This window comes from Jaculus jaculus, chromosome 22 (assembly GCF_020740685.1).
Source record: "Jaculus jaculus isolate mJacJac1 chromosome 22, mJacJac1.mat.Y.cur, whole genome shotgun sequence".
Classification (NCBI taxonomy): domain Eukaryota; kingdom Metazoa; phylum Chordata; class Mammalia; order Rodentia; family Dipodidae; genus Jaculus; species Jaculus jaculus.
This window is the reverse complement of record NC_059123.1, coordinates 73,586-566,686: the sequence shown is the minus strand read 5'-3', so window position 1 is coordinate 566,686 and position 493,101 is coordinate 73,586. Positions and strand designations below refer to the sequence as shown.

Below are 493,101 nucleotides of genomic sequence, written 5' to 3'. Positions count from 1 at the left end.
CATGTGTTTGATGTGGCTACAGGCCCTGGTGTCTCTCTCTCACTCTCTCTCTCTTTCTGTCTACCTATCTGTCATCATCTATCATCTTTATCTCCATCTGCCCATCTCTCTCTTTCTCTCTCTCTCAAGTAAATAAATAAGCAGAAAAGTATTGAGCCGGTTGTGGTGGTGCATGCCTTTAATACCAGCACTTGGCAAGCAGATATAAGAGGACAGCCATGAGTTCAAGGCTACCCTGAGACTACAGAGTGAATTCTAGATTAGCCTGGGCTAGAGAATATGAGTCCATACCTTGAAAAAACAAATTAAAAAAAGAGGATGAAGAAGAAAGAAAAGTATCATTGATTCAGGCTTGATGGCACAAACCTTTCATCCCAGCATTCGGGATGCTGAAGTAGGATTCCTGAGAATTTGAGGTCAGCCTGAGACTACATAGTGAGTTCCAAGTCAGCCTGGGCTAAGACAAGGCCCTATCTCAAAAAACCAAAAACGAAAAAAGAGACAAAAGAAAGTATCATTGAATAATTTGGGGCTGAAGAAATGGCTCAGCAGTTAAAGACCCTTACTTGCAAAGCTTGAAGGCCCAGGTTCAATACCCCAACGCCCACATAAAGCCAGATTCACCAAGTGTGCATGCATCTGGAGTTTGTTTGCAATGGTGCGCCCATTTCTCTCCCTTTCTCTTTCTCTCTCTCTGCCTCTTTCAAATAAATAAAGAAAAAAAGAAAATTGATTTTCCAGGCAGGGTGTGGCAGTGCACCTTTAATCACTGAACTAGGGAGGCCAAGGTATTTGAGGCAGAATATGGGCATATCAGGACGTCCTGCCACTGCAAATGAACTCCAGATGAATGTGCCACTTTGTACACCTGGCTTTGTGTGGGTACTGGGAAATTGAACCTGGGCCATCAAGGTTTGCAAGCAAGGTCTTCTAACTGCTGAGCCAACTCTCTAGCCCCTAAAAACATTAAAAAAGAAAAAGAAAGAAAAAGTTAATTAATTAATTAATTAATTCAAGCCAGGCATGGTGGTGCACACCTTTAATGGGAGGCAGAGGTAGGAGGATCTCCATCAGTTCGAGGTCACCTTGAGACTACATAGTGAATTCCAGGTCAGCCTGAGCTAGAGCGAGACCTTACCTCAGAAAACGAACAACAACAACAAAAAAAGTAGGCAAAAAGATGTCTGGAGAAAAGCCAAATTAATTGTACAATCCCAAATAACTATTCTTATTTCCTGCTTGCCCATTGTGATTTTTTAAAGGAGAAAACTTAATATCAGACATCAGCAATCTTCAAACAAGTAAAAATTGTAATCTGGTGGGTGCCTATTTAAAGTAACAGAATCCAAGGCAACATAAGAGGCTTAGATTTGGGTACGCATGTTATTAACTAAGAGCGGAAGAGAGCAAGGTCCAGCAGTACAGTCAAGAGCATAATTCAACCATCTTAAAGCCAGGCGTGGGGGTGCACGCCTTTAATCCCAGCACTCAGGAGGCAGAGGTAGAAGGATCGCTGTGAGTTTGAGACCACCTTTAGACTACTACATAGTAATTTCCAGGTCAGCCTGGACTAGAGTGAGACCCTACCTTGAAAATCCCCCCCAAAAAAAAACAAAAATCAAAAAAATTGCACATAAATCAACCATCTTAGAGTTACACTACTAAATCTTTAAGTTTTCAAACAGATAAAATGACTTCATCTCCCTGTATTTAGTTTTTCTGTACTTAAATTGTAAGCACACTTTTTGTTTTGAGGTGGGGTTTTTGTTTATTTTGTTGTGTTTTTGAGTCAGGATCTTGCTATGTAATCTAGGCTGTCCTCAAATTTATTATGTAGCTAAGGATGATCTTGAACTCCTCACCCTTCTGCCTCTACTTCTTAAGTGCTCAAATCACAGGCATGTGAAGAAAGCTATGCACATTTTATACATTCCTGTCTAATTTCCTTAGCTTTAATAAATATCATCAAATATTTGGCTTTCTGTGATTAAATTCTTATAAACCCCAAGCTTATGTAGCTCAGTGGTACAGTGCTTGCCTGCCATTCACAGGACCCTGGGTTCAATATCCAGTGCCAAACAGAAAAAAATAAATACTTTAAACCCATATGATGTCTGTAATCTCAGTACTTGAGAGCTAGAAGAAGCAGGAGGATCAAAAGTTCAAGGTCACCCTGAACTACATAGCTAGTTCAAATGCTACATGAAACCCTGTCTCAAGAAACCAAAACATAAAAGTAATAAAATAAAAAGAAACCAAAAAGATAAAAACATGCCGGGAGTGGTGATACACACCTTTAATTCTAGCATGTGGTTGGGAGGCAGAGGTAGGAGGATCACAATGAGTTCAAGGCCACCCTGAGACTACATAATGAATTCCAGGTCAGCCTGGGCTAGAGCAAGACCCTATCTGGATAAAAAGAAGAAGAAGAAGAAGAAGGAAAACCTCTGCTTTGTAATGTATTTTAAATTATTATTAGTGGCTACAAGCAGGCAGTAGCTACACAAAAGGAACAATTAATGTGACAGCAGTTGAGTACTGAGGCCAAATTAGGGAAATTATTTACTCTTGTTGCTATACTTGGGAGCATGTAGAAAGCTCCCAGAATCCAGATAGAAGGTTAAATACACACTGCTTTTTATACTCGTCTTGAAATGTACAATTTGACAAAATACTTTCAAAAAAAATCACCTCAAAACTAGTGAAATAGGAGAAATATATAATCTTCATATCTATTCTCAAACATTATAGGCTGCAAACATTCTCTAAATATTGGATGCTTTTAAGTTATAGACATTTCCAAACATACACAGAATAATAAATTCCCATGTGTCTGTTCTGCAGATATAGTGTTTTATCAACATTGACCAATCGATGTCATTTATGCTCCAGGTACCACCCCCACTCCATTCCAGATTATCTAAAATCAATTGTTAGGGTGGCCAGGGAGATGATTTAGCAGGTAAGAGCAATGATGCACAAGCACGAGAACCTGGGTTCAATCCCCACCACCCACGTTACAAAGTATAGCATGGCCACATGTGCCATGCCGGTAACCCTAATGCTGCGTGGGAGAGAGACGGGAGGGGCTTGCTGGTCAGCCAGTGTGACTGGAAAATGGTAAGCTCCTGCGTTAGTAAGAGATTCCCTCTCAAGGAAATACCTAACATTGTCCTCTATCCTCTACGTGCGTGCACATCATTGCAACACACACGTGTGTGCACACACACAGCATATACAAACACCACATTTAAAAATCAGGTCTGGGGGCTGTAGAGGTGGCTTAGAGGTTAAGCACTTGCCTATGAAGCCTAAGGACCCCGATTTGAGGCTCGATTCCCTAGGACCCATGTTAGCCTAAAAAAAAAAGGAAAGATTCAGGCCAGTCAAAAATAGGAGTGTCAGGTAGAGGTGCGTGTCTCATGTTAATGATTACAAATTCCATTAACTGTGTTCTTTCATCACCTAAATAAAAATTCAACAAGATTCGTCTCTTAAAAAAAAAAATCAGGTTTGGGGGTTGGAGATATGGCTTAGCAGTTAAGATGCTTGCCTGGGAAGCCTAAGGACCCATATTCAACTCTCCAGGTCCCATATAAACTAGGTGCACAAAGTGATGCAAGTGTGCAAGATGGCACATGCACACACAAAGTGGTGCACGCATCTGGAGTTTGATTGCAGTGGCTGGAGGCCCTGATGCTCCAATTCTCTCTCTCTCATTAAAAAAATTAAAAAATTAAAATAAAAAAATAAAAACGCCGAGAGTGGTGGTGCACACCTTTAATCCCAGCACTCAGGGGGCAGAAGTGGGAGGATCGCTGAGAGTTTGAGGCCACCCTGAGACTACATAGTGAATTCCAGGTCAGCCTGGGCTAGAGTGAGACCCTACCTAAAATATGTGTGTGTGTATAATATATATATTTTTTTGTTGTTGTTGTTTTGTTTGTTTTTTTGTTTTTTTGAGGTAGGGTCTTACTCCAGCTTAGACTGACCTGGAATTCACTATGGAGTCTCAGGGTGGCTTCGAACTCACGGCAATCCTCCTACCTCTGCCTCCTGAGTGCTGGGATTAAAGGTGTGCGCCACCATGCCCAGCTTTCAAATAAATTTAAAAAAAAATTTTTTTTGCATTATAGCCTTTACATTTTTTTCCTATTAATAAAAATATTTTTTAAAAGTGAAGTTGGAATATCACTGTGAGTCTGCGACCAGCCAGGCAACTACACAGTGAGTTCTAGGTCAGCCTGAGCTAGAGACCCTACCTGGAAAAAAATTAATAAAAAAAAATAAATGAAAGCCACAAGCTTGAGGCTTGAGAGGTGGCTCAGTGGTTAAAGGCACTTGGGAAAAAAGCCTGATGGACCTGATTCAATTTCCTAATACCCATGTAAAGCCAAATGTAAAAAGTGGTGTATGTGTCTGGAGTTAGTTTGCAGTGGCTGGAGACCCTGGCATGCCTTTTAATACACTCTTATTCCCTCTCTCTCTCTCTCAAATAAATACATAAAAATATTAAGAAAAGCCGGGTGTGGTGGCACACACCTTTAATCCCAGCACTCAAGAGGCAGAGGTAGGAAGATTGCTGTGAGTTCAAGACCACCCTGGAATTACATAGTGAATTCCACATCAGCCTGGGCTATGTAGACCCTACCTTGAAAAAACAAATTAACAAGAGGGCTGGAGGGGTGGCTTAGTGGTTAAGGCACATAAGCCAGATGCACAAGGTAGCACATGTGTCCGGAGTTTGTTTGCATCAGCTGGAGGTCCTGGTATGCTCCTTCTCTTCCCCCCGCCTCAAATGAATAAATAAAATTAAAAAGTGAAAAACATATTAACATGAAAAAAAGAAAACTGCAAGCTCTGGGTTTAGAGAGAGACTCTGTCTCAAGACATGAGGGAAGGTGGTGGAAGGTTGTTATGTTCATGGCACATTGTGTGTATGTATGAAGGTTGTCAACAAAAGTTTGAAAGGCTGGGCTTGGGGCTGGGCAGATGTCTCAACTGTTAAGTGAGCTTGCTTGCAAAGCCTGATGGCCTGGGTCCAACTCCCCAGTACCCATGAAAAGCCAGATGTGCTAGTGACGTATGTGTCTGGAGTGCCAATACTCTCTTTGTCTACCTCTTTCTCTTTGTCTTCTAAATAAATAGACTTTTTTAAAAAAGAAAAAAAAAAGCTGGAATTGGTGGCATTCACCTTTAATCCTATTTTGGGAGGCTAAGGTATGAGGATAGTCTTGAGTTCGAGGCCAGCCTAGGGCTACAGCATAATTTTTAGGTCAGTCTGGCTTAAAGTGAAAAAAAAATTGGGGCTGGAGGACTGGCTCAGTGGTTAAGGTACCTGCCTGCAAAACCTACTGGCCCCAATTCAGTTCCCCAGTACCCATTTATAGCCAGATGCACAAAGTGGCGCATATGTCTGGAGTTGTTTGCAGTGTCTGGAGGCCCTGGCATATTTATTCTGTCCCCCTCTCTCTCTCCTTGCAAATAAATAAAAATAATTTAAATTTTTTTTAATTTTTATTTTGTGTGTTTGTGTTTGAGGTAGAGTCTCACTCTAGCTCAGACTGACCTGAAATTCACTATGTAGTCTCAGGGTGGTCTCGAACTCACGGCAATCCTCCTACCTCTGCCTCCTAAATGCTGGGATTAAAGGGTGCACCGCCATGCCTGGCTCTGCCTCTTTTTGTTTTTTCTCTCTCTCTCTCCCAAATAAATAAATAAAAACATTTTACGATATTTTTATTTAAGCCTGGCGTGATGGAGCACACCTTTAATCCTACTCTACCATCTTGACCAGAAGTCCTTCCTAGTTACTTTTTTCATGGCTCTGATGAAATACCAGAAAGGAAAAAAATACCTGAAAGAGCCTACTTAAGCTGGGCATGGTGAGGCCCACCTTTGATCCCAGCACCAGGGAGGCAGAGGTAGGAGGATGGCTGTGAGTTGGACGCAAGCCTGAGGCTACGTAGTGAATTCCAGGTCAGCCTGAGCCAGAGCAAGACCCTACCTCAAAAAAACTGAAAGTGGAAAAAAAAAGAAAAGGGTGGGGCGTCAGAGAGTGCCACATGGAAAGCCAGTGAGACCTGAGGAGATAACCGTCCCTTGCGTTTCAGCACAGGCCCAGGTGAAACCAGAGGAGCTGGGAGAGGAGCAAGAATGCAGTGCTGCTTCCATGGTGAACCTGACAAGCAGCGCCAGGGTGAAGGAGGCAGACGCTGAGGACACTCAACCCCCACCGAGCTTCTCTAACCAAAAGTGAGAGTAGCATTAATATATGGGCATGAGCCGGGAGTGGTGGTGCACGCCTTTAACACCAGCACTTGGGAGGCAGAGGTAGGAAGATTGCCATGAGTTCGAGGCTATCCTGAGACTACATAGTTAATTCTCGGTCATCCTAGGCTACAGTGAGACCCTACCTCGAAAATCAAACAAAAAAAAAAGAAGAGAAAAAGCAGGCTTCATTAATGAGTTCGCCATTCAAAATGGTTATTGGATCCGAGAACAATGGTGCATTGCACTGCTCTAACCCAGCACTCAGAAGGCTGAGTTTGGAGAATCTCCATGAATTCTAGAGCAGCCTGGGCTGAAGAATGAGTTCAGGTCAGCCTGAACTAGAGTGAGACTTCTGCTTCAAAACCAAATGCAAGCCGGGCATGGTGGCGCACGCCTTTCATCCCAGCACTCGGGAGGCAGATGTAGGAGGATTGCCATGAGTTCAAGGCCACCCTGAGACTACATAGTGAATTCCAGGTCAGCAGTGAGACTCTACCTCAAAAAAAAAAAAAAAAAAAGCAAAATGCAATGTGGATGTTGGGTCCAAATAGATACAATGGATGTTAATACAAGTAGACACTGGCTTTAAATCAGCTCTATTTTTTGTTCATTGGTCCTCAGACTTTTTATTCCTTTTTTTTTTTTTTTTTTTTTTGTCTCAGTATCATTTTACATTTTCCTGTGTGTGTATGTTTGAGGTAAGGTCTCACTATAGGCCCAGGCTGGCCATAAACTCACAGCAATTCCGCTACCGGAGAGATGGCTTAGCGGTTAAGGTGCTTGCCTGTGAAGCTTTAAGAATGCATGTAAGCCATCTACACCTGGTGGCGCATGCATCTGCAGTTTGTTTGCACTGGCTAGAGGCCCTGGCACACCCGCTCTCTCTCTCTCTTTTTCTCATTATATATATAAGCATGTACCACCATACTCGGCTTCATTTTACATCTTTTTGCTTTGTTTTGTTTTTCAAGGTAGGGTCTCACTCTAGTCCAGGCTGACCTAGAACTCACTCTAGTCCCAACCTAGCTTGGAAATCATGTGATCCTCCTACCTCTGCCTCTTGAGTACTGGCTTAAAGGCATGGGACGCCGTACCCGTCTTGCTACCAATCTCTTTAATGCCTAGCTTAAAAACAAAACAATTGGACTTTTTGTTTTGTTTTCTGAAGCATTGCCTTGCTCTGTCTCTCAAGTACTGCTGAGATTACAGGTGTGTGCCAGCACCCCTAGCTGTGAATAAAATTAGTTCTTAAAAATGTTTTAGGGGGCTGGAGAGATGACTTAGCAGATAAGGTGCTTCCCTGCAAACCTAAGGACCCAGGTTCAATTTGCTAGGCCACATACCCACGGTGGCATATGTATCTGGAGTTCATTTGTAGTGGCTAGAGACCTTGTGCACCCATTCTTTATATATGCTTCTATCTCTCTCTCTCTCTCTCTCAAATAAATAAGTAAATAAAATAAAAATAACAAAGATATGTTAAACCAGGCATGGTGGTGCACACCTTTAATTCAAGCATTCAGGAGGCAAAGGTAGGAAGATCACTGTGATTTCAAGGCCACACTGAGACTACATAGTGAATTTCAGGTCATCCTGGTCTAGAGTGAGACCCTACCTTGAAAAAAAAAAACAAAAAAGAAGAAGGAAAAGTAGGAGGAGAAATAGTTAAGATTGAAAAAATTGGCCAGGCATGGTGGTGCACACCTTTAATCCTAGCATTCAGGAGACAGAGGTAGGAGGATTGCTGAGAGTTCAAGGCCAGCCTGAGAATTCAGAGTGAATTCCAGGTCAGTCTGAGCTAGAGTGAGACTCTACATTGAAAACACACACACACATACACACAAAAAGATTTTTAAAAATTTTTTATCTTGGGGGCTGGAGAGATTGCTCAATGGTTAAGGTGCTTGCCTGCAAAACCTAAAGATCAAGCTTTGATTCACCCCAGGACCTATGTAATGCCAGATCCCAAAGTGGCACATGCATCTAGAGATTATTGGTAGCAGCTGGAAGCCCTGGCATGCCTGATCTGTCTGCCTCTCTTCTCTGTATCTCTCTCTGCTTGCAAATAAATAAATAAAAATATTTTTAAAAAATTTGGTGGGGGGCTGGAGAGATGGCTTAGCAGTTAAGTGCTTGCCTGTGAAGCCTAAGGACCCTGGTTCAAGGCTTGATTCCCCAGGACCCATGTTAGCCAGATACATATGGGGGCGCATGCATCTGGAGTGAGTTTGCAGTGGCTGGAGGCCCTGGTGTGCCTATTCTCTGTCTCTCTCTCTCTCTTACTCTGTCGCTCTCAAATAAATAAATAAAAATGAACAAAAAATTATTTAAAAATTTTTTTTAGCAGAACATGGTGCCCCACACCTTTAATCCCAGCACTTTAGAGGCAGAGGTAGGAGGACTGCCAAGAGTTCAAGACCACCCTGAGACTACATGAATTCCATGTCAGCCTGGGCTAGAGTGAGACCCTACCTCATAAAGTAAAAAAAAAAAAAAAAAGAAGAAGAAGAAGTGGGGGGGAGGGTGCTGGAGAAATGGCTTAGCAGTTAGATGCTTGCCTGCAAAGCCAAAGACCCAGGTTAATTCCCTGTACCCATGTAAAGCCAGATGCACATAGTGGTGCATGCCTCTGGAGTTTATTTGCAGTGGCAAGAGGCCCTGGAGCACCCTTTCTCTCCCTCTTTCTCTCTGTCATTCTTTCTCTCTGCCTCTTTCTCTGTGTTTCTCTCAAATTAATTTTTTTAAAAATGGGCTGGAGAGTTGGCTCAGCAGTTAAGGCACTTGCCTGTGAAGCCGAAGGACTCATGTTCTACTCTCCAGCTCCCATGTAAGCCAGCTGCACAGTGACGCAAGTGCCCCAGGTTGCACATGTGCACAAGGGGGCACACCCTTTCTGGAGTTCAACTGCAGTGGCTGGAGACCCTGTTGTGCCAATTTACTCTTTCTCTCTTACTCTCACATATCTAAGAGGTGTAGAAATAAGTCATATGGAAACCTACTTTTTTGGACAATGAAACACTCAGGAGCCATAGATAGTAGAAAATTTTCAGTGCCAGGGATGGGATACCTTCCAGTGAGTTGTTGGTCAGGGACGTCCCTGATGCCCCCAAAACATTATAGGCCATTGCCAAGGCCCTTGGTTTCCCACAAGGAATAGATGGTAAGACCCTATTGATGAAGACTCCACATACTTGGGCTGCAAGGTCACTGAGAAATCCTGCTGGAACTGAGCTGATAACCTCTTCCATGTAGATCAGCTGACAGAAAGCTGGAAGAAGCCATGCTGCATGCAGGTCAATGGGAGAGAGAGAAATCACCAGTGAAGATACTCAACAGTGGATACTGCAAGCCTTATATTTGGCCAGCCAGGCCAAATGAGCCAGTGGGTGCAATAGTGGCATGTCTGTTATGGGGGAACCAGCTGCCCTTTAATTTGACTGGAGGCTCACTCCATGGGAGGTAATACATCCCTGATACTGAAAACCTACAACAGGGATAGTCATGAGCCCTAGGGGTGTAACGTCTGCTGTTGTCTGGCTAAATGTATATACTATGCTTATCAAACTGCCCAGTAAGCACTTCTCTTAATGTTTATACCCATATATTAATGCTACTCTCACTTTGGCAAGAGAACCTTCTCTTTTCAGATGGCAGTGACCTTGGGATGACTCAGAAGGCACCATGGTGCTGAGAAGTGACAGAGGAGTGCTCAGCACTGAAATATCTCTTATCACACTTTCCAAGGCTCAGGGTCCATTGTGGAAGAGGTGGCAGAAAGAATGTAAGAGCCAAAGAAAGGGTAGGACTCCTTACAATGTAGTCCTCCAGACACAAAATGGCCTAGATATCCATGACCTCATAGTGCCTGACACTACCTACACAAGACCATCATAATAGGAGGAAAAGATGATGACATTAAAATAAAAGAGAGACTGATTGAGAGAGGGAAGGGATATGATGGAGAATGGAGTTTCAAAGGGGAAAGTGTGGGGGGGAGGGTATTACCATGGGATTTTTTTTTAAAAAATATTTTTTGTTCAATTTTTATTTATTTTTTTGAGAGCAACAGACACAGAGAGAAAGACAGATAGAGGGAGAGAGAGAGAATGGGCACGCCAGGGCTTCCAGCCACTGCAAACAAACTCCAGATGCGTGCGCCCCCTTGTGCATCTGGCTAAAGTGGGACCTGGGGAACCGAGCCTTGAACCGGGGTCCATAGGCTTCACAGGCGAGCGCTTAACCACTAAGCCATCTCTCCAGCCCTACCATGGGATATTTTTATAATCATGGAAAATGTTAATAAAAATTGTGAAAAGATTAAAAAAAATTTTTTTGAAAGAAAAAATATATATTAATTTTTTATTTGGGCCAGGCATAGTGGCACATACCTTCAATCTAGCACTGGGGAAGCAGAGGTGGATCTCTGTCAATTTGAGGCTACTCTGAGACTATATAGTGAATTCTAGGTCAGCCTGGGCTAGAGCAAGACCCTTCGTTAAAAAACCCAAAATAGAGCCAGGTGTAGTGGCACACCTTTGATCCCAGCAGAGGTAAGAGGATTGCTGTAAGTTTGAGGCCACCCTGAGACTACATAGTGAATTCCAGGTCAGCCTGGGCTAGAGTGAGACACTACATGAAAAAAAAAAAAGTGACCTAAATCAGTCTCCTATCTAGGCTTTCCCCAGTTATTAACTAACAAACATAACTAGTGTCATGCCAACTAATCAGATATGCATTTAAAATAGGTTCTTGCAGGCAGGGTGTGGTTCATACCTTTAATCCCAGCACTTGGGAAACAAAGGTAGAAGGATCACTGTTTGAGGCCAGCCTGAGACTACATAGTGAATTCCAGGTCAGCCTGGGCTAGATTGAGACCTTATCTGGAAAAAAAATGTTCTTGCCTGGTGTGGGGGTGCACGCCTTTAATCTCACCACTTGGGAGGCAGAGGTAGGAGGATCACCCACCATGAGTTTGAGGCCACTGTGAGACTACATAGTGAATTCCAGGTCAGCATGGACTACAGTGGAACCCTACCTTGAAAAACACACACACACACACACACACACACACACACACACACAAGTTCTTATAATTATTTAGTCAAATTTCTTGAGACTGATTTTCATGCACTTTTACCTTCCATAAGAACTCCTAAAAAAAAAAAAAAAGAAAGAAAGAAAAAAGAAACAGGGCTAGAGATATGGCTTAGTGGTTAAGGCTCTTGCCTGTGAAGCCAAAGGACCCAGGTTCGATTCCCCAGGACCCACATAAGCCAATGCACAAGGGGCACATGCATCCAGAGTTAGTTTGTAGTGGCTGGAGGCCCTGGTGTACCTATTCTATCTCTGTCTGTCTCTCTTCTCTCTCTCTCTACTTGAAAATAAAAAAAAAAAAAGAAAGAAAAAAAGTCTTCAAAAGCAATGTCTAAGTTGGAGAAATGGCTTAGTGGTTAAGGTATTTGCCCGTGAAGCCTAAGGGCCCAGGTTTGATTCCCTAGTACCTGGATAAGCCAAGTGCACAAGGTGGTGCATGCATCTGGAGTTCATTTGCAGTGGTTGGAGGTCTTGGTGCACCCATTCTCTCTCTAACTGCCTCTTTTTCTAATAAATAAATAATTTAAAAATATTAAAAAATAAAAAGCAGCCAGGCATAGTGGTGCACACCTTTAATCCTAGCACTCAGGAGGCAGAGGTAGGAGGATTGCCATCAAGGTCACCCTGAGACTGCATAGTGAATTTCCAGTCAGCCTGAGTTAGAGTGAGACCCTACCTTGAAAAATCAAAAAAAAAAAAAAAAAAAATCAATGTCTGAGTCAGGTGTGGTGGTGTATGCCTTTAATCCCAGCACTCGGGAAGTAGGAGAATCACTGTGTGAGTTTGAGGCCACCCTGAGCCTACATAGTGAATAGGGAATTCCAGGTCAGCCTGGAGTTAGAGTGAAACCCTACCTCAAAAAAAAAAAAAAAAAAAAAAGCAATGTCGCAATGTCTGTCCAAAGGTTGAATTTGATTGTGGGGAGTTGAAGTCACCCACAGGGGTATGTAGGCAACAGCCAGTTAGGATGGGTAAATTCAGGGCCACCAGGTATTTCATTTTCCACTTGGGTTAGCTCAGAGTGTTCTGAACTCTATGACATATTTGTCTATAAAACACCGAGTCCCAAGGCAAACAGACAGTTGGACCTAATCTATAGCTAATCTAGTTGTTATCCAACTATTGTAAGATAAATTCCTAGGCCAAATTGCTAATGACGAGTTTAAGGCCTAGGACTCTAAATAGGATGAATTCATTGTGATAAAGTTTAAAATGTCACCTAATGCTTCCATCAGAGTAACTTTTATTTTTTGTTTGAGGCTGACCTTAAACTCACAATGATCCTCCTACCTCTGCCTCCTGAGTGCTGGGATTAAAGCAAGCAAGCACCCTTAATGGATGAGCCATCTCTCCAGCACTTTTATTTGTTTTTCTGTTTTCAAAGTAGGGTTTTGCTCTAGTCTAGGCTTATCTAGAATTCACTATGTAGTTTCAGGGTGGCCTTGAACTCACCGCAATCTTCCTACCTCTGCCTCCCAAATGCTGGGATTAAAGATGTACTCCACCATGCCCGCTGGGGTTTTTTTGTTTGTTTGTTTGTTTGTTTTTTTAGGCAGGGTCTCACTCCAACTCAGGCTGACCTGGAACTCTCTATGTATCCTAAACTGGCTGCAAACTCATAGCAATCCTCTCCAGTACTGACATTAAAGACATAAGCCATCATGCCTTGTTTATGTAGCCCCCCTCGCCCCACTGCTGAGGTGGGATCTCATTGTAGCCCAGGCAGAACTGGAACTCACTACATAGTTCCAGGCTGGCCTTGAACTCATGGCAATCCTCCTACCTCTACCTCCAGAGTTCTGGGACTAATGGCATATACCACCATGCCCAGCATAAAATGACTTTAAACTCCTGATCATCCTGCCTACACCTCTCAAGTTTAGGCACTCAACATCTGGCCTGGCTTTGTTTATTTGTTTCTATGATATAGTTTGCTGTCTAGCCTGAAATGGCTTTGAAGTCTAGATCCTCCTGCCTCAACCTCTAGGATTACAGTTGTGCTGGGATTGCAGGCGTGCACCAGAGTGTGGTTTTACAACACACACAGTCTTAGAAATATAGCATGACAATCACAGTGATTATTGTTTCATGATTATCAGCATTCCAAGAATGAATAATAAATATATTTATCTATTTGCATGTATGTGTGTATGGGCTTGCCAGGGCCTCTTGCCACTGTAAATGCAAACAAAAGAAAATAAAACCTGTTGCAAAATCCTACCCAATTGCTGACTGGGATCCACACTAACTAAGGTCCATAGCAACAAAATGGTTAAAAACAGGGATCTAGGCTGGAGCTGGAGAGATGGCTTAGTGGTTTAGGTGTTTGTCTGCAAAGCCTAAGGAACCAGTGCTTGATTATCCAGGACCCAAGGAATCCAGATGCACAAGGGGGCGCATGCATCTGGAGTTCATTTGCAGTGGTTGGATTCTCTGGTGCACCTATTCTCTCTCTCTGTTTCTTTCTTTCTTTATTTTTATTTGAGAGTGACAGAGAGGAGGAGAGAGAGAGAGTGAGAGAGAGAATGGGCACACCAGGGCCTCCAGCCACATGTGCCCCCTTGTGCATTTGACTAACGTGGGTCCTGGGGAATCGAGCCTCGAACCAGGGTTCTTAGGCTTCACAGGCAAGTACTTAACCATCAAGCCATCTCTCCAGCCCTCTCTCTGCCTTTCTTGCTTAAATAAATAAATAAAAGCAGGGACCTGGGCTGGAAAGATTGCTCAGAGGTTACAGGTGCTTTCTTGCAACTGCCCACATAAACCAGGTAGACACACACAAAGTGGTACATGTGTCTGGATTTTGTTAACAGTGGCAGGAGGCCCTGTTGTGCCCATATCATTCTCTGTCTCAAGTAAATATATATTTCTTTCTCTGTTTTTTCCAAGGTAGGGTTTCACTCTAGCCCAATCTGACCTGGAATTCACTACGTAGTCTCAGGGTGGTCTCGAGCTCATGGCGATCTTCCTACCTCTGCCTCCTGAGTGCTGGGATTAAAGGCATGTGCCACCACACCCGGCTATTTCTTTTATAAAGCAGGGATCCTTGAAAGAAGTCTCCAGTGCCCCACCTTGGGACTATGGACAATAACCTAACAGCCTGGCGTGATGACTCAGACCTGGAGTCCCAGTGTTCTGTAGTTTGAAGTTTGAAGCTAGCCTGGCTGACCAGATGGAACTCTAGGATGCACTCCACATCGACCAGCAAGCAGTGTGTTACTTTGCAGAACAGTCCCTGTCCATAAGGAGTGCGTGACGTGGTTGGTGGTTCTGTCTAACACAGCCTAGCTATATTACTATTCCTGCTCCTGCTTGTGAATTCTCTGCAGACATGAACATGTTGAGACTTATATCTCACAGTCTTGTTTGTCCAAATCCTCTGTCCATACCAGCTCTCCTCCAGGAGTCTTATCTTTATTTTCACAGTTCACGTTGCTTCAAATTAAATGTACTGAATGTTTCTGAGTGTTCCATTGCTTCCATTGAGTTAGCACCTACTAGTAGAGGCTGCCAGCACTCGGGAGGCAGAGGTAGGAGGCTCTCTGAGAGTTCAAGGCTAGCCTGAGACTACCTAGTGAATTCCAAGTGAGCCTGGGCTAGAGTGAGACCCTATACTGAAAAACCAATATAAAAAAATGGAGGTTGGGGTTGGAGAGATGGTTTAGCCATTAAGGTGTTTGCCTGCAAAGCCAAAGGACCTCGATTTGACTTCCCAGGACCCATGTAAGCCAGATGCACAAGGGGACGTATGCGTCTGCAGTTCATTTGCAGTGGCTGGAGGCCCTGGTGGTGCATACATCTGGCATTCATTTGCAGTAGCTAGAGGCCCTGATGTGTCCATTCTGTCTTTCTTTGCCTGCCTCTTTCTCTTATAAACAAATAAATATGTTATTTATTTATTTACTTATTTTTGTTTTTAAGGTAAGGTCTCACTTTGGTCCAGGCTGACCTGGAATTCACTATGTATTCTCAGAATTATTTTAAATTTTATTTTATTTTATTTTTATTTGTCAGAGAGAACCAGACAGACATACAGAGAGAGAGAGAGAATGGGCATGCCAGGGTCTTTCAGCCACTGCAAATGAACTCCTGATGTGTGTGCTCCTTTATGCATCTGGCTCCTGGGGAATTGAATCTGGGTCCTTTGGCTTTGCAGGCAAACACCTTAACCGCTAAGCCATCTCTCCAGCCCTTTAAAAGAGAGAGAGAGGAGAGAGAGAGAGAGAGAGAGAGAGAGAGAGAGAGAGAGAGAGAGGGAGAGCTGGCAGTACTGTGATATCTCTGTCACACCTTCCAAGGCTCAGGGTCTAATGTGGAAGAGGTGGCGGAAAGAATGTAAGAGCCAAAGGAAAGGTAGGACTCCTTACAACGTGCTCCCTCCAGAAACAAAATGGCCTGGGTATCCATGACCTCACAGTGCCTGACACTACCTACATAAAACCATCATAAGAGGAGGAAAAGATCATGACATCAAAATAAAAGAGACTGATTGAGATGGGGAGGAGATATGATGGAGAATGGAGTTTCAAAGGGGAAAGTGGGGGGAGGGAGGTATTACCATGGGATATTTTTATAATCATGGAAGTTGTTAATAAGAATTTGAAAAAAAGGGCTGGAGAGATGGCTTAGCAGTTAAGTGCTTGCTTGTGAAGCCTGAGGACCCCCGTTCGAGGCTCGTTTCCCCAGGACCCATGTTAGCCAGATGCACAAGGGGGCGCAGGCGTCTGGAGGTTGTTTGCAGTGGCTAGAGGCCCTGGCATGCCCATTCTATCTATTTCTCTCTATCTGCCTCTTTCTCTGTCATTGTCAAATAAATAAATAAAAACAAAAACAAAAAAATTTTTTTTTTGAAAAAAAAAAGTATAAAAGAAAAAAATAAATAAAAAGAGAGAGCTGGGCATGGTGGTGCACACCTTTAGTCCCAGCACTCTGGAGGCAAAGGTAGGAGGATCACCATGAGCTCAAGGTCACCCTGAGACTATACAGTGAATTCCAGGCCAGTTTGAGGGCCTAGAATGAAAAAACCTACCCCAAAAAGCCAAAATAATTAAATAGGGCTGGAGAGCTGGTTAGTGGTTAAGGTGTTTGCCTGTGAAACCAAAGGACCCAGGTTTGATTCTCCAGGACACACGCAAGTCATATGTACAAGGGGCGCATGTGTGTGGAGTTCATTTGCAGTGGGTACAGGCCCTGGTGTGCCTATTCTGTCTGTCTGTCTCTCTTCTCTCTGTATCTTTCTCTCTCTCTGCTTGCAAATAAATAAATAAAAATTAAAATTTTTAATTAATTAAAAAATTTCTTTAATTAAATTAAGAAAAGAAGTGGGGGGGGGAGGGAGAATGGCTCACACCTTTGATCCCAGCATTGGGAGGCAGAGGTAGGAGGATCATGGTGAATTCAAGGTCACTCCAAGAGTACCTGGTAAACTCCAGATCAGCCTGGGCTACCATGAGACCCTGCCTTGAAAAACCAAAAAAAAAAAAAAGCTAGATTTAGATCAATTGTGGATGACAAGTTTTTACAAAATGAGGGAGTTGAAGGAGAGTTAATTTGGTAAAGCTCTAGTTATCTTGCAGGATTCTATGATTCACATCCTTGGTTTCAAAACAGGGGTTTTGTTTGCTTTTCATAAGCAGAGAGTGGTCAGGTGTGGTGGTGCACGCCTTTAATCCTAGCACTGGGGAGGCAGAGGTTGGAGGATCGCCATGAGTTCAAGGCCACCCTGAAATTACAGAGTGAATTCCAGGTCAGCCTGCACTATAGTAAGACCCTGCCTCTAAAATCCAGACAAAACAAAGGCATGGGGGAGAAGGCACTGATCCTGAGTGCCAGGGAGGAGAAAGCAAGAGGAGGAAAAGGAAGGGGTGGCTGACAGAACTGTAACGTGCAACACAGATGTCATCTAATGCCCTTTCAGCTGTCGGGCAGCACGTCTCACTCACTGCTTGGACTTTGAGCGTTGTCACAAATTCTCACAGTTAGTTCAGATCCTCACTTTGTTCTTAAACAGCTTTATTCCCTTGCCACTTGGAGGGGAGGTTAAATCAAAGCCTGACTGCATAGAGCCTGGCTGAAGATGTTCTCCCAGGGGTGGGGCTGGCTTGAGGATTTCTATCACATCCCTCCACTCTACATCCAGTCTGGCTTCCAGGAGCAGAAGCATGCTGGAGGAGAGATCAGCCAGCTCCACTGCAGAAGGAGTTGGTGACCCTGGTGCTCACTGCTGCACAAAAGGTCAAGGAGGATCTGGGCAGATGTGTGGCTCAGTGGGAAAGCACTTGCCTAGCAAGTGGGAGGCTCTGGATTTCATCCTCAGCACAAACAAAACAAAACAAGGTTGAAGAGATTGCTTAGTAGTTAAAGGTGCTTGCTTGCAGTCTTCTGGCTTGGGTTCAATGCCCCATTACCCATGTAAAGTCAAATTAACAATGTGGTGCATGCATCTAGAGTTTGTTCAAAGTGAAAAGAGGCTCTTAATGCATTCATTCTCCTTTGACTCTCTCCTTTTTTTAAAATTAATTAATTAATTTATTTGAGAGCGACAGACACAGAGAGAAAGACAGATAGAGGGAGAGGGAGAGAATGGGCGCGCCAGGGCTTCCAGCCTCTGCAAACGAACTCCAGACGCGTGCGCCCCCTTGTGCATCTGGCTAACGTGGGACCTGGGGAACCGAGCCTCGAACTGGGGTCCTTAGGCTTCACAGGCAAGCGGTTAACCGCTAAGCGATCTCTCCAGCCCTCTCTCCTTTTTTTAAAGGTTTAATTTTATTATTATTATATTTTATTAACAACTTCCATGATTGTAAACAATATCCTATGGTAATGCCCTCCCTCCCCCCACTTTCCCCTTTGAAACTCCATTCTCCATCATATCCCCAGCCCCTCTCAATCAGTCTCTCTTTTATTTTTATTTTTATGTTTTTGTTGTTTTGTTTTTGGTTTTTAGAGGTAGGGTCTCACTCCAGTCCAGGCTGACCTGGAATTAACTATGTCATCTCAGGGTGGCCTTGAACTCATGGCAATCCTCCTACCTCTGCCTCCCGAGTGCTGGGTTTAAAGGTGTGTGCCACTATGCCCAGCTTATAGTTTGTTTATTTTTTAAAAATATTTTATTTATTTGAGAGAGGGAAAGAGTCAGAGAGAGAGAGAGAGAGAGAGAGAGAGAATGGAGGTGCCAGGGCTTCCAGCCACTGCAAACGAACTCCAGATGCATGCCTCACCTTGTGCATCTGGCTTATGTGGGTAATGGAGAATTGAACTGAGGTCCTTTGGCTTTGCAGGAAAGTGCCTTAACTGCTAAGCCATCTCTCCAGCCTCTCTCTCTCTCTTTTTCAAAAAAATTTTTTATTAACTACTTCCATGATTATAAAAAAAACTCCATGATAATACCTTCCCTCCTCCCACTTTCCCCTTTAAAACTCCATTCTCCCCATCTCAATCAGTCTCTCTTTTATTTTGATGTCATCATCTTTTCTTCCTTTTATGATGGTCTTGTGTAGGTAGTGTCAGGCACTATGAGGTCATGGATATCCAGGCCATTTTGTGTCTGGGGGGAGCACGTTGTAAGGAGTCCTACCCTTCCTTTGGCTCTTACATCCTTTCTGCCACCTCTTCTGCAATAGATCCTGAGACGAAGGTGTGATAGAGATATTGCAGTGCTGAGCACTCCTATTACTTCTTAGCACCATGGTGCCTCCTGAGTCATCCCAAGGTCACTGCCATCTGAAAAGAGAAGGTTCTCTACCAAAATTGAGAGTAGCATTAATATAAGGGTATGAACATTACCAGAAGTGCTTACTGGGCAGTTTGATAAGCATAGTATATACATTCAGACAGACAGCAGCAGACATTATACCCCAAGGGCTCATGACTACCTCTGTTTTAAGTTTTCAGTATCAGGGGTGTATTCCCTACCACGGAGCGGGCCTCCAGTCCAATTAGAGGGTAGTTTGTTTCCACCATGACAGACGTGCCACTATTGCACCCGTTGGCTCATTTGGCCTGGCTGGCCAAATATAAGGCTTGCAGTATCCACTGTTGAATATATTGACTGGTAGTTTCTCTCTCTCCCATTGAACTGCAAGCAGAATTGCTTCTTCCACTTTCTGTCAGCTGGCCTACATGGAGGAGGTTATCAGCTCAACTCCAGCAGGATTTCTCAGTGGCCTTGCAGCCCAAGTATGTGGAGTCTTCAGCAATAGGGCTTTACCATCTATTCCTGGTGGGAAACCAAGGGCCTTGGCAATGGCCTATAATGTTTTGGGGGCATTAGGGACCTTCCTGGCCAATAACTCACTGGAAGGTATCACATTCCTGGCAATGAAAATTTTCTAGCAACAATCTACAGCTCCTGAATGTTCCATATTGTCCAAAAAAATAGGTTTCCATATATTTATATCTTCTTAGATTTTGATTAGCCCTCCCTCCACCTTTCCTTTACTCAATCTCTTCCCCTGACCTCACTTGGACCTTTTCACCCACATTAATCCATTCTTCTACTTACATATATACAATACCAACCTATTAAGTACCCCCTCCCTTCCTTCCTCTTTGCTTTATATCTCTTTTCTAGCTTACTGGCCTCTGCTGAATTTTCTTCTATTCACACAGAAGTCCAATCATCTGTAGCTAGGATCCACATATGAGCTTCTCTTTTATCTTGATGTCATCATCTTTTCCTGCTATTATGATGGTCTTGTGTAGGTAGTGTCAGGCACTGTGAGGTCATGGATATCCAGGCCATTTTGGGTCTGAAGGACCATGTTGTAAGGAGCCTACCCTTCCTTTGGCTCTTACATTCTTTCCGCCACCTCTTCTGCAATGAACCCTGAGCCTTGGAAGGTGTGATAGATATATTGCAGTGCTGAGCACTCCTGTCACTTCTTCCCAGTACCATGATGCCTTAAGATTTATTATTTATTTATTAGAGACAGAGAGAGTGAAGGGAGGAATGGGGTGTGCCAGGGCCACTGCAAATGAACTCCAAATGAATGAGCCACAATGTACATCTGGCTTATGTGGGACTTGGAGAATCAAACTGGGTCCTGAGGTTTCAGAGGCATGTGCCTTAACTGCTAAGCCATCTCTCCAGCCCTCTTTATTTATATTTATTTTGGATTTTCGAGGTAAGCGTTCCCTCTAGTCCAGGCTGACTGGGAATTCACTACGTAGTCTCAGACTGGGCTTGAACTCCCAGCGATCCTCCTACCCCTGCCTCCCCAGTGCTGGGATTAAAGTGTGCGCCACCACACCTGGTGTTCTGAATGTCATCTATCGTGCCTGTCCCTGTCACTCCACCGAGGACATCCTAGTCATTGTGGACAGCTTCATACAACTCTGTAAATCCCAAAATTCCTAAGTACCCTGCTCCGGCCCAGCGGATCTGTGCTCAGAACTGCTCCTCGCCCGCCGCCTGGAATGGAGGACTCCGTGAGCGTAGTACTTAGCCCCATCTCCACACCGTGTATTTCCTGGAAAAGGCGAGGGCCGGCCGGTCTCACCGCTGCTGGCCCAGGTGGTCTGGTTTGCTTTCCGAAATGCCCTGCCTCTGGGGCGGCTCGTGGTCGCACAGAGCGCGCGCAGTGATGGGCGAGTCGTAAGCTCCTCGGTGTGGATGGGCGCCCACCAGCTCCTTGCCCAGCACCCCCGTGCCTCCCTATGACCAAAAAGAGGGTGTTGGTGGAACCTTTTGGGCCGATTGGTTTCCAGCCAGGGACGTTCAGGAAGTTTCTAGCTCTGTATTTGCGTGGCACCTGTGAAGGCGACAGTGCCTGTGCCAGGGAGGGGCGTCTCTCCAATCACTTGGCCTGGTGGACTTTGTGGAACTAGAGTTCTTGTGTTGTCCTGGGGTAAAAAAGAAAAGAAAGAACAATAGCCTGGCGTGGCGGCGCACGCCTTTAATCCCAGCATTAGGGAGGCAGAGGTAGAAGGATCACAAGTGAGTTCGAGGCCAGCCTGAGACTACATAGTGAATTCCAGATCAGCCGGGGCTACAGCGAGACTACCCTGAAAACAAAAACAAAAAAGAAAAAGAAAAAAGAAAACTTGACTTTAGTGGTGCACACTTTTAATCCGAGCACGGGGGTGGGGGTGGGGGTGGGGGTGGGGGAATGGCAGGAGGATTTCCATGAGCTAGCGGCCACCCTGGGGCTACATAGTGAATTCTAGGTCAGCCGGGCTGCAGTGAGACTCTCCAAACAAGACCTGCATTCATCCAATATCTGAAATAGAGCAGTAATACAGGAAATGTAAAAATCATAACCTATCAAGAGTGAATCTTATCTGAACCCTGTGATTCTAGGAAGCAGATTAAGAAATTCTTCCACACTCCCTATTTTGGGAAATGGTTTACTGCAAAGACCCTCTCTTCCTATAGGACTTCAGAAGGTCTCCTGGATGTCTCCTTTGTTTGCCTGAGGATGAGGACTGGCCCCCCAAAATTCTCTTTCTTTCTTTTTTTTTTCTTTCAAGGTAGGGTCTCAATCTAGTCCAGGCTGACCTGGAATTCATTCTGCAGTCTCAGGATGGCCTTGAACTCACAGTGTTCCTCCTACCTCTGCCTCCTGAGTGCTGGGATTAAAGGCATGCACCACCACACCTGACATCTTTTTTTTTTTTTTTTTTTGTCTAATTTAAAAAATTTTTGGGTTTTCAAGGTAGGGTCTCACTCTAGTCCAGGCTGATCTGGAATTCACTATGTAGTCTCAGGGTGGCCTGAAATTCAGAATTCACAGTGATCCTCCTACCTGTGCCTTCTGAGTGCTGGGGTCAAAGGTGTGCACCACCATGCCACCATGCATGGCTCTCTTCCTTGGCAAATGATCAGCTCTACTGCTTATCCCCATGGTCACAGGGAGGTTTGAACATTATTAGGAATTTTAGAAAATCTTCTTATAAATTCAGTATTGAGTACTTCTAAATTTAAATATAAATCTTGAGACCGCTGTCTGTTAAGAGTTCCTTAGAAGCACAGAAAGATAAAATAAATGTAAAACAGTTATAAATTCCTTATAAGAAGTTCCCATAGCGACTTGGTGTTTGTTCATCACCATGCTGGGGCCAGGATTCTGAGATTCCCTGCGCTTGCAGTTCCCTGGCTCTGCAAGGCAGGGAAGCTAAGAAAGAGCCTTTCCTCCGCTACATTCCAGGGAGAGTTCCCTCAGGGCTATAGGCTGCTTTCTGATCCTGTCATTTCAATTTTTTTTATTTATTTTATTTACAGAGAGAGAGAAAGAGGCAGAGAGAGAGAGAGGGAGGGAGGGAGGGAGAGAGAATGGATTTTTAACTTTTTTAATTTATTATATTTACAGAGCCGATCCTGTCATTTTTCAACTCTTTTTTTTTTAAATTTTATTTATTTATTTGAGCGTGACAGACAGAGAATGAGGCTGATATATAGAGAGAGACCGATGTGGGGGGGCAAATGGGCGCACCAGGGCCTCCAGCCACTGCAAACGAACTCCAGACGTGTGTGCCCCCTTGTACATCTGGCTAACATGGGTCCTGGGGAATTGAGCCTAAAACCGGGCCCCTTAGGCTTCACAGGCAAGCGCTTAACCGCTAAGCCATCTCTCCAGCCCATTTTTACAACACTTTAAGAGTAGGAGAATCTTGCTTTTTTTTTTTGTTGTTGTTGTTGTCTATGATCTTAAAATTACTTTTAGTGTTCCTTCTGGGGGACACTCACAGTAAAAATTGCCTGTGCTGTCTTGTACAGTGGGCTTGGTGGAAAACATCCCCACAATGAAATGGCAGTGCTCAGTATAAAGTTCAGGAGTGACCAAGGACCACAGAAACCACTCTGAGGCAAAGATGGAAGTTTTTTTTGGGAAAAACATGAGCTTCCAGGACTGACTCTCGAGAGCGGAGCAGTCAGCTTGGGGTCACAGATAGTGGCTTTATAGGCTCTTCAGTTGAGCGAAGGTGAGGAAGGGAAGGAATTTCTTTGTTCTTTACATTAGCCATAGGGGAGACCAGAAGTGACCTGGTGAGAGATAGCGGGTTAGTAAGTCTAGAGCTGGAGCTTTGTTAGGCAGGGGAGGGATAATGGCTGGGCAATTTCTTGAGGCATGTGGATGACTCCTCTGTCGCCCTCCTGCTGACACTCAGATCGACATCATCCTGAAGCCTTAGGGCTGTGAGCCCCATACACACTCAGTGCACTTTTCCTACAGACTCTAGACAACCATGTCCCCCACACGTGTTTGCTCATTCATTCATTTATTCAGAAATTAGGTATTTTCATTTTAAATTTCTATTTTATTTACAACTCCGGAGATTAAAATCAAACCTTGTTACCAGGCAGGGCGTCAGGAGAGGCTGAGGGAGCTGGAGGAGCTGTTGGGGTCAGGTCCTCTACAGAGTCCTGGTCAAAAGCAGAGGGTGAGGACGGGTGTGGGGGAGGGGCTGGGAGGACCTGGTAAGAAAAGCAGGTAGGGCAGAGAAAAGGGTGCGCATGCAGAGTGAGAAATAGGGTATTTTGGACCATTTGCCCATACATTGGCAGAAAAATTTTAAATCAGCAAGAATTTGGAAATCAAAAGTATCATTCTCAGGCCATGTGGACCCATTGTCCAGATGATGGATGTGGCAAAGCAGAGTTGCAGAGAAAAGATAAGATGTCGTCCAAGAGTGGTAGAGGCTTTAAGTTCTTAAGGAGACAGGGAAAGTGCAAAACAAGGGTGAGAGAAAAATCAACCAGAGCTTAAGCTGGGTTTATACAAAACACCAATATGACCCCTGGCCCTAGGGTAAACGGGGCCTGTGCCTCGCACGTGGGCAGAGGCCACACAGGTCGCAACTGTCGGCGGTTTTGTTGGTGGGCGAGGAGGGCAGCTGTGCTCCCAATGGCGAGAGCAGTTGGCAGTGGAAGATGAGTGCTCAGGAGGGAAAGGGAAGGGGAAGGGGGAGAGGGGGTGTCCCGAGATGGTGCAACAGAACCCAAAGGCGCCCCTTAGGGTGCGGTAGACCAGAGAGAGAGACCCAGGGTGTTCAGAGTGCATCTTTCTGGAGATCTGGGGTCGGGGCCTAGCAGCCGAGGGGTGTAGCCTGGAGTGCCGCCCGGCTTCCACGAGGAGGGGTGAACCCCGAGACAGACCAACCTGAGAGAGGGGCACACTTACCGAGAAAGGAGGAGACGGAAGAACAGTGAGGCCGGATCATGGGGTATGAGAGCCTATATCAGGCAGAGATGGTCCGATGGCAGGTCGGTGGTCCAGTCAGGGAAAAAGGAGGTCTGGCCACCCAAGAGGGCAATCAGAAGCCTTCCTATCCATGTCAGGCACCACATGTAAGGTTCCAGGGTGAGCAAGACCATAGGGACCACTCTGAGGCAAAGATGGAAGCTTTCATTCTGGAAAAACACAAGCTGCCAGGACTGACTCTCAGGAGTGGGGCAGTCAGCTTGGGGTCACAGATAAGGGGCCTCATAGAACTTCAGTTGGGGGAAGGTGAGGAAGGGGGACCTAAAAAAACGGTTTCTTTAGGGGAGATCTAAGATAGCCAGGGTGTGACACCAGACCAGTAACCAGGTGTCCTGAGAGATAACGGGGCAGGACACCAAGACTGGGGCATTGTTAGGCGGGGAAGGGATGATGGCTGGGTGGTTCCTTGAGGAATGTGGACGGATGGCCCACTCCCTGGTGTCTGTCACCCTCCTGCTGTCCTCAGTGACTCCATTTTGTCCTGACCTTTCCTTCCAAGCCAAAGAACCCTGAGCGAGCAAGTATCCTCTCTGAAGACAGCTGGCCTCAGAGTCAAACGCCCTCAGATCTGCTTCCCCACATCCCAGGTATTCCTGTCATCCAAGCTTTGTTCACTGTTCTCTGTCACAGGAAGACTGTTCACAACTTAGGGTCATGTTGTGAGTGCTGATGAAATAGCTCCCCTCTCCTATTACAAGAACCTGCCTGCCCCCTCTCCTTTTTTTTTTTAATTGGTTTTTGAGGTAGGAGCTCACTCTACCCTAGGCTGACCTGGAATTCACTCTGTAGTCTCACGGTGACCTTGAACTCATGGCAATCCTCCTACCTCTGCCTCCCAGTGCTGGGATTAAAGGTATGTGCCACCATGCCCAAATGAGCCTGCCCCTTTTCAATAATACTTTTGGAGAAAAATCTCATTTTGCTAAAAGTGAATTTATTTACTTATTCATTTTTACATTTATTTATTTATGCATTTGTAAGCAGAGAGACAGAGAGAAAAGAGAGGCAGAAGAGAGAATGGGTACACCAAGACCCCCTGCCGCTATAAGGAAACTCCAGATAAATGCATCATTTTATGCATCTGGCTTTATGTGGATACTGGGGAATTGAACCTGGGTTGTTAGGCTTTGCAAGCAAGCACCTTAACCACTGAACAATCTATCCAAGCCTGAATTTATTTCATCATTATTATTATTTTTGAAATGCAATCCCCCTCCACTTTATACATACATATATATATTTCAAATTTTTATTAACAACTTCCATGATTATAAAAAATATTCCATGGTAATACCCTGCCCCCCACTTTCCCCTTTGAAACTCCATTCTCCATCATATCCCCTCCCCATCTCAATCAGTCTCTCTTTTATTTTGATGTCATGATCTTTTCCTCCTCTTATGATGGTCTTGTGTAGGTAGTGTCAGGCACTGTGAGGTCATGGATATCCAGACCATTTTGTGTCTGCAGGGAGAACTTTATATATATTTTTAATTTGAAGAACCAGAAATGGAAGACAATCCCTCATGAGCTTTGTTGAGCTCTGTCTAGCAGGTTTTATACTATGTGATTTTTCAGCCCCTGGATGGGTTTGCAGTGGTTTGCAGAGAGAAAATGACCTTTAACAAATGATAAGAGTAGATAGTCTAAGTTACATGTTTATCGTTTGCTATTGGGATGTTTCAATGGGTTTATATGTTATCATTTTTACTTTTTTTTTTTTCCAAGGTAGGGTGTCACTCTAGCTGACCTGGAATTCACTATGCAATCTTAGGGTGGCCTCGAACTCAAGGCAGTCTTCCTACCTCTGCCTCCAAGTGCTGGGATTAAAGGTGTGTGCCACCACACCAGACTATTATCATTTTTAATTCCCCTAATTTCCACAAAAGGTAAGTATTGTTTTTCAGTTGTTTTACAAAGGCCTGGAGCAGTTCCAAAAATTACTTATAGCTAGGTGTGGTGACTCATGCTTTTGATCTCAGCACTTGGGAGGTAGGGGTAGGAGGGTCACTGTAAATTCAAGGCCATCCTGAGACTACAGAGTGATTTCCATGTCAGCATGGGCTAGGGTGAGACCTTGAAAGAAAAAAAAGACCTGTCAAAAATCACAACTGGGCTGGAGAGATGGCTTAGCAGTTAAGTGCTTGCCTGCAAAGCCAAAGGACCCAGGTCCGATTCCCCAGGACCCATGTAGGCCAGATGCACAAGGTGATGCATGTGTCTGGAATTCATTTGCTGCACCTGGAGTTGGTGCGTTCATCCTCTCTCTCTCTTTCTCTCTCTCTCTCAAATAAATTAAAACAAAACAAAACTAAACACAATACTGTCACAGGTATAGAAATTGTCAAGCCATATACATCTTTTTAAAAATTGTTTTGTTTATTTTTATTTATTTATTTAAGAGTGACAGAGAGAAAGAGGCAGAGAGAGAGAGAGGGAGGGAATTGGCACACCAGGGCCCCCAGCCACTGCAAACGAACTCCAGATGCATGCGACTCCTTGTGCATCTGGCTAATGTGGGTCCTGGGTAATCAAGCCTTGAACTGGGGTCCTTAGGCTTCATAGGCAAGTGCTTAACCACTAAATCATCTCTCCAGCCCTGCCATATACATCTTTATCTGACTCCTTGATCTCTGAGTTTAAAGAACCAGTTCTCCCCAACAAAAATACATCTACTTTTTTTTTTTAATTTTTTAAATTTCTTTATTTGAGAGTGACAGATACAGAGAGAAAGACAGAGGGAGAGAAAGAGAATGGGCGCACCAGGGCTTCCAGCCTCTGCAAACGAACTCCAGACGCATGCGCCCCCTTGTGCATCTGGCTAACGTGGGACCTAGGGAACCGAGCCTCGAACCGGGGTCCTTAGGCTTCACAGGCAAGCCCTTAACCGCTACGCCATCTCTCCAGCCCTACATCTACTTTTTGATCAAAATCTATCCTAATATGTTCTTCTCACCAGAGATATATTGTCTGCAAATTGGAGATTTTGTTCCTGTAAGCAGTTCTGAAGGCAATTAAAAAAGTATCCCTCTAGCCCTGTTTTGGGTTTTTCGAGGTAGGGTTTCACTCTAACCCAGGCTGACCTGTAATTCACTATGTTACTATGTAGTCTTAGGGTGGTCTCGAACTCATAGTAATCCTCCTACCTTTGCCCTCACAAGTGCTGGGGTTAAAGAAGTGCGCCACCACACCCAGCTAATTTTTTTTTTTTTTTTTCTTGAATGCAGCTTTAAGTTGCTCTGAAACTGTGGCAGTCAGTTTGTCCCTGTGGGACCAGCCTATGGGCAAAAGCCAGCACACTAAGATTGAGAACACAAAGGCAGAGAGAAAACAGTGAATCCTGCTGAGTTCTAGGCTCTGTAATGTAGGGCATTACATTTGTCTGCAGTGGTTAGAGACCTTGGTGCACCCATTCTGTCTATCTGTGCCCACCCCCCTCCCTACCTTGTGTCAAATAAATTAATTAATTTAAAAAAAAGGAGCAGGGTGTGGTGGCGCACGCCTTTAATCCCAGCACTCAGGAAGCCAGGCATTCCCATGCAGACCTCTTGTACCCTGAATTCACTCTGTATTCTCAGGGTAGCCTCGAACTCTTGGCAATCACCACAGCTTGTGTGATTTTTACAGTCCCAAACTATTGAATGAGGCAGCTCCAACTCTTGTCTTGCCGTGGTGGCTTCTGGGATGCCACACTTACACTGTCCCTCACTTCCCCTGAGTGTCCTGATATATACTATGGGCTCCACATCTTTAAGTCTTGCTCATATTTTCCTAGAGTTGTCTCTTTTTTTAATCTGCTTCCCAAATTTTGAATTTTATTAGTATCAGTCTCTTTTGCCACTTTTGAATTTTTTAAGTTTTTTTTCTCAATTTTTATTAACATTTTCCATAATTATAAAAATATCCCATGGTAATGCCCTCCCCACCCCCTTTCCCCTTTAAAATTCCATTCTCCATCATTGAGGGATCCTCCTCTCAATCAGACTCTCTTTTATTTTGATGTCACAATCTTCTCCTCCTATTATGATGGTCTTGTGTAAGTAGTGTCAGACACTGTGAGGTCATGGATACCCAGGCCATTTTGTGTCTGGAGGAGCATGTTGTAAGCAGTCCTACCCTTCCTTTGGCTCTTACATTCTTTCTGCCACCTCTTTTGCCATGGACCCTGATGCATGTGCCACCTCGTGCATCTGACCTTCATGGGACCTGGGAAATCAAACTGGTCTTCTGGCTTTGCAGGCAAGTGCCTTAACTGCTAACCCATTTCTCCAGAACCTGCTTGGGTCTTCTTAAGAGAACACTTTTGTATGGACAAAATGTTAACTCTAGTTAACCCAGGCTTCAGTTTCTTTCTTTTTAAAATTTTTTTGTTTATTTATTTATTTGAGAGCGACAGACAGAGAGAGAAAGAGGGAGAGAGAAAGAGAGAGATATTGAGAGAGAGAGAGAGAAGCTTCAGTTTCTTAAATGAAATATGTTCCTGCATTTAGGTAACTTCCTAGTTTTATTTTGTACTATAACTTATTTTATTGCTGATATTTGCCCTGGAAAACCAGACATGGCAGCAAGTCTCTCCATGACTTTCAATTATGAATGACAGATTTCATCACTATTGAACGTGTATCAGTGTTGTACACAAGCACTTGTATTTTTTTTTTTTTTTTTGATTTTTCGAGGTAGGGTCTCACTCTAGCCCAGGCTGACCTGGAATTCACTATGGAGTCTCAGGGTGGCCTCGAACTCATGGCGATCCTCCTACCTCTGCCTCCTGAGTGCTGGGATTAAAGGCGTGCGCCACCATGCCCGGCAGAAGCACTTGTATTTTAATGATCATTTGGATGAGGTTTAAAAAGAATTACAGCTAAGTGGTCAAACAGCCCCCTCTTCTGGCTTTTATGAGTATTGCCGCTTCTTCATCAGTGAAGGCCACCAACTAGATAAAAATCAGATATACAGCCCTGAGCGCTGGTCAGGTCCTGTATGCCCAGCACTCAGGAGGCTGAGGCAAGGGGATTGGGTTGCAGCTTGAGGTCTAGGTTACAGAGAAAGACCCTGTCTTGAGGCCGGGAATGGCGGCGCACATTTTTAATCCCAGATTTCAGGAAGCAGAGGTAGGAGCATTGCCAAGAGTTCGAGGCTACCCTGAGAATACAGAGTGAATTCAGGGTACGAGAGGTCTGCATAGGAATGCCTGGCCTCCTGAGTGCTGGGATTAAAGGCGTGCGCCACCACACCCTGCTCCTTTTTTTTTTAAATTAATTAATTTATTTGACACAAGGTAGGGAGGGGGGTGGGCACAGATAGACAGAATGGGTGCACCAAGGTCTCTAACCACTGCAGACAAAACTCCAGATGCATGTGCCACCTTGTGTATCTGGCTTACGTGGGGACCAGGAAATCAAACCTAGGTCCTTAGGATTGGAAGGCAAATGTCTAACTGCTAAGCCATCTCTCCATCCCCAAGAACTACTTTCTTATTATTAAGGGACCGATGTGCCTGGGTGAGTTAATAATGACCAGTCCTGAGGTAGCAATGGCCCTCTCTTAATTTTGTGCTGCTAACCCCTTTCATCCTTCACTGAAAACCCAGTCAGGAGACCTCAATATCTGCCCTTCTTTCTGCAGCAAGTTATGTACGTACCTAAAAAACTTGCTTTAGTTTTTTTTGTTGTTGTTGTGTTTTTTTTACAAAAATAAACATTTATTATCAGAAGAATATAAAGCTAAATAGCTGGGCATGGTGGCACATGCCTTTAATCCCAGCACTCGGGAGGCAGAGGTAGGAGGATCGCCGTGAGTTCGAGGCCACCCTGAGACTCCGTAGTGACTTCCAGGTCAGCCTGGGCTAGAGTGAGACCCTACCTTGAAAAACCAAAAAATAAAAAAAATTAAAAAAAAAACACAAAGGGGGCTGGAGGGATGGCTTAGTGGTTAAGCACTTGCCTATGAAGCCTAAGGACTCCTGTTTGAGGCTCAATTCCTCAGGACCCACGTTAGTCAGATGCACAAGGGGGCGCACGCATCTGAAGTTCGTTTGTGTAAAACCCTATGGAAAAATACCAGGAGCCAAAAACAGCCCCCAGATGCAGACAGGCAAACAATCTTGTGACCATAGCATGACCATTGACCCCGCCTAATGTACTATAGATAACACAGACAGGATGTTTCCTAGAAGAAGAAAAAAAAAATCCCCACCGACCCCAAGTCTATTAATAAGTAACCAGTGCTGGGACTGTAACCATGCTTCTGCTTCTGTAAACCTGCTTCTGCTCTCCCTAACCGTATAAAAAGAGACCCTTCCCCTTGCCCGGCATGCTCAGTCTCTCGAAGGACTGGAGTGCCCGCAGGCGCCTGCGTGAACAATAAAGCTGCCTTTTGCCTTTGCATCCAGTGGCTCGGTCTTGGTTCTTGGGCGCGGGTCTCCCACCACGGAAGATTCCCCCCCCCCCCCGGGAATCTTACAACTGGGGGCTCGTCCAGGATAGAGAGACACCTGCCCAACCCAACAACTGCCCACCGGAAGGTAAGCGATTGATTTGGTGCACCATTCTGTCTGTCTACGTCTGGTTTCGTTTTTGCCTGTCCGCGCCACGTTAGAAAATCGACTTGGGATCCGATGTCGTTCCATATCTGGGCGGCCTGAGAAGGAGCTGATGGGCTCGGACTTCTCCCCCGCCACCCTGGAGGACGCTCCAGGGATATCAGGAGCCCGATTTTTCGGGGCTCCACAAGTATCTGAAGGATACGTCAGTCTGTTGGGTGGGCGAACTGTCCCCCCGTCTGAATCTGCATTTTCTGCATTTTCGGTTTGTTACCGAAGCCGTGCTGCGCGTCCTTGTGCCGGCTGTCTCTTTGTGGTGTCAGTCCTTTGTCTGTGTATAATATTGTCTCTTGACAAGATGGGTCAGACAGTTGTAACCCCCTTAAGTTTAACCTTGGATCATTGGAAAGAAGTTCGAAGCATCGCTTCAAACCACTCAGTGGATGTCAAGAAGGGAAAATGGCAAACTTTCTGTTCTGCGGAATGGCCCACCTTTAATGTGGGCTGGCCAAGGGATGGGACCTTTAACCTCTCTACTATTTTACAGGTGAAAGCAAAGGTGTTCGATCGCAGTCCACATGGACAACCGGACCAAGTCCCCTATATAGTCACCTGGGAGAGTCTAGCGGTTGACCCACCGCTATGGGTCACCCCTTTTATCCCCCCCCAACCTGCCCCACCGCTGCCTCTCCCTGCCCCTACTTCCTCCTCTTGTTCGGTTGATACCAAGAAGCAGCCCCTGAAACCAGTACTTCCCCCAGACCCCAATACCCCCCTTATAGATCTCCTCTCGGAAGGACCCCCTCCCTATGGATCCCAAACCCAGGCACCAGCCGCGCCGCTGCGCCTTCCACCCGCGCAGGCGCAGAGCGCCCCCCTTAAGCCAACCGCCCCTTTGCCCCCCCTTGCACCCCCTTCCCCAGTGGCTGGACACCTACAGAGCCACCGAGAGCAGCCACCACAGGGGGAGACTTCACAAGCCTTTCCCTTGAGGCAAGGGCCAGGGGACCAGATTCAATACTGGCCTTTCTCTGCTTCAGATTTATATAATTGGTGGACCCACAACCCGCCTTTCTCTAAGGACCCTACCGCATTAACTAACCTGATTGAGTCTATTTTAGTTACCCATCAACCCACTTGGGATGACTGCCAACAGCTCCTACAGGCTCTTCTCACGTCAGAAGAAAAGCAGAGGGTCTTCCTGGAAGCCCGAAAGAATGTACCGGGTGACGATGGGAGACCTACCCAAATACTAGATGAGATCAACTATGCTTTCCCTTTGACTCGCCCTAAATGGGATCACGCCTCAGCAGACGGTAGGGGGCACCTACGCCTTTATCACCAGTTGCTCATAGCGGGCCTCCGTGGCGCTGGGCGCCACCCTACTAATTTGGCCAAGGTAAAGCAAGTTTTGCAAAAACCAGATGAGTCTCCTGCTGCCTTTCTAGAGAGAACTAAAGAAGCCTATCGCATGTACACCCCCTATGATCCGGAAGATCCAGATCAGGGGTAAATGTATCCATGACTTTTATTTGGCAGTCCGCCCCAGATATTAGAAATAAGCTCCAGAGATTAGACAATTTACAGGGACAGACTCTCCAGGATTTATTAAAGGAAGCAGAGAGGATTTTTAATAAACGGGAGACAGCAGAAGAGAGAGAGGACCGCCTACACAGGGAGGCAGAGGATAGAAAAGACAAGCTTAGAAAAAAAGCAGAAGAAAGGGAAAATGCTAGGGAACGCAAGAGAAGCAGAGAATTGAGCCGCCTCTTGGCCACTGTAGTACAGAACAATGATAGGACTAATAGGTTGGGAGACCAAGGGAGACCCAGACCCAGAGTGGACCGGGACCAATGTGCATACTGCAAAGAAAAAGGACACTGGGTAAAGGACTGCCCTAAAAGACCCAGGAAACCAACGGATTCCACCCCGAAATCCAACCTGTTTGCCCTAGATGAAGACTAGGGCAGTCAGGGCCAGGAGACCCCCCCTGAGCCTAGGTTAACTCTTACTGTTGGGCGGGGGGCACCCTGTCACTTTCCTAGTGGACACCGGCGCCCAGCATTCGGTCCTCACCTAATGCCCTGGACCCCTGAGTGGCCGGACTGCCTGGGTACAAGGTGCCACAGGAGGAAAACAATACCACTGGACCACCGAACGGAAGGTACGTTTAGCCACCGGTAAGGTCACACATTCTTTTCTACAGGTACCGAATTGCCCCTACCCATTGTTAGGGAGGGACCTTTTAACAAAATTAAAAGCCCAAATTCATTTTGAAGGAACTGGGGCCAAAGTATCTGGCCCTAAGGGAGTTCCCCTACATGTATTGACTCTTAATCTGGAAGATAAATATCGGCTCCATGACAACTCCCCAAGTGAACCTAAAGATATAGATTATTGGCTAAAGGCCTACCCGCTGGCCTGGGCAGGAACTGGAGGGATGGGATTGGCCAGACAACAGGCCCCCCTTATTATAACCTTAAGGACATCGACATGCCCAATATCAGTTAAACAATATCCAATGTCTAATGAGGCCTACCTGGGAATTAGGCCTCACATAAGAAGGCTCTTGGACCAGGGAATTCTGACCACCTGTAGATCCCCATGGAATACTCCACTATTACCTGTCAAGAAGCCTGGTACCGGGGACTATCGCCCAGTCCAAGACCTTAGGGAAGTTAACAAAAGGGTGGAAGATATCCACCCCACTGTGCCTAATCCTTATAACCTGCTGAGTTCTTTACCTCCCTCTCATCAGTGGTATTCAATCTTGGATTTAAAGGATGCCTTTTTCTGCCTGAGACTGGCTCCCCAGAGTCAGCCACTGTTTGCATTCGAATGGAAGGACCCTGACTTCGGAATCTCAGGGCAATTAACATGGACAAGACTTCCCCAGGGATTTAAAAACAGTCCCACCCTCTTTGATGAGGCCTTACACCGGGACCTGGCTGACTGGGACCTGGCTGACTTTCGAGTCCAGCACCCATCTTTAATTCTGCTCCAGTGTGTGGATGACCTCCTGCTCGCGGCCTCCTCACATCAGGACTGTCATACAGGTACCGGGGCCCTGCTTGAGACTCTGGGATGCTTGGGCTATAGAGCTTCTGCTAAGAAGGCCCAAATCTGTCAACAAGAGGTCACCTACTTGGGGTACAAATTAAGAAATGGCCAACACTGGTTAACACCGGCCCCCATAGACACTGTAGCTCGCATTCCTGTCCCCCAGAACTATAGACAACTCAGAGAGTTCTTGGGGACCGCCGGGTTCTGTCTCCTATGGATACCAGAGTTTGCTGAAATGGCAGCCCCCCTTTACCCCTTGACTAAACAAGGAACCCCCTTCAATCGGACTAAACCACAGCAAGAGGCTTTTGACAAAATTAAACACTCTCTCCTCTCTCCTCTGGCTTTGGGCTTGCCTGACATCACCAAGCCCTTCGAGCTATTCATAGATGAAAGACAGGGGTTTGCGAAGGGGGTGCTAACTCAGAGGCTTGGACCATGGAGGCGCCCGGTTGCATATCTCTCAAAAAAGTTAGACCCAGTGGCCTCAGGCTGGCCACCATGCCTAAGGATGATCGCTGCAGTTGCAGTCTTAACCAAGGATGCAAGTAAACTAACCCTGGGGCAACCTCTGACTGTGCTAACGCCACATGCCATTGAGTCTATCATGAGACAGACCCCAGATCGCTGGCTGTCTAATACACATATGACTCATTACCAATCCTTGCTTCTTGACAAAGACCGTGTGCAATTTGGTCCAATAGTGGCCCTAAACCCGACCACCCTGTTGCCCCTCCCTGAGGGGCCAGAGACTCATAATTGCCAGCAGATTCTTGCAGAGGTACACGGAACCAGGAAGGATCTCACTGACCAGCTGCTGCAGGATGCAGATTTCACCTGGTACACAGATGGTAGCAGCTTCCTACTGAATGGTGAGAGGCGGGCCGGGGCCGCAGTGACCACCAGAGACCAAGTAGTCTGGGCTAGCGCCCTGCCTGGAGGGACCTCGGCACAAAAAGTGGAACTCATTGCCTTGACTCAAGCCCTCCAGCAGGCTAAAGGTAAAAGACTCAATGTGTACACTGATAGCCGGTATGCATTCGCCACCGCCCACATACATGGGGAAATTTACAAAAGAAGGGGCCTGCTGACTTCAGAGGGAAAAGAAATCAAAAATAAGACTGAGATATTGGCCCTCCTCAAGGCTCTGTACTTACCCCAGAAGCTCAGCATTATACACTGTCCAGGCCACCAGAAAGGAAACAGCCCCGAGGCCATAGGGAACAGGTTCGCTGATAAAGCCGCCCGTGAGGCAGGTCTGGGACCCCAACTCTTGATTTTGATGGCCACTGAGGAGGGGACTCCTAAAGCAGCATCTCCAACTCCGGGATGGGAATACACGAATGAGGACTTGGACTTAATTCAGAAACTGGGGGCATCATATGATGCTGCCCACGCAAATGGACTTACCTAGAAAAGACTATTGTACCTCAAAAGATTACAGCCCTCCTCATTAAGCAACTTCACAGGTTAACCCACATGAGCGCTCAGAAGATGAATACTCTACTAGAACAAAAGGAAACAGGACATCTTTTTCTAAACAAAGGTTCAATCCTAAAAGAAATTGCAAACACTTGCAAAGTATGTGCTCAGGTAAATGCTGGACGAGCCCAGATGGCCCTTGGGTCCCGCCTGAGGGGACACCAACCCGGGGCTTGCTGGGAGCTCGACTTCACTGAGGTAAAACTGGGTATGTATGGTTACAAATATCTCCTAGTTTTTGTAGACACTTTTTCAGGATGGGTAGAAGCATTTCCCACCAAGCATGAAACTGCCAGGATGGTAACCAAGAAATTACTAGATGATATCTTTCCTCGGTATGGAATGCCACAGGCACTCGGGTCAGATAATGGGCCTGCCTTTGTCTCCCAGGTAAGTCAGTCAGTGGCCAAGGCACTGGGGATCAATTGGAAGTTACATTGTGCATACAGACCCCAAAGTTCAGGTCAGGTAGAAAGGATAAATAGAACAATTAAAGAGGCTTTATCTAAATTAACACTTGCAACTGGCTCAAAGGATTGGGTACAACTCCTACCCCTGGCCCTCTACAAGGCCCGAAACACCCCAGGCCCTCATGGCCTAACCCCCTTTGAAATCCTCTATGGCAGTCCCCCACCAGCTGTCACTTTCATGCTTACAGAAATTTCTAATTTTACTGATACCCCCACCTTACAGGCTCACTTGAAGGCCCTACAGTTGGTACACCAGGAAGTTTGGAAACCTCTAGCAGCTGCCTATAAAGAGGCGACTAATAAACCGCTAATCCCCCATTCATTCCAGATAGGGGACTCTGTTTGGGTCCGTCGACATCAGACCAAGAATCTGGAACCTCGCTGGAAAGGACCTTACACCGTGCTCCTGACAACTCCCACGGCCTTAAAGGTAGACAGAATCGCCACTTGGATCCACGCCTCCCACGTCAAAGCTGCCCTGACAGAATACCCAGACAGCACACCACCAAACCCCGCATCATGGAAAGCACATCGCACTCCAAATCCCCTAAAGATAAGACTCTCTCAATCTTAACATGCCTCTTCTTAACTTTCAGTTTTGTGAGTAACGTCTCTGCTAGTCCTCACCTTCCCTTATCCTTGACCTAGCTAGTCATTTCTGAGGAAGGACAAGTTATTTGGTCTACTACCTCCCCTGCCCCATTATGGACATGGTGGCCCTCCTTAACCCCCAATCTGTGCGCCTTGACCGCCCATAGAAAACCTTTTGAAGAGACTCTAAAAAGGGCCCATTGGAGGAGACACAACCCTCCTGTTAGCCCAGGATGTTACTCCAAACCTGCCAAGCAGTTGTTAAACTCCACTCTATATGTTTGCCCCCAACATGCCCAGGCATCAGACTGTGGGACTAGATTGGACTATTATTGTAAAAACTGGGGATGTGAAACCACTGGAAATGTATACTGGCAACCCAAATCCTCCTGGGATTTTATTACTGTAACTCGCCTAAATCAGGGTAACAAGATGCTTCTAAACATTACTTTCACCTCTCCCGGCAAGGCAGATAGGACATGGCTCACAGGCCATACATGGGGAGTCCATCTTTATGCGGATGGGCCAGATCCTGGTTTCCTGTTCACAATTAAACTTCAACTTTCCACTTTAACCCGCCCTATAGGCCCTAACCCCGTATTACCAGACCAAAAGCCTATTCCCCGGCCCCCTTCACCATTAGTCAATATTCTAAAGCCCACTAACATCGTAATTGCCTCATCCCCTCCTGCTACCTCACCCCCTAGGCCCTCATCCCTACACCAAGGGATGGGTGACTGTCTGTTCAACCTGATAAAAGGAGCTTACTCCTCCTTAAATGCCTCAGACAGTGACTATGCCAAGGACTGTTGGCTCTGTTTAACCTCCAACCCCCCTTATTATAAAGGTATAGCTCTCCCTGGAGACTTTTCCAACTCTACTTCCCTCGCTCCCAGATGCCTAACATCCTTATCACACAGACTAACCCTTGCTGAAGTAACTGAACAGGGCTCCTGCATTGGAGCTATTCCTGAATCCCATCGGGACCTATGTAATGATACCACCCCCATCTCCACCGGGTCTTATTACCTAGAGGCACCCAGTGGTACCTACTGGGCTTGCAACACTGGGATAACTCCATGTATTTCAGCCCTTGTCTTAAATGAAACCTCAGATTTTTGTGTCCTTGGCCAACTATGGCCGCGCGTAATCTATCACAAATCAGAAACCATTTTTCAGCTTTTTGAAGGAAGACCTAAGCGGGAACCCATATCCCTGACCATAGCCCTACTGCTCAGGGCAGGAGGAATAATAACAGGAATAGGAACCAGAACGGCGGCCTTAGTTCAGGCCGAACAAACCAAAGTCTTACAAGAGGCAATAACCACTGACCTACAGGCCATAGAAAAATCCATCACGGCATTAGAAAAGTCCCTCACCTCCTTATCGGAGGTAGTCTTGCAAAATAGAAGAGGCCTAGACCTATTGTTTTTAAAGGAGGGAGGTCTCTGCGCGGCCCTAAAAGAAGAATGTTGTTTTTATGCTGACCAGACGGGGGTGGTCCGAGAATCTATGGAAATACTTAGAGAAAGACTGGCCCAAAGAAAAAGACAACTAGAGTCACAACAGGGCTGGTTTGAGGGCTGGTTTCAAAAATCCCCCTGGTTCACCACTCTTTTATCCACCCTCCTAGGTCCCCTACTCATTCTTGCACTCTTACTAACCTTTGGCCCATGCATTTTCAACAGACTAGTGCAGTTTATGCGGGACAGACTCTCAGTCATCCAAACCTTGGTCCTTACTAATCAATATCAGTATCAAACATTACGCCAAAATGACACCAAGTTGTAAGTAAAAGATTTTACTCAGTCCCAAGAGAAATGGGGGAATGTAAAACCCTATGGAAAAATACCAGGAGCCAAAAACAGCCCCCAGATGCAGACAGGCAAACAATCTTGTGACCATAGCATGACCATTGACCCCGCCTAATGTACTATAGATAACCCTGACAGGATGTTTCCGAGAAGAAAACAAAAAAATCCCCACCGACCCCAAGTCTATTAATAAGTAACCAGTGCTGGGACTGTAACCATGCTTCTGCTTCTGTAAACCCGCTTCTGCTCTCCCTAACCCTATAAAGAGACCCTTCCCCTTGCCCGGCACGCTCAGTCTCTCGAAGGACTGGAGTGCCCGCAGGCGCCTGCGTGAACAATAAAGCTGCCTCTTGCCTTTGCATCCAGTGGCTCGGTCTTGGTTCTTGGGCGCGGGTCTCCCACCACGGAAGATCCCCCACCCCTCGGGAATCTTACAGTTTGCAGTGGCTGGAGGCCCTGGTGCGTCCATTCTGTCTCCTCTCTCTCTGCCTCTTTCTCTCTGTGTTGCACTCAAATAAGAATAAACGACAAAAAAAGTTTTTGTTTTTTTTTTTCAGTTCATATAATTTATTGCAGTTAGCACACAGTTAAAAATTCACCAACACACCAATAGTACAAAACTAAACAGCATTATAAGTTATTCCCCCCTCAGGAAAATAAAACATACTATGATTGTCAAAGCTAGATGTCAGTCTAAATTTTAGAACAAAAGAAGAATGTAAAACTAAGAAAAGGAAAAAGCAATCACTCACAATGACCGCAAAAAGAAAATCCAAAAGAAAGTCCGTTTTCTCACAGACATTGTCTCTTCTAAGTTAATAAAAATTATTTTAACATAAACTGTATTAAAACAAAGACAAACTAGAAACTCTTCAAGTAACTAAAGATAATGCTCCAAGGCCATTTTCACAGCTTTTTTTGTTTGTTTGCTTTAGATGCCATTACAGCCAAATTAACACACATTTGACCAAATATTTCCAAAACAGTCCAGCAACACACAATGGAATTTTCCATTCAGTATCTAAGCACAAAAATAGGCTATGTTTACAGTAGTTAAGGTGATCAAATTTTAAACAAAAGCAATTTTTTAAAAAAGGGAAGAACAGCAAATGTTTTTCATGCTACTCCCATAGACCTTATTTGTAAGTGCAAGACAGGAAAACAAACACTGTGCAAAGTGCTTTGCCACTGTGCAGCTCACTCAAACCACACAGTGGGCCGCAGCCTCTGCGGATACACACAGTCTACTAACCCCTCCCCATGTCAGTCAAGGCAGGCCAGTCCTTTCAGCCTGGGGCTTTTTCAGTCCATAGAATCTTTTTATGAGCTGGGGGGTGGGGGGAGAGCGAGGGGAAGGAAATTAGGGAGAAAAAGAAAAGAGGAGCAGAGAGAGAGAGAGAGAAAATGACCTATTGTCAATTTGTGCAGTAGTTACTCTAAAATTGCTCAACTGAGTAAATGTGTACACCTAAACTTTGAGCTGGATGGGTTCTGTGCAATTAGAAGTTTGTTATAAATGCACACTGCACATGCAAATCTTTAAGCCGTTTGTAAACATTTGTATGTTCCTTGTTATGTAGCGAAGTTATCAATTTGCAGCTTAGGTTTTTATTCAGCTTAACAGTTTCAACTTAAAGACAGTGGGAAAGTCAATTTAAATTATATAAAATAAAAACAAAAACAGTGCATTTACGTTCTTCATAACACCATTTTTTTTTCCCAAATGGTGCTATTTTTCTAAGGAAATTAAATAATTTTAAACTCACTCGTTAAAGTTATACAATGCAAACAAAGACAAAAAATATATTGAAACTCATGCATTACTGTAGCGTTAATATTTACTTTTCAAGACTCAACTAAGAGCATCAACACAACCTGTCAAGTTCTTTGACACACACCCCCCAGCCCGTGTAATCAATTACAGTATACAAGAACAGTAATTCACATTTTAAAACACACAGTTCAACACTGCTGAAGCTGCAATATCCTTTTCATCTCAAGCAAACCTTCACGACGACAGTGTCCCAGTGATCCCAGTGTACTTTCAGAATTTCCCTCACTGGAAACCGTCAAAAAAACAGAAGTTGCCACAGACAGTTTTAAGTCAACTGCTTGTTTAAAAATAGATAACCCAGCATTTCAAAAATTTTCCATTTGGGTCTAAAAGCATTCAGGTTTTCAATAGTCAGAAAAGATTCATGCAATTTGAGACAGAGAAAGTGGCTAATAAAACTGGAGGGAATTTCTACTTTAAAAAACAAAAAAACAAAACAAAACATTGTGGGCACAAGAAAAGAGCTCATGACAATGCAGTGTCTCCAGAATGAAGCCATATGAAAGCATTCTGTGATAGGGCAATTTGTTGAGAAGGTTCTTTTTGGCCTAGCCCTCAAAGGAAAGACACCTCTCTATTCGGACTTGCTCTAAAGTTTCTTTTATCAGAATGCTAAATTAGTGAGATTCTCATGCTATTATTCTAAAGTGCAAAAACAAGTTAAGATCCCAACTTTTTAGTTCCAGGAAACAAGACTGCTTTTAGACTGTACCACAACTATATAGAGTATATAGAGATCTATGTATATCTATATCTATATATCTCTATCTCTATCTCTATCTCTATCTCTATCTCTATCTCTATCTCTATCTATATCTCTATCTCTATCTATATCTATATCTATCTATGTATCTATATAATTATTTCCAAAGTTCTTGAGAGCTATCTTCTGAGGTCCGGTCTCTGACAGTTGACAAGCTCAGTGCTCTGCTTTTGACCGACAAGGAGTTCACCAACTCACAGTGGAACTTGCGGATGTGTCTGCACAGGTCTCCCAACTGCGTGAACCTGCGCTCACACCACCTGCAGGCATGGGGCTTCTCGCGGGTGTGCACCACGGCGTGACGGCTCAGGGCGTGCGAGTCCTGAAGCTCTTGCCACACTGGGTACACGTGTAGGGCTTCTCCCCTGAGTGAGTCCTCTTGTGGCGCTTGAGCGTGTACATGCAGGAGAAAGTCTTCCCACACAGCGAGCACGTGGGCACGCTGACATCTGCGGATGCCGTCCTGCTCACGGCAGTGTGTGCTCGGGTGGCTCTGCAGGATGTGGGGGCTGGGGAGGACTTTGTTGCACAGAGGGCACATGAAGATCTGGCCCGCGGAGCTCAAGATGTTGGAGACATAGGGGAGCAGACTGCTCTCCATGCCCCCTTCCACCTGGACACGCTCACTGTCTGGGGCCATCATTTCATCATCGCTGGCTTTGTCCTCCGGGTCAAGACCGAGTCCCCCCTCAGTGGCGCCAGGCGGGCTGGCTCACACTGTACCCGTTGTCAGGGCTCACCCCTCCGTCACAGTGCTGTGCTCCACGTCATAGTCATTAGTGCCAGCACCACCCTCATCACAGGATGCCTCTTTCTGCACCTTCACCTGCACCAGGTTGCTTCTCAGCACATCCTCAGGGACAAGTAAACAACAAAAAAAGGTTTGGTTTTTTTTTTTTTTTAAAAAAAAAAAAAAGAAAGCAAACAGTTCTCTTCAACTCCGTCATAGTCACTCCTGTCAACTTCAGGGCTCTTGGAGTCACCTAGGAGACACCCTGTAGGTGTGTCTGTGAGGGCATTTTCAGTGATGTTTAACTGAGGAGGGAGTGGCACCATTCCATACCTTGGTTCCCAATCTGAGTGAAAGGAAAGAGGAGAAAGCTGGCCGAGTCCTGGGATTCTCATTTCCCGCTTCATTATCCACCCAGATGTGAGCAAGCAGCTTCACATTTCTTGTGTTTGATTTTTGAGGTATGGCCTTACTCAAGCTCAGGCTGACCTGGAGCTCATTTTGTAGCCCTAGAGTGGCTTGGACTTACAGTCGTCCTCTTGCCCCACCTTCCAAATGCTGGGGTTCAAGGCCTGTGCCCCCCACCCACCCACCATGACAGCTCCGCTTGCCATCCTGCCTTGATGGACATGGACGGCCCTGTCCAGCTGGGAGCCAGAGCAAGCCTTCCTCTTCCACGTTCACTCCCGGCTGGCATCTGGTCACAGAAATGAAGTGATGGACTCCTGAAGCCCCCACCCCAAATCTTACTGTTTCCTTATCTCAGCTGCTTAGTTGTATCTTTCATTTCTTGGTTGCATAGTTTTGCCTTCTTAGGTAAGATTTTTGTGGTATTTCCCAAAATACAGCTCCCAGCCTAAAAGAATCCCAGGGGCTGTTGTTCAGAATCAACATGTCCATAAAGATCCAGAAGTCTCCCTCCCTCATAAGCTCAGGCTTAGGGCACAAGGCTAATGGCCAAGCACCAAGTGCCTAGACTGACCCTAAAGAGCCCTTCAGCTGTCTTGCTTTAGCCTGTAATGTCACTCACCCAGAGCTGCCTCTCCTGTAGATAAAAAGGCAGGATTTTCTCTTCTCTGAGGCTCACTGACATCATATGTAGACCTTAGATAGACTTAGCTTCTGAATTTCATTTTGTTTTGTATTCAAACTATCTTCCTACTCCTCCCCCAACATCACACTGGTCTCATGCTTAATTCTGCTTTTTTAAAAAATATTTTTAGCCAGGCGTGGTGGCGCATGCCTTTAATCCCAGCACTTGGGAGGCAGAGGTAGGAGGATTGCCGTGAGTTTGAGGCCACCCTTAAACTACATGGTGAATTCCAGGTCAGCCTGAGCTAGAGCGAGACCCTATCACAAATAACAAACAAATTACTTACTTGAGAGAGAGGGAGAGAATGGGTGCTCCAGGACTTCTAGCTGCTATTTACATGGGTCCTGGGGAATCGAACCTGGGCCCTTTGGCTTTGCAGGCAAGTGCCTTAACCATTTAGCCATCTCTCTAACCTTTTTTTTTTTTTTTTTTTTTAAGGTAGTGTCTCTCTCTAGCCCACGATGACCTGGAATTCACTATGTAGTCTAAGGCTAGCCTTGGAGTCATGGCAATCCTACCTCAGTGCTTGGATTAAGGACACCCAGCCATTAATTCTGCATTTTTAAACCCACCCTTCTCTGTGTTTGTTTGTTTTTTTTTTCCTGAGGTAGGGTCTCACTCTAGCTCAGGCTGACCCAGAATTCACTAGTCTCAGGGTGGCCTCGAACTCACAGCGACTCTCCTACCTCTGCCTCCCGAGTGCCACCACACCTGGCTTTCTGTTTCTTCCTTCCTTCCTTCCTTCCTTCCTTCCTTCCTTCCTTCCTTCCTTCCTTCCTTCCTTCCTTCCTTTCTCTCTCTCTCTCTCTCTCTCTCTCTCTCTTTCTTTCTTTCTTTCTTTCTTTCTTTCTTTCTTCCTTTCTTCCTTTCTTCCTTTCTTTCTTTTTTTCCATATAGCTACATGTCGGAGGCTGCCAGCTGAAAGGGTTTGAGCCTGATGGGGAGTGAGGATTTAAGAAAGACAGGAGAAAGAATGAAAGCAAGGAATCCAGTCCAGGACTGAAGCAAGGACTGAAGCACTGTTTATTTCTCAGCAGTCCTTTTTATATCTTCTAAACAGCAAGTTTCTATCAAGACAACTCCTTTCCGTTACAGAGTTTTTGCACTTCAATTACTTCTCCGTACAAAAGATTATCCCAAGGTGGGAAACAAATCCTTTGATCCCAGCAATACGGCATAAATCTTAAGGAATGGCCAGCTCTTATCAGTAACATTGAATATACATAATCTTGCTTATATGTAGGTGCTAATGTCTTGTTGCCAAACGTCCCAGAGATATGGCTTCAAGGCCAGCCAAATGGGTCCTGACAGCAGAGTCTGAAGCAAAGGCAAATTTTCACTTGTCCCATCTGGGTGTCATCATCAGGAATATGTCCACCTCCTCCTTGAGGCAAGATATCTCAGTGGCCTGGAGCTCAGCAATTAGGTTAGACTAGCTGGCCGGGGATCTGCCAGTCTCACTCTGTAGTCTCAGGTGGCCTTGAACTCACAGTGATCAATTCTGCCTCTGCCTCCTGAGTGCTGGGATTAAAGGCATGTGCCACCATGTCAGGCATTGATCTTTTTTCTTCTTTTGGAGACATTTTCTCCTTCTCTAATGTAGGTATCTCTTGGACAACCCTGACAGTGTTAGAGGAAAATCTGTCTTAGATCTTGGCAGTGGATGTGCAGCTATTGAGATTGCTGCCAAGATGAGTGGAGTGTAAGTATCTTGGCCAACGACATAACCCAGTAAGAAACTTGTATCAAAAGCACTGGAAGATCTTTTTTGCTTTCAGGATAATTATGTACAGATACTCATCTTGGTAGTTTATTGCTGTGTGGGTTTTCTAATCTGATATTATGAGTATTGCAGTCAGGTTCATGTTGCTGGTTGAAATCACCCAACCAAGAGCAGTTTGTGGGAAAAAGAGGTTTATTTTGGCTTTTAGGCTTGAGGGGAAGCTCCACGATGGCAGGGGAAATGGCATGAGCAGAGGGTGAACATCACCCCCTGGGCAACATCAGGTGGACAATACCAACAGGAGAGTGTGCCAAACACTGGCATGGGGAAACTGACTATAACACCCATAAGCCTGTCCCCAACAATACACTGCCTCTTGGAGGTGTTAATTCCCAAATCGCATCTGCTGGGAACCTAGCATTCAGAATACCTAAATTTATGGGATACGTCTGAATCAAACCGCCACATGTTCGGTGGGACATTACCTGAGGCCTGAACTGACAGTGTATTGTACCAAGAGGATTTGATTTGTGCCTGCCAGACATCCCAGAGGGAAGTATATATGGTAGCTTCTGGGTTAGGAATAATCTGAATGTGAAAGCAATATTTGTTTGACTCAGAATCTAAATGGGGGTAAGCTTGTATCTTTACAGAAGAGTCTTGTTCTGTCAGGACCTAGGTAAGTTTTAGTTGTTTTTCTTGCCTGCCTTTTCACTGAGGGAATAACCCTGGAGACTCAGTTTTAACTTGTTGCCTCAATCAAGCCCATGCTCATTTACCTGCTTACAGATCCTTTAAAAAAAAAAAAAAGACTTTCTTTTTATTTATTTATTAGAGACAGAGAGGGAGAGAGAGAGAGAATGGGCCTCTAGCCACTGCAAACAAACTCTAGATGCATGTGCCACCATGTGCATCTGATTTACGTGGGGCCTGGAGAATCGAACCTGGATCCTTAGGCTTCACAGGCATGTGCCTTAACTGCTAAGCCATCTCTCCAGCCCCAGATCCTTTTTTCTTTGTTTGTTTTCCAAGGTAGGGTCTCACTCTAGCCCAGGCAGACCCTTGTTATTAAGATCAACAAATTTTCCTAAAGTCAGATCATTTCTAGGTTTTATTTTAATTTTGTTTCCCCAAGATGGTCTCACTCTAGCCCAAGCTGGCCTCACACTCTTCTTCTTCCTCAGCCTCCAAGTATTTGGATTAAAAGCATGTACCACCATGCCCAGTCTTATTTCTATGCTTTTGCATTGCAGTATGTAAGTGTTTTCCTTTCCTTTCCTTTCCTTTCCTTTCCTTTCCTTTCCTTTCCTTTCCTTTCCTTTCCTTTCCTTTCCTTTCCTTTCCTTTCCTTTCCTTTCCTTTCCTTTCCTTTCCTTTCCTCTCCTCTCCTCTCCTCTCCTCTCCTCTCCTCTCCTCTCCTCTCCTCTCCTCTCCTCTCCTCTCTTCTTCTTTTCTTTTGTTTTTTGGTTTATCAGGAGCCATTGGGCTGGCCTTGAATCTGTAGTGTTGGGTTGTGTGGCAGTCAGATTTTTTGCACCTGCAAGCAAGAAGATTGTGTAAATTCAGTATTTCTGGCAAGAGCTGACCGATCCCTTAACTCGTGTGCTTGTATGAGGAAGTTATTGCTAGGAACAGAGTGTCTGTCTGTCTCCCAACCTTTGAATAACTTTTGCACTGAGAAGTGGTCGAGGTGTGTGACTCTGTAATAGGAAGAAGTTGTTTTGATAGAAACTTGTGTAAAGGTCATGAAATATTTTTGTACATTGGCTTATTGTTTGCAAGAGCTTATAAAAGGGACTGCTGAGAAATAAACAGGGCTTCAGCCTTTGTCTGGAGTCCTTGCTTGTACTCTTGTCTTTCTTTTTTTAAAAATATTTTTATTTTTATTTATTTATTTGAGAGAGAGAAAGGCAGATAAATGAGGGAGGGAGAGAAAGAGAGAGAGAGAGAATGGGCGCACCAGGGCCTCCAGCCACTGCAAACAAACTCCAGATGTGTGCACCCACTTGTGCATCTGGCTTATGTGGGTCCTGGGGAATCGAACTTTGATCCTTTGCAGGGGAGCATCTTAACTGTTAAGCCATCTCTCCAGCCCCATTGTCTCTTGTCTTTCTTTAATCCTCACTCCCATTCAGGCTTGAACCATTGTAGCTGGTGGGTTCCAGCATTGGTTTTTTTTTAGATAGGGTCTCTCTCTCTCTCTCTCCCTCTTTCTCTCTCTTGCCCATGCTGACCTTGAATTAACTATGTAGTCTCAGGCTGCCCTCAAACTCAGTGATCTGCAAGACCCTCAAGCCTCATTGGAAAGGGCTAAGGCTAGACAACAAAATCAAAATTGGTGACAATCTTGCTTTCAGCCCTGGCTGGACCCCTGGTTTTATTATTATTATTATTAACCTTAGGACCCTGCATAATCAATAAATTAATCTCCTTTGTCAGGGAGCAAATCAACACAGTGCAACTCATGGTGCTTAGGACACAGTACCATCTCTTGCTACCTCTCCCCTAATAAGGACCCAAGATTGGGTTCTCTTAAGTTACAAGCAGAGGGGGCAATGAAGAGCCCAAACCAAAGTAACGCCACGACAGACTTTAAAGATATTAATAGGCCTAAGTTTCTTTTGCCCTGCAGGGCCCAAGTTACTGACACACACTTTGCAGTTACTGGGAAAAACAACCACAAACTGCTCAGTACTCAAAATAATCCCTGTAATGGGCCAATCAAAAAGGACCAAGTAGATGGTATACACTCCTGTGGCTCTTGTGACTATAGATAAGTTTGCTTAACGGTCCTCAGCTACTATGTAACCAATCAGCTTGCAACATATATACTCTTTTTTTGTTGTTTGTTTGTTTTTTGGTTTTTCGAGGTAGGGTCTCACTTTAGCCCAGGCTGACCTGGAATTCACTATGGAGTCTCAGGGTGGCCTCGAACTCACGGCAATCCTCCTACCTCTGCCTCCCGAGTGCTGGGATTAAAGGCGTGAGCCACCACACCTGGCTGCAACATATATACTCTTGCTAAATGTCAACCAATCATGTAACTGCTAAGTTATAAATTCCCCTTTTCTTTGTTTGAACATAATAAAAGCTCCTCCCGGACGCTATTCGGGGCCCTTGGGTGGACCCATTGCATTGGTAAAGTCTGGAGTCTGAGCTTCAGCCCCAAATAAAGCTCTTTGCTCTTGTGTATGTGTCCAAGTTTCCTGGTGGTCTGAGGGGACTCCGTGATCTGGGCATAACAACGCACAGCTCTGGCCCAGACTGAACTGGACATCACTCTGTAGTGCCAGGCTGTGCCCTGGCCAGCGGGGGTTGAACACATAACGAGGGGGAAATGAACCTGAATGAAAAAAGGCAAACAGGGGCTGGAGAGATGGCTTAGCGGTTAAGCGCTTGCCTGTGAAGCCTCAGGACCTCGGTTCGAGGCTCAATTCCCCAGGACCCATGTTAGCCATGTGCATAAGGGGGCTCACGTGTCTGGAGTTCGTCTGCAGTGGCTGGAGGCCCTGGTGCGCCCATTCTCTCTCTCTATCTGCCTCTTTCTCTCTGTCGCTCTCAAATAAATAAATAAACAAAAATTTAAAAAATATATATATATATAAAGGCAAACAGACACAAGAAGGAGACCATGCTAGATGTTTGTCAAGGCCTCAGAGTCGTTATTTTTTACACAGTGGTTATATAGGGGAAGAAAAGTGGGGGAACAAACTGGCTGACGTGATTTAGGGCTTTGTAATTGTCAGGAAACCTAGAGGGGATGTAATTAGGTGTTCATCTAATCTTGCCTCAATGGTTTAACATCCTGACTGCACCAGGCTTCACATCCTGACCATAAACTGGCCTTTTGCAAAAGACAAGATTCTGTAGGCAGTCTGCTGACCGGCGTTGCAGAAGTACCTAACAGAAAGCTGGATGGACCAGCTTTCTGAGCAATGAGTCAGCTTATGAGCAGGCCCAGGCAAAATGGAGAGGCTTTAGCTCTATGGCTCCCGACAAGGTTGGCCTCACACTCACTCCAATCCTCCTACCTTACCTCTGCCTCCTGAGTGTTGGGATTAAAGGTGTACACTACCATACCCAGAGATATTTTGTTCTTGTTATTTTTTGATTTTTTTTTTTTCAAGGTAGGATCTCACTCTAGCTCAGGCTGACCTGGAATTCACTATGTAGTCTCAGGCTGGCCTCAAACTCACAGTGATCCTCCTACTTCTGCCTCCTGAGTGCTGGGATTAAAGGTATGCACCATCATGCCTGATGCAGAGATTTTTTTTTTCTTTTTTCTTTTTAATGTTCTATGTTTTCTTTTTCTTAAATTTTAGTTATTTATTATTAGAGAGAATGGGCACCCCAGGGCCATGAACCACTATAAGTGAACTCCAGATGCATGCGTCACCTTGTGCCTCTGGCTTACGTGGGTACTAGGGAATTGAGCCTGGGTACTTTGGCTTTGCAGGCAAGTGCTAAGCTATCTAACTGCTAAGCTATCTCTCCTGCCCAGAGGTTGTTATTTATTTATTTATTTATTTTGGTGTTTCAAGGTAGGGTTTCAGTGTAGCTCAGGCTAACCTGGAATTCACTATGTAGTCTCAGGATAGCCTCAAACTCACTGCGATCCTCCTACCTATGCCTCTTGAGTGCTGGGATTAGAGGTGTATGCCACCATGCCTGGCTGTTTTTTTAAAATTTATTTTTATTTTTATTTATTTGAGAGTGATAGATAGAGGCAGAGAGAGAGAGAGAGAAAGAGAGGGAGAGAATGGGCCCGCTAGGGCCTCCAGCCACTGCAAAGGAACTCCAGACGCCTGCGGCCCCTTGTGCATTTGGCTAATGTAGGTCCTGGGGAATCGAGCCTTGAACTGGGATCCTTCACAGTCAAGTGCTTAACCACTAAGCCATCTTTCCAGCCCCTGGCTGTTGTTATTTATTTATTTTTTTTTTTGAGGTATGCTCTTGCTTTTGCCCAGGCTGACCTGAAATTCACTATGTAGTGTAAGCTTGGCCTTAAATTCACAGTAATCCTCCTGCCTCTGCCTCAAGAGTGCTGAGATTAAAGGCATGTGCCACCATGCCCTCCCAGAGGTTTTTTGTTTTTCTGAGGCAGCGTCTCGCTCTAGCCCAGGCTGACCTGGAATTCACTATGTAGTGTCAGGGTGGCCTCCAACTCACAGCGATCCTCCTCCCTTTGCCTCCCAAGTGCTGGGATTAAAGGTGTGAGCCACCACGCCTGGCTAGAGGTTGTTTTCTAAAAGAAGTTTTTGTCTATAATTATGACAAAGTCATGACTATAAGAGGTCTCATAGGTGGATGTGGTGGCTCACACCTATAATCCTAGCACTTAGAAGGCTGAGGTAGGTGGATCACAGTGAATTTGAGGCTAGTCTGGGCTAGAATGAGATCCTGTCTCAAAAAAAGAAAAAGTTCTTGTAGTCTATCAACAGAGCAGCATGTCATTCAGAATAACCTGAATTTGTGTTCTTGGGTCTTGGTCACTTATCTTTGTTTATTTTTATTTATTTATTTGAGAGAGACAGACACAGACAGAAAGAGGCAGATGGAGAGAGAATGGGTACGCCAGGGCCTCCAGCCACTGCAAAGGAACTCCAGATGCGTGTGCCACCTTATGCATGTGGCTTAAGTGGGTCCTGGGGAATCAAGTCTCCAACTGGAGTCCTTAGGCTCCACAGGCAAGCACTTAACCACTAAGCCATCTCTTCTGCCCTTGGTCACTTATTTTTGGCTTAGAATAAACTATCACTTAATTTCTTTAAAAAGCATTTTTTTTTTCAAATAAGACTGTAGTAGAAGAAATTTAACAAAAGAACCAGACCCAGATGGTACTCGAAAACACACGTTTCTGCTGCACAAGCCTTGACAGCATGACCCAAATCTCCTCCTGTCGATGAGCTGCACCTGCCTGTGTGTTACCTGGCTAGCAGCCATAGGCACAGGTGACTCTGAGCTTTCTGTGGTACATTCGTACTTTCTTTTTAAAGCTTTTTATTTGTTTGTTTTTTGAGGTAGGGTCTCACTCTAGCTGAGGCTCACCTGGAATTCACTATGTAGTCTCTGGGTGGCCTTGAATTCATGGTGATCCTTTTACCTCTGCTTCCCCAGTGTGGGGTTAAGGCATGAGCCACCATATCCAGCTTAAAGCATTAAAAAAACTCACTTATTTATTTGAAACACAGAAAGAAGGAGAGAGAGAGAGAGAGAGAGAGAGAGAGAATGAATGAATGAGAATGTGCACACTAGGGCCTCTTGTCACTGCATCTGGCTTTACATGGGTACCGGGGAATCAAACCGAGGTCCTTTGGCTTTGCCAGCAAGCGCCTTATTTGGTTAAAGAGAGGCAGAGAGAGTGAACATGAGCATGCCACAGCCTTCTGCCACTGTAAACAAACTCCAGATACATGTGCCACTTTGTGCATTTGGCTTTACATGTGTGCTGGGGAATCAAACCTGGATCATCAGGGTTTCCAAGCAAGTACCTTTAACCACTGAGCCATTTCTCCAGCCCCTGTCTATTATTTTCTGTCTGATTTTACAGCTTTGTGAACATGACTACAGAAGGCAATCCTCAATGAAGGCAACATGCAATTAAAGCAGTCCAGAAATGGGTTGGTTAGATGGCTCAGGGGCTACAGGTACTTGCTCGTAAAGCCTGATGGCTGAGGTTTGATTCCCCAGTGCCCATGTAAAGCCAGATGCACGAAGCAGAACATGCATCTGAAGTCCATTTGCAGTGGCAAGAGGCTCTGGAATGCCATACTTTCTCAAATAAATAAAAGTCAAACTGGCTATATTGGACAAGCCTTTAATCCCAGCACTCAGAAGGCTGAAACAGAGGTACCATGAAGCACTTAAACCATCTCTGAAGTCCAAATTCTCTCTCTTTTTTTCTGTCTCGGGCTGGTCTTCAATGCACAACGATCCTCCTACCTCTACCTCACAAGTGCTGGGATCAAAGGCGTGCACCACCACTCTGGCTTCTTTATATTGTTTTCCAAGGTATGGTCTCATTCCAGCCTAGGCTGACTTGGAATTCATTCTGTAGTTCCAGGCTGGCCACAGATTCACAACAATTCCCTTACCTCTCCCTCCCTAGTGATGGAATTAGTGATGTGCCATCACACCTGGCTCTTTTTTCTTTCTTCTGTTTCTTTGATACAGTATTTCATTTAGTCTAGGCTAGCCTTGAGCTTGGTGTGGGTACACCATGAGTTCAGTTGCCCTGATGCCAGCCTGGGCTACAAAGTGAGTTCCACAGCATAGGCTAGAGATAGAATCTGCCTTTTAAAAAGGGGGTGTGGGGCTGGAGGGATGGCTTCGCAGTTAAGGTATTTGCCTGCAAAGCCGAAGGACCCAGGTTTGATTCCCCAGGACCCACGTTAGCCAGCTGCACAAGGGGGCACACATGACTGGAGTTCATTTGCAGTGGCTGGAGGCCCTGGCATGCCCATTCTCTCTCTCTCTCTTCCCCCTCTTTCTCTGTCAAATAAACAAGTAATAAAATATTTTTTAAAATTATTTTTATCTTATTTGAGAGTGACAGAGAAAGAAAGAGGTAGAGAGAGAGAGAGAGAGAATGGGTACGCCAGGGCCTCCAGCCACTGTAAATGAACTCCAGATGCGTGTGCCCCCTTGTGCAGCTGGCTATAAAGTGGGTCCTTGAGAGTCGAGCCTCAAATTGGGGTTCTTAGGCTTCACAGGCAAGTGCTTAACCACTAAGCCATCTCTCCATCCCTAAAATATTTTTAAAAAATAAAAAGGGAGTGTGGGGAATGGAGAAATTGTCCAGTGGTTAGGGTATTTGCTTGCAAAGCCTAATGGCCTGGGTTTGATTCCCTAGTACCCACATAATGTTAGATGCACAAAGTGGGACATGTGTTTGGTGTTCATTTGCAGTAGCAGAAGGTCCTGGTATGCTCATTTTTTCTTGCTGTTCTTGCAAATAAATAATAAATAAAAGTTGTGGGGTTTTTTTTTGGTTTTTCAAGGTAGAGTCTCACTCTAGCTCAGGCTGACCTGGAATTAACTATGTAGTCTCAGGGTGGCCTCAAACTCATGGCGATCCTCCTACCTCTGCCTCCCGAGTGCTGGGATTAAAGGCATGGGCCACCACACCCAGCAATAAAAGTATTTTTAAGGGCTGGAGAGATGGCTTAGCGGTTAAGTGCTTGCCTGTGAAGCCTAAGGACCCTGGTTTGAGGCTCGATTCCCCATGACCCACGTTAGCCAGATGCACAAGGGGGCGCATGTATCTGGAGTTTGTTTGCCATGGCTGGAGGCCCTGGTGCACCCATTCTCTCTTTCTCTCTGCCTTCTTTCTCTGTCTGTTGCTCTCAAATAAATAAAAATAAACAATAAAAATTTTAAAAAATATTTTAGAAAGCTTGGCATGGGGCTGGAGAAATGGCTTAGTGGTTAAAGTGCTTGCTTGCAAAGCCTAAAATCTCAGGTTCAATTCTCCAGTACCCAAGTAAAGACAGATGCACCAAGAGGTGCATGCATCTAGAGTTTGTTTGCAGTGGCTAGAGGCCCTGGTGCACCCATTCTCTGTGTTTCTTCTCTCTGCTTGCAAATAAATAGAAAAATAAAATAGGGGCTGGAAGCCAGGTATGGTGACACATGCCTTTAATCCCAGCACTCGAGAGGCAGAGATTGAAGGATTGCCGTGAGCTCAAAGCCACCTTGAGACTACATAGTGAATTCCCAAGTCAGCCTGAGCTAGAGTAAGTAAGACCCTACCTCGAAAAAACAAAAACAAACAAACAAAAGGGCGGGGGGTGGGCATCTGGAGAGATGACTTAGTGGTTAAGGCATTTGCCTGCAAAACCAAAGAATCCAGATTTGATTGCCCAGGAGCCATGTAATGCCAGATTCACAAAATGGTGCATGCATCTGGAGTTTGTTTGCAATCTTCTTACCTCTGCCTTCCAAGTACTTGGATTAAAGTCATGTTCTACCACACCTGACTTTTTTTTTTTTTTTTTTTTTGAGTTTGGGTCTCACTCTAACGTACTGTGGTGGTTTGATTCAGGTGTACCCCATTAACTTAGGTGTTCCGAATGCTAGGTTCCCAGCTGATGGAGATTTGGGGATTAACGCTTCCTGGAGGAAGTGTATTGTTGGGGGCAGGCTTAAGGGTGTTATAGCCAGTTTTCCCCTGCCAGTGTTTGGCATACACTCCTGTTGCTGTTGCCCACCTTATGATGGCCAGGGTGTGATGTCCACCCTCTGCTCATGTCATCATTTTTCCTGCCATCATGGAGCTTCCCCTTGAGCCTGTAATCCAAAATCTCCCCCCCCCCCGCCACAATCTGCTCTTAGTTGGGTGATTTCTACCAGCAATGTGAACCTGACTGCAACAGCAAAGTGGTACTGAGGAGTGGGATTGCTGCTAGACACCTGATTGTGTGGCTTTGGTCTTTTGGAGCTGATTTTCAAGAGGAATGAGGAAGGATTTGAAACCTTGGCCTAAGAGACATCTTGCAGTGCTGTAAGTACAGCTTGATGGACTATTCTGTTGAGAGTTGAAAGACCTGAATGCAGTAAGAACTGTGGACTGTGAGATTTGGCTTATAACGGTGAGAAAGAGCTTTGCTTGGACTGGGCTAGAGGTAATTTGTGTGAAAAGCTTGGAGTTATGCCCATGTCCTGAGACGTTATGCAGGGTTGCTTTGAATAGAAATGAACTGGTGTGGGGCTGGAGAGATGGCTTAGCGGTTAAGCGCTTGCCTGTGAAGCCTAAGGACCCCGGTTCGAGGCTCGGTTCCCCAGGTCCCACGTTAGCCAGATGCACAAGGGGGCGCACACGTCTGGAGTTCGTCTGCAGAGGCTGGAAGCCCTGGCGCGCCCATTCTCTCTCTCCCTCTATCTGTCTTTCTCTCTCTGTCTGTCGCTCTCAAATAAATAAATAAAAATTAAAAAAAAAAAAAAGAAATGAACTGGTGTGAGCAGAGGGATATGACACAGAAAAAAAAAATCTTTGAACTGCTGCCCGTTCAGCTGCAATTGAGATTACAACCTTTGAGATTGGGCCAGCTGACCTGTGTTGGGGCAACAGGAAGAATATAGACTCTTTTGAAGGGGGCTGAGTGCTCAAGGAGTGTCCTGTTCTTCAAAGTCTGCTTTATTCCCCCCTGGATTAACAAATTGGCACCCTACCTGGTATTGTGGAGTATAAGAAATGCAGGAAAGAGAGGGTCATTGAGTTTGCAATACAGTCTTGAGTTTTGGAAATGGCCATGGGCAGTGTGAAGCAGGTTTGCTGGATGTCTGCATGGAGACTCCATGGAGCCATGAGGATGAACTGTGGCTTGCAGTGGAGATGCCGGGACCACGAGATGGCTGCTAAGGAAAGCTGCCGGCCTGATGAAGTTTTCCAGGACTGTGAGTAGCCTAGCTGGAGAGGCGGAATTGGAATGCCAGAGACTTGTTGCTGGTTAGAATTATTGGACTTGGAGATTTGTCATTGACTAGAGTTGTTGAACTAGAAGCTACAGAGTTTGATGTTTGCCCGGGTTGTTTTAAATCTTGTATTGGTTGAATATTTCTTTGCTATGCCCAATGCCATCTTTTGCAGTGTGAATGTTTATTCTGTGTCATTATGGTTTTTTTTTTTTAGGTTATTTTTTGGTATTATGGCTCAGTTAAAAGATCTTAGACTATGGGGATGTGTGAACATCATTAGAAGTGATTAAAAAACTATGGGGATTTTATATCACATATGGTTATCAGTTTATGGGGGCCAGGGGTGGAATGTGGTGGTTTGATTCAGGTGTCCCCCATTAATTTAGGTGTTCTGAATGCTAGGTTCCCAGCTGATGGAGACTTGGGAATTAACGTCTCCTGGAAGGAGTGTATTGTTGGGGGTGGGCTTATGGGAGTTATAGCCAGTTTCCCCTGCTGGTGTTTGGCACACTCTCCCGTTGCTGTGGTATACCTTATGTTGGCCAGGGGGCGATGTCCACCCTCTGCTCATGTCATCGTTTTCCCTGCCATCATGGAGCTTCCCCTTGAGCCTGTAATCCAGAATAAACCTTTTTTCCCCCCCACAACCTGCTCTTAGTTGGGTGATTTCTACCAGCAATGCGAACCTGACTGCAGCACCTATGTTGACCTGGAATTCACTATGTAGTCGTTTCAAGGTGGCCTCAAACTCATGGTGATCCTCCTACCTATGCCTCCCAAGTGCTGGGATTGAAGGCGTGCACCATCATGCCTAGCCAGGTTTTTGGTTTTTTTTTTTTGTTTGTTTTGTTTTGTTTTTGAGACAAAGAAGCAGATGGAGAGAGAATAGGTGTGCCAGGGCCTCTAGCCACTGCAAACCAATTCTAGATGCAAGCGCATATGCCACCTTGCACATCTGACATAGGTGGATTCTGGGGAATTGAACCTGGGTCCTTAGGCTTTGCATGCAAGAGCCTTAATCACTAAGTCCTCTGTAGTGGTTTGATTCAGGTGTCCCCCATAAACTGTGTTCTGAATTCCAGGTCCTCAGCTGGTGGCAATTTGGAAATTGGATCCTTCTGAAGGCAATGTATTGTTGGGGGCCGGCTTATGGGTGTTATAGCCAACTTTCCCTTGCCAATGTTTGGCACACTCTATTGTTGTCCATCTGATGTTGGCCAGGTGATGTCCACTCTGTTTATGCCATCATGTCCCCTGCCATCATGGAGCTTCCTCTCAAGTCTTTCCAGCCCTAAGAACATTTTGTTTTTCTAAAGTTTATTCCTGACAATATCTCTTAGAATAGTTGGAATACCACAGAATGAATTACCAAAGGAAACTGAATCATTTGAAACTTTTATTCTTTAAAAACAAACCAGCCTCTCCACTAACAAGTACAAATCAGGACTACCATTTCAGAAATAATGGCTCATGCACCTCCAGACTCCCTCCCCTGGCTGGGGAACCTCTCTGAACCCACCAGGGATGTCCACTGTGTTGACCACTTCTTGAATGGGAACTGGCTGTGCATGTGGCTCCCACTGTAGCAGGGGATGGCTAAGAGAATTTCCCCAAAACCTTAAGGTGGGGGTGTCTCCCCCTTCCTCTTTTTTTGGCTTTTACTTTTAAACTTAAAAAAAAATTTTTTTTTGAGGTAGGGTCTCACTGTAGCCCAGGCTGTGCTGGAATTCACTATGTAGTGTTAGGCTGGCCTTGAACTCACAGTGATCCTCCTACCTCTGCCTCCCAAGTGCTAGGACTAAAGGTGTGTGCTACCACGTCCAGCTCTAAATTTTTATTTCCATTTATTTTTATGCTGAATTTACTCCTGTCCCATAAGTTTTTGCCTTTTCAGCCTTTTCTGGGCTTTTTCTTTTGTGCAACCTCCTCTTCTGGCTTAGGAACAATGTGTTCCTTTTCAGTGAGGGTCATCTCAGTGTGGCAGGGAGAGCTCACGTAAGGCTCAATCCAACTGTGAGCTCTGTAAATACGGTGGCGCATCTTGGGTGCTTAGTTCACCTGGCTATGCTCACTGACCAGAGAACCCAGTCTATACCCTGACATTCTGCATTACTGCCTGCACTCTTCAGCACATGCAACAGACACTCAGCACTCTCTTTAGGCCACCAACCCTGTGTTCAGCCCCACTGGTTAGCCTGGGCGCAGCTGCCACCTCCACCATTGTATCGTCGGAATGGCACACACTGCTTCTCTGAAGTAACACTTTTCTGAGACTTGGTGGCTTTTTGGATACGTGTACCCTTGATGCCTGGGAAGTTTCGTGGGTGTTCTTAAAGTTAACATGAAGATTTGAACCCCTTGATTTGCTTGATATTTTTTGTGGGTTTTTTTGGGTCAAGAGAGTAGTGAGCCATTTTCACAGGTCACCTCAGACTGCTAACAGGAAGAGGAAGGTACTTTTAAACTTTTAAGTAAATTTTAAATAACTGTTAGCCATAGGCATGACAGGCAATGAGTATATGACAAACCAGGGAGCAAATGTTCCGACCTCCTGTGCGTGCTAACACTTCCGCACGTACCTTTGTGGTCCACAGAGCGCAGCTGGGGAAGCAGCGGTGAGACGCTGTGTCAACTACTGCAGCCTTAGATCAAAGCTGGCGTCTCTTCGGACTTAAAATTGTTCCTATGCAGCTTATTTTAATTTTTGTTTAATCAAATAAACAAGAGGGGTTTTCCATGGGGGGCGGGGAAACAATGGCTCATCAAACAAATATACAACAGCAGTATTAACATGTTGAATCTGACCAACTTCAAAGTATAAACATGTATATACTAAGGTTGAGATGATTTTAAGAGTTATGGTTTAAGTAATAATAAATTAATGAAATGCAAATATTTATACATCATTTCTTGGAAAAGTTGTTTGACCATCAATAAACAGACCATGTCACTTGCTTCAGTTTTCTTGATCCTTCTAATTGTGCCAAGACTTCTCGTGAATGATCTATAGAAGAAAACAATGACACTATATTACTTCTCAATAATCAGACATTTAATATTTTTCCATATGTAAATTGAGGGTAAGATAGGTGTGGAGGTGCAAACCTATAATCCAGCATTTGTGAGGTGGAAGGAAGAGGATCAGGAGTTAAGGGCAGAGAGGCCAGTTTGGTTATATGAGCCCCTTTCTCAAAACAAGCAGCTTTTAAAAGCCAGTTTTGGTGGCGCATGTTGGTAGGAAACTGTTGAAGAGGTAGAGGCAGGAGGATCAGGAGATTGAGGGCAGCCTGGGCTACACAAAAACAGCAGCAGCAGCAACAACAACAAAACGAAGGGATAAAAACCAAACAAAATGAATCCAGCCAGGTGTGGTGGTGCACACCTTTAATCCCAGCACTAGGGTAGCAGAAGTAGGAGGATCGCTGTGAGCTTGAGAGCACCCTGAGATGACATAGTGAACTGCAGGTCAGCCTGGGTTAGAGAAAGACCCTTCCTCAAAAAAAAAAATTATTTATTTGCGGGGCGGGGGGATGAGAATGGGTGCACCAGGGCCTCCAGCTGCTGTGAACAAACTCCAGTTGCATGCACCTCTTGTGCACCTGGCTTTAGATAGGTACTGGGAAATTGAACCCAGGTGATGAGGCTTTACAGGCAAGTATCTTTACCACTGAGCCATCTCTCCAGCCCTGTTTGGTTTTTTTTAATATTTTATCTATGAGAGAGAGAGAGACAGACAGACAGAGAATAGGGGCATGCCAGAGCCTCCAGCCACTACAAATGAACTCTAGATGTGTGTGCCATCTGGTTTATGTAGGTACTATGGAATTGAACCAGGGTCCTTAGGCTTTGCAGGCAAGTGACTTAACTGCTAAGTTATCTCTCCAGCCCAGGCTGACCTGGAACTCACTCTGTAGTCCCAGGCTGGTTTCAAACTCACAGTGATCCTCCTACCTCTGCCTCCTGAGTACTAGGATTAAAGGCGTGTGCCACCATGCCTGGCCATTTTACGATTTTTTAAAAATGTGTATGTGGAGCCGGGCGTGGTGGCACACGCCTTTAATCCCAGCACTCGGGAGGCAGAGGTAGGAGGATTGCCATAAGTTCAAGGCCACCCTGAGATGACAGAGTTAATTCCAGGTCAGCCTGGACCAGAGTGAGACCCTACCTCGAAAAACCAAAAAAAAAAGTGTGTGTGTGTGTGTGCGCGCGCGCGCGCATGTGTTGATACGTGTATCAGGGTGCAAAGTGCATGCATTCCATAGCCAGTGTGTGGAGGTTAGCCAATAACTTTTGGGTCAGTCCTCGCCTTTTCACCCCACTGAAAGCAGGATTTCTGTCTGGATCTTGCTCTGCTGTCCTTTGCTGTACTCCCTATGAGCTTCCGGGAGATTTTCCCAGGTCTGCATTTCATCTCACCACCTGGGCAATGGGACTCACAGGAACTGCCACAGCTTTTTTTTTTTTAATTAATTATTTATTTATTTGAGAGCGACAGACACAGAGAGAAAGACAGATAGAGGGGTGAGAGAGAATGGGCACGCCAGGGCTTCCAGCCTCTGCAAACGAACTCCAGATGCGTGCGCCCCCTTGTGCATCTGGCTAACGTGGGACCTGGGGAACCGAGCCTCGAACCAGGGTCCTTAGGCTTCACAGGCAAGTGCTTAACCGCTAAGCCATCTCTCCAGTCCCTGCCACAGCTTTTTACACTGGGTGGGACTGAAGTTGAGTACTCAGGCTTGACTGCTCGGTGCTTTATCCACTGAACCATCTCCCAGCGCCTTGTTGGTGATGGGCTGAAAAGGATTGCTCAGTGGTTAAAGTGCTTGCCTGCAAAGCCAAAGGACCCAGGTTTCTCAAAATCCCACATAAGCCAGTTGTATAAGGTGGCACCTGCATCTGGAGCTCATTTGCAGTGCCTGGAGGCCCTGGTATGCTCATTCTCTCTCTCTCTGTCAAATAACTAAATAAAAACAAAATATTTAAAAAAATATTGAGCCAGGTGTGGTGGCACATGCCTTTAATCTCAACACTTCAGAGCAAGGGGTAGGAGGATCACCATGAGTTTGAAGCCAGCCTTGGACTATAGAGTGAGTGCCAGGTCTGTCTGTGCTAGAGTGAGATCCCACCTTTGGAAAAAATAACATTTTTTTTTTGAGGTAGGGTTTCACTCTAGTCCAAGCTGACCTGGAACTTGCTATATACTCTGAGTGGCCTTGAATTCATGGTTATCCTCCTACCTCTGCCTCCCGAGTGCTAGGATTAAAGGTGTGCACCACCACACCTGGCATCTTAAGACTTTTACCTTTAACTCCATCTGCAAATAGGTGGTAGGCATTAGAACACTAGGGTATGGTTGGGAACGAGCATTACTCTGCCTAATAATATACCATATTAATATAATAAAGGACCACAGCAAGATTCTCTTTATAAAAACAGGAAAAAAAATCTGGCAAAACTGAAAACTCAGCTGGGCATGGTGGCGCATACCTTTAATCCCAGCACTTGGGAGGCAGGGGTAGGAGGATTGCTGTGAGTTTGAGGCCACCCTGTGACTACATAGTGAATTCCAGCTCAGCCTGGGCTAGAGTGAGACCATACCTTGAAAAAACAAAACAAAAACAACAACAACAACAAAAAAAAGTAAAGAGAAAAATACTAAAGAGAAGCCTTTAAACATAAAGAGGGCTGGGCTGGAGATATGGCTTAGTGGTCAAGGTGCTTGCCTGCCAATCCTAAGGACCCAGGTTTGATTCCCCAGTACCCATGTAAAGCCAGGTGCACAAGGTGGTACATACGTCTGGAATTTGTTCACGGCAGCTGGAGGCCTTGGTACACCCATTCTCTCTCTCATCATGTCATGTTGCCCTCTTTATCCTTTGGTAGGTAACGCTGGCTGAGTCATGCTACCGCCTGCACCGTGACTAGCATCTGGTGTAGGACAGGCATACTAGTACCATCATATAAGCAATGAAAACAAGCCTATGTTAAGAATAAGCACATCATGGCCCCCATTTCAGATAAGAAAACTGGATAGTGGAACTGAATGATAATGAACTTTTTCCATGATACAAGATGAAGTCAAAATTTAAATATAAGCAATCTATCAAACTGACCTGTTATCAGGGGGCATCCATGGAAGAGAAATATACATATTTGAGGACAGGAAGTCAGGACAGCTTTTACAGCCTTATCAGTGAGATTTACACAATATCCCATATGAATCTCCTATTTGACAAAAGGGGAAAGAAAATAAGAAAAAAATATATTTACAGTAGTGGTATGAAAAGTTTGGAAAGCATTTATACAAAAAACAAAGAGGGCAGGAAAGATGGCTTAGCGGTTAAGCGCTTGCCTGTGAAGCCTAAGGACCCCGGTTCGAGGCTCGGTTCCCCAGGTCCCACGTTAGCCAGATGCACAAGGGGGCGCACGCGTCTGGAGTTCGTTTGCAGAGGCTGGAAGCCCTGGCGCGCCCATTCTCTCTCTCTCCCTCTATCTGTCTTTCTCTCTGTGTCTGTCGCTCTCAAATAAATAAATAAATAATTTAAAAAAACCAAAAAAACAAAGAAAGAACACCTGCAAGAAGTCTACCTAGAAAGGATAGCTGGGAGGCTAAAGGAGGAGGATCATTTTTATTTTTACTTTATTTATTTATTTATTTGAGAGCAACAGGCAGACAGACGGAGTGAGTATGGGCACACCAGGGCCTCCAGCCACCGCAAATGAACTCCAGATGTAAGCACCACCTTCTGCATCTGGCTTACATGGGTCCTGGGGAATCAAGCTTCGAACTGGGGTCCTTTGGCTTCACAGGTAAGCACTTAGCCACTAAGCCATCTCTCCAGCCCCAGGAGGATCATTTTGAGTTAAAGGTACAGAGTGAGTTACAGCTCAGCCTGGGCTAGAGTGATACTCTACTTCAAAAACACTAAAAAGAGCCAGGCATGGTGGTGCACAACTTTGATTATAGCACTTAGGAGGCAGAGGTAGGAGGATCGCTGTGAGTTCAAGACCACCCTGAGACTACATAGTGAATTCCTGGTCAGCCTGAGCTAGAAGAAGACCCTACCTCGAAAAACAAAACAAAACAAAAATAATAATGAATGAGAAATGAAGGAGGAAAGACCAGTCTTAAGTAATTTCATAAAGCAATTGGGCAATGTCTATTGAAACCGAAGTCTCTATCCTATAACACAGCAAGTACAATTGTAGATATCTGTCATATCTATTATAAACTCATTAGTGTGAGGAATATTAAGATGAGTCATAAACTCGACTTTAAAAAGACACCGTATTACAGGAAGCTTCTCCTGAGTCAATTCCTTGAAATTGAAAGGGTAAGACACATCTTGAGACTAAAACAATCCTGGAAAGGAAAACTTGGATTCTGCAGCACCTGGCAAGAGGTTTCTAAGTCCTCCCTTCCTCTAGTTTTCCCTCTGATAATCATGCTGCTCGCATATCTAACCTAGCCATGTAATAACTGCGGCCGAGCTCTTACCAATCAAGTGAGGCACACGACCCTCACTTTGCTTTACGGAATAAAAGTACATTTCTGTTGGTGTGCTCATCTGCCTGAAATTTTTCTGGCTGCACAGTCTTCTGAAGAGCTAAAATTTTAACTGGCTGAAATATTTAGAATTGTGTGATCTTTCTCATGACCCCAGACTCATTTCTACCACAAGGAAATAATTTATACATATGCCAATTGCAGACTAGGCTGAGAACATAGTGGTAGAGCCCTTGCCCAATACACACGAAGCTGTGGGATAGACCTCATCACTGCCAACAGCAATAAAATGAACTGGGGATTAAATATGCCAACTGCAATTACTTGTTGTAGTAAAGAAGTAGAGAATGGGTAAATTATAAGGGAATAAGATAATACAGTTAAAGTATAAAGTGTTAGGTCAAAATAGGCTTCCCAAAAGGGAGTCCCTAAAAGAAAACAGGATGGCTACAGAGAAATATAAAGAAATGGATCATCCACATTCCTCAAGAAATTACCCAACCATTAACGATGCCCCAGGAACAGAGATTTACCCCTCCTTATCTCTCACCAGGTCACTTCTGGTCTCACCCTGAGATCAGAGATTTACTGCCCCCTTCTCTCTCACCTGGTCACTCCTGGTCTTTCCATATGGCTAATGTAAAGAACAGATTTACAGATTTACTGTCCTAACAAGAAAATTCCTTCCCTTCCTCACCTTCCCCCAGCTGAAGAGCCTATAAAGCCACTATCTGTACCCCCAGGCTGACTGCTCTACTCCCGACAGTCAGTCCTGGCAGCTGTGCCCCCCCCCCCACAATAAAACTTCTATCTTCGCCTCAGAGTGCTCCATGTGGTCCTTGGTCACTCCTGAACCTTACATAAAGTACCTACTTGGGACCAGAGGAATGGCTCAACAGTTAAGGCACTTGTCTGAAAAGCCTAAGGACCCAGGTTTGATTCCCTAGTACACACATAAAGCCAGATGATGCACTAGGTGGCACATGCATCTGGAGTTGTTTGCTGTGTCTAGAGGCTCTGGTGTACCCATTCACTCTCTCAAATAAATAAATTTAAATTGTAACACTCAAACATGTTCATACTTTTTAGAAAACTATATGGTTGTATCTTCTTTTTGTTGTTTTTCTTTTTTTAACATTACTTTTTTATTTATTTGAGAGCAACAGACAGAGAAAGAGGCAGATGGAGAGAGAGAGAATGGGTGTGCCAGGGCCTCCAGCCACTGCAAATGAACTCCAGATGCATGCGCCCCCTTGGGCATCTGGCTAACGTGGGTTCTGGGGAATGGAGCCTCAAACGGGGGTCTTAGGTTTCACAGGCAAGTGCTTAGCCATCTTTCCAGCCCCTGTATCTTTTTTTGTTGTTTGTTTTTTGTTTTTTGAAGCAGGGTCCTCTAGCCCAGGCTGACCTGGAATTTGCTATGTAGTCTTAGTCCTTGAACTGTGGTGACCCTACCTCTGCCTTCCAAATGCTGGGATTAAAGGCATGTGCCACCATGCCCAACATACGGCATTTTTGTCTTTTAAGTCTAAAGAGGATTTTCTGAGGATATAAAATTCAGTTACCATCATTTTTACAGACTTTTTAAAGTTACCTCTATTTTTTTGGCACATGGTCCGCTAAGAAGTGCAAACACACCACTGTCAGATACCTAAACAAAGAAAAAAAAAAGCTTATTGTGGAGAGGAGAATTTTCTAAAATGCATTAGTCTTATTGCTATAATTTAATTACCTCTCATTCAGCAAACATTGGTCACACATACCTCTTGCTTTGTTACATAAAGTAATTAAGGCAAAGCCGGGTGTGGTGGCACATGCCTTTAATCCCAGCACTAGAGGGAGGCAGAGGTAGGAGGATTGTGAGACCCTACCTCGAGGGAAAAATAAAAAGGAATTAAGGCAAAATGTAAATTATATTAAAATTATTGATGACCAAAGCATAAAATGATTAACATTTTCAGTGTTTGCTTTTTTTTTTTTTTCCAAGGTAGGGTTTCAAATGCTCTGGCCCAGGCTGACCTGGAATTCACTGTGGAGTGTCAGGGTGGTCTCCGGCTCATGGCGATCCTCCTCTGCCTCCCAAGTGCTAGGATTAAAGGCCTGTGCCGCCATGCTTGGCCCTTTGGACTTTTTTTGGTTCTTAATTCACAAAGATCCTCCTACCTCAGTCCAGGACAAAAGGCATGTACCACCACACTTGGCTTTATTCTTGACTATGTGTGGTAGTAACTGGGACAACACGTAATCTGTATGTGTCAAATTTATATTTCATTTACCTGAGTTGCCGAAAAGTCAACACATTGCAAAAATGGGCAGTTTTTTCCTAGTGCTTGTAAGGACAAATCAGTAATACTTGAGCAGCCACCTAAGTCAACGATCCTTAGCAGTCGGCAGTTGAGTGCAAGAGCAAGGACTCCTTCGTCAGTGACACAGCCACAGCCCTTCAAAGAGAGCTCGCACAGCTCCGAACAGAACGAAGCCACCGCTTTTATTCCTAGGGGAAAGCACATTACTGCTAGTGAGCCAGGTGTGTGTCCAAGTGTGTGCATTACAAAAGCAAACTTTCCCTAAGAGAACTATGAGGGTAGAATTTCCTTGGGTAAGCATCAGATAGAGAAGAGACAACGTCTTCACCCCACCAGGAGACGCCATACACAGACAGGCTTACTGGACCCCTGCAGGAACAGCCACTAGGAGGCTTCTTTATGTGTTCATTTAAAATTTTTGTTTTGTTTTGTTCAGTTTTAATTTTTTTTAGAGAGAGACTTGGCACACCAGGGCCTCTAGCCAATCCAGATTCATGCAGCATCCTGTGCACATGTGTGACCTTATGTCACCTTGTGTGTCTGGCTTCCATGGGATCTAAAGAGTCAAACCTGGGTCTTCAGACTTCGCAGGCAAGTGCCTTAACCACCGAGCCACCTCTCTAGCCCTAGGAGGCTACTTCATAATGACTGCTTCAGTTCTTAAGGAAGCAGCCCTTACTCCTGACTTCTGTGTCTGACCTAAGAGTTTCACTCTTAGGTGACCTCTAGGGATATATGAAGGAAACATACAACTTGACAAAGAGCAGACCTAGTGTGGTGGTTTGAATGGATGTCCCCAATAGACTGAGGAGTCTTTTTGGTTTTTTTTTTCCCTAGATTGAGGAATTTTATTAAAGCTTCTTGGATTTCCAGTTACCAGGTTAGAGGTGGATTTGCATTCCAACCTAAAATATGCCAAGTACTTGAGTTCTGCCTGTGGTTTGGCTGCTGCTTTTGATCTGAGTAAGACATATTAAATGGATACTCTAACACTGCCAAGAGTGGGTAATGAAAAAGAAGAAAAACATTAACTTACTGAATTATAAAAATATTTTTCTAAAAGCCAGGTGTGGTGACACATGCCTTTAATCTCAGCACTAAGCAGGCAGAGGTGAGAGGATTGTGCACCACCACACCCAGTTAAAAATAGTTTTCTTGGGCTGGAGAGTAGGCTTAGTGGTTAAGGTATTTGCTTGCAAAATCAAAGGATCCTGGTTTGATTCCCTAGGACCGATGTGAGCCAGATGCTCAAGGGGGTACATGCATCTGGAGTTCATTTGCAGTGGCTGGCGGCCCTGATGCACCCATTCTTTCCCTTCCTCTTTCTCTCTCTCTCTCTCAAATAAATAAATAATTAAAAAATATTTTTCTTGAAAAAAAAAAGGGCTGGAGGAATTGCTTAGTGGTTAAGGTGTTTGCCTACAAAGCCAAAGGACCCAGGTTCAATTCCCCAGGACCCACTTAAGCCAGATGCACAAAGGGGCCACATGTGTCTGGAGTTCATTTGCAGTAGCTGGAGGCCCGGGCATGCCCATTCTCTCTCTCTTAAAAAAATATTTTTTGGGGGCTGGAGAGATGACTTAGTGGTTAAGGTGCTTGCCTGGAAAGCCAAAGAAACCAGGTTCAATTCCCCAGTACCCACATAAAGGCAAATAACAAGGTGATGCATGCAGCAGGAGTTCATCTGCAGCAGTTAGAGGGCTAGAGGCCCTGGTGCACTCATTTTCTCTTTGCCTGGTGTGATGGTGCACATCCTTAATTCCAACATGCAGGATTAAAGTTTGAGGCCAGCCTGGACTACAATTGCAGGTTAGCCTGGGCTAAAGCAGACCTACATTGAAAAACCAAAACAAAGAATTTTTTTAAAGGACATACTTTGCAAATTAAGCCTTAGTTATTTCTAGAACTAAAGACTAAGTGGGAAGACTGCAGAGGCCATCAGATGATCTGGATTCTGTGGCCCGAGACAAAGATTTGGAACTGAGCGTCTTTCAGCGCTGGGCTGAAGCTGCTCAGGGTGCTCCTTTGTGGAGACCTCCTGCTGTGGGAGCCAGAATGCCTCCGCTGTTGGGCTCTGCCACTTTACAGCGCATGGGTTTTTGGTTCCCAGAAGTGACCCAGGCTACCTGTCTCAGTTGCAAATGAATTACCATTTCCCAAATCATACGTCTGATCATTTTTTTTTTAATTTATTTATTTATTTATTTGAGAGCGACAGACACAGAGAGAAAGACAAACAGAGGGAAAGAGAGAATGGGCGCGCCAGGGCTTCCAGCCTCTGCAAACGAACTCCAGACGCGTGCGCCCCCTTGTGCATCTGGCTAACGTGGGACCTGGGGAACCAAGCCTCGAACCGGGGTCCTTAGGCTTCACAGGCAAGTGCTTAACCGCTAAGCCATCTCTCCAGCCCGTCTGATCATTTTTGTGAAGTAGCCCAGGCCCTCAAAGCAAGGTGGAATGCCCTGGAACAAGAACTACAGCGATCCCACTGCCCCAATTAAAAAAAAAACAAAAACAACAACAACAACAAAAAAAACAGTGCACACCTTTAATCCCAGCTCTCTGGAGCAGAGGTAGGACGATCACTATGAGCTTGAGGCCACACTGAGACTATGTTCCAGGTCAGCCTGGGCTAGAGTGAGACCCTACCTTGAAAAACCAAACAAAGAAAAAAAAATCCTAGGGGATGGAGAGATAGCTTAGCGTTTACGGAGCATGCCTGAGAAGCCTAAAGACCCAGGTTTGATTCTCCAGTTCCCACATAAGCCAGATATGCAAGGTGGCACATGCATCTGGAGTTCATTTGCAGTGGCTAGAGGCCCTGGCATGCCCATTCTCTCTCCCCCCCTCCCTCTCTCTGTCTCTAATAAATAAATGAAAATCTTAAAAAAAAAATCCTGGTCTGTAAAGGAAGCTGTTCTCCACTTGTCTGGTCAGAGTCCTACTCAGGCTTTGCCCAGTAAAATCCATCTCTACTGCTAAGCTGAATCTTTTCCTCTTGTTATTGGCCTTTTTTCCCTTGTGTTTTGTTTTCTTAAATTCCTTTTTTTGGGCTGGAGAGGCTCAGTGAATAAGGTGCTTGCCTGTAAAGGCTAAGGACCCAGGTTCCAGTCACCATGTCCCACGTAAACCAGATGTACATGGTGGCCATGGAGTTAGTTTGCAGTGGCTAGAGACTCTGGTGTGTCCATTCTCACTTCCCCCTCCCCGCTGCAACCCATCTCTCTGTCTCTAATAAATAAGTAAAATAAATCTTTAAAAAATTCCTTTTGTTGTTTTTTGAGGTAGGGTCTCTCTCTAACCCAGGCTAACCTAGAATTCACTATGTGGTCTCAGGATGGCCTCAAACTCATGGCAATCCTCCTACCTCTGCCTCCTGAGTGCTGGGATTGAAGGTGTGTGCCACCATGCCTGGCTGCCTATTTTAGGACAGATGTCAGAGGAAAATAAAGTTCAATTCCCAAGCCACCCACAATAAACTGGACACAAAAAGTGGCACAAGCATCTGCTGCACCCTCCCCACATGCAAAGAAATAAAATTAAAGAGAAACATCTTTTCAGCAAAAACAAGAGAGGGGGAAAAGGACAAATGGTAGAGAGAGCTAGGTACAACTCTGAGGAGCAGCCCACCAGTAACTCAGGCAGACCAAAGCCTGGCATCGCTGCCCTTGTTTCCGTCTCCTTTCCTCTGTCTGAAGGCACAAAGGTAAGTCATCGTCCAAAACCTGCAGACACTTTCAATTCCAGGAAGACCAAAACCTCACAGGACAACCACCACCTCCCCCAGAAGGGGGCAAGTACTCATGGAAGAGAAGGAAGCAGTTTATAGGCATCAGATTAGATCTCCCACTTTGAAAGGGGCTGCTCAATTATGCATAGCTCCTCTCCTGAGTCAGTCCTTTTCCTACTTAAACCTAAAGCCTGTGGCCATACTTCAAAGACAAACAGGTCATTACATCCTTTCATCTGGCTCTCTTCCAAATATGTACTGATTAAATCTCTCTTCTCTGCATTCATCGTTCTTCAGTTTTCCTTTTTCTTTCTTTCTCTCTTATTTTATTTTTTGTGCTAAGGTCTTACTCTAGCCCAGGCTGACCTGGAATTCACTATGTAGTCTCAGGGTGGCCTCAAACTCAGAGATTCTCCTATCGCTGCCTCTACACCTGGCTTGCTTGCTGGCAGGGTCTCACTCTATCCCTGATTTACCAGGCACTCTATAGTCCCAGGCTGGCCTTGAATTCACAGCAATCCTTCTATCTCTGCCTCCCTGCTACAGAAAACCTGGGCTCTAGTCATCAAGAAATCCAAAAATCACTGGAGAGGTAGAAAATTCATTTATTCACACTGGTGGGCTACAATAAGCTTCATGCTCTAAAACATCTTCTGCTTCCAATTATGCTAAGTCTGTGTCTTTCACAGGTTGTCTGGTAGGCAGTTCGATATGATGGTGGGTCTTTTGCATTATTGGTGTATATGGTTTGGGAGTGACCAAGACCATGTAAACCACTCTGAGGCAAAAATGAAAATTTTTATTCCAGGGCCCTCAAGGGAGAAGCACAGCCAACCTGAGTTTCCAGACAGTGGACTTTATAGGGCTTCTTCAGTTGGGGGAAGGTGAGGAAGGAAAAATAACTCATTTGTAAAGTTGAATAGAAAATTTCCTTTACAGGAGATCATTATTTTAGCCATTTAAAATAGCTAGGGTGTGGGCTGGAGAGATGCCTTAGCAGTTAAGTGCTTGCCTGTGAAGCCTAAGGACCCCGGTTCGAGGCTTGATTCCCCAGGACCCACATTAGCCATATGCATGGGGGGCGCATGTGTCTGGAGCTCGTTTGCAGTGGCTGGAAGCCTTGGCGTGCCCGTTCTCTCTCTTTCTCTCTCTCTCTGCCTCCTTCTTTCTGTTGCTGTCAAGTAAATTAATAAAAATAATAACAAAAAAATATTAAAAATAGCTAGGGTGTGACCCCAGCACAGTGACCAGGTGACAAGAGATAAAGGGGCAGGAAACCATGACCTGGAGGCATTGTTAGGCAAGGGATAATGGTTGGGTGGTTTCTTGAGAAATGTGTATAATCCACTTCCTTATGCCTCTGTGCCACTCTGGTGTCCCTGGTGACTCCATCTTGGGAGCCTGTCCCACCTAACATGGTGGGCTACAAGTTCCTAAGGCAATATGTTTCAGGGACATAGTCATGAAGTTCTTTAGTGATAAGCAGGTCACAAAACAGTAAGATGTTTGCTTAAAGGGTGAGTTAGGATTGTCTCTGATTATTAAAAATTTAAGCCAGGCATGGTGACACATACCTTTAATCCCAGCACTTGGGAGGCAGAGGTAGGAAGATCGCTGTGAGTTCAAGGCTACCGTGAGACTACAAAGTGAATTACAGGTCAGCCTGGGCTAGAGTGAAACCCTACTTTGAAAAGTCAAAAAAAGGAAAAAAAAAAAAAAAGTTTAACTAGCCATGTGTGGTGATGCACGCCTTTAATCCCAGCATTTGCAAGGCAGAGGTAGAAGGACCACTATGAGTTCCAGGCAAGCCTGAGACTATAGAGTGGATTCCAAGGCAACCTGGGCTAGAGGGAGACCCTATCTCAAAATAAAATAAAATAAAATAAAATAAAATAAAATAAAATAAAATAAAAGTTTAGGGCTGGAAGGATGGGTCAGCAGTTAAGGCACTTGCCTGCAGGGCCTAATGACCCAGGTTCAGTGGCCCCAGTGCCCACCTAAAGCTGGCTGCACAAGGTAATATGTGCATCTGGAGTTCTTTTGCACTAGTGTGCCCATTTTTTCCTCTCTGTCTCTTCCCCTCCTTGCAAATTAATAAATAAACATTTAAAAAATAAACAGTAAATCGGGCATGGTGGCGCATGCCTTTAATCCCAGAACTCAGGAGGCAGAGGTAGGAGGATCGTTGTGAGTTTGAGGCCACCCTGAGACTACAGAGTGACTTCTAGGTCAGCCTGGGCTAGCTGACCTACATACCTCAAAAAATAAAATAAAATAATAAAATAAAATAAGCAATAATTTAAAATCAGTTTGTGAGCTAGTCAGATGTTCTTGGGTGACGGCTATAATTCCATGATGGATAAGGGAATGTGATGGATAAGGAAATGTTATAAAGAAATGTTACCTGTAGTACGCAGGATATGGTCCCTTGCAAATGCTATCTTTATTCTGCAGAATACCAGGCCATCTGCTTGAATGAGATAACCACTATTGTTTTTTCTTTTCCATTGTAACTAGGCTTGTGACTGTTGTTACTTAGACTCCTTTAGCAATTTGTCCTTGTAAACCTTGACCAGACTAACTGGGGGCCGCCACCCACCTTTCTCCACCTGTCTAGCCAGAGCCCTACTCAGGGTTTCCCCAGTAAAGCCCATCTCTGCTTCTAAGTTGGGTCTCTTCTTCTTGTTACTGGCTTTTTTTTCCTTTTATTTCCTTTTCTTAAATTCTTTTTTAAAAATATAATTAACATATAGAATGAACTTCATTATAACATGTCCATAATATACATCACTTTCCCTTGTTCATATTCACGTCCTTTCTGCCTCTCTCCCCTCTGTCCTCCTATCTCACAAGCACCCTCATTCTCTTCTGACATATTTTCTCCTCTGCTCCAAATTATATTAGGCACTAGGCAAAAACTAGCCCAATTACTCAGTGATAACAAATATACCTTCTGAAGTTATGCAATCTCTGTTTTCTCTTGAGGATCTTAACTTTAATACCTTCAGTTTTCGGCAATTACACAGGTGCTGCAGAGCAGTATCTGAGATGTCACAGCTCTGTAGATAGAGTCTTTGGACTTCAGAATGTAAAATCTGTAACAAATACATAACTTTGAGAGACAACATTTTCTATACACATTTATTCCAGTCTTTGGACTTCAGAATGTAAAATCTGTAACAAATACATAACTTTGAGAGACAACATTTTCTATACATATTTATTCCAGTCAGTGCTTTGATGGCCACACAGGTAAATAACTGATGGGAAATCAAGCGAGGAATGCAGTTTCAACCATGAGGAGATGGACAGAGTGGGGGAACCAAATGGGCTTCGAGCCCGAGCTGCAGTGTGCAGTGCCCCAAGTCCTGACTGCTGAGCCGCCGCGCAGACTTAGGGCTCGCACGTCTGAGGAGTATGGCCACGGTACAAATGGCTATCTTCTGGCAGTTCTGACTGTCATGAGACCGGGCTGGTGTGGCTCTCTGATCAGCAGGTGTTTTTTCCAAGGATAAATCCTCATCCAGTGAAATGCCCTCAGCCAGCTCCAGGATCCACTGAGAAGTCAGGCTGTCCCTGCAAACCTCATGCCTTCAGAATGATCCATTTCCTTTGCTGTAACTAATATCTTCACTAGTTCTTAGCTGACTGAAAAAAATCACTCATGTTGCAAGTCAGACAGATGAGCAATATTGCTTTCTCACTAACCCTGAGGCAGATTCATGTCTCCCATGTAAGTTATGATAATAATTGCCTAAATTAAAGTTCAGGGATTTCATTGCCTTTGCTAGCCTGTTAAGTCTGATGGATGAGTGGAATGCAATGTTTTCCTATTGTGTCTGTCTCCATTGCTACCTTAACCTTTGAGTCAGATTGTACTCAGCTCTGTATATAGAGATGTTCCAAATCTGAGAATATTTAATCCAAAATTATAGTGCAGGTTTAACTTGACCTAGATTTGCCGATTTTTCTCCCCATACCCCTTTTGAGGCTAAAGAAGCCTACCAGCCATGATTACCAGGAACCCCGGATTATGAAAGGAATGAAGATGTGGCACCTGAGTTCTGGGAAAACATTTACCTTTTCCCAGAAAAGATGTGGACACTGCTCCCCTTATTAGCACTTCTCTCTTCCTCCCACATTATTCCTGTACCATATGTACAATCATTCCTCCTGCAGGAGAGAACCTCGTTTATCAACAAGTTTCCCTCCTCTTGACTCATCAGCCACTAAATAAAGCCTTTCCTTGTGGGGTGGAGCTATGGCTCAGCAGTTAAAGGTATTTGCTTACAAAGCCTAACTGCAAGTTTGATTCCCCAGTACCTACTTGTAAAGCCAGATGCACAGTGGCACATGCATCTGAAGTTCATTTGCAATGACAAGAGGCCTTGGTGTGTACATTTTCTCCCTCTTACTTCCCCTCTCTCTCTCCTTGAAAATAAATCAAAGTAAAAAATTTTAAGCCAGTGTGGTGGTGCACACCTTTAATCTCAGTACTTGGGAGGTAGAGGTATAAGGACTGCCATGAGTTCAAGGCCAGCCTGAGACCAAATTGTGAATTCCAGATCAGTCTGGGTTACAGCAACACCCTACCTTGAAAAACCAAAAATAAATAAGTAAAATTTTAAAAGAACTTTAAAGAAATTTAAAAGAATTTGAAAAGAAGCTGGGTTTGGTGTGTTATGGGGTCTGGTATCACACAAGTAAGCTCATCGACTCATAGAATGCGAGGCAAAGTTTTATTGGGTAAGAAAGAAAGGGAGAAAAAAAAAAAAAAGATAGTCGGTTATATCAGGTCTGCACCCCAGAGGGCATCTGAGGAGGACAGCAGCCGTGAATTGTTCAGAGTGTCAGCTTTTATTGGAAATAACCACACGATGTTAGAAAAAAAAAAAAACAGGATGGTATCACCAGTGAAGATACTCAACAGTGGACACTGCAAGCCTTATATTTGTCTAGCCAGGCCAAATGAGCCAACGGGTGCAACAGTGGCACATATATAAAGGTGGAAACCAACTGCCCTCTAATTGGACTGGAGGCCTGCTCCATGGGGGGAAATACATCCCTGATACTGAAAACTTAAAACAGGGGTAGTCATGAGCCCTAGGGGTGTAACGTCTGCTGCTGTCTGGCTAAATGTATATACTATGCTTATCAAACTGCCCATAAGCACTTATCTTAATGTTCATACCCTTATATTAATGCTACTCTCACTTTTGGTAGAGAATCTTCTCTTTTCAGATGACAGTGACTTTGGGACGACTTAGAAATTATCACGGTGCTACAAAGAAGTGACCACTGTGCTCAGTACTGTAATACCTTGAACACATCTTCCAAGGCTCAGGGTCTAATGTGGAAAAGGTGGTGGAAAGAATGTAAGAGCCAAAGGAAGGGTAGGACTCCTTACAACGTGCTCCTCCAAGACACAAAATGGCCTGGATATCCATGACCTCACAATGCCTGACACTACCTACGCAAGACCAATATGAGGAAAAGATCATGACATCAAAATAAAAAAGAGACTGACTGAGATGGAGAGGGGATATGATGGAGAATGGAGATTCAAAGGGGAAAGTGGGAGGAGGGAGGTTATTACCATGGGATATTTTTTATAATCATGGAAGTTGTTAATAAAAATTTTGAAAAAGAAAAAAAAAAAGAAATTGCCCAGCCATTATACCTTCCCTGCCTAGCAAATGCCCCAGGTCTAGATTTACTACTGCCCCCTCTCACCTGGTCACTTCTGGTCTCACCCTATGGCTAATGTAAAGAACAAGGGAATTCCTTCCCTTCCTTATCTTCCCCAATGGAAGAATCCACAAAGCCCACTATCTGTGACCCCAAGCTGACTGCTCCACTCCTTAGTTAGTCCTGGCAGCCTGTGTTTTTCCCAAATAAAAACTTTCATCTTTGCCTCAGAGTGGTCTCCATGGTCTTGGACACTCCTGAACCTTACACATTTCTCTCTCAGACATTGGTTATTATAAGTAAGATACTTCATTTTAGGATTTTAATATTACTTCCTCATTATAATTATCATCACTTTTACCTTACTTAGTATAATCCTTTCCAAATCCATCCATCTTCCTGCAAATTTCATAACTTCATTTTTCTTTACCTAAGAGTAAAACTCCATTGTATAAACGTCCCATACCTTCATTATTCACTCATCAGTTGAGGGACATCTAGGCTGGTTCCATTTCCCAGCTATTGTGAATTGAGTGGCAATAAATATGGTTGTGCAAGTATCTCTGAGATAATGAGTACTTAGGATATATGCCTAGGAATGCTATAGCTGGGTCATTTGGTAGATCTATTTTTAGCTGACTTAAGAACCTCCACACTGATTTCCACAATAGCTGGACCAGATTGCATTCCCACCAACAGTGTAGAAGGGTTCCTCTTTTTCCACATCCTTGCCAGCATTTATGGACATTTGTTTTCATGATGGTAGCCAATCTGACAAGAGTGAGATGGAATCTCAACATAGTTTTAATTTGCATTTCCCTGATGACTAGGGATGTAGAATATTTTTTTAGATGCTTATATGCCATCTGTATTTCTTCCTTTGAGAACTCTTTATTTAAGTTCCATAGCCCATTTTTTAATTGGCTTGTTTGATTTATTATTATTTATTTTTTGAGTTCTTTGTATATCCTAGATATTAATCCTCTATCAGATGTATAGCTGGCAAAGATTTTTTCCCATTCTGTAGGTTGCCTCTTTGCTTTATTCAGTGTCCATGTCCTTTGCTGTACAAAATCTTTGTAATTTCATGAGGTCTCAGTGGTTAATCTGTGGTTTTATTACCTGAGCAACTGGGGTTATATTCAGAAAGTCTTTGCCAAGACCAATATGTTGAAGGGTTTCCCCTACTTTTTCCTCTAGCAGTTAGTTTCAGGTCTGATAATTATCATCACTTTTAAAATATGTTTAGTTGAGCATATATATATTCATATTCACATACACATATGCATCAGGGCCTCCTGCCACTGCAAATGAACTACAGAGGCATGTGCCACTTTGTGCATTTGGTTTTATGTAGGTACTAAAGAATTGAACTCAGAGCATCATCCATTTTAAAATGATTTTTAAAATTTTTATGTATTACAGAGAGAGAGGAGGAGGAAAAGAGAGAGAATGGGCACACAAGGGCCTCTACTGACTCCAGATGCACGTGCCACCATGTACATCTGGCTTACATGGGTTTTGGGGAGCTGAACCTGGGTCCTTAGGCTTCGTAGGCAAGTATGTCAACCCCTAAGCCATCTCTCCAGCCCTGTTTTCTTTTCCTCCTCTCCTCCTTTTTCCTTTCCTTTCTTTTTCCTCCTTTCCTTCTTTCGTCTTTTTTTTTTTTTTTTTAGTAGGGTCTTGTTTTAGCCCAGAATGACCAGGAATTCACTATGTAGTCTCATGGTGGCCTCAATCTCACAGTAATGCTTCCACCTCTGCCTCCTGAGTGCTGGGATTAAAGCATGTACCATCATGCCTGGTGAAGATCTTAGAAAATTGTTTGTTTGTTTTAGTAGGGTCTCACTCTAACCTGGGCTAACTTGGAACTAACTCTGTAGTCCCAGGCTGGCCTGGAACTCACAGCAACCCTCCCACCTCTGCCTCCCAAGTGCTGGGATTAAAGGAGTGTGCCACCATGCCAGGCAAGATCACTTTAAATTTGAGGACAGCCTGGGCTACAGAGTGAGTTCCAGGCCAGCCTGGGCTAAAATGAAATCCTACTTCAAAAAAAAAATGGCCAGGCATGGTGGCATAGGCCTTTAATTCCAGCACTTGGGAGGTAGAGATAAGAGGATGATTGCTGTGAGTTCAAGGCCAGTCTGGAACTACAGAGTAAGTTTCAAGTCAGCCAGGGCTAGAATGACACTCTCATAAGAAAGGAAAAAATTCAGTTAAGTTGACTGGAAGGATTAGAGAGATGGTATAGTGGTTAAGGCGCTTGCCTGAAAAGCCTAAGGGCCCAGGTCTGGTTCCCCAGAACTCCCGTAACCAGATGTTCATTGTGGGGCATGAGTCTGGAGTTTGTTAGCGGTGGTTAGAAGCCCTGGCACTCTCATTCTCTCTTCCTCATAAATAAAAATACATACATACATACATACATACATACATATGTATTAAAAACAACCACTTCCAGGTCAGCCTGGACTAGAGTGAAACCCTACCTCGAAAAACAAAACAAAACGATGACAACCAAAACATGGCCTCAAGAGATGGCTTAATGGCTCAAGCACTTTCCTGTGAGGACCAAGAACCCAGGTTCAATTCCCCAGAACCCACATAAGCCAGATGCACATAGTGGCACATGTGTCTTGAGTTTGTCTGCAGTGGCTGGTAGCTCTGGCATGCCCATTTTTTCTTCTCTCTCTGTCTCTCATAACTAATAAAAATAAAATATTACCATGGAAAGCAAGATGCACAAAATGGTGCATATATCTGGAGCTCATTTGCAGTTGTACGTGTTCTGGTGTGCCTGTTCTCTCTGTCTCTCTTTCTACCTGATATAAATACTTTTTAAATTAAATATTTAAAAAAGCATACATATGACACTTCTGTACTTGTTTTAAAGTTACATATACTCACCTCACTTATATTTGAGTCTGTTATTTGGCCCCGCATGCTCATTATTTTAATGAGTCTATCTTTGATGTTGGGAGGCAAAGGCTTAATTTCTGAAATGTATCTGGAAATATTAACTTCAAGGCACCGAAGACATCTGGAATACAGACAGAGTATAGTAAATTACACTGCACTTATGCTGGGTACTAACAGTAGTCAAGGTTACTTGTTAGCACTTAGCCCCTGTATGTACGTATGTATGTATTTATGTATTTGAGAGACAGAGAGGGAAGAAGGGAAGGAGATGTGTATACCAGAGCCTCCAGGTACCTCAAAGGAACACCAAATGCATGCACCACCTTGTGCATCTGGCTTACATGGGTACTGGGGAATCAAGGTACTATGAAAAACCAAAAAGGAAAAAAAGAAAAAAGAAATTATGAAGCTGGTCTTGAGGTTACAATTTTTTTTTTTTTTCTGAGGTAGGGTCTTGCTCTAGCCCAGGCTGACCTGGAATTTACTATGTAGTCTCAGGGTAGCCTCAAACTCATGGTGATCCTCCTACCTTAGACTGATGAATGCTGGGAATAAAGGTATGTACCAACACACCTGGCTTCCTTTCCTATTTGTAACCCTTACCTCTCTCCTTAACCGCTAAATCATTCATCCAACCCCAAAGGTTTCTATTTTGTTTTCTTTTCAAAAATATTTTGTTTATTTATTTATTTTATTTGAGAGGGGGAAAAATAGAGAATGAGAGAATGGGTGCACCATGGCCTCCAGCTGCTGTAAAACAAACTTTAGACGCATGTACCACTTTGTGTATCTGGTTTATGTAGGTCCTGGGGAATTGAACTGTCGTCCTTTGGCTTTGCAGGCAAGCTCCTTAACTGCTAAGCCAGCTCTCTCCAGCCATATTTTATTATTTTTTGTGTTTTTAAAAAAATTTTTGGGGCTGGAGAGATGGCTTAGCAGTTAAGCGCTTGCCTGTGAAGCCTAAGGATCCCAGTTCGAGGCTCGGTTCCCCAGGTCCCACGTTAGCCAGATGCACAAGGGGGCGCACGCATCTGGAGTTCGTTTGGGGTGGCTGGAAGCCCTGGCTCGCCCATTCTCTCTCTCTCCCTCTATCTGTCTTTCTCTCTGTCTGTCACTCTCAAATAAATAAATAAAAAATGAACAAAAAATATTAAAAAAAATTTTTTTTGGTTTATATTTATTTATTTGAGAGCAACAGAGAAAGAGGCACATAGAGAGAAAATGGGCACACCAGGGCCTCCAGCCACTGCAAATGAACTCCAGACGCGTGTACTCCCTTGTGCATCTGGCTAATATGGGTCCCAGGGAATCGAGCCTTGAACCAGGGGCCTTAGGCTTTACTTAAGCAAGCACTTAAACCTTAAGCCATCTCTCCAGCACTATTTTTTGTTTTTTTGAGGTAGAGTCTCACTGTACCCAGGCTGACCTAGAACTCAGTAATCCTATCTCTGCCTCCTGAGTGGTTAATTTTTAAAAACAGACACTTAGAGCTATAAGTTTCCCTTTTACCTTTATTGTACACCAAAGTTTTTGGTACATTGTGTTTTCATTATCATTTAATTAATTTAATTATCATTTATCATTTTTTGATTTCTTCAGTGACCAGTTATTCATTATTCAGTAATTTAAAAAAATATTTTATTTTTCTTTATTTGAGAAAGAGAGAGAGAGGGAGACAGAGAGAAAGAATGGGCACACCAGGGCTTCCAGTCACTGCAAATGAACTCCAGATGCATGTACCACCTTAAACATCTGGCTTACATGGGTTCTGGGGAATCGAACTGAGGTCCTTTGGCTTTGCAGGCAAGTACCTTAACCACTAAGCCATCTCGCCAGCCCCGTGTGCTTAATTTCCTTGAGTTTGTGTATGTTCTATGGTCTTTCCTGCTGGTGATCTGTAGTTTTGTTCCATTATGATCAGTTAGGAGTAGAAGGAGGGAAGGAGGGATGGCTCAGAGGTTAGGGCACTTGGCTGCAAAGTCGAGGGACCCAGATTTGCTTCCCAGGACCCACGTAAGCCAGATGCACAAGGAGGCGCACACATCTGAAGTTTGTTTGCGGTGGCTAGAGGCCTTGGTGCACCTACCCATTCTCTCTCTCTCTCTCTCTCTCTCTATATATATATATATATACACACACACACACATATAAATGTATGTAGGTAGGGTCTCACTCTAGCCCAGGCTGACCTGGAATTCACTATGTAGTCTCAGGCTGGCCTCGAACTCACAGCAATCCTCCTGCCTCTGCTTCCTGAATGCTGAGATTAAAGAGGTGTGCCACTGTGTCTGGTGGAGGTGTGTTTTTGACCTACCTGGTCACAGTCCTTCTCAGGATGCCATGAATAAAGTCTGCTGTTAAGCTGGATTTTCCTTCTTGTTTCTTTCTTTAATATTTTATTTTTATTTATTTGAGAGAAAGAGAGAGAGAGAGAGAATGGGCATGCCAGGGCCTCCAGCCACTGCAAATGAACTCCAGACGCATGTGCCCCCTTGTGCATCTGGCTTATGTGGGTCCTGGGGAATTGAACCAAGGTTCTTTTGCTTTGCAGGCAAATGTCTTAACCACTAAGCCATCTCTTCAGCCCCTCCCTTTGTTTCATTCCCCACTTCTCCTAGCAGATGGTGCTGAAACTTGGCAGGTACTAGGAGTGAAGGCTCTCTTGCAACCCAGAGAACAACAGGCAGCGGCAGTTTGCCCCAGGCTCCCCTGGGTCCCGATGGGCCCTTGACCTCCACCCCATTCTCTCTACCATGGCAAACTGTGTGAAAATTGCAACTCCCTTGGGCAGGACTGTGGGTCCTCAAAACTTGCAGGCGGCTGGAGCAAATCTCCAACAGCCCAGTAGGGTAATTCACCTGCCCCTCTGCCCCTTTTCACTCTAGCCATGGAAAGGCCATTCACAGTATCCACTGGACCATCCAGCACCAGACCATGCTTAGCCCAAGGAAATGGTGAGTCAGCCTCATTCATCTCTCTTCCTAAAACACCTGGGAGAGAGAGACCGGGCTTGCTTGTCTTGTCCTCCGAAGACAGCTCTGGGAGCCCCAGGCCAGAAACAACTGCTCAGGGACGCCTGACCCTGCATTTCCACCCTCCCTGGGTTCTCCAGTTTCCAAAACTTCACTGGCCTTCAGGCTGTGCTGTCTCTGTGGCCAGTCCTAATAAAATCTTAGATCCCCAAAGCTATCTCAGCTGGTGTGGTGGCGCAGGCCTTTAATCCCAGCACTCGGGAGGCAGAGGTAGGAGAATCACCAGTTTGAGGCCACCCTGAGACTACACAATGAATTCCAGGTCAGCCTGAGCTACAGGAAGATCCTACCTTGAAAAACCAAAAATAAATAAAACAAAAGCTATCTGTTTTGGTTCTCCATTGTAAAACTAAGGATGGAGGTAACCCCAAACGGAGCAACCTTCCTGAGCTTTCCCCTCCTCCCCTTTCTCTTCCTTCCCTGTCTTTTCTGGAGTTTTTCTTACTGGCAATGCCAACTCCATTCTCTGATAAATCTGGGACTAGGTCCCTCTGGGTGGGATCTGGGACCCCACTGCTTTCTTCCTGATGTCCAGAACTTAGAATCTACCACATTCCTCCCCAGACATTTCCGTCACACCTTCTTCACTGGGCAGAGGTCCAGGACCTCCTTGCCCCAATCCTACTCCAAACCCTTGGCCCAAAAGGAGACACAGAGTCCAAATGTCTCTTTTTTTATTACAATACAGTCTGGCCACAATCTAAATGACAATAGTTCCCACTGGTCTGAAAATGGCACATTCAGTTTCCTTACCCTGACATTCTCTTACCTCCAATTTCTTCCCTCACTCAGTCCTGCTGTCCTGCCTAGGTGCTCCTCCTGGAAAAACAACCCTTACTTCACTCCATTAAAACTCATTTCTCCCTCTGTCTGTATAATCTCCAACATAAGAGGTCAGTACTGGCCATTTATAAAATACCCAAATCCGGCCCCAAATTTCAATTCATCACCCCAACCCAAGGAGTATTAGATAAGGCATCCGTTTCCCAGAACACAGCTGTGTGGCTGAGACTTTGATTTTTGTTAACCCTGAGGGGGTACTTGTCTTTATCTCTGGGGGAGAGTCACATCTCCAAACAGTCTTAAGCCAGGAGGTGTCTTTCTCAGTTTTTTAGGGGTATGCTTGAAAAAAATCCCAGAAAACTAACTAACTTTCTTTCTTTTGTTTTTTTGAGGCAGGGTTTCACTCCAGTCCAGGCTGACCTGGAACTCAATATATAGTCTCAGGGTGGCCTCAATCTCACAGTGATTCTCCCCAGCACAGAGATCAAAGGCGTGCACCACCACGCCCAGCTCCAGAGCACTTTGAGGACAAGCTTTGTCTTGAAGACAAAGTTAGTCCTGTCCAGTTCCATCTGCTGGCTGCAGGAGATTCACATACTTTGTCTTGAGACAAAAACTCTGAAATGGGTAATAATCAGCCCATTCCACACGATAAGTCACTGGCCTGCCTCATTTAAAAAAAAAAATAATAAAAAAAGTCAGGTAACAAATCCCTGACCCCTCCAGCCATTTCTTCTCTTCTGCTTTCTCCTCTTCTCCACAGTTGCTGCAGCTACTAACACAGAGACCATGGCCATCCCCGACCCCCAGCCTGAGCTCATAGGGACCTCCTCAAGCCACCACTCTCACGTCTGTGACAGCCTTTTCTGCTAACATTTGCTGCCACATGGTAAGATAGTGACTCTACTATCCCCTGTGTGAGTCTTCATTTACCAGTCATAAACAGTGGCCACATAAATTGTTCCTGACACCAGATAAAGTTAACAGAACCTGCCCATCAACTTCATGCCTTCCCTGAGGGCACACAGGCCATGCCCACAGGTAAGAAAGAATCTTCCCAAGGAAAAAGGAAAAAAAAAGTGCGTTGGTTCAAACTGTAAATAGCTATTGCCCTGTCTTTAAGACTCCCCGGGCTGGGGAAATGGCTTTGATGTTAAGGCGTTTGCCTGCGAAGCCCAAGGACCCCGGTTCAGTACCCCAGGACCCACATAAGCCAGATGCACAAGGGGGCACATACATCTGGAGTTTGTTTGGCTGGAGTCCCTGGGACACCCATTCTCTCTTACTCTCTGCCTCTCAAATAAATAAATAAATTAACTTAAAGACTCCTCACCTCCACCTTACCTAAATCAAATCTTATATCTAGAAGTTTCACTTTCATATTTCATTACATATTCCTATTAAACTATACCATGCTTATGTCCTCCAATGTAAAACACATTCTCATTTTCTAGGCCTCCCTCACACCTTACTGTGATTTTCTCTTTGCAATACCATAATGTCATGAGTCAATCTTTTATTTATTCATTCATTTACTTTGTTTTCTTGAGGTAGGGTCTTGCTGTACCCCAGGCTGACCTGGAATTTACTATGTAGTCTCAGGGTGGCCTTGAACACACAGCAATCCTCCTACCTCTGTCCCACAAGTACTGGGATTAAAGGTGTGCGTCACCACACCCAGCCATGAGTCAATCTTATTTGCCTGCTTACAAAGTTTGTTTCAGCAGCTCCAGTTCCAAATGGTTCCGGAAGTGGTACTTGGGATCCGAGGCTGCCTTCCACTTAGAATGAGACCAAATCTGCGTTCCTGCTGCAGTTCCACCAGGCCACACATCCACCTTCATCTCCGCAGTCAGAACCATGAGGCGGGAAGCAGCACCTGTAACAGTCCTACCTGGCTTTCTGTATGACAGCTGGGAAGGTTAGAACCAGAAAGACCCCAGCTTTGCACTCGGACTGCCTCATTGTAACCCAAAGTGACTCAACCATCCCTCCCAATTATCACATTCCTGGAATGAGCAGCGCCATCCACCCCTGTTTATCGGTTTCCTAGAACGGCCCAAACCACCTGTCTGATTGTCACTTCTCTGAAGTGGCCCAAGCCCTGAAGCAAAGCAAAGGATTCCAACCCCTGCCCCCATAAATATCAATCTCTCCAGTCTGTATAAGAGGTGGGTTTTTTTTTGTTCATTTTATTTATTTATTTATTTTAGAACAACAGAGAAAGAGGCAGATAGAGAGGATAGAGAGAGAGAGAGAAAATGGGCACGCCAGGGCCTCCAGCCACTGCAAACTAACTCCAGATGTGTGCGCCCCCTTGTGCATCTGGCTAACGTGGGTCCTGGGGAACTGAGCCTCGAACAGGGGTTCTTAGGCTTCATAGGCAAGCGCTTAACCACTAAACCATCTTTCCAGCCCGGGAGGCTTTTTTTTTTTTTTTTGGTTTTTCAAGGTAGGGTTTCATTCTAACCCAGGCTGACCTGGAATTCACTATGTAGTCCCAGGGTGGCCTTGAATGCATCATGATCCTCCAATTTCTGCCTCCCGAGTGCTGGGATTAAAGGTGTGCGCCACCATGCCCAGCAGGAGATGGTTTTTAAAATTTTTTATTTATTTTTATTTATTTATTAAAGACAGAGAAAGGGAAGGAGGGGGAGAGAGAGAGAGAATAGGCACACCAGTGCCTCTACCCACTGCAAATAAACTCCAGACGCATGTACTCCCTTGTATATTTGGCTATTGTGGGACCAGGAGAATCAAACCGGGGTCCTTAGGCTTCATAGGCATGTGCTTTAACTGCTAAACCAGCTCTCCAGCCCGGGAGGTGGGTTTTTGACCTGCCTGGTCAGTGCCCTTCTCAGGATGCCCCAATAAAGTCTGCTGTTGAGCCGGATCTTCCTTCGTTTCTTTTTGCACTTTCTTTCTTTTTGGTGTTTGTGGTAAGGTTTCACTCCAGTCCATGCTGGCCTGGAATTCACTATGTATTCTCAAGCTATCCTTCTACCTTTGCTTCCCCAGTGCTGGGATTGAGGGCGTGTGCCACCACACCTGGCCTTTTCCTGCTTTCTCTAACACTCAGCACTCGAAGGTCCCTTAGTCAAGCAGGACTAGAACTAGACCTTACCTAAAATAAGAAGTAAGCTGGGCCTGCGGGGGGGGGGGGGGGGGGGGCACGCCTACTCCCAGCAGACGCAGGACCTCCCTAAGCTGAAGGCCAGCCTGAAACTACACAATGCACGTCAGGTCAGCCTGGGCTGCAGTAAGACCCTACCTCAAAACACCAAAGGAAATAGAAAAACCAGAGTCGGGTGTGGTGGCACACACTATTAATCCTAGCACTTGGGAGACATAGGTGAGAGGACGGCTGTGAGTTTGAGGCCACTCAGAGACTACATAATGAGGTCCAGGTCAGCCTGAGCCACAGTGAGACTCCACCTTAAAACAAACAAACAAACAGAAAATAAAAACACCCACACAAAAGAAATAGAAAAAACAAAAAATAAATGAAAATTACAAAGGGATCCTGTAAGTGGTAAAGGGAAGGAGAAAGGAAAGGGGGCAGAAAAATTAGTAGGGTTGGCTGATACAATCAAAGCACAGAATATGCATACATGGGAATGTCAGTGGTATTCAATAAATTGTACAACTAGTATTTTAATAATCATAATGTTCAGCACATTTATTTTGAGAGAGAGCAAGAAGCAGCAGATAGAGAATGGGTGTGGCAGGGTCTTTAGCCACTGCAAATGAACTCCAGACACATGTGCCACTTTGTACATCTGGTGTTACGTGGGTACTGGGGAATTGAACTCAGGTCCTTAGGTTTTGCAGGCAAGCACCTTAACCATTGAGCCATCTCTCTAGCCCATGTTCAACATATTGCAAAGAGGGTGCAGTTATCCTGACCCTAGTGTGCGGAGTCCTGTGCGGCAGGGTGTCAAAGAACCCTAAAAGAGGAGTGGTGCAGCACAAAACATGATACAACACAATTTCAGAATTGAAGAGAGGGTTGGGCTGAAAGACCCCCTGAGGGAGACCCTCACTCAAGTCTCAGGAGAGCACACACCCAAAGACACACAGGAGACCACGCTTGCTGCAAAAGCAAGCTATGTAGGAAGGCCAGAGCTCTGGGGTCGATACTTATCTCATGCAGGAGACAGCCCCTTTGGAGGTTTCTTTTTATAGGATTTCTATAGCAAGAGCAGGTAGGGGGAGGTTTTACAAGGATGCTTACAAAGCAGGAATTGTTAACTTTTGTTGCAACTTTACTGGTAGTTATGTCAAAACATCTTTACTCAACCAGGGTTCAAGCCTCGGGTTAGGCTATCTTGGGAGACCATTTCCTCATTTCTGTTTTTCTTAAAACTTGTCCACTCAATCTATATCTTGTCTATTTTTAACTTTACTCTTCCTGGGGCACAAAGTTTAGGTTCCCCTTTAGCTGTTTTGCAGCCACCATTTGTTTCTTTACAAAGTTTATCTTGAATTTTTCTATCCTATCTTTCAGGGCGTGGTGGCGCACGCCTTTGATCCCAGCACTCAGGAGATGGAGGTGGGAGGATCACCATGAGTTCGAGGCCAGCCTGGGAATACAGAGTAAATTCCAGGTCAGTTGGGGCCAGTGTGAAACCCTGGGAGGGGGGATTTAAGAGTGGGGGACTGGGGCTGGAGAGATGGCTTAGTGGTTAAGCGCTTGCCTATGAAGCCTAAGGACCCTGGTTCAAGGGTCTATTCCCCAGGACCCACGTTAGCCAGATGCACAAGGGGGCGCACACGTCTGGAGTTCCTTTGCAGTGGCTGGAAGCCCTGGCGCGCCCATTCTCTGTCTCTATCTGCCTCTTCCTCTGTCACTCTCAAATAAATTAAAAAAAAAAAAAAAAGAGTGGGGGACCAAGAAGCACTGTCTCACAGGAAAAGCGGCTCAGAGTCTAGTCCACTGTGTGTTAACTGTCCAGTACGCACAAGCTCATTAAACATTGACAGCTGGCATAGCATACATTGTCTTGGGGGCACTTTCCCTGTGTTACTTTAAGACAAACCAAGTGTTTACAAGAAGGGAAGTACGTGGGCCAGCAGGGCATTGTGACCTGTAGCTGCTTAGGAGAAAAGCAATGCATTCCTTAACCTCCAGTGGCACAAATGTTTACCTAGCTTTGCCATTACAAAGATTCTTGACTTTGCTCTGGGGCCAAGCCTGCTTTCAGCAGAGTTCAGGCAGTATCTCTAATAGTAGAGGAACTCTGCATTTATATAAAAACAAGGACTTGGGGTACACTTCATTAGCTACTCCCATCACCTGAAGCAAAGCCACTGCCACCCTGGGGCCTTTACTCAATGGGTTTCTCCTCGTCTTGGTCTGGGTTTCTGATGGGTTGGTTCAGTTAAGAAGCTGGTAGTTAGGCAGAGGTAAAAGGATAGCTATGAGTTTGAGGCCAGCCTGGGACTGCAGAGTGAGTTCCAGGTCAGCCTGAGCTAGAGACCCTACCTTAAAAAGCAAAGAAAGAAAGAACTAAAACTAAAAGAAGGTGGGGCGTGGGGTGTGTTGGCTCACACTTTTAATTCTTGGTACTCAGGAGGCAGAGCGAGGGAAGATCTGAAGTTTGAGGCCACCCTGAGAATACATACATAGTGAATTCCAGGTCAGCCTGAGCCAGAGTAAAACCCAACCTCAAAAAAAAAAAAAAAAAAAAAAAAAATCCAAAAAACAGAAACAAAACAAACAACAACAAACAGGTGCTAGGTTGGCCTGAGCGGGTACTGTGAGCAGGTAGTCCCTGACTCAGAAGGCTGAGGTAGGAGTACTGCTGTGAGGTTGAGGCTGGACTGGAGTAAGAGTTCCAGGTCAGTGTTGGGTGGGGTAGAGTGAGATCCTGCCTTGAAAAAACAAAACAAAACAAAACACAAGACAGCTGATGATGTTTACTGGGTATGACTTACTGTACCAAGGTCTAACTTTGGAAGACAGTCTGCAGCATGGGCGGGCTGGGCGGCAGGTGAATATGCTATCTGTGTCTTGGACCCGGGGTTGGGAAATGGCCTCTGAGTAAATTCTGACCTGTTGCCTGCTTTACAAAGTTTTCACGGGACATAGTAATGCCCAATCATCTATGTATTGTCTGTGTGTTTTCACTATGTAATGGTAAACCTGAGTGGTAACTGAGAGAGACTGTCCAGAGAGAGGCAGACAGAGCAAGAGAATGGGAGCACCAGGGCCCCAGCCACTGCAAACAAACTCCAGACGATGTGCCACCTTGTGCATCTGGCATACGTGGGTACTAGGGAACTGAACCTGGGTTATTTGGCTTTGCAGGCAAGCACCTTAACCGCTAAACCACCTCGCCAGCCCTACTATTTTAATCTTTACAAAACTTGTCTTTGGCAATAGACAACACTCCTGATGTCAATACACTATACATTTTATATATATTCTTGACTCTTGGACTGTTACAGGGGATTTGCTCACCTAGTTTACCACTTGATTTTTTTTTTTTTTTTCTTTTTCTGAGGCAGGATTTCACTCTAGCTCAGGCTGACCTGGAATTCAGTATGAAGTCTCAGAGTAGAACTCAAGGCAATCTTCCTACCTCTGCCTTCCAAGTGCTGGGATTAAAGGTGTGAGCCAGCAAGTGCAGTTAGTTTATCACTTGGAAGAACAGACTAGAAGACTATGGTACCCCCCACCTTTTATGGTTTCCTCAGCATGTCCATTATCTCACTCTAATAAATAAGATATATTTAAAAAAAAAAAAAAGTCTAGCAGAGCTGGTGGCACACACATTTAATCCCAACTCTCAGGAGGCAGAGGTAGGAGGATCACTGAGTTTGAGGCCACTCTGAAACTACACAGTGAACTGCAGGTTAGCATGGGCTAAAGCAAGCTGCTACTTTGAAAAATACACACACAAAAAAGGGACTTTATTTATACATTTGAGAGAGAAAGAATGAATATGGGCAGTCAGGTGTTCTGCTGTTGGAAAAGAAGCTTAGATACATGTACTGCCTTGCACATCTGGCTTTACATGAGCACTAGGGAATCAAACCAGGTCTGACAGGCTTTGCAAGCAAGTGTCTAACTGCTGATACACCTCTCCAGTCCATTTTTGTTTGTTTGTTTGAAGGATCTCTCTCTAGCCCACGCTAACCTGGAACTCACACTACCCAGGCTGGCCTGTAACTCACAGCAATCCTCTTATCCCAGTTCAAGATATTTTTGTATGGGACTCTTCACAAATCTGGATCTAAACATGGGAGAACCAACTGATTTACACACCTTGAGGACCACTAAGCCATCTTCCTAGCCTCCTAACTCATTTTTTTTCTCTTCAAAAAGTTTTTTATTAACAACTTCCATGATTATAAACAATATCCCATGATAATGCCCTCCCCCTTCCCCCACTTTCTCCTTTCAAACTCCATTCTCTATCATATCCCCTCCCCCTCTCAATCAGTCTCTATTTTGATGTCATCATCTTTTCCTCCTCTTATGATGGTCTTGTGTAGGTGGTGTCAGGCACTGGGTCCCCTAACTGATTTTTATGAAAAGTGACTGTGAAGCTGGACCTGACAGCTCACGCCTGTAATCCCAACATTTGAAACGCTGAGTTTGAGGACAGTGTGGGCTACAGAGATCCAGATCAGCCTGGGCTAGAGTGAGAGAGGTCCTACCTTAAAACAACACACACACACACACACACACACACACACACACACACACACACGGGGGGGGGAGAGACTGTGGACTCTAGTCAATCCCTTTAATGGTATAATGTTTTAAGTCCTTAGCATTAAGCTGTCATTTAAAATAAAACATTATTTTATTTCATATTTATTTGCAAGTAGAGGGAGAGAGAGAATGGTCATGTCAGGGCCTCTAGCAACTGCAGACAGAACTACAGATGCAGGCACCACTTTGCGCATCTGGTTTTACCTCGGTGGTTAGGCTTTTCAGGCAAGCACCTTAACTGCTAAGCAATCACTCCAACTTCCCCGCTTTTAATTTATTTTTACTTATTTATTTGCAAGCACAGAGATATAGAGAATGCACGTGCTACTTTGTGCATCTAGCTTTACACAGGTACTAAGGAACTGAACCCATGTCCTTAGGGTTTGCAGGCAACCACCTTAACCATTAAGCCATGTCTTCCTCTTTTTACAGAACAGTATTAATGGTCAAAAACCTCTTGGAAAGATTAACTGTCATGGTAATTTCTGTCTAATATCTGAGGATTCCTAAGGGTTACAGACATGTTAAGTTTATGCCTCATGAAAATTATAAATACAATTAACTATGAAAAATTTAAAATATGTGACAGTTTCCCGACAGGCCTTGAACTCTTGGCCATCCCTCTGCCTGACCCGACGGGCAGCCAGGATTTCAGGCCTTAATCACTATGCTCGGAGGCGGTTACTGCCCATGATCCCAAAAACAAGAGACCCAGCACCTGTATGGAGGACCCTTATATTGGCCAATTTGCTGCATATATTGCTTTAGAGTTGATTTGTTGGTATTTGGAAGGGGCTTTATTGGAGGCTTTATTTTATTTTTATTTTTTGTTTTTTCGAGGTAGGGTCTCACAGTCTAATCCAGGCTGACCTGGACTTCACTCCGTAGTCTCAGGGTGGCCTCGAACTAAGTGATCCTCGTACCTCTGCCTCCCAGTGCTGGGACTGGAGGAAGCCTGGGGCCCAGGCTGGCCTGGAAGTGGCGGCAGCCCTCGGGCCGCAGGCTCCGCGGTGCAGGGCGGGCCGGGGCGGGGACGGGGACCGGGCCGGGGCGGCGCGCGGAGGGGCGCACTCACAGTTCTAGGAGCTGCCGGACTCGCCCGGGGGACGACATCGCGGCCGCCCGGGCCTGCGCCGCAACGCCCGGCTGCGAACCCCGCGGGCGGCCGGGGCGGGCTGGCGGCCGGGGCGGGGCCTAAGGCTCCGGTCCTTCCGGTCGCGGCCCTTCCGGTCGCGGCCCTTCCGGTCGCGGCCCTTCCGGTCGCGGCCCTTCCTGTCGGCCCGGACGCCGAGCGCCGCGCCCCGTCCGAGGCCAGCCGCGGGCCTGCGCGTTTCTCTGCCGAGTCGGGGCTGTTCGGTTGCATTTGTTGATTTCCATTGTATTTCCTTACCGGGCGGCGCGCCGGGGCCTCCGCCGTGTCAGCGAGCTCCAGACGCGCCTCCGGCCGGCGCGGCTCCGGGGAATCGACCCCGCGTCCCCTGGCTTTGTAGGCAAGCGCCTTAACCGCTCAGCCGTCTCTCCAGCCGGAGTCTTATTTATTTACTCTTTTTTTTTTTTTTCCAGGTAGGGTCTCACTAGCCCAGGCTGACCTGAGCTTCACTGTAGTCTCGGGCTGGCCTCGGATTTACGGTGGTCCTCCTGCCTCTGCCTCCCAAGTGCTGGCATTAAAGATGTGTGACACCCGGCAAGCCTTAACTTTTCAGGTGAAGACACTGTGGCAACGCATGAACTTAGTAAGAATTTCGTCATGGATCGTTTAATCCCAGCACTCGAGGCAAAGGTAGTGTTGGGACCCCTCCTCACGGAGGGACTCCAAATCTCGGGAATCCAGCGAAACCCCAAAGACTGACACTGACGCTTCTTGATGCAATGCAGCAAGAGGTGTTTATTGAAGTACCCGTGCACCGGGGCTCAACACAGAGTCCTCACGCAGGAGGGGTGAAGAGCCCCAAATAGCAACTTTACAGGGTTTATATAGGGAAAAACCACAGAGTTAGGGAGGGGGGTCTTGCTCAGGGGACTTTCCATATAGACTGGATTCTGATCGGTGGAGTCCACCTGGCGTTGCTTGGCTAGGCAGGCAGGGTGGTGGTTTCCTGGGTTCCAGGCAACAGAGACAGGGTTCGGGAACTAGGCAATGGAGCAAGGTTCAAGAACAACAACAAGTCGGTTAGATTCTCAGGGCAGGGGCTAACCAGAGATTATCATCTCAAAATGGTTGTTCTTTAGTTAATTTGAGGCAAGCAAGCAACGTTACAAAAGCTAAGAAGGCAGGTTAGCATTTTTTTTAACCGTACAGTAGGAGGATTGCTGTGAGTTTGGGGCCAGCCTGAAATTACATAGTGCATTCCACGTCAGCTTGGGCTAGAGCAAAACTCTACTTCAAGAAAAAAGAAAGAGCAGGGCGTGCACTTGAGAGGCAGAGGCAGGAGGATCACAGAGCTTTCGTGGCCACCCTGAGACCAATTCTGGGTCAGCCTGGGCTAAAGTGAGACCCCCTACCTCCATTAAGAACAACAACAAAAAAAGAATTGACCTGGCCAGTTTCTTTTTACAGGCCTGGGGACATGACTCAGTGGTTAAAAGTACTTGATTGCAAAGCCTGCTGGCCCAGGTTCAAGTCCCCAGCCACCCACATAAAACTGAACACAATAAGGGAGGCAAACATCTGACATTCCTTTGCAGTACCAAGAACCCTTGGTGTACACATGCACTGACTATACAGAAGTGAGAAAGAACAGTGCAAGAAAAACACTGGATGATCTCAGACGGAGACTGTTCATTGAAGCACATTGAGGGCCTGCAGCCTTCCCACTGGATGGAGGCAGACACCCTGAGCTAGCCTAGGATTCAGGCTTATACAGAGACACTGGGGAAAACAGACAGGACCTAGTGCAGTTTCCTAGGGGAAGTTGATAAGGAACTGTAGCTTTGCACTTTATGCATACAGCAGGCTATTATCCCACATGGTTTGTATAAACAGGCAAGAAGACAGTTCTTCAGGAGAGTGATACTTATTGGAGCCATGAGGAAAGAAACTCCTAATCATGTTAAATCTATTAGCCATTATGATCTGGTTATTATCTATGTGTGAATTTTCTTATAGGTGACACAAATATTATAAAGTTGAAAAACAGTATAGATAGATGATAGATAGGGAAGAAGGCATTGTTAACTTGGATGGGGAGTTAATTGGAATTTTTTTTTCAAGGTAGGGTCTTGCTCTAGCCCAGGCTGACCTGAAATTCACTATGTAGTCTCAGGGTGGCCCTGAATACATGGTGATCCTACCTCTGTCTCCCAAGTGCTGGGATTAAAGGCATGTGCCCCCACGCCCGGCTGGAGTTTTTGGAAATAAAAAGATTTGGCTTAGGTAAGGTAGGATATATGAGAGGTTAGTATGGAGGCAATATTTGAAATATCTTAAATTATTTTAAATTTAAACCTGGTAGAGATTAATAAATTAACTAAGAGCTGGAGTACGGCTTAGCAGTTAAGATGCTTGTCTCTAATGCCAAAGGACTCAAGTTTGATTCCCATGTAAGCCAGATGCACAAGGTGGTGGGTGTGTCTGGAGCTTGCTTGTGAAGGGCTGTGCAGAGGACAGTGACTCGTTTTGTTCATGTACTCTTGTTGGCCTCCAGTTCCAGGAGCAACCACAGGTATTTTCCTGTAACTAAGCCAGCCAGTAAGAAGTCAGAGCCCCTCTCAGAATACCCTCTGTTCTTGCCAACATCCTGAAACCAAAACAACTAGTTCCTTACCCACAGTTAATATAGTTACAATGTACCTCTCCACCTGGAACTCACCAATCCTCTTAAAGGTCACCCAACTCCGCCTTTGGCTGTACTTTGTTTGCCTAGCACCTGGTTGTGTTTTCTTTTTCTTTAAGAAGCCTGTGAGCCACTCCATCTGGGTCTCAGTTCCCGCTCCCAAGTCTGGCTGCGTCCCTGATCAGCTTTGTCTTGCCTTGGCTGTAATAAATTCTTTCTGGTTTTGGTTGAGCTCGACCAGTCTCTGCCTCATTATTTGCAGGATCCTGACCCAGCATGTTGGAAGTCCCACTGAGATTGTGTAACTTGAGGCACGGGACCCCTCGTTCCAGGCCAGTCGGTAAGTTTATTTTGATTTTCTGGTTTCTGGTGTCTGGACAATCTGGGGTTCAAAGGAGAACAGGCGGACGTGCTATTGGTTTCAGAGCCAGAAGGGACCGAGGGACGCCTTGACCCTTCCACTGGCCACCGGGTTGTCCACTTGCAACCCTTTGGATCTGGTTTAGGATCACCAATTATTGGTGACCCCTGTGCAGCGCTTTCCCTTATGTTGTGTCCGGCTTGCTGCCTTGTTACTTTCATTTTGTCCTTGTCATCGTCCTTTGTGCTTCTCTCTCCCTCAACCTTATTTTAACAATGGGACATGCTTCCTCTCAGCCCTCAACCCCCCTTGATCTTGCTCTCTCCCACTTTAAGGGTTTACAGGAAGCTGCAGCAGTCTTGGCAGCCAAAGTGAAACCTGGAAAACTCCGGACCTTCTGCTCCCTTGAGTGGCCTGCCTTCCAGGTTGGCTGGCCACCACAGGGAACTTTTGACTTGAACCTGATTCTTAAAACCCAGACGGTCATTTTTGGCTACCCTGGCCACCCGGACCAAGGACCCCATATTGTGGCTTGGCACTACCTCCTCTTTGACCCCCCTTCCTGGTTAAAACCTCTGGTTCCTCCTACTAACAGGTCCACCATCCTCTCACTCCTACCCAGGGGGAATGAGAGGAAGACTCAGCCTCCAGAAGTACTCCCTCCATCAGGCTCGCCTGAGGAAGATCTCCCTTCTCCCTATAATCCATGGCAAGGCCCCCTCTAGGACTGAGCCTAGCCTGTCTCCCCAGCCCTCATCTTCCGTTCCTATGGCCCTGGCTCCCACGGGGGATCCCTCTTCTAGTCCCCTCCATACCAGTTCAGAGAGACCCCATCACCCGACCATGGTGGCCCTTCCTCTGTGAGCTACTGGGCCACCTGATGATGATGGGAGTCAGTACCTCACTTATTTCAAAATACCCTTTTCCATCAGTGACCTGTATAACTGGAAATTTCAAAACTCTTCTTTTACAGAGAAAACTCAGGCTGTCGTAGACCTCCGTGACACTCCTCTTAACTCACCAGTCCACCTGGGGGGACTGCCAACAGCTCCTCCAGATTTTGTTTACCACAGAGGAAAGGGACCGTATTCGGAGAGAGTGCCAGAAACTGGTCCCAGGGCAGGTGGACGTCTGACCACTGATGAAGCCCACAGTAATGCTGCTTTTCCGACCACTTGCTGGGACCCGAGAAAATGGGATCCCAACTCACCTAAAAGGTAGGGAGCGGCTAAAAGTCTGCCACTAGATTCTAATGGGTGGTCTCTGGGCGGCTTCTAAGCAGCCCAAAAATTTATCAAAGGTTAGTCAGGTGATCCAGGGGAAGGATGAGTCTCCTGGTGCCTTCCTGGAAAGATTAGAGGCTTACAGAGCTACACTCCTCTGGATCTGGAGGCACCAGAAAAATCAGATGGCCTTCAATATGGCCTTTGTTAGCCAGGCTGTCCCGGATAGTAAAAGAAAACTCCAGTTTCTAGGTGGATTTGAAGGTAAAAACCTCTCTGAATTAGTTGCAGTGTCTACTAAGATTTAAAAAGGCTCAAATTTGTGCCTCAGTGGTTACCTAGCTGGGTTACATATTAAAGGAAGGTAAACGGTGGCTGTTCCCAGCTTGCAAGCAGACCATCCTTGGGATCCCGACCCCAAGGACATGAAGACAGTTACGGGAGTTTCTAGGTTCAGCCGGCTTCTATACACCTTGTATATCTGGTATATCAGAAACGGCCCAACCTCTTTTTGAAACCACTCAGGGTGATGAGAGCTCTTTTGCTTGGGATAAGGCTCAAGATCAGGCTTTTCAGGCTATTAAAAAGGCTCTCCTTGAGGTACCTGCCCTTGCCCTTCTAGATGTCCACAGACCCTTCCAGCTCTTTGTGGATGAGCGGGCGGGAGTGGCTAAAGGGGCACTGACTCAACAACTTGGCCCCTGAAAATGACTTGTGGCTTATCTGTCTAAGAGACTGGACTCAGTGGCCACTAGCTGGCGGGGTTGCTTATGCCTCATTGCTGCCACTGCCCGTTTGGTAAAGGACGCAGATAAGCTAACTCTGGGACAGCCACTGACCATCATCAGCACCCCACTCTGTCGAAGGGGTTCTCAACCCTCCCCCCGACAGGTGGATGACAAATGCCAGACTAACTCACTACCAAGCCTTGTTACTCCATCCCCTGAGGATAACTTTCCAGCCTTGGTCCGCCCTTAACCCGACTCCCTTGCTGCCCAACCCTGACTTGGAGAAGCCACAGGACTGCACAGAAGTACCCCAACATGTCCAGGGAACTAGACCAGGCCTGACAGCTGTCCCCTAGAAAGACCCGAACGTGGTTTTCTTGACAGATGAAAGTGAAGGGCAGGATGGAAAATTTTAAGATGAACTTTGTAAAGAAACAGATGGCTGCTACAAAACAGCTAGGGGGAACCTCAACTTTATGTCTCAGGAAGAGTAAAACAAAAATAGGCAGCAGTGAGACCCTACCTCGAAAAACCAAAATAAATAAATAAATAAATAAAAAATAGGCAGCAGATGGCCCAAGATATGGATTGGGTCAACAAGTTTCGAGAAAAACAAGAATGAGGAAACAGTCTCCCGAGATAGCCTAACCGGGGCTTGAACTCTGGTTGTGCAAAGATAAGTAAGATATGTTGACATAACTGTACCAGTAAAGTGGCAACAAAGGTTAACACTTCCTGCTTTGCAAACATCCTTGTAAAACCTTCCCTTCCTGACCTTGCTAAAGAAACCCTATAAAAAGAAACATCCAAAAAGGCTCAGGGTCGATTCCTCTGTCTCCTGTGTGAGATGAGTGTCGACCCCAGAGCTCTGGTCTTCCCGAATAAAGCCTTATGCTTTTGCAGCAAGCTCGGTCTCCTGTGTGTCTTTGGGTGCATGTTCTCCTAAGACTTGAGTGAGGGTCTCCCTCCGGGGGTCTTTCAAAAGCAGCTTTGTTCAGGATGGAACAAGGTGTGCTTGGGCAGCTGGGGTGACTCTAGATGAGACTGGGCTACTGCTTTGCCCCTGAGAACTTCAGCTCAAAGGGCTGAAATTGTGGCTCTAACAGAGGTGCTCAAATTGAATGATAGGTGGCCAACATATATACTGACAGCAGGTGCCTTTGCAACGGCACGTGTTCTTGGTGCCATTTACTGTGAATGGGGCCTGACACCGCAGAAGAAAAGACTGTCAAAAATAAAAATGAAATCCTTAACTTGTTATCTACCCTCTGCCTACCAAAGAGATTGGCTACAATTCATTGCCCTGGCCACCAGAAAGAAGATACTCTGGAGGCACGAGGAGATAGGCTGGCTGACCAGGCTGCTAAAAAGGCAGCGAAGGGACACTCACACCTGTTGGTCATGCTGCCACCACCGGCCCTGCCAGATGTACCAAAGTATACCGCCCAAGATGACCAGGACTTTGGTACCCTGCGACATTCCTACATCAAAAAAGGATGGAGATATAACAAAGAGGGACATTTGGTTTTCCCTGAAGAAATGGCAAAGGACCTAATCCATCAGATCCTTAAAGGCACCGTCTAGGCAGACGTAAAATTAGAGAATTTCTGGCCTCTTCTCGCTTAAAAATTTTCAGGCTCAGCCAAATTATAGAAGACTTGTGTCTCTAAATGTTTACCTTGCCAAGTCACAAATCCAAGTACTAACAACCAGACCCCCAACAAGAGGAAAAGGGGATTGGCGCCGGAGTATACTGGAAAGTTGATTTTAGTGTGAGGAAAGGCCAGGTAAATAGGGTTGTAAAAACCTTCTAGTTTTTGTAGATACTTTTTCAGGATGGGTGGAGGCTTTTCCTACAAAGACAGAAACAGCCAACATGGTGACTAAGAAAATTTTGGAAGAACTCATCCCTAGATATGGCCTCCCCACCATTATAGGCTTAGACAGTGGACCTGCCTTTGTCTCTCAGATAACATAAGGGTTAATACAAATTTTAGGGGGGCTGGAGGGATGGTTTAGCAGTTAAGGCACTTGCCTGCAAAGCCAAAGGACCCAGGTTCAATTCCCTAGACCCATGTTAGTCAGATGCACCAGGAGGCGCGTGCATCTGGAGTTCATGCCAGAGGCCCTGGCATGCCCATTCTCTCTTTTTCTCTCCCTCTTTCTCTGTCAAATAAAAAAGTAAAAATAAAATACTAAAATAAAATTAGGGACTAATTGGAAACTTCACTATGCTTATCACCCCAAAGCTCAGGACAGATAAATAGAAAGAAAGAATGAATGAGCCAGGTGTGGTGGCACATGCCTTTAATCGCAGCACTTGGGAGGCAGAGGTAGGAGGATTACCGTGAGTTCAAAGCCACCCTGAGGCTCCATAGTAAATTCCAGGTCAACCTGGGCTAGAGTGAGACTCTACCTCAAAAAACCAAAAAAATTAAAATAAAATAAAGGAAGAATGAATCGGACTTAAAGGAGACCTTAACTAAATTAACCCTTGAAACTGGTGAGGACTGGATGGCCCTCCTACCTTTTACCCTGTTCCACACCCGGAACACTCCCTACACCTATGGCTTGACTCCCCATGAGATCATGTTTGGGAGGCCACCTCCCCTACTTCCCAAACTCCAAACAGAATTGCTAGCTGAGATACCTGAATTTAATTTTCTCAAATATGTCCCGGTGCTGCAGATAGCCCAGGATAATATCTTCCTGGTCCTGAGGCAAGTCTACAGGATGCCACCTGCAAAGCCACATGGTTGGTTACACACCCGGAGATTTGGTCAAGGTCAAGAGGCATCGCAAGGCAGATCTTGGCCCCTGTGGGAAGGCCCTCATGCCACCATATTCAGCACCCCTAGACAAACCGGGCTTGTTACACCCTGTGGGAAGTCCTGTCCCCACTAGAACTCAAGCCCCAGCGCCACCCAGAGAACATCCCCCACAGTTCCCAGCTCAAATCAAGCTCAGTTTCAGCAGGATTTCTCAGTGACCTTGCAGCCCAAGTATGTGGAGTCTTCAGCCATAGGGTCTTACCATCTATTCCTGGTGGAAAATCAAGGGCCTTGGCAATGGCCTATAATGTTTTGGGGGCATCAGGGACCTCCCTGGCCAACAATTCACTCGAAGGTATCCCATCCCTGGTACTGAAAGTTTTTCAATAACAATCTACAGCTCTTGAGTGTTCCATTCTCCAAAACCAGAGGATTCCATATAATTTATTTGTATCCTCTTAGATTTTGATTAGCCCTCCCTCCACCTTTCCTTTACTCAGTCTCTCCCCTGACCTCACTTTGGGCCTTTTCAACCCCCCCCCAATCTATTCTTCTACTTACATATATACAATATCATCCTATTAAGTATGTCGGTAGCCATTTTGGCTGGACTTGTATCCATAGCTCTGGGCTTCTGGCAGCAAGACATTAGCAAAACTATAGCAGCCTTCCTGTAAGCAAGATTATGTATCTTTAGTGTTAGGAAGCCATCTGGCAGCAAGACATTAGCAAAACTATAGCAGCCTACCTGTAAGCAAGATTATGTATATTCAGCCATTTGGCTGGTCTTTTGTACTGAGAAGTGATTGAAATGCAAAAACTCTGTGACAGGAAGGGTTTTTTGATAGAAACTTGTGAAGCTCATAAAATAAAATCTTTGTCCATAGAAAAACTGTTTGTAAAAAGATATAAAAAGGAATGCTGTGAAATAAACTGTGTCTTCAGTCCTGGCTTGAGGCCTTGTTTCAGCCTTGGACTGGGGTCCATGCTTTCAGTGTTTCTTCTGTCTTTCCTTAATCCTCACTCCCCATCAGGCTCGAACCCGTTCAGCTGGCAGGCTCTAGAATAAGTACCTCCCTCTCTCCTTTCTCTTCCCTTTATATCTCTTTTTTAGCTTACTGGCCTCTGCTACTGAGTTTTTTCCTTCTCACACATAAGGCCAATCATCTGTAGCTAGGATTCACATATGAGAGAGAACATGCGGCACTTGGCTTTCTGGGCCTGGGTTACCTCACTTAGTATAATCCTTTCCATTTTCCTGCTAATTTCATAACTTCATTTTTCTTTACTGCTGAGTAGAATTGTATAAATGTGCCATATCTTCATTATCCACTAATGAATTGAGGGACATCTAGGCTGGTTCCATTTCCCAGCTATTGTGAATTGAGCGGCCATAAACATGGTTGAGCATGTATTTCTAAGGTAATGAGGTGAGTCCTTAGGATATATACCTAGTAGTGCTATAGCTGGGTCATATGGTAGATCAATTTTTAGCTGTCTTAGGAACCTCCGCACTGATTTCCACAATGGCTGGACCAGATTGCATTCCCACCAACAGTGTAGAAGGGTTCCTCTTTTTCCATATCCCGCCAGCATTTGCGATTATTTGTTGTCATGATGGAAACTAATCTGACAGGAGCTATGTAGTTTTGATTTTTATGGCACACCGAAAGTTTAAATAAATAAAAAAAACAACTTGGGCTGAGCAGGGCATGGTTGGCGCTACCTTGAAAAAAAGAAAAAACTTGGTCTGGCTTAGCAATTAAGGTGTTAAGGTGCCTGTGAAACCTAAGTACCCAGATTTGAGTCCCCAGATCCCACATGAGCACAAAGCAATGTATGCACAAGGTGGTACAAGCAACTGGAGGCCTTGGTGTGCCCATTCTCTCTCTCTCCCTCCTCTCTATCTCTTAAATAAATAATTTAAAATGTGAATAGAAAAAGCTAGTTAAAATAATTTGATTTTGTTAGCTTTGATATTGATATGGAAAATGAAGGCTCACAGAACCAGCACCAGAGATGTCGTGGAGAATCAGTCTATTTTCATGTCAGTGTGATCCCAGAGGAATCAAAAGCCTGGACCCTGATCCTTGGTGGTTCAGAGCTTATATACTTTATCATGGACTAGTCTTATTATTATTAAGTTTCAGAGCTCAAAGCTCTGGCCTAGTGCTAGAGCCCTTAAGTATGAAATAGGAAAGTTTTGCAAAATATATATAATAATAATAATAATAATAACAACAATAATAATAATATTATTATTATTATTAGGAATTAAGGTGTTAAGGTGCCTGTGAAACCTAAGTACCCAGATTTGAGTCGTCTGATCCCACATGGGCACAAAGCAATGTATGCAGAAGGTGCACAAGTTAGTAATAATAATAATATAAATAAAAATGGTTAATCAGCAGAAAGATACCTCTAGCTGTGTTATGAAGTTAAGAGAAACATAAGATGACTTTTAGTACAGGTTTAAAGATGTAATGCCCCCGACCCACGGGACCAATCTAACATGGGGTGGTCGAGGAGGGCTGCAACCTGAAAGAACGGGCGGGAAAGAAGAAGGAGACCAAGCAGAGGATTTGTCAAGGTCTCGTTTAATGTTGGGTTTTTTAGCTCTTTTATAATCAACCAGCAAGCAGGGGGGTCAAGCAGGGGGGCACAAGGAAAGGAGATAAGGCCACCTGGCCATAATCTTCTGAAACATCCTGTGGCTTCTCTCGGAATGTAACATGTAACATCTCGTAACATTTCTCAGAGCAGTCGTTTGTTCTCGGGGGAGGAGCCGCACAAGGGCTGCTTTTCTTTTGTCCCAGGGCAGCCAGGTCATGGTCTCTGACATTTCCTCCCTCTTTGTATAACTGAAATGGGCGAAGTACCCTGTCTTAGGCTATATGGCATGCTTCCAATCCCAGCACCAGTTACTGAGGATGGCCCGCCTGTCTTAAACTATGAGGGCTGCTTCCACTCCTGGATCCACAATAATCCCGTCATTGGCCGCGATCACAGCTCATGGAAGGTGATCCGCCTGTCTTAGGCTATGTGGATGGCCTCCAGGGAATGGGCTGTACAATATTCTCGTCTCTGGCTGCGGCCATAGCTTAGCGGTGTGCCCCTGGGCTTGGTACCATAATAATCCCGTCATTGGGAGCCTCGCAGCCATTTAGGGAATTGAAACCATGACCTGTTGTCAGCCAAGGGAGAAAAATCAAGTCGGGCTGAAGGGGAGCTGAGGGGTGTCTCATCTGTTTGGCCCTCTTCTTCTTGTAGCTGCAATCTGTGGTAAAGGACAGACACCAAATTTCTGGTGGCAGAATCAACCTGTTCTTTGACAAAAGAAGTTAGTCGTTTAAATGCCCAAGGTCCAAAGGAAAGAAGAAGGAAGAGTCCTACGAAGGGACCAAGAATAGAGGGGAGTAATGTGGAAAACAGAGAAGTGGAGAACTAGTTTTGGTACCATGACTCCTGCTTTTCTCGGTTACGCTTTCGTTCCTCCAAACTGGAATGGACCTTGTCAATACTATTTTGAACTAGGCCAGTTTTGTCCGCATAAAAACAACATTCTGGGCTGGAGAGATGGCTTAGCGGTTAAGCGCTTGCCTATGAAGCCTAAGGACCCCGGTTCGAGGCTTAGTTCCCCAGGACCCACGTTAGCCAGATGCACAAGGGGGCGCACGCGTCTGGAGTTCGTTTGCAGAGGCTGGAAGCCCTGGCGCGCCCATTCTCTCTCTCTCCCTCTATCTGTCTTTCTCTCTGTGTCTGTCGCTCTCAAATAAATAAATAAAAATTTAAAAAAAAAAAAAGTTTAAAAAAAAAAAAACATTCTTCCTTAAGTGCAGCACAGAGTCCCCCTCTTGTAGAAAGACTAGGTCTAGTCCACGTCTGTTTTGGAGGACTACTTCAGACAAAGATACCATAGAGTTCTTTAAGTCTTGAAGACCCTTTTGTAATTCCTGTAAGTCCTTATCCACTGCCAAAGAGAGTTGACTAAATTGTTGTTGGGAAGTGACTAATGAAGCGATGCCTTTGCCTGCTCTGGCGGCACCCAACCTCAGGATAACAACAAGAGTGATGGCAGTGATAGGCTCCCGTTTGGCACGTGACGGAGATGTTCCTCCCTCCCAAAAATGGAGGAACTCATCTTTGGAATGTATTGTTAGCTTGGGGAGGAGTTGTATAAGGACACAATAATCTTTGTGAGCTAAGAAGGTGGAAGTTACAACATAAGGAGTGAGACCAGTAGAGCATGCAAAGTAAGTGCCAGCAGGGGCAACAATATAGAGAAAGCTAGAGTTAACAACATGAGTGAGATTGCAGGTTGTTTGAAGCTCTATAGGGGGAAGCATGGACGGACCCAGGAGGCACATCCTGCACCCAGATACCTGGGCGACCGTGAGGCCAACCCCATCTTGCCGTTGCCACCGTAAAGCCATGGTGTCATTGGTCACAGTTAGTTCTGCATATAAGGCTATCCCTTCATAAAAAGGGGGTGGGGTGAATAACATACCCAGCATTCCTGAAATTCAGATACATTGGTCTGATGTATGGCCTCTATAGAGGCATTAACCATGGTCAGAATAAGGTCTGCCGATGAAGGCAACCTTAGTGGTAAGGTAGGTTGGAACAGGGTGATGCCGGTGACAGCTTGTGGGGTTGGGGGAGAAGGAGGGATTTTTTTCTTTGCTTGGTTGGGAGGGGGTTGATGAAGAACGGGATTTGGTGCTTGGTTGGGAGGGGGTTGACGAAGAACGGGATTTGGTCCTATTGCAACCTTAGGGAACTGAGGGGGTGTTTTAAGAAGTTTAATTTTAAAAGTAAGGCCGAGGTCTGTCCCTGAGACATATAACCTAAGGCCCCACTCAAAGCCTCTGTTGGTCCAATCCTGTCTTTTGCCTTCTGGTGTGAAGCTGATATTGAGTGGATTACACCACTCTTTTCTAGAAGAATCATGTCCGCGTTCTGAATTTAGCGGTTTTGGATCAGAGACAGTATAAGACTTTTTTGGGGGAGGTTTCCTCTCTTGACAGTTATGTAATCCCATGTGGAGGATGGTTTCCAGCATGTGTCTCCTGTTGTCTCACATCCCCAGGATCCGCAATAGAAATCTGAGGAAGCCCATCCACATTTGTAATTTAGGTTTTTAGGTCTATGTCCCCCAGGGCAGACATAGAGTCCATCCCGCTGTAAAGCTAGTATTGCATGTTGTGTATCACTTCCACATCCAGGCCCGGTCCTTGTTGTATGTTGTTTAGGGGCCCGGTCTTGCAGGGCAATTATATCTGGGACTCCCCAGGTGGGAGGCCCCCCTAAAGCTAACTTGCATAGGTCCGGATGAAGTGAAACCCAGGGAATGTGTGGGGAAACCTGTGAATAGCTCCAGACGGTGTCCCCAGCCTCATTGACGACGATCCAGGTGTAATTAAAAGTCTGGTATATGGGAGTGCTAGACCCCAGGGAGCAGGCAGTCAGCAGGAACATGGCAAGGGTCATCCTTCTCCTAGAATTAAGCACAATTACAGTCTTTCTCAGGGTGGACCCTGGGTGAGTTATATAGCCTTATGAGTCTTTCAGGTAGCCACCTGGCATTGTTAGTTTGTGTGTCATAGATACATGCGTGTCCTTTGCCCCAAATAAGCACAGGGTCGGGTCCCTGCCATTTGAGTGTCAGGGGGTCCTTCCAAAGGGCTTGTGCATAGTTATCAATAGTGGAGGGGTGCCACAGACGGTCTGCAGCAGATCGTCCTTCTTGATCTAATGTAAGAAAATTTATTACAAATAGTGCATGATTGAGCAGATTTTTATAGTTTCCTTTGAGTGGGTATAGTATTCCCCCACTCGACTGTAGTTTGGTAATGGTATTTTTGAGAGTTTGATGAGCTCTTTTAACAACTCCTTGTCCTTGTGGATTATAGGAAATGCCTGTGATATGCCTGATACCGAGCTGTGAGCAAAATTGTTTAAAGACATTACTGGCATACCCAGGCCCATTATCTGTTTTTATCTTTTTTGGCTGAGGGAGAACCGCCAAACAGGTCAGGACATGATTAATAACATTTTTTGTGGCCTCTCCAGATTGGAGGGAAGCAAAGATAAATCCACTATATGTATCAATGATGACATGGATAAACTTTAGTTTGCCAAAGGCTGGCATGTGGGTAACATCCATTTGCCAAAGTTCCCCAGGAATAAGCCCGTGGGGATTTATGCCCAAATGTGCCTCAGGTAAGAAGGTTAAACATCCTTTGCATTGACGGACTATTTGTCTGGCTTGTTCTCTAGTGATGTGGAATTTTTGCCTAAGTGTTCGAGAATTGAGATGGTGTAAATTATGGGCAGCCTGTGCCTGTTGTAAGGGGTCTGGTGACTTAAGGTCAGGACTCTGCGTGAGGCCTATAAGTTGTGTAGCTTGGTTCACCTGTCTATTGCCCTGAGTTAGGGGTCCTGGCAACCCAGTGTGGGCCCTTATGTGTCCTATGAAAAAGGGGTGGACACGGTTATGAATGAGAGACTGGAGAGTGGAAAACAGGGGGGCGGCGTTGGTTGTGGGCTTAATATAGGGGGCTGTTTCTAAGAGGGGAACAGAGTAGGCTATGAGTTGTCAGTGTACAGATTAAAAGGTGAATGTGCTAGGACCCTAAAGACTTCAATAATGGCTTGTAACTTGACTAATTGAGCTGAGGAATATGGTGTAGTTAGTGGAGTTATTTTACCATTAATAGAATAAGCGGCTCTGCCATTGGAAGAGCCATCGGTAAAGACCAGATCAGCACCCGGGATGGGGAGATGTTTTGTAATATTCGGAAAAATAATAGGTGTTTTATGTAGAAATTGGATCAATTTGTCTGGTGGGTAATGATTATCCATTCTCCCCTGGAAGGACACACAACTTATTGCCCATTGATCATCATTCTGAAGTAACCAGGATACTTGGGATGTATTGTATGGGGTTATTATGACTTCTGGATCCTTCCCAAATAGTTTTCAAGATTGTTCTCTCCCCAAGCAAATCATCTGGCTAACGTGGGTCCTGGGGAATTGAACCTGGGTCCTTTGGTTTTGCAGGCAAATGCCTTAACCGCTAAGCCATCCCTCCAGCATGAGCCCAATATTTAAAAAAAAAAAAAAAAATTAGGCAAGCCCAACAGACTGGCCTTTTTTTAAAATGTGAGAGAGTGCATGAGAGAAGGGCCTCCAGCCATTGTCATCAAACTCCAGATGTGTGCACCATCTTGTGCGTATATGTGACCTTGCTCACTTGTGTCACTTTGTGCATCTGGATTATGTGGGATCTGAAGAGTTGAACATGGGTTCTTAGGCTTCATGGGCACCTTAACTGCTAAGCCATCTCTCCAGCCCGAAAATAATATTTTTATCAACAAATGTAAATCAATTACTTTAACTTAGAAATTGTCAGAAAAAGACAGGTAAGACAACATAAAGTCTTGGCAGCTGTATTTGAAAATGTCTTTTATTACTTTAGATACCTGTGTACATACCAATTGCCCAGGGAAAGTTGGAAACAGAATTGCAGAGCTTGAAATCATGTATTTGAGATGAAGACCATTGCTAAAGCACAGGGCTGTACCCTGAGGTAGGAGTGTGTCTTGAGGGTTAATTTACCTATGAGCTGTGAACTTGAGATGCCAGAATGAGACATTTATTTAAGTATTTGATGGTACATAAAAGAGCAGAATCTGGTCATTGTTGAACTAAAGCAAATGAGCTCTAATAGACTCTTTGGTAAATCTGTTTTGAAAGACAAAACACTGTTGGATAAGCAATGTTTTTTGTTTCAATGTAAGCCAGATAGTGATAGTGAAGACTTAATCTTAACAGGGCAACAGCCAGTGGTTTGAATTTAAAGTTGATGCTTTTTTTTTTTTTTTTTTTTGGTAGCCATTAGCCATATGTAAGGGGGCTGGAGCCACAGGGCCTCTCTTGGTGTTTGTCTTCATTTATTTATTTATTTACTTCTTTTTTAAACTTTTTTTTGTTCATTTTTTATTTATTTGAGAGTAATAGAGAGAGAAAGGCAGACAGAAAGAGAGAGAATGGGTGTGCCAGGGCCTCCAGCCACTGCAAATGAACTCCAGACATGTACGCCCCCTTGTGCATCTGGCTAATGTGGGTCCTGGGGAATCGAGCCTCGAACCGGAGTCCTTAGGGCTCATAGGTAAGCGCTTAACCACTAAGCCATTTCTCCAGCCCTTTGCTCCTTTTTTAAATTTATTTTTATGTATTTATTTCTTTGAGAGCAACAGACAGACAGAGAGAGAAAGAGGCAGATAGATAGAGAATGGGTGTGCCAGGGCCTCCAGCCACTGCAAACGAACTCCAGACGCATGTGCCCCCTTGTGCATCTGGCTAACGTGGGTCCTGGGGAATCGAGCCTTGAACTGGGGTCCTTAGGCTTCACAGGCAAGCACTTAACTGCTAAGTCATCTCTCCAGCCCATGTCTTTGTTTTTATCTAGCTCTGTGACAGGCACTGGATTTTCTAGTTATTTAAGTGTTAAGTTTCTGTGTACTGTGCTTGCCCCACCTCCGTTGTCAGTTTCTTTTCTTTTTTTTTTTTTTTTGGTTTTTCCAGGTAGGGTCTCACTCTGGCCCAGGGTGACCTGGAATTCACTATGTAGTCTCAGGGTGGCCTCGAACTCACAGTGATCCTCCTACCTCTGCCTCCCGAGTGCTAGGATTAAAGGCGTGTGCCACCACGCCTGGCATTGTTGTCAGTTTCTTTTTGGAGGCTTGTAATGAAAAGAAGGGAAAAAGAGAAAAGAAAGAAACAAAAACTCTAGAGACTACATAGTGATTTTAACTTTTAGCAAGTAGAGCACAATGAGACATCAATATGTACAAAGAGTTAAAGAGGCCCAGTAAAGACAGGAGTTTCTTTTTAGAGGAGGATTTGTGTTTGATTTACTGAGATGGCTCAAATTTGGTGTAAGAGGGAGAGACCCTGGCAAGTAATGACCTGTGTGTGTGAGATAGAGTTTTAGGGATGGACAGGAGCATAGCATGAGATAGAGTTTTAGGGATGGACAGGAGCATAGCATGAGATAGAGTTTTAGGGATGGACAGGAGCATAGTAGGGAATCTGGGACCATTTGCTGTGTAGTCGGAGAAAGTTATCAAGATCAGTGAGAATGATGAAATTGAAAGTACCAAGCTCTGGCCAGTGGTGGCCATTATCTAGAGAAGAATGTGGCCAAATTTAAGTCAAGTTTGAGTCAGAGTAATTTGGTGGGTAGGAGCTCAGATGAGCCAAGTTCCGTTGCATTGGCCCTAAGGCATGCCAAAGGGGTGCCTTTTGGAACAGATAATTTGGAACCCATTTTGTGGGACAAGGACTAAGTGCAGTGGCTGATCCCGCCACCAGGCATATCTCTGCGGTTCAGGGCGGGCTGTGAAGAGTGACCCAAGAATTAAGAGGGAGCATCTCCACACTCATAATTCTTGGGTTGCCTGGAACAATATTTTCGACGGTTTCCAGAGCCTCCAATTGTCAATGGACAGAGGAAAGAGTGAGATATGCCTAGTTTCTAGGGCCAGAGATGGGCACCTCCACCACAGACCAGGAGTGTATACCTTGGCCTGAAGGCTGGAATTTGTTGAGGATGTGGATGGAAGTTGCTCAGATGGTGAATGGCCTCTCATAGAAATGCAAGTGTGACCTGCTGGATTACCCAAAGGGTTGTCTGGGACTCAGCTGAGCTCAGAGAGGGATTTTGGATATTCACCAGAGTGTAGCCCTGACCAGATTCCTCACTCTTCACAAATGAGCCACTGAGCCAGGGTGAGAAGGAGAGAAGAAGCCTCCAGGGATCAAGCTGGGCTTACACAGAACACCAATAAACCGCCCTGAACCATGAGGGCAAATGGAACTCGCACCACTCACGGGGACAAAGGCCACAAAAGACTGGAGGTCTCAGCTCACAACTGGTGGCTGTTTCGTTCAGAATAGTGAACATGGCAAGACTCTGTGTACCCAAGGGAGTGAAACACTGGTGGAGAGGGAGGGATGTGAACTCCAAAGGCTCTTCAGGTATCCCAGTCATGGCACCAGAAATGTAAGGCAAGTGAGAAAGAAAACTGCAAGAAAAACACTGGACTTGGTCTCAAACATCTGAAACACAGTGAAGGGCTGTGACCTTCCTCAGGGATGGAGGCTGAAGCTGTGAGCTAGGCTAGGGTTCAAACTTACAAGGAGGACCTTGTGGAAAATAGGACTAGGTGAGTTTTCTAGGGGAAGTTGATATCAAATTGTAACCCTAACCTATGAAAACAGCCGGGCGTGGTGGTGCAAGGCTTTAATCCCTGCACTTGGGAAGCATAGATAGGAGGATTGCCATGAGTTCAATGCCACCCTGAGATTACATAGTGAATTCCAGGTCAGCCAGGGCTAGAGTGAAACCCTACCTCAAAACAATTTTTTTATCTTATTTTGTTTATTTTAACTTTTTGTTTATTTTTATTTATTTATTGGAGAGCGACAGACAGAAAGAGAAGAGGCAGAGAGAAAGAGAGAAAGAATGGGCGCTCCAGGGCCCTCAGCCACTGCAAACGAACTCCAGACATGTGCAGCCCCTTGTGCATCTGGCTTACGTGGGTCCTGGGGAAATCAAGCTTCGAACTGGGGTACTTAGGCTTTACAGTGTTGGGAGCTATGAACCAAACCTTGGCCATGTTAACAGAAACTGCCATATAGCAAGTTAAATTTCTACTTCCTCACCTAATGCTCAACTACCAGAAACAAAGGCTGCCATGTAGCAAGTTAAGTTTCTACTTCCTCACCTAATATTCAACCACCAGAAACAAAGGGATCATATGCTTGGCTGATTACTCCCCCATGTTGCTGGTAGCTAATGAAGAAACAAAGGCATTGCGGCTTAACTAGTAACTCTGTGATCTTTGGCCTAATTGCGTCCCCTTCCCCCTACAACCTTATATAAACCTACTTGTAAAAATAAAATTTCGAGGCCTCAACGAACACCTAGCATGGTCTCCTTCTTGTGTCTGTTTCCCTTCTCCCATTCAGGTTAACTTCCCCTCGGGTCCTTGTTCAACTCCCCGCTGGCCGGGGCACACAGGCAAGTGCTTAGCTGCTAAGCCATCTCTCCAGCCCTGTTATTTAATTTATTTATTAGAGCAGGGAGAAGCAGGTAGAGAGAATGGGTGCTCCAGAACCTCTAGCCACTGCAGACCAACTCCAGATGCATGTGCCACTTTGTGCATCTGGCTTATGTGTGTGTTGGGGAACTGAACCTGAGTCCTTAGGCTTTGTAGTAAACACTAATCCTTCTCCTTATTTTTTCTCTCTCCTCTACTCATTCTAGTTTTATGCCCATATTCCTATTGCTTTCTACCGTTTGCACTTATCTGCAGTTGAACCCTTTTAGGAACCACAGATGAGAGTGTCCATGTGGAGTTTGTCTTTCTGTGCCTACATGACCTCACTTAGAATCATTTTTTTTCCAACTCCATTTTTATGCAAATTTAATTATTTCCTTTTTCCATACCACTGAGTAGAATTCCATTGTGTACATGTATCACATCTTCATTATCTATCCATTCATAAGTTGGTGGACATCTGGGCTGGCTCCAGTTTCTAGCTATTGTGAATAAACAAGCTACAAAGTTGAGGAAGTATCTTTGCAGAAAAAAGATGAGTTTTTAGGGTATATGCCCAGGAATGGTATAGCTGGATCAAATGGTAGATCTAGTTTGATATTTTTCAGGAGTCTCTATACTGATTTCCATAGTGGTTGTACCATGGTAAGGGTTCCTCTTTCCCTACAACCTCACCAGCATTTGTTGTCATTCAATTTTTTGATGAAAGCCATCCTGACTGGGGTGGGGTGAGATGACATCTCAGAGATTTTGTTTGTTTTGTTTTGCTTTGTTTTTCAAGGTAGAGTTTCACTGTAACTCAGGCTGACCTGGAATCCACTATGTAGTCTCAGGATGCTCTCCAAATCACGTCGATCCTCCTACCTCTGCCTCCAAAGTGCTGGGATTAAAGGCATATGCCGTGCTGGAGGAATGGCTTCGTGGTTAAGGCATTTGCCTGCAAAGCCAAAAGACCCAGGTTTGATTTCCCAGGACCCACGTTAGCCAGATGTACAAGGGGGCGCACATGTCTGGAGCTTGTTTGCAGTGGCTGGAGGCCCTGGTACACCCATTCTTTCCTTCTCTCTCTCCCTCTTTCTCTGTCAAATAAATAAATGAATAAATAAATAAATAAATAAAAATAAAATATTTAAAGGCATGTGTCAACATACCTGGCTCAAAATTGTTTTAATGTGCATTTCTTTGATGACTAAAGATGTTGGACATCTCTTTAAATGTGTAATAGCCATTTGTATTTCTTCCTTTGAGAATTATCTATTCATGTCTCTACCCCAGTTTTTGAATGTGTTTGATTTTTTTCAATTGTTGAATTTCTTGAAGATTTTAGACATTAGACCTTTGCTGGAGGTATAGCTGGTGAATGTTTTCTTCCATTCTCTGGGTTGTCTGTTGGCACTGCTGATGGTTCGTTTGTCTGTACAATAGTTTTTTACTTTCCTGCGGTCCCAGCGGTCCAAGTGAAGGCTTGTGAAACCATGCTCAGCTTCTTGTCTGTTTTTGTTGTCTTGAGGCAATGGTTTCTTGTGTAATAAATGTCTCAATTAGGCTTTGGTCAAGGTAGATATTTACAGCACAAAGGAATTTCTTGTTTCAAGGTCTTCACTGAGGTCAGCATGTCCTATGTGGTATTAACCCTTCACAGACAACTTTATTTTTTCTTAAGGTCGGGTCTCACCCTAGCCCAGGCTGACCTTGAATTCACTATGTAGTCTCAGGGTGACCTCAAACTCATGGTGATACACGTATGTCTGCCTTCTGAGTGCTGGGATTAAAGGCATGTGCCATCATGCCTGGCCAGTCGTTTACTATTATTATTACTAATTTATTTATTTGCAATGAGAGAGAGATAAAGAGAATAGAGACAGAGAAATTGGGCATGCCCTGGCCTCCAGCCATTGCAAATGCACTCCAGATGCATGCACAATTCTGTGTAGTTGGCTTATATGGGCACTAGGGATTCAAACCCAGGTCATTATGCTTTTCAGGCAAGTGCCTTAGATGATGAAGGATCTCTTGAGCCCCTAGATGTTTTTGTTTATTTTTTTGAGGTAGGTTCTCACTGTATTGATTAATCTTAAATAAAAGCTGCAAGTACAGTCATTATGGTGTTCTCTATCCAGAGAACTCTCTGACTCTCCTTTAAATCATATTTTGCATGTTGTATGCTCATCCAAACACCACTAGATGGTGATTACAATGTGCGCTTTGAAGCCCAGTGTGGTGGTGGTGTGCTCAAAAGGGTACAGAGACCATCAGAGACAGTCAAGGTCAAATTATGAGTCTTTATTAGCTGGTCAGTGACTGCACCAAGGGCAGAAGGGCTCCTGAGTGCAGCAGATCCGACCATTGGGCATTACAGCAAGTTAAAGGCAGAAACCACATCCTGGTTGGCATAGTGACATGCAATTTTCTGCGAAGCTAGTTTACAGAAGCCAAACTATGCAAAGGTGAGAACATTCAGCCCATTTGAAGCTGTAAGTTCCAGGAACTGTTTAACATCTGCAAATTCACTAAGTCAGGCTGTTTGGTCTGGAAATCCCCTGGTTTGTAAGATGGAGCGGAGTGTACAAAATGGAGTCGCTCTGGTTTTCAGTCCATCATTCCCCACTTGATTTTGGCACGTGGAGTGGCTGCTGGGGGTCATCATCAGGCAGGAGGGTAGTGGGGTTCAAAGCTATTTTTTTCTGGAACTTTAGACAGGGTTGATCTAATAGCAAAGTCTGGTATTGAGCAAGCCTTGTGTTGGAGAGCCATCTCTCTGGAGCTCCCCTTGGAAGAGTTTCTACAGCACGGGGAGGGGCTGTAAGATACACATCTTGTCCCATAGTTAGTTTGTCACCCTCGTTGACCAGTGTAGCTGTGGCCACTATTGACTTTAGGAAGGCTGGCCATCCAGCCACCACGGGGGCCAGTCTTTTGGAGAGCTAAGTCACTGGGCATTTCCAAGGGCCCAGAGTTTGTGTCAGGACCCCATTTGCACCTTTTCTCATGCATGTATAGATGGAACGGTATGATAATGTTGGGGAGAGCCAGTATTGGTGTATATGCCAGGGCTGATTTTAATGATTCCAAAGCTTTCTGTTTCACTTCTGTCCAGCTTAATAGAGCATTTCCCCCTGCAGTACTTGTATATAAACGTTTTGCCATCTTTGCAAACCTAGGCACCCAAAGCCGGCCACATCCAACTGCTCCCAAGAACTCTTACCTGCTTCTTGGTAGAGGGGCTGGGTATCTGCAGGATGGCAATGATGCATAAAGAAGATAGGCTACGCTACCCCTTTCCAGGTTATATGCCGGATAAGTGGCTTTTGGGGTGCAGAATTGGGCTTTTCTGCATGATACACAGTAACCCCTGTTTTTCCAGTTTCTCCAGGAGCCCCTCTGTTGCAATCTGGCTGCTGACTCATCAGAAGCAGCATTCAGGAGGGCAGCTGTGCATTCTAGGAGAGTCACTTGGGGGTAGGCTGGCCTGAAGGGCTGTAGGTCCACTCTTAGGGTTTCATCAAACAGGGTGGGGGAGTTCTTGAGTCCCTAGGGGAGTCTAGTCCACGTCAGTTGCCCCTGTAATCTACTTTCAGGACCTGACCACTTGAAAGCAAAGATGGGCTGACTGATTTTTGCAAGGGGGATGCTGAAAAAAAGCATCCTTAGGTCCAAAACTGAGTGTGTTTGCTGATCAGGAGGCAGGAGGCTCAACAAGCTCTATGGGTTTCAGACTGTTGAATTGAACTCCTGCAAATCTTGCACCAGCCAATAGTCCCTTAGTGCCCACTTTCTGAACAGGTAATCACGGAATATTCCGGGAGGATTGACAGGGAACCAGGATCCCTTCATCCCCTAACATGTTACTATGTTTTGTAATTCCAGTTCTTGCTTCCTGGCTCATATGGTGCTGTTTGTTTGACTCTGACCCGAGAGGCTTGGCTATTCAGTTGGACCACTATGGGGGCTTGGTGTCTTTCAGGCCTGGAACATTCGTTCCTGCCCAGACACCTGGATGTTTATATTATCTCTCACACACAGTTCTGTCATATGGCCATGGTTTGCCAGGGTGTCTCTCTCTCACACCAAATTTGAGCCATCCCACTAAATCAAATACAAAGCCTGCCTCCAAAAAGAACCTCCGGGCTTTACCGGTGCTCTTTAACCTCTACTACATATGAATTATCTAATTTTTCTCTTCTGGCTAAAATTTAAAATTACTATACAATGAGAATTTTAAAACACTCAAGTGAGAAATTGCAGAAGTCACAAGGAAATGGAAAGACATCACACGTTCTTGGATTGGAAGAATCAATATTGTGAAAATGTGAATCTTACCAAAGCAATCTACACATTTAATGTAATCCCCATTAAAATTCCAATGGCATTCTTTGCAGGAATAGAAAAAACAATCCCAAAATTCATTGGGAAGCACAAAAAAACCTCAAATAACCAAAAAAATTTTGAGCAAAAAAAATAAGGCTGGTGGTATCACCATACCGGATTATAAGCTGTATTACAAAGCAGACATGTAGATCAATGGAACAGAATAGGGGACCCAGTTGTTAATCCAGGCAACTATAGCCATCTGACTTTTGACAAAAATGCAAAAAATATTTATTGGAGAAAAGACAGCCTCTTCAACAAGTGGTGCTGGGAAAATTGGATATCTATATGTAGAAAGATGAACATAGATCCTTGTCTTTCCCCATGCACAAGAATCAAATCCAAGTGGATCAGGGACCTTAATATCAGAACTGAAGCTCTGAAGTTGCTAAAGGAAAAGGTAGGGGAAACCGTTCAACATATTGGCATAGGTAATGACTTTCTGAATATAACCCTATTTGCTCAGAAAATAAAACCACTAATCAACTACTGGGATCCCATGAAATTACAAAGCTTTTGTACAGCATAGGACACTGAATAGAGCAAAGAGACAACCTACAGAATGGGAGAAAATCTTTGCAGCTACACATCTGATAGAGAATTACTATCCAGAATATACAAAGAATTAAAAAGAACAATAAGAAATAAAAAATCCTAGTCTCTTCCCCTGACCTCACTAATTGGACTGGAAGCCTGCTCCAAGGGATGGAATACATCCCTGATACTGAATACCTACAAGAGGTAGTCATGAGCCCTAGGGGTATAACATCTGCTGCTGTCTGGCTAAATGTATATACTATGCTCATCAAACTGCCCAGTAAGCACGTCTCTTAATGTTCACACCCATATATTCTACTCTCACTTTAGATTAGAGAAGCTTCTCTTTTCAGATGGCAGTGACCTTGGGATGACTCAGAAGGCATCGTGGTGCTGAGAAGAAGTGACAGAGAAATGCTCAGTGCTGAAATATCTCTATCACACCTTCCAAGGCTCAAAGTCCATTGCTGAAGAGGTGACAAAAAGAATATAAGAGCCAAAGGAAGGGTAGGACTCCTTACAATGTGCTCCTCCAGACACAAAATGGCCTGGATACCCACGACTTTACAGTGCCTGACACAGCCTACACAAGACCATCACAATAGGAGGAAAAGATGATGACATCAAAATAAAAAAGAAACTGATTTCTGAGAGGGAGAGGGGATATGATGGATAGTGGAGTTTCAAAGGGGGAAGGGGGGGAGGGAGCAAATTACCATGGGATATTGTTTATATCATGGAAGTTATTAATTATAAAAAAATTTTAAAAATAAATAAAAAGAAAGAAACAACCCAATCAAAAAATGGGCTATGGAACTAAATATAGAGTTCTCAAAAGAAGAAATACAGATAGCATATAAACATCTAAAAAAGTGTTCTACATCCTTAGTCATCAGGGAAATGCAAAGTAAAACTACCTTGAGATTCCATCTCTCTCCCATCAGAATGGCTACCATCAAGAAAACAAATGACAATAAATGTTGGTGAGGATGTGGTAAAAGGGGAACTCTTCTACACTGTTGGTGGGAATGTAATCTGGTACAGTCATTGTGGAAATCAGTGTGGAGGTTCTTGAGACAGCTAAAAATAGATTTGCCATATGATCCAGCTATAGCACTTCTAGGCATATATCCTAATGACTGTTCTCACTACCTTAGAGATACTTGCACAACCATGTTTATTGCTGCTCTATTCATAATAGCTAGGCAATGGAACCAGCCTACATGTCCATCCACAGATGAATGGATAATAAAGATGTGGTACATCTACACAATGGAGTTCTATTCAGTGGTAAAGAAAAATGAAATTATGAAGTTTGCAGGGAAATGGATGTATCTGGAAAGGATTATACTAAGTGAGGTAACCCAGGCCCAGAAAGCCAAACATCACATGTTCTCTCTCATATGTGGATCCTAGCTACAAATGTATAGACTTGTGTATGATCTGGAACCAAGTCAGTAGCAGAGGCCCATAAGGTAAAAAACGGCTACTGGTGGGTGGAGGAGGAAGAGGGAAGGTCTTAAGGGGATGGTGTTGCATATATGTAAGTAGAAGAACAGATTACAGTGAGGGGATAGGCCTAAGTGAGGTCAGGGGAAGAGATTATATAAAAGAAAGGTGGGGGAGAGGGTCAATCAAAATTCAAGATATTCTGAATAAGACATATGAAAATATACTTTCTTGAATAATGGCACATCCAGAAGCCATATATTGTTACTAGGAAATTTTCAGTGCCTGGGATGGGATACCTTCCAGTGAGTTGTTGGCCAGGGAGGTCCCTGTTGCCTTCAGAACATTATAGGCTATTGCCAAGGCCTTCGGTTTCCCATGAGAAAGAAATAGTAAGACCCTATTGCTGAAGACTTCACATGTGGAAAAGTCACTAAGAAATTAAGCTGGTGCTGAGCAGAAAACCTTTGCCCTATAGCCTAGCCTACTGAAAGCTGGAAAAAGCTGCACTGCATGCAGCCTTATGGGAGACAGGAGTCATCAGCAGTAAAAACAATGGACCCCAGATACCTCAAGTTTGGCCAGACAGGCCAAATGACTGAATGAGTGCAATAGTGGCATGTCTGCTCTGGGGGAAACCAACTGCTCTCTAATTGAAATGAAGGCCCATGCTATGGGAGGGAATACATGCCTGGTACTGAAAACCTAATCAAAAGCCTATGGCAGGGGAGGTCATAAGCCTTATGGGTATAAAGCCTACTCTTGTCTGAATAAATGCATATATTACTCTCACCAAATTGCCCTGAAAGCAATACACTTAATGTTCATACTCATATATTCATGCTACTCTTACTTCTGGTTAGAGAAACTTCTCTTTTCAGTTGGTGATCACCACTGGGATGACCCAAAAGGCAACATAGTTCTGAGAAGAAGAGATGAAGGAGTGTCCTGCACTGAAACATCTCACACTCTCCAAGGCTCAGGGTCTAGTGTGGGAGAGGTGGCAGAAAGAATGTAAGAACCAAAGGAAGGGTACCACTCCCTACATACAACTGTCCAGAGAGAATTTGGCCTTGATATCCAAGACCTTGCACTGCTTAGCAATACCTATACAAGACCCTCATAATAGGAGAAAAAGATGATGACATAAAAGAGACTAATGGAGAGAGGGAGGGGATATGACAGAGAGCAGAGTTATGAAGGAGAAAGTGGGGGAGGGGAGGGAACTAGCGTGGTTTGTTGTCTGTAAGTGTAGAAGATGTCAATAATATATATATTATGTATTATATATTATAATATATTATATATAATATTATATACATATATATAAATACTATAAATAAATGTTCTAACATACAGGAAGAAGGAGTTGAGGTCTTAGAGGAACCCACAATGGAGTTAAGGTAGACTGGTGAGATTCCCACTGGAGGGGTTGAAGTAAGAGTGGCAGCAGAGCAGGATCACTACTAGGGAGTGAAGACAGAAAGAAACGGCGAGAGAAGCATGCTCGCAGAGTGCCCAGGTGCTGGAGGGCCACCGTAATAAGACCAATGTTTAGGAGGAAGATGATTAGGATTCCACCTATTAAAACCAGTGGGAGGCAAAACATTTTCTCCTGCAGGAAGGAAAATCACTATAATGGCCAGATAGAAACATGTACAAATGAAAGAAGCGTGGCACAAAAGGACAACCAGAAAACAGACAGGGCACTAGATAAAAATCAGACCGGTTCTGAGGAGCTGAGGTGACATCTTGTGTCAGCTCCTGGGGAAGGGAGTTTTTGCCATGTCCAACCTCTCAAACACCCCAACAGAAGTCTGCAGACCACAAACTTAACTCTGGCAGATTTTTAGACAGGTGATTCTGAATTTGGTTGAAGTTGGTCAGTCTCCATGGGCACGTGCAGGGGGACTAGGAGTGTCCTCTAAGGGGCAGTCCTGATCTCCCTAGGAACCCTGGAGGGGGCCAAGTTCTACGTGGGGGTCTCCACAAATCCTGGACAAGCCCCCAAAGTGTTACACTGACAAGTACACAGAGACCATTCAAGAAAGTCAAGGTCTGTGTTAAGAGTCTTTATTAGCTGGCCAGTGACTGCACCAACCACAGAATGGCTCCTGAATGCAGCCCTGACCATTGAGCTTTACATCAATTTAAAGGCAGAAACCATATCCTTGTTGGCATAGTGACATACATTTTTCTGAGAAGCTACTTTAGAAAAACTAAAATTTGCAAAGGTGAGAACATTCAGCCCATTTGTGGTTGTAAGTTCTTGGAACCATTTAACATCTGCAAGTTCCGCTAAGTTAAGCTGTTTGGTCTGGTAATCCCCTGGTTTGTAAGATGGAGTTAATTTACAAAAGGGAGTCACTCTAGTTTTCAGTCCATCAGTGGCACATGCCTTTAATCCCAGCTCCTGAGAGGTAGAGGCGCTGCGATTAAAAAGAAGCTGACATTTCATGGAAAATGTTAATAAAAATTAAAAAAAAACAAAAGAAGCTGACATTTCATGGAAAATGTTAATAAAAATTTAAAAAAAAAAAAAAAGAAGAAGAAGCTGACATTGCCGAGGCCCTTGGTTTCCCACCAGGAGAAGATGGTAAGACCCTATTGCTGTAGACTCCACGTGCTTGGGCTGCAAGTCACTAAGAAATCCTGCTGGAGCTAAGCTGAAAACCTTCTCCATGTAGATCAGCTGAAGCTGGAAAAAGCTACACTGCATGCAGTTCTATGGGAGAAAGAGAAGTCATCAGTGGAGATAAACAACAGTGGACACTGCAAGCCTTAAATTGGGCTAGCTAGGCCAAATGAGCCAATAGGTGCAATAGTGGTACGTCTGTTTTGGGGAAAACTAATTGCTCTCTAATTGGACTGAGGCCCATTCCACGGGAGGGAATACAGGCCTGATACTGAAAACCTCTTCAAAAACCTATGACGAGGGAGGTCATGACTCTTAGGAGTGTAATACCTGCTGATGTCTGGCTAAATGCTTGTATTATGCTCATCAAACTTTCTGGAAAGCACTCTTCTTAATGTTCATACCCATGTATTAATGCTACTCTCACTTTTGGATAGCATCTGGCTTATGTGGGTCCTGGGGAATCGAACCTGAGTTCCTTTGGCTTTGCAGGCAAGCACTTTAACTGCTAAGCCAACTCTCCAGCCCTTGGATTGAGAAGCTTCTCTTTTCAGATGGTGGTGACCTCTGGGATGACTCAAAAGGTACCATACTGCTGAGATGAAATGATAGAGGAGTGCTCAGCACTGAAACATCTCTATCACACCTTCCAAGGCTCACAGTCCATTGCAGAAGAGGTGGTGGAAAGAATGTAAGAGCCAAAAGAAGAGTAGGATTCCTTACAATTCACTCTTCCTGACACAAAATGGCCTGGATATCCATGACCTTGCAGTGCCTGAAACTACCTACACAAGACCATCATAGTAGGAGGAAAAGATGATCAAATCAAAATAAAGGAGAGACTGATTGAGAGGGGGAGGGGATATGATGGGAAGTGGAGTTGTGAAGGGGAAAGTGAGGAAGGAGGAAATTATCATGATTCATTGTCTATAATTATGAATTTATCAATAATGTAAAGATTTAACATGACTGTATACACTGTACATAACCAATAAAAAAAGAAAAAAAGAAAAAATTTAAAAAGAGGACTTATTTTGATTTTCTTTTGGTTTTGGTACTGGGGCTCAAACCAAGGGCAGCTAAACACATGTTTTATTGTTTAGCTGCCACTTTAAAGGACTTTATGCATTTACTTAATAACAAATTATTAATTTTTTAATAAAAGAAAAGAAGCTGAAAGTTGAGTTACTGTAAGAGTTAACTGCTGAGGAACTGAACTTATCTTTGTTAGCAGATGGAAGAATCCTAGAGTGGGAACTGTCCAGGAAGGGCCCAGAATGGAGATAAGAGGGAAGGACAGTGTAGACTAAAATAGTGCTCATGGTAAACGTGACCTGACTACAGGAATGATTGTTATGTATGTTGGTTTTTTTTTTTTTCCAAGGTAGGGTCTCACTTTAGCCAAGGCTGACCTGATAGTCACTAAGTAGTCTCAGGGTGGCCTTGAACTCATGGCAATCCTCCTACCTCTGTGCTGCAGTCAGGTTCACATTGCTGGTAAAAATCACCAAACCAAGAGCAGCTTGTGGGGGAAAAAAGAGGTTTATTTTGGCTTACAGACTTGAGGGGAAGCTCCAAGATGGCAGGAGAAAATGATGGACATCACCCCCTGGCCAACCTATGGTAGACAATAGCAACAGGAGAGTGTGTCAAACACTGGCAAGGGGAAACTGGCTATAACACCCATAAGTTCATGCCCAACAATACTACATCAAGGAGACATTAGTTCCCAAATATCTATCAGCTGGGGACCTACCATTCAGGACACCTAACTTTATGGGGGATACCTGAATCAAATCACCACATTCTACCCCTGGCCCCCATAACATACATGATGTAAAATACAATGCATCTGGAGTTCGTTTTCAGAGGCTGGAAGCCCTGGCACGCCCATTCTCTCTCTCTCCCTCTATCTGTCTTTCTCTCTGTGTCTGCCGCTCTCAAATAAATAAATAAATAAATAAATTTTTAAAAATTATCATTATGAGATTCATAGTGATAAAGGAACAAGAAGAATAGATTAGTAGCAAATCATTAAGCCTTAGAAATCTTAATCTTTTACTTTTATTCTCAAGGTAGGGTCTCTGTAGCTCAGGCTGACCTGGAATTCACTATGTCATCTCAGGGTGGTTTCAAACTCGTGGTGATCCTCCTACTGCTGCCTCTCAAGTGCTGTGATTAAAGGTGTGCATCACCATGCCTAGCTCGCATGCTCCTGTTTATCCTTCCCTACCCCTGTCTATCCCAAGACCACTGTCTCCTCCCTCCCCTCAGCCTTTCCTGCAATCATCCCACTAAACTACTTCTGCTCCCCTGCTCTTAAAGTTGCTAGTGTTATTGCTTGGATCCATCACTCACACCTTGAAAAGGCATCCAAAAAACCCATAAGAGAAACACCCAGCTGCTGGAGATAGAAAGTGACTGAACATGGCCCTTTTAAGATTTCTAGGGCTGGAGGGATGGCTTAGTGGTTAAGGCACTTGCCTGCAAAGCCAAAGGACTCAGCCTCGATTCCCCTAGGACCCTCGTGGCCAGATGCACAAGTGGCACATGCATGAGGACTTTCTTTGATCCTCAGTTGGGAGCCCCTGAAGGGTTTTCCTTCTCACAATCAGGGCTTGGCTGCCCTGACCATTCTGTACCATACAAACCTTCATCCACGAGGGTGGATTGACTGTTGCCTCTGCCCAAGGTAGAACATACCCTATCTGGTCTGGGCAGCCGGGACTGCCAAGGGTGATGTTGGCTATGGCCCATGCCACCAGGGAATCAAAAGTGCCCTCAGGGGGCAGTTGACCCCAAAGGTAGGCTATTCTATCTCACTGAAGGTCCGGAGTCAACTCTTGGTGATAGGATAGTCATAATCCTGCTTAATTAAAGGAGGGTAAAGTTTGTCAAAGGTTCTTAAAACACAGCTTCAAGGAGTGTCAGACTTACTTGTCCTATTACCCATTCTATCTATCTATTCAGTCGCCCCAAAGTGTGAACCAGGAAAGACAACAAAAGAACAGACAAGACAAACAAAACACAGAAGAAGACACAGGGCACCAAAAACCAGGCGCCAAAGAGCCCAGAGGGCAATGTGATGTCTTGCTAGTGTCCTGGACAGGAGGCCACATGCCTTGTCAGGCACCTCATTGTCCCCAGAAGGGATTCTACCAGAATCAATACCAGATATCACAGAAGGAGATGCCTTACTATGACTTACCCTCAGAGGCCTTCTTAAACAGGTGTTTGTTAATTCCTTTTAGTGTGGCAGTTCACTCTGACAATCCACCAAACTGAAGGCACACCCTGGAGCCTTGGAACATCTCAAGGTACACACCTCCTGAGGCAGCATTCCGGTCCTGGTGTCCTGGAGTGAAGGTCTGGCTTCAGAATTTGGGTGTGTGGTCTAATCTCACTGGGGCCTCCAGATGTTAAAGCCATGACACAAAGAATAGAACACTGACTCAAATGTTTGGCCAAATTGAAGCAAGCTGTATTGTGCACTCAGGAGGAGCTGACTAGCAATGGTCTCACACAAAGACAGGTTTAAGAGAGCAGCCTTTGGCTGGAGAGATGGCTTAGCAGTTAAGGTGTGTGCTGGTTTGATTCAGGTGTCCCCCACAAACTTAGGTGTTCTGAATGCTAGGTTCCCAGCTGATGGAGATTTGGGAATTAACATCTCCTGAAGGGAGTGTATTTCTGGGAATAGGCTTATGGGTGTTATAGCCAGTGTCCCCTTGCCAGTGTTTGTCACACTATCCTATTCCTGTTGTCTTCCTTACGTTGGCCATGGGGTGATGTCCACCCTCTGCTCATGCCATTGTTTTCCCCTGCCATAGTGCAGCTTCCCCTTGAGTCTGTAAAACAAAATAAACCTCTTTTTTCAAAAAACTGCTCTTGGTTGGGTGGTTTCTACCAGCAATGCGAACCTGACTACAACAAGGTGCATGCTTGCGATGCCTAAGGATCCAGGTTTGCTTCTCCACGTCCCACGTAAGCCAGATGTGTGTGGTGGTGCATGTGTCTGGAGTTCATTTGCAGTGACTGGAGGCTCTGGCACACCCATTCTCACTCTCTCTGACTCTAATAATAAATAAATAAGTAAATAAATATTTTTTTAAAAAGAGAGAGCAGCCCTGAACACAAGACAAGAGAGGTTTTTATAATTCACAAGCTGCAAGGTTCAGAGATTTTCAACAGGGAACTTAGCAAGCAAAATACAGAATCAAATAATAGTTTACAATTACTTGGCATAACATCTTGGGAGGGTATGAGTCAAGGGATTGTCAGAGTCAGGAGCTTTTCAGGTTCCGGGAAGGGCCAGGTGGGGAATTCTGGGCAGGTAGTTAAAGTGCAGTCAGGCCTAACAGAAACTTAGGTTTTACAGTAAACAGAAATAAGACTATTTTGACTCAGCAGCAAAATGCCTCCTAAGTCTAAGATGGAGTCAGACTATTTCATTAGGGCCATCAAAGAGGGGTCACCCAGAAGCACTGGGGAATCAGACAGCACACCAAGAAGTCATAGAAGCTCTAAAACCGGTGGGGGCCCTTGAAGTTCCTATGGGTACCCCTCCTCTTGAGCTGCCCAAGCAGCCTGACTACATGGAAGGAGACATGAAATTGGGAGACACACTCCCAATCAAAAAAGCACCCTCTGGATGGAAGAAGTTGTTCGGATGGAGGGATCCTATTCCCATGGGTATTAGGACATACACTGCTCAAGTGTCATCACGAGAGTACCCATTTGTGCCCCACCAAATTGACTGAATTGCTTAGACGATGCTTCTGCAACACTGACCTTGGTCCAATAACCGAAGACCTAGTTGCCAGATGCACCACCTGCCAACAAGTCAACCAGCATGGACCTCCACTGGTGGGACCTGGGGTGAGAGGACTTTCCCTGGTGAGCATTGGGAAATTGAGTTTACAGAAGTTAAGCTTGGTCTTTATGGATATAAGTATCTACTGGTAATGGTGGCTGGTTTCTCAGAAACATTTCCTACAAAGATTGAGACGGTTCAGACAACTATGAAGAAGCTGTTACAGGACACAGTCCCCAGATCTGGTCTTCCCCTAGCCCTGGGGTCCGAAAATGGCCTGACTCTCACAGCCTTGTCACTCAATAAGAATAGCCTTAGAAATAAAGTGGCACCTTCATTGTGCCTATAGGCCAGAGAGCTCAGGGAAAGTGTAAAGGATGAATAGAAATCCCTTTGAACTTCTCATGGTAGACCTTCCCTTATGCTCTCTAAGCTGGGGGAAGAATCACTAGTCATGCTGGGTATGGTGGCATATGCCTTTAATTCCAGCACTTGGGAGAACAAGGTAGGAGGATCACAGTGAGTTCGAGCTCACTTTGAGACTACATAGTAAATTCCAGGTCAGCCTGGGCTAGAGTGAGACCCTACCTTGAGGCAAAAAAAACAAACAAGATATTACTAATCATAACCTTCTCCAGTCCCTTCTGTCTCTCCAGCAGATTCATCCTCTGGTCCAGGAAACCCATAAGAGACTTGACTTAGACCTGCCACCATCTTTATTTGAGCCCGGAGAACTGGTCTGGGTGAAGAGGCACAGTCCTGGCAACCTTGAGCTTCCTTGGCAAGGACCCTTCACTGTAGTCTTGACAATTCCCACTGTGGTAAACATAGCTGGGAAGAGGTCATAGATACACCACACCCAACTTAATAGAGTTGTTGCTGGGGATCCAGATGACCACTGGACCATCCACAAACCCAAGGCCCACCAAGATCCTCTTAAGATAAGACTGTTCAGTGTACTGTGTGAATGAAATACTGTCTTTTGTCTCCTTTTGCTTTTACTATGCTTATGTTGATGTTCCTGTGTTTAGTTTCCTTGGTTTTACCTGATAACTAAAATATTAGTCCTCATCAACCCCACAATTTCACTTGGGAGCTAAGAGACACTACCACTGGGAGAATTATCCAACAGTTGCTGACTACTGGTCACATCTGCGACCTTCTTGGAAAATACTGGAACGTACATGTGGTTAGTAAGAGGGGAGGAGGAACAGGAGTCCCTGGTTATGGCTGTGGTGGCCTAGCAGTTGAGGAAGGCATACAGGCTTCTCAACTTTATATCTGCCCAGCAAATGGGGGACTAAGCTGCCAGCTAGATGGCCAATGCATTTTGCTGCATGGGGTTGTGAGACTGAGGCATACTGGACATATTGAATGAATACCATATATTTAATGTTCCTAGTTTACATTAGTTTAGATGGAATATAATCAATGTATCTATAAGAAACGTAAATGCACCTAGGACTTCCAGTGAAGCAATAATGTTCCATTCCCCTCCTCTGAAACTGCAGTGGGGGAGATTCCTCTGATGGTAAGAATTCTAAGCCTGACCCCTTTGGACAGTATTTTAACTACCTTATCTTAGGAGACAGCTTCCTCAACTAAATCTTATTTGACAGAACCCTACACTTATGGATGTAAATCTCTCCCCTCTTTTAAGTATGGCAAAATTCAGACAAAGGACTGTAAAAGGTATATAAACTCAGCACAGTCTGAGTTCAGGGCCTCTGTCAGGATTGTGGCATTAGCCAGCAGAGGTCCACACATGAGTAAAGGCTCTCTCCCTCCCTCTAAAGAGGATTTTGCCTGATTATTCTCATTAACTGATTATAACAGACACATCATGACCCCTTTATTACAGTTGAGAGACCTAGGTCCTCAAATAAACGTGGAGAGGGTGCCTGTGATCCTTTAAAGATTTTTCTAAAATCCCGGCAGCCTACAACAGTAGGGCCTGGGAGGCCGGATGTGGGGCTTTAGACTGTACGTGACAGGAGGAGATCCAGGTACAGAAGTCAACATATAAGAAATGAGAGACATTAAGACCCCTATCTCCATTGGACCTAATGCTCCTCTCTTGAGAATTCTCCCAATCATCCAAATACTCACCAAAAACCAGGGGAACCTCCTGTTTCCACCATTCTGCCTATTTGGAGCCACCGAACTCTGAGAGCCCCTACCTAAAGTTTTTCACAACCTTGGATATGCTCTTTAGGGTAGTTAATAGTATTAATCCTATTATCACCCAGGACTGCTGGCTATGTTTAGACCCTGAGCCACCATATTATATGATATTGGAATAAACACTTTTGGAGAAACTATGTCCATTGTCTGCAACCTGACCCAACCACAGTTTGAATAGACAGGCCTCTACCAATGGGGGATGAAGCCTAAGCTTACCTTAGGGGACTTTTAAGGGCAAAGGTTATGTGTAAAAACAAATAATTATAACAGAGCAATCTCCTTATTGGAATTCATGTTCTCAGCCCTTACTCTTTTTTCTTTCATTTGTTTTTTATTATTTATTTGAGAGAGAGAGAGAGGGAGAGAGTGAGCATGCCAGGGCCTCCAGCCACTGCAACCAAACTCCAGATGCATGCATACCCTTGTGCATCTGGCTTACATGGGTCTTGGAGAATTGAACCAGGATTATTTGGCTTTGCAGGCAAATGCTTTAACTGCTAAGCCACCTTTCCAGCCCCTCAGGTCTTTCCTCTTAAAACGACTGTGAATAGATGGGCTAGAGATGGCTTAGCAGTTAAGCGCTTGCCTATGAAGCCTAAGGACCCCTGTTCGAGGCTTGATTCCCCAGGACCCACGTTAGCCAGATGCAGAATGGGGCACATGCATATGGAGTTCGTTTGCAGTGGCTGGAGGCCCTGGCGCGCCCATTCTCTCTCTCTTCCTCTGACACTTTCTCTCTCTGTCTGTTGCTCTCAAATAAATAAATAAAAATAAACAAAAAAAAATTTTAAAAAGCCAACTGTGAATGGAGATAGTTATTTCTTAGTACCAGCCCCTGCCTCTTGGTTTGTGTGTTTCTGGAATCATCCTCTGGTTCGCCTCCCTCCTTGTGCTGATGAGGGATGGGAAGAGCTTTGTGTATCAGTCCACGTAGTTCCCCAAGTTCATTTATATGATAGGGATGTAGGCAGAAAACATTTCATGATTCTTTCCCTCTCCTTTAATTATAACAGAAGAGAGGAGCCCCCATTTTAGTACCCTTACTAATAGGATTAGGAATAGCAAGATCGGCAGCCACAGAAACCTCTGCTTTAGTTGTTGGAGATAAAAATTTTAAAACCTTAAGCCAATAGGTTGATGCTGATTTGAAAGAATTAGAATCCTTTGTTAGTCACCTGGGGACCACCCCAGATTCTCTTGAAGAAATGGCATTACAATTCCATCCTGTAAGAGTCCTGCAAGGTGTCCATTATTACCTTTCATTTGCCAAAGATGCTAAGTTTTGTGTTTAATGTCACTTGGCCTATTTAATTCTGAAACCAAGTTCTTTCCACTGTAGTACAACTCACTCTGTAATCCCAGGCTGGTCTTGAACTCACAACAATCCTTTTACCTCAGCCTCTCAAGTGCTTGGATTAAAGTTATGTGTCACCACAAAAAAAAAAAAGAAAGAAAGAAAGAAAGAAAAGAAAAGAAATGGCATTACAAAATAGGCAAGGGTTAGACCTACTGTTCCTAAAACAAGGAGGACTTTGTACGGCACTAGGAGAGACCTGTTGTTTCTATACAAACTACTCTGGAGTGATCTGAGAGAGCATGTCCAGAGATAGAAAACATTTGAAAGACAGAGAGGAATTCTGTAAAAACTCAGATTATTAAAGGTAGGCATGGTAGCTTGATTTCTGGTCTGGAACATACTATATAATACTCTCTTTGTTTAACCTTCATTGGGGTGGTCTCTGGTCATTTTGGGACTTGCAACATAATCAGAGAATGGATTGCATTCAGAAGAGGGGTCAGGTGGTTTCTAAGATAAGCTTGGTGAAATGTGAAACATTGGCTACAGGGAAACCATTTTGAAAGAAAAACCCTTCAGCACCCTGCCTCATCTTGAGAAAAATGTGTTTGCCCATTCTCATGAGATAACACCAGCCCCTCCCTGATTCCAGGAAACACCCCTAGTGCCTTGTTCCTGATATCAAGGCCACCTTGGGGCCATGAGCTAATCACCAAGTTCCACTTTTTTACACATCTGCTTGCTTGCATTAACTGTTTGGGAAACTCCTCGCTCAACCCCAGGCTGCTGCTTTTGTGGTTTTCAGCTTTAAAAACAAGCTTAATGGAAAGAATGTAAGAACCAAAGGAAGGGTAGGACTCCTTACTGTGCTCCCCCCAGACACAAAATGATGTGGATATCTATGACCTCACAGTGCCTGACAAGACCATAAAATAGGAGGAGAAGATCATGACATCAAAATAAGAGAGAGACTGATTGAGAGGGGGAGGAAATATGGTGGAAAATGGAGTCTCAGAGGGGAAAGTGGGGGGAGGGAGGGCATTACCATGGGATATTTTTTATAATCATGGAAGTTTTTGATAAAAAATAATTTGGAAAAGAAACAAAACAAAAAATAAAGTTAAAAAATTATTTAAAAAAATATAATGAGCCTAAGAGAGAAGTCGGGGCTGCAGTTAGAAATGCTGACCTCAAGGGTGCAGTCCTGATGCCCAGTAAAACTTTGCCATGGGCCAGAGGGATGGCTTAATGGTTAAAACGTTTGCCTACAAAGCCAAAGGACCTAGGTTCGATTCCCCAGAACCCACGTTAGCCAGGTGCACAAGGGGGCACACGTGTCTGGAGTTTGTTTGCAGTGGCTGGAGGCCCTAGCATGCCCATTCTCTCTCTCTCCCTTTCTCTGCCTAATAAAAAAATTTTAATAAAATAAACTTTGCCTTGTACTCTGTGAGTCAGTGATCTTACTTGTATGACACCAGATCCCATAATGTGGAGGAACCTTGACAGATAAAAGGAGAAGTTTCAGAAGTCATTACCACAGACCCTAATGTAAAATGCACGCACTTCCTGTTACCTACACCAGATGGAATGTCCCTAACAAAACGTACCATAATCCCTCTGTTTAAAGATTACCCTTGTGACCTCACCCTGGCCCTGCGTACCTGAGGACTACTATGCAGTGTTCCTTGCCTGCGTCCTGCTCACTCGACTCATGAAATGAAGACCTTGTGACTTTTTGTGATGACCCCCTTGTTTAACAGTAATTTTGTGTTACTCCCATTCTGTTTTCACAATGGACATCTTGTGGTTTTCTACAATAAAAGCTCTCTCCCCAAGTAGCCCAGGACTGCACTCATAGATCCTGGCCTCTAGGGTATGTATAGTCATGACACATCTGCCCTTACTCATCATTCTGTGAGTTGTCAGTCTTAGTTGTGTGACACTGGACCCCATAACAATAACATTCGGCAGGAAACAGTGGCAATGTAAACTTCTTAGTTATTTTCTGAGTTGCATCCATTAAGCTGTCACCTTCTTTCATCCTAGCTCCATTTTGGGACTTTTGTTCTACCTAACACTGGGGCCTCTCTCCTCTTATGAGATGTGTCTTTCCTGCTGCCACTATGAAAGCTCACTTTCATTTCTGTCTTCATCTGGAGTGTAAAGGGACACAATAGAGCTGGTTAAACATCCTCCTGTGCAGCCCTTGCCTTTAGGCACACATAATGGAGGTTACTACCCAAGTTGATCTTCTTTATAGATGAAGGAGAAGTTTCAGAAATCAATTGCCTTGAGCCTTATTGCAAAATGCAGGTGTTTCCTGTTATCTACACTATAAGGAATGGAATGACCCCTCTGTGCAATGTACCGTAACCCCTCTGTTTCTAAATATCTTTGTGATTATATGGTATAGAATGTTTCTTGCCCCAGTTCTGCCTACAGTGACCTATGTAAGAATACCCTGTGATTTTTTTTGTAACTCCCCTTGTTTAACAGTAATTTTGTGATTTAACTCCCATTCTATTTTCACAGTGAACATCTTGTGTTTTTCTCCGATAAAAGCTGACTCCCAGTAGTTCCAGGGTGCACTCAGAGATCCCCACCTCTAGGGTGTAGCCATGCATTGGCTCTTACCCAACATTCTGTGAGTCTGTGTTCTTGCTTTGTGACACCAGACCCCACAAAATATTGGGGGCTCATCCGGGATCCACATTCCAAGACCTCCCTCCTGACTCTGGGGCGACTGGACTGGGGAAAGACCCTAATCTTGGTCTGAGAGCCAGATATTTGCCCATCAGCATGTTCTTGGTTTTGGCGCTGGTAACAAGCAGGCAATGGGGAGCTCTCACCCAGGCTGGCCAGCCCCTTCCTGTGCTGGGTAAGAAACTTCTAGAGGGGCTTTTACAATTTTTTCTTCTTCTCATTTTTCTCTGATTTCCTGATTTTGCACACTTTTCTAGGTCCAAGAGGGATGCTGGATGCAGCATTTATTCCCCTGGATGAGGGATCGAGGGGCCACCCTCAACCCTCTCTGGCTTGGTTCAGAGATTTTGAATGGAGGTCTGTTGTTGGTTAAGTTTCAGTTTAGCCATACGGCAGTGTCAGGAGAGACGTTATTACTAGCATATTTGTGTTTGGTGCTATGTTCATGTGTCTTGTCCTTGTCTTCAAAGGTATGGGTCAAGCTGGGCGTGGTGGTGTACGCCTTTAATCCCAGCACTTGGGAGGCAGAGGTAGGAGGATTGCCATAAGTTCGAGGCCACCCTGAGACTCCATAGTGAATTCCAGGTCAGCCTGGGCTAGAGTGAGACCCTACCTCAAAAAATCAAAAAAAAAAAAAAAAAAAAAAAAAGATACGAGTCAAAATCAGTTTGTTGAAAAATCTACTTTAGAACTGGTTAGGAAATTTAGAAAAAGGCATTAGAATCAGGTGACCAAGTCTTTCCTAGAAAATGAAATATTTATTGTTCAATTGATTGGCCAGCATTTAACATAGGATGGCCATCAGAGGGCACCTTTCACTTATCTTTAGTTTTCTCTATACAAAAAAAGATTTTTTCCCCTCTCCAGGTCACCCAGACCAGGTTCCTTATCTTGTGGAGGAACTCCCTTTTTGGCTAAAGTAAATGCTCCCTCCCTCGAATAGCATCCCCCATTCTTATCACTAAACCTAAGTCTGAGATAAAGCAGGTTCTCTCTCAAAACAAAGAACAAATCCCTCTACCTTAAAGGTCCCCAATGCAACAGCCATCTTACAACTTGTATCACCCCTACCCACCTCACAGAACCCCCTTCTCAGCCCTCCCCATACTTTTGGTGGTTTTCAAAACCAACTCCTCTCTCAGCCTACCCTCTGTGACCCTCCTGAAATACTGGGGTCCTCTGTCCCTATCCTGCTACTCAGACAGGCTCCCCGATGGCAAATCCACCACCTGGTGTGGCCCCCCACACGTTTATGATTTATACCCCTTCTTCTGCTAGCAATTTGTATAACTGGAAGAATAAGAATATCTCTTTTTCAGAAAAAACTCAGAATCTGATATCCCTTCTCAAGACAGTCTTTTATACCCATCAGCCCACATAGGAGGACTGTCAGCAACTCCTGCAGACCCTCTTCACCACAGAGGAGCATGAAAGAATCAGAATGGAAGCCAGGAAACTAGTGTTGGGAACCTACAGTCATTCTACAGAGAACCCTAATGCTACTGGTGAGGTTTTCCCTTCCACACGATCAGGCTGGGATCCCAGCACCACTGAAGGCAGGGCATCCCTTAACCTCTTTCACTGAACTCTGATGGTGGTCTTCGGGCAGCCACTCGGTACCCTACAAATTTGTCTAAGATGAGTGAAGTGACCCAAGAGTCCACAGAATCCCCTGCTGCTTTCCTGGAAAGGCTGCAGGAAGCATATAGGACATACTCCCCTGTAGATCCTGAGGCCCCTGAGAATAGGTGAGCTGTTAACACTGCTTTTGTAACTCAGTCTGCACCAGATATTAGAAGATTCAGAAAATAGAAGGCTTTGAGGGTAAGTTTCTTTGAGAGTTAGTAGAGATTGCTGCCAGGGTATATAATAATAGAGATGCTCTGGAAGATAGACAGGGTAAGAAAATGGCTAAGATTATGGTGCCTTTCAGAAGGCAAAAGGTCCCATGAGACAGCCCTTTCAAAACCAGAAAGGAAATGCTGGGGGACCCTGGCAAGGCAAGACAAAAGCCTCCCTTAAGAAGGATCAATGTTGGGGCTGGAGAGATGTCTTAGCAGTTAAGGCGCTTGCCTGCAAAGCCAAAGGATCCTGGTTTGATTCTCCAGGACCCACATAGATGCACAAGGGGACACATGCATCTGGATTATATTTGCAGTGGCTGGAGGCCCTGGCATTCCCATTCTCTCTCTCTCTCTCCCTCCCTCTTTCTCTCTCAAATAAATCATAGATAGATAGATAGATAGATGTGCTATTGTAAAGAAATGGGCCATTGGAAAAATTAATGTCCCAAATGAGGTCAAAAGACTACACCCATCTTGGAATTAACAGATTGAGGCAGTCAGGGCTTGAAGCCTCCCCAAGCCCAGGCTAACCTTACAAGTTGGGGGAAAACCTGTTAGGTTCCTGGTTGATACTGAGGCACATTTTTTGGTCCTTCAAAAAGCTACTGATTCCCTCTTGGCAGAGCAGACTCTGGTCCAAGGTGCAACTGGATCAAAATTCTACCCCTGGAGCATCAGAAGACAAGTGGACCTTGGACAAGGTACTGTGACACATTCCTTCCTTGTTATCCCCAAGTGCCCATATCCACTGTTGGGGAGATATTTATTACATAAACTGAAAGCAAAAATTCAACTTTGGAGCTGGGACATGTGTGTTTATTTTATTTATTTATTTTGAGGATTTGTCAAGGTCTCGTTTAATGTTGGATTTTTTAGCTGTTTTATAATCAACCAGCAAGCAGGGGGGTCAAGCAGGGGGGCACAAGGAAAGGAGGAGATAAGGCCACCTGGCCGTAATCTTCTGGAGCATCCTGTGGCTTCTCTCGGAATGTAACATCTTGTAACAGTTCTCGGAGCAGTCGTTTGTTCTCGGGGGAGGAGCCGCATGAGAGCTGCTTTTCTTTTGCCCCAGGGCAGCCACATCATGGTCTCTGACATTAGCCATTATGGACCTTTCCATACAAAGCTAAAGGACCCAAGTTCGATTCCCCAGTACCCAAGCAATCCAGATGCACAAGGTGGTACATGCATCTGGAGTTAATTTGCAGTGTCTAGAGGTCCTGGTACAGCCATTCTCTCTCTCTCTTCCTTAAATAATAAATAAATAAATAAGTAAATAAAGTTTAAAAAGTTATATTTTCAGCCTATGTTACCAAAGCAATCTGCACAATGGAAGGCTCTAAAAAACACATTCAAGAAAAACACTTTATTTGGGATTATTTCAGTCTAATGACTAGGATTATGCTAATGACAATTTGACTAAAAGAAATGTAGTATCATTCCTGGTGTTGCAGTCAGGTTTGCATTGCTGGCAGAAACCCAACGAATAGCAGCTTTGGGGGGAAAAAGGGATTTATTTTGACTTACAGACTCAAGGGGAAGCTCCATGATGGCAGGGGAAATGATGGCATGAGCAGAAGGTGGACATCACCTCCTCATCAACATGAGGAGGACAATAGCAGCAGGAGAGTGTGCCAAACACTGGCAAGGAGAAACTGGCTATAATACCCATAAGCCCGCCCCCAACAATACACTGCCTCCAGGAGGCATTAATTCCCAAATCTCCATCAGCTGAGGCCTAGCATTCAGAACACCTAAGTTTATGGAGGACACCTGAATCAAACCACCACAGTGGCGTGGTGGTGCACACCTTTAAATCCCAACACTTGAAGGCAAAGATAGGAGGATTACCATGAGTTTGAGGTCCCCTTGAGACTATATAGTGAATTCCAGGTCAGCCTGGGCTGGAGCAAGACTCTACAGCGAAAAAATAATTTAAAAGGGCGGGGGAGTAGTGTCAGGATCTAAGGGCACAGAAGTGTTTAAATTCTAGACGCTTTTGCAGGTAGCAATTTATGAGATGCTCTGAAACCATGAAGATTGTGCTATTTTGGTGTTACATACCAATTTCATACTTGTTTTTGAGATAAGGCTCACGTTGTTTTCCCCAGGGTGTCCTTGAACTCCTGGATTAAGGTGTTCCTTCTGCCTTTGCCTCTCCAGTGGCTGAGGCCGCTGGTGCAGGCCCGCTCCTGCACAGTGTTTCTGTTGAAGCTTCCGGGGAAGCGCAGGAAGCCAGTCATGTCATCAAGTGCAGCGAATGCCTATGACGTGCAGCTGCTGTGCTAAAACCATAGGGACATTCAAGATCTCAGAGTTTAAATATTTACATATGGTTTCGACAGGCTTGCACTTGTGGCCAGAATGGCACCACAGTGACCGAGGTTCAATGCTCTTAGAATGCTGTGGTGTAACTGAGAGAGGAGGACCCATGTGGAGCGTGTGTCCCAGCAGACCATGGTAACTTGAATTTCCATGGTGAGTGTGGCAAGGAGAAAGCCGAGCAGAGTTCCACAGATCTTTAGGAAGCCCTCTCATGTCTTCAGCTAAGTTGGGCTACGTGCATTAGTGTGGTGAACCTACTCACGGCTGGAGACGCAAGGCCCGGGTCGGAGCAGAGAGAGTCTTCCTTGTGCCAAGAATGCTGTTATTCACGGGACATCACAAGGCTTTGGGAGGGTGGGGAAAAAATTAACTCTAGAATGAAGTCTATTCCCATCCTGCTTAACAACACTTTTAAAACAGCCCTCAAAATGTAGATCTGTTGACATGTGTGTTTATTGACAAACCAGAAACTTTAGTGACTGTTCCACTGGGAGGAGAATACCTTTTATTAGAGCACCCCATCACAGAGAAAAATCAGGGCCTCCTGATTGTTTTGCAAGACAAGTTTCCAAAAGTAGCAGCTGAAAACAAAATCCCTGGAGTGGCAGTCCACCAGGTACCAGTCATTGTTGAATTAAAATGTATAGCAACTCCAGTATGAGTCAAACAACATCCTATGCCTCTAGAAGCAAAATGGGGCATAGCTAGATTACTGGAAGCTGGCATTCTAGTACCTTGCTGGTCACCCTGGAACACACCCCCCCCAATCAGTGAAAAAGCTAGGAACAGGAGAGTACTAGCCAGTTCATGTGAGAGAAGTTAATAAATGGGTACAAGATATACATCCCATTGTGCCCAATCCTTGTACTTTGCTCAGTATGATTCCACCAGAAAGGCAAATTTATACTGTGCTGGACTTAAAAAGATGCCTTTAGTATCCAGTTGGCAAAGGGACATCAACCCACTTTTGCCTTTGAGTGGACAGATTTGGAGTAAGGCACCAGCACACAATTAACCTGGACTGGGCTCTTTGATGAGGTTCTCCATAAGGATTTGCAGGATTTTCGCAATGAGACACCTGAGGCAATTCTCCTGCAGTACATGGATGACCTCTTCCTAGTCTCAGAAACAGAGGAGGAATGCCTCTGTGCCAAAGAGCATCTCCTGGATACCTTATAGCATCTGGGCTATCGTGTGTCAGCCAGGAAGTCTCAGCTGTGCATGCATAAGGCAACCTACTTGCGATATGAACTCCAAGAAGGTAAGAGAATGCTGTCAGCCTCTAGGATTCAGGCTATCACCCAGATCTCCATGCCTCAGACTAAGAGACAAATTCAAGAATTCCTCAGAGCTGTGGAGTATTGCAGAATTTGGATCCTAAGGTTTTCTGAATTAGCCGAGCCTCTATATGAGGTCACGAGAGGGCAAGAAAAAGATTTTAATTGGTGCTGTGAGCTTCCTGACCAGCAGGATAAGAACGACCAGCAAACAAAGATCCTTCTCGATCACACTTTATTGGAGAGCCTCTTGGTTAACAGAAAAGTTGATGGCGAGGGGCCGGGGCACAGGCGTGTAGCTGCTTTTATAGGGTGTAATACTACAAGACACCTACGGATTGGCCGCCACCTGCTCCCCCATCACCCAGGGCCACGGGATAGGCCCAGGATGCATTACATCATGTGCACGCGCAGCGTCAAGCAAGACTGTCGCCAGGATATGACCAAGTAGGGGGTTGTTCGTCACCACTCTCAGCAGGAAGTCAGCGCCATCTTGTAATGGCGTCTGTAGCCGCTCCCTGCAGCTCCTCCTTTTTTGTTTAATAAAATGGCCAAGCGTAAATAGAAAACATGCCTTCCCAATCAGGTCTGCACCTCATGATGTGTTGACCGATCAAGGGAAGAAGTCCAACCTCCCCTTCCTCAGTGCAATGGGACAGGTCCCCTGAGAGTGCAAAGGCGGCGGTCAAACGAAAGCTACCATATTCCTGCCCATCCTCGTGCAGTGGGTACTCTGAGACCCCGAGGGTGCAAGGGCCAGGGAAGCTATTTGTCTTTTAAAGCTGCCAGCCAGATTTGGGGAGAGGAGCCACATTCTAAGGCAGCGAGCGCTTGTGAAATGACCATTTTATCTCTCCTAGTTTGGGTTCGCAGGCGACAGACCAACCATAGGCAAAGCACACACCCTCCTAAGCAGCATACCAGAAACATTCCAGTTCCTACCCATTCCTTGAAATAGGAGAATGCAGATGATATCCAAGAAGTAAAGCCTTCTGCCAAGCTAAGATCCACTCGTGTGGAATTAATATGTACTATAGCTTGTCTTAATTCCTCCAATTCCCTATCAAATTCCTTAGACCAATTTTGCGAGAGGGCTAGCAACAAACTATGAGACAGATTAGCAGCTCTGGTGAAGTTTTCATAAGGGACACTAGTAACACACAATGCATTATACTTCCATTCACATCCCAGCTGAGCTAGCTGCCAAAGGACATCAACCTGTTCTTGGACTAAATCTATTCTTTGGTTTAAAATTTGGATACCACCCTTTAAGTGAGAATTTAAAGCTGTCTCAGTGTCTAAGGCCTCTGAGGTAGAAGTAGCCAAGTTATTCAAAGTTTCAGCCGTCTGTACTGAGGAAGCTATGGCCACACCCGCCGCAGTAGCAGCAGCGGCTATCGCAGCCACGGCTGCTATAACTGCTGCTGTGATGCCAAAATCCCTTTTTTTTTCTAAATAAAGTCAGCGTGCTGGGAGCTTCCACAGGCACAGGGACCCAACGAGGGACCCTAAGGACCATAGCATTTTTAAACTTTGGAGCATCCCAGCATTGGGACAAGAGGCAGGAGGTATTGGAGCAGCTACTAAAGGAGGAATTACTGAGGACAAACATAAACGGTGGGTGAACGCAAACTGGTGCCGGGGAGAAAGTAGCATTTCTTGCGTTAGTTTGGCACCCATGGCCAATGCTCATAATTCCCCCTGTGGTGTTGATAGTTTTGTATAAAGCATCCCAGTTCTCATCAGCTTCCTCCACCATTTGCTCCTTCTCACTAAAGATTGCAGTCACATTATTACAAGCAACTTGTCCTCCCTGTAATAACACAAAAGGTGTGAAATCAGTACAGCTTCCATTTGTTCCACACAAAATCCACTTTGAAAATGGATTATACCTTCTATCTTGTCTGAAAAATCCCCCAGTCCATAAGGCCGGATAGGGATGGGGACCCCTCATGTCCAGGGAGAAATTAAAGAGTTTTCCCTTACTCGTCCAGCCAGCACCGGTAGAATGACAGTCAGACCACGGCCAGGTTTCCCCTTCATCACTTCCCCAACAATGAGGAGCAAGTCATGGTTGGTATGCTTTGTCTGATATGTTTACATCAACCAGAAATGTTCCATTAAGCCAGATTGCCAATTCAGTATAGGTATAGTTACCAAATTTATATTGGGAAGTCTTATTCTCTGGACCATACCAATCATTACGTCTCTGTTGGTCATTTCTTTCCCAAATCATGTCCCTGTGGAACCAAGCAAAGGCTTGTTTCTTTAAGACCATACAGTCCTCATAAGTCGGATCAAGCGTAAAGCACAATGTCCCCGATGCCTGGAAACTCCGCTGTTCTCCGATAGAAACAGAAGAGGTGTCTTTCCTCACCATGGGAAGACCCAGTTCCTTCTCTGTTGTAAAGAAACGGGGAAAAACCACAGCAGAGTGGTATACTGGCATGGGTTTGGGAAATGCAGACATAATGCCCCAACGCTGTTCTCCCCTACATTCCAGGCACAGGATGAGGATCATCAATAAGGCTCTCCTTTTCTCCATCTTTCTCTCCATCCTGGTAGGCATCTCCGTCTCCAGGAACCTCCTGTTGGGGTCGGATAATTGTTTTCACCAAGCGAGCTGGAACCCAATGCGGAGAATCTTGGTCCTGTGGAAAAACACAAACAGCTCCCCTGGATCTTAATATCACAAGATCCGGTCCTTTCCATTTATTATCTAAGACGTCTTTCCACATCACCATTTCTTTCGGCACAGAAGTTAGAGATTTTCCATGTCTATCAGCTGCGCTGTCACCATGGAAATCCAAAATTAAAAAATTGAGTGTAAAAAGAGCTAAAGATATTCTTTCCTTGGGAGTAGCGTCCTCGGCTATCCCTCTTTTTTGTTTAAATAAAAGAGCTTTTAAGGTCTTATTAGCTCTTTCTACTATTCCCTGGCCCTGTGGGTTATAAGGAAGGCCAGTGGTGTGGGTTACCTGCATTTGAGCACAAAAGGCTCGAAAACCAGCAGATGTGTATGCTGGGCCATTATCAGTTTTTAAATGGCGTGGCTTTCCCCAAGCAGCCCAGGCCTCTAGGCAGTGAGTCTTTACATGAGAGGCCTTTTCGCCTGCCAATGGTGAGGCGAAAATAATACCGGAGCATGTGTCCACTGAAACATGTAGGTATTTTAATCTTCCAAACTCTGGAAGATGTGTTATATCCATTTGCCAAAGGTCTCCAGGGCGCAGGCCCCGAGGGTTGACGCCCACATGTGGGGAAGGCAAAAAGGTAACACAAGATTGACAAGACTTTACAATGTTTCGAGCCTCGTTTCTGGAAATGAGAAATTTGAGTCTTAAAGTATTTGTAGGCACATGATATAATCTATGAAATTCTATAGCTGAAGCCTTAGGATCTCCTAAGGAAACCATGGCCAGCCTGGTAGCCCGATCTACCAGGTCATTAGCCTGTGACAGGGGTCCAGGCAGCAATGAATGGGCTCGGATATGAGAAACATAAAATGGGCAAGTTCGCTGCAGAATTAAAGATTGAAGTTGTAATAGAATATTAGACACTAAACTAGAGGAGCGAACTAAAGCTGCAATCTCTAAATTAGCCACTGCATTGGCCCCATACAAGGAATCTGTAAACAAATTAAAGGAAGTGGGGAATGTCTGAAATACCTCCAAGACTATTAAGCATTCAACAATCTGAGGAGAGTCAGGTCTGAACATTCTTACTATAGGCTCCGATCCCTGTACCAGGTAGGCCCCACGACCAGACTTTGAGCCATCAGTAAAGATGGCAGGGGCTGATGTAATAGGCTCCTGAACAGTGATTTTAGGAAAGTAAACCAAATTGTTTTCAACAAAAGACAAAATAGGGCTCTTTGGTAATGATTATCTATGACATTTGGAAAGGCGCACATAAGAATGCTCCAATCATCCACTGTGCCACACAAAATTTGGACTTGTTCCTTAGTATAGGGAATGATAAGTTTATCAGGCAGCTTTGCAAAATGTATTAAACAATATTTAAGCCCCAAAAAAGCCTGTCGAGCTACCAGTTGTGGAAAGTACTGAAGAGTGCGGGCTCTCTTTTTTTTTTTTTTTTTTTTGAAGCCATAATAGAAGCCCCTCCTAGCGGAGGCCAGCCGCGACCAGGTTTTTGTTTTAATGAAGCGGCATGTGTCCCCAGGGGAGTTATAGGGTGGGGGTGCGGAAGGCTCGGAAGGCTCTATCGACTGTAAAGGACCACACCCTTGGCCTTGAGGCCCCTTTGTCCGCTCCCTTTTATAACAGGCGGTGGCCTCCTTTAGTCCTTCTTTTTCCCCTTTAAATAATTCTTCTTCTTCCTCCTCTGCAGAATCGGAGTTAGCCTCCTTATCTGTGTCAAGTACATTTACATGTGTAAGCTCCCCAATGGGAGGATAGAGCCTGTTAAAGGCTCCTCTTTTCCCCTGGGGGGGGGCAATTAAAGCAGTATGTGTCTCTAGCAGAGTTATAGGGGGGAGGTGTAGACGGCTCTTTCAAATGCAGAGGACCATCTCCCTGGGCCTGTTTTCCTTTTGTTAGTAGGGGGCGCCTAGGCAGAGATGAATAGTGCCTTTTTGTGACTTCCTTGATTCCTTCCCCCCCCTTTTTTAATGGTTCTTCCTCCTCCTCCTCCTCTAGTTCTGAGTTGGAGGTGATTTCCTCATCTGTCTCAAAAACATTTAAACGTACAAGCTCTTCAATAGGGGGATACAGCCTGGTAAAGGCCCCTTTAGTCCCTTTCTCAGGCAAGTGATGACTTATTTCCCCCATCTCTTCAAGCTCCTCCTGCAGGCTTTTATCTTTATCTTGTATATGTTTCTCCTTTATATCTCCTTTTTTCTTAGGCCTAACTTTTGACTCCCCTGAATCAGACTCAGAAAGACTATCCTGATGTCTTGCTAGAGCTTCTCGTCCCCTTTTAATGATTTCTATGTGGTTTCCTTTACTTAAACAAGAATGGATAAGGCGCCAGAACGGCATCGTGCCTTTTCCTATTCTATCCTCCTCCTTTGCCCGTTCTAAATCGCGACCTAGCTTCTCCCACGTAAGGAGGGAAAGATCACCCGACACCGCGAACCATGGCGCTATCTCATCTAGGTTTCTGACTATTTTCTTAATGGTCGCAGATGAGATCTTAATGTCCCTCTGCTTAAGCAATTCTTTTATGGGTTGGACAAAATTATCGGGTGCAAAGTTTGTACTCTGAGAATTGCCCATGGCGCACACTGTTATCTACCAGCGATTTATCCGCCTAACAAAAGAAGCAATACAGTGAGTGACAGATCGAAAAACCTTGTTATCTACCAAGGTCTTTTATGTTCGATTCCGTGCTGCAAGGTTAGTCCTCACCTAAGCAGTGACACTCTCCTTGGGTTCACAGCAACAGCAACACAAAACAAGAAGGAGAAACCACACAAGAAGCCAAATGGCAAGAATAAAATACGGGTCCGTCAATAGATCTAGCATGACTGGGGTAACTTACCGCGGTCTTCCTCTCCGTGTGTCAAGTTCTGGATCCTCTTCGGCCCCTCGCCCGATGCCCTTCTGGCACCCGGCGTCCCGGGCTTCTCGGCACCACTTTGCTGTGAGCTTCCTGACCAGCAGGATAAGAACGACCAGCAAACAAAGATCCTTCTCGATCACACTTTATTGGAGAGCCTCTTGGTTAACAGAAAAGTTGATGGCGAGGGGCCGGGGCGCAGGAGTGTAGCTGCTTTTATAGGGTGTAATACCACAAGACACCTACAGATTGGCCGCCACCTGCTCCCCCATCACCCAGGGCCACGGGATAGGCCCAGGATGCATTACATCATGTGCACACGCAACATCAAGCAAGACTGTCGCCAGGATATGACCAAGTAGGGGGTTGTTCGTCACCACTCTCAGCAGGAAGTCAGCGCCATCTTGTAATGGCGTCTGTAGCCGCTCCCCGCAAATTGGACTAAAAATGAGGAACAAGCATTCTAAGAATTAAAGTCAGCTCTGACATCAGCCCCTGCCCTGGCACTCCCAGACTTATCCAAACCCTTCCACTTGAACATGGATGAAAAGAAGGGGACAGCCAGGGGTGTCCTAACCCAAAGACTGGGGCCATGGTATCACCCAGTGGTCTATTTGCCTAAGAATTGGGACCCAATAGCCACTGGTTGGTCACCTTGTCTATGGTCTATTGCAGCTGCTGCTATTCTGACAAAGGACACTGACAAATTAACTTTGGGACAGACTTTATCAATTATAGCCCCACATGCAATAGAGACTCTTCTAACCCCCCCCCCCCCCACACACACACACACACTGATGGCTCTCCAACTCTTGCATAACCCACTATCAGGCCTTGGTCTTAGATCAACCAAGTATACAATTTTGCCAGACCAGGGTTTTGAACCCAGCCACTCTGCTGGCAGAAGCTGATGAGGTGTCAACCCGTCTGCATGAATGCCTAGAGATCATCTCTGCCTTCCATGGACTCCACCCGGACCTGATTGATGTGGCCTGGCTGTACCCTGATCTGGTGATGTATCCTGATGGCAGCAGCTTTATCCTGGATGGAGTCAGGTCTGCAGGAGTGGCTGTGGTGACTGTGGAAGAAACTCTGTGGGCTGAGGCCCTGTCTAGGGATACATCAGAAAGCTGAACTGATAGCATGGACCAAGGCTCTGATATTGGGAAAAGATAAGAGAAATGAATATCTGCACAGGCAGCTGTTATGCCTTTGCCATGGCACATGTCCATAGGGCCATCTACCAGGAATGAGGGCTATTAACAGCAGAAGGTAAGGACACTAAAAATAAAAATGAAATTCTGGACTTATTGGCTGCCATTAGCTTGCCATTGGCTTGCTGAAGTGGCTATAATCCATTGTCTGTCATCAAAAGGGGGAGACCACAGAAGTGAGAGGGAACAGACTGGCAGACCTCATAGCAAAGAGAGCTGCCTTTCAGCATCTGTCAGATTGTCTGGTTACAATTCTGACACCCACTCTTTCTGAGTGACCCGCATACACGGAACAGGACCTACAGTTCACTTCTCATCTGACAAAGAAACAGACCCCATAAGGATGGTGTCAACAAGAGAATGGCTGCCCCAAGCCCTATAACGAAGGCTGGTTAAGCAATGGGGGACCATCCAATGAGGGAGAAGATCAATATCACTGTGGAAGTTGGGGATGTCAGACCATAGCATCTTGAACAGACCAAGATCCATTCATATCCCTTAAGATAGACTATAAGGATGATTGCAAAGGCCCCAGACACTGTAATACAATCACTATCAGCCTCTGCCATTGGGACCGCCTTGCCCTGACTGGACAATGGGACACAGGGAGAACATGGGGACTGCAGAAATATCAACAGGAAAGAGACCCAGGAGCTAAGTTCACCATTCAAAGAGTAAAGGTTGTTCGCCAGGTACAGCCTATAGGACCCAACAGAGATATTCTTTCTTTCTTTCTTTCTTTCTTTCTTTCTTCCTTTCTTTTTTTTTTTTTTGTTGTTGTTTTTCGAGGTAAGGTTTCACTCTAGCTCAGGCTGACCTGTAATTCACTATGTAGTCTCAGGGTGGCCTCAACTTTATGGTGATCCTCTTACCTCTGCCTCCCAATTGCTGGGGTTAAAGGTGTGTGCCATAAGCTAGAGATATACTCTTAACCACCACTCCCCAAGTCAAGCCTGCTCCTCCGGAGGCGAAAAGACTGAGTCCAGTTGGTAATAAAAGCAATCCAACTTCTGTCCCTGCCCCAAGAATACGGACAGATCCTATTCTATGTTAGACACGGTGAACTCCCTTGTCAATGCAACTAACTCAAGTCTGACTAATGGATGTTGGTTCTGTTTAAACCCATAGCCTCCCTATTATGTAGGAATAAGTGCCAACAGTACAATAGGGGAAGGACAACTACAGATAAGGAAAATTAATTACACCAGGGCAGAGAAAAAGAATGCCCTTAACGTAAGGGTCTGAGAATTGCTAAAGAAAGACCCCGGGCTCAAATAGTATGTAAAAGCAAAGAGTGTTTATTCTGCAGAATCAGCCAGCATGTGGGGTCAACCATTCATACAAAATGGCGACCCTGAGAGGAGCTCCTAGGACCCTCTTAAGCACAGTGTGTGGGGGGGGAATATTAGGAGGGTTAGGTCATCTTCGAATGTGATTGGCTAATCAAGCAGCAGTTACATTTGTACACCTTTAATTGGCCGTGGCCCAGATTTTACCATCCTTGGACATGTTTAGACATGTTTTAGAGACTTTGCAAGAATTGACTCAGACCTTGAGTCTGCTATCTCAGGCAAGTTCTTTTTTGGTCATAGTCCAGAGGTACTGCAGGAACTGACTCAGGCCCTTGGAAGGCTATCTTCCCCAGGCACATGTCTGGGTCACTGTTGATTAATAGCCCTTTGTGGTTTTTCCCAGAAGTCTTGCCTGCCTCTCCAGGACACTGAAACTTAGGCCTGGCTATAAACTGGAGCAAATTTGGTTCTCTCATTAGGAAGGACCTAAGCCAGGAATAACTCAGCCTACCCTCTACAATCCTCCCCTTTTCAACAAAATTGTGACATGACCCTGGAAATAAAGCCAGAAGAAAATGAATGGGCTCTTCTTAAAAGTCCACCCACTACTACCTGGTTTGCCTGCACAGTTAGCCTCACACCTTGTGTAAGTCTAGAATTTTTTAAAGACCAGAAAGAATTATGTATACTAACTCATGTTATTCCCCAGGTCTACTAAAATGATGGAACATCAGGCAGGGAATGTAAGGTTGAGGAGTGACCAAGGACCACAAAGACCACTCTGAGACAAAGATGAAAGTTTTATTTATCTGTTTATTTATTTTTGTTTATTTGACAGAGAAAGAGGGATTGAGAGAGAGAGAGAGAAAGGGCCTCCAGCCATTGCAAACAAACTCCAGATGCATGTGCCCCCTTGTGCATCTGGCTAACATGCGCCTTGGGGAATTGAACCTGGGTCCTTTGGCTTTGCAGGCAAACACCTTAACCACTAAGCCATCCCTCCAGCCCCAAAGATGGAATTTTTTTTGTTTTGTTTTTTGAGGTAGGGTCTCACTCTAGCCCAGGCTGACCTGGAATTCACTATGGAGTCTCAGGGTGGCCTCGAACTCATGGCAATCCTCCTACCTCTGCCTCCTGAGTGCTGGGATTAAAGGCATGTGCCACCACACCCAGCTAGATGGAAGTTTTATTCAGGGGGAAAAAATGAGCTGCCAGGACTGACTCTCAAGAGTAGAGCAGTCATCTTGGGGTTACAGATAGTGGGGCTTTATAGGCTCTTCATTTGGGGGTAGGTGAGAAAGGGAAGGAATTTTCTCTTTGGGTCAGTAAATCTCTGTTCTTTACATTAGCCAGATGTTGAGACCAGAAGTGACCAAATGAGAGATAAGGGGGCAGTAAATCTAGACCTGGAGCCGTGTTAGGCAGGGGAGGGGTGATGGCTGGGCGATTTCTCGAGTAATGTGGGTGATTCACTTCGCCCTCCTGCTGAAACTCTATTTTGTTGTGACCTAACAGGGAACACATGGGAATGTTTAGTACTCTGCCAAAAAGGATCAAAAGGGGTGCTCCAATCCTAGTGCCCTGACTGGTAGGGACTGGAATTGCAGGGTACATTGCATTAGGCACTGCCTCTCTAGTGGTAGAGGACAAAAATCTTAGACTGCTTAGTGAACAAACAGCCCGGGGCTTAGGACACCTAGAAAGTTCTATTAGCCTCTGGGAGCAAGTTGATTCTGTAGCAGAAGAAGTGCTGTGACCTAGGAGGGGATTAGAGTTACTGTTTATGAAACAAGGGCTATGGGTAGCCTTAGGTGAGACTGACTGCTTTTACGCCAATCGCTCAGGGATAAGTTGAAATACGCTGGCTTTTGTCAGGGAAAATCTCAAGGAAAGAGAACTTCAGAGACAAGCCACTAATAATTGGTTTTGATATATGTTTAGTTGGTCTCCAGGACTAATCACCCTTGTCTCTTCTATTGCTGGCCCCCGATACTACTGCTCTTCGACCTTACCATAGGTTCCTGCATTGTTAGTGCAGACACTGTTCTTCACCAGTCACGGATTTGACTTAGTGTCATATCAGAGGGGACATGAAATGTAAAAGGACACAATAGAGCTGGTTAAACATCCTCCTGTGCAGCCCTTGCCTTTAGGCACACATAATGGAGGTCACTACCCAAGTTGATCTTCTTTATAGATAAAGGAGAAGTTTCAGAAATCATTGCCTTGAGCCTTATTGCAAAATGCAAGTGTTTCCTGTTATCTACACTATAAGGAATGGAATGACCCCTCTGTGCAATGTACCATGAGCCCTCTGTTTCCAAATATCTTTATGATTACATGGCATAGAATGTTTCTTGCTCCAGTTCTGCCTACAGTGACCTATGTAATGAATACCTGGTGATTTTGTTATTTTGTAACACCCCCTTGTTTAACAGTAACTTTATGATTTAACCCCCATCCTGTTTTTGCAATGAACGTCTTGTTTTTCTCCAAGTAAAGCTGACTCCCAGTAGTTCCAGGATGCACTTAGAGATCCCCTCCTCTAGGGTGTAGCCTCCATGCTTTGGCTCTTACCCAACATTCTGTGAGTCTGTGTTCTTGCTTGTGTGACACTGGACCCCACAAAACATCTTCTCTCTGTTTATTATTATTATTTTTTTCATGGTAGGGTCTCACTGTGTAAAGGTCTGAGAATCACTGAAGAAAGACCCCGGACTCAAATAGTATGTAAAAGCAAAGAGCGTTTATTCTGCAGAATCAGCCAGCATGTGGGGGGTCAACCATTCATACAAAATGGCAATCCTGAGAGCAGCACACAGGCCCTTTTTAAGCACAGCTAAGGGAATTTTAAGAGGGACATCTTCTAATGCGATTAGCTAAGCAAGCAGTAGGTACATTTGTACACCTTTGATTGGCTGTGGCCCAGATTTTACCATTCTTGGACACATTTTAGAGGCGTTGTAGGAACTGACTCAGCTCTGGAGTCTGCTATCTCAGGCAAGTCCTTTCGTTTGGTCCTAGTCCAGAGGTATTGCAGGAAGTGACTCAGGCCCCTGGGTGGCTATTTCCCCTGGCCACATGTCAGGGTTGCTGTTGATTAACAGCCCTTTGTTCATGTTTTTTTTTTCCCCCAGAAGTCTTGCCTGCCTCTTCAGGAAACTGAAACTGAAGGACTCAGGAACCAGAGGGATGGTATGACAGACTTCAGAGTCACCAGTAGGCCTAAGTTTCTGTTTCCCCACAAGGTTTAAGTAAGAGTTTAACAGTTACTGGAAAAACCACAAACTGCTTATGCCATACATTTCTGTGGTCATAAGACAAATTGCTTAAGTTCCTCAAACATACATAGCCAATCACAATAAAGGTTACCTAATCTACCTGGCATTCCCCTAGCCCCTGCCTGCCAATTTTGCCCGCCAATATCCTAAGCCAATCAGAAGACCCCAAGTGCAGTTACTGTTTAAAACAACCAATCATGTAACCATCCCCTACTTCTATGTTCAAATCCCTATAAAAACCCTGCTCTCCTGCCAGGGGCTCTTGTACCGATCCACTGGAGTCCGATCTTAAGCCCGAAATAAAGCTCTTTGCCTTTTCATAGTGTCTGGTTCTCCTTGGTGGTCGCTGGGGATGCTGAGAACTGGGCATAACAGACTCAGCTCTGGAGCCCGCTATCTCTGGCAAGTCCTTTCTTTTGGTCATAGTCCAGTGGTATTTCAGGAACTGACTCAGGCCCCAGCCGGCTATCTTCCTTGGCCACATGTCAGGGTCGCTGTTGATTAATAGCCCTTTGTTGGTGGCTTTTCCCAGAAGTCTTGCGTGCCTCTTTGGGAAACTGAAACTTAGGCCTAGCTATAAACTGGAGCAAATCTGATCCTCTCATCTGTAGCCCAGGCTGACCTGGAGCTTACTCTGTAGTCACAGGCTGGCCTCGAACTCACAGCGCTCCTGTCTCTGCCTCCTGACTGCTGGGATCAAAGCTGTGCACTTTAATCTAGAAAGAGTGTAAGATCTAAGAAATGAACATGCTGCCTTTAGCTTCTGTAACCCTGCTTGCCAGCCCTCCAGCTTGACATTGGTACTGCCTTGTTAAAACAGGTAGCCATTGTAGTCTGTATGCTCAGCTTAAGTTCCCAGAAACCCCCTCCCCTGCAGATACTGGGAACTGGGAGGTGGGGGGGGGGACATTTTACCACAAAAAGCCCCAGCCCAACTTGGTGGTTAGATCTGTAAAACACCAGACAGCCTACACCCAAGCAGTCTGGCCATAAGCAGAAAGTCCCAAACCATGGGGCCCCACATACCCAATCAATGCAAAGGTGGTGTTGTTATGCAGAATTGTGGTTTTTGCCTTTATAACCCCTGACACCCCCCCTAACCCCCCCCCCCCTCCCGGTCCGTCTTTCACACCCACTGCGTGGTCTGTGTGTGGAGACTGGGCCCAGGCCTTGGCTTGCACTACAATAAAGGAAACTTGCTGCTAATTGCATTGGAGTGACTATCTCAGCTCTTTGCGGCGGATCTCTGGGTGACATCCTTGAGGGTCTTGACCCCGGGTAGGGGGGTCTTGGCACTTCAGGATCAAAGGTGTGCACTTTAATCTAGAAAGAGAAGAAGTTAAACGCTGGGTATATACTTTGCTGCACAGTCCGGTACAAAGCGCTGGCCACTCCTCCGCCCAACCCCGTCCCCGGGAGTCACAGAACTGCAACTAGTCAGAAACGCACGTTTCGGCTCCCCTCTCCCCTCCCTCGCCCGCCCCGGAAGGCGGCGCGCAGCGCCCGGGGGCCGCCCCGCCAATTCCGGCTGGAGGCGCGGCCTGCGCCCGCGGGCCCGCATCGGCGCGGCACTAGGACCGGGCGGCCGCGGCGCCGGGCGGGGCGCGAGGACGCCGCCCGCCCCGCACGCTCGCCGGCTCGCGGCGGCCGGAGGCCCTGGGCTCGGCGGCGCGGCGCGCGGGTTGCGCGGGCTTTTGTTCCGCGCGTCGGCCGGCCGCTCGGGTGCCGGGTCCTGCGCCGGCCCGGTTGCGTCGCGGGCGGCGTCCGCCCGCGCCCCGCGCCCGCCCCGCGCATCTTTGTTTCGCTTCCCGCCCGCCAGGCCTCGGCGCCCGCCCGCCGCCGCCCCGAGAGGTGAGACCCGGGCCGAGCCCGCGGACCGGCCCCGGGCCGTCCCGGAGCCGTCTCAAGTTTGTTGCTGGCGTGCATCCGCGTACCTAGGGTCGGGCCGGCTGCTACCGGCGCAATAAGGAAAATTGTCAACCAAGTATTTTTGTCGCGGAACGAGGGTGCTGAGGATTGGGCTTGAACTGCTCGTGAATTCCAGCCGAAGAGGGTAGTTTAATTTTCTTAATTTTCTGTTTTTATCAGCACACTTATTTCAGCAACCCTAGTACGCTTTCTGCGGAACTTCAAGGCTTAAGAAAGACGATTTTTGAGCAGCTATGCGCTTTTATTCACCTTACGTGTTTCTTGCCCTTCTAGGACCAAAGAAGTAAACAACACACCCTTTGTGGAAGTGACTGACATGTTTGGAGGGATATGTACAATAGTTAAAAAGTAAAATCGTGTTTAAAGGTAAGTCGGTCACGTTGATTCTACCAGGTGACTTCACTGTGGTGTAGGTTGGATTAAGGTTAATCAAATGGGTAAATCTAAAGAATTTTTTGGACATAATACACTTGATGGCAAACTTGAGAAGAGGTTATATTGTTGCAGTGCTGAGAACGTTCACAGTAGCAAAAGTTTGTTGTTGCTGTCTGCCTTGCCTCTGAACATTCTTCACCAGGAAGAGAGTGACTTACAGAAAATAAGGTGGCGGGTTGAACCGTACCGGCGTCTGTAATGTTCTCTCAAAGCAAGCACTTGCTTCTTTTCACTTACTTGTGGCATCTGGGGTGGAGTGTAGAGCCCAGAGAACCATTACCATGCAAACTGAGTGATTTGGCTCACTGGGGTTCCATCCCGTAACCCCAGGAGTTGTTAGGAATCCTCATCTAATGAGAAGAATGTGGTCTCTGCAGTCACACTGTGTGTTAAATCTTGTTGAACCACCACTGAGCTCCGCCACTCAAGGCAAATCTTGGGAGAATTAATATCTAGGATTCAGTTTCCTCACCTGTGAAGTGAATACTATCTGCCTTACGGATTGTAATAAATCACATACCTCATAACTAGAATGCATTTAAAAATAAGTAGCTCCTAGCACATTATGGTAACTGATTAATAGATTTTAGATGTTGTCATGTTCAATGAAATATATTGTATGGCCTTAGACATTTAAAAATGTCTTTAACACCCCTCCAAAAAAAAATCCTAATTTTTTTGTAGGAAATTCAGTTTCTTCATTTAAATTAAAATAATGAGCTTTGTGTTTTTAAAAAATATTTTTATTTGTCTATTTGAGAAAGAGAATGAATGAATGGGTGTGTCAGGGCCTCCAGCCACTGCAAACAAACTCTAGATGCTTGTGCATCTGGTTTAGGTGGGGAATCGAACCTTGGTTCTTTGGCTTTTCAGGCAAATGCCTTAACTGCTAAGCCATCTCTCCAGCTCTTTTTGTTCTTTTTAAAAAATATTTATTTATTTGACAGAAAAAGAGGAAGAGAGAAAGAGAGAGGATGGGTGCACTGGGGCCTCCAGCCACTGCAAACTAACTCCAGATGCATGTGCCCCCTTGTGCATCTGGCTAACATGGGTCCTGGGGAATCAATCCTGGGTCCTTTAGCTTTTCAGGCAAACGCTTTCACTGCTAAGCCATCCCTTCGGCCCCCTTTTTGTTCTTTAAGATATATTTATGTCCCTTTTTTTTTCCCCCTCTGTAGTAGGGTCTTGCTCTAACCGAGGCTGAAGTGCAATTCATCCAGTGAGACCCTACGTTGAAAAAACCAAAAGACAAAAAAAAAAGGATGTTTTTATTTTAAATTGGGATTCGTGTAATCTAGGCTGGTTTTAAACTTTCTGTGTAGCCAAGGGTGATCTTAAACTCCTGTCTAGCTTCCTGAATGCTGGGTCTCCAGGGCTTTCACTACCTACTACTGGCTTTAGCTCTAGACTTATTTGAAGTTCACAAAAGTGCCTTCACTCCTTGGCCTGCGAAGTGCTGCCTCCGCTCTGTTCTGCCATATTCCCTATCTGGTTAGCTTGTCTTCCTGGCTTGTTAGTTTCTTGGACTTGGTAGGAACTCTGGTTTTTCGAGGTAGGGTTTCACTGTAGCCCAGACTGACCTGGAATTCACTGTGTAGTCTCAGGGTGGCCTCGAACTCATGGCGATCCTCCTACCCTTGCTTCCTGACAGGGAGTAGGTAGGGCTTCACTCTATCTAGCCCAGGCTGACCTGGAATTCACTATGTAGTCTTGGGGTGGCCTGGAATTCAGAGTGATCCTCCTACCTCTACAATGCTGAGACCAATAATGTGTGCTACAACACCAGGCTAGGAACTCTTTTTTAAAAAAATATATTTTATTTACTTATTTGAGAGACAGAGAATGAGCACCAGGGCCACCAGCCACAGGTGCATGCGCCCCCCTGTGCATCTGGCTAATGTGGGTCCTGAGAGTCGAACTGGGATCCTTTGGCTTTGCAGGCAGATGCCTTAACTGCTAAGCCATCTCTCCATTCCTAGGAACTGTTAATTTTTTTTTTTTTCCCTGAGGTAGGATCTTGCTCTAACCCAGGCTGACCTGGGATTCACTAAGTAGTCTCGGATGGCTTTGAACTCACAGTGATCCTGATACCTGTGCCTCGCAAGTGCTGGGATCAAAGGCATGCTCCACCAAGCCTGGCCAGGAACTCTTAATTTTAAGGAATGTAAATTTTTTTTTTTCTCCAAGGTAGGGTCTCACTCTGGCCCAGGCTGACCTGGACTTCACTAAGTATTCTCAAAATGGCCTTGAACTCACGGTGTGATCCTCCTACCTCTGCCTCCCAGGTGCTGGGATTAAAGGCATGTGCCACCACGCCATGCAAGGAATGTAGCTTTATTGAAACACTGTTAAAGGTGAATTTTGAGAATCTGCCTAAGTTGCCCTCACCCACTTTCTTTGCTGCTCCACTATGTGAAACATAAGTGGAAAGCATTTAGTTTGAGGTAAATCTAGGGCAAAGAAACTGTTTAACAAAAGAAGTAATCTCTTAAACCTTGCAGGCTTTTTTGTATTTTTGTTGTTGTTGTTTTTGTTTTTTGTGGTAGGGTCTCATTCTAGTCCAGGCTGACCTGGAATTTACTATGTAGTCTCAGGCTGGCCTTGAACTCACAGTGATCCTCCTACCTATGTCTCCTAAGTGCTGGGATTAAAGGCGTGCACCACCACACCTAGCTTGTATGTATATTTTTGAGACCAGCTTTCACTCTGGCCTTGTGAGCCTAAGTTTCCTATGATGAGCTTCCAAGCCAGACTGAAACCTTGAAGAATTCTGTTCTGTGAAGCAGAATAGATTTTTGTTTTTTCTTTTCTCTTTATTTATTTTCCAAGTAAATTCTCACTGTAGCCCACCCAGGCTGACCAGGAACTCACTCTGTAGCTCCAGGCTGACCTCAATTCTTGTTGATCTTCCTACCTCTGCTTCCTTAGTGCTGAGATTAAAGGCATGCACTGCCACACCCAGCTAGGGTTTTTTTTTTTTTTATTTATAATTTAATTTACTTGAGAGAGAGAGAAAGCCTTGGAGGGTGTGATAGAAGTGTCCCGGTGCAGAACACTCCTCCATCTCTTCTCAGCACCATAGTAACATTTTAAAAATATTTAATAGTTTAATGTTAATAATATTTAAAATAGATAAATTATTTAAGAGAGAGAGAGAGAGAGAGAGAGAGAATGGGTACACCAGGGCCTCCAGCCACTGCAGATAAACTCCAGGCACATGTGGCACCTTGTGCATCTGGCTTATGTGGATACTGGGGTTCTCAGGCAGGTCCTTAACCACTCCAGCCCACATATTTTTTTAATGGTGACATAATTTTTTTCGAGGTAGGGCCTCACTCTGGCTCAGGCTGACCTGGAATTCACTATGTAGTCTCAAGGTGGCCTCGAACTCTTGGCGATCCTCCTACCTCTGCCTGCTGAGTGCTGGGATTAAAGGCGGGCATGTGCACCACCATGCCCGGCTTGACTAGGTTTTTTTAAAAAAAATCTTTATTTATTTGACTGTGACATCGGCAGATTTTATGTAGATATATGGGGTGTGCAAGGGCACGTCAGGGTCTCCCCCCCACTGCAAGTGAACTCCCAGCGCATGCACCACTTTGTGCATCTGGCTTTACGATGGTCCTGGGCATGCATTGCAGGCAGGTGCCTTAACCGCCGAGTCATGTCTCCAGCTCAGTGACAGGTTTTCACTGCTTTCCTTCCTCCCATGGAGCAGGCTTCCAGTTCAGTCACAAAGCAGTTGGTTTCCCCTGAAATAAACAGGCCACCATTGCACCAGTTTACACATTTGGCCTTGCTGGCCAGCCACAAGGCTTGCAGGGTCCACTGCTGTTTAACATGGCTAATAACTTTTCTCTGCCAAAAGGCTGTGTGCTGTGTAGCACTTTCCAGCATCCTGACAGCTAGTTGCTGGAAGGAGGCTCCCAGCAGCCAAGCTTGTGGATCTCTACCAATAAGGTTTTACCATCTAAAGATACATGTTTTTCTGCTCATAAGAATGGAAATAGTGCAAGGTTTTAATGACAATAACAGGATTCTCTTGGGATGTATCACGTTACAAAGCTTCATTTATAAATAAAGTCTCCTGGTTAAAATTGTGGTGTGATTAAGATTTTAATGTGCTAAAACTTAATTGGAAGCCAGATGTGGTGTTACTTGATGATCTCAACACTCAGGAGACTAAAGCAAGTGGTTGGTTTTACTTCATTTCCAATCAGGAATTTTTTTTTTTTTCCAAGTAGGGTTTCACTGTAGCCCAGGCTTACCTGGAAGTCACTATGTAGTACCAGGCTGGCCTCAAACTCCTGGCAATCCTCCTACCTCTACCTTCCCAGTGCTTGGATTAAAGGCATGTGCCACCCTGCCTGGGTGGAGCTAGAAGTGGGACGTACTGGGTGTGTGTCCTGAAGGGTCATGTCTTGTCATAGCCCCTTCTCGTATTCCTTTCTTAACTTCCTGACTGACCAAAGGAAAGCAAATCGTCAGTCAGTGTAGATTAGATTTGCATCCTTCCTTAGTGTGGTCTTAGACAGTGGCACCAACCAACCAAACATAGGCTGAAAGCTCAGGTCAAGACTAACATTTCCAGGCTGGAGAGATGGCTTAGCGGGTAAGGCACTTGACTGCCAAGCCAAAGGCTCTAGATTCAATTCCCCAGGACCTATGTAAGCCAGATGTGCATGTGTCTGGAGTTTGTTTGCAGAGGCTGGAGGCCTTGGCATGCCCATTCTCTCTGCCCCTCTCTCTCTCTGCCTGCCCCTCTCTCTCTCTCTCTCTCTCTCTCTCTCTCTCTCCCCCCTCTGCTTTCTCTCAAATAAATAAATAATATAAACATATATTTTAAAAAGATAAGCATTTCTTTTTCAAGGTAGGGTCTCACTTTAGCCCAGGCTGACCTGATACTCACTGTCTAGTCCCATGCTGGCCTCGAACTCAGCAATCTTCCTAACCCTAACCCTCCCTAGTGCTGAGATCCAAAGTGTGCACCACCACATCTGGCCTGTCTCTCCCTTTCTCTTCTCTCTCCAACAAATAAATCTATCTTTCCTTCTTTCTTTCTTTGTTTTCTTTTCTTCTTTCTTTCTTCCTTTCTTCCTTTTTCTTTCTTTCTGGTTTTTTGAGGTAGGATCTCACTCTACCCCAGGCTGACCTGGAATTCACTGTGTAATCTCACGGTGGCCTCGAACTCATGGTGATCACCTACCTGTGCCTCCCAATGGCTGGGATTAAAGGTGTATGCTACCACGCCTGTTTTTTTTTTTTGTTTTTTTTTTTTGAGATAGGGTTTCATTTTATTCCAAGATGATCTGGAACTAACTCTGTAGACCCAGGCTAGCTTGAACTCTTACGGGCTGGAGAGATGGCTTAGTGGTTAAGGCACTTGCCTGCGAAGCCTACGTGCACAGGTTTGATTCTCCAGATCCCACGTAAGTTTAGACATACAAGATGGCACATGCGCCTGGAGTTTGCAGTGGCTAGAGGCCCTGGTGCACCCATTCTCTGTCATTCTGTCCTTCTAAATTTAAAAAATATTTATTTAAGAGGAGGGAGAAAATGGGAGCACTAAGTCCTTTCCCTGCTTCAGATGAACTCCAGATGCATGGGCCACTTTGCATTTTCTTTGTGTGGGTATTGGGGGGTTGAACTTGGCTGTTATGCTTTGCAGGTAAGCACCATAACCACTGAACAATCTCTGCTGTCCACTTTGTGGGTTTTCTTCTTAGTTGCATATTACACAATGATAGTTGGTAGTCCCTTGGTGTTCCTCTTGGTGGTTGCTAAACATCCTAGTAATGGAGGAAAACATCTAAATTCAGTTATTAGTCATGGTTCCCACCATCTCCTTGTTCTAAGAAAGCAAGAGTATGACTTGTTGATAGAGCTGTGACTCCTGTAAACAGATGGTGGGATCTGTCACCTGACCTGCTGACAAGATAGATTCTGGCTAAGCCCCATTCCATCATTACTCCAATTACAAACCTTCATTTTTTTTTTTTTTAAAGAAAAAAAGAGGGATGGTTTATTCTGGAGCCAAATACAAGTGAACATGGCTCGGAACACAGATTTAGGTGACCCCAAATTGCACATTTCAACATGTTAACATTTCATGAAGGTTTTATAGTTAACAAGAGTCATAAATCAAGGCACTTTTCAAATAGGCTGGCCATCAGGTGGGCAGGTTATAGCAAAACATGTAAATCCTAAATTAAGGTTTTTAAACATGGAACTTTTTAATGTGGGGACCTTTCTCTCCCTCCCTCCCTTCCTCTCTCTTTGTTTCAAATAACAGTATTTTTTTTTTTTTTAATTGGGCTGGAGAGATGGCTCAGGGGATAAAGGCACTTGCAAAGCCTGATGGTCTATCCGCATAAAGGCAGATGCTGGACACGACATATACACTGGAGTTCATTTGCAGTCCATATTCACGCCAGCCCCACTCCCCAAATAAAATTTTGTTTTCCTTTCCCTCACCCCTCTTCCATCCCTGCCCCCACCCATCATAACTTTTTTCAACTTCCTTCCTTCTTTCCTCCTTCCGTCCTCCCTTTTTGAGGTAGGCTCTGGCTACAGCCCAGCCTGACCTGGAATTCACTCTGTAGTGTCAGGGTGGCCTCGAACTCATGGCGATCCTCCTACCTCTTGTCTCCAAAGTGTTGGGATTAAAGGTGTACACTATCATGCCTAGCTTAAAGGAAGTTTTTTCTTTTTTTTTTTAAGTGTTTTTAAAATTTGGTTTTGTTTAGTTAAGAGAAGGGAGGGAAGGAAGGAGCGCTAAAACCTTCATTTTTTAAAGTGTTTTTACCCAGGCTCACAAAATACCTCTGTCGAAGTTCTTGTAAGCCTGGGTGGCTGGAGTAGACTGGAGTGTGGCCTGCTATAGAGAACAGGGAAGGCAGTTTCATCTGATTTCAGATGCAGTTGGGCCACTTCATGGGCTGTCCAGTTCCACTTGAGGTATGTCTTGTCCATCGCAAAAGGTATGGAATGGTTCGCTTCTCCTGAGAAGTACTGCCACTGCAAAGGAGCGCCAGATACGTGTACCACTTTGCATCCAGCTTCATGTGGGTGCTGAGGAATTGACCTTGGGCCAGCAGTCTTTGCAAACAAGTTCCGTGACTGCCCCTACTTTTATGCTTTCTTCTTCTTTTATGTTTTGTTTTTTTGAGATAGGCTCCCACTCGAGCCCAGGCTGACCTGGAATTCAGTATGTAGTCTCAGGGTGGCCTCGAACTCATGAGAACCTCTGCCTCCTGGGTGCTGAGATTAAAGGAGTGTACCACCATGCCCAGCTACTTTTATACATTTTTTTTTTTTCTCAAGGTAGGGTTTCACTCTAGCCCAGGCTGACCTGGAATTCACTTTGTAGTCCCAGGGTGGCCTCAAACTCATGGTGATCCTCCTACCTCTGCCTCCCCAGTGCTGGGATTAAAGGTGTGCACCATCATGCCCGGCCCTTTTTTTTCTTTTTCTTTTTGTTGAGAAAGGGTCTCATATAGCCTAGGTTGGTCCCGAACTCAATTTAAGGCAAGAATGATCTTAAACTCATGATTTTCCTGCCTTCACCTTCCAAATAGTGAAATTACTGGTGGTGGACCTGACAAGGCTGTTGTACCTTGTGTGTTGTACACTTTGCCACACATTAGCTTGTAGAGAACGCTTGAAGGCTGTTGTCAAACTCACAACTTCACTGGATTTGGTGCCGTGTGCCTGTAAGCAGTCCTGCTGCTCCCGGGAGCACTGCAGTCGGTTTGAGGCCAGGCTTCCACACTGTTCTAGTGGAACAAGTTCCTTGGGATGTTACCCACTCAAGACACCGGGCAAAATTCTGAGGAATAGCTGACTTCCTCTCTGTGTGTGTCCCCCTCTGTAATGTTTAGTTGCAATAATCGGAAACAAACCATGGCTGGTGTGATTCTGAGGGTAACTCTTCAGGATTGCCTGTTGCGTATGCAGGCTGTTGTTAACTGAAATATGTTGTCTATGACTGTACAATTAATTATGGTACCTGATTGGGTAGCCCATGCTTCTGAATGGAATTTGTACCTGGACACATAAGAAAATGAGAGGGTAGAGTTGTGGAACAGAGTTAATATAACATGTGGTGATTGGCTGTTATCTGAAGAGTCCAAACCAAAGTAATACCATGACAGGCTTTAAAGATATTAATAGGCCTAGGTTTCTGTTTCCCTGCAAGGCCCAAGTTACTGACACAGCACTTTATAGTTACTGGAGGAAAAAATAACCACAAACTTCCCAGAACCGAAATAACCCCTGTACCAGGCCAATCAAAAAGGACCAAATAGATGTTATACATTCCTGTGGCTCTTGTGGCTATAGATAAGTTTACTTAACATCCCTCAGCTACTATGTAACCAATCAGCTTGTAACATGTATACTCTTGCTAAATCTCAGCCAATCATGTAACTGCGACATTAGAAATTCCCCTTTTCTTTGTTTGAACCTAATAAAAGCTCCCCCTGGACGCCATTCGGGGCTCTTGGATGGACCCACTGTGTTGGTAAAATGTGGAGCCTGAGCTTAAGCCCAAAATAAAGCTCTTTGCTGTTGCATACATGTCTGACTCTCTTGGTGGTCTTTGGGGACTCCATGATCTGGGCATAACATTATCCAAGCAAAGCTTAATTACATCTGACCTGACTTTGGGGGGACACTGGGCTCTCCTAGACCCAGAGGTAGAAAAGACCATGTGCTAAGTGTTGGCTTATATTAGGTGCTCATTGTTGCCAGACCCATCCTCTTCTTGCTCACTAGAGTGAAAGTGCTAGACAAAGGTACCTGCCTCCCTCACTCCCAAGCAGTCAGGAGGAGGAAGCAGCTAAGACAAAATAGATGTTCCCTTCCCATACCACATAGCTGACTGCCGTGGAACCGCATAGCTGCCACCTCTGCTTGTGCAAAGCCCCTGCTTGTTTGCTCTCCCTACCCTGCTGCTGTGCAGTCCACGTTGCTGCTAGAGAGATAAAACTGCAGGTTACTATTATGATCACATAGGCCCTGCCTCCCCTCCCCAAAAGGTACCAAGAGCCAAGATTGTGGGACGAAAAAATGAAAGCCCAAGGGAGGAGTCAGGTCACTACTCCCCCAGTTGGTTAAAAGCCCACTGCTGAATAGCAGATCTCCCCCTCTTTATTATAAAAAGAAGGGAGGAGATGTTGGAAGCCCCAGCTGTTCTTTTGACCTTGAGAGCTAAGGGTGTTCTCTTATCTCTTAAAAAGGAGATCTTGTGATCTGCAGCTGCTCTTTGACCTTGGGAGCTAAGGGTGATCTCTAATCTCCTGATCCTAACCATTGTTTAGTATACAGCCTAGATGGAGTAAGCACCTGATCCTAACCATTGTTTAGTATACAGCCTAGATAGAGTAAGCACCTGATCTTAACCATTGTTTAGTATACAGCCTAGATAGAGTAAGCACCTGATCCTAACCATTGTTTAGTGTACAGCCTAGATAGGGTAAGCACCTGATCCTAACCATTGTTTAGTATACAGCCTAGATAGAGTAAGAGTAAGCACCTGATCCTAACCATTGTTTAGTATACAGCCTAGATAGGGTAAGCACCTGATCCTAACCATGGTTTAGTATACAACCTAGATAGAGTAAGCACCTGATCCTAAGCATTGTAAAAAAAAAAAAACTGCAGGTTGAGCGATCCCATCTTTGGTCCCCAGGTAATCAGTACTGATTCCAAAGAAATTCTCCTACAAACCTTGTGAGTAATCAGCCTTGGAGAGAACCATAGGCTATTTCTCTTATGCCTTTTTGTTCCCCTTGGGACCTTGGTTTCCAGCTTGACAGTGCGTGTTCTCACTGACGTCATCCTGTAGGACTAGGGCGTCTGAGCTTTATCCTCTTCTGGACCCGGGTGGAAGCTAGGGCATGTTAGTACTCTAGCACTGAGAATCATCCCCAGCCTGGTTCCAAGATCCTTTTGAGGTACCAAAAGTGAGAATGCTCAAATCTGTGTGTTTAAACTATGCATGGCTTCCTGTGTACTTTGAGGCATTTTAATAGAAATGTGATGTAAACAGTTATGCTGCAGTGTCTAGGGAATAATGACAAGAAACACTTGTACACAATCAGTGCAGACATGATTTCTATATATATTGTTTTTGTTTTTTTTTCAAGGTAAAGTCTCTAACTCTGGCTGTTCTGCAACTGGCCTCAAACTCAGAGATCCTCCTGCCTCTGCCTTCTGAGTGCTGAGACCAAAGGTGTGCACAACCACACACCGAGTTCTCTAATATTTCTGGTCCTCAGTTTAATCGGCAGTTTGTTGAATCTTTAGATACGATTTTACACATTTGGTCTCCATGTTTTTTTTTGTTTTTGTGGTAAGGTCTTGCTCTAGCCCAGGTTGACCTGGGGCTCATGGTCTCAGGCCTTGAACTCAAGGCCATTCTCTTATCTCTGCCTGGAATTAAAGGCATGTGCCACAAGGCCTGGCTCTCCATCTTTTTAAATTATTTATTTACTTATTTTTCCTTCATCTTTAAAAAAAATACATTTAGGCACTGGAGAGATGGCTTAGTGGTTAAGGCTAAGTCAAAGGACACAGGTTCCATTCCCTAGGACCTGAGCCAAATGGATAAGGTGGTGCATGCATCTGGAGTTTGTTTGTCCTGGCAGTAGGTCCTGGTGTGCCCCTTGCCTTATCTCAAATAAATAAATAAATAATGAATTTTAAAAGAAGACATTTAGGCCTGGAGAGATGGTCAGTGGTTAAGACACCTGTCTGCAAAGTCTAACAGCTTGGGTTTGATTCCCTAGTACTCATGTGTGCTGGTTTGATTCAGGTGTTCCCCATAAATTTAGGTGTTCTGAATGCTAGGTTTCCAGCTCATGGAGGTTTAGGAATTAATGCCACCTGGAGGTGGTATATTTTTGGGGACGGGTTTATGGGTATTATAGCCAGTTTCCTTTTGCCAGTGTTGGACACACTCTCCTGTTCCTGTTGTACACCTGATGTTGGCCAGCAGGTGATGGTCTACCCTCTGCTCATGCCATTGTTTTCCCTGCCATAGGAGGAGCTTCCCCTCGAGTCTGTTAGCCAAAATAAACCTCCCCCCCCCCACAAGCTGCTCTTGGTTGGGTGATTTCTGCCAGCAATGCGAATCTGACTGAAACAGTAATGTTGGTACCAAGAGTGGTGTTGCTGCTAGGCACCTGACTGTGTGGCTTTGGCCTTTTGAAGCTGATTTTCAAGAGGAATGTGGAAGGATTTGAAACCTTGGCCTAAGAGACACCTTGCCATGCTGCAAGTACAGCTTGATGGACTACTCTGGTCAGAGTTTACAGACCTGAATGCAGTAAGAACTATGGACTGTGAGGTTTGGCTTGTGAAGGCGAGAAAGAGCTTTGTGTGGACTGGGCTTGAAGCAGTTTGTGTGAGAAGCTTGCTGTTATGCCCATGTCCTGAGAAGTTGTGCACGGTTGCTCTGTGTAGAAATGGACTGGTGTATGCAGAGGGATTTGGTACCAAGAGAAATTTTTGGGCCAAAATTGTCTGGTCAGCTACAATTTTATAAAAGATTACTACCATTGAAATTGGGCCAGCTGATCTTCCTTATGACAACAGAAAGAATGCAGTCTTGAAGGGGCCTGAGTGTTGAAGGAGTGTCCTGTTCTTCAAAATGTGCTTTATTCCCTTCTGGATTAACAAATTGGCATGCTACCTGGTATTATGGAGTATAAGAAGTTCAGGAAAGAGAGGGTCATTGAATTTGCAACACGGTTTTTGTGTTTTGGAAACGGCTGTGGGCAGTGTGAAGCAGGTTTGCTGGATGCCTGATGGAGCCCTGAGGATGAACCGTGGGTTGCAGTGGAGACCCAGTGGAGATGCCAGGACCATGAGATGGCTGCTAAGGAAAGCTGCCAGCCCAGATGTTTCCTGGACTCTGAGTAGCCTAGATGGAGGGGCAGAATTGGAACCCCAGAGAATTGTTACTGGTTAGAATTATCAGAGTTGGAGGTTTGTCACTGACTAGAGTTGTTGGTCTTGGAGCTACAGAGTTTGATGTTTGCCCTGGTTGTTTTAAATCTTGTATTGGTTAATATTTCTTTGCTATGCCCAATGCCATTTTTTGCAGTGTGAATGTTTGTTCTGTGCCATTTGGGATTTGGGGGATTTTTTATTTATTTATTTATTATTTTTTTATTTTTCGAGGTAGGGTTTCACTCTAGTTTAGGCTGACCTGGAGTTCGCTATGTAGTCTCAGGATGTCCTCAGACTCACAGTGATCCTCCTACCTCTGTCTCCCGAGCGCTGAGATTAAAGGCATGTGCCACCACACCTGGCTGAGATTTTATTTTTATTTATTTATTTATTGGAGAGGGAAAGAATGAGAATGGGTGCTCCAGGGCCTCTAGCCACTACAAATGAACTGTAGACACATATGCAATCATGTGTATCTGGCTTACATGGGACCTGTAGAATCAAACTGGGGTTCTTAGGTTTTGCAGGCATGTGCCTTAACTGCTAAGCTATTTATTTCTCCAGCCTCCGATTTTGAACATCACTAGGATTGATCAAATCTATGAGGACTCTTAAAGTCATAATGAATGAATTGTATTTTACATCTGTATGGATATCAGCTTATGGGGCTAGGTGTGGAATGTGGTGGTTTGATTTAGGTGTCCCCCATAAACTTAGGTGTTCTATGCTAGGTTCCCAGCTGATGGAGATTTGGGAACTAACACCTACTGGAAGGAGTGTATTGTTGGGGGCAGGCTTGTGGGTGTTATAGCCAGTTTCCCCATGTTATTGTTTAGCACACTCACCTGTTGTCCACCTTATGTTGGCCAGGAGGTTGGTGTCCAACAGACATATTAGATGTTTTCCAAAAGTAATATATAATAGTTTTTTTTTTTTTTAAGACTAATCACAGCATTCAGGCTATTTAAGGTGAAAGCTTCAGTCAGTTTTGACCATACATTTATTTATCTATTGGTTTTTCAAGGTAGGGTCTTGCTCTAGCTCTGGCTGACCTGCAATTCACTATGTTGCCTGGGGGTGGCCTTTAACTCACAGCAGTCCTCCTACCTCTGCCTCCAAGTGCTGGGATTAAAGTCATGCACCACCATGCCTGGCCCTTTTAAGGTTCGGGAGTGACTAAGACCATGGAGACCACTCTGAGAGAAAGATGGAAGCTTTTATTCGGGAAAAACATGAGCTGTCAGGACTGACTCTCAAGAGCAGAGCACAGCCAACTTTGAGATTCCAGATAGTGGGCTGTATTGAGCTCTTCAGGTGGGGGAAGGTTAGGGAGGAAAAAGGACTCCTTTGTTCTTTATTTTAGCCATTTCACATAGCTAGAGTGGGAGACCAGAACAGTAACTAGATGGGAGATAAGGGGCAGGAAACCAGGACCTGGGGCGTTGTTAGGCAAGGAAGGGATGGATAATGGCTGGGCTGTTTTTTGAGGAATGTGGATGACCCACTTCCTTATGTCTCTTGTCACCCTCCAGCTGTCTTTAGTGACTCCCTTTTGGGAAGCCCATGTTGACCTAACATTCCAGCATTTTGTTAATGACAAGGGACTATGGTCTTCTATTCTGTAGCGACCTCATGCTGACCATAGGGGGAGACGAACTCTGATTTTGTATGCACCTCTGAAGGAAGGAGGCCAGAGCAAGTAGTAATAGTAGTCCTGAAACAGGCCCTAGGAGTGGCAAAAGCCAGGGCCAAGCTGTACCAAAGATGTTCCATGACCCAGAGGGGTTAGTGTTCCTACCTGAAGCTGGTCAGCCAGGTTTTTTAGTTTTTTTTTTTTATTTTTTAATTTTTTGAGGTAGGGTCTCACTCTAGCCCAGGCTGACCTGGAATTCACTATGTAGTTTCAGGGTGGCCTCGAACTCACAGCGATCTGCCTACCTCTGCCTCCCAAGTGCTGGGATTAAAGGCATGCGCCACCACGCCCAGCGGTTTTTTAGTTTTTAATTTTGACCTCTACCTTGCCTGATCAATTGAGATAGTAACAGCATTCCTCATTCAGAAAAAGGCAGGTCCCTCCTTTGTCGCTGTCAAGAGGTCTAGGGCTTGGTGATTCTGCAGCACAGCTGAGGCCAGGGAAGTAAGTTGCTCTTGCAGCAGTCGCAGGGCCTCAGTGGCTCCTTGGACTGCGATGCTCAGTTCTGTAGAAAGCCTTTCATAGGAGATTAGGCTGTGGCTCAGGCCTCCTGCAGCCAGTCCTGTGGTAGCTATAAAGGCTGCCAGGCTCACCCCTACCATCACAGGCAAGTGAACAGCTCTTTTGTAATGCTGAGCCCGCTTAGGAGGAAGGTCTGCCAGCTCTCTGTTTGTGAGGCTAGGTACCAGAGTGACTGGGGTGCAAGGGCCCGAGTGCGCTCTCGGGGAGATGCCAGTATACAGCATGGAGTCACACCAAAAATAAATTCCCTTAGGTAAGGTGAGGTTTGTCACAATTGAGTTATTGAAAGCTCCCGACAAGCACTGAGAGTTGTCCTTATGCCAGCGGTTTGGAAGAGCGTGGGATAGGAGGCTTGCGGGGAGGACGCCAGAAGCAGGAAGTGTCTGAAGCACAGGTGACATTGAGCAGGGGGACTGCAGAAGGGGCGCTCGAGGGAAGCACACAGAAAGCAGGCAGTGTGACTGGTAAGATTGAGTTAATTGAGGAGGGAGAGAGAAGAATTAAGGATGGACATCCAGGGGCGTAGTGGAGGTTAGATCATGCAGCTCCTCCTGGAGCTTGCCATGAGCCTGTTTGATGTCCATAATTGTCTGGATATGGGCATTTTGGGCAGTCTTAGGGGCATTTTGAATGGATCTAAATATTTCTCTTCTGCCTCCACAGTGAAAGCCCAAAGTGTATTGGGTTGCCACCCCTGCCATCCTATCTGCCCACTTTTGGGTCTGTGACGGAAAAAAATGTGAGCACCCCTGAGATTTGAGCTGTGATGGTTGTTTGCTATAGGACTTAGGTGAAAGTAGTGGAACTGACAGGATGGGCAGATCGATAGTGAGCACCCCCCAACATCGTGTGTAGCATGCTGTTGTAACTTGGTCCTTAGTGAAGTGGAGACTTGTCTCATACCATCCCATCCCTGTACTGAGCTGGCTTCAGGGTAGTCGTTGGCAATGCCTTTTACAAAGAAGGTGAGGGAGACGGGGTCCGCACTTTCCTTGAGGGGATGGATGGAGGAATTAAGGAGCTTGCTATCCCTGTCAACAGCTATGATATCAAAACACAAGGCACAAGGAGGGGATGAGCATTCAGAGGTGAGGGATAGAGGGCTTGGGGCAAGAGAGAGAAAGAAGGCAGAGAGGCATTAGTGTCTAGAGGAACATTCTGGGATCGGAGGAAGAGTGGGAACAGGAGAGTTTAAGAGGGCCCATTGGGGTGGCGGTGTACTTAGCCCTGGATGAGGTAGGATAGGACAGAGGTGGCTTGACTCTTTAGTCGCAGTAGATGAATCCAAGTGGGGATGCCCTGAAGCTTTGTGGCTGTTGGGGGTGGTTAGGATCACCAGATGAGGTCCAGTCCATAGCCGTTTGAGACCCTGTGGACAAGACTGCTCAAAGTAGACTTGACCTCCAGGGTCAAGTGTGAGAGTTGTGGCTCCCTCTTGTGGCTGGGGAAGAAGGTGGTGAGCATGTTCCTGGAGAAGGTTCCGGATAAAGGTGAAAGTTGGTAAGTACCCTTGGAGAGGGGTTTCTGGTAGAGGGGGGAGGTTAACAGGTAGAGGCACCCATACTTGAGTTCAAAAGGGCTAAGGAAGGAGGGGGCCTGAGGAGTAGCTGTGATTCCAGCTAAGGCAAGTGGGAGGAGCCAGGGCCAGGACAGGTGGAGTTCAGAAGTCAGTTTAGACAGGTGAGTTTTGAGAATGGCATTTGCTCTTTCTACTTTGCCTGAGGTCTATATGGAACATGGAGTTTCCAATTTATCCCTAGGGCTCTGGCTACTTCCTGGGTTATCTTGGAAATCAAGGCTGGTCCATTGTCTGATTGAATGGGTTAGGCAAAGGCCAAGGCAGGGCAGAATAGACTCCAGAATGTGAGAGGGAACTGTGTTTGCATTTCTCCTGTCCTAGGAAAAGCTTCAGCCCACCCCCAGAATGTATCCACCATAGCGAGAAGGCATTTAGTCTTTTTGTGAGGAGGCATGTGGGTAAAATCTCTGCCAGTCTACCCGGGGGAAGTGAGCCCCTGTGTTGGTAGGGTTTGAAAGAGGGAGGGGCCAGACGCCCCTTGTGGGGAAGCGTTGGCACAGAGTGAGCAAGCCTGTGTCACGGAGATTAGAGGAGAGGAAAGGGTGGAAAAGGAGCGGGTCAGGAGTCTTTGTAGAGGGAGGGCTCCCACATGAAACAGGTTATGTAGTTGGGTCAGGATGGTAGTAGCTTGGAGATCAGGCAAGCAGTAGAGATCCCCCAGGAGCAGCCAGCCTTTTGGTCCTGGGTGGCTCCAAGTTTCCTTAGAGTTTGGTACTGTTTTGGGGTGTACGGAGGAGTGAAGGAGGTAGGGGCAAGGAAGAGGGCTGAAGGTGAGTGCGTGCCCTGGAGGCGGGATTCCCTGGCAACCTTGTCCGCGAAGGAGTTTCCCTTGGCCACAGTTGAGGTTGGAGCCTGGTGTCCCCTACAATGAATGATAGCCACTTTTGTAGGAAGATAGGAGGCATGTAGCAGTTTAAGGATAAGGGGTCTATTAGTAATGGGGGTTCCTCTAGCGGATAGGAAGCCTCTCTCCTTCCAGATAGCAGCATGGTGTTGTATAATATGTAGAATTATTTAGAGTCAGTATAGACGTTAACTGTCTTGCCTTGTGCAAGGTTAGGGCTCTAGTGAGAGCTACAGCCCTGTTTTTGTTTTTTGAGGTAGGGTCTCACTAGCCCCGACTGACCTGAAATTCACTGTAGTCTCAGGATGGCCTCGAATTCACGGCGATCCACCTACCTCTGCCTCCGAAGTGCTGGGATTAAAGGTGTGCACCACCATGCCCAGTTTCTATTTTTGGTTTTTTAAGGTAGGATCTCACTCTAGCCCAGGCTGACCTGGAACTCACTATGAAATATCAGGCTGGCTTTGAACTCATAGCTAACCATGTATATCTGCCTCATCAGTGCTGGGAATACAGGTGCATTTCATCACATCAAGTTTGAAGGGCTTATTATAATCATCCCTCTTGGGCTGGAGAGACGGCATAGTGGTTAAGTGCTTGCCTGTGAAGCCTAAGAACCCCCGGTTTGAGGCTCGATTCCCCAGGACCCACGTTAGCCAGATGCACAAGGGGGCGCACACGTCTGGAATTCATTTGTAGTGGCTGGAGGCCCTGGCGTGCTTGCTCTCTCTCTCTCTGCCTCTTTCTCTCTCTGTCTGTTGCTCTCAAATAAATAAATATAAACAATTTTTTAAAAAAATAATAATCATCTCCCTTGGTGATTAAAAAATCACAGATAAAATGAAAAGGTTGCAAAATAGGTCAAATTTTACAAATAGTTTTAAATCTTTGTAATTTAATAGAGATGCTCTAGAAAGGAACATGTTTTGCCATGGATTTCTTCCTAACTAATGCTATCATTTCCTGGCAAGGAAAGATGTAATTCTAATGAAAAACTTAATAAAGTATTTCTAAAACATGGAATCACTGCTGGGCAGTGGCGCATGCCTCTAATCCCAGCACTCAGGAGGCAGAGGTAGGAGGATCGCCGTGAGTTTGAGGCCACCGTGAGACTATAGAGTGAATTTCAGGTCAGCCTGAGCTAGAGTGAGACCCTACCTCAAAAAACCGAAATAAATAAATAAATAAAAATGTAATCATTTTCTGACATATGTTCAACGTAAGTGTAAAGCATAATTATGTTTGCTCTTTTTCTTCAATGTCTGTTATGAGCATGTAAGGACCAGCATATGGTCCAGGGCCAGTTTAGATAAATTGTTTTTTTTTTTGTGAGAGTAAAAATGCAAAGTCAAACCTTGTAAGCAAAAACTAAGACTAAGCTGTGTGTGGTGACATAGTGGAGATTAGCAGGTGTGTGTGGAACTCTAGATAAGTAGTGGAAAGTATAAAAACCCCAGCTGCTCAGCAACCGTTGTCTCAGTCTTCCCGACACTATGACTGACTGAAAGGTTGCTTATTTATCTAAACTGGCCCTGGACCATATGCTGGTCCTTACATGCTCATAACAAATGTCAGATTAGAATTTTTAATTATTTTGTGGATAAAGTAGTGCCACCACATATTCTAACTGTGTTGTATTCTATACTTAGCATAGTTTCATTACTAATTGTGAATGTTCCGTATTGATAAATAGCTTGCTCTTGTGGTCTTTCACACTTGCATCCACTGTCGTCGTGAAGGCTTATTCTCAAGAGCCTCCGTGTGGGGACACTACCCCTCAGGATACACTTCCCGACCCTGAGACTCTTTCATTCTTTCTGCCCAGTTTTCTCTGGGCTTATAAGGAAGAAGGAATGCCGATATTTGTATATGGGTTTAAGTTGCTCATATTCTGTCCTTTCAGAAGTTAGAAGTCTCTCCATTGTCTACTGCCTCACCAGGAGGGTGGTCCCGAGGCAGGAAGGGAGCTCAGCACTCACACAATGTCTCACGTCCTCTGTGAGGCCTGTGGGTCCCCGGCAGATGTGACCAGATGACTCACAGGCTTGCCAGTGAAAGACCCCCAGAGGGAGACCCTCACTCAAGTCTCAGGATAGCACGCACCCAAAGACACACGGGAGACCAAACTTGCTGCAAAAGCATGAGGCTTTATTCGGGAAGACCAGAGCTCTGGGGCCGACACCTATCTCACACAGGAGACAGAGGAGTCGACTCCGAGCCTTATTGGGTGTTTCTTTTTATAGGCTTTTTAGCAAGGGCGGGAAAGGGGGTTCCACAAGGTTATTTGCAAAGCTTGCAACTTACAGTTATGTCAACATACCTTATTTTTGCATAACCAGAGTCTAAGTCCTTGGTCAGGTTATCTTGGGAAACTATTCCCTCGTTTTGGTTTTTCTCGAAACTGTATTTTTGTTTCTCTTCTTCCCAGGACATAACTTATATTTTGGGCCACCCGCAGCCTATCTTTGTTTTACTTCTTCCTGGAATATACAGTTCAGGCTGACCCCTAGCTGTTTTGTAGCGACCAGCTGTTTCTTCACAAAGTTTACTTTCAATTTTTCCATCCTGCCTTTCACCAGGTGCCTCATTTTTCTACCACAAAGAGATTCCCTGGATCTTGCTGACATTTGCTTTCGCCTGGAAGTTACAGATGCTGTCACCCTAGGTTAGAGAATCTGCTCTTTCCAGATAAGTTTCAGATTCATCAACTCAAAATAGACTGCTGAATCAGTGTCCATGTGCTAGACGGAATCTTTTTTTTTTTTTTTTTTGGAAATTGAGCAATATCTTAAACATCATCTAATCATTTAGAAGTTTCAAGCCTACTGTAAGGGGATGTCTGAAAAGAGTGAACAGGACACAAAGGGTGTGTTTTGATATTTGCCCTGGTTGTTTCAAATCTTGTATTGGTCGAATTTCTTTGCTATGCCCAGTGCCATCTTTTGCAGTGTGAGTGTTTATTCTGTGCCATTATGGTCTTTGTGGTTTATTTATTTTTTTGATATTATGGCTCAGTTAAAAGACCTTGGATTATGGGAATGTTTGAACATGATTAGGATTGATAGAAAAAATATAGGGGTCCGGAGAGATGGCTTAGCAGTTAAGCGCTTGCCTGTGAAGCCTAAGGACCCTGGTTTGAGGCTCAATTCCCCAAGGAGCGCACACATCTGGAGTTTGTTTGCAGTGGCTGGAGGCCCTGCCACACCCATTCTCTCTCTCTCTGTCTCTCCATTCTCTGTTGCTCTCAAATAAATAAACAAAAATAAATAAAAATATGGGGACTTTTAAAGTTGGACTGAATGCATTGTATTTTACATCATGGATGGTTTTCAGTTTATGGGGGTCAGGGGTGAAATGTGGTGGTTTGATTCAGGTGTTTCCCGCAAACTTAGGTGTTCTGAATGCTAGGTTCCCAGCTTATGGAGATTTGGGGAATTAACGCCTCCTAGAGGCAGTGTATTCTTGGTTGGGCTAATGGGTATTATAGCTAATTTCTCCTTTCCAATGTTTGGCACACTCTCCTGTTGCTATTGTCCACGTGATGTTGGCCAGGGGTTGATGTCCACCCTCTGCTCATGCCATCATTTTCCCTGCCATCATGGAGCTTCCCCACGAGTCTGTAAGCCAAAATAAACCTTTTTTTTTTCTTTCCCACAAGCTGCTTTTGGTTGAGTGATTTCTGCCAGCAATGCGAAGCTGACTGCAACACCATGTAAAGCCAAATGTACAGGGTGACACATGCATCTGGAGTTTGTTTTTAGTGGCTAGAGGCCCTGGGATGCTCATTCTCTCTTTTTTCTGTCTTTTTTTCTCTTTTTCTATAGTGGCTTGATTCAGGTGTCCTCTTAAACAGTGTGTTCCGAATGCTTAGGTCTTCAGCTGGTGGTAGTTGGACATTGAAGCCTCCTGGAGGCAGTCTATTGTTGGGGGGTGGGCTTATGAGTGTTATAGCCAGTTTCCCCTTGCCAGTGTTTGGCACACTCCCCTGTTGCTGTTTTCCATCTGGTGTTGGGCAGGAGGTGACGTCCACTCTCTGCTCATGTCATTATTTTCCCTTTCCATCAGGTAGCTCCCCTTGCGTCCGTAAACCAAAATAAACACTTTTCTCTCACAAGCTGCTCTTGGTTGGGTGTTTTCTGCCAGCAGTGCGAACCTGTGTGCAAATAAATAAATAAATAAGTGAATGTATGTATTTAGGTATGTGTATTAGAGAGAGAGAGATTGAGAATGGACATACCAGGGCCTCCAGCCACTGCAAATGAACTCCAGACACATGTGCCCCATTGTGCATCTGGCTAACGTGGGTCCTGGGGAATCGAACCTTGAACCAGGGTTCTTAGGCTTCACAGAGCGAGGGAGAGAGATGAATGCACCAGGGCATCCAAGAAATCTTTGGGCCAAAACTGTCCAGCTACAATTGTATGAAAGATTACTACCATTGAAATTGGGCCAGCTGATCTGCCTTTGGTTTGGGCTTCATCCTGGGACAGGGGCATAGGAGTGCTGAAGGACCCAGACAAGGTGTGGCAAAGAAATCTCTTGACAATTCGAATACCAACCGTGTATTAAAACATTGGTTTACTGGGGCAGGAAGCTAAGAACCTTGATGTTCTGCCTTTAAATAGAGCCACGAGCTGGGGGGAGTGGTGCATGCTTTAAATCCCAGCACTTGGGAGGCAGAGGTAGCAGATCACTGTGAGTTTGGTCAGCCTTGGGCAGCACGGTGAATTCCAGGTCAGCTTGGACTAGAGTGAGACCCTACATAATTTAAAAAAAAAAAAAAAGAGCTGCATTTTAGATCTTTATCCTGATTGCAGACACCCACCCCCCCAGGGTCTTTATTTAGCTCAGGCTGACCTGAATTCACTATGCAGTTGGCGGTGGCCTCAAACACACAGTGATGCTCCTACCTGTGCCTCCCAAGTGTTGGGATTAAAAGTGTGCATGCCAGGCACATGGTGCATGCCACCATGCCAGGCAGAACCTTTTTAAAGATTTATTATTTTTATTTATTCATTAGAGACAGAGGGACGGAGGGAGAGAGAGATAGTGAGAATGGGCACACCAGGGCCTCTAGCCACTGCAAACGAACTCCAGATGCATGTGCCACCATGTGCATCTGGCTTACATGGGACCTGGAGAATCAAACCAGGGTCCTTAGGCTTCACAGGAATGTACCTTAACCGCTAAGCCGTCTCTCCAATCCACCTTCTCTTTAAAAAAAATATATATATATGTGTGTGTGTGTGTGTGTGTGTGTGTGTGTATAAAAATATAGCCGGGCGTGGTGGCGCATGCCTTTAATCCCAGCACTCGGGAGGCAGAGGTAGGAGGATCGCCGTGAGTTCGAGGCCACCCTGAGACTACATAGTGAATTCCAGGTCAGCCTGAGCCAGAGTGAGACCATACCTTGAAAAACCAAAACAAAACAAATATATATATAAATATATATATATAAAGTTTGCAAGCAGAGAGAGAGAGAGTGAGGGAGGGAGAGAGAGAGACATACAGACACACACCCATGGCCTCTAGCCACTGCAAACAAATTCCAGGTGCATGTGCCACTTTTTGTATCTGGCTTTACATGGTTACTTGGGGAATTGAACCTCGGTGATTATGCTTTGCAGGCAAGCGACTTAACCACTGAGCATCTCTCCAGCCTCCGTAACCTTATCTTGAAGTGTCACAGGTCCCCTGTAACCACCTTTCTGCTTCTGAAGCCTGCTTGTTGCTAAAGCTTCCTGCTCATGATCACATAAACAGGGAAGTTTAAGCTCTCTGATGATAGGAAAAGGCAGAAATGCGGCTGAACTGAATGTTCCAAATGACTGTGGTTAGGGGCTTAGGTTTTGCAATTTATTACCCGGACTCTGTGTTGGCATGAATAAATCTTTTGATTCTTCACTTTGCCACCTCTGGTGCCTGTTTTCTGATTGTTTCCTTGTAATCCTCTTGGGTCAGGCCCCAAACTGCATCACCTTTGCCTGCCAAGTCCTTCAATTGAAGGAGGAAGAAGAGCCTCAAACCCAAGTGTCTCTCTGCCTCACTGTCTGTCTCCCACCCTTTCTCTCGGCACCACCCATCTCCCCAGCAATTAATGAAATTAATGAAAGCTAGAACTCCTTCCCAAAGAGGGCGTGGTGGTTTGATTCAGGTGTGTCCCACGTGAACTTAGGTGTTCTGGATGCTAGGTTCTCCAGCTGATGGCAATTGGAAATAAAGCCTCCTGGAGGCAGTGTATTGTTGGAAGCGGGCTGATGGGTGTTACAGCCAATTTCCCCTTGCCAGTTTTTGGCGTACTGTTCTGTTGCTATGGTCTACCTTACGTTGGCCAGGAGGTGATGTCCACCCTCTGCTCATGCCATTGTTTTCCTTGTCATCATGGAGCTTCCCCCTTGAGCCTGTAAGCCAAAATAAACCTTTTTTTCCTCACAAGCTGCTCTTGGTTGGGTGATTTCTACCAGCAATGCGAACCTGATTGCAATTTATAAAGGGAGAGGGATTGCTGTTAGACAACTGACTGTGTGGTTTTGGCCTTTTGGAGCTTATTTTTAAGAGGAATGTGGAACCTGAGGATTTGGCCTAAGATGCCTTGCAGTGTTGTAAGTACAGTTTGATGGACTATTCTGGTCAGAGTTGAAAGACTGAGGTTTGGCTTATGAGGGTGAGAAAGAACTTTGCCTGGACTGGGCTAGCCGTTTGTCTGAGAAGCTTGCTGGTATGGCTGTGTCCTGAGATGCTGTGCAGGGTTGCATTGCATAGAAATGAACTGGTGTGAGCAGAGGGATATGGCACAGAAAAAATAATCTTTGAGTGAACTGCTGCCCATTCAGTGCCAATTGAGAGATTACTACCTTTGAGATTGGGCCAGCTGAACTGCACTGGGGCAACAGGAAGAATATAGACTCTTTTGAAGGGGGCTGAGTGCTCAAGGAGTGTCCTGTTCTTCAAAGTCTGCTTTATTCCCCCCTGGCTTAACAAATTGGCACCTGGTATTGTGGAGTATAAGAAAAGTAGGAAAGAGGGCTTAGCGGTTAAGCGCTTGCCTGTGAAGCCTAAGGACCCCAGTTCGAGGCTCGGTTCCCCAGATCCCACGTTAGCCAGATGCACAAGGGGGCACACGCGTCTGGAGTTCGTTTGCAGAGGCTGGAAGCCCTGGCGCGCCCATTCTCTCTCTCTCCCTCTATCTGTCTTTCTCTCTGTGTCTGTCGCTCTCAAATAAATAAATAAATAACAACAAAAAAAGTGTTAAAAAAAATGTAGGAAAGAGAGGGTCATTGAGTTTGCAATACAGTCTTGAGTTTTGGAAATGGCCATGGGCAGTGTGAAGCAGGTTTGCTGGATGCCTGCATGGAGACTCCATGGGGCCATGAGTATGAACTAACTGTGGATTGCAGTGGACACCCAGTAGAGATGATGGGACCATGAGATGACTGCCAAGGAGCTGCCAGTCCTGGATGAAGTTTCCCAGGACTGAGTAGCCTAGCTAGAGGGGCGAAATTGGAATTCCAGAGATTTGTCACTGGCTAGAGTTCTTGGACTTGGAGCTACAGAGTTTGGTGCTTGCCCTGTTTAAATCTTGTGTTGGTTGATCATTTCTTTGCTATGCCCAATGCCATTTTTTGCAATGTGAATGTTTATTCTGTGCCATTAAGGGTTTTTTGGTACTATGGCTCAGTCAGAAGATCGTGGACTGTGGGGATGTATGAACATCATTGGGACTGATTAAAAACTCTGGGGACTTTTAAAGTTGGATAAATGCATTGTATTTTACGTCAGGTATGGATTATCAGTTTATAGGGGCTAGGGGCAGAATGTGGTGGTTTGATTCAGGTGTCCCCCATAAATTTAGGTGTTCTGAATGCTAGGTTCCCCAGCTGATGGCAATTGGAAATTAAAGCCTCTTGGAGTTGGTGTATTGAGGGTGGGCTTATAGGTGTTATAGCCAGTTTCCCCTTGCCAGTGTTTGGCACACTCTCCTGTTGCTGTCCTTCCAGCCCTAATCAGTGTTTTATGTGGCAAATGCCGGGTGTGGTGGTACACACCTTTAATTCCAGCAGAGGTAAGAGATTGCCGAGAGTTCGAGGCCACCCTGAGATTATATAGTGAATTCTAGGACAGCCTGGGCTAGAATGAGACCCTACCTTGAAAAACAAAACAAAAAAAGCCCCTTTGATTAAATTAAACCTTGGGGCTGGTGAGGTGCCTCAGTGGTTAAAGGCACTTAGTCACAAAATCTGCAGGTGTGAGTTTGATTTCTTCAGTACTCATGTAAAGCCAGATGCACAAAGTGGTAATGCATGCATCTGGAGTTTACTTGGGCTGGCATTCCCATACTCTTACTCTCAAATAAATAAATACAAAGTAAAAAAATAGTTACCCTTCCAAAACTTTTTATTTTGCATGTGTGTATATGTGTACAGTGCAGATTATTGTGAAGTGTGATCTATGCATGTGTGTGCAAATGTGTGTGTCCATTTGCCTATGTATTTCCTTGAAACATGGTCTCTTACTCAGTCTGCAGCTGCTGCCTATCAGCCAGCCCTGGCAGTTCTGGGGTTATGGGCGTGCTGCCATGCTCAGCTTTTTTTTGCTTTTTTGTTTTCCTCTTTGAGCTGTGTCTCACTGTCATCCAGGCTGCTGTGGAACTCAGCGTGTCCTCCCACTTCTGCCTCCAGAGTGCTGGCATTAAAGGTGTGTACACTGTGCCCAACTATGCCCAGCTTTTTTGTTATTGTTTAATATTTTATTTATTTATTTGAGAGAGAGAGAATGGATGTACCCAGGCTTCTAGGTACTGCAAATGAAGTCCAGATGCATGTTCCACCTTGTGCATCTGGCTTACATGGGTTCTGGGGAACCGAATCTGGATCCATAGGGTTTGCAGGCAAATGCCTTAACCATTAAGCCATCTCTCCAGTGCACCTCAACCCCCCCTCTCCGCCCACCTCCCATGGTTTACGTGGGTTCTCAGGAGTTGAACTTTGCAGTCTGTGCACTGCAAGACCCTCATGCTTAGGTGTCAGTAAAAAAGGGGGAAGGGCTAGAGATATGGTCAGTGGTTCAGATGCTTGCCTACCAAAGCCTAATAATTGGAGTTCAATCCCCCAGTACCCATGTAAGCCAGATGTACAGAGCAGCACATGCATCTGGAGTCTGTCGTGGCTGAAGACCCCGAGTGCCCATTCTCCTGCCCTGTATCTCTCTGCGTGCAAATAAACAGATAGAAGTGAGCCGGGCATGGTGGCGCACACCTTTAATAATCCCGGCACTGGGAAGGCAGAGGTAGGAGGATGGCTGTGTGTTCGAGGCCACCCTGAGACTCCATAGTGAATTCCAGGTCAGCCTGGGCTAGAGTGAGAGTCTACCTTGAAAAACCAGAAGAAAAAAAAAAAAATTAAAAAGGGGAGAGGAGGAGAGAGGTCTTCTCTTTAGCTTAGTTGTAGTGGTTTGAATAAAATGTCCCCAATAGGCTCAGTATTTTGAATACTTTGGTCCTTAGCTAATGGCAGCTTGGGAGTTTGGGGCCTTGCAAGGTGGAGCCTCACTGGGGGAGTCTTGCTGAGTGGGATTTGGGCTAAGACAACTCGGCTGCAAGCCTAGCAGGTAGTTGACTTCCACACAGGCATGTGTCGATGTGAGCCAACTCCTCCTGATGTCTTGTACCTGCCACGCTTTCCCTGCCATGAGGAAATTTGTCTTTGAAACTGAGCTGCATAATCCCTTTCCTCCCATCAGCTGCTTTTGTTCAGAAATTTCTGACTAAATTCACTCAGTAAGCATATTGAAGCGTGCTGAGCAGTATTGAAATGTGTAGGTTGGGTTCCCTTGAGCTGATCCTTTATTCCTGTTGGCTGTTAATAACACTTTAGTAAGATCTTTTTAAAATTTTTTTTCTCAATTTTTTTTTTTGTTTTGTTTTTTTTTTTTGTTTTTCAAGGTAGGGTCTCACTCTAGCCCAGGCTGACCTGGAATTCACTATGGAGTCTCAGGGTGGCCTCGAACTCACGGCGATCCTCCTACCTCTGCCTCCCAAGTGCTGGGATTAAAGGCGTGCGCCACCACGCCCGGCTTTTTTCTCAATTTTTATTAACATTTTCCATGATTACAAAAAGTATCCCATGGTAATACCCTCCTTCCCCTCCCATTTTCCCCTTTGAAATGCCATTCTCCATCATATCCCCTTCCCATCTCAATCAGTCTCTTTTTATTTTGATGTCATGATCTTTTCCTCCTTTTATGATGGTCTTGTGTATGTAGTGTCAGGCACTATGAGGTCGTGGATATCCAGGCCATTTTATCTCTGGAGGAGCATGTTGTAAGGAGTCCTACCCTTCTTTTGGCTCTTACATTCTTTCTGCCACCTCTTCCTCATTAGATCCTGAGCCTTGGAAGGTGTGGTCGAGATGTTACTCAGTACTCTAATCACTTCTTTCCAGTATTATGATACCTTCTGAGTCATCCCAAGGTCACTGCCATCTGAAAAGAGAAGATTCTCTACCCAAAGTGAGAGTAGCATTAATGTAAGGGTATACATATGAAGAGAAGTGCTTAGTGGGCAGTTTGATAAGCATAGTATATACATTTTTCCAGATATCAGCAGATGTTACACCCCTAGGGCTCATGACTACCCCTGTTTTTAAGTTTTTAGTATCAGGGATGTATTTTCCCCCATGGAGTGGGCCACCAGTCCAATTGGAGGGCAGTTGGTTTCCACCATGACCGACCTGCCACTATTGCACCCGTTGGCTCATTTGACCTGACTGGCCAATTATAAGGCTTGCAGTGTCCACTGCTGAGTATCTTCACTGGTGGTATCTCTTTCTCCCATTGAACTGCATGTAGAATGGCTTCTTCCAGCTTTCTGTCAGCTGGTCTACATGGAGGAGGTTATCAGCTTAGTTCCAGCAGGATTTCTCAGTGGCCTTGCAGCTCAAGTATGTGGAGTCTTCAGCAATAGGGTCTTACCATCAACTCCTGGTGGGAAACCAATGGCCTTGACAATGGCTTATAATGTTTTGGGGGCATCAGGCTTTTAAAATTTTTAGTGTGAAGTTTCTTCTTCTTTTTTTTTTTTTTTTTAGTTAGGGTCTCTCTTTAGATCAGGCTGATCTGAAACTCACTCAGTAGCCCCAGGCTATCTTCAGGCTGTTGGCAATCCTCTTGCCTCATATTCTGATGTCCTGGAATTAAAGGTGTATGCCACCATATCTGGCTTAAGTTAGTTTTTCTTTCCTTTGTTTTTTTCCCCCAGGTAGGGTTTCATTCTAGCTCAGGTTGGCTGAGAACTCACATCCATCCTCCTGCCTCTGCTTCCTGAGTGCTGGTTTCAAAGGGTGCACTACGGTGCCCAGGCTTCAACTCAGGCTGCTCTTCACAGCTTCCCCGCACGCTGGATTTCTGTTGACTGGCAACTTCCCAGATTTCTCACAGGAAGTAGTACCAGTTCAAAAGTAAAACTTAGCCTTTGAGCCTTACATTTGGCTGTCTCCTCTCCCAGAAACAACTTGTTTGCATAGTTGTAGTTTGAGTCAAGTGTTTCCCATCAACTTAGTGTTCTGAGTGTTAGGTCCCAAGCTGGCAGCAGTTTGGGAAGTGGAGCCTCCTGGAGGTGATGTATTTTGGGGAGTGGGTTTATGGGTGGCCAGGCTTTCTTGTTTGTTTGTTTGAGGTAGGGTCTTTAGACCTTGAACTTGTGGTAATCCTCCTACCTTTGCCTCCTGAGTGCTGGCATTGTTTTTTTTTTTTTTTTTTTTTTTTTGTGAGGTAGGCTGTCCCTTTAGCCCAGGCTGACCTAGAATTCACTCTGTAGTCTCAAGGTAACCTCGAACTTGTGGCAATTCTGCCTCTGCATTGTAGCACGCACCTTTAATCCCAGCACTTGGGAGGCAGAGGTAGGAAGATCACCGTGAGTTTGAGGCCACCTGGAGACTACAGAGTGAATTCCAGGTCAGCTTGGGCTAGAGTGAGACCCTACCTAGAAAACAAACAAACAATCAAACAAAAATGCAGGAAAGAGAGGGTTGCTATGTCCACGGCGACCTCGCCTGTGTAGCAAAGATGCCTCTACACTGGAAGAGAGCTGAGGACGGAGGGCCAGCGCTCCTCGGAGGGATGCCCCCGGTGACCCCTTGGCAGTCAGCTACTGTCATGGTTCCTGCTGCCTATAAGAAGTCACGACGACCTAATTGCTGGCGCCAGTGGGCTATTTTCTGTGCTTTATTTCTTTTCTGCTTTCTTCTGGTTGTTTGTCAAAGAACAGCTAGTTCTACGCTACGCTTACTGGTAATCATGCACACAATCAAAGTACAAGGAACAATTTGAGGATTGAATGTGCCCCTCCTATGATTAGGGCAATGGAGGAAATGTATAACTCTATTAGGAATAAAAAATTAACTCTAGGACAGTTTTTAGATGGTGTAGAGTAGAAACAGCTTATGATGACTGAAGACAATACTGATCCTGAGAAAGTGAAAGTAGAATGTTAATCGGTAATGTTCATAAGAAGCATGACAGTTCTGCAGAAAAGGAGTTGCAAAACTTAGGCATTCCCACCAGGAAACTTCCTGGGGGATATGTTCAGTACTTGATCAAGGGCAGATGGTGGACTCCTAGAGCTGGAAACTACTTAGTTCCACTCCCCTATGAGGGAGGATATGATGAATTCGGTAATAGATGGGTGAATTATGAAGGAAAAAGGAGGCTATGGCATTCTCTTCCATTTATGGAACGCTTAGCAAGGACACATAAGCCTTGGTGCTTATACTCTAGATAAGAAAGAAAAGAATTCCTGGAAAGCATTAAACCAGCCTTAAAATATTGGTGGTCTTTTGGATAGAAACACTTTTATAATGAATATGAGGATTATATAAATAATCTAATAAGTGGAAAGAGATGGCTCTCTGCTTGGTTATAAGAAATAAATAACCTATTGTTCACCTTATACCTCTTGCCCCAAGCTTCTATTCATGTAAAGCTGTGGTCAGTGGTGCAAGACGTCCTCCTTAAAAAAAAAAATGGGTACATTTCCTGCCTGATAAATATTGCATGGGTGCTTAGAATAGAACAATACTTAAGATTGTTTAGATTAATGATTTCTGAGATCACTTGTTAGCTTGCTAAGTTTCCTTGTTCAATCTGTATAAAACCTTCATGAAACCTTCAGTAAATTGCAGCAGCATATTCAACTTAGAGTGTGTCTGTCTGTCATTTCCTCACCAAATCCCGAGTTCTCCTTGAGCCTTCGCCCTTGTTCTCCCTCGGTCCTGATCTCCCCGAGAGTCAGTCCGCGGCAGAGGGTCATTGAATTTGCAACACAGTTTTGTTAATTCAGAAATGGCCAGCAAACTGATTGAGATGGGGAGGGGATATGATGGAGAATGGAATTTCAAAGGGGAAAGTGGCAGGGGCGGCAGGGTATTACCATGGGATACTTTTTATAATCATGGAAAATGTTACTGAAAATTAAAGAAAAGAAATAGAAAGAAATGGCCAGCAACATTAATCTAAATTGTTAATTTAGAAAAGGCCATGGGCAGTGTGAAACTGGCTTGTTCAATTCCCATGTGGAGGCCCAGTGGAGATGTCAGGACTGTGGGATGACTGCCAACGAGAGCTGTAGGCACCAGATGGAGTGCACCTGGGACTATCTGGAGGGGTGGAATTGGAACTCTAGAGATGTCAGGCTTGGAGCTATAGAGTTTGATATTTGCCCTGTTAGTTATATATATGTAATACATATATATCAAATTTAATATATTTAATACTAAATATTAAATATATTTAAATTTTATTTATTTGAGAGATAAAATGAATGAGCACACCAGGGCCTCCAGCCACTGCAAACGAGCTCCAAACGCATGTGCCACCTTATGCATCTGGCTTACGTGTGTCCTGGGGAGTTGCACTGAGGTCCTTTGGCTTTGTAGGCAAATGCCTTAACCACTAAGCCATCTCTCCAGCCCCTGCCATGTTAGTTTTTTTAAAATTTTTTTAAATTTTTAAATTTTTATTAGCATTTTCCATGATTATAAAAAAGTCCCGTGTTTGGGCTGGAGAGATGGCTTAGCGGTTAAGCGCTCGCCTGTGAAGCCTAAGGACCCCGGTTCAAGGCTCGGTTCCCCAGGTCCCACGTTAGCTAGATGCACGAGGGGGCGCATGCGTCTGGAGTTCGTTTGCAGAGGCTGGAAGCCCTGGCGCGCCCATTCTCTCTCTCTTCCTCTATCTGTCTTTCTCTCTGTGTCTGTCACTCTCAAATAAATAAATAAAATAAATTTAAAAAAATATTAAAAAAAAATCCCGTGTTAATTCCCTCCCCCCCACTTTCTCCTTTGAAATTCCATTCTCCATCATATTACCTCCCCATAACAATCATTGTACTTACATATATACAATATCAACCTATTAAGTACCCTCCTCCCTTCCTTTCCCCTGTTAGTTTTAAATCTTGTGTTGACTCAATATTTCTTTTCTATTTATTGTAAAGTGAGCAAAATGTTATTTCTGTACATTTCTTTATACCTGGCTTAGAAAAGACTAGACGTCACCTTGTAGGAGCTCACAAAAGAATGGAATGAAACACTGGTTGAAGCCAATGGGGATGGTAGATAAACAGGAGGCTCTGCTGGTCTGAATAGCATTGCTTGGGCCTGCATTGTTGAGCAAAATCCTTAAGGGTAGAGAAACTGGCTTTGGGAGACTCCTGGTTGCAGGCCTATGTCACACCCCCCAGGCACTTACTATAACTGACTTATGGTGTAACTCCCATTGTGGGTTGTCTTTTTTTTTTCCTATAAACATCATATGGTTATTTCCAATAAAAACTGACACTCCAAACAGTTTGGGGTGCTGAACTCTGGGATGCAGACCTGGTACAACCAGCTTTCTTCTTTTTCTTTTTACCCAATAAAACTTTGCCTCACATTTTGTGAGTCGATGGTCTTCCTGTGGGACACTGGAACCCATAACACTATGTCCAGCGCCAACTTTTTCACTGTGAATGTTCTGTGCCATTATTTTTTTTATTTTATTAACATATTTTATTTTTTATTATAGAGGAGTGAGAGTGAGGAAGAGACATACAGGAGGGAGAATGGGCATGCCAGTTTATAGGGAAATTCCCTATAATATCTGGTACTTTATAAGGAATCAACCAGGATGTGCATAAATAAGGAAAATCTGCTATGTAACACTGGTCTGTTTTTTAGTCACAATAAAATCCTATCATTTTCATCAACACAGGTGGAACTGAGTGAGGTCATTGCCCTAAGTGAAATCAGCCTTTTTTTTTTTTTTTTGCTTTTTAAGGTAGGGTCTCACTGTAGCTTAGGTTGACCTGGAATTCACTATGTAGTCTTGGGGTGGCCTTGAATTCATGGTGATCCTGCTATCTCTACAGTGCTGGGATCAATGGTATGTGCTACCACACCAAGCTAGGAACCCAGGCTGACCTGGAATTCTATGTCGTCTCAGGATGGCCTCAAACTCTCGGCCGGCTTAGTGGTTAAGGCACTGGCCTGTGAAGCCTAAGAACCTAGGTTTGATTTCCCGGGACCTGCATAAGATGCACATGGTGGCATGTGGGTCTAGAGTTCATTTGCCATTGACTAGAGGCCCTACCATTCTCTCTATCTGACTCCTCATCTGTGTCTTACAAATGAAATTTAAAAAATATTTTGAGGTATTTAGAGGAGGTCCTTTGAGAGGTAATGAAGATTGAGAGGGCCGAGCTAGCCTGCGTCGTCTGTCCCGTCGTGCTTTGCAGCTCCTCAGAGCCCACACCATCGAGAAGGTCCTCCTTTGATGCTTCTGTCGGATCCCAAACTTCCTAGCCTTCACAACTGTCAGCCTTTTATCATTGTGTGTGTGTGTGTGTGCTTGCATGCGTGCGTGAGAGGACACATGTGTGCTTGTGTTTGTGCGCATGTGCGTGAGAGCACACGCATGTTTACTGCTTGCGTGTGGACAACTTCTGGTGTCAGTCCCTGCCTTCCGCTGTGCTTGAGGCAGGTGTCATATTCAGCTCGACACCACAGGTCCGGCTGACCCTTCAGCTTCTAGAGACCTAAACTCACACCCTCACACTTGTTTGGCAAGTAGTTTAACCCACTAAACCATCTTTATTATACACCTTTTTATATTCTTAATTGTTTTTGGTTTTTCAAGGTAGGGTCTCACTCTAGTTCAGGCTGACCTAGAATTCACTGTGTAATCTCAGGGTGGCCTGGAACTAACAGCAATCCTCCTACCTCTGCTTCCTGAATGCTGGGATTCTAAGGCATGCACCGCTAAGCCCAGCCTATTTATTTATTTGAGAGAGAAACAGGCAGATAGAGCGAATGGGGACCCCATGGCCTCCTGCTACTGCAAATGAACACCAGACACATGTACCACTTTGGCTTTACATGGGTATTGGGGTATTAGAACCTAGGATATCAGGCTTTACAAGAAAGTGCCTTTAACTGCTGAATCATCTCTTCAGCCCCTGTTTTTGTGCTTTTTTTTTTTTTTCCTCAAGGTAGGGTCTCACTCTAGCCCAGGCTGACCTGACTTCATTATGTTATCTCAGGGTGTCCTCAAACTCATGGCAATTCTCCTACCTCTGTCTCCCAAGTGCTGGGATTGAAGGCTTGTGCCACAATACCTGACCAATTTCTTTAAAAAAAAAACAAAAAACATATATATATATATATATATATATATATATATATATATATATACACACACACACACACACACACACACACACACACACACATACATACATGTATACATACATACACACATACATGCATACAATATTGTATATATATATAGTATTCATGTAATGCTAATACATACATATGTATTTGCAAGCAGAGAGGGATTGAACTTGGTTTGTTAGGCTTTGCAGGCAAGTGCTTCAGCCACTGAGCTATCGTTCCAGCCTGGGATTTTTATTTATTTATTTTTTTATAAATTCTATATTTTTCTTTCTTTTTTATTTTTATTTACTTATTTGAGAGCAACAGACAGAGAAAGAGGCAGAGAGAGAGAGAGAGACAGACAGACATAATGTGCATGCCAGGGTCTCTAGATATTGCAAACGAACTCCAGATGTGTGCAATCTCTTGTGCATCTGGCCAACGTGGGTCCTGGGAAATCGAGCCTCGAACCAGGGTCCTTGGGCTTCACAGACAAGTACTTAACTACTAAGCCATCTCTCCAGCCTGGATTTTTAAGACAGGGTCTCGCTCTATAACCCTAACTTGGAACTTCGCAATCATCTTGCCTTGCCTCTCAAGTGCTGGCGTCATGTTCAGCTATGCCTTGTACCTTTTAATTCCTTTTCAAAATTTATATATTTTTTATTTGTGTTTGTTGTGTGTGTTTGTGTGTGCATACTCACTGGAAATGAATGCCAGGTGCATGCGCCACTTTTTGTACCCAGCTTGTCCAGTTTTACATGAGTGGCCAGGGAGTTGAACCCTGCCCTGCTTCAGGCTTTCCAAGCAAGCACCTTCAGCTACTGAGATACCCTTAGCCATGAACAAGTTGAACGCTTAGGAGCAAAAGGTCAGGAAAGTTTTGACTTTTTTTTTTTTTCTTTTGTTTTTGTTTTTCGAGGTATGGTCTCACTCTAGCCCAGGCTGACCTGGAATTTACTCTGTAGTCTCAGGGTGCCCTCAACACCCCTCTTACTTCGGCCTCCCAAATGCTGAGATTAAAGGTGTGTGCCACCATGCCTAGTGGGAAAATCTTTCAAACATTTATTAAAGGAGATCTAGGGTTGGCCTGTTGGACTCTGATAGCCCAGCACGTGCACACACACACTTCAAATATAATCCCTCTAAACCCACCCATCGTCTTCATCAGAGCTGTGGCACCTCTGTGGGGAATTCATTACTGCGTTGTCTTCAACACTGCGATCAGCACTTGATAGCATGTGTGTGCCACCATGCCCAGCAAAACATGCATCGATTTTTGTATTTTGATTTATTTACAAGCAGAGAGAGATGGGATAGGAGGGGGAAGGGAGAAAATGGCCGCTCAAGTGTCTGCATCCACTGCAGTCACACTCCAGATGCATGTGTCACTTTGTGCATCTGGCTTTACATGGGTACTGGGGAATCAAACTTGGGTTGTTAGGTTTTGCAGGCAAGTGCCTTAACTGCTGAGCCATTTATCCAGCCATAAAACAGGAATTCTTGAATCTTCACATACAGCAAGAGCCTAAGCCTCTGACAGATGTAAGAATGAGGTATAAGAACAAACTGTGCTGGGTGTGGTGGTTCACACCTTTAATCCCAGCACTTGGGGGCAGAGGTAGGAGGATAGCTATGAGTTTGAGGTCAGCCTGGGATTACATAATAAAGACCCTAACTGTGGTGGTGGGGTGTTTTAAACTGAAAGTGTTTGCCCACATTTGGAATCTCAGCGCTTGAGTGGCAGAGGCAGGGAGATCACCAAAATTTAAGATGAGCCAAGGAAGGTACAGGAGGATTACTACAAATTTTGAGGACAGCCTGTTCACATAGGGAATTTAGGGGAGATCTAGACTAGCCAGGGTTATAGAGTAAGAAACTATCTAGAGAGATAAGAAACAGAGAGAAAGAAAGAAAAAATAATAATAATAGATCTTTATTTCTTGCAGATTCCTGACTTTTAAAACATCAGTCTTTAACTGCACTGCTAAGACAATCAGGTCAACTATGAATTGGAATGCAAAACCAGAGAGTACTACTTTACCTCCACCATATCCTAAAAGCCAGGCATCTATTTTGCAGCAGTATTTAATACACCAACCTCCCACGGCATCGCAAAGTTCTATCATCTATCCTGCAAATAACCAAGAAGCATGCATGTATTCCAGTAATCCAAATTCAGTTTCACAACCACTTCCAAATATCAGAAATTATAAAACTCCTCAAATCCCTGTTTCTAATATGCATAATAGGACAGTTGTGACCTCACAGACTAAAGTTGAAAGAATTACATATGGAAATGTTAAAGGACCTCAACAACCAACTCATAATTTGCAGGTATCTTCAGGAATAATGCAAAATGTATGGTTGAACTCACCAATAAGGAATTCTATGTCTTCTCATACAGAGGCCATTGTATCTCATCAGACTGATTTTGGAGCTAATATGCTTTATGTGCATGTGCCACAGAACCAGCTTTTGACATCAGATACCTATTCTATGCAACTACAAATGACTCCTTCAAATTCTGTCAGAGATCCTGTAACTTGTCAAGGAAATCAGGGGCTTAACCATTCAGTACCAGATCAATTGGTTGACTGGGCACAACAGTACACATCCAACGAACTGACATACCCAGATTGTAGAGCACATCCAAAGCAGTATTCTTACTCACCACAAGGCTTTTTGCAAGATCCCACTGTTCAGAAACAAAACATTATGCCATCTACATCATTACAAGTTAAAAATAATCAACTTTCAACTTCTGCACAGACTTTACAGGCAAAGCATTTAGTCCCTGTGTCCTTTCAATATGCCATGGACACCAATAGAAGACCCCCTCCTCCCTCTTACAACTGTAGATTCGGGAGCCAGCCTGGACAAGCTCCTCAGCCTGCTGTCAAACACTTGTCTGTAGAAATCCCTCAGAGCTCGGAAGTGCACTCATCTGAGCAAAGGAAAGATCTTTGTAAACGCTTTCAACAGCAGTGGCAGAACGCTAATGAAAATAGTGGTACCATTGGAAATGTTTGTGAGTTTAATGTCAAACAACCATATAATGAGCCGGTTAGATCCTCTGTAGAGGGTGCTCAGACGCCTACTCAAAATAATCAAGAGAAAAAATTGTATTCATGCAATACTAATGCAAATCTGGTACTGGACACAAATATCACAAAAGAAAAGTTAGTGAGAGATATTAAATCATTAGTAGAAATTAAGAAAAAGTTTTCAGAGCTTGCAAGGAAAATTAAAATCAATAAAGATCTTTTGATGGCTGCTGGTTGCAGTAAAGCAGCGAACAGCTCTTATGGCGAGCCAGCCCAACACTGTGAGTTCTCAACAAAAGGAATGCCCGCTAAGAGCGACAGTCACTGCTCCATGGAATTGCTTGCAACATGTCTTTCTCTGTGGAAAAACCAGCCTCCAAAACCCACAGGGGAAAAAGCCTTAAAATCCTCAGAGGAAGAGCGTTGTAGCAAGTCAGGAGCCAACATAGCAACAGACAGAAGTGCAAAGCCTGTGGAAGTTAAGAGCCTTTGCTCTGCTGAGGGAAATTCTCAGAAAACGGTGAACCCATCACAAACAGTTTTGTCAGTGGTAACACAGAGTTATGAGTCTTCCGGTGGTACTGTTGCAAAAGGGACAGAGCTCCAGATTGCTGTGGTATCTCCCTTAATCCTTTCCAGTGTCAAAGCCTTACCTGAGAAAGGGGTAGGCTCTGTTGGCCCACTATATCCAGTTGTTAAGGAAGGGAGCGTTTGTACTTTACAAAACCAGCTGGCAGAAGATACAACATTAGCTGCTGCTTTGAACTTCGATGTTAAGGTACCAGCAGCACATGGTCCATTGGCTGAAGGGTCGCTGCCAGCTCAGAAGGAGAAGGGTTATGAGTCACTACAGGAATACCCACAGGTCACAAGGGATGCCAGCCCAGGGAAGCTCCTTGCACTTGACGATCAGCAGGCCTTGCCCAAACCAAGTGACAGCACTGTTGCAAGTGGGCACACGTTGCAGATTGAAAGTATTTGTTCTCTTGCTGAAGGTGATGTATCCTATAATTCCCAGATAGCAGAGATATTCAATTCCTTCCCTTTGAAAAATGATGTGCTCCAGAAACCTCTTTCACCTGGTCAGCAGTTAGTTAGCAGCCAACAAAAGGAACAAGTAGGTCACACCACTTCAAACAATGTCTTTGGTTTCCGGGAAGATAAGAGTGTGCAGTGTACAGGTAACCCTCATGAGGTGATGGGGCGGCCAGCATTCCTGCAGTCTCTGCAGCCATCCACATTGGAGCACGCTGAGGCAGACAGAGAGACTGTGGAGGAAAGCAATTTGGAGCTAACCACTAAGACCGAGAGCACAGCTAAGCATGCATGTGGTCCACCAGCTGCTCCTCAGCAAGATCCTTGCCCTCCGGAAGAGGAGGTTTGCCCCAGTCATTTTGCCCAAGATCCCATAGTAGATGAGATGTGTGATGAAAAAGAGCCTGTTCTATGCCTGCATGACCAGCTGTCAGAACTCTTGAAGGAGTTTCCCTATGGTATTGAAGCTGTGAGCAGACGTGAAGGTTGTGTGGGCCAACAAAAGGCTGATCAAATCTTGGAAAATCAAACACGTGACAAAACTGGTTGTGTCTCTGAGGACAACACAGACCAAATACAAATTACAATATTAAGCTCAGAACAAATCAAGGAATTGTTTCCTGAAGAAGACAGTCAACCCTGTGACATAGGCAGATTGGCAGAACCTGAGAAAGAAACAGCTGTCGCAGAAGTGGGGAGCTTGTGTGACCCACAAGCCCTTAGTGGAGAGAGTTGTGATCCTATTATGTTGGATTCTGAGAAAGACAAAATCCACTGTTGCGCATTGGGCTGGCTCTCAAAGGTCTACGAGGGCGTACCCCAGTGTCGGTGCGGTTCCAGCAAGAGCGCAGGCTCGGAGGGGGAGGGAGAGAACGAGAACAAGAACGGCCAGGGTTCTCCTTTGGAAACCAACAGTTGCAGACAAATAGATGGAGATGTTGCTGTTGTTGAAGTTAATAGTGTTAAAAATAACCTAAACACTCCTTTGACCTTAGCAGAGGAAGGTCATCCTGAAACACATGGCAATAATTTAAAAACGTCTAAGAAAACACAGAACAACAGTTCACTAAGGACCGAACCAGAAGTGATTAGTCAACTTTCACTTAAGTGTGAAAGCAAGGATCGAAAAGATACATCTAAGATAAACCAGGGCAGTTCACTAAAAATAGGACAAAAAATGACTAGTCAGTTTCCATCTAAATGTGACAAACCAGATCCCTTAAACAGTCATTCAAGAAAGAAAGCCCTAAAATTTTTTGATGTAAGTTTCAATTCCTGTAATAACAGGCCTACATTTTCTGAACAAGTACCTCAGGAAAGCTTGCAGAAGAAACACAGTCCTCAAAACTCAGGTCTGCTAAAAGCACAAGGACATCTTTTGCCAAAGAAAGATCTGTGTAGGAGGAATGGCTCACTGGTTCTATCAGCATCACCAGAAAAGAAAAAATTGAAATTCAAAGCAGGTGGCTCCAAACTAAAATACTTTGAAAAAAGAAAGACAGACCATGGGATCATATCAGATTTGGAAATAAAAAAGAAAAAATACGAAAAACAAGATCAACCCAAGAATGTGGGAGGCACAGTCAGCCTGTGCAGTACACCAACAAGCCCAGATGAGCAATCCGGTGTTAAAGAAAAGATGGTATCAAATTCTGAACCCTCAGACCTGAAAAGTCGGTCCTCCAAGACTCCTAGAGTGATAACAGTGAAAGAATATTTGCAGAGGCAGAAAAACAAAGACATAATAAGGAACAATGCTTCCAAAAGCTGTGTGAGAAATGTGCCATGTGGCTCTGAGCAGGAACCCAGTCAGCTGCTCGCACCAGCGGGCTGGGAGAAGGGAGCGGGGAAAGATAGCAACAGTGCAGAGAGCTTGAGAGAACTGGGCCCCGCGCCGACAAGCAGCGGCAAGAACAAAGCCGAGGACCCTAAGACATGTGATGTATCGAAGAGAGTCCAAGGAAAAGTTGATGGGAAGCCACCTGACAAAGCGTGGTTTGATAAGACCGATTCCGAGAAAAGACTGGCCAACGTGAGCAATGAAGCTGAGTCTGGCCAGCTGCTTCGCCAGGCAAAGGAACAAAGGAAACTGTATCTGAACAGAGTTGCATTTAAGTGCACTGAAAAAGAAAGCATTTGTCTCACCAGATTGGACAGTGCATCCCAGAAGGTTAGTAAAGACAGGAAGAGCCATGAAAACACACCTAAGACAGATGATGTGAAAAAACCTAGCCTGCTGGAATTTAAATTATGCCCAGACACGCTATTGAAGACTACAAACTCTGTTGACAAGCCGGACAACCCAACTTCTGGGAAGGATCCAGCATCCTTGCAAGGTCCAGTATGATTTCTACTTTTGGCTTTTTAAGGCAGGGTCTCATGTAGTCCAGGAGGCTAGTCTCAAACTTGCTATGTAGGCTGAGGCTGGCCTTGAACTCGTGGTCCTCCTGCTTCTAACTCCCAAGTGCTGGGATGACAGCATGCACTACAGTGCCTGGCCCATGTGACTTCCTTGATGTGCATGACACTGCAAAGATGTAGGACTGTGGTTCGTGTGGCACTCAGTAAATCAGTGTTGTATTTGGCAATATTTGTTGTGATTTTACAGTAAAATTGCAGTTATATAACACTGGTGTGTGCCGCCATGCCCTGCAGAACTAAAAACATTTCCTGTAAGTTTGAAAGCTATTGAGTGTACAGTTTCAAGAGATGTGTTTTTGTTTTGTGGTTTTGGTCAAACCCAGGGCCTCGCTGTGGAAGTTAAGCTCCCCACCACCGAGCTACAGCCCTGGGAGAGTCCTAGTTGGCTAACTTCCTCCTTTGTGTTTGTAATTTCAAAGCAGCCCTATGACTTAAACTTTTTTCCAAATATTAGAACATAGATAATAGGTAATAGTAAAATCCTTTATCCAAGTGAAAATGGGTCAGTTCGTTATCTTTTTTTTTTCTTTTCAGTTTTTTTATTAATAACTTCTATGATTATAAAATGTATTCCATGAGCCACCTTGTGCATCTGGCTTACGTGGGCCCTGGGGAATCAAACCAAGGCCCTTTGGCTTTGCAGGCAAGCACCTTAACTGCTAAGCTATCTCTCCAGCCCAAGTTAAAAAAAAAAATGCTGGGTTCTTTTTTTTTTGTTTTTTTTCCAAAGTAGGGTCTCGAGCTCAGGCTGACCTGGAATTCACTCTATAGTCCCAGTGTGGCCTTGAACTCATGGCGATCCTCCTACCTCTGCCTCCCGAGTGCTGTGATTAAAGGCATGTGCCACCATGCCTGGCTCTAGTTTGTTTTTTTGACATTGGGTCTCATTCTAGCCTAAGGTGACCAGGAATTCACTATGTAGTCTCAGGGTGGCCTTGAATGCTCAGTGATCCTCCTATCTCTGCCTTCAGAGTGCTGGGATTAAAGGTGTGTGCCACCAAAAAAATAAAATAAAATGTATTCCATGGTAATGCCCACCCTCCCCCCACTTTCCCCTTTGAAACTCCATTCTCCATCATATCCCCTTCCCCTATCAATCACTCTCTTTTATTTTGATGTCATGGTCTTTTCCTCCTATTATGATGGTCTTGTGTAGGTAGTGTCAGGCACTGTGAGGACATGGATATCCAGGCCATTTTGTGTCTGGAGGAGCACGTTGTAAAGAGTCCTACCCTTCCTTTGGCTCTTACATTCTTTCCGCCACCTCTTCCGCAATGGACCCTGAGCCTTGGAAGATGTGATAGAGATGTTTCAGTGCTGAGCACTCCTTTGTCACTTCCAGCACCATGATGCCTCTGAGTCATCCCAAGGTCACTGCCATCTGAAAAGAGAAGATTCTCTACCCAAAGTGAGAGTAGCATTAATATATGGGTATGAACATTAAGAGAAGTGCTTACTGGGCAGTTTGATAAGCATAGTATATACATTTAGCCAGACAGCAGCAGACGTTACACCCCTAGGGCTCATGACTACCCCTATTTTAAATTTTCAGTATCAGCGATGTATTCTCTCCCACGGAGCGGGCCTCCAGTCCAATCAAAGGACAGTTGGTTTCCACTATGACAGACGTGCCACTCTTGCACCCCCATTGGCTCATTTGGCCTGGCTGGCCAAATATAAGGCTTGCAGTGTCCACTATGGAGTATCTTCAGTGGTGATTTCTCTCTCTCCCATTGAACTGCGTGCAGAATTGCTTCCAACTTTCTGTCAGCTGGTCTACATGGAGGAGGTTATCAGCTCAGTTCCAGCAGGATCTTTCAGTGGCCTTGAAGCCCACATATGTGGAGTCTGTAGTAATAGGGTCTTACCATCTCTTCCTGGTGGGAAACCAAGAGCCTTTACAATGGCCTGTAATGTTTTGGGTGCATCAGGGACCTCCTAGCCAACAACTCATTGGAAGGTATCCCATCCCTGGCACTGAAATTTTCTAGCAACAATCTATGGCTCCTGAGTGTTCCATTGTCCAAAAAAGTAGGTTTCCATATGATTTATTTAGATTTTGGTTAGCCCTCCCTCCACCTTTTCTTTACTCAATCTCTTCCCCTGATCTCACTTTGGGCCTTTTCACCCCCATTAATCTATTCTTCTACTTACATATATAAAATAACATCCTATTAAGTACCCCCTCCCTACCTTTCTCTTCCCTTTATATCAGTTTTCTAGCATACTGGCCTTTGCTACTGAGTTTTCTTCCTAATTACACAGAAGTCCAATCATTTGTAGCTAGGATCCACACATGAGAGAGAACATGCGATGCTTGGCTTTCTGGGCCTGGGTTACCTCACTTAGTATTTGAGAGAGACGAGGAGAGAGAAAGAGCACACCAGGGCTTCCTGCTTCTGCAAAGGAATTCCAAATACATGTGCAACTTTGTGCATCTGGCTTTATGTGGATACTGGGAAATTGAACCTGGCTTGTCAGGTTTTGCAAGCAAGCTCCTTTTAACTACTGAGCCATTTCCCCAACCCAATCCCCCTTTTTCAACTTTCTTTTTTTTGGGGGGGGGGTTTCAAGGTAGGATCTCACTCTAGCTCAGGCTGACCTGGAATTCACTGTGTAGTCTCAGGGTGGCCTCCAACTCATGGTAATCCTCCTACCTCTGCCTCCCGAGTGCTGGGATTAAAGGCGTGCGCCATCACGCCTGTTTTTTTAAACTTTTTGTTGACAACCTCCATGCATACAGACATGATACCATGGTTACAATCCCCTCCCACCTCCCTCTCTTTTTCTCTTCTTCTAACCTTCCTCCATTGAATCCCTTCTTTCCAGCTAGTCCCTTTTCTATGATGATGTCATCATTTTCTATATCCTATTATGCAAGTCTTGTGCACCTAGTGTCAGCCACTGTGAGGTCATGGATACCGGGGACACCTTGTGTCTGGAAGACTGTTGCAAAGCACTCCTGTCCTTCCTTTAGCTCTTAAATTCTTCCTACCACTTCAGCAATTGCCCCAGAGTCTTGGAGGATGTGATAGAGATGTAGCGGTCATCTTTGAAATTGTTGAGGAAGGTTTTCATCCACAAAGCTTGTGGGTTTTCATGGTAGGGTCACACTTTAGTCCAGGCTGACCTGGAATTCACTGTGTGGTCTCAGGGTGACCTGAACTCACAATGATCCTCCTCCCTCTGCCTCCCAAGTGCTGGGATCAAAGGTGTGCACCACCACACCCAGCTCCACAAAACATTTTATTTGGGAAAGAGATAAAGAGGCCAACAGAATGGGTGCACTAGGGCTTCTAGAAACTCTAGGTGAATTCCAGAAGCATGTGCCACTTTGTACATCTGACTTTACATGGGTGCTGGGGAATCAAACCTGAGTCCTTAGGCTTTGTAGGCAAGTACCTTAAGTGCTGAGCAATCTCTCCAGCCCCCACAAAACTTTTTTTTTTTAAATGTTTTTATTAGCATTTTCCATGATTATTAAAAAAAACCCATGGTAATTCCCTCCCTCCCCACCCCCCCACACTTTCCGCTTTGAAATTCCATTCTCCATCATATTACCTCCCCATCACAATCATTGTACTTACATATATACAATATCAACCTATTAAGTACCCTCCTCCCTTCCTTTCTCTTCCCTTTATGTCTCCTTCTTAACTTACTGGCCTTTGCTATTAAGTATTTTCATTCTCACGCAGAAGCCCAATCATCTGTAGCTAGGATCCACATATGAGAGAGAACATGTGGCGCTTGGCTTTCTGGGCCTGGGTTACCTCACTTAGTATAATACTTTCCAGGTCCATCCATTTTTCTGCCAATTTCCTAACTTCATTTTTCTTTACTGCTGAGTAGAACTCCATTGTATAAATGTGCCACATCTTCATTATCCACTCATCTGTTGAGGGACATCTAGGCTGGTTCCATTTCCCAGCTATTATAAATTGAGCAGCAATAAACATGGTTGAGCACGTACTTCTAAGGAAATGAGATGAGTCCTTTGGATATATGCCTAGGAGTGCTATAGCTGGGTCATATGGTAGATCAATCTCTAGCTGTTTTAGGAACCTCCACACTGTTTTCCACAATGGCTGGACCAGATTGCATTCTCACCAGCAGTGTAGAAGGGTTCCTTTTTTTCCACATCCCTGCCAACATTTATGATCATTTGTTTTCATGATGGTGGCCAATCTGACAGGAGTGAGATGGAATCTCAATGTAGTTTTAATCTGCATTTCCCTGATGACTAGTGACGTAGAACATTTTTTTAGGTGCTTATATGCCATTCGTATTTCTTCCTTTGAGAACTCTCTATTTAGCTCCATAGCCCATTTTTTGATTGGCTTGTTTGATTCCTTATTAGTTAACTTTTTGAGTTCTTTGTATATCCTAGATATTAATCCTCTATCAGATATATAGCTGGCGAAGATTTTTTCCCATTCTGTAGGTTGCCTCTTTGCTTTTTTCACTGTGTCCTTTGTGGTGCAAAATCTTTGTAATTTCATTAGGTCCCAGTGGTTAATCTGTGGTTTTATTGCCTGAGCAATTGGGGTTGTATTCAGAAAGTTTTTGCCAAGACCAATATGTTGAAGGGTTTCCCCTACTTTTTCCTCTAGCAGTTTCAGAGTTTCCGGTCTGATGTTAAGGTCTTTAATCCATTTGGACTTAATTCTTGTGCATGGCGAGAGAGAAGAATCTATTTTCATCCTTCTGCAGATATATATCCAGTTTTCCCAACACCATTTGCTGAAGAGGCTGTCTCTTCTCCATTGAGTATTTTTGGCATTTTTATCGAATATCAGGCTATAGCTACTTGGGCTTACATCTGGGTCCTCTATTCTGTTCCACTGATCTACATGTCTGTTTTTGTGCCCACAAAACTTTTTTTTTTTTTTTTAATTTTATTTATTTATTTGAGAGCGACAGACACGGAGAGAAAGACAGATAGAGGTAGAGAGAGAATGGGCACGCCAGGGCTTCCAGCCTCTGCAAACGAACTCCAGACGCGTGCGCCCCCTTGTGCATCTGGCTAACGTGGGACCTGGGGAACCGAGCCTCGAACCGGGTTTCTTAGGCTTCACAGGCAAGCGCTTAACCGCTAAGCCATCTATCCAGCCCCACAAAACTTTTTAATGTGAGTTCGAGGCCATCCTAAGACTTGGTTAACCTGAGCTAGAGCAAGGCACTACCTCCAAAAACCAAAAATAAAATAAAAGGTCATATTTGTCTACCACCAATCAGAGTGTACCCTAAAATGTTTTGTTATATCCAGATAAAGTATATTTTAAGGCCCTCTGAGATCCATTTCAGATTTACACTGGCTTTCCTTCACTATAATACTAGAAGAGATGAAGAGCAATATCTAGAGATCTGAAAATGAATATTTCAACAGTTTCAGGAATAAAAAGTACAAAAGAAGACTGGTTAAAATGTGGACCTACAAGGACAAAGGCATCTGAAACCAGCCAAGAAATAGGTAAATTCACTCTACTTTTATTTACTTTTTTACTTTACCTACACGTCATACATAACTTGGGTTATAATTAGTATGTAATATATTGTCTGTCTGGGGGAGGGATCTCGCTATAGCCAGGCTGACCTGGGACTCGCCTTGTAGCTGCAGGCTGGCGTGAGGATTCTTCTGCCTCAGCCTCTGGAGACTTGGGGAACAAGGTGTGTGCTGCTAAACATATATCCTTATTATTATTTTGAGGTAGGGTCTCACTCTGGCCCAGGCTCCCCTGAAATTAAATATGTAGTCCCGGATGGAGTTTCAAAGGAGAAAGTGGGGGTAGGGAGGGAATTACCATAGGATATTGCTTATAATCATGGAAGTTGGTAATGAAAAAATATATATATGTAGTCTCAGGGTGGCCTCAAACTCACTGCAATTCTACCTCTGCTTCCCCAGTGCTGGGATTAAAGGCATGCGCCACCACGCCCAGCTTATAATTTTTAGTTATTTTATTGCATGAATTTCTTTGGGATGATTACTACAACACCAGTGAGAGTGGAAAAGAGGAGTTTATTTACTTGGGGAATGAAGTTGGGATCGCTCCCAAAGAAACTCTGGCCTTGAGCTCACTCTGCACTTGTGTTTTATGCGCCAGCAGCATGGTGGCTTCTGTGGCAGTGGGGTGGGGCCAGCAGGAGCCTCACAAAAGCACAGGTGGCAGTCAGCTGTGTGATGAGGTTGCCAAGGACAGTCTCTGGTCTTAACCATTTCCTCTGCTGACCTCTCTAGGGGAGGAAGGGCTTTGTCCAGGACTTTTTGCTCTTTTGACAAGAAGTTGGGCTCTGGCAACAGTCAGCATTTAGCAAGTGGCCTTTTCTACCTCAACTTGGTTGTTTGTGTTTATGATAAGTAGGATGTCATTCTATCTTCTGTGTCATGCAGTGGGTCAGAAAGCTGATGTCTGTATCCTCTTAGAAAAATTTAATTAACTAGTTAATTATTATCATTATTTTCCAAGATAGGCTTTCACTATAGCCGAAGCTGACCTGGAACTCACTGTGTAGTCTCAGGGTGGCCTTGAACTCATGGCGATCCTCCTATCTCTGCCTCCCAAGTCCTGTTATTAAAGGTTTGCACCACCATGCTCAGCATTAAAAAAATATTTTATTTTATTTATTTATTTATTTTATTTTTTTTTTTTGGATTTTCGAGGTAGGGTCTCACTATAGCCCAGGCTGACCTGGAATTCACTATGGAGTCTCAGGGTGGCCTCGAACTTACGGCAATCCTCCTACCTCTGCCTCCTGAGTGCTGGGATTAAAGGCGTGCACCACCATGCCCGGCTAAATATTTTATTTTTATTTATTTATTTGAGAGAGAGACGGAGGCAGATAGAGAATGGGCATGCCGGGACCTCCAGCTACTGCGAATAAACTCTAGATACATGCTCCACCTTGTGCATCTGGCTTACGTGGGTCCTGGGGAATCAAACCTAGGTCCTTTGGCTGTGCAGGCAAGCACCTTAACTACTAAGCCATCTCTTCAGCCCTATATCATTTAAAAAAATTCCTCTAAAAGAAAAAATATACCACATTAAATTGTGTTTGGTGAGAGGTTGACATCCTTCTGCATAGAACCAGTTTTCTAGGCCTCTGACCTGATATATCATGAGAAGGGGGCAGTGACAGGTAAATAAGTTAGCATAGGTGGAACAGTTGTGATTTAGTACGCAGGTCATGTCTGCCAACTCCTCGTTTTGCAGACTCATTCATTTAATCCCCAACCACGTAGGTGAGGACATTTCCTTTTATCCTGTGACTTGGTTCAGTGCTAGTTAAGAACTTGATTCTTGGGCTGGAGAGATGCTTAGTCGTTAAGGCACTTGCCTGCAAAGCCTAATGACCCGGGTTTTTGATTCCCTAGTACCCATGCAGTGATGTATGCTTATGGAGTTCATTTGCAGTAGCTGGAAGCCCTGGCATGCCCATTATCTCTCTCTGTACAAATAAATATATTATTTTTAAAAAATAACTTGAGCTGGATATGGAGGCACACATCTTTAATCCCAGCACTCAGGAGGCAGAGGTAGGAGGATCGCCATGAGTTTGAGGCCACCCTGAGACTACAGAGTGAATTCCAGATCAGCCTGAGCTAGAGTGAGACCCTATCTCAAAAAACAAAACAAAACAAACAAAAAATGACTTGAAGGCCGGAGAGATGGCTTAGTAGTTAAGGCATTTGCCTGCAAAGCCAAAGGACCCAGGTTCAACTTCCCAGGACTCGTGTAAGCCATATGCACAAGGGGGCGCATGCTTGTGGAGTATGTGTGCTGTGGTACAGGCCTGAGCATGCTCATTCTCTCCCTACCTATTTCTCTCTCTCTTAAATAAATGAAATTAAAAAAAAACTTGGGCTGGAGAGATGGCTTAGTAATTAAGGTGCTTGCCTGCAAAGCCAAAGAACCTAGGTTTAGTTCCCAAGGACCCACATAAGCCAGATGCACAAGGTGGTGCATGTATCTGGGGTTTGTTTGCAGTGGCTAGAAGCCCTGGCCCGCCCATTCTCTCCCTCCCTCTCCCTGTCTCTCTCCTCCTTTTCCCTCTGTCAAATAAATAAAAATAAAATATTTTTAAAAAATAACTTGAGCCAGGCGTGGTGGCGCACACCTTTAATCCCAGCACTCAGGAGGCAGAAGTAGGAGAATCGCCGTGAGTTCGAGGCCACCCTGAGACTACAGAGTGAATTACAGGTCAGCCTAGGCTATGGTAAGACCCTACCCTGAAACCCGTCCCCCCCCAAAAAAAAAAAAATTTGAGGGCTGGAGAGATGGTTTAGCAGTTAAGGTGTTTGCCTGGAAAGCCCAAGGACCCAAGTTTAGTTCCCCAGATCCCACATAAGCCAAATGCACATGGTGCATCTAGAGTTCATCTGCAGTGGCTAGAGGCCCTGGTGTGCCCCTTCTCTCTGTCTCTCTCTCTTTCAAATAAATAAATAAAAATAAAATATTAACCTTGGGCTGGAGAGATGGCTTAGTGGTTAAGGCACTTGCCTACAAAGCCTATAACTGATGTTTGATTTTCCAGGTCCCACATAAGATGCACAAGTGACACAAGCACACAAGGTTGCACATGGGCACAAGGTGGCACGCGTGTCTGGAGTTAGGTTTCAATGGCTGGAAGCCCTGGCACACCAATATTCTCTCTGTGTCTCTTGCTTACTCATTCGCTCCCCCCCCCCTTGCATAGAAAAACCCGGCCATTTGCTGGGCATGGTGGCGCACGCCTTTAATCCCAGCACACAGGAGGCAGGGGTAGGAGGGTTGTCATGAGTTTGAGGCCACCCTGAGACTCCACAGTGAATATCCAGATCAGCCTGAGCACATGGTAAGCTGAAGCAGGAGGATTGCTGTGAGCTGGAGGTCAGCTGAAGCTAGGTGCTATAAAGAAGCAGCAAATAATTGGATGTAGAGTGGGTGTGGTGGCACATGCCGTTAATGCCAGCACTAGGGAGGCAGAGGTAGGAGGATCACTGAGTTTGAGGCCAGTCTGAGAGAGTACATTTTGGATTCTAGGTCAGCTTGGACTAGAGTAAAACCCTATCTCAAAAAAGCCCAAAATGGGGCTGGAGAGATGGCTTAGCAGTTTAGGCACTTGCCTGTGAAGCCTAAGGACCCAGATTGGATTCCCAGGTCCTGTGTAAGCCAGATGTACAAGGTGGTGCATGCGTGTAGTTTGTTTGCAGTGACTAGAGGTCCTAACACGCACATCCTATCTGCCCCTTTCTGTCCAATAAATAAATACGATAAAAATCTTTTTTTTTTTTTTTTTTGGTTTTTCGAAGTAGGGTCTCACTCTGGTCCAGGCTGACCTGGAATTAACTCTGTCATCTCAGGGTGGCCTTGAACTCATGGCAATCCTCCTACCTCTGCCTCCCAAGTGCTGGGATTAAAGGTGTGCGCCACCCCACCCGGCTGATAAAAATCTTTAAAACAAAACAAACAAACAAACAAAAAAAGAATGCAGGCTAGATAGATGGCTCAGTGGTTAAGATACTTGCCTATAAAACTTAATAATCCAGTTTTGATTTCCCAGGGCCCACATAAACAGCATACACAAAGTGATGCATGTGTCTGGAGTCTGCTTGAAGCAGCTAGAGGCCCTGGCATACCCATCACCCTACTTGCAAATAAACAATAAAAAGAATGTTATTAAAAATAATTTGACCACTAGAGAGGTGGTTTAGCAGTCAAGGCACTTGCCTGTGAAGCCTAAGGATTCAGTTTCCATTCCCCAGGACTCAGGTAAGCCAGATGTAGACAGTGGCGCAGTCTTTTGGAGTTCGTTCACAGTGGCTGGGGCCCTTGGAGTTTTGCTGTGAGGCCCTTGCTGGCTTTGAACTGAAGATCCTCCTGCTTCCTGGGTGCTGGATTACAGCGGTGAACCACCCAGCTACCTTGTCCTAATTTATACATACATACATACATGTAGCTCACAGCAATCCTCCTGCTTCAGCTTACCATGTGCTCAGGCTGATCTGGATATTCACTGTGGAGTCTCAGGGTGGCCTCAAACTCATGACAACCCTCCTACCTCTGCCTTCTGTGTACTGGGAATAAAGGCATGCACCACCATACATACTTTCTCAATTTTGGTTGGTTCCGTATTTGATAGACTGAATCTTGTCCTTTCTGCTTTCTTAGATAATGCAAATTCAAGAGTCTCCAAGAGAAGCTTCAGTGCCGATGGATTTGAGACTGTACAAAACCCAGTAAAAGACTCAAATACCATGTTCCGGACCTATAAGCAGATGTACCTGGACAAGAGAAACAGAAGTCAGAGCCTTGAAAGCAGTTCTGTGAAGTAATCGCAGGACCTGAGGGTTTTGTAGTTGCTGCCAGGAAACCCCTGGTCTTTTCTTTTCAGGATCCTTTGCTGGAAATAATAACTCAGGATTGTTACAATAAGGCTTTTTCATTGATGCTGCATAATTAAAACAATTTGATACCTGTCTGTAAGCAGACTAAAAATAAATGGCATGTGATATTCTGCCTTGTTGAACCATACTTGTTGGCGTTTTAAGAAAGCTTATCTGGTGAGATGATGGACATCTGTAATCCTGTTACTGGGGAGGCGGAGGTAGGAGGATTAGGAGTTCATCTCACAGCTACTTCCTGAGTTCTGGGCCAGCCTGGGCTACATGGGACCCTGTATCCAAAAACAAACAAGGGGGTTGTAGCCAAAGTCTTGTTTTGAAATGCTAACTCCTGAAGTAACTCTATTGGTTGAAGACATGGTTATTTTGACTGGCACTGTAAATATAATTTTGTTTCTAAGCTACATTAGCACAACTTTCAGAAATGCCCACTGTGAATGTCAAAGTATATTTTACGTATTTTGTACTTAATTGTAGTTTTTTTTTTTTCTTCAGAAGTCTTGTTTTATACTTGTTAAATTGAACACAAATTTTGGATGTCTGGACATTACTTTTCATACTTGAAATAAACATTTATTTTTTAAAGAACTACATTTGAAGTCTTAATGATCCCATTTCTTTTAAACTGTGCATTTGGTGGGGATGGGCACACCAGATCCTCCTGCCACAGCACTGGAACCCCAGACACATGCACCGCTTTGCATCTGGCTTTAGGTAGGTGCTGTGGAAATGAACCCAGGCCATCAGGCTTAAATCTTTCTTTAGGAAATTTTGTAGAGCTGGAGAGATGGCTCAGCAGTTAAGGCACTTGCCTGCAAAGCCTAAGGACCTAAGTTCAATTCCCCAGGACCCACGTAAGTAAGGCAAATGCACAAGGTGGCGCAAGTGTGGACTTTGCAGTGGCTAGCGGCTGTGCTTCCTTGTGTCTTCTAGAGTTGTAGTGATAGGAATCAGGAGCAAGTCAGCCCCAGCCTTGTGTCAGGGTCAGAGACTCTGCTAGAAAAGCTGAATGTTGAATTGATCCACTGGCTTGCTGTAAGAGTTAACTGCTGAGGAGCTGAACTTGAGAACTTTCCAGGAAGGGCCTGGGGGTGGGGGCAGTAAAAGGGAAGGACAGTTTACACTAAAGTAGAGTTCATGGTCAGGGCGACAAGCTCAGGAATGGTTGATGTGCATGTTTGAAAATGGTTTTCGAACCACATAAACCGCCCATGCTAATCCCCTGCTACTTGCTCATTTACCCTGCCCCATGGCTATGACAACCATGAAATAAAAGTAAAAATTTCAGCTCAAGGATGGAGTTTTTTGGGGAGCTATCCTAGCTGTTTGGCCCCCAGGAATAAACTTCTCTACTTTCACTCACCGATGGAATGTATCTTTACAGAAAATTTCGGCATCTCAGGCCCCAGTGAGATCCTCCTTCACCGTGACCCCCGTTGACCAGAAGGGGCTGCTGTACCTGGCCTCCCAGCTCACCGAAGATCCCCGGAACAGGGAGGTGTGCTCGCTGATGTGATTCTGGGGTCCTCTTTCAGTTGGCCCAAGGGGACTGAGACCCAGGATTGGAGTTCCCAAGTGGAATGAGACGACACTGGGCCAGACATCTGGACCTGATAAGGATTCCTCGGGGAACTGGAACTAGTCAGAGCTGATGTGGGTTTCATCACCCACAGGAGGTTCCATCCAAAGCCTAGAAGTGATTCTGAGATGGCTGGCACTGGTCTCCTTTGGTCCTCGATGATTCTGAGGACCCTCAACATGATTGAGGTGAATTTGGCATGTGTGTGATACCAAGGAAGCCTTGATGTTCCATAGTGACCCTGGTCGTTGATCTCCAGAGTTATAGATAGGATGGGAATTTAAAATGAGGATGCCTAACTTCTGAGGGAGTGGTTATGTGAGTGACTGTAATGGTCCCACAGCTCTGTGGCCACTGGATCTGATAGGGTGCTAACCTGCAGTTCTGCTGGAAGCCGTTTTACCTTAGTGGCACTCGTCCCTCCATCATAGAGGGCTGTGACTGAGCACAGTGTCTATACATGTTGCCCGATGGCAAAGTCTCCATTAATGGGGTGGCCAGTTGAGCTGGAGGAAGAAGCTAGTCATTTCTGCTCCTCCCTGTGCACCACATGGGGACAGGCACATATAAAATTCTCCATACCAGGCCGGGTGTGGTGGCGCACGCCTTTAATCCCAGCACTTGGGAGGCAGAGGTAGGAGGATCTCTGAGACTTCGAGGCCACCCTGAGACTACATAGTGAATTCCAGGTCAGCCTGAGCCAGAGTGAGACCCTACCTCGAAAAACCAAAAAAAAAAAAAAAAAAGTCTCCATACCCTCAATTAGGGAACTCTAGGAAACTAACATTATGGGTACTGTGCAGTCCAGTGTGAGACCCAAACAGTCTTGCAAACAATGCTTGATAACTTCAAACAGATTCACCACTGACTGTAGAATGAAGATGAAGAGCATCTGAATTAAGAACTCTGAAGGTAGCTGGGCGTGGTGGCTCACGCCTTTAATCCCAGCACTTGGGAGGCACAGGTAGGAGAATTGCCATGAGTTCGAGGCCACCCTGAGACTCCATAGTGAATTCCAGGTCAGCCTGGGCTAAAGTGAGACTACCTCGCAAAAAAAAAAAAAAAGGAACTCTCAAGGTGATTGGCTGTCCTTTAATGTCAGCTGGCCATCTGAAGGGACTCTAGATCTGGCTTTGAATGTTGAGGGTTGAGAAGTCTGCATGGGAATGCCTGGCCACCCACAACAGTTCCCATATATTGACTTGGTACATGCTGGCCCAGAACCCTCTTGGATGGCTTCACTCCCAGATACCTGGAGCCTTGTATCCCTGCTGGGTGCATTATCTTGCAGTATGTTAGTGGTTTGCTGCTAGCCGCCCTCACAAGGGAAGTCTGCAAGAAGGGCACTGAAGAGCTGTTGAATTTCTTTAAAAAGTAGGATATGGGCTGGAGGGATGGCTTAGAGGTTAAGGTACTTGCCTGCAAAGCCAAAGGACCCAGGTTCAATTCCCCAGGACCCACGTAAGCCAGATGCACAAGGTGGTGGCACATGCGTCTGGAGTTCTTTGCAATGGCTGGAGGACCTGGCATGCCCATTCTCCCTCTCTTTCTCTCTCAAAAAAAAAAAAAAGAGGGCCGGACGTGGTGGCGCACGCTTTTAATCCCAGCACTTGGGAGGCAAAGGTAGGAGGATTGCCGTGAGTTCAAGGCTACCCTGAGAGAGACTCCATAGTGAATTCCAGGTCAGCCTGGGCTAGAGTGAAACCCTACTTTGAAAAACCAAAAGAAAAAAAAAGAGGTAGGATATAAGGTCTCTAAAAAGCAGGCTCAAATATGTCCAGAGGCAGTCACTATCCCTCAGCCAGGGACAGTGTAAGACATCAGGGGAAGAATGGAAATGAGTGATCACCCGGTGCCTATTCCAGGACTAAGAAACAACTCAGCAACTCAGGGAATTCATGTGGGCAGCTGGGTTCTGCCAACTCTGGATGCCAGAATTTTCTGCCATCACTAAGCTTCTCTACGGTGCCCTCTAAGGGCCTGCTGCAGACCCACTGAAATGGGAGGAGAAGAAAGAGGATGCGTTTGGCCAATTTAAGAAAAGACTAAATTCAGCTCCTGCATTGGCACTCCCAGATGTCACCAGCCCTTTTGACCTTTACTACATGAGAAAGGGGGAAATGGACTAGAAGTCTTAACCCAGCAGCTGGGCCCGTGGAAAAGACCAGTGGCCTACCTGTTCAAAAGGCTGGGCCCAAAGGGGTTATAAGGGAAGGAGAGGGGAGGACTTAGGAGATGGCATTGTATATATATAAGCAGAACACATTACTGAGGATGGAAAGGCCTAAGTGAGGCCAAGGGAAGAGACTGAGTGAAGGAAGGGTGGGGGGAGGATTAATCAAAATCTAAGAGGGTATGAATAAGTCACACGGAAACCTACCTTTTTGAACAATGGCACACCCAGAAGCCATAGATTGTTACTAGAAAATTTTCAGTGCCAGGGATGGGATCCAGTGAGTTGTTGGCCAGGGAGGTCCCTGATGCCTCCAAAATATTACAGGCCCTTGCCAAGGCTCTTGGTTTACCACCAGGAATAGATGGTAATACCCTATTGCTGAAGACTCCACATGCTTGGGCTGTGAGGTCACTAAGAAATCTTGCTGGAGCTGAGCTGAAAACCTCCTCCCTGTAAACAAGCTGAGAAAAAGCTGGAAAAAGCTATGCTGCATGTACTCCGTGGGAGAGAGAGAAATCATCAGTGGAGATAAACAACAGTGGACATTGCAAGACTTATGTTTGAATAGCCAGGCCAAGTGAGCCAATAGGTGCAATAGTGGCATGTCTCTTATGTGGGAAACCAACCACTCTCTAATTGGACTGGAGGCCCACTCCACAGGAGGGAATACATCCCTGATACTGAATACCTATGATGGGGAAGTCATGAGACCTAGGGGTGTAAGCCCTTCTCTTAATGTTCATACCCATATAATAATGCTACTCTCACTTTTGGTTAGGGAAGCTTCTCTTCAGATGGCAGTGACCTTAGGATGACTCAGAAGGCATCATGGTGCTAAGAAGTGACAGAGGAGTGCTGAGCACTGAAACATCTCTATCACACTTTTGCAGGCTTAGGGTCCATTATGGAAGAGGTGGTGAGAAGAATGTAAGAACCAAAGGAAGGGTAGGACTCCTTACAATGTGCTCCTCCAGACATAAAATGGCCTGGATATCCTTGACCTCACAGTGCCTGACACTACCTACACAAGACCATCATAATAGGAGGAAAAGATGATGACATCAACATTAAAGACTGATTGAGGGTCTCCTGGGGAAGAAGGCCTTACAAGTCCTATAGCAGAGCTACCTGCTAGTCCCAAAATTGGCAACATTAACCCAGCAAGTCACCAGAGCCTGCCTATGACATGCATAAAATAACCCCAAGCAGGGGCCTTGGATCTATTGTTACTACAGAAACAGGAACCCTAGCTATTTATTTATTTAGTTTTGGTTTTTCGAGGTAGGGTCTCACTCTAGTTCAGGCTGACCTGGAACTCACTATGTTGTCTCAGGGTGGCCTCAAACTCATAGCGATCCACCTATCTCTGCCTCCCCAGTGTTGGGATTAAAGGTATGCGCTACCATGCCTAGTCTAAACATTAAAAATATATATTTTATTAGTTTATTTATTTATTCGAGAGAGAGAGAGAGAGAGAGAATGGGCATGCTAGGGCCTCCAGCCTACAAACAAACTCTAGATGCCTGCACCCCTTTGTGCATCTGGCTTACGTGGGTCCTGGGGAATTTAATCTGGGTCCTTTAGCTTTGCAGGCAAGTGCCTTAACCACTAAGCCATCTTTCCAGCCCCTAAACATTTTTTTTATTAAATTTTCTTTTATTTTTATTTGTTTATTTGAGAGAGAGAGGCAAATGGAGAGAGAGAGGATGGGTGTGTCAGGACCTCGGACCATTGCAAACAAACTCCTGACACATGTGCCACCTTGTGCATCTGGCTTACATGGGTCCTGGGGAATTGAACCTGGGTCCTTAGGCTTCAAAGGCAAGCACCTTAACCATTAGGCAATCTCTCCAGCCCATCCCCTAAACATTTTTTAAATATTTATTTTTATTTGAGAGAGAGAAAGAGGCAAATAGAGAAAGAATTGGCATGTCAGGGCCTTGATCCTACCCACTTAAACATCGAGAAGCAGATTTTATGGACATCCAGCCTAGCAGAGGTTACTGGTACTTACTGGTCATAATCTGTACCTTTTGGGAATGGGTAGAGGCTTTCCCCACCCACACAGAAAAGGTCCAAGTGGCATCCTGTGTTCTTGCTAGGGAAATCATTCCATGTTTGGGGGTCCCAATAAGCACTGGGTCAGACAATGGCCCAGCTTTCATCACCAAACTCATTCAGCAAGTGTCCAGAGAAGCGGTACTTACGTGGGACTTACCCACACAGTACCCCTCAAGCATTACCAGGAAACAGGCCTCCTACAGCCTGGGATGCTGCCATGTGTACTGTTTAGGTGTGTTTCACGCCCTGAAAATGTGGATACTCTACTTTTGAGATTGTGGGTGACCGACTCCATTGCTCCTAAGTTTGGACACATCTGCTGTCAACAATTCATAAAGGACTTGGCTAACTCTGCTCAGAGAATTACCAAGCAATTAAATTTGCCCTGGCGTCCGAGGGTTCTGGGCCCTGTACATCCTTGGAACCCAGGGGACTGTGTTTGGATAAAGGTCAGTCAGGGGAAACTTAGACCCAAGATGGGAGGAGCCTTATCTGGTTATCCTCACTACTCTCTCAGCTCTCAAAGTTGCAGGCGTCAGGCCATGGATTCATCATTCCCACATGAAGGTGACATCCTCTCTAGACCAGATCTGGGCATCAGCAACAGATCCTGAGAATCCATTGAGGCTCAATCTCCAAGGAAAAGCTGGTCGCCACTCAAGAAGTACTCTGATGACATTTTCATTTTCACAGTTTCATCAGTTCCTGACCAATCTACCGGCGGACCTCTGGTTGGTGCCTCGACCAATCAGCGTGTTTGATGACCTTGTGGGATCCACAGAACTTTGGCCCCAAGGAACTTGTATATTTTTCACCCCTGAGCAGATATAGTTCTTTGCTCTTGCCTTGTATTTATCCTTTTCCTTCCTAAGGAACATGTTTTTTGTTTGTTTGTTTTTTTGAGGAATGTGGTGCCATTCCCTCCAACTGCAGGAGTGACTTGTGCTCTCCTCCTCGAATTAGGATTAGTCACCGTCACTCCCACTGACTGGTCTTGTACAGAGAAGACCCTCCTAGCTCTCTTCCTTTTATTTTATTTTATTGTCATAATTATTTTGTGTTGCCATCCTTTTTTTTTTTTTTTTTTTTTTTTGGTTTTTCGAGGTAGGGTCTCAATCTGGCTCAGGCTGACCTGGAATTCACTATGTAGTCTCAGGGTGGCCTCGAGCTCACGGCAATCCTCCTACCTCTGCCTCCCGAGTGCTGGGATTAAAGGCGTGCGCCACCACGCCCGGCTGCCATCCATATTTTTGAGGACAGTAACCATGAATCAGTTCATGCTCCCAAGAGTTGTAATGTTGGATTTAACCGTAACGATGTCATTGTTCCCAACGGCAACTGATATGTGCTTGGCTCTAAAGGTTATGCTCACTCAAGTTCTGGAGGGAACGGTTGGCAGGACTTATTGAGACATCTCCATGACTTTTGTGGAGAGTTTAAAAGATTCACTGTCACTTTTAGATAGTGTATGGATTATGACTCTTCCATTACAATGCGCTCAGATCAATGGTGCAGAAAAGGAGATAAAATCTGGAAGGGGGTGTTGGAGAGGTGGCTTAGTGGTGAAGGCACTTTCCTGCAAAGCCTAAAGGAGTCTGGTTCGATTCCTTGGTCCCCACATAAGCTGGATTCACAAAATGATTCATAGATCTGGAGTTTGTTTGCAGTGGCTGGAGGCCCTGTCATACCCATTCTCTCTATCTGCCTCTTTCTTGCCCCTAAGTAAATAAGTTAATTAATTAAATGCTCAAAAATAATTAGGGCTGGAGGGATGGCTTAAGTTTAAGGCATTTGCCTGCAAAGCCAAAGGACAGAGGTTCGATTCCCCAGGATCTATGTTAACCAGATGTACAAGGGGGCACACTTGTCTGGAGTTTGTATTCAGTGGCTGGTAGCCCTGGCGTGCCCATTCTCTTTCTCTCTGTCTCTCCCTCTTTCTCTGTCAAATAAATAGTATAATTTTTTAATCTGGGAGGAATATTATGGGCACTCAACTTTTGCCATCTATGGGCGAATAGCCCATCAAGGAGATAGTTGTTGGGGGAGGGGGCTCTGGGCCATCTAAGGCTTTGGTCCTGTGTTGCAAGCAGCCCTCAGCCATGACCCTCCAGCTTCCAGTTATCCATCAGGAAGTTATCCTTCCCAGAAGCAAAGTAAATCCTTGGACAACACCTGGGCTCCTTAGATGGCCCCTGTGGTGGTTTGATTCAGGTGTCCCCATAAACTCAGGTGTTCTGAATGCTAGGTTCCCAGCTGATGGATATTTGGGAATTAATGCCTCCTGGAGGGAGTGTATTGTTGGGGGCGGGCTTATGGGCTTTATAGCCAGTTTCCCCACGCCAGTGTTTGGCACACCCTCCTGTTGCTGTGGTCCATCTTATGTTGGCCAGGGGGTGATGTCCACCCTCTGCTCATACCATCGCTTTCCCCTGCCATCGTGGAGCTTCCCCTCGAGCCTGTAAGCCAAAATAAATCTCTTTTTCCCAGAAGCTGCTCTTGGTTGGGTGATTTCTAACAGCAATGAGAACCGGACTGCAACAGTAAAGTGGTACTGAGGAGTGGGATTGCTGCTAGACACCTGACTATGTGGCTTCAGCCTTTTGTAGCTGATTTTCAAGAGGAATGTGGAAGAATTAAAACCTTGGCCTAAGAGATGCCTTGCAGTACTGTAAGTACAGCTTGATGGACTATTCTGGTCTGAGCTACAAGACCTGAAGGCAGTAAGAACTATGGACTGTGAGGTTTGGCTTATGAGGTTGAGAAAGAGCTTTGCTTGGACTGGGCTAGCAGTTTGTGTGAGAAGCTTGCTCTTATGCCTGTGTTCTGAGAAGTTGTTCAGGGTTGCTTTGTATAGAAATGAACTGGTATGTGCAGAGGGATATGGCACAGAAAGAAAAAAATATTTGGGTGAACTGTTGCCCATTCAGCTGCAACTGAGAGATTACAACTTTTGAGACTGGGCTAGCTGACCTGTGTTGGGGCAACAAGAAGAATGTAGACTCTTTAGAAGGGGCCTGAGTGCTCAAGGAGTCCTGTTCTTCAAAGTCTGCTTTAATCCCCCCTGGATTAACAAATTGGCACCCTACCTGGTATTGTGGAATATAAGAAATGCAGGAAAGAGGGTCATTGAGTTTGCAATACGGTCTTGTGTTTTGGAAATGGCCATGGGCAGTGTGAAGCAGGTTTGCTGGTTGCCTGCATAGAGACCCCATGGGGCCATGAGGATGAACCGTGGCTTGCAGTGGAGACCCAGTGGAGATGCCAGGACCATGAGATGGCTGCCGAGGAGCTGCTGGCCCCGATGAAGTTTCCCAGGACTGTGAGTAGCCTAGCTGGAGGGGTGGAATTGGAATGCCAGAGACTTGTTGCTGGTTAGAATTATCAGACTTGGAGATTTGTCACTGGCTAGAGTTGTTGGACTTGAAGCTACATATGTTTGCCCTGGTTGTTTTAAATCTTGTATTGGTTGAATGTTTCTTTGCTATGCCCAGTGCCATCTTTTGTAGTGTTAATATTTATTCTGTGCCATTATGGGTTTTTTTGAGGTTATTTTTTGGTATTATGGCTCAGTTAAAATATCTTGGACTATGGGGATATATGAACATCTTTGGGATTGATAAAAACTATGGGGACTTTTAAAATAAGATGAAAGCATTGCATTTTACATCATGTATGGATATCAGTTTATGGGGGCCAGGGGCGGAATGTGGTGGTTTGATTCAGGTGTCCCCCATAAACTCAGGTGTTCTGAATGCTAGGTTCCCAGCTGATGGATATTTGGGAATTAATGCCTCCTGAAGGGAGTGTATTGCTGGGGGCAGGCTTATGGGCTTTATAGCCAGTTTCCCCACGCCAGTGTTTGGCACACCCTCCTGTTGCTGTGGTCCATCTTATGTTGGCCATGGGGTGATGTTCACCCTCTGCTCATGCCATTGTTTTCCCCTGCCATCGTGGAGCTTCCCCTCGAGCCTGTAAGCCAAAATAAATCTCTTTTTCCCAGAAGCTGCTCTTGGTTGGGTGATTTCTAACAGCAATGAGAATCGGACTGCAACAGTAAAGTGCTACCGAGGAGTGGGATTGCTGCTAGGCACCTGACTGTGTGGCTTCAGCCTTTTGTAGCTGATTTTCAAGAGGAATGTAAGCCAGATGCACAAGGTGGCACATGCATCTGGAGTTTGTTTGCAGTGGCTGGAGGCCCTGGTGTGCTCATTCTCTTTCTCTCTCTGCCTCTTTCTCTCTCTGTCTGTCGCTCTCAAATAAATAAACAAAATTTTTTAAAATCATTAAAATATATGAAAGGGACAGGTGTGGAGGCTCATGCCTTTAATCCCAGCATTAAGGAGGCTGAGGTAGGAGCCTCACTGTGAGTTTGAGGTCATCCTGAGACAACACAGTGAATTTTAGGTCAGCCTAAGCTAGATTGAAATCCTACCTTGAAAGAAAAACCATAAATAAGTATAAAAATGTAGGGCTGGAGAGATGACTTAGCAGTTAAGGTGCTTGCCTGCAAAGCCAAAAAACCCAGGTTCAATTCCCCAGGATCCATGTAAGCCAGATGCACAGGGTGGCTCATGTGTCTGGAGTTTATTTCAGTGGCTGGAGGCCCTGGTGAGCCCATTCTCTCTCTCACTCACTCAAATAAATAAATAAAAACTAAGAAAATTAAAATATAAAAAATTTAAATATGTTATTGTCCACTTTACCCTTCAGAGTATCACACACTATTCTATAGCAAACTCTAATCTGCATTGCGCTCTGCATTTCATCTGAGTTATTCCATAGAGATCACAATTACCAATGAGAGGCCAGAGTGAGATTTCAGTGACATAGCTACTGGCCATATATGACTATTGAGGATCTGAACTCTAATTTGCCCCGGCCAGCAGGGAGTTGAGCAAGCTAACCTGGGTGAAAGGAAGCAAACAGAGACCATGCTAGGTGTTTGTCATGGCCTCGAGAGTTTATTCTTACATGTAGGTTTATACAGAGTTGTAGGGGGAAGGGGACATGGTCAGGGCAAGGAGTTGTAGGGGGGAGGGGACATAGTTAGGGCAAAGATCACAGAGTTATTGGTTAAACAGCAATGCCTTTGTGTCTTCATCAGCTACCGGCAGAATGGGGGAGTGTTGAGCCAGGTGTACAATCCCATTGTTTCTGGTAGTTGAATATTAGGTGAGGAAGTAGAAAGTTAATTTGCTATATGGCAGTCTTTGTTTCTGGTAGTTGAGTATTAGGTGAGGAAGTAAAAACTTAACTTGCTATATGGCAGTCTCTGTTAACATGGCCGTGGTTTGGTTCATAGCTCCCAACATTAATTTTATTGTTTGTCTGTTTGTTTTTTGAGGTATGGTCTCACTCTGGCCCAGGCTAACCTAGAATTCATTATGTAGTCTCAGGGTGGCCTTGAACTCACAGCGATCCTCCTACCTCTGCCTCCCGAGTGCTGGGATTAAAGGCGTGTGCCACTATGCCCCAGCTAAACTCTAATTTTAAATGATTTAAATGTAAATATCTATCTGAGGCTATTTGAAAGTCCCTTATCAGATTAGAGACCCTGATAGAATGGGTGAGATATTTCCACTCCTACGTTTCAGTCTTGGGGTCACCATAGGCTTTTGCCCACCCAGGACAGTTACTTTGTCATCAGGACATTGTAAAGTGTGGCTGAGGGACTGGAGAGATGGCTTAGCGGTTAAGCGCTTGCCTGTGAAGCCTGAGGACCCCGGTTTGAGGCTTGATTCCCCAGGACCCACGTTAGCCAGATGCACAAGGGGGCGCACGCGTCTGGAGTTCGTTTGCAGTGGCTGGAGGCCCTGGTGCGCCCATTCTCTCTCTCTCTGTCTATTTGCCCCCCCCCCCTCTCTCTGTCACTGTCAAATAAATAAATAAAAAAGAACAAAAAAAAATTTAAAAAAAAAAGTGTGGCTGAGGCCTTGTCTAGAATCCACTGTGGGTCCACTGCACTAGGCTGTGGTTCAGCTTCCTAATTGTAATCCTTACAAGTTCTAGAACATTCACTAAAAAGCAACTAGTGTATCTTAATGTTTTCTATTGCTGTTATTTTGTTTCCTGTTTTTTGTTTTTTGTTTTTTTTCCCCAGTGCTGGCAATCAAACCCAGGGCATTATGCCTGTGAGGCAGGTGCCCGACTGCAGGCAATCAGCATAGAGTGGATCTCAGGCAGGTTTGATGGCATGTGGTCTGGGTCAAGCTAAGGTCCCAAGAAGTCTATTTTAGACCAGGAAGGTGGAATTCTATGTTCTGTGCTGAGCTTTGAACTGTGCGGCTTTCCCATCCTGCTTGTGATCAAAGCCCCTTGGGTTACTTCCTTGTTTTCCACTTCCTGATACTGGTGGAGTTATGACTGTCTGTCTGCAGTTGTTCTCCTGATGTTGCAAAGACAGAGTAGTTCCTCTTCTCTTCTGAGAAGCGTAAAACTCTGAAACTCTGCAAGTCAACTCGTCTCAGCCTTGCTGGGACCCTCCAACCTGAGCCTGCTTCCTTCCCAGAGACTACTGTCAGGAGACCTGCTGGCTGGAAAGTGCTGGTTGCTTACACCCCACCACTGAGCTACACCCCGCGCCCCACCCTGTTTGTGGTTAGTTTGAGCTCATACATCTGCCAGAAAGCATTCTGCTTTCTGTTGAGTGAAATTTGTCATTGTGATATCCCAGAGAACACTGGTCCATTTTGTTGATGGTATTATGTTAAGAGTAACAACCCTGCAAGACTTAATAAAACACATGCACACCAGGGAATAAGAAACAAATCTTATCACAGGTCAAGGACTGACCACATTTGTGATGCTTTCATGGTCTGAATGGGAAGATCTGGCTTATCTTGCAATGCCTACCATAAGGGTTTAATGAGGTTCTGTGGAGTTTCGTGTCAACATAGCCATGTGTGGACATGCTGCCCTAAGCAATTTATCATGGAACTCTCAAGACTTCAAGTTTAAGCAAAGCTGAGGCCACAAGTCAGATAAAGACCCAGAAGAATGGCAGAATGTTCAGCACTAAGTGAGACATCTCTATCACACCCTCCAAAGCTCAGGGGCCATTGTGGAAGAGGTGAGGTTAAAAGAATGTAAAAGCCAGGCTGGAGAGATGGCTTAGCAGTTAAGAGCTTGCCTGTGAAGCCTAAGGACCCCAGTTCAAAGCTCGATTCCCCAGGACCCACATTAGCCAGATGCACAAGGGGGCGCAGGCATCTGGAGTTCGTTTGCAGTGGCTGGAAGCCCTGGCGCGCCATTCTCTCTTTCTCTCTGCCTGTTTCTCTCTGTGTCTGTCGCTCTCAAATAAATAAGAATAAACAAAAAAAATCTTAAAAGAATGTAAAAGCCAAAAGAATGAGAGAACTGCTTACAATGCTGTCTTCCAGACACAAAGCAGTCTTGATATTCATGACCTCATGGGGGCTGGCACTACCTACCCAAGACCTGCATAATAGGAGAGAAAAATATGATGCCATCAAAATAAAGGAGAGACTAAATAGAGAGGAAGGATTCAGTGGTGGGAATATTAGGGGGTAGTGGGAGGGGATTATGATCATGGCATATTGTTTATACTTATAGAAGTTGTTAACAGAAAAGTTTAAAAATCTGGGCGTGGTGGCGCACGCCTATAATCCCAGCACTCGGGAGGCAGAGGTAGGAGGATCACTGTGGGTTTGAGGCCACCCAAAGACTCTTTAGTGAATTCCAGGTCAGCCTGGGCCAGAGCAAGACCTTACCTCAAAAAAAAAAGTTTTAAAAAAATAGGGTGTTGGCTGGAAGGATTGCTTAGTGGTTAAGGTGTTTTCCTGCAAAGCCAAAGGACCCAGGTTTGACTCCCCAGGACCCACATAAGCCAGATGCACAAGGTGGCATATGATGCATCTGGAGCTCATTTGCAGCAGCTGGAAGGCCCTGGCGTGCCTATTCTTTCTCTTTCACTCACTCACACACACACACACACACACACACACACACACACACACACATATACTGCCTTTTTCTCTGTATCAAATAAACAAATAAAAATAAAATATTGTTTAAAAAAGCAGAGTGTGGGTTGGAGATATGGCTTAGTGGTTAAGGCACTTGCCTGAGAAGCCTAAGAATCCAGGTTGAATTCCCCAGAACCCATCTAAGCCAGATGCACATGCATCTGGAGTTCGTTTGCAGTGATGTGACCATTTTTTTCCTCTCTCTCTCTCTTAAATAAAAATAAAATTCTAGCCTGGCACGGTGGTGCATGACTTTAATCCCAGAATTTGGGAGGCAGAGGTAGGAGGATCACTGTGAGTTCAAGGCCACCTTGAAACTACATAGTGAATTCCAGGTCAGCCTGGGCTAGAGTGAGATCCTACCTCACAAAAACAAAAACAAAAAAACCTTTAAAATCCCAGCCCGCAGGAGGCAGAGGTACGAGACTTCTGTGAGTTCAAAGCTAGCCTGGGACTACAAAGTGAATTCCAGGTCAGCCTGGCTAGAGTGAACCCCTACCTTGAAAAACAGATGACAAAACAAAACAAAAGGCCTAGCAGGCAGGCTACAAAGAGATCCTTTATTGTGTGAAGCTTCCTCAAAACTGCTGGTGGTGGGGTGGTGGAGAGATGGCTCAGCAGTTAAGGCATTTGCCTAAAAAGCCAAAGGATCCAGGTTCAATTCCTCAGCACCCACATAAGCCACATGCATAAGGTGGTGCATGTGTCCGTAGTTTGTTTACAGTGGCTGAAGGCCCTGGCACGCCCATTCTCACTTTCTAGCTGCTTCTTTTTCTCTCTCAAATAAATAAAATAAATAAATATTTAATAAAAAACTGCTTTGGGGAGAATCAGGAAAATTCTCACCCTCTTTTTCTGATAAGCTTTCTTTTTTTTTTCAAGTTAGGTTATCACTGTGGTCCAGGCTGACCTGGAATTCACTATGTAGTCTCAAGGTGGCCTTGAACTCATGGTGATCCTCCTACTTCTGCCTCCTGAGTGCTGGGAGAACCAGTATACCCAGGTTTGGACCCTATTCTTTTTTTTTTGGTTTTTCGAGGCAGGGTCTCACTCTAGCCCAGGCTGACCTGGAATTCACTATGGGTTCTCAGGGTGGCCTCGAACTCACAGTGATCTTCCTACCTCTGCCTCCCGAGTGCTGGGATTAAAGGCCTGTGCCACCATACCCGGCTGGACCCTATTCTTATACACAAATTGTGCCACCTGATCTGTTCATCCTATAGGGAGTGTTTCCTCATTCACGAGACTGTACAGTACCTGCTGAGAGTGTGGGTCAGTGGCAGAGTGCTTGCCTAGCAAACACAAGGTCCTAAGTTAAATTAGCATTTGGGACTGAGGCAGGTTAACTGTGAATTTGAGGCCAGCCTTGGCTACTTCTGGTGATCCTGCCTGAAAGCCTCACAGAATAGACTGTGTAGCATCCATTAGATGTGAAATAGCTAAGGTAATGCCATCGTGTTCTGATTAGGTCTTGGCTCCATCTTGTGCCTGCTTGGGTGCTTTCCAACCAGTAACTCCCTCAGACAGCCTCATCCACATTGGCAGCACATTCAGGGCTTTCCATGACCCTGACCATGGCTTAGAGTTATAACCAAGACAACTCCACGATGTATAACCAAAATAACTGTGGATGCATAATAAAAATACCGGCTATTACAAGGTTACCCTAACCTACATTTGGCATTAATGTCATGGTTTTTGTCTTTATAAAGGCTGTATCTCTGAGCTTTGGGGCCCAGAGCTCTTTTTGGCATTAGCCTGTCTCGATTGTTGGCTTAATAAAAAGGACTCTCAGTTGGATTAAGAAGTGTGATGGTCTATAATTCTCTCAAGTACAAGATGATATAAATGAAAATAGTTCCCAGAGGTATAACCTGATTGTGTCTTCATGGTAGGATTAAAACAAGTAGGGGCTGATGGTGGCAGTGCACACCTTTAATCCCAGCACTCAGGAGGCAGAGGTAGGAGGATCACTGTTAGTTCAAGGCCACCCTGAGACTACATAGTTAATTCCAGGTCAGCGTGGGCCAGAGTGAGACTCTACCTTGAAAAACAAAACAAAACAAAACAAAAAAGACACCTAGCTTGGCATAACCAAGCCAATATAGCTATTTGGTTATAACTGTATTTTGCCTGCCAGGTGACCCTGGCATCCATTCCAGATTGTATAGAATAAACCATCAAGACAGCTAAGCATCCATATTAATGCTACTCTCACTTTTGGTTAAAGAAGCTTCTCTTCTCAGGTGTCAGTGACCTTGGGATGACTCAGAAGGCACCACGGTGCCAAGAAGTGACAGAGGAGTGCTCAGCACTGAAATATCTCTATAACACCTTCCAAGGCTCAGGGTCCATTGCAGAAGAGGTGGTAGAAAGAATTTTTATTTTTATTTTTATTTTTTATTTTTTTAATTTTTTTTTATTTATTTGAGAGTGACAGACACAGAGAGAAGGACAGATAGAGGGAGAGAGAGAGAATGGGCGTGCCAGGGCTTCCAGCCTCTGCAAACGAACTCCAGACGCGTGCGCCCCCTTGTGCATCTGGCTAACGTGGGACCTGGGGAACCGAGCCTCAAACCGGGGTCCTTAGGCTTCACAGGCAAGCGCTTAACCACTAAGCCATCTCTCCAGCCCGGTAGAAAGAATTTAAGAGCCAAAGGAGGGGTAGAACTCATTACAACATGCTCCTCCAGACACAAAATTGCCTGGATATCCATGACCTCACAGTGCCTGTCACTATCTACACAAGACCATCATAATAGGGGGAAGATGATGACATCAAAATTTTAAAAAAGAGACTGACTGAGACAGGGAGGGGATGTGATGGAGAGTGGAGTTTCAAAGGGGAAAGTGGGGAGAGGGAGCGAATTACAATGGGATATTGTTTACACTTATGGAAGTTGTCAATAAAAAAATAAAATTAATGGGCTGGAGAGATGGCTTAGCAGTTAAGTGCTTGCCTATGAAGACTAAGGACCCCAGTTCGAGGCTCAATTCCCCAGAATCCACGTAGGCCAGATGCACAAGGGGGTGCACGCATCTGGAGTTTGTTTGCAGTGGCTGGAGGCCCTGGCGCACCCAGAATTCTGTCTCTCTCTATCTGCCTCTTTCTCTGTCTGTCACTCTCAAATAAATAAATACATAAATAATTTTTTAAAATGAAATTAAAACAAAGACAGCTAAGTGGAATGTTGTAATCCCAATACCACATGAGATTCTGACCCTCTCAAAAAACCAAAACAAAGCAAAGCAACAAATGGCTTGAGAGATGACACAGCAGTTAAGGCTTGCCTGCAAAGCTTAATGACCCATGTAAAGCCAGCTGCACAAAGTGTCAAAAGCATCTGGAGTCCCTTTGTAGCAGGTAGAGGCTCTGACATGCCTTTCTGTAGCTGGACTTGGTGGCGCATGTCTTTAATCCCAGTACTAGGAGGGCAGAGGTAGGAAGGAGGATTGCTGTGAGTTTGGGGACAGCCTGAGCCTACATAGTGAGATCCAAGTCAGCCTGGACTATAGTGAGACCCTGTCCCCCCAAAAAGGGGGTGGCTCACACACAAGGGAAGCCAAGCCAGCAGATCCCTCACCGAGGCGGACAGAGAGGGTTAAGAGATAGTAAGAACTCAAAGTTTAAAGAGAGATCACAAATGTTGCAAAATAGGAAAGCACGAAAAACAAAACGTATGTGAAAAGCAAACGGGAAAACAGCAGGCAAAGAGAAATCCTCCTCCTTCCCAGTCGGGAAAAATACAGACCAGGAGAGTCAGGGGTCAGGCCCGTTTATGGATCGAACACCCGGGTAGGAGCCTCATCATCACACTCAGGCGTGTAAGGGAGAAGCCCGAGTTGTTGCTTGAAGCCATCTTGAATGAGCCTGGGTCAGACATGGGGTCTACTCCCGCCAGGGTAGGCAAGGTGGAATATCCTTTGTAAGATCTAAGAAATGAAATGAACATGTTGCCTTTAGCTTCTGTAACCCTGCTTGCCAGCCCTCCAGCTTGACATTGGTACTGCCGTGTTAAAACAGGTAGCCATTGTAGTCAGTAGGCTCAGCTTAAGTTCCGAGAAACCCCCTCCCCTGCAGATACTGGGAACTGGCGGGGGGGGGGGGGGGGGGGGGGGGGGTCGGGGGGGAGCATTTTACCACAAAAAGCCCTGGTCCAACTTGGTGGTTAGATCTGTAAAACACCAGACAGCCTAAGTAAAAAATCCCTAACCATGGGACCCCAGACACCCAACCAGTCTGGCCATGAGCAGAAAGTCCCTAACCATGGGACCCCCAAATACCCAATTAATGCAAAGGTCATGTTGTTATGCAGATTTGTGGTTTTTGCCTTTATAACCCCTGACCCTCCCCCGAGTCAGGGCTCCCTCTCTCATACCCACTGCTTAGTTTGTGTGGAGACTGGGCCCAGGCCTTGGCTTGCACTACAATAAAGGAAACTTGCTGCTAATTGCATCGGAGTGACTATCTCGGTTCTTTGGGCAGATCTCTGGGTGACATCCTGAAGGTCTTGACCCCGGGTAGGGGGTCTTGGCACTTCACCTTGAGCCTCTGCTTCTGGCTGACTGTCTGTTAAAAATAAATATATAAATAAATAAAGACTATCTTGGGCCAGGTGTGGTGGTACATTCCTTTAATCCCAACACTCAGGCTGAGGTAGGAGAATTACTGTTGGTTTGAGGTCAGCTTGAGACTACATTGTGAATTCCAGGTCAGCCTGGGCTAAAGACCCTACCTCAAAAAAATGAAAACAAAGCCAGGCGTAGTGGCGCACGCCTTTAATCCCAGCACTTGGGAGGCAGAGGTAGGAGGATCATTATGCGTTCAAGGCCACCCTGAGACCACATAGTGAAGTCCAGGTCAGCCTGAGCTAGAGCGAGAGCCTACCTCGGAAAACCAAATAAATAAATAAAAACAGGGCTGGTCATGGTGGCACATGCCTTTAATCCTAGCACTCAGGAGGCAGAGGTAGGAGGATCACCATGAGTTCGAGACCACCCTGAGACTACATAGTAAATTCCAGGTCAGTCTGAGCTAGATTGAGACCCTACCTTAAAAAAACAAAAACATGGGTTGGAGGGATGGCTTAACAGTTAAGGCACTTGCCTGCAAAGCCAAAGGACACAGATTTGATTCCCCAGGACCCATGTAAGCCAGATGCGCAAGGGGCACAGTGGCTGGAGGCCTTGCTAATTAATTAATTAAAATATGAAGGGATATGTGAATATGCCTAAGACTTAGAGTAAAGCAATCTGAATCTTGTACTTCCCTCTTCTGAAATTGTAGCCAGAGAAATTCTTTTAAGCAGTTTATTGGAAAGTCAATATGCTAACAGATAATAAGAATTCTGTGACAATGCAGCTGATGTTAGACAGGAACTGACTCAGGGGCCTGACCCCTTTACACCAAACAACAATATACTTAACCACTTTATTTTGGGATGATAGCAACCAGCAGTTGATCTTATCCGGCAGAAAGGAATGTCTTGACACTGTACTCACAGATTGTAAGTCTCTCCCCTCAGCAGCGTAGGGAATTTTAAACTAAGGGATTGTAAGGATATAAAATTCCAATACAATCTGTCTGTTCTGGCACTGGCCAACAGAGGGTCCCAAGAGAAAGGCTTCAATAAAGCTCTCTCTGCAGTGGATGTGCCCAGTTACTCTTGCTGTCTCCACTTCCTCTAGCAATGTGGTCCAGCTAACTGTATCACTCCTGAGCATATGACCAAAGGGCTCAATATTCTACCACAGAGACACTTGCACAACCATGTTCATTGCTGCTCTAGTCACAAGAGCTAGGAAATGGAACCAGTGAAGATATCATCAACAGATGATTGGATAATGAAAATGTGGTACATATGCACAATGGAATTTTATTCAGCTGTGATGAATTTTTTTTTCAAAATTTTTTTATTAACAACTTCCATGATTATAAAAAATTTCCCATGGTAATGCCCTCCCTCCCCCACTTTCCCCTTTGAAACTCCATTCTCCATCATATCCCCTCCCCTTCTCAATCAGTCTCTTTTATTTTGATGTCATGATCTTTTCCTCCTATTATGATGGTCTTGTGTAGGTAGTGTCAGGCACTATGAGGTCATGGATATCCAGGCCATTTTGTGTCTGGGGGAAGCACGTTGTAAGGAGTCCTACCTTTCCTTTGGCTCTTACATTCTTTCTGCTACCTCTTCTGCAATAGAGCCTGAGCCTTGGAAGGTGAGATATTTCAGTGCTGAGTACTCCTGTCACTTCTTTCTAGCACCATGATGCCTTCTGAGTCATCCCAAGGTCACTGCCATCTGAAAAGAGAAGGTTCTCTACCAAAAGTGAGAGTAGCATTAATATGTGGGTATGAACGTTCAGAGAAGTGCTTACTGGGCAGTTTGATGAGCATAGTATATACATTTAGACAGACAGCAGCAGACATTATACCCCTAGGGCTCATGACTACCCCTGCTGTAGGTTTTCAGTATCAGGGATATATTCCCTCCCATGGAGCGGGCCTCTAGTCAAACTAGAGGGCAGTTGGTTTCCACCACTACAGACATGCCACTGTAATGCAATTTTCAAGAAACTGGACAGAGCTGGAAAAGATCATATTAAGAGAGGGAGCCTAGACCACAAAGATGTCAACTACATCTTCTCACATGTGGATCTTAACTTTGAATATGCATGTATATGCAAATAAAAGGAAGCAAGGAAGGGTGCAATGAAGCTAGATAGGAGGAGAAGAGGTGTGGAGGAAGTGGGAAAGGGAAAGGACAAAAGGTTATATGTGACATGGAAGTGGAAAAGAAACTATGGTGGAGGGAGAGTACAAGAGGGAGAAGAGATTGGTGTAGGTAAACAAAAAAAAATTTAATGCCATGAAAGAGCCAACCTTATGATCTATATATTTATATGCTTAAAAAAAATGTATGTATGTGTGTGTGTATGTTTCTGAGGTAGGGTCTCACTCTAGCCCAGACTGACCTGGAGACTATGTAGTCTCAGGGTAGCCTTAAACTCATGATGATCCTCCTACTTCTGCCTCCCAAATGCTGGGATTAAGGACATGTGCCACTATGCCCAGCTAAAAATGTTTAAATTTTTTTTTTTTTTTTTTTGGTTTTTCGAGGTAGGGTCTCACTCTAGCCCAGGCTGACCTGGAATTCACTATGGAGTCTCAGGGTGGCCTCGAACTCACAGCAATCCCCCTACCTCTGCCTCCCGAGTGCTGGGATTAAAGGCGTACACCACCACACCCGGCAAAAATGTTTAAATTTTTTAAAAAATACAAAAAAAGAAAGAAAAAGAAAAAGAAAGGGTTGGAGAGAGATTGCTTAGTGGTTAAGGTACTTGCCTGTGAAGACTAAGGACCCAGGTTTGACTCCCCAAAATCCATATATAAGCACATGGTGGTGTATGTGTCTAGAGGTTGTTTTCAGTGACTAGAGGCCCTAGTGCTTTCTCTCTCTCTTTCTAATAAATAAAAACTAAAAAAAAAAAAAAAAAAAAAAAAAAGCCAGCTGGGCATGGTGGTGCATGCCTTTAATCCCAGCACTTGGGAGGTGGAGGTAGAAGGGTCACTGTTTGAGGCCACCCTGAGACTACATAGTGAATTCCAGGACAGCCTGGGCTAGAGTGAGACCCTACCTCAAAAAAAAAAAAAAATAAATAAAATAAAATAAAAGCCAGGCACTGTGGCCTATTATCCTAGCATTTGGGGGGCTGAGGCACAAGACGTACTGAGTTTGAAGCCAGCCTGGGCTTCAGTGAGACCTGCCTCAAAATAAAACAAATTTAAATATTTTATTTATTTATTTAATGTGTGTATGAGAGAGAATGGGTGCTCCAGGGCCTCCAGCCACTACAAATGAATTTCACACGCATGTGCCACTATGGGCATCTGACTTACATGGGTCCTGAAGAATCAAACTTGTGTCCTTAGGCTTTGCAGGCAACTGCCTTTTAATCACTAAGCCGTCTCTCCAGCCCAAATTGCTTTTCTTTATGTTATAAAGAACTCAGCTGAACATATAACAACAGAAAATGGGTTAATAAACTGGCCTACTTGAAATGAGTGAGGCTGCTTTCTAGGATGTGGGAAACTAGAGGAGAGTGGGGACACTACAAGTTTTAGGTTTCAAATGGCAAATTTGGGACAGGTGAGAACTGCCCGGATGATTGGGAATAATGGCTAGATGAATTGAGAATAGGAATAGTTCAGAAAGCCTACTCTACAGATACTTAAATTTAGTATTTATTGGACTTCTTACTCATTCCTCTTCAAGTAACTGTTACTTCCTTGGATACTTCACAAGGAAATGTATCTTACACATAACCCAAAACACATTTACATATGCGTACATATGTGCATGGCTGAGATAATACTTAGCCTTATACCACTTAACCTTGTACTTAAAAAATTACTGATTTTTTTAATTTGAGAGAGAGAGAGAAAGAGCCACCTTGAACAAACACCAGGCACATGTGCCACCTTGTGCATCTACATGTGCATTTACATGGGTACTGGGAAATCGAACCTGGGTCCTTAGGCTTCTCAGTCAAGTGCTTTAACTGCTAAACCATCTCTCCAGCCCTTAACACTACTTTTCACCTCTTATCCTCCCTCCTTCCCTTCCTTCCATCTTTCCCTCCTCCCCTTCTCCTTCTTTTCCTTTCATATTTTGTTGTTTTGTTGGAATGTAGGGGTGGGCATGGAAAGCTTCAATCAAAATAGCTTCTCTAAGATTCTCTTCCTAAAGTGCTGAGCAGTCAGGGGAAACAGAGGTTCAACAGCAAGGAAGATTAAAGATTTAATCCCCTTGCTCCTGGGAACTATAGGGTTAATTATAGATGACAAGACAGAGTTCCTGGTGGAACAGACAGGCTGGAGTCACCAGGACAAAGGACCATAAACTAGAGATATATATATATATATTTTTTTTTTTGGGTTTTCGAGGTAGGGTCTCACTCTGGCTCAGGCTGACCTGGAATTCACTATGTAGTCTCAGGGTGGCCTCGAACTCTCGGCGATCCTCCTACCTCTGCCTCCCGAGTGCTGGGATTAAAGGCGTGCGCCACCACGCCTGGTTTAGAGATAAATTTGAATTACAGCAGTCACCCCAAGGACTGGCCAACCTTTTTAATCACACTTTTAAATAGTCAGGGACAATCCCAAATCCCCTTTTACGTTGTCTTAGAAAGGTGTAGCCCACCAATAATGTAAAAGACCCAAGATGATGCCAAATTGCCTGCAAACAGCCCATAAAAAACACCATTTTATCCTAATTCTGGGCTGAAGACATTTGAGAGCTCAGAGCTCATTTCAGCCCACTGGTGTAAAGAAATGAATTCTCTACCTCTCCCAGTGATGCTTATTTCTCACTGACTTGAATTCAGATTTTCTGAAACAGAGACAGGGTCTTGTCTTGTCTTGTCTGGAACCCATTTATATAGTGAAGTCTGGCCTCAGTCTCCTTAATGCTGGGGTTATAGTAGTATACTACTAGGCCTGGCTTGTGTTCAACTTTGATATTTTGTTTGTGATATCTGCCTTTCAGTTGCAGTTTAAAAAGCTGTCTTTTGAGCTGGGCATGGTGGCACATGCCTTTAATCCCAGCACTCCAGAGGCAGAGGTAGGAAGATTGCCATGAGTTCAAGGCCACCCTGAGATGACAGAGTTAATTCCAGGTCAGCCTGGATCAGAGTGAGACCCTACCATGAACCACCCCCCCCCCGAAAAAAAAGCTGTCTTTGGGAGCAAGGAGTACAGCTTGCAGCTGTCTATTTCTTATACTGGGGTTCTAGATTTTAAGACCAGATGTTTGCTTTTACCCGTAAGCTTCCCACATCATCTGTCAGTTGTGTTGTCCTGATATTGCTCATTTAACTGATGGCTTAGCAGCCCTGGATCCTGGTGAATTTGAGAGTAGAAGGAACTATGCATTTAACATGCCTTAAGAAAACATATGAGGGCTGGAGAACTGGCTTAGCAGTTAAGGCACATGCCTGCGAAGACTAAGGACCCAGGTTCGATTCTCCAGGTCCCATGTAAGCCAGATGCACATGGTGGCATATGCATCTGGAGTTCATTTGCAGTGGCTAGAGGTCCTGGCCTACCCATTCTCACTCTTTCTCTCTCTCTCTCCCCCATCCCTCTCTCTGTGTCTAATAAATAAATAAAAAAAAATAAATCTTAAAAAAAAAAAAGAAAACATATGAGACAGAAAGAGAAAGAGTGAGAGAGATGGGCATGCCCAGGCCTCCAGCCATTGCAAACGAACTCCAGAAGCATGGCCCACCATTTGTACCTGGCTTATGTGGGTTCTGGGGAGTCAAACCTGGATTCTTAGGTTTCTCAGGCAAGTGCCTTAACCACGAAGCCATCTCTCCAACCCTAAGGTGCCTTTTTAAAAATAAATTTTTTTGCTTTATTTTTTATTTTTTTTAGGCAGTGTCTCCCTCTAGCCCAGACTGAACTGGAATTCCCTATGTCGTCTTAGGGTGGCCTTGAACTCACAGTGATCCTCCTACCTCTGCCTCCTGAGTGCTGGGATTAAAGGCATGCATCACCATGCCAGGCTTTGACATGACTTTTTTGAGACTGGTGATTATTTGATTTGTAGAATGCATGCTTAGCAAGGGCAAGGCCCTAGATTCTACTCCAGTTCTCCCCAAACAAGCAAATATACAGCCCTCAAATGTATGCCTTTTCCTAGGACTCAGAGTGAATAGGGATAGCTGTGGTAGCTCAGTTGATAGTTTGTCTAACATGCACAAAGCTCTGGGTTCAACTCCCAGCACCTCATAAAACCAGGGGCAGTAGAACACACCTGTCATCCCAGTGTTTGTGAAATGGAGGCAGGAGGATCAGGAGATCAAGGTTATCTCTACTACAAAATGAGTTTGAGGTCAGTTTGGAATACATGAGACCCTGTGTCAAACAAAACAAAACAAAAAGTCTGAATAATGGCTGGAGAGATGGCTTAGTGGTTAAGGTGCTTGACTGTGAAGCCTAAGGACTCGGGTTCGATTCCCCAGTACCCACGTAAAGCCAGATACACAAGGTGGTGCATGTGTCTGGAGTTCATTTGCAGTGGCAAGAGGTCCTAGTGTACCCATTCTCTCTCTCTTCTGCCTTTCTCTCAACCAAATAAATAAATAAAAACATATATTTTCGCCAGGTATGGTGGCGCACGCCTTGAATCCCAACTCTAAGGAGGCAGAAGTAGGAGGATTGCCATGGATTCGAGGCCACCCTGAGACTCCATAGTGAATTCCAGGTCAGCCTGGGCTAGAGTGAGACCCTACCTTGAAAAACCAAAATATATATATATATTTTTTTTTTCAAATAAAAATTTTTAAAAAATTCTAGGATGGGCCGGGTGTGGTGGAGCATGCCTTTAATCCCAGCACTCAGGAGGCAGAGATAGTAGGATCACCATGAGTTCAAGGCCACCCTGAGACTACAGAGTGAATTTGAGGTCAGCCTGAGCTAGTATGAGACCCTATCCTGAAAAAAAAAAAAAAAAAACAAAAACAACAACAAAATAAATTCTAGGATGAGCCAGGCATAGTGGTGCACACCTTTAATCCCAGCCCTGGGGAGGCAGAGATAGTAGGATCACTGTGAGTTCAAGGCCACCCTGAGTCTACATAGTGAGTTCCAGGTCAGCCTGAGCTAGAGTGAGACCCCACCTCAAAAAACCAAACAAACAAGCAAACAACAACAACAACAGCAACAAAAATTTCTAGGATGGGGCTGGAGAGGTTGCTCAGTGGTTAAAGGTGCTTGCTTGCAAAATCTGATGGCTCTGGTTCAATTCCCCAGTGCCCATGTAAAGCCATATGCACAAAGTGGTGCATATATTTATAGTTCATTTGCAGTGGTAGGAAGCTTGGTGTCGGGAGCCATAGAGCAAAAGCCTCTCCATTTTGCCTGGGCCTGTTTTAAGTTGACTCATTCAGAAAGCTGGTCCATCCAGCTCTCTGTTAGGTACTTCTGGAATGTTGGTCAGCAGACTGCTTATAGAATCTTATCTTTTGCAAAAAGCTAGTTTATGGTCAGGCTGTGAAGCCTGGTGCAGTCAGGATGTTAAGCCATTGAGGCAAGATTAGATAAACACCTGATTACATCCCCTCTAGGTTTCCTGACAATTCCAAGGCCCTAAATCAGCCCGCTTATTCCCCCCTTTACTTCCGTTATATAACCACTGTGTAGAAAATAAAGCTTCAAAGAACTTGATCGGAGTATAGACTTGATCTCCTTCTTTGTGTCTCTTGTCTCTCATCCAGGTTAATTTCCCCTTGGGTCCTTGTTTAACTCCCTGCTGGCCGGGGCACCTTGGTGTGCCCATATTCTCTTGCTGTCTCTTTCTCCCCACCCTCTTTGTGTCTGACTTTTTTTTTTCTTTCTCTCTCAAGTAAATAAATAAATAAAAATTCTAGGATGAAATGGATATTTATTGAATCACTTTGTCGTATTTGTTTTTTGGGGGTAGTCTCACTCTAGCCTGACCCGGAATTCACTATGTAGTCTCAGGGTGTCCTTGAACTTACAGTGAGCCTCTATGCCTGGCTTGCTTTTTTTTTTTTTTTTTTTTTGAGGTAGGGTCTCTGGCCCAGGCTGACCTGGAATTAACTATGTAGTCTCAGGGTGGCCTCGAACTCATGGCGATCCTCCTACCTCTGCCTCCCAAGTGCTGGGATTAAAGGCGTGTGCCACCACGCCCAGCTGCTTGCTTTTTTTTTATGTTCTAGTTTTTAAATTTTTTCTTAATTTTTATTTATTTATTATCTGAGAGAGAGAGAGAAAGAAAGAGGCAGATAGCGAGAGAGAATGGGTGACCCAAGGCCACTAGCCACTGCAAGTGAACTCCAGACACATGTGCCACCTTGTGTGTCTGGTTTTATGTGAGAACAGGGGAATCAAGCCTGGGTCCTTTGGTTTTGCAGGCAAGCACCTTAACTTAACAAGCCCAGAGTTTTGTGTTTTTTTTTTTTTTTTTTTTTAAAGAAGTTTGTGTCCATGATTATGACAAAATCATGACTATAAAAGGTCTCATAGCTGGATGTGGTGGCTCACACCTATTATCCTAGCACTTAGAAGGTTTAGGTAGGAGGATCACAGTGAATTTGAGGCTAGTCTGGCCTAGAGTGAGACCCTGGGTGTGGTGGCATGTGCCTTTAATACCAGCACTTGGGAAGCAGAGGTACAGGATCACCATAAGTTGGAGGCCACCCTGAGACTACATAGCGAATTCCAGATCAGCCTGCACTAGAGTGAGATCCTACCTCCTCCCCACCCTCCAAAATAGGAAAAAATTCCTGTAATCTATCAACAGAGTAACATGTCATTTAGAATAACCTGCATCTGTGTTCTTAGGTCTTGGTTACTTATTTTTGGTTCAGAATAAACTATCACTTATTTTCTTTAAAAAACATTTTTTTTTCCAAGTTAGATTGTGGTAGAACAAATTTAACAAAGAAACTAGACCCAGTGACAATCTAAAACGCAAGTTTCTACTGCATAAGCCTTTACCAGGGAGACAGCATGACCTGGAGTCTCCTCCCTATCGAGGCTGCACCGTGCTTGTGTGTTATCTGGTCAGTGCAGCCATAGGCACAAATGACCCTGAACAAACATCTTTCTGTTCTACGTTTGTAGTTTTGTTTTAAAGCATTTTTTTGTTTGTTTGTTTGCTTTTGAGGTAGGGTCTCACTCTAGCTCAGGCTGACCTGAAATTCACTATGTGGTCTCAGGGTGGCCTTTGAATTCATGGCAAACCTCTTACCTCAGCCTCTCCAGTGCTGGTACCACACCCTGCTTAAAACATTAAAAAAAATATTTATTTGAAATAGGGAAAGAGAGAGAATGGGCACACAAGGGCCTCTAGCCACTAAGCCATTGTAGTGGGGTCCAGTGTTGCACAAGCAAGACCACTGACTCACAAGGTGCTGGGAGTGAACTGACATGCCAGGGCTGCACATCACAGCGCGGATTCTCTGAGAGCAGCCCTGAACTGCTTGGAGTGTCAGCTTTTATTGAAGAAAACCCTACAAAATGTTTATTGCAAAAACAGGATGGGAGTTAAACCATAAATCACAATTCAGATGTGACAGTTACAGCCATAAATATATATATATTTTTAATTTTATTTATTTATTTGAGAGCGACAGACACAGAGAGAAAGACAGTTAGAGGGAGAGAGAGAGAGCGCGCTAGGGCTTCCAGCCTCTGCAAACGAACTCCAGATGCATGCGCCCCCTTGTGCAATTGGCTAACGTGGGACCTGTGGAACCAAGCCTCGAACCGGGGTCCTTAGGCTTCACAGGCAAGCGCTTAACTGCTAAGCCATCTCTCCAGCCCCATAAAAATAATTTTAAACATGGTGATTGTGAAAGGCCCAAGAATTCAGAAGCCCAGAAATACTATCACGCTCCAAAGGGAGCTTAAGCGGGCCCCTGCATATCTCAAATTCCCGGCTTTACTCTCTGTTGAAAGCAAGTAAAGAATCCCTCTCCTCATTATATCAGAGCCCGCTCCTAATATAAAACTAGGTAAAAATGGCATGAGATAGCCCTCAAGGATGGGAAATGAGTAATAAAGTAAAGCACTCATTTGGTTTCTGTAAATAGCCTGCACCATAAGCCTTAATAGCCCACACTGTAAGCCTTAGTAGCCTGCACCATAAGCTGTAGCAGCCTGCCTCAGACCACCAAGGTCATAGGAGACTGATACCACACTCTGCTACCCCCACCCAAGGACCTGTGCAAATGCTGACCACCAAGGTCATAAGAGACTGATTGGTCCACGAGGGACTTGGACAAATTAAACTAATTGGCTTAGAAACTATGGAGTGGCACAAACTGACTGGCTCGCACCCCGCGGGCTCCTGATATTAAAAAAATGATTGGTCTAATGCACAGGCTTTGTTAGAAGCCCTATAAAACCTGTCCCGTTCCTGCATTCGGGGCTCTGCAGTCCTCTACCCCTGCCTGTGCGGTGTATGACTGTGGGCCCCAGCGCGCTTGGAATAAAATCCTCTTGCAGTTTGCATCAAGACTGCTTCTCATGAGTGATTTGGGGTGTCGCCATATCCGGGCAGAGCGTGGGGTCCTTGTTTTGGGGGTCTTACAATTGTTAGGTTGAAATGGGCTCCCCAAAAGGGAGTCACCAAAAGAAAATAGGGTAGCTACAGGGAGATACAAGGAAATGGATCATCCACATTCCTCAAGAAGGATGCCCCAAGAATAGGATTTACCACCCCTCCTTATCTCTCACCAGGTCACTTCTGGTCTTCCCTATGGCTAATGTAAATAACAAAGAAATTCCTGCCCTTTCTCACCTTCTGCCAACTTAAGAGCCTACAAAGCCCACTATCTGTAACCCCAAGCTGACTGCTCCGCTCCTGAGAGTCAGTTCTGGCAGCTTGTGCTTTTCTCTCTGAGTAAAAACTTCCATCTTTGCCTCAGAGTGGTCTCCATGGTCTTGCTCACTCCTGAACCTTACATGTGGTGCTGTGACTTGGAGGAGGCACCCAGTTGCCCTCTTGGGTGGCCAGACCTCCTTTTCTCTGACCACTGAGCTGCCATTCGAGCCTCTGAAGGCCTTGGACCATCTCTGCCTGATACAGGCTCTCACCCCCCCTCCATGATCCAGCCTCACTGTTCTTCCTGTCTCCTCCCTTCTTGGTAAGTGTCCCCCTCTCTTGGGTTGGCCTGTCTCAGGGTTCACTGCTCCTTGTGGAAGCCCTGACTGATGCTGACTTACAATATTAAGCTCAAACATTAACTCATGCCTTCTGCCTCTGCCTGTCCCTGATTAACTTCACCTACCCTGACCCTAGCTCCTCCCACTTGCCTTAGCTAGAATCAGAGCTTTTCCTTGGACACCCTCCTTCCAGGGATAAGTACACTGCTATCCCAATGGGAACTCTCAAACTTCAACTCTCTTGTGTTCCTACTCTTCCCCTGACTTCCAAATGCCCTTCTGCCTTCTCTCTCTTGCCCCAAGCCCTCTATCCCTTGACTCTGAATGCTTTACCTCCCTTTACACCTGGCATTTTGTTGTCATAGCTATTGACAAAAATAATAAGCTCCTTAATTCTCCCTTCTGTCTTCTCACAAGGTGCACAGAGCCCATCTCCCTTACCTTCTCTATAACAGATGTCTGCCAGCAACTGTCCTGAAATCAGCTCAATACTGCATGGTATGAGAAAAGACTTTGCTTCACTCAGGACCAAGTCATAACAACATGCTACACTGGTACTATTGATCTCACCACTCTGCCACTTCTAGCCACCATGAAACTGCCTCCTCACCTGCCCAGAAGGGACACCCATCAACCATATTATCCCCCCCCCCCCAGTACTCATTGCCCTACAGTCAACATGAATAAATTAGCCTTTGTCTCTTATCATTAACATAAGGATGGAATGTTAGCTCAGGACAAAATGGAGTTACATCAGGAGGGCAACAGAGATAAGGAAGTGGGTCATCCACATTCCTCAAGAAACTGCCCAGCCATTATCCCTTCCTTGCCTCACAATGCCCCAGGTCTAGGTTTCTAGGCCCCCTTATCTCCCACTTGGTCACTTCTGGTCTCACCCTATGGCTAATGGAAAGAACAAGGACACATTCCTTCCCTTCCTCACCTTCCCCTAACTGAAGAACCTATAAAGCCCACTATCTGTAGCCCCCAAATTGACTGCTCTGCTCCTGAGAGTCAGTCCTGGCAGCTCATGTTTTTCCCCAAATAAAAACTTCCATCTTTGCCTCAGAGTTGTCTCTGTGGTCCTTGGTCACTCCTGAACCTTACAAACAGGATAAGGAATAGTTAGAGGGCTTGAGACATAGTCCTTTTCCCCTAATGTCTCCTACTGTGAACATTGGCTTAGGTCCCCCTTTCCCCTCCCCCATGGGCATTCTTTCTCTGTCCTGGTATAGTTGAGCTTTCTTATTTGTAGTTCTCTGTCCTTGGTTAGACTCACATCAGTTGCATTGACAAAATGATACATTGTGTTTGAGATGATAGTATTGGGTGGTACTCCTGGGTAGGAGGGACAGAGGTGGGGTCATTTTTATTGATGACTGGAAGGGGAGAGGTTAGAGCATCCTTTGCTTTAGGAGAAGTAGGCCTGATTTCAGCAGGATCTGGGATATATCCTGGTTGGGTCCTATAGGCTGTATTGGGGGGAACTAATTTCATCTTTTGGATAGTAAATTTGGTGCCTGGGTCTCTCCCCTGTTGACACTTCTGGATTCCCCAGGTCCTTCCTGTGTTGCATTGTCTGGTCAAGGAAAAAGGGTCCCAGCTATGAAGGGTAATAGTAACTGAATTACAATGCCCAATGGCGTCACAGCTGTCACTGGTCTCTATCTTAAGGGATATGAAGGGGTCCTTATCTATCCAGGATGCTATGGTTTCACATTCCCAACTTGCACAGTGATTTTGGTCTTCCCCCCAACAGGATGGTCTCCCATTTGCAGGGCAGGCATAGTATTGGGCTCCCCTTATGGACTTTTCAAAGGGGAGATAACCACATCCATTTCAAAGTGTTAAGTGGCTTCCAGTCCTACCAATTGCCCCATAAGGGATTCCTATTGCCCCTGAGCTTGCATAGGCCCCACGTTTTGGCCAAAGTTTACAGATATCTAGTCTAAATACTGGAGGAACAGTAAGGGTCCTTTCTGCTGACTTGGCCCTTATCTCCACTGTCGTGGTATCTTTTAATCCCTATCTCCAAACCCTAGGAGTGTACACATTGTCTTGTGTGGTAAATTTTGGAGGGTTTAGTAACAACAAGTTCATGAGCAAAAGAGTTGTTGGGAGCTATGAGCCTAACCTCGGCCGTGTTGACAGAAATCACCATGTTGTGAGTTAAGTTTCTATTTCCTCATCTAATGAAATGAAATGAAGAAACCCTAACCCTAACCCTAACCCTAACCCTAACCCTAACCCTAACCTTCCCCAAAATATACCAAGGGCCAAAATTGTGGGACGAAAAAATGACAGCCCACGGGAGGACTTAGGCCCATACTCCCCCAGTTGATTAACGCCCACTGCTGCTTAGCAGGGCCTCCCCCTCTTTTTGTATAGAAGAAGGGAGGAGATGTTGGGAGCTATGAGCCTAACCTCAGCCATGTTGACAGAAACTGCCATGTTGCCAGTTAGGCTTCTATTTCCTCATCTAATGATCTATTACCAGAAATGAAAAAACCATTATGCCTGGGTGATAGCCTCCCCCAGTGTTGCCAGTAATTGATGAAGAAACAAAGAAATTGCATTTAGCCAGTAACCCTGTGATCTCTGGCCTGAATATGACTCCTTCCCCCTACAATCCTATATAAACCTATGTGTAAATATAAAATTTTGAGACCTTGACAAACACCTAGCTTGATCTCCTTCTTGTGTCTGTTTGCCTTTCCCATTCAGGTTTACTTCCCCTGGGGTCTCTGTTGTTCCCCCGCTGGCCGGGGCAAAGAGTCGTATCTTTAGTGGATCCTTTGGATGTTTTAGAACTTGCCATCTCTTGTTTTCTTCTTGATTTTCTGGGACGCCCTCAAGTAGTGTTGTCTTTTTAAGTTGAGAGCGGTGGATTCAGGTATGAATTCCATCCACTTTCACAGCTGCTGTTGTGGTCAGGATGACTTGATGAGGACCTTTCTAATGAGGACCCAATGCTGCAGAATGATGTCTTTGGATCCAGACTCTGTCTCCAGGCTGAAAAGGATGGGGGCAAACAGGAGATGACTGAAAAGAAGCCCTGGACTCCTGTATCTTTTGTAAAGCTTGTACACAGTGGAGGAGTTTTTCATTATTAAAGCCAGTCACTTGTTTAAGTCCATCCTAGGCAGGATGGGAGGAGGTTTTCCATACACAATTTCAAATGGAGTGATTCCCTTTACATATGGAGTACATCTAGCCCTTAGTAGGGTAAAGGGAAGGAGTCCCAAACAACCTTTGCTGTTTTCTAAGGTTAATTTAGTTAAGGTCTCCTTTAAAGTCTGATTTGTCGGGCTGGAGAGATGGCTTAGCGGTTAAGCGCTTGCCTGTGAAGCCTAAGGACCCCGGTTCGAGGCTCGGTTCCCCAGGTCCCACGTTAGCCAGATGCACAAGGGGGCGCACGCGTCTGGAGTTCGTTTGCAGAGGCTGGAAGCCCTGGCGCGCCCATTCTCTCTCTCTTCCTCTATCTGTCTTTCTCTCTGTGTCTGTCGCTCTCAAATAAATAAATAAAAATTAAAAAAAAATAAAATAAAGTCTGATTTGTCTTCTCTACCTGTCCTGAACTCTGGGAATAGTAAACACAATGTAATTTCCAATTAATCTCCAATTAATCTCCAATGATTTAGTTAATTTTTTAAATAACTTTGGATACAAAGGTAGGTCCATTGTCTGATCTTATCATGAGGTGCAATTCATATTGGGGAATTATTATATCTAGTAATTTCTTTGCTACTACCTGGGCTGTCTCAGACTTGGTTGGAAATGCCTCCATCCATCCTGAGAAAGGATCAACATAAACAAGCAGATACTTAAACCCATATTGGCTTGGCTTTACCTCAGTAAAATCAACTCCCCAGTATTTTCTTGGCTCTGTCCCTCTTTCTCTTGACCTCATTGGTGGCACCTTACCAGAGTAGGCATTAGTCTGTTGGCAGGCATGACAGTGGGTGGTGATGTCCTTAACGACTGAGTACATACCTGGAAAGAAAATCTCCTCCTCATTAGTTTGGATAGCGTGTTGCTGCCTAAGTGGATTCCTTATGTAGTTGCCTAGCCAGACTGTATCCTAGGGCTTGGGGCAGCAACAGCCGTCCATCCTTCAGTTGGTACCATCCTTGTGGGGTCTGCTCCTTCATCAGATGAGAGGAGAGCTGCAGGTCCTGTTCTGTGTATGCTGGTCTCTCAGGAAGAGTGGGTGCTGGGAGGGTGACCAGACAAGCTGACAGATGCTGAGAGGCAGCACTCTTTTTTTTTTTTTTTTTTTTTTTGAGGTAGGGTCTTACTCCAGCCCAGGCTGACCTGGAATTCACTATGGAGTCTCAGGGTGGCCTCAAACTCACAGCAATCCTCCTACCTCTGCCTCCCAAGTGCTGGGATTAAAGACGTGTGCTACCACACCCGGCTCAAGCACTCTTTGCTGCTAGCTCTGCCAGTCTGTTCCCTCTTGCTTCTGTGGTCTCCCCTTTCTGATGGCCCAGACAATGAATTACAGCCACTTTAGCAGGTGCCCAAATGGCAGCCAATAAGTTCTTTATCTTTTATCTTTATTGTTGATGTCTTTAGCTTCTGCTGTTAAGAGCCCTCACTCCCAATAGATGGTCCCATGTACATGTGCAAAGGCATAAGCACTGTCTGCGTAGATACTCACTATCTTGTCTTTTCTCAGTATCAGAGCCTTGGCCAGTGCTATCAGTTCAGCTTTCTGAGCCAGCAGGGCCTCAGCACACAGAGTTTTTTTCCCCAAAGTTACCACAGCTGCCCTTGCATACCTGATTCCATCCATGACAAAGCTGCTGCTATCCGAATATGTCACCAGGTCAGGGTCTGGCAAAGCCACATCTGTCAGGTCTGGGTGGAGTCCATGGAAGGTGGAGGGGATCTCTAGGCAGTCATGCAGAATAGTTGATGCCTCAGCAGTTTCCGGCAGCAGGGAAGCTGGATTCAAAGCTGCAGTTTGGGGAAACTGTATCCTTGGTTCATCTAAGAGCAAAGCCTGATAGTGGGTTGTCCCGTCCCGTGGAACCTAGTTATTCATGGGGGCGAGGAGGACCCTAACCTGAAATAAGATGGGCGAGAGAGAGAAAGAGACTCAAGCAAATGTACACTTGTCAAGAGTCCAAATTTATTGAGCTGGAGCAGTCTTTTAAAGGGTTAGGGTTAGGGTTAGGGTTTTGGGTGGGGTGGGGGGCTGGAGGAGGCAGGTGGTGGAAAGTTACAGAATCTTCTTGGCCTTTGGCCTAGGAGGGGTGGGACCAAAATTTCCACCCCAGGAAATATATAGATATATAGGGTGGATCTTTGCAGGGAGGTAAAGTCTAAGGGTCGAGATGGGGGGTTGTCTTGTTCTTTTGGTGGGTCAGCGGCAGATGTTTCTTCTGTGGCGAGGTGATGGTGATGGACTTCCACCGGCTTGATTGTAGAATCCACCTGACTCTTAATAAAACTTGTTAATCGTTTAAAGGTCCAGGGGCCAAAAGAGAGAAGTAAAAGGATACCTACAAAAGGTCCTAGCAGACTGGGAAGCAGAGTGGTTAGCATGGAGATGTGGAAAACCAATTTTTATACCAAGATTCTTGTTGTTCTCGAGTCCTTTTTCTCTCCTCTAGATTTCTTTTAACTTTATCAAGGCTATTTTGTACTAGCCCAGTCTTATCTGAGCAGAAACAGCATTCTTCTTTGAGGGCTACACAGAGTCCCCCTTCTTTAAGGAAGACTAAATCTAATCCTCTCCGATTTTGAAGAACTACCTCACAAAGGGAGGCTAATGAATCCTTAAGATCTTGTATTCCCTCCTGTATGAGGCTGAGATCTCTATCCACTAAGGCACTGAGATGTGAAAAATGTTGTTGGGAGGTCACCATTGAGGCAATACCTGTCCTGGCCCCTGCAGCACTAAGCCCCAGGAGCACAGTCAGAGTAATGGTGGTCAGGGGTTCTCTTTTCTGCCTAACAGACATACCTCTGTCTAATGTAGTTAGAAAACTCTCTGGATCATGGACAAAGAACCATGGTAGCACAGTGACTACAACACAATAATCCTTGTTATTAACAAAGTCCACATTGGTTATAAAAGGAGTTAGACCCGAAGAGCAGGCGAAGTAGGTGTTATTGGGAGCCTTAGTATAAGTGGATGTTCTATTGATAACAATAGTCTGATTACAGACCGATATGAGTGAATGGGGGGGCAACATTTTAGGGCCAATAAGACAGAGTCCAATACCTGAAATGGAACTAAGAGTAAGGCCTCCATCTGGGGCAGCATGCCAAGGCAGGCCATCTGTGTCATTAGTAAATATTGGGGTCATAAGCATCGCAACATCCTCATAAAAGGGAGGTGTAGGAGAGAAGCAGACCCAGCATTCTTGATAATTGGGATTGCTAGTATTATGAATAGCTTCTAGGGAGGCGTTTACTAAAGAAACAATGAGATCAGCCGAACTTGGGGGTCCCTCAGGGATGGTGGGTTGGAACAAGGTATATTTTTGAGATAACTGAGTAACAATAGGGGGTGTGGTAGACCTTGAGACAACAGTTAATTTGGGTCTGGCTGGTTTGAGTAAGACAGGGTTTGGTCCCATGGCTGCAGAATTTTTATTGGGAATAGCTTTGAGTAATCTGATTTTAAAAGTGAGCCCAAAGTCTTTTTTTTCTCTATAGATTTGGAGTCCCCATTCAAATCCTCGGCCAGTCCAATCGTGTTGTCTGGCTCGGGAATTGAATTGGATTAATAGGGGACTACACCAGCCACCTGTAGGGGACTGGTTGGGATCACAGAGTCTTACTAAGTCCCGAGGGGAGTGGTTGGGTGTTGCTTTAGGGTGTACCCATTTTCTTTTTACCGAGATATAATCCCAGGAGGAGGAGGGCTTCCAATAGGTGTCCCCAGTAGTTTCGCAACCCCAGGAGGCACAAAAATAATCACCAGCCCATCCACACTTGTAATTAAGGGACTTATCTCAGTGGGCTCCTGGACAGACATAAACACCTTCTGCTGCACCATGAAGGTGGCTTCTTTCGCCAGTGTTTCTACAGCCAGGGGAATCAAGGCTGCGTCTGGCCAATTCAGGTGCCTTGTTGTTGGGCTGAGGCCATAGTTCCTGTGCCGTGCCCCAATCAGGGTCTGCTCCAAGGGCAAGGGTGCAGAGATCCACTTCTAGATCCGGCCATTGGGGCTGGGATCCGACCGAAGAGCTAGAGTTAACAATATCTCCGGCCTGATTTTCAATGATCCAAGTGTAGTTATAAATTTGATAAGGGGAAGGGGCACTTACCATTAGCCGGGTTACAAGTAGAAATGAGAGATGGCAAGGCTGAGCATCTTTCTGTAATTAAGCACAATTAAAATCTTTCTCAGGGGGCTGGAGAGATGGCTTAGTGGTTAAGCGCTTGCCTGTGAAGCCTAAGGACCCTGGTTCAAGGCTCAGTTCCCCAGGTCCCACGTTAGCCAGATGCACAAGGGGGCGCACGCGTCTGGAGTTCGTTTGCAGAGGCTGGAAGCCTTGGCGTGCCCATTCTCTCTCTTCCTCTATCTGTCTTTCTCTCTGTGTCTGTCACTGTCAAATAAATAAATAAATAAATAATTAAAAAAAAAATCTTTCTCAGGGGTTTCCCTGGGAGAAGTAATCAATTTTATTAGCCTCTCTGGGAGCCATCTAGCATTTTGTTCTTTAGAATCATATATGCAAGCATGTCCTTTCCCCCAGATTAACACAGGATCTGGGCCAGACCACTTATGAGTTAATGGATCCTTCCATAATGCTTGAGCATAATTATTTGATGTAGAAGGGTGCCAAAATCTATCAGCCGCGGATTTACCATCCTTATCAAGGGTCAGGAAATTTAAAACAAAAAAGGATGGTTTAATAATGTTTTGGGATTTGTTGCCTGGGGTTATAATATTCCCCCTGAGTGTTGTAGCTTGGAAAGCATATTTTTAAGGGTTTGATGTGCTCTTTCTATTATACCTTGTCCCTGTGGATTATAGGGAATACCAGTAAGATGTTTAATTTTTAATTGAGCACAGAATTGTTTAAAGCTAGTGCTGGTATACCCAGGGCCATTGTCTGTTTTGATGACTTTTGGCAATGGCATAAAGGCGCTGTCAGTATAGAGGTTAAATTGGTGATTGGAGAGAGTCTCAAAGACCTGTATAACAGCAACCAATTCCACAAGCTGTGCCGAAGAAAGTTTAGTTTGGACTTTGGAGATTTTTCCATTGATATTAAAGGCTGCAATTCCAAATGAAGAACCATCAGTAAAAACTAACATGGCTCCAGGAATGGGAGAGCTTTTAGTCTGTTTTGGGAAAACAATGGACTGTCTATAAAGGAATTGAATTAGTCTGTCTGAAGGATAATGATTATCTATTTTGCCTTGGAAGGAAATACAATCAACAGCCCATTCATTAGAGGACTGTACTAGCCATTGAACCTGGGAGGCACTATAAGGCACACTAATGGTGTCTGGGTCTTTTCCAAAAAGTTTAAGGGAACTTTCTCTCCCAAGTTTTAAAACCTGGGTAACCAGGGAGGGGTAGGTGGGCAGAATTTGGGGGGGATAGCAGGTAAATGGATCCAATATAAAGGCTTAGTTTGCCATAAAAGACCGGTGGGTGTAAAGGTTGTAGGGAGAATAAGTAACCATAACGGGGAGGTGGGAGAGAAGTATCCAATCTTTTGTGTCTGAATGGCCTTTTCAACAATTTGTAAGGAACTTTTAGCCTTTGTAGTAAGCTCTCGAGCCGAGGAAGGGTCAGAATCCCCTCGCAAAATATCAAACAAGGGTTTAAGTTCTCCAGTAGTTAATTTTAAATAGGGTCGTAACCAATTAATGTCCCCCAAAAGCCATTGGAAATCATTAAGTGTTTTTAAAGAATCTTTTCTTAACTGGATTTTTTGAGATAGGATTTTATTGGAGTGTAATTCAAATCCAAGGAAAAGGTGGGGAGGATGGATTTGAACCTTCTCTGGGGCTATTTGTAGTCCAAATTTTTGGAGTATAAGGATTAATTCTTGTCCCACCTCATATAATTTTGTTGTCTCTGGTCCTGCTAATAATATATCATCCATATAATGAATGATATATAAATTAGGATATTTAAGCCGAAAGGAATCTATTGTTTGGGCGACAAATTTTTGACAGAGGGTAGGGCTATTGGCCATCCCTTGTGGCAAAACTTTCCATTGGAAGCAGGGCGATGGACCAATACAATTAACAATAGGGAGGCTGAAGGCAAAATGTTTGCAATCCTCTGGGTGGAGGGGAATGCAAAAGAAGCAATCTTTAAGGTCAACGACTAATTTAGACTAATTTAGCGTAACCCTGCGGGATGGCTACCGGTGACGGGAGACCAGGCTGAAGGGCCCCCATCAGAACCATGGTCTTGTTAATTTCTCTTAGATCTTGGAGTAATCTCCATTTCTCCTCTTTTTTTGTATAAAAAAGATGGGTGTATTCCAGGGGGAGGTGGAGGGTTCAATATGATTAGCCACTAATTGTTCCTGCACCAATTGTATGGCTGCTGTTAACTTATGTTGAGGAAGGGGCCATTGATCTACCCAGACAGGGGAATTATTTTTCCAGGTTATTTTATCTGCCTGGTGTGCAGGAGGAGCAATGGCCCTTAGGAAAAATGTGAGTCATAGCCAAGACCTGTCCGTGTTGTTTTTGGAGTAACCGAGACAGGGTCTGGTATTCCTTGGTTGTTTTTTCCAAGGCCTCTGCCTGGGATAAAACCCTGGTTAAGCATTTGTTGAATAACTGCCTCAGAAGGGCTGAACATGAGGACTCCCATCTGGGATAAGATGTCTCTTCCCCAGAGGTTGACCGGAAGGCCAGGGACTACGAATGGCCGAACATGTCCAGTATTTCCCTCAGGGTCCTCCCAAGTCAGGAGCTGGGAGCTCTGAAGGGTGTTAGTAGATTGGCCAATACCTTGAAGATGAGTCAATGAGGGCTGGAGGGCCCAGGAAGGGGGCCAAGCATTTTGTGAAATTACGGTGGAATTCGCCCCTGAGTCTAAGATGCCCTCAAAAATTTTACCATTGATTTTAAGTTTTAGGCTAGGACGTTCTTGGGTCATTTTTTGAATCCAATAAACGTCTGAAGACCCAGACCTGGAGGCTCCTCTATGGGGACCTATCAAAGGAGCCGTTGAATCCAAGGGCAGGGGGAGGGCCTGTGCTAAATGTTGTCCTTGTATAATAGGAAGAGGCCCTTGTATACTGGTAGCCAAAATTTTTATTTCTCCTGTATAGTCATTATCAACTATTGATGGAAAAATGGTGATGCCCTTTAAAGTACTAGATGCCCTTCCCAGAATTAGATAATAGGTTTGTGGCGGGGGTGGGCCAAAAACTCCTGTAGGAATTATTTGGACTCCTTCTTCAGGTTTTAATATTGAGTTGGTGGAGGCACACAGGTCCACCCCTGCACTTCCGGGAGTGGCCCTGGGGAGGCAGGCAGTTGATTGGGGGTCTGGCTGTTGTCTGTCTGGCTGTTCCCCGAGGCCGGCAGGAAGGCTATCGGTTGAGGGGCCCGGGGCTGGCCCCTCATTCCGTTTCCCGGTAGGGGAAGGAGAGGATTGCCAGAGATGTCTGTTTTAGACCGGCAAGTATTAGCCCAATGTTTACCATGACGGCAGCGAGGGCAGACTGTGGTAGGTGGGGGGCAAGCCCCTCCAAATTGACCAGGAAGCTGTGGCTGACCAATGGATTGTCCCACAGTTCCTTGGGGGCATTGCCGTGCAAAATGACCTGTTTGTCCTCATTTGAAGCAAGCATGTTTAGAACCGTTGGGTTGAACAACCTCTCCAACGGCCAGATTGATTGCCTGAGAAACCTTATGGGTAAATAGATCTACGTCTTGGCATATGCGGATCATGTCATGAAGATCCTTGTCTCTATATTTATTGTGTAGGGCGGCTCTGCAGGCCAAATTGGCGTTTTCATAGGCAAGTTGTTTAAGAAGTTTATTTTCATTTTGACCAGGTCCCAGAGACCTTTCGGAAGCCTCTAAGAGGCGACTGACAAAGTCACTATATTCTTCATGATTGCCCTGGATGATTTTTGTCAAGGGCGAGAGAACAGATCCCTTAGAGGGAATTGCACGCCAAGCTGCCATAGTGGCATTAGCAATTTGTGCCAACAGGCCTAGAGGAAAGTTTTGTTGTCGTTGGTCAGAGGAATATTTTCCTTGACCTGTAAGTTTCTCAAGTGTCCAGCCAGCAGAGGGAGCTCTAGGTCTTTTAGCACTATTATTAGCCAGAGTCCTATAGGGATCGACCCAATAAGCCTGCCATGAAAGGAATTGTCCTCTAGTTAAGACTGACTGTACAACAGTGAGCCACTCATTAGGAGTCAGATAACCTCCCCTGCCAAGGCTTTCCAATAAGGAAAGGGTAAAAGGGGCATTAGGTCCATAGTCCTTGACTGCTGGGTTAAGTTTTTCTAGGTTTTTAAAGCGGAGTCGGTGATAAACAGTCTCCTCACCTTGACTATCTTGGCCTGTGGTGGGCATATTGTGGCGTGGTATACTCTGACTTTCTTCCTCCTCATTTTTTTTTTTAATTTTTATGTTTATTTATTTATTTGAAAGTGACAGGCAGAGAAAGAGGCAGAGAGAGAGAGAGAGAGAAAGAGAGAGAGAGAGGGAGAGAGAATGGGCGCGCCAGGGCCTCCAGCCACTGCAAACGAACTCCAGATGTGTGCGCCCCCTTGTGCATCTGGCTAACGTGGGACCTGGGGAACTGAGCCTCGAACCGGGGTCCTTGGGCTTCACAGGCAAGCGCTTAACCACTAAGCCATCTCTCCAGCCCTCTTCCTCCTCATTTTTATTTTCACTTTGAGAATCATCCTCATCAGAGGAAGGCAGGGGAACAGAGACTGTGGGGAGATGGCGTGAAGAGGATGGGGCATCGCGATTAAGGACAGAGGAGGAAGACCCGAGGGGGTCGGATCCATGTCCCCGATCTGCAGCGTGTCTAGTTTGTGAGTGGGTAACGGGAAAAGCCAAACAAGGAGAAGACGAGGGGTGAAGGGGCTGGGGTAGGGGAGGGGGGTGTCTGGGGGAAAAGCGAGCAGAGAGACGAGAAAGTTGATTTTGAAGTTGGAGAATTTCAGTGAGATCTTGAACTTGAGAGGAGAAGCGAAGCTTGGTCTCAGAAAGGGAATTAGGCGGAACAATCGGAAAAGAAGGCAAGGTCAAAAGAGGAGCAGAGGGGAGAATTTGGGGGGAAAGAGTTGGGGCAGCGGGGGCGAGGGGTGGCCAATCAGGATTGTGAAAACGGGCAGCCTCACCTTCTAAGGTGGTTGCATCGCCAGGATCGAGAGGGTCATCTGGAGGGGAGATAGAAGATGAGGGACCAGTAGGAGGAGGCTGAGGTTTAGTGGTAGGTTGCTTCTTTAGAACAGGATTGATTAGGTGAGGCGATTGGTTATGGGGGGGGGTTAGATATGTCAATTGGGGGTAGTGGAGGGTAAAGTTGGGGAAGATTCGAAGGGTCAGAAGTATGAGAGTCAGAAACATCAACGAGAGAAGAGGAGTCTGAAGCTCGAGAGGGGGGGACGCAAAGGGCAGCGGGAGCCAGGCTGTGAAGATGAGAGACAATGTTCAGCCACAGAGAGAAGGTGGCGTTTACCAGAGTCATTATTTGCTTCCTCGACAATGTCTCAAATTAAGCCCCAGAAAGAGAAAATAGTTGGGGATACTGCGTCATTGCCTTCCTCAGTGAGTTTCTGATTAATTCTCTACCTACTCTTTGCCACTTTTTGGGATGAATATTAGGTCCATCAATCATAAACCATGGACATGTCTTATCAACAAAAATAAAAAACTGTATAAGATCCTTTTTCTTTACCCGTATTCCTCGCTCTCTGAGAGAGGCTTTTAAATCCTTTATGAAAGAAGCCTCTTTAGACAATGAATGGCCCATCTTGATGGGACGGAATGAAGAGGGAAAACTTACCAGGTCTTGCCGTCTTCCTGGGCGGAGAAGCGGTGACTACTTAACAAATCCTCCGGAGGTCGCTGAATTAGGGGTCTCCATCTGGTGAGGTCTGTGCCTCGAGCCCCGTGTTGGGCACCACGTGTCCCGTCCCACGGGACCTAGTTATTCATGGGGGCGAGGAGGACCCTAACCTGAAATAAGATGGGCGAGAGAGAGAAAGAGACTCAAGCAAATGTACACTTGTCAAGAGTCCAATTTTATTGAGCCAGAGCGGTCTTTTAAAGGGTTAGGGTTAGGGTTAGGGTTTTGGGTGGGGGGGGTGGAGGAGGCAGGTGGTGGAAAGTTACAGAATCTTCTTGGCCTTTGTCCTAGGACAGTTTGCGGTTATTCTGAGAATTCACCATTCACTGTACAGTTCTCACATCTCTGCAGTTGCCAGGCAGGGTGTTAATTAGTTAGGTGTGGTGGGGTGGGGGGATGAGGAAAGGTCAGAAGTTGCTCAGGGCAGAAGTTGCTCAGGGCTTGTCTCTAACAGTGGGTTATGTGGGAGTTGGAGAGCCATTGTCAGGAGGGTTTTTTAGAAGAGTCTCTTGCATTCGAGGCTGTAATTGATAAAGTCTGCCCCAAGGTTAGTTTGCCTGCATCCTTTGTCAGAATAGCAGCACCTGCAATTGCCTGGAGGCAAGGAGGCCAACCAGAGGCTATTGGGTCTAATTTCTTAGGTAAGTAGGCCACTGGGTGATGCCAAGGCCCCTCTCTGGGTTAGGACATTCCTGGTAGTCCCCTTTTTCTTGTCCATATACAAGAGAGCTGGGGAATTTTTAAATCCCTGTGGAAGTCTAGTCCAGGTCAATTGTCCACTGGTGCCTCGTTCCACATCTGTCCATTTAAATGCAAATATGTGTTGACTTCCCTTCACCAATGGTATGCTAAAGAAAGCATCCTTTAAGTCCAGCACTGTATAAATTTGTCTTTCTGGTGGAATCATACTGAGAAATGTATAGGGATTGGGCACAGTGGGATGTATATCTTGTATTCATTTATTTACTTCTCTTAGATCTTGGATTGGCCAATACTCTCCTGTTCCTGGCTTTTTTACTGGCAAGAGGGAGGTGTTCCAGGACGACTGGCAAGTACCAAAATGCCAGCTTCTAGTAGTCTATGTGTTTCTTTATGTCCCATTTTGTTTCTAGTGGCATAGGATATTGTTTGACTTGTATTGGAGTTGCCATACCTTTTAATTCTACGATGATTGGTACCTGGTGGGTTATACAAATTGTTGGTGGAGAAGAGAGTATAAACCATAAACATATGAGGTGTCACACCAAGTTGTGGGTTTGCTGTTGGTGGAGCCTGCCTGTATGGTGAAAGGCCCAAGAATCCAGAAGCCCAGAAATACTATCACGCTCCAAAAGGAGCTTAAGCGGGCCCCTGCATACCTCAAATTCCAGGCTCTACTCTCTGTTGGAAGTAAGTAAAGAATCCCTCTTCTCATTATATCAGAGCCCCCTCCTAATATAAAACTAGGTAAAAAGGGCGTGAGATAGCCCTCAAGGATGGGAAATGAGTAATGGAGTAAACCGCTTATTTGGTTTCTGTAAATAGCCTGCACCATAAGCCTTAATAGCCCACACTGTAAGCCTTAGTAGCCTGCCTTAGACCACACTTTGCTACCCCCACCCAAGGACCTGCGCAAATGATGACCACCGGGGTCATAGGAAACTGATTGGTCCACGGGGGGCTTGAGTAATTTAAACTAATTGGCTTAGAAACTATGGAGTGGCATAAACTGACTGGCTCGCACCACGCGGGCTCCTGATGTTAAGAAATGATTGGTCTAATGTACAGGCTTTGTTAGAAATCCTATAAAAACTGTCCCGTTCCTGCATTCGGGGCTCTGCAGTCCTCTACCCCTGCGTGGTGTACGACTGTGGGCTCCAGCGTGCTTGGAATAAAAATCCTCTTGCAGTTTGCATCAAGACCACTTCTTGTGAGTGATTTGGGGTGTCGCTATATCCGGGCAGAGCGTGGGGTCCCCGTTTTGGGGGTCCTACAATGGCAGGATTGGAGCTGAGGCTCCTGGAGTTTTGGCCAGGTCAGAGGAAACAGGATGAGAGGAAGCCTGAGATTGTGATCCACTGAAGGTATGAGGAGGACTGAAAGGGGAAGCCTGTGGTGTACACAGGAGAGGAGGAAGGTAGGAATGTTGGGGCTGGGGAGAGGTATGGTGGAGAAGTCTCTTCTTCATCTTCAGAGAGAACCTGTTTGCGTTTAGGCTTACTTACAAGAATAGAGGTGTGGCCAGAGGGAGGGAGTAATTTCTTTAACCAGGAAGGGGGCTCCTTTATGAGGTTTCTCGAGGCAGTGATGTAGGGGTCCTGGTCTGGATGTCCTAGGGAGGAAAAGATTTTATTTTGAACAGAATAAATTATAGATAGATTAAAGGTGCCCTCTGGTGGCCACTCTGTGTTAAATGATGGCCATTCAACTGCACAATAAGTATCTGATTTACCAGGAAAGGTCTGGTCACCTGATTCTGCAACCTTCTTTTGAAAATCTTTAAAGTGTTTCTTAACCAATTCCAAAGGAGGTTTTTTTTTTGTTTTTGTTTTTGTTTTTGTTTTTGTTTTTTTGAGGTAGGGTCTCAGTCTAGCTAGTCCAGGCTGACCTGGAATAATTCATTATGTAGTTTCAGGGTGGCCTTGAACTCATGGTGATCCTCCTACTTTTGCTTCCCAAGTGCTGGGATTAAAGGTGTGCGCTACCACACCCAGCTCTAACCAAAGGATTTTTTTCAATGGGCTGATTCTAACCCATATCTCTGAAGACAAGGACAAGACACAGGAACACAGCATGAAACACAAAAATGCTAGCAATTCCCTGACAATGCCATGTGGCTTACAAACAAAAACTGCATCAGGAACAGACCTCAGTTCGAAATCTCCAAATGGAGCCAGAGAGGGTCAAGGGCAGTCCCTCTAGCCCTAGTCCAGGGGGATTAACACTGTGGCCAGCTTCCTTCCCTCTTGGACCCAGAAAAGCGTGCAAAACCAGGAAACCAGAAACCAAAGAAAAAAGCAAAACAAAAATAAAAAAGATATATGAAAAAAGGGCACCTCCAGAGGTTTCTTACCCAGCAAAGAAAGAGACCAGTCTTCCTAGGAGAAAGATCCCATTACAGGCTTGCTACCAGCGCAACTCCAAGAACATGCAGGCAAGTGGAGATCCGGTTCTTGGGCCAAGATTAGGGCACTTCCGGGTGTGGTGGTGCATGCCTTTAATCCCAGCACTTGGGAGGCAGAGGCAGTAGGATCACCATGAGTATGAGGCCACTCTGGGACTACATAGTGAGTTCCAGGTCGGCCTGGGCTTGAGTGAGACCCTACCTCAAAAAACTGAAAAAAAAAAAAAAAAAAAGATTAGGGCACTTCCCCAGTCTGAGTCAGGTGTGGGGGGGTCTTGAAATGTGGATCCTGGGAGAGCCCCCAAGAATGTAGTGGGGTCCGGTGTCAGCTTTTATTGAAAAAACTACAAAATGTTTATTGCAAAATAGGATGGGATTTAAACCATAAATCACAATTCATATGTGACAGTTACAGCCATAAAAGTAATTTTAAGCATGGTGGGGAATTTGGTGTATCTTAGAAGATGATAGGGAAGAAAGTAAAAGGGACTTGTAAGCAGTTGTCAGTTAGAGGAGGCACCTGAGGGGCGTGAGGTAGGTCTGTTACCAGGAGTCTCCCAATATCCAGTTTATCTGCCCTTAATGAGTTTGCATAACAATGCAGGCTCCAGATAATGCTATTCAGAGGAGCAGAGCATCCTGTTTACCTGCCATTTGCTTCCTATAAGGAAGTAATTTCTATTTTTCTCTAGGTTAGGTATAAATAAATGTAGAGAAATATAACATTTTGCTCTTTTTACACCATCTCTCCAGCCCTACATTGATATTTTCTTATCACTGACTTATTGCTAAGGGATATTCTATTTGTGCTCTCAAATCTTGTAACCTTAAAAACTTGTAACCTACCAATGGTATAAAGAACGTAAGATGATGTCAGAGTGCCTGCCATACTGAGCCATCAGAGCTTGGTACTCAGGATTTGGAAGTTATCCCCTGAGTGCATGTTGACATGAATAAATTATCTGATTCTCTACTCTATCTGTGGTGCCATCTCTGTTTGACTTAGTTTCCCATAACACTGAGAAGTGACAGTGGAATGTTCAGTACTAAGACAACCCCCCTCCCCCCAGGCACCTTGTGCATCTGACTTAGATGTGTACTGGGGAATCCAACCTTAGGTCCTTAGGCTTTGTAGGCAAGCACCTTAACTGCTAAGCCATCTCTCCAGCCCATCATTCTGATCTTTAGTTATTCTTAGTGTGGGTTTTTTTTTCAAAGATAACTTCACAATTGTGGGATTCTGCTGCCATCAGGTGGTGTTGCCATCTTAATGACTTTGGACCTGAAGAAAATCTTGGTAGATTCCAGAGGGCTCAGTGCCATACAGGGCATGCACACACATTGGGAGTAAAGAAGAGGACACCAGAATTTTGACTTCATTGTATTTTTATCAAAAAAGTAAAACTTGAGCTGGGTGTGGTGGCACACACCTTTAATCCCAGCGCTCAGGAGGCAGAGGTAGGAGGATTGCTGAGAGTTCGAGGCCACCCTGAAGAATACATAGTGAATTCCAGGTCAGCCTGAGCTAGAGTGAGACCCTACCTTAGAAAACCAAAAAAACCAAAAAAAAAAAAAAAAACCCAAAAAACAAAAATGTAAAACTTTATCCGGGCATGGTGGGTGCATACCTTTATTCCCAGCACTTGGGAGGCTGAGGTAGGAGGATTGCTATGAGTTGGAGGCCACCCTGAGAGTATGGAGTGAATCTAAGTCAGCTTGTGGCAGAGTGAGATTCTGCCTCAAAAAACCAACCAACCAACCAACCAACCAACCAAATAAACAAACAAAACCAGAAAAACTTTAAACCTTGCTTACTGAAAGACCCAGAAACTAAATTAACACCATGAAGGGATTCAGTAAGGTGCTGCCCTGGCTGGGCCTAACTTTCAGGTTTTCCGTTTAGGCAGAAGGCAACCGCCCTGACATATGGTTAGGGAAGGTGCCCACCCAAAGGCCAGAGTAACCCCTAGCCTAGACATGCCTGAGGTCTGTCCTCTCTGCTCTTTCTGCCTCAGCCAATCACAATGAAGACTCCTCATCTGCCTGGGGTTTCCCTAGCTCCCACCTCTATCCTGCCCCCAACCTTGCCCGCCAAAATCTTCCTGCCTCCGTCCTGCCCCCAATTTTCTCGCTGAAATCCCAAGTCAATCAGAAAAATACTGTTTAAATCAACCAATCATGTACCCATCCCCTTCTTCTATGTTCAAATCCTTATAAAAACCCTACCTTGCTTTACTTGGGGCTCTTGCATGGACCCACTGCATTGGTGAAGTCGAGGGACCAAGCTTAAGCCTGAATTAAAAGCTCCTTGCCCTTGCATACGTGTTTAGTTCTCCTTGGCGGTCACTGGGGGTGCTGAGAACTGGGCATAACATTTGGGGGCTCGGCCGGGATTGATCTCAGAGACTGCTGAGGACCACCAACACGTGGAGCTCGAGTCACTGACTGGCAAGTGTGCTTCTGTGTTTTGTCTTTCCTGAAAACTTGTCCTTCATTCTTCTGTTCATTAGAAAATTGTGGTTGAGGCAGATGCGCCCCTGGAGGCCACTCTGTTCAGAAGGCAGGTCCTGGGTACCCCAGGCCTGTCGGGAGGGCTTTCATCCTCCATTTGTAGAGACAATGTGGGTCGCTACCACAGACCGGTGAGATGCTGTGGTCTCATTTGGTTTTGTAGTTGCTAGCCAGCTGAACTCTTACTCTTTTGCTGTCTCTTTGTTCTGTTCTTTGTTGGAATTACTGTTTGTGTGATTGGACTGATGGGACAGACACAGACTACCCCACTTTCTTTAGTGATGAACCATTTTCAGGATGTTAACTTTAGAGCTCATAGCTTTACCATAAAGATAAAGAAAAATAAACTCATTGTTCTCTGCAGGAATGAATGGCCCACCTTTAATGTGGGTTGGCAACTAGAGGACACCTTCCACCTACCGACTATACAGCAAGTCCAGAAAAACATCTTCTAAGAACCTCATGGCCATCCAGACCATATCCCTTTTATCCTGGTTTGGCAGGCTCTGGTGGAAGAACCCCCCTCTTAGGTTAAACCTTTTCTTCCCCCTCCACAGGAGACCACTACTGTTCTGATGGTGAAGAAAAAAAATGAATATGACTCCCCTTCCTCTCCTCCCTCTGCTCCCTTACATCCTGTGCTTCCAAATCCCAGGGAGGAGAGTTAATCTTTCCTCCTCCTTACCCTCCTCCACCTATAAACCCGCCTCTGCCTACAGATCCTCAATCTCAGGACCCACCACCAACAGCCCAACCCCCAACTGTACCTAGCCCTCCCCACACCTGTAGTAGTGCCCCCTGGAGTCTACCCCCAGACCCAGAGGTCACAATGCTTCCCCTCCAGGTTATGGGACCCCCAGACCAGGATGGTACCAGCAGCATCACTACTGGCCATTCGCCACCAGTGATATATATAACTGGAAAATGCAGACTCCTAAATTCTCCAAGAAACCACAGGGGCTTATTGATCTTCTGGATTCCATTATCTTTACCCACCTACCAACTTGGGATGATTGTCAGCAATTGTTACAGATTCCTTTTTTTGTTGTTCTTTTTTTTTTTTTTAATTTATTTGAGAATGACAGAGAGAGAGAGAGAAAGAGGCAGATAAGAGAGAGAGAGAATGGGCATGCCAGGGCTTCCAGCCACTGCAAACGAACTCCAGATGCATGCACCCCAATCAGAAGAGTACAAGTGCAGTTGCTGTTTAAATCAATCATGTACCCATCCCCTTCTTCTTTGTTCAAATCCCTATAAAAACCCTACCCTCCTGCTATCCAGGGCTCTTGTATGGATCCACAGTGCTGGTGAAGTCAAGAGTCCGAGCTTAAGCCCAAAATAAAGCTCCTTGCCTTTGCATACCTATTTGTTTGTCTTTGGTGGTCACTGGGGGTGCGGAGAACTGGGCATAACAGCTCTACTATAATCTCTCTTTAAAAGCCTCAGTTTCTGTCTTTCTCTGTTTTTTATTTTATTTTTGGAGAAAGAGGGAGAGACAGAGAGAGACAGAGAGAGTGTGAGAGAGAATTGGCTGGCCAGGGCCTCAGCCACTGCAATTAAATTCCAGATGCTTGTGCCATCTAGTGAGTATGTGCAACCTTGCACTTGCCTTACCTTTGTGTGTCTGGTTTACATGGGATCTGGAGAGTTTAACATGGGTCCTTAGGCTTTGCATGCAAGTGCCTTAAGTGCTAAGCCATCTCTCCATCCTTTTTTTTTTTTTTTAAACAAGAAGTTTATTTAAACAGTAAGATGTTTGACTTGAAGGGAAAACTATCTAGGCTTCATTTTTTAGAGTAATTTATCTCTTCTTAAAGATGGATTGCTCTACATGTTGAGAGACCAAATATAACCATTTTAAGTAAAAAAGGCCCAGGTCTGACTTATATAGAGAACTAGCTGGCTAATGTGCTGACTTTTGCTTCTGTAAACTTTGCTTGCTTGCTCAACTGCTGCCTTTCCCCCTAACGTTTCTGAGGCATCTCCGCTTCAAGGACATTGCAGAAACACTACACTGTGGGCGCCTCTGGCCTCCAACCACCTGCTTAGATAAGAAACCTATCATCTCAAAAGTTGTAATGTACCACTGCTTGCTTAGCCAATCACAATGGAGATTACCTCATCTTCCTGGAGTGCCCCTAGCTCCTGCCCCCAACTCTAGCTCCTGCCCCAACTTTGCCCGACGAAACTCCAAGCCAATCAGAACTGTTTAAATCACCTAATCATGTATCTATCCCCTACTTCTTTGTTCGAATTCCTATATGAGCCCCTTCCCCCTAAAGAAAGGGGCTCTCTCCCTCACTACCACTGTGCCGGACTGTGTGGACAGAGCCCAGGCCTAGGCCTGCAATAAAGAAACCTGTTGCTTTTACATTCAAGTGTCTCGGCTTCTTTGGCGGTTCTCTGGGTGACTCTTGGGTGACCGGGGGTCTTGGCTCCTGGTCAGGGGTCTTGGCACAACAATGTAACAGCTACATACAAAAAAGTTATAAAATTGTCCTTGGTTTTACAATGATAAATGTAAAACACTAAAATTCTCCAATCAAACAAGGTATGGAAGGGTTTTTTTTTTTTTTATGTTGTTAGTTTAGTTGTTGTTAAAAAAAAGAGGCACCAGGTTTGCACCAAAGGAACACAGGAGCAGCACACGGAGTGGGAGGAGGTGGCAGTGCTGGATGAGGGTAGCTCCCTAGCCCCCTCATTTTTTTCTGTTTTTCAAGGTAGGGTCTCACTCTCGCCCAGGCTGACTTGGGAATTCACTCTGAGGTCTCAGCCTGGCCTTGAACTCACAGTGATCCTCCTACCTTTGCCTCCCAAGTGCTGGAATTAAAGATATGGGCCACCATACCTGGCTAACAGCCTTGGTTTATCTTAAATCCACGTGCTTACAGCTTTACTTTAATAAGCCTCAGTTCCTCTTAAATCCCAATCCCTTAAATAAACCCCATAATTTGTGATTTCCCCCTAAATAAACTTGATAATTCATAATTTTTTTTGAGGGTCTTGCTCTAGCCCATGCTGACCTGGAATTCACTATGTAGTCTCGTCTCAGGTTGGCCTTGAACTCACGGTAATCCTCCTACCTCAGCCTCCCAAGTGCTGGGATTAAAGGCGTGCACCACCATGCCTGGATTATAATTTGTATTTCATCTTTCTTTTTAAAGATTTTTATTTATTTATTAAGAGACAGAGAGAGGGAGAGAGAGAGACAATGGGCATGCCAGAACCTCCAGCCACTGGAAAGGAACTCCAGATGCATGTGCCACCTTGTGCATCTGGCTTATGCGAGATCTGAAGAATCGAACCTGGGTCCTTCAGCTTTGAAGGCATGCGCCTTAACTGCTAAGCCATCTCTCCAGCCCTATTTCATCTTTCTTTATTAAAGGTAGTTGAGAACCCAACACTTGAGGCTCATAAATTCTGGGGGATCCCTCACAAACCCCCAAATCCTACATCAGGGATGTTCATTGCTGGGTTCTTTGGCAGTAGGGGGTTTAAGCCAACAGAAACCAGAGAGATACACATGTCTGGAATCTTTTTTTCTTTTTTTTTAATGTCTAATCTTCATAGGTAGCCTCTTCTAGGACTGGTTTAGTTGGTGCTAAACTGGGCAAATCCTATTAGTTTGCCATGATCAGGAATATCTCAGCCTTCAACACCAGATGGCATTGTGAAAGTGACAGATTTGACTGAGGCCTTCAACAACTTTCTGTAAATTAGCTGCCAGTATTACTAAATCCCATTCATTGACCAGGCCAGCAGAAATGAGCTCCTGAGAGATCCCTTTCTCTGTATTTCACCCAGGAGTAAATTAAAATTGAATATCATTTAATTATTTTTTGGAGTTCCTTAAACTTAGTAGGACTATACTGAGTGGAATGTTAGTATCTTGGGACGCTGTTCCTTATGATAGAGCCTGAGCTGTTTTTGTTGACTCTGATAGAGGTGAGAGAGAAGTTTGAATTGGCTGTGTAGGCCTTTGCCCAGCTGGCTGAGGTAGATGTGCAGAAATCTGAACTTGGAGTGAAGTACCCATGGGATCAGTTGTTGAAGGGTCTTAACTTGAGAATGATTCTTTCATTTGGGGAGACCTGAGTTATGAAATTGCTATTTGCCTTTCTTTAATTCTTTCATGAAATTCATTAACACTCCACTCCTAGCCTCCATCCTCTGGCTTTTGGAGATGATCACTTGAATCTGGCACTGTTTAAACCTTTTTAGCTCTTTTAGAAATGCTAGGTGCTCTTTGTAATTTTTTTTTTTTTGTCTTCGAGGTTGGGTCTCACTGTAGCTCCGGCTTGACCTGGAATTCACCATGTAGTCTCAGGGTGGCCTCAAACTCATGGTGATCCTCCTGCCTCTGCCTCCTGAGTGCTGGGACTAAAAGCGTGCACCAACATGCGTGGCACACTCAGCTATTTCTTTATTTTGAGCACCAGCTTCCAAAGAAGGAAGATCGTTCTGGAGTTTCAGCATTAAAATTTTCACTGGTAGATATTTATGTTAAGTAGCTGCCCATGTGGCCAGTTCAATCACTATGATTTCAAAACTCCAGATATAAGCTTTAAAGTTATAATCTCACCAAGTGTGGTGGTGCAGCACAGCACTCCTGGGGCAGAGTACATGGTAAATTCCAGGGTAGCCTGGGCTAGGGTGAGAACCTGCCTGGAGAAAACAACATCAATAAAATATAACCTCGAGATTTGTTTTATAATTTCTGGCACCTTCCAGCAAAGGTCCCAACAAAGGTCCTTCTCACTTAACTTCCAGTAATATAACTACTGGTTGCTAAAATAGTACTAACACCAAAATCTGCAATCTGTGCAGAACCTTTTCTTTCTTCTTCTTTTTCTTTCCTTTGCCACATAAAATGCAGTATAAAGTACCTCCATAAAAATGGCTACAAATCTGCCATTTTCATGCAGGTACTATGATCCTTCTATTGGAGTCTTGTAGCAATGGTAGCTATGTTTAGAATTCTACTTTTGTGTGCCCTGCCTTGCCACAATATACTTAATAAATCCAGAACAGACCCTTCACTTAATTTCGTGACTAGCCACCATGCATCTTTCATCACAAAAGACACATTGTTTGGATGATGGCATTGACTCATTGTTTGAATTTCTTTCACAAGTTCACCTATTCTAGCTTGGCATTTCTCAAGGTTTATCTGTTTGCCACTTTCTCTCTCTCTCCCTCTTTTTAATGTTATACTGTTTATTCAACTTCAAAAACATCTCAGCATTCTAAAATACAAAAAAAAAAAAAAACCCCAAAAACCCCAGAATATTGCAAACTGTGTTGAAGTACAGAGGGCCCTTGAACTTCAATGATTCAGTAATTCTTTTGCTTTGCTGACAAAGACAAGTTCTAGTTTAGAAATGAAGTTTGAAAATCTACTGCACTGAACTAAAGGAATAACTCCAAACACTTCTTCTCATGCCAGCTGACCCCACCCCCTTTCCCACAACGCAGAATTTCAGCAGAATGCTATGTCACTATATACAAAACAAGACAGCCTGAAGCTATACGGATGCTCACTGCAGTTTCAACAGGTCCAGCCTCACAGTGCACGCCCTGAGCTACAAGCCCCTCAAAAAGGCTTCTCCCCCATGCTCCACGCCACACAAGGAGCATCAAGAGTTTGTCTCAGCTTTTTGTTCTCTTTACAAACTATAGATATGTACAGTTGACAACTCAGGATTTTTAGCCTATAACCATAGAGCTAACAGCACCTTACAAGTTGAAAACAAAATGCCAGAAACATCTCCAAATGCCTTGTCATACCAACAGCAAAGTGTACAGAGTGAGGAGAACATGAGAGTGCCTTTTCATCTTAAAAATGCTTGGAAGCATGGACAACTTTGATACAGTTTCTGGGTGCTCCAAACACCCATGGCCTCTTCATGCAAACCACTGACACTTTGAGAGACTACCGTATGATCGTGATCAAGTTTTGTGATTAAACCGAATGAGGACAATAGACACGAATGAGGACAATAGACACGGCTCCCAGGAGAGATGTGTCAGGCACAGCACTCCCTGCTCTAAGGCATTCACAAAGGGACAGATAAGCAGTTTATTCATCCTCCTCCTCCTCCTCTTCATCTTCCTCTTCCACCTTTCCCCAGGCAACTTTGGCACCATCAAACTTCCCTTTGGACTTATAGCCTGCAACATCCTTGTTGTATGTGTCCTTCAGCCTGGCTGCCTTGCTGACCTGCTGCTGCTTCTTGCTGTCACTCAAGTTATTCCACATCTCGCTCCGCTTCTTGGCCACATCTCTAGTAGAGATGCCAGGGTTTGTGGATTTGATCTTGGGACGGAATTCCAAACAGAATATGAAAACTGATGGTGGCCTTTTGGGGACATTGGGGTCCTTTTTCTTTTTGCTTCCTTTAGCTGGTCCGTAATATTTCATTTATCGATCATAGCGCACTTTATCTGCCTTCACCATTTTATCAACCTTGGATTTCCCCTTGCTGGACATCATCTTCCACTTCTCAGAACACTTCTTGGAAAACTGCAAAATTGGCAGGGACCCCTGGGTTTTTCTTCTTATGTTCTTCTCTGCAAGTCTGCACAAAGAAGGCACAGGCAGACATTTTGCCCTTTGGCTTCTTGGGGTCACCTTTAGCCATCCTGACTGTATTGTACGCTCATCTTGCCACTTTCTCCTTTTAAGGGGCACAATAAACTGCTTGGAACTCAGCAATTGCTCCATTCCAGATCACCTTCTGCAGCCCACAGTCGTCCTTGTTGAAGGACAAGGCTAGGGCAGTCTTCGGACATGACTGAGGCAGTGGCTATCGGCCTTCCTCAGACTCCTGAGCTTCTTGGATCTACTCACCACTCACATCCCCACCCCACCACCGCTGCCTCCACCACCACCAATCCCTCAGAAACAGCTTCAGGTCTGACAGCACCGTGTGCTTTTCCCTGCTTACCAGTCAAGATCCAATTCTCAGAAGATTTTTTTCTTGCTCCTGCCTTCTCTGTCTCTTAAGAATTGGTTGCCCACTGATGTCTATCTTTTTATTTTTATTTTTTGCTTATTTTTCTTTACTTGAGAGTGACAGAGAGGAGGACAGAGAGAGAGAGTGAGGGAGAGAGAGAGAGAGAGAGAGAGAGAGAGAGAGAGAGAGAGAGAGAGGATGGGCACGCCAGGGCTTCCAGCCACTGCAAATGAACTCCACATGCATGCACCCCCTTGTTTGTGCATCTGGCTAACGTGGGTCCTGGGGAATCGAGCCTCGAACTGGGGTCCTTAGGCTTCACAGGCAAGCGCTTAACTGCTAAGCCATCTCTCCTGCCCTGATCTCTATCTTTTATAGATTAACTGCACACCAACCTTAGCTACAAAGGCACAAATCCTCTGTGAGCAATCCCTAGTTCCAAGTTACCAGAATGTTGTGCCTGAAGGGATTTTTGCCATAACTGCTGATCATAACAAAACACAGATGTAAGCAACTTTAATTAACACAGAAACTCTGGTCATTTATGTCTTCTTTATATCCACTGGAGTGCAGCTCTCTGCTGTATGTGAAGTGATAAGATGAACACATCCCATACTCTAGAGGAGGCTACTTTAAAAAACACTGGACAGTATAGGCACCTTCTTAGGCAGGTTCACAAATGGTACCTTAAGAAAAAAAAATCATAGAAATGCCCAGGTGTGATGACACGTGCCTTTAATCCCAGCACTCAGGAGGAGCGCTGTGAGTTTGAGGCCACCCTGAGACTACATAGTAAATTCCAGGTTAGCGTGGGCTAGAGTGAGACCTTACTTCGAGAAAACAACAACAAAAATCATAGAAAGAGCTGGAGAGATGGCTCATTTGTCAAGTGCCCTTCCTGTACAATTGTGCATGAGAGCCTGAGGGGGCCTGAGACTACCAGTCTGACTCTCTGGAACCCCCGTGAAAAGATGGCTTTCCACATCTATAAGCCCAGCCCATGGGAACCGAGTGGGAGAACCACTGGGACTACTGACTGACGGCAGTTCCAGGGAGATGGAGAGAGACCTGTCTGAAGGAAATATGCAGATGAGTGATAAGAGAAAGACACCCTTCATTCTCCTCTGGCCTCTGCAAGCACATGCAAGTGTCGTATGCATCAGCACACACGTGTGTATATACCACACATTACACCATATGCTTACTTTACCCCTCCACATACAAAGAACATAAGCTTCCGGACCATGAAGGGGGCCACCCAATGTTCTCTTCTGGCCTCCGTGAATGTACATACATCATAAATGCCACGTGCACACCACACATACGTACACACAGAAGAAAACCATATGACTCTGAGGGTCAGGGATAAGATGGTCCTTGGTGAAAGTCTGCCATCTTGTTGCTAATAAAACTCTTCCTCTGTCACCCTGCCTCTGGATCCATCGACTACATAAGGTTGGCAGGAGTAAAGATGAAGGCAACATAACGATCCAGTGTAGGGCTCTGGAGTTATAAATCAAATTTTGTCTTCACAGTTTAAAACTTATCTGACTGGGCAAATCATTCAACCTCCCTGTGGCCTTCTTTTCACATCTATGAGATGAGGTAGTGGTGCTGATATCAAAAAGTTGCTGGGATTGGAAAGGATGCATGTAACAGACTCAGAAGAGTGTGTGCAACACTGTCTCAAGAACTCTTTTATACACAGAATATATTTTTAGAAGGGCATGTTCGATACTTTATAAAGAGAATTAAGCCGGGCACAGTGGTGCATGCCTTTAATCCCAGCACTCAGGAAGCAGAGGTAGGAGGATTGCAGTGAGTTCGAGGCCATCCTGAGACTACATAGTGAATTCCAGGTCTGCTTGGACTAGAGTAGTGAGACCCTACCTGGAAAAACAAAAAACAAAGAAACAAACAAAAAAACCCAGCACCTAGACACTTACTGGGCCTGCACACGTTCTTGTAATAGTCTAAAAATCTTTTTTAAAAATTTCATTAAAAGATATGTATTTTTATAATTAACAACTTCCCATGATTGTAAACAATATCCCACAGGGCCTTAAGCCCCTGCAAGAGGACTCCAGATACATGCATTACCTTGTGTAGCTGGCTTATGTGGGTCCTGGGACATGGAACCTAGGTCTCTTGGCTTTGCAGGCAAGCACCTTAACCCCCCAAGCCATGTCTGTGGTCCATGTTACGGCAATATTTTTCTGAGCAGACAATTCTTTGATTAGGTTAATACAGAGAAAGTTGGATGAGGGTGAGCAATGCCCAGTGAAGCTTGTCTAGAAAGGACAGTAAGGTTCTTGGGTAGAATGTCAGTAGGAGGCCAGGCGGGGCGCAGGGCCGTCTGAGGGGCACTAACAGGCCTCGGAAAAGCAGCGTCGCTGCAGGCGTGGAAGACTCAGAGAGGCGCTGGAGCCCCGGAACGAAGAAGGCTGTGCCTCGTCGGGCGCCGTTCCCCGCGGCGAGCGGGCCGGGCAGCCAGTCCCTGCCCTCAGCGCGCGCCGGCCCGGCCCTCAGCGCGCGCCCCGCGGGCGTCTCTCCGCGGCCGCCGCCCCCCGCACGCCCCGCCCCTCCCCAGCACCGGCGGGGCGGCGCCGCGGGCGTCCGGGGCGCTCCGCCCTCTCCCTCTCCCCGCCCCTGCGCCGGGCCTCGGGATCGCTGGGCGCCGCGTCGCTCTGCGCCGGCTGCCGCAGGGCCCAGCGAGCCGGGCGCGGGCGGGCGGCCGAGAGGCGGCGGGCGGCATGGCGGACCTCGGAGGACGCGCGGGACGGGCCGTGCCGCTGGGCTGCTGATCCCCGGGCCGGCGCCCCTCGCCGCGGTCCCCCGCGGTCTCCGCGCCGCCGCCTCGGCAGTGTGGCCGCCGCCGGGGGATTGCGCTGCCTGTCCGTTCATCCAGGCAGGGCGTCCCCTCCCCCGTTTTTGCCCTTCCAACGCCACTCGCTTTCCCTTCCTCCGCCCGCTTTGCACCCCGCCCCGCCCCCGCCAGCCGGGGCTATGGCCGCAGAGGAGGGACCGAGGGCGGTGGATCACTACCGGAGCGAGATCGAGAGGCTGAGCAAGGAGCTCACCGAGACGACCCACGAGAAGATCCAGGCCGCGGAGTACGGGCTGGTGGTGCTGGAGGAGAAGCTGACCCTCAAGCAGCAGTACGACGAGCTGGAGGCCGAGTGCGACGGCCTCCGGCGGGAGCTGGAGCAGCTGAAAGAGGTGAGCCGCCCGCGCCCGCCGGCACCCGCTCCGCACCCGGGCCGCAGGTAGCGCGGTGGCCCGAACGACCTCGTCTTAGAGCCCTTTGTTGACTGGAGAATTCTGAAGGAGTCCATTGTTGCACCCCGGTAGAGAGATGAATGAGCCTGGAATTCGAAGATTGTGTAGCGTGCGTGGGGTGGGAGAGTCTCTGAGCCCCGGTCCTCGCGGTTAGGGTGGCGAGCTGGAGTGCGATATGCAAATCAAACTTCACGAACTGCTGTTGTTTTTCAAACCCAGGTGCCAGTGACGATCCCATAATCCACCCATTTCATGAGAAGGTTTGCGCCTGAGGACCCACAATTGCAGGACGGTAGAACCTGGTACCTCTGCTAAGATTGTCAGGAGAGCTCACCAATCCCGTTTGACTAAGGCTGGTCCAGGTCCATGCTGCTGGGCTTTAGTTATTCTTGTCGTGCGGGGTGTTGTAAAAGCAAAAAAGGAGCTTGCTGGGTGATCTCAGTGCCTTCATTTCACCCTAGGCCAGGGTGGGCCAGGCTTTTAAGTCTTACGAGGTCACCCTGGCCAGGAGAATTAAAGTCACCTCCAAATGGTCTGAAAGGATGCTACATGTCTAATATGTGGGTAGCCCTGCTTTTCAAATGAGACCCTTCAGGTTGAAATGTCTGTGCTTTTTAAAAAACCAGAATGTCATTAGTGGCCGTGAATAACATTTGCCACCCTAAATCTTTTTATTTATTTATTTGAGACAGAGAGAGACGGGGGCGGGGGAGCAGGCAGGCGTCAGGACCTCTAGACACTGCCAATGCATTCACCACCTTGAGCATCTATCTGGCTGTACATGGGTTCTGGGGAATCGAACCTGGGACCTTTGGCTTTCCTGGCAAGTGCTTTTTAAGAGGATCTCCTCACTCTAGCCCAAGCTGACTTGGAACTCACTTTGTAGCCCAGCCTGGCCACAAACTCACTTGGTTTCCCTTACCTCCCAGAGTGCTGGAATTAAAGATGTGCTCCACCATACCCAGCTCTTCTTTAGTCTTGATATTTACCTTCTTTTAAAGACTAATATGTGGGAAGAGAAGAAGGAATGTGCTTTAAGTTCCTATCAAACACTCATAAAGATACACATATTATTTAAGATACCCAATCTATTTTACCTGGCTTTTCAGGCACTATGAACAACAAGCAATCAAACATAAATTTCAGTGTATATAAACGCTACTTTTCACCTACCCACAGTGCTTTACCAAAGTAGAGAAATACAAACTGTATTAGACAATTAACTTTTTAAGAAAAGGTGGGCTTATTAAAGACCTGAAGTATAACTATTAACATACTTTCCTGCTTAATTTAAACTCCTTCTAGGGATATATCTATGCTGTTGCACTTATCCAGCATAATACACCTTAATGCAATTGTCTTTTTCCTTAGTAGGCCGTGAATTTTTTTTTTTTTTTTTTTTTTTTTTACCAAGAGGAAAGGGTTTATTTTGGCTTGAGTGGGGGGCCGTGAATTTTTAAGGCAGAGTATCATTCATTCATGTATGTATGTATGTATGTATGTGTGTATGTATGTATGTATGTATGAATGAAGTTGATAAAATTGTTTGTAGAGCTGGATGTGGTGGCCCATGCCTTTAATCCCTGCACTTGAGAGGCAGAGGTAGGAGGATCACCATGAGTTTGAGGCCTCATCCTGAGACTACATAGTGAATTTCAAGTCAGCCTGGGCTACACTGAAACCCTACCTCAAAAGAAAAAAAAAATTTGTATTTTCATGGACAATATGTTTTGAATTATTTTTATACATGTACATTGTGAATGGTTGAAGCTAGCCAGTTAACAAAGGTATTACTTCACAGTTAACTTTTTTTTTTGGGGGGGGGGTTTCAAGGTAGGGTTTCACTCTAGCCAATGCTGACCTGGACTTCACTATGGCGTCTCAGGGTGGCCTCAAACTCACAAAAGTCCTCCTACCTCTGACTGTCCAGTGCTGGGATTAAAGGTGTGCGCCACCACACCCAGCCACAATTAACATTTTTGTTGTAATAATTAACATCTACTCTGTACAATACAGAGCTGGAGGGATAGCTTAGCGGTTAAGGCACTTGCCTGTAAAGCCCAAGGACCCAGGTTTGATTCCCCAGGATCCATGTAAGCCAGATGCACAAGGGGGCGCACACATCTGGATTTCATTTGCAGCAGCTGGAGGCCCTGGTATACCCATTCTCTCTCCCTTTCTCTACCTGCCTATTTCTCTCAAATAAATAAATAAAAATAAAATTAAAAAAAGAATACAATGTAGTCATTATAGTCACCATGTTATAGAATAAAATTTAAAGAATTTATTCTTTTTCTCTAACTGTAGTAATGTATCTTTTAACAAACATCTTCCCTTCAAGCAATCAATTTCCCGGGTAACTACCATTCTTTTTCTCTATTTGCAAGAGACTAATTTTTTTTTTTTTTTGGTTCTTTGTATGATGCAATCATGAGATATTTGTCTTTCTGTGCTTGGCTTATTCCACTTAATAAAATGAACCAAAGTCTTTAACATAAATCTTAGCATATAGGTGGTATGCAATAAATATTTTATGAAAGAATCAATTTGTACTGGAAGTTACACTTTTATTAAGTATTCAGTAGTAAATATTGCTTACTGTCAGAGAAAAAGTAATAAAATTAGGAAGTGAAGAAATGATCATCTATTTTAAGTTTCACTGCTAGTAATGAGAAAAATAACATATGTTTTGTAGGAATATTATAATGGTTTCCTAATATAGAATAATACAAATATCACTAGTACTTTATTATTATTAGTTTTTTCAAGGTAGGGTGTCACTCTAGTCTAGGCTGACCTGGAACTCATTCTGTAGTTTCAGGCTGTCTTCTAACTCAGTGATCCTCCTACCTCTGCCTCCCAAGTGCTAGGATTAAAGGTGTGCACTACCATGTCCAGCTCCAGCTGTATTTTTTAAATAAAAATTTAAAGCAGTTTTAAAGCAGGAGATTAACAAAAATTTATCAAGATTATTTTTGCCAAATGATACTTTTTTTGTTTGTTTGGTTTTTGAGGTAGGGTCTTGCTTGAGCCCAAGCTGACCTGGAATTCACTATGTAGTCTCAGGGTAGCCTCAAATTCACAGTGATCCTCCTACCTCTGCCTCCTGAGTGCTGGGATTAAAGGCATGAGCCACCACGCCCAGCCTGATACTGTTTTAAAATATGTATTTTAAGTTACTTTTAGCATAAAGAAAGTTCCAAATCAAAACTCCTAATAATACCCTCTCACCCCCCAAAAAGCCAAGGAGCCGGGCGTGGATCCTTAGGAGCACTTGGGAGGCAGAGGTAGGAGGATCACCAAGAGTTTGAGGCCACCTTGAGACTACATAGTGAATTCCAGGCCAGCCTGGGATACAGTAAACCTTACCTTGAAAAACACAACAACAACAACAAAATCCTAATTAAACTGGCGTATACAGGTATATAAAAATGTATGTTAGGATAATAAAATTATTATATTTTATTATTTGATACTGAGATCTGTTATTTTTTTTCCAAGGTGGGGTTTTCATTTATTTATTTTTATTCTTTTTTGGGTGGGGTAGGTTTCAAGGTAGGGCTTCACTTTAGCCCAAGCTGACTTGGAATTCATTATGTAGTCTCAGGCTGGTGATCTGCCTACTTCTGCCTCCTAAGTGCTGGGATTAAAGGTGTGTACCACCATGCCCATTTATTTTTGTTCTTTTTTTTTTTCTCCCAATTTTTTGGTTTATTTTTATTTATTTATTTGAGTGACAGAGCAGACAGAGAAAGAAGCAGATAGATAGAGAGAGAATGGACACGCCAGGGCCTCTAGCTACTGCAAATGAACTCCAGGCACATGCGCCACCTTGTGCATCTGGCTTATGTGAGTCCTGGAGAATGGAGCCTTGGACCAGGGTTCTTAGGTTTCACAGGCAAGTGCTTAACTACTAAGCCATCTCTCCAGCCCCCCACCCCCCACCCCGCTTTTTTTTTTTTTTTCCAGGTAAGGTCTCTGGCTCTAGCCCAGGCTGATTTGGAATTCACTATGTAGTCTCAGAGTGGCCCCAAACTCATGGTGATCTTCCTACCTCTGCCTCCTGATTGCAGGCATTAAAGGCGTGCACCATCATGCCTGGCTCTATTTTTGTTCTTCAATCATGAATATAGTATATTTTAGTTGAGGTTATTACTTAAATGAACAGAATCACTTTCAAGTAAACACAAAATAAGTGTGCAAACTGAGGTATTCCAATTATGTTGTTATATAGAAGTCTTTTTGTAAAACTTTTTTGTGGGGGGAAGGGAAGAATCTATAAAAGTAAAGTTTAATTTTAAAAATTATATATATAAAACAACTTCAGATGCATGATAAGCAATCCCACTTGGTCTTTTACATGTCAAGTTCCACTGGATTCCAGACAAGCTGAAGATGCACCCACAGTGGGCAGAGTCATTCCTCCTTTACAGGTTAACATCAGCTTCTGTCCAGACTTGGACAGTGTGACGAGCACAGCTGGCATGCCCCGAGGTTCAGAAGGCCAGTTTCTTCATCAGCATGTGAAACATTTTTTTTTTTAATTTTTATTAACATTTTCCATGATTATAAAATATATCCCATGGTAATTCCCTCCCTCCCCACCCCCACACTTTCCCGTTTGAAATTCCATTCTCAATCATATTACCTCCCCATTACAAACATTGTAATTACATATATACAATATCAACCTATTAAGTATCCTCCTCCCTTCCTTTCTCCACCCTTTATGTCTCCTTTTCAACTTACTGGCCTCTGCTACTAAGTATTTTCATTCTCACGCAGAAGCCCAGTCATCTGTAGCTAGGATCCCCATATGAGAGAGAACATGTGGCGCTTGGCTTTTTGGGCCTGGGTTACCTGACTTAGTATAATACTTTCCAGGTCCATCCATTTTTCTGCAAATTTCATAACTTCATTTTTCTTTACCGCTGAGTAGAACTCCATTGTATAAATGTACCACATCTTCATTATCCACTCATCTGTTGAGGGACATCTAGGCTGGTTCCATTTCCCAGCTATTATAAATTGAGCAGCAATAAACATGGTTGAGCATGTACTTCTAAGGAAATGAGATGAGTCCTTTGGATATATGCCTAGGAGTGCTATAGCTGGGTCATATGGTAGATCAATCTCTAGCTGCTTTAGGAACCTCCACACTGTTTTCCACAATGGCTGGACCAGATTGCATTCCCACCAGCAGTGCAGAAGGGTTCCTTTTTTTCCACATCCCCGCCAACATTTATGATCATTTGTTTTCATGATGGTGGCCAATCTGACAGGAGTGAGATGGAATCTCAATGTAGTTTTAATCTGCATTTCCCTGATGACTAGTGACGTAGAACATTTTTTTAGGTGCTTATATGCCATTCGTATTTCTTCCTTTGAGAACTCTCTATTTAGCTCCTTAGCCCATTTTTTGATTGGCTTGTTTGATTCCTTATTAGTTAACTTTTTGAGTTCTTTGTATATCCTAGATATTAATCCTCTATCAGATACATAGCTGGCGAAGATTTTTTCCCATTCTGTAGGTTGCCTCTTTGCTTTTTTCACTGTGTCCTTTGCGGTGCAAAATCTTTGTAATTTCATTAGGTCCCAGTGGTTAATCTGTGGTTTTATTGCCTGAGCAATTGGGGTTGTATTCAGAAAGTCTTTGCCAAGACCAATATGTTGAAGGGTTTCCCCTACTTTTTCCTCTAGCAGGTGAAACATTTTTTAATGCCCTGAGTTTTCAAAAAGTTTTGTTCATTATCAGGAAAATATAAAATTATACATTATAGAAACATAGAAAATAATATTAATGCATTATAACTATAAAAGCTACTAAAGATATATTTGGGCTATTTCTAGGTTCTTTGAACAAATATGGTTCCTTAAAATATCTAGAGTGGGGATTTGTACAGAAAATCATGGCATTAAGTTCAAGTGAGGCATTGGTTTTTAATTTAGTAGCAGAGCTAGGTGCTAGTATGATAGTAATGCAGGAGAGCAGTTTTGCCTGGAGATGTGCAAAATCAATGAGTTTAATAATTTTTTTTCTCAATATTTCTTCCCTTAAGCCGGGCGTGGTGGCGCACGCCTTTAATCCCAGCACTTGGGAGGCAGAGGTAGGAGGATCACCATGAGTTCGAGGCCACCCTGAGACTACAGAGTTAATTCCAGGTCAGCCTGGACCAGAGTGAGACCCTACCTTGAAAAACCAAAAAAAAAAAAAAAAAAAAAAAAAAAATTTCTTCCCTTAGCCCAGTTGCTTTTTGGACTTGCCCAGTATTGTTGAGGGCTTTGCTATAAGTGTGTTCACAAAGAAACACACTTGAAATCATAAAGGATCTGAAAAAACTAACTTCTGATGTAATGGTAATATTCTCTTCACTATACTGTGGACAGCTAGGCAAAGCATCATGTACACTCAAATGCCTGACCATGGCTTTATGGTTTCACAAATAATGCTCACTCTTCAGTGGCTGAAATGCACACCTGCCCACTTACGCTCAGGGCCTGGCTGTATGCTTCTGTGTGCAAATCAACACTGTGGGTCTTTTTTGGGGGGCAGAGGCAGGCATGGTCTCACTGTAGCCCAGGCTGACCATTCACTATGTAGTCTCATGGTGACCTCAAACTCACAGCAATCTATCTTTGCTTCACAATTGCTGGGATTAAAGGCGCGTGCCACCATACTATGTGTCTTTTATCCACATCCAAATGGCATTTTGAAGAATTCATGGCTCTAAAATTATCTGAAAACTAAAAATAGGGCTAGAGAGATGGCTTAGGAGTTAAGGTGCTTACCTGCGAAGCCTTAGAACCCAGGTTTGATTCTCCAGAGCCCATGTAAGCTGGATGCACATGGTGGTGCATGTATCTGGGGTTCATTTGCAGTGGTTGGAGCCCCTGGTACACCTAATCTCCCTAGCGCTCTCATAAATAAATACATAAACTAAAAATATACATCCTTAGGAATATACTGTTTTAAATCTAAAAGTTTTATTTTACTTAAAAGTGGCTGAACCCAGCACTTGGGAGGCAAAGTTAGGAGGATTGAATGACTTTGAGGCCACCCTGAGGCTACATTGTGACTTCTAGGCTAGCCTGGGCTCAAACGAGGCCCTACTTTGAAAAAAAATAAGAGAAGAAAAATAAATGACTGAAATTGGGGGCTGGAGCAATGGCTTATCAGTTAAAGGTGCTAGCCTGCAAAACCTGATGGTCTGGGTTCCGTTCCCCGGTATCCACTGAAAGCCAGATGCACAAAGTGGCACATACATATGGAGTTAGTTTGTAGCCTCAGGAGGCACTGGGGTGTCCATCCAGTCCCTGTCTCTTTCTCTCTTAAACAAATAAGTAAAATTATTGAAATTTAAAACACTCAGTTTAAAAAATCATTTTGAGAGGAATGATTCAGCACTACTGTATTTTAGAAAACACATCCTGTGACAGCCTCTTAAGGTTTTTGCAGCTAGGTTACCCTAGATAGTGCACTAAGAGTCTTTAACTCATTTTCTGGTTCATTTGCTCAAGTCTGACACCAAGAATAGCCACCATCTGCTAAAGAATGACATTCTGGGCACTAACTTTTCTTCTTGGAACAACTTTTATACTTTTTCAGGTCTGTCATTACATCATTACACAAGTAAACATTTAAGTAAACATTTAGGACCTGATTAGAGTAATTAAATTACCTGGATTTTTTTTTGTTAAATTTAGAAAGACTGCCAGGCATGGTGGTACACACCTTTAATCCCAGCACTTGGGAGGCAGAGGTAGGAGGATGGTAGTGAGTTTGAGGCCACCCTGAGACTACATAGTGAATCCCAGGTCAGCCTGAGCTAGAGTGAGACCCTACGTCAAAAAACAAAGCAAAACAAACAAACAAAATTTAGAAAGACTTAGGTTCTTATCTACAAATTCTAAGTCACAAAATCATATGAAAAATTCCCAGATTTCTGTTTTGAAGAGAGATTTAAGACTTAATTCAGTATCCTATGTTATTACTTTAACTTTCCTCATTTAAAAGAAGAAATGCTTAAATTAATTATGACCTTTTCTATCAAATTAATTTAAACATCTAAGATATGGCATGATACCTTGGAAACTATTTACTAGCAAAGCAACCTCAACAATCACTTTTTTTTTTTTTTTTGGTTTTTCGAGGTAGGGTCTTACTCTAACCCAGCCTGACCTGGAATTTTCTGTGGTCTCAGGGTGGCCTCAAACTCATGATCTTCTTACCTCAGCCTCTCAGAGAGACGGGAAAATACAGAGAGAAGGGCACATTAGGGCCTTTGGTGCTGCAAGTGAACTTTGGACTCATGTGCCACCTTGTTCATCTGGCTTGCATGGGCCCTAAGGAATCGAGTCTGGGTTCTTTGGCTTTGCAGGCACATGCCTTAAACGGTAAGCCATCTATCTCTCCATTTCAAGAATTTCTTTTTCTCTTTTTGAATATGGAGCACTTCACAAATTTGCATGTCATCCTTGTGCAGGGGCCATGCTAATCTCTGTATCGTTCCAATTTTAGTATATGTGCTGCTGAAGTGAGCACAAGAATTTCTTGAGTATGAGTGTTATGTCTGATCATTCCCTAAATAAGTACTTGGTGCATCCTAAATTTGAAAATTTATTGTTATTTGCATGTTGAAATATGTGATAATCTCATAAAATAATAGCTTTGAAGGGGAGAAGTCATGAAAGGATGGAAAGTCTTTAGTATTAAATAGTTTATTTATTATATTAAAAGAGAAGATATGTGAAGTCAAGTGCAAGAGATGAAATTGGGAAAGGGTAGTGGCCACAACTTATCTTGGGGATGAGGAATTACTGAAAGGAAAGGAAGTAGTAAATGAGCTTGCTGTGTTACATCTTATTTAATCTTCAGAATAATTAGAAGCATATTGCTCATTTTTACAAGAAAACAATAAAGCATTGGATTTTATGCAAGGCTCCATTTAAGATTGGATGCTTTGCATAATTGTCTCAATACTTATAGGATCCAAGGCAACTACTACTCACATTGAGTCTTACATAGGTTAAAGACCCTTCTTAGGTCTACAAAACTATTTTCAAAAGAAGCCCATGTTCTTTTCTGAATCATTCTGTCTGAGAGGATGAAATCTCTTGGCCAGAACCACATGTGTAATTAGAAGATTATGGTAGTGGTCACAGAGAGTGGTTTGGGGCAGTACAGTGGGAAGGGAGTGTCTGCAAGGATGGCAAAGAGGTATATATTTAAGGAGGAACATATAAGGAGGCATATATTCAGGAGGAACAAAACATTGATGGGAATGAGTACAGCAAGGAAATAGAGAATCTTCTCAGGTTGATGGAAGGTGGTTCCATTTACAAAGGAAGGCTCTGTGAGGAGGAGACGTTCTATAGGGTAAACTTGATACCCAAGTTTTATTTATGTTTTCTTTGGAGAAGGGCCTTAGTTGTATGAACAATTCAGTTACTCAACCTGTAATAATTTATGCAATTTGTTATCATTTTATTCAAACCGAATTTCTTATCTTTTTTTGCTTGTGTGTTTATTTGTTTATTTGTGTTTTTTTTTTTTTTTTTTTTTTTTTGTTTTTCAAGGTAGGGTTTCACTCTGGCCCAGACTGACCTGGAATTCACTATGGAGTCTCAGGGTGGCCTCCAACTCATGGCGATCCTCCTACCTCTGCCTCCCGATTGTTGGGATTAAAGGCGTGCGCCACCACGCCCGGCTGTGTGTTTGTTTTTTGAGGTAGGGTCTTGCTCTAGCCCAGGCTGACCTGGAATTCAGTATGTAGTCTCAGGTGGCCTCGAATTCACTGCATTTCTCCTACCTTTGCCTTCCAAGTGCTGGGATTAAATGAGTGTGCCACCACACCCAGCTTGTTTCATATATATATAAAACAAGTCCAATGGACTGGCCTTTTTTTTTTTTTTTTTTTTTTTTAATGAGAGAGAACAAGAATGAGAGCAAGACGAGAACTGGCATGACAGGGCCCCCAGCCACTGTAACAGAACTCTAGATTCATGTGACATCTTTTTTTATAAAAAATTTTTTTAAATTAACTTTATTTCAGAAAGTGGGGGGAGGGAGAGAATGGACACACCAGGGCCTTCAGCTACTGCAAACGAACTCCAAATGCATGTACCACCTTATGCTTCTGGCCTATGTGGGTCCTGGGGAATTGAAACTGGGTCCTTTGGCTTCACAGGCAAATGCCTTAACCACTAAACCATGTTTCCAGCCCTCATGCGACATCTTGTGCTCATATGTGACCTTGTACACTTGCATCACCTTGTGCATCTGGCTTACACATGGGACCTGGAGAGTTGAACGTGGGTTCTTAGGCTTCGTAGGCAAGCACCTTAGTCACTATCCCATCTCTCTGGTCCTTTTTAATGTATTTATTTACTTTTTGAAATAGAGTCTTGCTCTAGACTTGGAATTCATTCTGTAGACTCAGAGTGGCCTTGAACTCATGCCGATCCTCCTACCTTTTCCTCCCAAGTGCTAGGATTATAGAATATGGGACATATTAACAGTTTAGTAGTATTTTCACCAATTAGTTAGGTTGTATTTTTTTTTTTTATTTTTGTTTTTGTTTTTCGAGGTAGGTTGTCACTGTAGCTCAGGCTTACCTAGAATTCACTCTCTGTTCTCAAGATGGCCTCAAACTCAGCAATCCTCCTATCTCTGCCTCCCAAGTGCTGGGATTAAAGGTGTGCGCCACCACGCCCAGCTTCTTTAATACTTTTAATTTAAGGAGTTTTCCTCTTTGTAAGAGTTTGATTGCTCTTTAAGAGTTATAATTGCAAGTCTTTAGATAAAAGCATATTCAATTTAGTAACTTGACTTTTGTAGATCTTCTGCTTCTATTGTTGATACTTTGGTAAGTAGTCTGTTTCACTTTTAAAATGTGTGTGTGTTGGGGGTAGGATCGGGGGGCTGCTGGAGAGATGGCTTAATGGTTAAGGGGTATGCCTGTGAAGCCTAAGGACCCAGGTTTGACTACCCAGAATCCATTAAGTCAGGTGCACAAGGTAACATGTGCATAAGTTCATGCATCTGGAGTTCGATTGCAGTGGCTAGAGGCCCTGGTGTGCCAATTCTCTCTCATATTTAAAAAAAAAATGTGTGTGTATTCTGTATGCTAGTGCACATGTGTACACTTGAGTGTAGAGGCCAGAGGACAACCATAAGTGGAACACTGCCCACTTTAATTAATTCAGTTAATTTCTGTATTAAGAAAAACAGGGTCATAACATTATGCTGCAACCTGGCAATTTGTTTAATAACTATTCACTTTTAAAATGCATTTGTGACAGGTGTACATTTTAAAGGCAGTGATATCTCAAGTGCGAAGAAAATGGGGCTGACTAGAAAAGACTGATTGAGTGGCTCAGGCCTTGATACCTTAGGAATTAAGTGAAAAGGAAAAAGTGCAGATGGGTATGGAAGAAACTGATGGAATTTTTTTGGCCCTACAGCACACCTGTGTGGTGATACCAAGGGATGGATGATTTTGTAGGTGAATTAGCAGTGATTTTACCTCCTTGTCTTGTTGGCTAATGATGGAAATCTGTGCATCAGCATAATGCCTGGCTGTTTTCCACAGCTAAGCAGGAGCCATTTCTGCAGTGTGACCACATCCTGTCCATTTTGGGTCTTGGTGAGAAGCCAGAATGATGCAGGCTATTGGGCATGCTACATTACCCCATGTTTGCCCTCTGACAGCTGAATTTTGAGGTGCTCAATAAGGATAATACAAGCACCTCAGGTCTTGTAAAGTATCTCACAGGGCATGGGAAGAAGAGAGTAGAAAGCAGGAAGTGTCAGCAAAAGTGTTTTACCCATTACAATGGAATCTAATTACTTGGTCTATAAAATCCAAGTGATATTCACCAGCATTAAACTTTTGAGCTACTGGGTTTTAAAGCTACCTCACTTGCTTATTTATCTGACTTTTACTTTTCAAATCCATTCTGTCTTTTCTAAAATACAAAATAATCTTGCTTAATTGGAGTAATTTTCACTTGGCCTTCCTGGATCTTCCCTCAGCTCTTGTTTTATTATTTTCTTTTTGTCCATTTTAGTTCTGGTCGTTTGGTTCTAGCCATTACAGCCCACATTCTTTCCCTGTACAGGTTTGTTTTTTTCCATACCAGTACACAGTCCTGTGAACACCTGCCCCATGCACATTTCCCTCTAGGTTTAGTTTCCTTTTCAATCTTTCCTGTTTTGTTATAGAATTGATTCACTGAGTTCTTTTCATTGACATATCTGTACTTGGCTTGACAGAACAGGATAGAGCTCTTTGGGTCAATGGGGGTAACATTTTAGATCAAAATAAAGAGGAAGTGTCTTTGAGGAGTACTGATTTCCCTATCACCAGAGAAATGCTGGGAATAATGTCTGGTGGAGTCATGTTTGAAAAGGGTTTATATATGTTGTTCTCTAAGGTTTCCTGTCTACTATGGATTTCTTTAATTTTTTACTTATTTATTTGTAAGCAGAGAGAGAGAAGAGAGACAGAAAGAATGGGCACTCCAAGGCCTCCAGCCACTGCAAATGAATTCCAAATACATCCTCCACTTTGTGCATCTGGCACATGGGTGCTGGGGAATTGAACCCGGGTCATTAGACTTTGCCAGGCAAGCACCTTAATTGCTGAACCATCTCTCCAGCCCAAGTTTCTTTGATTTTTATCATTCTGGATGTTCTAGTAATTTCATAAGTTTTTAAAAATGTATTTGATTTCGAGGCAGGGTCTTACTTTAGTGGAACTCACTCTGTAGCCCAGGCTGGCCTCAAACTCACAGTGACTCACCTACTTTAGCCTTTAGGTGTGATCATTAGACCCAGTTTTTTTTTTTTTTTTTTTTTTTTTTTTAGGCTAATAACTCTCAGTCCTCTTTCCTCTACCACCAGAATTCTGGAATTTTAGGTGTGTCCACCACACTCAGTTAAGTTTTTGTTGTTATTTTATTTTGTTTTTTAAACTCTTTTTTTTTTTTTTTTTTTAAATTTTGAGGTAGGATCTCACTCTGGTCCAGGCTGACCTGGAATTCACTATGTAGTCTCAGAGTGGCCTCGAACTCTTGGAGATCCTCCTACCTCTGCCTCCCAAGTGCTAGGATTAAAGGCGTGTGCCACGATGCCCGGCTGTTTTTTAAACTTAAAAAAAAAAGTTTTATTTTCCTTTACTTACTTGAGAGAGAAATAGGCAGGGAAAGAGAGAGAGAGAGAGAATGGGTGCGCCAGGGCCTCCAGCCACTGCAAACAAACTCCAGATGGGAATTGCACCTGGGTCCTTTGGCTTTGCAGGCAAGCTTCTTAAACACTAAGCCATTTCTTCAGCCCTTAAAACTTTTTTTTTTTTTTTTTTTTGAGATAGGGTCTCACTCTAGCCCAGGCTGACTTGGAATTCACTGTGTTGGCTCAGGCTGGCCTCAAACTCACAGTGCTCACCAAAGCCAAAGGACCCAGGTTTGATTCCCCAGGACCCACATAAGCCAGATGTACAAGGGGGCCCATGCATCTGGAGTTAATTTGCAGTGGCTGGAGGCCTGGTGTGAACGTTCTATCTCCTTTCTCTCTCTCTCTGCTTGCAAATAAATAAATAAACAAATAAAAGTTTTTTAAAAACAGAGAGATTGGAATCAAACCACTTGTTAAAAAAAAAAAAAAGAGCCGGGTGTGGTGGCGCACGCCTTTAATCCCAGCACTCGGGAGGCAGAGGTAGGAGGATTGCCATGAGTTCAAGGTCACCCTAAGATGACAGAGTTAATTCCAGGTCAGCCTGGACCAGAGTGAGACCCTACCTCGAAAAACCAAAAAAAAAAAAAAAGCCATTAGTCTGACTAGATTAAACCAAGCGACACTGTGCTCATTTGTCTGTTTCTTTGTACCCAGACTGGCACAGGAGAGGGAACAGGTTTGTTAGGGCCTTTTGCTGCTGCAAACAAACTCCAGATACATGCACTACTTTGTGCATCAGGGTTTTCAAGCAAGTGCCTTTAACTGCTGAACCATCTCTCCAGTCCCTGTGTCTTTAAAATTTTTTTTTTAAATATTTTATTTTTATTATACTTGAGAGAGACATAGGTAGAGAGAGGGAGAGAGAGAGAGAGAGCCTTAAGCCACTGCAAGCTCCAGACGCATGTGCCTTCTTGTGCATCATTTGGCATATGTGGGTCCTGGGGAATCGAACCTGGGTTCTTTAGTTTTGCAGGCAACTGCTTTAATTGCAAAGCCATCCCTACAGGCCCCTGTGTCTTTCTTATTCTGGATAATATGAGCTATCCAAGAGAGCCTATTTGAGGGTGGTAGAGAGATAGTTTTAACATTTATTATTGATTCTGTTTTATAGTTAATGTTCTAGAATACTGGAATCCATGCATTTGTATATGTAGTATTTTGAGCTCTATGTTAAGCATTTTCCTGTGCATAAAAAATGAGCTCTTTAAAGTTACTGTTGAAGGCAGCAGAGAGAAATAAATGTGACTAAAGACATTTAAAAAATTAACACAGCCAGGCATGGTGGTGCATTCCCAGCATTCAAGAGGGTGAGGTAGGAGTGTCACCTGAGTCCAAGGCCAGCCTGGGACTACAGAGTGAGTTTCAGATCAGTCTGGGTGAGAGAGAGAGAGAGAGAGAGAGAGAGAGAGAGGGAGGGAGGGAGGGAGGGAGGGAGGGAGGGAGGGGGAGAGACACAGACAGATAGACTGACACACACACACACACACACAGACACAATGCATTAAAAAAAAATAGGGCTGGGGGGATGGCATAACAGTTAAGGTGCTTGCCTGCAAAGCCAAAGGACCCAGGTTCACTTCCCCAGGACCCACATTAGCCAGATGCACAAGGTGGCGCATGTGTCTGGAGTTTGTTTGCAGTGGCTGGAGGCCTTGGTGTGCCCATTCTCTCTCCCTCTTTCTCTGTCAAATAAATAAATAAGTAAAAACAAATTAAAATAAGAAAGTTGTGTGTGTGTGTATACGTGCTCTAGCACTCCTGTAGAGGTTAGAGGACAGCTTTAAGTGTCTGGGCTCCACCTTCTTTGAGACAGGGTCTTTTGCTGATGTAGACTGCAAATGAGTGTCACACTAGCTGGCCAGAATGCTCTGCTCCTCCTGGCTGCACCTCCATGGCTGTAAGCATGTTTGGGATCACAGTGCATATGCCACTTTGCACCTGGCTTTACACGGGTGTTGGGTAATTGATCCTGGGTCAGCAGACTTTGCAAGTATGCATCATTAACTACTGAGCCATTTTTTTCCAGCTAATAATGACATTTTTACTGTGGAAAGATCATGAAGCTTTTGTATTTCAGCAAGTTCTATTTGAATTCCTTTAGTAACTGTTTGATCTTGGGCTAATATTTCAATCTCTGTTAATCTATACCATCCATAAATGGAGGAAGATAATAACTACAGGCGGTATTTAAACAAAAAGCATCCATGTAAAGTTTTTAATACAGTGCATCCTGACTTGTATGCACCCATAAATGAAGAATGTAATGGTAAAAATAATGATCAAGTAATAAAAATAACTGTTTGATGGGATACTAAAGTGGAGGGACTCAAGCCTACTTAAAGAAAGCTGAGAAAACTTCCTTTGAAGTAGCTTTGCAGAGTGAGCAAGGATTTTCTAGGGAGAGGAGAGGAGCAGAGTCATTCAGGAATAGAAAATAGCCTGCAAAGGAAGGGAGTCTAGGGAGCTTGCTGCTTGTCAGCATCTGCTGCTGCAATAAGCTGAGGATGAAATGGGGTAAGGTGGGAGGTGAGCCAGGAGAGATGGGTGGGGCCCAATGGCAGAGGCCTGGTCAGCCAGTCCCTGCCAGCTAAGGCCTCACATGATAGCTGGCTATGGCTAAGTTGGCCACACCATGTCTCTGTCAGTGACAGCCAGGCCTGGTGACACTGTGGGAGGACCTCTAACAAGTTGCTACTCTATTCCCCTTAGCCTCAGGAGCTCAAAGTGAGCTAGAAAGTGGAAGCCTCAGCTCACTCTGGAAGTTTATCTTTGTGCCTTTTTTTTCTTTTCCCAAGGTGGAGTCTCGCCCTAGCCCAGGGTGACCTGGAATTCACTGTGTATTCTCAGGCTTGTCTCGAACTCATAGCGATCCTCATATCTCTGCCTCCGGAGGGCTGGAATTAAAGGTGTGCGCCACAATGCCAAGCCCCTTTTTCTTTTTTTTATTTATTTTTTTATTTATTTATTTGAGAGCGACAGACACAGAGAGAAAGACAGAGGGAGAGTGAGAGAATGGGCGCGCCAGGGCTTCCAGCCTCTGCAAACGAACTCCAGACGTGTGCGCCCCCTTGTGCATCTGGCTAACGTGGGACCTGGGGAACCGAGCCTCCAACCGGGGTCCTTAGGCTTCACAGGCAAGCGCTTAACCGCTAAGCCATCTCTTCAGCCCCCCTTTTTCTTTTTGATGTGTGTGTTGTAGTCAGGTTTGCATTGTTTGTAGAAATCACCCAACCAAGAGCAGCTTCTGGGAAAGAGAGGCTTATTTTGGCTTACAGGCTCAAGGGGAAGCTCCACAATGGCAGGGGAAAATGATGGCATGAGCAGAGGGTGGACACCACCCCATGGCCAACAAGGGGGAACTGGCTATAACATCCCCAACAATACACCGCCTCTAGGAGGCTTTAATTTCCAATTGTCATCAGCTGGGGAACCTAGCATTCAGAATACCTAAGTTTATGGGGGACACCTGAATCAAACCACCACATTCCGCCCATGGTCCCTATAAACTGATAGCCATACATGATGTAAAATACAATGCATTCAGTCCAACTTTAAAAGTCCTCATCGTGTTTATCAATTCTGATGATGTTCAAACATCCCAATAGTCCAAGATCTTTTAACTGAACCATAATAAAACAAAACAAAACAAAACAAAACAAACCCCCCCCCCCGCCCAAAAACCCATAATGGCACAGAATAAACATTCACACTGCAAAAGATGGCATTGGGCTTAGCAAAGAAACAGTCAGCCAATACAAGATTTAAAACAACCAGGGCAGACATCAAACTCTGTACCTTCAAGTCCAACAACTAACCGGTGACAAATCTCCAAGTCTGGTAGTTCTAACCAGCAACAAGTCTCTGGAGTTCCAATTCCACCCCTCCAGCTAAGGCTACTCATGGTCATGGAAAACTTCATCTGGGGCCAGAAGCTTTCCTTGGCAGCCATCTCGTGGTCCCAGCATCTCCACTGGGTCTCCACTGCAATCCACGGTTCATCCTCACGGCCCCATAGGTTCTCCATGCAGGCATCCAGCAAACCTGCTTCACACTGCCCATGGCCATTTCCAAAACACAAAACTGCATTGCAAACTCAATGACCCTCTTTTTCCTGCATGTCTTATACTTCACAATACCAGGTAGGGTGACAGTTTGCTAATCCAGAGGGGAATAAAGCAGACTGAAGAACAGGACACTCCTTGAACACTTAGGCCCCTTCAAAAGAGTACATTCTTCAGCTGACCCAATCTCAATGGTTGTAATCTCTCAATTTTCAGATGAGTGGGCAGCAGTTTAGGCCCACATATTTCATTTTTTCTGTGCCATATCCCTCTGCTCATACCAGTTCATTTCTACACAAAGCAACCCTGCACAGCTTCTCAGCACCCAGGAATAACTGCAAGCTTCCCACACAAACTGCCTCTAGTCCAGTCCAGGCAAAGCTGTTTCTCATCCTCATAAGCCAAATCTCATAGTCCATAGTTCTTACTGCATTCAGGTCTTTCGATGCTGAACAGAATAGTCCATCAAGCTTTGTTTACAGCACTGCAAGGCATTTCTTAGACCAAGGTTTTAAATCCTTCCACATTCCTCTTGAAAATTAGCTCCAAAAGGCCAAAGCCACACAGTCAGGTGTCTAGCAGCAATCCCACTCCTTGGTACCACTTTACTGTTGCAGTCGGATTCCAATTGCTGTAGAAATCACCCAACCAAGAGCAGCTTGTGGGGAAAAGAGATTTATTTTGGTTTACAGACTCAAGGGGAAGCTCCATGATGGCAGGGGAAAACGATGGCATGAGCAGAGGGTGGACATCACCCCTTGGCCAACATAAGGTGGACAATAGCAACAGGAACATGTGCTAAACGCTGGCAAGGGGAAACTGGCTATAACACCCATAAGCCCACACCCAACAATACACTGCCTCCAGGAGGTGTTAATTCCCAAATCTCCATCAGCTGGGAACCTAGCATTCAGAACACCTCAGTTTATGGGGGGCACCTGAATCAAACCAGCACAGTGTGTGTTTATGTATTTGAGTGCAGGCGTGTGCATGGTACAGCAGGTCAGCCTGAGCTAGTGTGAAACCTACCTTAAAAAAAAAACAAAATGACAAGAAAAAAAAAATGGGGTGGATACATGCACAAAGCGGTACATGTGTCTGGAGATCATTTGCAGTGGCTGGAGGCCCTGGTGTGCCCATTTTCTCTCTCTCTCAAATAAGTAAGTGAAGTATTTTTTTTGTTTATTTTATTTATTTATTTGAGAGTGACAGACAGAAAGAGAAAGAGGCAGAGAGAGAATAGGTGCATCAGGGTCTCTAGCCAGTACAAACGAACTCCAGATGCATGCACCACCTTGTTCATCTAGCTTACATGGTTACTGGGGAATCAAGCCTCGAACCTGGGTCCTTAGGCTTCACAAGCAAGTGCTTAACTGCTAAGCCATCTCTGCAGCCCCAAATGAAATATTTTTTTTAATTTTTATTTTATTTTTTATTTGAGAGCGACAGACACAGAGAGAAAGACAGATAGAGGGAGAGAGAGAGAAAGGGCGCGCCAGGGCTTCCAGCCACTGCAAACGAACTCCAGATGCGTGCGCCCCCTTGTGCATCTGGCTAACGTGGGACCTGGGGAACCGAGCCTTGAACCGGGGTCCTTAGGCTTCACAGGCAAGTGCTTAACCGCTAAGCCATCTCTCCAGCCCTGAAATATGTTTTTTTTTAAATGGACTGGAGAATAGCTCAGTAGAACACTTCCCTAATATGTGAGAGGCTCTGGGTTTGGTCCCCAGTATGAGAAAAAAAAAGTTATGTTGCATTAATTTTTAGTTTTTCTTGGTCTTGAAAATATGTTGGTGAGCATACTTGACAAACTCTCTATTTGGGTGGCTTTAGGAGTTCTTTTGAAAGTGAATTGGCTACCTTGTTTGTACCTTTCATGTCTTTAGAGGTATGACCACATGAACCAAGAAATTTCACCTTTACTGAAATTGATTAAAGACTGTGCTATCAAAAAAGGTCTTTCAGGGCCCGGCCATGGTGGTGCACACCTTTAATCCCCGCACTCAGGTTGCAGAGGTAGGACAATAGCCACCCTGAGATTACATAGTGAATTCCAGGTCAGCCTGTGCTAGAGCAAGACCCTCCCTTGGAACCCTTCAGAAAAAAAAAAAAAAAAAATTCCTTCTGGAGAATGACTTAGTCATTAAGGTGGTTGCCTGCCAAGCCTAAGGATCCAGGTTCGATTTCCCAGTACCCACGTAAGTCAGATGCATAAGGTGGTACATCCATCTGGAGTTCGTTTGCTGCAGCTAGAGGCCTCTTTCTCTCAAATAAATAAATAGAATATTTTTAAAAAGCTCTTTCAAATGTTTAAAAAGAATTGTATGGTGACTTAGGACAGTTTGAATTTAGCATTACTCCTCTGTGCTAGGTAAAAGTTATGTAACGTAAAACCAACTCCTGTGGCTGGGAGTGTAGCTCAGTGGCACAGCGCTTGCCTAGACTATTATGAAGCTCTGGGTTCTATTCTTAACATGGCAAAACTCAAATCAAATTGGAACAAAACAAAGAAAACCAAAACAGCTCCAGTGTAAATGGAAACTTGGCATAGGAAAGAGCAACCAGAGAGGATGGTGAAACGACACTGACATTAAGGAATAAAAAAAAAAAATTCCCAATGTTAAGACAAAAATTATTGTATTTGTTCATTTCACATACTATTACTGAACACTGTATCCTAGGCGTTTTTGAATGCTGTAAGTACAAATTTCCTGCCCTTGGGAATTGACATATTACTGAGGAGAAAAGTAACAAAAAAATAAGCAAATTCATAATTTTGCACAGGATTTGGTAAAAAGAAAACAAAGCATGGCTAGGGAATACTAAGCCTAGGCAGAGAGTTGATGAAAGGAGTGATACTATAAATGAGGGTCAGGCATGACCTTTCTGAGGAGATGACATTTAAGATGACATGTTGTAGACATTCCCTTTCTTTCCCGGGGTGAGGGAGGCAGAACCAAGAACCTCAAAAGACACCCGTGCAGCTGCCGTGCAGGGGCAGATGTGGGAGAAGACCATAGTGAAGTGGATAGCAACTATGGCCTTGAGCCCTGGTAAGAAATCTGGGTGTTAAGAACAGAAAAAAAAAAAAATCTGGGTTTTTGTAATAGTCACCAGAGTGATGTAATTTGATAAATGTTCTAAAAAGGTGACTTTGGCAGCTGGGTGTGGTGCCACATGCCTTTAATCCCAAGGTTGGAGGGTCACTGTGAATTTGAGGCTCTACTGAGACTACAGAGTGAATTCCAGGTCAGCCTGAGCTACAGTGCGACCCTACCTCAAAAAACCATAAAACAAAACAAAATATACCAAAACACAAAATAAAAGAACAACAACAGCCGGGCGTGGTGGCGCATGCCTTTAATCCCAGCACTTGGGAGGCAGAGGTAGGAGGATCGCCAAGAGTTCGAGGCCACCCTGAGACTACATAGTGAATTCCAGGTCAGCCTGAGCCAGAGTGAGACCCTACCTCGAAAAACCAAAAAAAAAAAAAAAAAAAAAAAAAAGAACAACAACAGAATAGTAAAAGGAAAGACTACTTTAGTGAGTCTTGGAGATCATGGAAGTGAGCCAAAGTGGGAGGCTTTTGAAATAGTTCAGGTAAGAGATGATAGTAGCTTGGACAGGGGGATAATGTCCTTCAGTGTAAAAATGGTCTGTTTCAGGTTGGTTGGAGAATATGCAAAACAGAAATCTTTTTTTTTTTTTTTTTTCGGTTTGCGACATGTTGACTTCTTTTTTTTTCTCAATTTTTTTAAACATTTTCCATGATTATAAAATGTATCCCATGGTAATACCCTCCCCCCACTTTCCCCTTTGAAATTCCATTCTCCATCATATCCCCTCCCCAATTCAATCAGTCTCTCTTTATTTTGATGTCGTGGTCTTTTCCTCCTCTTATGATGGTCTTGTGTAGGTAGTGTCAGGCACTATGAGGTTGTGGATATCCAGGTCATTTTATGTCTGGAGGGAGCACGTTGTACAGAGTCCTACCCTTCCTTCGGCTCTTACATTCTTTCTGCCACCTGTTCTGCATTAGACCCTGAGCCTTGGAAGGTGTGATCGAGATGTTACTCAGTACTCCAGCCACTTCTTTCCAGCACTATGATGCCTTCTGAGTCATCCCAAAGTCACTGCCATCTGAAAAGAGACAGAAATCTTATATAGAAATCTGGGTTTCTATATAAAGCACTAAGAAAAAAGAATTCAAATGGTAAAGAGATATAGAGGTGAAGGAATAAAATTATACTTCACAATTCAATTTTGATAATTTTTTTATTTGAAAATGTTTATGGACACCAATTTTGATATTTTGTTTCAAAAAATGAATTTTCTAAAGGCAAATTTGCCAAAACACATCATTTGGAAAACCATTCATCATTTTGATAGAAAAGCAGGCATCATCCTATGGTCATAATGCTCTCTGATGTAATTTACTGGATGTAAGTTGGCTATATGTCATGGTACACGTTGTACACATTGAGTGTGCAGCAATATTTCTTTGTTTTTCATCACAAAGCTCAATACTGAATTAATTTTCTTCCTATAAAGTTGTTGTACTTACCTTCTTGTTGCTGGCACAAAGCAGTTTGTGGGAGGAAAGTGTTTAGTTTGGTTTGCAGACTAGAGAGTAAGCTCCATGATGGCAGGGGAAAACATGGCTTGGAGGCTGGATGTCACCTACTGTAGCAGGTGGACAAAGGCAGTGAGAGTGAGTCAGACACTGTCAAGGGGAAGTTGGCTATAACACCCATAAACTTGTTCCCAACAACACACTCCTTCAAGATTTCAGTTCCCAAATTGTCATTAGCTGGGGATCAAACATTCAGAACACATTAGTTTATGGGGGACACTAATTCAAACCACTGCAAAAGTCAAAAGAACTGGCCAGGCATACTCTTTGGAAGTACTGTGAAAATAGTCCCCATCCTGGTACTAAAATAGATATCAGGATTTTAAAAAGAAAATTATTTGAGAGCAACAGAGAGAGAGAGAATAGGGAGATAGAGAGAGAATGGGCATGCTAGGGCCTCCAGCCACTGCAAATGAATTCCAGATGCGTGGGCCCCCTTGTGCATCTGGCTAACACAAGTCCTGGGGAGTCAAGCCTTGGACCCGGGTCCTTGGGCTTCACAGGCAAGCACTTAACCGCTAAGCCATCTCTCCAGCCCAGATATCAGGATTTTTTTTAAAAAAGTATTTATTTATTTTTTTGAGAGAGAGAGAGAGAGAGACAGAGAGAATGTGTATGTCAGGGCCTCCAGCCACTGCAAACAAACTCCAGACACTTGTGCCACCTTTGCATCTGGTTTACATCGGTCCTGGGGAATCAAACCTGGGTCCTTTAGCAGGCAAACACCTTAGCCACTAAGTCATTCCTCCAGCCCAGATGTCAGGAATTTTTAAGCAAGAGAGATTATTCTTTATAGGAAGCAATGTATATACTATAGATCAGGAATATGGGAACTGGGACAAAAATATATTCTGAAACTGGAATTAAAGGGAGAAATGTGCAGAAAAGCTTACTCTCCTCTGCAGTGGAATTTGGTAAGCCTTAGTTGCATTTCTATCAAAATGATGAATTTGTTCCTATATCATGTAGCCTCTGGGGTCCTTCCAGGCAAGTGTGATAGGCTGGGCAAAAACCTAATGTGATCTGTCTCATTTCTTTCTTTGTTAAATTTTATTTTTATTTATTTGAGAGCAACAGACAGAGAAAGAGGCAGAGATGGGGGGGGGGGGAGGTTAATGGGTGTACCAGGGCTCCAGCCACTGCAAATGAACTCCAGATGCATGCGCCCCCTTGTGCATCTGGCTTATGTGGGTCCTGGGGAATCAAGCCTCAAACCAGGGTTCTTAGGCTTCATAGGCAAGTGCTTAACCACTAAGCCATCTCCCCAGCTCTCTTTCTCTCTCTCTCTTTCTTTCTTTTTCTTGATAGGGCTCACTTTAGCCCAGGCTGATCTGGAACACTTTCTATAGTCCCAGGCTGGCCTTGAATCCCTACTTCTGCCTCCTGAGTGCTGGGATTAAAGGTGTGGGCAGCCAGTCCCAGAGTGATCTCTGTTTCTTTTAGCAGAAACATTATCCAGAATGTGATGATAAATCACATTGGCTTGTTACTTCTGGAATATTATTTGTAGGTGTCATGATCCAGGGACCAATGTGGCAGATAGAAGGTACAAGACTAAATATGTAGAGGCCTTGCATAAAGATTAAGAGAAGAGTGAGTTAGAAACCACTTGATGAGACTGTCCTGCTGGCCCATGGGAGAATTAAAGCAGAAGCCAAAAAAACTACTTGATAGAGCTCTTTTTGGCTGTGCATCTCTCCTTAGGTCTGAACCCTCAGGTCCCTGCTCTGATAAGCCCCTGTCACCCTAGGCTGTGATGGTAGGGGGAGGGAACCCTACTCCCACATGGGCTCTCTATCCCCTCTATCCCCTCCTGTGTTCCACATGGCAGGAGCATTCTGCACTTTTCTTCTGTTAAATAATGTCTCTCTAAATCTTAGAAACAAAACAGCTGGGCCTGGTGGCACACGCCTTTAATCCCAGCACTCAGAAGGCAGAGGTAGGAGGATCACTGTGAGTTTGAGGCCACCCTGAGACTACATAGTGAAATCCAGGTCAGCCTGGGCTAAGGTGAGATCCTACCTCAAAAAACAAAAACAAAAAACAAAAGAAACAAACCAAAAACCCTACTTGGTAAAGATGTCAAGGAAGTGAGTCAGAAAGTTGATGAATTTTGGAATGGATGATGTCTAAAATTTTTTTAAAGTATTTTATTTATTTATTTGACAGAGAGAAAGAGAGAGAGGGAGGGAGAGAATGGATGTACCAGGGCCTCTAGCCACTGAAAACAAATTTCAGATGCATGTGCCTCCTTGTGCATCTGGCTTATGTGGGTCCTAGAGAATTAAACTGGATCCTTTGGCTTTGGAGGCAAATGCCTTAACTGCTAAGCTATCTCTTCAGGCCCCCACCCACTTTAAAAAAATATTTATTTATTTGGGAGAGAGAGAGGCAGAGAAAGGTGGGGGGAGGAGAGAATGGGTGCACCAGGGCATCCAGCTGCTGTAAACTCCAGACACATGTGCCACCTTGTGCATCTGGCTTACATGGGTCCTGGAGAATTGAATCTAGGTCTTTTGGCTTTGTAGGCTTAACTGCTGAGCCATCTCTCTAGCCCTTAAAAAAAATTTTTTTTTTATTGACAACTTCCATAATTGTAGACAATATCCCATGGTAATTCCCTCCCTTCCCCCACTTTCCCCTTTGAAACAACACTCTCCATCATATCCCTCCCCCTCTCAATTAGTCTGTCTTTTTTTTTTAAATTTTTATTTATTTATTTATTTGAGAGCGACAGACACAGAGAGAAAGACAGAGGGAGAGAGAGAGAATGGGTGTGCCAGGGCTTCCGGCCTCTGCAAACGAACTCCAGACGCGTGCGCCCCCTTGTGCATCTGGCTAACGTGGGACCTGGGGAACAGAGCCTCGAACCGGGGTCCTTAGGCATCACAGGCAAGCGCTTAACCACTAAGCCATCTCTCCAGCCCCTGTCTTTTATTTTGATGTCATTATCTTGTCATCCTATTATGATGGTCTTGTGTAGGTAGTGTCAGGCACTGTGAGGTCATGGATATCCAGGTTCTAAATTGTTTTTAGCACTGTGACTGTTAAGTCTGTCTTCTTTATATGTCATAATCAGGAAAAGGTTCTGATAATAGCACACAGACCAATCCTGTGGTTTCCTTTTTAGTGATTATTTGATTGTTAAATTTCATGATTGAAATTCCATAGTGATGGAGAGATACACCAGCAAGCTTCAGAGTAGACCACTATTCCTGAGCCAGAAATCTAGCTTTATAGTTGAGAAACTTTTGAAAATCTCCCTCAAAAGCAAGATTTTATAAATCATTGGGCTCACATTGCTGCATGGAACCAGAGGACTGGGACTGAGTGAGTTTTCTTTTAGAAAGGGTGTGAATCTCCAACTCACACAGTTCCTTTCATCTCATCTCATCCACACTGTCTTGTCATCTGTCTTACCTCGTTACATTATCTCCTGTGTTGTTTTTCTGAAATGTGAGATTGAACCTAGGGGCTCATGTACGCTAAGCAAGTGATCTAGTACTGAGCTATGTCCCCAGCAGAGATTTTGAATTTTTATTTTTACATGTGCATACGTTTGCGTTGCACGCATGTGTGTGTGCACAAATGCAGTGCCCCATGCATGTTGGGTGTTCTCATCTATTATTGCTCATCGGCATATTTCCTTGAGACAGTTTTTCCCTCAACCGAGAGCTGCTGTTTTGTCAGCAAGCCCCACTCTCCTGCCTTCACAGGACTAGGGTTGTAGACCTGCATGGCCACACGCAGCTTGGTGAGAATGTTGGGGAATCAAACTCAGGTAGTTTCAGGCCTTCATGGTTAAGCTACAAGCACTCTTACCCACTGAGCCATCTTCACAGCACTATTTTAAAAAAAAATTGTTTATTTATTTCAAGCAGAGATGGGGTGGGGTGGGCCAGAGTGGGGAGAGAATGAATGTGCTAAGGCCTTTTGCCACTGAAAATGAACTCTGGCATCTGGCTTTACATGGTATATTAGGCAGGGTTCTCTAGAGGAACAGAACTGCTAGAATGAACTATATTAAAAAGGGAATTTATTGGATTAGCTTACAGTAGTGCAATCGCAGTTGAAGGCCTGAGAATCAAGAAACCCAGTAGTCGCCCAGTCCACGTGGCCAGATGCCTCAGCAGTCCTAAAATGGCACTGAAAGCCTGGAGGTTTCCTGAGGACCCACTGGTCTTCAACCCACACAGGTCATCAGTTGATGCTAGTTTTCAGTTCCTGCACAGCCCTATTTTCAAGTCTTTTAAATTGTGTGTGTTATATGTAGTATGTGTGGTACATGCACATGTATGTATAGTGCATGTGCCCATGCACACTTGGGTGGAGGCTGTTGAGTGTCTTTCTCTGTCATTCTTCCACCTCATTTTCTTTAGACAGTCTCATGCTGTTTTCTGGCTGGATTCCAGGTCAGCATGGAGTAGTGCAAGACCCTACCTACATTGGAAAAAAGAAAAGAAATAGCACACAGAACTGGTGCTTATTTTGAATGAGAGAATATGTATGGTTTTGCCCAAAGTCTATACTCAGTACTAGTTAGGAAGTGCTTCTACTTTTCTCCGTGTTATGGAAAAATACCTGACAAAAGCAACCTAAGGAAAGAAAGGTTTATTTGGCTGGTGATTTGAGGGGATATAGTCCATCTTGGTGGGGAAAGCATGATGGGAGAGTGTGCGGAAACTAATCACACTGTTTCTGTAATCAGGAAGCAGGGATGGATGCTGGTGCTCAGCTCACTTTCTCTTTTTTTCCCTTTTTAGTCACTTTGTGACTCCACCCCATGGGATGGTGCTACCCAGATTCAGAGTGGGTTTTCCATCCTCAGTTAAGTCTCCTTGGAAACACACACATGCTTAAAGAGTTATGTCTCCTAGGTGATTCAAAATTCAGTCAAATCTAACAATAAAGGTTAACCTTGGGTGTGGTGTCACATTCCTTTAATCCTAACAGTTGGGAGGCAGAGTTGGAGGGTCAATGCAAGTTTGGGGCTAGCCTAGGGCTTCAGAGTGAGTTCCAGGTTGGTCTGAGCTAGAGTGAGACCCTACCTTACACCCCCAGCCAGAAAAAAAAAATATTGATCATCATAGAAGGTGATGGACCCTCTGTGGTCTCCTGGGAACCCATGGGAACTAAATGCTCCACTGTTCTGTGAGTGCTGATTTTCATGTCTGTTTTCTTGTCCAGACTTGTCCAGACTTGTCGTGTCTTATTCAGCTTTACATTATGAAATGTCAGTCTGATATTCAATGAATTAGTAGGGGATGAGAGAAAAGGGAGATATTTAGACATATTTTGCTTTCTTTTCAGTTTTTCAGTCTCCTAGTCTGATCTTTCTAGAAGGACATCCATGCATATTCTCCTGGATCCCTTTGTGCCAGGTCTGACCATTTTCAAGAAATGAGGAGGTGGTTTTTTTGCTACACATAACTCATTTATTTTAGGAGCTTTCAATGAGTTTTGCAAATGGCTTCAGAAATAGCTAATTTGGATTAGCATGAATCTGGTTTTCACTGAATATATTTTAAATTTAGTTTTATTAATAAATTTTTTTGCTTTTCATAAACCAAAGTGATGCTCTTAGATATTTCCTTTAGTAATTCACTACTCAGAACATAGTTTTTCAAAAAGTGTCAACATGTGCAGCCCATAGCACTTATTTTTTTATATTTTTATTTTATTTTAAAAATTTTTTATTAACAACTTCCATGATTGTAAACAATATCCCATGGTAATGCCTTCCATCCCCCCACTTTCCCCTTTGAAACTCCATTCTCCATCATATCCCCTCCTCCTCTCCATCACTGTCTCTTTTATTTAGATGTCATCATCTTTTCCTCCTATTATGATGGTCTTGTGTAGATAGTGTCAGGCACTGTGAGGTCATGGATATCCAGGCCATTTTGTGTCTGGAGGAGCACATTATAAGGAGTCCTACCCTTCCTTTGGCTCTTACATTCTTTCCAACACCTCTTTTGCAATGGACCCTGAGCCTTGGAAGGTGTGATAGAAATATTGCAGTGCTGAGCACTTCTTTCACTTCTTCTCAGCACCACGGTGCCTTCTGAGTCATCCCAAGGTCACTGCCATCTGAAAAGAGAAGCGTCTCTGACCTAAAGTGAGAGTAGCATTAATATGTAGGTATGAACATTAAGAGAAGTGCTTACTGGGCAGTTTGGTGGGCATAATATATACATTTAGCCAGACAGCAGCAGACGTTACACCCCTAGGGCTCATGACTACCCCTGTTTTAAGTTTTTAGCTTTTTTTTTTTTTTTGTTCATTTTTTATTTATTTGAGAGCGACAGACATAGAGAGAAAGACAGATAGAGGGAGAGAGAGAGAATGGGCACGCCAGGGCTTCCAGCCACTGCAGACGAACTCCAGACGCATGCGCCCCCTTGTGCATCTGGCTAACGTGGGACCTGGGGAACTGAGCCTCGAACCAGGTTCCTTAGGCTTCACAGGCAAGCACTTAACCACTAAGCCATCTCTCCAGCCCAGTTTTCAGCTTTTATTGATGTAGATCAATGGAGTTCCAGCTCCAGCTTTTATTGACAAATTCTATACTTAAAAACAATAAACCATGATAATTCTCTCCCCTCCCCTACTTTCCCCTTCACAACTCTTTTCTTTGTCATATCCCCTCCCTCTTTCCATTAGTCTCTCTCCTTATTTTGATGGCATCATCTTTTCCTCCTATTATGAGGGTCCTGTGAAGGTATTGCTAGACATTGCGAGGTCGTGGATATTGAGGCTAATTTCTAGCTGGACAGTTGCGTTGTAAGGAGTCATACCCATCCTTTGGCTCTTACATTCTTTCTGCCAATAAAGTAGGCTTTCATATGTCTTTCAGAATATCTTGAATTTTGATTGACCCTCCTCCCCCACCCTTCTTTTACTCAGTCTCTTCCCCGGCCTTGATTCGGCCATTCCCCTCCCTATAATCTGTTCTTCTACTTACATATATATGATACCAGCACCTAAAGTCCTTCCCTCTCCTCCCTCCCTTATAGCCTTTTTCTAGCTTTGTGGCCTCTGCTACTGATTTTTGGTTCCAGCTCACACTCAAGTCTAAACATTTGTAGCTAGGATCCACATATGAGAGAGAACATGTGATGTTTAGCTTTCTGGGCCTAGGTTACCTCACTTAGTATAATCCTTTCCAAATCCATCTATTTCCCTGTAAATTTCATTTTTCTTTTCCATTGAATAGAACTCCATTGATCTATGTCTGTCTTTGTGGCAGTACCATGCTGTTTTCGTTGCCCAAAATTGTTTTGGAAATTCAAAGTTTTTGTGCTTCCAAATGAGTTTTAGGATTGTTTTTCTATTTTTGTGATTAATACCATTGGAATTTTAATGGGGATTACATTAAATGTATAAATTGCTTTTGGTAAGATTGACGTTTTCACAATATTGATTCTTCCAATCCAGGAACATGGGCTGTCTTTCCATTTTCTAGTGTCTATGCAATTTCTCTCTTGAGTGTTTTAAAGTTTTCATTGTAGAGATCCTTCACTTCCTTGGTTAGGTTTATTCCAAGGTACTTTTTTTTTTTTGAGGCAATTGTGAATGGGAGAGATTCCTTGATTTCATCCTCCACATGTTTGTGGGATCTCTTTCCTGTGTATTTTTAAAATTTTTTTTGTTTATTTTTACTTATTGGAGAGCGATAGAGAGAGAAAGAGTGAGAGAGAGAGAGGAAGAGAATGGGCTCACCAGGGCTTCCAGCCACTGCAAACGAACTCCAGATGCGTGCGCCCCCTTGTGCATCTGGCTAATGTGGGTCCTGGAGAATCAAGCCTTCAACTGGGGTCCTTAGGCTTCACAGGCGAGTGCTTAACTGCTAAGCCATCTCTCCAGCCCTCCTGTGTATTTTATTTTATATCCTGCTACATTGCTAAAAGTGTTTATCAGCTCTAACAGTTTGCTGGTAGAGTTTTTAGGGTCCTTTATGTGTAGAACCATATCATCTGCAAATAGTGATAATTTGATCTCTCTCTTTCCTGCTTGTATCCCTTTTATGAGTGTTTCTTGCCTGATTGCTATAGCTAAGACTTCCAGTACTATAGTAAATAAAAGTGGGGATAGTAGGCACCCTTGTTCCTGAATTTAGTGGAAAAGCTTCAGGTTTTTCCCCATTTAGTATTATGTGGCTGTAGGTTTGTCATAAGTAGCCTTTATTATGTTGAGATATGTTCCTTCTATTCCCAGTTTCTGTAGGCCTGTTATCATGAAGGGATGTTGGATTTTTTTTATTTTTATTTAATTATTTTTTTATTTATTTGAGAGCGATAGACACAGAGAGAAAGACAGATAGAGGGAGAGAGAATGGGTGCGCCAGGGCTTCCAGCCTCTGCAAATGAACTCCAGACGCATGCACCCCTTTGTGCATCTGGCTATCGTGGGACCTGGGGAACCGAGCCTCGAACCGGGGTCCTTAGGCTTCACAGGCAAGCGCTTAACTGCTATGCCATCTCTCCAGCCCGGATGTTGGATTTTGACAAGAGCCTTTTCTGCATCTATTGAGATGACCATGTGATTTTTATCTTTCAGTCCATTTATGTAGTATATTACATTTGTTGACTTGTGTATGTTGAACCATTCCTGCATCTCTGGGATGAAGCCTACTTGGTCGGGCTGAATAATCTTTCTGATATATTCTTGTATTCTGTTTGTCAATATTTTGTTCAGAATTTTTGCATCTATGTTCATGAGGGAGATAGGTGTATAATTTTCTTTTTTTGTCCTGTCTTTGTCTGTCTGTGGTATCAGGGTGGTACTGGCTTCATAGAAGGAGTTCGATAGTATTTCTCTTCCTTTTCTATTTTATGGAAAATTTGAGAAGCATTGGTGTTAGTTTTTCCATGTAGGCTTGGTAAAATTCACTAGTGAATCCATCTGGGGCTGGACTTGTTTAAGTAGGAAGATATATATATATATATATATATATATATATATATATATATATATGTATATATGTGTGTGTGTGTGTGTGTGTGTGTGTGTGTGTGTGTGTATGTATATGTATATGTATATGTATATATATAACTGTCTGGATCTTTGTACTTGTTATAGGTCTATTTAAATGGTGTTAGTAGGTCATATAAATCTAGGAAAACATCCTTTTCTTTCAGATTTTCAAACTTAGAAGAGTATATGTTCTTTTTTTAAAAAATTGTTTTATTTATTCAATAGAACAGAGGGATAGAGAGAGAGAGAGAATGAGCGTGCCAGGGCCTCTAGCCACTGCAAATGAACTCCAGATGCATGTGCCACAATATGCATCTGGCTAACGTAGGACCTGGAGAATCGAACCTGGGTTCTTAGGCTTTGTAGGCAAGCACTTTAACCACTAAACTGTCTCTTTAGCCTGAGTATTTGTTCTTAAAGTATGTCCATATGCAATGGAAAACTCAGAAGCCATAGATTGTTACTAGAAAATTACTAGAAAATTCAGAGCCAGGGATGGGATACCTTGCAGTGAGTTGTTGGCTAGGGAGGATACTCCCAAAATATTACAGGCCATTGCCAAGGCCCTTGGTTTCCCACCAGGACTAGATGGTAAGACCCTATTGCTAAAGACTCCACATTCTTGGGCTGTAAGGTCACTGAGAAATCCTGCTGGAGCTGAGCTGAAAACCTCCTCCATGTAGATAAGCTCGCAGAAAGTTGGAAAATGCTATGCTGCATGCAGTTCAATGGGAGAGAGAAATCACCAGTGAAGATAGTCAACAGTGGACACTGCAAGCCTTAAATTTGGCCAGACAAGCCAAATAAGCCAACAGGTGCAAGAGTGGCATGTACATAGTGGGGAACCAACCACTCTGTAATTGTAGTAGAGGCCTGCTCCATGGAAGGAAATACATCCCTGAAAACCTATAATAGGGGGAGTAATGAGCCCTAGGGGTTTAACGTCTGAGGTGATCTGGCTAAATGTATATACTATGCCCACCAAACTGCCCAGTAAGCACTTCTCTTAATGTTCATACCTACATATTAATGCTACTCTCACTTTAGGTTAGAGAAGCTTCTCTTTTCAGATGGCAGTGACCTTGGGATGACTCAGAAGGCACCATGGTGCTGAGAAGAAATGACAGAGGAGTGCTCAGCATTGAAATATCTCTATCATACCTTCCAAGGCTCAGGGTCCATTGTGGAAGAGGTGGTGGAAAGAATGTAAGAGCCAAAGAAAGGGTAGGACTTCTTACAGTGTGCTCTTCCAGACACAAAATGGCCTGGATATCCATGACCTCACAGTGCCTGACACTACCTACACAAGACCATCATAATAAATAGGAGGAAAAGATGATGACATCAAAATAAAAGAGAGACTGATTGAGAGGGGGAGGGGATATGATGGAGAGTGGGAAGGGGGCAGGGAGAAGGGAATTGCCTTGGGATATTGTTTACAATCATGGAAGTTGTCAATAAACAAGATGTATGTCCTTATGATTTTCTTAATCTCTTTGATATCTTTAGTAATGGTGCCTTTTTCATCTCTAATTTTATTAATTTGTGTCTCTTCTCTTTTGGTCAGATTTGCTAAGGGTTTATCAATCTTGTTTACCTATTCAAAGAACCAGCTCTTTGTTTCATTGATTCTTTCTTTTCTTTCTTTTTGGTTTTTTGAGGTAGGGTCTCACTATAGCCCAGGCTAACCTGGAATTCACTATGTAGTCTCAGGGTGTCCTTGAACTCATGGTGATCCTCCTACTTCTGCCTCCCAAGTGCTGGGATTAAAGGCATGTGCCACCACACTCGGCTTTCATTGATTCTTGTCTTTTTTTGTCACTTCTATTTCATTAATTTCTGCCCTAATATTTATTATTTCTTCCCGTTTATCTTATTTTTTTGAGGTAGGGGGATGCTGGGATTAAAGGCATATGCCACCACGCCTGGCTGTACTTTTTTGTTGTTGTTGTTATTGTTTTGTTTTTTTGAGGTAGGGTCTCAGTTTAGCCCAGGCTGACCTGGAATTCACTATGTAGTCTCAGGGTGGCTTCAAACTTACAGTGTTCCTCCTACCTCTGCCTCCTGAGTGCTGGGATTAAAGGTGTGTGCCACCACATCTGCCTTTTTTTTTTTTTTTAAGACAAGGTCTTCCTATGTTCAGGTTGGCGTCATACATGTGGTCCCTCTCCTCAGCTACTCAAGACTGCTAATAGAAAGTACTCTAAGCTTTTTATGAAATGTGGGTTTGAATTGAATTTCTCCATTTACTGGGTAGGAGACCAAGCCAAGCATTGCAATTGAAAAATAGATAATACACACTAGGTACTGTGCTATCTGCTTAGTGCCTTGAGTCATTGCCCTCAGCAGCATATGAAAGTAGGTGTTACTTTTATTATTTCCTTTATTATGGATGAGAAAATTGAAGCCCAGGTACATTAGATTATTTGTCTAGTGAGCCAAGCAGCGTGACCTCAAAGTTTGTGTTTTCAACAATAACAACATACTGTCATGGAGCAGTAATAGCTTGTATTGTGTAGTCTTGGTTATGTGTCAAGCAGTTCTCTAAGAGGTTGAGCATGTAAACTCATTCCACTCATTCACAGAGTTGTTAGTGCTAAATATTAATAGGGATGTATGTGTTTACATATGTACATCCATATTTATATACATTCTGTGGAGATTGTGAATTAACTCTAAATGACATGTGTGGTATATAGTATATGTGCATGTAGTCAGGTTGGCCTTGAACTCAACAGTGATCCTTTTACCTTGGCTTCCCTGAAGGAATTAAAAGCGTGTGCTAACACACCTGGCAACTGGGCTTTTTTTTGGTTTTTCAAGGTAGGGTCTCACTCTAGTTCAGGCTGAGCTGGAATTCACTATGTAGTCATGTAGACTCAGGGTGGCCTTGAACTCAATGGTGATCCTCCTACCTCTACCTCCCAAGTGCTGGGATTAAAGGAATGCACAACAGTACTCCATCACCTCTTCCCAGCACTATGATACTTTCTGAGTCACCCCAAAGTCACTACCATCTGAAAAGAGAAGATTCTCTACCCAAAGTGAGAGTACTGTTAATATAAGGGTATAAATATTAAGAGAAGTGCTTACTGGGCAGTTTGATAAGCATAGTATATACATTTATCCAGACATCAGCAGATGTTACACCCCTAGGGCTCATGACTACCCCTGTTTTAAGTTTTCAGTATCAGGGATGTGTTTCCCCCCATGGAGTGGGCCTCCAGTCCAATTGGAGGGCAGTTGGTTTCCACCATGACAGACGTGCTACTATTGCACCCATTGGCTCATTTGGGCTGGCTGGCCAATTATAAGGCTTGCAGTGTCCATTGTTGAGTATCTTCACTGGTGGTATCTCTTTCTCCCATTGAACTGGTTCTTTAAAAACAATTTTTAAAAAAAATTAAAAAAAATTCTTTTTAAACATATTTATTTATTTGAGGCGAGAGAGAGAAAGAGGGGGAGCATGTTAGGACTTCTTGTTATTGCAGATTCCAAATGCAGATGCAACTTTGTACATCTGTCCTTTTGTTGGCACTGGGGGATTAAACCTAGGTAAGTAGGCTTTTGCAAGCAAGTGCCATTAACTGCTGAGCCATCTCACTAGCTCCTGGTTCTTCTTTAATAAATTTATAGTTAAATTCTCATTGTGTTTAAGTTGTTTTGCAAGATCAAATTTCCCCAGTGCTACTACTTGGCAACTGTATCACCACTTCATAATTTGGGTGCCTAATTGTCTGTATTGTGGTCCATGTGGTTGCTATGGCCACTGCTTTGAAGTGTCCCAGTCATCTTTGTTTTCTGCTGCATTAGATTTCAATGTACCATCCCTGTATCCAAGGCCAGGTTTCTTACTAGATTTGTGCTGTTTCTGTAAATATTATTTGTTACTGCCTGCATTTTCAAGGCAGTGGTTTTATGGCTGCTCCTTTACTACCTTTGAGTGTGCATATGGTGGGGAAAAAAACCCAAAAGCCCTTAAATTAAATCAGTGTAATCCTTGTTCCTAAACTATAGGAGAAGCTACTATAGACCTTTCCCTTGTCTCTTGCATAGTTAAAGCTTAATAAATACTAGGTGAACGACTGTAAGGATAACTTTTACAGTAGTATATGGTAGACACAGAGTTTCTTAAAAACACTAGTACCATAAAACTTGTTGGCATGTATCCATTTTTAGTTTTCTGCAGGGTTTTATGCCACATGAGAAGCTGTGGAGCCATCTGTGTCTATATTTAGGATGACTGTCAGCAGCTGTCCTCTCAGTGGCTCTGCTTTTATAGTCAGTTCTCTTGCTGAGCTGTAATTAAATCGGTTACAGGAAACCCTGTATTGAAGTGGCCTCTGCCTGCTGGATACTACTGCTGTCTTTGTGTTACGTGCCATGTTATTGTGGGTTGATTAATTATTTTTATTTTTATTTTACTTCTGGGTCTTGAATTAACAGTGTGTGTGTGTGTGGGGGGGGGTCTTCTGGCATCTTCCAAGAAGTACTGTATTTCCTTGAAAATAAATGGACAAATTCTTTTTGAGATTGCAAAAAATTCTTAGATAAACCCCTTTCCTTTTCTTGTATTCCAAACAGTGTTAATGCTTATTCTTACACCTCAGTGGATGCCTCCTTTATTGACTTCCTTTGTCTGCATTTTGTTTCCGTAGAAGAAATTATGCAAAAAGACAGTATTTTATTTGTTTTTTATTATTTTGAGGCAAGCCCAACAGACTGGTCCCCCCCCCCCCTTGGCACCATTTTATTGGGACTATGCCAGTGTTGCTGGTGGCAGGGAGAGGCATTCCTCATATTGGTTCTGGATTTTCTCTAGGAGAACAGGAGCAAATCTTGCCTTTGTAAAGTGGAGAGCTAGTGTATAATTAGCTGTAACTTTCATGTGGGATTGAAGTACAATCAAACCATCTGCTGTCATCATTACAAAGGAGCCATACAGTATCAGTTCATTTCAACTAAGCCCAGAAGAATCCAAGCTTCCACAAATAGAAGACACAAGAGGCAGAGAGGGGTGAAACAATGTCTCCTTAGGCAGGCTTTGGTGGCAACATGCATAGAGAAGGGTTCTGGCTAGGAGATAAACCCTACCAGCCCAGGCCCAGTTCAGCAGCCTTCACCTCATGTTTATGAAGCACCACATGCAGCCCTCATTCCTGTTGTTTTTATTCATGAAGGCTGCAACTGGGTCATTTTCTCCATTCATGAAGACTGCTACCTGGTCATCTCCCTCCATTCATGAAGACTGCTGCTTGGTCATCTCCCTCTAGGTGGAAGGCTGAGCTCGATGGGTAGATTGAAATAGTTTGTTGGGAACACTGGGATTTCAGACAGGACTTGAAAGAAAGCCTTGAGGAATGAAGGAAAAGAGGAATAGAAAACAGAAAGCAATGGAGAGAGGCAGACTCCACATGGAACTGCCCTCTCTGTTTTTCTTTTCTTTTTTCTCAATTTTTATTAACATTTTCCATGATTATAAAAAATATTCCATGGTAATACCCTCTCTCCTCCAACTTTCCCCTTTGAAATTCCATTCTCCATCATATCCCCTCCCTATCTCAATCAGTCTCTCTTTTGTTTTGATGTCATGATCTTTTCCTCCTCTTATGATGGTCTTTTGTAGGTAGTGTCAGGCACTATGAGGTCATGGATATCCAGGCCATTTTATGTTTGGAGGGAGCACGTTGTAAGGAGTCCTACCCTTCCTTTAGTTCTTACCTTCTTTCTTCCACCTCTTCCGCATTAGACCCTGAGCATTGGAAGGTGTGATTGAGATGTTACTCAGTACTCCAGTCACTTCTTTTTTTTTTTTGGTTTTTTTGAGGTAGGGTCTCACTCTGGTCCAGGCTGACCTGGAATTAACTCTGTAATCTCAGGGTGGCCTTGAACTCACGGTGATCCTCCTACCTCTGCCTCCCGAGTGCTGGGATTAAAGGTGTGCGCCACCACGCCCGGCTCCAGTCACTTCTTTTCAGCACTATAATATATTCTGAGTCATCCCAAGGTCCCTGCCATCTGAAAAGAAAAGATTCTCTACCAAAAGTGAGAGTAGCGTTAATATAAGGGTATAAATATTAAGAGAAGTGCTTACTGGAAGTTAAAAAGGAGATGAGCCGGGCGTGGTGGCACACGCCTTTAATCCCAGCACTCGGGAGGCAGAGGTAGGAGGATCGCCGAGAGTTTGAGGCCACCCTGAGACTACAGAGTTAATTCCAGGTCAGCCTGGACCTGAGTGAGACCCTACCTCGAAAAACCAAAAAAAAAAAAAAAAAAAAAAAAAGGAGACATAAAGGGAAGAGAAAGGGAGGAGGGTACTTAATAGGTTGATATTGATATATATGTAAGTACAATGATTGTGATGGGGAGGTAATATGATGGAGAATGGAATTTCAAAGGAGAAAGTGTGGGGGGGGAGGGAATTAACATGGGATTTTTTTTATAATCATGGAAAATGTTAATAAAAATTTAAAAAAAGAAAAAAAAAAGAAGTGCTTACTGGGCAGTTTGATAAGTATAGTATATTCATTTTTCCAGACATCAGCAGATGTTACACCCCTAGGGCTCATGACTAGCCCTGTTTTAAGTTTTCAGTATCAGGGATGTATTTCCCCCCCCCCCATGGAGCAGACCTCCAGTCCAATTGGAGGACAGTTGGTTTCCACCATGACAGACGTGCCACTATTGCACCTGTTGGCTCATTTGGCCTGGCTGGCCGATTATAAGGCTTGTAGTGTCCACTGTTGAGTATCTTCACTGGTGGTATCTCTTTATCCCATTGAACTGCATGTAGAATGGCTTCTTTTAGCTTTCTGTCAGCTGGTCTACATGGAGGAGGTTGTCAGCTCAGTTCAGCAGGAGTTCTCAGTGGCCTTGCAGCCCAAGTATGTGGAGTCTTCAGCAATAGGGTCTTACCATCTATTCCTGGTGGGAAACCAAGGGCCTTGGCAATGGTCTATATATATGGTCTCTCTATATATTTTTTTCTTATGAGAGAGTGAGAGATAGATGGATTGAGAGAGAAAGAGGGAGAATTGGTGAGCCAGGGCTTCCATCCACTGTGGTCGAACTCTAGATGCATGTGCCACCTTGTGTGTATATGCGACCTTGTGGACTTGTGTCATGTGCATCTGGCTTACATGGGACCCAGAGAGTTGGACATGGGTTATTAGGCTTCACAGGCAAGCATCTTAACTGTTAAGCTATCTCTCCAGCCTCCCCCCTTTTTATTAAATTTTTTGTTTATTATTTATTTATTTGAGAGTGACAGAGAAAGAGGGAGGAAGGGAGAGAGAGAGGGAGAATGGACACACCAGGGCTTCTAGCCACTGCAAACAAACTCCAGATGAGTGCGCCCCTTATGCATCTGGCTAACGTGGGTCCTGGGGAATCGAGCCTCGAACCAGGGTCCTTAGGCTTCACAGGCAAGCACTTAACTGCTAAGTCATCTCTGTAGCGCCCCCCCTTTTTTTTGAGGGAGGGCCTTACTCTAGTCCAGGCTGACCAGGAACTCACTTGATATTCTCATGGTAGTCTCAAACTTCTGGCAATTCTCTTACCTCTGACTCCTGAATGTTGGAATTAAAGGTGTGTGCCGCTATTACCACCATAAAAAGACAATATTTTAGAATGTGTTTGTGCTTGCTTGAACAGTGCCTATACTACAGTTGGAATGATAGAGATTGGTGTGGTCAGTATGTAAGGAGGCCAAAAATTCATGAACATCTACTTTTTTCTTTTTTGGTTTTAGTTTTTCAAGATAGGGTTTCCCTATAGCCTAGACTGACCTGGAATTCACTATGTAGTCTCAGGGTGGCTTCAAACTCATGAGGATCCTCCTGACTCTGTAAAGTTTTTTTGTATTTATTTATTTAAATCAAAAGGTAGGGCTGGTGAGAGGGCCCAGCTGTTAAAGCATTTGCCTGCAGAGCCTAATGACCTGGGTTTGATTCCCTAATACCTACAAAAAGCCAAATGCACAAAGTGGCACATGCATCTGGACTTGGTTTGCAGTGGCTAGAGGCTCTGGCATGCCCATTCTCTCTCTATGTCTTCTTGCAAATAGATAAATATAAATATTAAAAAAAAAGGTAAAAAGTTTCAGATAGGAGGAACACACTTTTGAGATCTCTGTATACTGTGGTGATTGTAGTTAATAATAGGTTAATGCATATCAAGATGGAAAGCAAGTGCTGGGTGTGGCAACACATTCCTACAATCCCAGTACTCTGGAGGCTGAGTCAGGAGAATTGATATTTCAAGGCCAGCATGGGTCCATATCTAAGTTTGGTCCATACTCAGTCTAGGTGATACATTGAAAACTTGTCTCAGTATTTTTAAATTGCTTTCAATGAATATAATTAAGCCTATTACTTTGCACACTAATTTTAAAAATAGTAAAAATAGCTGGGCATGGTGGCACACACCTTTAGTCCCAGAACTCTGGAGGTCGAGGTAAGGAGGATCACTGAGTTCAAGGCCTCCCTGAGACTACATAGTGAATTTCAGGTCAGCTTCACCTAGAGTGAGACCCTACCTTGAAAAAGTAAAAAAAAAAAAAAAAAAAAAAAAAAAGTAAAAGTTGGTCAGAGGGTAGATTTTTAAGGTTTTTATCCTGCCAAAAGAAATATTTGTGAGGTACAATGTGCATTGTTCATCAGCTTGATTTAGTCATTTCATAATAATTTATCAAAATATATTTATTTCATAAATATATGTAGCTATATGCCAATTAACAATAAGATAATAAACTGGGTATAGTGGTACACACTTTTAATCCCAGCACTTGGGAGGCAGAGGTAGGAGGATTGCTGAGAATTTGAGGCTACCCTGAGATTACATAGTGAATTCCAGGTCAGCCTGAGCTAGAGTGAGACCCTACCTTGCAACACCAAAAAAAAAAAATATTTACTTATCTCTGAGAGAGAGAGAGAGAGAGAGAGAGAGAGAGAAAGAAAGTATGGATTTCATGTACCACTTTGTACATCTGCATTTATGTGGGTATTGAGAAATCAAACCTTGGGCCAGCAGGTTTTGTAAGCAAGTGCGTTCAACCACTGTGCTCTCTAGCCCTTATTCTGTGTTGTTTATTTATTTATTGTTTTTTTGAGGTAGGGTCTTGCTCTCACCCAGGCTGATTTGGAATTAGTTTCAGACTGGCCTGAACTCACAGGGATACTCCTACCTCAGCCTCCTGAGTAGCAGGATTAAAGGTGTGTGCCACCACCACCCTGTATTCTATGTTCTAAAAAATTAAACATTTTTTCTCTTTTTTTTGTTTTTGAGGTTGGGATGGAGTCTCAGATAGCCCAAACTGGCCTTGAATTCACTGTGTAACTCAGGATGACTTTGAACTTCTAATCCTTCTGCCTCTACTTTTTGTGTGTTATTCTGACATGCATGTATCACCACACAAGTTTTATATGGTATTGGAGATGAACTTAGGGCTTTGTGCGTGCTGGGCAAGCACTTTATCAATTGGGCCATATCCCTAGCTGTTGTGTGTTTGATTTGTGGTCTCCAAACCATGTTTGAATTTTCTTTTTTTGGTTTTTTTGAGGTAGGGTCTCACTCTATCTCAGGCTGACCTGGAATTCACTATGTAATCTCAGGCTGGCCTTTGAACTCACAGCAATCCTTCTTACCTCAGCCTCCTGGGTGCTGGGATTAAAGGTGTGCACCATCACATATGGCCATTATTTCTTTTTCATTGCCTCTACTTTACCTGTACTTTTGGTTAGCATCATTGCTGTCAGTCTATTTTGAGTAAATAATTCAGTGAGAAAGAATAGGAAAGAGCTAAGAGGAAAATCACAAGTGAGTGTAACTGCTTTTACTATATGATGATTTCACTTTATGGCAATTATAATTACATTCATATGCTTTTGATTTTAACTCCCTGGCTGAGTACAAAACAGCTGTAAGAACATAAGATTTGACTCTTGGAATTTAGAATAAGAATAATATTAGCCACTTGGTAAAATGTACAATTTTATCATGAACTGCCAATAAATGAAGCCATTACCAAGAAGCATTTCATGACTCTTTTCTTGCTGTAAATCTTCTTATGCATAATCCTGAAGTCTGTTATTACTTTAAGGATGTATAAAAAGCAACCTAGAATTAGAAATGTAAAATGTAAACTGGGAAAGATGTTAGAATTTACTTGTAGTCTTTAGAATTCATAGCAAATCAAAATCTATTTTCTCATTAAACATCTTTCTTGTTGAATTGGTGAAACTTGGTATACCATTTAAACTTAAAGAAATTTATTTAAATTAATTAGTTAATTATTTATTTATCAGCAGGCAGGGGGGAGAGAGAGAGAGAGAATGGGCTAAGGCTGCTGCAAATGAGCTCCAGATGCATGTGCCACTTTGTACATCTGGCTTTACATGGGTACTGGGAAATCAAACTTCTGTTGTTAGGCTTTTCAGGCAAGTACCTTAACCACGGAGCCATCTCTTCAGCCCCCCCCCCCCATTTAAACATTTTATTAATAAGATTTTTAAAATGTCCTTTCACATTGTATAGCCATTTGTGGATTGTATGTGTGGTTATGCACACATTTGTGTGAGTTCACATGTGTATGTCGGGTGGCGAATGCCAGAAATTGAAGTCAAATGACTTCTTCCATTACTCACCACCGCACTTATGAGACAGGGTCTTACATTGGACCCAGAATTCACTTATTCAGCTAACCTAGCCAGCTTGCCCCTGGGTATTCCCAGTCTCTGCTTCTCAAGGTCTGGGATTATAGGTGGGACACCTTGCCTACCAGCATTTATGTGGGTGCCTTACATTTCCCCAGGCCCTAAAATTATTCTTCTGTTGATTAATGCTGGATTGTTCCTCCTATGCCTTTATATCAGACTGCATGTCATTGATTCCATTGAAAGAAGTGCTGGGCTAGTGGTACAGTGTTTGCCTTGCAAGTGCAAGGTCCTAGGTTCAATCCCCAGTTCTTGGAGAAAAGAAATGTATTGTAGTATGAGAGGATTTTTTTTGTTTGTTCTCTAAGCAAACCTAATTAAGTGTATATGAGAATGAGTATATCTGCAAACCAAGAACAAAATTCTGGGCTGTAGTTTTTTTGAGTGAATAAGATATTATATATATTTCCCCACTCTGACAGTGTTCATGTTACATATTTAAATCTGCATGTTTGGGTATTGATGGAAGCATAATTAACAAAAAGGACATTAATAACTGCACCAACAACATGCCACATACCAGAGGAAATATATTGCCTCAAAGTCTGATTGGAAGCTTAGTTTTTCAGTGTAATTGAAATCTTCCTCAGAACTTCCATGTTTCCTTCAGCCAGGAGGTAAAGTACATTGGGGAATATTACACTGAATACTTTCTAATGTTTTAGAAGTCTCTCATATTTGGCCATATATTAACCTTCTGAGGGGACAGTAATGAAGAACCCCTTTACATGTGCTGAGTTTCTCTTCTTTGTTTCTTCGTTTCCTTGTTTCTTTCTTTCTTTCTTTCTTTCTTTTTTTTTTTTTTTTTTGAGGTAGGGTCTCACTGTAGCCCAGGCTGACCTGGAATTCACTCTGTAGTTTTAGGGTGGCCTTGAACTCACAGCAGTACTCCTACCCCTGCCTCCCAAGTGCTGGGATTAAAGGTATGAGCCACCATCCTGGTTTAGTGGCTATCTTTTCTAAGCACTTGGCTTTCCTCCTGTGAACATAAGGTACTCCATCTGCCAACTGAACATGGAGTCTTAAAATGGAAACTGGATTTATTTAACTGTTGCTATATTTGTTTTGTAAGATACCAGCTTGGGCTGGAGAGATGGCTTAGCGGATAAGTGCTTGCCTGTGAAGCCTAAGGACCCTGGTTCAAGGCTTGATTCTCCAGGACCCATGTAAGCCAGATGCACAAGGGGGCACACGCGTCTGGAGTTCATTTGCAGTGGCTGGAAGCCCTGGCACACCCATTCTCTCTCTATCTCTGCTTCTTTCTCTCTCTGTCACTCTCAAATAAATAAATAAAAATTTAAAAAAAATACTAACTTAAAATTTGTAGAATAAAATCATCCAGAACCTTGTTATATAGCTTATTAATAATTTGTTTCTGATTTTTGTCCTGATATTGCTTTTCAATCATGTTGTGTTTATTAAGCTAAAAATTATAAGAATATGGTTAAAATGAAATCTTATACATTTTTTGTTTTTTTGAGATAGGGTCTCACTGTAGTTCAGGCTGACCTAGAACTTATTCTACTCCCACGCTGGCCTCAAACTCACAGTGATCCTCCTACTTCTGCCTCCCAAGTGCTGGGTTAAAGGCGTGCTCCACCATGCCCAACTTATGCTTTTTTGGGGGGGGGGCGCATTTCAGGCTGACCTGGAATTCACAATGTATTCTCAGGGTGGCCTCAAACTCACAGGCGATCCTGCTACCTCTGCCTCCTGAGTGCTGGGATTGAAGGTGTGTGCCACCACACCTGGCTCCAGCTTATACTTTTTCAAAAAATATTTTGGACTATAGAGTTGACACAGTTGTTTAGGTGTTTGCCTGCAAAGCCTAATGACCCAGGTTTGCTGCCCCGGTACCCAACTAAAGCCAGCTACACAAAATGGCTCATGGTGTTAGTTTGCAATGACTACAGATGCTGGCATGCCCATTCTCTATCCCTGCCTCGCTCTCTGCTTGCAAATTAAAAAAAAAATTAAAAATATTTTATTTCTGCCAGACACCTTTAATCCCAGCACCCAGGAGGCAGAGTAGGAAGATCACCATGAGTTCAAGGTCACCCTGAGACTACTTAGTGAATTCCAGGTCAGCTTGGACTAGAGTGAAACCCTACCTCGAAAAAACCCCCCCCCCAAAGAATCAATTATTTCTTTGTTTGAGAGAGAGAGAGAGACAGAGAGACAGAGAAACTGAGGAGGGGAGAGAAAGAACAAGAGAGCAAGTGATAGAGAGGCACTCCAGGACTTCCTGCCACTGCAAATGAACTCCAGATGCATGTCCCACTTTGTGCATATGGCTTTACATGGGTACTGGGGAATTGAACCCAGGCCATTAGGCTTTGCAAGCAAGTGCCTTTAGCCTGTGACTCATCTATCCAGCCTTAAATCCTGTATGTTTAATGCCCAGTGAGAACTTTGACTTAGTGGCCTTTTCTCTGGCTATAGTTTCTGAATAACACTAGCCACTGTATTGTGGGCATACTCTTTTGCTTACCTTTTTTTATCTTTGTAATTGGTAATCCTTGTCTTATTTTGTTTTTATCTCTACCTAAGTCTTAGCAACACAAATGCTAAATGCCTGTTGACTGCATGAACTAAACCGTAGTCTAGTAGCAAAACAGGTACAGGGCTGAAGAGATGTCTTGGTGGTTAAGGCACTTGCCTGTGAAACCTAAGGACCCAGGTTTGATTCCCCAGTACCCACGTAAGCCAGATGCACAAGGGGGCACATGCATGTGGAGTTCCTTTGCAGTGTCTGGAGGCCTTGACACACCCATTCTCTCTCTCTGTCTGCCTCTTCCTCTCCCTTTCTCATAAATAAATAATTAAATAAATAAAGGTACACATCATCAATGTTTTATATTTTGTTGAACAAAAAAGGAGATGGAAGATTCCTTTTCAATAGGGGGGAACATTAGAATGGAAAACAGGTCTTTTCATAAGGTTTTGCACAGTGGTCCACTCCTAAGCAGGAGTGCACAGTATAGACTTAGAGATCCCATGTTAGGATTCATCACCTAAAATGGCTATCTTGTAGTTCAAAAACAATAGAATATGGGAATTCTGCACAGTTAAATCTAACATATTAAATTGGTGGCATAATGGGAGGGCTTAAAATTTAATCCATGTTGTTACTTGGTAACAGCTGACATGCAGAAAGAAGTCAAACAAAATAAATACACTTAAAATGAGGATTAATATTTGCTTGTAGGTAAGGAAAAAACTGACTGATTGGAACTCTATTGAAATATGTCAACATAAAATTTCTTTGGTGAAAGTAATAGTTAATTAATTTTCACACTAGTAATGGTTTATTGCTGTTTATGGCATAGTTTCTTTTTCTATAAAAAAGGCACACTATAGTCTTCACTTCATGTCTGAGGTTTACATCATTCTCTAATCATATTAGGTAAATTAATCTTTTTTCTGGTTCTTGAAAAAAGTACCTGTAGCTTGATTCAGGTGTCTCCCATAAACTTATGTGCTGTGAATGCTAGGTGTTGGGAGCTGTGAGCCTAAACTTGGCCATGTTGACCTAACCTCAGCCATGTTGACAGAAACTGCCAAGTGTTAAGTTTCTATCTCCTCATCTAATAATCTGTTATCAGAAGTGAAGAAGCCATTATGCTTGGGTGATAACCTCCCCCGGTGCTGCCAGCATTTGATGAAGAAACAAAGACATTGTGGTTTAACTAGTAACCCTGTGATCCTTGGCCTGAATATGACCTCTTCCCCTACAACTCTATATAAACCTATGTGTAGAAATAAAATCTTGAGGCCTTGACCAGAAACTCGGCTTGGTCTCCTTCCTGTGTCTGTTTGCCTCTTCCCATTCAGGTTAACTTCCTCTCGGGTCCTTGTTTGACTCCCCGCTGGCCGGGGCAGCTAGGTCCCCATCTGGTGGCAATTTGGGAATTGGACCTTCCTGAAGGCAGTGTATTGTTAGGGGTGAATTTTTGGGTATTATAGCCAGCTTCCCTTTGCCAGTGTTTGGCATACTCTCCTGTTGCTATTGTCCATCCGATGTTGGCCAGAAGGTGATGTCCACCTCTGTTCATGCCATGGGTTTTCCCTGCCATCATGGAACTTCCCCTCAAGTGTGTAAGCCAAAAGAAACCCTTTCCTCCCACAAGCTGACCTGGTTTGGGCTTTTTTCTGCCAGCAATGTGAAGCTAACTGTAATAGTTCTTAATGAAAGTATCATTCTTTTTTTTCCCCCTTTTTTAAAAAACATTATTTATTTATTTATTTTGAGAGTGAGAGACAGGCAGAGAGAGAAAGAGACAGATAGAGGTAGATAGAGAATGGGCATGCCAGGGCCTCCAGCCACTGCAAACGAACTCCAGATGCATGCACTCCCTTGTGCATCTGGCCAACGTGGGTCCTGGGGAGTCGAGCCTCGAACCGGAGTCCTTAGGCTTCTCAGGCAAGTGCTTAACTGCTAAGCCATCTCTCCAGGCTTTGCAGACAAGTGCCTTAACCGCTAAGTCATTTCTCCAGACCTATTATGTTTATTTTATGAGGGAGAGAGAGAGGGGGGATGGAAAGGAATTGGCATGCCAGGGCCTTTAGCCACTGCAATTGAACTCCAGACGCTTAGCCCCCTTGTGCACATTTCACCTTGCACATCTGGCTTACATGGGTTCTGAAGAGTCCAACCTGGGACCTTAGGCCTTGTAGGCAAGTGCCCTAACTGCTAAGCCATCTCCCCAGCCCTTCAGTTCCTTTTGTTGTGAGTCGTTGGAGCTCAGATTCTTTTTTTTTTCTATTTTTATTTTTATTTATTTATTTGAGAGAGAGAGACAGAGAGAGGGAGAGATAGGCAGATTGTGAGAGAACCTCCATACCCTGCAAACAAACTCCAGACACATGTGCCACTTTGTACATCTGGCTTACATGGGTCCTGGGGAGTTGAATCTGGGACCTTTGGTTTTTCAGGCAAGCACCTTAACCACCATCTCTCCAGCTCTTTTTTTTTTTTTTTGAAGCTGTTAATTACCAGTCAGATTTACATTTTGAAATGTCATTTTGATGGTCCTAAACTTTTTTTTTTTAAATCACCTATTGCAAGCAGATGTATGTTAAGGAGCACTCTTTTTTTTTTTGGTTTTTCGAGGTAGGGTCTCACTCTGGTCCAGGCTGACCTGGAATTAACTCTGTAGTCTCAGGTTGGCCTTGAACTCACGGTGATCCTCCTACCTCTGCCTCCCAAGTGCTGGGATTAAAGGCGTGCGCCACCACGCCCGGCTTTTAAGGAGCACTCTTGTTTGACTCAACTGGGGGAAATGCTTCTTGATTGCAGCAAAGTGAAAATGGAAGTAAATGACCAACCTAACATTCATAGAATGTTCTTTACTAGGACATGAAGAGCAGCAGTTTACCAGGAAAGAAGACTCTGGGGAATGAACACTGTGAGCCTAGGCGCAGCTGGGTGAAGCTTTTAAGGGGATGGGGCACCTTGAGGAAGAGCTAGTGAGATCAGGGAAAAGATAAAAGGAGACAGGGTCCTTCCTCCTTCCAAGTCTGTTTATCTTTGTGTTTAGGACCACCCTGCCCCTTCTACATTGGAGGGGAGAGTCTTTGCACACCTGATGTTCTTATCAGACACTTTTTCTGCAGCCCTCTGCTTGTTTCATGACACATTAACCCTTCACTTGTTATATAGTCCTTAAAGCACTCAATATTCTTCACAGGCGGGCGTGGTGGCGCACACCTGTAATCCCAGCACTTGGGAGGCAGAGATAGGATGGCCATGAGTTCGAGGCCACTCTGAGACTACATAGTGAATTTCATGTCAGCATCAGCTACAGTGAGACCCTACATTGGAAAAAAACAAATAACAACAACAACAACAACAACAACAACAACAACACACACACACACACACACACAAAAAAAAAAAAACAAACCACACAGATTATTTGAAATTATTTGTGGTCAAGAAAATTCTGGTCAGGGAAAGTTCTTTAAAATTGTTTATATAACATATAAACACATATACACATACACAAAGGCAGGTTTGTATGAAAGAGGTATTTTGTTTATGATATAATGTTTTTGATGTGAGACACTATTTGCTAATATATGTGTGGTTCGATTTCTTTATCTTAAAATTAGTACCCATTTGGCAGTTTTTATGAGACTGATGCAATACCTATTGTGCTAACCAGACACCTCCATTTGACAGTTTTAAAATCTGGGAACCAAGGGCCAGGGACGTGGCTCATTGGGTAGAGTGCCTGCCTGGCATACATGGAGCTCCGAGTCTAATCCCCAGCTTCACCTGAGCCAGGAGTGGTAGAACACACCTGCAATCTCAGCTCTGAGAGGTGCAGGCAAAGAGGTCTGAACATTAAGGCCATTCTGAGATCCTATCTAGAAGAAAAGAAAGAAAGAGAGAGAGAGGGAAGGAGGGAGGGGGGAGGGAGAGAGGAAGGAAGGAAGGGGAAAGAAAGAAAGAAAAAATACAACTGAGAACCAAGAATAAAGTTTAGAAAATCCTGAAATTTTAACTGTCAAAACATCTTTAAAAAGATGGTGTTAAGGGCTGGAGAGATGGCTTAGCGGTTAAGCGCTTGCCTGTGAAGCCTAAGGACCCCGGTTCGAGGCTCGGTTCCCCAGGTCCCACGTTAGCCAGATGCACAAGGGGGCGCACGCGTCTGGAGTTCGTTTGCAGAGGCTGGAAGCCCTGGCGCGCCCATTCTCTCTCTCCCTCTATCTGTCTTTCTCTCTGTGTCTGTCGCTCTCAAATAAGTAAATAAATAAATAAATAAATAAATAAATAAATAAATAAATAAAAATAAAAATAAAAAAGATGGTGTTAACATGGGATTTTTTTTTATAATTATGGAAAATGCTAGTAAAAATTAAAAAAAAAAAAAGATGGTGAGGGCGGAAAGAATGTGAGAGCAAAAGGAAGGGTAGGATTCCTTACAACGTGCTCCCTCCAGACACAAAATGGCCTGGATATCCATGACCTCACAGCACCTGACACTACCTACACAAGACCATCATTATAGGAGGAAAAGATGATGACAGCAAAACAAAAGCGACTGATTGAGAGGGGGAGGGGACATGATGGAGAATGGAGTTTCAAAGGGAAAGGGGGGGTATACAGGGCATTACCATGGGATATTGTTTACAATCATGGAAGTTGTTAATAAAAATAAGTAAATAAAATAAAAAATACTATGAATGTTGTAATATGCATAACAAAATATGTATGCATATTTAAAAATGATTCTTTTTCATTTAAAATTATAAATTTATTTGTATCACCCAAAAGAAGATGGTGTTAGGTCAAGACAGGCTCCCAAAAATGGAGTCACCAAGGACAGCAGAAGGGTGACAGAGACATAAGGAAGTAGGTTATCCACATTCCACAAGAAACCACCCAGCCATTATCCATACCTTGCCTAAAAATGTCCCAGGTCTAAGTTTCCTCCCCTTATCTCCCAGGTCACCTGGTCACTTCTGATCTCACACCCTAGCTATTTGAAATGGTTAATGTAAAGAACAAAGGAGTTCATTTCCCTTTCTTACCTTCCCCCAACTGAAGAGCCCTGTAAAGCCCACTATCTGGAATCTCAAAGTTGGCTGTACTCTGCTCTTGAGTGTCAGTTTTACCAAATACAAGCCTCAGAGTGGTCTTTGTGGTCTTGGTCAGTCCTGAACCTCACAGAAGGTACTGTTTTTCTTTAAAATATATACATGTATATGGTTGTGAGTCTGGCTTCATGTGGGATGTGGGTACTGGGAATTGAACCTGGGTTTTCAGGCTATGCATGCAAGTGTATTTAATCACTAATCATCTCTTTAGCCCCTTGCTGTCTCCCCCCACCACTCATACTATGCAGGCTTTGGGCAGGTAGTAGCCACTGAAATCAAATACAATCTCCCACATCAACCTCCTTGGTGCTGGGATTACAGGCATACACCATAATACCTGGCTTTCATGAATCTTGAAAATAGGAGCATATCTTTAAAAAAAAAATTGAGTCTCACCAGGTCTGGTGGCGCATGCCTTTAATCCCAGCACTTGGGAGGCTGAGGTAGTAGGATTGCCATAAATTTAAGGCCACCCTGAGATTACGGAATGAATTCCAGATCAGGTCAGCCTAGGCTAGAGTGAGACCCTACCATGAAAAATCCAAAATAAATAACTAAAATAAAGTAAAATAAATAAAAATTATATATTGAGTTTGATAAAGATTCTAGGAAATTGGGTAGAAAGGTTAAGTTTTTCAATATAAAGTCTACTGAAATTACTTTTAATCCTTGTAATCTGGAGTAAACATCTAGGTCACTTTAAAGATTTGTTTTAGATTAAAAAACTTTTTTAAAAAATTTATTTGAGAGAGAAAGAGAGATACAGAAACAGGCAGGTAGAGAGAGAGAGAGAGAGAGAGAGCGAGAGCGAGAGAATGGGCATGCCAGGGCCTCTATCCTCTGCAAACAAACTCTAGATAAGTGCATCCCCTTGTGCATCTGGTTTATGTGGGTCCTGGGGAGTCGAACCTGGGTCCTTTGGCTTTGCAGACAAGAGCCTTAAGCGCTAAGACATCTCTCCAGTCCCTACATTTTATATTTATTCATTCATTTGTGCAACATTGTAGGGTTAATGACATTTAGGTACAGAGGTAGACAGAGGATCTTGGTTAAATTTACAAATATTTTTGTGTTGTTTACATACGCATACATACATACACATTCATCTGTATGATTTCCTTTCCTTCCTTTCTGTTAAAAGTAAAGCAACCAGGCATGGTGGCACACACCTTTAAACCCAGCAATTGGGAGGCAGAGGTAGGAGGATCACTGTGAGTTTGAGGCCACTCTGAGATTGCGTAGTGAATTCTAGGTCAGCCTGGGCTACAGTAAGACCCTACCTCAAAAAAAAAAAAAAAAAGTTAAAGCAGCTGGATATGGTAGTGCACACTTTTAATCTCAGCACTCAAAAATGTTAAAGCAGGCTGGAGAGATGACTTACTGGTTAAGGCAATTGCCTGCAAAGCCAAAGGACCCTGGTTTAGTTCCCCAGGACCCATGTAAGCCAGATGCTCAAGGGGGTGCATGTATCTGCAGTTTGTTTACAGGTCTGGAAGCCCTGGTGCACCCATTCTGTCTTCCTCTTCCTCTCCCTCCCTCTCTCTCTCAAATATATAAAGAAAATTATATTTTTTAAAAAAATGTTAAGAGACTGGGCGTGGTGGTACACGCCTTTAATCCCAGCACTTGGGTGGAAGGCAGAGGTAGAAGGATTGCTGAGAGTTTGAGGCCACCCTGAGACTACGTAGCGAATTTCAGGTCAGCCTGAGCTAGAGTGAGACCCTACCTCAAAAAAAAAAAAAAAATTAAAGCGGGCCTGGAGAGATGGCATAGTGGTTAAGGCACTTGCCTGCAAAGCCAAAGGACCTAGGTTCGATTCCCTAGGACCCATGTAAGCCAGATGCACAAGGTAGCACATGCATCTGAGTTCATTTGCAGTAGCTGAAGGCCCTGGTAGTGCCCATTTTCTCTCTGCATCTTTTTCTCTTTCAGATAAATAATAAAATAAATTGCAGTGCTTATTTTAAAAAAATGTTAAAGCAAATGAAGGCAGAGGAAAAAAAATTCAATTGTGTTTAAGCTGTACCTAAATTTGCTTTTTTTTTTGAAGCCAAACTCTTACAAATATCTGATATAACCTTTTTTTTTTTTTTTCTTCTCATTTTTCAAGGTAGGATTCACTCTAGACCAGGCTGACCTGGAATTCACTATGTAGTCTCAAGCTGGCCTTGAACTCACCACGATCCTCCTACCTCTGCCTCCCAAGTGCTGGGATTAAAGGGGCGTGCCACCACGCCCGGCTCCTTGATGTAACCTTTTAAAAGCATTTTCAGATATGTTTAACCTATGTTAACTGTATTATAATATCCTTATATTCTGTCTCTGGAGGCTGTAATGGCACAATAATGTCTAATACTACCCATGATCAGTTCTGATGTAGTAAAAAACCATATAAATATAATTATGCCTCAAAAATCATTTAGATCCAATCTTTAACACTATTTGCTGAGCCCTCCCCTACTTGACCATGATAAAATACCTTGGCCTGAAAGCCCCTTCCAGACCCTTACTCATCATAATGCTGGGCAGTAGTCCTATCGCACTGAAAGATGGCATGTTGTAATAACAAATGAAAGGGGATGACAGTTGCAAGAACATTAAGGAAATCAATATGACTCTCCCAGAGACAGGCTCCATTAACTCTACGCAAATGTGGCCAATTATGTTTTTCAGCACTGACATCATGGTTGTATTTTTTCCCACTTCATAGTAGTGCTTACTGTAATTTTTGGATGGCAGCTGTTACCAGAAGAAGGTCTTTTTGAATGCTTTGCATTGTCATCATGTCTTAATGTATCTTTATTGGGTATCTTAAACTCCTGATTGTAACTTACTTTAGTTTGACAGATAAGGTCCATATACTAGATTAAGCATTCAGAAAGTTATGAATTTTAGAAATTCCTATTGGGGGCTGGAGAAATGGCTTAGCGGTTAAGCGCTTGCCTGTGAAGCCTAAGGACCCCGGTTCGAGGCTCGGTTCCCCAGGTCCCACGTTAGCCAGATGCACAAGGGGGCGCACACATCTGGAGTTCGTTTGCAGAGGCTGGAAGCCCTGGCGCGCCCATTCTCTCTCTCCCTCTATCTGTCTTTCTCTCTGTGTCTGTCGCTCTCAAATAAATAAATAAAAAAATTAAAAAAAAAAAAAAGAAATTCCTAATGGGATTTAATGCCAAGAGAATGAGGTGAAATGAAATAAAGAAAGCAGAAATTTAAGAGTTATCAGAGATGTAAATATAATCAGAAATTGAATTTCTGTAATTATTTTGCTAATTTCTGCTTAGTCAACTAGACTGTAGGCTCCTTACATGTAAAGATATGTAACTGATGCCTTTTGAGTCATCCCCGAGGTCACCATCTGAAAAGAGAAGCTTCTCTAACCAAAAGTGAGGGTAGCATTAGTATATGGGTGTGATCATTAAGAAAAGTGCTTACGGGGCAGTTTGGTGAGCAGAGTGTGTGTGTTTAGCCAGACACCAGCAGGCGTTACACTGCTAGGGCTCGTGACTTCCTCCCATGAGTATTTACGGCAGTTTTGTCAAAGATCAGGTGCTGTGGCTGCCTGGATAAACATCTGGGTCCTCTATTCTGTTCCATTGATCCTTGTGGCTGTTTTTTGTGCCAGTGCAGGGCTGTTTTTGTTACCGTGGCTATGTAATACAGGTGAAAATCAGGTATGGTGATATCACCAGCCTTACTTTTGTTGCTCAAAATTCTTTTGGATATTTGAGGATTTTTGTGCTTCCAAATGAATTTTAGGATTGTTGATTTGTATTTCTGTGAAGAATGCCATTGGAATTTTGATAGGGATCTCATTAACTGTGTAGATTGCTTTTGGTAAGATTGACATTTTCACAATATTGATATTTCCAATCCAAGAATGGGATGTCTTTGCATTTCTTAGTGTCTTCTGAAGTTTCTTACTTGAGTGTGTTAAAGTTTTCATTGTAGAGATCCTTCACTTCCTTGGTTAGGATTATTCCAAGGTCCTTTATTTATTTATTTATTTTTGAGGCAATTGTGAATGGAAGTGATTCCCCAATTTCATCCTCAGAATGTTTGTTGTTAGTATATAGGAAAGCTACTGATTTCTGTTTGTTTATTTTTATCCTGCTATGTTGCTAAAGTGTTTATCAGCTCTAATAGTTTGCTGGTAGAGTCTTTAGGGTCCTTTATATATAGAATCATATCATCTGCAAATAATGATAATTTGATCTCTTCCTTTCCTATTTGTATTCTTTTTATTTGTGTCTCTTGCCTTATTGTTATAGCTAAGACTTCCAGTAGTATATTAAATAAAAGTAGGGAAAGTGGGCACCCTTGTCTTGTTCCTGAGTTTAGTGGAAAAGTTTCAAGGTATGTCGGCTATAGGCTTGTCAGAAATAGCCTTTATTATGTTGAGATATGTTCATTCAGTCCCCAGTTTATGTAGGCCTGTTATCATGAAGGGATGTTGGATTTTGACAAATACCTCTTCTGCATCTATTGAGATGATCATGTGATTTTTGTTCTTCAGTCCACTTACATAGTGTATTACATTTATTTATTTATTTTTCGAGGTAGGGTCTCTCTCTGGTCCAGGCTGACCTGGAATTCACTATGGAGTCTCAGGGTGGCCTTGAACTCTCGGTGATCCTCCTACCTCTGCCTCCCGAGGTATTACATTTATTGATTTGGGTATGTTGAACCACTCCTGCATCTCTAGAATAAAGTCTACTTGGTTAGGGTTAATGATATTTTTGATATATTCGTGTATTCTTTTTGCCAATATCTTGGGAATTTTTGCATCTATCTTCATAAGGGAGATTAGTCTGTAGTTTTCTTTTTTTGTTCTGTCTTTGTCTGGTTTTGGTATCAGGGTGATGCTGGCTTCAAAGGAGGAGTTTGGTAGAATTCATTCCTTTTCTATTTTAATAGAAAAGTTTGAGAAGCACTGGTGTTAGTTCTTCCATGAAGGTCTGGTAAAATTCACCTGGGAATCCATCTATCCATATGGTCTGGACTTTTTTTTTAGTTGGGAGAATTTTTTTTGCTAAAAATTTTTTAAAGATTTTTTTATTTTTAATTTATTTTTTTATTTGAGAGCAAGAGGGAGACAGAAAGAGGCGGGGCAGGGAGAAGATGACTGCACCAGGGCCTGCAAACGAACTCGACACATGCACCACCTTGTGCATCTGACTTACGTGGGTTCTGGGGAATTGAACCTGGGTCCTTTGGTTTTGCAGGCAAATGCCTTCACCAGCAAGCCATCTCTCCAGCGCCCCCCCCCCCACCTTTTTGAGATAGGCTCTTTCTGTGTAACGCTGGTTGGCCTGGAGCTCTCTGTAGCCCAGGCTTGTCTTCAGCTCCTGGCAGTGCTTCTGCTTCAGGGCTCAGCTTGTAGCAATGTTGCTGCCTCTGCACAGGTGTGCACTGATGTGCCTGTGGAAAAATAAAACTTATGTGTTTATGTGTAGGCATGTATGGTATTGGTGTGTGTTTGTGTTTGTGGACACATGAGTGCATACGAGAGGGGGGTGGTGAAGGCTAGAAGACAACTTTGGGTGGCATCCTCAGTACACCGTCCATTTTCTTTGAGACAGGTCTCTCATTAGCCTAGAGTTCACCCATTAGGCTGAGCTGTCTGCTTAGTGAGCCCCAGGGATTCTCTTGTCTCCACTTCCCTGATCTGGGATTACATCATGTCACCATACCTGGCCTTTTACATGGGTGCTAGGTGTTGAACTCAGGTATTCAAACCTGTGAGGCAAACGTTTTACTGGCTGAGCTATATCACTAGCCAGAACTCTTGTTTTGCATATGAATATGTGTATGCATGTGTGTATATGTTTGTATGTGAATGAATGTGCTTGTGTGTGCAGAGGTGGACATCAGTATCTTCCACTATCATCCTCCTCTTTATTTACTGAGGCAGGACCTCTCACTTGAGTCCAGAGATTGCTGGTTCAGCTACTTAAGCTAGTCATCTCCTGTACCCATCTCTTGGGTTCTGGGATTATAGGTGGCCACCATGCCCACTTGGCATTTAAGTGGGTGCTGGGAATCTGAACTCTGGTCCTCAAACTTGTGCAGCAAAGGTTTTGCCCACTAAGCCATCTCCCCAGCCCCTGGAACTTATTTGTAATGTGGTCCTTGTTCTAATAGCTGCATTCTGAAATGATGTGAAGCAACACACCAGGTTGATAGTGGGTAGTTAGTTGGCACTGTCCTGCATTTGCTGTAACAAAGACAAGTCTCTTAAGAAAGGGGCCATGATAACATGGACAGATAGTCCTCAAGAGTCTGAAATTCACACCGGAGCTCAGAGGAACTGTAATAAGGTTGAATTATGAGCTGAATGTAGAGGTTCATATCCATATTTCCAGTACTTGGGAGGCTGAGAGAGAAGGATTGAGTTCCATGTCAGCCTAGGCCACATAGCAAGATTTGTTAAACAGGGGCTGGTTTAGCGCTTAAGCACTTTCCTGTGAAGCCTAAGGACCCTGGTTCGAGGCTCCATTCCCCAGGACTCACATAAGCCGGATGCACAAGGGGGCTCATGTGTCTGGAGTCTGTTTGCAGTGGCTGGAGGCCCTGGCGCCCATTCTCTCTCTCTCTATCTGTCACTCTCAAATAAATAAACAAAAATAAACAAGATTTGTTAAGCAAGCCAACAAGCAGTCAGTAAAAAAGAAGTGGGTTCTTGAGTGTTAAATAGTGTTCAGGGAGAGGCAACCTGTTAGCCTGGGTCTCAGAGGCACAGCTTTGCCATGATGAGCATGTGGTGGGAAATAGAAATATACTTCTACTGTTGTTTTAAAAATATTATAGGGAGCCTGGCGTGGTGGCGCACGCCTTTAATCCCAGCATTCGGGAGGCAGAGGTAGGAGGATCGCCGTGAGTTCAAGGCCACCCTGAGACTACATAGTGAATTCCAGGTCAGCCTGAGCCAGAGTGAGACCCTGCCTCGAAAAACAAAACCAAACCAAACCAAACCAAACCAAACCAAACCAAACCAAACCAAACCAAACCAAACCAAACCCAAAACCCAAAACCCAAAACCCAAAACCCAAAACCCAAAACCCAAAACCCAAAACCCAAAACCCAAAACCCAAAACCCAAAACCCAAAACCCAAAACCCAAAACCCAAAACCCAAAACCCAAAACCCAAAACAAAACAAAACATAACAATATATATATATATGTATATATATCATAGGGCTAGAGAGATGGCTTAGAGGTTAGGATACTTGCCTGCAAAGCTGAAGGACCCAGGACCCACATTAGGCAGATGCACAAGGTGGTACATGTGTCTGGAGTTAGTTTGCAGTGGCTAGAGGCCCTGACACACTTATTCTCTCTCTCTCTCTCCCTCATAAATAAATAAAAATTTAAAAATATGTTAAGGTCCTAGGGAGTGTGATAGACAGCATTTCTATAAACAAGATTTTGATGCTTTTCTTTATCACAGCTGTCAGTACTTTTTTCTTCTGTGGTACCTCAGTACACTTTGTTTACACCCATCTGAAGGGTATGGTAAGGCTTATTTTAAGTCCTGCTATGACTGGGATAGTAATATAATTTTTGTGGTTAAGATGTTCTTATATTTTCATTTTGAAATTTATACTTGCTGGGTGTGGTGGCGCACACCTTTAATCCTAGCACTGGGGAGGCAGAGGTAGGAAAATTGCTGTGAGTTGAAGGCCACCCTGAGACTCCATAGTGAATTCCAGATAAGCCTGGACTACAGCAAGACACTACTTCAGAAAAAAGCAAAAGAAAACAACAACAACAACAAAAAACCCTGTATCACCATCCCCCCCCCCTTTGGAAGGTTCATTGTTTCCCCTATGAATTCACAGGAGTTTTTCCTTTTGTCTTTTATGGATATTATAATATCACTTTGTCTTCAAAATGCTTTGGCCTTCTGTATTTTTTTTAAATGTTCTCTTTATTTTTATTTATTTATTTATTTTTCTGAGGTAGGGGTTCACTCTAGCTCAGGCTGACCTGGAATTCACTTTTTAGTCTCAAGGTGGCCTTAAACTCATGGTGATCCTCCTCCTCTGCCTCCTAAGTGCTGGGATTAAAGGTGTGTGCTACCATGCCTGGCTTTATGTGTTTTTTAAATACCAAAACATGCCTGTAACAGTCAGGTACTGTCAACATAAAAATGCTTCTCTCACCTCAAAGGAAATAAGAGATAATTTATTCTGGAGCCAAATATGAGTAATTGTGACCAGAGAACACAGATTCAGGTTACCCCAAATTCCATGTTCCAGTATGACAACAATTTGATGAAGCTTTTATAGTAAAAGAACAAAGGTCATAAGTATAGACACTTTTTAGACTCATTGGTAGGTTTATCCACTAGGTGGGTTATGGCTATAGACTTCAGATGTGCTCAGCTTAATATGTGCTCAGCTTTTGAACTGGTAGAAACTAGTTGTAAGTTAAGAATACCTCTGAATTTTTTTTTTTTAATATTTATGTAGCTGGGCATGGTGGTGCATGCCTTTAATTCCATCACTTGGGAGGCAGAGGTAGGAAAATTGTCATGAATTCGAGGCCACCCAGAGACTAAATAGTGAATTCCAGGTCAGCCTGGGCTAGAGCAAGACCCTACCTCAAAAAACAAAAACAAAAACAAACGAACAAAAAATTATGTTAGGCTGGAGAGAGAACTTAGCAGTTAAGGTACTTGCCTGCAGAGCCTAAGGACCTAGGTTCAACTCCCCAGAACCCACATAACCCAGATGCTCATGGTGGCACATGTGTCTGGAGTTTGTTTGCAGTGACAGTAGCCCTTGGTGCACCTATTCTCTCTCTCTCTCTCTCTGTGTCAAATAAAACATTAAAAATATTTTATGTGTGGCATGGTGGTGGCACACGGCTTTAATTCCAGCACAGAGGTAGGAGGATTACTGTGAGTTCAAGGCCACCTTGAGACTACGTAGTGAATTCCAGGTCAGTGAGACACTACCTCGAAAAACCAAAAAGAGAAAAGGAAAAATTTTATTTTTAAACAGGTTATACTCTTATATCCCATCTCTTCTGCCACCTTTCCCATGAGGCCTTCCTTAGTGGGGATTTGAAAGCCTTGGTCAGTCTCTGTGGAGTAAAGGACATCCTAAAGGTTTTGATAGTCACAAGAATGTTAGGTCAGACACAGGGAAGAGCAATGAATGGCTTTCAAAGGGACTAAAAATAGCCCAGGATAATTGGGCTCTAGTCATGAAGTTTAGTCATCTGCCTTCTAGAGTCTTTAACCCAGGTGCATCATCTATTTATTTATTTTTTTCTGGGAGCTTCATTTTAACAGTATTTTTTTCCTTCCTACTTCCCTGTTTTACACAATTTTCTTCTAAACTTTTAAATTATATTTTTTTCAGTTAAACTTTGCCTGGAAATTATGCATTGTTTTCTGAAATTATGCTTTGCTTATTTTCTTCTAGTTGAATAATCAATTCTATTAGTATAATTAACTATCCTGCCCTATGACATGCAATATTCATATATTTACTTCTTTTTCCAAATTCTCTATTTTGTTCTACAGTATCATGATGTTTGAAATCATTGTCTTAATGGGAATTTTATTTTTTATTTTTAAAAATTTATTTCTTTATTTGCAGAGAGAGTAAGAAGTAGGAGGGGAGTGGATGGGTCAGGACATCTGGCTTTACGTGGCTACTGGAGAGTTGGAACTCAGGTCATCAGACTTTGCATGCAAGCAAGAAACTTTAACCACTAAATCATCTCTCCAGTCCCCCCTTTTTAAAATTAATTTTTATTTACTTGCAAGCAGAGAGAGATAGAAGAGAGACAGACAGAATGTACATGCTGAGAATGAGCATGCCAGGGCCTCTAGACACTGTGAATGAACTCCAGGTGCATGTGCCACTTTGTGCATCTGCCTTTATGTGGGAACTGGGGAATCAAACCCAAATCATTAGGCTTTGTAGGCAAGCGCCTTAACCTGTGAGAAATCTCACCAGCCCTCCCCAACTCCCTTTTATGAAATTATATCTATATCTATATCTATAGATATAGATATAATGACTATTATATATGATAAATATAATTTTCAAGCAGAGAGAGGAAAACACTTTTTTTTTCCTTTTTTCTTTTGATTATTTTCAAGGCAGGATCTCATTAGTCCAGGTTGACCAGGAACTCACTCCAGGCTGGCTTTGAATTCAGAGATCCTTTACTGCTAGGCTAAAGGAGTGTGCCACTATACCTGGCTAAATTTTAAAATAGTAAAGACTCCCCTCATTATTCCTGTTTAAAACAATTATCTTGTTATGAAATTATGAATCATCTAACTTCACAATCTTACTAGGAGTCTAAGCAGAATGAAATTTCTTCATTCACAAGCATGGAATCTAGTTCTATTTATTCAAATATTTTTTTAAATATAAATTTTATAGTTTCTTAGGAAGTATACATTTCCTAGACAATATGTAGTAATATTTTCCTAACCATGTATGTATGCATTTAGTTTTGTGGGGAAGTGAGTGTGTACACATACAGACGTGTGTACGCTTAAGCAGAGGCCAGAGGAGGATGATAGGTACCCTCTGTTGCTCTTCGTCTTGTTTTCCTGAGTCAGAGTCCATCACTGAACCTGGAGCTCACTGTTTTGTGATTACACTGGCTGACCAGGGAGCCCCAGTGGTCCTCCTGTCTCTGCCTTTCTCGGTGCTGGGGTTAAAGGCATATGTGGCCACATATGGCTTTTTAACTGCCGAGGCATCTCTCTAGTCCTAACACATATGATTTTTTATGTGGGTAGTGGGAATTGAACTCAGGTCCTCTTGCTTGTACCTTATACTCTTATCTGCTGAGCCATCTCCCTAGCCCCTAATACTTCATTTTATAGCATTTATTATTTTAATTTTTAGTTGACTTTTTAGATCTATGTTCTCTATCTCCCTCTTTTCTTTTCTTTCTTTCTTTTTTTTTTTTTTTTGAGGTAAGGTCTTGCTCTAGCCAAGTTGACTTGGAATTTACTATGTAGTCTCAGGGTGGCCTCGAACTCATGACAATCCTCCAACCTCTGCCTCCCGCGTGCTGGGATTAAAGGTGTGAGCCACCATACCCGGCTTCCTGTTTTTATGTTTAATTTGAGACCCCAGGTGTCTTGGACTCACTCTATAGCTCAGATAGACCTTCAATTTCTTATCTTCTGGTCTCTCAGCTTCAGGTATAGCTGGGAAGACAAGCTAGGGCTCAGAAGTAGCTGGGAGGACAGGCCAGGTTCACTATACCCAGCATGATTCCTCTTTTGAATGTGATTACAGTCAAGGTAGATCATATTTACATCGATTGCTATTTTATACCTAGGATTCCAGCAATGAAATGAATGAATATCCTAAAAAGGATTTCAGGTTCAACAAGCTCTATTTTCATGTTTTTTTCTTCTACTTGTGTTTTTAACACATACCAAGATTTTAATGTACGTAAATGACTCTTGAAAATAAATCTTTCAATTTTATTTGGTTAACCTTTAAAAAAAATACAGTGTCAGCCAGGTGTGGTGGTGCACGCCTTTAATCCTAGCACTTGGGAGGCATAGGTAGGAGAATTGCCATGAGTTTGAAGCCACCCTGAAACTACATAGTGAATTTCAGGTCAGCCTGGGCTAAAGTGAGACCCTGCCTTGAAAAAAAACAAATGAACAAGTACAATGTAGGTTGCAGAGATGACTTAGTGGTTCAGGAGCTTGCCTGAAAAGCCAGAGAACTCAGGTTCGATCCCCCAGGGCCCACAGAAGCCATATGTGCAAGGTGGCGCATGCATCTGGAGTTTGTTTGCAGCTGCCGAAGGTCCTGATGAGCCCATTCGCTCTCTCCCTCTTTCTGTCTCTCTTTCAAATTAATAAGAATAAAAATTAAATTTAAAAAAATGGGGCTGGAGAGACTCTTAGGTCAGGACAAAAGGCAGTCACCAGGACAGCAGGAGGGCAGACAGCAGGATGGCAACAGAGAAGTCATCCACATTCCTGGAGAAATTGCCCATCCATTATCCCTCCCCTGCCTAACAAGGCTCCAGGTCTAGATTTACTGCCCCTCTATCTCTCACCAGGTCACTTCTGGTTTCACCTATGGCTAACATAAAGAACAGAGATTTACTGCCCCAACAAAGAAATTCCTTCCCTTCCTCACCTTCCCCCAACTGAAGAGTTCTATGAGGCACACTATCTGTAACCCCAAGCTGACTGTCCCGCTCTTGAGTCAGTCCTGACAGCTTGTGTTTTTCCCTGAATAAAACCTTCCAGCTTTGCCTCAGAGTGGTCTTTGTGGTCCTTGGTCACTCCTGAACCTTACAGAGATGGCTTTGTGGTTAAGGTACTTGTCTACAAAGCCAAAAGACCCAGGTTCACCTCCCCAGGACCCGTGTAAGCCAGATGCACAAGGAGGTGCATGCATCTGGAGTTCATTTGCATTTGTAGTGGCTGGAGGCCCTGACATGCCCATTCTCTCTCTCTCTCTCTCTACCTACCTACCTACCTATTTCTGTATCTCTCTCTCAAATAAATAAATAAAAGTTAAAATAACTTAAAAAATGCTATGAATATATGTTTTCTATGTCATTAAATCACCTATTTTCAGAACACTGTTACAAATTGAATAGCACAACTAGAACCACAAATGGGATTTAGAGTGCTTCATTCTCCTGTGATCCCTCATGTCTGTGCTAATTCCTGCTCCCTCCTTTACCCTCATCCCCAGGCAGCCATTAATTTACCTTTTGTTTCAGATTTGCCTGTTCTGGACATTTCCTACGCATGAGGTTATGCAGATTAGCATTTCTTATTCTAGATTTTCATATAAATCAAATCACACTGATACAGAAACTTTGGGGTGTCATCCTTCAGTGTGATGGAGCCTTAGTTCAGCTATTAGGTGGGCAGTAACTCACGACTAACGTGCTAGATGATGTGGCCTTTTTGGGTCCTTTTCTTCAGAATTCAAGAGAAGAATTTCACGGAGCATAGGAGGGCTAATTTTAGAATAGAGTTTAGGGACTCTTTGTGGGACAGATGGGAGTCTCCATGGAGGAGGAGAATTCACCTGGTGACTCTGGTTAGAATTCTTATGGAGAGGCAAATTCCTTTAGAAAAAGAAAAACAGGGCTGGAGAGATGGTTTAGCGGTTAAGCGCTTGCCTGTGAAGCCCAAGGACCCTGACTCGAGGCTCAATTCCCCAGGACCCACGTTAGCCAGATGCACAAGAGGGCTCACGCATCTGGAGTTCGTTTGCAGTGGCTGGAGGCCCTGGTGCGCCCATTCTCTCTCTCTCTCTTTCTCTCTCTCTGCCTCTTTCTCTCTGTGTCACTCTCAAATAAATAAATAAAAATAAAAAAAAATTTTAAAAAAAGAAAAAGAAAAACAAGGTTTCTAGCTAAGGGGTCAGGTTCCTGGGAGAGAGGTAATCTTCCCAGGGATTTTAATTCTCCAGGAAAGGATGTACTGTCCTTGGAAGGGGTAATTCTGGCTCAATCTTAGTTACCCAGAAAAGAAAGAAGTAAGTGAAAAGCCAGATTCTCTTTTTAGGCTCAGAGAGACTTCCCACATATAGTCACTTCGAGGGTCCTGTTATTCTAAACTGCCTAGGTAATTTCTGTCTCCTATTCTTCAATGCATTATATACCCCCCCCTTTTAAAAAATTATTTATTTGCAAGGAGACAGAGAGAGAGAGAGAGAGAGAGAGAGAGAGAGAGAGAGAGAGAGAGAGAGAATAGGTATATTAGGACCTCTTACCACAGCAAACAAACTCCAGATGAATGCACCTCTTTGTGCTTCTGGGATGTCAGCCTTTGCAAGCAAGGGCCTAAATTGCTAAGCCATCTCTCATTTTCTTAGCTGTTACTGTGCTCACCTCAGTATTTATTCCTTGTTATTGCTGAGTACTCCACTGTATGAATTCATCACATTTTGTCTGCTAACCTATTGATGAGCATTTGAGTACTGTTTGATATTCTTGCAGAAGTCTTTAGAAATGATTTTATTTTCTGTGTAATTGGCAGGTCACAGGATAGTTGTATGTTATATACTGATTTTTTTTTAAAGAATTTTTTTTGCTCATTTTTATTTATTTATTTGAGAGTGACAGAGAAAGAGAAAGAGGCAGATAGAGAAAGAAAGAGAGAGATGGGCGCGCCAGGGCTTCCAGCCTCTGCAAACGAACTCCAGACACGTGCGCCCCCTTGTGCATCTGGCTAACATGGGTCCTGGGGAATCAAGCCTCGAACCGGGGTCCTTAGGCTTCACAGGCAAGCGCTTAACCGCCAAGCCATCTCTCCAGCCCTATATACTGATTTTTATCTGGTCTTATGTCACCTTTCAGAGTTCTGTTAGAATTAGTTTTTTTTTTTAATTTTATTTGTGTGTGTGTGTGTGTGTGTGTGTGAGAGAGAGGGGGGGGAGGGAGAGAGAGAGAGGGAGGGAGGGAGGGAGAGAATGGGCACACTAGGACCCTCTAACCACCATAAACAAGGTCCAGATGCATGCACCACCACCACCTTGTGCATCTGGCTTATGTGGGTACTGGGGACTTGAACCTGGGTCCTTAGGCTTCACAGAGAAGCTCCTTAACCACTAAGCCATCTTTCCAGCCCTGGAATTGCAGTTTTTAAAAATATTTTATTTCTTTAATCCCAGGACTTGGGAGGCAGAGGTAGGAGGATCTCCGTGAGTTCGAGGCCACCCTGAGATGAAAAACTAAAAAGAGGGAAAAAACCCCCACAAAACATTTCTTTATGAGAGAGAGAGAAAGAGAGAGAGTATGGACATGCTAGGGTCTCCTACCACTAAAAATCTCTCCATCCCTGAATTACTTTTTAACATTATGTCTTGGATTTTCTAAATACTTTCTAAATATAATTTACTGATTTGTATTAATCTCTTTTATTACATGATTTTTAAAAAAAGTTTTATTAGCATTTTCCATGAGTATAAAAAAAATCCCATGGAAATTCCCAACCCCCCCCAGTCCCCTTTATTACATGATTCTTGATTACTTCCCTATACAGAACTTCTAAAACTTTTAATAGTTTCAATAATGATAGAAATTTGGCATTCTTTTTTTTTTTTTTTTGCGTTTTCCAAGGTAGGGTTTTACTGTAGCCCCAGTCTGACCTGGAATTCACTATGTCGTCTCAGGGTGGCCTCAAACTCTAGGCGATCCTCCTACCTCTGTCTCCCGAGTGCTGGGATTAAAGGCGTGCGCCACCTTGCCCAGCCTGAAATTTGGCATTCTTGTGTTAGTTTTTTTTTTTTTCTTTCTGAGGTAGAGTCTCAGTCTAGTCCAGGCTGACCTGAAATTCACTATGTACTCTCAGGTTAGCCTCAAACTCACCACGATCTTCCTATCTTACATACCCTGGGCTGGGATTACAGGCATGCACCACCACACCTGGCTTTCTTTTTTTAGTTTTAATTAAAAAAATATTTTTTATTTAGGAGACAGAGAGGGCAGAAGAAGGAGAAAAACACAGAAAAAATATGGGCATTCCCGGGCCTCCTGCTGCTGCAAATGAACTCCAGGTGTCTGGCTTTATGTGGATACTGGGGAATTGAACCCAGGTCTGCAGGCTTTGCAAGAAAGTGCCTTAAACCACTGAACCATCTCCCCCAGCCATTAATTTTGATTTTTTTTTTAATTTTTAGAAATAGAGAGAGGCAGGCGTGGTGGCGCACACCTTTAATCCCAGTACTCGGGAGGCAGAGGTAGGAGGATTGCTGTGAGTTCGAGGCCACCTTGAGACTACAGAGTGAATTCCAGGTCAGCCTGAGCTAGAGTGAGACCCTACCTCGAAAAACCAAAAAAAAAAAAAAAAAAAAAAAAAAAAAAAAAAAAGGGAAAGAGAGAGAGAATTGGCATGCCAAGGCCTCAGCCACTGCAGTTGAGCTCCAGACACTTGTGCCACTTAGTGGGCATGTGCAACCTTGTGCTTGCCTCATCTTTGTGCATCTGGCTTACATGGGATCTGGAGAGCCAAACATGGTTCCTTAGGCTTCACAGGCAAGTGTCTTAACCACTACGCCATCTCTCCAGCCCTAATATTGATTTTTTTAAAAAGATTTTTATTGATTTATTTGAGAGTGACAGAGAGAGAAAGAGGCAGATAGAGAGTAGAGAGAGAGAATGGGCATGCCAGGGCTACCAGCCACCGCAAATGACCTCCAGACGCATGCGCCCCCTTGTGCATCTGGCTAACGTGGGTCCTGGGGACTCGAGCCTCGAACCAGGGTCCTTAGGCTTCACAGGCAAGCACTTAACCGCTACGCCATCTCTCCAGCCCAATATTGATTTTTTTAAATATATATATATATATTTTCTCAATTTGTATTAACATTTTCCATGATTATAAAAAGTATCCCATGGTAGTACCCTCCCCCCCCCACTTTCCCCTTTGAAATTCCATTCTCCATCATATCCCCTCCCCATCTCAATCAGTCTCTCTTTTATTTTGATGTCATGATCTTTTCCTCCTCTTATCATGGTCTTGTGTAGGTAGTGTCAGGCACTATGAGGTCATGGATATCCAGGCCATTTTATGTCTGGAGGGAGCATGTTGTATGGAGTCCTACCCTTCCTTTGTCTCTTACATTCTTTCTGCCACCTCTTCTGCATTAGACCCTGAACCTTGGAAGATGTGATCGAGATGTTACTCAGTACCCTAATTTTGATTTTAATGGAAATGATTATAGTACATTATCATTTTTATGGTGTTTACTTTTGGTAAGTAGTTTATATTTACTTGCCTATTTAAAAAATGTTTATTTGTTTGAGAGACACACAGAGAGAATGAGCCCACCAGGACCTCTAGCTATGGCAAATGAACTCCAGATGCATGTGCCACCTTTTGCATCTGGCTTATGTGGATTCTTGGGAATTGAACCTGAGTTCTCAGGCTTCCCAGATAAGTGTCTTAACTGCTAAGCCATCTCTCCAGCCCCTTATTTGTCTATTTTGTATTCATATGATCTTGTGATTATGGCCCTTTTTTTTTTAACCATAAGAGGGAAAAAAGCATAAGTTATTTCTAGAAGCATGAAATAAGAAGACACAGTTGTACAATTATATTCCTTAAACTATACTTTTCTTGGATGGCTGTAATTCTGTGAGCTCTGGTCACCTCTGTAATTAGATGGTAGGCAGACTGAGGATAGAAATCATTTCTGAAGATTCTGTATGTTTCTCTCAGAACTCAGATTTAATACAGATTTATAGTGTCCAGAGATTACATTGCATATGGTTCCTATGAGAGAAGCAGCACAGAGTTAAAGAAATAGATGCAGGTTTTCCTGCCTCTGAGTTTTGTCTTATGACCATAAAGAACTAGGCACAAGGATGAGGAGGAGTGAGAAAAGTAAAGGAGATTTATCAAGAAAACAGTGAGATATCCCAGAGGGTCTAGGCAAGCATGCTTAGAATTTTGGCTATTATCTGAAGAAGAGGTAGAAAAGGGGAAAGGAAAGGTTATACTTTTTAAGTTAGAATTCAGTAAAGTTGGCAGGCTTAGCAGGAAGACCTGCAAGGAGAGGTTTCTGGAGATATAAATACATTATTGCATAAAAGAGGAAATTATTTATCCCATCTTGATTTGTCTTCAAGTGAACTAGCTTTGTTGAGGGACGGTCTCTTGATTGGATGATTGGCATACTTAGTTGGATTAACTCTTAAAGGAGGGGACCATAGTATGTTATTGTAATCTTATATTTTGGGTTGCAAAGAATGTCTTATCTTTACTCAGGGCCAGAGGTAGAACTTAGATTCTATTTTCTTATCAAGAGGAAGTAGCCTTCCCTTAATTGACCCTCAGGAAGCCTAGATTCGCTCCATCCTCCAATTATCCATTCATCTGTGGATGGACATCTAGGCTGGTGCCATTTCCTAGCTATTGTGAATAGAACAACAATAAACATGGTTGTGCAAGAATCTCTAGTGTAGTGAGAACAGTCATTAGGATATATGCCTAGGAGTGCAGCTGGATCATATGGCAAAGCTATTTTTAGCTGTCTCAAGAAACTCCACACTGGGGATGGAGAGATGGCTTAGCGGTTAAGCATTTAAGGACCCCGGTTCTAGGCTCGGTTCCCCAGGTCCCACATTAGCCAGATGCACAAGGGGTCGCACGCATCTGGAGTTCGTTTGCAGAGGCTGGAAGCCCTGGCGCGCCCATTCTCTCTCTCCCTCTATCTGTCTTTCTCTCTGTGTCTGTCTCTCTCAAATAAATAAATAAATAAATTAATTAAAAAAAAAAAAAAGAAACTCCACACTGATTTCCACAATGGCTGTACCAGATTTCATTCCCACCAACAATGCAAAAGGGTTCCCCTTTTAACAGAACCTCGCCAACATTTATTGTCATTTGTTTTCTTGATGGTAGCCATTCTGACAGGAGAGAGATGCAATCTCAAGGTAGTTTTAATTTGCATTTCCCTGATGGCTAAGGACACAGAATCCTTTTTTTAGAGTTTATATGCCATCTGTATTTCTTCTGGTGGGAATTCTCTATTTAATTCCCTAGCCCATTGTTTGATTGGGTTGTTTGATTTCTTATTGTTCTGTTTTTTGAGTTATTTGTATATTCTGGATACTAATCTTCTGTCAGGTGTGTAACTGGCAAAAATTTTCTCCCATTCTGTAGGTTGTCTCTTTGCTCTGTTCACAGTGTACTTTGCTGTACAAAAGCTTTGTAATTTCATGAGATCCTAGTACTTGATTAGAGGTTTTATTTTCTGAGCAAATGGGGTTATATTCAGAAAGTCATTACCTATGCCAATATGTTAAGGGTTTCCCTACTTTTCCTCTAGCAATTTCAGAGTTTTAGGTCTGATATTAAGATCCCTGATCCACTTGGATTTGATTCTTGTGCATGGGGAAAGACAAGGATCTATTTTCATTGTCCTACAGATATCCAGTTTTCCCAGCACCACTTTTTGAAGAGGATATCTTTTCTCCAATGAATATCTTGGCATTTTTGTCAAAAAACAGATGGTTGTAGCTGCCTGGACTAATATCTGGGTCCTCTATTCTGTTCCATTGACCTACATGTCTGTCTTTGTGCCAATACCATGCTGTTTTTGTTTCTAAGGCCTTGTAATATAGCTTAAAATCAGGTATGGAGATACCACCAGACTTATTTTTGCTGCTCAAGATAGTTTTGGCTATTTGAGTTATTTTTGTGTGTGCTTTCAAATGAAATTTCGGATTTTATTTTCTATTCATGTGAAGAATACCCTTGGAATTTTGATGGGGATTGCATTAAATGAGTAGATTGCTTTTGGTAAGATTGACATTTTTGCAATAGTGATTCTTCCAATCCAAGAACATGGGATATCTTTCCCTTTCCTGTGTCTTCTGCAATTTCTCGTTTGAGTGTTTTACAGTTCTCATTGTAGAGCTCCTTCACTTCCTTAGTTAAGTTTATACCAAGGTACTTTATTTATTTATTTACTTATTTTTTTGAGATAATTGTGAATGGGAGAGATTCCCTGATTTCATTCTCTGTATGCTTGTTGTTAGTATATAGGAAAGGTACTGATTTCTGTCTGTATTTATTTTGTATCCTGCTACATTGCTAAAAGTGTTCAGTTCTAACAGTTTGCTGGTAGAGTTTTTAGGGTCTTTTATGTATAGAATCATATCATCTGCAAATAGTTATAATTTGATCTCTTCATTTTCAATTTGTATTCTTTTTATGAGTGTCTCTTGCCTTATTGCTATAGCTAAGACTTCCATTACTATATGAAATAAAAGTGGGGACAGTGGACACCCTTGTTTTGTTCCTGAATTTAGTGGAAAAGCTTCAAGTTTTTCACCATTTAGTATTATGTTGGCTATAGGTTTATCATAAATAGCTTTTATTATGTTAAGATGTGTTGCTTGTAGTCACATTTTCTGTAATACTTTTACCATGAAAGGATGTTGGATTTTGTCAGATTCCTTTTTGGCATCTATTGAGATGATCATGTGATTTTTTTTTTTATCCTCAGTCCATTTTTATGATGTATTACATTTATTGATTTGTGTATATTGAACCATCCCTGCATCCTTGGGATAAAGCCAACTTGGTTGGGGTGAATAATCTTTTTGATATATTCTTGTATTCTGTTTGGCAATATTTTGGTCAGAATTTTTTCATTTATGTTCATGAGGGAGATTGGTCTGCAATTTTCCTTTTTTGTTCTGTCCTTGCCTTGTTTTGGTATGAGGGTAATGCTGGCTTCATAGAAGGAGTTGGGTAGAATTCCTTCCTTTGCTATTTTATGGAGAAGTTTGAGAAGCACTGGTGTTAGTTCTTCCATGAAGATCTGGTAACATTCGCCAGTGAAACCATTTGGATCTGGGATTGTTTTAGTTGGGAGACGTTTTATAACTGCTTGCATCTCTGTACTTGTTATAGGTCTATTTAAGTGGCTTATCTCATCTTGATTTAATTTTTGTAGGTCATATGTATCAAGGAAATCATCCATGTCTTTCAGATTTTCAAATTTAGTGGAGTATATGTTCTTATAGTATATCCCTATGATTTTTTGAATTTCTCTGCTATCTGTTGTGATGGTGCCTCTTTCATCTATATATATATATTTTTTTTTTCAAGGAAGTGTCTCACTCTAGCTCAGGCTGACCTGGAATTCACTATGTTATCTCAGGGTGGCCTCGAGCTCATGGCAATCCTCCTACCTCTGCCTCCCAAGTGCTGGGATTAAAGGTGTGCGCCACCACGCCTGGCTTCTGATTTTATTAATTTGTGTCTCTTCTCTCTTTCTTTTGGTCAGAATTGCTAAGGGTTTATCAATCTTTTTTATCCTTTCAAAGAATCAACTCTTTGTTTCATTGATTTTTTGGATTGTGTGTGTGTGGGGGTGTGTGTGTGTGTGTGTGTGCGTGCGCGCGCGCGCTTCCATTTAATTAATTTCTGCCCTAATCTTTTTTTTTCTTTTCAAAATTTTTTTTATTAACAACTTCCATGATTATAAAAAATACCCCATGATAATACCCTCTCTCCCCCCACTTTCCCCTCTGAAACTCCGTTATCCATCACATCCCCTCCCTATCTCAATGAGTCTCTCTTTTATTTTGATGTCATGATCTTTTTCCATGATCTTTAGCTGGTTTTTGTTGTGGAATGGCCTTATTTCTCCATGAATTTGGATAGATAGCTTTGCCAGATGAAGTAATCTTGTTTAACAGTTGTGATCTTTCAGAACTTGGAATACATTATTCCAAGCCCTTCTGGCTTTTAAAGTTTGTTTTGTGTAATCTGCAGTTACTGTGATGGGTTTGGCTTTGTAGGTGGCTTGCTTCTTCTCTCTAACTGCTTTCAATATATTTTCTTTGGTTTGTGTGTTTTATGGTCTAATTATAACATGGTGAGGAGAGGTTCTTTCCAGATTTTGTCTGTTTGGTGTTCTAAAAGTTTCTTGTATCTGCACTGGCATTTCTTTTCCAATTTGAGGAAATTTTTCTTTTATGATTTTGTTGAAAACACCTACTAAGCCTCTGGATTGAAATTCTTCTTCTATTATACCCTGAATTGTTATGTTTGATCTTTTCATAGTGTCCTGGATATCTTGAAATTTCCATTCATCCCTTGCTATTAGCTTGTCTGTTTGCCAATATTTTGATGAGAATTTTTACATCTATGTTCATGAGGGAGATTGGTCTGTGATTTTCTTTTCTTGTTCTATCTTTGTCTAGTTTTGGTATCAGGGTGATGCTGTCTTTGTAGAAGGAGTTTGGTAGGATTACTTCTTTGGAAAAGTTTAAGAAGCATTGGTGTGAGTTCTTCCATGAAAGTCTGGTAAAATTCAGTAGTGAATCCATCTGGGCCTGGACTTTTTTTGTTTGGAGATTTTTGATAACCATTTGGATCTTCATACTTGTTATTGATCTACTTAAGTGGTTTATCTCATGTTGAATTAATTTATGTACGTCATATAAATCCAGGAAATCATCCATTTCAGATTTTCAAACTTAGTATATCCCCATGATTTTGTTTTTGTTTTCTGAGGTAGGGTCTTCCTCTAGCTCAGGCTGACCTGGAATTCACTATGTAGTCTCAGGTTGTCCTTGGACTCTCATCAGTCCTCCTACCTCTGCCTCCCGAGTGCTGGGATTAGAGGCATATGCCACCATACCCACACCCGCCTGTCCCTATTATTGTTTTCATTTCTCTGGTATCTTTTTCACCTGTAATTTTATTAATTTGTGTTTCTTTTTTTTCTCTCTCTCTCTCTCTCTCTCTTTTTTTTTTTTGAGGTAGGGTCTCACTCTAGCTCAGGCTGACCTAGAATTTACTATGTGGTCTCAGAGTGGCCTTGAACTCATGGTGATTCTCCTCCCTCTGCCTCCTGAGTACTGGGATTAAAGGCATGCATGAACATGAACGGCTTCTTTTTTCTTTCTTTTGGTCAGATTTACTATGGGTTTATCAATCTTCTTTATTCTTTCAAAGAACCAGCTCTTTTTTTTTTTTTTTTTTTTTTTTTTTTTGGTTTTTCGAGGTAGGGTCTCACTCTGGTCCAGGCTGACCTGGAATTCACTCTGTCATCTCAGGGTGGCCTTGAACTCATGGCAATCCTCCTACCTCTGCCTCCTGAGTGCTGGGATTAAAGGCATGCACCACCACACCCGGCTAGAACCAGCTCTTTATTTCACTGATTCATTGGAATTTTTTTGGTTTCTATTTCATTAATTTCTGCCCTGTCTTTATTATTTATTCCTATCTACTTATTTTTTGGTTTGCCTTGTTCTTCTTTTTCCAAGGCTTTAAGGTGAAGCATTAAGTTGTTTGTGACCTTTCTAAATTCTTAATATAGGCACTTTAAGCTATAAATTTCCCTCTTAGGACTGTCTTCATTGTGTCCCAAAGGTTTTGGTATGCTAAGTTCTCATTATCATTTGACTCTATGAATTTTTTGATTTCCTTCTTTATTTCTTCATTGATCCATTCATCATTTAGTAGTGTGTTGTTTAATTTCCATGATTTTGGGTATGCTCTATAGCTTTACTTGCTATTGATTTGTAGTTTGATCCCATTGTGATCAGATAGAGTGCAAGGAATGATTTCAATTTTCATGTATTTGTTAAGATTTGCATTGTGGCCTAGTAGATGATTTATTTTAGAGAATGTTCCATTTGCTGCTGAGAAGAATGTGTATTCTGCAGCATTTGGATGAAATGTCCTGTATGTATCTGTTAGGTCCATTTGTTCTATGACCTCATTTAATCCAGATGCATCTCTGTTTATTTTTTGCTGGGATGACCTGTCAATTGATTGGTGTGGGGTGTTGAAGTCACCCACTACAGCTGTGTTTGGTGTTGTGTGTGACCTTAGTTCTAGTAGCATTTGTTTGATGAAGTTGGGAGCCCCCATGTTAGGTGCATACATGTTTAGGATTGTAATGTCCTCCTGTTAGAGTGTGCCTTTAAGCAATATAAAGTGACCATTCTTATCTTTCCTAATGTTGAACTGAAGTGTACCTTGTCAGATATTAGGATATTGACCCCTGCTTGTTTTCTAGGCCGATTTGGTTGAAACACCATTTTCCAACCTTAAACCCTAAGATAGTGTCTATCCTTTGCAGAAAGGTGAGTTTCTTTGAGGCAACAAATTGAATGATCCTCCATTTTAATTCAGTCTGCAAACCTATGTCTTTTGGCTGGGGCATTGAATCCATTGATATTAAGAGATAGTATTGAAAGGTGTGTATTTATTTTTGCCATTTTTCTTGTTATGTGGTTCTTCCAGTTTTACTTTTGCCTTCTTGTATTAACTAGTATTTGAGTATGGTTTGTTTTTTCCAGGTTCTTTATATGTGTGCTTTTCTTTCTCTTCAGCATTGAGGATCCTGTCAAGTATTTTCTGTAGAGCTGGTTTTGTCTTCAAATATTCCTCTAGCCGGCTTTTGTTGTGAAATGTTCTGATTTCCACATCTATTTGAATGGATAGCTTTGCAGGATAAAGTAAACTTGGTTGACAGTTGTTATCTTTCAGAACTTGGAATACATCAGTCCAAGCTCTTCTGGCTTTTAAAGTTTGTGTTGAGTAATCTGCTGTGATCCTGATGGGCTTGCCTTTGTATATAACTTGATTTTTCTTTCTAACTGCTTTCAGTATATTTTTTATGTTTGGTAGTTTAGTTATAATATGACTCAGAGAGGTTCTTTCCAGGATTTGTCTGTTTGGTGTTCTAAATGATTCCTGTATCTGCATGGGCATCTCTTTCCCAATTTGGGGAAAGTTTTCTTCCATGATTTTGTTGAAAATGCCTACTAGGGCTGGAGAGATGGCTTAGCGGTTAAGCGCTTGCCTGTGAAGCCTAAGGACCCCGGTTCGAGGCTCGGTTCCCCAGGTCCCACGTTAGCCAGATGCACAAGGGGGCGCACGCGTCTGGAGTTCGTTTGCAGAGGCTGGAAGCCCTGGTGCGCCCATTCTCTCTCTCTCCCTCTATCTGTCTTTCCCTCTGTGTCTGTCGCTCTCAAATAAATAAATAAAAATTAAAAAAAAAATGCCTACTAGGCCTTTGGAGTGAAATTTTTCTCCTTTTACTATACCCTGAATTATTATGTTTGATCTTTTTTTATACTGTCCTGAATATCTTGATATTCTCATTCATACTTTCCTATTAGTTTGTTTTTCTGTTTGTTGGACTGTATTGGATCTACCACCTGGTCTTCTAGTTTAGATATTCTGTTCTTTCCTTCATTCTACTGGTGAGATGTTCTACAGAGTTTTTTATTTCACTGACTATGTTCTTCATTACTAGTATTTTTGACTGGTTTTTCTTTATTATTTCTATTTCCTCACTTATGTCTTGTATTTATCTCCTTATTTCATTAAGTTGGTGTCCTGTGTCTTCTTTGATTCCTTTGGTTTCCTCTTTCAGCCTTTTAATTTCCTTTTTGAGTTCTTTGAACATATTTATAATCATTCTTTTGATATCTTTCTCAGGCATTTCCTCTAAATCAATCTCACTGGAGGTCAATTTGTTTTTAATTTTTAAAAAATTTTTTGGTGTATTTTTATTTATTTATTTGCGAACAACAGACAGAGAAAGAGGGCGGAGAGAGAGAGAGAATGGGCATGCAAGGGCTTTGAGCCACTGGAAATGAACTGCAGACACATGCACCCTCTTGTGAATCTGGCTTACATGGTTCCTGGGGAATCAAGCTTCAAACCGAGTCCTTAAGCTTCACAGGCAAGCACCTAACTGCTAAGCCATCTTTTTTTTTTTCATTTTTATTTTTGTTTATGTTATTTATTTGAGAGCTACAAACATAGAGAGAAAGAAGGGGAGAGAAAGAGAGAGAGAGAGAGAATGGGCGCGCCAGGGCTTCCAGCCACTTCAAAGGAAATCTGATGCGTGTGCCCGCTTGTGCATCTTGCTGACATGGGTCCTGGGGAATTGAGCCTTGAACCAGGATCCTTAGGCTTCACAGGCAAGTGCTTAATCGCTAAGCCATCTCTCCAGCCCAAAGCCATCTTTAAAAAAAAATTTTTTTTTTGATTGACAACATCTATAATTGTAAACAATACCCCATGGTAATTCCCTGCATCTCCCCACTTTCCCCCTTTGAAACTCCACTCCCTATCATATCCCCTACCCCTCTCAATCAGTCTCTCTTTTATTTTGATGTCATCATCTCTTCCTCCTATTATGATGGTCTTGTGTAGGTAGTGTCAGGCACTGTGAGGTCATGGATATCCAGGCCATTTTGTGTCTGGAGGAGCATGTTGTAAGAAGTCCTACCTTTCCTTCGGCTCTTACCTTCTTTCCACCACCTATTGAGCCTTGGAAGGTGTGATAGAGATATTGCTGAGCACTCCTCTGTCACTTTTCCTCAGCACCGTGATGCCTTCTGAGTCATCCCAAGGTCACTGCCATCTGAAAAGAGAAAGTCCTCTAACGAAAAGTGAGAGTAGCATTAATATATGGGTATGAACATTAAGAGAAGTGCTAACTGGGCAGTTTGGTGAGCATAGTACATACATTTAGCCAGACACCAGCAGACATTACACCCCTAGGGCTCATGACTACCCCTATTGTAGGTTTTCAGTATCAGGGATGTATTCCCTCCCATGGAGCAGGCCTCCAGTCAACTTAGAGTACAGTTGGTTTCCCCCAAACAGCTGTGCCACTATTGCACCAGTTGGCTCATTTGGCTTATTTGGCCAAATATAAGGCTTGCAGTGTCCACTGTGGAGTATCTTCACTGGTGATTTCTCTCTCTCCCCTTGAGCTGTATGCAGTGTGGCTTTTTCCAGCTTTCTGTTTCTGTCAGCTGCTCTACATGAAGGAGGTTTTCAGCTCAACTCCAGCAGCATTTCTCAGTGATCTTGCAGCCCAAGTATGTGGAGTCTTCAGCAATAGGGTCTTACCATCTATTCCTGTTGGTAAACCAAGGGCCTCGGCAATGGCCTATAATGTTTTCAGGGCATCAGGGACCTTCACTGGAGATCAGTTCTGATACATTAATACGTTTTGGTGGATTTATATTGTCTGGATATTTTTGTGTTTCTTGTATTATAATGTAGAGATTTTTGAATCTTGGATTAATTTAATACTTGGATTTTTCTAATTATTTGTAATATTATTAGATGTATCAATCAATCTGATATTATTTATCTTCAGGTTAGGAGCTTAGGTGCTGGGTGTGGCTCTGAGGACTCTCAGAGTAACCACAAAAGTGACCCTAGATGTTGGGTTTGCCTGCTATGAGAGTATTCAAGTAGGCTGAATGGAACAAAATCAGGCAAATTCTAAAATTTAAACAATGTGCACAGTCAATGAAAAACAGCACAGAGGGGTTGGAGAGATGGCTTAGTGGTTAAGCACTTGCCTGTGAAGCCTAACGACCCCAGTTCGAGGCTCAATTCCCCAGGACCCACATTAGCCAGATGCACAAAGGGGTGCACATGTCTGGAGTTCGTTTGCAGTGGCTGGAAGCCCTGGCGTGCCCATTCTCTCTCTATCTATCTCTTTCTCTCCCTCTCTGTCACTCTCAAATAAATAAATAAAAATGAACAAAAAATATTGTTTAAAAAAGCACAGAATATTTATGCAAGAGTAGGTATTATGACAACCAGATCTTCTAACAAAGTTACAATCCCTAAGGATGTGTGTTCCTCCACACCCTTAATCCTGACAACTGGAAGGCTAAGATCTGCAAAGGGTTCTAGGTCAGCTTTTGACCAAGTGAGACCCTTCCCCAATGATGGACAGGAGAGGAAGTAAAGGCAGTATAAATCAGGAAGCAACAAATGACAAGCCCAAAATATAGCTTAGTTAAGAATAGCAAATCTGACCATACATTAGATTTAACATGTAATGTACCCTGACATGGAAGGTGTGATTAGTGCTTCTGATTCAAGCCTATACACCAGGATTATTTAGCAGGTACTGACCTGGTATAATCCCAGTTACCTTTTGGGATGGTTTTGGTCTCAATTATGCTGCATGTCTGCTTGGGTCCCGCTTTGCTGTACTGCGGGCTTGGGTAGGCTGGCTGGGTGAAGGTGAGCTCCCTTTCCCAGGTCTTTGGTGCTTGCTGTCAGTTGTGCTGATGGTGGGGGAGGAGAGGCTGCAGATGGTGGCTGAAGTTCTCCAACTGATCCTCACGGTCCTCTTCCTCACAAGCCTTGGTCCCTAATGTCCTCCCTTCACATTTCTTGAGTTTGTGAGGAGGCCGGTGTGAGTGGAGAATCCCCTGGCTTGGCTTTTCCTGCTGCTGCTGCTGCTGCTGCTGGAGCTGCTTCTGCCTGCTTCTGTGATCTCTGGACACTCTGGGTCTCTCCTACTTCTCTGCTGCGGTTGTTAATTTCTTATATACCTAACTTTTTAGTAGAAAAGTGTATTTTTCTGGGTTCTTTGGCTTTTTATCCCCTAGGCTGCTTTGGCCTGGTTCCTATGGTGCCATCTTAACCAGAAGTCAGCTACTTATTTTTGAGAAGTCAATGAGAAGAGTTGAATTAATAGTGAAGAATAGAAACTGAAGATGATCACATTGTGACGAATAGCGAAAAGGTTCTGTGACCTCCCCCTCCCTATATCCATCTTCATCTTTCGGGTTCTGACATGAGGTTTGGGTTTGAATAGAAAGTAAGAGAGAGGTATGTGTAGCTAAGCAGTCCCATTTAAGGTTTAGTCCCCTTATCCCATTGTCTCAGCTCCAATCTCTGCCCTGCAAATCTTCCCCTAAGACAAGCCTTTTACTTTTCTCAGCATGAAATTTTGGGGGAATTCCAATTTCTTAGGGTTCGATGTTTCAATATCTGGTAGAGAAAGGCATGAATGTCCTTTAGAATAGCTTCCTTCCTGCCCAGTTAGTTACCGTGGGTATGGGGCAGGATGTTGAGAATAGGCTGTGTCCTGTTCTAAATTACTCCCTATCATATCAAATGGTGGTTTTCAGACTTTGCCTTGCCCTAAGACTATATTTTACAAGCAGATTTCTTTTTGTTTTGTTTTGTCTTTTGAGGTAGGGTCTCACTCTAGCCCAGACTATCCTGGAGTTCACTATGTAGTCCCAGGCTGACCTTGACCTCACAGCAATCTTCTCTTACTTAGCCTCTCCAATGCTGGGATTAAAGACGTAAGTCACCATGCCTGGCTACCTGGGTGGACCCGTGAATAGCACCATCTATCTGTCTGACCACCCATGAGGCATAGAATGATAAATTACTTATTCATGGGAGTAGGAAGGGTTCCATCCTATAAATTTATGCTGGTGAATTGGAACTGTAGGGACACATGGACATATTGAAATCGTATCAGGAAATTGAAGCCCAAGAACTTAATGGTCATGCCAGACTGAGGAAAGTGTGTCATTCCCTCACGTGAACCTCACAAAGATGTGGACGCCTAACATTGTGATGGTGAAGGCCCCAGTGACCTATCATCTGACTGCCTGACAACCTGATATATGGGACAAGCAGAAACTGGCTATTGCTCCAAGGGCTTCAGTTTAGCATTGTCACTGCTTTTGACATGACTTGCTCAAATGCTGTCTGCCCATATACCTGTTTGCTCAGCAGGACCTGCTGTCCATCCATCCATCTGTCCTTTTGTCTAGATATGATCCTTCCGTTCACTTTCCCTGACTCCTATAGCTCAGTTCTGTTCCTGCAGCTTGACTCTACTTAACCAGTAGCAATTATTTCTTGAACTTCTTTTGTAGCCTATTATTTTCTCAATAGAGTCTTTTGCATTTCTGTTAGTTTCCCAGCTCTGGCCTCTCAGGTTTTTTTGACCCTTTTGTAGCCCTTAAGTAACCTATATATATATGTTTGCATGTATAGAGAGATATACTTAGTCTGTGATATGTAATGTCTGACTTGTATTGACTCAAAACACAAAGCTCAGCCGGGTGTGGTGGCACACACCTTTAACCCCAGCACTCAGGAGGCAGAGGTAGGAGGATTGCCGTGAGTTCAAGGCCACCCAAAGACTACATAGTGAATCCTGGGTCGGCCTGAGCTAGAATAAGACCCTATCTTGAAAAACAAAAAAACCCAAACAAACAAAAAACCAAAAAAAAAAAAACCCACAAAGCTCTTACCCCAAAGGGGATAAGAATGAAGTTTGAATGACCATGGCCCAGAAACACAGATTTAGGTTATCCCAAATTCAGTGTTTCAACATGTTAACAATTTCATGAAGGTTTTATACTTATAGAACAAAAGAAAGTCATCAAACAAGGCACTTTAAAAAAACTTGTTTATTATTTATTTATTTGTTTATTTATTTGAGAGGAACAAATAGAGGAGAGAGAATGGGCACCTCCAGCCACTGCAAATTAACTCTAGACACATGTGCCCCCTTGTGCATCTGGCTTACATGGGACCTGGGGAGTCGAGCCTCAAATTGGGGTCCTTAGGTTTCACAGACAAGTGGTTAACCGCTAAGCAAGGCACTTTTTAAATTTATTGGTGGAAACATCAGGAAAGTGGGTTATAGCAAAGCAGGGATTGGTGGAGATTGCTGCTATATAGGCTTTGTATGATGGATCACATTCTTGGTCTTTAGGCTGGTGGAAGGTGGTAGTCTGCACATTCTAAAAAGGTCTCATTGTGATCTGACATAATGTTAGGTCAGAAACAAAGGTGGGTAATAAACGGCTATGAAGGGGGCTAAAGGTTGCCCAAGGTAATTTGGCTCTGATCCTGATTCCATCTCTCTGTGTTCATAAGAGTTCTCTCAGTCCATTAAGTGTTCAAAGTAGATGAAATACTTTTTGGGGAACTTTATTTGACGCTTGAAAGTTAACGTTAGTGATTACAGAATAAAAGAAACTGTATTTGCCTCTACCAGGACTATCAAAGGAAAATGGGATTATCTGGCAAATTTCTGCCATGGAAACCATTGTGCAGTGTAAGTTTATTGTTATCCAATAAATTCTGACATTGTGGAAATACACAAGAATGTTCATCTTGTTAGGAGTAGGAAGTTTGACAGAAGCTCTGATGTAGAATCTTGGGGGTACAGGTGGGGTTCCCCAAGTTTTTATGAGCCCAGTTTTTTTCTCACAATTTTTTTCATTAACAACTTCCGTGATTATAAAATATATCCCAAGCTAATGCCCTCCCTCCCCCCACCTTCCCCTTTGAAACTCCATTCTCCCTTATATCCCCTCCCCATCTCAATCAGTCTCTCTTTTATTTTGATGTCATGATCTTTTCCTTCTCTTATGATGGTCTTGTATAGGTAGTGTCAGGCACTGTGAGGTCATGGATATCCCGGCCATTTTGTCTCTGGGGGGAGCACGTTATAAGGAGTCCTACCCTTCCTTTGGCTCTTACATTCTTTCTGCCACCTCCTCCGCAATAGACCCTGAGCCTTGGAAGGTGTGATAGAGATAGTGCAGTACTGAGCACTCCTGTCACTTCTTTCCAGCACCATGATGCCTTCTGAGTCATCCCAAGGTCACTGCCATCTGAAAAGAGAAGATTCTCTACCAAAAATGAGAATAGCATTAATATAAGGGTATGAACATTAAGAGAAGTAATTATTGGGAAGTTTGATAAGCATACATTTAGCCAGACAGCAGCAGATGTTACATCCCTAGGGCTCATGACTACCCCTGTTTTAAGTTTTCAGTATCAGGGATGTATTCCCTCCAATGTAGTGGGCCTCCAGTCCAATTAGAGGGCAGTTGGTTTCCACCATGATAGACGTGCCCCGTTGCACCCGTTGGCTCATTTGGCCTGGCTAGACAAATATAAGGCTTGCATTGTCCACTGTTGAGTATCGTTTTTTTTTTTTTTTTTTTTTTTTTTTAAGAAAGGATCTATATCCCATATCACCTCTTTATTAACTTGAAATATTCATTTTTTTGTTGTTGTTTGTTGTTTCGAGGTAGGGTCTCACTCTAGCTCAGGCTGACCTGGAATTCACTGTGTAGTCTCAGGGTGGCCTCGAACTCATGGTGATCCTCCTACCTTTGCCTCCCGAGTGCTGGGATTAAAGGCGTGTGCCACCACACCTGGCCACTGTTGAGTATCTTCATTGGTGATTTCTCTCTCTCCCATTGAACTGCCTGCAGAATGGCTTCTTCCAGCTTTCTGTCAGCTGGTCTACATGGAGGAGGTTATCAGCTCAGTTTCAGCAGGATTTCTCAGTGGCCTTGCAGTCTAAGTATGTGGAGTCTTCAGTAATAGGGTCTTACCATCTATTCTTGGTGGGAAGCCAAGGGCCTCAACAATGGCCTATAATGTTTTGGGGGCACCAGGGACCTCCCTGGCCAACAACTCACTGGAAGATATCCCATCCCCAGCACTGAAATTTTTCTAGCAACAATCTATGGTGAGCCCCAGTTTTGAGTCCTGTTCTATTTTTAACAAAGAATTGATAAAAATGAACTCAAGAAGGATAAGTTATGAATTATTAAGTTTATTTAGGGAGAAGCCTAAAAAGTTGTGGGGTTATTTAAGGGATGTTGGGATTGAGGAAGGAGGCTAGAGCAGAGTCATAAACATGTGAGAAGTTGGAAACACTCCCTATGTGTCAAACACTGCACAGTGCATAAGGTTTATTTAAGGCAAATTTTGTGAGAAACTGAGGTTTTTCAAGGAAAGGCTGGAGTGGAGCCACAAGCACTTGGAAGATAGAGTCTAGGAGCTTGTGTAGAGAGGTTTAGAGGGAACACACATAGCATCCGCCTTGTGCTTCTCCACAGAATAAGTTAAGAGGGCAAATGGTGGGAGCTTAAGGAATAATAGCAGAGGAAGAATATCAAAGCATAGACCAAGGAATTCAGATGAGAAATGAGTAATAAAGAGAGGAATGTCCATAGTTACCCTGAGTTTAGTGTAATTACACAGGTAACAGGCCTTGAGTTAGAGAAAGCACCCACATGGTAGATCTAGAGTTTAAGGAAAATGTGTACATGGTAGATTCAGAGACCAGGGGAAAATCATACATGTAACTAAAGTGAGAAGTTATCCCAAATTATAAGGCAAAGGCAGAAAATTGTTCAGACCAAGAAACAGTACTGTTCTTACCCCCAGCCTAGCCTAGCTGGGTGGGGTGGCTCTCATGTGTCCAAACAGCACTGGGTAAGGCCAGGAGAATCTCACACACACTCACACACACACACACACACACACACACACACACACACATACACACACACACGGGGGGGGGAGGGAGGGAGGGAGAAGGAGAGAGGGAAGGTCAAACGCAGCTATTATAGTGATTAAAAATACATTTTGTTGTCAGATTCAGGTATGCAAGGGGAAGACCTGATTGGGTTGTATATTTGTATATTTGCCTCCAGAGGGCAACCCACCTAGGTAGTTTGCTAGACTGTGGGTAGCTGGGGGCACTGTAGCCAGTTGTAAATGAGGTGTTTATTTATTTATTTATTTATTTTGGTTTAAGAGGTAGGGTCTGACTGTAGTTCAGGTTGACCTGGAATTCACTATGTAGTCTCATGGTGGCCTCAAACTCACAGTGATCCTCCTACCTATGCCTCCCAGGTGCTGGGATTAAAGGCATGCACACTATGCCCAGCTAGATGAGGTATTTTTTAAATTAATTAATTTATTTATTTGAGAGTGACAGAGAGAAAGAGGCAGAGAATGCACAGAGACAGAGAGAGAGAGAGAGAGAATGGGTACATCAGGGCCTCCAGCTATTGCAAATGAACTCCAGATGCATGTGCCACCTTGTGCATCTGGCTTACGTGGGTACTGGGGAATTGAGCATCAAATCAGGATCCTTAGGCTTCAAAGGCATGCGCTTAACCACTAAGTTATCTCTCCAGCCCTAGATGAGTTTTTTAAAAATAATTTTTATTCTTTTATTTATTTGTAAGCAGAGAGAGAGATAGAGAGAAGAGAGACAGAGAGAGAGAGAGTGGGCACACTAGGTTCTCCAGCCATTGCAAATGAACTCCAGATGCATGTGCCCCTTGTGCATCTAGCTTGTGTGGGTCCTGGGGAATTGAACCTGGGTCCTTTGACTTCTCAGGCAAACACTTTAACTGTTAAGCCATCTCTCCAGCCTTGCTAATGAGTTTTGATCAGACACAGTTCCATTACTGCCAAGGAGAGTTGGCATATGGGGTGGCAACTCCTGATTCTCTTGGGGCCTACAAGAAGCTAGCTTTCTCCTATTTCTCCTTCATTAGTATGTGGATTAAGAATATTTTATTATGGGGCTGGAGAGATAGCTTAGTGGTGAAGACACTTGCCTGCAAAGCCAAAGTATCTAGGTTCAATTCCCAAGGACGCACATAAGCCACAAGGTGGCACATGCATCTGGAGTTGGTTTGAAAGAACTGAAGGCCCTGGTGCTCCCATTCTCTCTCTGTCTCCTGTATGTCTTCCTATTTCTCTCTCTCTCAAATAAATAAATGAATTTAAACAAAAGAATATTTTATTATGGACTCTGAATAGTGTGCCTTAGGAGGGGTAGGGAAATAGAAAGGCACCTGGGCATATGGTGAGAGGAGGAAAGCAGCAGGAGTGGGGTGAGCACAAAGCCTTGGCTAGCTGCTGCTTGATGTTACAGCATATGGCAAAGTAAAGCCAGATGTCTGAGCCAGGAGCGAAGCAGGACGGCCTGGTGGCCCACCCTCTGAGGGGCTGGCAGGTGGTGCAAAGGCTCCTGCTGCAGAATGCACACTGTTTCAGAGTGGAGAAGGGGGAGTGTGGCTCTGATGGGATGGGGAAGGCCAGGAAGGCTGGGAGAGAGAGCATGCGGCCAGACTTGGTCGTACATTCAAGCTGGAGGCTACATGCCAAAAAGAAACCAGCAGGAAGTTGGGATCTGGTACAAGCTGAAGGAGAAGTGGGGCAGAGAGGGAGGGAGGGAGAGGGAGAAAGAGGAAGAAAGAAAAAGAGATAGAGAGAAAGAAAGGGAAGGTGTGTACAGAGAGTAGGAGGCTGAAGCAGAAAACTGTCAGCAAAAGGAGAAAAACAGGAACAGAGAGATAAACCAAATATGCCAGATAGATAGATAGATAGACAGACAGACAGGCACCTGTGCTAGAAGGAAATAGAGTGAGGAAAATGGCTTTTATGCCCATGCCTTTGGGGCATGATGGACTAGCCAGTGGGAGAGGGAATTTCGGGGTGCAGGAGCTAATGCTCAGGGCAGCTAGGCTGGCTGGATTCTCAGTGTGGAGGGAAAGAGCACAGTCCCTTTGAAGAAAGACTTCAGTTTTGGCCAGTTGGGAGGGGAGAGGGAGCTCTGAGATGGACACATCTGTTTCAGATATAGTGTGCTCTTGACACAGGACCTGTGTTGAAAGGGTTTGACTTGCTTGTTAGGTCAGGACATTAGTCTTGATATATAACTGAATCCAGCTTTTGACTAAACGAAACTGGTTACAATTTGATTTCTTTGGCTTGGTTCAGGTTGCAGTCTTTACTTCAGGTGATCTATCCTGAATGGTGAATGGATCAAAGAAGCAGGAATCTCAGTACTCAGCAATATCAAAGCAAAGGCCAGAGGATAATATCTAATTTGCATAGAAACATGGTGGCTGCCTGTAAGGATCAATAAAGTGGATGCTTTGCAAGGGCTGATGAAGGGAGCCATTTTGTTACCACTTCAGCTTGTCTTGGCCTACCTAGACCGGGCATCGCTTAAGGAAGTCACTCATTCCTGTTCCCCCAGCTGGGATGAGTGAGGCTTATGCATTACATAAGCCACTGAAGGCTATTTCCATTCCATCTTAAGGAGAATAAGCTGATTCTTGATTAAAACAGAATTCTCCTTTTTTTTTTTTTTTTTTTTTTCCGAGCTAGGGTCTCGCTCTAGCCCAGGCTGACCTGGAATTCGCTGTGTAGTCTCAGGGTGGCCTCGAACTCACATGATTCTCCTACCTCTGCCTCCCGAGTGCTGGGAGTAAAGGTGTGAACCCCATGCCTGGCTCAGAATTCTATTTTTTGTGAGACAGAGTCTCACTATCTAGATTGGGCGAAAACTCATGATTCTTCTGCCTCAGCCTCCTGGGAATATAGGTGTGCATTGCTGTGTTTGTAGCACTCTACTCTTAATTTTTTAATTATATTTATTTGCAAGCAGAGAGAGACAGAGAGGAGAGACAGCCAGAGAGAATGGGCATGCCAGGGCCTCCAGCTGCCACAGACGGACTCCAGACGCATGTGCCACTTAATGCATCTGGCTTTATATGGGTTCTATGAGATCGAACTTGGGTCATTAGGTTTTTCCAGGCAAGTGCCTTAATTGCTGAGCCATCTCCCCAGCCCCTATTTATTTATGTTTGCACTCACCTTCTGTTGTTTTGAGGCAGGGTCTCACTGTAGCCCCTGATCTGGAATGGACTCTGTAACCCCAGGCTGTTCTCATACCCACAGCAGTCCTCCTACCTCTGCCTCCCTTGTGCTGGGAGCAGAGGTCTGTACCACCATGCCCACCTAGCATTCCATTTAAAAATTATTTGTTTGTTTATCTTTTGAGGCAAACCCAACAGACTGCCTTTTCTCCCTTCCTTCCTTCCTCCCTCCCTCCCTCCCTCCCTCCCTCCCTCCCTCCCTCCCTCCTTCCCTTCTTCCCTTCCTCCTTCCCTCCCTCCCTCACTCCCTCCCTTCTTTCTTCCTTTCTTTAATGTGAGAAAGGAAGAGAGAAAGAGACAGGGAGAATTGGCATGCCAGGGCCTCCAGCCACTGTAACTGAACTCCAGACGCATATGCACCCTTGCACTTGTGACACTGCATCTGGCTTATGTGGCATCTGGAGAGTTGAACGTGAGTTTTTAGGCTTCATAGGCAAGTGCTTTAGCCACCAAGCCATCTCTCCAGCCTGCATTCTACTTTTAACACAAGGAGAGGGACAGCCTCTTTTTTTTAACCCCCATGTAAGGTAGGGCATGTTTTGGGAATATAAAGTTAACTAAAAGGTTCTTAATGACATATTTAGTAGTATATCACTTTAAAGGTCACCGAAATGTAAATAACTTTGTAAGACTAGCCCCTTTAAGAAGGTTTGTTTCTCAAAATGAAGAAACTGCTAAGTGTTGAATTTATTTCAGTATTCAATAAGCTGCTTCTCTTCAAGAACACAAAGGACTTTTAAGTCATGTTCTCTGGTCACATGGTATTTCCTGGTTCTGCTTCTCCACTGTCCTCATGCTGAGTGTCGTCTTCTCTAAGGCCTCTGAAGACTGTCAGGCGCATGCAGCCTTTCATTTAGAGAAACAGATGCATCCGGGCCAGGTGGCACGTGCCTTTAATCCCAGCACTCGGGAGGCAGAGGTAGGAAGATCGCCATGAGTTCCAGGCCACCCTGAGACTACATAGTGAATTCCAGGTCAGCCTGAGCTAGAGTGAGACCCTACCTAGAAAAGCAAACAAAGAAACAGATGCTTTAACTAAGTACCAGGTATCCTGAATATTGAAAATTCTGTTGCTATGCCTTTCTTTTGGTGTTTTCTGGTCAGATTTTCTTTTTTAAAATTAAGGCTGGAGAGATGGTTAGTGGTTAAGGTATTTGCCTACAAATTCAAAGGATCCTGGTTCGACTCTCCAGGACCCACGTTGGCCAGCTGCACAAGGTGGCGATGTGTCTGCAGTTCGTTTGCAGTGGCTGGAGGTCCTAGTGTGCCCATTCTCTCACGCCGTCCCCCCTCCTCTCTCTCTCTGTCTGCCTCTTTCACACTCTCAAATAAATAAATAAAATATATTTTTAAAATTATTGTTTCTTTATTTGATTTTTCAAATATACTCTCCTCATTTCTCTTCATTCTCTTCCAAAAAGGATTTTCTAGACAAGTTACCCCAGTCTACCAAATTAATGCAGTTCCCTTAAGGTGTCTGAAAGTGACTTTTTTCTTTTCTTTTAAGACATCTGCATTCTCAGGTTCACTGGCCAGCTTCATCCTTGGTAAACAAAAACAATCATTAATTGATAATGGATTTGTAACATTTAATTTAATCCTTACAATGATATTATTATTATATATTAAGTAAGGAACATTTGCTTTCTCCAGTCCATTTCCATACTGGCTTTTATTTTCATTGTTAAGGCTTTATATTAAGAACAACATGATTTTTTATTCATTCATTCATTATTTATTTATTTTTGTTTTTGAGGTAGGGTCTCACTCTAGTCTGGGCTGTCTGTCATTCATTGTTATTATATTTATGTGTGTTTGTGTACATCTGTAACCCCAACTGTAGTTCTATGACAATGGGATGTGGAATCAAGAGAATCTAGAAGTTTGTTGGCCAGTTAGTCTGGTTTTATAGCTATAAAACACTAATATTCAAGGTATAAGGCAAGGCTGACTCCCCAAGCTTATCCTCTGACCTCCACCCACACATGGTGGCACTTACACCCCAAATATACACACCATACACACATGTACACATACACCATGCACATACTTTTTTTTTTATTGTTTTGCTTTGTTTTGATTTTTTGAAGTGTAGGATTTACTCTAGCCCAGTCTGACCTGGAATTCACTCTGTAATCTCAGGCTGGCCTTGAACTCACAGCAGTCTGCCTACCTCTGCCTTCTGAGTGCTGGGATTAAAGGCATAAAAAATTATTTTTTTATTTGTTTGAGAGAGAGGGAGGGAAAGGGGGAGAGAGAGAGAGATTGAGAATGGCACGTCAGGGCCACCAGCCACTGCAAACTAATTCCAGACACATGCTCCACTTTGTGTATTTGGCTTTACATGGGTACTGTGTAATCAAACCCAGATGATCAGGCTTTGCAAGCAAATGCCTTTAACTGCTGAGCCATCTCTGCCACCAGAGACACAGTTGTGACAAGGTAGTACTACTGCCTGAGGTTCTGTAGCCTTCCCAAACAGTGCCACCTGCTGGGAAGCATGTTCACACACACAAGCCCCTGGAGACATTTTCGATCCAAACTGGAAGAGCTATAGACACAAGTCAGATTAGTTCCTATTAGCCACATTCCTGCAGATAACTTTTGTGGTTTTCAATATGTTTTGCTCATTTATAGAAGGTTATTTGTAAATCAGTTGCTAGGAACATGTTATATGTGTATGTGTAAGGACCATCCAGATGACAATCTTTTTACCTTTTTATGTGTCTGAATTAGAGTCCCAGGGAACATAGAAGTATAGTGTCCCCAAATGAAGGTCACACTTTGACTACCTGGCAGGGATGGCAGAGATTTAGCGTCTCCAAGCCTTTTGTAGAGCTCACATCCCGTGACCAAGTAAGGAAAGGATTGTGCCTAGTTGAGATGATCGCTTCGTTCACATTTTCTACCGCTTGTGTGAATATTTTCTTATTAATCACAAATCATTAGTAATCACTATTCTTTTTTAATGATATAGATAGATAGATAGATAGATAGATAGATAGATAGATAGATAGATAGACACACACACATACATACATACATACATACATAAGTAGAAAATTAGCATGCCAGGGTCTCTAGTCACTGCAATTAAACTCCAGATATGTGTGCTACCTTGTGCACATGCGTGACCTTGTGCACGTGTGTCATCTTGTGTGTCTGGTTTACATGCCTTCTGGGGAGTGAAACCTGGGTCTTCAGCCTTCACAGGCAAATGCCTTCACTGCTAAGCCATCTCCCCAGCCCCTGCTGTTCTTGATTAATAATACTAAGAGCTACAGTTCCTGCTGCAGTTTGTTTATCTGGTGTTTAAAGACAGGGTCTGGCTATGGGGCCCAGGCTGATCTCGAATTTGTAATCCTCTTGCCTCAGCCTTCCCTGTGCTGGAATCACAGCTTATGTGCCAACGTGCCTGACTCACAGCTATATTTTTATTTACTTATTTTGGTCTTTATCAGTCTTGTTCTAGCCCAGGCTGCCCTGGAATTCACTATGTAGTCTCAGACTGGCCTCAAACTCATGACGATCCTCCTACCTCTGCCTCCCGAGTGCTGGGATTAAAGGCGTGCACCACCACGCTCGGCCACTGCTATGGTTTCTATACATTTTTGTTCATCTTAGGCTAGGGGATCCTATGATAACATAAAACCCCCAACATAATCATTTATAAGTGCAGCCCCATGAGGCCTTGCTAGTCTTTTAGCAGAAGTAAAGAGTACATAGTGGAAATAATACAATGGCTCTCAAAGTTTCTGTAGACAGTGGCACTTGTCATGCCACTCAGAGTTTTGAGGGGAAGTTTCTTGGCAAGGTAACAGGAGCAGGAAATGTAAGTCAGCATCACATTGCAGCACAGTTAGGAAGCAGAGAGCCAACAGCATGTGGAGCTGGGCTATAAGACCTCAAGGTTCCCTCTAGTGACCCACTTCCTGCAGCAAAGCTCCCCTCTCTATAACCTTCTCAGATAGCACCACTTTACTGGGGACCAAGCTATAAATATGTGACTAATAACTGACTTTACATCTTATTGTCATCAATTAATTGTAACTTAAGTGGCCTTATGTGGCTAGTGGCTATTGTTTTGGACTATAGAGTATTAGGTAGTAAGAAGGTTTTTCTCTGTGTGATGTATTATAAATCTTTCCACTGTCTCAGCAACTTAATATGAAACATGTTATCTGAATTTCACCTTTTTGAGATGACTAAATCATAAAATAGACAAAAAGTCATCACATTTTCACGTAATGTTTTGTTGGTGACAGCTGTGACTTTGGCATGTTAAAGTTCTTTCCTAGTTCAACTTGACATAGCATCCATTTCTGACGCACAGAACTTAAAATGATAGAATAGACATTTTTGCCAAAGTATAATTGTGGTTTTTACTGACATAAATTAAAAATTATAAAGACCACATAATTTTAAAATTATTTCATTGCAAAGTGTGTGAGATGTGCTAGAACTGACAGTTTTGCAACTTTTCTTAAACCTCTGTGTTTATGGGTAAAACTGAGGTCTTGGGAGCTATTTATAGGTGCTATAAGATGATTTATCTATGTCTTTTACTGTATTTTATTTATTTGCAAATGAGAGAGAGAGAACAGGGGTGCCAGGGCCTCCAGCCACTGCAAACGAATTCCAGATGCTTGTGCCTCCGGTGCATCTGGCTTATATGGGTACTGGGGAATTGAACCTGGGTCCTTTGGCTTCACAGGCAAGTAAGTGCCTTAACTGCTAAGCCATCTCTCCAGCTCTCTTTTGTTTTTTTGAGGTAAGGTCTCACTAGCCTTGGCTGACCTAGCACTCAGTTTGTAGTCCCATGCTGGCCTTGAACTCATGACAATCCTCCTATTTCTGCTTCCAAGTACTGGCATTAAAGGCCTACACTTATATTTCTTTCTTTATTTTTTAAAATTTATTATTATTATTATTATTATTTTGGTTTTTCGAGGTAGGGTCTCACTCTAGCTCAGGCTGATCTGGAATTCAGTCTCAGGGTGGCCTCAAACTCACAGTGATCCTCCTACCTCTGCCTCTTGACTGTTGGGATTAAAGGCATGCACCACCACGCCTAGCTTATTTCTTTTTTTTATTTTATTTTGGTTTTTCGAGGTAGGGTCTCATTCTAGCCCAGGCTATCCTGGAATTCACTATGTAGTCTCAGGGTGGCCTCAAACTCACAGAGATCCTCCTACCTCTGTCTCCCAAGTGCTGGGATTAAAGGCATGCGCCACCACGCCCGGCTATTTCTTTATTTTTAAGAATTATTTCAAAACAAGAATTGAGGGATATAATAGGAAAAATATTGGAGTAGGACACATGGTATCTAAGTTATGTTGTTCACTCTCTTACTGAGTATATGAATTTAGGCAGATTATTTTCACTGACTGGTCCTGTTTATTTGACAGAGAGTTTATAGGCTTAGATTTCTTATTTGTTATTCATTCATGCAATGTAAGATATCAGAACTGAGCCTGTTTGTGTTGACATAACTTAATTCTTGGTTCTGAGAAGTACATGCCCAGGAAGATGAGACAGTAAGTTAATAAATAGCTTCAGTGTTTCCTTTAGGAAATTCTCACAAATCAATTTATCAGGACAAACACTTTGCTCATCTGGGCAAAGACCTTTCTTTCTTTCTTTTTTTTTTTTTTTTTTTTTGGTTTTTCGAGGTAGGGTCTCACTCTGGCTCAGGCTGACCTGGAATTCACTATGTAGTCTCAGGGTGGCCTCGAACTCTTGGCGATCCTCCTACCTCTGCCTCCCGAGGGCTGGGATTAAAGGCGTGCGCCACCACGCCCGGCTCAAAGACCTTTCTTATAAGAACAATATATTAGCCGGGCGTGGTGGCGCACGCCTTTAATCCCAGCCCTCTGGAGGCAGAGGTAGGAGGATCGCCGTGAGTTCAAGGCCACCCTGAGACTACAGAGTTAATTCCAGGTCAGCCTGGACCAGAGTGAGACCCTACCTCGAAAAACCAAAAAAAAAAAAAAAAAAAAAGAACAATATATTGTTCTCTTGGACAAACAATATAACAAGTATGTAAGAGAATGACTACATTGTGGTGTTTAAAGTGTTATTGTATTTTATTTTTAAAAATTTTTATTAACAACTTCCATGATTATAAAAAATATCCCAAGGTAATAACCCCCCCCCCACTTTCCCCTTTGAAACTCCGTTCTCCATCATATCCCCTCCCCATCTCAATCAGTCTCTCTTTTATTTTGATGTCATGATCTTTTCCTCCTTTTATGACGGCCTTGTGTAGGTAGTGTCAGGCACTGTGAGGTCATGGATATTCAGGCCATTTTGTGTCTGAGGGGAGCACGTTGTAAGGAGTCCTACCCTTCCTTTGGCTCTACATTCTTTCTGCCACCTCTTCTGCATTAGACCCTGAGCCTTGGAAGGTGTGATCGAGATATTACAATACTGAGCACTCCTGTCATAAAGTGTTATTTTATTATCTAACTTGGAATATACTATCTTAGTGTGAGTTGGTGCTTTTTCTTATCATAAGATTCTAGTTTACATATTGGTGAGGTTAATTATAACAAGATTAGTGAAGTCATAGACATTGGACTTATTGTAACAATTTAGGTGTGAGTACAATCAATTTTCTTTTTTAAAAATATTTTATTTTGGCCGGATGTGGTGGCGCACATCTTTAATCCCAGCCCTTGGGAGGCAGAGGTAGGAGGATCGCCATGAGTTCAAGGCCACCCTGAGACTACATAGTGAATTCCAGATCACCCTGAGCTAGAGTGAGACTCTACCTCGAAAAACCAAAAAAACAAAAAACAAAAAACAAAATATATATACATACATACATACATACATACATACATACATACATACATACATATTATTTATTATTTGGCAAAGAGAGAGAGAGAGAATGAGCGTGCCAGCAAATGTGTGTGCTGTCTGTGCATCTGGCTAATAAGGGTCCTAGGGAATCGAATCAGGGTCCTTTGGCTTTGTGGGCAAATGCCTTAACCGCTAAGCCATCCCTCCAGCCCTAGGATCAATTTTCTATGTCAAAATAGTTTACGGGTTGGAGAGATGGTTTAGCCATTAAGGTGCTTGCCTGTGAAGCCTAGGGACCCAGGTTCAATTTCCCAGTGCCAGATGCATAATGAAGTGCATGTGTCTGGAGTTTGTTTGCAGTGGCTAGAGGCTATGATGTATCCATTCTCTTTCTCTCTGCCTCTTTCTCCCATAAATAAATAAATAAATAAAATAGTTTACAACTTTGTCAAAATTTTGTTCATAATAGCCATGCTAAGACGTTCACTGTTTAGTAACTTTGTTTTAAGGTTATAGGTTAACTCATCTACAGTTTGAAAATGTCTGACAGGTTTACTTGCTAGCTTGACAAGAGATGAGTTTGTATAGATGTTATTTGTGTCTGTTGCTTAAGTGTCTTTGTTCATTGTATTCTCAATAACTACCAAATAAAAGTGTTTCATTTTGGGCTGCAGAGTTGGCTTAGCTGTAAAGGCACTTACCTGCAAAGCCAAAGGACCCAGTTTTGATTCTCCAGAACCCACATAAGCCAGATGCATAAGGTGGCACATGCGTCTGGAGTTCATTTGCAGCAGCTGAAGACCCTGGTGTGCCCTCACTCTCTACTTACCTCTTTCTTTCTTTCTCCAATAAAATAAAATAAATGCTTGAAAAAGTGCTTTTTTTAAAAAAATAACAATTTATTAATTTATTACTTGAGAGAGAGAGAAAATGGGAGAATGGGCATGTTAGGGCCTCCAGCCACTGCAAACGAACTCCAGATGTGTGCACCACCTTGTGCATCTGGCTAATGTGGGTCCTGGGGAATCAAACCAAGGTCCTTTGGCTTTGCAGCCAAATGCCTTTACCATTAAGCCATCTCTCCAGCACTCATTTTATTTTATTTTTATTGATAACTTTAAAAAATATTAACGACAACAAAAGATGGTAATTCCCTCCCTCGCTTCACTTTCCCCTTCACAACTCCACTCTCCATCATATCGCCTCCCCATCTCAACCAGTCTCTTTTATTTTTGATGTCATATTTTCCTCCTATTATGATGGTCTTGTGTAGGCAGCATCAGGCACTATGAGATCATGGATATTCAGGCCGTTTTGTGTTTGGAAGAGTGCATTGTAAGGAGTCCTACCCTTCCTTGCACTCTTACATTCTTTCCGCCCCCTTAAGAGACCCTGAGCCTTGAAAGGTATGATAGATATGTTTCAGTGATGAGCACTCCTCTCTCACTTCTCAGCACTATTGTGCCTTATGAGTCATCCCAAGATCACCACCATGTGAAAAGAGAAGCTTCTCTAACCAGAAGTGAGAGTAGCATTAATATATGGGTATGAACATTACGAGAAGAGCTTACCAGGCAGTTTGGTGAACATAATATGTACATTTAGGCAGACACCAGCAGACTTCCTTATATTTTTAACATCTGTATTTCAAATTCCACTTGTCCCATTCTCCCTCATAGCTAAAAGCATTGGTGAGGATATGAGTTGGAATGGAAGTATTTGGATCTGTGAAAGAAATATTCAGATTACTGTTGGCTTAAAGACAAGAACCTGGCCAGGCCTGGTGGTGCACACTTTTAATCCCAGCACTAGGGAGGCAGAGGTAGGAGGACCGCTGTGAGTTCAAGGCTTCCCTGAGACTATATAGTGAATTCCAGGACAGCCTGGGCTGGAGTGAAACCCTGCCTCACATTGATCCTACCTCTGCCTCCCAAGTGTTGGGATTAAAGGCGTGTGTCGCCATGCCTGACTAGGAGTTTCCTTCTCTGATAATTTTCAAAAAAATTTTTATTTACTTATTTGTGAGAGAGAGAAAGACTGGGCATGCTAGGGCCTCTAGACACTGCAAGGGAACTCTAGACGTGTATACCACCCTGTGCATCTGACTTATATGGGTACTAAGGAATTGAACCTGGGTCCTCAGGCTTTGCAGGCAGATGCCTTAACCACTAAACAATCTCTCCAGTCCCTATTTTACTTTTTGTATCTGTAGGTACTTCAGAATAATTTTTTTTTTTTACACATACTCAAAACATTTGTCAAAGTTTGTTCAATAGTTCTGAGGTACATCTCACTGTGTATTGTTTTTCTCTTTCCAAACATTGTATAGGCATTTGGGCAGTCCTTCTCCGTTCACCGTAAAGTGGCTGAGGATGGAGAGAATCGGGAGGAAACACTTCTGCAGGAGTCTGCATCAAAGGAAGCTTACTATCTGGGCACGATCTCGGAGATGCAGAATGAGCTGAAGCAGAGCCGGGCTGTAGTCACAAATGTCCAGGCAGAAAATGAGAGGCTCACAGCTGTTGTGCAGGATCTGAAGGAGGTGAGCTAAGCATTTCCCTGTGATACTTGTATGGGTAAGTGAGAGAAGACAAAGTCTTCTCTGTAGGAAAGAGGAAAAGAGGAATGAAGTCTGTTTTTTTTTTTTTTTTTTCTTTTTGGTTTTTGGAGGTAAGGTCTCACTGTAACTCAGGCTGACCTGGAATTCACTATGGAGTCTCAGGGTGGCCTTGAACTCAGTGATCCTCCTACCTCTGCCTCCCAAGTGCTGGGATTAAAGGCGTGCGCCACCATGCCTGGCAAGGAATGAAATCTTTAGTCAGAAGAGATATGTTAAGCACGAAGCACTTATTACTGATTGTTGTAGTCGGCTTCATAGTTGATGGGATGACCTTCCAAACCAGACACAGTTTATAGGAGGAACAAAATTTATTTCAGGCTTATAGATCCAGGGGAAGTTCCATAATGCTGAAAGAGGGGCAAGGTGGCACATGCCTTTATTTCCAGCACTTGGGAGGTAGAGGTAAGAGGACTGCTGTGAGTTTGAGGCTGTAATGTTTGATAGTGACCAAAACCAGGCAAACTGCTCTGAGGCAAAGATGAAAGCTTTCATTGGGGAAAAGCATGAGCTGCCAGGGCTGACTGGCAAGAGAGGAGCACAGCCCACCTGAGTTTTCAGGTAGTGGGCTTTATAGGGCCTCTCAGTGAGGGAGGTGAGGAAGGAAAAGAAAGTTCCCTTAGGGGAGATTGTTACATTGAGATAGCTAGGGTGTGACCCCCAAACAGTGACCAAGTCACTTATGAGATAAGGGGGCAGAAAACCATGACCTGGGGCATTGTTAGGCAAGGAGGGGATAAGGACTGGGTGGATTTCTTGAGGAATGTGGATAATTCACTTTCTTTTGCCTCTGCCACCATTCTGCTGATCTTGGTGACTCCATCTTGGGAGCCTAAAAGCAAATCATTTCAGCAAAATTTGAATTTTGGGTTGCAAATTTTTTTGTTTGTTTGTTTTGAGGTAGGGTCTCATGTTAGCTCAGGCTGACCTGGAATTCACTATGTAGTCTCAGGCTGGCCTCATACTCACAGTGATCCTCTTACCTCTGCCTTCCAACTACTGGGATTAAAGGCGTGTGCTACCACACCTGGCTGGTTTGTAAAATTGAATGACCTTTATTTCTTTAAACATATCTTATTCAGGAACTTAATAACTTTTGATCTGTACATTTTACTTACCATTTTAAATCTAGAAATATATTTATTATTTCCTTTATATCTCTAAGACCATTTCTGTGGATAGGAGGGAATGCCTTTTTCTTTTCAGTGTTAGCATGAAAAAAGAAAACTGTTATCAAAGGCAACCAAACCAAGATAACATCTTGGCATCTCTGTTTTAAAACATTTTTTGTTTGTTTGTTTGTTTTTTTGATATTTTGAGGTAGGGTCTCACTCTAGCCCAGGCTGACCAGGAATTCACTATGGAGTCTCAGGGTGGCCTCGAACTCATGGCAATCCTCCTACCTCTGCCTCCCGAGTGCTGGGATTAAAGGCGTGCGCCACCACGCCCGGTTTAAAACATTTTTTAAAATTTATTTATTTGCAAGCACAGAGAGAAGAGAGACAGAAAGAGGTTGTAAACAAACTCTAAATGCATGTACCATCTTGTGCATCTGGCTTTACATGAACACTGGAAAATCAAACTCAAGCCGTTAGGGTTTGCAGGCAAGTGCTGTAGTTGTTAAATCATCTCTCCATCCCTAAAACATTTTTTATGGTTAATCTGTAAAACTCTGTAGGCAAATATAGTATATAATTAAGTATGTTAATTATTCAAGGAAGCAGAAAGCAATATTAAGTCATTATCTCAATTTCTGGAGATAAGGTCTAAATGAAACATTCCTTTCTTCAATTCCCTAAGTGGGAGTAATTGTGTTAAGGCAGAGGCTTGGATTCTGAGAGCCATTTTAAGCAAATAAGGACTTTATTTTATTTTATTTTTTGGTTTTTCGAGGCAGGATTTCACTGTAGCTCAGGGTGAATTCCCAAGTGATGGGAATAAGGTATGAGCCACCATGCCTGGCTTATACTTTTTTTTTTTTGATCTTTAATTTTAAATGTATACCTTAAAAAGATATGGCAACAAAAATAAAGCAGAAATTTTATGTCTTAAAAACAGCCTTTACAATGACTTTTTTTTTTAACATTGATAGAAAATTTTAAATCCTTAAAAAATACTGTTTTGTTGGAGGAGAACACAGACAAGTAGGTAATAATTTTTATATCTTAATGTCACAACTGAATGTTAAAATTCATTTTAAAAAATAGCCGGGTGTGGTGGTGCATGCCTTTAACACCAGCACTTGGGAGGCAGAGGTAGGAGGATTACTGTGAATTCAAGGGCACCCTGAGACTACATAGTGAATTCCAGGTCAGCCTGGGCTAGTGTGAGATCCTACCTCAAAACAAAACAAAACAAAAATCATGTGCTAATAAGGCCTTTTAATAGATCATCAGAACATGCATATTTAGACAACACTTATACTTTAAGTTGGTATACCAAAAATGTACTGAAAGCAAAGGTAAAAATAATGAAAAATTGAAGTGGCCACAAGTTATATATATATTTGGAACTTTATGTTGTCACTTTTTTGGACAAAACACACAAAAACAAACATATACAAGATCATGGACAAACATGACACAAGCCCATAAATTGCAGGTATACCTCAAGAAAGTAATATTAAGTGAATAGTTTATATCTTCTTTCTTTGATATGTAAGACTGAGTAACAGAATATCAAAGGCGAAGCTTGTTATATATATCTACAGTAGCTAATTATTGCTGTTTGTTTTTGAGAGCTAAAAAGGGAGAAAAGTTTTTTGCAGATGGATATGTATTATTCTTGTATGAAAATTACCTATTTTGGTCTTGAAAGCTAGGGAACCTCATTCATAATATCATCTAGCAATGATGTAGATTTAATGACAGATCAGGCTCAGGCTCATAAGGAGGAAGGCTATCTACAAGTTCCTTTAAGTGAGAGACTGGTAGGACAGTATTTTGGGAGAGTCTCTGTCTGATGCTATCAGTTTCACAGAGCAGGTAAGATGGGAGCAATGAGATAGGCAGGGAAAGGTTAAGAGAGAAGTGGCTGATCCTTGAGTTTAGGATCCAGGATGTGCTGCTTATAGTAGTTTTCTCAGTGTCTTGAGTACTGTCTTGGGTAGAGTGGCTTAGGACATCTGGAGGATCAGCCCTATATCCCCCGGAAAGACATGTACTGTTCCATCTGACCCAGGAATGGGGGAGATGCTTAGGGGATTCTTCTTTGGTGCCTGTGGCACTCATTAAACATTTTATGGGTTTTGGGTTTAAAAATATATATATATATCCAAGAATATAGTTGAGAAGCAGTAGTTATCAAGGCATATCCACAATGTTTTAGATGGATTTTTAAAAATTTACTTTTATGTTATTCATTTGCAAGAGAAGGAGAAAGAGAGAGAGAGAGAGAGAGAGAGAGAGAGAGGGAGAATGGGCACCAGGACGAGTAATGTTTGCTCTCTTTGTTAGTTAGCTTTCCATTACTGTAACTAATAAGTAATTGTCAACTTAAAAATAGTTTATTTTAGGGCTGGAGAGATGGTTTAGCTGTTAAGGCATTTACCTGCAAAGCCAAAGGACCCAAGTTTGGTTCCCCAGGACCCACGTAAGCCAGATGCAGAAGGGGGCGCATGCATCTGGAGTTTGTTTGCATTGGCTGGAGGCCCTGGTGAGCTCATTCTCTCTCTCACGCTCTCAAATAAATAAGTAAATAAATAAATAAATTGTTTAAAAAGAGTTTATTTTAGGTCATAGTTTTGGGAGTGATTGACTACACCTATTGCTTTTGGGTGAGGCAGCAATTGACTCCTTTAGTGAAGAAGAGAGGGATGAAAGCTGGGACAACAGCGGGGTGGTCGGGCTGGAGAGATGGCTTAGTGGTTAAGAGTTTACCTGTGAAGCCAAGGACCCTGGTTTGAGGCTCGATTCCCCCACCCACCTAAGCCAGATACACAAGGTGGCGCATGCATCTGGAGTTTGTTTGTAGTTGCTGGATGTCGTGGAGCGCCCATTCTCTATCTGCCTCTTTCTCTGTGTCTGTCTGTCACTCTCAAATAAATAAATAAAAATAAAAACAAATAACTGAACAAAAAACTGGGGTGATTGCTACTGGATGGGAGTAAGGATGTTTCGTCTGTGGCAACACTTGGAAAAGCAGAGTATGTGGACATAGATCTTGGTCCATGGGTAGGTGTGGAAGAAAAGTATGTGCAAGCCTTCAGCAAGTCTCAGGCACCTCACAGAAGTGGGAAGCCAGGTCATCACTGTGAAGAAAGGAATTCAGAGATAATGACCCGGAATCGTGAGTTACTAAAGTGTAAGCAGGAGAATGAGCAGCTGTGGTAGGAGAAAAATCCCTTAAAAAGAGGAATTATAGGAACTGAGATATCTGAAGTAATCAACATATTTACAGTTTTTATTTTGATTCACAGTTTTGGAGGTTCTAGTCTGTGGTAGGCAAACATTATTTTTAGGACCCCTGGGGCAGGTAGTACTTAATGGCAGGAGCAGGCGGAAGAGCAAAACTGTTCCTTTTATGGCTATGAAGTTAAAAAGGAAAAAGGAAAAGGAAGACAAGGATCCTACAATCCCCTTTGAGGGCATACCCCTCACGACCTGCGACTTCACTTCCTGAAAGTTCTACCATCTTTGGATAGCACAAATCTGGGGAGGTCCTTTAATACACAGGGATATTTAGGATCTGAGCAATAGAGATTTTATTGGGAATGCCTAGAATTAATATCAGAAGTTATGGAGATGATGTCAGTAAGCTGGAGTTAAAAGTTAGAGGGGCATGAAAAGAAACAAGTTGGTGTTTTGATGGATAACATTATCAGTGTTGACAGTCAACAGCATAGCCTGATTTTCTGAGATTGAAGGTATAAGGATTTTAGGGAGAATGTTCTGTGAGCAGCCACATGAAGTAAAAGAGCAACAATTCCAATGCAGGAAAGGTTTGGGGAATAAAGTAGATCTTTGGAGCACTGCAGGGGAAATAATGTCCTCAAGGGAGAATCAGGTTTCTATTAAAGGAAAGAGAAGCGTGGGTTATGTATGACAGTGAGGTCATCATGATGCAGGCTGTAATTTTATATGCTCATACTTGGTGAATATCAATTGGCATTGTGACAGTTTGAATGAATGACCTCCAGTGTATTCAGGAGTTTATTAAAGATTGCAACTTAGATCTGCAGCCTCCTTGCTGGAGGAGGTAGGCAGATCCTAGGGTCCAGCTGTAAGGCAGACCTGAATTCCACCCTAAGAAACATAAAGTGCCTCAGTTCTGCCTGAGTTCCTGAAGTGTGCTTGCTAGTACTGGTGTTGGTTGCTTCCAGCTTTTTCTCTCTCTGCTTGTACCATTGTGAAAGCAGGCCAGCTTCTTGCTTCTTCTGCCATTATGGAACTGCCTCTGGTTCCATAAGCTTCAAATAAATACCGTCTTCCGTCCATCAGCTGTGTCTGGTCATCCCAGCAACCTAAGGCTGTGTACTACAGTCATGAAAATGCATGAATTATTATAGGAAACATACCTTTTTTTTCCATGTGAGAATTGTAACTATATTTTTCATTACTTTGAAAGTTGGGTTATTATATTTATCAATGAGAAATATTACAACTGTCCTCCCCCTCTTTTTGGTTTTTCAAGGTAGGGTTTTACTCTAGCCCAGGCTGACCTGAAATTTACTATGTATTCTTAGGGTGGCCTTGAACTCACAGTGATCCTCCTACCTCTGTCTTCCAAGTACTGGTATTAAAGGCATGTACCACCATGCCAGGCTACAACAGCTTTTTAATAATTCTCAAAATAGTATCTGTTGTGGTTTAAATTTATGTCCTCAAATATACTGACATGTTTTATTAAAGCTTATAACTTGGAGTTGGGCAGAGTGGCATATACCTTTAATCCCAGCATTTGGGAGGCAGGGGTAGGGTGATTGTTGTGAGTTTGAAGCCACCCTTTGATTACATAGTGAATTCCAGGTCAGCCTGGGTTAGATTGAAACCCTACCTTGCCGCCCCCACTCCCAGCCGCCCCCCACACAAAAGCTTTTAATTTGGTTTTTCAGCTGCCTGACTGGAAGAGGTATCACTGTGGGTGGCTCTTGGGGTCCACCTCTAAGATGTTACCGGGGACAGATCTGAATCCCAGCCTAAGGGTGTACAATATGCAGAATGCTTGATCTCTGCTTGGGGTTCCCCATGTGTGTGGTTGCTTTTGGTGGTGCTGGTAGTGGGGCCTCTCTCTCTCTCTCTCTCTCTCTCTCTCTCTCTCTCTCTCTCTCTGTGTGTGTGTGTGTGTGTGTGTGTGTGTATGTATCTGTGAAAGGGGAACAGCTTCTTCTACCATCATGCAATTTTCCCTGGATCTATAAGCCTGAAATGAATCCTTTCCTCCATAAATTGTGTCTGGTCTAGAGGTTCATCCCAGCACCATGAAGCTGGCTACCACAGAAGTTGGTTCCAGAGAGTGGGTTGTTGTTCTGTGGTGAACCTGAACATGTGGATTTTAGTCTTTTGGAACTTTTATTTTGGAGGAATGGGCGTGGACTTGAAACTGAAGATGCCTTCCAGAGCAGTAAGCCAAGTTTTAGGGACCATTCTGGTAAGGATAAGTGAGAATAAGCCCAGAGAGAATTGTATTTGGAGGATTTGGTTATGCACTTTCCAAGAGGAAGGAAAAACTGCAGAGAACTTTGTTGGAACTGGGCCACCAGCATCAGGGCTGACTGTGCTGTGCTGTCCATGCCCAGAGAAATTTATCAAGGTTAGATTTGTAATGGACTGATGTGCCTGGCTTAACATACGGAACTGAGAGGTATATGATTTAAAACTGGAGAAATTCAAACAAGTTTAAAATTTACAGAGACTGATTTTAAGTTACTAAAGCTGCTATTTTCAAGCACATTAGCAATCTTAAGGAAGACAGGTCAGGTAGTTTACATTAAAACAACAGAAAGAGCCGGGCATGGTGACACACGCCTTTAATCCCAGCACTCGGGAAGCAGAGATAGGAGGATTGCCATGAGTTTGAGGCTACCCTGACAATACAGAGTGAATTCCAGGTAAGCCTGAGCTAGAGCAAGACCCTACCTCAAAAAACCAAAAACAACAACAACAACAACAACAACAAACAGACAAACAAAACAAAACAAAACAAAACAGAAAGGATGTCTGAGGAAAGACTGAATGGTAGAAATGGAAACTTTTTAAGATGACTAAAAGAAAGGAACCTGGTCTTCAAAATCACACAATTTTCACCTGATATTGGTTTTGGAAGCATGAAAAATGCATGAAGTGAGTCATGAAGTGCACACAGTTCTAGGAGCCACTGCTGAGATGCAGCATGAGGCAATGCATGATGATCCTGATAAAAGAGGCCAGTGAAGCCGGGCGTGGTGGCGCACACCTTTAATCCCAGGTAGGAGGATCACTGTGATTTCGAGGCCACTCTGAGACTACATAGTGAATTCCAGGTCATCCTGGGCCAGAGTGAAACCCTACCTTGAAAAACAAAAACAGGGCTGGGGAGATGGCTTAGCAGTTAAGCGCTTGCCTGTGAAGCCTAAGGACCCTGGTTCGAGGCTCGGTTCCCCAGGTCCCACGTTAGCCAGATGCACAAGGGGGCGCATGCGTCTGGAGTTCGTTTGCAGAGGCTGGAAGCCCTGGCGCGCCTATTCTCTCTCTCTTCCTCTGTCTTTCTCTCTGTGTCTGTCGCTCTCAAATAAATAAATTAAAAAAAAAAGAAAAACAAAAACAAACAAACAAACAAAGAGGCCAGTGAAGCCATTGGAAGATGAACCATTGTTTGCATGGAGACCTGCAGATGATGTTCTGGACATACCAGCACTGTGCAAGGGCTACCGTGGAATGTTGTTGGCCCAGGATGGAAATTTTTCCTGGCTACTCAGCCCAGCTGGATGTGTGGAATTGGAACATCCAGAGATTTGTCACTGGTAATGGGTAATGGACTTGAACTGCAGATGTTTGCCTAATGGTGTTGAGTTTGTATTGGTCCAGTCTCTCTTGTTATGCCTTATAACAATGGAAATTTTTATACTGTGGCATTATATGATGAAAGTATATAACATGTTTTTATTAAATTTATTTATTTGAGAGTGACTTACAGACAGAGAAAGAGGCCGACAAACAGAGAATGGGCACGCAAGGGTCCCCAGCCACTGCAAATGAACTCCAGATGCATGGCCCCCTTGTGCATCAACTCACTGGAAGGAATCCCATCTCTGGCACTGAAAATTTTGTAGCAGCATTTGACGGCTCCTGAGTGTTCCATTGTCTAAAACTGGAGGATTCCATATGATTTATTTATATCCTCTTAGAATTTGATTACCCTCCCTCCACCTTTCCTTTACTCAATCTCTTCCCCTGACCTCACTTTGGGCCTTTTCACCCCGTTAATCTATTCTTCTACTTACATATATACAATACCAACCTATTAAGTACCCTCCTCCCTTCCTTTCTCTTCCCTTTATATCTCTTTTTTAGCTTACTGGCTTCTGCTACTGAGTTTTTTCCTTCTCACACAGAAGCCCAATCATCTGTAGCTAGGATCCACATATGAGAGAGAACATGTGGCATTTGACTTTTTGGGCCTGGGTTACCTCACTTAGTATAATCCTTTCCAGATCCATCCATTTTCCTGCAAATTTCATAACTTCATTTTTCTTTACCACTGAGTAGAACTCCATTGTATAAATGTGCTATATCTTCATTATCCACTCATCAGTTAGGGACATCTAGGCTGGTTCCATTTCTCAGCTATTATTAATTGAGTGGCAATAGACGTGGTTGAGCATGTACTTCTAAGTAAATGAGATGAGTCCATAGGATATATACTCAGTAGTGCTATAGATGGGTCATATGGTAGATCAGTCTTTAGCTGTTTTAGGAACCTCCACACTGATTTCCCCAATGGCTGGACCAGATTGTATTCCCACCAACAGTGTAGAAGGGTTCCTCTTTTTCCACATCCCCACCAGCATTTATGATCATTTGTTTTCATGACGTTAGCCAATCTGACAGGAGTGAGATGGAATCTCAGTATAGTTTTAATCTGCATTTCCCTGATGACTAGGGATGTAGAACATTATTTTAGATACTTACATGCCACCCATATTTCTTCTTTTGAGAACTTTCTATTTAGCTCCATAGCCTTTTTTTTTTTTTTTTTTTTTTTTTTTTTTGTTTTTCAAGGTAGGGTCTCACTCTGGCTCAGGCTGACCTGGAATTCACTATGTCGTCTCAGGGTGGCCTCGAACTCATGGCGATCCTCCTACCTCTGTCTCCTGAGTGCTGGGATTAAAGGCGTGTGCCACCACGCCCAGTTTATAGCCCATTTTTTAATGGGATTGTTTGACTTCTTAATATTTAACTTTTTGAGTTCTTTGCATATCCTAGATATTAATCCTCTATTAGATAAATACCTGGCAAACATTTTTTTCTATTCTGTAGTTGTCTCTTTGCTTTATTCACAGTGTCCTTTGTAGTACAAAATCGTTGTAATTTCAGGAGTTCTCAGTAGTTAATCTGTGGTTTTATTGCCTGAGCAATTGGGGGAATATTCAGAAAGTCTTTGCCAAGACCAATATGTTGAAGGGTTTCCCCTACTTTTTCCTCTAGCAGCTTCAGAGTTTCTGGTCTGATGTTAAGGTCTTTAATCCATTTGGAATTAATTCTTGTGCATGGAGAAAGAGAAGAATCTATTTCCATCTTTCTACAGATATATATCCAGTTTTTTGTGGTATTCTTTTTTTTACTCAATTTTTATTAACGTTTTCCATGATTATAAAAAATATTCCATGGTGGGCTGGAGAGATGGCTTAGCGGTTAAGCGCTTGCCTGTGAAGCCTAAGGACCCCGGTTCGAGGCTTGGTTCCCCAGGTCCCACGTTAGCCAGATGCACAAGGGGGCGCACGCATCTGGAGTTCGTTTGCAGAGGCTGGAAGCCCTGGCACGCCCATTCTCTCTCTCTCCCTCTATCTGTCTTTCTCTCTGTGTCTGTCGCTCTCAAATAAATAAATAAAAATTAAAAAAAAAATTCCATGGTAATACCCTCCCCCCCCACTTTCCCCTTTGAAACTCCATTCTCCATTATATCCCCTCCTTATCTCCATCAGTCTCTCTCTTTTATTTTGATGCCATGATCTTTGCCTCCTGTTATGATGGTCTTTGTGTAGGTAGTGTCAAGCTCTATGAGGTCATGGATATCCAGGCCATTTTATGTTTGGAGGGAGCACGTTGTAAGGAGCCCTACCGTTCCTTTGGCTCTTACATTCTTTCTGCCACCTCTTCCACATTAGACACTGAGCCTTGGAAGGTGTGATCGAGATGTTACTCAGTACTCCAGTCACTTCTTTCCAGCACTATGATACCTTCTGAGTCATCCTAAAGTCACTGCCATCTGAAAAGAGAAGATTCTCTACCAAAAGTGAGAGTAGCATTAATATAAGGGTATGAATATTAAGAGAAGTGCTTACTGGGCAGTTTGATAAGCATAGTATGTACATTTATCCAGACATCAGAAGAAGTTACACTCCTAGGGCTCATGACTATCCCTGTTTTAAGCTTTCGTTATCAGGGCTGTATTCCCTCCTATGGAGTGGGCCTCCAGTCCAATTGGAGGACAGTTGGTTTCCACAATGATAGGCATTCCACTATTGCACCCATTGGCTTATTTGGCCTACGGCTCCTAAGTGAGTGTTCCATTGTCCAAAACCAGAGGATTCCACACACACAGGATGAAATCGGAGAATCACTCCCATTCACAATTGCATCAAAGAAAATAAAGTACCTTGGAATAAACATAACCAAGGAAGTAAAGGATTTCTACAATGAAACTATTAAACACTCAAGTGAGAAATTGCAGAGGAAATGGAAAAACATATCTTGTTCCTAGATTGGAAGAATCAATATTGTGAAAATGGAAGTTTTACCAAAAGCAATCTACACATTTAATGCAATCCTCATCAAAATTCCAGTGACATTCTTCACGGAAATAGAGAAAACAATCCAAAAATTCATTTGGAATCACAAAAGAAACCTCTATTTGGAATCACAAAAAACCTCGAATATATAAAATAATAATGAGCAACAAAAATAAGGCTGGTATCACCATACCTGATTTTAATCTATACTACAGAGCCATAGTAACAAAAACAGCATGGTACTGGCACAAAAGCAGACATGTAGATCATTGGAACAGAATAGAGGACCCAGATGTTAGTCCAGGTAGCTGTAGCCAACTGATATTTGATAAAAATGCCAAAAATACTCATTGGAGAAAAGAAAGCCTCTTCAGCAAATGGTGTTGGGAAAACTGGGACTTCTGGTTAAGATGGCAGTGTAGGTACCACCCCAAAGCAGCTTGTGGTCGGGGGGGGGGGGAGGAGCCAAAAAAAAAAAAGAACCCAGCAAAATACACACTTTTACTACCTGAACCAACAGTGGGACTCAAGCAGGAGCAGAGTGACTGAGACCAAAATCATCCCAAAAGGTAGCTGGGATTACACTAGGTCAGTACCTGCCTAATAAACCTGGTAAATAGGCCTGAACAAGAAGTGCTAATTGCACCTTCCATATCAGGATAAATTATATGTTAAATCTGATGGATGGTCAGATTTGCCATTTGTAAATAAGCTGTATTTTGGACTTGTTATTTATAGTGGCTTTGTTTCCTCTTATGTTATCCATTAGGGAAGGGTCTCAGCTGGTCACAGGCTGACTTGGAACCCTCAACAGACCAGAAATCTTAACCTCCTTGTTGTCAGGATTAAGGGAGTGCCTAAGGGACAGAGAGGATCTGATTGTCATAATACCTACTCTTGGATAAATACTCTGTGCTTTTTTTCATTGAAAGTATATATTGTTAACTTAAATTTTAGAAACTATCTTTATTTGGTTTCACTCAGCCTACTTGAATACTCTCATTGCAGGCAAACCCAACACCTAGAGTCACTTTTGTAGATACTCTGAGAGTCTTGAGAGTCACACCTAGCCCCTTAAGCTCCTACCCTGAAGATATGTAACATCAGATTGATTGATACATCTAATAATACAGCTAACTAGAAAAGCCAATCATTAAATAATCCAGGATGGAAAAATATATACATTATAACCCAAGAAACACCAAAAATCAAGACAATATAAGTCCACCAAAAAGTATTAATGCATCAGAAATGATCTCCAGAGAGAATGAGTTAGAGGAAATGCCTGAGAAAGGTTTCAAAAGAATGATTAAAATATGTTCAAATAACTCAGAGAAAAAAATCAAAGGAAGCAAAGAAGACACAGGATACCAATTTAATGAAATAAAGAGGTCAATACTAGACATAAATAAGGAAATAGAAATAATAAAAAAAAAAACCAGAATTCCTAGCAATAAAGAACACAGTTAATGAAATAAAAAACTCTATAGTAAATCTCACCAATAGAATGGATGAAGGAGAGAACAGAATATCTAAGCTAGAAGACCAAGTGGCAGATCTAATACAGTCCAACAAAGAGAAAGACAAACTAATAGAAAAGTATGAGAGGGAATTTCAAGATATTAGGGACACTATGAAAAGATCAAACAAAAGAATACAGGGCATAGTAGAAGGAGAAGAATTTCACTCCAAAAGGTATAGTAGGTGTCCTCAACAAAATCATAGAAGAAAACTTCCCTCAAATTGGGAAAGAGGTGCCAATGCAGGTACAGGAGTCCTTTAGAACACCAGCCAGACAAAACCTGGAAAGAACCTCTCCTCGCCTAATAATCAAACTAGCAAACACACAAACTAAAGAAAAAATATTGAAAGCAGTTCAAGAGAAAAATCAAGTTACCTACAAAGACAAGCGTATCAGGATTACAGCAGATGACTCAACACAAACTTTAAAAGCCAGAAGGCCTTGTAGTGATGTATTCCACATTCTGAAAGATAACAATTGTCAACCAAGGTTACTTTATCCTGTAAAGCTATCCATTCATATAGATGGAGAAATAAGGGCATTCCACAACAAAAGCTCAAGGAGTATTTGAAGACAAAACCAGCTCTACAGAAAATACCTGAAAGAATCCTCCATGCTGCAGAAAAAGAAAAGCATGCATATAAGGAACCAGGAAAAAACAACCAATACTCAAATACTAGTTAACACAAGAGAGCAAAGTTAAAACTGGAAGAACTACAAAAAAAAAAAAAAAAAAAAGCCAGAAATAAATACACACCTTTCAATAATGTCTCTTATTGTCAATGGCCCAACCAAAAGACATAGGTTCACAGACTGGATTAAAAAGCAGGATCCTTCAATTTGTTGCCTCCAAGAAACCCACCTTTTTACAAAGGTGAGAGGTTGGAAAATGGTGTAACGAGCAAATGGACCTAGAAAACAAGCAGGGGTTGCTATCCTAATATCTGCAAGGTAGACTTCAGTCCAACATTAGTTAGGAAAGATAAGGAAGGTCACTTTATATTGATTAAGGGCACACTCCAACAGGAGGACATTACAATCTTAAACATATATGCACCTAAAATGGGGGCCCCCAAATTCATCAAACAAATGCTATTAGAACAAAAGTTATAGATAACACCCAACACAGTGGTAGTGGGTGACTTCAACACCGCACTCTCATCCATTGACTGGTCATCCCAGGAAAAAACAAACAGAGAGGCTTCTGGACTAAATGAGGTCATAGAAGGAATGGACCTAACAGATATATACAGGACATTTCATCCAAATACTGCAGAATGTACATGCTTTTCAGCAGCACATGGAACATTCTCTAAAATAGACCACATAATAGGACACAAAGCAAATCTTAACAAATACAGGAAAATTGAAATAATTCCTTGCATTGTATCTGACTACAATGGGATCAAACTACAAATCAATAGCAAGAAAGGCTATAGAGCATATACAAAATCATGGAAATTAAATGACACACTACTAAATGATGAATGGGTCAATGAAAAAATCAAGAAGGAAATAAAAAGTTTATAGAATAAAACAATAATGTATACAACATACCAAAATCTCTGGGACACAGTGAAGACAGTCCTAAGCGGTAAATTTATAGCTTTAAGTGCCTATATTAAGAAATTAGAAAGGTCGCAAGTAAACGACCTAATGCTTCACCTTAAAGCCTTGGAAAAAGAAGAACAAGGTAAACCAAAAATCAGTAGACGGGAAGAAATAATAAAGATTAGGGCAGAAATTAATGAACTAGAAACAAACAAACAAACAAAAAATCCAAAGAATCAATGAAACAAAGAGTTGGTTCTTTGAAAGGATAAACAAGATTGATAAACCCTTAGCAAATCTGACCAAAAGAAAGAGAGAAGAGACACAAATTAATAAAATTAGAAATGAAAAAGGTAACATCACAACAGATGCCAGAGAAATTAAAAAAAAAATCATAGGGACATAGTATAAAAGCATATACTCCACAAAGTATGAAAATCTGAAAGAAATGGATGATTTCCTTGATTTATGTGACCTACCTAAATTAAATCAAGAAGAGATTAATCACTTAAATAGACCTATAACAAGCATACAGATCCCAGCAGTTATCAAAAATCTCCTAAGCAAAAAAAATCCCAGGCCTGGATGGATTCACTGATGAATTTTACCAGACCTTCAGGGAAGAACTAACGCCATTGCTTCTTCAACTTTTCCACAAAATAGAAAAAGAAGGAATCCTACCAAAGTCCTTCTATGAAGCCAGCATCACCCTGATACCAAAACCAGACAAAGATAAAACAAAAAAAGAAAATTACAGACCAATCTCCCTCATGAACATAGATGCAAAAATTCTCAACAAAATATTGGCAAACAGAATACAAGAATATATCAGAAAGATCATTCACCCTGACCAAGTAGGCTTTATTCCAGAGATGCAGGGATGTTTCAACATAAGCAAATCGATAAATGTAATACATTATATAAATGTACTGAAGGACAAAAATCACATGATCATCTCATTAGATGCAGAGAAAGTGTTTGACAAAATCCAACATCCCTTCATGACAAAAGTCCTACAGAGACTGGGAATAGAAGGAACATATCTGAATATAATAATGGCTATTTATGACAAGCCTACAGCCAACATATTACTAAATGGGGAAAAACTGGAAGCTTTTCCACTAAAATCAGGAACAAGACAAGGGTGTCCACTATCCCCTCTTTTATTTAATATACTACTAGAAGTCTTAGCCATAGCAATAAGGCAACAGACACACATAAAAAGGATACATATTGGAAAGGAAGAGATCAAGTTATCATTACTTGCAGATGACACGATTTTATATATAAAGGACCCTAAAGAGTCTACCAGCAAACTGTTAGAGCTGATAAACAGCTACTGTAGCAGGATATAAAATAAATACACCAAAATCAGTAGCCTTCCTATATGCTAACAACAAACACACAGAGGATGAAATCAGAGAATCACTCCCATTCACAATTGCATCAAAGAGACTTGGGACTCTTAAGTTGGTAAAGACTATGGGACCTTTGAATTTGGATTGAAAACAATATACAATGTGAGATGGTTTTGAGTCTGTTAGGGGCCAGGGGCTTAATATGGTAGTTTGAATTTAGGTCTTCCAGTACACTCAAATATTTTATTAAAGCTTGTAACTTGGGGCTGGAAAGATTGCTTAGTGGTTAAGGTGCTTGCCTGAAAAGTGTAAGTACCCAGGTTTGATTTTTTCCGGACCTACATAAGCCAGAAGCACAATGTGGCAAATGTGTCGAGTTCCATTGTAATAGCTAGAGGCCCTGGAGTGCCCAGTCTCTTTCTCCCTGTCTCTTTCTCTGTCTCTCCCTCTATCTCTCAAATAAATAATAAAAAAAAATTAAAAGAAAATAGCTTGTAACTTGTATTTCCAGCTACCTGGCTGAAAGTTATCACTGTGGATGGATTATGGAGTGTAGCCCTCAGGTGTTTCTGGGGGCACGCGTGAATTCCAGATGCATGGGCCACTTTGTGCTTCTGGCTTTACATGGATATTGAGGAATAGAATTTGGGCCATTAGGCTTTGCAAACAAGTTTCTTTAACCTCTAAGCCATCTCTCCAGCCCTTATCTTTAGCATTTGTGAAATTATTATAGGCAGGTAATAAAGATCTGAATCTCCATAATCCCAAATACATTAGGGAAAACTTTGAAAACCTAAGCATATATAAATATTCCCAATATCCAGATACTGGGCATCATTTTGAGACAGCTTCAAGATTATACTATCTTTGTTCATTTGTTCAATTGTTTCTGCTTTGGACAATGATAAGTTATGCAAAGTTCTGACCTGATATGACAGTTATATCACTTTCCTGTGCAATAGCTAGTCATCAGAGCAGTGTCAAATGGAGAAGTAAATGGAAAACTACAGGCAAGGTCAGGGTGAAGTTAGAAATGGTGAGAGAACATTGCTCAATATACAGTGTAGACATGGCAACTGTTGACACATGTTTTAAAAAATCTGTTTTTTTTTAAAATTATTTATTTGATTGTATTTTTTAAATATATTCTTTTTATTAATAACTTCCATAATTGTAAACAATATCCCATGGTAATTCCCTCCTTCCCCCAAATTTTCCCTTTAAATTCTACTCTTCATCGTATCTCCTCCCCCTCTCAATCAGTCTCTCTTTTATTTTGATGTCATGATCTTTTATTCCTATTATGATGGTCTTGTGTAGGTAGTGTCAGGCACTGTGAGGTCATAGATATCCAGGCCATTTTGTGTCTGGAGGAGCACATTGTAAGGAGTTCTACCCTTCCTTTGACTCTTACATTCTTTCTGCCACCTCTTCCTCAATGGACCCTGAGCCATGGAAGGTGTGATAGAGATATTTCAGTGCTGAGCTTTCCTCTGTCACTTCTTCTCAGCACCATGGTGCCTTCTGAGCCATACCAAGGTCACTGCCATCTGAAAAAGAAGGTTCCCTACCAAAAGTGAGAGTAGCATTAATATATAGGTATGAACATTAAGAGAAGTGCTTACTGGGCAGTTCGGAGAGCATAGTATATACGTTTAGCCTGACAGCAGCAGACATTACACCCCTAGGGCTCATGACTACTCTTGTTGTAGGTTTTCAGTATCAGGGATACATTCCCTCCCGTGGAGTGGGCCTCCAGTCCAATTAGAGGGCGGTTGGTTTCCCCCATAAGAGACATGTCACTATTGCACCCGTTGGCTCATTTGGCCTGGCTGGCCAAATATAAGGCTTGCAATGTCCACTGTTGGGTATCTCTCTCCCATCGAACTGCATGCAGAATGGCTTTTTCTAGCTTTCTGTTAGCTGATCTATATGGAGGTTTTCAGCTCAGCTCCAGCAGGGATTCTCAGTGACCTTGCAGCCCAAGTATGTGGAGTCTTCAGCAATAGGGTCTTACCATCTATTCCTGGTGTGAAGCCAAGGGCTTTGGCAATGGCCTGTAATCTTTTGGGGCATCAGGGACCTCCCTGGCCAACAACTCACTGGAAGATATCCCATCCCTGGCACTGAAAATTTTCTAGTAACAATCTATGGCTACTGTGTGTTCCATTGTCCAAAAAAGTAGGTTTCCATATGACTTATTTATATCCTCTTAGATTTTGATTAGCCCTCCCTCCACCTTTCCTTAGTCAGTTTCTTCCCCTGACCTCACTTAGGCCTTTTCAACCCCATTAATCTGTTCTTCTACTTACACACACACACACACACACACACACACACACACACACACACACACACACATATATACAATACCATCCTATTAGGTCCTCCCTCCCTTCCTTTTTATTCCCTTTATATCTCCTTTCTACCTTAGTGGCCTATAGTACTGAGTTTTCTTCCTACTCACACAGAAGTCCAGTCATTTGTAGGTAGGATCCACATTAAAAATCTATTTTTAAAATGTTTTATGTTATTTATTTGAGAGAGACAGAAAGGGAGATACACAAATGGAGACAGAGAGGAGCGAGAAAGAGTTAGTATGGGCATTCCAGGCCTACTGCCACTACATAAAAACTCCAGGCTACATGTGCTACTTTGTGCATCTGGCTTCACATGGGTACTGGGCAATTGAAACCAGGCTGTGAGGCTTTGTAAGCCTTTAACTGCTGTGCCATCTCTCCAGCCCCCAAAATCTATATCTAAAACACCATTGCATAGTCTCTGCTTGTTTTTCAATGTATTAAGGTTTTATTAGTTATAGTTCACCATATAAAACTAATAAGCAATGAAAGGCAACTTACTTCTTAAAATGTAGAACTGATGTAGCATGCATTTAACACATACATAAGGTTTTTTTCCTCTTTCTCGTTTCCTTTTCTCAACTTTCTGTCCTTCGTATTCCTTCCATCTCTCTCTCCTTCCCTTTCCTATCTTGTGAATAGCGTCATTCCTACCTCTTGGAACAAAATAATAAGATTCCATGCACAATCCATTTTGCACACATTGATTCTTGAACTAAAAATAGCACCACTTAATTTCAAACTTTTTTTTTCCTACCCTCAGCTCAGGTTTAGTTTCCTATGAAGCCTGGACAGATGAAGTAATGCAGTCAGCATTTCAGCTGGAATGCTAGTGGACAATTTTAAGCTTTTTTTTTTTTTTTAAATCTTGACCTCTATTTCTAAAGAACATCCTGGCTGGCAGGTCTAGCTTGATTAAGATTCTGTTCAGGCATTTAATTCTTCCAAGGAAATTTACAGCTTAATCTAATAATCAAGGATACCCAATTCTATTGACATAATTTCTTGAAGGTTATAGGGTTAGGACAATAGTGGGTGTTATCATAATGGAGTTTGATATATATGCCATACTATAATTTTATTGTTTAGCTGGCAAATATATTTCATAAACATATATTGTATATTGAATCATACTAGATATGTTAATAGAACCAAACTTTGAATTTAAATTAAATTAAATTTGAACTTAAGTTAAAGAATAGTGTACTTACCTACTTAGCTTCTAATAATCACTTGTAAAGTAGCATTAAAAGTTCTTATTCACGGGCTGGAGAGATGCCTTAGCGGTTAAGTGTTTGCCTGAGAAGCCTAAGGACCCCGGTTCGAGGCTCGGTTCCCCAGGTCCCATGTTAGCCAGATGCACAAGGGGGCGCACGCATCTGGAGTTCATTTGCAGTGGCTAGAGGCCCTGGCGTGCTCATTCTTTCTCTTTTTCTCTGCCTCTCTCTCTGTCTGTCACTCTCAAATAAATTTAAAAAAATATTTTATTTTTATTTATTTATTTATCTTTTTGACAGGGGGAAAGAGGGAGAAAGAGAGAGACAGAGAGAACGGGCACACCAGGGCTCCAGCCACTGCAAATGTACTCCAGACACCTGTGTGCCTCCTTGTGCACCTGGCTTTTATGGGTCTTGGGGAATAGAACCTGGGTCCTTTGGCTTTGCAGACAAACACCTTAACTGCTAAATCATCCCTCCAGCCCCACCAAAGCAATTTATTTATTTATTATTATTTAATTTATTTATTTGTTAGAGAGGGAGTGGGGCAGAAAGAGATAGAGAGGCAATATAGACAGAGAAAGAATGGGCATGCCAGGGCCTCCAGCCACTGCAAATGAACTCCAGATGTATGCACCCCCTTGTGCATGTGGCATACATGGGTCTTGGGGAATTGAACCTGGGCCCTTTGGCATTGCATTGCAACACCTTAACTTCTAAGTCATCCCTCCAGCCCTCAAAGCAATTTTTTGAAAGAAAGAGTTGTAACTAATCATCTCTTCTGAGGCATTCAACATATACAGAAACCTCATAGCCTGTATCATATTACAACAGCCTATGTCAAAATGTATTTCCTAAGCCAGACATGGTGGCGCACACCTTAAATCCCAGTACTCGAGAGGCAGATGTAGGAGGATAGCCATGAGTTTGAGGCCACCCTGAGACTACATAGTGAGTTCCAGGTCAGCCTGAGCTAGAATGAGACACTGCCTTGAAAAACTAAAAACAAAAAAGTATTTCCTGGGCTACAGAAATGGCTCAGTAGTTAAGTCACTTGTCTGCAAAGCCTAATGACCAGAGTTCAGTCCCTCAGTACCCATGTAAAGCCAAATGCACAGAGTAATGTATGTATCTGGAGTCTGTTTGCAGCAGCTGGAGGCCCTGGCTTGCCATTCTCTCTGTCTTTCTTTTATCTCTTTCTGCTTGCAAATTAACAAATGAAAATATGTATTTTTTTAACTCCTGAGGGTGGACCCCCATAATTTTATTACCTCTTAAAAGCCCCAACTCCCAATACCTTTTCATTGGCAATTAAATTTCAACATGAGTTTTTAAAATATTTTTATTGACAACTTCCATAATTATAAACAATATCCTATGATAATTCCCTCCATACCTGCACTTTCCCCTTTGAAACTCCACTCTCCATATCCCCTCCCTTTCCCAATAAGTCTCTCTTTTATTTTGATGTTATGACCTTCCTATTATGATGGTGTTGTGTAGGTAGTGTCAGGCACTATGAAGTCATGGATATTCAGGCCATTTTGTGTCTGGAGGAGCACATTGTAAAGAGTCCTATCCTTTCTTTGGCTCTCACATTCTTTCTGCCACCTCTTCCACAATGGACCCTGAGCCATGGAAGGTGTGATAGAGATATTTCAGTGCTGAGCACTCCTCTGTCACTTCTTCTCAGCACCATGATGCCTTCTGAGCTATCCCAAGCTCACTGCCATCTGAAACGAGAAGGTTCTGTAACCAAAAGTGAGAGAAGCATTAATATATAGGTATGAACATTAAGAGAAGTGCTTACTGGGCAGTTTGGTGAGCCTACTATATACTTTTAGCCAGACAGCAGTAGACGTTACATTCCTAGGGCTCCTGACTATCCCTGTTGTAATCTTTCAATATCAGGGATATATTCCTTCCCATGGAACAGCCTCCAGTCCAATTAGAGGGTGGTTGATTTCCCCCATAACAGACGTGTCACTATTACACGTGTTGGCTCATTTGGCCTGGCTGGCCAAATATAAGGCTTGCAGTGTCCTCTGTTGGGTATCTTCACTGGTGATTTTTCTCTCTCCCATTGAACTGCATGCAGCATGGCTTTTTCCAGCTTTCTGCCAGGTGATCTACACAGAGGAGGTTTTCAGCTCAGCTTCAGCAGGGATTCTCAGTGACCTTGCAGCCCAAGTATATGGAGTCTTCAGCAATAGGGTCTTACCATCTATTCCTGGTGGGAAGCCAACGGCTTCAGCAATGGCCTCTAATGTGTTGGGGCATCTGGGACTCCCTGCCAACACCACAGAGTAAACATCGTCATTGCAAACGGACATAAGAAGGAGAGACCGGACCAATGCAAAATCAATAACTAGTAGGCAAACATCAAACATATTCAAGTTCATGTCGCAAGTCCAACATCTGTAACTAGTGACAAAGAAATCTCTGGGTTTCCAATTCTGCTCTTCAAGCTGGGCTGAATAGCCCAGGGAAAATTCTATCCCAAATCCTCAGCTCTTCATGGAAGCCATTCCACTGTTCTTGTATATTCGTAACATCTTTGGGTCTTCATGCAAACCAAAGTTAATCTTTTTAGCTCCATACAATGGCTTCATTTGTCCCCCATAGAGGGACATCAATCCTCTTTCACGTTGAGGCATCTCTGCTGCTCCTGGAACCAGTTCATTTCTGTACAGTGGCCTTACTAGGCCTCCACACAATGATTTCAACACTACTTCACTTTGCCCAGGGGCCACTTCCAAAAACAAAGCCATATTGCTCTTCATGACTTGCTTCCCTGTATTTTTAATGCTTTTGGAACCAATACTATGTATGCAGCATAGCCAAATTTGTAAGTCCATGGGGAGATAAACCTAGACATTAAAGAGTAGGCTCTATCTTTACAATTCTTCCTTCAAGCCCCTTCCTTACAAAAGAATTTGTGTTCTTACTCATTTGAGCCTTCCATGGCTCACCCTCAGAACATCATTTCCATGGAAAACAGTTAGCCCACCCTTGATAGTACTAATCTACTTAACAATTACTGCTTCAGTAACCTAAAGCAGTCTCTGTGCCAGTATGCCAGTAACTTCAAACTTGTTTGAATTTTTCCTGTGATAAACTGTACATAATTCACTTCTTTCTGTTCTATACCTTCTGCCTAGCACACTAGTACATTACATTTATTTATTTATTTATTTATTTATTTATTTATTTATTTATTTGGGGAGGGCAGGTAGAGAGGGAGAGAAAGAATGGGCATGCCAGGGCCTCTAGCCACTGCAAATGAACTCCGGAGCATGTGTCACCTGGTTCATCTGGCTTATGTGAGTACTGTAGATTTGAACCTGGGTCCTTATGCTTTGCAGGTAAGTGCCTTAACTGCTAAGCTATCTCTCCATCCCATCCCTCCATCACTTTTAAATTCAACCTTGATCAAATTCTCCAGACCCCGGCAGAAGAATGCAGCCAGCCTTTTTGCCAGTAGCCTGGTTTCAACAAAGTTCTCTCTTTCCCCTTTCAGAAGCTCATAAGCCAAGCCTTCACAGACCATAATTCTCTTTGCATTTATCATTTTTCAAACTCTCACCAGAATAGCCCATCAAGCTCTGTTTACAACACTGCAAGGCTTTTCCAATCTGAAGTACCACATTCTTCCACATTCCTCTGGCCAACACATTACAAAAGACCAAAACCCACATGGTCAGAGTTATCATAGCAATGGCCCTACTGCTTGGTACCAATTTTCCTGTTGCAGTTGTTTTCTCAGTGCTGGGACAAACATCAAGCCAGAGCAGATTGCAAGAGGAAAGGGTTTATTTCAGGTTTACAGATTAAGGGGAATTCTATCAGAGCAGAAGAATCTGGCTCATTTCCATAGATCTGTAGCAGAGAACAGGGAAACTTGAATAGTCAGAGCTCAAACTGCCTTTCCTCACACCCTAGGGCTGCACTTAAAGAACCATCCTTAGTGATACCTTCTCTAGCAGGGCTGCTAGAAAATAAAGTTGCAAGCTCAATCTTAGTAAAAACAAAACAAAACAAAACACCTGAGGCTATGGAGGGGGCACACATTCACAATTAAACTACCATACATGGGTACAATATTTATAGCCTAAAACAACACAAATTTATTTTCTTTTTTCTTTTTTTCTGAAGTAGGGTCTTGCTCTAGCCCAGGCTTACCTGGAATTCACTATGTACTCTCAGGGTGGCCTGGAATTCATGGTGATCCTGATCCTCCTACCTCTGCCTCTAGAGTGCTGGGATTCAAGGCATGTGCCACCACACCCAGCTAACTTATTTTCTTCTATTTGTGGAAACAATAAGTGTGTAGGTTACTGGAATAAAGTCATTGTTCTGGCAAGCTGACTCCTCTGGAGTCACATGCTCTCTTCAGACTCTATGGCTGCCTTTCTTGCCTCCCTTGGCACACGGTTCTTCCTCACATCTTTCCAGTGATTGCATGACACTTGCTTCTCCATATCTTCTTTGTTTGTGTTGAGTGTCTCTTTGCACCCTTCTTAGAATTACAGTGTGATTACACTTAGGATCTATCCAGATCCAGAATAACCACTTCATTTTAATTCTTGAGCTCAATCACCTTGACAAAGTCTCTTTCACCATAAAAGGTGATGCTCACATGTAATAGGGATTAGAACCTGAATATTTTGAGGGGTTATTAGTCAACCTGCCACAGGAGGTTTGGCACCACCATCCTTTCTATTATAAATGCATATCCTATACCAGTAAGAAAGTAAAAAGGAAAGAATTAAAAGGTAACAAATGTATAACTTTGACTACTCACCAGTTTTTAAAAAATATTTATTTATTTGAGATAAACAGAGAGAATGGGCATGCCAGGCTCTCTAGCCACTGCAAACAAACTCCAGATGCATGTGCCACCATGTGCATCTGTCTTATGTGGGTTCTGGAGAATCAAAATTAGATTTTTAGGCTTCTCAGGAAAGTGCCTTCACCCTTCTCTCCAGCTCTGCTTACCAATTCTTTATCATATCTCTATCTATGATGGGGATATTATCAGATAGAGTGAAGATGTGTTTAAACTTAATAGGAATCTGAGACTAGAGCTGATGCTGAGTATCTCAATGCTATGTACTCTTTCATTCAGTTTACCTTGCCCTTTCTGCCTGGGCCAGTCAGCATATAAGTACAGTGAGTCACTCTAAGGTCAGACAGTGTTAGCGACCTCTTATTGTGATGGACAAATCCACCATTAAGCTTCAGATTGAGAGAAATACTATTGAGTTGGCAAATGCTTTCAATGTGTACGTGCAGAGTCATATGTAACCACAATTTTACTCTGGTAAAGAGAAATTGAAGTTGTGTTATATTTTTACTTGCTGCAAAATGTCTCTTCAGGATCATCCAGTTAAGGACCTACTCTGCAAATGCTGTGACCAATAGTGCTGGAAATAGCCGCATGTTTAAGGCAATGCTTACCTGTATTATAATGCTCAGGGAGTAGAATACAATCCCATTATATTTGCAGTACTTAAATGGTTTACAACCTTTTATCATCTCTTTAATGAGCTTTTTTGACTGTTAAATTTGTCCTAATTGTCACTAAACAGTGAGATACGGTTTGGGGAAAGCCCAAAATTGAGAAGTTAAAAAAAAAAAAAAAAAAAGACATGATAACAAAAGAAAAATAAGATGAGGGCTGGAGAGATGACTTAGTGGTTAAGGTGTTTGCCTGGGAAGACAAAAGACCCAGGTTTGATTCCAGGACCCATGTAAATCAGATGCACAAGGGACACATGTGTCTGGAGTTAATTTGCAGTGGCTAGAGTCCCTGGTGTGCCCATTTTCTCTGTCGGTCTCTCTTCTCTCCCTCTCCTTGCAAATAAATAAATGAGCCGGGCGTAGTGGTGCACGCCTTTAATCCCAGCACTTGGGAGGCAGAGGTAGGAGGATCGCCGTGAGTTCAAGGCCACCCTGAGAATGCAGAGTGAATTTTCCAGGTCAGCCTGAGCTAGAGTGAGACCCTACTTAAAAAAAAAAAAAAAAAAAAAAAAGGAGAAGAAGAAGAAAGATTTCAGTCCAATAAAAAGAATAAAGGTGGATGTATTGACACTTTTAATCCTAGCACTTGGAAGATAAAAGCAGGAGGATCAGGAATTAAAGGTCATTTTCAGCTACATAGTTAAGTTCAAGGCTAACCTGTGTTACTTGAAACTTTGACTCAAAAAAGAAAGAAAAGAAAAAAACATCCTATTTCAACAAGTCCTGTCATTGTGACAAATACTTCATATAAGCAACTTATAAAGGAAAGAAGGCTTGTTTGGATCATGATTTCAGAGGTTATAATCCATAGTCAATTGTTTCAAATGTTTATGGGCCTGTGACAAGGTAGTACATCATGGTGCAAGCTTATGGCAGAGCAGATTGCTTACCTTATGGTAACTGGGAGGCAAATTAAAATAGAAAAGGAGACTAATGTCCCAATATCTTCCTCAAAGCAGGGACCCAATGACCTGACTCCAACTAGGCTCCATCTTCTAAAGGTTCCACTACCTCTCAATGGTGCCAAGGCCTGAAGACATGAGCCTTTTGGGATGTGCAAGGTTCAATCTAAAGCACCTGTGGACGTTAATCTTTATAATTATCTTCATATTACTTATTCTGTAGGAAAAGAGTATAAGGGGGATATAGCTATCATCTTTCTATGTGTCATCTATCTATTTTATAAAGCACCTGTAGACATTAATCTTTATAATTATCTTCATGTTACTTATTCTGTAGGAAAAAGTGTATGGGGGATATAGCTATAATCTATCTATCAGTCTATCATCTATCTATCTATCTATCTATCTATCTATCTATCTATCTATCTATCTATCTATCTGTTTATATATCTATCATCTGTCTATTTACATTTTTTAAGGCATAGTCTCATGTTAGCTCAGACTGGAGTGAAACTCATTATGTAGCTAATATTGACCTTGAATTTCTAATTCTCCTGCCTTTGCCTCGTGAGTGCTGGGATTATAGGCATGTGCCACTATGCTAGATTCAATAATGATATTTTTATATGAATTTATAAAGTCACTAAAGTTGGACCATGGTTTATCTTTTCATTAGTTTATTCTATACAGAGTTTGGCATGTAGACTTCTAGAAAAAATATGAGTGAAGAATGAAAAAGAAAATTTTCCCTTTCATTAATTTGTAGAATAATTGAGTCATAAATTAATCATGAGTTTAAGGGGTAATTCATGTCTTAGATTTTAATCATTTATTGGTCTTAGTGGTCCTATTATATATGCCTGATGGGCAACATTTGGCTTCTCTTCCTTTTAGCAGAAGTTTCCCCTTAGTTTGTCATTTGCCTGTTGAGTGTTTTCTTTTTTTAAAATTTTTTATTTATTTATTTGAGAGCGACAGACACAGAGAGAAAGACAGATAGAGGGAGAGAGAGAGAAAGGGTGCGCCAGGGCTTCCAGCCTCTGCAAACGAACTCCAGACGCATGCGCCCCCTTGTGCATCTGGCTAACGTGGGACCTGGGGAACTGAGCCTCGAACCTGGGTCCTTAGGCTTCACAGGCAAGCGCTTAACCGCTAAGCCATCTCTCCAGCCCTGTTGAGTGTTTTCTTTTGACATGCTGAGGTTCTCGTGACTGTGTTTAAGTCTGCGGACCATCTCGTATGGGATACCTTGTAGTGGCTTTAAAAATAAAATGTTTTGCCCTGTTCTTTCTCCTTTTCACTTTCTCAAAACTGTAGAATTTTACTATGCATTTTTTTCTGTTCTAATTTTTGCTTAGTATTTCATCTGTGTGAAGCTTAGTTTTGTGTGTGGAACAATATGAGAATTTAAGTAAAAAAAAAATCTTTTCTAAAAATGAGGCTAAATCAGGCTTGAAATGAAGGCAGCTTCTTCAGAAGAGTGATACTAATCAGAGCCATTATGAAAGAAGCTCTTAGGTCATATCAAATTTATTAGTCATTATGATATAGTCGTCTATATGAATTTTATTATATATGATATTACATTTACAGGTGTCATTATACCTAAGGTTGAAAAGTAATAATATAGGTAGTAGGTAAGGGAACAAGGACTGCTTCCTGAAAAAGTAAGGAAGAAGGAATTGTTAACTTGGTTAGGGAGTTAATTGAAATTTTTGGAAATGTAAAGATTTGGGCTGGGTGTGGTGGTGAATGCCTTATTCTAGCACTCCAGAGGCAGAGGTAGGAGGATTCTCATGGGTTTGAGGACACTCTGAGACTACATAGTAAATTCCAGGTCAGCCTGGGCTACAGTGAAAACAAACAAACAAACAAACAAACAAACAAACAAGCAAATAAGATTTGGGGCCTAGAGAGATGGATTAGCAGTTCAAGTGCTTGTCTTCAAAGCCTGAAGACTTAGGTTTGATGCCTCAAGAACACACGTAAGCCAGATGCACATTGTGGTACATGCATCTAGAGTTCATTTGCAGGGACTAGAGGCCCTGGCACACCCACTTCTCTCTTTCTATCTAATAAATAAATAAAAATAAAAATGAAGATTTGGCTTAGGTAAGGTAGGAAGTAAAAGAGACTAGTATTGAAGCAATATTTGAAATATTTCAAACAATTTTAAATTTAAACATGATTGAGATTAAGAAATTAACTAATTTTGAAGTTTAGTTATCGAGTCCTTAATAGAAGGCTTATGGTTTTTACTTACTTGGTCCAGAGATCAAAAGGTCTTAGCTTTTTTTTTTTTTTTTTTTTTTTTTTAACTGCTGCTGTGATTCTTCTAGTTGCCCCTGAAGGCTTTTCTAACTAGAATGAAACAGACATGTTATAAAAGCGGGGCTTGCTCGTGATGGACAAAGTATGTTTCTTCTGTCCCTCTTATGGATTTTTAAAAATATTATTTACTTATTTATTTATTTGAGAGAGAGAAAGAGGCAGAGAGAGAGAGAGAATGGGCTTGCCAGGGCCTCCAGCCACTATAAACAAACTCCAGATGCATGCGCCCCCTTGTGCATCTGGCTTACATGGGTCCTAGAGAGTTGAACTGGGATCCTTTGGCTTTGCAGGCAAACACCTTAACCACTAAGCCATCTCTCCAGGCCCCTCCTATGGATTTTTATGATGTCAGCACTCTTTTTTAAAAAATTTATTTTATTTATTTATTATTTAAGATAGATAGATAGATGGGGGGGGCACATGACAGCACATCTAGCCACTGCAAATGAACTCCAGATGCGTGCACCACCTCGTGCATCTGGCTTGTATGGGTCCTGGGGAATTTAACCTGGATCCTTAGGCTTCATGGGCAAACATCTTAACCACTAGGCCATCTCTCCAGCCCAGCTTTTTTCAAAAAGTTAAATTTACTTTTTTATTGACTAATTCCATAATTATAGACAATAACCCATGGTAATCCCCCCCACTTTCCCTTTTGAAATTCCACTGTCCATCATATCCCCTCCCCCTCTCAATCAGTCTCTTTTATTTTGATGTCATCATCTTTTCCTCCTATTATGATGGTCTTATATAGGTAGTGTCGGGTACTGTGAGGTCATGTATATCCAGGCCATTTTGTGTCTGGAGGAGCATGTTGTAAGGAGGTCTGCCCTTCCTTTGGCTCTTACATTCTTTCTGCCACCTCTTCCACAATGGACCCTGAACCTTGGAAGGTGTGATAGAGATATTGCAGTGCTGAGCACTCCTCTGTCACTTCTTCTCAGCACCATGGTGCCTTCTGAGTCATCCCAAGGTCACTGCCATCTGAAAAGAGAAGCCTCTCTAGCCAAAAGTGAGAGTAACATTAATATATGAGTGTGAACATTAAAAGAAGTGTTTACTGGGAAGTTTGGTCAGCATACTATATACATTTATCCAGATAGCAACAGATGTTACACCCCTAGGGCTCATGACTACGCCATCATAGGTTTTCAGTACCAGGCATGCATTCCCTCCTGTGGAGCGAGCCTTCAGTCCAATTGGAGAGCAGTTGGTTTCCCCCATAACATACATACCACTATTGCATCCATTGACTCATTTAGCCTGGCTGGCTAAATTTAAGGCTTGCAGTGTCCACTGTTGAGTATCTCCACTAGTAATTTTTCTCTCTCTCCTGTTGATCTGCATGCAATATAGCTTTTCCCAGCTTTCTGTCAGCTGGTTTACACAGAGGTCTTTAGCTCAGCTCCAGCAGATTTCTCAGTGCAAAAGGTCTTAGATTTAGAACTAACTAAAGTATATTAGGATGAAAAAGCTAGATGTTTGATTACTCTTGATAATTTGTTATTATCATTTGCTCATTTTATAAGCAAAATGAAAATTTGTATAATTAGGCCCAGTTTTTATCTATTAGAATAAGTTTGTAGCAATCAAATAGAAGTTTTACTCAACAGGGAAGCATAAAAAGAAACACTTAGGAAACCTATTGTTGTAAATAGGTATTTTAGGCAACAAAATAAAGGCTTTATCAGATGGAAAGCACAGTATTTAGATATAATTTAATTATAAGTTTTAAGTGTCTCTTTTAACACAGAATTTTTATTGGTGATCCATTCTGTGAACATTAGTAGAGTAACATCTATGAGATCTATTGTAACAGAATCAAACACTTTGTAAACTTTTAAAAGTAGAATTATATTTAAGAGAACTTGAATTTTGATCTTAGAACTTTAACAATATTTAATAATATACCCTTATTGTCCTTTGTTTAAATTTTAACTATATCCTAATCAGAAATTAAACAACCTCTTTACAACCTTTTTAGTCTACCAGCACATATTTTTTATTTTATGTCCCTATTTAGGACCAGATTTTGGGTCAGGAGTCTGTGGCTTTTTAAAAATATTATATTAGAGTTATATAGTATAGAATTAAGGGTATATGATGGAGAGTGGAGTTTCAAAGGGGAAAGTGGGGGGAGGGAGGGAATTACCATGGATTATTGTCTACAAAAACATAAATCAATAAAAGAAAATAAAATTTCAAAAAGAGAATTTAACCAGCTGGATCCAGTTTAGATAATCCCAATTCTGTTGGCCATATCCACAGCATCATAATGGGGACTCAGCCAAACATATGCCTTCTTCTCTCCATCAGGCCTGGTCAGGCTGGTGACTTTGGCCACAGCATTGTCATAAAGTTTCTTCACAGTCTGTTTGATCTGCAGCTTGTTGGCCTTCATGTCCACAGTGAACACCAGTGTGTTGTTTTCTTCTGTCTTCTTCATGGCCAGTCTGGGTGGTTGGTGGGACTTGATGATGGCACAGTGGTCAAGCTTCCTTCTCCTGGGGGTTCTCTTCTCAGGGTGCTTAGGCCGCCTCCAGAGGCATAGTGTCTTGTGTCACTGGAAGGTGGGTGACCTGTGGATCTTCTTTTTGTGGCTGTGGACGCCTTTCAACACGGCTTTCTTGACTTTCAGAGTCTTTGTTTTGTCTTCAGCTATGGGAGGGGCAGGTCTTGGTGAAAAGCCTTTGCCTTTTCCCCTTTAATTCTCCCAGGGACAAAGGAAATTTGGCTTGTATTCCAATGACCTCCAAGTCTGACATCTGCCTTGTTTTCTAGCTCAGGAGGACCTGGAATTCACTATGTAGTCTCAGGGTGGCCTGGACCTCACAGAGATCCCTCTGCCTCTGCCTCCACCTCCCGAGTGCTGGCATTAAAGGCGTGCACCACCATGCCCAGGTAATGTCTGTCTTTTAAAAGTGGAGAGAGAGAAAGAACCCAAATTTTAGGAAGATGGACACCAGGTTAGAGTCTGACTTCTTCAAGCTGAAGTGGGCTGGAGAAAAAAACTAGGGGGAGGTCTCTATTCTTGTTGACTTTTAGGTCTTGGAGAACAATCAAGAGGGGTCCAAAGAGACAGAGTTAGTCTGTTATAGGACCCTTTGAGGTACATTGATGGAACTGTAGAGGTTCAGAGGTCATTTACATCAATTTTGCAGTTTTGACTTTTATAAATAAATAAATAGACAAAACTAGTTGAAGTATGTCTTGATTTTGTTAATGGCTCAGTCCTTTAGTTGTCAAAGCTTAACACTACATATACCTGAATTTTAACCTTGATATGAGGCATGGCACTATAAATAAATGTACTGACTTATTATAAAGAGTTAAGTATATTAAGGTGAGAGGAATAGATGGAAACAACTCTGCATGTTAGCCCATTTTATCTTAACTGAAAACACAATAATTATAATTTTCATGGTCCCCTTGTGTAGAAATGAATCCTAAAACTAAGGAAGCTGTGGCTCAACAGAAAGCATGTATTCTGATTTTTTTTTTTTTAATTTATTTGAGAGCAACAGACAGAGAAAGAAGGAGATAGAGAGAGAGAATGGGCATGCCAGAGCTTCCAGCCACTGCAAACAAATTTCAGACGCATGCGCCCCCTTGTGCATCTGGCCAACGTGGGTCCTGGGGAATTGAGACTTGAACCGGGGTCCTTAGTCTTCACAGGCAACTGCTAAGCCATCTTTCCAGCCCTGATTTTTTTCTTTTTTCGAGGTAGGGTCTCACTTTGGTCCAGGTTGACCTGAAATTTACTATGTAGTCTCAGGATGGCCCTTGAACTCTCAGTGATCCTCCTACCTTTGCCTCCCAAGTGCTGGGATTAAAGGTGTGTGCCACCATGCCTGGCCTAATTCTTTTTTTATTATATTTTTTTATTTTATTTGTTTATTTATTTATTCTTTTTAGAGAAAGAAAGAGTCAGAGAGAGGAAATGGACACACCAGGGCCTCTAGCCACTACAAATGAACTCCAGATGCATGTGCCATTTTGTGCATCTGGCTTACATGGGTACTGGGGATTCAAACCTTGGTCCTTAGGCTTTGCAAGTAAGCACCTTAACTGCTAAGCCATCTCTCCAGCCCATATACTGATTCTTAACAGTAATAAATATAGGCAAAACATATCAACATTTTTGTGTTTTGTCACTAAACCCAAATTAGTCACTTGTTTAAAGATTTAAGTCATAATAAATGTTCAGGAGGCAATGTTAGAAGCAAAATCAAATTTTTGTATATAAACATGTCTATGGTTATAGTAACCATGAACAACCATAAAGTCAGAAATACATTGTAAACCTGTTTTTAGCAATATAACATTCATCTTAAACTACATCAGTTAGCATCAAAACACTTAATGATGATAAGCAATGGAATAGTTAATGACCACGAATTTAGTCACACATAAAGACAGACTACATGAAGCATGACACATGATATGACATGGCTGGCAAGCATTAGACATGACAAAGAACATGAAACATAAAAAGACATCTTTTTTTTCATAAAATTTTACTTGTATTTTAAATTGGTGTGTACTTAATCTAAATGGCAGGGCAACAGCTATATGTAGTTTGAATTTAAAACTAACATGTTTTTTTTCTTTTAGTGGCCACTAGCCACAGACAAGGGGGCTGAGGCTGTGGGACCTCCCTTGGCTTATCTGCTTATTTTATCTAGCTGTGTGGCAGGAACTGTTTTTTGTTTGTTTGTTTGCTTTGTTTTTTGTTTTTTTTTTTTTTTTCACAGCCATTCAAGGGTTAAGTCTCTGTGGGCTGCAGACTGTGATTGTCCCACCTTTGCTGCCTGCAGGTTTCTCTTGGGTGGCTTGTAATGAAAAAGGGGAGAAGGTAAAAGGAAAAAACAATCCCTAGAAGCCACATAGTGATTTTAATCTTTAGCAAGGATTCAGAAAGAAGTTCCCTTTTGGAGGCAGGCATGGGGAGTTTAGGAGAGTTTGGTTTTGACCTAGTGGGATGGCTCAAGTTTGATATGAGAGGGAGAGACCCAAGCAAGTTAAAGCTGGCTGAAAGACCTGCTTTGTCCTTTGGGACCTATAGGAAAGCAGCCTAGACAGAGAAATGGGTGTGCATGCAAATAGGAAAAGGCTTGAACATAAGGATCATCTGATCCCTTCCCATTTTGTCTTCTGAAGTTGTCCAAGTCAGTGAGGACTTGTTAATTGAAAGTTCCAAATTGAAGCCAGGTGCAGAAAGCCAAATTAAAAGTTTGGCTTTGAGGTAAGGTGGGACTAGATAGCAAGTCATCACTTGATACCAAAATAAGGCCTAAGGCTTTAGAGCTAGACAGAGATCCTAGGAGCCGGCATCCCCATCCCAAAAGCCAGAGGCAAGAGAGCTGAAGGACCCCTAGAGGACAACAATCTATGGCACCTCTAGATTGCATTTGAGCCTTACCTTCATGGCATTTGGTGAAGTGTTGGATGAAAGGGAGGATCAAATGACAAGGAAACCCCTGTGCTGGGAGTCAGAACAAATAGGAAAGTAAATAAAGAGTTGAATGGGGGAGCAAAAGACTGGAAACTGAGTTAACTTGAAGTGTCAATAAAACCCCAGTAGTACCAGGTTTGCAGGTTACAGAGACAAAGGTTACAAAAACCAGAGGCTTCAGGTCAGCCATTTTAGTAAGCACAGTGGACATTTGAACTCTTGAAGGGATCCATTATGGAAAGAAGAAAATGAACAAGGGAGGGGAGAGAGTCAGAGGAGAGTTCAAGGACCATCAGGGGTATGGTAAGTTCTCAAGAGAGTAGCCCTGGACAGAAAGTTCTTACTCTCTATGAGTGAGCTGCTAATCCCCATGAAGTCCACCAGGATGAGGGGAAGGGGGAAAGGTTGCTGGGAGGCAACCAGATTTTGGCACCAGTTGTTGGAATTCAGGATTGACTAGAGCTATGTGATATTTTCTAGAGATTTTTTAAAATTTATTTTTATTTCACTGACTGTGTTTTTCATTGCTAGTATTTCTGACTGGTTTTTCTTTATTATTTCTACTTCCTTATTCATGTCTTCTGTTGACCTCCTTATTTCATTAAATTGGTTTCCTGTGTCTTCTTTGATTCCTTTGATTTCTTTTTTTTTTAATTGTTATTTATTTATTTATTTGAGAGCGACAGACAGAGAGAGAAAGAGGCTGATAGACAGATAGAGAATGGGCAAGCCAGGGCCTCTAGCCACTGCAAAGGACCTTCAGATGCATGCACCCCTTGTGCATCTGGCTAACGTGGGTACTGGGGAATCGAGCCTTGAACCAGCATCCTTAGGCTTGACAGGCAAGTGCTTAACCACTAAGCCATCTCTCCAGCCCTCCTTTGATTTCTTTAAGCTTATTTATAATCATTCTTTTGGAATCTTTTTTAGGCATTCCCACTAAATCAGTCTCATTGGAGGTCATTTCTGATGGATTTATCATTTTTGGTGGATTTATATTGTCTTGCTATTTTTGTTTCTTGTATTATAGTGTAGAGATTTTTGCATCTTGGATTAATTGAATGCTTGGATTTTCTAATTATTTACAGTATTATTAGATGTATCAATTGATCTGACATGGGTGCTAGGTGTGGCCCTTAAGACTTTCAGAATAAGCACAAAGTGACCCTAGGTGTTGGGTTTGCTTGTTATGCAAGTACTCTAGTGGGCTGGGTGGGACAAAATACAGCAAATTCTAAAACGTAACTAAACAATATGTACATTCAGTGAAAATAAGCACAGAGTATTTATACAAGAGTAGGTATTATAACAGATCTTCTAACAAAGTCAAAGTCTCTAAGGATGTGTGTTGCCCCACACCCTTCATCCTGCCAACTGGGAGGCTTAGATTTTTGGTCTGCAGAGGGTTGCAAGGTCAGCTTGTGACCAAGTGAGACACTGCCCCAACGAATGACAGAAGAGGAGACAATGGCACTATAAATCAGGAAGCATCAAAGGACAAGCCCAGAATATAGCTAATTTAAGAATGGCCAATCCTACCACCCATCAGATTTAACACATAATTTACCTTGATATGGAAGGTGCAGTTAGCACTTCCAATACAAGCCTATACACCAGGCTTTTTTGGCAGGTACTGACCTGGTGTAATCTCAGTTACCTATTGGGATGGCTTTGGTCTCAGCTAAGCTGTACACACACTTGGGTCCCTCTTTGCTGCACCGCAGACTTGGGTAGGCTGGCTGGGTCGGTGGGTCACTGCTTTGATCCCCTGTGCCAGGTGCAATGTAGGTGAGCTTCCTTCCCCAGGTCTCCGGTGCTTGCTGGCACTTGTGCTGGTGGTGGGGGAAAGGGAGGCTGTTGATGGTGGCTGACATTCTCATGAGCTGCTCCACTGGTCCCTGCTGTCCTCCCCTTCATGTTTCTTGAGTTTGTGAGGAGGCTGGTGTGAGTGGACAATCCCCTCACCTGACTTTTCCTGTGGCTCAGGTGGAGCCTGGAGGTCATGGCCACACAGACTTGGTGCCACTGCTCTGGAACTGCTTCTGCTTCATCTTTTCCTCCTATTTTGATGGTTTTTTGTTGGTAGTGTCACACACTGCAAGGTCATGAATATCCCATTTTGTGTCTGGAAGAATGCCTTGTAACGCATCCTACCCTTCTTTTTGCTCTTACATTCTTTCTACCACCTCTTCCACGATGGACCTTGAGGCTTGGAAGTTTTTTGTTTTTTTTCTCAATTTTTATTAACATTTTCCATGATTATAAAAAAAATCCCATAGTAATACCCTCACACCCCAACTTTCCCCTTTGAAATTCCATTCTCCATCATATGCCCTCCCCATCTAAATCAGTCTCGCTTTTATTTTGATGTCATGATCTTTTCCTCCTCTTATGATGATCTTGTGTAGGTAGTGTCAGGCATTATGGGGTCATGGATATCCAGGCCATTTTATGTCTGGAGGAAGCATGTTGTAAGGAGTCCTACCCTTCCTTTGGCTCTTACATTCTTCCCGCCACCTCTTCTGCATTAGACCCAGAGCATTGGAAGGTATGATCAAGATGTTACTCAGTACTCCAGTCACTTCTTTCCAGCACTATGATACCTTCTGAGTCATCCCAAGGTCACTGCCATCTGAAAAGAGATGATTCTCTACCAAAAGTGAGAGTAGCATTAATATAAGGGTATAAATATTAAGAGAAGTGCTTAGTGGGCAGTTTGATAAGCATAGTATATACACTTTTCCAGATATCAGCAGATGTTACACCCCTAGGACTCAAGACTACCCCTGTTTTAAATTTTCAGTATCAGGGATGTGTTTCCCACTCATGGAGCGGGCCTCCAATCCAATTGGAGGGCAGTTGGTTTCCACCATGACAGTCGTGCCACTATTGCACCTGTTGGTTCACTTGGGCTGGCTGGCCAATTATAAGGCTTGCAGTGTCCACTGTTGAGTATCTTCACTGGTGATTTCTCTCTTCCATTGAACTACATGTAGAATGGCTTCTTCCAGCTTTCTGTCAGCTGGTCTACATGGAGGAGGTTATCAACTCAGTTCCAGCAGGATTTCTCAGTGGCCTTGCAGCCTAAGTATGTGAAGTCTTCAGCAATAGGGTCTTACCATCTATTCCTGGTGGGAAACCAAGGTCCTTGGCAATGGCCTATAATGTTTTGGGGGTATCAGGGACCTCCCTGGCCAACAACTCACTGGCGGTATCCCATCCCTGGCCCTGAAAATTTTCTAACAACGATCTATGGCTCCTGAGTGTTCCATTGTCTAAAACTGGAGGATTCCATATGATTTATTTATATCCTCTTAGAATTTGATTACCCTCCCTCCACCTTTCCTTTATTCAATCTCTTCCCCTGACCTCACTTTGGGCCTTTTCACCCCCGTTAATCTATTCTTCTACTTACATATATACAATACCAACCTATTAAGTACCCTCCTCCCTTCCTTTCTCTTCCCTTTATATCTCCTTTTTAACTTACTGGCCTCTGCTACTGAGTTTTTTCCTTCTCACACAGAAGCCCAATCATCTGTAGCTAGGATCCACATATGAGGGAGAACATGTGGTGCTTGTCTTTCTGGGCCTGGGTTACCTCACTTAGTATAATCCTTTCCAGATCCATCCATTTTCCTGCAAATTTCATAACTTCATTTTTCTTTGCCGCTGAGTAGAACTCCATTGTATAAATCTGCCACATCTTCATTATCCACTCATCAGTTGAGGGACATCTAGGCTGGTTTCATTTCCCAGCTATTATTAATTGAGCAGCAATAAACATGGTAGAGCATGTACTTCTAAGAAGATGGGATGAGTCAGTCCTCAGGATATATGCCTAGGAATGCTATAGGTAGGTCATATGGTAGATCAATTTTTAGCTGTCTTAGGAACCTCCACACTGATTTCCCCAATGGCTGGACCAGATTGCATTCCCACCAGCAGTGTAGAAGGGTTCCTCTTTTTCCACATCCCGCCAGCATTTATGATCATTTGTTTTCATGATGGTAGTCAATCTGACATGAGTGAGATGGAATCTCAATGTAGTTTTAATCTGCATTTCCCTGATGACTAGGGATGTAGAACATTTTTTTAGATGCTTCTTTGCCATCCATATTTCTTCTTTTGAGAACTTTCTATTTAGCTCCATAGCCCATTTTTTAACTGGCTTGTTTGACTTCTTAATATTTAACTTTTTGAGTTCTTTGTATATCCTAGATATTAATCCTCTAGCAGATATATAGCTGGCAAAGATTTTTTCCCATTCTGTAGGTTGCCTCTTTGCTTTATTCACAGTGTCCTTTGCAGTACAAAATCTTTGTAATTTCATGAGTTCCCAGTGGTTAATCTGTGTTTTTTTTGTTGTTTTTTTTTTTTAATTTTTATTTATTTATTTGAGAGCGACAGACACAGAGAGACAGATAGAGGGAGAGAGAGAGAATGGGCGCGCCAGGGCTTCCAGCCTCTGCAAATGAACTCCAGACGCGTGCGCCCCCTTGTGCATCTGGCTAACATGGGACCTGGGGAACCGAGCCTCGAACCTGGGTCCTTAGGCTTCTCAGGCAAGCGCTTAACCGCTAAGCCATCTCTCCAGCCCAATCTGTGGTTTTATTGCCTGAACAATTGGGGTTATATTCAGAAAGTCTTTGCCAAGACCAATATGTTGAAGGGTTTCCCCTACTTTTTCCTCTAACAATTTCAGAGTTTCAGGTCTGATGTTAAGGTCTTTAGTTCATTTGGATTTAATTCTTGTGCATGGTGAGAGAGGAGAATCTATTTTCATCCTTCTACATATACATACCCAGTTTTCCCAGCACCATTTGCTGAAGAGGCTGTCTTTCCTCCAGTGAGTATTTTTCGCATTTTTATCGAATATCAGGGTCCTCTATTCTGTTTCTTGATCTACATGTCTGCTTGTACCAGTACCATGCTGTTTTTGTTACTATGGCTCTGTCTAATAGGTTAAAATCAGGTATGGTAATACCTCCTGACTTATTTTTGTTGCTCAGTATTATTTTAGATATTTGATGTTTTTTGTGATTCCAAATGAATTTTGGATTGTTTTTTCTATTTCCATGAAGAATGCATTTGGAATTTTGATGGGGATTACATTAAATGTATAGATTGCTTTTGGTAAGATTGCCATTTTTACAATATTGATTCTTCCAATCCAGGAACAAGGGATGTTTTTCCATTTCCTAGAGTCTTCGGCAATTTCTCACTTGAGTGTTTTATAGTTTTCATTTTAGAGATCCTTTACTTCCTTGGTTAGATTTATTCCAAGGTACTTTATTTTCTTTGATGCAATTGTGAATGGGGTGATTCTCTGATTTCATCCTCTGTATGTTTGTTGTTAGCATATAGGAATGCTACTGATTTCTGTGTATTTATTTTGTATCCTGCTACAGGGCTGCAGGTGTTTATCAGCTCTAACAGTTTGCTGGTAGAGTCTTTAGGGTCCTTTATATATAGAATAATGTCATCTGCAAATAATGATAACTTGATTTCTTCCTTTCCAATTTGTATCCCTTTTATGTGCATCTCTTGCCTTATTGCTGTGGCTAAGACTTTCAGTACTATATTAAATAAAAGTGGGGACAGTGGACACCCTTGTCTTGTTCCTGATTTTAGTGGAAAAGTGTCACGCCCGCCTCACCAGCAAGGAGGACGCCACAATCAGGATTCTTCTGAACACACTTTATTGGGGACTGCCAAACTGCTAGATGCGAAGATGCGAAGACCCAGAACCACGAAAGGCAACTGTTTATATAGGGTTTAGGCTGCTTACCCACAAATGATTGGTCAACTGTGGATATGTGGCCACCAGTGATTGGTTACTTTCTGGATGCCTCATTAGCATCGGCCCGCAACGGGTTGGAGCATGCGCACTGTGCTAAATTTACACCAGCTGTGACCAATAAGAGGCCAGAAACCGGCGCCAGCTTGTAATAGCGTCTGCGCGGCTCCTAACAGAAAAGCTTCCAGTTTTTCCCCATTTAGTAATATGTTGGCTGTATGCTTGCCATAAGTTGCCTTTATTATATTATATTATATTATATTATATTATATTATATTATATTATTATATTTATTATAGTATAGTATAGTATAGTATTTATTTGACATGGAGGATTCTTTCAAGTGTTTTCTGTAGAGTTGGTTTTGTCTTCAAATACTCCTTTAGCTTGCTTTTGTTGTGGAATGTTCTTATTTCTCCATCTATTTGAATGGATAGTTCTGCATGATAAAGTAACCTTGGTTGACAGTTGTTATCTTTCAGAATGTGAAATACATCACCCCAAGGCCTTCTGGTTTTTAAAGTTTGTGTTGAGTCATCTGCTGTAATCCTGATACGCTTGTCTTTGTAGGTAACTTGATTTTTCTCTTGAACTGCTTTCAATATTTTTTCTTTAGTTTGTGTTTTTGGTAGTTTGATTATAATATGGTGAGGAGAGGTTCTTCCCAGGTTTTGTCTGGCTGGTGTTCTAAAGGACTCCTGTACCTGCATTGGCACCTCTTTCCCAATTTGGGGGAAGTTTTCTTCTATGATTTTGTTGAGGATGCCCACTATGCCTTTTGGAGTAAAATTCTTCTCCTTCTACTATACCCTGATTTCTTTTGTTTGATCTTTTCATAGTGTCCTGATTATCTTGAAATTCCCACTCATACTTTTCTATAAGTTTGTCTTTCTCTTTGTTGGACTGTATTAGATCTGCCACCTGGTCTTTTAGCTTAGATATTCTGTCCTCTCCTTTATCTATTCTACTGGTGAGATTTTCTGCAGATTTTTAAAATTTCATTAACTGTGCTCTTCATTGCTAGTAATTCTGATTTTTCTTTATTATTTCTATTTCCTTATTTATGTCTAGTATTGACTTCTTTATTTCATTAAATTGATGTCCTGTGTTTTCTTTGATTCTTTTGATTTCCTCTTTCATTCCTTTGATTTCTTCTTTGACTTCTTTGAACATATTTATAATCATTCTTTTGAAATCTTTCTCAGGCATTTCCTCTAACTCGTCCTCACTGGAGGTCATCTGTGATGCATTAATACTTTTTGGTGGATTTATATTGTCTTGATTTTTGGTGTTTCTTGTGTTATAATGTATATATTTTTCCATCCTGGATAATTTAATCATTGGATTTTCTAGTTAGCTGGGTATTGTTAGATGTATCAGATAATCTGATGTTATATAACTTCAGGGTAGGAGCTTAAGGCATTAGGTGTGGCTCTGAAGACTCAGAGTATTTATCCAAGAGTAGGTATTATGACAACCAGATCCTCTAACTGTCCTTTAGCGTGTGTGTGGTGCCCCACCCACACCCTTAATCCTGACAACAAAGAGGTTAAGATTTCTGATCTGTTGAGGGTTCCAAGTCAACTTGTGACTGGGTGAGACCCTTTCCTGGTGTAATCCCAGTTACCTCTGCTCCTGCTTGAGTCCCACTGTCGGTTCAAGTTGGTGTGGCCGGGTCCCTGGACCGCTGCTCTGTTCGCTGGAGGTGGCCACTGCGGTGGGGGAGGGGAGGCTGCTGGTGCTGCTTTAGTTCTCTCACTGTTCCATGTGTTCTTCTACCTTGTGATCTGCTCCTCCGTTGTTCACTGTCACTCTCCCTTCACGTTTCTTCCGTTTGTGGAGAGCTCCGGTGTGAGTGGAAATCCCCTCACCTCGCTTTTCCTGTGGCTCAAGCTGAGCCTGGCAGCTTTCTGGTGCGTTGCCGCTGCTGCCGCCTGCCCGAGCTGGTTCTGCAGGCCTCTGTGGGCTCTGGATGCTCTGGATCTCTCCTTCCTGCTGTCGTTTCCTATACACATTCCATAGCAGTCTTTATTCTCTGGCTTTTACCTTCTTTCTGCCCCTTCTTCCACAAAATTCCCTGAGAATTGGAGGGGTTAATATAGACGTCTAATTTTGGAGTGAACGCTTAGTTACTTATTTTCAGCACTTCAGTGAGTTCAGTGAGTTTTGAGACTCTCCAATAAAATGAGAATAGTGGTAAAAAGCAGAGAAAGAAGTTTAATCAATGTGGCTACATTGGGAAGACTAAATGAAGGGATTTGGTGACCCAAATCCATCACTGAAGTACTTATTTGAATTTTAGGTTTTAATACAGGGAGCACAAGGTATGAATAATTAAGCAGTCCTGGTTGAAATGCGGTCTGATTGATCCTGCCTTAGTTCTGGGCCTGCGCATCAATTAGAAGTCCTTATTGCTTGAAGGTACAAGCTTGTCATGTGACTTATTTAGAAGATTAAAAAATTATCTATTTAGGGGAAGAGAGAGAGAGAGAGACCACCAGAGCCTCCAGCCATTGCAAAGGAGCACTAGGTGTAGGTGCCGCCTTGTGCAGCTGGCTTACGTGGGTCCTGGGGAATTGGACCTGGGTCCTTAAGCTTTGCAGGCAAGTGCCTTAACCACTTAGCAATATCTCCAGCCATATTTGGAAGATTTTGAAACACAGAAGGACATTCCCAGAGTGTGATAAGTAGGTATTATAAGAAAATTATATTTTGTAAACTTTTTTGCTGTTGCAAAGTTTTTGAGCTATGTGATGTGAATTAAGGATATTCCTTCTGGGTCTGGGAAGATGGCACAGTAGCTAAAGGTACTTGCTGAAAACTTTGTTGGCACAGATTTAGTTCCCAAGGCATCTACATAAACTGGATGCAAAAAGTGGCAGAGGCATCTGGCATTCATTTGCAGTGACAAGAGGCCTTAGAATACACACAAAACACATAAGTAAGTACCAACATGGCTGTGTACACAGTATACATAACTAATAAAAACAACCACATAAATAAAAAAATACCTTTTCTTAAAAAAGGACACTTCTGCTATTCAGAGAAAACATTTAGACTATTTTTCATTATTTGCATAATTATATATGAATTTACTTGTCCTTTTACTTATTTCTTTGAAGTTTGTTTAAGAATGATTTTTAGAGTTTGGAGAGGTGGCTCAGTGGCTAAAGGCACTTGCTTGCATACTCTGGAAACCTGGGTTCATATCCACACTACCTACGTAAAGCCACAGAGTAGCCCATGCATCTGAAGTTTTTTTTTGTTTTTTTGAAGTGGCAGGAGGTCCTGGCTCATCCATTCCCTCTCTCATTCTCTCTCTCTCTCTCTCTGCTTGAAAATAAATAAATAAAAATATTTATTAAAAAGAATTATTTTTAGATATCAAATTGTTGAGTCAGGTATGTACTTTGAAATTTTTGACAGAGGGCTGAGGAGGGCTCAGTGTGTAAAGTGCTTGCTGTGTAAGTGTAAGAACCCGAGTTTGGATTCTTAGAAACTATGTAAAGTTGGATGCTATAGTGCTAGTATCTCTAATCCCACTGTCTCTATAGTAATAAGGGAGGCAGAGACAGGAGAATCGTGAGCCCCTTCAAGCAAAGTGGAAGGCAAGGACCAGTAGTTATCTTCTGATCTCCGTAAGTGTGCTGTGGCATGCATGTACCTACATTCTCTCTCTCTCTCTCTCTCTCTCTCTCACACACACACACACACACACACACACACACTACAAATATACAAACACATACAAAAATTTTAGATTTTTTCCTAGAGCAGGGCATGGTGGTTCATGCCTTTAATCTCAACACTCAGGAGACAGAGGTAGGAGGATCACCGTGAGTTCGAGGCCAGCCTGAGACTACACAGTGAATTCCAGATCAGCCTGGGCTACAGTGAGACCCTACCTTGAAAAGCAAAACAAAATAATTTTTTTTTCCCTACATATCACTAACTTGCCATTCAAAAAGGTAATGCAAACTTAAACCCAAGAAGTATCTCTATTACTTAACTGCAAGGTCTGTTTACATTTCATAAAACTAAGAATAAGGAATTGTGTTGTTGTTTTTTTTAACTGACTGTTTGTATTGTTTCAGAACAATGAGATGTTGGAACTCCAGAGAATACGGATGAAGGATGAAATCCGTGAATATAAATTCCGGGAGGCCCGACTCCTTCAAGACTACACTGAACTAGAAGAGGAAAATATCACATTGCAGAAACTAGTTTCCACATTAAAACAGAACCAGGTGAGGTTTAAGAAGGTTTTTATTTTAGATATATCACAGATGGATCTATATTTTTGACAGTTGGAGTTCAAAAATTTTTTTCATGGCCTCTTAATCTTCTCCCTGCAATAGCAATACACTGGAATTTCCCAACCTTCCTATTTCAGCTAAAATGCACATGAAAAAAATACGTGAGTAAGTTTACATTAAAGCTTTAGTTCGTAAGAATAATTTAGTTTATGCTTTAAGAGTAAGATAATTTGGTTTAGGAATAAGTTAAATGTGTCATAATAAATTTAATCTGACAACTTCTTATTAAAAATCTGGGTTTATTAAGCTTGTTTTATAACCACATGCTTATGGTCTCCCTATAATTATTTGTCTTTCTTCCTTTCTTCCTCCTCCATATCCCCTCCTCCTTTTTTTTCTTCCCCTTGTCACTCCCTCACTTCTACCTGATCCTCTATTCTTTTCCTAACTTCTTCCCTTTTCCTCTTTTTGTTCCTTCCCCTCCTTTGCTTTCCTTTTTCTGTGTTTGGTAGATTGTTTTTAAGCCATGCAAGGAGAGATTATAAAGTCTAAATTAACAGGAACAAAATAGTAAGATTCAAAACAGTTAAAGGAGTTAATATGGAAGAGAAAAACTCCAGAAGAAAAATAAATGGATTAACACAATTAAAATTTGATTTCTGGGCTGGAGAGATGGCTTGGTGGTTAAGCGCTTGCCTGTCAAGCCTAAGGACCCTGGTTCGAAGCTCCCCCAGGACCCACGTTAACCAGATGGACAAGGGGTGCATGTGTCTCGAGTTCCTTTGCAGTGGCTAGAGGCCCTGGCGTGCCCATTCTCTATCTATCTATCTGCTTCTTTCTCTCTCTGTCTGTCGCTCTCAAATTTAAATTTTTTTTTTTTTTTTAAATTTCTGGGCTGGAGAAGTGGATTGGCAGTTAAAGGTACTGGTTTTAAAAGCCTGATTCCCATATAAAAGCCATAAAAAGCCAGATGCACAAAGTGGCATATGCATCTAGAGTTCATTTGCAGTGGCAAGAGGCCCTGGAGTACCCATATTATTTTCTCTCTCTGACTTCAAATAAATAGATAAAATATTTTTTAAAAATTGATTTCTGGACTGGAGGGATGGCTTAGCAGTTAAGGCATTTGCCTTCAAAGCCAAAGGACCCTGGGCTCTATTCCCCAAGACCCATGTTAGCCAGATGCACAAGTGGGGTACATGCATGTGGAGTTTGTTTTCAGTGGCTAGAGGCCCTGGCCCACCCTTCTCTGTTTTTCTCTTTCTCTCTCCCTCTCTTTATCTATCAAATAAATAAATATATTTTTTTAAAAAATTGATTTCTGATCTGCCACTTCCATGCCCTTCAGATTTAGAATGTTGGGGGAACAAAGTGTCATTTAAGGAAATCAAGGGGTACATTGAGCCTATCAAAATACAAAGATTTTTAACCTCATACCTTTTTAAAAATACCCATTGAGGGGCTGGAGAGATGGCTTAGCGGTTAAGCGCTTGCCTGTGAAGCCTAAGGACCCGGTTCAAGGCTCAGTTCCCCAGGACCCACATTAACCAGATGCACAAGGGGGTGCATGCGTCTGGAGTTCATTTGCAGTGGCTGGAAGCCCTGGCGCGCTCATTCTCTCTCTCTCTCTCTCTCTCTCTCTCTCTCTCTGCCTCTTTCTCTCTCTGTCACTCTCAAATAAATAAGTAAAAATAAACAAAATATTAAAAAAAAAATACCCATTGAGCAGGGCATGGTGGCACACACCTCTAATCCCAGCATTTGGGAGGCAGCAGTAGGAGGATCACCATGAGCTCGAGGCCACCCTGAAAGTACATAGTTAATTCCATATTAGCCTGGACCAGAGTGAGACCCTACCTCAAGCTCCCCCCCCCCCACAAAAAAAAAAAAAACAACCATTGAGTTAAATTAGGGTTATGGGTATGATCATGAATGGAGAGCTATTTGCTGTGTAATAGAAACTTACCAGTAATGGGCTGCAGAAATGGCTTAGTGGTAAAGCGCTTGTCTGTGAAACCTAAGGACCCAGGTTCAAGGCTCGATTCCCCAGGACCCACATTAGCCAGATGCACAAGAGGCACATGCATCTGGAGTTCGTTTGCAGTACCTGGAGGCCCTGGCACACCCATTCTCTCTTTCTCTCTCTCTCAATCTCTCTGTCACTCACAAATAAAAATAAACAAAAAAAAATTTTTAAAGAGAAACTTACCAGCGGTTACACCATATTTGAACCTGATTCCCCTTTAGCCAGCAACCATTAGCTTCTGTGAGATAGTCTGGAGGTCTAGAGTCTCATTTATCATTCCGTTATTGAGGATGATGCATTGACAAGCTTAATCTTATAGCTGAAAACCACAGCTGCTGTGAGTGCCTAAATGTAATAGCCATGTAATATCCAGATGACAACATTTTGCAGCCTTTCTACCCATTCTGCTTTTTTTTTTTTTTTTTTTTTTCCTGGTTTTTCAAGGTAGGATCTCACTCTAGCCCAGGCTGACCTGGAATTCACTCTGGAATTCACTATGGAGTCTCAGGGTGGCCTCAAACTTATGGCAATCCTCCTACCTTTGCCTCCCATGTGCTGGGATTAAAGGCATGCGCCACCATGTCCGGCTTCCACTCTACTGCTTTTACATTCTTTCTGTATCCACCCCTCCCATGCAGTTCCCAAGCCTTGGAGAAAGTAGTTTGGTTGTTCTATTTGAGGCTGAGCACAGTGGTCACTTATTCTCAGCAGTTTCTCCAGTTATGCTGTCAGTAATGACTTGTGTCCCCGAGAGGAGGCTCTAAATAACCACACAGCATGCAAGATGGAATCTGGAGGAGGGTCAGGGGGCTCCACTGGAGTAAAGCTGCAAGCTGACTTTACTCATGGTTTTATTGTGAGTTTAAGGAAGTAAAAAGCAAGGGGTATTAAGGCTGTACTGAAAAAATATTTATTGTTCTCAGTATAGGGCAGATCATGGGTTATTCACTCAAATATTTTGTTTTGGAAAATGCTTCTCATAAGAAGTTTTTGTAGAAGCTATTGAGTTTCTTTTGTCCTAGGAGCTCACACCCAAGGCTCATGATGTTCCATGTCCTCAGGCATAGCTTTTGAAGGTTAACCTGTTGGTGGTGGGCATAATGTCCACATTATGCATTTCTACATTAGCCACTAGCTCTCATAGTGAGAAATTTCCATGATGAAGACTTTGAGTAGTGCTAAATTATGGGAACAAACACAGATATTTAGAATGCAGTTGGACATACATGACACAGAAGTATGACTCCTTCTATGTCCCTAGCCATAGGCTTTTATCCAGGTTTATAGTGCCAGACATGAAATCCTTCCTGTGGAGTGGGCCTCAACTCCAATCATAAAGTACTTGGTTGCCCCCATAACATTTGAACCACTGTTGCGCCAGGGGGAACATGTTTTTCTTTGTTTGGTTTTGGCTTTTTGAGGCAGGGTCTCACCCTCGCCCAGGTTGACCTGGAACTCACAGTGTAGCCCAGGTTGGCTTGACCTCATAGCAGTTCTCTTCCTCAGCTCCTAGAGTGCTGGGATTAAAAAGGGGTATACTAGCACACTCGGCACCAGCCGGCATACTTTGCCTTGCAGGTTAGTTGTGGAAATGCACAGTCCATAGCTGGGTAGGACTACTGATTGCTTTTTTCCTCCAGTAGCCTTCATAGGATCATACAGTACTATGAAAACTAACCATCAAATAGGAAGCTTCCGGTTCATTCTCAGCTTAGTTTCTCTATGTCCTACAACCAAAACCTGTGGTGTCTTTAGCAATAAGGATGTACCAACTTTTGGTGGGCACCCAAGGTCAATGGAAGTAGCCTGTATTATTTTAGGGACCTCTGTAGACTCCCTGAGCACCAACTTTTTGGGGAATACTTCATCCTTGGCACTGGAACTTATGATTAATAATGGATGGCTTCTGGAAGCAGCTTTATCCACTCACATAGGGGACCTTCATTCAAACATTTAAAAAAAAGTTTTGGGGCTGAAGTGATGGCTTAGCTGTTAAGGTGTTTGCCTGCAAAGCCAAAGAACCCAGATTTGATTCTCCAGGACCCACGTTAACCAGATACACAAGGAGGTGCATGCTTCTGGAGTTCATTTGCAGTGGCGGAAGGCCCTGGTGCTTGCTTGCTTGCTTGCTTTTTTCTTTTTTCCAGGTAGGGTCTCAGCCTAGGCTGACCTGAAATTCACTATGGAGCCTCAGGGTGGCTTCGAACTCATGGTGGTCCTCCTACTTCTGCTTCCTGAATGCTGGAATTATAGGTGTGTGCCACCACTGCCAGCTCTCTTTCTTCCTTTCCTTTTCCTTCCTTCCTTCTTTCTTTATCTCTCTCTCCATGTTTCTCTCCAAGTACAAAAAAATGTAAAAAAAAAAAAAAAAAAGAGTTTAAAAACCAACAGGGCAAACATCAAACTCTGTACTTTCAATTTTAACAACTCTAATCAGTGACAAGTCTCCAAGTCAGATAATTCTAACCAGTGATGAGTTTCTGGAGTTCCAGTTCTACCCCTTCAGCTAGGCTACTACGTCATCCAATGCAGGCAGCCTTCTTTGGCAGCCATCGATAGTCCTAGCATCTCCACTGGGTCTCCGTTGCAATCTGCAGTTCATTCTCATGACTCCATTAGGCCTCTATGCAGGTAATCCAACAAGCCTGTTTCACACTGCCCATGGCCATTTCCAAAATATAAAACCATGTTGAAAATTCACTGACCCTCTCCTGCACTTGTTGTATTCCATAGTACCATGTGGGCTACCAGTTTGTTAATCCAGGGGGAATAAATCAGACTTTGAAGAACAGGACACTCCTTCAACATTCAGGCCCCTTCAAAAGAGTCTGCATTCTTCCGGTTGTCCCAGTGCAGGTCGGCTGGCCCAATCTCAAAGGCTGTAATCTCTCAAATAATTGCAGTTGAATGGGAAGAAGTTTTGGCTCAAAGATTTCACTTTTTCTGTGTCATATCCCTTTGCTCACACTAGTCCATTTCTTAACAATGCAACACTGCACAATTTCTCAGGACATGGGCATAACAGCAAGCCTCTCACACAAACTTGTCCAAGTCCAAGGTCTTTTAACTGAGCCAAAATATCAAAGAACAAACCAACCATCAAACAAACAAAAAACCCATAATGGCACAGAATACACATTCACACTGCAAAAGATATTTTGGGCATAGCAAAGAAATATTCAATCAATAAAAGGTTCAAACAGGGTAAACATCAAACTCTGTAGCTCCAAGTCCAACAACTGTAGTCAGTGACAAGTCTATAAGTCCAATAATTCTAACTAGTGACAAGTCTCTGGAGTTCCAATTCTACCTTTCCAGCTATGCTACTCACAGTCCCAAAAAACTTCATCCAGTGCTTCCAGCTCTCCTTGGGAGCCATCCCATAGTCCTGGCATCTCCATTGGGTCTCCACTGCAACCCAAGGTTCATCCTCATGGCTCCATACAGGTTCAAAAAGCCTACTTCAAACTGTTCATGGCCATTTCCAAAAAATAAAAATAAAAATAAAATAAGTGTGTTGCAAATTCAATGACCCTCTCTTTCTTGCATTTGTTATACTCCATAATACCAGGTGGGCTCTCAGTTTGTTAATCCAGGGAGGAATAAAGCAGTCTTTGAACAACAGAACATTCCTTCGATATTCAGCCCCCTACAAAGGAGTCTGCATTCTTCCTGTTGTCCCAGTACAGGTCAGCTTGCCCAATCTCAATGGTTGTAATCTCTTGTAATGCAATTGTAATCAATTGGAGATGAATGGGCAGCAGTTTTGGCTCACACCAATCCATTTCTATGCAATGCAACCCTGCACAAGTTCTCAGGACACAGGCAGGCAAAACACAGTAATCCTCTCACATAAAGTGTTTCTACTTCAGTCCAGGCAAAGCTCTTTCTCACCCTCATAAGCCAAACCTCATAGTCCATAGTCCTTACTGAATTCAGGTCTTTCAACTTTGACCAGAATAGTCCATGTACTTACAGAACTGCAAGGCATCTTTTAGGCCAACGTTTGAAATTATTCCACTTTCCTCCCTCAAATCAGCTCCAAAAGGCCAAAAGCCACATAGATTTCTAGCTATAATGACCCCCACTCCTGGTACCTTTTCTTGTGGGGGGGGGCAGTTTGAGGTAGGGTCTTGCTATAGCTCTGGCTGATCTGGAATTCACTCTGTATTCTCAAGGTGGTCTCAAACTCAGCAATCCTCCTACCTCTGCCTCACAAGTGCTGGGATTAAAAGTGTGCACCATTTCACCTGGCCTTCTGGTACCAATTTTACTGTTATAGTTAGCTTCATGTTGCTGGCAAAAACAACACCCACCCAACAGCAACTTTTTGGATGAGAGGGTTTATTTTGGCTTACAGACTTGAGGGGAAGCCTCATGATGGCAGGGGAAAACAATGACATGAATAGAGGGTGGATATCACCTCCTTGCCCACATCTGGTGGAAATAGCAGCAGGACACTGGCATGGAGAAGCTGGCTATAATGCCCACAAGCCAGCCCCCAACAATATATCACCTCCAGGAGACTTTAATTCCCAATTTACCATCATCTGGGGATCCTAGCATTCAGAACACATAAGTTTATGGGGACAACCTGAATCATACCACCATGGAGAGCATATGACATTTGTGTTTCTGAACCTGTCTTGCTTCACTATGACCTTTTTCATCTGGTTTCCTGAAATTTTCATAATTGTATTTTTCTTTACAGCTGAATAAAATTCCATTTTATATATGTAACCACATCTCATAATCCATTATCAGTTGATAGGCACTTGGTTGATTCTATTTCCTAGCTATTGTGAATAGAGCAGAAGTAAACATGACTTAGCAAGATTCTCTAAAGTAGTGTGTATAGCCTTTAGGGTGTTTGCTTGAGTGGTATAGCTGGGTTATAAAGTAGCATTATTTTAGGTTCTTTACAAAAATATTTTATTTATTTATTTATTGATAACTTCCACAATTATAGACTATTTATTTATTTATTTTTTGTTTTTCAAGGTAGAGTCTCTGTCTAGCTCAGACTGATCTGGTATTCACTGTGTTGTCTCAGGGTGGCCTTGAACTCATGGCAATCCTACCTCTGCTTCCCAAGTGCTGGGATTAAAGTTGTACACCACCACTCCCGGCTGTTTATTTATTTTTAAGGTTTACTTATTTATGTAAGAGAGAGAGAAATACTGAGGACGAGTAGAGAAAGAGGGAGAGAGAGAGAATAGACATGCCAGGACCTCTAGCCACTGCAAATGAATTCCAGATGTATGTGCTACCTTGTGTATCTGGCTTATGTGGGTCGTGAGGAATTGAACTTGGGTCCTTTGGCTTTTCAGGCAAGCACCTTAATTGCTAAGCCATCTCAACAGCCCTTATTTATTTATTTATTTATTTATTTATTTATTTATTTATTTATTTATTTATTTTATTGAGAGAGAACAAGAGAATGGGTTTGCCAGAGCCGCCAGCCACTGCAAATGAGCTCCAGATGCATGTGACATCTTGTGCATCTTGCTTACATGGGTATTGGGGAATTGAACCTGGATCATTAGGCTTCTCAGGCAAGTGCCTTAACCACTAAGCAATCTCTCCAGCGCCTCCCTCCCTTTTTTTGGTTTTTGGAGGTAGGGTCTCACTATAGCTCAGGCTGACCTAGAACTCACTATGTAGTCTCAGGCTGGCCTTGAACTCACGGCAATCCTCCTACTTCTGCCTCCCGTGTGCTGGGATTAAAGGTGTGCGCCACCGCACCCGGCTCAGCCCTATTTATTTTTTTAATGAGTAGTTCAAGATGTAAGAATATGTATGAAGTCATCAGATCTACAAATATTATCAAACAACTCATGTTTTGCGGTTCAAATATATGGCATTTACAGGCTGTTGGATGATCTGTGAGTCACCATTCTTGCTCTTTTTTTTTTTTTTTTTTTTTGGTTTTTTGAGGCAGGGTCTCACTCTGGCTCAGGCTGACCTGGAATTCACTATGTAGTCTCAGGGTGGCCTCGAACTCACGGCGATCCTCCTACCTCTGCCTCCCGAGTGCTGGGATTAAAGGCGTGCACCACCACGCCCGGCTCATTCTTGCTCTTTTTATTTGGTGTCTGAATGAGCAGTGGAACATGCACCTTCCTGGGACCTACTAGAGTAGAATTCAAACACAGGAACACATTAATATGGGAAAGTGGCTCTTAGCCAGGGTTAGCTAAGTTATTGGATGTTCCGGGGTAGGTACTAACATTGGGTTTTTGAGGAAAATGTTTCATTTGCATGTCTTTATAGCTATAATGCATTCTTTTTTTGAGCGGGGGTACAGTTTCACTCTAGTCCAGGATGAACTGGAATTCACTATGTAGTCTCAGGCTGTTCTCCAACTCATGGTGATCCTCCTACCTCTGCCTCCTGAGTGCTGGGATTAAAGGCGTGCGCCACCACACCCAGCTGTAATGCATTCTTTAAAGTACTCAGTTACACATACATAACTAATATTCTTAGAAATATCTATGTCTTGATAGCCAGGCACACGCCTTTAATCCCAGCATTCAGGAGGCAGAGGTAGGATGATCACTGAGTTCGAGGCCACCCTGTGCCTATATAAGTAATTTCAGGTCAGCCTGGGCTAGAGTGAGGGCCTACCTTGAAAAACCAAAACCAAACAAAACAAGAAATATATAATCTTTATCCTTCATTTTTTAACATACTGAAATAAATGTAAAACAAAACTAAATATATAGTTTATACTAATATCTGATAGTATGTCTGTTACTCTTTCTAGTTTTTTTTTATTCAAAATAGTCATTTGTCAAATGCTTATCGAAGACTAGAATTTTGTTTAGAATACTGGAGGAACTTTGCAGTCTTATGAAGGATAACTAGGTGTTTAAAAAACACTTTCTCAAAGCAGATTACAAGGTAGTTGTGGAGATAACATATTTTTGAAAGTTAGCCTATGATAAGTCCCATGGAAAAATCTCCAGGGAAGGCACATCAGCTCAGAAAAAATATTTTCATCTATGGCTCCTATGTCTAAAAGGCTGTTGGATCAGGCTTTTATTGAATATAATTCAAAAGAATGTTATATCAGTAACAGTAAAGATATATATAACAGTAAAGATATATATATATATATATATATATAATTCACCTTATGCTCTTATTTCTCTGGATGTAAAACATCTTTCTTATTTTTTTTTAATTTTATTTATTTATTTATTTATTTATTTATTTATTTGAGAGCGACAGACACAGAGAGAAAGACAGATAGAGGGAGAGAGAGAGAATGGGCGCGCCAGGGCTTCCAGCCTCTGTAAACGAACTCCAGACGCGTGCGCCCCCTTGTGCATCTGGCTAACGTGGGACCTGGGGAACCGAGCCTCGAACCGGGGTCCTTAGGCTTCACAGGCAAGTGCTTAGCTGCTAAGCCATCTCTCCAGCCCACATCTTTCTTATTAATAATGAGTTCAACAAAGAAATAGTGATGACAGTTTTTCTTCTATGATAAAAATTGAATATTCTAAGAGCCGGGCGTGGTGGTGCACACCTTTAATCCCAGCACTCGGGAGGCAGAGGTAGGAGGATCACCGTGAGTTCGAGGCCACCCCGAGACTACATAGTGAATTCCAGCTCAGCCTGGGCTAGAGTGAGACCCTACTTTGAAAAACCAAAAAAAAAAAAAAAAAAAAAAAGAATATTCTGATAAAATATTTTAAAAATTCATGACTTATTAGGTAAATAGTACTATTCTTGGTCATTGGACCCTACAAGAGAAAACCTTGCCAGGCATGGTGGCGCATGCTTTTAATCCTAGCACTCAGGAGACAGAGGTAAGAGGATCAGATCACTGTGAGTTCAAGGTCACCCTGAGGCTACATAGTGAATTCCAGGTCAGCCTGGACTAGAGCGAGACCCTAACTCAAAAAAAACAACAACAACAAAACCTAGCTTAGTTTCATCTCTGCCAAATATTAAATTATGTCTTTGTATTATATATTTATTACTGTTTGTTTTTATTTTAATTAATTATACGTAAATGTATATATAACCATTCTATGATACCATAATAGTATAGTGTGTTCTTTTTAGATTGGTACACTTTTCTTTAATGATTAAGTACATTGGAGTGTTTAATGGCAGTTTTTGTAAGACCCAAATTTTAGTTTTATGAATCTTCTTTAACCTGTCTAATCCAGGTTGAATATGAAGGCTTAAAGCATGAGATTAAGCGATTTGAAGAAGAAACAGTGCTACTGAACAGCCAGCTGGAAGATGCCATCCGACTAAAAGAAATTGCAGAGCATCAGCTGGAAGAAGCCCTTGAGACACTGAAAAACGAGAGGGAACAAAAGAACCACCTGAGGAAGGAGCTGTCCCAGTACATCAACCTCAGTGATAACCACATCAGCATCTCAGTTGATGGACTCAAGTTTGCTGAGGAGGGGAGTGAGCCAAACAATGATGACAAGATGAATGGGCATATCCATGGACCTCTTGGGAAACTAAATGGAGACTATCGGACTCCCACCCTAAGAAAAGGAGAGTCCCTGCACCCTGTGTCTGACTTATTCAGTGAGCTGAACATTTCAGAAATTCAGAAATTGAAACAGCAACTTATGCAGGTAAGAACTTTATTTAAAGCTACAAGACTGGATTTCTTTTTCTTTTTTTACTTTTTACTGACAACCTCCATGCAGGTATATAATATATACCTTGATCATAATCCCCTTTTACCACCCTCCTTTCCCCCTTACATATCCCATCATCATTAAACCCTTTCTTCTTTCCAAATAGTCCCTCTTCTATTTTTATGTAGTAAGTTTTTTTTTGGTTTTTCGAGGTAGGGTGTCACCCTGGTCCAGGCTGACCTGGAATTAACTTTGTCATCTCAGGGTGGCCTTGAACTCATGGCAATCCTCCTACCTCTGCCTCCCGAGTGCTGGGATTAAATGCATGCGCCACCACGCCCAGCTCTGTAGTAAGTTTTTTGAAGTTATCATTTATGGGCTGTGGTGATGGCTTAGTGGTTAAGGCATTTGTCTGCAAAGCCAATGGACCCAGGTTCGATTCCCCAGGACCCACGTAAGCCAGATGCACAAGGTGGTGCATGTGTCTGGAGTTCATTTGCAGTGGCTGGATGCCCTGGCATGCCCATTCTCTCTCCCCCCCCCCCTTCTCTCCCCCTCTCTCTGCCTCCTTCTCCTTCTCACTCTCAAATAAATAAATAAACTACAAAAAAATCATATATTTATTTGCAAGAGAGGGAGAGAGAGAAAGAAAGAGAGACCACAAGTGAGTAAGAATGGGCATGACGGGACCTGTTGCCATTGCAACAAATTCCAGGCGCATGTGCCACTTTGTGCATCTGGCTTTACGTGGGTACTGGGAATTGAATCCTGGACAGCAGGCTATCCAAGGAAGTATACTTAGCTACTGAACAATCTCCTTAGCCCAGTGTCATCATTTTTAATATTTATTTTGCCCTCATATTATATAGGTTTTGTGTAGGTAGCACCAGCCACTGTGAGGTCATAAATGCAACAGTCACTTTGAGTCTAGAAGACATTATTCCAAAGAATTTCTCCCCTATCTTTGGCTCTTACATTCTTTTTATCACCTCTTTTACTATGGTCCCTGACCTTTAGAGGATGTGACAGAAATATTTCCCTTTTTAAATTTTTTTTTTTTTTTTTTTTAGGTAGAGTCTTGCTCTCTAGCCCAGGCTGGCCTGGAATTCACTAAATAGTCTCAGTGCAGCCTCAAACTCACAATGATCCACCTACCTCTGCCTCCCAAGTGCTGGGATTAAAGGTTGTACACCACCATGCCTGGCTAGAAATGTTTCACTTAATACTGAACTTAATACTGTCACTTCTCAGCACTTTGTTGAATTTTGAGTCTTCTCCTGTAGCCACTGCCTTCTGAAAAAAAAAAAAAGCTGTTTTCTTATTTTTTGTTTGTTTTTTTTGAGAGACAGTCTCACTCTAGCCCAGGCTGACCTGGAATTCACTATGTAGTCTCAGGGTGACTGCAAACTCATGGTGATCCTCCTACTTCTGCCTCCTGAGTGCTGGGATTAAAGGTATGGACCACCATACCCAGCTAAAAGAAGCTTTTTCTAACCAAAAGTGAGAGCACCATTTGAATGTATATGGGTATATACCTAAATATTTAGATGGCAGTCTGATGAGCATAATATATCCATTTAGTCAAACAACAGTAGTAGCATTCCCCACCACCCTCACCACCACTAGGTCTTATGATCTTCCCAGCCCATAGGCTTTTAGAACCAGGCATGAATTCCCTCTTGTCGAGTGGGCCTCAAATCCAATCAGAGAGTGGTTGAGTTCTCCCATAACAGACCTGCCACCATTGCACCAGTTGGCACATTTTAGTGGGCTGGTCTGCTGTGTAGCTTGCAGGATTCACTTCTGGTGAAGACTTTGATGACTTTTCTCCTTAGCAGCAGGCTGAATAGCACTTGCCAGTACCATTACAGCTAGTCAACAGGGAGGAGGCCTTCAGGTCAGCTCCAGCTTGATTTCTTACTGACCTGCAGCCCAAGCATGTGGTGTCTTCAGCAATAAGGTCTTACCATCTAGGTTTGGTGGGCAGCCAAAAGCCTGTATTGTTATAAGCCTCCCTGACCAACAACTCACCGAACAACAACCCCACCCATGACACTGACATGTTCTTGTAACAACCTGTGGTTTCTGGACATAGCATTATGCACAGGAGGATGCTACCAAAACTCACACACTCTCAACACACATAGTTTTTAGCTAGCAAAGATTTAAGTTCAGAGCTGGAGAGATGGAGGAAGTGAGAAGGAGACAGAGATTCTTGATGCATTCTAACCAATCATAGAATTCAAAGGCTTTAGACACCAGTAAAATGTCAGAGAGTTCAGTTTTGTGTCACAAGCAAATGTGTATATAGTTTTCAGATTGATGGCTGCATAATTTAGAGACCATACAATTATAAACACAAAAAAGTCTATATATGAAACCAAATTGTTTGAGATGCTCTAGCAGGAGCCTTAAATTTTTAGCACTTTCAAAGCAAAAGTCCTGTGAAGAGTCCAGACCTTTAACATTGTCATTTATTGTCCTGCCTTCCTGTTGTACTGATGGAATCAAGCACTGATGGAAATGCTGCAGTGTCACCATCCCCTGATTTTCTCCCTTACAGTTATGGCCACTGATGATAGATGTGCTGAACCATGAATCTGGTTTAACAAGCTTGTGAGGTGATTAAATTTGAGACTTAATCTTCAATTTCAACCTCATCCTTCCAAGGTTCTTTTAATATATAACTGGTAATTAGAAATGGCTAAGACTCTGGCAATTACTTATTTTTTATAGTAAATAGAGCTTCCAGTTTCTGATTCCACAGAAGTGGTGAGAGACAATGAAACCAGGAGAAATAAGTAGGAAAGTCATTCAAGTTATTTTCTTGATAAATTTTATTCTGAAAGACCATCAATTAATACAGCCTGCATTTTTTGTTGTTGTTGTTGTTGTTGTTTTATTTTTCAAAGTAGGGTTTCACTCTAGTCCAGGCTGACCTAGAATTTAGAATTCACTATGTAGTCTCAGGGTGGCCTCGAGCTTGAGCTCCTACCTCTGCCTCCCAATGCTGGGATTAAAGGTGTGTGCCACCACTCCCAGCTTTATAGCCTGAATTTTTGTTGTCCAGAGCTTGTGGCTGCTAAAAGAATTTTTTTTCAATATTCCATTTGAATCAAGATAAGAAGGTATGACCACTGGAATAAAAGAATTTCATCCAGACTTTTACATGATCACAAAGTCTAGGTGCAAGTGAATAATACTTTCCTATATCTTTTTTCCTCAGTTTATGTTAATACAACTAGGCTGATAGAAAATATTTGTTCTTGGGAAAACTTTACATGAATAAGTATGTTCATAAAAATTTGTATCCCTGAATTAAATATCATTGAATATAATTAGTGAATTTTTTAAAGTATCATGTTGATGGTTTTAGAATAAAGTTAGTGCATTTCACATACTCTGGGTGGCAGCAGGTACTAGTTAATTTTTGGAGGGACATTGCTTCTCCATTAAATGGCATATGAAACACCTTCTTCATTACAATCCTGAAGGGTTAGGAGTTAATATGGGCAGAATGCTTAGAACAAAGCCTGGTACACAGTCAGTGTTTAATAAGTGGAACTATTATCATTTCAACTCCACAGTGCCTTTAGTTTATAATGAACTCAATTTATTTAGCTGTTGTTATTCTTTCTATGACTTGTCTTTTGACTATTACCTTAGACAAGCTGACTAGTAAGAATGCAGAAAAATGGTAAAGACATGAAAAGGACATTAATATTGCAAAAAAAAAAAAAAAGCAATAGAAATGTTGGCATAAACGCTCTTTGATGGTCAGTAAAGATGAGGGGTGTAGGCTGGGTCTTGTGTTGACCCCCTCAATGCTGTGATAAATTACCCAACCAGCAGCAGCCAGTAGGAGAAAGGGATTTATTTGGACTTACAGCATAAAGGGAGCTCCATGATGGCAGGAGTGTGATGGTAAAGCAGAGGCTGAATATCACCTCCTTGTCAAGATCAGGTAGTAGCAGGAGCAGAAGAGTAAGGCACACACTGGTAAAGGGACACTGACTATAGCACCCACAAGCCCTTCCCTAATAACATACCTCCTCCAGCAGTGCTCCAATTCCCAAACACTGACTATAGCACCCACAAGCCCTTCCCTAATAACACACCTCCTCCAGCAGTGCTCCAATTCCCAAACTGGCACCAGCTGGGGAGCTAGCATTCAAAACACCTTGAGTTTATGGGGAGACACCTAATTCAAATCATTATACCTTATTTTTCAGAGTCTGGTCTGTAACTTTACCAGTGAAAACTGGGCTCAACTCAAGAAGTGCTTGGAAACTACTGGCCTCACACCAACAACATTGACATCTAGATTTTTGCTTTTAGGCAGAGTAACTAGTTATATGCTAATAATTGACATTTAAAAATAAAGCACATCAACTTTTCCCAATATATTTCTGTTTTTTCTCAATTTTTATTAACATTTTTCATGATTATAAAAAATATCCCATGGTAATACCCTCCCTCCTTTGAAATTTCCCCTTTGAAATTCCATTCTCCATCATATCCCCTCCCCATCTAAATCAGTCTCTTTTATTTTGATGTCATGGTCTTTTCCTCCTCTTATGATAGTCTTGTGTAGGTAGTGTCAGGCACTATGAGGTCATGGATATCCAGGCCATTTTAAGTCTGGAGGGAGCACGTTGTACGGAGTCCTACCCTTCCTTTGGCTCTTACATTCTTTCTGTCACCTCTTCTGCATTAGACCCAGAGCATTGGAAGGTATGATCGAGATGTTACTCAGTACTCCATCACCTCTTCCCAGCACTGTGATACCTTCTGAGTCATCCCAAAGTCACTACCATCTGAAAAGAGAAGATTCTCTACCCAAGAGAGAGTACTGTTAATATAAGGGTATAAATATTAAGAGAAGTGCTTACTGGGCAGTTTGATAAGCATAGTATATACATTTATCCAGACATCAGCAGATGTTACACCCCTAGGGCTCATGACTACCCTTGTTTTAAGTTTTCCGTGTCAGGGATGTGTTTCCCCCTCATGGAGTGGGCCTCCAGTCCAATTGGAGGGCAGTTGGTTTCCACCATGACAGATGTGCCACTATTGCACCTGTTGGTTCACTTGGGCTGGCTGGCCAATTATAAGGCTTGCAGTGTCCACTGTTGAGTATCTTCATTGGTAGTATCTCTTTCTCCCATTGAACTACATGTAGAATGGCTTCTTCCAGCTTTCTGTCAGCTGGTCTACATGGAGGAGGTTATCAGCTCAGTTCCAGCAGGATTTCTCAGTGGCCTTGCAGCCCATGTATGTGAAGTCTTCAGCAGTAGGGTCTTACCGTCTATTCCTGGTGGGAAACCAAGGGCCTCGGCAATGGCCTATAATGTTTTGGGGGTATCAGGGCCTTCCCTGGCCATCAACTCACTGGAGGTATCCCATCCTTGTCACTGAAATTTTTCTAACAACAACCTATGGCTCCTGAGTGTTCCATTGTCTGAAACTGGAGGATTCCATATGATTTATTTGCATCCTCTTAGATTTTGATTAGCCCTCCCTCCACCTTTCCTTTACTCAATCTCTTCCCCTGACCTCACTTTGGGCCTTTTCACCCCAGTTAATCTATTCTTCTACTTACATATATACAATACCAACCTATTAATTACCCTCCTCCTTCCTGTCTCTTTCCTTTATATCTCCTTTTTAACTTACTGGCCTCTGCTACTGAGTTTTTTCCTTCTCACACAGAAGCCCAATCATCTGTAGCTAGGATCCACATATGAGGGAGAACATGCGGTGCTTGGCTTTAGGGGCTAGGTTACCTCACTTGGTATAATTCTTTACAGATCCATCCATTTTCCTGCAAATTTCATAACTTCATTTTTCTTTACCACTGAGTAGAACTCCATTGTATAAATGTGTCACATCTTCATTATCCTCTAATCAGTTGAGGGACATATAGGCTGGTTCCATTTCCCAGCTATGGTGAATTGAGTGACAATAAACATGGTTGAGCAAGTATCTCTAAGGAAATGAGATGAGTCTTTAGGATATATGCCTAGCAGTGCTATAGCTAGGTCATATGGTAGATCAATCTTTAGCTGTTTTAACAACCTCCACACTGATTTCCCCAATGGCTGGACCAGACTGCATTCCCACCAACAGTGTAGAAGGGTTCCTCTTTTTCCACATCCCCACCAGCATTTATGATAATTTGTTTTCATGATGGTAGCCAATCTGATAAGAGTGAGATAGAATCTCAGTGTAGTTTTAATCTACATTTCCCTGATGACTAGGGATATAGAACATTTTTTTAGATGCTTAGACACCATTCATATTTCTTTTTTTGAGAACTCTATTTAGCTCCAAGGCCCATTTATTGTTTTTTTTTTTAAGATCATGATTGGTTTTTTTATTTTATTTTTCATTTTTATTAACATTTTCCATGATTATAAAAAATATACCAGGGTAATATCCTTCCTCTTCTCCCCCCACTTACCTATTTGAAATTCCATTCTCCATCATATCACCTCCCCATCTAAATTAGTTTCTCTTTTATGTTGATATCATAATCTTTTTCTCCTCTTATGATGGTCTTGTATAGGTAGTGTCAGGCACGGTGAGGTCACGGATATCCAGGCCATTTTGTGTCTGGAGGAGCATGTTGTAAGGAGTCCTACCCTTCCTTTGGCTCTTACATTCTTCCCGCCACCTCTTCTGCATTAGACCCAGAGCATTGGAAGGTATGATCAAGATGTTACTCAGTACTCCAGTCACTTCTTTCCAGCACTATGATACCTTCTGAGTCATCCCAAGGTCACTGCCATCTGAAAAGAGATGATTCTCTACCAAAAGTGAGAATACCATTAATATAAGTGTATAAATATTAAGAGAAGTCCATAGCCCATTTTTTAATGGCTTGTTTGACTTCTTATTATTTAACTTTTTGAGTTCTTTGTATATTTTGGATATTAATCCTCTATCAGATATATAGCTGGCAAAGATTTTTTCCCATTCTGTAGGTTGCCTCTTTGCTTTATTCACAGTGTCCTTTGCAGTACAAAATCTTTATAATTTCATGAGTTCCCAGTGGTTAATCTGTGGTTTCATTGCCTGAGCAATTGGGGTTATATTCAGAAAGTCTTTGCAAGACCAATATGTTGAAGGGTTTCCCCTACTTTTTCCTCTAGCAATTTCAGAGTTTCAGGTCTGATGTTAAGGTCTTTAGTTCATTTGGATTTAATTTTTGTGCATGGAGAGAGAGAAGAATCTATTTTCATCATCTATAGATGCATATCCAGTTTTCCCTGCACCATTTGCTGAAGAGGCTGTCTTTCCTCCAGTGAGTATTTTTTGCATTTTTATCGAATATCAGGTGGCTATAGCTACCTGGACTTATATCTGGGTCCTCCATTCTGTTTCATTGATCTACATATTTGCTTTTGTGCCAGTACCATGCTGTTTTTGTTACTATGGCTCTATAGTATAGATTAAAATCAGGTATGGTGATACCTCCCGACTTACTTTTGTTGCTCAGTATTACTTTATATATTTGAGGTTTTTTTGTGATTCCAAATGAATTTTTGGATTGTTTTTGCTATCTGTGAAGAATGCCTTTGGAATTTTGATGGGGATTACATTAAATGTGTAGATTGCTTTTGGTAAGATTGCCATTTTCACAATATTGATTATTCCAATCCAGGAAAAAGGGATGTTTTTCCATTTCCTAGTGTCTTCGGCAATTTCTTTTTTTTTTTTTTTAATTTATTATTTTTATTTATTTATTTATTTGAGAGCGACAGACAGAGAGAGAAAGAGGGAGAGAGAGAGAATGGGCACACCAGGGCCTCCAGCAATGACGTGTGCGCCCCCTTGTGCATCTGGCTAACATGGGTCCTGGGGAATCGAGCCTCGAACCAGGGTCCTTAGGCTTCACAGGCAAGTGCTTAACCGCTAAGCCATCTCTCCAGCCCTTTGGCAATTTCTTGCTTGAGTGTTTTATAGTTTTCATTTTAGAGATCCTTTACTTCCTTGGTAAGATTTATTCCAAAGTACTTTATTTTCTTTGATGCAATTGTGAAGGGGAGTGATTCTACTGATTTCATCCTCTGTATGTTTGTTGTTAGCATATAGGAATGCTACTGATTTCTGTGTATTTATTTTGTATCCTGCTACATGGCGGTAGCTCTAACAGTTTGCTGGTAGAGTCTTTAGGGTCCTTTATAGAATCATGTCATCTGCAAATAATGATAACTTGATTTCTTCCTTTCCAATTTGTATCCCTTTTATGTGTATCTCTTGCCTTATTGCTATGGCTAAGACTTCCAGTACTATATTAAATAAAAGTGGGGACAGTGGACACCCTTGTCTTGTTCCTGATTTTAGTGGAAACGCTTCCAATTTTTCCCCATTTAGTAATATGTTGGCTATAGGCTTGTCATAAACAGCCTTTATTATATTGAGATATGTTCCTTCTGTTCCCAGTCTCTGTAGGACTTTTATCATGAAGGGATGTCAGATTCCGTCAAACGCTTTCTCTGCATCTAATGAGACAATCATATGATTTTTGTCTTTCAGTCCATTTATATAATGTATTACATTTATCGATTTGCTTATGTTGAAACATCCCTGCTTCCCTTGGATAAAGCCTACTTGGTCAGGGTGAATGATCTTTCTGATATATTCTTGTATTCTGTTTGCCAATATTTTGTTGAGAATTTTTGCATCTATGTTCATGAGGGCGATTGGTCTGTAATTTTCTTTTTTTGTTCTATCTTTGCCTGGTTTTGGTATCAGGGTGATGCTGGCTTCATAGAAGGACTTTGGTAGGATTCCTTATTTTTCTGTTTTATGTAAAAGCTTAAGAAGCAATGGCATTAGTTCTTCCCTGAATGTCTGGTAAAATTCATCAGTGAATCCATCTGGGCCTGGGCTTTTTTTGGTTGGGAGGTTTTTGGTTGTTTTTTTTTTTTTTTTTTTTGGTTTTTCAAGGCAGGGTCTCACTCTGGCTCAGGCTGACCTGGAATTCACTATGTAGTCTCAGGGTGGCCTCAAACTCACAGCAATCCTCCTACCTCTGCCTCCCAGTGCTGGGATTAAAGGCGTGCGCCACCACGCCCGGCTTGGTTGGGAGGTTTTTGATAACTGCTGGGATCTGTATGCTTGTTATAGGTTTATTTAAGTGATTAATCTCTTCTTGATTTAATTTAGGTAGGTCATATAAATCAAGGAAATCATCCATTTCTTTCAGATTTTCATACGTTGTGGAATATATGCTTTTATAGTATGTCTCTATGATTTTTTGAATTTCTTTGGCATCTGTTGTGATGTTACCTTTTTCATCTCTAATTTTATTAATTTGTATCTCTTTTCTATTTCTTTTGGTCAGATTTGCTAGGGGTTTATCAATCTTGTTTATCCTTTCAAAGAAACAACTCTTTGTTTCATTGATTCTTTGGATTGTTTTTTTTTTTTTTTTGCTTCTATTTCATTAATTTCTGTCCTTATCTTTATTATTTCTTCCCATGTACTGATTTTTGTTTTGCCTTGTTCTCCTTTTTTCAAGGCTTTAAGGTGAAGCATTAGGTTGTTTACTTGCAACCTTTCTAGTTTCTTAATATAGGCACTTAAAGGTATAAATTTACCTCTTAAGACTGCCTTCATTGTATCCCAGAGTTTTTGGTATGTTGTGTTCTCATTATCGTTTGACTCTATAAATTTTTGTTTGTTTGTTTGTTTTTTGTTTTTTCGAGGTAGGGTCTCACTCTGGTCCAGGCTGACCTGGAATTAACTCTGTCATCTCAGGGTGGCCTTGAACTCATGGCAATCCTCCTACCTCTGCCTCCCAAGTGCTGGGATTAAAGGCGTGCACCACCATGCCCGGCTTATAAATTTTTTGATTTCCTTCTTGATTTCTTCATTTACCCATTCATCATTTAGTAGTGTGTTGTTTAATTTCCATGATTTTGTGTATGCTCTATAACCTTTCTTGCTATTGATTTGTAGTTTGATTCCATTGTGGTCAGATAGAATGCTAGGAATTATTTCATTTTTCCTGTATTTGTTAAGATTTGCTTTGTGTACTAATATATGGTCTATTTTAGTGAATGTTCTATGTGCTGCTAAAAAGAATGTATATTCTGCAGCATTTTGATGAAATGTCCTGTATATATCTGTTAGGTCCATTACTTCTATGACCTCATTTAATCCAGAAGCCTCTCTGTTTATTTTTTCCCAGGATGACCTGTCAGTTGATGAGAGTGGGGTGTTGAAGTCACCCACTACCACTGTGCTTGGTGTTATGTGTGACCTTAGTTCTAATCATGTTTGTTTGAATAATTTGGGGGCCCCATTTTAGGTGCCTGTATTTTTAGGATTGTAACGTCCTCCTGTTGGAGTGTGCCCTTAATATATAGTGACCTTCCTTATGTCTCTTAACTAATGTTGGACTGAAGTCTACCTTTTCAGATATTAGGATAGCAACCCCTGCTTGTTTTCTAGGACCATTTGCTTGAATCACTGTTTTCCAAACTTTCACCCTAAGATAGTGTCCATGCTTTGTAGAAAGGTGGGTTTCTTGGAGGCAACAAATTGAAGGATCCGGCTTTTTAATCCAGTCTGCAAACCTGTGCCTTTTGGTTGGGGCATTGAGGACATTGATGTTAAGAGATAATATTGAAAGGTGTGTATTCATTTTTGCCATTTTGTATAATTCTTCCAGTTTTACCTTTGCTCTTTTGTGTTAACTAGTATTTGAGTATTGTTTGTTTTTTTTTCCCCCGGTTCCATATATGTATGCTTTTCTTTTTCTTCAACATGGAAGATTATTTCAAGTATTTTCTGTAAAGCTGGTTTTGTCTTCAAATAGTCCTTTAGCTTGCTTTTGTCATGCAATGTCCTTATTTCTCCATCTATTTGAGTGGATAGTTTTGCAGGATAAAGTAACCTTGGTTGACAGTTGGTGTCTTTCAGTACTTGAAATACATTATTTCACGCCCTTCTGGCTTTTAAAGTTTGTGTAGAGTAATCTGCTTTAATAGTGAATTCCAAGTCAGCCTGGATCTGCTTCAAAAAAAAGATAAAAGAAAAGAAACAAACAAACAAACAAACAAACAAAGAGGCAGATAGAAAGAATGGATGTACTAGGGCCTCCACCTACTGTAATGTAAACAAACTCCAGACACATGTGGTCTCAAACTGGCTCCTTAGGCCTTGCAGGCAAGTGCCTTAACCACTAAGTCATCTCTTCAGCCTAAAGGAAGCCATTTTATTCATCTAAGAGTCCTTGTAAACTTGGTAACAGGCCTTATTAATGGACAAGTCATATTGTGCCACTTTTTATTTAATAAGAGAAATAGTTCAGGTTATTGTTGGATATATTGTCTTGACTTTTTAATTTTTTTTATTTACAATTTCCATAATCGTAGACAATAAACCATAGTAACTCTCTCCCTCCTCCCACTTTCCCCTTTGAAACTCCACTCTCCATCATATCCCCTCCATCTCTCAGTCTGTCTTTTATTTTGATGTCATGATCTTTTCCTCCCGTTATGATGGTCTTGTATAAGTAGTGCAAGGTCATGACTATCCAGGCCATTTTATGTCTGGGGGAGCATGTTGTCAGGAGTCCTACCCTTCCTGTCTTGAGGGAGAGAGAAATAAAGAGAGAGAGAGTGGGCACACCAGGGCTTCTAGTCACTGCAAACAAACTCCAGACACATGCGCCACCATATGCATCTGCCTTACTGGGGAATTGAACCTGGGTCATTAGGCTTCACAATCAAGCAACTTAACTGCTAAGCCATCTCTCCAGCCCCAACAGTTGCTTTTAATAAATAGCCTCTGTTTAAATTTATTCACAGAATTCAAGCAAAAGAAAACTCTTTGGATTTTTTTTTTTTTTTGTATAATACTGGATATGTAGTTTCAGATGTAGTATGAGGAAATAATGTTTCCATAAGACAAATTAACATTTTATTGTATCCTTATGGATGTGGAAGCAATGGATCCATACTATATCCAGGTCTACTCTATTGAACACAATTTAATTTTTTTTCCTATAGCAATAAGTGAGTGGTGATGATAATTTATTATATTCTCACAAATGTTCAAAGCAATGTTTTTAAAACTTTATTTCTTTCTTGTTTTGTTTTTTCAAGGTAGGGTCTCACTGTAGCCCAGGCTGACCTGGAATTCACTCTCTATTCTCAGGGTGGCCTCAAACTCACAGCAGTCCTCTTACCTCTTCCTCCCCAGTGCTGGGATTAAAGGCATGTGCCACCATGCCCAGCTAATTTATTTTTAAACTTAAAAAAAATTATTTACTTGAGACAGAGAGACACAGAGAGAAAGAGACAGAGGGAATGGACACACCAGGGCTTCTAGTCACTGCAAACGAACTCCAGATACATGTATCACTTGTGCATCTGGCTTATGTGGGTCCTGGGGTAATCAAACCTGGGTCCTTTGGCTTTTCAGGTGAGTGCCTTAACCACCAAGCCATCCCTCCAGCCCCAAAGCAATTTTTTATGTGTTTTCTCAATTGATTGGTGCTTATGAGAATGTGAAGTTGGTGGTCTGATTTCCCTCATTTTACAGAGAGGGCTGCTAAGACATGATGTTATCTTTTTACCCAAGGTTAAAACTATAGCAAATGAAGTTTATATACAGATAATTAAATATTATCCTGCTTAACGAAGGCTTACAAAATATGTATGGAATGAATTTAAAATAAAGCCATACTGAGCTGGAGAGGTTGCTTAAGTGGTTAAGATGCTTGCCTGCAATGCCTAACAACCTGGGTTTAATTCCCTAGTACCCACGAAATGCCAGGTACATAAAGTAGTTTATGCATCTGGAGTTTGTTTGCAGTGGCTAGAGGCTCTGGTACACCTGTTCTCTCTCTCTTTCTTCTCTCTCTCCCCTTGAAAATAAAAAAAGTAATTTTTTAAAAAAGGGCTGGAGCACATGCTGGCTCACACCTTTAGTCCCAGCACTTGAGAGGCAGAGGTAGGAGGATCGCTGTGAGTTTGAGGCCACACTGAGAGAGACTACAGAGTGAATTCCAGGGCAGCCTGTGATACAGTGAGACCCTATGTCAAAAAAAGGCAGGGGATGAGGGGTTACTGGAGAGATGGCTTAGTGGTTAAGGCACATGTCTATGAAGCTTAAAGACCCAGGTTCAATTTTCGTAGTACCTCTGCTGGTGCATGCGTCTGAAGTTCACTTATAGTGGCTAGAGGCCCTGGTGTATCCACTCACTCTCTGTCTTTATCTCTCTTTCTCAGATTAAAAAATATATTAAAACAAAACAAAACAAAGCTATGCACCTCTTTAAAAGAAAACTTAAGGACCTCCCTATACATATATATGTGTGCAAAAAAACTAAGCTTTTATAAAGGGGGCGCTGGGGAGATGGCTAATTCATTAAAGGTTCTTGCTTACAAAGCTTGCTAGCCTGGATTCAATTCTGCAACCATCCAATCAAAGACAGATGCAAAAAATGGCACAAGTGTCTGTCATTTGTTTGCAGAAATAAGACACCCAGCACATCTGTACACACATATACACACAAATAAATAAGTAAATTAATTTAAAACTTACGGAGACACACTTTATTTTATTTTTTAAATTATTTAATGTATTTATTTGAGAGGGAAAGAAAGAGAGAGACACACACAGAGAGAAAGAGAGAGAGAGAGAGAGAGGCAGATAGACAGAGATTGGGCATGTCAGGGCCTCTAGCCATTGCAAATAAACTCCAGACACATGTGCCACCTTGGGCATCTGGCTTACATAGGTCCTGGGGAGTTGAACTAGGGTCCCTTGGTTTTGCAGGCAAGTGCCTTAACCACTAAGCCATCTCTCCAGCTTGAGACACACACTTTCTGTGTATAAAATTGACAATTTAAGAAGTTGAACCACAGGCTTTATTTATTTGTTTATTTTGAGGTAGGGTTCCACTCTAGTCCAGGGTGAATTGGAATTCTCTATGTAGTCTTAGGGTGGCCTTGAACTCATGGTGATACCTCTGCCTCCCGAGTGCTACGATTAAAGGTGTGCTCCACCATACCCAGCCTTAGCACTTATTTTTCAAGGTAGAGTCTTACTCTAGTCTAGGCTAGAACTTGCTCTGTTGTCCTAGGCTGGCTTTGAACTCACAGTGATCCCCCTACCTCTGCCTCTCAAAATGCTGGGATTAAAGGTGTGTACCACCATGCCCAGCTTATTTTTAACTTTTTTTTTTCTTTTGGTTTTTCGAGGTAAGGTCTCACTCTGGTCCAGGAACTCTTGGCTATCCTTCTACCTCTGCCTCCTGAGTGCTGGGATTAAAGGCGTGCGCCACCATGCCCGGTTTGGGATTTTTTGTTTTTGTTTTTGTTTAACATTTTTAAAATTATGTGTGTGTGTGTGATTATATGTTCCATGGCATGTGTGTGGAGGTCAAAGGACAACTTTCTGGTATGATTCTTGTCTACCTCATTTAAGGAAAGGTTTCTTTGGATTCTCAGAGTACTGTTTCTTTGCTGGAATCTCCATGAACTTGCAGGGAGATTCTTTTGTCCCATCTCACTATCAGTATCAGCATACTGGGATTGCAGAAGTCCATCTACCATGTCTTCTGGCTTTTTACATGGGACCAAGGACTGAACTCAGGGATTCCAGCTTGAATGGTGAGTGCTTTATTCATCCTCTAAGTGCCAAGGCCTGTGGCCACTGCAAATGAACTCCAGACACATATACCACTATGAGCATCTGGATTTATGTGGGTACTGGGGAATTGTCAGGCTTTATAAACAAATGCCTTTATTTTATTTATTTATTTTTGCTTTTATTTTATTTTATTGAGGTAGGGTTCCACTCTAATCCAGGCTGACCTGGAATTCACTATGTAGTCTAGGGTGGCCTTGAACTCATGGTGATCCTCCTACCTCTGCCTCCCCAGTGCTGGGATTAAAGGCATGTACCACCACGCCTGGCTAAGCAAGTGTCTTTAACCAGTGAGCAATCTCTCCAGCCCATATATAAGTTTTGTTGCACATATGTGATCATCTTGTGGGCAGTTTTAGGAGTGGAATTGTTGAGTCACATGGTAACTATACCATATTCTGAGTAAGTACCAGACTGTCTTCCAAAGTGTCTGTACCATTTTATATCCCCAAAGCAAGGTGAGAGTTCTGATTTCTCTATATCCTCACCAGCATGTCATTATCTACTTTTTTCATCTCAGCCATCCTAGTGGATATGAAGTGGCAACTCATTACGGTTTAGGTTTGTATTTCTTTGATGGCTAATAGTGTCAAAGCCTATTTTCATGCATGTGTTGAACATGTCTTTGAAAAAAATTCCTTTGTCCACATTTTTATTTTATTATTTGTCTTTTTGTTACTAAGTTGAAAAACTGTTGTATATTCTGGATTAAAATTTCTTATCAAGGGCTGAAGAGATGGCTTAATGGTTAAGGTGCTTGCCTGTGAAGCCTGAGGACGTATGTTCAACTCTCCAGGTCCCACGTAAGCCAGACACACAAGGTTGCACATGCACAGAAGGTGGTGCACATGTCTGGAGTTTGATTACAGTGGCTGGAGACCCTAGTGTGCCAATTCTCTCTGTCTCTCGCTCTCTCTTGCTCTCACTCCCCCTCATTAAAAAAAGGAGGCAGTCTGTTGGGCTTACCTCAAAAAGTTTTTCTTATCAACCTCTCCATTCTGTGGTTTGTACTTTGTTTTCTTGATGTTATCCTTAGTTGTGTAAAAGTATTAAATCTTGATGGTTTATTTTATATTGTTGTTATGCTTGAGCTTGTGTTGTCATAGAAAACCTTTGCCTAATTTAATGTCATAAAGGCTTGTAGGTAGGCTTCCTTCAAAGAGTTTTCTAATTTGGCTCTCATATTTAGGTCTCTGGTCTATTTTTTTAATTTATTTTTTATTAACAATTTCCATGATTGTAAACAATATCCCATGGTAATGTCCTCCCTCTCCCCACTTTCCCCTTTGAAACTCTACTCTCCATCATATCTCCTCCCCCCAATCAGTCTCTCTTTTATTTTGATGTCATCATCTTTTCCTCCTATTATAATGGTCTTATATAGGTAGTGTCAGGCACTATGAGGTCATGGATATCCAGGCCATTTTGTGTCTGAAGGAGCACGTTGTAAGGAGTCCTACCCTTCCTTTGGCTCTTATATTCTTTCTGCCACCTCTTCCACAATGGACCCTGAGCCTTGGAAGGTGTGATTGAGATATTGCAGTGCTGAGCACTCCTCTGTCACTTCTTGCCAGCACAATGATGCTTTCTGAGTCATCCCAAGGTCACTGCCATCTGAAAAGAGAAGGTTCTGGTCTATTTTGATTTACTGACTTAATATGATATGAAGTAGGGTGTCAATGCCTGTAGTTTGTGGGCATATACTTATGCAAACATCATTTATTGAAAAGATTATACTCCTCTTTTGAGTTGTCATGGCATCCTTAAAATTGACTGTGGATATATGGGTTTGTTTTTGTATTTTGAACTCTACTGTATTGACTGTTCTCATCCCAGTACCACACTAGTTTGATTATTATTGCTTTATTAAGATTTTTTTCCAAGAACTTTTTTTAAGATCATTTGGTTTATTAAGGGTCTTCTGTATGTCCATATGAATTATATGATCAGCTGGTCAATTTCTGCAGAGAAACCAAATGAGACTTCCACAGTGTTTTCATCAAAGATGGAACTTAATTTAGGAATAACTGCTATCTTAATATTGTTTTGTGATACACAAAAAAGGGATGATTAGGATGATTACCTTTCGTTTAGCTCTTCTTTAATTCTTCAACAGTGCTTGATAGCTTTCAGAGTATATTTTATACTTTCTTGTTAAAATTATTCCCAAATAAGTACAATTGTTTTAATTTCATTTTCAGTTTTTTATTGCTACTGTTCATAAATACAATGAAATATGTATAATGTATATCTTGTGTCCTACAACCTTACTTCACTTGTTTAGTAGTTCTAATAGTTTTCTTGTTATGATTGTTTTACCTAGGTAGAGTCTACTATAGCCTAGGCTGACGTGGAACTCGCTGTGTAGCCCCAGACTGGCTTTGAATTCATAGCAACCCTGCTACTTCATTCAGCCTCCCGAGTGCTGGAATTAAAAGTGTGTTCCACCATACCTATGATTTAAAAGCTGCTTTTTCTTTAGTGTATTCCTTAAAATTGTCTACATACTAGATCATATCATCAGCAAATAAAGATGATTTTACCTTTCCTTCCAAATATAACCCTGTATGAATCATGGCAAGGACCTTGTGGATGAGCAAAGCTGCTCACCTCTGGGCAGCCAGGTAGTGAAGGAAAGAAGCGCTAGAATCACGGCCTCACCTTCAAGAGTGTGTCCCCAATGATGTAGCTTCCTCCTATTAGCCCCTCTTTCTAAATATCCTACCACCTCTCAGTGCTGCCTCAGGCTAGGCAAGATTGGGCGTGTTCAGGGTGGTATGGCCATAGACTCAGGCTAGACACTAGTAGCTTTGACACATGGCTTTAGGTTATTTAAGAAAGGGTAATTATGAGATGATAGATAAGTTTGTTAGCATGATTTAATCCTGTAATGTGTACATGTATCATAACATCACATTGTACCCCTCAAAATGTATACAATCATAATTTGTCAATTTTTAAAAATAGCAGAATTAAGATGGGCATGGTGCTGTACACCTGTAATACTAGTTTTACTCAGTTGTTTGATGCAGGAGGGTCACTGGTATTTGGGAGTCAGTGTGGGCAATATGGCAAGACCTCATCTAAAAATCTATATATTGAGATGTAATTTACAGATAATGAAATTCATCTTTTTCATCCCTTTATATAAAAATGAAATATATGGAAATTGATACTTATAAACAGCTTTGATTCATTGTACTACAGAAGTCATAATATGAAAGAGCATGGTGATGGATGCCTTTAATGCCAGCACTTAAAAAGCTGAGGCAGGAGGATCACAAGTTTGAGACCAGTCTGGGCTTTGTAGCAAGATTATGTCTTCCCTCCCCAATAATACATTTTAATATGAATTATCTTTTCTTTTTTTCACAGAATATTATCAATTTTCATTTAATATAAATGTGTTTATTTAAAAAGCAAACTTAGAAAAATTAAAAATAATTTATATGGATATGATAACAATGACAATTAACATACATTGTATACTTATGCTAAATATTTTACAGATACCACATTAAGGTTTTGTGGCAAAACAACCTACCCTACAATGAGAAAATAAAACTTCCACTTTCAGACAGAAGATGAAGACTGTATGAAGAGAAATAAGGCAGCTATTCTTAGTCACTACAGGAGATTATAATTAACTCAAAAACTTTCTCATGGATAAGTTCTTCACAGATAAAGATTAAAATAGTGATACTGAAAGTGTATAGTTGCTTCAAGCTTTTAAGTACTTAAGTACTTTATGTCTATTAATTCAACACAGAGTGTATCTGACACAGTTTAAACATCTGCTTTTTAGACTCCAAATGCAAGTTAGGATACTCTAAGCTTTAATAACTGAGACTGTGAGCTGGAGAGATGGCTTAGCAGTTAAGGCACTTGCCTGCACAGCTCAAGGACCCAGATTCGATTCCCCAGTACCCATGTGAGCCAGATTCACAAGGAGGCACATGCGTCTGGAGTTTGTGTGCAGTGGCTAAAGGCCCTGGCATACCCATTCTCTCTCTCTCTATCTGCCTCTCTCTCTCTCTCTCTGTCTCGAAGAAAGAGAGAGAGAGAGAGAGAGAGAGAGAGAGAGAAATACTGAGACAATGATGCTGGAATTTTATAAAATTATCTGTAATTTAGTAATTTTTGTGTGTGTGTGTTTTTTTGAGGCAGTGTCTCATTCTAGCTCAGGCTGACCTGGAATTCATTATGTAGTCTCAGGTTGGCCTTGAAATCAAGGCAATCTTCCTACCTGAGTTCTTGGATTAAAGGTGTGCATCACCATGCCCAGCAAATAATTTTTTTTTTTATCAAATCAACTTTTAAGTATCTAGGCAAGGGATAGAATATGTGCATGTTTATCTATATATGTCTATAAACATATATCAGTAAAATTAGATACCACTTCCCATTCAACTGATTCTACCAGAAATAAATTGCCAGGTGTGGTGGTGCATGCCTTTAATCCCAGAATTTGGGAGGCAGAAATAGGAGGATCACCATGAGTTCAAGACCATCCTGAGATTACATAGTGCATTCCAGGTCAGCCTGGGCTGTAGTGAGACACGACCTCAAAAAACAAAACAAAACAAAACAAAAAAGAAATGCATTAAGTATAGAAAGCAGAACTACATCGGAGTACTCATGGAAGAGCTGAGGTTCTATTGAGTGTCTTCTGGAGGTGTTATGAAGAAAATGTTATATTAATATGAATGACAGCACAGATCAAAAACTAGTCTAGGGTTGGAGAGATGATTCAGCAAGTAGGGTCCTTGCCTGCAAAGCCAAATGACCAGGCTTAAATACCCCAGTACCCACGTAAAGCCATATGCACGGCACATGTATCTGGAGGTCATTTGCAGCGGCTGGAGGCCAAGGTGTGCCCATTTTTTTCTCTGTCTTTCCTTGCAAATAAATAAATAAAATAATGTTTTAAAAAACCATTCTGAGCCAAGCGTGGTTGTAAACACATTTAATTTCAGCACTGGGGAGGTAGAGATAGGAGGATCACCATGAGTTTGAGGCCACCCTGAGACTATATGGTGAATTCCATATAGTCTGGGCTAGAGTGAGACCCTACCTCAAAAAAAAAAAAAAAAAACCCAAAAAGCTGTTCTATGTACATACCCTCATTTACCATGATCCTTTGCCTCTACCACAACCTGTCAATTCATTCTGTGCATTGTTTTGATCAATTTGCATATTATATAAAGACTTTTCATATTGAGGAGCTGTTTGGAAAAAGCTTTGGCATGTATGCTAACTCAGTAATTTGTAGGCTTTCAGAGGAAATCAGTTTCAAAAGGAAAGGAAGACAGTACTCCTAAAACCTATTTTTCCTGAAATCATAATGCTAAGAATACAATTTTTACAAGATTTCCTTTGTGAAAAATTCTAATGGCTTGACTTCCATCAAATATCATATTATTAGGGGCTGGAGAGCTGGCTTAGCGGCTAAGGCACATGCCTGCGAAGCCTAAAGACCCAGGTTTGATTCTCCAGGTCTCACATAAGCCAGATGCACATGGTGGCGCATGTGTCTGGAGTTCGTTTCTAGTGGCTAGAGACCCTGGTATGCCCATTCTCTCTCTCTCTTTCTCTCTCTCTCTCTCTAATAAATAAATAAAAAATCATATTATTAATTGAGTACATTTACATTGACTTACCAGCACTACCAGCACTTCCATCAAATATCATATTATGAGGGGCTAGAGAGATGGCTTAGGGGTTAAGGCACTTGCCTATAAAGCCAAAGGACCTTGGTTTGATTTCCCAGGACCCATGTAAGCCAGATGCATAAGGTGGTGCATGTATCTGGAGTTTGTTCACAGAGGCTGGAGGCCATTCTTTCTCTCTCCCTGTGTCTTTCTCTCCCTCAAATAAATAAATATAAATAAATATTAAAAAAATAGTGTGGGGTGGTAGCTCATTGTCAGAGTGCTGGCATAGCTTTTAAAGAAAAACAAAACAAATAAATAAATAAAAATTTTTAAAAAGCAAACATTGAATTTAACTTGGAATAATGGGAACACTGGCTCTGTTGCAGTCATTTTAAATGTATGTATGTCTGTCAGGATATATTAACGTCATCATTGGCATTGCACTAAAGTCATTCAGATACTGTCTTCTGCCACTGCAGGTAGAGCGGGAGAAGGCTATTCTTTTGGCCAACCTCCAGGAGTCACAGACTCAGCTGGAACACACCAAGGGAGCACTGACGGAGCAGCATGAACGAGTGCACCGGCTCACAGAGCATGTCAATGCCATGAGGGGCCTGCAGAGCAACAAAGAACTCAAGGCTGAGCTGGACAGTGAAAAAGGCCAGGACTCAGGGGAGGAGACTCATGACTATGAAGTGGACATCAATGGCTTAGAGATCCTTGAGTGTAAATACAGGGTAGCAGTCACTGAGGTCATTGATTTGAAAGCAGAAATTAAGGCCTTAAAGGAGAAATATAATAAATCTGTAGAAACCTACACAGAAGAGAAGGCCAAGTATGAGAGTAAGATTCAAATGTATGATGAGCAAGTGATGAGCCTTGAGAAGACCAGCAAGGAGAGTACTGAGAAGATGGCCCACTTGGAGAAGGAGTTACAAAAGATGACTGGCGTAGCCAGTGAACATCACAGCACCCTCAATTCAGCCCAGGATGAGTTGGTGACATTTAGTGAGGAGCTGGCGCAGCTCTACCACCATGTGTGTTTGTGTAATAATGAAACTCCCAACAGGGTCATGTTGGACTACTACAGGCAGAGCAGAGTAACCCGCAGTGGCAGCCTCAAGGGACCTGATGATCCTAGAGGACTTTTGTCACCACGATTGGCTAGGCGGGCTGTGTCAACCTCAGCAGAACCAAGGACCTCATCTGAACCAGTTTCAAAAGAAAATACAGAGGCCAGCAAAGAACCAAGTCCAACTAAGACCCCCACAATCTCACCTATTATTACTGCCCCACCGTCATCTCCAGTATTGGATTCAAGTGATATCCGCAAAGAGCCAATGAATATCTACAACCTTAATGCCATCATTCGGGACCAAATCAAGCACCTGCAGAAGGCGGTGGACCGGTCCTTGCAGCTGTCGCGCCAGAGAGCAGCGGCCCGGGAGTTGGCCCCTATGATTGACAAAGACAAGGAGGCCTTGATGGAAGAGATTCTCAAGTTGAAGTCCCTGCTGAGCACCAAACGGGAGCAGATCGCCACCCTGAGGGCAGTGTTGAAAGCCAACAAGCAGGTAATCGTGTTCTACTGAGGAAAGCATGTTAGTGAAAAGACTTTTTAACCAATTTATTCCCTAATTTTGTTTCATTTCTCATATCAGATTCCTGGCCATGGAACAGTAAAACAAAGTACATTCTAGTGCCAAATCACAGTACAGTCTTATTTTAAAGTGAGCGAATGAAAAAGCTGGGAAACTAGCTGTGCACAGCTGGGCAGCGCAGGTGGTGAGGAAGGCAAAGCAACAACAGAAGAGACCCAGCTGCAGATAAAGCCTAGAGGCCCTCTCCGTGAGTGCTGAGTAGGAGCCTGGTGGCCAGTGATCATGGAGAGAGCCCGTGAAAGGTACCTGAATGGGCCGGCCACAGGCTTCACCGTCAGGGAGACAGGCAGGAGAGAGTCACCTGGAGCAAAGAGGAGAAGCTGTGGGTTTGAAATCCAATGACCAGACCCAATTTTAGGTGGAAATTCAGCTCCAAGACTAAGTTTCTAGGACTGTAGCAAGATAGAAAAGGGGTGCTTTGGGTGAAAGTGTTTTAAAACATAAACAAGAAAATACTACTCTTTAGTTTATCTTAAAAGCTAGCTTTGAAGCACACCTATTTGATAAAAGTACTGACTACAACTGGTTTGGATGAAGAGAAGCCACAATGCTAGCACGAGAAGTGCCAGCAAGTAGTAGAGCATGGGAGTGAGGCTCTGTGGCAAGCGAAGACTGATTGAGAGTGCCTTCTCTTTTCGCTCTGATCTGAGTGAAACTACACAAATACATGTCATATTCTTTCTACCCTTCATCGTCACTTTCCATAAATCCATTTACATAAATTGGACATCTAAACCACCACAGTAATACTGTTTTCGGTATAACCTAAGGGCAAAAATGGGACTTTATTTTGTGCCCTAATGTTAGGAAAATAGAAAATGTTAAAGTGGTTGAAGCAATTTTGAGGCATGACTTCAATTTCAGTCCAGGAGGGTCAGTTATACTGTAACTGTTATAATAGGTTCAATGACACAGAGTGGGCATAAGTAACTATAACATCTCTCAGGAACATAATATTCTGGAGTATTCTTGGTCAATAAATTTAGATAACTTCTCTCACTTGTTTCTGGAGGTTGAGTATTAGCAATCTATGTACTTAGGTCTACAAAAATGTGAAGATGTTTAGTTGAAAGAGATATGGGTGGCTTATCTGCCAAGACTAATTATATGAATAAGCATTCATGAAAGGTAGTAAACAGGACACAGAAATAAGTGACTAATAGTAATCTAGTGTGAATTCAGCACATGCCTATCACTATGTACAGGCATAGGAAATACTTGAGACTGGTGTAAATAGCTGCACAGGAATTCAGAGGAGAGAAAACCACTTCTAGCTGAGTCTATAATATATACTGGGGTTACATAGTGAATTCCAGGTCAGCCTGAGCCAGAGTGAAACCCTACCTCGTAAAACCAAAAAAAAAAAAAAATATATATATATATATATATATATATATATATATATATATATATACACACACACACACACACACACACACACACACACACACTGGGGGGAGTTGAGGTAGAGTCTCACTTTAGTCCAGGCTGACCTGGAATTCACTATGTAGTCTTAGGGTGGCCTGGAACTCACAGTGATCCTCCTCCTACCTCTGCCTCCTAAGTGCTGGGATCAAAGGCGTGTGCCAACAGGCCCGGTGAGTAGTTTAATGTTACACATGCTATATAATCCAAGTTGTGGGAGCAATCAGGGGAGCAACTAACATTTCTGTAAGACTAGAAAAGGCCTCCCACAGGCAATTATAATTGGGATTTTTCTTAAAGGATAAGAACTCATTTTCCCAGAGGAATAGGTAGAGAAGGACAAAAGTGACAGAAGTAGGATGTTGTTATTTTTATAGAATGATTGTTTAGATCCCTGTAACTGGAAATAAAGATCAGTCTTACGTTAGGCCAACTTTGGAGTGAGTAGAGAATGAAGTGAATGTAGATGTCAGTAAATCTAATGTGATTTTAGATATTTAAAGTTAATTTTGGGAAAAAAATCTTTGTGCGGTCTAGGGCCAAACAAATCTATAAGCAAAGATGAGTTGTTCTGGACATTTCTGTTGAGTAATAAATAAGTTTGTACTTCTGCTTCAGTTTTAACTGTCTCATCCATTCTTGCTCTTTAGCTTATAAACTGACATGTGCTTACAAATTTGTTTTATGCATATTTTGACAACTTAATTTTAAACTTACTTTCTGTTCTGAATGAATGCTTGTCTAAACTTTAAAAAATTTGAGCACTTTTCCCCCAGTTTATGTATTATCTATAATTTCCTAAACATATAACATTGTAGAAAATTCTGAGTATAATACTGCAGAACATATAAAAGTATGTTATGAGTAACTTCATTTCAATCTAAGTTTAAATTCAGTCAAAACTAATGGAAATTTTGGACTCAAAACACTGACAAACTACCCTATGCTAAATTTGGTTTATTTACAAAAGAATCCTAAAGCTGGGCGTGGTGGCGCATACCTTTAATCCCAGCACTAGGGAGGCAGAGGTAGGAGGATCGCCAAGAGTTCCAGGCCACCTTGAGACTACATAGTGAATTCCAGGTCAGCCTGGGCCAGAGTGAGACCCTACCTCGAAAAAAAAAAAAAAAAAAAAATCCTATTTCTGTATAAGTTGATTAAAAACCATTGTAGTTTTTCTGGGAAATCACATTACCAATGCTTTTTTCCACTGGCATCAGATATCTTTACATATTCTGAAAATCTGTAGTTTATAATTTAAGGAAAATAATGTTTGATTCTAGCATGTCTGCTGTGGCCTATGCATCAAACCAGCAGTCCCTAGGCATTGCTGATGGTATCCATTGATTTAGTAAACATGGATTTTACCTCCTGCTGTGCCAAGTCAGCTCTTGCTTTGAAGCACTTTTCTTTCTTAGAACTTCAGACATTCCTCAAACCCAAATTCAGAAAAGTATTTTAACCTATTCAACATTCTGGAGGCTCAGCTTTTCTAGAACTTACTAAAAATTAGTTTATTGCTTTGAACAAAGACTTAGAAATTGTTTGATTCTCTGTCATTCCTTTTCCTTTAGACATATTTTTTCACAGACCCATGTAGTAAGTTGCCATAGTTTATGTCCTTTCTTCTATGTTTCAGACCCACAAAACAAAGGAGATACAAAAAATTTTCTGAAACATTTCACTTGGAATCTATGCTTCTTTACTAATTTCTTGATGACTTTCTTTTATGAAGTTTCATCTTGGCTCTGTACATGTCTGAAAATCTTATACCTTCAACAATCTGCATGAAATATTTACTGAACTACTGCCATTGCATTGGCTTCTCATTCTAACTAGCCAGCCTCTAGGACAACTTAACAAGTAAAAAACTTCCCTATGTTCAAGATATGTATATATGCTTATGTAAAGCTATAATCGGATAAAGTTGTCTCCAGTTATGAGAGAAGATGATAGATCCAGTGCATAGAAAATACGTATGCCAGGTCTTCCTCATGTGAAATGGTAAGCCCTGTGATTTTCTGCTCCAGACAGCGGAGGTGGCTCTAGCTAATTTGAAGAACAAGTATGAAAATGAGAAGGCAATGGTAACTGAAACAATGACGAAACTGAGGAATGAACTGAAGGCTTTGAAAGAAGATGCCGCAACCTTCTCATCCTTGAGAGCAATGTTTGCAACAAGGTAACTCTTTTTCTTTCTACTACTGCCTATGGTACATTGGAAGAAGACTTTCTTTATTAATTTTTTTGTTCATTTTTATTTATTTATTTGAGAGTGACAGAGATAAAGAGAGAGAGTGGGCACACCAAGGCTTCCAGCCACTACAAACAAACTCCAAACGCATGTGCCCCATTGTGCATCTGGCTAACATGGGTTGTGGGCAGTCGAGCCTCGAACCAAGGTCCTTAGGCTTCACAGGCAAGCACTTAACCGCTAAGCCATCTCTCCAGCCCTGGAAGAAGACTTAACATCACAGTGAGTCTTTGAGCATATTTTGTGGCCTAGAATGGAACAGTTTAAAGAAAATATATGTGATTTCTTTTTGATAAATCTAAAATTAAAAATGTAGCTGGGTGTGATGGGAAACGCCTTTAATCCCAGCACTCAGGAGGCAGAGGTAGGAGAATCACTGTGAGTTCGAGGCCACCCTAAGACTATATAGTAAATTCCAGGCCAGCCTGAGCTAGAGTGAAACCCTACCTTGGCGGGAAAAATGTATGTGTTTGTTTCTAGAGCCCTCTACTGGATCAAGCAATTATATCACTTGAAATTTTGGTAAATTAGTATAAGAAACTTTTTCCTAGAGGTTATGTCCACAAAAGAATTAAACTTTTGGGCCGGGGAGATGGCTTATGGTTAAGGTGTTTGCCTGCAAAGCCAAAGGATACCGGTACAATTCTCCAGAATCCACATAAGCCAGATGCACAAGGGGCACATGCATCTGGAGTTCATTTGCAGTGGCTGGAGGCCCTGGTGTGCCCATTCTCTCCCACCCCTTCTCTGTCTTTGCCTTTTTCTCTCTCTCTCTCAAATAAATAAATAAATAAAATATATTTAAAAATAATCAAACTTTTTTGTGTGCATGTATGATACTGTTTATTAAACCTCAGAGCCTCATATATGCTAACCAGGCACTCTTCTATTGAGATACTACCCCTAGGCACCCATGCTTCAGAATTAGAATTTATTTTTTAAATGATTATTCTTTTAATTTTTATTTATTTGCAAGCAGAGAGAGAGAGAGGTAGAAGAGAGACAGAGTGAGAATGGGTATGCTAGGGTCTCTAGCCACTGCAAAGAAACTACAGATGCATGTGCCCCGTGTGCATCTGGCTCATGTGGGTCCTGGGGAATGGAACATAGGTCCTTTGGCTTTGCAGGCAAACACCTTAACCGCTAAGCCATTTCTCCAGCCCAGATCTTTTTTAAAAAATGGTCCTGGTGACTCATATTTATAAGTGAGGGAGTACTCACTCAGCATGAATGAAGCCTTGGAATATTCAGCAATGAAAAATATTACTAAAAGGCTTCCAGTAACTAAGGGTTATATTATCTCCACAGAAATATATCCTGTAACCATAGTACATAAAAATGCTTATCATTAGTGTTAAGATCCTTATTATGAAGATTAAAATTCATCAAATCAGCTAATTGCTTGGATTTTGACATACCACAAATTCAACTAGTTATTTTAGATCTAACATGAAGTTAAGTACACTACCAGGTCTTTCACATTGCCCAAGTAATCACACAAATATTAGATGGCACCCTCCCCCACCCACACCAGTTTCATTATCAGGCTATGAGACAGACTGTGCTTTGCCTTTAAACTTTTATTTTTGAGATAGTTTCATGTAGCTCAGGCTGGCCTCATACTCACTGTCTAGTCTTGTTGACCCTTTTGCTCCCATCTTTGAGTGCTACAAGCATGTGCCACCAAACCCAGTTTTATGTGGTGCGAAGTCTGGGGTTTCAAACATGCTACACAAAGCCTTTCCCAACTCCCGCTCACTGTGTTTAAACTTCAACTGATTGTAAGGGGTGTATAGTATGTCCAAGATCCAGAATTTAATTACCAGTACTAAGACACAACTGAGCAAGTAAAAGAGAATGTATTGATTTGAGGACTTTGAAACCCAAAGATTCCCTCTCTGTTCTCATCATGCAGTGCCAACTCCCACACCAAAATATCCCAGCAATTATTTATTTTGCATGATATAAATGGTACAAATTTAAAAAAAAATGTACCATTGGTTTTACTTGCTGATTCAGTAAATAAGTTACATAAATACTTTAGAAAATGCCAAGCTTTATGGGAGCACCCCAGGATCTCTGTAGGTATCTTTGTGTGTTAGGAAAGACAGCTCAAGGTCACCAGTAACTACATCTTGTGGAGATGAGTGGAGGACACCTGAGTACTAGTGATTATAGGGCTGCAGAGGCACCCACAGGACTTGCTTCTGGGTCTCCCACAAAAGTGCAGTTGCAGTATCATTTAGGGAGTAGAGTATATGCTCCTCTGGCTACCATAGGGGTAAGATAGAATGAGAATGGAGAGGCTGGAGAGATGGTTTACTAGCTAAGTTGCTCGCCTGTGAAGTCTAAGAATCCCAGTTCGATTCCCCAGGGCCCACATAAGCCAGATGCACAAGGTGACAGAACTCTCAACCTGGATTATTTTTCATAGCTCAGGTATTTTAAATAATTATTCCCAGAAGTTCATTTTTACAAGCATTTGTTTTGTCAAGTATAGTATTGTCTTTATAATTTAAAAACATTGTTATTTGGCCAAGAGTGATTAATAATACAGGGCTCTGGGCTGGAGGAATGGCTTAGCGGTTAAGGTATTTGCCTGCAAAGTCAAAAGACCTAGGTTCGATTCCCCAGGACCCACATTAGCCAGATGCACAAGGGGCACATGCATCTGGAGTACATTTGCAGTGGCTGGAGGCCCTGGCATGCCCATTCTCTCACTCACTCTCTCTCTCCCTCCTTCTCTGTCAAATAAAGAAAGAAATAAAAATCAAAAAATAATAATACAGGGTTCTTAAATTCATTGTGTTTTAGTAAACACTAATTTTTCTTATGATATACATAGTTGCACAATATAAACAATAAAGGTTAAAGGAATTAGGTTCCCCTAGATATAATATTCTTTTACCACAGAGCCTGGTAATTTCTTTAGAATGCCTGAGGTTTGTACTAATTTCAAAGTTTCTACAATATGTTTTGGATAAGTCCATGAACCCATCAACTGTATGAAGAGTGATTGTTATTAGTATCCTAAGTACGTAAATAACAAAGCAAAAGCTCAGTATGAGCTTCCCACATACCATACTTCTAAATGTATATGGGTGGGCTCAGGTTTTTACCTCCATGGGGGAAACTGATCTCAGAGCTTATCTCTCTGCTGGGTGAAGATGTTTCTAACAGCCCATTATCCAGACTCATTATTTGTAGGGGATACATCCTCAGACCCTCGGGAGATGACTAAAACCACTAGTATGAAACCCTACAAAGTCTACTGTACATATATACCTCTGATAAAACTTAGACTATATTATTAAGTAGTAAGAAGGTACAGAATAATTATAAATTTCATGTAATAAAAGTATTGGGGCCACAGTGGACTTCAGTAACTGGGACTGAGGGTAGGCAGAATACTGAATTGTTCTAATGAAGCTCTCATTTGTTTCACCAGGATTTCTTTCTGACCTCTTTCTGCTTGGGTTCCAGATGTGATGAATATGTTACACAGTTGGATGAGATGCAGAGACAGTTAGCTGCTGCAGAGGATGAGAAGAAAACTCTGAACACTTTGTTACGAATGGCTATCCAGCAAAAGCTCGCCTTGACACAGCGGTTAGAAGACTTAGAGTTTGACCACGAGCAGTCCAGACGCAGCAAAGGCAAACTTGGAAAGAGCAAGATCGGCAGTCCTAAAGTAAGTGGGGGTGCGCCAGCCACCGTGCCCACCATAGACACTTACCTCCTGCATAGTCAGGGCCCACAGACACCCTCCATTCGGGTCAGCAGTGGCACTCAGAGGAAAAGGTATGCATGCAGTGATTGTCATAGTGTGGTACAGTGGCCAGGGTTTAGTTAACTGCAAAATTAGTGTGTTTTTGTTGTAGAGGTTGGAGAAGGGGAAGGGAAAAAATGGGAGCTGCTAATGGGCCTTGCTAATGCTGATCTTTCTGCCACCCCACCCCTGATTAACTATAATATAAAGTGTTAATATTTTTGCTACTCTTTGTATGCATAAATATGCTTCTCTCTTACCTCCAACCTTAAGTGGGTAAAGGTGGTTATTAAAATAAAGCCTTCTTGACATTGGCTGTAATTTTAAGTGTTGCTGTATCTCTGGAAATCTATTGGCTTCTCTTTCATGGGGCAAGGATATGAATGTATTCTTCTATAGGAACTTTTGTCCATAAGACCAAAACTGGCAACTGATTGAAAGGGCATGTGTATGTTTTGGCAAAATGGAACCAAATGCATAGTCTTTTTTGCAAGTTTTGGTACTTTTTCATTTGGCATATGAATATTGCTCAGAGAAACCACCTGTGATCTTTTCCCAAAGTCCTAATTATTGGGTTACTTGACCTGTGTTTCAATTAATGTGGTTAAAATTGTTCACTTAAGGAAGTTTCATTTGAGAATCAAATAATACATATGTTTTCTACCTATGGTTCAAACTGACTTACTGTAATAAAATTATTTTCCAGCATACAAAATAGTTTCCAGATAATGTATCCGGATATGGAAACTAAAAAATTAGCAAAAATTTCAATTTATGTATTTTAAAAAGTAGCTAAATGCCAAGATAAATAATGTTGACAGTGGTGAGGCTTTGAAAGGTAATTAAAGTAAAACTTTTTTGTTTCCTATATGTATTTTTCTTGGATCTCCTGCAAGACAATTTTCACCTTCCCTTTGTGATCAGAGCCGTCCCACGACTTCAGGGGCTTCCTATCTACAGGATTTATTAAGAGCCCCCCCTGACCCCACCTCCACAGAGTCCTTCCTTCGGAAGGGTCCCCCTTCCATGAGTGAACTCATCCAAGGGCATCGGCTCAGCAAGGAAAAAAGGTTAACCGTGGCTCCACCAGGTAAACACTTTTTCCTTGGGTGCATGTGATGCATAGACAGCTCTCCCCTCTCTCCCAACCACTCACACCTAGCCGGAGAAGCCAACAATGACCACATAGGGTTCCTACCACCAGGAGAAAGTTCCTTCACACTGAGCTTCCCGTACTATGGCCAGACACCATGCCTTAGGAGACGCCAGGGCCTTATATCCAGCAGCCAGGATAGAAAAGGAGGGTAAGGAGGGATATGATAGGGCAAGAGGGGTTGAGCAACATGGGCGGCACAGGAGACACCCGGGTCCCATTTGCAGCTATGTAGCTCCTGTTGGTTCCATTCTTCTCAGATTTTGTGTTTCATCTTGGTACTAAAAAAATCTAGTAAAGGGCTGGGCATGGTGGCACATGCCTTTAATCCCAGCACTCAGGAGCCAGAGGTAGGAAGGTCGCCGTGAGTTCAAGGTTACCCTGAGACTACGTAATGAATTCCAGGTCAGCCTGGACCAGAGTGAGACCCTACCTCGAAAAACAAAACAAAAACAAACAAACAAACAAAAAACTAGCAAAGGGAGTCATATTTATAATAAGACTTTTCCCCTTTACTTACTTAAGAGAGAGAGAGAAGCAGATATGGAGAGAGACAGAATGGGTGCTCCTGGGCCTCCAGCCACTGCAAACGAACTCCAGATGCATGCGCCCCCTTGTGCATCTGGCTTACGTGGGTCCTGGGGAGTAGAACCTGGGTCCTTAGGCTTCGCAGGCAAATGTCTTAGCTGCTAAGCCGTCTTTCCAGCCCTATAACCAGACTTTTGAGTGAATTTCCTTTTGCAGTGGCTCACACTGTCTCGAATTCTTTAGGGGTTTTGCTCTTCAGGTCCATTTAGGTTTTAGAATAATGTTTGTGTAGTTTGCCAGCCCTGATTTATGCTCACAGTTCACTTCAGCTTCACCATTTTACCCTATTTTCTTTTCCTCTCCCCTCCCCTCCCCTTCTTTTCCCTCTTCTTTCCTATGAAGAGGCCTAAATCAAAAGTGTGTTTTATGTTACATCTGGAGAGATGGCTTAGAGGTTAAGGCATTTGTCAGCAAAGCCAAACAACACAGGTTTGATTACCCAGGACCCAAGGAAGCCAGATACACAAGGTGGCGCATGCATCTGGAGTTTGCAGTGGCTGGTGCCATTCTCTCTCTAACTGCCTTTTTTCTCTCTCTCTTAAATAAATTAAAATATAAAAAAATATTTATATCATTATCATTACATTTTAGAAGCCACTAATATTACATAGTAAACTTTTTCATGTTGCTATTTTAGTCATTTTTACTTTTAAATTTGTATTTTAAATTTTATTTCAGACATTGTTATCACATGAATCATTCTCTCAGCTTTTTTTTTTCAGAAATTAGAACTTTATTGTAAACTATAAACATTCCCAGATTAGAAACTAATTTTGTGTGAAGACTGAAACTTTTGGAACTGTATGTAAGATAAGCTTATTGTAATGTATTTCACTCTCCAATGTTGCAAGTTAGATCTAACAAAGGAAGTGTAAACTGCTTGACAGAAAACCAATGAGCATAAAAATATCTGACACAAAACTAAAACAAACCCAACCAAAACATAGATTCTGCAAAGTATTAATCCACCAATTTAAAATAAATGGTCTCCCACGGGAAAATAATTCCATCAAAACAATTTAATAAAAAGCAGAGCCACTCTAATAAAGGGAAATTATATGTAAGAAAGATGCAATGATGCTTTTAGAAAATATAATTTTCATATTGGCAAAGAAGCGTAGATACTTTGTGCACGCTGTCAGAAATTAAAGTACCTCTTGACGTAGGATAAGTGGCATGAGAGCCATGAAACCAAGCTCCTCAAATAGTTTTCAGTTTAATCCCAGGAGACCCAATTAAAGAGTTTCAAAATCCAAGGATAGACTGGTCCCAAAGCATTTCTTCCTCTGTCCTTGCTTTGCCCTGTTCCTTCTCTTTCCTGCGTGCTTGTGTCCCTTTCTCTTAGAGGTTTCATCTCGGCTTGTTTTCTCTTGTCGCTTCTCAAGCTTTTCTGTACCAGCTGGTTCAGGTTCTGTTTCTTCCTTCGGTTTCTTTCTTTGGATGCTTTTTGTTTGTTTAGTTCCACTTCCTCAGAACTTCTTTTTCTCTCACGCTCAGCCGCCCTCTCTCAATTCTTTCTCTGCCTTCTTCTAGTGCCTTTTCCCTTTCTGAGGAATATGCTTATGACTAGCTTGAGAGTCGCTGGCGCTGAGACCTGAACAGAGGTGTTTGTGAACTCCAAACTCAGTGCTGTATGAGCCACAATAGTATTCTTGCTGACTAAAGTTCAGGGGCACTGGTTTTCTGAGAAACAGTCCCTGGTAAAGTGACAGTAGCCCAGAGAGTCTAGTGTCAGCCTGCTGTCCTGAGCTGGGAACCCGTTCTCTACTGTTTTTGAAATACTGCCTGACCTTGGATAGGTCTGGATGGATCCAGATGGAAATCGCATGATCTTAGATAGGTCTGCATGGTTCCAAATGGAAATCTTGGGTCACACATTCTATACCTGGGTCTGGAATCAGCCTCTTCTCTGTACCCACCATTTCTTAAATAGTCTTCTCTCATCCTGAAAGAAGTCTCTGGCTCTAGGCCTCCAGCTTTCTGTACTTTAATGCAATTTTCGAGTTCATCTTGAAAAGGGTCATAGGACTTGTTTGAATGCTTCATTAGAGTGACAAAAAGGGATTCTCTTTATGACACTGAGAGCTTGGTAGAGAAATTTGATCATATTCACCCACTAGTTGCTTCACGTTTTCAGCATGAACTTTCCCCAAAGGAAGACACCATGAGACAGGTATCTATTTTTGTCCAGTATCTTATTCTCTTTCACCTTCTGTCAGCAGGGGTGGGGGTCTAAACTGCTGTCCCCTCCCAGACAACGCTGCTGGCTGGGGAAGGTGGAGGTGGAGGTAGCTGAGAGGCAGAAGCACTGCCGCCTCCACCCCTGAGCAGGCCTCCCTTCTTCTTGTTGTTGTTGGTGGTGTTTTTATTATTATTATTGCATGGGGTGCTGCTCAGCATTACCTCATCTTTTTGGTCATGAATTCAAGAATAGGATCGTGGGTTAAAAGTTTTGAGTGTCTTTATGGATTTTGCTACATTCTGATGTTGCTATCAGAAAAGGCTTATCAGTATACTAGCTGCCCCACAAAACATTTCCCCCATTTTCACATCTTAAATCCTGCTGACACTTTGCACACACTGTCAATACCTTCAGCTGTAAGACAGCATACATGTGAAAAGTGCCATTACATTGTTTTAAGTTCTTTAGTTTTAAGAAACTACAAAAATTATTGACCATAGACATGATTCTGATATCTAAGGTGAGACCTATAGATGACCTAGAATTCAGAATCATCAAAAGGTCAGAAAATCATGTTAATTGTAACCTAGCATGTTAGTCACTTTTATATTTCTTTCTAGTTTTGTTTTTCGAGGTAGGGTCTCGCTCTAGCTCAGGGCTGACCTGGAATTCACTATGTAGTCTCAGGATGGCCTCTAACTCAGTGATCCTCCTACCTCTGCCCTGAGTCCTGGGATTAAAGGCATGCGCCACTACACCTGGCCACTTTTATATTTTTTTTCTTTTTTTAAATTTTTATTAGCATTTTCCATGATTATAAAAAAATATCCCATGTTAATCCCCCCCCACTTTCCCCTTTGAAATTCCATTCTCCATCATATTACCTCCCCATCTAAATCATTGTACTTACATATATACAATATCAACCTATTAAGTACCCTCCTCCCTTCCTTTCTCTTCCCTTTACTTTTATATTTTTAACCACTTATTTGAAGCCAAAATAATAGGAAAGGAACTAAAGCTGTTATAGCCTGAGGCATAATTCACTTACATATCATGAAATCAACCAGGTTAATCCTTAATAAATATAGAAATAAAATAAAAATAAATTCTTAATAAATGATTTCTTATGGAATCAATCCAGTAATCCTTTATTCTCTTTCTTTCTTTCTTTCTTTCTTTTTTTTTTTTTGAGATAGGGTTTCGCTCTAGCCCAGGCTGACCTGGAATTCACTCTGTAGTCTCAGGGTGGCCTCAAACTCACAGTTATCCTCCTACTTCTGCTTCCTGGATGCTAGAATTAAAGGCGTGTGCCACCACACCTGGCCCAGTAACACTTTCAAATGAATCTTGTTTGAATGAGTTGCTGTGGAAATGGATTATACCTTTAAAAAATATCCACATTACTGATTATGTATATTGCCATATATATATATATATATATGTATTATGTTGAACTACATTAGGTAAGACGTATTAAGCATGATTTGTGATACTTTTACTACATGGATGTTTTAAAAATATTTAATTAATTTATTTGAGAGAGAGAGAAAAAGAAAAGACATATTTAGAGAGAGAAAGGGCATGCCAGGGCCTCTAGCCACTGCAAATGAACTCCAGATGCATGCTGTACCTTGTACATTGGCTTACATGTATATTGGGGAATTGAACCTGGGTCCTCAGGCTTCATAAGCAAGCGCCTTAACTGCTAAGCCATCTCTGCAGCCCTGGATGTTTCCATGAAGCAGAAAACAGGGGAAATAAGCCATAACTAGCTTTGCATTATGTACAGGATATATCGTAAACATGTAATCAATAATAGATTTTATAAGTAGCTTTTTTTTTTTGAGGTAGGGTCTCACTCTGATCCAGACTGACCTGTAATTCACCAGGTAGTCTCAAAGTGGCCTTGAATTCACTATAATCCTCCCACCTCTGCCTCCCGAGTGCTGGGATTAAAAGTGGGCACCACCACACATGGCTAATACTTTTTTATTAATGGGTTTAGTATAAATTATTGACAGTAATAAATTTTGCTAGCTGGTAATATCAATTTTAAGGGTCAACTCCTATTTTTCAGAATTTTTTTTTTTGGTTTACTTTTATTTATTTATTTGAGAGCAACAGACAGAGAAAGAGGCAGAGTGAGAGAATGGACACGCCAGGGCTTCCAGCCACTGCAGACGAATTCCAGATGCATGTGCCCTCTTGTGCATCTGGCTAACGTGGGTCCTGGGGAATTGAGCCTTGAACCAGGGTCCTTAGGCTTCACAGGCAAGTGCTTAACTACTAAGCCATCTCTCCAGCCCTCAGAATGTTTTTGATAAGCATTTTATAAGATACATATTTAACATACACTTCAGGAACTTGAAATTATTGCAGTAAGATGTGGACATTATTTTCTACTGAGGATCACTGGTGTAATTTTATCAACAAAATAAATTAATTCATTTTTAATTCTTATTTTGAGGAATTGAGAGAGATATAAATCAACATAAGATTTAAAACAACATAAAATGTTTTTGCCTTCTATAAAAAATACTTTTAAGGGGAAGGTGAGGGGGAGGGTATTACCATGGGATACTTTTTATAATCATGAAAAATGTTAATAAAAATTGAGAAAAAAATAAAAAATCAATAAAAATGTAAAAAAAATTTTTTACGTGCTCTAAGAGAACTATCTTTAAGTAGATTCATTAAATCCCACAGTTTTTCTTGTTCTTGATGGTTTGCCTCTTTTGGCACAAACTCCCATGTTTCCCACATGCTCCATCACCAGACAACCTGAGAAGTACTTTGCAGCTCCAATGAGCTTGAATAAAAAGGGACTGCTTATAATAAGACAATAGATCGTGTATCTTCATAAAATCATTGGTTATTTTGTCCTGATGCCTTTAACTCCTTCCTAGAACTAAATAGTAATAATAACAACAATAATATCTTACCATTTAATAATTAAATAAAATCAGTCTACCACATATGAAAAGGGAATACATATAATCCATAGGCAAGAGATGTAATATGTACTTTGCAGCATTTAAAAAATATATTATTTATTTATTCATTTGAGGGAGAGAAAGAGCGAATGGGCATGGCAGGGCCTCCAGCCACTGCAAATGAACTCCAAATGCATGCACCCCCATGTGCATCTGGCTTATGTGGGACCTGAAGAATCAAACTGGGATCCTTTTTGGCTTTGCAGGCAAATTCCTTAACCATTAAGCCATCTCTCCAACCCAGCAACATTTTTTAAAAATATTTTTTGTTCATTTTTTATTTATTTATTTGAGAGCGACAGACACAGAGAGAAAGACAGATAGAGGGAGAGAGAGAGAATGGGCGCACCAGGGCTTCCAGCCACTGCAAACGAACTCCAGACACGTGCGCCCCCTTGTGCATCTGGCTAACGTGGGACCTGGGGAACCGAGCCTCGAACCGGGGTCCATAGGCTTCACAGGCGAGCACTTAACCGCTAAGCCATCTCTCCAGCCCCCCAACAACATTTTTATGAGGTAATAAATCTCAAACTTAAAAAGCAAGGGCTGGATTAAGCGCTCGCCTGTGAAGCCTAAGGACCTTGGTTCGAGGCTCGGTTCCCCAGGTCCCACGTTAGCCAGATGCACAAGGGGGCACATGCGTCTGGAGTTCGTTTGCAGAGGCTGGAAGCCCTGGCGCGCCCATTCTCTCTCTCTCCCTCTATCTGTCTTTCTCTCTGTGTCTGTCGCTCTCAAATAAATAAATAAATAATTAAAAAATATATATTAAAAAAAAAAACTTAAAAAGCAAGTTCAAGCCAGGTTTGGTGGCGCACACCTTTAAAGCCCAGCACTTGGGAGGCAGAGGTAGGAGGATCGCTATGAGTTAGAAGCTACCCTGAGACTACGTAGTGAATTCCAGGTCAGTCAGAGCTAGAGTGAGGCCCCACCTCAAAAAGAAAAAGAAGCCGGGCTTGGTGGCGCATGTCTTTAGTTCCAGCACTCAGGAGGCAGAGGTAGGAGGATCACTGTGAGTTCAAGGCCACCCTGAGACTGCATAGTGAATTCCAGGTCAGCCTGGGCTAGAGTGAGACCCTACCTCAAAAAAACAAAATGAAAATGACAAGAAAGAAAGAAAGAAAGAAAGAAAGAAGGAAGGAAGGAAGGAAGGAAGGAAGGAAGGAAGGAAAGAAAGAAAGAAAGAAAATTATAATCCTGTAAGGGAGATAGGCAGGCCAATAAGTAATGATGTTAACAGATATTCCTGAAATAAATGAAGGAGTTAGACATTAGGAACAGCTTCCTGGAAGGAACACCAGTGCTGGCCATAGTCAAATGTGCCCAGACCTCAATAGAGGGAAGGTAGGATGTGGTTATGGGTAATGAGAAGCTAGGGATGCAGATGTGGACAAAAGAAAGAAGGTAGGGTACAGGTATGGGCAGTGGAAAAGGAGAGGAGATCAGCTTGTGCCAAGCTATGAGGATTTGGCTAGAACCTAGGAGATGGCAGTTGAAATGATAGAAAAGATGGGAGGGTCTGGCAAACATGGGTCTTGATTCATGTGAGCAGAACTTACACATCAGACACAGCTTAGTACTGTAGGATCACGTGGTATTACATGAAACCTTAGAGTAACTGCAGGGTGAGTAGCTTATATGCAGACTACACCTAAGATGCAGAAATGGGCATGGTACCAAGTGAAATCCACAGATCAGGGGAGGCTAATGGAACCAAGAGACCCATGAGGAGTTTCGGGAGGCGTATGACCGCTCATAGGTTCACGAAGGCAGTCCTGCTATGACAAAATCTGGTGTGCCCTGCGTACGGAGGCTGCTCCTTTTGCCTATGCTCCTTCATCCTCCTTGTTTGTGTGTGGACAGAGCCTTGTAAACTTGTATGTTTCTATGATACATTTATTATGTGAAAGAAATATACTTACTTTATATTCTTTTTAATATTTTATTATTTATTTGACAGAGAAAGAAGGGGAGAGAGAGAGAGAGAAAGAAAGGGAGAGAATGGGCGCACCAGGGCCTCCAGCCACTGCAAATGAACTCCAGATGCATGCATCCCCTTGGGCATCTGGCTAATGTGGGTCCTGGGGAAATGAACCTGGGTTCTTTGGTTTGCAGGCAAACACCTTAACTGCTAAGCCATCCCTCCAGCCCTTATTTTATTTTATTTTTTTTTATTTTTCAAATTTTTATTAACAACTGCCATGATTATAAAAAATATCTCATGGTAATACCCTTTCTCCTCCCCACTTTCCCCTTTGAAACTCCGGTCACTTCTTCCCAGCACCATGATACCTTCTGAGTCATCCCAAGGTCACTGCCACCTGAAAAGAGAAGATTTTCTACCAAAAGTGAGAGTAGCATTAATATAAGGGTATGAGCATTAAGAGAAGTGCTTACTAGGCAGTTTGATAAGCATGATATATACATTTAGCCAGACAGCAGCAGACATTACAGCCCTAGGGCTCATGACATTTCAGTGTCAGGGATGTATTCCCTCCCATGGAGCGGGCCTCCAGTCCTATTAGAGGGCAGTTGGTTTCCACCATGACAGACATGCCACTGTTGCACCCATTGGCTCATTTGGCCTAGCTGGCCAAATATAAGGCTTGTAGTGTCCACTGTTGAGTATCTTCACTGGTGATTTCTCAGTGGCCTTGCAGCCCAAGTATATGGAGTCTTAAGCAATAGGGTCTTACCATCTATTCCTGGTGGGAAATCAAGGGCCTCGGCAATGGCCTATAATGTTTTGGGGGCATCAGGGACCTCCCTGACCAACAACTAATTGGAAGGTATCCTGTCCCTGGCACTGAAAATTTTCTAGCAACAATCTATGGCTCCTGAGTGTTCCATTGTCCAGAAGAGTAGGATTCCATATGATTTATTTATGTCCTCTTAGATTTTGATTAGCCCTCCCTCTACCTTTCCTTTAATTAATCTCTTCCCCTGACCTCACTTTGTCCAGCCCTTATTTTATATTCTTAACTGTTACATATTCAGAGTAAAAATAATTAGGACAAACTTGTTTTGTGTTTAACTAAGTTCATCCACAGTGTGCTGAATTTAAAAGATTTCAGAAGGTGACTGTATCCAGTGGGGTAATGAGGATTTATAGGCAACAATGACTATCCTAGGGCTGGAGAGATAGTTTAGTGGTTAAGCACTTGCCTATGAAGCCTAAGGATCCTGGTTCGAGGCTCAATTCCCCAGGACCCATGTAAGCCAGATGCACAAGGGTGCACTTGCATCTGGAGTTCATTTGCAGTGGCTGGAGGCCCTAATGTGCCCATTCTCTCTTTCTCTCTCTGTCACTCTCAAATAAATAAATAAAAGTTAAAAATTAAAATAAAATAAGAAATAATGACTGTTCTTTCTCAATACTGCCCAAACGGTCCAACTTTCTTGTTCACTGAAAAAATATCAAGCAGAAGACAAAAACTCAAAGTGATACTTATAGAGTTGGTTTCCAAATGCATATTCAACTGTCAGACACTTCCCACCACCTTCTTTCTCTGTGTGTGCTCCACTGTTAAGTCAGAGAACAGCCTTTACTCTACCCACGGCATTAGTTACTCATCTATTGCTCTTAATCCTTAGTTTTTCCAGTGTCCTTTGGCTTACAATGTCCTGTCTTTGGAATTGCCTGTACCCTACAGCCCTGCATACAAAGAAGAGTTCTGGTGGCAGCTGCAGCATACCCCACTGAACTTCATAGGAAAATGGACACCAACATCTCTGATTCTGTGCTTGTACTATTGAGTTTGGTCTGTTGTATTTTGCTATTTGTGCTCACTGCTGTTGTATAACTCTATTATAGCAAATCTTCAGGCTATAAGGCATTACCTGCGATATTATATCCAAATTCTACCTTACTGAGCTGGGGAGATGGCTCAGTGGTTAAAGGCACTTGCTTAGAAACTCTACCATGCAAAGGGACTTTTTCTATCTGGAGAGAAAAGCAAAACCAAACAACAACAAAAAACCCCACACCATATTAGGAGAAAACTACAGTAGTACCCAAAGAAGCCAGTCTCCATGCAACCAGCATTCCATTTAGGTTAAAAAATGTAAAGGAAATCCATAGTGAAAAGTTCCTGAAAGGGCTTCTGTCAGTACTGAGGCTCATTGTGTGACTCACGTTCTCTCTCAATGATTGGGTTTGAAGCCATTGTATAAGGCCTGTTTCTTTTTATCTTCCCCTTCCTCTTCCCCTTCCTCTTCCCCTTCCTCTTCCCCTTTCCCTCCCCTTCCCCTTTCCCCTCCCCTCCCCTTTCCTTTTGCCTTTCCCTTCTTCCTCCTCCACTTTCCCTTTCCCCTTTTTTTTCCCATCTGGACTATGTATTGTAGCAAGTTTTTGTCTCAAAACCAAAAAAGAGCAGTGTTCCTTGGTTCACACTGAATTCTTTTGTTTTGTTTGTTTGTTTGTTTGTTTTTTGAGGTAGGGTCTCACTCTAGCCCAGGCTGTGGAATTCACTATGGAGTCTCAGGGTGGCCTTGAACTCATGGCGATCCTTGTACTTCTGCCTCCTGAGTGCTGGGATTAAAGGTGTGCGCCACCACGCCTAGTTCTGAATTCTGTTTTAATTAACTATTTTTATTTATTCATTTGAGAGAGGGGGGGTGTATAGGCACTTTCAAACAAACAAATTCTGGATGTGTGCACAATATGCATCTGGCTAGGTACTGAGGAATTGGACCCAGATAGGCAGACTTTGCAAGCAAGCAGCTTTAATCGCTGAGCCATTTCCCTAGCCCCACACTGAATTCTTACAGCTTGTTAAAACTTAGATTTCTGGGCTGGAGAGGTGGTTTAGTGGTTAACCGCTTGCCTGTGAAGCCTAAGAACCTCTGTTTGAGGCTTGGTTCCCCAGGACCCACATAAGCCAGATGCACAAGGTGGCATGTGCATCTGGAGTTTGTTTGCAGTTGCTGGAGATGTGCACCATCATGCCCAGCTACAAAAATGTTTATAATTAACAAAATTGCAGTTAAAGATTTAAATGAGATGTGTACATATATATTTTATAGGATAATGACCTAGAATATGACTCTCATTGTTTAAAATTTATTTTATTTTATTTTTTATTTGGGAGAGAGAGAGAGGGAGATACAGAAATAGGCTGGTAGATAGAGAGAGAGAAGGGGCACACCAGGGCCCCCAGCCACTGTAAGCGAACTCCAGACTTACGTGGGTCCTGGGAAGTTGAACCTGGGTTCTTTGGCTTTGCAGGCAAGCACCTTAACTGCTAATCCATCTCTCCAGCCCATGACTCTCATTTTAACTAAACTTAATTTTAGTAGATGTAAATATTTGGAGGGGATTTATTCTGTTTTGTTTTGTTTCTTAGTTGGAAGGGACATGTTCTCCTCTTATTAAGGACTTGTTTGCTACTCTGATTTGACCATATACCCATTTTTTTTCATATAGTAATGGAAGTTCTTTTCCTTTATTTATTTATTTGACAGAGAGAGAGAGAGAGAAAGGGAACATGCCAGGGCCTCTAGCCACTGCAAATGAAATTCAGATGCTCCTGAGAAATCAAACCTGGGTCCTTGGGCTTTACAAGCATGTGCCTTAACTGCTAAGCCATCTCTCCAGCCTGAGTTTCTCATTCTTAACTGCACTTAAAATTATATCTGGCTGGGTGTGGTGGTGCACAAATTTAATCCTACCACTTGGGAGGCAGAGGTAAGAGGATTGCTGTGAGTTCGAGGCCAGCCTGCAACTACATGGTGAGTTCCATGTCAGCCTGGACTAGAGTGAGACCCTACCTCAAAAAACAAAACAAACAAACAAACAAAAAAAGATTATGTCTTATTGCTGGAGAGATGGCTCAGAGATTAAGTCATTTGCTTGCAAAGCCTAACTTCCTGGGTTTGATTCCCCAGAACCTACATAAAGCCAGATACACAAAGTGGCACATGCATCTGGAGTTCATTTGCAACGGGTAGAGCCCGCCCTGGCACACCCATTCTTTCCCTGTCTGCCTCTCTTCTCTGTCTCTCTCTGTGTCCAAATAAATAAATAAAAATATTTAAAGATTATGTCTTACTACAAATACAAAATCTGTCTGTGACTAATTGGATCATAAGAACTGAAATTAGAGATGCATAGTAGGAATGGGTTATCTGTTTCTTTGCATACAGTACCCAATACCTTGTACAGGATCCCAGTAAGTATGCTGCTTAGTTCTACTTATGTCCCTGTTTCTGCCTGCACAGACATTTTGTAGTAGGCTTCTATTTGTAGGATCCCTTAGTTCATTACACTGAGTAGGTAATTATGGACTTTAACATTAGAATCAGTTAAACATAAATTGTTTTTCTCTTTTTATGCACTACTTGACATCAAAAGCAAAAAGAGGTAAGTTGTCTATAAACATTTAGGTGAACCTTATTTTCTTTAATTGATTATTTTTGAATCATTATGCCTAAATTGAATTTCTATGAATCAAAAACCTTTACAAGCCAGGCGTGGTGGTGCACACCTTTAATCCCAGCACTAGGGAGGCAGAGGTGGGAGGATCACTGTGAATTCAAGGCCACCCTAGAGCTACAGAGTGAGTTCCAGGTCAGCCTGGACTGGAGTGAGCCCCTACCTCAAAAAAAAAAAAACCTTTACATTAGGAAGCCTATCATTAAAAATCCTTATTTTTCTTTGAAAAAATGTGTAAGTACTGTTTGTAAACCTAGACTTAACATTTTAAAACATTTCATTTAGTTTGGGAGCTTTTGAATTATAATTTTCCCCAAAATGTAGGTTACTTTTTATAAGCATTTCTTTTCTTTTTCTTTTTGTTTTATTCTTATTTATTTATTTGAGAGAGAGCGAGATACAGAAATAGACAGAGAGAGAATGGGTATGCCAGGGCCTTCAGCCACTGCAAATGAATTCCAGATGTGTGTGCCCCATTGGTGCATCTGGCTTACGTGGGTCCTGGGGAATTGAACCTGGGTCCTTTGGCTTTGCAGAGTAGCACCTTAACCACTAAGCCATCTCTCCAGCCCAGGATTTCTTTTCTTTAAAAAAAAAAAACAAAACTAGCCAGGTGTGGTGGCGCAAGCCTTTAATCGCAGCACTTGGGAGGCAGAGGTAGGAGGATCGTTGTGAGTTTGAGGCCACCCTGAGACTCCATAGTGAATTCCAGGTCAGCCTGACCTCGAGTGAGACCCTACCTCAAGAAACCAAAATAAATAAATTAATTAAATTAAATTAACACAACAAAGCCAAGAAACAGTTGACATTGACCAAAGTCGGTAATTTTCAGATTCATTGATTTACAGAAGAGTATGCCCCGAATTTCTCAAAATGTTTTCTAGTGTGACTTATTGCAATGATTTACAAAATAAAAAAAGTTATTAAGTAAGAAAAATCAAATGCATTTTGTTAAATAGTATCTCATATGGTTTTCTTATCTGGGTTGTGTTTTTATATTGAACTTTTTGGTGGATTTTTGGTTATAATTTAACTTATTTGTCTTCTGTGTCTTTGATGATGAATCAATTAGGACATGAAATGCTCTTCATTTGAAATATGCTAGTTAAGTTCACTACCAAGAACAGACTACCTTATCAACTTGCCTTAACTTCACCAACTGGCATTGCTCTTGAGAGCATTTCTAAACAAAGGGACATGTTTGAAAAGGTGTTTAATTGGTACAAGACTCTGGCAACATAGTGTACTTTTACCTCTTGGTGCCACTGTAATTTCTTTCTCTTCCTTTATCATCTATATCCTGCTCATGGCTTAATCCCAAATTGTTCAGACGCTGAAAGCTGACTATACTACAGAGCATTTGTGTATTTCTCCAGATTTGAATGGAAAATGGATTTTTATAGCTATTGCTTTATTTAATCTGCTAGTCATATGATAGTCATTAAAATAATAAATGGGAAGCTTGATGGATGTTTTTGTCTAGTATTAATCACTGGAAAGTCTAAAAATTGCTTCCTCTTTGTTTCTTAATAAGTCATCTCTGGTTCCGCATTGTTGAAGATAGTTTTAATGCTTGTCACCAAAGTGTGATAAAGTTATATGCAGTTGCCAGTTATAGAAACCACACCCAGATTTTTCAGCAAGTCTGTTTCATTCTCTGAAGACTTTTAATGCATAATGATTGTTTCCTTCTATTAAGGATACAGTAATACATTTGAATTAGTTGTGTTAATACTAACTGTCAAGTGGTATAAATTAAATCTCTGAGAAGTTGGAAATTATGTTATCATCTTATCTATGGGCACTTTTAGAGAAACTAATGAGTTAACAGAACATATGATACATCTGGAAAAAGGGGATGAGTTAGTCAACTATATGTGTTTGGTTATAAAATGTCAAAGATTGTTCACAGATGCACATTTTTATTAGTATCAATGTACCAATGAATTAGTCATTAGATTTTTGAAAATATTTTCTTAACCACTATTAATATTTACATGCTTTTACCTCATGCACTTATTTTTTTGTATATAGTATTCCTATCTCAAATTTTCCTCATGTGGGTATGTCTTTTCAATTGATGTGCTTGGGAGTCCACAGTTAAGTTTAAGTAAGGTACTTTATGCTTCTTTCCATTAACTTTTTTGCTCATTTATAAATACTCCATTAATTATTTTATAGATTTAGTGAGGAATAATTTTGTATGAATGTTATTTGACACATCTTAATATTGGTAATTTAAAAGCTATTTGCTCAATTTAAAGTCACCAATTATCAAAAAAATGACTAATACTATATTAGCTCTATGATCTTTGTTAGATAGAATTTTTTCTTTTTTAATCCTTTCATTACAAAAATATTTTTGAAAGAGAGGGTCCTTAGTGGACTAGAGGGATGGAACAAATGAGGGTAAACAGAGGGGAATATGAACAAATCACAACATGTTCATATATTAAAGTTCTAAAAAAAGAAAAAGAAAATTGTCATTTTGACACAGGAATCCATGAATTACAAATTCTTGCTTCCTTGTGTGGATCTGTCAAACATTTGCAAATTCCTCCTAAAGAAACAGATTCCAGGGCTGGGGAGATTGTTCAGTGGTGAAAGGCACTTACCAAGCCTGACAGCCTCAGTTCCATTCCCCAGCACCAGTGTAAAGCTACATACACAAAGTGGCACATTAAAAAAAATTTTTTTGACAACTTCCATAATTGTAAACAATATTCCATGATAATTCCCTCCCTCCCCCACTTTCCCCTTTGAAACTCCACTCTCCATCATATCCCCTCCCCCTCTCAATCAGTCTCTCTTTTATTTTGATGTCATGATCTTTCCTCCTAGTATAATGGTCTTGTGGAGGTAGTGTCAGACACTGTGAGGTCATGGATATCCAGGCCATTTTGTGTCTGGAGGAGCACGTTGTAAGGAGTCCTATCCTTCCTTTGGCTCTTATATTCTTTCTGCCACCTCTTCCACAATGGACCCTGAGCCTTGGAAGGTGTGATAGAGATATTTCAGTGCTGAGCACTCCTCTGTCACTTCTTCTCAGCACCATGATGCCTTCTGAGTCATCCCAAGGTCACTGCCATCTGAAAAGAGAAGCTTCTGTAACCTAAAGTGAGAGTAGCATTAATATATGGGTATGAACATTAAGAGAAGTACGTACTGGGCAGTTTGATCAGCATAGTATATACATTTAGCCAGACACCAGCAGACATTATACCCTTAGAGCTCATGACTACCTCTGTTATAGGTTTTCAGTATCGGGGATGTATTCCCTTTTATGGAATAGGCCTCTAGTCAAATTAGAGGGTGGTTGGTTTCCCCCATGACAGACATGCCACAATTGCACCCATTGGCTCATTTGGCCTGGCTGGCCAAATATAAGGCTTGCAGTGTCCACTGTTGAGTATCTTCACTAGTGATTTCTTTCTCTCCCATTGAACTGCTGCAGCATGGCATATGTTTTTGCAGTGTCACTAGACCCTGGTGTACCCATTCTCATATTCTCTCTCTCTCTCTCTGTCTTCATTTCTGTCTCTCTCCTTGCAAAAAAGTAAAAACAATGTTTAAAAAAGAAATATGACACAGTCACAGACAAGAGATCACTCAGGGCAAACTATCTTTGAGCTGCGTTGCAGGGTGGAAACTCCAAGCAAAGAATTATACAGCCTCAGAGGGGCACTTGTCTTTTTTTTTTAAAAAATTTTTTGTTCATTTTATTTATTTATTTATTTGAAGTGACAGAGAAAGAGGCAGATACAGAGAGAGAGAAAGAGAGAGAATGGGCACACTAGGGCTTCCAGCCACTGCAGACAAACTCCAGACACGTGTCCCCCCTTGGGCATCTGGCTAACATGGGTCCTAGAGAATCGAGCCTCGAACTGGGGTCCTTAGGCTTCACAGGCAAGCACTTAACTGCTAAGCCATCTCTCCAGCCCTATTTTTGGTTTTTAAAAATATTTTTTATTTATTTATTTGAGAGAGAGAGAGAATGGGCACACCAGGGCCTCCAGCCTTTGCAAACAAACTGCAGATGCATGTGCCACCTTGTGCATCTGGCTTATGTGGGACCTGCAGAATAAAACTGGGGTCCTTAGGCTTTGCAGGTAAATGCCTTAACTGCTAAGCCATCTTCTCCAGCTCTTACTTTTTTTTTTTTTGAGATAGGGTCTTGCGCTAGCACAGGTTGACCCGGAATTCACTATGTAGTCTCAGGCTGGCCTTGAACTCACCACCTCTACCACCTGAGTGCTGTGATTAAAGGCATTCAACAGCATACTTGGCTTTAAATTATTTCTTTAACACTTTATTTATTTATTTGCAGGGAGGGAGAGAGAGAATATGAGCATGCCAGGGCTCCCAGCCATTGCAAATGAACTCTGATGCATGTGCTACTTTGTGAATCTGACTTCATGTGGGTACTGGGGAATTGAACCCAGGTCATTAGGCTTTGCAGGCAAGTGCCTTAACCGCTGTGCCATCTCTCCAACTCGGCACTTGTCTTTTATTAGGAAAAGCACATTTGTTTAGCTTCAAGGCCATAGGTGAAGGTTGAACCCATCATCCCATCCCAAGGTTGTGAGTTCCCCAGTTGAGCGAACTGGCAGTGCCTTACCAAACCAATCTCCTAAGTGTGTCTCCTGGTTCCAGGACTCTTGTTATTTTTTGAACTCCTTGCCCTGATAGGGGGCCCCATTTCCAGTTTCTCTGAGAGGAGGCCAAATCTATGCAGCCCTAGTATTTGAGGAATGACCATGAAGGATCTCACAGTCACTGGTAGAGCAGGTGACATGGCCATATGTGGTTATGTATTCAATTATATATTTTTCAGTAGTCTGGTCATACTTGAGACTGTTTGTGTAACCACTTCAGTAGGGGAGGACAGGGTGCTCAGTGCCTTTGCAACAGGAGGTGGAAGTGGGAGTAAGCCTCAGGAACGAGGCCCCACACCATTGGAAGGACAGGGTGCATGGCCTATGTGTGGGGCAGGTGGATATGTTCAGAGGGATATGAGAACCGGAGAGGGGTAGGGAGGCTTCCCAAACTAGTTTATGTCAGTTAAAGGAAGATGGGTTGCAGGGACAGGACTGCCTGATGAGAGGTAGAAGACGGGAGAGACATTTTATGACCAGCAAACCTGCTGCTTAAGTGCAGATAAAAAGTGTAGGAAGTAGTTTTTTAAAACAAGTCCAATCAGAAGGAATTATGGAGATTGATCAAAGAGTAAGAAGAATGACGAATTTGAGGGAGAGGATGAAAAGTGGGGGGGGGGGTGATGCGCAGAGAATTCCCTTTGAAGGAGAAAAAGTAAAGGGCAGCAGTGAGGAATTGGATTTGGTGGGGCTTAAAGGACATCAAAGTCCCTTGAAACCAAAGGATCTCAATGGCGTTCAACAGCTGGTGAAGGTTGTGGTGTTAACGTTGAGTTCCTTAGGAGATCCTCCAGGAAAACATGAAACTGATGGAGGTTCAGTGACATCGAAAGAATCTGGAAGAGGGCTGGAGATATGGTTTAGCAGTTAAGCACTTGCCTGTGAAGCCTAAGGACCCCAATTCGAGGCTCGATTCCCCAGGACCCATGTTAGCCAGATGCACAAGGAGTGCATGCGTCTAGAGTTCACTTGCAGTGGCTAGAAACCCTGGTGTGCCCATTCTCTCTTTCTCTCTCTCAAATAAATAAATAAAAATGAAAAAAAATTTAAAAAAAAAAAGAATCTGGAAGAAGTGACATTAGATTAATGGTATTGTCTGTTGGCTGTTCAGGGATGAGATCTTAAGTTTAGTGGGCCCCAAGGTGGTGGAAGAGAGAATAGAAGGTACCTTTTTGAGGTGAGAAAGATGAAACCAAGGAGTGAGGTTTTGAAGTTTGGCAGCAGTGGGAATGAGAAGAATGACGTTATGGGGGCCCTGCCATTTAGGATGTAAGGAGGGGTGGGTACTAAAGGAGATCTAGATTAGGTCTTCCACATTAAGAGCTGGAAGGGGGGTGTTTGGGACTAGAGATGAAGGCTGGTATTGGTTGTTTCCCACAGCTCTGTCCTGAGGAAAGAAAGGAAACCTTTGGCAAGGGTGGGGGCGGGGGGGGTAGGAGGGACTCAGTGGAGATGAGTCTCAGGGGACCAATAGGTCTGTTGTACATCAGTTCCAAAGGACTACTTTTAGTAGGTTTTTGAGGAAGAGTGCTACAGCAGAGGAGAGCTGGGGGCAGGAGTCTTACCCAATCTAGCTTTCGTTCTAGGCTGAGTTTAGTTACTGTTTCTTTGAGAGTTCAATTAGTTCTTTCTACTTTTCCTGAGGATTGGAGATGAAAGGGAATGTGAAATTTCCAGGGAATATCAAGGGTGGAGACTATGTGTTTTGTGATGGCTGAGATAAATTTAGGACCATTGTATGATTGTAAGGAGGAAGGTAGGCCAGACCTAGGGACTAGTTCTGTTACAGGAAATGGTCTATGGTAGAAGCCCCCTTTTGTTAGTGGTGGGAAAGGCTTCTGTTCAACCTGTAAAAGTATCTACAAGGAACAGAGGTACTTACAGCACTTTATAGGAGGCACGTGAGTGAAATCAATCTGCAAGTCTGAGGCAGCAGTGGTGCCCCTCAATTAGTGGGTCAGAAACTGGGGTGGTTGAATATTGGAGTTGGGATTGGGTTTGTGGCAGGTGGTACAGGAAGAGGTTAAGTTCTGTAAGAACACTTTGTCATAAGGTGTGAGGTTATAAGAGTTTTTGAGGAAAGAAACTAAAGTATGAGTGGAAGGATGAAATATAGAGTGAAGGTAGGATAGGGTATCTTGAGTGGATGGTGAGTATGGGGGAGTGAAAGGCTTTTTGGTCTGGAGGAACAAGTCAGCATTTTCATGTTCCTTAGGCAGTGTGGAGAGATTTGTGTAGGGAGCCTTGGGGGTATAAGAGGACTATGCCATGTGCTTTGGTGTCAGCTAAGTTGTTAAGCATGGCAATGTATTTTTTTGTCCCTTAGATGACCTTTACTATGGAGGATGGCAGCTTGAGTGGGGAGTAGAGTGCACCTTAAAATTCCTGAGTATAGAAGGAATTGATGATGGGAGAACCCTATTGGGTGAGGAAACCCCTTTCTCTCCAAATTAGGATGTTGAAATGGATTATATTGTACGCATATTTGGGGTCAGTGTCGAGGCTGATGTGGCGGATGGCAGCTTGCGTTAGGGCCTTGGTCAGAGTCTATGAGTCCAGTCTGCTGGGAGGTGGTATGGGGTGGTAGAGATTTGCCTTCTGTTGCACGGAGGTTATGTGGGTGAGTGGGGTCTCCCTGGAGGATAGCTTATCCATTGGTGAAGGATTTTTGTTTGATGGCCTTGCCATCAATGAACCAGTCAGGAGCATCAGGCGAGGGGGTGTCATGGATGTGTGAGACTGAATTTAGGTAGAGGTCAAGGACTTCTGAGCATGAGTATTTGAAATTATTTCATGGGGAGTGACAGGCTGGGTTGGGAGCATCGTGGAGGACATAGTTGGTAAGAGGGTTGTGGGATTAAAGGGGTGGACTGTTAACAGGTAAGGTTGGGATTGAGAAGGTAGGTGTGGAGGGCTGGGATTCAGGACAGTGGGAGAGGAAAGCTCAGTGACCGAGTTGCCATGTGTAATTGCTTGGAGAAGTATGTGGGGGGCGACAAGTGTCGCCTCCTTTCTGGCAGAGGATGGCTAAGGCCCTTATTAGTGTGCAGAAAGGGGAAAAGGATTGTTAGTGTCCAGAAGGGAGAGGATGGAGGCAGTAGACAGGGATCATTTAAGGAGTTGATGGGGATGTAGGGAATGTGGGGTTAGGAGAGGCTCCTCTAGTTTTCCTATGGAGGCTCCATATAGGGGATGAGTAATAAGGGAGAAATCTGGAATCCAGATAGGGAAGAAACTGAAGAAGCTAAGTAGGGCAAGTAATTCTTGTTTAGTGTGAGGTGGAGGGTGGTTCAGGAGGTCTTGCGTTCCAGAAGGAGGGATAGTGTTGTCCTCCTTTGAGATGGAGAGGCTCAGGCAATGAACAGGTTTTACAGATTTGGGCTTTGCCCAAATACGGCTAAAGAAGTAAGCAGGATGGTTGCACATTTTATGTTCAGTTCAGCAGTGGGGCTTCAGAGGAGGAGTTTGTTTACATATTGGAGAAGGAATCTGGGTTGAAGATCTAGGGCAGCCAAGTACTTTTGTAGGGCTTACCCAAAATAGTGGAGGCTATCCCTGAAACCTTGGGGTAGAACTGTCCATGTGAGCTGCTGGGTTTGAAGGTGACAGGGTCCTCCCATGTGAAGGCAAAACGTGGCCTGGACTCAGGGTGTAGTGGAATGGTGAGGAAGGCATCTTTTATATCAAAGACAGAAAAGAAAGTTGGGATAGAGGACGGGTTGTGTGTTAGCTACAACTGGGAAGGTGGGAATAATAGCTTGATTAATTTTTCAGAGGTACTGAACTAGGTGATAATTGTCATTAGGGTTTTTACTTCCCAGGATGTGAGTCTTGTGAGGTGAGGAGGTGGGGGTGAGGAGTGTGGCAGAGAAAAGGAGTTGGATAATAGGTTTTTAAACTGTGGTGGGTGGGTAGGGGCAAAGGGTATTGGTCCTAGGATACACAGGTAGAGTGGTCTTTGAGAAAGAGAACTGGGGAGTAGTGGGAGGCTATATCAGGATTAGAGTTGTCCTATATTAGGGGTTTACGTAGGCAGAAGATAGGAGGAAGAGGATTGGGGAGGGAGACTTTCCCAAGTCTGAGTCCAGGTGTAATAAGAAAATAGAGGTGACCTTTAAAGGGGCTATGTAGAGAGATACTTTGAGTTTAGAAAGATTTCTTCCTAAAAGGGGAGTGGGTCATTGGGGCATTATAATGAAAGAATGTGTTAGAGATCATCAAATTCGCAAAGGAGAGGGGGGCATAGGAAGGATTGTAGGGCATTCTGGAGAACTTCATGATGGTGATGTTGGTGGGTAAAGTAGGTCCTTGCCAGGAGGTAAGTAAAGAATAAGAGGCTTGAGTATCCAACTATTCTTTAAACCCTGAGTTCCTTTGAGCCAGGCTGTAGTCCAGCGTGGGGCCAGAAACTCAGCCCCCCACTTGGACCAAGGTATGTGAGGAGACGTGGTGAAGGATGGCAGGCAAGCCTCCAGAGCAGTTTCTTGGGCAGTCTATCTTCCAGTGTCTCTTTTGCCCCATGGCCCTACTGGTTACCCCTGAAACATGGACTGCCTCTGGGTGATGGATGGGGAGCGCGAGGATTTGGGCTGGGACTGCTGGAGGGTTGTGGTCAAAAGCTGAAAATCAGTCCCAGGTTCTTTTTGTTGTTCCCTCCTTTGTCAGTCATTTTCTCTCTGTTTTTCTTTTTTCTTTCTTTCTTTCTTTCTTTCTTTCTTTTTTTTTTTTTTTCTTGGTTTTCCAAGGTAGGGTCTCACAGGCTGACCTGGAATTAACTATGTAGTCTCAGGTGGTCTCGAACTCACAGCGATCCTCCTACCTCTGCGTCAAAGTGGTGGAACATGCCTTTGATCCCAGCACTCGGGAGGCAGAGGTAGGAGGATCGCTGTGAGTTCGAGGCCACCTGAGGCTGGAGGCCCTGGCGCACCCATTCAGTCTTTCTTTATCTACCTCCCCCCCATCTGTCTCTCCCTCTCTCTGTTTCTCTCAAATAAGTAAAAACAAAAATATTTGTTAAAAATAAAAGAAAGTAAATTGAAAGTGCCAAATCCTGTCCAGCGATTGCCACTGCGTAGGTTGTATTGAGGCCAGATCTGAGTGGAGAGCTGAATCAGTTTTAAAGGCTACAGCTCTATTAATCCGAGCTCTTTGAGGCAAGCCAGAGATCTGTCTTTTGGAACTGACAATTTGGAACCCATGTTGGACTAAGGTTGAACTGAGAAGTTACCTTTCCTGCCATCTGGGACATCTGAGAGACTTAGGGTAGGCAGTGAAAATGAGAGAGATGCCAAAGACTAGAAGGGGATATCCCCTCACTCCTAATTTTGGGGATGTCTGTGGAAGAGCAAAGAGGGAGGGCTCCTGGAGCCTCCTTTGAGACTACACAGGCAGGGAACAGTGTGGGAGACTTTCAGAGTCTCTGAAGTTCGAGATGGGGTGCCTCCACCATGAGCTGAATTAATTTTATGTCGTCCTGAAGGCTTGGAGGTGTTGGGTGAAAGGCGGCGGAATGGAAAGTGACCTTTTGGGTCCGGGGGAAGGGGAGAAGCAGATGGAGGTGGAAAGTGAAAACAAGGGAAAGAGCCAGTGCTCAGGCCGGTTTACACCGATATGACCGGCTGGCCCCTAAGGATGGGTGGGACCTGCGCCTCCCCAGTGGGCAGAGACTGTACCAATCGCAGATGTCTGGTGTTTAACCCTGTGGGGTGCGAGGCCGGTGTCCGGAAGGAGCGAGCAGCTGGGGCCAAGGAAGGAGGAATCCAAGTCATGGCACCAATAAATGTAAGAAAAGTTGACGAGGAAGACAACGGGCTCTAACTACGACAGAAGGAAACCGGTTATTGCAGGCACGGCGAGGGACAAGAGACCCACTTATGGGTTAGCGCTGAAATGAAGCTTATAACCGTGCAGATCAAAGGAGCAGGTGGGAGTAGGAGGCTAGGGGAATATTGAAGGTGTTTTCTGAGAAGTGATTCGGGGAGTATATTTCTGAACTTGTAATGCCCCAGAAGTTTCAGTGTGGTTAGAGGTTGGTTGTGGGTCAGGATATGGATTGTTTCTCTGTGATTTATGGATGACTTAAGTTAATCTTTGTTCATGGGTCATGAATTTAAGGAACCCCTATTTTTCTTTGGAGGCCAGAGAAGAGTCCTTTATTTTCTATGTCTCAGTTTCTTCTGGGAACATTATTAGATAGGAAGTAGAGTTTTATCATGAAGGTAGCAAGCATGGCTCCAGTCTTGGTGAGCTGAGATACCAGGGACATGAGTATTCACACTAGAAAGAGGAGACATATAACACTAACAATTAAAGAAAAGCAGAGGGCTGAAGAGATGGCTTAGCAGTTAAGCGCGCTTGCCTGAGAAGCCTAAGGACCCCAGTTCGAGGCTCAATTCCCCAGGACCCACTTTAGCCAGATGCACAAGGGGGCGCATGCATCTGGAGTTCGTTTACAGAGGCTGGAAGGTCTGGCGCGCCCATTCTCTCTTTGTGTGAGGGAAAGTCAGAAACAAGTAAAATCAGTTCCCCATTACCCACATAAGGCACTAAGCCGCGTATGCATCTCGAGTTCATTTGCAGTGGCTGGAGGCCCTGGTGCACCCATTCAGTCTGTCTGTCTCTCTTTATCTCTGTCTGCTTGTAAATAAATGAATATATTTTAGTTATTTATTTATTTACTGTGTGTTTGGGAGAGAAAGCGGCAGATAGAGAGAGAGAGAATGGGCACACCAGGGCCTCCAGCACTGCAAGCAAACTCCAGATGCATGCACCACCTTGTGCATCTGGCTTACATAGATACTGAGGAATTGAACCTTGGTCCTTAGGCTTTGCAGTCAAATGCCTTAACTGCTAAGCTATCTCTGCAGCCCAATAAACATTTTTTAAAAAGAAAAGAATGAGCGGGGCGTGGTGGCGCACGCCTTTAATCCCAGCACTGGGGAGGCAGAGGTAGGAGGATCGCCAAGAGTTCGAGGCCACCCTGAGACTACATAGTGAATTCCAGGTCAGCCTGAGCCAGAGTGAGACCCTACCTCGAAAAACCAACAAAAAAAAAAAAGAAAGAAAAAAAAAAGAAAAGAATGTAAAACAGAAAATTTTGGTTATTATTATACTCCTTATTTGAGTCCTGTTTTGTTGGTGAAATTAGATTTGTATATCTTATAATGCTAGGTTTTTCATGTAATGATTTGATGAAATGTGGAGATGAGAGTTGTTGTTTTTTTTAATGGAGGAAGGGATATTTATTGAAGCTTACAGATCCAGGGGAAGTTCCATAATGGCAGAAGAAGCTGGCCTGCTTTCATAGGTCCAAGCAGAGAAAGAGAAGCATAAGCCTAAAAGCCAAAAGCCACACAGCACAGCACACTTCAGGAACTCCAGCTAGGCACACTTTGCATATCTTTAGATTGAAATTTCAAACCCACCACCACACTTTAAGGTCCCCCCAGCCAGGTGGCTGCAGATGCAAACTACAAACAAATAAAACACTGGATATATTGGGGGCCATCTATTCAAACTACCACAGCATGCCAGGGCTTAAACCACTGAAATTGAACTCCAGGCGCTTGCGTCACCTAGTGGGCATGTGTGATCTTGCACTTGCCTCACCTTTGTGCATCTGGTTAACATGGGATCTGGAGGGTTGAACTTGGGTCCTTAGGCTTCACAGACAAGTGCCTTAACCACTATTATCTCTTCTGCCCTTTTATTTTTATTATTTTATTTTATTTGTTTTTTTGAGGTATAGTCTCACTTTAGCTCAGGCTGACCTGGAATTCACTGTGTAGCCTCAGGGTGGCCTCGAACTTACAGTAGTTCTGCCTCTGCCTCCTATGTGCTGGGATTAAAGGTGTGTGCCACCACACCCAGCTCCCTTTATTATTTATTTATTTTTGTTTTTTGAGGTAGGTTCTCACTCTAGACCCGGCTGACCTGGAATTCACTCTGTAGTCAATATGAGAAATTTTAACTGGATCTGTAACCTGTTTGAGTCATCTCCCTATGTATTCCTACTCTTCAATATCAAGACACCCATTTTGGGGATACAAGGGACATTGCTGGCACATAGTAATTAGAAATTTAGTTAGATCTCTGTCAGAAACTACAACTATCAGCTTGTAGTAGCACAGTTACTGTTTGTGGTGAACCTACTGAGCACAAGTTAGTGACATTATAATATCATTACAAAGGTTCTGTCACAATTGAAAGCAGGAGTAAGAAAAGATAGCAAGGAAGCAAAAAAGAAGATAGACTTCGGACCTATTTAGGAGAGGTACTCTTCAGTCGCAGACATCTGAGTGTCCATAGTTCCTACCTGAATGAAAGGATATATCCTGATTCCTTAGCTGAGAATGAGGAATGGTAACTCTGTGATCTCATTCTTCAGACCCCATGTTGTGTGGCAGTTGAAGGAGTTCCAGACAAGATCTCTCAAAACAAAATTGTCTTTGAGCTACCTCACAGGGTAAAAACTCCAGGCAGAGAATCATATAACCCTGAGGGGCACTTGTCTTTTGTTAGGAAATGTGTATCTGTTCATTTTCAAGGTTATAGGTGAAGATTCAAATAGAAGTAACTAATTAAGCAACTTAAAGTGAATATATCTCAGGAAAGGCACATCTATCTACTGTCAAGGTTGTAGGCAAGAGGTAGGTAACTGACTACAGCTTGGAATTATTTCTAAAAGCTAATAACCAAACGAGTTTATGCTTGAAAGAGAGTATGGACTTAAACTATGTGAAAAGAAGACAAGGAGTATCGTCATGTGTAGCCAACAAAGTAGTTTTAATGTCTCCATTTATTAAGAAAGTGAGGCTTAAAATTGGATGCTTCGAATAATTAAATCACTTTTTGTGTTGCTCAGTAACTATTTGGCAGGGTAGGAAGCCAAATACAACATCAAGTTGGGGATGTAACTCAGTGGTGGAATCTAGGTTTAGTATATGTGAAGACCAGGTTCAGCATACCAAAAAAAAATACATATTTAGCTTCCAAGAATCCTAGGCTGACATGGGAAGTGAAGAGCAGAGGAGACGGCAGAAGAGAGAACATAGCAAGCTGCAAACTATGGCAGAAGCTTCCCTTGCCAGTGGCTGAAGCACCTGTGGTGTCCTCATACCCTGTGTAGACTTGCATTACTCCCCCGTGCCTGGCCAGAGGGAATCTTTGTGCTATCAGTCACAGCTAGCAAACTCCTGTGTTTGGGAGAGTTGATTATAGTGATTCAGTTTTACTATCTTAGTGCACATATATAGAAATTTTTATTTTCTAATAATGTATTCAGATTTTACATTATGTCATCTCTTTAGTTGTCCTCAATAACATTGATTTTGTGGTTTTTGCTTTTAGCAGGCTTTTTGCTAAATAGAAAGCCTACTGAAATTTGAGTGCAGTTTTTTTTTCTTATAATTTGTGCTTCTGGCCTTTTGTACATATTACTGAGCTTCTTTATTTATTTGAGAGACGAAGAGACATATATTTAAATCTACCCTTGGGCAACTTTAGAGGCTAGAGAAATTTGAGAGAACTTTTGTGCTTTCAGTTTTATTGCACTGAAGAAGTTACAGAAAGTGGGAGTTTCCACTACTTCCACTTCGAAACCAATATCAAAGGCTCTGATTTAGTTTCCTTGGGTTGTGGCCACAAATTATCACAGACTGAGCAACTTACACAACAGTTTTATTTTTTTAGATTGAAAGTGTAAAGTCTAAGTTCATGGTGCTTGCAGTTATCTCCTAAGGTTTTTCTCTCTGGTTTGCAGATGGTCACCCTCTTTCTCTGAGTGTTGCATCCTTGTGTTGCTGTAAGGTCCTCCTGACATAGCACATCTGTTAGATTGGGCCAAACCTAACAGCATCATTTTAACTAAATCACCCCTCTGAAGACCTCACTTTCAAATATAGCCTTGTTTTAAGGTGTTGGTCGAGGGCCTCACTGCTTGAGTTTGGGAGGACAATTCAATCTATATCAGGCTCCATGGAGCATTGAAAGCCCATAGGTAGACAGTCAGAAACTTGGGCTTAAGTTCTCATTTTACCACTTACCCACCGAAGATCATTTAATCCTCTGATGTTCAATTTCTTGAGCACTAAAAAGCTTTTGTTCACTATAAAAGTCACACAGAAGCAGGGTATGGTGACTCAAGGCTTTAATTATAGCACTTGGGAGGCTAATGTAGGATGGTCACCATGAATTTGAGGTTATACGAGGCTACAGAGTAGTTTCTAGGTCAGCCTGGGCTAGAGTGAAAAAGCCACACAGAACATGACCAGACATAAACTTCTCTACCTTTATAAGCCTCATTTCATTACTCTGAATAAAATTCAATCTACCTTAGGAATTGTGAGACATGCTTGTGTTTCATTTCAGAAATTAAGTCTATCTCATTGACTTTTTAAAACTTTATTTTGAGAGAGAGAGGGAGATAGAGAAAGAGGCAGAGAGGAGAAAATGGGTGCACCAGGGCCTTTAGCTGCTGTTCATGAACTCCAGATGCATGTGCCCTCTTGTTGTATTGCAACATTGTGCGCTTGTGTCACTGTGTCTGGCTTGCCTCCATAACCCTCATCCTTTCTGGAGATAGTTGATAGTCGTCTCAAGAGGAAAGGGAATGTAACAAAGGGAAGGTCACACATCTCTTTCTTTTTAACTTTTTTAAAAAAATTTTGGTTTTGCAAGGTAGGGTTTCACTGTAGCCCAGGCTGACCTGGAATTCACTAAGTCTCAGGAGGACCTTGAACTCATGGCAGTCCTGTGACCTCTGCCTCCCAAGTGTTGGGATTAAAAGCATGTGCCACCACATGTGGCTTATTTTTTAAGATTCACTTTTTCATTAACAATTTTCAAACATGTGTGTCACAAATTTTGATCAGAATCCCCTCCAGTTACTTTTTGATTTTTTCCCACCCTGTTCCCTCCACTGAACACCTTCCTTCTGGTTAGGCCTTCTACTTTGATGTCTTTTTTTGTGTGTCCATCCTTCATCATCCATGTCAAATGTTAATGAGCCAAGTAGTGTGCAGGTAGCAACAGCTGCTGAGCGGTCATGAACACAAAGGCCACTTCATGTCCAAAAGAGAGTGCCCAAAGCGCTCCAAGCAGTCGGAAGTCACTTGTTCTCAGAACTTTGACTAGTTTTTTTTTTTTTTTTTTTTCCCGGTAGGGTCTCACTGTAGCTCAGGCTGACCTGGAATTCACTATGGAATCTCAGGGTGGCTTCAGACTCACGGCAATCCTCCTACCTCTGCCTCCCGAGTGCTGGATTAAAGGTGTGCACCACCATGCCCGGCAGGACTTTGACTAGTTTTGAATCTCCCCAGTAGTCACTGCCAAGTGCAAAAGGGAGCTTCTCTGTCTGAAGGTGAGAATGAACATAAATATTCCAAGGCCAGTTTAATGGGGACAATATACCTGTGAAGTCACTTACTCGTCATAGCTTCACCCCTAGGATTTATGATCTTTCCAGCCATAGGTTGTTGTTTCTTTTTACTAGATTTTAAGTAGCAGGCATGAGATCCCTCCTGTGAAGTGAGCCTCAAATCCAATCAGAGAGCAGCTTACTACTCCCATAATAGCCATGCTACTGTTGCAGGGGCACATCTTGCCTGGCTGATCGTTTGTGTTGGATACATGGTGGATCCACCTCTGGGTAAGAGTACTGATTACTTTTTCCCCTAGCAGCCTATGTAGCACTTCCTAGCACTATGACAGATAGCCAGCAGGGAGGCTTCCAGCTCACTAGAACTTACTTTGTAGCCTAGGCTGGCCTTGAACTCATGGCAGTCCTCCTACTTCATCCTCCAGAATGCTGGGGTTTAAGGCATGAGTCACCACACCCAGCTCCTTTTAACTTTTCTTACCAAAAGAAAGATACTAAAAAGTTGTAGACATATGTAAGATAGTGTAAGAGGTGCCCAGGGAGAAAAAGAATGTGGTAATAATAGGATAAACACCTAGGTGTTTCAGAAGATGGAAATACAGTTTTTATACAGTGGAATGTTAAGTTTCTCTAAACTTGACCCACTAACTTGAGCCCAGTCCTAGGCAAATTTCTGGAAATGAATGATTTCATCTGCTCAGTACATAGTGGCAACTGATAAAAGTCAGCATGTGCTCATCAAGACTGACTTCTGCCAGACTCTCATTCTCATACATACAACCAGGATAAGTGGTAATATAATATGTCTGAACTTGGCCAATCAGCCCACTGTTAAAAAATTCTTAAGGCAAATAGAGAAATTAGTTCTGGATAGTCATACAATTGTTTGAATTCAAATTGGTTGGAAGACATGGGGAAAGGGTCCAAATCATAGATCAAAATATATGAAATGTGTTTCTACCTGGCCTGGCCTGGCCCTATTGCTACTTGCCAGTCTTAGAGATATCAAAATCACATTATCACCATTTCTGACTTGAGACAGAAAAAAAAAATGGAAGAGGAGCTAATTTATTAGATGACAGAGTAGGATCCAAAAGATACGTTGAGTAGTAAAAGGTGAAATGTATTAGGAATCAACATAAAATAATGGTACTGATGTTTTAGCTTGGTGGTGGAATGCTTGCCTAGTATGCACAGGCCATGGGTTCAATCCTTAGTACCACAGGTAAATCATGTAAAATATTGTGTTGGAATTCTAAGCATCATAAGTACAGAATAGATGAAGCATGACTTGATTAACATCACCATCTATACATAAAGAAAGGTCAATATGAGGGACTGGGTAGATGGCTCTGTGGTTAAAGGCACTTAATTATAAAGTCTGCCAGCCTGGGTTCACTTCCCCAGTACCCATATAAAGCCAGATGCTCAACATGGCACATGTGTCTGGAGTTTATTTGCAGTTCCCATCCCCCTCCTCAAATAAATAAATAACTCACTCTCTCAGTGCTCTAGGTAGCATGTGAAGCTCATAAATAATAAATAAATTTATAAAAAGAAAGGACAATATGAAAGAACAGTGGCATGTGGCTACCCCAAAATGCTACACGTTTCTGCTGTTTGCATAGAATTGTCATGAGTCAGATAAGTGTGTGCCATAGCACTCTTCACCAGTCATCCCTGATCATCACTGGCCCTCTAGAGGAGGAGGAGGGAGGCCTAAAGGAGAGTGAGGGGAATTGCCACCAGGTCTTGCAGGAAGAACTAGGATTATCTGGTATAAAGGAAACTCAGAGAATATAGATAGTTTTCATGGGAACATGAACAGTACTTGTCGGGGTTCTCGGCACCGAGAGAAAGAGGTGTATATGGCATATATGTCTCCAAGAGTCAGGGGTCTTGAGATTTCCTGGCAAGAAACCTGGTCAAGATGAATCATGCTGGAGGAGACTGTGCTGCTGGGATCTGTTTCCTGCCTTCCACTGAGCATCTGGGGACTGAGGAAGCAAATCCTAGAGCCTCATCCTGGTGGGTTATGGACTCCACAGCTCAGCTTTCACCCACATAGTTCCAACAGTACCCCAGCTGCCATATGGGTCAGGGTAGAGCCAGAAGTTAGTGTTTCACAGTTCTTTCCACTAGGGTACTACCACCTGTCCCATGCAGCCACTGGGAGGCTCCTGGACTCCCTAAGAAATTGGCTTTTAGGAACATAGTGTAATTTCTAAATTGCATTTAAAAGCTTAAAAGTAGTAGAAACCTGAGGGAAACCCATAGGGCAGGGCCTTTTCTTTCTGTTAGAGAAATTTGTTGTTTTCAGCTGCCTGCTCTAAAACTAGATATTATCTTATTCTTGAATGCTTAGTGTGTGTATGTTTTGAGGTGCTTAAATCCCTTCATATCAGTGTTTCACCTGTCTGGTGATGTTCCTGGCCTCTATAACCCTCATTCTTTCTGGAGATAGTCGATAGTGATTTGAGAGCATTGAGAACTCAGTATCTGACACACTGCAGCAATGAATTCAGATAATGTCTCCTCACCATCCTCCTCACCATCACCAGCATCGCACCATATCACTGTAAGTGTTCATTGATTATTTGTCTTCCACCATCATGCAGCAGCCTGTCTTCTTTATTTGTCTTTTGTCCCAACTGCCTAATGCAGTCTCTGACATAGAGCTTAGTAGTTTGGTTGTTGAAAAGCTATTGACGGCAGCACCAGTGGGAGCTCTGCAATGCCTGCCCTGTAAGGCTCATGATTGTCACCTTCAATGCCCTCCTGAGCAATGGACTCATCTCAGACTCTAGTCAGAGCAAGAAGAAGTACCTCTGTGCTTAGAGGGATCTTTCCCATCTTTTGGCATAATCTCTCAGTTTATCTCTCATGCCTTTATTTTGCAGAGAAAATGCTAAGACACTGGGCATGAAGAGAGAATTATTGTAGGTCTGTGGACCCAAAAAGAGAGATTTAGAAGGCAATTGAGTCAGAGCAATATATCTTTTAAATATCTTTATCCCACCATATTATGTTTTAGTATATTTCAAATTTGCTTTTTGTTGTGTAAGGGTTACACTTAGATAATTGCTTATAAATAATGAATGCACAATAACCATTAGCCAGAAGTGACTTTACTTCTAAAGGAGAATGTGATGTTCACCATAATGACTCCCACTTATCAAGCAGACCATTAAAAGAGCTTATTGGGGTCCTGATCACCTGCCTCCTGAATTTTATCAGAAAGCACACCTTGAATGCATAATAAGTCATGACTCTATTGGCAGAGAAATTATTTCTGAAATCTGGAAGGTATGAAAAATAAGTATTTAATGTCATGAATTAGAAGGAATGTCACTCAACAGAGGCAGGACTTTGCTTTAGAATAGCTTCATTTATTCCTTGCTAGCAATATGAAACAAAAGGGTTTCAGGTATTTTTCTTCATCCATTGAATTTACCCAAATATAACACAGGAGGGTAGCACACAGTTAACTTAAAAACTTCCTGCCTAGGGACCAAATCAAAATTCAGTAGCTGTCTAAATTTGTCCAAAACATGTCTAAGTTATAGCACAGATAAAAATGCTACAAGAAGAGACAGAAGAAACAGGGATTCTTAAAAAGACAAGGAACGCATCACTAAATATTCATTTCTTTTTTACAAAAATGAAATATTGGGACGAATGAAACCACGAAATGAGAGAATCACTGAAGAAGAGAAATAGGATGCAGCGGGGGGGGGGGGGAAGGAGGTAGAGGAGGAGGAGAAGGAGGAAGGTGGATATTATTCCTCAAGTTCTGAGAAAGCAGTGTTGTGGCATTTGAAAGACTGGGAATGATAATCTAAATACCATCTACCCCCAGTGAAATTTCCTCATTTTCCTTAGTAAGAAATAGTTTGCCTGGCATGGTGGCACATGCCTTTAATCCCAGCACTTGGGAGGCAGAGAGGTAGGAGGATCACCATGAGTTCAAGGCCACCCTGAGACTATGTAGTGAATTCCGGGTTATCATGGACTAGAGCAAGATGCTACCTTGAAAAACAAAACAAGAAATAGTGTACCTTCAACAAAGACCACTATATAAAAGGACCCATTAAATAATGGCATTCGGATTGAAATCGAGCATACTTTTCACCAGGCAGTTTCTGTGTATTTCTAATATATTATATAAAATTAGCAGCAATTTTCATGAAGTTTGGTACCAAATTTTAACAAGTGACAAAGAACATGGCTTTAGAAGAAGTGATAAGAGTAGACATAAATTACAGTAATCTCATTAATTCAGTCCTCTATATCCAGAATTTATATTAACTTAGTTTGGATATTACCTACCAAAGAATGTGATTGGATCATTTAAGGATAATTATCCAGTCCAACTCTAATCTTAACTTATTTTTAGAAATCTTTTTACAGTAGCCTCTTAGATATTTCTAGTAGGGTAAATCTGGCATCTGTGAGCATACTGATCTGTGATGGTATAGGTGGAGTAGAAGGCTAACATGGTGACAGGATATAATATAGATATTTATGAGCTAGCCTTTGGCTAACCCAATGTGAATTATAGTATGTGGTTTATTGTGGTAAAACCCAAACAAAGTAATTACCATTAAATCAGGTTATCTGCCTCCATCCATCCAAGCTACTATTATATAATATTAACATTCCAAGGCTTCTGCTAATTATTTTAACACAAATCAATTTTCAAAAAACTGTAAAGATGATTTCCTTGCTCAGTATCTTTCTGCTAATCATGAAAAATATCATACTGCCTGACTTTCTCAAAGTACCTATGGGTTTGGCAGTATGTCTATGTGTGCTGACAATAAAATCAGTTATCTGAATATATATTCCATTTAGGAACAGCAAACATATGTGTTAAGTATAATCATCACCATGATCAAGTTCTACTGGAAATTTAACACATACTAACAGAGTCTCCATTTGTAAAGGTATCAAAATACCAAATATGAACAGCCACACATGTCCAAATGTACATGAGAAATGTTGTTACTAATTTTGTGTCACTATTTTTCCTAGTCTAAGAAAGAAGAAAAACCTATGTTTTCTATTAACATTATTCAATGGAACAATAACTATGGTGCTTAATCTAGATGTTTCTGAGTAAATGCACATTCCTCACTAAATCTCAGGCAGCTGCTTCAATTACTGTCGCTAACACCTTGCTCTGTCATCTCTTTGTGTACATGTCTAATTTATTAGTTTCTTGTAGATTGTCAGCAGCCTGCTGCCTCCGTACCGCCACAGTGCTCACAACTAGCCGGGAGGCAAGACTGCCCAACTGTCAGGTAAATTCTAATTCACATGTCCTTCCTCCGCCCAAAGGCTGCATGTCAACTCCCCTTCCCAGGACCATACCTGCTCATGCATGTTATTTCACATATGCACCTCAAAAATACAGCTTTGGGGGGCTGGAGGGATGGCTTAGCAGTTAAGGCATTTGCCTGCAAAGACAAAGGACCCAGGTTCAGTTCCCCAGGACCCACGTTAGCCAGATGCACAAGGGGGCACATGCGTCTAGAGTTCATTTGCAGTGGCTGGAGGCCCTAGTGCTCCCATTTTCTCTCTCCTCCTTTCTCTGTCAAATAAATAAATAATAATAAAATATTTTTTAAAATATAGCTTTGGTACCTGAAGTCTATGTTGCTAGTGATCATGCATGAGAGCTAGCATAACCAGCTAGCTGCTAGACTAAAAGTTCTCCAGCTCCCTCCTGTGAGTACATAATTTGATTAGTCCAGTGTTTCATTGCCTTCCAACATAAAACCTGGAATTGTTGGGATATTTAGCTCACTTTCCTGTTTTTCTTTTTGTCCTTCAAATATATTTCTCAGATAAACAGGAAGAATGTATATCAATCAGATATGAAACATATGTATTGCCTGTTCCACCTTCATGGAAGTGTTTCCATTTTTTGACCACTTGGTCTTATCATTAAAACTGAATTCAAAAGGTGGAGTGAGCCAGGCGTGGCAGTGCACGCCTTTAATCCTAGCAGCTGCTAGTACCTATGGGCAGAAATAGGAAGATCGCCATGAGTTTGAGGCCACCCTGAGACTACGTAGTGAGTTCCAGGTCAGCCTGGTCTAGAGCAAGACCTTACCTTGAAAGATAAAAACAAACAAACAAACAACACACACAAAAAGGTAGAGTAAACCAGGCGTGGTGGTGCACTTGGGAGGCTCCAGTAGGAGAATACAGAGAAAGGTTAAGGCCAGCTTCAGATATAGAGTAACAAACATGCTGTCTCTAAAAGCCAAAAAATTTTTAAAAGATGGAGAAAAACCTCCCAATTGGCAGTCAAAAAGGAACATTTGGGCCAAGAGGGCATAGTGGTGCATGCTTTTAATCTCGGCACTTGGAAAGCCAAGTTAGGAGTATTTCTATAAGTTTGAGGCCAGCCTGGAACTACAAAGTGAGATCCAGGTCAGTCTGAGCTAGAGTGAGACCCTACCTCAAAAAGGTTAATAAAAGGAACATTTGCAGCAATAGTGCCCTTTATCTATCTGATATTAAGAGTTTAAAACTCATTTGCACACTCCCTAGACACTGAACTGGAGAATTGCTAGCAGTTCCTTTTTCAGATGAAAGGTCTTCATACCAGTCATGAGTTACTCCAGTCTGAAAGATGTCCTGTAGCCTGGAAGCACCCTGTCAGGACCCTCTCCTATCCTATTCATGGGTTCCCACATCCCACGCACCCAGCTCCTGATGGGGCCCAGCTTTTGCCGTCTATGAGCTTTAAGTCTGCTCCTACTGCTTGCTCTTCTACCTAGGGAAGACTGGCCCCAGCATACGTCTGTGTTTAAAAGGAATTATTGTCATGCCTTAGAGGAACTGGCTGACCACAGTGCTTCTGTACAGTGTGCTGTAGTCTCTGGGATGATTGCACAAGTGGAAAATGTAGTTAGTAGGAAAAAGTACATTTAATTTTATGTTTGCACAGCTAGAGCCACTGAGCTATGTCCACAGTCACCAGCAATGATCTTCCAATTGATGTGTCTAGGGAGGCTGTTTCCATCACTTCCAGCAACAGGACATTTGTTTCAGAAATAATCTTTGGGCTGGAGATGTGGCTTAGCAGTTAAAGCACTTGCCTGCAAACCCAAAGGATCCAGGTTCGATTTCCCAGGACCCATGTTAGCCAGGGGCACCAGATGCACAAGGTGGCACATGTGTCTGGAGTTCATTTGCAGTGGCTAGAGGCCCTGGAGTGCCCATTCTCTCTCTCTCTCTTTCCTTGTAAATACGTCAATAAAAATATTTTTTTTTTAAAAAAGAAATAATCTTTGCTCACACATTAAGGACATTTAATAACATTGTCAAATTCTGGGTATTTTCAGTTATGTAAGGAACTGAATGCCAGTATAAATGTTCAACTCCATCTTAGTGGGATTCTGCATGTGTAGTAGTTGAGAACATAGGCCCTGAATCTGTAAGCTAGTCTCCACAAAGCATCTCCCATCTGATGTAGGGCTTCAAATTACAGGCACAGGACAGATGTTCCATAAATATTGACTCCAAGAGTGAGTGAATGAGTTTTGAGGTGTTTGCTTGGCTTTTCTTTTTAATTTTTAATATATATTTATTTGCAAGGAGAGAGTGAGAGAGAATGGATATGAGTGCAACAGGGCCTCTGGCCACTACAAACGAACCTCATATGCATGTGCCTGCCACTTTGTGCATCTGGCTTTATGTTGGTACTGAGGAATTGAACCCAGGTTGTTAGGCTTTTCAGGCAACTGCCTTATCTGCTGAACCATCTCCACAGCTCAGATTGCTTGGCTTTTAACTCCACCATTCAAAACTTTATCTTGGAAAGCTGTATCTGCTAGCTAAGTTCTGTTTTAGCCTATAAAACAAGGAGGAAATTAGACAGTGGTGGAACTCAGTGATACAGGGCCTGGCATGTCTACTTTGTCTGCTTTCAGTACTGAGAGCCTTAGCATCACCATATGTAACCAAAATCTCTTTTCTTTTATGACCTATCCAATTTGCTTGAGCACAGAGTTGGAAAAGTCTACTACTGATTTAGTGTTTCCATGAGCTAGGAAATGGAATAACTTGGAGGAAATTTTTTGAACTTTACCTGCCACATCTGAAAGCACATTTGATTATATAATTTTGTGATCCATTTCCCTCTTTTCTAACTTCAGGTGCTTACTATCTCCATGAGGGTGGTTTGCTTGAAAGAAAAGCAATTTGGTGACTTACAAATGCTCCTAACTTCTACCCAGGTGCAAATGCATGATCCATAGGAGACTTCTTTCTACACTGCATACAGGGAAATGATTAAATGTGACTTGAAAGGACTCCTATGCAGAGTGGCTGGACTGCTGAATGACTCCCTTCCCAGCAGCCCCTCCCCCCCCCGCCCCCCTGCAGATGTATCTAACTCCATGCTGCATTGCCCTCACTCCTCTTGGACAGAGAAGATATCACGAAACCAATATTAGTGCTTACACTGGGGACAGGCAAGGGGTTAATTTCTTCACAAGTGTTGTTCATTGCTACCCAACCCCCATAGGCTAAGCATGTATTATATCCCTTCTAAATGAGGACCTTCAGGGTTAGAAAAGTAAAGAAGCAGTCAAAAGCCACACATCCAGATTATACTGCCCATCCTTTGCCCAGAATCACCCATAACTGGAGCAGAGGAGCCCTCCTTTAATTTACACTGTGTAGAATGAAGAAGGAGCTGGTTTGAGTCATCTGCATTGACTCTGTTTCCTTGAACTGGAAAAGTGGTGTCCAGGGCTGGAGAAATAGGTCAGTGATTAAAGGGGCTTGCTTATAAAGCCTGACAGCCTGGGTTCAGTTTCCCAGGAGCCACATAAATAGCTGGGGCATGGCCACACACACCTGTAACTCCAGTCCTATAGGGGAAGAGAGACCGGAGAATCCAAAATTGGCAACCTCCAAGATGAGTTGAGTCTCCACTTTTACTAAGTAAGAATGGTGGGCAGAAGAGTAATGGAGGAGGTCATTCAACATTTCCCTGTAGCCACCACTGAAAAAGAGTGTGCACTACCACAAGCCAGTGCATGTGTGCATACACCACCCACCCCCACCACCCACTACATTACATATACAAGCATGCTAAAACCATCCTGCCCTTCTTGTGTAATAAGACTGAGACACGCACTACTTGCTTTAGTTTATGTTGCACATGTTTAATTTCCTAGAAAGAAGTTAGTTTTTAACTTAAGCAGAATTATAGAAAGAAACCATGAGGTCCATGGGAAAGCCTGTCTGATTTATCAATAACCTGTTTTTTCCTAATCATTGACTTTTGAGAAGGTCAAGGATAACCTCACTGAGCGTTATTTTTTTTAATTTTTGATTGATAAAACAATGCACTGTGTACTTAATCCTGGCATTGAAGATCTAGTTCCATCATGTTTATGTACATTTTAAAACCAGGCAGGCAATGGTCTGGGCTCAGGGTGTGGCTCACTCATGGATTACTTGCCTAGACTGTGTGTGGTCCAGGATTCCATCCCAAGTACAATCACCAAAAATGAAAAGAGGTGGCGCTGGAGGGATGTCTTAGCGGTTAAGGTGTTTGCCTGCAAAGCCAAAGGACCCAGGTTTGATTCCCCAGGACCCACATTAGCCATATGCACAAGAGGGTACGTGCATATGGAGTTTGTCTGCTCTGGCATGCCCATTCTCTCTCTTCCTCTTCCTCTGTCAAATAAATAAAAATAAAGTATTTTTAAAAAATGAAGAGGGAGGATGGAAAATAATTTTTACCACTGATTGTCCTAATCAGCACAGGACAAGAGCCAAGTATGTGGGCGCATGCCTTTCTTTAATCCCAGCACTTGTGAGGTTGAGGTAGGAGGACAGCTGTGAGTTCAAAGCTACCTTGAGACTACATAGTGAATTGCAGGTTAGCCTGGGCTAGGTGAGACCCTACCTTGAAAAACCAAAAAAAAAAAAAAAAAAAAGATTGTACAGGGCAATATTCTGTTTAAACTCAATTTCTATTACTTCAAAGAATTTCATAACTAAGTAATTTAATATGGGATAGAAAATTAATTAGCTATGGTCTTATTTCTTTTTTTATTTTTTGGTTTTTTAAATTTTTATTAACATTTTCCATGATTATAAAAAAATATCCCATGGTAATTCCCTCCCTCCCCACCCCCACACTTTGGTCTTATTTCTTATAATTAAAAAATATTTTTATTTATTTACCTGTGTGTGTGTGTGTGTGTGTGTGTGTGTGTGTGCGCGCGCGCGCGCGTGCACAGGCATAGACATGCTGAGGTAGCTTGCAGCTGAAAATGAACAATATGGTTTTATATGGGTAACAAGGAATCAGACATGGCCAGCAGACTTTGCAAAAACAGCCTTTAACTACTGAGCCATCTCCCCAGTCATAATTATTTTATATTAAAGTTCAGGAGGTGTGTACCTGGGTGAGTTTCTGTACCACAGATTGAAAAAGTATTTGTTTTGGGCTGGAGAGATGGCTTAGCAGTTAAGCGCTTGCCTGTGAAGCCTAAGGACCCCAGTTCAAGGCTCGATTCCCCAGGACCCACTTAAGCCAGATGCACAAGGGGGCGCACGCGTCTGGAGTTCATTTGCGGAGGCTGGAGGCCCTGGCACGCCCAGTCTCTCTCTCTCCATCTTTCTGTCTCTGTCTGTTGCTCTCAAATAAATAAATAAAAATAAACAAAAAAATATTTGTTTAGTAGCTCCAACGATAATGTTCTCTTTAAACCACTATTTAAATAATAATAAAACTTTAAAAGCTAATGTAAATACTCTCAGCAGAAATGAATTATATGATACTAAAATTCATAATATATAGTAAAGTCGAAGAGTTTTAGGATGCCCATCTTTTCCAATTTTTAGAAAAAATTCAAATGGTGTCCTTTCCCCATTTTTAAACGATCTGAACCCAGATGTGCTTTGTAGTTTTGCCTAGGAAACCCAAAGTTTTTGCTTCCTTATTATTGAAGATTATTTATCAAGACATTGGTGAGTTTAAAAACAAGTGCATTCCAACTGTAAGTGCTCAGAGGTGGTCTGTTGGTTGGAAGGCCACATCATTGACTTAACAAATGTAACATGTTTTCTCTCTCTCTCTCTCTCTCTCTCTCTCTCTCTGCCTCTTTCTCTCAAATAAATAAAATACTGAAAAAATATATTCAGAAAAGGATAAAAGGCTGTAAAAATGGCTTAGTGGTTAAGGTGCTTGTCTGCAAAGCCTAAGGAACCAGGTTATTATCCAGGACCCACAAAAGTCAGATGCACAAGGTGGCGCATGCATCTGTAGTTCATTTGCAATGGCTAGAGGCCCTGGTGCACCCATTCTCTCTCTCAAATAAATAAGTAAGGAGACATAAAGGGTAGAGAAAGGAAGGGAGGAGGATACTTAATAGGTTGATATTGTATATATGTAATTACAATGATTGTAATGGGGAGGTAATATGATGGAGAATGGAATTTCAAATGGGAAAGTGTGGGGGTGGGGAGGGAGGGAATTACCATGGGATATATTTTATAATCATGGAAAATGTTAATAAAAATTAAAAAAAAATAAGTAAAATACTGGAAAGTATGTATTTTTAAAAATGCAGCTGGGAATGGTGGTACACGCCTTTAATCCTAGCACTCAGGAGGCAGAGGTAGGAGGATCACCATGCATTCGAGGCCACCCTAAAACTACATAGTGAATTCCAGGTCAGCCTGGGGTAGAGACCATACCTCAAAAAACCAAAAGAAGAAGAAAAAGAAAAACAAAATGCACTAAGCTTTTTTTTTTTTTTTTTTGGTTTTTTTTGTTTTTAGAGGTAGGATCTCTTTCTAGCCCAGGCTGACCTGGAACTCATTCTATATTCCCAGGCTGGACTCAAATTTACAGCAATCCTCCTACTTCTGCCTGATTTTGTTTGTTTTTCAAAAGTGGGGTTTCACTCTAGCCAAGACTGACCTGGAATTCATTTTGTATTCTCAGAGTGGCCTCAAACTCACAGTGTGTTTCCCAAGTGCTGGGATTAAAGGCATGTGCCACCACACCTGTCTGATTTTTCTTTTCTTTTTTGGTTTTTCAAGGTAGTCTCACTAGCTCAGGCTAACCTGGAATTCACTATGTAGCTTCAGGGTGGCCTCAAACTCACTGCAATCCTCCTACCTCTGCCTCCTGAGTGCTGGGATTAAAGGCGTGTGCCACCACGCCTGGCTTGATTTTTTTTTTTTTTTACCACCAAGCCAAAGCCAGTAGGAGAACGCTTAGAGCAAAATAAACTTTACTTCCAATCACTTATCTTGTGAATCTTTTTTTTTGTTGTTGTTGTTTACTTTTATTTATTTGAGAGTGACAGAGAGAGAGAGAGGGAGAGAGAATGGATGTGCCAGGACCTCCAGCCACTGCAAATGAACTCCAGTTGCATGTGCCGCCTTGTGCATCTGGCTTATGTGGGTCCTGGGGAATTGAGCCTCAAACTGGGGTCCTTAGGCTTCATAGGCAAGCGCTTAACCACTAAGCCATCTCTCCAGCGCCCCCCCCCCCCCGTGAACCTTTTAATATTAGTGAGCTTTATCCTAATGCTATGGGCCACTGGCCAGCACCAGCCAAATCACTGCTAACTCATCACAAACTCAGGTCTCTCCCTGGTACTACTGAGTCAGAGTCTCCTTTACCAAGACCCCCAGTTGACTTATGCACACATTTAAGTTTGAAAGGAACTGGGATGAACAGATGGCTCCGTGCTTAAAGGTGCTTGCTTGCAAACCTTTACAACCTGGGTTGGATTTCCCCATTACTCATGTAAGGCCAGATGCACAAAGTAGTGCATGTCTCTGGATTTTGTTTGCAGTGACAGGAGGCCCTGGTGCATCCATTTTCTCTCTTCCTGTCCCCTGCCCTTCTCTCTCCCCATTTCCCTCAAATAAATAAATAAATTCCTTTTTTTTTTTTTTTTTCTTTTTTCTTTTCTTAAAGTTTGAAGACAACTAATCAAATGGTACTTTACAGGTACTCTAGAGACATAGGAGGTGGGAACTGCCTTTAAAACCTGAACATTGTGGCTTTTTGTAGTATTTCCTGAATACTTTGCGTATTTCAGTTTTCATACCTTGGTTTATAAACCACTTGTTTTGTCATGCCTTTAAATTTAGACTATTTTCTGTGTAACATTTCACTTCATATTTTCAAATGCATGTGAAAATGATTTCTAGTCCTTACAGTGTACCTGGCCCTTTGTCATTGACCTCTTTGTTTCTCATTTTCAGTCCCAAGGTAGCTCTCCCTGAGGAGCACCCATGTTCCGGCTCACAGTGTGCCCCTCTGCACTGTCTTACTAAGCCTCCTCACCCCTAGTCTTCATCTCCCATGGACCAGCATATGAGCTGGAGGCTGTGAAGCCATGCACAGGATACCGCCCAGGACCAGCAGCGTTCATGGACAGTTGGATTACACTCCATTGTTTTGGAAGAGTTGAGTAACACAGTACAGATCCTGGTGTGATTAAACATTTTGTGATTTCTCTGAGTCACAGATTTATTGCAATCTAATGGCTACAGTTCAGTTAAAGAAAAAGAAATGAAATGTCACTCAGACGTCTGGCTGAGAAATCCAAGACAATGTAAAATACATATGTTGTAAAATCATATTTCTTCACATTCACAATTCAGCTGCAGAAGTTGACTCCAATATTTTTTCATTGATATTTATTTTATACTTTACTTTGCTACATGATATGTGTCTATAATATTTCTGTGAGAGAATTAATTTATTTTTAAATAAGCATAGTTTGTTCAGTTAACTATGGATTTTGATTTACTTTGGAATTGGACAGATAGTGGTCCTTTTTTCTTGCACAAAATGATAAATCGGGTGCATCAGAATGTTAATAACCATTTTGCTGCTACACTGATATTGTTTATGCAGTTATTTTCTAATCAGCTGCACATTAGCTGCTGGATTTATTTTGAACTAGAGTGCTTCACTGGACATTATGAAGTAAATCTAAGAAAAAGATTAAGAAGTGATTCATCAACTTAAGTTTTGATGGCAACTTTAAGTTTTTAAAATTGCTGTTGAGTAGATGTACTGGTGCTGTTGCTGGTTTGTGTGTATGTGTGTATTAAAGAAGCGTAAATAACTTCAGGGTAAAATATGATGCATTTATTTAATCGTATATTTTTAATTTTTTCCCAAATTTGGGGTCCTATTATGAGTTTCTTGCTAAAAGGTATCAAGAACAAGTGCAAAACACACACACACACACACACACACACACACACACACACATATATACACACACACATATATACATACACATAGAGAGAGAGAGAGAGAGAGAGAGAGAGGAGGTAGTCTTGGCTAGTTAATTTACTTAGAAAGTATGCTTTGTTGTTTTTCATAATGACACTTCCTTGCCAAAAAAAAAAAAAGATAAAAAAATCTTAGCTCATTGTCTACTTTTGACAAACACTCAGGTGCCTACACTCATATATTGAGAAAAGACATGTTCCTAGTTAATTTATGAATTCTGCTAAGTAACATTGATAGCTTGATTTAAGGCAGTGAATTTTCACAGCAAAACTTGTTTTGCACATAATCTGATAAATAGGGGCAAACAAAAATGACAACAGTTATTTGACTCGAGCTGCTTAACTTTCAAGTTCTGCCCACACAAATGTTCCTAGTCCTGATGCCTTGTTTTTGTCAGATAGCCTTAACTTATTTAAAACCATAATGATTTCACTTTTGTGTCATAGTATTTTTAACTTCTCATCAAAACAAAACCAATGCTCACTGTCAGGGCAAAGCTGACAGTGCAGGGCACCAAGAGCATAGATCTCAGAGTCACTCAGCTTAAGAAGTGGAAGGGTAGCACGTTCACAGAGAGATCCAGATCCACCAAAGGCGAGTCAGTCAGTTAAGAGTGATCCATCAAAGGACAGTTACACAAAAACACATTGCAGGAACTTGCTGGTCGCTATTACCAAAGCAACCTAGGAGTTTTATTCCTTCTGTTTTTTTTTTTCTTTGAGTGCTATTTTCATGTGTAATTTCTCATGAAATTTGCAACAAATAGTTGAAATAGTCATTAAAATGGGGATTCAGGTTAAAGTTCAGAAACAAACACCAAACAAATCATAGCAAAAGTCCTAATTAAGGTCAGGTGTGGTGGTGCACACCTTTAATTCCAGCACGTGGGAGGCAGAGGATCACCAAGAGTTCGAGGCCACCCTGAGGCTACATATTAATTCCAGGTCAGCCTGGACCAGAGTGAGACCCTACCTCAAAAAACAAAACAAAACAAAGAGTCCTAATCAATAGTAGCAACTGCATATGCTTGTTCCTGCCCCTGCTCAGCTGTTCCTACACCGTCCCCTCACTTACTGGTGCTGCATCTGCCTAGCACCAGTCTGAGCGAGCTAGTGTTCAGTTAAAGAGAGGTTACCCTTCCTGCGCTGCTGCTTTTTCTCACCTCCCTCTAAACTTGTATTTGGACCTGAGAAGTGGCAAAGTGGACTTGTTGACTGAGGGAAAACATACATTTTAACCAAGTACCTCAGAACATCCTTCTCCTTGTCTGTCAGGTATGCTTATGGATTGGAACTCAGTTTGTCTCTGTGTTTGTGCTCCCTTCAACTTGTGATCCAGTGAAACACCCAGTCTTGTGTAAAACACTTATTTCTTCCAATACAAAATTTAACACAAATTTATTATAAACTAGTTTTATTTCAGGTATTTATCTGAACAGAGTAAAAACCACTTCTTTGGAAATGTTAATTCTATAAAATATTAATTTTAGAGAATTTTGTGAAGAAGATATAGAAACCTCAAAATAAATTTCTCATTTTTAGTGCAAAATAGGTAGTAGTCCCTAGAAGCAAGAGAAAATATCATATTTATGCAGTAACATCATTTAGCATAGTTTAAACTGGGCCATATTACGTTTATTTATAGACCTTTTTATTGAATAAATACAGGTAGTGTTGATAAAAATCTGTACCTGTAAAGATAACATCAGGAGCCAAAAGGAAACTGGAAAAGTGAAAAACTGGTAAAACTAAAAAGATGAATGTCATTAAAACTGATTGAAGAAATATTTAAGGAGAAAAAGTAAACTGCAAAATGCTGAAATAATAACTATTGCAAACATCATGAACAGAGATGAATGTCAGCTTGCAGGAATGGTTAGCAGGGTAACCTAGTTGTTTTAAAAATAAGCACAATTATAAAGCCAAAAAAACGTTAGCATGCAAAGATGCTTTTCTACTTTAGTAGATTCTTTTGCATCAAAAACAATAGTAACATAAAAAAGAGAAATAAATTGTCTTTGGTCTAAGTGCTCAAAAGCGTAAAACAAATATTGGATGCATCCTTTTCACATATCCGATTCTGGATTCCCAAAAATGAAATTTGGAAAACTTTTATAAAATATAAAGCTATTAAATTAAAACAATGTACTTTATTTAGGCTAAAGAAGAGGTACAATAATGATCCCTAAGAAGAGAACAAATGGTAAACACCAGCCATGAATACCACTAAGACTGTATGAAGAGTATTAACTCTCAGAGAAAAATGAATCATTCAATAGTCATAAGGAAGTCTTTTTAAAAATATGGAATATTATTGGTGGTCTGGTAATAATTAAGTAGATAGACATGTTATGGTAATATAATATTCTGAGAGCCCATAATCCTATTTTTTTTGCTTTAAATTTTAAAATACATTAAAGTTCTACTGACAGGTCATAGACTATTTTCTCTTTTAAAATAGGTAACTATCTTAATTTCTCCAGAAAATTTATTTATTTAAAAATGATTGTTATTATTTTTCCTTCCAGCTGTATTTAAGAATTTCTTTAAAGTTGTTCAGAATGTAGCAGTTTGACTATAAAAGCCTCAGTTGTCTGAGTCTAAAAAACAAATACTCTCAGGAATACTTCATAAGCAGAAGGTATGTAATCTCTGTGGGTGACAGTACTCTTAAACTCTATTTACTTAAAATGATATTCTATCTTTAACATTTGTTTTTTCCATGCTATGGAAAATATTCTTGTATAGTTAAGTTTTGTTCATATAAGCATGCAATATTGGTCCAGTAAACTAGCTTAAAATATGGGAATATCCTCATATATTAAACAAAATACTCATGTAGAAATTATAAATCATGAATTGAAGAAATCAACTATATTTTCTACTGGGATAAAAATGTCAAACTTTATTGTTACTATCATCAGTCAAAATATTTAATCTGTCTCAGAAAGACATCAAAAGGCAAAGCTGGGGTATAGCTCAGTGGTGGAGCATCCGCCTGGCTTGTTTGCTGCCCTGGGTTGCAATCCCAGAACTTCAAAACAAAATAAAACAAACCCTAATACATTTCCAGCACTGACCTTTGCTGATTCAATCCAAGGATGTCACAAATGAATTGATACTGTGGATGCAACAAAATTCAAAGGAATACCTAAAGAAAAGGGTCACAGTTCTAGAAATTTTGCTCGCCATTTTTTGTATGTTTGTTTATAAACGAGTGATATATAATAATCCTGTATGCAAGGATTCAAAAAGTTACAGTAAAAAGTTTTCCAGTACAGGAAACTGCTGCCCTGGAGTTATGACTGTTAGTGTGTCCAGGGCTAATGCTGACCATCCATACTTTGAAATTAGTGTCTGGATATACAAGACCAACCTTGCTCCCTTTGTACTTTTCCAGCTTCTGTAATAATGTCCCCAGATGAGTTGCCTGAAGTTCAATTCTTCTTTAAGTGCCACCTTAACTGCCATAGTCCCTGACATAATTCATTTGTAGCCAGATTCTGTCATTTTAATACCTGAGAGATTTCAACCAAGATATCTTTTTCATTCTGTTACTCAGTTATCATGGGTATTAAGATATGTTGTTTCCTGGTTGAGAATTTTCCACAAGTGGTAGTGTATTTAAGAAGAGGAGCAACTAACTGCCTTTTGTATAAGACGTTTGCATGAAATATCTCACATCATGCAAGCTTTCCCATACGTTAACATGTACACTAGAAATCTCTCCATAGGAATGTATAGAGACTGTTCCCTGCACCAGGTCTCCTTCCACACTGAAATGCATGGCTCTAGTCCTCAGTGTATTTTTAATCCCTCTCCTCTGGAGTTATTTAAAATCAGTCCTACTTGAAATGAAGCTTGGATGGCCTGCTGAGTCAGATTATTTTTGAGATTGAAGTTTAATTGCTATACAGCACTTGAGAATTAATTTTAATTTTAACTTTTTTCCTTTCATAATCTCTGCTCATTATAATTCTCTAACAAGAACACTGAAAAGTCAGTTTGATGCTTCTTTTAGTGTGAAAATTTGCTTTTCTTTCTAAAAAGTCATTTTAAAACATGGATTAGAGAATTATGAATTTAAGGGAAATGATCTACTGTGTTGACAAACCATCTGTTGATGATGGAGATAGAATAAATCATTTAATCAGTATAGCTATGATTGTATGGTAAATAAGAGGAAATATGCCATTTTAATATTATTGCCATAAAATTTTTAAGCTCAATGGTTTGACTGTTAAGTCAATTAAACAATTCCTTAAAAACCTTTTGTGACATTTTTGTAATACACTCAATGTTTTTATTTGCATGGTTATGCATACGTGACAAACCAGACATGATTCTTATATTGTGTTTCTTTCCTGTATCAGTATTTGTGTCGTGTGTGGCCAACCCTGATTTCTACACTGTATGACTATTGTAATGATCCAGATATTCCTACAATTAATTGCAGTTTTATCATTATGCATTTTGGGGTTAAATGATGTGAAGTGTTTCCACCTAATAATAATAATATTACCATATAAAAGTATGACTAAAAGACTGACCCAAGAAATGTGTTTTTGTTGCTAATTATTTTTAGAAATCCAGCTGTCATAGAAACAAATCAAAATGTTATAGAAACAGTCTCAAAGATATGTTTATTTGCTTTAAATTCAAAAACTTATGAATTTATTATTGTTCATCCTTTTTACTTTTTTTATTGTATACAGTCCCAAGTCAATGTGTCATGGGAGAATCCATATGGCTGTGTTTCTTTGTATGATCTGATCATGCACTCAACGGTGCTAAGAAAATTACCAGATACCAGTATGTCAATTATTAAATCTTGTTTTACATTACCAACTGACTATCATGTAATGCATAACCCTTTTCCAGTAAATAAATTGAATATCTTTTGTTCATTCCATCAATGCTAATTTTTTTTTTATCAGTTTAGCAGTTTTCTGTATTCCATTTGATTTATACTTACAAAAGTATAGGAGTTTCTATAAGATTTATATTTTTATTCAATGTAAGAACTAAGTTAAACTAGAAACTAGAAACAGAGTGATTTGCCTTAATATTTGTATGCAACTCTCATAAGTGATGTGTGTCAGCTCTGCCATTTTCTCTTACCTCCTACTGATAATCTTCCTTGTAAAGGGTATTTTGGAAGGAATATACATGTAACTGAATGTTACTGGAAATGTATCAACATGAATTGTTTTTTAAAAATAATTTTTAAAAATATCTATTTATTATTTGTTTGTTTGAGAGAGGATGAGAGAGGCAGAGGCACAGGGTGGGGGGAGGGAAGGAGAGAGAGAATGGGTACGCCAGGCCCTGTAACCACTGTAAACAAACTCCAGATGCATTTGCCACCTTGTGCATCTGGCTTTATGTGGGTCCTGGAGAATTGATCCTTGGTCCTTTGGCTTTGCCAGTAGTGCCTTAACCTCTTAAGCCATCTCCCCAGTTTCCAACATAATTTTTTTTTTTTTTGGTTTTTCGAGGTAGGGCCTCACTCTAGCCCAGGCTGACCTGGGATTCACTATGGAGTCTCAGGATGGCCTCAAACTCATGGCAATCCCCCATACCTCTGCCTCTCGAGTGCTGGGATTAAAGACATGTACCACCACACCCGACCCAAAATAATTTTTTATATATATTTACTTGTGTGTGTGTGTGCACATGCACCAGGACCTCTTGCCATTGCAAATGAACACCAGCTACCTGCTTATGCCACTTTTTGTGTCTGGCTTATGTGGGTGGCTTGGGATTTGAACCCAGGCCAGCAGGCTTTTTACAGAAGTATCTTTAACTCTTATTCATCTCCTAGAGTCCTGGAAGCACCATTTTGATGAAAGAAGAAGGAAGCAGCCTGGCGTGGTGATGTACACCTTTAATCACTGTGCATTCAAGGCCAGCTTGAAGTGAATTCCTAGAGTAAGACCTTACCTCAAAAGAAGAAGCAGAAGAAGAGGAGGAGGAAGAAGAAGGGGGGAGGGGATTTGCTAAACTAGCCTGTTCACCTTTGGCACAGTCAACACTAGAAATAATGGTAAATTTTCTTTAACAAAAACCTTTCTGTATTTTCTAAAAACTATTGTTTTGTTGTTGTTGTTTTGGAAAGTTGGATCTGTTAGTCTGTTTGACACCTGATCTCATACAATAATGCCAATAGTGGGTCACATTCTGAAAGCTAAATAAACCAAACCAGCCTCAAGAAAACCCCTTCTCAACCCTGTCATTCCAGCTATTAGGGTGACTAAGGCAGAAAAATTAGGAAGGCCACTTGAGCCCAGGAGTTCAGCTCCAGCCCAAGCAACATAGCAAGACACTGTCTCTAAGTGAAAAAATTAGGAAAGGGAAAGGTATATTCTTACCTCAACATTTTGCAGACAACTTGGGTGGCACTCTATTGTGAAGTAAACATAAAGTTTCCTACAACCCCAGTAGCTTGGAAATAATACTAGAACTGATGAGAACTTGTATATAGAGCTCTCTTAATTTTTGGTGGTACACATACCACTAAATTGTATAAACTCATTAATTTTTTTTTTTTTTGGCTTTTCAAGATAGGGCCTTGCTGTAGCTCAGGCTGACCTGGAATTCACTTTGGAGGCTCAGGCTGGCCTTGAATTCACAGTGACCCTCCTACCTCAGCCTTTTGAGTGCTAGGATTAAAAATGTGTGCCACAGTGCCTGGCCTAACTCTTTAATTTTTCATCTGAGTAGTGAGCACCTGAGAAGTGGCCTTCTTGGCTTTTTTTTTTTTTTTTTTTTTTTTTTTTTTGAGGTAGGCTTTCACTCTATCCAGGCTGACCTGAAATTCACTGTGTAGTCTCAGCGTGGCTTTGAATTCATGGCAATATTCTTACCTCTGCCTCTCAAATGCTGGTATTAAAGGCATGTGCCACTATGCCTGGCTTTCTGTGCTCTTTGATGTTTAGCTTTTCTCAAAGATATCTAGAACTCAGTTAATGGAGCCTCATGTTATCTACTACTACCAGCAGGCACTAAAAGAATTTAAAGTAAATGAATGATTATTTTCTTGGAGAGCTGGCAACTAGTTCTCTAACACTGTCTTTGAAGGATCCCTAATGTGTACAATGAAGTCCTCTGACAGTGGAATCAATTAATTACATTTGAATGTATTTAGGAGACCCTTATGAGGAATATTTCATCTACAACATAGCTGTCAAAGAGGAGATGTCTTACTGGAAAAAGTATTAGCAGTGCCAGACATGGTGGGGCATGCCTTTAATCCCAGCACTCAGGAGGGTGACTCTGAGTTCAAGGCCACCCTGAGACTACCTAGTGAATTTCAGGTCAGCCTGGGATAGAGTGAGATTTTACCTCAGACAAACAAACAAACAAAAAAATACACATACATGGGCTGGAAAGATGACTTAGTGGTTAATGTGCTTGCCTAAGAAGCTTAAGGACCCAAGTTTGATTCCCAAGTACCCACATAAGCCAGATGAAAAAGGTGGTGCATGCATCTAGAGTTCATTTGCAGTGGTTAGAGACCCTGGCTTACCCATTCTCTCTTCTTTTGAGATAAGGGTTTTGCTCTAGCCCAGGCTGACCTGGAATTCACTATGTAGTCTCTGGGTGGACTCATGGTGATCATCCTACCTCTGCCTCCCCAGTGCTGGGATTAAAGATGTGCACCACCACACCCGGCTCATACTTCTATTTTCTATGTAGCTATAACATTTAAACTCTGTTTCTAAACTCTAAAACATGTACCACTTTGTACTGAGATTATAGAAATCTTCAAACTAGCAATAGTGGACATTTTTTAAACTTTTTCTTCAATTTTATTTATTTTATTATTTATTTATTTGACAGAGATAGAGGGGGGGAGAGAGAATGAGTGTGCCAGGGCCTCCAACCACTGCAAACGAACTCCAGATGTGTGTGCCCCTTATGCATCTGGCTAATGTAGGTCCTGGGGAATCGAACCTGGGTCCTTTGGTTTTGCAAGCAAATGCCTTAACTGCTAAGCCGTCCCTCCAGCCCAATAGTGGACATTTTAGTTAGTGTATATTAAAGCCTGTTTAAACCCCTGCTGATACCTTTGTACTCTGACTTCTGTGAGGTTGTGAACTGCTAGTGCTGTCACCCAGACATCACAGGATTTGCCGGACTTAAGTAAGTTGTTAGACCAGTATTTTTAAAGATTCTTACCACTAATATTTTTGCTTTAAGGAGTCATGTCTTCTTATTTTAAAAAACTTTTCATTGACAACTTTCATAAATATAGACAATAAACCATGATAATTTCCTCCCACCTTTCCCCCTCCCAAATGTACCTTCTGTTGAATCCCTTCTTCTTCACAATGTCACTCCTCTAATGTTATGTCATCATTTTCCCCTCCTATTATGAAGGTGCTGTGTAGGTAGTGTCAGGCACTGTGAAGTCATGAATATCAAAACCATTTTGTGTCTGGAAGACAGCATTGTAAGTAGTACTACCCTTCCTTTGGCTCTTATAGTTTTTTTTTCTTTTTTAAAAATTTTTATTTATTTATTTGAAAGCGGAGAGAGAGAGACAAAGAGAGAGAATGGGCACGCCAGGGCCTCCACCACTGCAAATAAACTCCAGATGCATGTGCCCCTTGTGCATCTGGCTTATGTGGGTACTGGGGAATTGAACCTGGGTCCTCTGGCTTTGCAGGCAAGTGCCTTAACCATTAAGCCATCTCTCCAGCCCTTACATCATTTTTTTTTTCTGCCACCTCTTCTGCAATGGTCCCCATTGCAATCAGGTTTGCACTGCTGGTAGAAATCACCCAACCAAGAGCAGAAAAAAAAGAGGGTTATTTTGGCTTACAGAGGGAAAAAAGAGGCTTATTTTGGCTTACAGGCTCGAGGGGGGAAGCTCCATGATGGCAGGGAAACCAATGGCATGAGCAGAGGGTGGATGTCACCCCCTGGCCAACATAAGGTGAACCATAGCAACAGGAGAGTGTGCCAAACACTGGCATGGGAAAACTAGCTGTAATATCTATAAGCCCCCTCACCAACAATATACCACCTCCAGGAGGCCTCAATTTCCAATTGCCATCAGCTAGGGAACCTAGCATCCAGAATACCTAAGTTTATGGGGGACACCTGAATCAAACCAGCATATTCCACCTCTGGCCCCCATAAACTGTTAACCATACATGATATAAAATACAATGCATTCAGTATGACTTTAAGAGTCCCCATAGTTTTTATGAATCCTAAATCCCCATAATCCAAGGTCTTTTAACTGAGTCATAATACCAAAAAATCCCCCAAAACCCATGATGGCACAGAATAAACATTCACACTGCAAAAGATGGCATCAGGTATAGTAAAGAAATACTCAAGCAATACATAATTTAAGCAGGACAAACACCAAACTGTAGTTCCAAGCCCAACAACTCTAGTTAGTGACAAATTACCCAGTCCGATAACTCTAACCAGCAACAGGTCTCTAATATTCCAATTCCACCTCTCCAGCTAGGCTACTCATAGTCCTGGAAAACTTCATTGGGGCCGGCAGCTTTTCTTGGCAGCCATCTCGTGGTCCTGGTATCTCCACTGGGTCTCCACTGCAATCCATGGTTCATCCTCATGGCCCTTGGGGTCTCCATGCAGACATCCAGCAAACCCACTGCTCATGACCATTTCCAAAACACAAAACCATGTTGCAAACTCAATGACCCTCTCTTTCCTGCATTTCTTATACTCCACAATACCAGGTAGAGTGACAATTTGTTAATCCAGGGGGGAATAAGGCAGATTCTGAAGAACAGGATACTTCTTGAGCACTTAGGCCCCTTCAAAAGAGTCTACATTCTGTCGGTTGCCCCAGTGCAGGTCAGCTGGCCCAATCCCAATGGTTGTAATCTCTCAAACATTTTTCAGGTGAGTGGGCAGCAGTTTAGGCCCAAAGACTTCATTTTTTCTGTGCCATATCCCTCTGCTCATGCCAGTTCATTTCCATGCAAAGCAACCCTGCACAACTTTTCAGGACATGGGCATAACAGCAAGCTTCTCACACAAACTGCTAGCCCAGTCCAGGCACAGCTCTTTCTTACCCTCATAAGCCAAACCTCACAGTCCATAGTTCTTACTGCATTCGGGTCTTTCATCTCTGACCAGAATAGTCCATGAAGCTGTACTTACAGCACTTCAAGGCATCTCTTAGGAAAAGGTTTCAAATCCTTCCACTTTCTCTTGAAAATCAGCTCCAAAAAGCCAAAGCCACATAGTCAGGTGTCTAGCAGCAATCCCACTCCTTGGTGCCACTTTACTGTTGCAGTTAGGTTCGCATTGCTGGTAGAAATCACCCAACCAAGAGCAGCTTGTGGGAAAAAAGAGGTTTATTCTGGCTTATAGGCTCAAGGGAGAAGCTCCATGATGGCAGGGAAAATGATGGCATGAGCAGAGGGTGGACATCACCCCCTGGCCAACATAGGTGGACAATAGCAACAAGAGAGTGTAGCAAACACTGGTATGGGGAAACTGGCTATAACACCCATAAGCCTGCTCCCAACAATACACTGCCTCCAGGAGTCTTCAATTTCCAATTGCCATCAGCTGGGGAACCTAGCATCCAAAACACCTAAGTTTATGGGGGACACCTGAATCAAACCACCACAGACCCTGAGCCTTGGAGGGTGTCATATCACTAATTTTCAAAGGAAAAAAAATATTTACCTCATTGACATCTCTGGGTATGAAAGTATGTGATCTCACATACATATAGCTATAATAGTAGAAAAAGCAAATTTATATTATTTTCTCTTGTATTTGATGAAGTTAACAGTGGAACAGTATAGCAACAGCTATCTGTTAAAAAGGAAAGGAAGCAATGGCAAGCCAGTGGCTGGAAGCCAGTTTCTGCAATATATTAATGCCTTTTTATGTGTTTTGCTTTTTCAGCCATGGAAACATGCCATCTATTCCAAACAAGAGAGATAGATTCTCAAAAATTTCATGATTAAGCCATAAGTACAAATTCTAGAGAAATACATTTTTTTTTTTAGGTAGGGTCTCACTCTAGCCCAGGCTAACCTGGAATTCACTATGTAGTCTCAGGGTGGCCCTACTTTTATTGCCCAGTACCCACATAAGGCCACATGCATAAAGTGGTACATGCCTCTGAAGTTTGTTTGTAGTGACTAGAGTCTGGTATGGCATTCTCTCTCTGTTTACAAATAAATAAATAAATAAAGCAAACCATGTTAGAAGAATTTGTAAAAGCATTGAACTTGGTTCAGAATATAGATTTTCCAGTTACTAGCTCTGGTACTTTGGAAAGGTACTTAGCCTTTCCAAGCTTCAGTTGTCTCAGTTTTAAAATGAGGATGAAAATGTTTACCTGGTGGATCAGTTACTTATCTCTTTGCTGTTATAAAGTACCTGACAAAAATCAACTTAAGGGAGGAAACATTTATTTTAGTTTTCATTTCAAGGGGATAGTCCGTTATGGTGAGGAGGCCATGGCAGCAGGAGCAAAAGGCAGCTGGTCATATTGCATCTGCAGCCAGGAAGCAGACAGCTATGAATGCCAGTGAGCACCTTGCCTTTTCTTTTTAAAAAAATATTTTATTTTTATTTGTTTATCTGACAGAGAGAGAGAGAGAATGGGCGCTCCAGGGCCTCTAGCTACTGTAAACAAACTCCAGATGCATGCACCCCCTCCCCTTTTTCAGATAACATGGGTCCTGGGGAATCGAACCAGGGTCCTTTGACTTTACAGGCAAATGTCTTAACCACTAAACCATCCCTTCAGCCCCACCCCCCCCTTTTTTTTTTTTTTTTTTTTTTTTGCTCTAGCTCATGCTGACCTGGAATTCATTCAGTAGTCTCAGGATGGCCTTGAACTCATGACAATTCTCCTACCTCTGCCTCCCAAGTGTTGGGATTAAAGGTGTGCACCAGTACATCTGGCTGCCTTTTCCTTTTTATTTAGTCTGGGACTATAGCCTGTGGAGTGCCCACATTTAGGGTGGATCTTTCTTCCCACCAGTTGCAGCTACCTTTGCATTACTGGAACCAACATTTGACCAGAAGCAGCTTATGGGAGGAAAAGGTTTATTTCAGGTTTACGGATTCCAGGGGAAGCTTCATCATAGCAGAGAGAGAGATTGAGAGAGAGGGAAAGAAAAATAAACACCAACACCAGCAAGCATGAACAGCCAGAATTTAAACTCACTTTTTTTTTTTTCTTTTGCTTTTTGAGATAGGGTCTCACTCTAGCTCCGGCTGACCTGGAATTCACTATGTAGTCTCAGGATGGCCTTGAACTCACAGTGATCCTCCTACCTCTGCCTCCCAAGTGCTGGGATTGAAAGTGTGTGCCACCACACCCGGCTCTAAACTCACTCTTTATACACCTAGTAGGGTTATACTGAAGCTCCACTGCAAATGACATACTTCTAGCAGGTTTTTGCCTAGTACAGACTTAAGTAGGAAGCTTAATCTTAATCAAACCTGAGTTTATGGGGCCATTTACATTTAAATTACCTGCTTTTGGCCCCCATAAACTCACAGTGCAAAGTATACTCAGTCTAACTTTAAAAGTCCCCCTAATCTTTACCAGTTTTAACATTGTTCCAAAGTCTCATCTGAGATTCAAGACTTTCTCTTAACTATGAGCCCTATAAAATCAAAACACAAGTTACATACTTCCTACACATAATGGCACAGAATAAACATTTCTATTGCAAAGAGGCATAGCAAGAAGAGACTGGAACATTGCAAAATCAATAGTCATCAGGTAAATATCAAATGTCTGCAGTTCCAGTTCTGACATCCATAATGAAAAGTAAAGTGTCTAAGTTCCAATTCTGCCCATCAGCTGATTTGTTTTGTTTTTTAAAATTTTTTAAATATTTTTTTATTTATTTATGAGAGTGAAAGAGGGAGGGAGAGAAAGACAGAGAGAGAGAATGGGTATGCCAGGGCTTTCAGCCACTGCAGATGGGCTCCAGATGCATGCACCACCTTGTGCATCTGGCTTACTGGGGAATATAACCAAGGTCCTTTGGCTTTACAGGCAAGCACCTTAACCAGTAAGCCATCTCTCCAGCCTCCTTGTTTTGTTTTTTGAGGTAGGGTATTTCTCTAGCCCAGGTTGACCTGGAACTCACTAATGTAGTCTCAGGGTATCCTCAAAACTCACAGTATTCCTCCTACCTCTGCCTCCTGAGTGCTGGGATTGAAGGCATGTGCCACCATGCCTAGCTCAAGTCCATTACTTTTAAACTCAACTTTGAACAAATTCTCAGGGCATGGGTGGAAGAACGCAACCTTGTGCCATAGCTCTGTGCCAACAAAGTTCTCTGCTTTCCCTTGAGAGTTCATAAGTTAAGACTTTACAGTCGGGGCTGGAGAGATGGCTTAGCGGTTAAGCACTTTCCTGTGAAGCCTAAGGACCCCGGTTCGAGGCTCGGTTCCCCAGGTCCCACGTTGGCCAGATGCACAAGGGGGCGCATGTGTCTGGAGTTCGTTTGCAGAGGCTGGAAGCCCTGGCGTGCCCATTCTCTCTCTCTCCCTCTATCCGTCTTTATCTCTGTGTCTGTCGCTCTCAAATAAATAAATAAAAATTTTTAAAAAAAAGACTTTACAGTCCACAGTTATCTCTGAATTTAGCATTTTAAAACTCTCACCAGAATAGCCCATCAAGCTCTGCTTACAACACTACAAGGCTTCTGCAGTCTAAAGTACCAAATCCTTCCACATTCTTCCTGTAAACACATTCCAAAAGAAGAAAACCCATATGGTCAAATTCACCACAGTAATGATCCTACTTCTCTAATACTGATTTTCTGTTGAAGTTAGCTTTGCATTGCTAGGATAAACATCTGACCAGAAACAACTTATGGGAGGAAAGGGTTTATTTTAAGCTGACAGATTTCAAGGGAAGCTTCATCACAGTAGAGAAAGAAAGTAAAACAAACACCAGCAAACACAAACAGCCAGAGATTAAACTCACTCTACACACTAGTAGGGTTGGATTCAAGATCTACCCTTGCTAGCCATGGTGGCACACACCTTTAATCCAAGCACCCAGGAGGCAGAGGTAGTATGATTGCTGTGAGTCCAAGCCACCCTGAGACTACATAGTGAATGTCAAGTCAGCCCTAGCTAGAGCAAGACCCTACCTCGAAAAAACAAAAAACAACAACAACAACAAAAATCTACCCTCAATGCTACATCTCTAGTGGGGCTTTGCTAGAGACAAGTAGGAACCTAATTTTAATCAAAAATACCTGAGACTATGGGGCCATTTACATTTAATCTACCATGCCACCTAAATCTAATCTAGAAAATTTCTCATAGACATGCCTAGAGGATTGTCTCCATGCTGATTCTAGATCCTGTCAAGTTGACAATATTAGCCATCATGCAAAAGAATATAGTTATGGTGGCTAGACCCCTAGAAGACAAAATAAATAAAAATAAATTTAAAAAGAAAGTAAAGTCTCTACTTGCTAAAAAAATCACAAATGATATGACTTCTTATCTCTTGCCTAATTCCCTAGACCTGTTTTTCCACAAATAACCAGGATTTTTCCTGTGAGGGAGGTCTTTCATAGGATTTAAACATTGTGGTTAGTCAATTTCAGTCCCTAGAACTCAGGATCAGGGCCAGTTTCTTCCTGAGACAGCCCCTAGCCTTAACCAGCCAGCTGTTCCTGTGGTTCATCTAAGCCAGAAGACAGCCCACCTCTATCAGGTTATAAATACTTTTACAAGGAGAAGGCAGGCTTTCTGAACACTTTGGAACTTCCATCTGTGGGTGAGTTTTTCTCCTGACTGGGCCCAGGGCCAGAGCTGAACCCCCTAGCCCTTACTCTCCCACATGGGCTCCTTTATCCCTTCCAGCTCTCCACATGGCAAGAACTCCTTGAACTGTCTTTTCTCTCTTTCCTTTCCATGGTTTTTTCAGGCCTTCCATATGGGATCTCTAGCCACATGGGTGTCTTTTCTTTGGCTCCGTACTTCCCTCAATAAATATAATAATTTAATAGCTAACTTTCTCAATCTTTTTTATTCAAATCTTTAATTAGAATTAGAAACCTAGGATTTACAGTTCAAGGACTTTCCTGTATCTCAAGCATCCCATTATAATCACATCTGCAAAGCTTATTTTGAAAATTAAATAAGATAATATTTATAACTTCTCTCAAAAGTGCTTAGCCTGTGTTAGTTAATATTGGTTTCTTTAAAACTAAACACTGCTTAGACTATTGGAACCCTACATGTTAACATGGGTGAAATTTATTATTCCCTTCATGCATT

General features: G+C 43.0%; 4 protein-coding genes, 1 long non-coding RNA gene, 1 other non-coding gene and 3 pseudogenes across 21 annotated transcripts; 4 read left to right on the top strand and 5 right to left on the bottom strand.

The window, feature by feature from the left end:
- The first annotated feature begins 31,466 nt into the window (after positions 1-31,466).
- On the top strand, positions 31,467-33,204 carry LOC123456431 (bromodomain-containing protein 4-like). The gene is given in 3 exon segments (XM_045139598.1): positions 31,467-32,613; positions 32,616-32,890; positions 33,154-33,204. Coding segments are annotated over 3 exon segments (1,473 nt in total).
- Positions 33,205-57,767: 24,563 nt separating this feature from the next.
- Amn1 (antagonist of mitotic exit network 1 homolog) lies at positions 57,768-89,946 on the bottom strand. Of its 3 annotated transcripts, none has more exons than XM_045139573.1 (7): positions 89,848-89,946; positions 77,223-77,355; positions 71,581-71,725; positions 64,871-65,088; positions 64,189-64,245; positions 61,201-61,312; positions 57,768-58,091 (listed from the first exon to the last, which is right to left on the bottom strand). In XM_045139573.1, the coding sequence occupies exons 1-7, from the start codon at positions 89,883-89,885 to the stop codon at positions 58,018-58,020; spliced, it is 777 nt and encodes a 258-aa protein (XP_044995508.1). In that variant the 5' UTR covers positions 89,886-89,946; the 3' UTR covers positions 57,768-58,017. The 3 variants fall into 3 exon arrangements, with proteins under 3 accessions (XP_044995508.1, XP_044995510.1, XP_012805551.2); XM_045139575.1 differs by lacking the exon at positions 89,848-89,946 and adding an exon at positions 89,696-89,784; XM_012950097.2 differs by lacking the exon at positions 89,848-89,946 and adding an exon at positions 82,760-82,905.
- Positions 89,947-90,335: 389 nt separating this feature from the next.
- On the top strand, positions 90,336-124,924 carry LOC123456426. 7 transcript variants are annotated; one of them, XR_006634525.1, is made up of 4 exons: positions 90,336-90,552; positions 92,808-92,885; positions 93,880-94,123; positions 123,213-124,924. It is a non-coding gene; the product is annotated as an uncharacterized LOC123456426 (long non-coding RNA). The 7 variants fall into 7 exon arrangements; XR_006634521.1 differs by having other exon boundaries at positions 123,195-124,924; XR_006634522.1 differs by lacking the exon at positions 123,213-124,924 and adding an exon at positions 120,998-121,387 and having other exon boundaries at positions 90,336-90,475.
- A 22,431-nt stretch (positions 124,925-147,355) lies between these two features.
- Resf1 (retroelement silencing factor 1) lies at positions 147,356-198,587 on the top strand. Of its 2 annotated transcripts, XM_045139481.1 has the most exons (6): positions 147,356-147,546; positions 147,696-147,788; positions 167,030-167,115; positions 183,082-187,550; positions 193,025-193,108; positions 197,787-198,587. In XM_045139481.1, exons 4-6 carry the CDS (start codon positions 183,140-183,142, stop codon positions 197,948-197,950), a joined length of 4,659 nt encoding a protein of 1,552 aa, XP_044995416.1. In that variant the 5' UTR covers positions 147,356-147,546; positions 147,696-147,788; positions 167,030-167,115; positions 183,082-183,139; the 3' UTR covers positions 197,951-198,587. The 2 variants fall into 2 exon arrangements, with proteins under 2 accessions (XP_044995416.1, XP_004664423.2); XM_004664366.2 differs by lacking the exon at positions 167,030-167,115.
- A 51,180-nt stretch (positions 198,588-249,767) lies between these two features.
- LOC101607957 lies at positions 249,768-254,378 on the bottom strand (annotated as a pseudogene).
- Positions 252,256-252,817, bottom strand: LOC101598209 (annotated as a pseudogene).
- Positions 254,379-255,972: 1,594 nt separating the features above from the next.
- Bicd1 (BICD cargo adaptor 1) lies at positions 255,973-482,734 on the top strand. Of its 7 annotated transcripts, XM_045139436.1 has the most exons (11): positions 255,973-256,351; positions 350,571-350,783; positions 393,899-394,051; positions 404,267-404,692; positions 425,505-426,599; positions 430,142-430,293; positions 433,849-434,166; positions 435,031-435,224; positions 447,403-447,411; positions 468,743-468,818; positions 476,779-482,734. In XM_045139436.1, exons 1-11 carry the CDS (start codon positions 256,139-256,141, stop codon positions 476,864-476,866), a joined length of 2,937 nt encoding a protein of 978 aa, XP_044995371.1. In that variant the 5' UTR covers positions 255,973-256,138; the 3' UTR covers positions 476,867-482,734. The 7 variants fall into 7 exon arrangements, with proteins under 7 accessions (XP_044995371.1, XP_044995373.1, XP_044995372.1 ...); XM_045139439.1 differs by lacking the exon at positions 435,031-435,224 and having other exon boundaries at positions 255,974-256,351; positions 433,849-434,056; XM_045139438.1 differs by lacking the exons at positions 435,031-435,224; positions 447,403-447,411 and having other exon boundaries at positions 433,849-434,056; positions 468,733-468,818.
- Positions 264,850-264,953, bottom strand: LOC123456441. Its single transcript, XR_006634540.1, has one exon. It is a non-coding gene; the product is annotated as a U6 spliceosomal RNA (small nuclear RNA).
- Positions 437,121-437,921, bottom strand: LOC101597916 (annotated as a pseudogene).
- Positions 482,735-493,101: the final 10,367 nt, after the last annotated feature.

Excerpts from the sequence above, each read along its gene's own strand:
- Amn1 (XM_012950097.2), bottom strand. The coding sequence starts at position 82,893 with ATGAAGGTGGATGTGTGGCCTGGTGGAACTGCAGCAGGAACGCAGATT. Across the intron at positions 71,726-77,222 it reads CAGACTCAAATATAAGTGAG|ATTTTACATTCTGAAGTCCA; the intron begins GTGAGTATATGT and ends TATTTGTTACAG. Across the intron at positions 61,313-64,188 it reads CATGTGCCAAAAAAATAGAG|GAGATTCATATGGGATATTG; the intron begins GTAACTTTAAAA and ends TTTGTCAAATAG.
- Resf1 (XM_004664366.2), top strand. The coding sequence starts at position 183,140 with ATGAATTGGAATGCAAAACCAGAGAGTACTACTTTACCTCCACCATAT. Across the intron at positions 187,551-193,024 it reads GGATCCAGCATCCTTGCAAG|TTTCAGGAATAAAAAGTACA; the intron begins GTCCAGTATGAT and ends ATATTTCAACAG. Across the intron at positions 193,109-197,786 it reads TGAAACCAGCCAAGAAATAG|ATAATGCAAATTCAAGAGTC; the intron begins GTAAATTCACTC and ends CTGCTTTCTTAG.
- Bicd1 (XM_045139436.1), top strand. The coding sequence starts at position 256,139 with ATGGCCGCAGAGGAGGGACCGAGGGCGGTGGATCACTACCGGAGCGAG. Across the intron at positions 256,352-350,570 it reads AGCTGGAGCAGCTGAAAGAG|GCATTTGGGCAGTCCTTCTC; the intron begins GTGAGCCGCCCG and ends AACATTGTATAG. Across the intron at positions 404,693-425,504 it reads TGAAACAGCAACTTATGCAG|GTAGAGCGGGAGAAGGCTAT; the intron begins GTAAGAACTTTA and ends CTGCCACTGCAG.